This window comes from Pezoporus wallicus, unplaced genomic scaffold (assembly GCF_028554395.1).
Source record: "Pezoporus wallicus isolate ANWC-B61680 ecotype Strahan unplaced genomic scaffold, APGP_CSIRO_Pwel_v1 contig_6658, whole genome shotgun sequence".
Classification (NCBI taxonomy): Eukaryota; Metazoa; Chordata; class Aves; order Psittaciformes; family Psittacidae; genus Pezoporus; species Pezoporus wallicus.
The window spans coordinates 2154315-2631841 of record NW_026642312.1 but is presented as its reverse complement, the minus strand read 5'-3'; the positions used below and the strand labels follow the sequence as shown (position 1 = coordinate 2631841).

The following is a 477527-nucleotide window of genomic DNA, read 5'->3' as shown; positions in this document are numbered from 1 at the left end:
TAATTTTTCCATACAATTTTCCCCACCTACTATAGTCAAACCTGATTGCATATACATGTTTGAAAGAGAAAGACTGAAAAAAAAATTGCATTTAGTGCAAAAGTAAACACCCATAGTTTTTTCTGAACCCTTAAACATGCAATTAAATATTACACATATAGTTAATTCCTGGACATATTCAGAACACTGAGGAATTATTTACTAGCCTAGACATCTAGTCCAACCCTCTAGTCCTTCATGGGATCCTTTCTAGCAGGTCCCTGAGGAAGTCAAAAATCTACTGGCCTGAAGTCTAAGTCTGTGACACTACTGGTTGTCTCGCTCACTTCTCTCAGGGGTTTTAAACTCCACAACCACATCATTGCTGAAGTCAAGGATTCCCTCAACCTCCCTGCCTTCAACTGGTTCTTTCTTACTTGTGAGTGGCAAGCCCAGGAGAGCTGTCAGCTTATTTATCATCTGCAAAAAGAAATAGTCTTCAACAAACTCCAGAAATCTTGGTCATTTAAGTAACTTAGAATGTGGAATTTTACATTAAGTCAGAGGCTGGCAAAATTAAAATGACTGGGAATCATAACAGGGAACATTCTAATCTGTGAAGTAGACCCATATATGTGTTAATATCAAATAATCACAAAACATTAACTTACACAGAAAGACTCTTTACAGCTGTAATACATCTTCAGTCAGCTGTCAGCAAGAACCTTTTAAGTAGACTGCATTTACAGTGATAGATGATATACTGATCTTGCTTAGAGTCATGGAAAGATTTTGATGCTTATGGAAAGCAACTTCCTGTGGTCTTCCAACTCATTATGTGTTAAAAAAAAAAAAAAGAAGTGGTTGAGACAGTACTGCCATTGTCAGGTCACTGTTGTTCTCCAGTCAAAAGCCAGACTTCCAGCAAAGCCAATTAACACACCATTAATACAATCAACCCAGAAGGCTAAGCAGCAACCTTTTGGTCAGTAACCATATGCAAGATATCACCTGCATTGCTTCTTTGCCTTGCAAGTCACAAAAACAAATAACACTCAGACTTGCTTGGCATAACAGGAAACTGCTGAAATGGCTATAAAAATATCACTTCTCCACAGAGCTACTTTCCAGCAGGTCAGCCCCCAACCTATACCAGTGCATGGGGTTATTCCTCCCCAGAGGCAGGACCCTGCACTTGCCTTTGATGAACTTCATTAGGCTCCTCTCTGCCCATCTCTCCAGCCTGTCTAGGTGCTTCTGAATGACATCACAGCACTCTGGGATATTAGCTACTTCTCCCAGTTCTGTATCATCAGCAAAGACTTACAAAAACATTTTTATCATTTGAAAGAAGTTTTCTTGCAGTTTTAATAGGCTTCAAAACAAAACAAACAAAAAGAAAACCCTGCCCTTTTACCCTTCATTTTACTGGTGATCCACAATCTGATCTGTGATTTTAACACCACAGATGTTCCAGGAGTCTAAGATCCGTGGTGAAGTTGCATTCTTTTTAATAATGTAATACATACATGAAGGAGGATATGCAATTTTGTGTTATAACTCAGCATTGTCAGATTAATATTAGCCTGTCATGTGTCTCTGGATACCCTTAACTATGTTCAGCTCCCTACAAACCAGTAAGCCAGATTTGGGGTAAATTGCCATTATGCAGATCAGTAAAAAACCATGAAGAGCAGAAACAACTGCATTAGAGTGAAGCTTTTTAGGTTAAAATATTAAGTAGTAATATTAGTTTTGGAATGATGAAAGTTCATTACACAATGTCAAAAGATTTTTTAATCGCGCTACACTGCACAGCTTCGGCAAAAAGGTTTCTTCTACGATGGGTAATTACAGGTAGTAGCTAGCTACCATCTAGTGGTTAAAAACTGAAAGAGCGCATTACTTTTATGCCGGTTTTGATGAGACCAGTCTATATAAAATTTGGCAACTGAAATTGGCCTTTACAGAGATGATCACTTACACATCTCAAATGAAAATACACACTGAATAGAAGTGGAGAAACTTAAAGAAAGCATATCCTACTCTGCTGTATTTTCTTCATACAACTGCAATGATAACAACCAAAGCTGTTTTCCTCTGTCACTGAAAAGTTCTTAGCAGTCTATGTCAAAAAGGAGATTCAGCAAGTCTTGGGTTACAATTAGGAAAATCTAACAAACATTTGGTACACATATGCATGTATACACGCACACATGCACACACTGCCCATTCCTACAAAGTAGCTCACAGATTCCTATACAATGCTGTTGTATAGTGACAACATTATGGTGACAACATTTCATTATGGTGACAACATTTCATTATGGTGACAACATTTCATTATAGTGACAACATACAGAGACAACACTGTGATACTACTTGCAATGAAAATACAAATGATGGTATTCGGTAGCTGCTGTCTGGCGTCTAGCATTAAACAATAAAAAGATTCTTTTTACCAGCTGCTGCATAGCAAACAAAGTATCACTGTAACAACAGCTCATAGACTAATTAACTTTTTGCTCACTTAACCTTAGAAGAAAAGGTGTTTTTTTCCTCCCTGCAGGCCCCACGAGGAAGCTAAGATAGGGTGTCCTTATGAACTTGGCAGAACATTTTAATTTTTAAGATTAAATCAGGATTGCTTAAAATCAAGTCATGCATCCTAAAAGTGAGCTTTAAACTCATATTCATACCCATACAGCTCTATATTTTTTTCATTAATTGTGTTAATTTATACCTCAAAAGTTCAAGGACCAGATCTTCAGAGATTTCCCTGGTGTGTTTGGTTTTTTCCTTAGGCAAATGCATAGTCCATCTTAGAACCATTGTCTCAGCAGTCAGCAAGGAAGGCTAAGAGTCTTTTTATTTTCCATATTGTCAAAAGGAAGTATCTCCCAGGTCAAACTGTATATTAACCCAAAGCTTAACCAGAGTGGTCATGAAATTTAAGCTGTCCTTTAGCTCCAGCTACACACAAAATCTTTCCATGATTTAATATTATTACCTCTTCCTTTAGAAAGAAAGGATCAAGCCTCCTATGTCCATATATCTCTACATATCAGTAGATAAATATTAGTCAAAACATAAATTGACTTGAAAACTGTTGCATCCCTGTGAGACCTAAATTAGAATGCAGTGTAACTTCCTTTCCAGTTGCCTATGGACTGTTTTAGAGTTTCAAATTGCAGTTAAGTCTTTGGTCCAAGAAAAAAAAAAAAAAGAAAAGAAACAACTCTTGCAGTTTCATGCAAGAAATCCGAGCCACCTGCCTACTAAAACACTGCACAGCAGGTATTCTACCACGTCAAGGGTTTTCCCACTGCCCTGAATTCACACTGAGCAAGTTAACCTTGCCTCTGAATCACTATGTAAACTTGTTTGCAGTAAAAGTACAGTTGACATTTCTTTTGATCCCTAAGAAAGGGATGTGCTTACCTGTTTTACAAAAGGCCTAACATTATGTCTATTTTTAGTTTAAGCAGTCATGCCTACACAGCTGGGTCGTTAGTATTATCAGAACACCAGATCCAAACAGTAACACTGAAAGCCTGACAGCCATCAAATACTGTGTTTGATAACAAAGTGAGGCTTGTGCTCTGATCTGTAAACCTAACTATTCTATGACTGCAATTGATCTGTTCATTCAGGATTCTAAACCACATTATTTTACTGCCTCTGTGAGTCACATTTGTATCTTATTAGTAACCACCTCCAGATTATTTTATTTTTTTCCCCCAAAGTGTCATTCTTGATAAAAATAAAGCAACTGCTTCCACCTTACTCTTTGCTATGTACATAGCTACTGAATGTACAGGAAGTTGCTGAACCGGAATTCTGCAATAAGGCAGAAGTAGCCAACATAGAAACTTCTCAAATAGTGACTTATGAAGCTTGCCAGCAATCACAACAGCGGACACAAGTCCTGGAATAGATAATACTGGGAGGGTGGGGAATGCGTTTCCTGTCTTAATTGTTCTGAAAGGCTTTTCCCATCTAGATGAAGACATTTATACATTCCATTTCAAAACCATCAGAAGATTATTTTTAATAAGCTCACCTCCAGTAATTAGCTAGCTGTAAAAAGGCTGTATATTCACATGTACATTTTTATAGCATCTTGAGTGTTTTCACTTTACACTCCAGTAATGAGACTTTGGCCATTTGCATTAGATAGAGACCTTTCAGAGATACTTTCCTGCAGCTTGATGGACCTCTTGATGGAGCAAGGAGCAATCTGTCAACTCACTACAAATGCATTAAATGTGATTATGTCACCTCTCAGAGTAATTCTTCTGTACTCAACACATTCATTTTTTATATTGAAAATATAGTTCCACTCAAGAGAGCAAAGCCTCCAAAAGTCAAGGCAAATATTTCTGTGTCAGTAGGAATTTAATACCTCTTAATACCATACAATCCTCTGAGTATCCCAGAAACAAAACAGCATGTGAACCAAGCTGTTATTTCCCAGAAGTGTTGGTGTTACCATGCTCAGTTTCGTTGTGCAGTTAAACTGGACAAGCTGCAGCCTTTCAGCAGTCCAACTGCATGGAGACAGAAAGCAAGCACCACCGTCCCCTGCCCCACTGTTCAACCCTAGATCCTCACCCTGACACCCATCTGATATTTGAAATGCCTACTCAGAAACCTAGGAACAATTATTTGCCAATAACCAAGCACTTCCCTTCACATAAGTTTTGTGTTACAATAAGTATAGATTTCAAACTTCAGTATTACATAAACAAATACTGAAACCATTCAGCTCCACAAAAGTGGCAATAATGCAAAGTTTAAGTTATCCTGGCCTTCCAGGCTATACATGGGCAGCTCATGCCTACATCAAAGAGTAATTTACTCCTTGGCGATAAATGAGACCTTTCTGGAAGCAGCAGCACCACAACTACTGCCTTCAGAGGCACATTGCTGCTGAGCAACAGGAGCTGTGCCACTGCTACTTCTTCAGCTTTCCATCTCTCTCCTATATGCTCAGAGTGGAGGAGATGCAGGATGCCCTGTAGCTGCCAACCTCATTAAACCTCTTTCTCCTGTGGTACATTATTATTTGTCATGAAGTGTTATTGTTCTTGATGTGTTTGGAATACAACAAATTGTCTGATTTAGATTAAGTGACAGAGATCTTTCTAATTATAAATATTCTGCATAATAATTGCAATGATGACCTAATCCTTCATTACCACAGTTCGTTCTTAATAGGAACAGGAAGCATTTCCTGTGCCTAGTAAGCAAATATATTATCTGGCTACAGAAAACAAATCAATAGGGACCTGTGACATTCTTTTAGCCAATTACAGCTTGCTTGTGCCTAAGAAAAATCCTTCTTTCTCTTCTAAACATTTGATGTCATGCTTTATCCAAACACGTGTATCAAAAGCAATCCATATTTACATATAGCTCTACCATCACTGTATTCTAAACAAGACAGCATACCTGACTTTTTGTTTTCTTTTTATTAGAAATGCCTGTCAGAAAATTAAAGAAGTCTACCCACGGTTCTTGTGCTAATGCATTGGTTCCTCTTTCCATTGCTGCATACTCCTCTAGCTTCTTGTAGTACCCTCCTAGTGACAAAAACAAAAAGCAGCTTTTCCTACCCTCCAGCAGGTTAGCTGTCATCAGACACTGTTAAGATTACTTTGGTCATCTTATACTACAGTAATAGTTGTCCCATGCAACTTGCTGCATGCTTTGATAATCAGTAACTGTATCTAATGGTTTGTCTGCCACCAGCTACAAGGATACTTTTTAATCTGATCAAAGATATCCAATCATCACTTAAAAAAAAAAAATAAAATAGAAGCACAGAAGTAAAAAAATTTCTCCTTTTACTGCACATTAAAGAAGCCATTCCACTTGTTCATCCACTCTTTCCTTCCAGTTCCCGCACCTTAAACTAGCACTTGCTGCAACTTGGCATGCATCCTCAGAAAGACAAGAATTATGCAGCTTTCTGCCCCTGTTCAATTTGATGTACGTTGCTGAATGCAGGAGTTTCCTTAGCAATGACTCCCTGGCTTATAACTGCTGCAGCACATGTATATTAATTCAGTGACTTATAGCAACCTGCGTCTAGCAGAGGCTGAACACATGATCTCATCTGTATTTGGTTGTTTTGAAACAGAAATACCAAGAAAGTTTAAGAATAATTTCCTATCAGGACAATACTGAAATTATGGCATATAGAATTAGAGAGAAATGTTACCTTTTGGAGAGGAGAGCATTTTTTTCTTTCAATAAAGCTACTGCCAAACAGCTGCCACTGTCTTAATCATTTTCCCATGTTTTCACTGATACGTCAAATGTTTTTCCCTGTTTACATTACTCTATACCTGGTATTGAGCAATTCTTAGCATCCTAATACTGTTTTCCTGGGTGAGTGCCAACACTGGAGAGGCATTTGTTACATATCTCCCATTATTACTTTACAAAGCCACTGTACCTTTACCAGGGAAGCAATAAAAAAGGAATCTTTCTTTCCATGGGGGCTATTGTGCCTGAACATACCCAAATTTAAGGTAGAATTAAGGTAGAAGTGTTGGTCTGCTTAATAAAAATTCCCATTAAGGCAGGTCACCCTGTACAATAGCAACATAGCTTTGTGCTTTCTTGTCCTGAGTGGTTAAACTGTAAATTGCTCAAGCATGGAAAGAATCCTCCTTCATTTCTACCTTCCCCAACCCCATTCCCAGCAAAATATAGGCTGCTAAAATGTAGGAGGATATTTTTGGTTATTGAGAAGTTAAATCATCAAGCCTCATTTAGAAAAAGAGGCAAAACAAAACACATATACTTACCAATAGGGACTTAATGCCCAAGTTACACAAGAGCAAAAGTTTCCAGCCCGTGAAGATGTCAAATATTATCAAACTGCACACATTTTAGAAAAATTCTAGCTACTTGGTTTCATAAGCACATATCCATGAAAACAAAATGAAAAACCAGCGAATTCTGAACTGAATAATGCTATGATCAAAATTTGAATGAATGTTAATAAAGAGGTAGAGGCTTCATTTTTAACCTTAGCTCCAGATATCAGCTAATCAATTATATTTTCTTAATTTATCCCTTGCAAACCGAATAATGTCTTTCTATGAAAGTTTAGGGTATTCTAGATGGCTTTGTCACAGCATTAGGCTGATAGTCTTTACCTGGAAATTTTGATTCAGTAGGAGACACCTCAGGTTAACCAGCTACTGTTACAAGAGACAGGCACGATGACCTGTACAGAAATATCAGCCCAAATGGTTTTGAAATGTGTGCTGGAAACTACTGAAAAAAAGTTAAGAGTGGGAGGTGTTTGTACTGCTGCAACATCACGGAAATCTAACAGAAGCCCCAGCCATCCTGGAGTCTACTAACTACAAACTACACACCCCACCCAGGAAAAGGTAATCAAATTCTCTTCCATTAGTAGCAAAATACCATACTGCAGACTTTCTTGCTCTTAGATACATTGAAGACTCAGCCAAAATGCAGGGAAAACAAAGAGTTTACAAAAAAAAAAACTAGTTTCATTAAACATTAACACTTGAAAAGGTGGTGTGTAACTGTGTGCTCCAACTCAACAAAGCTCCTAACAGAATCATAATCGGGGTAGACTTCCACTGCGAGACAGGAAGCAGGATTTGTCAGTGCACTTTGTATTACTCCTCCTTTTTCACGGCGTGTCTCAGGAGCATCCTCTGCCACTGTCACTGAAAGAAGAACCTGAAGTGTTTCCTTAAGTCTTGTCACAAGACAAGTAATTAACATTACAAACAGCTCCCTCTCGTAAATACAAGAGCTCAGGCTTTGTTTCTAAACAACAATCGTTTATTTCACCACCTTCTCAGAGGAGGCAGCAGGAGAAATTACCCCGAGTTGTCTTCTACCAACGTACACAGGTATCTCGGAACAACAGAGAGATGCCCAGTAACCGCTGTGTCACACAGAACGGGCACTGAACCCTAGTGACTGTCGGGGACGCCCCGTCCCACAGAAGCCTGGTGGAAGCACTGTAACTAGAGAAGAGCAGCTCCAGAGCCACGCAGGTTCCGACCGATGGGAAGTTCATCCTATCCTCACTGTCGCCTTCAGATATGGGAGCTTCCCCCTCCGGCCACGGCCGCGCTCCCCTTCTCGCTCGTTTGCCCGCCACCTCCCTCCCCGCAGCACTGCCCGCACCCGCCGCACCTGAGCTTCCGTGCCGCTCTCCGGCGGTGTCAGGGACTGCCCCGGCCCGTCGCGGTGGCGGCACGCTCCGCTGAGGCGCTGAGCCCCGGGACCAGAGGGACCCGAGGCGGCTGGGCCATGCCGCTGCCCCATCGCGGCCTCCATCGCCTGGAGCCGTTGCCATGGCGAGGAGCCGCCGCCGCTGCCCCCCGGCGTTGGGCTGTGGCTTTTTTAACTTCCCTTTCCAGCCCGCGGCCAGCCCCGACTTCCAGAAAACACGGGCTGCAGCGCCGCCCGGAAAACCGCTGTAGTCGTTGCTAGACGGGAATCGGCATCACCGGCTCCTTCTGCACAGAGAGAAACAGGCGCCGAACCCGCAGCGATTCCCGAGTTCCCCGAGGCCGTGAAGACGTGTGAGGGCCCCCGGCCCGGGCCGCTCCCAGCCATCTCCCCGAGCAGCTGCTGCGGATCCCCCAACAGCCACCCTGTTCCGTTTATTTTATTAGTGACAAAGACCTGAAAAACCACGCCTTGTTACTGAGCTAAAAACTTGGGTCAAGTGAAGCCGTAGCATTCAAGACATAGCAAAAATAACCTAACCTTTAACATCTCGTTTTCAGTAGCTCCCAGAAGCATGCATTTGTGCACTCCTCACAGCTGGCCCTACTGGAGGAGACAGGAGAGAGAAAAGTTTCGAATGCTGCTCTTTTAACTGCACTGTGAAAGGGCAATGAAATTCAATACAGCTAGATGCCACAGGCGCACATAATACACCTTTCTCCTAATTGGATAACACAGTAAAGGCTGCCTTCTTAAATGACCAGAGAACATCCTTATTGCTAGGTTTTCAGTACTTCTTACTTTCAGAATGTTGCAGTGAAAAAAAAATTATAAAATCTTTGTTAGACATATTTATCATTTGTCTATAAATCAAATGTGTTAATACACACATCAATCCCCAAGGAAATCTCTTCCTCCTTAACTTCTCACAGAAGATACAAGTCAGGGTGGTAATCACTCCATAGCAAATGGTTACAATGCATACATGAAAGCACTGAAAGCTGCCTAAGATTAAATATACATGAAGGACAGACTAAATATGCATGAGTTGACACTGAGGCATCAGCAGCTTTTGTTCACCCGGAATCTATGTTAACACATCCATGGGAACATGAAAGCTGAATACTAGGAGGAAAGCACCGATAATTCAGGAGCAAAAACCCTGAAATTCTTTATAGAAATGTGTAAGAAAGCCAATACCCAGGCTTGAAGTAGGTATTTCACATTGGAATGCATTTCTTTTCTGCTCCTTTTGATGTAATTTAAACTGTGGACCAGGGAACCTTCTGCTAGCCTTTTATGGAAACATGCATACACAAGACTGCAAAAAACCTGCAGAAACTTCGTGTCTCAGCCCAACAATTCCTAAGCATTCCTTAACAGGATGATTTTTCCACCTGCTCGTAAAATCTCTGTGAGACAGAATACACAAACCTCTTGGGGGACATGGTCCATTTCTCATTTACCCATTTCGTTATTTTTTCTAATATCAATTATTATTTCAAATTAAACTTTTTCTCATCTGCCCTTCAGTGATTAGGTAGATAAAAATGACCTTTATACAATTATAGAATGGTTTGGGTTGGAAGGGACCTTAAAGATCATCTGGTTCCAACCCACCTGCCATGGGCAGGGACACCTTCCACTAGACCAGGTTGCTCAAAGCCCTGTCCAACATGGCCTTGAACACTGCCAGGGATGGGGCAGCCACAGCTTCTCTGGGCAACCTGTTCCAGTGCCTCACCACCTTCACAGTAAAGAATTTCTTCCTAATATCTAGTATAAATCTACCCTTTTTCAGTTTAAAGCCATTCCCTCTATCACTACATGCCCTTGTAAAAAGTATCTCCACAGATTTCTTGTAGCCCCCCCTTTAGGTACTGGAAGGCTGCTATAAGGTCTCCCCAGAGCCTTCTCCTTTCCAGGCTGAACAAGCCCAACTCTCTCAGTCTGTCTTCATAGCAGAGGTATTCCAGGCCTCTGATCATCTTCATGACCTCATTGACTCGCTTTTTCAGCTCCATATCCTTCTTCTGTTGAGGGCCACAGAGCTGAACACAGTACTGCAGGGGAGTCTCACAAGGGCAGACTGGAGGGTCAGAATCCTATCCCTTGGCTGGGTGGCCGTGCTCCTTTGCGTCTGTTGTGGATTAACTCTGTAGACAGATAAGCCCCACACAGTTATTTGCTCACTTCCCCTCAGTGAGAAATGTCTTCTCCCTCATTTTGTTCTCTCTTAGAAACAAGCTGTTTCAACTAAAAGCTATTTATTTCATCATTTCCTTGATATTCATAGTTTCTGTTTATTAAGATGTTCCTGTTTGTTGGTAGTGTTACCAAAATGTGACATGCAAAACTGGATATAAAACTATTCCAGTGGCCTTAGAAGCCACAGAGCAGAAAAAGGTTTCCATTGATGGTTTGAACACAAAATTATAAAATGCTGCCAGACAACATTTATTCTTTTTACTTCGATTTTTTTCATTATTCACTTTGACAGCCATGGGATCTCATATCACTTTGATACACTTTTGTGTTTTGATACTTATTCTTTATACTTGTTCATTGACTTTTCCTTCCTTGAATACCAAATTTCTGAGTTTTGCTTTCATGCTTTGCTTCTCTAATGAAAACTAGTTTCAGTTTCATTCCCATTCTATGACCCACATCTGGATCAGCTCTCCCAGCCTGCTGCTGTACATGAATACAAATTTTCAGTTCCCTTACAAGCAACATCTTGGAAAGGCAGGCTCCTTGAAGACCTCATACAGTACCTTCACAGAGTTCCTCTGAAAATCATTTACAGCTTGTCTTGAGTGCAGTCTTTCAAATCGTTGCTGACCTCCATTGTATCATCTTTGTTGAAAAAAGTATAAATTAGGAAAAAAATGTGAATTGTCAGAGTTGTTTCAGAAACTTTGCTAAAAATGAGGGCCATGCTAAAAGCATTAAATCCCGATAGGGAAATGCATACCTGTCAAGCAGCTAAACTATCAAAGAAGATAATTAGATAGATTTGACCCAAATGATTATTTTTTTTAATCCAAGTGGTACATTTTCTTTCCCATTCTTGCCTCTAAACTATTAGAAAATAACAGCATAATTATTTGTTCTAGTAATCTTAAGGATTCTTCTTCCTTCACTTTTAAGGAAAGGTGATGTGTCTGATGTTCAAGATCCTGAGACTCTGCCAATCATTAAGTAGTGCTCAAAAAAACTGATCTTCTTTGGGAGATTGTTCTCAGCATTCAAGGATGTATTTGGTTTCCTGTTGTCTTGAATAGCTCTAAATGATTTAAACATTTCACAGTATTTCTTCAATCTGATGATTTCCTATTCTTTTTTTATTATTATTATTTTTTACAGTCTCATCATAAATACCATTTTATTAAGATCAAAGAAAAAAGCACTAAGCACTGTGATTTTACCAAGCTTCCCACTATTTGTTTACCTTTTGCTCATTCTGCATGACCCCTGATTTTATGCCTCTACAGGCATAAAATCAGACATTTTGCTTATTATAAACATCTCTATATTTTGTGTTCATCCTTCACATTAATATTCTCCATATGATCATTTTTTAACTTGCAGGAAAAACACATCTTAGTGAAGGTACCTCACTGAGATTTTAATGTCATTAAGATACTGAAGGTGCCACTGTAACACAGAATCACAGAGTAATTGAAGCTGAAAGGGACCTCCTGAGAGCACTTAGTCCAAAACAATAAACAGCCCACTTCGGTCATCACTATCTGACCTAAATGATTCAATGATTCCATGAGGCTCACCCAAACACCCCACCACCACCCCACACCCCTACACCCCCCCTCCCCCCCCCCGGAAAAAAAAAAAATACAGTAACACTGAATAATCCCAGGTTTTGTATTTTTCTACAAACCAGCCACTAGAGGGGGAGATAATCCCAAACACTCAAATACAGCTGAACTATCAGAACAGCTACTTTTGAGTCTACTTTCTATGACCATGACCACAAGCCCCAAATCTACTTAGTTTTCTAAAATACAAGTATTCAGCTACAATGAATAACACTGAGTTTCTTGTTATTAGGTTGCTCAGCAGATGAATCAGGAGTGCTTTGCCAGATTCAAAGGCCTTTGAAAAGACCTTTGAAAGACCTTTCCTTTGATGACTCTATTTATTCAGTGATAAACAAGCCATTTTTAAATTGTAATTTCTCTGTAAATTGATTCAATTTCGACACTGTAAGCTTCGGCAATGTTCCTTTGAGTAATCCTAAATTCATAGGAACTACAGCAATCTTAGATTTAGTAACTATAGCGCACCACGAAACCACGACATGTTGCACACATGGAGTAGTACCCTTATTAAGACAATAAAAAAGCATATTATAAGTTTAAGCAGCCAGATTATGACACTTAAAATAAATGTCAGTTTATTAACCAAACAGAAAATCAAACTGTACTATTGTGATCATAAAAAAAAAAATCCTAGTAATTTGTTAGTGATGATAGTGATGCCAACAACTTCTCCATCTCTGTGTGTCGCTCACATCTGAGTACCCCTATAACTGTTGCTAGCCCACAGTAGTCAAGATAATGTTGTATATTTTGTATTGTATCATGACATAAGACTTACGGTTCTCCACAGAAGAGGACCATAGTAATTATCCACATCTACAATGTTACTGGACTTTGTCAAACACAACATAGCTATGATAAAATCTTCATCTGAGGCAGCCAGGGTCACACTTGATTATCAGAGGAATTACTTTATATTTTAACTTGTTGGGCTAATTTCTGAGGCTGAGGTGAGACTGTGTTATTACAGTTCTGGAAAGGCAATCTGTCAAGAAAAACTAAGGAAGATGTGCCCCAGCATAGACGTGTACATCCACATACTAACTCCAGGAGTTTCCTGGTCCCCCATCCATGAGAAAGGGGAAATGGGAGGCCTGCACAGACTGGTTACCCACAATACAATTATAACCAAGGTGAAGAAACACAAGAGCATTTTGTGTCACAAATTGAATTGTTTTTATTTTTTTTGTTACTTTTTCCTGGGTGATGTAAGCACCTGGAACTATTCTATGTTCCACTTGGAGATAATCCAGTAATTTACAGAGGCATGAATATCATTAAACAATATGCATGTCTAGATATAACTGCACATTATAAGAATATATTCCCTTGGGCATGACTGTCAGGTAACAAAAATTAATGTATATTTAGTTCTCAAGGAGGAAAAATAAATATTGAGGAAAATGACAGATCAAGGCAGGAGGTCCAAGCAGTAATTATAAAGAGAAACTATAGCTGTGATACAGATCAAAAGGACAAGAAGTGGCAACTGGAAATAGTAAGTGTTATGGTCAACGTCAGAAACAGGAATATTTTGGTAAAGAAAGTTTGGGCTTACAGGGAGATAACTAACTCATAAAATAAAAGAAGAGACAGGAAAACTAACCCATTGTTGGAGTTATAAATCTGATCTCTTTTTGAAAAGCAACCAATGAAAAACTTACTCAATTTTTCTGGAGGCAGGAGACCACATAACTTTCCCATGCCCTTTAGTGGGGGCGTGGCCTACATTGACTAAATTTGACATGGTAGGAGTGTGGAGCATTGATAGCAATTTAGAGAAGCAGCATTGCTGTGGGAATACACTCTCCTGTCTCTCCTTACTGGGTCTCTGCAAAGGAGGAGCCAACAGCTGGAGGAAGGAGATGTGGTAGAGCAACAGGAGCAGCAGCAAAGTGCCAGGAGGACTGATCTGATATTGCCCATGCTCAGAAAGATGAAAGAAAGCCTTGAAATCAAACAGCATTGTTCATGAGGGGTGGAGATCCTTTTTATTAGGAAAATTGTCTAATAGGTGGAATGGCTAATGTTATAGAATTGCTTTCCAGCTGCTAAAGCAAACCTTTAGAAAAATGAATTTTATCAAATTCTAACAGAGGAAAAAATATTTAAACATCTACATGGAAACAAATCCCATCACTAAAATCTTGGTCTTTCATTGCTGAGAAAGGTCATACCAGAACGAATAACATGAAGTACTGGCTTGAGTGAAACTCAAGAAACCCTCAGAAAATTAGAATTTAACTGGAGATAATTCACATAAAGTCACAGAAAGGATTTAATCTTTGACAAATTTTAATAAATCAGATGGCTTTTGAAAAACATAGCTGAGTAACTGTGCTCCTAATTTACCTGGTCTTTTAGAGTACTTTTGCCTTACAACCTCTTTAAAAAGTTCATCAAAGACCTCTTTACAAAGTAGATAATTATATATTGCAAGTGTCAGTTAATTGCACAAATAAAGGACTAGTTTGGATAGGAAAGGCAGAGACCAGTAGCAAAAAATAAGAGTTTGGGGTAGAAAAATATGAAGAGCTATGTGCACAGAGACCAGTAATGACTGGGAGTGACTTCATTCCTTGCATGCATGTCTCTGGCCAGGGCGAAGGAATATGGCTGTAAGGGAGGGGAGTCTGCTTATGACACATAACTGGGCAGAGAGTCAGCACAAAGGAAAAGAGTCATAAACATCAGAAGGTCTCTGGCCGAGCAAGAGCAACAGGATATGAGTTACTTGTTGCTTTAAATGGAAAAAATGGTGATATTAAAGACAGGACAATAAAAACATCATAGCACTGCCCCAACAGTGTGCTTCTTACAGACATTTTACTGACCAAGTACAGTGAGGGCATGGGACTACTGACGCTGAGGTAGGGAGTTCTGAATTATTAAGCACTAGACACAACTCAGGGCAGATACAGTCATTTCTCATTTCCATCACTGTTTCCAATTTTTTTGAATAATATTACAGACATAAGCTTGTTTGTTTGTTTGTTTGTTTGTTTCAGTAACAAAGGCCAGGCAAAAAAAGAACATTGTGCAGGAATCTGAGCAAGCTCTCACTGGATGCTTTGGAATAATACTTACTGTATCTAATATCACTGTTTTACACAGATGAGGCTACACCAAAAATGAGGAAGATGTTAAAGTAAAAACTTAATGTTAAGGATGCTACCTTGAAGAGTCTTTATCTTTGGCTGTTTAAAACTACATCTGCTTGCCTTTTAACAACTGGGTGTAGAACATGTCAGCAGACTTTTTAAGGTTCATCGTTGTGCCACAGAGGCCCCTTTGTTCCTAGTTTTAGATCTTCCAAATATTTATTTACACATTTCCTGTGAAAAACATACCTTCTGTAACACTGATTCCTCACTGGCCCACTCCTGATTTATTTTAGAATCCCCCAGCTGATGGGGGACAGATGGGTGAGGGCTGGGAGCAGAGGAATGCTGCCCTGCCTCTGACGGCCATGGAAGCTATGCAGTTTGCCTCCCCCGGACAGCTCTCAAACGTCTTTGGGAAAGAGGCCAGCATGACTCTCCTGGTCACCAAAAATGTTAGAGACCTACAAAAGACTGGAGGTGAATCAGTTTTTGGTCTTGACCGGCTGACACAGGCCACTGAGAAGCTGTTGCTGAAGATTCCCATCCCTCAGAAGCTGTTTAGGATTGAGGGAACAGGCACACTTTAGTGAAATAATGCAACACTAATTTGAAAATTAGTGTGCAGTTTGTGCTGTTTACAAACTTTTCCTACAGTTCCCGTTGTCACCATGTCTGGCTACAGAATTTAAATTCAATTATTTTCTCAACAGTCAGGGAATTGCAGTTTGGATTATCACATTCTGGATTAACACCTTGTAAAATTAACAGAATATAATCTGCACCGATGTCTGTGATGTTTTGTATGTGCAATACAAACCAGTTTTTACTATAATCCCTTCTCTTTCCTGACCATGGTGGTACAAAATCCATCTGTGCTGAGATATGCTCATCTGTGTCTCCTGATTCAAAATCCTTATCCTCCCTAGTCTTGCAGGAGGTTGCAGCAGCCATCAGAGCTGTCACGGAGGTGCCCTGACCCAGCCATGCAGACACGGTTAGGCAAGGCAGTGAGCAGAGAGACCTCTGGAAGCTTTACTCAGTGCAAGCCATTCAGATGTGGACCAGTGAATTCCATTAGTGTGACAGAAGTCAATACAAAGGGAAATACTCTAACACCAAAGCTTTCTTTGCAAAATGTGGACAATCTCAACGATAAATGCTATGGAAACTTGTGGGTTTAGAAAACAATGAGTTTTAATCTTGAAATTCTTCTAAAGCACTGCTTGCAAATTCAGCTTATATTCAGTGATTCATGCAATGTATTGTGCTTACCAGTGAGTTTTTTACCTTTAATGAGTATAACATGTTGTTGTAATTCCAAATGGAAGGATGGGATAATGCTCTAGGGAATAAATCCCAATACAAATGCAGGCAGCTCTTAGTTCCCAGTATGTGGACATGGATGTCACACCTGCCTCAGCTGCAGATCATGGTATTCACCAGTGAGGTTAATCAGTATAAACCGAGGCTTATAATTAGGCCAGGTCCACCGGGACAGTCTCATAATCCTGAATTTTCAGACCCCTCACTAAATCTATTTAGGACTCGCACAAGCTCCTGTTTCTGACTCCTCCGCTGCTTCTCCCATATCCTCTGGAAAGCCATCTGAGGGCAGCTCTTTCCCCTGCTATGGTGGCTTTGTCCCTTGACAAATGACTCAAACTTCCTGCTGTCTTCTCCCCTCATGTACAAGATTTCAGTGCTCAGACAGAAGTCCTGCTGGCTGGCTGTGCAGTCCTACATGTCTTTCTGGGACTGAAAAACTCCCCTGCTTTTCTTTACAGCTTCTCCCCCTCGCAAGCATGTGGAGACGCCAGTGGAAGGACTTGGGGAGAGGAGGCTGTGAGGTTCAAGAGAAAGGAAAGCTGACAGATTAATAATAGTTGATCATTTGCCACGTGTCTAGTGGGAAATGAAATTTTATAGAAAATGTTTTGTGGAAAACAGGAGGAAGTCATTTGGGGAGGGAATAAAACAGTCAATATCATGAAAAAAATGGAGAAGGAAAGATTTCATTCCTCATATATTTCACAGTTCCCATTGAAAAGAAGACATCTTAGATGCTCCATACCACCAACTGTAAATACATTGGAAACAAAGCATTTGCTGATATTAACTTCCCACACTCATAGGACCTTGTTCTGTGTCAAGAGCATAAAACACTGCCTCAAAAGGTAAATTGTATATAAACATTTTTACAGCTTGCTTTTCTAGGACTGTTGGGGTTTGTTGGGTATTTTTGGGAGGGAGGGGTTGTTTTGGGATTTATTTTGAGTTTTTTGGTTGGTTGGTTTTGTTTAGGTTTTTATTCCAGAAAGCTGAGCATGTACAAAACCCTACTGTTAATGTGCACATTTCTTCACCAGTCTCTAGTACTCAGAGCGCTGATACATAACCATAACAAAACAAAGCTTACATGAATAATAATTGTCAATTCTTTCTACTATTTTACATGTTAATTTATCCCTTCAGTTTGCCTTATAGTTGTTGCTATTAACATCACTTGTGTTTTTCTACTTGAATAATTTGTTTTTCCCTAGACCAAGACCTCTTTGAAAATAAAAATTTAGTGTTGGTAAGTATAGCATTAATTTCTTATTATTAACTAACTAAGATCTTCTTTATTTGTCTGCAATATAAATACATGTTAATAATGCCAGTATAGCTTTAGGAAATTACAATTATAACAATAAAACACTCCACCAAGTAGAACAGTATGTTTCATGTTTACAGAAGAACCTGGGGATAAAGTATAAATGCTTGATTATATTAACATTTTATATAAAGTGTTTAGAGGCCATAATTTGTTGCATAAATGTTCTTGAATATTAATGAAATGTTGAAGGCTGCAGAACTGATGAGCAACTCACATGAAATACTAATACAGAACTTAACAATCCTTTTCAGAATTTTCTTTGATTTTCCAGGACTAGACCTATTCTCCCAGCACACATGCGAAAGTATTCACTGGCAGCAATATCCCAAACTGAGGGCAGCACAGGTTTTGAATACAAAACCACTTAGGGTTTATAGATACTTTTATATGAAACAATCCACAGTACATTAAAAAGGCTGAGAATGCATATATTGACCACACAATTAAAAATCTGATCCCAGTGTTTGTCACTGACAGAAATATACAGTAAAACAGAATTATTCTGAAGCCTGACATCTGTCATATGGCTCTGTGTGTCAGTCTGACCAGAAGCACTGCTCTGGAAATCCCATGGCTACACAAAGCCACACCCAGCGATTTGATGTATTCTGAGAATCTGTAACATGCAAGATTAAGAGAGTGGTCAGTAATAACAAAGTTATTCTGACTGAGTTCATATAAATTGTACCATACTAAGTTATTTCTGTTTTGCAGCTACTACAGAAGGATAAAGCAGTCTGAAATTTGCTCAGTGTTTTCCTTATTGTTCTTTGGTTGGGACAGGAAACAAAAACCAGTAAGCTATCGTCTCAAATTGCACTAGCAATTGCATTCTTTGAAAACCATTATCTGCGTGAAATCTTTCACGGCAGGAAATTACAAACAGAAAGAAATTCCTTCACAATATGAGAAAAGCATAGACCATTTTCAATACTTGTTTTAATGTACAAAAGTTGCTGCGAACATTGATTTGGTTGCTGCTGTGATTCCAGATACCTGTCCTGACAGTAAACTGATTCCTTTAGAAAAAGACTTTAAGTAAGGAAAAAGAGAATTGTCTGAAATCCTAATACCTGAACTTTCTATCAAACGATCTGTAATTTCTCACAACTGATCACTGAAGAGAAATACAGAGAAAACAGAACAGGTGCTCATACATGTATTTCTAGTTCAGACTTGAAATCAGTGTTGTGAAACAGTGATAAAAAAGGCCTGACCATTTATATAGCATTTATGACTGCTTTGGAAACATTTGCCTAACAAGAGTAATGGAGCAGAAACTTTGATTCACACTGGCACAGAATACAAGTCAAGTTACCAATGAATATTATGTTGTGACTCACTGCAAATGAAGCTAAGTGGCAAAATAAAATTTAGAAAATATGATAGCCTAGATTCTAAAAATTACCTCTTTTTTGAGTGGACTTTTTAAAGCCATATGTTTAAAATGATTCATCTGTAGGCTGGTGATTTGTGCTGAGTGACTGATCGTTTGAAAAAGAGAGAAATACAGTAACTGGCATTCTACCACCTCAGTAAGAGGCAGAACAGAAACACCTGAGAGGAATGATACAGCAAAGAAGTCACCAACTGCTTTAAATGCTATTTGTCATTAATGAGCCAGACTATGTTTCTTCACGCTACATAGCAGGATGGTACCTATTCCCATCATTTTTCCCTTTCACCTTTCCTTGCAAAACTCCCATTTCATGGCGCCAGTTCTAGGAGCTGCTGAAATTCATCAGTAACTCCTCACTCTATAAAAGGTTTGTATGTTAGATGAATATAATGTACCTAGCTCAGTGAATTTAATGAAAAGCAAAGACCACACTAGAAACATTATCAAAGCAATTGTCCGTAAGTGTCTGCAGATGATCCTTCCCTCCCAAAAATATCTAACTTTTAGCTCCATTTAAAATGAGTAGATAACACTGAAGCGAGAGGATCAGTGAGTCATTCAGGCTGCTGCGGACAGTTGGAGGCTGTCTCACCTTCTTGAGCTGAAGTGGGATATTCCAGGAAACTCCACGTTTCTGGAGAAAAAGAGCTTTGCCATCTCCAGGGCTGGATCACATCCACATCTACCATACTGCAAAGGCAGTTACAGCTATTCACATGATACTTATAAATTAATAACAACAAACAATAAGAATGCCATCCATATAAAATATCTTGTGTATCAGGTTCATAAAAATGGTGGGTTTTTTCAAAGTTAAAGCATTCCTTGCTGTATCAAAGAAATGTACATATTTTATCTCTGTTTTCTAAGCTGATTCTCTAAAGATGACAAAATGAGGAATGTTGCTTTTACGTAGGACTCCGGGACAGCCTCACCTCCCTTTCTGGATGCAATCATCTTCCTCTGCTCTTTATGGCCCTGTCTGCCAGTATCTGCTATTACCTTTTTTAACAGCACTGCAGATTTCTAGTAGTCATAAATTACAGTCTTTACACTTAATCATGACTTCTTTGATTCATTTGTGTCAATGGCATAATTTATATCACCCTTTTTGCCACCACAAGGGTTGTCTCAGTGTCCAAAGGAGCAGACATTTTGTCAGGCTTTTTTCTTACCCAGTTATCAAGCTAGAATAAAAATAAGAAAACGGTGATTTTCTGTGCCCCTTTTTCTTTTCTCCTGTCTTCCAGCACCCTTTATGCCTATTACACTATATAGCAATACTTTTTAATAATTTATTCTATTATAATTCAAAGTGTGTCAACGAGTTGCAGTGCAGGCAACTAAGCTAATTCTGAAGGAATGCATGCCATCTGCTTAGTCAAACACTGCCGGCAAGAAGTGTCTCTTTCACACCTGTATTAATCATAATTTATACATATGTGTTCTGCCCTCAACTATCAGGAGAGGTATACCTTTCCATAGATGTAATTAGCTTGGTCTTGCCTGTGGCAAAGCACACAGCGAGTATGTCAATCTCTTAAGTGTCTGAGCTGGCTAATTTGTGTCCCTTCATGGTGCTTCCTGGACCTGGGAGTGCACACTCAGAAAATATTACATTTTCAGGTTATGCTTCTGGGCTTTCTTGGAGAAAACAACCCCTGAACTGACACTAAGATAAAAGCTGCTCTCAGTGCAAAAAGCAGCATTCAAATGCAAGGAGTACCTAAGTCCTGAATGTGTAAGTTATCAGGTACATTTTTTGTTTTGTCTTATACAAGCTTCCAGAAGAATACTGAATTAGAAGGTTTTATTCATTTTATGCTTGGAACCTCCTTTTGCATAAATACAAAATTACCCCAATATTTGGGAGATAAGGCAGCAAATAAATTCTTGAACTCCTCACCGTTAAGTTATATGATACACAGCTATTTTTGCTATTAGATATGCTTTGTTATGACTGATCAGAAATGCTGGCAAAAGTGTAAGTAACTGGTGAAAAAGATAACTACATTGAGATGGCTTTTGTCTTCTGTGACTGGTGTTCACAGTCTATGTCCTTTCTGGTTTTTTTGGCTTACTCCTGTAGACCACACCAGTGTGGATATGGCAATGTGAAGCACCAAGAAGTTCATTTGTTCATCCATCTATCCATCCAGTGCAGTGTGGGGCTCCACAGATGGCTGGCACAGCCTGGGGGACTCAATGGTGAAGAGAAGTCAGTGGGTACAGGGTGGGCACTGGCACCATTACCACAGGAAAAATACTCCTGGAACAAATGCTTTTACTACACAGGCTTACACAAAATGTCCCATTCAGCTCAGCAATGAGGGAGCAAACATCTCATTGTGATGAACATCCACTCAGTTGGTACAAGAAAACTTGAAGAAAATATTTGACTAAAAACCCTAGAGTTTAAGTAAAGTAATAAGAGCCTCATAGTTCATTCAAGAGCTCAAAAATACAGGAGATAATTCTGATAACAGAAAGTGTGCGTAGCATTCAGAATTACACAGCTCCCTTCTCTGGCTCTCTGTCTTCTGAGCTGCAGAGAAATGCAGCAGATTTCTTTAATAGTAGTAACTTTGTACTGAGGTGCTGGAACATCAGTGGGAACACACGGATACAAAGGCACTTTCTGTCCCACTTTCACCTTAAGAAAGGCTAAAGTGGTTATTTAATTTGCATATTTAGGAAATGATTGTGTCCTTATACAACTACAAATATCTCACTTATGTACAAGAAGGCTTTTATTCTAACATCCAGAGAAAAATTCCTGTGGGACAGTAATTCCACAGACTGTGGAATATTATTAACAGGGTTAAGCACAACTAAGAATGTTTGCTTATTTCTTTAAGCTATTAAATTAGATGGACACATATTACAATACATACCATGTAATATAACTTGAAGAGAAAAGGAGAAAATGGAGAAGGGGCTATACATTTTATATACATTTTTATTTCAGAAAACATGGAGATAAAATAAAAATTTCAGTACAGCATTACTATTTATTTAAACAGGCCTCTCATTTTGTAATTATACTTCAGGTCATAATTACCAGTTTAAATGTGATATATCTATCATTTATCAGAGAATTATATATCAAATATTATGACCAGAGACTTGCATGTTATATAGCAAATATCACTCAAATTCTCTTCTTGGAAAAATGGAACAAAATTAGAACTATGAGATAGATAGATAGATAGATAGATAGATAGATAGATAGATAGATAGACAGACAGATGAAAGATACGTATGTGCATACATATATACATAGTACTTAGAATCATAGAACAGTTAGGGTTGGAAAAGACCTTAAGATCATCTAGTTCCAACCCCCCTGCCGTGGGCAGGGACACCTCACACTAAACCATGCCACCCAAGGCTCCGTCCAACCTGGCCTTGAACACTGCCAGGGATGGAGCATTCACAACTTCCTTGGGCAACCCATTCCAGTGCCTCACCACCCTAACAGGAAAGAATTTTTTCCTTATATCCAATCTAAACTTCCCCTGTTTAAGTTTTAACCCGTGACCCCTTGTCCTGTCACTACAGTCCATAATGAAGAGTCCATCCCCAGCATCCCTATAGGCCCCCTTCAGATACTGGAAGGCTGCTATGAGGTCTCCATGCAGCCTTCTCTTCTCCAGGCTGAACAGCCCCAACTTTCTCAGCCTGTCTTCATACGGGAGGTGCTCCAGTCCCCTGATCATCCTCGTGGCCCTCCTCTGGACTTCTTCCAACAGTTCCATGTCTTTTTTATGTTGAGGACACCAGAACTGCACACAATACTCCAGGTGAGGTCTCACAAGAGCAGAGTAGAGGGGCAGGATCACCTCCTTCAACCTGCTGGTCACACTCCTTTTGATGCAGCCCAGGATACAGTTGGCTTTCTGGGCTGCAAGCGCACACTGAAGCCGGCTCATGTTCATTTTCTCATTGACCAACACCCCAAATCCTTCTCTGCAGGGCTGCTCTGAATCTCTTCTCTGCCCAACCTGTAGCTGTGCCTGGGATTGCTCCAACCCAGGTGTAGGACCTTGCACTTGTCATAGTTAAACTTCATAAGGTTGGCATCAGCCCACCTCACAAGCGTGTTGAGGTCCCTCTGGATGGCATTCCTTCCCTCCAGCGTATCAACCAAGATATCAACGGTGTCAACTTCAGATCTATCAAACAACATGCCTTCTAAAAAAGCTACATACTTAATTTCCTTTGTTAAGATGTCATTGCTTTGTGGATCATATATTTAGAAAATATCTAGAAAAAAGGGGGAAATTGTGTAATTCTGATGCTTCATCCATGGGTTTATGCAAATAAATGTAGAGGTGGGCCTATTTGCAATCTCTTGTTTCTGGGGCCAGTAAGACCCACTAGATCCCCCACCAAGTAGGCGCTTGGATACTTCCTGACCTGTGGTGGGTAAAGGAATGCTCTGAAAGCCCCCATCCTGAGGGCAGGATGAGGATGTGCAGGCAACAACTCAGCTGAGGATGAGCAATTTTGTCCCAGAGCTGTAGCAAATGGACTGCCACGCAGTAAAGCCATTGCTTACATCCATGCTGGAGTTGAGTTTTCATGTGGCAGCTGCAGCAGCTTGAGCCTTGCAAAAACCTATGTGTCCTCTAGACCACTTGAGGATCTTTGAATTTATAGTGGTATCCAGAGGTATGAACTGGACTTGGGAGTTTACCTGGGTTTTGGCTGTGTTGCAATTGTGGACAAAATTTTGCTCTGCCACATTAATGCCATAGGAGTTATTTCTGTCATTCCTTTGGCTATAAGCAGAGCTGGTGGTGTTTAGGTGTAGTAACTGCTGAAGTTTTATGCTGAATATTTGTTTTTCCCTGTTTTCTTATTTTTCTGTGTTTGTTTCTTTGGATTGCAAGCCCTCTCATGGCATAAATCAGCAAAACATTTAAGCACTAGCCCTGACTGAATTCACTAAGATTTAGCATTTGCTTAATGTCAGGCCCATCAGAACAGCTCAGTCCCACAGCAAGCTCTGAGCGGAGCCCCAGTGGCTATGTCACAGAGGACTCAATGTCTCCATGACATGAATCACAGAATTTTATATTCTGACTTTCTGCTGCACTGAGCCCTACAAAGAACTTAATTCTGCAATGCTTTTATGATAGAGTTCCTTGCCTGTCTTTTACTGGAACCAGAACTAAATGTGTGTTTCCAAATGCACTTAGTTCAATGAGTATGTTCATGAATAAAGAAACTAGCTGTTTGCTACTGCATTCCAACACAGATTGTAAGCAAATAGACAAATTAAAATGAATTGGAGCTTTCAGTCCCTTCTCCTGTGCAGCTATCCCTAGTGAATTTAACTGAATAAATGAATAAACTTCTTCTTTTAAATGAATGTTGGAAAAGAGAAAATCTTGAAAATGTACCAGTGACCGACCATAGTTCTCCTTTATTCAGTAGTTCCTAATTTACTCTGAGGCTGTAAATGGGCCTCTGTGTGTTTCAAAAAGGACTCTTTGAAACAATAAGGAATTCACACAATTCTATGAGGTCTAACGATAAATACGAGGCAAGATATATGGGATGGGATTTCATTTATCCTATTGCCCTTTTACATCTCTCCAACACTTACTAGTGCATGGAAAACTTTGTATCTCCATTATCTGTGGCACTGTATAGACCCCCTTACTTAGTCAGATTGTTACAAAGGGATTTAGTGTAATAATGAATAATAATACAAAAAATTAACTACATGACAGAGGCACACTGCGTTTCAGGGTTGTAGGTGGCAAATCTTCAGTTATGACACCCAGATAATTGCTGATGACAAACTGTATATTCTGAAGCTGCTGCGCTCCCACAAAGGGACCTTTGTTTGGCCCTGTGGATGGCAACAGGACCTCCTGCCACTCTGCTGCCAGCATGCTGTCAGCACGGAGCCCACACTTCCAGCGAACACTAACCCACCCTCACACAGAGTGAGAAGTCAGAAGACCTCACACCAAGAGTGCACAGAGAGCCACTGTACACAAAACTTGGAAGAGGAAGTTTGCTGGAGCCCCACAGACCATTATTGGAAAAAGATAACCTGAATCTAACTGTGTGCTCATGATGCCATGATCTAGAGGCAATTCCATAGGAAGTAAACGCAGCGCTCTCCAAACACATCAGTGCATTGCCTGACTGTGCTGAGGAGACTAATCCTGTTTCTTCTAAGTCTCACTTCCAGATGACATTACCGAGAATGGTATCAGAAATAACCAACATTTACAAAACCAGAAGGCTAAAGGCAAACTTCTTCCTCAAGAACATCATGCTGATGTCTCTCAAGCGCGTATATTCAAGTGGTTTGATTTTCAGCAGCTTTGAGTGCATGTCAGTTTCTACACAGGGGACTGCAGTGTATTCTGCTCTTTGAAAAACAGGACACAGGTATATAGGTATCTGTGTATATATATATATATATATGCACAGACATACACACTTGGGAGTCTAATTTCATGCTTTCAGGTGCAAATATTTTGACTCCTGTCTTTTGTACCCACATATCCCATGAGGTGTATCTACACAACATACATACACTAAATAAACACATAGCGCTGCTAATAGCCCAAAGGTGTTACTTCCCATATAATAGACACTATTTGCCACACTGTATAGAATGCCTGCCCTAAACCCCATGGTTGCTTTGTATCTGTATTGCAGTGAATCTATCTCACAAGGCTGAGGATGAGCACCACGCCATCCTAGCAGATGGATCTGACAGCCAGAAGACCACGGATGTGCATCCAGTGTGGGTGAGACCAATGGGATCCTTTGCCAGGGTGATCTGAACAGCTGTCTGTTTTGGCTGTATCTATTCCAAGGAGAAGGATGCAGGCTTACATTACATGAGGTCTATGCAAGCACAGACATTGGCAAGGGAGCGTCACATGTGTAAAGAAAAATCCATTCAAAGAACTACAAATCAAAGACATTCACTGCAAAAAAGTGAGGCAGCATTATGTCACTACACACCCCTTTGCCCCTCCTCAGGAAGACCAAGCAAAACTCGTCATGACAAGTTAATTTGTCTGAACACGTCTGCAAGAGTGCAGAAACCTGTTCCGCAGGCTTTCTTCCTGTCCCTGAGGCATATAATATTTGGTAAAACAAAGACTTAACTTTCAAATACCATGCAGACACTGCTCTTCTGTATGGCATAAAAATCTGCTGGATAAAGGAACAAGTCCTTTCAGGACAAAGAGAGTGAATTTAGCTTATGTCTTATAAAACACAATTTAAAACACCCTGAGAACAATTAGGTAATTGCATAAGTAGAAGTTAAAATACTACTTTCAAAAATTATCCCCTTACAGAATTTGCATCCTCAGGTCAGGCCTGTGTGTTAGTACAGAACTGAAGAGAAACACTACACAAGCTGTATTTATAAAGTGCCCTGAACAACTGAAGCACAATCAGTGTAGTTTTCTTCATTGTCATGCATTTCAGTCATACCCACACCCAGAAAACCTACATAAAGTCTGCCATCTAAAAATAATTAAGCGGTACTTCAGCTATGGTCTTGAACTATTTTTAATTCAAGTTTAGACAGCGATCAAGGATTTAGCACAGTGCATGGAGTGACCAGTGCAATTAGATTATAGAAAAACACACCTCAGTATAACATACACATTTTTTAAAACACTTCGCTGCCCAGCAATGCAACTGAAACAAAAAGAAGAGGGAAAGCATAGTGATACAAAGGTGAATCAGGTGCATGAGGAAAGTGATGAAAGTCCTTCCTACACAAAAGTTTAGGTGCCAGGTAGAGCAAGGGAGCTGGGCATCATGAAAGAAGCTGGTATAAGGTGTTGTCAGCAGTTTTAAAAATATCCATCAGGTTTTCTTGTAAATAAAAAAGCCAGATTCCTGTCCTTACAGACATTAAAGGAAAGTTTGCAACCAAGTTGCCTAGAATGGCTGTTTTGCTCCATCCCCCAGTGGTCACCTAAGATGGATGATACTTTCCAAGGAACATCTTCCCACCATGAGTATATAAGCAATGAAACTTTTCTGCCTCCTCCTCCCACAACAAGGGCTCATGCTTTTAGGACTGATGTATTAGTTCTTATTTACACTTAGAAATAAGAAAAATAAAGTTAAGTTCTAAGCCAGCTGTAGCCACCTTGTTGAAAAATGGCAATTTATTACACTGGCAGCATGGGAAACCAAGGAGCAGTAAGCCAGCTTCCTTCCTGCTCCAGACTTTTCAGTAGTTCTTATTGTGTTTTGTTTACTGAGTTAACCCTTGAGAACAGTGAAAAAGAGAGGTGTTTTTGGAGTGTGCTCAGTATTAAAGAACTCAGGCACAATGTGAACATGTTGCACCAATGCAACTTGGCCTGTGGGTGTAAGAAGAGGGCAAAGGTGACCTAGAGGAACTTTATGCCTTCTTATTTGGTGTATTGATGTAGCCACCAAAATGAGCTACCCTCTACCTCAAGGGTTGTTCTGGCTTTTGAGGACAGATGAGATATTTATACATTGCAGTCGGTCTTTTTTGTCTCCTGCTTGTGAGGTATGGAGCTGCCACAAGAGTCCTGCAGGTCCATTTATTCCTTGTAGAGGAAATTTTCTCAGGAAGAGAGGTGATCCTTACAGATTCACTGTACAGATTTATCAGGGCAATGCAGTCACAAGTGTGCTGGTGTATATATCGCCTATTTTTAAGTGCACCTTTTAAACTAATGTACTTTAGAACTTTTTGATACCTGAAAAACAGCCATTTTAGTTCTCGAAGTTTCTGCAAACCTCCAAGTTCAGGAACATGCTGTATTATTATCCAGATGATATCAGTACATTAATATCCTGTCTTCTGCCATCTCAGATATTTTTTATTTGGTCTTTGGAGCCATTTTATTATAAACTCAATTCATCAAATAAAAAGTGATTCTCTCTATGTACCCTTCAAAATTCCGAGCGTTCTTCGAAAAGAAGGAAAAGCACAATCTAAAAGGCATTACATTTTTAAATATATTACATTAATACATATAGTGCCTTATAAGTAATTACAGAACCTGCTATTATAGACCTTGCAGATATGTAAAAATTATTTGAAATGTTAATATTGAACCACATATTACCACTCATATTGGAAATTCATGGTTACATTGGGAGAGGCAAGTAAGGAAATATTTCCAATAAAAATAATTCACATAGGCTAAATGATTGTACCATTTAGAGATTCAGATAAATTGCTTTTCTTTTGTACATGAACACGTTTTACACGTGACAAAGCAGACATGTTAAGAACAAGCTAGTGGTGTCATTCTTTGATGTTTGATTTAACCCTGCATACCTAATTCCTAAAATACCTTGCATTATTCAGTAAACTTTACTTCAAGGGATCATTCACTAAAATGGGGGGGGGAAGCATATTTTTCCTAAATTTCACAGTGAGTCCAATGTATTATTTCCATCAAGAAGAACTTCATTAATAATGGGCACTCTTGGAGTTTCACAGGTATCAGGCTACTCTCATTTAAAAGATAAGCAAGTTGGAAGGCTGTGAAATAAAAACCTACCAAAGTGCCTGGTAGGAAAATAGTTCTTTGGAAGTCAGAGAGTGCTCTGTAACACTGCCTTTGCTTCCCCCTCACAAAAGGAAAAAGAAAGCTTGCAGCTCCTTGATGCTGTTGTCCAAAATCTTTATTTTATTAATGCCTGTGTAAGCACTTTCTCATGGGAAAGTATTTTTAATAGGCTGCATGTGGCACAAGTAATACTCTCATTGCTAGTTGAATTGCAGTGGAAGCCTCAAAATGCAACCAGTGTTGGACCTTGGTCCTGGGTGCACTAGCACCTTCCCTCTCTCCAGTCCCAGAAATATACTCAAGGGGCCTCTGCAAACCATATTAGAACAGCTCCTAGGACTGTTTGCTTCTTTTGGGCAATAAATTTGACTCATCTCCTGAACTGATTAAAAAAGAAACAAAACCACAACACATTGTGAACGAAATCTTTCTTACGTTTGCAAATATGGGTTTTTTTTCTTTCCCACTGTGCTGCCCAAACCCAAAGTTGAACTAAATACTAGAGAATAAGAGAAAATAGTGTCAGAAACAGGAAAGTGAGTGGTGTCACATGGTATTCTCAATAAAAACAGTGAATATTAGAACCGTATCAATTCATAAGAACAGTAAGTGTGTACATTTCATGTTTAATAGTTTCAAAAAACTTAATCTATTTTCTGGACAAAAAAGGTTCTTTTTTTATATTCAATGGATTTGTGAAAACAAATCATCTCTCAGCAGTAAGAGAAATAGACTTTCTGCTATAGAAAAGAGAGGAAAGAAAATGGAGTCAGAATTAAGAGTGAGCATTATAACTTAGAAGAGAATTTGTAAAAACATACTTATTTTCATGTTTTATTTTGAAAATATCGCATATGTTCATATTGATAAAAGGCAAAACCACCAATTGAACTTATTCATAATTCTTACCCTGGTATTCATTTTATCATCTCCAGTTGCCACTTCCTGACAGAACATAGCACATCAATTAAGAATGGTAGTAATTTCTAATGGAGTGGAATCATTTTTAACAGGAGCAAAATTTTGAATGCTTCACTAAGAGTATCAAAACTCATAAGGTACCAGATGTTCATCAGTAGGCTCCCTGTGTAGTAAAGCTTGATCTCATTATAAAATCAGGCAGCATGTAAATAATCCTGAAATGGTGAAAAATTTAATAAAGATAGCTCATCAACAGACTGATAGGAGTGGGAGTAATGTTATGCAAATTAAGTTCACAGTTCTTCTACATCAAAGAAACTATCAAAGCCAAATCAGAAAGGAAGGAACCATTACCATCTGCAATTCAGATCATCACTTGTGGTCCCATCAAACTTAAGAAACATAGGAGAATCCTATTATTAATTTGTAACAAGTGAAGCAGCACCACTTACCCTGTTAAATATTTTGGCTCACATGCCAGAAGTTGTTGAGAGCAGAGAACACTAAAGTGTTCTTAAGGCTGGGGTCTAAATATCCCATTCTGGGACTATAAAGGAGAATGAACATAGGCAGCTTACCCTTCTTTCTCCTCTTCCCTTACCAGCTAAGAACAGATAATTCTTATAGTTTCTTTTAAACTCATGTCTAAGCATGGCAGCGTCCCCAGCCAAGTCTTCTGTCATGAACTCCAGCTGTCTCAGAGCATTATCACATAGCAGAGTTCTCCTGCAAGCCCTGAACACGTAAAATAGAAGAGATTACCCCACATCATGACCTTGCCCTGCCTGACAGGCAGAACAGTATAACAAGTATTTTATGCCTTGTAAAGTGCCTGAAGTAGATCAGCTGTGGAAACATGGGAACTTAGGGAGGAAACTAATAGTTGGTCAAGTCTGTGTAATTAAGCTACTTGCAGTATTTCATACTAGTTTCAGAGGTTTTGCCTCCCCATGTGTTTGTTTTTTTCTGGATGTGCATTGCTGTGCATCACAAGGGCGGTAGAAAGGAGGCAGATATTTGTTCTGGAAGGGTCCTCACCATGTACTGTCAGTTAGCTAATGAGCTGTTGTGAGAAAACACTTCTTTGCTACAAGAGGAATGTGGAATTGTTTGTCAGAGTGTTTTCATTTCACAGTGAGAATGGCTGAGCTCTTCCCTGTTGCCATCAATTGCTTAGTGCTATCGCACCCACATGAGACTAATGTAAGAAAGCATTTATTCTGTACTCTTAAGTTAACAGTACCTCTCTTCTGGCCATGAGAGAAAGCACTGATTTAGGTATTATGGGCAACATCTCAATGGTGTTGATAAAAAGACGCTAAAAGTGCAAGATCCATCTCTGGGATCTTTTATCAACTGGTAGAAATTGCCTCTACCTGGAACTTTTACATGTCCATTTGATCTATACCTTTTCAGATGTCATCTATCTCTGCTGTGATTCAGATACTGTTAATTAAAAACTCACCAAGGAGTAGATTGTGACAGCTGCTAACACAGCAATGAAAAACCTGTTCAAATATTAGTAGTAATCAGTGAGCAAGATCACCTCTTTATATGCTGCTCTTGTGACCTAAAGAAGAGGCAGCAAAGGGAGGAAATCTTTACACATACTGGTACTTCAGGATAGCTTATTTTTGGACCTCTTTAGACATCTCTTTTTGGCCTGCTCTCAAATGCACCCACTATAAATCGTATAACAGAAAAGGTTCTGTGTATGCTGGAATATTTTACTGTTTCTATAGGAACAGTTAAATCACTGTACATTTTATAGTGATATTGCTAAATCAATATGCAGCCATTAAAATGGCATCAATCTTTGCATGGCTGTGATTGTTCTAGTTTTAAAAGAAGCCTTTTCACTGTAGTTAAAATTCCTTCCAAAGCAACATAGTATAAAGTGAAGAAAATATTCTGGTTTTACAAAAGGAATCATGCTGATACAAAAACTACTGTATAAATTGACATGTTAGCACATGCAGCAGTATTTTTCATGTGAAAAAATTCTTAGATAAAGTCCATGAAAGAAGAAAAGAAGCAAGTTACAGAATAAAGGGCACTTAGGAAAAAAGGTAAACTGAGGAAGAGAAGAGAAAGAATAAGAGGAGTCCCTGTTCAACTCCTGTTGTGCTGGCACTTGATTTGAATGAGGAAAGACCACAGTTAGCTACTCAATTTATTAGCAATTTGAAAGAGAGATTAGTAGAATGTAAATCTTCATAAATTACTTAGATTAATGCATGTGCAAGGCAGAGTAAATATTTTAATGATGTATTTCATTCTGAAAAATTACAGGTCTGGAAGGTACCTTAAGAGGTCATCCAATTTAGAACACCCTCCGAAGGCAGAGAGAGCTAAATCTGGTTCACTGTTTACACTTATTTGTTCAACCTTTCCCCAAAACTTTATATGCTTATGGAGGTACAGATTCATGCCCATACCTCTTTAGTAATTTTTTAAATTACTGATTTATTTCTAAGGTTTCTTAATTTGTTGGTATTATCATATCAAAACTAAAAAAAAATGCCCACAAACAAACAAACAAACAAAAAAGAGCTTAGGAAAATGTAGTACTTATTCCTCCACCAAGCTTAATGTAATAAATCCACATTTTTGTGCAAATATAAGATAAGGATATAAGGTATAACAAATGTATTTGTGTTAAGTGAACTTTTTAGATGTATTGACCATAACTCACAATTTAGACTAAAGTAAGATTATGTCACCAATTTGTATGACACTAATACTAGAATTTATAAACTACTGCATAAATACATAGGGAAACCCTCAGCTTGAGATAAATGATGAAATATGTTCAGCTTTTAGTACACCATCTGATACAAAACATAAAGGAGCAACAGAGTCCAGGAAAAATACACAAAATTGTCTAGAAACATAATATTGTACACATAGGAATGCATGTAAAAATTTAAGACCACTTAATTTACAGAGAATGATAACTACAAATAAGGTCAAACTTTAATTTGGTAAATGGCACAGAGAGAGTAAGAAAGACTCATACCTGTACTGCTTCTCTAATGAAAAAGAGAAAAGGAATAACCTACTTAATTGAAAAGGAGTATGTTCAAAACTAATCAAAAGAAAAAGTATATGGACCTCATAACATTTTAAAATAAGATTTTTATAGCTATGATTTTCTAAAGATGTAAGAGAAATTCAAGTTCTACTGAGAAGAAAGTTTTTTAAGCCCACTGATGTTGCTAGCAAAAAAAATAAAAAATAAATGTTAAGACATAATAGACTACTTGAACTGGTTTGAAGAACATGTGTGTCTAAAAGCTTGTCTGACTTTTCCAGTTGTACCAGCTCATCTGATCAAAGATAGCACCTTTTCCTACTTAGTTTTCCAATTAACTTTTATCACCTACAGGTACAATAGTCACAATGCATATATATATGTTAAAAGATAGCGATACTTGTGGGTTAGGACTTATAACAGTATGAGGCCAGAAAGGAAGTTCCAATGTTGGTAAAATTATTATTTATTTCTCTGTAGCATTTGGTATCTCTTGCTCTCTGAAACAAGACGGGACTACATTTCAGATCAGCATTTTCACTCTATGGCACGTGACTTGTGTTTGGTGAATAGAGAAGAAACCTTGCATTGTAATCGTACTGCTCACAATTTCATATGAAACCCACCAGTCACTGAAAAAGCAGGCAATTCTGTCATTTATGACTGTTAATTTTATAGAAAACATGTATATCAGTTGGTTGCATGTTTACCCCAGCATAGTCAACTACCTTATCTCCCCACCTCGTTTCCCACCCACTTACCTAATTCATTCATTCAGTGTGTTATGAAAAACCTTCTGACAGCCTTCTGAAGCAGTTCTCTAACTCCAGTGTTGGTCCTTAGCTTCAGCTTCCACTACATTCTTCCACTGGTAACACTTCTGAGAGTAGTTTTGTTTCATCTATTCATGGTGTTCTTACTGGCCTTGTTCACAAAACTTCAATATAAATAAAAGCAAAATTTCATTCTTTGGGATGTTTGTGATATTCTTTTTTTTTTTTTTTTTTCACAGAACAGTTTATTACCTAGTTTAAAATAAAAAGCTTATGACAGGTGAAAATATTAATACTATTACATACATGAAAATATTAATATTTAGGATATGACTATTTTGTGAACATCATTTAGAAATAAAAATACAGCTGTTTAATAGAGAAACAATAACAGATATAAACATGTTACAAGGAACAAGTGTGCCTCATGAATGAATAATGGAGTGAATTCATTTCATTATGCATGAAAAAGAAGGAAACTAGATTTTGATCCTGCCAAAGCATCGTGGTTGGAGAGAACTGATGGTTTAAAGGTAGTATAGAAAAATGGCATAAAAGGAGCAAAGGCTTGATTATACTTCAGTAAAAGTAAATAAGGAATATATTTCTGAAACGCTCCTTGTATACAAATCTTCATTAACAGATATAGGAAACTATTTTGAAACCTTCATTTCTGGGCTTGATACCATATTTAGAGAAAGCCCCTAGAAAAGACCAACAGATGTTTTGAAAATTCAGTATAAGTATTTCCATCTTATGTTATATATAACAGATTTAAAACAGCATGGTTGCATCACATAGCAGTTACATTTATCAAATACAACAGTGAAGAACAAAATCCACATGAACCACAGAATTCGGGAGCTTATAAGCACTTGTAATACTTGCAGTAGATAGTATGGAGTGAAATGACTGGAAATACAATTTTTTTTTTATGAAATAGGATGAAAGTTAAGCCAATGAATTACGAATACAAAAGAATTTATGAATAAGTACTTCATACTGTGATTTTAGCATAAAAGTTGGTCTTTAGCATAAAAGTAGGATCACAGTAGATCTTCTCCTAAAGGTCTTGCAATCCTAGTATCTTAAAGCTTAATATTACCTTAATTTGTAAGAAAGAAAACATTTTTATGGTATGACAGACTTCTCAGACCTGTACAATCCCTTCTGATATTTACCATGCTAAAAGGGGCAATCAATTAAATCAGAAATTATTACTTTTAGGTGAACTAAAACTTCAATAAAACTAGCACCACTCCCACGATGGCTGACTGGGTTTGCTCTTCTCTTGTAGCACAACAGGTTTTATGTTGTATTGTTGTTAGACCTGGTATTTAATTATTACAGAAGCTTAAAGGTTAGTCACTGTAATCAACAGCAGAAATAGACAATAATTCAAAGTAATTAAATTCCACATAACAGACATGAATGGAAAGCAAGTAAAGTGTCAAAATGCAGTATGTATTGCATCAAACTCAAAAAAAAAAAAAAAAAAGGGCTCTTTTACTGACAAAAAGTAGGGGGCAGGTTGTGATAGCAGCGGTATTGATTAATGGTTCAACTGGCAATCAGTCTATGAAGAATGCTCTAAATGAGTAGACAGAGCTTGAAGAACAAGTTACCATGAAATACCCAAATGAGGAAAAGTTGCTTTTGTAATGCAATGGCTGCTCTATAGTGTGATAAAGATGCTAAAATTCCATATTTGGCTAGAGGACACAATTTGGTCCAAATCTGCACTGCATGCCTCAAAGACAAATCATCACATGAGCTGTTGTAGTTCCAGTGGAAGGCACCTTTGTAAAGCCCTTGCAGACATGACAAATCAAAAGCTTCTTAAAGGTTGTGCAAATTTCCAAACTATCGGACAACTGTCTAAGTCTCAGGGAAACCTGAGCAAATACAGTCAGCAGGTGTCATGCAGGAAATACTTCTGTTAGGTGAATGCAGTAAATAGGAAAGAAGCTTAGGCACATAATTTGAATACCAAAATTTCAATTGTTTCCTGAGTTTTAATATGAAATCTTTCATATGAAATATTGATAATTTAGATTTTAAGCCTTAAGTAAAAATATTAAACATTTGATTTGTAACTGTAATGAGTATTCTACAGCATCCCACTTGCTGCTGATCTGGCTGCTCTATTGTTAGAGATTTATTGTCAAAAGGTCATTTCCTACCTCTTACCAATATGAGCAAGAAACTCAAGGTGGTGAAACTTCAAGGTTATGCACTAATAACAATGACAGCTGGGATGACTGGATGTAACTTTCTACCTGTAGAAGAATTATTTTGGGTTATTAACTTGGACCAAGGGGCAGAATCACTTTAGTAAAATGCAAAAATAGCTTTTGTCCTACAATTATGCTGAAGCCCAGAAGAATGTAGGCATTTCCTTGGAGTGCTGCCAACTGAATACAGCTGCTGTCCCACATTATCTGCTCCTCCTCTGTAAGAATTGAGAGGTAGTGATACAGAGTAAGCCATGATGAGTATGTGATCTGTAAACTCGCTTCACGTACAAACTGAACAGCCCTTTATTCTGGAATGAAAGCATGCACAGATGATGTCTTTAGTCTTGTGTACAAGTATTGGCAAAGGGGCTACGGACTAGAAAGACTTGGAAGCTGAAATTCTGCATTTCTGTCTTTAGAAACAGCAGCTGAGACCCCAAAGGGAATGTGGAGCACCACCAAGAGACTCCACTGATCATGAATGGTCTTGCAGTTGCTGAACATCTTAGGAAGCAACTGGCTCTAATAGGGGCTAACATGTTAACAGCAGTATGTGCTGGATATTTTTTAGGGTCAGCATCAAAAACTTATCAATATTGTGCCCAAGGGTTCCACTCTGAGTACCCTATGCAATTAAAAACAGGAAACTGGGACTACTCATAAAATTAGCTGCTAAACAGAAAAAAGAAGAAAGCAAGCACATGAGGAACAAAACGCTGGCAGTAGTTGTATTCTGTTTAGCTAGCTGCCTGTAGTACAATGGGGAGAAGGGGATCTACCAAGTAGGATAAAAGAAAATAAAAGAGGACTTGTCTTCTGATTCAAAAATTGGAGAGGATATAAAAAAATAAAACCACTTTATTTACTGTCCTCTATCCACAGAGCATTGCTGCAGCTGCTGCTTTTTTGGTGCTGAGAGCCAAGTGGCTTCCCAGGCGTGGCAAGGAATTTGACATTCTAATTATGAGCAAAGGAAACACTAGGAAACTTTGTTCTGCATTGGTCAGTTCTTTCCTATCTCAGCAGCTCCTGGAAGAGGGCAAACCTGGCAGTTCATGGCTTTGCACCCTCGCAAAATTCATTAAGACTAAGCAATGTGAGGAATAGCATCTGTTGCTACTGTCTAGCTAATAACATAATCAACCAGGATGAGAATAATGGCCAACTGGTACTAAGGAATGATAAATCCTCACCTAGAGGCTGACCTCCCTAAGCAAAGCCATCACTTACTGATCTGAATAAATCACATATTATGTATAGAGACCATGGACAATAGTGAGATATCTGCATAAAGTGAAGGACATACTAAGAGGATCAACCTGGAGACAAAGCCTTGATAAAACCAAGGGAAAGGAGTAAATGTATTGTAAATGTATATACCTGGAAATAGCAAATTAGATTGCAAAATGTGGCTTTGATACCAGAGATCACCTCTTGCAGCAGCTGGTGGTACTAGGGAACCATGCCATGGGTCTCAAGACTCCTTGGGAATTTGGAAAGCATTTTTCTGATCAAATCTATTCTTTCCAAATCAAACAAATCTTTTTGGGTAATCACACAGTCTAGATCTACTAGAACAGCCTTTACTGGTGATCTGACTGAAAATCCTGGATGTCTTGGAAGTGCCTCTTTATTGAGCTCTCAAATGAACCTGAAAATCCTCAAGGTCCAGCTGTATCACCTGTCTGAAAAACCTCTATTCCACTTTCAAAGCAGTAGAGCCAAGCAGGGACTGAGCGCATTCTTGGGGAACCATCAACCTGTGAAGACTTAAATCATATAAACCCAAAAACCTCATGAGTTACATAGGTTGCTATCAAAACTAACTCCCTAGCACCAGATGCAAAAGTACGGTAAATATTTTTTTAGACATTTGACAGTTTTTAAATGACCCAAACTGCAATTCAGTTCTGTGTATAGAAAAGGACTCATGCATTTTTGGTTTGTTTGTTGCATAAGCAATTACTCAAATTTCTTCAATCTCTGTTTTAAGATACTGATTGACAGAAGTGATACAGACATAGCCATTCAAGATGCTTTCCAATCTGGGCAACTATAAACTGGCATGCTGATGGAGATACATGCACACAAGTACACAAGCAGCAGAACTGATTTAAATGTCCTCTTCTAGAAAATAACTTTTGAAGCAGGATGCCATTTGTTTTAAGCTTCATTTTTGATCGACTTTACTTTGTCTAAGCTCATAAATTACAATTCTGTTTTCCACACAGCTTTTGTGTGCTGCTCTATGCCAATCCTTGCACACTGTTTTCGACAACCGACTGTAGGCAAGCCAGTACAATTAACAGACTATTATCATTAAAGCAGAAGGATAATTGTCAACTGGACCTAACACCGCTTTGATACTAAGTGAACTGTTTTCTCAGAAATATAGTATGGGGTTCATCAAAACCCTTGGTATAAATCAGTGTCATAACATAAGGCTGTATGCTGATCTATTGGCAAACACTAGTGTAATAGTTTAGCTTAATTGGTGACCAATTTTTCTGAGTGTCCATCACAACAATACAAAGCAGCAGTCTGTGTTTAAAGATACACATTTTTTTCTTTATGTACAGTGCACTTTTGTCTGTGGACATGCTAGTGCTTTTTAGGCATGAAGGACAGAGGCTGCTCCTACAAAAGCTATCTGTACAACATGATCAAATAAATTGTCAGTGATGCCTTCATTGCATAAAATATCATGATGTTGGAATACTGTCCAGTAGCAGTCATACATACACAGATGTTGATAGTGTTGGTAATATAATTTTGACAGGGGCCCATCCACAAGAAAAAACTCCACATCCCTCTTTCTTAGTTATCTGGAACCATATCTTAATCAAAACCTAGTCTTTGAAAATTCAGGGATGACAATGTTAGATGATCAAGAATATGTAATTTGCGCTGTTGTAGACTGAGGACCACATAGCAGAATATCAGAAGGAATGTTTTTTTTACAAGCAGAATAAAGGTCATGCCACCTCAAGGATAACTGATTAAAAAGGAGGAGTAAATCACCCATAGAGGCTTTAGCATGCACTGTCCGACTGTTAGGATTTCTGGATATGATCATGCTAGGCTGTGAGCTTATAATGAATGTGCATGTTATTTTCAACCAGGCATAGTAAGTTCAATTCTTTCAGAAAGACTGAAGCACCACACATATTTCTGCCTAGGGCATCAAGGGTAAATAGGAAATGCTCTTTGAAGGTTCAGTATGGCTTCAATGTTAATGCTAGTGATAGAAAATCTGAAATTAAGGTGTGCCTGCGTGTGTCCATTTATGTGTATGAATACTTCCTTATGATGAGAGCAAGTTTTTCTAAAAACCTGGATAGCAAACACAATGGGATGACTTGTCTGAGATGCAACCACATGGTTCAGCCACCAATAATTGTATAATAATGTAGCATTATGAGTGTTTAAGTGTAAAAAGAAAAGCCAACACTTCATTAGACTGAGGTTAGTCAACAGATGGTGTATAGACCGCCAATAGTCTATAAAACATCAGACGGCTGGTGTAATTTCTACACATAACAGAAGTGTCCCTGACATTGACAAGTCAGTACATGCCATGTAGCAGAACTGGGAGCTGGATTTTTATAGAGATATCACATCATTGAAATGGTGAGAAATTAAAAAAAAATGTGGTTTGGCTATAAATAAAATTAGGATGGTTAACATTTTTGGTGATATATGAAAACACACAAGTTGGTTTGTAGGTTATTAAAAACCTGCTTGATTCTTTGCTTAAGACTTGACACTCATGACCATATAAACAGTAAAATTTCAGCCATAGTGACCATCAAATGCCGTCTCTTTACAGGCTTTTACTTAAGTGCACTAAACCTCTCCTCGCAGGTGCTGAGGATCTGTGAAATGTCACGTCCTGATGGCAGTACTGCTCTAAGTTCATAAAGAAATAGAACGATGTGGAAGGTCTTACCAGTGAAAGTATGCAAAAATTATTTTTAAGTAGGCTGGCAATATTTTACATACGTGACAGGTGGCTCATCTGCTATCAGATATTAAAAACTTCTACTGTTTTTCAGAAAAGTAGAAACAAAAACAAAAAGAAGGGTCAAAGGCAGAAGTTCCAAAAGCTGCCAGAACTCATGCACTGAAACTAGAACTTGATTTTACAGCATAAGGAAGTGGAGCACGTAGGCTTAGCGCAGCTCAAGACAACTTTTCAAAAAGACATGGATGCTTCTGCAGGAAAGAGGGAGATAATAATGATAACAGTTGGAAAATGCCTTGGTGCTAGTCTGCAGATAAAAGAGATGTATCTTGCGTGTGGAGAATAATTTGAAATTGACAAATGTTGCTATAACAAAAGCACCATTTAGATCAGAAAACAGACAGCAACTTGGAGGTAGTACACATTAATAACTTTGATTACTTTCCTTAACTGCTACAAACTTAAAAGAAGCTTTGTCATCTTAAAAGCACAGTAGCAACTGGTATGGCCTTCTCTACTACTTACTGCAAATGCTTCTGTCATGTTTTACAGATTTGGAACCCCATGAAAGCCTGCTGCAGGAAGATAATGTTTGTAAGAAGCAGTTCTTATAGTGTAAAGAGAAATCCACGTGCATCTTCCCTTCAAGCATTTTTGACATGAAAGTCTTGAACGCACTCTGTTGCATGTCCTGTGTTTCGGTTTGTGAAATTTACAGTAAAGCTTGTCAACAATGGAGAAGATAACTCCATTGTAAAAACCTGAATGTTAGGTGCGTTTTGTGTTCTTTGGGGTGGTTTTTTTATTTTTGTTTGTTTGGTTTTTTTTTTTATAATCATGTAAGCCTTTTTTGGTTCTGAGCAAGGAGACAACTCAGACTGACCACCAAGGCCAGTATGATCTCCTGTCTGGTTCAAACTAATGCGTTCCTAGTTTACTTCTCCTGAAAGCTTGTAAATATCAGTGATTTTAAATCAAGCAGTTGCCCCATACAAAAGGAGCAAACTGGTTATTGTTTTCTTTGTTAAGTGGACGGTGAATGCTGCAGGAAAAGAACTCAAGCAGTATCCAGACTGTGTATTCGTTTAGGGATGAAACATGAAGTGACATGTGACACTTCTCAGCCTAGATACTGAAGGTTAGACAGTAGGCAAACTTCTTTCCTCAAAAGAGACCTTTTATGACAGGAATAAAGATATTTGTGCATTGAGACACTGATTCAGAGTGACCATTTAACAGGAATAATACACAATACAAGGAAAAATAAAGGTCATTCAAATAAAACAACATTTCCCTCATGGCATTTATTTTACTGGAGTATAAATCTTTTTGAACAATTCGCTTACGTAAAATTAAATGCTTTTATACATGTGTAAAAAGTAGATACAGAAATTAAGCATGATTTCATGCATCTTTAGGTTTTAAAAATCATCATTTGAATCTTGGCCTTAACACTAGTGATAGTTAGCAAGTCACAGCACCCTTAAAATCTCTTTTACATGAAAAATCATACTTTTTCCTTTCCTGCACTTACCAATGCAATTACTGTAAAATCACTTGCAGGCTGACAAAAAATGACACAGGCAAAGTAGGAGTTGAGGATGGAGAATATGGCTAATCCCTAATGACAGGCTTCAAAGTAGGTAAACTCACGCACTCACGCAACTTTTCAATGTGCAACATTCCCTACATAGATAATTCATATCTTGGTTGGTTTTTTTTAAGCTTCAAGCCTAAAATGATCAAGAAGAACAAGACTAAGAAACATAATTACCTAATGTCAAAATATTAAATCTCGTATTTGATATCTAAGGTGGATACCTGCAAATGAAAGCCTTGTTTTATTACAGTGTGTTAAGTAACTCTGTTATAACGTCATTTTTCTATTTCTGTCTCTCTCTTTTAACTTACATCCTGAACATTAGTGTGAACACAATCATATTGCAATAATGCGTCTGAATGCTGCAAAGGATATGGGCATATTTGGCTGCCCGAGGCCTCTCTGTAAGGGCCACCTTTGCTGCAAGTGAAGAATTCCAAATTGCAACTAGTTGATCTCAATCCCTTTCACTGTTACGAGCAGCTCTCATGGTGGAGGGCATGCCTCAGGGCATCCATGTGTTAGAATAATACAAAACCAGCATCTACAATTCAGCAGATGAAGGGAACAGGGGAAGGGACAAACTTCAGTCACATAACCTTCAGTATTGCTTATATGAACATTTGGCTTTTTAGCACCCACTGACTAATTGAACAGTATGCTGAATGGACAACTAATTGGAAACAGACGTTCAGTATCTTAGTTTCAATAGCTAATGAACAGTCTTCTGAAGCTTTTTTCCAATGTTGCACAGCATACTGAAGTCTTAATTCAGATTCAGAAAACAAAAAATCTTGAGCACCTCTTGCTTTCGAGGCACTGAAAGTTCAAATTATGGAGATTCCAGGAGGCCTATTTTTCTTTACTCACTGTATTAACTCTTCCCATTCACTCATTCAATTTTCTTACATTCTTATACAGCTTTTTCTGTGCAGGTGTACAATACCCTATTCCTACTCTCAGGTCAACTCACTGCTTGCTAGTGAACAGCAGCATTTGTCCCAGTCATGTTTTTTTGCTAGGTGGATGGTGCTAGGCCAGCTAGAAAGGAAGTCACATTGCAGCCACTTCTGTCAGTGGGGTGCTAATTTGGAACTTTTCCCTGTGTTCACTGCCTGGAAGAAAAACATTAAAAAATTTTTTTTAAAACTAATCTCTTCTCTACAAGAGAAATTAGGCAGAGGTAGTAGCACAAAAGCTTCTTTGTCAAGCTGTACAACTTCAGATAAATACAAACCTTAGGAACCTTGTGGATGACTTCCACATCATCTGACTGTGATAAATGAACAGAATGACATTTGTCTTGAAGTTACCTTTGCTTTTAACACTTATGAAAGGTTTAATAATTTAATTCCTAAAGCTATACTTCTGTATTTCAACTGTGACAACAAGCAATATCTTTGACCATTTACCACCGGCATTTGAGATGTGCTACTCTGCTTTATCAAACTGTGCAACTGCTAAATTGACTGCTTTGCTACTCTCTTTTCAAACATACCTGCATGCAATCTTATTCTGACAGTTAAACATGAAAAGCATGACTGTACTGAGATGCACCTTAACCAAGCACCAGATTGCATTTTCCATCGTGAGCTGTTTGCGTATTTTACATTAATGGCACTGGTCCACAGCACATGTTTTTAAGTGTCCCTGTGATTACTGAAGAAAATACAGCAACAGTACTGATCGCAATTACAGCATCATAGAAGGGTTTGGGTTTGGAAAGGACCTTAGGGATCATCCAGTTCCAACCCTGCTATCACGGGGAAGGACACCTTCCTCTAGACCAGGTTGCTCCAACCCCCATCCAACCTGGCCTTGAACACGGCAGGAATGGGGCAGCCACAGCGCCTCTGGGCAACCTGCACCTGTGCCTCACCACCCTCGCTTCAATGCCTTTCAAAGGCACCTTTCCTAAACATTTGCGCACCTCGCTTATTTTCCCTTCAAGCCGCAAGGGCCCCTCATTCCAGGCCATGGGCAGTGGAGCTCTCAGCGGGCACGACCCCCCCGGAGAGCCGCCGATCCGGCCGCGGTGACCTCGCACCGAGCAGCGGGAGGCAACAGCGTGGGGCGCGGACCGGGTTTTTCAGACAACCCCCAGGGTCGACCTCCGCGCACCGGCAAGCAGCGGCAGCAGGGCTGCAGCAGCGTGTCAAGGCGGAAGTCAGTCGGAAGCGGCTGAAAATAAACAGATAAAAAGCATAAATGCATAGCCATACGGACCACCGGCATCCGGGCGCCCCTGCACCTCCCACACCGAGGGCCCGCCGGGCTCCCCCGGCGGCCGCGCCCCAGCCAATGGGGTGGGGGCTCGGCGGGAGCGCTGACGTCCTGCGCCGTGCAGCCCCGCCCCATCCCGACCGGCGCCGGACGCAGCCGGAGATTCCCGCCGGCTCCCCCTTCCCACCCTCCTCCTCCTCCTCCGCCTCCCAGCCAAGATGGAGGACGGCGGTAGCTGCGGCCACCGGCAGCACGGCGGCTAGCGCAGCTGCTGCTCCTCCGGCTCGCTCCTTGCTCCCTCGGGAAAAAAAAAAAAAATAGGGAAAAAAAGAGGCTGGAACGGATCCTTCTTTCTCCGCCCATCGGGTGCTGCCTGTGCGGACTGCTGGCCCTTCCCATGCCGTCGTCGTCGTCGTCGCCCTCCTCCTCCCGCGATTGTCTGCGCTCCGGCTGCCGCCCGCCCGCCCGCCCTGACTCCCTGCATGCACACGCCGCCTCCTAGGTGGCTGCGGGGGGTGGGCGCTCCCGGAGCTGCCATTCCGCACATACCTTCATGTCCCTGCGCTCGCCGTGGCCGCCCGCCGCCGCCCCGCATCGCTCGCACGCTCCGGCTGCCGCCCTAACGGCCGCTCTCGCCCGGAGGTGAAGCCGGGATCCGCGGAGGGGGCGGTGGGGTTGGCGGTGGGTCTCGCCCGGAGGAGCCGCCGCCACACGCAGCAGCCATGAGCAGCGCCGCTACCGCCACCTCCGCCGCCACCACGGCCGGCAGCGGCGCGGGGGAAGGGGCCGAGGAGGCAGCCAAGGACTCGGCGGACATCGCGGCGTTCTTCCGATCCGGTGAGTGCGGCCCCGTCCCTCACCAAGGAGCTGGGGGGGTGGGTGGCTGTGTGTGTGTGGAAGCGACAGCGGCTGGAGGTGGCGAGAAAGGTGGAGGGAGCAACGTGCTCGTCTCGGCGCTGGGAGAAGGGGCGAGGGCAGCCGGCTTTGTCAGGTGGCCGTGGGGAAGGCTTCCCTTCGGCAGTGCCTGTGCGTGCTGGGCGCCGCCGCGCTTCCTCGGGGAGGTGGCGGTGCGGGGCTCGGCCCGCGCAGGGCGGCCTGTCCGGGTGGCAACGGGGAGTGGGGAAAAGCCTTGACCCCTCCTCCCATGTCGGAGGCAGCGGGGCTTCGTCTGCTGGCTGGACGCCACCCTTGTCGGCAGAAGCGATGCGTGAAAATGGGTGCGGTGGGCGGCCTGGTGTGGCCCGGCGGGGCGGGTGCGTGCTGCTGCCCCGAGACGGTGCCTCCGGTGACAGGTGCGACTTTCCTTTCCATGCCTGCCCGATAACGGGCGCGTTACCGGGGCCGAGCTTAACCACCTGGTGCAAGGCAAACGTGGTGTCCCCGATAACGTCCCGCAGCGGGACGCGGGCGGCCCTCGATGCCGGAGGTCGGGAAGGCTGAGCGGGGCAGGGGAGCGGCGCGCCGCATGGCTGCGGGCCGCGCTGGCCGGGCCCCCCGGGAGGCGGGCGTGCAGTGATGAGGGGATGACACCGCTATAAAAGGCAACACGCCCCGGTCGCCCTCCGCCGGTACCGTGCTGCTGGGTGGCTGCCGAGGGCCGGGGTGGGAGAGGGGAGCGCTGAAAGCGGCTGTTCGTAGCGAGAAGGGAAAGAAAAAGACAAAATCCGAAGCCCCACTATCAGGGGTGTCCCTGCCTCAGCTGAGGAGGGGCAGCAGCGGGGGCCGGGCGGCAGCGGCTCTTGGGCGCTGCCGGGCTGGTAAGCCGGTCTCAGTGCGGAGGCTCTGGAGGGGAAGGGGGGGGAGCCTGTTGACAGGCTGCCGGGATAAAAATATGGAGGCCGCCTTCTCCCTCGGTGTTTACTCTCGGCACGCAACCAGGCGGGGAGGGCGGCTGTCCCCGTCACAGAGACATTGTCCCCTAGGGAATGGCGGCCGGGACGGAGGGGAGGCAGGGCTGCCCGGGACGTACGAACCGCCGGCAGCCGGGGCGACGGCGGCGACTGATCCTTCCTCCGGTGCCGGCTGCCCTCCCCCCGTGCGGCGGCGGCTCCTCCCTCTCGCCCTCGCTCCGCTCGTGGCTCCGCGCTCCCCCGGGCACCCCCGGCCATCGCTCCCGGGCGGGGCGGCAGGGCAGGGCTGGGCACTTGCTGCTTTCGGATGCCTAAAAAGGAGCGGCGAGCAAGGAAAATGCAGACTCACCGCTAGAAAGATGGGGGGGGTGGGGGGAATTGCCGATACAGTGTGTAGGAAAAAATAATTGGAAACGATAGCAGTGCTGCTAATAACGATAAAAGCTGTGTTAATTGGGTTTTTAAGGCAAGTCCGTGAGGGAAGTGGGAAATGGCATAATCAGTGCTGCTTGTGGTTGGTGCTTGTGTTTGGATGTGTTTGATTTAATGAGGGTGAAGGAGGAGGTGTGATTTGCAGCAGGCATCCCTGGAACAGGATTCGGAGCTGCATTTGCTTGGACAGACGGTCCAAACAGGGGGTTGCATCCTTTCCGAAGAGCCTGATGCTCCCTCAGCAACCTGTTTCACGTGACAGTAATGAGTGCGAAACTCCTTCTCGAGTCAAGATGCTGGTGTTGGTGGGTTTCATCATGGAAGAAGGGGTGAGCTTTGTTGTTCTCGAGAAAAAATCCCGTTGAAAGCAAAATGATGGATTACAATAGTAGACATACAGTCTGCCTAGTATAGTTACAAATGGGTGCATGTGTAGTAACCTTGCAGTTTTAGAAGACCCTGCCAGCTGTATTAATAGTCAGCTTCCACATTTATGTGTGGGTAGAAGGATGACACAGAGTTGATAGGCTTGTAAGTGGTGCAGGGATGACTTCTGGTACTGATAACTTTTCATAACAGGAAGTTGCACTGAGCTTAGTCTTACAGGACCAAAAATCTTAAAGCAGTAGAAGGACATGTCAAATGCTTATCAAAAACCTCTTAGAGCATATTTAGCAGCTGGCATTCTCATTTCCGTATTCACATGTGGAGGTTATCTCGTTCAGCCTGGGCTGTGACATCTGCTGGAAAATGTTCTGGCATCTCTCATGGGTGTTTGATATTGGGAAGAGCTCTTCAAAGTCTGCCTCTGTACATGATCCACTCTTACAAGGAAAAGGTCTGTTAAGAGATCTCCGGTGCTTCCCATTGTTTGAACAGGAGGCACAGATTTTTTTTTTTTTCAGTGAAACACAATGGATAGAGCAATCAATGAACAAGCAAAAAACTTCATTTGGTGTACGTGGGAGCAGACAAAAGTTTTCTCTTTACAGTATTTACAATGACAAATGCTTCCTTTTTCCTGTCACTTGCAGAGAATGTCAGCAAAGCCCTAGCTGTTACTTAAAAGAGAAAATGAGTAAAAACGTTACAATGTATTCCAGTGGGGGAAAAAATCCCAACCCAAACAAACAACAAAAACCTGCCTAAACAATCAGTTCTAATCTTAGGCTAGTTAAATTGGTCAGTTGAACTGCCAGCAGGGTTGTTGGCTTTCCTCCTGTCCTTTTGTAAGACTGAGCCTCAAGTAGAATTCAAGTAGCCTAAAGAACAGAGTTTCATTATTTGGAAAATGTTTTGTTAGGATGTTGAACAGCAGCTAGGTTCACATCACTTGAAATGTGTACGTTTCCAGTTTTCACTTTGGTTATGTGAATGTAAACTCGCTCTGAGTTGTTGTGGAAATAAGTTGCAATTGGAATGTGAAAAAAGCAGCTGAACTGCAAGTGAGGTGGTAGTATGAAAACATAAAGATTGTGTGTCTTGAATTTAAATGAGGAATCCCTTCATTTGAATTTGAAGAAATTGAGGCAACTTGCTTTCCGTTACCTATTTGGTATCTGTATTTCATTATTTGAAATTGAAAAGACAAGAGCACTTTGTTATATCTGTCACGTTCTTTGCAACAGGATTAAACATAAAACATAAAATGTAGAGTTGAGTGCCAAGCAAAGTGGTTACTTTTCAATGAAGAAAATGGAGGGGTTGTAGGAAGTGTCTTTCTGTCTTGTACATAAATTGGAGATCAGAGATGACCATGAAAACTGACAGAAGTGATATGGTTTGAGCTGAAGATGTATAGACAAGTATTTCTTTTTTTTCTTATTAAAAAGTGCACTGATGTGACTTGAAAGGACTGGTAAAGTCCCTTGGAATTATGGAGAAGCAGACTTATTACTGCATGAAAACCCAGAGGTGCAGAGTGTAAATGGCTGCATAGAGGCATGTTAATACATGAGTTAGTATAGAAGATCTGTTCTGTTTGAAAAAGGTATTAAGATAAAACTTTTCAAAATGTATTTAAGTTTCACCTTAAAGTTTTTTGTATTTAGAAGAGCTGAAAATGTCTAACATGAGCAAAGTTGGAGGGGCTTCCATCAGGTGGCTTACAGGGCAGTAATTGTACAGAAATTTTGTTTGGTGGTTCTTTTGTTGTTGTTGCTGCTCAAATCTTCATCTTTGCAGCTTTTGAGTTCTCAGTAGTTAGGGTGTTTTTAGGAAGCAAGAATGAGGGCTGTCTGTTAAGTTTCAATTGTGCTGTTATAACAGTGTCCTGCAAACCAAAGAATTTTTGCTAGTTGAAGTTAATGAATTTTGGTTTTGAGCATAAAGAATAAAACTGTTTTCATCTGAGTAGAAGAGACATTGATTGTGTGGTTTGTAACTAAACTTACCTTCTGGGATGATGGAGAAATCTGTGAATAGCAAAGGGTATAGATAAAAAGGCTTGTAAGCACTTCAGTCAACTCTGGGCTAGACAGTATAACAAGTGCCTTTATAAATGACTCTGGTAAGCCTTCATGGGGGAAAAAAAACCCAAATGCTGTAGTTATCAACTGAGAACTCTTCAAAGTTTTGCAGTAAAAGCAGATGTTATTTCCTGTAAGATTCTTTACTATGAGTGGCTTTTGCAAACTGCAGAGGCTTCATTAATTTATGGGTAAATTATACAGTTTTAAAGCCATGGAGGAGATCTGTGTTGTTGCCACCTGTTTATGAGAGCACTTTACACATTTCCAGAAGGACCACAATATAGATCAAGGGGCAGGGACCTTTTGGAGAGAAGGAAACGCTTGAAAAACAAAGTTAAAACAGGAGGCCCTGGAAATTTTGTCACTAGTGTGAATAACTACCCAAGTTTTTCCAGGTCATATCTGAATATAACAGTTAATTGTACTTCATCACTTAATCTGGAAAAACAAAAAGGTGGACGATTTGCCATCTAAGACCAAATCTATGCAGGTGGCAGCAGTCGTTGCTCAGGAGGAGGGCTAAGTCTGTAAAATGGATGTGGGTCTGGAGAGAGAAGGGTTTCCTGTGTAAAAAGTTCAGTGTGCCACCTCTCTTGAGGTGAAGTCAGAGAACAGGCCGGTAGCCAGGATAGCTTTGAATAGCACCTAGTTCTAATGTACACTTACTCTTTCCTGCCTTCTTAATTTAAGGTTAATGATAAGAGAATTTAAAACTTCATTTTGAGATACATGTGGGTACAGAAATGTCCATGTATTTTAGGAAAGTGGGATGCTGAAATCTATTGTGATTATAGACCTATAGTTGAAGACTTCTGCATGTTTTAGGGGCTTGAGATTTGGATCATCCTAGGTTCAGTCAAGTCTGCCTGTAGGAGCCTGGGCTGATAATTGCTTGAGTAGCTGACCATATAGGAATTATTAATGAGTATCATGACAATATAATTGATTCCCCCCCCCTTAAGTCGCAACAAATAATACTGTAAAGTTAAAAAACAGAAGGTTTACTCAGAAATTTACAGTTTCACCTTTACAGGGATGGCACCTATGTTTTGCTTCTTCCTGCTCATAGAAACATAGCATGGTTTGGGTTGGAAAGCCCCTTAAGATCATTTAGTTCCATCCTGTGGCCATGGGCAGGGATGCCTCACACTAGACCAGGTTGCTCAAAACCCCATCCAACCTGGCCTTGAACACTTCCAGGGATGGAGCATTCACAGCTTCCTTGGGAAGGCTGTTCCAGTGCCTCACCACTCCCAACAGTAAATATTTTCTTCGTTGTATGTAATCTTAATTTCCCCTCTTTAAGCTTGAACCCATTGCCCCCTGCCCTGTTGCTACAGTCCCTGATGAAGTATCCCTCTCCAGCATCCTTGTAGGTCCCATTCAGATACTGGAAGGCTGCTATGAGGTCTCCATGCACCCTGCTCCAGGCTGAACAGCCCTGACTTCATATGGAGGTGCTCCAGCCCCCTCATCATCCTCGTGGCCTTCCTCTGGACTCGCTGCAACAGCTCCATGTCTTTCTTATGTTGGGAACCCCAGAACTGCACACAGTACTCCATGTGGGGGTCACACAGTACTCCAAGTGGTGTTGATCATATTGTTATATACTGCTGCCTTGCTTGCTTTACATTAGTGTCTTGTGTGATAGTGGCTGGGAAAGTTCACTGCCTGTAGTAGACAACATTAAAAAAATGCTGCTGTGGCAGAAAGTCTTTTGGGGAGAGAGGAAGAAAAGAGAGAGAGGAGGAAAGATTACATGGAAAAGAAAAAGCAAGCAGACTGTTAAAAGGCAGCAAATTTTTTCTTTTGTGCATATTACTAATAAAAAACTCTCTAGCATTTAGATCACAGGCAGATAGCTTTCATATTAGGCATCAAGGATGAAGGAGAAGCCAAGTTTTCTGCTTAAATCCATGAAGCAGAACAGAGATGTGTAAAGTTAAGACAGATGAACCTTCTTAGAAAAGCACTATCTCCTTGATGTGTACCAGCTAACTTCCAGAGAAGGTTGTCAGTGCTGTAGCTGTGTGGCTTTCTTGGCATGGCAGTTGGAGTAGCTACGGAGTAGTGACAAATGTCTAACAAAAATAATCTAATAATGAAGCCAGAAGTGAAGTGTTGGCAGGCAGCACTGGTGGTATGCCATGTGATATCTCCATGCTGTCCTCTGCAAGTATTGATTCTTGCTCCTGTAGCTGTCAGTAGCTGAGGTGTGTTTGGGGGTTTTAAGAAATGGTCAGCATGCAGAAAATGCAAAGTATGAAACAGCTTGCTGTTCTTTCATGCAGCTTATTGTGACAACAGCATTTGTATTAAAAAAAAAAGTAAACAGCAAAAAACTTAACATGCGTCAGCTTTTCAAAAATCTGTTAACTCGAGTTGATTCAGTCAGTAAGAAGGCTGCAGCAGTATCACTGTTTTGTACTGATTGACCCCAGCTGAAAAAGAAATGGGTTCTCAAATTTTGAATCCAGTTCCAGCAGCATCCAGTCCAGTTTAATAAGATGATAAAAGTTGGGGTGAGGTGATGTTTTAAAAAAAACATGCCATAGAGAAATGTCACGACTTGATAGGTCCTGGTACAGAAGAGAAATAACTACAGAAACAATTAAATTGCAGTGGGGAAGCTACTCTGGATATAGCATTGTTGGATTGATGTTTTCTGAACCAACGAAGATGGGCGCAGAGCACTGTAGTATGAGATGCAGCAGTTGTGCAGCTTGGCTTAAAGTGGAATAGCCAAACTTCTCTGGTGTTAGCAAAGGATAGAGAATGTTAGAGGTTAGGGTTTGTTTGAAAGAGTCAGAGGCAGTAGTCATGAATATTCCTACGGGAGGGCAGAGATTTACTTGTAACACCTGTGAAAGCTGATGGTTGATAAGTGCACGTTTGGAGAGGAAGGTAAATGGGAGTTAGAGAAGAGCCGGACCCATTCTTGGGAGAACGTTTGAACTAGTGTAAGTGCTGTTGTGCTCAGAAGGGAGCCGACAGAAGTCGGAAGAGACTTGGTGCAGCTGAGGTTTTCATTAATTGCAGAGCTTGGTCACTGTGTAGACAAGGTGGGTAGTAAACATTTCTTGGAGAAGTGCTTTCTCTCCAATTAAAAGTGTCCCACAGCAACATAGCACAAACAGGCATGAAATTTCAACCTGAAATATGTGGCTTCCAAAAACTTTTCCATGTATAATGATCATCTAGGTAAAAAAAAAACCACAAACCTGAACAAAAACTTGGAAAGGCTTTCCTACCCCAATATAAAGAGAAAATATTATGACTCTTTTTCAATTAAAAATAAAAAAATTCTGGTGTCAACAAATGGGCCTGTTCAGATGCAGACTATTAGGTCAGTTTATTAATAGGGTGAAACTGCACTGTGATTTTGGTCTGCAGCTTGAAGAAGGAGGCGAGATCACTGAAATAGCTGTTTGTGGTCAGCAGGAAAGACACCCTGAAACTTTGGAAATTCTCTGGTGTTTGAGGGATATTCTTCTGAAAGCGGGTGATTTTAAGGAAAACGAAGGAAACTAATTTTTTTGTGTGTTGTTGAGAACTAAGTCTAATTCGAAAAAAGGGTAATGGGTAAAATAAAAATGTATTGAAGGCATAGCAAGCTGTTTTAAATCTAATGACTGAAATGGTTGTGTCTACTTGGTTGTTCTCATAAAGAAATTTGCTTGATTTGGAGAAGCATCTTTGTTTAACATTTTTCTTGATGCAGCAAAATCAAAAAGTAGACTACTGGTGAAGTAATACTGATGATCTGCAAAGCTGAGTCATATTCCTTCAGGAAGGGTACTGCTGTTTTGAGAAAACAGATCACTTACCCAGTAGTGAGGAGGAGGAATTGGAATGACAAGGAGCAACTCAAGTGCGTTTAGCAGTAGACACTACAGTGCATTAAAGCATCTGATTTTCAGCCTCTAGAGTAGGTTGTTATATCGATATACAGGCTCATTAATGAGTTGTGTCCCCAAAGTTTCACCAGACAGTCTGAGTGACAGGGCTTTGCTTTAACGATACAAAGACCTTTACAGTGACTTCTCTGCCAAATACCTGTTTTAACTTACCTGAAACTGGAGCTGTTGATCCCAGCCTCCTGTAGTTGCCCAGAAGAGGAAGAGATAGCCTAATTGTCTTTGTGCTTTTGTTTAAAAAATAGGGCTATTTTACAAGGCTATTGAGTGGAGTCTTCTCACATCACTAAGTCAAATTTGTTTCCTGTGTCACTGTTACTGCTGTGCATAGCTGGCAGTAGCACAGGTTAATAAAAGACACTGCAGATGTGTAACAGGTTTTCCTACTGAGCTGTACAGAACTGTGCATCTTGCTGGTGCTTTGGATGTAATGTTTTATAACCTGGGCCTTACTGAAGTATTACTGTTTTGTAATTAAGGTGGTTTTTTTTAATTAGGAGGAAAAAGAAACCTTTGCAGGAAGATGTAAAAATTCCTTAACATTTTTTGTCTCTCAGGACCTAAGATGATAAGGAAGCAAGATGTAAACGGTAGGAAGTATAGGCTTCCAGTATTTTGCCAGTAATTTGCTTTGTTTGGTATGTTTTATTGTATAGCATTTCAACAGAGTGCTTAGATAATTCCTACATATTCATGTAAGAGGTTAATGTTACTGGCTTGTGTAACAGTCATAACATGAGACTGAGATTCAGGAAGGTTTGTTTTACCAGTATACATGGTGATGCATGTGTGGCATGTATACACTGTCAAACTAAATACTCCATGTAGCTTAGAAAACTGAGGTTGCACAATGAATCTTCTTAACAAAAAGTTGGAGAAAGTATTCTGGGCAGCTGGGGCTGAAAGGGGCTATTGTAAGTAGTCCTGATGCGTTCCAGTCATCTGTAAAACTACCCAGAGCTTAATTACTCATGTTTTCTTGTAATCTTAGTGCATGTATGATCAGTAATAGATATTCATGAGGTGTCTACAGATTGTGTAAGCACTCAGTAGTGATTTTTGTGGTTAGCTTCCTACATAACTGTTTAGCAATTAGAGGCTGAGGGGTCTGTGGTCATAGCGAAGTGAGATTTCCTAAGTGCTAAAAATGAACAGGGAAGTATACTGCAGCATGTTATACAGGGAAGTATACTGCAACAAGGACATGTTAAATATCTCGTTTGTATGTAGTCCATACCTCACTTCTTGCATAAACTAGTAAATTCAAATCCCAAACCTTTAGATTTTATACTGAATTCCTGCATTTTTGTGCATCAGTGAAACCTGCAGCCCTGTGAGATGCTTTGTCAAGGCATTTGGTCAGAGTATATTCACTAAGCTTTGTGGTGGTCACTTAGCTGGTAAATAACTTTGAGGCTGTTAAACAATGAGAAATGTTACTGCTGAGATTTCTCAGAAGAAGTAGTCTCAAATGTTGAAGTCTTGGGGACTGCTAGTTTTCAGAGCCCAAGCAGATGTTAAATGTTGGGGTGAAATGAAGTGATGTTTCTTAAAACTTGGCCCAGATAATAAAAGGAGCATGCATTGAGAACAGCAGGAGAATACATCAAGAACATCCCAAGAAGAGGGTTAGAATAAAAGGAGTATTAAAATACTAAATGTTAACTTGGCTAACCTCTTATACTACCCAATGAACTTTGCTGTACCCATTGTTTAGACTTGGCTATGCACTGTTTGGTATAATTTTCTACCAGCATTAAGTTAGTAAGTCCTTCACTTTTCAAATGTTTATCGTGCCACTACCTTTTGGACCTGTTGGGTTATGTGGCATTGAGTGCAAAGATTGTATCATTTTCTGAGATCATAACAATGCTCCACCCTTTTCTAAAAAATTTAGGCTAAGGTTGAAATGCCTTGCACTTTTGTAATTCTGGAATTAAAGGAATAGATTCCACAGCTGAGGGCACAGAAAAAAGGTAGAAAGCTGTCAGCAAATCAAGGTGATTGAAACAGAAATTGACTGAATTGTCCTATTCTATGCAAAATTTGATAGTACATAGTGCAGTGAAGATCAGACTTAAGAAGATGTAAACCCCTGTCTTCAGAGGCCTCCTTCTGTCTGTTGTTGTAAGGAGATAAAATAGGATGTGTTTTCTCTGCTAATGAAACTGAATAGCCATATTTCTTTTTTTTTAATTTAAAGCTTTACTCTCTAAGCTTTTATTCCTGTCTTCATTTATTTATTTGTTTTATTGATGTTAGTTAGCAAGTCCATTTTTGTTGGTCCTAAAATAATGGAAATAGGACAGTTACAGCAGTAGTTCATGCCCTTCCTTTGCACACCTTGAAGTCACATTTTGTGTGCCTCAAGTACTTGTTTTCTGCAGGTAAGATTAGTTAATGAACTTGCCATGGCTTGTGAAGTTCAGAGAGGAAATCCGTGCTGTGCATTGCTTAACTGACAGGGGATTAGGTGAGCCAGACTTCTGCAAAGACAACAAAGACAAGCCAAATTAAAGTTTATTAGCACAGTGGCACTTTTTCAGATGGAAAGATGAAGTCAGCCATAATGTATTATTTAGTAAGTACTTGATTGGCTCATTAATGCTTTAAATTAATTAATTAAATATTAAGACACCAGCTTCTCCAAATGTAGATGAAGACTGTCTTTGGAAGGAAAACAAGGACACTTACTTGACTGAATTTCTTGCCTTGGTGGCTGAGCAAAAGGTTACAAACCTGAATTTAGTTTCTATTACCATTATGGAAAAATTCTACTGTTTTGATCTATTGAATTATCAAGGCAGCAGAGCCAGTCAAGTCAGATTATAAGAAAGAGATAAAACATGGTTTGGTTAGTGGTGATACTTGTAGAATTTAGCCATGACATGTGGTTACCTGTCCATGCAGAAAGAGCAATTATCCTTTGTAGTACAATGTCAGATTTGCCTGTTCTTAGCTTGGAACAAGGGTACAACTCTGCCAACAATAACCACTCAGCGTGCGTGTGTAAACTGTTTTTTTGTTTTTTGTTTTTTGTTTTTTTTAAGCTTGGAATCAGATGCATCCTTCCCTAGCCAAAGAGAAACATTTGAGAAGCTGTGACGCATTTACCCAGATGAAGGAAGGAAATGTCCGAAAGAGTCAAAAGCTAAAAATAGACCATTTTACTGAGTTGAACTCTGGGTAGGAATTGAAGAACTAAATATACATCTACATTTAAGCCTTTATAGCTTAATAACTGAGTAGTGTAACACTTTCTGATTTTTTTGTCTGTTTGTTTTGGGGTTTTTTTGGTTGGTTGGTTGGGGTGTTTTTCCTAAACTTTATAGCGGACATCAGGTGAAGACTTGTGTTAGGCTTTGCGAGGTGGCTTTCTGGTGCCTTAAATAGGCAGAGCTGAGAAGTCTGACCATCTCTTGATGGTGATTGTTACAGCACAGTTTAACTCCCTGGAAAAGTAGATTGTGGGTTGGGTTTTTGTTTGTTATGTTTCTTTTGAAGAGCTAGTAGCTATTAGAACTGTGAATTTAAAAATGGATATATATTTTATCCCCCCAGCTTCTTCAGGAAACAGTAAATTTGCCTCTGTCGACCTGTATGTAAAAAGTGGGGATAACCCGAACATCTGAGAATTGATGGTTGGCTGTCCAAAAAAGCTTGCTTTCTGCCCTGCTACAAACCCCAGTTTAGAAGCTATCAGCTTTCAGTTGTGGTAAAGAAAAAAATAAGCTTGTTGGAGTGTTTAAAATTTGTGCAATAGAAGAGAATGTCGGAAAAACTCTTCATGTGTTAGAGTGCTCTACAGTACTCTCTTTAGATGACAAAGAGTGCCATGAAATCAAGTAAAGCAAATTTTTTTTTTTCTCCCTGGAGCAACACTATATGTTTTGGGGTCATTGGAGGCAACCCACACAATACTGCTGCCTGAAAACTGGAGTTTTCCAGCCCAAGAAAGTGGGGCCAGTGCAAGTGAATATCTGTGGTTTAGTGTTTGCTGGCTGCCAGTGAAGAGTAGGTCTTTCATGCTGCTATACCTGATTTGAAGCTTTACATTGGAGAGGTGAAACACGTATAGTTAATGCTTTGACTGTCAGAAAAAGAAATGTTACTATTAAAATAGATATATGTACAATTATAGTAAATGTAATGGGAAATTATGGGTAAAAATAGTAGCATTGATTAGGTTGGCTTCAAGCAGTAACTGTCTTCCTCTCCATCCCCCAAGATGGGAGGCTTAGTTCTGTTCTTACATTTAAGACCTTCCCTCTTCTTACTATATTCTCTGCTGTAGAATGGTTTGCCTTTTTATATTTGTTTGACAGATGTATAAATAGTTGTGCTTGTGTTTTGCCTTTTTTTTTTTTGTGTGTGTGTTTGTTTTTCCAGAGGAGCCTGGGGATGTTTTTGCAAGGTTGTTTTGAGCAAATTTGCTGTATTTGATTACTAAAATAGTATTTGTTCCAAACAGCAGTTTATGTATTAAGCTCTGAACAGTTTGTAACAAAATGACCTGACTACCTACAGTCATGGATATATAGCAATATGCCAATATAAACTTTGTATTTATGGAATATATTGTATAGCAAAGTGTGAAAACTGCTATTTTTCAAGTGTTATTTTTCTAGAATGTTTTTTGAAGTGGATTTATTCATGTTGCTAGCCCCACTGTGTTAACCCACTTTTAGAAAGTTAAAGCTGTAAAAACCTTTTGAGAGACCAGTTGTTTAGCTGGACAACTACTTAATCTGTGATGTTTCTGCTTGTAGGCAAGTTCATGATGTAGAATCTGAGCAGGATGTGACTTGTAGCTCATGTTCACTGAGGCAACAAGGTTGGGTACAAAGAGCAAGAAGGTGCTGCTCTTCATAATGCTGTAAATGACCTCTAGGCTGTGACGCTGAAGTGGCAGAGGCCTGCTTTTGAGTGTGGGAAGGTAAGGATGGATGTATCTTGATACTAAGGCAGAGCACTTAATGGGTGACCTTTAAGTTGTCTGGCCTGCCTGTAGTCAGTTCTCATCTGTGCATATGCTGCACCTTTTCTGTATGTTGATATAACAGAGGATAAGAGGAAGGTATTGTGTGGTCTTCAGCAGCCAACGTAGTATCTGAGGCTTCAGTTTGTTTCTTTGTGGAGTATTTTTAATGCATTGTACTCCTGCTTCTGCTCTAGCTACAAAGCTTCAGAGATGGAGTACAAAACTGGCTGGCTTGGGTTCTGCTAGTTTAATGAGACTTGCTTAACCGTAGGAAAGATGAGTGTTAGAGGAAGGATAGATATCTTTTTTCCAGAGTGGCTTTTCACTGTGTTAATTGTTGCCTTCACTTGTGTGATCCCCTGTTTTGTTCCCTTTCCTCAATAAATAAGACAGAGGTTCAACAGACAATAAGCTCAATCACTAGGCATCAGTGTTCATCTCCATAGGAGGTCTGTTATGTGTACAGAGATAAGTAGGGGGTCCTGTGGAAAAGCATGAGTGTTAGAGCATGTGTGCTATACTGACAAATGATGGTCCCACAGGAAGTCTTAATGCTGCATTACCTATATTTTTGAGTGCTTTTTGTAGCAGTTTCAATCAAGCCTAGTCCTAGCTCAATTAAGTCATTGTTTAGTGTTTATGTAAGGTTTTCATTAAATGACTTGGTGAATGACAGTAGATGACATTGGTTTTACCAGGCTGCACTGGATTACTGTGTTACATCAGAGTTATTTTGGGAGTAGAAATGCATTAGTTCACTATATAATATTAGGCAAGGCAAGTATGCAAGCTGCATTATTACATAGACATGTTGAGGAAAGCATCTTTTCAAACATAAAGTAAATACTTTACTTGGAGGTGACTTTATTTTTCTGGACAGACAATCTGGGTACACTCTACTGTTAAATTTCTTGGGGTTTGATTTGTGGCAGTTGAGCATCATGCTAATTCTGCCATGCTCTTAAAAACTAAGTGGAGGAAGATTTCAAAGATCAAGGAGGAAAAAGGAACCAAATGCTTAATTATCCTTTCATAAGCTTCTTCATAATTAAAATCTAAAAGATAAAATATGTTCAGGTGAGGGTAGCTTTCCACAGCATAATAGGTTAGGTTTCACATGCAAAACCCATGTGGAAGGGTAGACAACACTGGAGGACTTAATTAGAAATATATACATATGTTGATAAGTGACTTAAGTTACTACACTTTAATTATTATTTTTCCCACTATGTGCACTGTATTAAGCATTCAAGTGGAAAAATTGGTGGTTTAATAAGAAGCTTTCTGAACTGACCTGTCATGTAACCTTTGAGAAAAGACCCACATGGAGATGAAGGGGTGCTTCTCCTCAGGATAGTGAAGAATGTTATTGCTGTGTAAAAGTCCCATTCCTTCTGTTTTGTGGATTAAAAATTGGCTGAATATATGCTACAACTGTTTCCATAGTAAACTAGATCTCTTAATGCAGTGAAATGGATTCCTTACTGAAAGGCGGCTGGGCAGATAGCTAATTGTCTGAGACAAAACTGTATCTCCATAGTGGAGTCATATGTCAAAGGTGACAAACACCTGGAAGCATTAGTTATAGTTAAAACTTCAATATTCACTGGTTTTCCAAATGTTCTTGTTGGAGATCAGTTCTGATAGCTTTTGAACAGCACACAGCATAAGGGCAGCATTACCATCCACATTAAAATCACATATGAATTAATTCCTTTTCAGTGGTGCATTTCTCATCCAAGCATCCATTCCTTTTAAAGAAAAATTGAGAATAAAGATCCAAGTCAGAATTCATGTTTCTGTTGTGCTGTTGATATCATGGGGAGAGTGAGGGAGAAACGAGCTTGTGGTGGGGACTAGTCAAGCAATTTTTAACCAGTGAAGCAGGACTTCTGTGTGTATTGTTGAGCATGTAGTAGCTGAAATAGACCTCTGGAGAATAAGCTGTTACCCTTATCTTGGTTCTGCCCAAATGTGTTCAAGTTTGGCACTGAACTGAGATCTAGTCTTCAGAAGTCGGCAATACTTGGCCTAGGGGCAGGCAGGAGCATATCTAAAATGATAAAGAATGGAAGAGAAAATTGAGAATGGAGAAGATAACTGACAGAATTCAGGCTGAGGGTCAATTTGCTTATAGAAATACTGGAAATCACCATACTCCTGATGTACTGCAAGAGCTGCTGTTTCTTGTGGTTAATATCTTACAGTAATACTGAAACAGAACTAACAGTTGTACTGATGTACACAGGCAGACTAATAGGTCCAAGGGAGCCTCAATTTTCACAGGGCATTTGACAGGAAATGCACTGTTTCCCTGAAGCAGCTGCTGATTGCAAGGCAAAAGGAAGGTTTTCTGGCTTTAAAGCAGGGCATAAGAAGGATGAGCCTAGGCAGAGGAATGGGAGGGAGATAACGGGTATCTGATGCAGAAGATTTAGGATTGCAAGTATGGTGAGGTCACGAAGAGAGCTGACCCTTAAAGGAACAAGGAGGTTGGTTGCCTTTTTGTATGCCATGCTGCCCAGATGTTTGCTTTACGGGGATAATGTGCTCAAATTGAAGACAAGCTGTTAGTAGGCTCTGTCCTAGATAGGTCTAATGTTTCTTTATTCCCTGAAGAGAAGAGCAAGAAACAGGAAAGGAACTTGCATATAATTCTTTATTTTTATGCTGCAAAGTACAATCTTGATGACAAAACTCAAGAATAAGTTACTGTTAACCTGTTACTGTTAACATAATAATGTATTGTTGGGTTTCTGTGGAAAGAGCAGCTCAGTTGTTCAGGGAGGTCACCAACAGTCTTATCTCCACAAGGACCCCAACACATAAACAGGTTTGTGGTTAGTCCCCTCACTCTAGCCTCTGATCTGACAGGAGTACTGCAGAGGTTATGCGTAAGAGGCTATACTGATCTCTAGAGATTTGTTGAACCTTATCTCTAGGTAATCATCTTATTGTGTTCAGATGAGATTACTAATCACATCTTTTAATTAGAGAAATGTCATAGCTGTAGGAAAATAAAGCTATGTGGAAACATTGGTGGTTATTTTGCTGACAGTCTCTTCTGCTTAAGGAGTCTGATCAAAACCTCCTGCATTGGCAGATGTATGCTCTCAAATAAAAAGGAATTGTGACTGATTTCAGGCTGACTTCTTCATCTTTGTGGTAAAAAGTTGGTGAAATAGTGACAGATGTGAAACATAAATTGTCTTGTATTGAACCTATAAGGAGGCAGCTAAATCTCCCTAATTTTGATTATTGCCTTCTAGTAAAGTATGTTGAAGGAAAAGTCGGCATTATTAAAGATGGGTTTCCAAAAAGGGCAGTTCATATAGCTAGGTAACTGAACCAGAATTAATTAAAAAGAGCTAACTTGAGTTTACTCCCTGGGTGAAAAGTAATTTCAAAGTTGACATATTGTGAGATGCTGCTTTGACAGCAATCTTGTATCTAATCCTGCAGTATACAATTAAAGTTGTCATTCCCGGTGATATTTAAAATGCTTGTAACAGGCTTCAGTTTAGCACAGAAAGTGAGTGTGGTAGAGCTTTTTTTTTAAAAATTTATTTTCCCAGATAACATCTACTTAAGTTGTTGCTATCTGTGCAGTTTATCTCATGTTAACAGCATTCAGGTGTCTAAAATTAGGAATATATTGCTGTAAGAAACAGGCAAACCACAACCTGTGCATTTTGCTCACTGCCTTTAATTTAATCGTTGTTACTATTGGGTGTCCTGCTTTTGTAGCTTATTTGGTCAGAGTTTTGAGTCCATTGAAAGTACTTTGATCCATACCTTAAAATAAAAATCAGTACTGTGACATTTCAGTCTGGTGGAGGATACTGTCAGTCAAATGTATGAAATTACTAATTGTCTCATAGCTTGAAAATAGTTCTAAATGAAAAGCATAAGTTTTATAAAGATAACTGTATATTAATGAGGTAATTTTATATTTTCCTTTAAAAATTGGCCTTGTTAAAGGGAGGCTTTGTGATGGCATTCTATAAAAGCAGAAGAAATGGTTAGTGAAATGGAAGGAAAGCTGGAAAGAGGTTTTTGTTTATGTACAGCTGAACAAAAAGACTTAAAAATACTGTAACAGAAGAGTCACACCAATAAGAAGAAACAAAAGTATAAGGGTAGTAATTTATATCAAATACAGTGTACAGTTCTAAACAGGATCACAGAAGTCTGTAAAACCTTAGCTTATATATATAACATGAAAATAGATATTGTCGCACCCCTTTTAAGTTGTAGATATTTCAAAGGCTAGAAATGGTTAGTCAGGTTTTGCTGAGGCTTGCTTTCTGATAGTGCTGCACTTTTTATGGCTCTTGGGGTATCTGTGGTTGTTTGCCTGTTCCCCTACTTACTGGAGCTTGTGTGAAAGTTTTTCCTGAAGCAGCAGCTGTATGGCAGACTTTCCTGTGCTTAGTAGAGAGAACCTGTGGTCTAACTGGCTGTGTGCTGAATAGAGTTGAATGTAGGTTACACAACTTAAAGTCCTGCGGAGAAAGATTGTATGAGTGTTCTCTAAAACATTTTTAGTTACTACATCTCAGCTTTTTCCTTAAGCTTTCAGAGACATATCTGAACATAGCCTCAATTAAAGTCCTGTCCTTTTAATGAAGGAAGTCCTTTGCTTAATTCATAGCTGATATACTAGGAACATTAGAACATCAGTCAGGATCCAAAATTAATTGCCACTTGGGACTTATAGTGCCTTGTGGGCATTGGAAAGAACATTGTCTCTTTCAAAAGCCGCCTGAAATGGCCAGCTTTGAAAATGAGGCACATCCTCATTAAGTTCTGCGAGTATTGAATCTTACTTCTCACTTTCACTCTGAAACAACAAAAGCAAATAAATATTTTGTTAGTTGAAGGTGACACAAGAATAGAGGAGAACTGTAACTTCCTTACTTGCTGCCTCCTTGTGCTTTCTTGCCCTTCTGCCAGCTCTCAAATGTAGGAGGAAAAAGCCCAAAGCTGGCACAAGGGGAAGAGGGCATCTCATTCCAAAACCAGTGGCGAATACACCAGCATGTGGTAGAACAATACTGTTTTAACGTGGCTAAGGCCATGTTCTTTCCTTTGTATTGAATTCCTTCCTGTTTAAGAACATTGTCTTTAAAATACACTTATATCAGCTTGAATGGTAGGAACTTTGTGCTTATTGCTACAGTATCTATATTAATTGGTTGATTCAGCTGTTTTGAGCAGTTAAAAAGATTCAAGCAGGCATTGGCCGTGGGATAGCAAGTCTATGTGTTAGCAGAGCTGTTAAAGCATACTAGATGCATGTAGAGTTACTGGAAGGCAGAACTAGGGAGGAGCTGAAGCTCATCTTGCCTTTGGGAGCTCAGCAGGGGAGGAAGATCCAGCAATCTGGCAAAACTGTGCTAGATGACATGGATCCAAACATACAGCTGTCAGTTAAATAGCCCATATGAATGTAAGGGAACCAACTGATCAGTGTTAAGGAATTCAGTGGCAGTTTTCATGGCTCCTCACAGTGTATCAGTTAATATAGAAGAGTAGGCTTCATTTCTTTGATTAAAGGAAACATCTAATTTTCAGTAATGTTTGAGCTAATATCCAGACATTTCTGTGACTTGAACTTCAAAAGGAAAATTGGAGGTAGCTACTCTACGTGTTCTTTCTGACTAATTTCTGACTTGTATTGGACTAGTTGTGGGCAAGCAGGGAAGGGAGAGCACTGCATTTTTTCAATAATTGTATAATTAAATTCATTGATGGTAGGCCAAGAATACTGATCACAAGGGTTAGTGCTGAATCAGAAGGAATACTTTAAATGGCCTCTGTTGAACAGAGACATAATTGCCCTCTCTGTTCCCTTCTTGGCTTATTGGATGGCTGAATTGCTCATTTTATACGTGACTTTGAGTGTGACTGGAGCTGTGAATCAGTGTTTGTTGGAGTTTTGCATCTGGCTTATGTTCCGACTTCCCTTTTATGAGCTGGAGAGGCTGTCTCTGTTATTACTAACTATGTAGTGAAAATCCTCTTAAACTCTCCTTGTATGAGTGGGTGAAAATGTTTGGCAAACACACAAATCAATAATTGCTTACTTGCCTCACTGCTCCTTTTCAAAAGCTTCACTGTCCTTTTCTGTGTTTGCACAGATAATCGATGTCTGTCCCCAAATGATAATTGACAAGGATAGATAACTTTGGGGCCTTTCTTTACAAAGTCATCCTCCAAGTGCACCTCTCTGTAACTGCTCTTGCTTATTGCATTCTGATCTTGTTTTTGTTGTTTTTTTTTTTTTTCCTGCAGCAGCAAGGCTTGTGTTGAAATAGCTTTTATGCATTTAGAAAAACTTGATGATTATTTTAAAGCTAGTCACTAGTTTACCATGCTGCTGAAATGCCTGGAGCTCTGTGCATGACAAAATGAACAAGTAAACTGAATGAAGACTATTAAAAGGGAGATAAATACTTGTCTCAGTATGAGGAGAAACACTGTGTGTAACTTGACCTGGTTGACTTGACTAAGTTTTCATAAAGAAGAGACTGTCTTTTTAATGGCCTTGTCTAACATGTCTATTTTGTTCTGCTGTTGTTGGCTGAAATTGGAAATTAAAATGAAGAAAAAATACCTTCATGATTACAGTTTTCCCTTGGGAACTCTTTCAGTTGTGGCTTTCTCATAAGAGAGATTGTGGCTTCCTATTTATTTCTGCGGCATGAAAATTCAGATTTCTGTAGCTTGTTTCTAAAGTTAAGAACATTCTAGATGCTAGTCTTGGAAGATGCAAACAACTTCCAGGTGCCTGAATTTGAGGAAGTCCCTAGTTAAATCAGATTGCCATCTTGATGTGACCTTTGCCAAAAATAACTGCAGTAGTACATGCACAAACTATCTATGCAGTGTAGTATGCAGAAAATGAAGCCATCTATTTTAATATGTGAGATTTGTTTGCTTTTTTAGATTTGCATTACTCTACGGGAAAGGCAAGCTTTTAAAAACGTCTCTTCTACTTTGATTGCTATTCAGGTCAGTGGCATCTTCCTCCACTGGAGGGGACTGCAAGATGGACTGGAGTTGTTCACATTGCTCCAGATTAGTGGGGCTCACTGTCACAGGGTGACTTGCTTCGTTTCAGTGCTTGGCATCGTCATCACTAAAAAAATACTTTTGGTACCCTAATTTATGCCACTGAAAAATTCGCTTTTTGATACTTTTTGTTACTGTAATTTACATTAGCTATGTCATAACAAAATTAAAGCTTCAAGCTACATTGTTCTATAGATCTGAAACCATACAAGCAACATATGTGCCCAAACCTTAAAAGTGTGTGCAGATTGTTTGGATCTCAGTGATATGACCTAATGGCAAGAAAGTTTCTTCCATGGACAGAAAGTAGGGGTGGGGAGGAGATGACTCTATTCTGCGTTCTGTAGGCCTGGAATTAGATATGATCTTTTTGGGTATCTAAAGCCTTTTAATGGCTGTTTCCATTAGCACTTTTGGTTGAAATGAAAGTATGCTTTTGAAGCGCATGTCTTGATTGTCCCATTTTACAGTTCCTTGCTCTCCGCCTTGCTCTCCATTGTGGAGCATCTCAGTGCACAAATTGGATTCCTTTCAAATGAAATTGAATTGGAAGACATGCTCTAGTTACAAATAGGTATTAAGTGCACAGAACCAGACAACAGCCAGTCAAAAGTAAAACTTCCTGTAAAACTTCCTGCAAAACACATAGTTTGGCCATTGATGTCTCTGCACCAAGGTTTTGCTGTATTGACCCTCTTCTATTGTGCTCATGACAAGCTAATGTAGCATCAGCCAAAGAGGGCCAGCAGGTAAGCCCTGGAACTCAGCAGATGCTTTAAGGAAGTAACTAAGACCTTGTACTGACAGAGAGTTAATTTACTGTGTGAACTGGATGATCTAAAGAAGTGGATCATGCTTCAGAGCAATGGCAGTTAACCTTTCTGAATATCAAAATAGTCCTGGGGTTGCAAGGACTTGGAGAGCTGAAGGTAGGGAGGAGATGACTGCTCAAGTTACAGGTATGAAATATGAAAGGTTGCACTTCAGTGGAGGTGTCAGCACTCCCATTTGTGTTCTCTGTGGGTGGATTCTGGAGCAGGAGCACATCAGGATAACTCCCGAAGAAAAGTAATGTTGGAAGCTGTGGGCAACACTGGTCAATTCTGATTAAAAATCCTGGTGTGGAGCCCTTGTACTTAATGGGGGAGGGCTGAAGGGCTTAGTGAAGGTCACTGTGGGCAGTGAGGATTTTAAGGGCTGCTGCCAACTTTAAAAAAAAACTTCCAAGACCTTGGCTCTTCTGGCTGATGAGTGTGTTTGCATTGACCAGGAGGGGGTGACTGGAGACTAGGGTGAAAACTTGGATTTCTGAAGATGTGCTGTGATTGAGTTAATTTGTTTTTGCAGACTTGTCTGGAGAGATGGTAAGGTCTGCAAGATAAGCAAGACACCTTATTTTTTGATCTATCATGAGTTGTAAATTGATACTATCACATTAAATTGGAAGAACTTTTTTTTAAGCTAATTTAATCTCAAAGGCTTGAATTGATGACTCTAAAAAAGTCCTCCCATTCCTCCAAGCTCCAGGGGTAAGTTTCATGTTTAGTTCTGATATAAAAAACCTTAGCATTGAATTTCAAGAATTGTCCAAGTCTTTGGCACTGTCAGTAAAATTGTCTGCTCCATCAGAATTATATAAATTCTTTGCAATACATTTGCATCTTTCAGATTTGTGTGTAGTACATGTCTTGTCAATATAAAGGCACTAGACACAAGGTAGCTTTTTTTTTTTTTTTCTGGAGAATGGTGCAATCCTTGGTCCTTCAGCAGTTCTTTCAGTGCTTGTACATCAACAAGCACCAGCCATCTGTTTCCTGCCATCTGGACTTTAACCTGAACCTGTCAACTCTAACCTGATCTAGTTGTACAGTTTCATTTTTTTTAAAGGGAGGCTAAAGCAACAGTGTAACTTTGAGATTATTTGATAAATACTTGTGTTAATAGACTTAATTTGAGTTTTGGGTGAATGTTACTGATCAACGTTTGTGAAAAAAAAGTATGTATTTAAGATTACAGTTTTACCGCTGATTTTGTGGAATAAAACTGTCATGGTTTTTTATCCCAGGTTCAGAGGTGTGAAAGAACATGTATGAATGAAGGGAGGAAGTATTGTTTTAGGAAATAACTTTGCTTTCCTTGGTTGTTGCATTTACAACTTAGGCTGTTAGTTTCATAAACCTCTTCGTAGAACTCAGCCTGGATTTTGTGTGCATTGTCTAACAGCACAGTTATAATTTGAGGTCACGTGGAACTTTAGGCACATCTTTGTGTCTTCCCTTCTCAGGGAAAGGAAGAGGTTGTGACTGGAAGTCAGTCTGTAACCTCTGGGGGAATGTGGCATATATGGATAAACATTCCTGGATCTCTTTTAGAAGTCAAGAGACTAACCCAGTCTGTTGCTGTACCTCTTTGTTCAGAGAAAGTGAAACAGTATTTCTGAAGTGTGCTTAAATATCAAAAAATCCTGTGGCCTCAAAAAGGTACCTCAGCCTGCAGTATATTCTGTCTTGTGTGGCTCCCTGATGTCCTGAACTTCAGTGTGGTTTTCTTTCCTCTGATGGATACACATAAGGAGTTGTAGCCATTTGCGTGACTGTTAATAGACCATTTGTAAAGTCAGAATTGTCAGGCATAGTTGAAAGCACTCCCTACAGAGTCAGAATTGCTATATTTGGAGTTGTGTTTAGAAAGAAAAGAGGAGAGAGAGTACTTGTGGGGTAATTTTCTTCTTTCCTAATACAGTCTCTTTCCCACACTACCATGCCATTTTGCATTCAGTGCTATGAGGGCAGAAGTCCCCAGGTGACAGAGCTACTGCAGACAGGTGTGTTGATACCAAGCAAGAGATCTCAGAAGAGGTTTTACTGGAATATACAGAGCTCCTGTGGGAATATTAGCTCAGTTAGGCTGAATTCTGCCTCTCCTCTGGTTCTGTTACAGATTGCCAAGAATTCATGGTTGTTTATTTCAGAAGTATCCCTTATCCCAAGTTGCTTATTTGACTAATAAGTTCATATGGATAAAAGACCACACGTTGCTTTCATGTTAGTTATGAACACTCAATTGAGAGGAGCAATTGTTCCTCTAACTTGGTTGCTGTGGCACAAGCACATTTACCAGGTAGTAGTAAAATGACTAAAGCAGTCCTTTAATCACCTTTCATTTTAGATGATACATTGTAGACATGAGTACTCATTTCATGTTACAGTGTTTTGCTGGTATCCCAACAGGTGCTGTGAACTTCAACACTTGTTATTAGCAGCTGAGATTCCTGTCTCTGTATGTGTATATAAACTGTGTTAAGCTACAGGAACATGAAGATCTATTGTCCCTGAGGGTCAAACCCAGTGTGCATCTGTCCCATTATCCTACCTCTTCTCAAGACCAAACTGATGCCCAGGAAACACCCCACAAGGATAGGATAAACCTCTGTGGAGCTTCCGCATTGTATTGTCCCAGCATGTAAGTGGGTCTTCCAAAGGCAAATGATATTTTTGCTTTTCAGTGACTTGCAGTGTTCTGCTTTTCTACTAACTTGTTCAGCGTCCCCTTGGGCTTGAGTACATTTTCATATCTTGGAAATTCAGTAGTAGACAATTTTGTAGTATAGTGGATGGGACCACCTCCTCCTGCCTTCTAGTTTTGTTTGATAGCTCCATCTCCTGTGTTTTTAGGAGAGTTTGCAAGCAGTTAATGTGCCCTGTCCAAGCCCCTCATGATTTTATAAACCTTTCTCGTGTTCCTCAACTTTTCTGTGCTGAAGAGTCCTACTCTGGTTAGCCACTTTTTGTGCAGAAGGATTTTTTATTTATGCATGCTGCTCTTTGTTGTACTTTCTCTAGTTTTTCTACCTAATTTGAGAAGGTGGAACTAGATCATGTTGAAAGTGTGAGCACGTAGCAGTTTTATACAGTCATATAGTGTTTTTAGCATCATTATCTCTGCCACTAATTCTGAGCATTTAGTCTGCCTTTTTAATACTTTTCTCCCTGTGTGCATGCTTTTGTTTGTATTTGCATTGAGCATATTCTTGAAGAAACGGTGACCAAAATACTGAACTTCTAAATTAAGCTGAGGCCACTGCTACATCAGAGCCAGTATAGTTCAGGCATTAGATGCTGAGTTAATAAACAACATCCCCATGTAAGAAAAATGCAGGCTTTCTGATCAACAGCTCCTGTATTTGGTGATAAAATGGCGGTGCTTGATTAGCTGCAGGTACTTAAAAATTAAAGCAAGGTTTGCTGTTTTTTTTTTTTTTTAAGTCGAGTATGTCACTGCTTTGGAAAACGATGTGTCTTTGTGCAGTACAAAGCAAATGAGGAAGAGACACTTGTAAACTACTAGTAATTTGCTTTTATTTTGGTGGGGGGGAAGCAGTGGTGGAGCTTAATTACACAGGAAATTAGGTGGACAGAATTCCAGATTTATAGTGCTGTAAAAGAATCTGGAATGCATGCATAAAATACTATATTGGTTCATACTTGCTTTATCCTGGATGTAGGATGCTTTATGAGGAAGATGCAAATAAGTAGCTGTTTCACTTTTAAATACTTGTTCACAAAGAACTTGAAAATAAATAAATCCGTTATTATTCTTAATCATACTGTGGTCCTCATAAAATAAGATTAATGCTATAGCTGCTGTTCCAGTTGCAAAACAGTATTTCTGGATTATGCTTGAGTGTGAATGCATGTAGTTACGCAAAGGGAAATGCCATCTCTTTGGTTCTGTGGTAATTGGGAAAGCTACTGGTCATGTAAATGAGAATTGTTAAGACATAGTCTACATTAGCTCCTACTAGGCTTGTGGCTTAATTCTCCCAGGGCTGCCTTTCTTAGGATATACTTGCTGATACCAGTTGGACTTTCATGTTCCTCCTAGTAACAGCATCCTAGAAAATCTTGTTTTTGCTGGTGCTGAAATGTACATGTATCCAAACAGTTAGAAGACTTTCACCTCAGTTAAGAAGCACTTATACCCTGAATATAAAGTAGATTAGGTGTCATTAGATAGCACAGTTATAAAGGTGTCTGTTTGTTTATTGGTTGATTGTGAGGGTTTTTTTTTCTTAAATATTTGCTTAAGCTTATAATAATATTTGTATCTGGGTCGTAATTAGCAAGGGTAAACAGTGTTATTTTATTTCACATCCTGTTTGCTGGAGTTTTTATAAGAAGGGATTTAGCTTAATTAGATATGCCAGATAGCTCAAAATAATGCAGGTAGAGAAATGTCCATTTAGAGTTAATGGTACTGAGCCATTCTGATTAGATGCTTTTAAAGTGGGAGAGTTGTTCCCTGATCTTCCATTACTCATATGAGTCATGTGAGTATAGTGGTTTGTGGTTGTTGCTTTTCTTTTTTTTGGGGGGGGGGGAGAGGGGGACGACGACACCTCCAATTTGCAATATTACTATGGGGGTTGCCTTTTTTAATTACAATAAAACTGAGAGACAAAGGTGTGCCTTCTCAGGAGGGGTGTTGCAAACACCTTAAGAGCATAGGGATGAAGAAAAACTTGGTGTATGTATAGTTCAACATAAACTGTTATTTTCAATGTTATTTCAGTAACAGAACTACTGATTAAGTCTTTATCTTCACAGCACCCTGACATCATCTCAGTCAGGCTTTAGCTGTTAGTTGAACTTCGTAGTTACCCCTAGCTGTACTTCATGGAAATGTAAGCAGCTTTGTTTAAATTAAATATTAAATTTCAAATACCAAATGAGGTTAGTCATTTGTTGACATGGTTGGGTACTTTCTGGAGGCAATAGGCAGTCCTGTAATGATATATTGGCTAGTTCTAGCTGTTGAAATCAAGTCAAGTAACTAAAAGGTTGTTATTGATCAAGCAAAATGTACGTAGAAAAATTTGAATGCTATTTAATTACAGTAATGCCTGTACAGTGTTTAAAGCACTGTCTATTAAAGGGAAGCATCTTAAATGTGGGAGAGCCCTGCGTTATGCAGAGTGCTTCTCCATGGCCAAAAGAGCATTCTTTCTGAATTGCCCAGATTTGCGAGACTGGAGTGTAGCAGAGCTCTCAGAACAAGTCCAGAGGTTGGATGGTTTAGTAAAGTGAACTAAATGCTCGATTTTTAAATGTAGTCAGCCTTAAAATTGAGATCTAAAAGGTACAAATGCATATTTAAGTGGGAGGTCCCCAAAGGGGAGGGGAACAAAACCCCCTGGTATGAAGACAGAACTGTGGAGTTGGCTGTGTCTTGCTCAGTTCTGTATCAGGTATTTTGCTTGGAAATTGCATGGGCATACCAAAAGATTCAATAAGGATTTCTGTTTATTTTTACTAGGAAGTAATGGCCTAAAGATTCTCTGTATCAAGTAGTAGTGTTAATTTGTAATCTGTTACTAAGGATTCTGTTACATTGCAGGACCCTTAAATTTGGTTTATAGATGTTAATTTAATTTTGCTTTAATCAGATTCTATAAAGCTAGCCACTTTTTTCTTTTTTTTTTAATGAAACATGTATTACTCTACATGTTCTGTCACAAGTTCATGGTAGCTTTGTCACACTGAAAACCAACTAACCAAATGAAAGAACCCCCATGTGTTGTGGGTCCTGGAATTATATGAACTTGCCTTTTTTCATGTTCCCAGATGTGAAAAAGTAGGACATCCTTAGAGGCTGTCCTTGATCTACTGCTTAGGATGATAGCAGTGGATGTAATAGTTGATTGTATTAATTGCACAGCGGCTTAGTGCAGCCTTTCTGGCAATGGCATTGCTACAGCCAGCATGCAAATAGCACTGCTGAGTGGTTAAGTTCTCATTTAATGGCAATGCCTTAATCCTCTCTCCCAGTTTGCTCTAGGGCTTGGATTTGTAGCAAAAATGCTAGTTTCTTAGAGCTTTTGTAGTTGGAGCAAGTGCCACTCTTACTTTTTTAGTTTCAGGCTTTAGTAAATGTGTTTTGTAATAAAGCTTTAAAAGCATTTGATAACTTTTCTGTTTTAAATATTACAAATTGTTTCTGTTACTTGTAAGATAGTTTAATCTTTAGACGTGATAATTATATTATTGCTCCAAACCTGAACATTCAAAACACGGAAGTGATTTTGAAGTACACAAGAAATTGTATTCAAGTCCAGAAAATAAATTTACTTTCTCATTATTCCCTCTTGTTCAAGAATCTGTATGTTGGCTTGACTTGGCTAAAATATGTATTCTACTAAGAAACTATGTATACTTAAATAAAACCAAGCTGTCCATAACTAAGAACTTCAGTAAATTTAATATAAATATATGTTTCAATTACTTTTCTGAAGGTTTAATTTTAGGACAGACTGCATGGAAAAAAAATAAAAATTATATGAAAACACCCATCTAGATGTTTTGGGTTGCAGCTTAGATGAATTCACAGTGATTTCATATGTAATAGTGAAAGCACCAAAATCAAACAACTGGTGTGTAACTGCTGTGTGATTTGACTGGCGTGTAGTCTTTAGAGTTTGTTTTCAGTACTAGCTATTTCATTGTAGTGTTTGGAATCCGTCTGAGTTTAAGGCAATAAAGCAAAAAATACCATAGGATAAATGCAGGTAAGAAAGGCAGTGGTGTTGGCTATGGGAGTACTACAGCTGAGTGAAGTACCAACTTTTTCAAGTTGAAAAGGAAAAAAATGAATACAGACAAGAACAGAGAATTACAAGCAAGCTATTTCCTGACGATGTTAAAATGTGGGGGACAAATGTTTAAAAGAGATCGTGTTTGAATTGTTTCAGACTGATCTGTTCCCCAAGTTCCTTTGGGATTAAACAAAACCAGGTAAGAATTATTGTTCATTATTGTTACAGAGCTCGTGTTTCTTTTGGTGCAAACAGCGGGATATGCTTGGAAGATACTATAGCGTGCCTTCCTCTTGAAACACTAAATAGTTTTGAAAAAATTTGAAGAGTAAACACCGTACCAGGAATACCAATTTGTGATGTTCTCTGGAAAATGGCATAGTTAGAAGCTTGTGAGTTTTAGTTAAGATTCAAAACGCTCCCTGAAAATAGGTAGTTCTCTTAAAGCACAGAATGAGGGCTTCTTTGCAGCATTGAAAAATGTGCAGGCTTTGTGAATACCTTACCTTTGTTTTCCATTGGTAAATATTGGCAATGTTCACAGGACTGACGTACTGCTGAGTAAAGTTTTAAAACATGTTTGTGAATGCTTGAATCTAATGGCTATGAAAAAATAACAAATGTGAAGAATTTTTGTAAAAGCTAATCTATATTTTTATTTTAGTTCTAGGGAAGGCGAATGTAGTGTGAGATTCTGAAAGTACCTTCAATAGTTGTGTAGCAAATGGTTCAATATATTTATTTATATTCCAGATAGTCTAGTGGTAAGACTTTAAGACTTTTTTTGCTTAGCTTTGGGTTAGTTACTTGAAATTGATTAATTCCCCCCCCCCCCCCCTTTTTTTTTTACCTCTTTAGCTTGTGTGGTTGCTCCCTGATATAGTATTAGTAGCTGCCATAGAACAGTGAACTCATAGCCACTAAATGATTAACAATGTTTTGAAAATAGTCTTGAAATGGAAGAGGCATTTCGCTAAGGTGAATTGGAATAACTCCACAGTTCATTTGGCTTTGTGCTTTTGTTTTGTTGTTCGTTTTGTTTTGTTGGTAGGGGCAGGGATGCTCAGAAATTTTCATTTTGGATAGTCTTATTTCAAAGCTGTTGGTAAAGTATAAAATAAATTGGGTTGATGTGAGAGGCAAGATATCCATGAAGTGGTGGAGGAAGCTGTTTACTAGAAAGGAGTTGTATTGTCCAGAAAACAGATAGTGAAGAAGTGAGCTTTGAAATTTGACTCACTTAAATCAAAAGCATGTAGAAAACAGTTAATTTGTTAAGCTTTGACAAGTGAATGGAGTGCAAGTGTCACATTTTGCTTCAGCCTTGACTTTGTTTTCAGGTTGCTTTTTTCTTTTAAATAAAGTAGGTACATTAAGGTGCTTAGGAATATCTGGATCATCTAAGATAAACCTAAGTATTTATTTTTCTTCTAAGTGAAATAAATATTTAAGGACCAGAAATTCAAAGAAGCACGGATATATATATATATTGAGATGTGTTTGTGCGTTTTGTTTCTTTACTGTGAGAAATGTGACAGCTGATGAATTACGGGTTTGAGAAATTGGAGGTGCTTGCAGACATAATGATGAATTTACACTTAGATATCTTTATTTTCCTCAGACTAGTAACCAACCATTTGCAGAAAGGATTTGCTGAGGATAGTCTTAACTTGTGGGACAATATTTGCTTTGGGTATGAAATGATGTAAAAGAGTAGAACTTGACACTCAAGTAGGGATGTTGCCTTGCGAGTTTTGTAGTCAACAGGAGAATATTTGATAGAGCTTTGAAGAAACGCCATTCAAAGAGAAGGCTTAATATGTGCCTATGTCAGTTACCCAAATGAACTACCATACATATTAAATGGTGGGTCATTCTTCTAAGTTGATTCTTGTGAGCAGGTGGAAAGTAGAGGTGCTAAAACTGAGCAGGGACGTTGGTTGTAACCTTGTCGAAAAGGAATTTGAAGATTCCATGAATGCTGTCCTTGAAAATGACAGTGAAATGTGCTAAGTTGGTGTTTGTCCAACTTGGACTAGTTAAAACCAGGAAGGCAAATGCTTATTTGTTTTTCCTATTAACGTTGAAGTAAAACTGGTTGGAACTGGGAGGTGTTTGGAGAGGGACCTCACATAAAATAGGTCTGAACAGTATGGGGTTTAGGTGCTGCCACAAGTATGTCTTTTAGTTATGGGCAGTAGAAGCTCTGTAGACTCATCTAATATGGATCTGGCAATATGCGTTGCTTGTTCAGATGTTGATTTACACAGATTTCTGAGAATTTAAAATTGATTTTGGGGAAAAAATTGTTTTCTTTATAAATGTTTGTGCAAAAGCCTTCTAATTCAGAGAAAAGTTCTGAAAAGAGTTTTTTTTTTTGTATAACTCTGAAGCTATACTATTAATGGAATCTGGATAGAGTAGGTGATAGACATGCAATTTTTTTTTATTTTTGAAAGATATTACTTCGGGGATTATTTCAAATAGCTGAAGTTGCACAGGAAATAGCCTTTATTCACTTTTAGCTAGTTGTTGGAATATATGTTGGCAAAATGTGAACATTCCTATACACAGGAGTAAGAAGAGACCAGATTGTAATTAAAAGCGGTTCATACAAATCAGATTTGTAAAAGGTAACAATAAACTAAGTGTGTGCAAAGAGGAGAGAAGTAACCAGAGGTGCTCTGAAAAAGCAAGGAAAAACAGGTTTGGTTGGTCTGGGAGATGGTTCAAGGCAGAATTGTTGCTTAGCTGAATTGAAGAAGTAAGTTTTCTGTGAAAACAAAGTGGAGTAAAAATAATTAGATAATATTGCTATGACTGTATCTGTGTGTAAGAGCGTGCAAACTGGTATTGATATAAATACAAGGGAACTGATAGAATACAGCTAGAGCTATCCTTGCAATGAGTATTTTCTTAACCCCTTTCTGGCTGAAATTGGTAAGGTAGAGGAAAAAACCCAAACCAGACAAAAGAACCCAAAAACTATGATTTCACAACCAAAATAGCTGCAGCTGTATTTTTATGATCAATTTTGGAGTTTTGCATCATTCTGTAGTATGTATTTTTCTGTCCCACCAAAGGAAAACACTGTTTAAGGACTAGGACTGTAGATCACCTGATTATAGTGGGGTTTTTGTTTTGTGGTGTGGTTTGGGTTTTTTTTTCTTTGCACTGTTTTTTTTTTTTTTTGGTAATTTGTTTGGCTTTTTTTTTTGTTGTTTCATTTTTTTACGTTTATATGGACGTGCAAGTGTGAAATAGGGTCATTGTAGCCAATGTGTAGAAGAGTAACACGTAACTGAAAGCAAGGCTGATAATTGCCTAAGAATTTGAGTTAAGTATCAGTTTGAGCAGGTCTGAATAACATCAAGCAAAAAGAGTAGAAGGTGTGCGTGAGGGCTTTTGGACAGTCCATAAGCAAAGACTAAGAAACACATTAGAAGAATTTTTGTTGTCATTAGGAATATTAGTACATGATATTTTATAGGTAAAACAAGGTTTTATAGGTAAAATAATTTTGGTGAGTACTTAAACAAAATAAAATGTCCTGACCTTCCTCAAACCGAACCATTCGGGCGTAATGATGCTGGAGAGTGTAGGGCCTGTCATTGACTTTCCAAATATGGGCAGCTTTCTGCGCACCTGTTGGCAGGATAAGGAAAGAAGTAGAAATTTGTAGCAGTCTTTGTTAGTTTGTAGCCAGAGAAGAATAAGTATGTATTACAGAAAGTAAAGTGGTGCTATTTCAGTTCATTAATAATTTCTCTGGATTGCTCAGTCACACACAGCCTGTGATCATAGCATTAGCTATGAAATGAAAGTGTATGTTGGAGTTTCCAGGCTGCTGAAGTTGAGCTGAGGCAGTCATCTGGCATTTTATGGACTACAGAAAGCAGGTGCTGAGATGCTTCAAAGAGAATAGTTACAGGGATGTTGTGATAGCTCTTACTTCTCTGAGCCATAGTTACCATGGTTAAAATGAAATTTTGAAGCACTACATCCCCAAAGACGCACTGTTTCCAAGCCATGCAAGCTTTTCTTTCTTGGGACCACAACTATTGCCAGGTGTTCCCTGCTGCTGTTACTTTTCTTGTGCTGTTAGGACCATGGGGTTGATACTTGATGTGTTTTTCCACTTCAGAGTCCAGTAATTTCTAGGAAGCGTAGAAGCTGCTCAGTGGTTCAGTAAGCTGTTGGTTAGATGTTGTTAAGCTGACAAGAACATGTGGAGGGGAAAATGGGAGAGGAGGAGGCCTAAATTTTGAAAGAGAAATGTAGTCATACAAATGAATGCATTTCTTGCAACTCATAGGTATAAGGTATACTCATTTTATGTCCAATGTCCCTAGCACATTATTTGCCTGGATTTTCAGCTTGTAGCTAAACGTGCAGTTTTGTGGCAGATAAAAATGTTGATGAGGTTGTGTCAGTTCAAATCATGTATACTCTGTGTTCAGGATTTAAAACCTGATTTTGAGATTGTGCTGAAGCTGAGCAATGTACGCGGGTGACCTGCTGGTTGCTCAGATGCTTGTCAAACTGTTTCATGATAATGTTACTAGTAGGAGATACTCTTTCTATGCAGGCGTGGCTAATGCTGTAGAGAAGGAAGGTGTTCTGCTGAGCATGGAACAGTGGGGAAGCAGCTCCAGATTCGCAGGAGTTTAAGGAGAAATAGAGCCTTGCAGGCTTTTAAGCATTTCTGATAATTTGATTTAAACTTATTTGACTTAATGATGAGTTCTTATTGTTTAATGAGCTCTTCCTTGTCTCTTCAGTTAGATCTAAAATAAGGAGGGGAATTTAAGCATAGGTAATTGTCTGTTTGGCACACGGAGGAATGAAAGTGTAGACCTGACAAGAGGATATTAGAACAATTCCTTAAACAATTTGTCTTAAATGAAAAGCAAAGGCCGTAATTTAGCTTGGAGAGTACAACTTAATTTAAGCCATATGCTTTTTTTCTTTGCCTTAACACAGAAATGCATAACATTTGATACAAAAAACTGCATGAGTTTGCTTCATACAGGGAAAGTGAGTCTTGCTAAGGATGCTTTTAGGAGCCATTTTGCGTATTAATAGCAAAGTACTTAGTCTCTGGATTAAAATATTAACTTGTTCAAGCTGAACTTGGTAGTGCCTTTTGGAATTGTTACTAAGGGCTCCTACTGATGTAACAAAAGCTGCACAGACATCAAGCTGGGAGTTGAAGATACAAATTATACAAGATGTCATTGGAAGAAGTTGACTGCCAGTATCTAGGTGTTAAGATGAACAGTGGAAAGGAAGTCAGTAGTTTTTCAGATCCAGGCAAAAGGTAGGAAATGGTTAAAGAGGAGCTTTATTATTTTTATTTTTTTTAATTAATATTTTTATTTGTAGCCAAATAGCTGGCATTTTGGTGTAAAGAGTGTGGACTCCCTGTCCCTTGTTGTAAGAGTCTTCTGCCCACCTCTCAATTCTTTTGCTTTTGGTTGTGTCACCAGAAGCTTGAAGACTGTTGTCTGGAAGCTGCTAGAGCTCTCTCTAGTAAATTTGCTTATGATTCAGACCTGCTTGGTCAAACAGTACAAGTAGCTGGAATTTGTAGCAAGCTGCACTCAGGAACAGTCAGTAGTGTTACTGAGGCACTTTGAGCGCTTTCCAAGGGGATTTTCTATGACTAGGAAGGTTATTATCTTCTGGATTGTTGTTAAGCATGTGTTAATTGCACTACGGTACAGACAGGCTACAGGGAGTATCGATGACGCACCTAAGTTGTGCCTGATGGAAGGCATGCTGGAACTGAAGATGCTAAGTAGTGTAATCATAGCTAGTGGCTTCTCAGGAAGAGAGGAGGAATGTGTAGGTGGTGTAATGAAATACCTGGTCAACTCAAAAGTACTTTCTAGCTGCTTTATTGTCTTTAGATAGTTAAATGTCTATAGAATCAAATGGCATATTCAGTACATGTTATCCTTGATTTATTTTTTTTCACTTGCATCTTTCCCTGATAGTAGTCTGGTCATGAGACAAAAGTATATGCTACAGTGACCTTTGGAAGGGCTTGGCAGGGGATAAAGTAACCCCTATAAAAATAGGATTTGGGTGGGAGTAGCATAATGCTTATACAATAGAGAGGCCATTTTGCATTTAGCAGAATTTTATTTGCTTTTGTTTATAAAATTTCTCAGCAACCATAGGCTTAAGGGGTATTTTGGCTCTTTTGAAACTGGTGGAGATCCAACAGGGTTGAGGTTAAGTGTGTACTAATTAGCATGGTTTATTTCCATGTGGGTGATGTCTTCAGTCAAGGTGCTTAGTTCTAAAAGCACAGGGTTCACACCAAAGTTCGGCTTTGAATGGAATCTGCTGTGGTCTGTAAGCCATAATCAGATAGAAATTGCATAATTAAAGGCTGGTATTTCTGGATGTAAGCTGACCCTTGAAATAACTGAGCACCATATGCTTGATGATGCATGTAGTTCATCCATTCTGGACCAGAGCTTGATCATGCTGGTTCTCTTATCTGTGACACAGTTCACCTGCAATCCCCAGTAACTCATAAACAGTGATATCAGTTACTGTTATTTTGAAACTGCTGGTTGACACAAAAACTGTTAGTATGAGAGCAAATAAGGAACCTGTCTTCCTTTGTCTTTAAGATTGTTTGCTGTTACCAAAGCCTGTGTAGGTCTCTTACTAAGGAGAGTTCTGACTAAGTGACAGGCTGAGAAGTTTCTGTAGGTAGAACATGCATGCATTTTGGGAGGCAAAACCTGGTTTAGTTTGTGGAAAGAAATTTAAAATCTAAGTCTTAGTATCTTCAGACTAGTGTGATTTGGATTGTGAAGATTCAGCACAAATCGGAAGTTACTTGGAAAAACAATACTAAATTTTACTGGCTGAGTAGATTTGAGGCATATGGCTTGTCATGGAAGTGTTGTCACATCAAACCTTGGGTTGCGTGCTAGATGAAGGCACATAGGGATACATGAGGTCTGAGTTATTGGCAAACAGCATGTTAGAACCGCATGAAATGCTTTCCTAAATCCAAAGAGAAGGCAGTATGCAGCAGCAGCAGGTCTGCTGAATTTTACCAGGCAATGGAAATGTAACTTGGTCACTGGGGGGAGGGGAAAGCTACACATTTCTTAGCTGCGATAGAAATCTCCATCTGAGATCCTTACATCAGTCATAAGCACAGCCCAGTAACAGCTGTTAGTGTTCTCGCTGCAGATAGCATCTCCTGTCTCCTAATCCATTATATAGTTAAACTTGGAAAATAACAGTGCACTTGAATAGCTAGAAGAGCAGCCATTGGATTAAAAATATGCCTGAACTGTTAGCAATTTAGAAACTCTAGTGCAGTGCTAGTGTGCATTGGATTGTTTTCAGTAGCGTAGTGACAATTATCAAATCACCTTTCCCAATCTTGCAGTTGAAATTGTAACAAGGGAAAAAAACTGCTAGCAAATGGATAAAATTATTTAATGTTTTTGCCTTAATTCTTTTAAAAGGGTTTTCTTGGTTTTTAAAGGCATTATTAAGCAGGGGTGTAGTCTTCCTGATGTAGATGGTTTGGCTACTTGGAGATCCATTAGATTGACTAGCAGCCTTCCTTGTCTGAGTGGTACTGAAGATATGGCACTGTGGCCAAGAGAAAACTTGATTTACTTTAGGGCTTTGAGAAGTCTTCCCCTGTTAAATGACTCACATTACATGAAGAAGTTAGCCATGGACTAGTTCTTCACTGTGCTAGGATAAGGTAACTTTCAATCACACTTTTAGCTATTTGGAGCATACTGCTGCTTGGTTTATTTGCTGAGTACCCTTAGAAAAGACCCTTCTTCAAGGCATGCTTACTTGAATGCTCACAGCTCAATGCCTTATTATTCATACTGCTATTCTGATATGGGAGCTTCCGTGTCATTGACTGAAAATGTTTGAGGGGGAGGGTTCCCCCCCTTATCCACTGCTGTTTGGATTTGTTTTAAACTTTCTGTTCTTGGTCTCATAATTGAATCAGGATAGGGATTTAACCAGGACAAGTTAGCCTTTTGTTGCATTGTACAGGCCAGGATACTGAAGTTCTTAAAAAGAATGATTTGGTTTAAATAGATACACTTGCAATGACAAAATCATACTTGCTGAAATTCAGTGTAGGGTTGCTATGCTGCTGTAATATGATGAGACAACAGCAAAAATAAGAAGCAGCTAAGTTTTATATTTCTGGTTAAAAAAAAAAAAGAAAGAAAAACCCACAAACCATTGTCACTTGAATTGCTGGCATTATGTTATGTTCCTAGAATGCACAAATGAAATGGAAATTTATTAATAAAATTAATAGCAGAGCTATAATTTATTGTAATGGAGGGGGAATCTGAATATGTTATACAAAGGATATTTTTAGAACCAGCTGATCTTAAAAAGCTGTCAGCTTTTTCTATGTCAAGATTATTTTTGCCTTAAGAAGTAATGTGTTGTTTGTAGAACAAGCCTGGTATGTAAATTAATTTATTGAGTGTTCTGTTGCACAAAAATTTTTCCTTTCCTCCAATAGAGAGGTCATCTTGCAGACTTAATGTGAGGGACTTTACAGTTGCTGTAAATAAGATATTCTGAAATGCTTCTACTCAGCCTTTCTGAAATAAGAAAGTTTTTAGACAAAGTAGGAGAGTACAAGTCTGAGGTCATATGTTAGCTTCCACAGTGTCTTGAAAATACAGGAAAAATGAAGAAATAAAATAGTGCACGCTAAATAGCGGAAGTCACTAGTTTGTGAGCCTAAGACTAGCTAAAAATGTGGCAGTAAAAAACCAAAAGCAAAGCCACCTGAAACAACTGCCATTTCACAGTTTAACTCTTTCTGCTGTCAGTATACCGCCAAGCAGCAAGAGTGCTGTGAAGACTTGGCCCAACATTTGCCATCTGTTCTCACCCCAACACCTTCAATTTCAGTGTACCTCCTTCATGCTTGACCTCTTCTCCCTTACTTCCTCTAGCCTGCCCCACACCTCTACTGTTTCCACGACGTATTCTTCTCTTGCCCAGATGGAGTCACATCTACGTATGGCCTTTGCCTTGGATGCTGTTGATTGTGTTCCTGGTGATGAGCAGTAGCACATCAACTGGAGGTGGATGCACTGGTCACAGAGGTTAACTACCATCCAGCACTGCCTTCTTCTCCCATTTCTTAGTCCTGGCTCTCATCTCCTCAAGTGTAGAAAAACTGCTGCTGCATTTTTCCTCTCAGCTTAACAAGCCTATTTGTTTTAAGTTTCTCACAAGGCGTTGAAAAACTACACTCAAATCTTCCAAGTTGTATGCTGCTCAGCTCTAGCTGGCTGCATTTAGATATTATTTCTCTAATCAATCTTCCCCATCCTCTGGTCATCTATTCTTATCTTTCGTGGCACCTTCCTTGTTTTTTTGTGCTTGTAGGAATAAAAAGAATCTTTACAGCTTTTCCTCGCTGCTTGAAGAATAAATGGGTTAATACAAATTGTTAAGATTTCTACCAACTAGGTAATTATTGCGTCTTTGTAGCAGTAATGTGTAGTTGCAAAAATTAAACCTTATAAACTGTAAGTTGAATACTTGCAGTCATTTGCCAGGGAGAGCTGCAAGTGCATTTCACGCATTGTTGTGGGGTTCTTGTTAAGTATCATAGCTGAAGTCACCTGCAGGGAAAAACATTCCAAAAGCCTCCTTTTGTGAAACTGGCAGGAAAGCTGTTGGCAGGATTTGGTTAGCGTAGGAGACAAGAGTAAGGCCTCAACTAAACCAGCTCTTGTAATATAGGGTGGCAAGAAGTCTTAAAGCTGATTTGGCACTCAACAGAAAGAGCCTGCTGAGAAAGAGGATAAAAAGGATCTTCACCTTAGGCTGTAATTCAGTTTGCAATTCAGAAACGGTGCCAGATTGAGCTTCCTGGCTGCTCAAGCTGGTTCCTATGCACACTGGATTTAAACAAAACTGAGTCAGTGTAAGACCTTCCCCTTCCCCCCCACCATCTTTTCAGCAGATTACTCTCTGGCTGGATCAGTTCCCTGCTGCTTTTCATCATGCAGCTGCACAAATACTTCTGTTGGCACAACAGTGGGAGCAGTGTAGGGGCAGGAATGAGCAGCTGGGGACATGGGCCCTTTAGATCAGCTTAGGGATCCACCAGCCACAGTCTCTATCTTTGCTCTGTTTAAGAAGAAAAGTCTCATGGTGAGGCTTGTCTTAAAGCTGCCCCCTAGAGCTGGGAAGCTCTAGGAGGCTGTGGGAGTAGTCCAGGGTTTTAGCTTGCACAGGCTTCTAAAATATCCACGTATTTCAGCTGAATCCTATTTTAGCTGGAGGAGGCTGGACATCTGAGAATGCCGTGCTGTGTTAGTGACTCTATTGTGCCTCGATAATGGGTTGAGATGCCTTCTGTGAGCATTGCTACAGTCCTTAAATGAAACTGTCTGCGGTATGCAGAAGGTAGAAGGTATTTGTAATTCAGACTTGGTCATCTGCTGCAAAAGGTCCACATACACTCTTAGTTCCTCTGTAGATAGACCGGAGCTTTGGCTTCATGTAGGTGCTTTCCTTTTGCTTATCTATCTGGAAGCTCAATAGTTTAATTGTGGGAACAGCTTAACTTGTCTGAGCATTGATAAGGTGTAGAGACTGTTTGGGATTGGAGAACCTTTGAGTGGAGCAGTTAGAAGGTATCTTGATTTCTTCTTGCTTTAAAAATCTTTGTAAGCCATACCTGTTAGGCTGAGGTCCTGGCTGAGTTCAGGTAAGCAAGATGTTGTTACTTTCTCAAATTATGTGTTCAGGTAAGATTTCTTGATAATTGGTGTCACCGATAGCTTTAGGAGGGACAGCTGGCATTAATTTGTTTCACCACCACTGATGTCCAAATGCTGTATTGCCGTTTTGTTTCTTTAGCATTGTTAGGGCATTAGGGTTTTTTACACTTCTATTAGTGTAGTCTTGCTTTTCGCATTAACTAATGAGTGGAAATATATCAAGGGATGAAGCTGAAAGTCAGAACAGTTGGGTTTGTCAACTGATTATGGAGAACTGACCTGGCTGATTATGAAGAAAGTAGCATGAGAGTACAACACCAAGATACGGAAAGTAATCTTACAGCAACGGACAGTTTAGTATCACCAGATTGAGTGGAAGTAATATGTAACATGCAGTTTGCAGGAATATGGCCAGTCAGGTACCCAGTGAAGAGGCATCTCTCAAAAAAAAAAAAAAAAAAGAACTGTTTCCAACAAGTTGCTTGTGATCTTCAGAATGCCTTGTTTAATTGTCTGTTGATGGCTGAATTGTTGCATCGATTTCGGTGGTGCTTGGGAACTCCCTGAGAGCCAATAGCTGAAGCACTTGCATTGCTCTCAAAGGGCATTAGCTTTCTGGAAATAGGTTTTAGAAAGAATGTTCCATGTAAATTTTAAGTGGACTCTTGAATGGTATCCCTACAGTGATGCAATATGTATTTTAAGAGACTGACTCACTTTTGAAATACTGCCAGCATTCTGCAGAAAGGAAGATCTTAGTAATATTATCAGTTAGAAAACATTTCTACAAGGACAGTTAATAGCAGAGAAATTTTTTTCCCTGTAAGATGGAAGTAAGTAGGGTGTTGTCCGAGGATGAAGCTGTATCTACCAATGTATTTAGTATAGCGAGGCAAAATGCATTCAAGAAGATTGGACTCCTTAGTGGTACTAGAAAGCTACATGAAACAAAAGGAAACTATGTCAATAGAGCTAAATTCTGAAATTTAGCTCAACTTTTGTACTTTTGCCAGCTTCAAATGGAAATGAAAGGACAGTTTTATTTTTGTGTGTTCCGCATTAAAGCAGGAAGTATAACTAATGCTATCATCACTGTGTAGTTTTAGCTGTATATATTGTCTGAGTTATTGGCCTTTTGCATTTACTTGAGCTCTGAGCTGAAGTGGTCTGTAGCTCCCATGTCTCCTTATGTTCTTAAATATTATGGGGAAAAAGTACACAGTTATGGCATTTTGTCCTATCCAGTGAGTGGTTCATGGACAGTACTTTTGACTCCGAGGCCTCATTTTCTGTTCAGGATAGGAAAGTTTGAAGATGTTGGTGCTGTACTTAGTGACCCAGAACTGTATGCAAGTTGTTACTAACAAAAAGGAGAGCTATGATGGCCTTATTCCCTCTGATCAGATACTTTCAAATCTTCCTTATTTTATGCTAAAATCAGCTTAAAAGTCACTTTAAATGAGTAAGCTTTCTTAGGCTGTAGATCAAGGAAAAATAGATAAAAGTTATTTGTACTAATCAGACTGGTTAGACAGAAGATGATGTCTGCTGATGGTTAGGTATGTATTGGTCAAGATAGTGAAAATTGGTAGGGGGGTTGTTTGTTCTTATTTTTCCTGCCTGTTTATTATGTCTATAGTTCATGGCCTGTGTAAAGTTCCTTGAAATTAGAATAGTCTTCAGCGAATTGTTGATATTTTGGCACTGAACTTCTTGAACTCTTATGTGGTGGTATAGAAAACTGAAAAGATATTAGTCCGTGTGTCAAGATTTCCTCCTTGTCCATGGAAATATAGATAAGGAGGAAAATAAAAAAACTGAACCAGTGTGTGGACTGGGTTGTTAAGCTTCTGCACGAAGGTTCTGGTTTGGCAGGTTTTCCTGTTCTTTATCCATTTGCATCTGTGTATCAGTCTCCTAAATAAAATTCTGCTGAATCTTTGTTGTATTTTGAAAGTTATGTCAACATTAGGTTTGAGTCTGTTGTTGTTAGGGGGCACTGATTCTGTTACTGGTGACTCAGTTTTCTTCAACACAGTAATGATCTAGGAGTACTGTGAGAACTTGATAAAAGCCACAGGAATAAATGTTATGAGTCCTTTAAATTGTCTGGCAATAGTAGAAATTTGTCTCTTTAGATGGGCAGGCTGACAACAATAAGGAAAGCTTCCAAGAAAATACACATCTCAATTGTTCGGGTGTTTCTTTTGATCACTTAAGTGCCAGTACATAGGCCATGATACGATAGGGTAGGCCATATCTTACATGCAGTATTTCAGTCTAGCTTGAGTAGATTAGAACTGAATCTATCTTAATAGCTTCGTTGTGCAAGCCCTTGTTTAGTCATATCAAGAGAGGAAAAGTAAAAACCAGTTCTTAGGATCTCTTCAGTGTGAAAATAAGTCTTTAAAATGACATAGGATGAGCTAAACAGTGGTGGGTACTGCTACCTGGAGAACTTCTAAGCATAATGTTAAGGTGTAAGCTAAAGCCATAGAAGATGCTAACAGTTCAGAATGTGTTGAAGTGTGAAAGACATTTAAAATCACAGTAGGAGGCAGAGACTCAAGTCTCTGGCTGGACTTCACTGTGTCCATTTCTGTTGTTAGACTTAAGCTTGCTGCCGGATCTGCTAGCTAATAGGCACACGTGTGACAGAGCTGGTGTTGGGTCAAACTCATGGCTGAAGGTGACAGATGTTGGAAGTCTCTGGAGCAGTCAGTGTTAATGCAGTCAAGTGAATAAATGGCAGTTACAGAAAAATGAGATAGGGTCAGGGTCCCCTTCCATGTGGTTTTTAGCCTGTCTTATAAGAGTTTTGAATGAAGAAGCAGCAAGCAAATTTGCCCCTGGCAGAAATCTGGTTAAATATATATTTTTTTTTTAATTTACTTTATACTGGAGTTCTCTAGTTCTTGCTGGTATGCCTCTGGACTCTGATGTCTCTGTTTAATGGCAGATGGAGAAAGTATGAACCTCCTTTCTCTGTATGCTATATACATACATATATATACATACATATAACAACAGTTATTATCAGGACTTAAATAGGATAGTTCAGAATGCAGTTTATAAGTGAATCGTGTTTATCAATTGAGTGTAAGAATGTGTAAAAAGGAGGAACTTTATGAATGATAGATATAAGCAAGAGGTACAAAATTGTAAGTTTATAAATGTGCTTTCTACCTGGTCATAACCAGTAAATTCAATCTTACTGAGTTGAAACTTACGATCATGCTGTAATGTGTCCTGTGTAGCTTGTTACTAGGAGCTTTCGCATCTTTGCATACATCAGAGAATTTTAGATTAAAGCCATTGGCTTAAAAAATATTGTTGGTTGCTTATTTCAGTTGGGAGTTTATATAGGTTGTCTAATGATTGTATTGGTGAAGTATAGCAATGCCTAGAAAGGTGCATGTTGGCTACAGGTGGATAAAAATGCAGTATAACAATTGTACCTGTTCTACAAGTCTTCACCAACCTTTATAAATGAAAATTCTTGCAGTTGTACTTTTGTATGATTATTTTTATTTTCCCCTTGGTGAAATTGTAGAATTTTCTCAGCTACAACACAGTGATAAGCCATGGAAGAAAAACTCGCTAATAATTCAAATAGAAGCTGTTGGGGGGTGGAATATATTTGGGTGAAGCTCAAAGGTAGGTGTTTGATTTTTTTTTTTTTTTTTTTTTTTTTTTTTTTTTTTTTTCTTGCCGTCCTTTTTCTCATGTGAACTCTTTGAAGTAGAGTTTGTTTGAATTCAGATGTATCTTTGTATAAGAATTCGTCATGTTTAAATACCTTTCTGGACTGCCTTTGATCAGGTCTTACCCTCTCAGTTGACTGGTGGAAGCCGGATGTGGCGTTAATCTCTCTGTTCCAGGAGTTAGAATATTTTTTTTTTTTCAGAGCTCAGTTTGTCTTAAGCAGTTTTGAATTCCACAAAGTCTGGGTATGGGCTAAACCAAAACCAATTTATTAATTATTAAGTAGGTGTTAAGAAGGAAATCAGTCAGTTCAACCGTTGATGATTATTTTGGAGAAATGTGAAATGCTTTTTTTGACTGGATAACCTTTTTCATCAGTGCAGGGGCATGAGTGAGATTCTCCAGTGTGTCAGAAAGAAATGAAATTATCTTTCAGCTCATAGCAGCATGTTTGGATGGCTGTTAGCCTGTCTAAAAAGATTTGCTCTCTGTAGGTTTGCTTACAGTACATGCATCATTTCACAAATTAGTGCAACTGGCACAAGTACCTGAGCAGAGGTGAACATAGAGGCTAAACTGACTTCTTTGCTTATGATGTACTAGATATTGCCAGAATTGTATTTAAGTTATGTTACAGGCTGTACTGTGTGCTTAATCTGTGAGTGTGGAATGAATCTGTATAGTTGTTAAGTCAACCCCTTTCTGGATGACATAAAGTCCTTTAAGTTAATAGTTCAGAGAAGAGTCAGTACTTAAAAAATAGGGATCCTTTAAGGTTAAGAAATGATGGCAAGAGTACAAAAAAGTTCAGTATTTGACTGACTTAAAGACATAGGAAAATATTGTAGATTCTAGTTGAATTCCTCTGCTTATAGGGGAAAAAAACGTTGGGGCCGGGGGGGGGAGGAAGGGCAGTGATGAAACCATATCAGCAGATCCTTACACTGTGAACATGACAGCTTGAACATGGTCTAATATTTGATATGGTAGAGGGTACCAAAGGCATTTTAGCTTAGAAGTTTTTTAATTTAACTGCAGATTTCATTAAATGTAGTAGAAAATTTGTGAGTATGCAGAGAATTTTTTCTTGCTTGAGAAGCTTTCCTTGAAAAACTGGGAAAGAATTATGTAGAGCTTTGTAAGTGTATGCAGAATTGCTAAACATTAGTAATACATGCCAATCTGATATGCAGAGCTGAATGTTGGATGGCATGTATGTTGTGGTTCAGCATGTTACGTGTTTCAAGACATTAAAGAACTTTATTATTGTAATTTTTACCTCTAGACTTAAATTCATTTTCTCTGAGTAGCGGTTTAAGATGAAAAATTATGCTTCACTTCACCTCTGTTACAAAGTATAAATTTTGCCAGAAGGGCTTTTTTGGGGGAGGGGGAAGAGAAGAACTTGTGATGTATTTCTGGACTACACCTTATGCCTTTACCATGAGTAGACAAAACATTCCTGTTAGTTTATCTCATCTGTTTAAAATAAGCCATATTGATTTTTCTGAAACTAATCCAGAAATGATCCCTTACTGCAGTTTGATTTGAGATTTCCAATACTGCCAGGGATGGGGCATTCACAGGTTTCTTTGGGCAACCTATTCCAGTGCCGCACTGCCCTCACAGTAAAAAAAAACCTCTTTCTAATATCTAATCTAAGCCTCCCCTAAACCTCCTCTCTGTCTGTTTAAAGCCATTCCCCCTTGTCCTGTCAGTACATGCCCTTGTAAAAAGTCCCTCCCCAGATTTCTTGTAGGCTCCCTTTAGGTACTGGAAGGCTACTATAAGGTGTCCCCTTCTCCAGGCTGAACAAGCCCAGCTTTCTCAGCATGTCTTCACAGGGGAGGAGCCCTCTGATCATTTTCGTGGCCTTCTTCATAACCTGCTCAAGCAGGTCCACGTTCCTCTGGTGTTGATGGCCCCAGAACTGCACACAGGACTCCAGGTAGATTCTCACCAGAGAAGAGTAGAGGGGCAGAATCACCTCCTTCAACCTGCTGGTCACACTGCTTTTGATGCAGCCCAGGGTACAGTTGGCTTTCTGGGCTGCAAGCACACACTGAAGCCGGCTCATGTTGAGCTTCTCAGTCAACACCCCTAAATCCTTCTCTGCAGGGCTGCTCTGAATCTCTTCTCTGCCCAACCTGTAGCTGTGCCTGGGATTGCTCCGACCCAGGTGTAGGACCTTGCACTTGGCCTTGCTGAACTTCATGAGGTTGGCATCAGCCCACCTTACAAGTGTGTCAAGGTCCCTCTGAATAGCATTCCTTCCCTCAAGCTTGTTGACCACACCACACAGTTTGGTGGTGTCAGCAGACTTGCTGAGGGCGCACTTAATCCCACTGTCCACATTACCAACAGAGATGTTGAACAGCGCTGGTCCCAATACTGAACCCTGGTGAACACCACTCATCTGCTTTGCTTGTAGTTCAAAGTATGGTCTACTGGGTGATGAAAATTTCCCAAGCTGAATATTTCATCTCAGCGGGACAGAAATGAAATGCCAGTCCAATTAAAATATTTTTGTGAAGGTTAAATATTACATGTGTATGTAGAAAATCACATAATATATAAACGTAGCTAACTGAAGCTTAATTTTCAGGATGCTAGCAAAACTTAGATCAAGAAACAAGGTCAGCATTTATAGCATTCTTACAGTTGACAAGCAAGTTTATCATTAACATATTTTTAAGGCAGGTGGAATAATAAATGCTGGAAATATTTTAGCTGGACAGAATTCGTATTTCTGGCTATATAACATCTGCAGAAGAGAGATGCATTTCAGTGGCAAGTGAAATTGATTTCTTGATTTCTTTTTTTCTTTTTAATAAACTGAACAATTTTATATGATTGGTTTGGTGAAGGAGGTGGACTCCTTGATGTGGATCATTGTGGTCTGTCCTGGTTTTGGCAAGTGAGTGGCTGTGTGGTATTTAGTTGCTGGCTGGGTTAAACCACAAAGTTTTAATGGAAAGGAAATGAAACCAGGTCAGTTACAAGTGGAAGAGAAGAAAAGCTAGATGATGGAGAGAGAAAATCTTGCTGAAATAGAAGGTTCCAGGTATCCAGAAGGTGGAGGTGCCTAACCTCGAAGGATGTTTGAGGCATTATTTATTTAGAAAAAGATACTGTATATTGGGGGCAGGGTTGTTGTGCAGGGCTGACCTGGTAGTGTGCTGTCAGTTCGCAAGGAATGCAACTTAAACTGTGTGCTTAGTCCCCCATCAAATGAGCATTATAGATGAGGGCATGGTGATTTGTTGTTTTTTCACGTTTACACTTCTGTGGACTTGAAATGGATCAGTTCCTCTAATGATATTACTAGAACGCAGAAACCAGCAGTCTGATGTGGCTGTACCTGTTAAACTAGCAGTTTACAGTGTAAAAGCCCATGCAACAGCGCCATTGGAGTAAGTGAGGTGGGCTCCCTTCCTTTGCTTTGAGTGAGAGTTTACAGTTACTGTGTTGTAGGAGTTGCCATGTGATGGAAAAAGCTTCCTTTGAAAAATTAAACTGAGAAGTTTTACACTAAGATGATCTTTTGAGAGGGTAGAAAAAGTTGAGTGATGAAAGGTGTTTATGTTCAGAGCCATAATAGTATCAATTCACTGATTTCCAAAATTCAGATAAGGAAATAATTTTTTATGGGTGGTTTGTTGAATGCATTTCCAACCTGAAGACTGTGACCATATATTCTCTCTGATAATCAAACTTGCCACATATAAATTAGTTCAGGTATTTGCTCACCTACAATGAAGAAGGATTTTCCCAGTTACTAAGCTGCAGTATTTGGAAGACTGAAGTCTCTCTCCGTTGTAACTTGGCAGGAGGAATATGAAACTACTGGAATGAAGTTCAACTCAACCTGTTGTATTAACTTGAAGGGCTGTGTTAAGGAGAAGCATCAGTGGAATTATGCGTTCTGTGATACCTGTGCTGATTAATGGCAATGCAGTTAGGAGTGCTAGTATCAGAATTGGTCCAATTGGGATACAATTGATGTTTTACTTATAAGAATAGAAGTAACTGGTCAGAACCAAAGCAAGCACTCAATTTAGCACCTGCTTTAGGTTATCTTTATTTAAAGAAGAAAGTAGTTTCGCCTATTTGTCTGAATCCCTCTAAGAAGCTGTTTAACTTTCTTTCCAGTCAGGGAATAGATGTGTTCCTAGAAAGATGATTTCTTGTGGGCTGTAGTTTTCAAGCATAGCATTTTTGATATAACCATGTTGCATTTATTGTATTTCTCAGCCTCCCAAGTAGAATGCCTTATTTGTCTAAAAAATCACTACAGTTCCCCAAACAGGCTATGACTGTATCTGTTGGATTTCTGGCTTGTTAAAACTTAAATATGTAAAAAAAGCATAAACATTTCACTCCCCCCTCCCAGTATTTCCTGTTTTTCTTGGTCAGATGTTTGAAAATGTGGAGAGTTGCTGTTCTTTCTGTTAACCTTTGTCAGAAGATTACTAAAGGGAGGTGGATGCATATGGTGAAGTTGTTAGGTTTGCTTTGACAGGGGTGAATGATTTTATGGTTATTTATAATCTTTTTTTACAACCCTATGTATGACAGGTCGACCCCCCATGTTTTTGAAATCCGTCTGGTTAGTTCAAGATTTAATTTTTAAAAATGTTGCTATAATGGTCAATAAAAAGAATGTTTAGGTGTTCTCTGTGTACTTCTAATGCTAGTCTTCCTCTGTCACTTCTACAGAGATCAAATTATAGACCTACAATATTGCTGGCATCTTTTCCTATTTAACAACTTTCTTGCTGCAATAATCCGGACTTCTAGCAGGGAGGTTAATAGTTTGATAAATAAGTAGGGTTTTCTGAGATGATTCGCTTGAAGAGGAAAATAACTCAGAACTTCAAATGATATTATGTAATCCTATCAGTGACTTTGTTAATATGTTAATTTAATTTTGTTTGCATAAAGGAGCTCAAAGTTTGTTTGCAGATAGTCCAGTCACAGAGGTTACTCTGTTACTACAGAATTGGAATTGAGTTATTCCATCGCACCGAAAATAGTGGTATTACTTATGCCACTATTTCCTGCAATTGTTCCCTGTTTAAGGATAAGCTACATTCTGGGTGGTTTTCAGTGAGCAAATAAGAATATAAGAATGAGAAATACATTTTGGAAATGTATTTCTAGACACTCAACAGTAACTGTAAAAAGTAGATCTGTAGACTGGGAGTTTTGGAACAGGTTGTGAAAATTAAATGGAGATAAGGAATGTCTTGGTGCACGATGAGATGGTCATACAGTACCTTCTTCACCAGGTCCAATGATAAATTAGACTTTAGGAGCAATCAGTTCAAAGGGAAATCTTTTGAGACAGTGAATTAGGTGAAGTCCAAGAAAGTTCATGATATCAGTTTATCTGCAGGAAAAATGCCAAGTAGTGGCACAAAGGGAAGCAAAAGTTCAGCCAGAGTTGAAATAAAAGATGGACACTGAGAGCAACAAGAAGGGCTGCTGCTGCTACATTAACAGTATAGGAATAAAGAAGGAAAAGGTGTGTGTGCTGCTGAGTGGCGTGGGTGATTTAGTTACCATTGGTGCACATGAGGCTGGTGTACTCAGTGCCTTCTTTTCCATCAAGATCTACCAGGTCTTTGTAACTACAGACAGGATTTGGGGAGAAGAGCAACCAGTGTGGAAGATGTTCAACTCAAGTAGCTCTTGAAGTCTTGAAGCCTTGACCTAAGCAAAGTTCACATGATCAGGTGGGCTGCATCCAAGGGTGCTGAGAGATCTGCTTCACATTAGAATAGCCACACAGTCATCTTCAGAAGGTCACAGTGACCAGAGAAGTTTCTCAATGACTGGAAAATAGTAAATGCTTCACGTGTCTTCAAGAAGGGCAAGAAGCATTACCCAAGCAGCTGTAGGCTGGTCAGCTTCACTTTGGTCCATGGAAAAATCATAAATGAAGTCCACTTTGAATCAGTTGTGGGCATGTGAAGGTGCTGTTGTTGACTGGAAATAGCCATCATGAGTCTAACAACGAAAAGTCATCTGACCAACCCAGTCACCCTCTGTGGTGAAATAACTGGGTCTGTCAGACTGGGATAAGGCAGAGAGCAGTGGATATGATTGACTTTGTTTTCAACAAGGCTTTTGGCGTGATCTTCCCACAGCAGCAACCTTGTATTCAAGTTGGGATTCTGATGTAGATAGGCGGGCTGCTTGTTGAATGAAAAACTTCCTGAATCTGCAGGCTCAGAGGGTAGTGGTTAATGATTAATTCTGTACCTGTTCCAGGTGGAGTTTCTCTATTCTGCACCCTGTTCTGTCTCACGTCTTGATCAGCGACCTGATGGAGACACTGTACCCTCGGTTTCACTAAGAGGTTAATTAAGCATTGGAAAAGTTTGCCCAGAGGGGCTGTGGAATATGTCCCTCAGAATTTTCTGAGATCCAGCTGGATTAAACCTTGGGCCACCTGGTCTGACCTCAGAGCTGACCCTGTTTTGAGCAGGCGGTTGTACTGTGGGCCTCCCGAGATTACTTCCAATCTGAGACATTCTGTATTTGCAGCCAGCATCCAAGTTGCACAGAGCCAGCAGGAGCTTCTTGTTCTTTCCGGGCCCTAAAATGTTTCAGGTGTCCTTGTAGTACTTACCTGAGAATTTTTCCATTTCTCATTTCAAGTTACAGGCTTCCCTTCACTTAAAGGGTGCAGAGAGAATCTAAATGTGCACTAGCATCTTAAGACCTTAAAGTATAGTTGGTTAAATACAGGTCTAAAAATAGCAGTAAGGACAGTGTAAAGTACTGGCTGATGTTAAAATTTTGTTTCTACAGTTGGATGAGTGAAGAAAATTTCTCACTCAGAAAACTAAGTCAGAGTAGGGAACTCACTTCTACATTTGCATCATAGACACTGCTGCAGGACTGCTCCTGGCAAAAGGAAACAAGAAAGAAATGCAGTGTGATTTCTGATGCAGGTGAAGAGGAAATCATGGACTGTCTGCTATGTCAGAGAATTCTTGTATTGCAGAGAGGAACTGTAAGTGAAGGCATAAATCTAAGTATCTTGCTTGGTTAAAGGCAAGTGTCTTTAAGACTATCCCATTTAACTGCTTACAGGTCTTTCTATCCTTTGTACCTTCCTGTGCAAGTTTAAGCTACAAAAGTCTGATGCGTAAACATGAGCTCTAAGGGCAGAATACTAAAACTGCAGTTAATGGTTGTGACAAAGGGGAACTGAAAATCCCAAACTCTGGCAATTCCATCACAGCTCTGATGGAATTTGGGTGGCTTTATGCATGTAGGCCTCCGTGAAGTTAACTTTGCAAACTGCCTGAAAATTAAGTGTGAAGAATTTTCCTAAGGTGAAGCGGGAGAAGTGTAGTACTATGGGTTATAATTGATTTTCAGGTATGCTGATGTATTGCTTTTTGAGCAAGAATATACTAACAATTAAATTTAAATAAGGCTTAATATTAAAAAAGACTTGAGAATGAAAATTGCTTCTATGGCTAGTGAATAGTTTACCCCATACTCCAAAATCCAAATCTCTCAAGTACTCATGTAAACTAAAAAGAATAATTTCAAATCTAATTAGGAAAAAATTGAGCTTTAAGTTCTAACTATGAATTTAATCTTGCAGTGATACTTCAAGAAAAAATAGAAAATGCCCATGGGATGTAGGTGTATGAAAGGGTACAGAAAATGAGGACAGATGTCAATTTATAACTTTCTTATTCTACCACGTGCACTTTTGCTTTTTGTAGGTATGCAGGCCGTTTAAAACGGCATGGGTTTGTACATTTGCAGTGTGCCTTGGTGCACTGAGGAGCAAGTGACCTGCTGGTGGTGATGTCTTGGGCTTACAGGCAGGCACATCTGGACGCCATCCTCCCTGTCCCCATGGTGGGAGCACCAGGGCTGTGCCAGGCAGTTGCTGGAGAGAAGTCAACAGTTGCAGGCCTGGCCCAAATGTGCCTGCAGTTAAGAATGAAAGAGTTCCCTATGTAGCCCCTGTTTAGCTTGGAGTTAGGTAGTGTGTATAGACTGTCTCCCCCCCAGTGCAATTCTTTGGGGAATAATTGTTTCTTTGATAGGTTTGCCCACATGATGTTGGCGAGGCCAGTGCTATGTAGTGCTACATAGATACTTAACTGGCCTGTCACAGTGAGCTGCATTCATATTCAGCAATAAACCCTGGCATCCTGTTAAAAGTCGAATTGCTTACATAGTTGGCATAGTCTTACTGAAGTAATTGCTGATGTATGGAGCAGTGTTTCATGGTAAAACACTCTTTCAAGTGCCTGAGTCATGTTACAGGCATGTTGTCTGGAAATGGCTAAAACAGATTCCTTGTTGGTTTTCTTTGTTCTTTCATTTCCTGAAGGAACAACAAGGGGGGTTAGTAATTTTCTTTTTGTATAGCTGGCTGACGTGGAATTGTGTTGGTCCTCAAGTAGGACAGCTCGTGTGCTAGGTCTGTTGGAAAAGGTATATCAGTGCTGCGGATTGATGTGCTTGCTGTGACACAGGTCAAATATCTTCACATTTGTATAGCTGTCAGTGGCACACTTTCTAATGCGGAATGCCTCCGTGATGCATGTTACATGGTAAGCACAGGCAAAACAGGAAAAGGATCCTGTCATTTTCAATTTGCTTTAAAAAAGCTTTTCTTAGTCATATTACTCTTTTTTTTTCTGAGGTAACCTGCTCTTAGCTGTTTTAACAAAATCATGCTGCTTTGTTTGCAAGTCCTGGAAACAAAAGGCAAGGCTTGTGAAGTATTGGCAAATATGTGCAGGAATCTGGAAATTATGTAGCTTCGCTGTACAAGTTGTTAACAAGTTTGTGGAAGACCGATGCTAAATAGGGAAGCTGGAATCTCTGTCTGCCCAAATGCTTCTTGTCCAGAGCAGCAGTGAGTAATATTCCAGATTACAATGGGAGGGAAAGGACTGTCTTAATTTGGGGTCATAGTCCTAAATGTCTTTGAATTCTTTAAGCACCGAAATGGCAATGTCTAATGTAAAGCGAATAAACATATTCCTTTTTTTTTCTTGGTGTGAACAGGGTAACCTAAGTAATGCAGTGGCCAAATTGGAATTCAGCTTTTGTGCGAGCATTAAGACAACAGCCTGTGAATAAGGCTTAAGCTGTAGTCTGGTAGGATGTGGTAATTCACCAGAGCTGTCATGGAGTAAAGACACTGAGTCAGTTTGCCTGGAAATGTTCCAGTTATGACCTGGATTTCTTGTGCGAGCATGTGTGTGCCCTGTGCTGTGACATACTGTCAGTCAGTCTTGGAAAATGGCCGTTAAACTGAAGTATTTGTATTGTTCCTAATGTCTTGTCTTTGTCAACCCAACTCAAGTGAACCAGTTTCTTTTAACTGAGTGGAGTAACTTCTCATACCCATAGCTGGCATTAAGAATTTTAAATCCATAGGTCGTACTATTAATCCATACGTCATACTATTATTCAGGTATGTTAACTTTTCGATGAGATATGATGAAGTAATGGAGGGGTAGTTATCTTAAGGTAAAATGAAGCAGAGTATTTTGTTCTTCTCCACTGTAATTTATCTTACATTTTATCATCTGGTGCTGTAGGCAGGAACTGTTGCTCACTAATGCCTAGCTTGTTCTTAATTAAATTGTTAATGTAAAGTGTTATCTAAATCTTAGGTATGTGTTACACTGAAATGATAAATTCATCAGACTGTTAATAATTCTTGAGGTTATTTGTTTAAATCTGAAGAGTAGTAACTAGACAGAATATTGGAGTGTTGGTACGGGGGTTTTAAGTTTTGTTTTGGAAAGGATGTTCTGGTGATTTAGAAATGAGGATAAACTTTAAATATATCATTTCAGTTTTAATTTTCTAAGACAGTGTGTATGTCAACTTTCATTTAGGTCATGGCAATATCATCTTCAGGGGGATAAGCATTTCAGAAACTGGGATGTGAATGTTCATGTAAATATGACCAGAGATGAAATGATTAAGGAAATAATTCTATATTTTGTTACATACTTATGTGGGATAACCTTGCTGGCAAATTTGAATGCACACTGGAGCTTTTTATGTAAGAAACATTTCTTGTACCATGATGATTAGATAGTGGAATTCATTAAAGCAAAGCACAGGATGGAGTTTACAGATAACCCAAAATTAATAAAAAAAAAACAAAACTGAATTGCAGACCCTTGAAGTTGACAACTCTGAAGGTGGCAATAACAGCTGAAAATTGCTTGCGGATGTCTAGCTAGTGTTCAGCTTCTGCAACTGAAACAGGCTTGTGTTAGATGACTGGGAGAATGAAGGTTGACTGTTGATTTTAAATTACATTGCATTGCATATTTCAGGTTCTTCCGTTCGTGGCATACTGTATGAAGGGTGGCTTAAGTTCAGATTCTCAGGTGGTGAACTCTGTTACTCAGTTTTACTGGAATGTCATTGCCTAATATACAAACATTAAAAAGTTCAAATCATTAAACTGAAATTTTAAGTAAGGAATTAGAAGCCTTGGTTATAATTGTTTGCTTGTTGTGGACAAATACATACAAGATTAATAGCTTTTATTTGTAGTTGTGGTCCTTTCTATAGAGTTTTGCAGCAGCAAGATTTCTAGTTCATGACACCAGACTTGTATGTAGCTGGGGAAGAGACTGTGTTTTTCAAACTGTACTCCGATTTGGGACAGTTGTATCTGGGTATTACACAGGATTAAATAGCAATCATTGTCAAAGCCTATTTGGTAGTAAATCCAGGCAGAGCAACTGTTAAGCAAACTGACAGTCAAGGAAACTGTACAGGCAGAAGATAGGCATTGACAAAGATGACTTGGATATTGAACATGTATTGTACCTTTTTTCATCTGACTGCTCAAACAAGACTAGTTGAAAAATGTTTTGACTTGAAAATAGAGCTTCTTGAAGAAGATGGAAACCTAGCAGTTATGGGAACAATATCAAATCCACTGGGGTCTTGAACTCAAGTTTGAGTTTTTGAAATTGGAATTCAATTTTTTTCTGATAAAGGGATAAGGATTTAATTTGCTCTTGTTCCCAAGCGTCATTTACTTTAGCCATTCTTTTAGCCACAGACAACAGAACATGCATGTTGGGGTATGAACAATGTATTCTTATAAACAGGATACAACCAAAAAAGCTGGTGTGTTGATACTCCTGAATGGTAAGTCATTAGACTATTTCTTGAACTTTATCTTGTAATGGTATGTTACTGTATAATACTTAACATTAAATTGGATGTGTAGCTATAATATTGTAGACTCTTCTCTACTTCTGTTAGTTAATGACCTTGTAAAATGGAGAAACAGAAAACGTAGCTGTGGTGGGTGAAGCCTGACAGTGCTTCTTGACAGTGTGTCAAAGCAATTCTGTATTCTTTTACTCTCCAAATAGATGTGGGTAACACTTCATGTTTTAGCATGATGTAAGTGATAATGGCAGCTATGGTATTAGGTGTCAATCAAAATAGTGTGCTTGTAATATTAGTCATCTGCTGAAGGGAGCATAAATGCAGATACTGAACTCACTATAAAGAAGGGATGCCTGTGGTGTGTTCAGGGCGAGTAGTACTTCCAAGTAAAAGATGATGATTCTGGAGATAAGGATGTACACAGATAAGCTGATGGCTGGCTGTGTCAAAATAACATTGCTGGCCTGACAACTATTCATTCAAAGACTAGACTTTAAGCTAGTAGCAACACAGTTGTTTTCTTACTCTAAAGCTGCTGTTCTGGAGAGTGAAAATTCAGAGGATGGCATCGTACCTAACTAGTGTTATGCAGTAATTCTGTCTTTTGTAATTTGATCCATAATCTTCAGCAGCTTTCCAAAAGTGCTCTTGTCTGATTTAGGTTAATTGTGTTGTAACTCAGGGTTTCCTCCCTTAAAAAAGAGTCTTTCCCAATTAAGACTCTAGCTGGCATATGATGTACACTTAACTTTGCTTGGGCTTGCCACAGTATGTTAAAATTGAAGCTTGCAGCTGAGCTCCTAATGTGTAGTACTCCTGAATAGAAATATATGGGTGCAGCTGGTTTATAATGTAGCTCATCTTCAGTGTGTTTGGGCTGGAGTTTCAGAACTGGATCAGCTCTGTGGTACTAGAGTTGCCCCTTAGCCTTCATGTACATGCTTCTGTTCTACTGTGCTTTGTAAGTGTGAAGATGTACCAGGCATGTGTTGGATGAGTAGGTCATGTTTTTGCTTGGTTTTTGATTATAAGTTTAAGCATAAGGGACTTTTATTTTTTTTTTTTTAAGTTCACATTGTAAGTTAATTTTATTGTGTGATGTATTGATTTCTGTTAATATTGGCAGTTACTTTGTTAGAAGTTCAGTAAGAAGTTAAATGCTTTTTCTGGGCTAAATACAGGCTCTCCTTTCAAGATTATTCCACAACTTCAATCATTGAACTGTTTTCTATGTACTTTACAAGTTGGCTAGTTTAACTTGGGTTTTGGAAGAGAACTTCCAGAATTTCACTCAGAGATAAAATACTCCATGTGGATGGAGTGCCTTGATGTTGACCCATAACTGTAGGTCAGTCTTCACTTAAGGAAGGCAAAGATGAATATTTCAACTGAAATTTTGTTAACAATAACCAAATTGTGCAAAATGAGTTATGGATATTTGACTTACCTGTGTAAGTTTGTCTGCACTTGGTTTGAACAAATGGTTGTTTTCTCTGGCCTTGTATTTAGTTCATCTGTTTGTCCTGCTTAAAATTTATATGTGGAAGTCTGTGTACTTGCCTGCCTTGTGTGTTTGTGAAGAGAGTCTCATCCTGACAGAGCACAGTAGTTTCAATAGCCTTTCTTTTTTGAGGTTGTGCAGAATTATTTTGAAATTTTCCCATATATTTTTCTCTTTCCTCACGAAAAGTGAAAGTTCCCTAAAATGTTTTTCTCCCAGATGACATTTCCATTTTAGTGGGGAGATGTCTTACTTGCTCAGCTTTATTTTTCACCAGTTTGTCAATGAACGGCTATACTTGATAAGCAGGATTTAATGCATGTGAATCTCTGTTTAGACTACTGACGTGGTGGTTAGTTAAACTAAGAATCCTCAGCCTGCTTTTGGTAGTTATCGTAAAATTTTGGCTTAAGGTGGCACTGACACTAAAAGGGAATATTGACTAGACTGTGCACTTGATAGTGCAGTTGCATGGAACTTGGCAGAACTTTCTCTTTGGCTTTTTGCTGTGTATAGTGATGTGTGTGCACACATGCATATTCCCTGCAGTCATTTCATGAGCTACCAATAACTTGTTTGCACGCATGTCTGTACCAGAAAATTAAAAAAAAAAAAAAATCTTCTGAGTTAGCACTTTGAAGGCTTAATGCTTAATGTGGAGTGTCTTCTTTTTGGAAAACTGTAAGTAACTACAAGAAAGTTTGCTGTATATTTTTGTGGTTAGTCCTCTGGCTGCCAGTAGTTCCTGCCTACCCTAACTGTATCATATTGTATTAATATGTTTAATAGAAGGAGTTACAAAGCCTGATATACTTAAGCTTTGAATTCAGTTCTAATCAGTTGGTAGGTGCTGATAGACTAACAACACTGGGCTGTGCTGGTAAAATAGAAGCAGACTGCAAAGCGAATAGTGAAGGTAACCATCAGGTATTTCAAACCTTAGTTCAACAAAACGAAGGTAGGAAATAGCAGTAGAATTGACTGTCACATTTAGTTGCAGTACTTTATGAGAAGTCAAATTTTTAAACACCAGTATCTTTAATGTGGAGTAGTATCCTTTAAATTGTAAAGATAAAAAAAAAATAATAATCCAGTAAGGTTAGGGAGCTTATATTCATAGAAAGTCATTGAAACAAGAGCTTGAAGAGTGATAGTTCAAAAACATCTGGTGGTTTTAATGGCAGTCAATTACCCAAAGCAGTCAAAAACAGGCCGTTGAAAAGGATGGGATTCTCACATCTGCCAGTGACAGGCTGCTTTGTAGGCAACTTAAGCTTCTGATACTGGCCATGTTTGAGAAGCCTTTTGGACTTGTGTTTTCCTCCTACATCCAAGTACGCTTTAGCGTGTTGATTTTGATTCTTAAATTAACTTCCGTTGTAAAACAATTACTTCACAATAAAGCTATCAAGAATGCAGGTAGAGATGCTGTGTTACAGTGCTGTAACTTGGATCCTTAGCATCATCATATGTATCATTTCTTAAAGCATAAGTGACAGAGTAAGTGCCGTTATTTCAAAATTTTACTTTTTATGAATCTCGAGTACTTCATGTTTGTTTTCCCCAGATGTTGAGATGGTAGAACAGTTTTTACTCTGCTTTGAAATCAGAGCAGTTTTGTTGCTGCAAATAGTATTAGCATTCTGACAGAAATATATCCTGATAGCTTGCTTGCAGCTCCTACTTTGAAGTGTTACAAGCCATAGAGTTTGCATTTGGTGCTTAGTTACCGAGTTCAGAACTAAGTGAGCTTTGGAAATGCACTCATTTGAGCTAACTGGGATAAATTTATATACAATTGAGTTATATGTGGTAGTGGGCTAAGTCTTGCTTCTGACCCTCATGAGAACATAAGTATGCTGAGTTAGAGTATCTGCTGGAGGAAAGTGTCTTAAGACATCTCAAGTTGATGTGTATGTACTTCCAATTCTGTTAAGTAACTTCTAAAGAGAATTAGTCCTGCCATGGTAGTGGAGATAAAGTATAACATAAAAGCTGTGTGCATAAAGGACTTAGTAAGAAAGAGCTTTTGTGTCAAATGTACTTGGTGATGCTGGTCATACACACTCGTGCTTGGTTAGGGAAGCATGAAGGTAGGCTGTTGTGATGTATCAGCTATCAAAACTTTTGGGGAAGTCTTTTTATGGAGAAGTTGCAGTCCAGGTCTTGAAGTCTGACTGGATGCTCGGTAACACTTGCCTTACTTTCCTTTGTGCTCAGTCCAGAATACATCCATTATCTGTCTATATACTTTCAAATACCCAAACAACTTCTGCTGGAGAAGGGCATGATACTACTTCATGTTCAAACTTTCTGTAGCTGCTAGGCTAAAAAGATTCAGTAAACCTCTGACATGACTTAATTTCTCAGGGGCTTTTGTTTTTGTTATAAATAATGGTAGATAAGAGAGTTTGGCAGTTTAAATGGGATGTCAGGGTATTGGAGCTCAAAAGTAAACGTGAAAGCTGCTGCATGACTTGTCTGCAACAAACATGGCTCTATACCAAAAGCACTTCTGTAGAGAATGCTTCTCATTTAATAATGTGTAAAAATAAAAATATTTGCCAAACTAAATAAAGTATAAACTGTTGCTGTGCTGTACTACTTCCATAAACTTGTGTGTTAACCTGATGAGATGGTGTAAGGGAGTGGAGGAGAATAGTAAAATAAAGATGAAAACAGCTAGAGAGAAATGTAATTTCATGTTTGTTACTGTTCTACAGAAGTTAATATTTCTAATTAAGCTTTCTGGGTCATTTAGAAGTATACCTATGGACTGCTAATTTGTTTTAGAGTTTAAAGTCTTCAGAGACAACTTTGTGTGTCTTTAATCATGTAAGGAACCAAAGACATGAAGGCACAGGTATTGTTAAAGTCTTACCTAGTGCTTTTAAAATACACTGTAGACATCTGAAGTAATGTATTCATATATATGCCAAAATACATTGCTGCTTTTTAATGCAATTAAAATGCTAGCTTCTGTTGTTGTCTCAAAGAGCTCTTCCAGGAAATCATATGCCTTTAGAATTTTGTGTAGTGAGTGAGTGTTGTAGAAGACCAAAAAAAAAAACATTTTAATTGAGCTTAAATTAGGTTGGTTTTGTGAACTTAATGAAACTACTATAATTTACAGTACTTGAGTCACTGTCTTCATCCTGATTTGAAGCTGATATCTACACCATACTCCATAATGCTTGCTAAGTCTGAGTGTGTTCTACAAAGGCGTGGATCAGAGGTGCTAGAACATGCCCATGTGATGAATGCCCTCAGTTGAAATAAATGGAAGACATTTGCTAGTGGTGGTATTTTGCAGGTAGCATTACAGAGGTGGATGGCTGGATATATTTGGGCATATAACATCTTTGTATTGTTCATGCTTTAGAAGGTTGAAGAATAAAGTGATGGATGAATACTCACTGCCTGTGCCTACAGGAAAGCAACCGTCTGCACTTTCTTATTTTAATGAGGGCAACCATATCAGGGTCCATAGATTTGATGTTAAAAATTTGAGCACGAAATAGGAGGGAGCTCACTAGTATTTGACTGGATTTATTGTGCTGGCAAGTAGTAGGAAGTGGCGAGATACAGTCAAGTTAAAACAGCTTTTGTCTGGTTTGCTCCGTAAAATGAGCAAGATTTTCCTATGCAAATTTTTTTTTTTTTTTTGAGATTGATTAGCACTCTTCTGAGTATAATGCAGTGCCCCTACTTCCAGGTAACTTGTTACCAAAGAAATTTGGTACTATTTTAATAGATATCAATTTTTTGAATCTGTATGTGAATATTAAAGCTATAGAAACCAATAGCAGGATATCTGAATGCCTGTATGCTTCTGTCCTGAACAGCATTAGGACTTGCTTGCTTTGTTTTATGTATCTCATTATTGCATATGCTACATATCTTTAATAAAGATCATTTTCAAACAAATTTACTTATGACTTGAAGATAGGTGAGCTGGTGAGAGATTTTTTTTCTTGGTTTTGAGTGCTGAGTTTGGGAGTGTGCTTCTGACCAGAGTTGTGAATGCTGCATTTATAATGATGTATATCAATTTACAGAAATAGATGAAAGCGAAGGCAAGATGTTAATCTTGTTCTTGTTACAGTAACATAGAAGGAGCTGAGTCAGTGGAGTTCATGGAGAACACTGAGCCCTGATTCAGGTTAAATTTGTGTACTTTGGTACCTGTGTTAAATGTGGCTCTAATGAGATTCAGACTACTTGCCTTTGTCATCTGAAGGAAATAATCTGCTAGAACAAATTTGATAAGTGAAGAACGAAACCTCCCTTTCTTAGTTGTGACAATCTGCAAAATCCTTTCTGTTGGTTCTTGAGTGAAATCCGTTTGCAGAGGCAAGCGTGGAAAGGGTCTTTTTGTTTCTAATGAAATTTGCCAGAGGGATCAGATGGGGAGGATTTTGGGCAGGGTGAGGAGAGGAAGGTTTGCGTGATTTCAGATTGCTCATGTTTCTGCCTCCGTAAGGTCTGGGGGATGGATCCAGGGATGCAGCATGTGGCAGCGCTCCTCCCGAGTGGGGCAATGGCTCAGCCCTGCACAAAGCTGATGATGTAATGTGTGCTGTGGAGCCATGCTGTCACCCGCTTGCGTGCCGCTCAAGCTGTGCTGCACTGTTTCCCTACCACCCAGCCTGAGCATCGCTCCGTTTTGCCTCAGCAGAGCAATCACTCGTTTGCTTTCCTTGTCTTCCATTGTCTTAAACCTGGATTTTTCATGAACGCAGCCTGTGGGTTAACAATATGCATGCACCTCCTCAGAGTAATTCAAGCTATAATTTCTAATGGAATCCTTGAGCAAATGAGATGGGTATTGGACATCTCTTTTGGCATTTCACACTCATCTTGCTTTCCCTTTTAAAAGCAGGGAGGGAAGGAGATAGGTTGCTGTTAGCAACCACTCACATATTAGAAATGAAATACCCAAGCTTTAATTCCCTGTGGACTCCTGATCAGTATTCCTTTTTCTTTTTTTTTTTTTTTCAATTGGTTCATTCTAGCCATAGCATATGTTAATCAGTGTTTGAAATAAAATTGGCTAGGTAAGAAGATAAAAAGAGAACAGGGAGAAGCTCGGATATAAAACTTTGTCTCCCTCTAAATGTTTCTAACAGTCACACATCTGAAGCTAAGGGCAGTGTAAAACAAGCTCTTTTGATTCTTTTCTCTGTTGTTTGAATCCATATGCACTTGACTGTTTTTACAATGTAAGGTGAAGGAAAGTGTCTTCCCCTTCTTCCTCACGTTCACCTATTGTATGTGCACTGTAACGTAGCAGAGAAGCTCGGATTCGTCCTACATTTCCTGTGTCTTGGTGCTCTTGGAGTTCAACCTCCTTACAGCTGCAAACTAATAAAACGGGACTTTGAAGGAATGAGCACTGTTCACAAATCCAGTTATTTGACATGCATCTTGTTGCAAACTGCTAGTTCTGCCACAGAAGGAATATAAAATGTCATGGAAAAAAAAAGGAAAAGGGGGAGGGAAGGAGTGTTCAACAAAAACTGGATGTTTAAGTATTAATGTCTCCAAGTATAAATGTAACCTAGTTTAATTTTTGCATGTGAACCTCCTAAGGTGACAAAAGTGTTGAGAAAATTTGTCCGTATTTGGAAAAAAAAGGTGGACACAAGGAAAAAGAAGACAGTAAATGCCTAATTTTGGGGACTATGAACAATAGTAAGCCCGAAACCAATGCTTTGTGCTGTAAAAAGGAATTTCTTTTGAAGAATATGCAATCTGGTTTTGGTATATTTGATTGATTTCGGGACTGATGGAAATAGTTCTTCCCATTGTTGCTCAGGATAAAACGATGCAGGCCGATTTTCAATCTGTTTTAACTTGCTTATTTTTACTTCTCTTGCTGCAGTCTTCATCAGTTTCAGTGTAGAAAGAGATTTCTCCAGATGGTGGTTTGGAACAAGAGCCAAAGGACATGATCTAAAATGTTATGTTCCAGCTGTTGCTGCGCAGAATTTAGAAGCTACTGCCTTTCACTTGATCTGTGTTTTTTTGAACAGAAAAATAAGTAAAAATGCTTATAGACTTGTTGCTAAAACATTTGTATGTTAAACCAATTATTTATAGGAGGCTGGGTACCCTTCTGATAGCCCTGACAGTGTAGGCCCATTCAGCCATGAGTGTCTGTAGCAAACATCAATAGGGAAAGTATCTGAATGCAGTGAAAGCAGTGTGCTGCTGCTGTATTTGAACACCACTACAAGGTTTGCCACCTCAGCAGGGCAGTGAATTGGAGTATTGCGTACTTGGGGATGGATGAGCAGTTGCTACCAAAACAAATTGACTTGCAACAACATTGGTAGGACAGCAGGGACAGATTGAACATCCCAAATGGATAGATAAATTTAAGAGCACAGTTCTCCTCACTTCAGCGAAGGGAAACTGGTCAGATTTTGATCATCTTAAGTTTCAGTTGAAAAATGGATGTTTGTTCTTTGGCTTGTACATTTCATAGGATCAAAGGGGAATTCTGTTTGGGAAGGTCTTCGCTACGAAATATAGATAACTCTAAGGTTCCTGTTACTTGATTAAAATGAGACTGCAGATTTTTAACAGTGATTTAGGATTTGGAGATTTTCTCAACTTATGTTCTTAAGGCAGCTCTTCAACAAGTTTTGCAGTACAAACCTGAGGTAGCTTGTTTCCCAAAGTGAGGGATAGATGAGTATGTAAGCTTTCACGAAAAGGATGGTCACTCCACTGGGGTATTTGATCTTGCTTGAGTATTTGCTGACAACTACACTAGTAGCCTTTTCTTGTCCCTCATCTCTTTGTATGTCATTGTGCTCCCCCCCATAACATACAGACAGGAGAGGTGCGTTCTGGTGTCAGGATATACCACAGAGCTGTTAAAAATAAGTAAGAGAGAACATCTTGCACTTGGCACAAATGCCAAAACAAAAAAAAAATGCAGGCAGCTTAAAGAGCTAGTAACCTTCTAATGAATCTCATTTTTTTACGGCAAGTGAATTTCTCAGCTGTACACTTCTGTGAGGCCCTGGTTGCCATGTGGTAGCACTGCATACCAGCTCGGTACTGATGTGGTGCAATTGCCCGCAGCATGTATGAAGAGTACATAGAGTGCAAAACAAAATGGGAAGTGGGGGGGTCGTTCTGTGAGCTGTTGTGATTAAAGTGAGGGGTTTAAGGTGTAATGTTTTCCGATTTTGAGCCTGGCCAGAGCTGAAGGGCGTCAGAAGTGTATTCATGTCGTAGTCCTGATACTGCTTTAAATTCAGGACTGGGTTCTTAACATTGAATTAATAGCTGTTAGCTACAACAAATACTTTGCTTAAGATCATGACTGTGGCTCCTGGAAAACACTGAAATCGTGCCCCTCTGGTTATATGCCTCTAAGCTTGTGTCTTTGTTGGAATCACTTGGAGGTTTTAGAATCTGGACCAAGAAAAAGTGAATGCATAAATGATGAATGCCAAGGTTGCTAATGTTGCCCAGTGGATCTGTATGTCAGTTAAGAAAAATCTGCTGATAGTTTCTTATTTGCTCCTAAAAAGAAAGATATATGGTCTTAAAGATGCCATAAGAGGCATACCTAAAATTTAGTGTTCCTGAGATAAATTGCCATTATACCATTTGAAACTGGTCATCTGCACACTCATGAAGCTTCAGAGAAGAAATAAAATTGCAGTCCTTGCCATAATTTTCCTGAATTCTCTTGCTTTGTTGCAATGTGGAAGATGGTGTGAGATTGCCGAGCAGCACTGAATATAGGCAATGTCTATAATGGGAAGCGATAACAGTGCAGTTGGTGAATTGACAGCTCTGATTGCTCTATGAATCTTTTACTTGCATACAAAACTATTAAGCCTACCATAAAATTGAGATTGCCACTTAAAATACTTGAGTTAAAATCAAGAAAAGCTATCAGTAATCCCATACATTCACTAACTTTAGTTAGCTTTTGCTTCCTTTTGCCAGCTTTTTGGGCTGTATTCTCAATTAGTACTGTTTTGTGGTTTTTTGTGTTTTTTTGTTTGTTTGTTTGTTTTAATTTTTTGATTTATGAAACTTCAGTTTTCTTACTCTGCCTTTACCTCAGTAGTTTGATTTAATTTGTAAACCCAAGAACTTCTGGAGTTCAGCAATCATTTCTTGTAAATCTGATTGAAGGAAAGAGTAAAATGGTTCTACTCACTTAATCTGTCCTCGTTTCTGTGTAACTTCAGAGTAAGGATGTAAAAGGCTTTACAGTGGCTGCTTGTGAATCTCCTCCTATCGTGCTTAAAATTATTTTTCATAGAGTAATAGCATATTTAGAAGTTTGCCCACGGTCCTATTTGAAAAACTCTCCATGGCAAAATGGGAGAATAGGAACCTGCTCTATGTTCTCTTTCTGGACGCTGGGAGGTGGTGTATAAATTAAATTGCAGCTGAGTTTTGTCATACACAGTTGTTGACTGATAAGAAAGTTGAATAAACCGATGGATTTCCAGGATTTAAAGTCAATGTCATCATGTTATGATATGGGGGGGGAAAAAGGCAAATAATGAAACCTTTATCAGTGTAATAATGCACAAATTTTATTGTACGTGAGCTTCTTTACTCCTTTTTTTTTCTTTTTTCCTTTTTGCTTAATTAACTAGGAAGCAGTTTCTCTTGAAATGCAGCTAGGAGGATGGCTTTGCTATTAAAGGGAGGAATAGTTCAGATTTCAGTCGTGTAGTTGGTATCATTCGTGCTGTGAAACAGAAGAAGTGCCAAAGACTGTAATATCTTGGATTCTTTTTGCTTAAATGCTGACTAGCTAAAGTTTTGGGGCTGTCTGTTCCAAGGGGAAGCTACATCCACACAAAGGGACTGGTGGATGCAAGGAGTTATGCAGAGCAGTTTACAGTTCCTGCTGCCTTACCTAGATGCAGAAAAGTGCTGCTTGGCTAGGAAATGGTCTCATCCCCACCTGTGGAAGTTGTTTTAGCTCTTGTCTTCTACCAAATAGTTCTTTCTACTTAGGACTAACCTAAATCAGTCTGATTATTACCCAGCTCCCTTATTACCTGAACTGTGACTTTAATGTAGCAGTCCTGAGTGTGGCTATCGCAATTTCTATGTGGCTTTTTCCCCCTTCCTGTAGAACGTAGCATAGGGTGTGAATTTGAGCAGAAGCTTATCAGAGCAGGTCCTTTGAAATGAAGAGAGTACTCTGTTGGAAAATAACTCACTGAAAGAGGTTTCTCCAGTTTGGGATGGGGTATCTGTCAAAGAACAGGTAGGGGTTAGAAGGATGGTGCTAGAGGAAGCAGCCTGGCAGACAAGGCACTTGCTTGCTGTCAGTGACATGACACAGGGGTCATTCTTCTGAAGTCCAAAGAGAACCTGAAGCATTGATGTGCTCTGGTTGAGTCTGGCTCTTTTTGTTTGCAGCTGTGGAAAGGTCTTGTTGCCAGGTGAAAAGCAGTTATGCTCTTAAAGGTGCAAGTTTTCAGGATGAGAGCATTCCTTTTTTTTTGCGGGTGTTCTAACTTTGTGTTAGAAGTTTAAAGTCAGTTATGTGTGACAGCAATAGATAAGTACTTCATCAACCTCCTAGCAAAGAGATGCTAATCTTAGCCTCAATTTCAGAGTCCTTTTACTGTCTTAATTTCTGTTTAGTAGTCAGTGTTTGTTGCTTATAAATGAACAACGCATATCACTGAAAATACTTTCAAAGTAACAGAGTTCTATGTTCCTGATGTAGCAGTGCATCTTTGGGGAAGCCATTTCTAATGTTCTGTATCACAGTTGTGTAATCGAGTTATTAACTTAAAAGATATGTTTAAGGCAATTTTGTCAGCCGCACAGAATGAGCAGACTAGTTATTGATCATTGCAGTGCAAAATGATTAACAAAGTTACCTTGTTTCCTGTGCTTGAAGGATGCCTCAGCCCTGGACTAATTTCATTTGCCTTGGATGCATGGACTACCATACAGGGTACCAAGTTTCTGTTCCTGCTGTAAAGTTGACTTGTTTACCATATTTCAGTGTCCATGGGAAGTTTCAGCAAGTTGGATAGCCAGGGGAGCACTAGAAGTAAAGGAATGCTCTGATTTCCAGGCAAAAGGAGGCCCCTTATACTGGGTTACTCTTGTCCTCCAGGGCAAATGGACATGCAGCTCTGCAGCCAGGTCTTCATGCTGGGATGTGACAAACACTTGCAGCCCAACTGAGAGGGGGCTCTCCTGGCAGTTTGGATAAAGGGCCTCGGAAACCACCTAGGGGCAATACCTGTACCCAGGAATGCTTCTTTTCATGGGTCTTTTAACCTGGATAACTTAATACATTGCAGCAAAATGTTAGTTTTGTACAGCATGAGAAAAAGGGTTAATACAGACAATGTAATTTTTAAATTTGACTGGCTGATGGTGTCTTCTGGCTCTGAAGGTGTGGGGGCAAAGAGGAGGTGGTGTGTTTGTGGGAAAGACTTCTTTGTTTTGCAGTGCAGGTATCTGTATGAAAAATTTAGGTAGCTTTCTTTGTTTCTTTCTTGTTTGCATGTTTTAAAGATCTTTAGTCATGTGACAGAACATTTCAGTAGCTACTCTGTAATAACAGACTGCTAGTAGAAGGCTGTATATAACTCGGGGGATTGTGTAATCCTGAAAGCTTCATGGGGCAGGGGGAAGCCCTCTTAAATTGAAATGGACTACTTAGGTGTTACTTAACCTACTGAAGTTGAATATTAATTAGCATAAGGTGATGTTCTTTCCTCTTGACTGGTAGTTAGGGAAAAGTGTCTGTGATGTATGAGGCAATAGAAGGGCATATACTACCTATTAACAATGTGAAACTGTAAAATTAGTATTCCTTTAATAGGTCTTGAAAATACCAAGGGTGGTTTTCCTGGTTAAGACTGAAATTGTCTTTAAAAGATACTAGTGTAGGATTTATTATTAACCCCCACATTTTTCAAATAAAAAGGCTTTATTAGGTGACGTGGATAGTGAAAGGAGCAGCACAAATACGTGCCATACATGCACACGCATCTCTTTGAAAAGAGAAGCGTGTGCCGTAGGAATGAAAGCCCACTTGAAGTCCGTGCTAGCCAAGTGCAGGCTTGGGTTGTGATCCTCCACTGAGCCCACCCCGCCGGGAGCGGGTCTGCCACCGGCACCTCTGCTGGCTCCGTTGCTGCCGGCGAGATGGGTGCCGGGCTGGGGCACTGCCGCAGCACCGCGGCGCAGGAGCTGCAGCCGGCCGGCCGGGAAAGGATGACATCACCCTCAGGAACATGTGATGCAGCCGGCTGGCGCGGAGGCTGGGAGCTGTGTAGGGAGAGATTGGTGCAGATATTTATGGCATTTCATTTGAGTGCGGCAAATGCCTTTTAATTTTCTTTCTTTTTTTTTTTTTTTTAATGAAATCCTCATAGTAGCAAATGTTCCGTGGTGAAAAGGCTTTAAAAAGGGAGGGGAGGACCCACCCCAAGCCCTTAAAACCTGCTTTATTGCTGCTTTTTGTGTTATTATTGCTCTGTTGGAGCTCTGTTTCTTGCTGTATTCACCCTCTCTGCTCCCCAGCATTCTTTCATCAGTTGTAATCCCCGCAGTCTTTTCAGTTATGCTTTAACACTGCAGAACTGGAATGAAAATTGACTGTTTAGAGCAACAGGAATATGGTAATCTGAGGCAGACAGCCTGAAGGATATGCAGATCCAGAACACGAGCCAAGCCCTAACGTATTTGCTAGGGTGTTTACCTTGAGCAGCCCCTTAATAGTCAAAGAAATGTTAGCTAAAAGCTTCTTGCTTTTTATATGCCACAGGCAAAGTAAAATGTGCCGCTACTGTGCATCATCTGAGGTGAAGTAGTTTAAAGGCTTAGAAATCTGAGCAAGCAAGTTGTGGTAACCCCAGTGTCTTGGGTAATTTTGTGCTAAAATAGACAGCAAAGAACAGCACTAGTTTCTGCATGCTCTTTAGGTGAGGAGAAAGTGTTTTCTACCTCTAAATTTACTGTAAAGAAAAGGAGTTGCCATGGTTGATATGAAAGCTAAGCATGCTAAATTGGTATTAAGCTTAGGGTGGCTCAAAGCATGTTAAAAAAAGTTTAACTCTGGAAATGTGCCTATATGTGCCTAAATGTGCAGAGAACTAAAGTCCAAGTATTTCAAGATGGAAAAAGGTATTTGTTATCTTCTGAGATGAGTTCTTTAAGTCCAGGGTTTTTGTTGAAGTCTTATTTTAAGCTTTAGCCTGTACTAAATGAAAACCTAGTAGGAACAAAACTGTAGGCAGTTTAAGTAAAAGGTTGGTAACTCATAGCCAGTACTCCAAAGGAAGGAATAATACAAGGCATTCCTTTGAGCTATCTTAGATTCCTGCCTAAGAAATACCTATGTGCCTCCACAGTTTGGTCAGTCTGGAGTTGCTGTGTAATTGCAAAATGCTGTCTATTGTGTAGAAATGCTTCATGCAGCATGCTTACCCAAGGAACCAGTTTTCCTGGTCAACCCTTCTGAGAACAGGCATCTAATTTTGCGTTTGGTTTGGCTTTATGGTATTCATGGAAAAGCAGGAAATTGATCAGTGGCTGGAAGATGATTTTCATATTTGAAAAATCATGACAATCAGGTGAAGTTCCTAATGACTGGAAAAAGAGAAATATAACCCCTATTTTCAAAAAGGGTAAAATGGATGACCCAGGGACTTACAGACCAGTCAGTCTCACCTCTATGCCTGGCAAAATCTTGGAGCAGATTCTCCTGGAAGGCATGCTAAGGCACATGAAAATCAACAAGGTGCTTGGTGACAGCCAGCATGGCTTCACTAAGGGGAAATCCTGCCTGACCAATTTGCTAGCCTTCTGTGATGGGGCTACAGAACTGATGGACAGAGGTAGAGCAGTTGATGTCATCTACCTGGACTTGTGCAAAGCGTTCAGCACTGTCCTACATGGCATCCTTGTCTCTAAGTTGGAGAGACATCAATTTGATGGATGAACCACTCAGTGGATAAAGAACTGGCTGGATGGCCGCACACAGAGTTGTTGTCAATGGCTCAATGTCCGGCTGGAGACCAGTAACGAGTGGTGTCCCTCAGGGTTTGGTGTTGGGACCGGTCTTGTTCAACATCTTTGTCGCTGACATGGACAGTGGGATTGAGCGCGCCCTCAGCAAGTTTGCCGATGACACCAAGCTGTGTGGTTGGGTCGATACGCTAGAGGGAAGGAATGCCATCCAGAGGGACCTTGACACACTTGTGAGGTGGGCTGATGCCAACCTTATGAAGTTTAACTATGACAAGTGCAAGGTCCTACACCTGGGTTGGAGCAATCCCAGGCACAGCTACAGGTTGGGCAGAGAAGAGATTCAGAGCAGCCCTGCGGAGAAGGACTTGGAGGTGTTGGTTGATGAGAAAATAAACATGAGCTGGCTTCAGTGTGCACTTGCATCCCAGAAAGCCAACCGTATCCTGGGCTGCATCAAAAGGAGCATGACCAGCAGGTCGAAGGAGGTGATTCTGCCCCTCTACTCTGCTCTCGTGAGACCTCACTGGGAGTATTGTGTGCAGTTCTGGTGTCCTCAACATAAAAAGAACATGGAACTGTTGGAACAAGTCCAGAGGAGGGCCACGAGGATGATCAGGGGACTGGAGCACCTCCCGTATGAAGACAGGGTGAGAAGGTTGGGGTTGTTCAGCCTGGAGAAGAGAAGGCTGTGTGGAGATCTCATAGCAGCCTTCCAGTATCTAAAGGGGAGCTATAGGGAAGCTGGGGATGGACTCTTCATTATGGACTGTAGTGATAGGACAAGGGGTAACTGGTTAAAACTTAAACAGGGAAAATGTAGATTGGATATAAGGAGGAAATCCTTTCCGGTTAGGGTGGTGAGGCCCTGGAATGGGTTGCCCAGGGAGGCTGTGAATGCTCCATCCCTGGCATTGTTCAAGGCCAGGTTGGACGAGGCCTTGGGTGATATGGTTTAGTGTGAGGTGTCCCTGCCCATGGCAGGGGGTTTGGAACTAGATGATCTTAAGGTCCTTTCCAACCCTAACTATTCTATGGTTGTATGATTTGTTGATTTGTTTTTTTTTTTGCTATCTGTGTGTGCTGAGACAATGTCCTGGGCAAACACTTCAGTTACAGTGAACCGGAGGCACCTATTGCTGACAGATACTTGTCTAAGTGCATTTTTAAAAAATCCCTAGCCATGGATAATCCGTAATCTTCCACAGGCAATCCTGTGTGCTGCTTCACAGTTTTCTCCTTTGCAAAACTTCTACTACCTAAAGTAAACCTCTCACTATAATTCTAACCAGCTTCCTTTTGCCACCACTAGACTTTGTGTTTTGAGAGCTTCTAGACTAAACAGTGTCGTTTGGTTTAGTCCTTCCTCATAGCTCATGACATGTAAACACCTGGCCGTCTTTGTCTCTTGAGTACTCTGTTTTAGGTGTCTTGGGTCTGTTTTGAAGGGTAGTGCCCATAACTAGGTATTATAGTGGCACAGAAGTCTCAGTATTGCTGGCTGGAATAGAAAACCTGTGATATAAGTTAAATATATTAATCTTGCTTATATTACTTGATGACACCTTGAGGTTTTAGCTGTGAAGTGCACAGCTCTTTTCTTCAAGCTCAGAGCCCGAGACAAAAGGGTGTGAAACATTTGGGTATTTTTGAGGAGGAAGAGAAATGGTGACCTCCCTGCTGGGCATCAGTGGCAGCTTCTGCTGCCGTCTTTAGAGGCACAGAGGAGGAACAATGTATTTTAGATGAGACTGCCACTTACACACAAGAGCTTGGTCTTGCAAGATTTCCCTGAAACTATAAATACTTAAGAGGCTTATTCTACCTTCTAAATAGCTCACTGTTGCTTTTAAGGAGCACAGTGACTGTTTTGTAGCAAGCTATTTGGGCTGTCTTACTTAACAGCCCTTCTGGGCTTCAACAGTGATAGAGAAGTGAGCACTTCCCTCTTACCGCAAAAGAAGTACTGTGCTCAGAAATGAGATTTAAAAAGAAACCCCACATGAATTCAGAAAGAGTGGGAAGGACCATAGAATTAGTTGAAGTGTGGGTACATAACCACCCAATTTTTGCAGTATGAACAAGATGGGCCCCAAAGGGACTAATTTTATATTGTACAGGTTAATATGGAATGTAAGGAATATAAAATGCACCCTAAGTCTTACTTATTAAGGAAGGCAGAAGTTTAGAATCTGGCCACAGAAATGTAATGGAAGTAGGGAGGAGGGGCAAGCTGGTGGTGTGCTGCTTTGCAAGACTGACTGTAATCACTCACCTTGGGGACCCTTTCAAACTCCATGAGTATCTAGAGTTAGCATGACAAAATGTGCTCTCTGTTACAAAATGCTGCTCTGGTCAGGCAGCAGAAAAGACACAGTTGAGAGCCTTATCTCCCAGTTCTGCTTATAAAAGTGATGTGAGGAAAGTTGCATGTAAATATTGTTGGGGATTTTTTGTAGGTGTTTCTGTGCAGTGTTTTTTTGGGAGGCCTGGAAATTTTAGCGGGTTTTGGTTGTGTCTTGTTTTGCTGGGTTTTGGGTTGGAGTTTTTTGACTGGTAATTGTTCTAAAGGTACCTGCTGTTACTAGCTTGATACTGCTTGTCTCTGCTGGAATATAAAGTAAAAGTGGAATTAAAAGCAACAGAACGCAACTGTTAGTTTTTATTTACTGATTGAAAAGGCTAATTCCAGTATTCTGTTTTTTTACTAAGGTTTTCTAACAGACCATGTAATTTGTCTTAGCTAGTCAAAGCAATGACTTGTTCATTAATATATTTTAAAAGCTTAGTTTACTTTTTTCAACCTTTTATCATAACATTACCTTGATTCCTGTAATCATAACACTCAGATTATATTCCAAAGGTAAATATTTTACAATACATTCATTAAATGTAGAAGCTGGCCTTGTCTGAATTTCTGACTAATTATCTTGTCTTTTCCTTTTTTCAGGGTTTCGCAAAAATGATGAAATGAAGGCTATGGAAGTATTGCCAATTCTAAAGGAAAAAGTTGCATACCTTTCAGGTACTGTTATTTTCTTGTGTTGTGAAATGCATGTCCGTTGCTAGTCGCATGTAAAATGGTATTTTAAGTACTTTTATATATCATTACAAATGTCATGGATGGCTAGGGTAGCACCTATTCCATTTGGCTATCCCAAACATAACATGAGCATTGTGAAAAGACGTGTAATAAAGAAGATAAGTATCTTGTTGAATGTGGAACATACTGCTTCTTGTTGTCCTGGTCATGTCCTGTCCTCCCTGCATATCCAACAACATTATTTAGAACAATGTAGAACAATCTGCCATATCGTAGTCGTATTCCTTCTCTTATTTCTGCTTACAGGCTTTGTTACTGGCCTATCTGAAACACTGGAGAAATATCTCTGTCACGGAAGTCAAATTTCATTGCATATCTTCTAAACATATTTACTATCTTCATGGTGAATTGAGTTACCATCTAGTTTTAGCTATCTCCAGCATATACCTTAAAGTGGGTTGCTTAACGAGGAATAGCAGAGGATTTAAAAATAAGGTTTAGATGAATGAATATAGCAACATATTCTTGCTGAGTTACTTGCTAAGTAACGTAACTTGATGGAATGATGGCTTGAGGTGCTTATTCTTGTGAACTGCATTTTTTGTGACTTTCTGAAGTAAGTACTTCCAAATATATTGGGATTAAACACAATTCTCTTTGCCATATTATTAGTGTCAGATAATTTAGAGGACAGGCTCATACTTGAAAGGGCTTTTTTATTAAATAATTTGTCAAGAACTCCAAAACTAAAGCTCTTATCTGTAAATATCAAAACAAACAAAATGATCCCTGAAATTCCACTCCTTAGAGATTCGCTGTGCATAGATGCTTATGCTTGCAAGTACAGTGTGTGGTTCACAGTACTTCATCCTGTCCACTCTGCTGAGTCAAGCAGAGGTGAAAAGGAAAAAAAGATTTTTTTTTTTTTTTAAAGGTCCTGACAACTGTAATGAGTGATATAACAGACTGTCCAGAGCAAATTTCCCTGGTAGTATAGGAACTTATGAATTGTAGTGCTGATGAAGGTTTGCCTTCATATAACCATGAAGTATGAATAGAATCTTGGGTGCAATTTTTTTTATTAAGCGTTTTTTATTTTATTAAGTTAAAACTGGAGTCTGTTGAAGTACAGATACTCTGACATCTCTACACATACTTATATGAGGAGAGCATTTTCTTGCAAGCTGCAATTATCTTGGTTTCATATGAGGAAACACATCTTGAAAAGTTGTCCTGCTTTTCAAACATCCCGCTGTTTAGCTTTACTGAAGCCCTTTGAAACTAGGTAGAAAGGCAGTTGCTGAAAAAGCTGCACTACTTGTCCTGTTGGATTTTGGTACTGTTTGGAGACCATTGACAAGACTGGTGTTAGTGATGTGCACTAGACAGAAGTGATTCATGTTGGATGACTCATGTGAGTTGATCAGCTGTGCATATGACACATCTTGGCATAAATAGAGTATCTCAGTATTCTGGGGGGGGGCGGGGGGTGTTACAGAAAAAGAAAGAAGTAAAACTGGAAGTCTTACTAATGGCAGTAGTAGCTTCATATGTTTTTGTTAAACCAGGACAAATAGGGGATTGTGTTGGATAAAGTATCGTGAGACAAAATTCCCACCTGATGCCTCATACGTTGTTGCTTTTATGTATGTTTGTGTATGACAAAGGAGTATCAGGAACAAAGGAAATGAGTTATTTATTGAAAAAGACTTAAAAAAGCTTTCAGCATAGCTGATTAAAAAAAACCGCAACAGGTCTTAGGGACTTATTTACTCAATATTTACAATTTTGGTGTCTGATTTAACACTGGATAGTGAAATTCTTTTCACCAAAAATGAAGGCTGTGTTGATTTCTTCATTACTCATCTAGACCTGCCCTGAAATTTGTGCAACAGACTTTGTCTCCAGTGTACAGAAATTTCAGTATATAATTTATCAGAAATTTAAGCACCGTACTTTAGGAATTGGTTTTGTCTGTGGTGCATGTGGAACTGGGAACCAGCTGAAGTGGCATCCAAAATGACATAAAGAATATGGGTTTCTTTCCTGTGCCATGTTTGGAAATCGCATGATACAGGAGTTTCTGTTAGGAAAAGGCCTGGAGACTGATCTGAGTTGACCGCATGTAACAAGGCATTTTTTTGAAATGGTTAGTGTTGTAGACAATTCAGATCATGCTTTTCCCTGCTACTGCTAGCTCCTGCTTTTTAAGGAAGAATTTCCACCCTGAGCTATCAAGCACTTTTTCCTGGGGGGGTTGGAAGCAGTAGCATTTACCAGTCAAAATGTAAATTTTTAAGATCTGTAGCTGATGACCTGAAGCGCGCTGAGGACAGTGTAAAGGGCTGCAGCAGACTTCCAGCTAAGCTTGGTAGCTTTGGAGCCCATTGATCATTCTGGAGCTGAGCAGAGGCCCGGGCTGTTGGAATCTCAGTGCTGGCTCTTGTGGCTTCTGTCTTCTTTTTATCCTGTCACTTGCTACGTATAAATTATCAAAGCTCTCTGCTTGGCAACTGGGACAGGATGGTCAAGATCAGACTTGCCTCTCTCCATTTAGAATGGGACAACTCAGTTGTTTTTATTCTCATGTTCCTCTTAAGAGGGTTATGAAAAATGACCCTCTTAAGAATATTAATAAGAATATTAATTTCCTTTTAAGTTTAGGTGTCTGGCATTTCAGCTTGATAGAAATGCTTTTGCCTCTTCTGAGTTTAATTTGGTGCCTCACGGGCAATGTGTCCAGTGTAGAAAAATCCCTGGATACCTTGACAGCTTGGCTTGGTGTCTCAACCAAGCACACACAGAGACTGTGCTGGGGAGGATAGTGATGAATTTTTGAGTGCCTGGTTTCGTTAATTTGCTTTTGGCCTTCCTTTCCAAAGGTTTTTGGTTTGCTTTTGCGTTTGTTTGGGGGGGGGTGGGGGGGTGGGTGGTGTTTGTTTGTTTTTGGTTTTCTTATACTTTGTTTAGTAACACTGATTTGCAATGATAAATCATTCAGGACAGATGATACTGTTTTTCTGAGTTTCCATGGAACAGGAGAAAACAGTTACACATCTGTGGTTGAGAAACATATATGGGAAATTTAGCTTGTAAGAATGTGTGAGTATTATAATACAGGTGTTGATAAAGATAGCCTACGACTTGACTTCAGCATTTAGTGATAGTAACATTTTGTGGTCACTAGAAGGTATTGGATATAAAATAGCATTTTACTGTTCAGCTACACCAAGTTAAACAGTAGTGCAGTTGAAGGGTTCTGTGCAGTTTAATGAATGAGGCAAATACATATGAGTGGAACTGCTCAAAGCCAGGTTTTCTGCTTTACATATTAAGTGGATTCAGAATTCCCTGCATTGGTAACAAAATTAAAAACTATAACTGACAATTCAGAATCTGCACAAACCAAAAACAGTATAAAAATTAGAAATTAAATGCTCAAATAGTATCCATTTACTCATCTAGTATACCATTTGGTGTGAAATACTATATGCCTGAACTCTGTGCTAGTAATGAAGTTAATCATAGAATCATTTAGGTTGGAAAAGACTTTTGTCTTCTTAGAGATCTTTTTAAAAGATCATCAAGTCCAGTTGTTAAGCCAGCATTGTCATGTCCCTAAGCACCATGACTACACAACTTCTAAACACCTCCAGGGATGGGGACTCTACTACTTCCCTGGGCAGCCTGTTCCAATGCTTGACAATCCTTTTTGGTGAAGAAGCTTTTCCTTATGAGAAAAAATTTCCTTATCAACTGGCTGGTGACAGCTGGCTCAGCCAGGTATTGATCACATGGCGCTTCCTGCTTCTTTCCTCATTATTCCCTGTAACTGGGAGGATAGAAGAGAACAATGCTTGTGCTCCTTTAGCCACTCATCCCAAGGCCCTGAAGTCTGTCTTGATTGCCCTCAGACTTCATGTTACAACTTTGTTGCTGCCTAACTGGAAGATCAATAATGGGTAATAATCTGAGGGCTGTACCAGAGTAGGAAGCTTTCTCCTCACATCTTTAACCTGAGCCCCAGGGAGAGGCAGCACACTTCCCTAGGAAGTGAGTCTGGTCTGCAGAGGGGGCTTTCTGTTCCCTTCAGGAGGGAGTCTTCTGTGACCATGACCTGTGTTTTTTTACTTTATGGTCCTCATTACTGTTCAGTTCTACTTGCAAAGGCACACACCTGTCATGCAAGAGCCACCTGGGCAGGTGGGGCAGTCAGAGAGGAGATGCCCCTTCTGCTCTGGGCAGGAACTTGTCACCATCATCCCCCATCCCTTCAGTCAAGCAGAGAAAGGATGGGGAATCCTCCATATTGTGCGTCCTGTCTGCCTGTGGGGCCTGCCCCAGGATGGTAGGGTGCCATTCCAGTAGTCTCTCTTGGGCTCCCTGATGCTCCTTGGCCTTCTCCCCTTCTCCTGGAGCTCTGTCACAAAGCAGAGAAGCTCCTCTACCTAGGCGCGTGTCCCAGAGTTGTGCTCCCTGTTGCTGTACTGGCATCAGAGCAGGGTACAGCCTGTAGCTGGACGCCCGGGTGGGAGCTCTGTCTGGGCTGCTGCATTAGTTGTGGTGGGTGCTGAGTATCCTCTAAATACTTGCCTACAAAGTAATGTAACTTTGAATTTAAATTTAATTTGTACAGTTGCTGATTCAAAAGTTAAATGTATAACAAAGCACCATTGCTGGAGATGTCATGCTGCCAGTCAAACTTGAATGTGACTGTAATATATAAGTGTAGTGCTATGCTATTCTTTGTTTAGATTTTTATTTGACAGGTACTTCCTCATTGTCAGAATTGTGACAATATTATGCTGGTTGATACTCCCAAAATTCAATTTTAAGATGGTCTCTTAAGTGACAGTACTGGTATTTAACTTGATATCACTTCTTTAAGTGAATACTTATAATGATACAGTGTAGGACTAAGGTTTTCCAAAAGCATTCCAAAGATTAGATTAGCAAACAAGAATGGTGTTATGCTGTGGGGTCTTTTAACGTGTTCAATTTTTCAGGTGGCAGAGATAAGCGTGGAGGTCCCATTCTAACCTTTCCAGCTCGTAGTAACCATGATAGAATACGGCAAGAAGACCTTAGAAGACTAATTTCATACCTAGCATGTATTCCTAGGTAAGTGATGGTCTGATAAGCTCTGAAGATGTAAATAAAATAAATGGATTATGTTGCAGTACATTCATGATCTAGAAGACTAAATCTGTTCAGTCTTCTGTACTGAAGACCGCGCATACAACTCAAAGGCTTTCAGTACATCAATATTTAGAAACACGCTGGTGATCATTTACAGTATGTCTTGTATGGGGTGAGGTCAGCACAAGATTCCCAACTTGTTTTGTATTAGGTAAGTTACAGTGTCCTGGTGCAGCACAAAAATAATCAGAAGAGATATGTGTAAAGTTGCTTGTACAAGTTTCTGATAAACCTGTGGAGAGATCACTGAAAATACTGGTATCATTGCATTATCAACAATTTAAGCTATGAATTACAATGTGCTATTTAAATAAATCAGCAAAATAAGTCAAGTCCAGTGCTAGAGAGTGTGTATATATACACTCCCATATAAAGTTATATATATATTTTTTAAACAAGTTATGTATTTATATATATATGTAAAAAAGGTTGTTCTTAGACAACATCCCTGAATGCAGTATCTTCTGTGTTTCTGTGATGTGTTAATTTATAGGCAGTCTCCTTTGCACCTGATGTAATCAGAGGTCAGTTTCAGATTGACAAAAGTGTTTTCATTAAAGTAACTCCTTGTTGATGGTGTGTATAGCCATAAGAGCAATTGTTGGTAATTATATTATTCTAGACTTTATTTCACTTTGATGTGTAGGCGTCTTTAGTACTTAGGCTTGAGACTTTTATTTCTAAAGCAATTTGACTTCACATTTGAATGTTTGAGATGTAAATAACAAATATGCCCAAGAAAGTTTTCAAGAGATAATCTGGCAAAGTAGAGTGGTCCTTTGGCAAAAAGATGTATGTTAGTTTAGCATCAATAGATTTAAAATGGAAAGAAAGTTAGTGCAGGCTTTATATCTCTGCTAGCATGGCAAAGCTTTTGAATAAAGGGAGCTTTATTAAAAGCAAGCCTTATTTTCATACAGGTCATATTTTAGGGACTGATCATGCACATCTTGCTAAATAAGAAGGCCCAACTGGTACAAATAGCCCCAAACATTTAGTCTGTTAATTATTTTGATCAATAGCTATTGCAGTGCTGTTACTCTACATGGCTGAAGATTCACAGGTATTGAGTTGTTTGGCAAGAGATCTGAACACTTAAGGTGATTTCAGTCTCACAATTTTACTAATTTAACAATTTATCTGGTTTAAAAATATTGGTAAACTTAAGTCACCAATGTTGAGTGGACCAGGTATTAATGTAGTTCAGGTTTACCTAACAGGTGACCTCGGCTGACTGAAGCCTCCTGGAACTTTTTTTGTGATCCTTGGCCAAAAGGGATTCATCTTTTGTCAGATGATGGAGCCACATGATGGGAGGACACATCTACACTGTACCACATAATGAGGGGCCAGTCCACTTTCTGTATCCCAGTAGGTGTATGTATCATGTGAACTAGTGGCAAGCACTCCTCATTCAATGCTCAGTTTGCACGGTCAGATAGGGGTGGGCTGAGCAGCACTCATGTAATAGCATGCAGCCTTCAGTAATGGGTGTATCTTTAAAACGGTAGTTGTTTTTGTCCTTTAATCTTGTGAGGCTGTAAGAAAACATTTTCACCATGTTGAGCAAATCTTATGTTGTAGTCTAAATGTATTCCAAGCTAGTCAGCTGCCATTTCTGGCATTCCTGTGGCAGGTGGGACAGCCAACATTTATCTTGATAAACTCCTTTTTTTTCTTTTTTTTTTCTTTTTTTTAGAATGGTGGTAGTTTTTTGTTGTTGTTTTGGAGTTTTCTGTTTGTTTAGTGTTTTCTAGGGTTTTTTTCAGTTGTTTTTTTTTTTTTAGCTTGAAAAGAAATCCTCTTCTAAATAATCTGTATTATCGCTTCTTTTGGAAGCTTTTCTGCTTTCCTGTGTCACTCATAACTCATGTTTCTCTATAGTGTGGCCAATGAGATTGTGTAAAGTATGGCAGTGAAGCCTCCTCCATCTTGGACACTCTGAAAACCTCACCATGTGGACTCCACAATTGCATTTATATTAGTCACATTCCTGAAAATGACTCATGCACTCAAACAATGGACATTCAGGCCCTTTTGATAGTCCATTGGCTATGATGCATTGGTTTTGAATTACTTTCCTTTCCATCTTAAGAAAATCACGTAGCAAATTCCACTGAAACAGAACAAAAATTTCTGGTGTTGGTGGTGATTGCCACTTTTGATCAGCAGCAAGCACTAGGTGTACTAAAGGTATTGATGAAAAGAAATTAAATCTGCCATTCCCCAAAAGTTGCCAGAGAATTTGGGTATAAGGTCTGTTGACTTTTGGACAGCAAAATTGAGCGCGAATTTGCAGTAACAGATTGATGCGGTTTTCTTCACAGCCATAAAATACTTTCTTATCCGTTAACCTTCCACAAATTAATCCAGTTACAGAAGGAATTGTCAGTAATGTTTTTTTCCCCTCCACAGACTCTTTAACTCTCAGATAGTAATGGACTATATTGGAGACAGTTTAAAAAAGTTGCATAAGTGGTAGGTAAGAACAGTATGCCATCTTCTGTCTTTTAGAGGATCCCCCTCAGTCATTAAAAGCGTGAATATTGGTCATCAGTAAAATGAGTGTATTCTGAAGAGTCAGTTGTAAATGAATTATATGTTGCTGCTTCAGTAAATTGTGTTTAATGTGTAAGGTGAAGGAGAAACAAGACTGGAAGATGAATCATTGTTAATATAAACAATTAAAATGAAAAAGGAGACAAAGATTATCAAATCAGTAACAGGTGTGAAGCTATCACCCACAGGGAATTTGGCAGGGGGATGAGAGAAGCTTCCTGATAGGTACCTGAGATCTGTTGTACATCTCAGCTAGTCAGCTGTGAGACCCTAGGGTGTAGCTGAGAAGACCACGTTTATTAGGCAGTGTGGTGCAGTCAAGTGCTGTGTTTGAAGTTGTAACACTTGGTTGATAACCTTTTCTTCTTTCTTCTGCAGCGAGGAAGTATGTAAACGAGGATTCACCGTCATTGTAGATATGCGCGGGTCAAAATGGGACTCCATAAAGCCTCTGCTGAAGATTTTACAGGAATCCTTTCCGTGTTGTATTCATGTTGCACTGATAATCAAGCCAGACAATTTCTGGCAGAAACAGAGGACTAACTTTGGCAGCTCTAAGTTTGAGTTTGAGGTAATTTCCCCTATGGTATACAAAATTACATTTATTTCATGGTTTTATGTTTGCTCACTACCAATCAGCACCTTGAAAACTCTCAGCTAAATTATGTTCTAGGTGAGAGGAGGGGTACATAGGCCAGTGATGCTAGAGGGAATGTGATTTTTCTTCATGTAATTAGGCTGGGTAGTTGTGCATGTTGTCATTTATATTCCTTTTCTGAGTGTGAGAAAGATGGAATAAGAGTTTTATCCCTAATGGTAAAAAGTTAGGTTTCATGTTTGTTGTCTTGGTCTGCACTATGGTAATCATAACAGCATCCAGAGGAAAGCAGCCAACTGAACCTTGCTGTTATCCTCCTGCTGTTTTACAATACATAAGTCAAAACTTAATAAAAACAGAAGTCAAAAGAGTGATTGCTGTTTTCTCCTTAAATGTAGTGATGTAAGAAAGAAAGAAAATATTTCTCTCATTTGTGGAAATGCCTGCAAGACATGAGGCTGGTCAGAATTAATACTTCAGAAGTCTATGAGAAGTTATCGTGTGAACCTCAGGAGCAAAATTATCAGCTCTTGAAAAGAGTAAAACAGAAACTTGAAATAAAGTTTGATATTAATTTCAGTAACAGCATATTTTTCAGACATTCATTTTTATCTTTTAGACAAATATGGTATCTCTGGAAGGCCTTACCAAAGTAGTTGATCCTTCTCAGCTAACCCCAGAATTCGATGGCTGTTTGGAGTACAACCATGAGGAGTGGATTGAAATCAGAGTTGCCTTTGAGGACTATATTAGCAATGCAACCCATATGCTGTCCAGACTGGAGGAACTACAAGATATACTGTCAAAAAAGGAAATGCCTCAGGACCTGGAAGGTGCTCGCAATATGATAGAGGAGCATTCACAGTTAAAAAAGAAAGTCATTAAGGCGCCTATTGAGGACCTTGATGTGGAAGGACAAAAGCTGCTCCAGCGGATACAGAGCAGTGATAGCTTTCCCAAAAAGAACTCTGGGTCAGGGAATGCAGACTTACAGAACCTTTTACCCAAAGTATCCACTATGCTGGACAGGCTGCACTCAACACGGCAGCATCTGCATCAGATGTGGCATGTGCGGAAATTGAAATTGGACCAATGTTTTCAGCTCAGGCTGTTTGAGCAGGATGCTGAAAAGGTAAGTAGTTTGGGGGAGGGGAGTATAAATGGACACTGCTTGGTGGACTTGAAAGAACTACCAAGGATAACTGCAAATAGTAATTTTTATCTATAATCACTAACCTTTTAAATGAGAAATAAAGGATTTCTTGACTGAGAAGTGACTGTTAGTCTTCTGGAGCAAAGGGGATGAGGTAGTAATTCTAAGCTGTAAAGAACACCATTCTCGCCAATTTTAAGTGGTAGTGACTCTAGAAGCTTTTTCTTTGGTAAGACTTTGTTACAGACAGGTACTTCTGCATGCATCCAGTGTAGATGAATGCTGTATGCTTTATAAATATAGATGACTAAAGATAACATTGGTTGCCTTTTGAGTGATCCTTGAGATCTGAGTGACAGGGAGTTGTGACAAAGTCTGAAGAGGCTGACATAGGAAACTGCTTCATTGATGAAGGATTTAAAGTCCCAGGCTAAAAACTGATGGATCTCTTTTGACAGTGCATATGTCATTAACAGGGGATTGAGTGATCTCAGAATGTTTTGGGCTAACCTGTCCCTTCACATGAGAAAGTCCTTGACTGTCATGGAATTTGAAGAGGAAATGCGTAAGGCTTCCTCACTTATAGATGAGCTCAAATAAGATCTGTTTTCATCTAGAAAGTATTTACAATCACATTATTAACTTGTTACCATGGAACAGATAGCTTTAGGGAAGGGTGGGGAGATTTTCTCTGGAATAAGAAGTAGCTGGACTATGCAGTGAAGTGATAAGTATGGTCTTTGCCATATTTCTCTGTGCTTTGTGTAAGAATGCCTGAACTGTATGAGACCAAAGGTCTGTGTTAAACCAGTATCCTGCTCTCCAGCAGTGCTCATAAGCAGAGGCATGGGGAAGAGTAAAAGCAGAGCACACGTATATCATACTGCTTTATCTTTCTTCTTCCTGTCTTTTCATCCCTGGTCTTTCCCTTACCCTTACCATTTCTGCTCAGGGATTTTCTTTACAATACTGTCAATGTTTTCTGCTGTGTTTAAAAAAAAAAAATAATTTTTTAAAGTAAGTGTTTACTGAAGGGGTATAGCTGAAAATAGTAGGGGTGTGTAAAGCGTTGAAAAAAATCTGCTCAAGTGAATTTAGAGTTAGAAATAGTTTAGAAAATGACAAGATGTTGCTCTTTCAGGCCCAAAATGCTTTTTAGCAACCTTCCATCCACTTATTTACAGTATTCTTTATTGCAGCATGAACAAAAAATATTTTGATGGTGCTTACATTGTATCGAAAGCTGTGTTCTTCCATTTACTCACCTAAAAGTTGTCTATGTAGCTTAGACTGACTTGGGGGGGGGGGAGAAGTTATTGGGTTGGGAGAAATAAACATGGTCATTTTGGAGGACTTTCACAACTCTTTGCCCAAAAAAATTTGAGATGGTTCATGGAATCAAATAGGTTGGAAAAGACCATTACCCCAGGACTGGCGAGACCACCACTAAACCATATCACTGAGGGCTCTCATAGTTCAGGAGAGAGGCAAAAAAAGGGGCAAGATGGAAGGGAATCTGATTGGAATTGTCATGTAAGTAACAGAAGGCAGTAAAATCAGGCTACCTAGAGAAATGCGGTCATGAGTAGGACCAGTTATCTGGCTTGAATAATGTTTTAACACATCTTCACTGCAGTCTAGATAAGAAATTGATAATTTTAGGAGTATGTGATCAGTTGTCCTGAGATATTAAAACTTTTATTTGGTTTACAGTCCTTACCATATTGTGTTCTACTTGTAATTTGATCTGTCGTACCTGGGTGGAATAATGGATTCAATAATACTGCTCTGTTAGCCAGCGTACTTTAAAAAAAATCTTTACATGAGTACTTACTGCTTACTGCTACCATTTTTTTCCTAAACAATCTTTCTCAGATTATCCAGAGAGTAGGAAGGTCTTTGGAACTGAAATACAGAAAGATTTCAAGACCATTGTGGAGGCTGTGGGGAGGTTGTGTTAAACGTAGACTTTTTCTGTGTCGCTGGGTCTTCGAAAACTTTATCTTCCAGTGCCACTGTTAACATACTTGTGTACCTCTCTTGATTGTCATTGTCAGATAAGGTCTTTCCTAAAGTTTGCTCGAATATTAAGTTACTTTTTACTTAATCTCAAATCTATCTGGAAGAAGGTAATGTGTAACTCTGTGCTCAAGTATAGTTTTTGAAATTTGTTCAGCAATAGAAAAGCTGTTATCAAATCTGCTGTAAAGTTATGAACTAAAAATATGAAACTTGCTGCTGAAATACTTGATCAGCAAGAATGAATTTATATTTAATTTCCATGATTTGCCATTTCCATTGTAAATAACTAAGCTGCTGACATCAAGAAATGCTGACACTAGAGAACATATAAGCTTGGTAACTCAGGGCTGTGCTCCAAGCCTGTTTGTTTACTATGACTTCTTTGTAGTAATGAAGTTTATGCCTTTATGATTATGAATTTAGTGTAGCTTGTTGAGATAAACACCTATATTAAAGACTTAACAGCCCCAGATATTTGGTCAGAACAGTCAGATTTCAGCAATGTTGTGGTTAAAATGTAACTTACAGTAGAAAGAGCACTGTTTTTTTTCATGGCCTTAGACTCTTTCTGTCTTACGTGTTCACAGATTTCTCACATTGTCTATGATTTTTATCATAACAAATTAGTGATTGATTCGTCCTCTTCACTCCCCCCCCCCCCCCCCCCCCCAATATTTTGTTGTAGATGTTTGACTGGATTACACACAACAAAGGTCTGTTCCTGAACAGCTACACTGAGATCGGAACCAGTCATCCCCATGCAATGGAGCTTCAGACACAGCACAATCACTTTGCCATGAACTGTATGGTAAGAAACGCCTCACTTCACAGCGTTGATGTATTGCCTATTTGCTCTATGTTAAGGTTGAATTCATAAATTGTTCACTTAAGTAGTTCTTTCTATTACAAGTAGTGCAAGTTTGAGCAGATTATAAAACACATAGGAGGGCAATAAATGGTATCCAAGTACAGAAGTACTGTGAGCAAGCAACAAAATTATTCTGACAGCTGGAGATATTCAACACAACCTCAGCAACTCTGTTATGTGTGCCGACTTCTAGAAACTGGGATGTGTATTTAAGTACTGCTTTGAGTCTTGTAGGAAATTTCAGAGAATTGTATGTAATATGGAATTTTAGCACTCCATATGGAAAGAAATAGCTCTCGGGATCTTCTGAATAGATTGCAACTCGTACAGAAAGTTCTGAATAGTGATCAACAGCTGAATTTGGTCTGATAGTTTTCCATATTTTTAAGAAGACACACTTCTCATTTCTGCCACAGTAGAATGAAAACAAACTTTTTTTTTGTTAAATATCATCTTAGTGTGAGCTATCAGTAGGCTGCAGTTAAAAAATTTGGATTTTAACTGGCAGTGGAAGCTGCTTATTTTGACTTCCATGAATTTCTGTTTGAACATGGGGACTAAATTCTCAAGTACATTTTATGTCCTTTTCACTAGGAGGATTGAAGGTGTTTAAATAACTTTGGGAGTCTGGGCCTAAATCCAGTCCCTGGCTGTCAGCTCAATGAAGGAAAAACGCTACCAGTCTTGTTAGAAATTAACTTCCTTGGCAGTCCAAAGATGGGAATTGAATTAAAGTATGGTCAAAACAATCAGCTCTTGCAAGAGGGTATTTTTGTAGGATAGAACTGTTAATTGTGGAAAGAGAGACTGGCAAAGTAATCTTACCTAGGTTACATGTCTTGCTGAAATAATGGAAGGACGAGTAAGGCATCTAGAATTAGAGCAATAGAAAACACAAGTTCTTCTTTTTCTTTTCATATTTTCTTCTTTTGCAACTCATCTGTGTTTGAAGAAGTTTAAAAGAAGAAAACTATTATGAACCTTTTGAAAAGAGTAAAGCAAATGTTGGGGAACAGTGTAATGAAGTTACGTAACGTAATATATGAAGGTAGCTTTGCCCATTAGAAAGTTATAGGTGCCTTCTCTTCACAGGCATGAGGAATTGGTCCTTTATGGAGTACCTTCTTGTAATTGCTCTTTGCTCTGCATATGAAGCAGAGCAGACAAACTCACAGAAGGACAGTAGATGTCATTGACATGACTTTTGGAACTTAAAATTTTGGATAGCCTCCCAGGCAATTCTTGGGCTTCTGCTCTAAAGGTTAAATTCTTCTGTCAGCCTGTCCTGGTATTAGTTACTGTTGTCCTCTTTTCTTCAAATTGAATTGACTATTTCTGCCCCCCCCTCCCGCCTCCCCTTCTCCATACTTCCCATACTGTTCAGATGCTATCAACAGTAGAAAGCACTTGAGCAATGTAGCATAACCCCTCCTGGTCTGTTTTGGCTCTTTTTGCTGTTAATCTCTGTTTTGCCTGTAATAGTCAAAGGCATTAATTACAGATGACTTTTTCTCAGTCCGTGTAATGCTTTCCTGAAGTATGCAAGGAGCAGCTTAAACTGGGCAAATTAAGCAGTCCAATTATTCAAAAGGAGAAAAACAAGCTTCAGTTTTTCTATGTGTTTCTGTATCATAGTCCCTTCAAACAATGGTTTCTTGGCAGAGGATATGAAAATACAAATTCAAAATGATCAGTTACAGAACAGTTAGGTTTGGAAGGGACATTAACGATCATCCAGTTCCAGCCCCCTGCCACGGGCCAGGACACCTTCCACTAGACCAGGTTGCTCAAAGCCCCATCCAACCTGGCCTTGAACACTGCCAGGGATGGGGCAGCCACAACTTCTTCAGGCAGCCTGTTCCAGTGTCTCACCACCCTTATAGTGAAAATTTTTTCCTAAAACCTAATATAAATGTACCCTTTTTCAGCTTAAAGCCATTCTCTCTTGTCCTGTCTCTGCAGGCCCTTGTAAAACCAGCCAACCAACCCAAAAACAACAACAAAAAAAACCCCAAACAAACAAAAATACCCACAAAACAAACAAATCCTGCCAAAGCCAAACCCACCCAAAACCCAAACCCTGATTTTGATTTAAGCAGTGTTCAGGTTCTCTAGGTTTTATCTGGTTAAGTGGCAAAAGCTTCACTTGTAGGTTAGGGGTAAAGATTAAGCTGAATGTGACGTTAAAAAAATCATGTGAACTAATTTGAATTTCGACAGGCCTTATTTTTCATTAGCTTTTAACTGGAAAAATGTCAACCAATCTTAACTCCTGCATTTTCAGCTTTTCCTTGGCCTCTCTTCACTTACACTCTGTGCTTACAGTATTATCATTCATTGTTCCCTGTCAGTATAACTCTTCAGTAATCAGAGTTGATTTAAGATCTCTTATGTGAATGCTGTAACACTAGAGATGGAATTTAACTTTTAACCCATCTGCAACCATGCAGATTTATTCAGTGGAATGGGGTAGAGGAGGGAATGGCAGCAACTATATGTAAAGGTTTATTATATGTAGGAGATTTTGAAAGCCTCTCATTGTGGCCTTAATTGGACTCTAATAGAACTTGTTTTCTAGGCAGTTTCCTTAGGCTCACTTTAGGTGGGGAAGGGCTGTTCGAAGGATAAATGCTGCCCAAGCAGCTAAATGCAACCTCTTGCGCTTGCTCACAGCTTAACCCTGATAACTGAAGTTGCAGCTGCTTTTCCCAACTCATTGTGGTTGCCGCAGGGCACATGCTCCCTTCACAGCAGGTGCTGCCCTCTGTCAATAGCTGGCTCTCCCATCTCCCCTTCCTTCCTGAGAAGTAGCTTAGCTTTCTGAAAGGTGCAGGAGGGCAATGTCTGCAGCTGCTTATGTCAAACTGGGGTGAGAAAGAGTGACGGCCTTTGGGTGAGATGCCAAAGTTTTAATCTAGTCTTCTAGCCTAAAATGAGCCACCTGGATGTAAACTGTTGTGAAAGCTGCTTAGTTCCTGTCATGAGCAGGAGTTCATTGCATCTAGGACAAAGAGGATTTGCTGAATGTGTCTTGTTTTTCTTGTAATGGCTTTCCCACATTTTTAGAATCTGATTTTTGGTATTACAGCACAAAGTAGTTGGAAGTTTAAACCAAATGTTGTAAAACAAAGGTGAAAAATACATTTGAGGAAGAGATTTAACTGTACTTTCAGCAGTTTCATTAGCAAGCAGTATGTCTAGGAATCTCGTGTATTCAGTATGTGATAAGCTCATGTGGTTGCACTTCAAAGTAACAGGAATAAGTTCATGAAAGTCTTACGTTTAATCACAAACTGGTTCTGATTGCAATGAAACTGTCCCAGAGAAAATCTGGATAGGTGCAGTGATGTGCATTGAAGATGGACATACGTGTGGTTGCCATTGCTTAACACACAGATTGATGTGGTTAAAAAGGCTGTTTGTCTGAAAGATAGTTCACATATGCAGCTGTAAGTATGCGACCTGCATTTACTGAATTTAAAAGGCTGTGCAGTGATAACTGTCAGTACTGTGTCCTTACAGGGTAAGTAGATCCCGTGGTCCCTAGATGTGGGGAAAAATAAACTCGCAATGGTTCTCTAAAGGTGAGGATGGATTTTCGGTACAATTTAAAAGGCCTATGTTCAGCAACAGAAAATTGCTGTTGCCAAGTCTTGAGATTTATTTGAGTTGAGCAATACTCAGTTTCAGTTTGAAGTTCCTCTTTGTATGACTAAACCAGTGCTTCACTTCTCTAAACAAGTGTTTAGTACCTTTTAAGGGAGAAACTTGCAAATAAGGCATCACAAGAGCTGCAGATACAAAAATTATCTCAAGTTTTTGAACTGCAAAAACAAAGTACCCATGACTATACAACTAATCAGTCTTGTATGCAAGAGTGAGAGAGACTGGTTCTGTGTTTGACCACTTTTTTTACTGCCGTTTTCCACACGCCTGCTGGGACACAAGGGAAACAAAAGCATTTTAAATATATATGGTTTTGTAACCATATACAGTTGTTGCTTGAGATAGACTTAAGCACCATGTGAGTTTTAGACTGCCCTGGGTCCTCTGAGACCTCAGCCAATGAGAGCAGGGCCACAAGTTGTGAATTGTGTAGTCTTCCCCAGATCACACTGAAGTGCAGATTTTCACAGAAGACTGTGGTGAATGGTGAACAGCAGTAAGCTAGCTTACTACTAGGGGGAGACATGTCTCTTTTGTGGGGTTTTGTGTTGTCACTGTTCGGTTGTTTTGTTTTTGTTAAACTAATAGATCACTCAGGTAGGGCTTTCAGTAAGAATAAATAAAAAACAGTTAAACGGTAAAATCCATCAACTGTCTGACCATCCCTAATAGACGAGGTGAGTAGACACAGGGCAGTAGAGTAGGTAAAATGTATACAGTCAAGTTTTTGTCTATCTAGAGGTGCCAGTTACGACACTTACAGACCATGTCACTGAGGAGGTTGTTTTTTAATGCTGAATGCTTAATAGTCTCTGTGTCAGACAACTACTGTTTGAAATCTTAGAACTAAAAAAACATTTCCTAAATGAGTTTGGGAAGACCAGGGCACCTGCCAGCTTTATTTTGTATTGAGTGTGACGGAAGTTCAATTAAGTTGGCAGGCTGTCACCTGTGTACTTGCCTTTAAGGCACACACCAAAGAATGACATAGTGCACTAGCTTGTTTTAGACTAGTAATCTGTGTTGCCTTACTGAGAAATAGTTTTTTATATGTACTGAGAAATAGTTTTTTATATGTACACTCCCTTCAGGAGGGAGTACTAAGTACATTGGTGTACTTCCTATGTGTATTGTAATGTTCCCTTTTTAGTTTTGTTACAATAGTCACATGTAACACAATGAAAGGTGTGCAGTATCACTTTAGCCTTTCACTTTTTAGACAGCTGATTGATAAACATTCTGAAGCTCGGTATTTCATGCAGATTCACATGATGTAAATGAGATGGCTAAATAAGTCTTTAAAAGTTATTACCTGATACCTGTTGCTGCTTTAACTGAAACCAGGATGTAAATCCATGCAATGAATGAGGTGTCAGACCCTGGGAAATGCACATCAGCTTGCCTGGAACAGCACTTCTCAAGCAGTGCAAAAAATACGTATTTGTCATATAGTAATGGCAGTGGATCTGCCTGTCCTTTTAGAAAATTGAATGAAATTTGTTAACCTTTAAGGATCAGTTAAGGACAATCCAATCATAGCGAGCTCCTATTTGAGATTTTTTTTCCATCTTAGTTAAATCTGTCTCTTTTGGGTCATTGCATTCTAAAATACTGAAAGTTAAACCTTCAGTAAATATATCATGTAATGAGGAATGTGATACTGGAGGGGGGAAAAAAAAGGTTGTGATTATTATAAGTTGGGTTTTTTTGAGGAAAGGAATGTGGTATACATAGCTTGAAAAGTATTCAGCTGGCAGCATATTAATTAATATTCGTACTGCTACAGGGACTATTTGTCCACACTTATGAAGCCAGATTGCCATGGGAAAATGAATACATTTTAACCACAGCTCAGTTTTGATTTGCTTGACTTCACATTTATGGTGCCCTGTCCTTCATATTTAACTAATGTTCCAGAATTTCCAAGACTCCTTTATTATGATATACCAACAGATCAAATGGTAGTCTAAAATAGCCTTTATTCTTTTCTCTTTTGACACTTGCTTTTTCACACCACTGTCAAGTCTGTGTAATGGCTTTCTGGATTCATTTAGAAGTCTTGCATTTATGCTACATACACTTCGATAGGCATAAATGCTCTCCAGTCTTAAAATTTGTTGGAAATAGCAGTTTTGTTCTCTTCCAGTTATTCATCTGTGCTTAAAAGGAGGGCATAGGTGTGTGGGATAACCTAAAAAATTAATATTATGCAGGAAGGAAAAACAGCCAACGTGACACGGATGTGTTCAGTTTATTAAGTGGATCAGGTGAGGTGTAGGCTGTGTCAGGAATGCTCCCGCATGCATACAGTTAGAATTAATAGATACCTGTGCCAGTTACCACTCAGACGAGTTAGCACAATGAAGCCTGGAGGAACTGCAACACTTGTGCCAGCCAGTCAGTGTCAGGCTCTGGGCAGTGGCTTGATGCCAATGGGTAATGGTTCCACCTCAAATGCTCAGCATCTGTGCAGTGTTTGGTGTCCACATGCCAGCATTCTTCCCTGATCTCTCTTACTCTTAGGGGTATATTCGATTTTGGCATAGGCTGCCCATCACATCTCTCAACAGTAATGGAACCATAGAGTTTTCCAGCAACTTCAGGTCTTGTTCTTCTGTCCCCTGTTAATCTGTGGCCTTGACTGAGGCTTGTTGTGGTCAGTTCTGTCCTCCCTGGCTCACTAGAGCCAGTTCCTCGACCTTTGATTAGGGAAGGTTGACAGATAGCTAACTGCTGTGTGGTATTTCCTGCAAGCTGGCATTCCAGAAAGCGCTGTGTGGACTAGGGAAAAAAACACTGCACAATGTTGAGATTTTAATGGTGTTTGTTGTTTTCTTCCCAACCATTATGTGTGATAGTGTTTAGCAGTTTGCCTCCACATGTAAATTTTAAGGATATAGGCAAGAATGAGTGCAGCTAACAGGATTAGCCAATGGATGCAGCAGTTTGTGCTGCATTTCATGCAGCAAGGGCCCACAACTCTGCTCATAATAGAATCCATGTCTTCAGCAGTGGTGGTGATGTGCCACAGGGCACAGTCCCCAGTGCTGAACCGACTGTCCCTGTAACATCAGAAGCCTCAGCCTAGAGGGAACTCCAGAAAAGACACAGCTCTGCAAGTCTGGGGCTGCAGGGAATTTGTGTGGCCTCTTCCCAATGCTTGAGCAGTGGAAGATGGTTTCCTTGCCCACAAGGAGGTGTGTGGTTATTAAGAATCTGTGTCATCAAGTAAAGGAACTGCCGGAGGAGGTCAGCAGTCTGTACATCATCAGAGATAATGAGAAAGAGATTGACCAGATCTTTTCCAGCGCTGCAGCTTCAAGAGCCCAAACTACCAACTGTACTGAAGAAAGAAGGGTAAGGCAGAGTCTCTGCCTGTTTGGGAAGTGGAGACTCCCATGATGATGAAGGTTGAAAGATGGCACTAGGAGGAGCATTTCTGCATCACTTGAAGATTTTCAGCTACTGAATAGGTTCACTGACCTCGTGGCTGATGAGGACCTGGGAGCTGTCAAATAAAGCATCTGTGATATCTGAGTCTGGGCTACATAGGAACACCAAAAGGAAGAGGCGAGTGGTAATGTTCTGCAGGGAACAAAGACTCCCATCTGCCAACCTGAGTCATTCTCTGTAGAAGTTTGCTTCTTGCTGGGGGTTCAGATTTGGGACATTGTGGAAAGATTGCCAAAGCTTGTCCAGACCTCAGACTGTTGTCCCCTGCTGCTCTTCCATGTAGGCCCCAGCGATACTGCCAAGGGTGATCTGGAAAACCTCAGGCGTTAATACACGACTCCAGAGGCAGTGGTCAAGAAGGGCATGAGAGTCCAGCTGGTTTTCTTCTCAACCCTGTTGGTCAGAGCATAGGTAGCTCATGCAGGTCAACAGCTGCTTACATAGCTGATGTTGGCAACAGGCTTTTGGTTTCTGCAGCCATGGGACTGTCTCTCTGAGAATCAAGGTTTACTATTTGACTAAGTGAAGTAAAAGTGCTTTTGCCAGCAGGCCAGACAACCTGGTAAGAAGGCCTTCAGGTTAAGAATGATGGAGAGGGAGAAGAGGACCAACATTCAAGTGTGAAGTGGTGGACTGGGTTGGTCTCAGACTAAAGCCAAAACACAGCGATGTACCAGCTACTAGGAAGAAAAATAACTGTTACAGCTGAAACTAGGACAGTTGACAAATAAAGGGTCTGCTGTGATGTGAACAAAAAGAACACTGTAGTCCAAAACAGGGATAAGCTGGGGTTGCTGCATGTGTACATGCACAAACTAGAATGTGCCTACAGGACAACATTATGTGGAATGCACTCATTCCCTTTCTGAGAAATCGCTATGCTGCTTCTTTAAAGCACCTGCGTGGCATACTTGTGTTGTACAAGGAGAGGCTGAGAGAGTTGAGACTGCTTACCCTGGATAAAGGAAGGCTTAGAAGGGACCTTACATAAAAATGTAAATATCTAAAGGGAAAGAGTAAAGAAGACAGAACCAGACTTTTCTCCATGGAATTCAGTAACAGAACAAGAGGTAAATTGGCACAAGTGGAAATACAAGAAATTCCATTTAAACATAAGAAACACTGGAACATGTTGCACAGAGAGATTGTGATCTCTTCATTCTTAGAGATTCTCAAAACCCCACTGGACATGACCCTCAGCAACCTGCTCTGATTGAATCTACTTTGAGCAGGGTGGGTAGACTGTATGATCTTCAAACTCAACAGTCCTGTGATTCTAAGAAGTTCATTCTAGGTGTACGAGAGTCAGCCGAATTGAAAGAGGTTTCAGTTTAGCATTATATACATGTAGCTCTGGAGTAGATGCCTTGTGGTGGTGAAGTTGTTCTTGTTCCTGGCTTTGCAGGAAGCAGAAACTCTTGACTGAAAATTAGAGTGACTAAAAGCCATCAGTGAGTAATCCCAATATGATAGAGAATCTTTCTTAATCTTTGACCTTATTTGTCTAGTTTTCAGTGCTAGCTCTGAGGCAATATAATGGCAGGATAATAAATAAAGCTGTTGAACTTCTTAGAGCTCAGAGTGCAGTATTTTATTACTTAAAAAGTAGAAATACTCTCAGAGTTAATGTAAAAATTTTTGTAGAGTGATGTTGCACGCATGCATAACATGGATAGATAAAATGTTTACTAATTATACTTCAATTTTCCTAATTTGTCTGAATGTCTTGACTGGAACATCTGTAGACACTCACTATTGAGACTGTTACAAAATACAGTTAGCTTTTCCTTTCCACTGTAATAGTGGGTCTTCATATAATATGTTGTTTAAGCCAACCACTAACATTAGCTTGAGACTCTTGTCATTTCAGGTTGTCCTTTTCCCTTGTTAATAATACGGGTAGGATAATACATTATATGCTTAGATTCCAAAGTTAGCCATGCACAGACCTGGCAAATAAGCCCAGTCTATAAGCACTACTGTAATAAACAAGAGTTTAATAAAAGTATACCTCTGTATTTAAGTGGTCTGTTAACTTCCACTAATTTTTCCCTCCTTCTTCTCCATAGAATGTGTATGTAAACATAAACCGCATCATGTCAGTAGCAAATCGCCTGGTCGAGTCTGGCCATTATGCTTCACAGCAAATAAAACAGATTGCTAGTCAGCTGGAGCAAGAGTGGAAGGCGTTTGCTGCAGCCTTGGACGAACGTAGCACGTTACTGGATATGTCCTCCATCTTCCATCAGAAAGCTGAACAGGTTAGTGAACATAAGTTTCTGTGTTGGAATGATGGGTTGTACTGTTTGCTATTGATTTAAATAGAAGTACAAGAGAAGGATTGAAAAGGTTGGCAAGAAAGAGAACATATTTCTGCCAATTTCAGCTGATACTCAAACAAAAAGTTGTTCTCAGGGCAGCCCATTGCCCTTATATTCTCCACAAAATGCCTTGACCATATCAATGCAACATAAAACTTAGTCATATTAGATACATGAATGAAAATGAAGTGGGCATGAATGCATAACTATATGAAGCTTTTAAGTTGAAAGAAATGAAAACATTCAGTACAGTCGATGTTGGTATAATGCCTTTCCTACATCCAGAAAACATCAATTGTTCTATTGTCCTTACCACTCCACCCCAATCAGTCTTTGAGTGTCAAGATTTAACTCGTAGTGATTACTCACAGAAAACTAAGTTGAACTAGCCAGAAAGTTGAGAATCTAATTAACTGTCTTCTGAAACTGAAATTGTGTGGGAGATGTTTACTTAGTATCCCATAAGAGATTCCTTCTATATTAAACAAAAATTTTAGCTTTAGGCCTATACCAATTATTTTAATTAAGTCATTAACCATGTGTAACTGCCAGAGGAGAGTTATATAGGGGAAATAGGAATAAAGATCCCTGAGTTAATAGTCTTGATGGTGAAAGCATGTTTTCCCCTCAAGGGAATTCAGTTCTGAAGGAGTTCCTGTGTATGTGCTGTTGAGTCACCCACTGATAATATAGGTTGTCTCCTCTGTCCATCTCTGCTGAATTTGGGGAGTAGAGGTTCTTGGATCACTGTGGCTGACTGAAGCTCGGGTATGCTGTGTGGCTGCTGTAGATACTTTTCTTCACATTTGCCTTGCTAAACTGGATCCAAGAAAAGGTCTCATCTGATACAAATTTAATTTGGAATAAATGAAAAAAACACTTGGGAGTCGATAACTGCAAAAATACAGAGAGGCAGTGCAATTTAAGAAGTTTCTTTCATGATTTCTAATACACATATATTCAACTTAAAAATGTGAACTTATTTTGATGCAAATACACATTGCTTTTCATTAACAGTGACATTGGTTTGACTGGCCTTAGACTAAGGTAAAGTGTATAAACTAATGCCACTATTGTAAGCATTTTTAGCAGGTTTTACAGAAAAGCAACATAAAAAAGAGATAAAGGAATTGTTTTCTGATATAAAGGTTACCAACCAGCTTGAAGTGTTCGGTAAGACACAGTGCGGTACCTTATCAGTATTGATCCTTTTCTAATTGCTTGAGTTATTGAGGTTCACATTTAAGCACTGTCAGCCATGCATGTAAGAGAGAGATGGTGAAACATGAACAGACAGGTATACCCTGACTCAAATACTGTTCTTTTTCATAAGAAATCAGGGGACTAAATTTTGTATGTGTGCTGTGCAGCTGTGCTAAGAGTCAGTGCTACCTTCTTTAACAGTAAATGTAAGTGTAAACAGCAGGAAAGAGAAGAAAAGAGAAAATAGTGCAGCCTCTGCTGGGATTAAATTAATTTTTAATTCCTTCTTCTGCAATCTTTATTTTATGATTAACTGTGATGGATTGTCCTAGTTGTTTTGTAAGATACCTGGCTGTGATATGTTAGCTATTTCATTAACAATGGAGAGTGAGTTCAAGGAAAGAGGGTTTGGAATGAGAGAAATGACCCCTATAGAGACTGGTGATGCATGACCTACATAAAAAGATGATTAAATAATAAACAGCCAAAGAAATAATGCACCCTCCTTGAATGCATGTGTTCCCTTGCCAGTGTTAGGTAAGCGTCGCTGTCTACCGTCAAGCACAGTGAAGGTTTCACCCAGATCCTGGTCCCTGACTGGTGCAAGAGGTCCCACATGGAGCTTCTTTTAATATTCAGTGTTTAACATTAGAGATTTTTAAAGCTATCCTTTGATGAAATGAGAATTACAGAAGTATCTTAGAGTTAAGTACTCTATCACTCTTTCTCCCAGCTTTCAAACAGTAATGGAGTAGCAGAAGTGGTCTGTGGATTACTTTTTCCTCAAAAGACTATGGGTGCTCCAGGAATTAGGATACGTATAATGAGAGAAATGGCCTGGTCTCTTAAAACTTTGAAACTTGAGCATTATTTGAGTGTAAGACAAATTGAATTTACAAATACCATGTGTCTGACTGTACTAAGTTTAACAGCTATGAAAACTAGAAGAACAGATTCTTTTTCTCTTTCCTAGCATAAGGAGGGTATAAAATTCATGCCCCCTAGCTGTCAAAAGTAAGTTGACAGAGCTTCTGTTGTGCATACAGTTACGGTGGCAGTTTCTTGTCTGTCAAGACAGCTTAAGCTTCGGTGATAACTTAAATTGTCTGCAGAAGAGATGCTGTTGCAGTATCCTCAATTTCCCCTGAAAGGCTTGACTTCAGCAGCTATGCTGACATAGCTGTGTGCTTAAAGTTCAGTGTTAATCCTAAGAGACCCCCGCTTAAGTTGTAAATCCCTTACATGTTTGCTGCTGTAGTAGCTTACCAAATAGATTTAGTGCTTCTCTGGGTGTAAAAGCTAGTGCTTTGGGGACAGAGGTGTGAATTTTCTGTGCTCTAATACTGTTTTGCTTCTTTGATGATCTCTTTCCAGCAAAAGACAACTATGGAGTGTTTCAGTGAATGGTTCACCATTAATTTTTTGGGTATATGTGAACACACATGCAAAGTAAATTACATTTTTTCTGAAGATTTTAAAAAGGTGAAGTGATACTTCATGATACCATGAGTATCTGACAGGGAGTTGATGGGTAAGAGCTGAGGGTCTGGACTTGAAAGTTGTATTATGTTTTATTTCTTTGCATAGAAAACACCTTAACCGGCTTTCATGCATCTGAAATGGAGGTGCAGGGTGAAGTAAGCTTTTCCTTAGCTGCCAAGTCAAAAAAAGGAGGAAGAGTGAACTTGGAAGCGTCAGGATTGCCAAGAGTTAATTGGTTCTGAAAGCTGTCAACATATAACTAAGCATGCCAGTCTGTGAATGGCTTAAAGAGTTCCATACACCTAAAAGCACAAGTATGGTCAGACTTGAATATTTATTTCTGTTCTGATATAATCTTCATTTTGGTCAGTTCAGAGAGAAATACATTGAACATTTTCCCCTTAAAAAATAAATAAAATATTTTCAGTGGCTGCCACACAGGTGTCAGCCACTGAATAATTACCAACATGTGGTACTTATTGATAGAACCCAAAATCAAGAGAAACCTTTTTCTCATGTTGCAGTACATGAGCAACGTGGACTCGTGGTGTAAAGCTTGTGGTGAGGTGGAGCTTCCCTCAGAACTGCAAGATTTAGAGGATGCTATCCATCATCATCAAGGGATATATGAGCATATTACTTTGGCTTACTCTGAGGTAAGTGTCTTGTTTCCTTGGGTTGTTGAAAATGGTTTAATGTTAAGTTTGGATCATGAAGGGACATCACTTGTTGCATAGTGTAGTTGGAAATTCTAGTGCCAGGCTTCTTTTTTTAATTCAGTATTCTGGACTTTGGTACTGTTGTTCAAAAGTTAAATGATAAATCTTCCTCTTAATCTCCTGAAAGGAATTTAAAAGGCAAGATGGAACCATATGTGGTACAAACAACTCATACAGTGTACCGAGTATGTTTTAGTTCACGTTCGTATACTACTACCTTTCAATAGCAGAATTATGCTATCCTTAAAACACTTACTTGAAGGGAAGCTAGCTAGTTATTCTTTGGGAAAGTATTGTGTTGGCATGGATTGCTGTAAGTGTGTTTCAGAAATCCTCCTCTGAAATTGCCTCACAAAAAATGCTGAACTATCAAAGGATGTCACTTGACAGGCCATAAGGTAATATACTTAGTTCTGCCAACCTTATGAGACACTTAAATGAGCCAAGTACCTATGTAGTCAGCATTCGTAAGATTAGCATATCCTATGCTGCTGCTCTAATCTTCGGTTCTGCATGCAATGAAGTAATATTTCTCAGTATTTCTAATAGTTGTATTTACAACTTAAGATAAAATGCATATTCTAAAGGTGGCCTAGAAAACAATGACTAAAGTTTCCATTGTTTTTCAGATTTGGAGTTCTCTCAAGTGCTTTAGTTAACTAAAATGAGAAATCAATTACATATTGACTTCACTATTAGCTAACAGGCATTTTGTGTATTTCCTGTTGAGCTTTTCTTGTTCTCAGTACAGGGTAAAACTATTTTTGCTGTTAAATTAGACTGATTTTATTCTGTAGTAAATACAGCAATTTCTGTTCTCATGAAAGTTGCATGGTAAAAAATGATCAGTGGCCACAGAATAGCTTAGTCTACAGTTTGTACCTCCTTTTAAAAGGAGGTCATGTAGGATTGAATTAACAGTTGTGATTTATACATTCCATTAAAGATAATACTACTGTCTCATGAACCAGCTCTATTATGGCAAGCGAATCATAAGTCTGGTCACATTTCATTTAGCAGTAAAAGAAGGTGAGATTAGTGCTGATGATCAGTCCTATTGTTAGTGTATCAAACCTGGGTTTTTTTGAATACCTGCCATCTTAACGCCTGCATAAACTTTATTACTATGAGTCAGATGTTCAGAGATCACGAGTTGCTGTTCTTTTGTGTAAAACACAGATATCCCCATTCCCGATGTCTTGCTCTGTCATCAGATCTAATAACATAGTAAAGCACACCTCTGGTGATAAAACTTCTGATCTTACTACCCATTCCTGTTTTAAGTCATTCTTGAGAGCATGTTCAGTAGCAAGGTTTCATTATAAGCTCTCTTCATTCAGAGGATCCCTTTGTAGAACAAGGAACAGAGACATAGCACGTTTTTAGTAGATTTATGTGAAGAGAGGTTATCTGAGATGCATGCTGCATGAAAGTGCAGCAAGGGATAAGAAGGTTAGGGCTCTTCCGAATAATGATTTTAAAGCAATGAAGTTAAAATAGTGGGATTTTTCTGTTTGGTTGGTTGGTTGGTTTGGGGGTTTTATGGATTATTTTATTTTTTATTAGGGATGTGACTGGATTGGAGCCTGCTGTTAAGTGTAAATAAGTACCATGGATTACCATGTTAAATTTTGTTTGCTTCCTGGTGATGTATAATGAAAATTAATTAGATGGGTAGATTATAGGATTGCTCTGGCAAACCTTAAAAATTTCAGTGCTGTAGCTTTTGACCTTGGGAGAGATTTTAACTAAATCTTCAGTGGCACTAGTCAAAAATAAAAAGGGGGGAAACAAAAAAAAAAAAAACAAAACCGACCCCAAACCGCAACCAACCAACCCCCCAGCATAGAATTAGATGCCTTTCAGGTCATTACTTTTCACCATCTGGTATAGCAATACCTTTGTCTTTAGCAGCCAGAATTGATACAGATATAATAGCTGCATGTGTATGTACAAGTCATGTTCCTTCTCTGGACGGAAGGTTTTGTTTTGCCTTATTTAAACACACGTTCCTTTTTGAAGATTGATGGAGTTTTCTTTCTGTGTAACAATATTACAGAACTATTGCTTATCATTATTACTTGTATGACTTCATTTCTGTTGCAGCATGGAACTCCTTTAATTTTGTGATGAATTAACAGTGGGGGGAGTGAGAGAGGCACACTGGAAATTACAACACTTCGTCATTCCTTTTAGATTACAGTGTCTTGACAACACGACTTGGTTGTGAAGTAGAAGACAGTAATTTTTATAGTAAATGCTTTTAAGACTAGACAGTCTGATTTTACTGAGGATAATTACTGTATATTACTAGAAAAGTAACTTACTATCTTACAAGCTTAGATAACTTGTATGCTTGGAAATCTAAGAGCCGTTCCTTAAATAAAGTTTACATATATAAATGAAGTTACGCATCTTGCTGAAATCCTAAGGTAGTTACGTGCTGGGAAGGAAGAGAACTTTACTGTGTTAATTCCAAAGAAGAAATGTGCATGGTCGTGTTTGTAAAGCTAAGAGACTTAATCAGATCAAGGGGCTGTCACAATTAATTATTTTTCCCCCTGAATTTTGTGAATTCTGGATAGATAGATGAAGTTCATTATCTTGAAATATTTGAAAGACTTGTACTAGATAATTGTCTTGAACACAGAAAAGAAAAATCATCATCATTATAACTACTATGGACTATACCCCTTTTTTTTTTTTTTGCCTGACTTGACTTTATAGGAACTACTTTTCCAAGCATCTTCATTCTCTGTGTTGATACTTATAACTGGAATGAAAAAGCTTGGATTGGAATTGAGAAATGAACTTGCTTGTAAACTAATTATTAGAAAATAATTTTTATTCAGATCTGTTTGACTACTGAACAGCAAATTTAAAATGTACCTAGATTTAGTGAAAGCTGTTGAAAATAGCCACTGGGGGAAGATTTTGACAGACTTTCTGTTTCTGACATGGTGTTGATTTGATGGATTCAAACTATTGTTTATACTCCATTCATGCTGTTTTGGATGAGTCTTTCCTGCCTGTTAGATGAGTCATTAGGAAAGGTCTTTACAGATAGCTGAATGATACTGAATTGTAACAGTTCTCTGAGCTTCATGCTAAATGTGACAGAATAAAGCACCAATGGGAAGTGCTTTCAGCAGGCTTGGCAAGTGCTAAATGTTGAAAGTGATCAGATAAGATAGGATTATTGCTTTTTTTAAAAATCTGAGTATTTTTGCTGTAGTTTGAATCAGAGAAGACAAGGATTAGAAATGACTTATATTTCTTGTCAGCATCAGTAGTTTAAACAGTTTGGAAAAGAGTATCTTTCTGTGCTGCATGAAAAGGTTTTAAGTGATTTAATCAGGGTTAAGTTTGCCACAACAACAGTTTGTCTTTGGTTTACCAGTAGCAGCAGTAATTAAGAAGTTGTAATTGTCAGATCAAATCACATCCTAAGGTTATATCTGTTGGTCTAAATGTATTCATCAAATTCATATTAACCTATAGAAAATAACCTCTCTGTTCACCTTTACTGCAAATGAAAAGAGATGTGTTCCTGGACGGGTAACTCTGGGGAAATGCTTAATTTTAGGTGCTTTGTTGACTACAGAAAGAGCTGAATAATATTTATTCTAAGTTATGCTTGATCTGTTTAAAGAAAACCAAACAGAACACTTTAAAGGAAAACTACTCTTAAGGTAACTGAAAAACAGAAATGTAGCCTGTTATGTAGACTGCTACTTCTTAAAATTATCATCTTACATAGAGGGAGAAATATGTTGTGTATTTTGTTGGTTGGTTTTGGTTTTTTTTTTCGTTTCCTATAACAGCTGCATGCAATCATGCCTGGAATAAGAAATTCTTTAATGGTGCTTCCTGAGTTCTTAAAAACCTTTAAAATGGAGAGAACGGGTGGGAAATTAAGTCTAAGACAAACTTTTGGAAAGACAAGTAATTCTTCATCCTTTCTGATGGTCAGGTGAGCCAAGATGGAAAGTCACTGCTTGACAAACTTCAGAGACCTTTGACTCCTGGGAGTTCTGATTCCCTCACTGCTTCTGCCAACTACTCAAAAGCAGTTCATCATGTTCTGGATGTCATCCATGAAGTACTACACCACCAGCGCCAACTGGAAAATATTTGGCAGCATCGAAAGGTTCGCTTGCACCAGCGGCTTCAGCTCTGTGTTTTTCAACAGGATGTTCAACAGGTAGGTTTTGTTTCATGATGTCTAAATGCCTTTGTACTCTGTCAGCCTGAGATTTGAAGCTGATTGCATTGACAGGTGGGTTTTGATTGCTAACCCCACTGTTCTTTCATCCAACAATTTTAATAGTTGCATAGGATTAACTGACTGATTCCAAACTCTGTATGTTATTAGAGGATATTGGCTGTTCAAAGCAGAAATTGTATTTGTAAGATGGCTCTACTTAAGGTTTGGGTTTTTTTTTTTCTTTTACATAAATTTGTGAAGTAGATAAGGTGGAAGAGATTTTCATTATAGGTGGCTGTTCTGAGTTTCTTCTGGAAGCTGACATTTACGGTGCAGGTAAAATTCTGGACTTGGTGTCAGAAAGATCTGTAGGAGTAAAATGCAAAAAATAAGTGCTATTCTGTAACAATTTTTTAGTCTGAAATTCTTAATGATACTTAACTGACTTAATCGAGTTTCCTTAAAACCTGAGAGTAGTATACTAAAGAGGTGTAAAAATTACAAATAAGATTACTTTTTGACAGTGTAATATTGTTAAAACTTTATTACTTGATTTTTGATGTAAAAAGAGATATAATGAAAGACAGGTGGTTACCCATTTTCTCAGCACTGGTGTAATGAAGGATGCATAAAGGTATGAAAAATGTTAGTTGAAAAAAAAATAAAAGAAAGCAGAGTCAATGTTATGAATGGTCAGAAGGGGCATAGAGAACCAAACTGGAAACACTTATACCATTGTGTAAATCCCAGAGGCTGTTCATAAAGATAGCTACATAAATGGTAGCTAGTCAGGAGGGTCCAGTGTTGGTACTTGCATGAGTAGTCATTGAAGGGTACTTTTCAAAACTGATGAGTCACAGTCCACAAATTACCTCTTAAACATAAAAGGTTTCATAAGGAATCTTCAGAAGCTGAAATTAATGCAGTGGTTTGCTTCTTGCCAGGAAAAATGTGGGTCCTGTCAGTGGTAGCCCAGTGCCAACAGGTGCAGAATGGATCTTGGAACTTTCTCCTTCAGTTTGAATCCAGTTCAAGTGGGACCTACTTAGGCAACCTAGGCCAAGTAATCTCCTGAGATTATTTGCCAGGTACATAATTCAGGTTCTAGGCCTGTAAACTAGGCTGCCAGCAGTGTATTTCCCAGGGGAGGATGTTAAAAGCTTCAGAGTCTTAAAGTGCTGTTGCTACTCTTTGACTTTATTATTTTGGAAGTCATAAAATGTCTGTAGGTAATACTCTTTCTGCTTCTTGGAGGAGAGGAGTTAGCTGTGAGACTGCCTTGTTCTTTGAAGTTGGCAAATAACCCTTTATTAGGCTAAAGTCATTGTAGAGCCACTGCCAGGTTTTTCAGCAAGAAGCTGCATGTTGCTTCTCTGTATGAGACCTGCTAGCCCTTGGAACAGGTGCATTTAGCATCAAATACTCACAGGTTTGAAAACAATGAAGTAGGCACCTTTGCTTACTTTTGTAACTTCTAGTACCACGAATGTGTTATCCAAATCATGCATGTAAATTGCAAGTATACCAGAAGTTTTCAGTATGAACGAATTGGATCAAGAAGGTTAATCAATCCGGGCTCATTATTTAGAACATACCTTTACCTACTGGTTGGAGAAACTTGCTTCTTCCTGTTTATGCCTGTGATTTCTTTGTATACTTTGCAAGGCAGACCTTACATTAAATAGCAAGATATACTTTTGACAATTTGAAGCTATGGTCTTTGGTGCTACTGCATCTCTTTATCAGCCACTTTACATTTCCAGCTAGTTCTTATGTATAGCAATGTAGCCCCTGCTTTCCATGTTCCGAAGCCCTTCCCTTAAAATCCAGTAGTTACCACTCCCAGAGACAGGTTGACCTTTGGTTTATCCTGTAATGGCAGTTAACATCCATGCTGGAATCTTCTGGAATGTTGCATGTGAAAGTATAGCTTTTTGTTGTGTTACTTAAATTCCAGATATTGGTGTATTTCGGGCAGTGCCTTATGAAACACAATGTGAATTGTGGTTAATGTTCCCTTTCGTAGTACAATTTTTCATACTTACATTTCAGTGCAGATCATGCTGTGAGACAGTGACAAATTAACCAGACAAATTAATCTAATAGCAGGGAGCAGGTTACTTCAAGAAAACGGCAAGTACATAATGGTATTTTCCTGGAATAGCCTTGCTTTGGAAGATTGTAGCTCACTCAGCTTTGAAAATCCATCAGGGGAAAAAGTAATCTTGAATAATAAGACTCTATTCTTGCAAAACAAACTCAGAACCTTACAGATCATCTAATTTACCTGAGAAATGTTAACTTTTTTCAATTGAAAAATTGTTGGTACCATTCAGTGCATAAAATTACTTGGGTTTGAGATTATTGGTTAAATGTATATTCAAGACAGTTCTGAAATGGTTTATATAGAGCTCCAAAGCAACTTTCTAAAATACTTTTCTTTTAATTTGCCCATTATGTCAGGCTTCTTTAGTCTTTATTCAAACCTTAAAAAATTCAGTTAAGATTACCTCGCATGATTTAGAAACTAGCATGAAAATGTGGGGTTGTTTTTATTATTGTCTGTGAAGTTAAATGTGGGTTTGGTTTCCTTTCAGAGTTTTTTGTTTGTTTGTTTTCCTTCAAAATAAACTTGTGTGGCTTTCTTCCACTGTTTATCATTGAACTGCACATAGTGGCAAGCAATCAAGTACACTGTAACTTAATCTGTCCTTCAGCATGAGTCTGTGATTTCCTCCTTCCCCACTCTATTGGCATAGTTTTCTGTTGGGTTAATGAAATATATCAGTTCATGGAAGGCTAAAATGAGTGACAGCTGAGTTGGAGGAGGGAATTGGCTGTGTTGAGCTGGTACTTCATTTTGCATTACTTCCACTTTAGAAAACTGTTCAGATTTTTAATTCTGTCTTTTATGTTCAGTATTGGGAAAGTGTTTCTTCTCTGTTCTGGATAAATGTTCTGCTTCTCCTTCCTTGATCTGCTTCCCTCAAAGACTCCGTCAGAGTTTTTGTTGTAACAGTCACTTGTGTCAGCCTTGTCTAATGAAGGGTGGGCCAAGAATGCTTACTACTTGCTCAGCATCAACATAATACTGATTTCACTGGGTGAGTCCCTTGTGGGTTTTGAAGGCGGTTCCAGTGTAAAATAGTTCTTTTTTTTGGGAGAGAGTGTTTCTGCAGTTTAACTACCTGAAGATTAGAAATGCAGAGATTTCCATCTTCCCCTTCTGAATGTTATGCCAGCACCAAGTAAGTGGTGGGAATCAGGAAAGTGAGTGTGTACAAAGTAGACAAAGGGGTGGGTAGTAAGCACTGGATAATAATGCATGAAAGACTGGTGAAAATGAGAACGTTGAATCTGCAAGAAATCAGGTCATTTATTTCTGCCAGCAGCATATACAAACCACATAATTTACAGCCATGAGCAATGAATTTTTCAAAATGAAACTATTTTTTCCATATTAGTTTCTTCCATCATATGTTCAGTATTGGTGCTAGAAAAATAAGCATTTTTCTAGATTCTATATTGGGCATAAGTATAGTTCTGCTGAGACTGCAGTTAGAGCTTAATTGCATCGTAAAAGCAACTTGTTACAGTGGATAATAATATTCACCCTCTCATGGAAAAGTGTTGAGCCTCTTAAACTCCTACGTATTACTGAATCACTAGAGTGAACTCCATTTGCTTTCTGTATTAGTAGAAGAGTCCTTAGTGACTTTGTATGATGGTTTCTGTAACTCTTACCTCTCCCAGGAAGAAAATGCATCAAATAAGGTTGCTAAATGGCTAATACCAGTGCCAGCTGATGGCACTGTCCTTTGGATAAAGTGGTATGCAAAAGTTCTAACTTTTGCAGGAGCATACCTTAACTTTGACTCTCTCTTTACGTGCTGTGAAATTCCCAACTAGAAAGTGCTTTCTTGGTTTTGTTAAGAATCAAGGTAAGAAGCTATGACCACTAATAAGACTTACATTCATACAGATTTCACTTAGGGGCATCAGTGTTTCTCTAGTTGACTGGTTTATGTCATGATCTGTGTACTGGATTTCTATGACAATTTATTCTCTTGAGAAGTTACTTAGCATTATTTAGAGCAAAAATCATTCTCCCTGGACTGCTTTCTGCTTTTCATCCCATGCTTTCTGGGACAGATTTTGTTGCTGATTTCATTTGTTAGCTTATAACTGTTAGTAGTCTCCAGAGTCCAGCCTAAATCTGTCATCCAAAATGTCTCTTTCTATCTATTTTATAATGAGAAAAGCAGAATAGTGTCCTGAAACTAATCAAAAGCACTGATAATATAAACTTTACAGATAAGTGAGGCCATGTTTGGCTTCTCACTCTACTTTCTCTGATCAATACTTTCCCTTGAAAGAAGCAAACAAAAACTTACATTGACCTAAACCACAATGATATTCTTTTGGCAGAAGTTACTAGGAAAAACAAATGTTGCATAACATGGAATAAGGAGATTTAGTGAAGTGTTGGTGATTTGAGATAGCTGTACTATGTGGTGTTATCGGATTGTTTGTTGTTTTGAAGATGTCCAGTAGGAGAGAATTTGCAAACCAAAAAAGAATCTAAGGGTCAAGATAAATGAGAAAATCACACCACATTTTTCTACTAAAGAAAGCATGGATGTTTTGTATGGGAATAGTGTGTGAGATTACATGCGTATTGAGTGTAGCCATGAGTGATGTTTCAGGAATGGTTCTCAAGTCTGGAAGGAAAAAAACCTCACCTAATTTCATAAATCAGAGTAAAGGAGACTAGTAGGTAAGGAGAGATATTTTCAGGTTTCTGACAGGTATATTCAAACCAAAACAAAATGCTCAGGTTTTAACATCTATCGCCATCATTCTTTTTTGTTTAAGTGAAGTGTACCAGCACTACATAAGTACTGTATGAATCTCATTAGCTGACTTAAGAAAATTGCTTGTATACAGTTGCCTTTAAGTCTGAACAGCATTCTTGAAGATCTGAGTATCTTCTAAAAGAATTAAATACCATATGCATGCTAGCTAATGAATGAATTAAGATACGGCTAAGATGTATTAGTTTGGAGAGAGACCAGATGTTTTTGTTCATTCACTCAGTAGAAACTTTGTATGTGTGCAGTAATCCTTGGTGTTAACTGGCATGAACTAATTGCATATACAGTTTTTACTATTTATAAAGCTGTCAGCCAAGTCATTGTGGTAGAAGCTTTAATGCCCTTAAAATGTCTTTCATTCCTCACTTTTTCAGCTATAAAATTTACAGTACGCAGTATGTCTATTTGATGCTTTGAGGAGATGCTTCTTCAGAATTTGGACAAAATCCTTCATACGCTCTGAATGCAGACATTGCTGTTCATCTCATAATGATTTAAACTCAGTTGTGTTAGTTAATTCTACTACCGAATCTTTCTTCTTGACTTAATATGTAGTAGGAGAAGCAACTTCTCATCTAAAATAAAGCTTTACTGTTATTCACTAGCATTGTTGGGGAATGTGCAAACTCCATTTGTGTTACATTACAGAAACATGTCAGTTGGAGGCATAAACAGATTATAGAGACCCTCACAAGGGATCTAGCCACATGGATCAGATTACTGTCAAATTGATGAATGTATAGAAATAAGGTTGTCCTTGGTAGGCTTCAATATAAACGTATAATGTTAGATCATACAATTTAGCTAGTTTGAGCTAGTTATTGTCTTGAGAAAAGTTAATGAGATATATTTAATGTCCTTCAATGGGAGTGCTGTATTGTAACCAACATTGCAGTTCATTGTATGCAGTCCCTTTACAGTTTCTTAGTTTCTTCAAGAATTGTCTTTTTGTTGCAACATTCAGTGCATCCACTCAAGAATCTTTGTGTGTGTCTCTCTCTGTACCGCAGGTGTTGGATTGGATTGAAAACCATGGAGAGGCTTTCCTTAGCAAACACACTGGCGTGGGAAAGTCCCTGCATCGAGCTAGAGCTTTGCAGAAACGCCATGAAGACTTTGAAGAAGTGGCACAGGTAAAACCAGTCACATGAAGGGCTGTACACTTGTCATTCAAATAAATGAAAAATTCTTGCTCTGGCACTGAAGGGCTGGGCAGAGGGAGCTCCAGTACAAAAAAAAATCAGTTCCAAGAATGGACTATTTTGTTTCTGTTGCAAGCTTTTATTTAATCTCTCCTTTGTGCTCCAGCTTCAGTGAGAAAAAGACAAACTTCCACAGAGTGGGAGGCTTGGAGCCCAACAGAGCTGCTGCTGCTATTATTTACTGCTGTTGTCTTGAGAAGTATGCTATCAAATGTTTGAGTCACAGAAGAATGAAAGCTCTCCTTTTAAAGTAACTCAGTTCCAAGGGACTGTAGGTCTTTAAGTTTTTGTGTGGCCAATAAGGGAGGATGGAGATGAATTGATAGCCTGCATTTCTGACTTTAAGATTGGGGAGCCCTCAAATCCCCACAGCAGTCTGATGAGGGGAAAAGAGAAACCACTTTTTCCGTAGGAAGACTCTTGGTTTAGCCTTAAGCAGGACTGATGATAGAACTTCAGAACATACTTTTCCGTGAAAAAGTCAAGCTGAAATAAGTGGAGATACTAAGGAATTTGGGGAGCATAACAAGAGGAAGTTAGTTTGAGTGGCAGACTTGAAAAGGGGATGTGGGGTGAACAAAACCCATGAGAAAGCTGAAAGTTAGAATCCTCCCCATTAGTAGTGTGCACTGTCTGTCCAGCCTTAATGATTGGTAAGAGTAAACATCTCTAAGTTTCTTTAAGGAAAACCTCATTAGGATAGGGTTGATAGCGTGGTCCTTCTGTCAAAACAGAAGATGCATTATGAGAAAATTCTGAAGCGACATGCAGGGTTCCGCAGTGACACCTACTAGGGCGAATGAATCAAAAGTGTGTTTACAGATTGACTTTAATGGGTGATTATGCTTTTAATTGTATTTTTATTATAAATGTGGCCTTAGAGCACTCTGGTGGCTGAGGACTTTGGATACCTTCAGAAAACTTCCTCAATATTGATTTCCTATAATATTTTCCAAAATAATAAGCATCGTTAATTTTGTAGATATACATGCTGGATTTTCCATATGCATGCCTAATAGTTCATTTTTAGTAAAATCTGTAATATTTTTCATGTGGAAATACTTATTTTTCTGGGTCAGGCAAGCAGGAATCTGTTTCTGTAAGGCACTTAACAAAACCTGAATGATCTTATACTTAATACTGTGTTATTTGCACAAAGAAAAAAAAAGTTTGAGTAATCAAAGGGAATGAAGTGTGTAGAGCTGTTAGTGGAATGTAAACTGTTTAAGAAGTGTCTTGTTAATTTGTATTATGTTTTAAAGTAGAAAGCTGTAAAGCAAATACTTAGCAAAAACTTCGTGAAACTGAATGTTACTGGAGTTTAAAATTGTCTCTTTAGGGGATGGGTGGAATTTCTATTTTTGGAGATACTGAAAACTTAAGACTTGTCAGAGAGCTTAAATGTGCTACAGGGGACTATCTTCCACTGACAGAAGGGTGGACAAGATGACCTAATAAGTATTTTTTTTTCATCTGTAACTCTTGAATGTGTAGTGACTGCCAAGAGAGGCACACCCTCTGAGTTGTTCCTCTTACTTGCTCTACAGCTGAATGTAAGCAGGCCTCCAAAGGCATTCCTGTTGGTGGTGTAAGGAAGATTATGCTCAAGTATAAGAAAGCAATCTGCAGTCCTTACTAAAGCATTAATAACTTTTGGCTTATTTATTCTCTACCTATATTTCTGGTTGGTCTAAGTCTTATGTTTTGGTTCGGGGTTGTTGTTAGTGTTTGTTGCATTTTGTTGCATTTTGTTGCCTTCTGGTTGGTCTAAGTCTTATGTTTTGGTTTGGGGTTGTTGTTAGTGTTTGTTGCGTTTTGTTGCCTTCTTTTGTAAATAGGATCCTAGGCATAATCATGGGTTTTCAGTTAGCTCAGTCGAAATCTGAGAGGAAGCAGTGTGAAGTGAACTGTTGGTGGCATGGCAATGTTTTATCAAATGCAGGGAGCCAACAGTAGTATTGAAACGTTCCTGATCAAAGGCTAACTCCTAACTTTGAGGAGGGCAAAAAATTAAATTTCTTCCCTTCTGCTTCCTTCCTCATTCTTTTTTAATGTCAATGAGGTTCCAGTTCCTCAGCAGCATTCAAAGAGATGTTAAAATAAGTAGTGTCTTGAATACAGAAGATGTTTCAGAGTCAGTGGGCTGTGGGCTTAAAAACTAATCACTTCAAAATTTGTGTGAAATGAGGGCTTTTTTTCTCTTAATTTGACACTTTTTATTACCACTACAGGAACACTAGGTAGTTAAAACTCAGGCGACTAATAATCCTCCTTAGGTTTTGGTAGCTACACATACTTTGACTTGCACCCACTATTGTAAGTTGTGTTCCTCTTTTCATGTGAAGCCTGTCCAGTTTGCTTTATACTTACCTTAATTTTTGTCTCCTTTCTTTTTTCACCTCTCTCTATGGTCATCTTTGTATCCGTGAAACCATTTAGTCGAAGTGTCAAGGCTCCTAATCTTCATGGAACTGATTCACTTCTGTGCATAGATTTTCAGCTTAAAAGCACTGGATGCAGATTAGTAATATGGTTGTACTTCCCCATGCATTTTTGTATGAAATTCTAAGTCGGCTTTTCCAGTTGCAACTATGATCAATGTCTGGTTTATGACAGTAGTCTATTCTCAAAAAACCTAAAAGGTGTATGGCAAGCATTATAGTGGATCTTTTTCTACAGATAAGTTCTTTTTACCTTGTGCAGGCAATATCTGAGCAAAAGACCTCTAAATTCTTCTTGGTGCAAGAGATTCACCAAAAAGATTCTTCTGAACCTCATTTCAATACACCTATCGTTTCCCTACGGCCACCTGTTCTCACCTTCTTTAAGGTTATAGAAGAATGGTATGCATTTGAACTGTTTTTAACTTTACCCATGAAAGGCTGCAATATATCAAAGTAAAAGTCAGTGCCTTAGAGTATCTTGTGGCTATCAACATATGCATAAGGAAAAGGGACTGTATGCTTAAAAAAGTTACCTTTACATTCCTAGTCATCTGAGCCTATGTGATGTCTGGAACTGAAGGATGCATCAGAACCAGTGTTTAATAGTTACTGATGGACTTTTCTTCCCTCAGTTGGGCTAGCTACTTTCTGAACCTACTTATGCTCTTGGAATGTATGCCAGATCCTGTGGCAGTGAGTTATGCAATTTAATTGCTCCTTAGATTAAAAGTACTTTTGCTTTTTCTTTTTAAGTGTGTTGTCTGATGCTTACACATGATAGCATCCACTGTATTTAATGAGTAATCTATCTTAATTTTCTCTGCCTTTAATGATTTGTGTACCTCTGTTAATCTTCCTCCATCCTTGTGTGTATCTCTCTTCCCTCTCCATAGTGTAATAAACTCACTTCTGTTGTGGTATTGTCAGTAGTACTAATTTCTGCACTAGTCTTTTAAATTTAGCCTTTGACTTTTATATGATTGTGTCACTTCATATGCTTTGGAAAAATAATAGTGTTCATTTTTTTTTCTGAAGAATATGAAGAGAGGGTTTCTCAACAGGAAGATTAGGAAAGCAGTTGGATATGTTGTTGTGGTACACGGTAAACTCGCCACTGTCTTTTCAGCGTTTTGGAGAAAAACATCTATTAAAGACACAAATACAGTTGTTTCCACTTTGCAGTGGGAGGGATGGACTAGAGAATGACTTAAAGCTCTTGCCAGGCTGATTCTTTCCCTGGATTTGGGGAGGATGTGCTAATGGAGATACTCTAAAGAAGTGTTACTCTGTTTCAAAACTCTTACCTTGTATTTGTCACTGTGAAGCCTCCTTTGTCAGTTAGGAAATTGGTATAAACAGCTTCAAGAGAGAACTCCAGCTCTTTCTGACTAACCTTCTGTTTTTAACTGGTGGCTGCCCCTTGGGAGCAACATTTTCAAAATCTTCACATTACTACTTTTTTTTCTTTTCCTCCAAGCATCATTCAGAAGTAAGCAGAGAGTTGGGAAGGGCAGTAGTTAGTACAGTGAGCCTATTTGTTACAGCTTTTATTCCAAAGGGCAGTTATTATCTACCAAGATAAATATTTATATTATATTTCAGCTCCACTTGGAAGAGAAATTTGAGTGATAGGGAGTGTGTCTGCTGTTAAGGTTTGAGAATTGCAACTCCTTTTGAAGCAGCATCCAGGTTGTGATCATTTGTAAGTACAGGCAGTTCACCATCCAGTTTACAGAAAGAGAAATCTGATGTGCCTGGGCCTGTGTTATGATGAAGATAGTCCTGGAATTCGTAAACAATGCTTCACATGTGAGATAAAGTTTTCATTAAAATGGGAAACTTCTGTTTCAGCCATCTGCAGCTGGGTGTGGCTCTCTGGGTTGATGAAGTCCTTGTTGTTTGATGAGTGCCTTAAGGCTCTTCAGCCTTGCCCCTAGAACACGTGTGAGCTGCAACCATGGAAGTCAAAACACCAAAGCACAGATTAGAGTGTGTTCTGGGTGAGCATGGCCTGAGTCAGTGATCTGGAGTGTTGACTAGTGCACTCCTCACCAAAAAGGGTAGGCTTATCTTAGTCTCTGCAGGCTTTCCCAGGGAAACTGGGAGGGAGATTTCTACCTCTCCATGCAATTAAAAAGCTGAAGCTTATGGAGGGCCTAAAATGGTCATAGTCAAAATCAAGGAACAGCATGGATTTAATTCCTTATATAAATAGGTCATGATAAACAAAGGGGGAACTCCCCTGTCAAATACATGAAAGCTGCGTTGAGTCAGGTAATCTGTCCTGGGTTTACCTGGTAATTTCTTGAGACCCTGGAGGAGAGCTTTTATTTCCTGCCCCTTAGTTGAGTTTTAGGGCCAAGCTTGGATTTAAGTTTCAGGGATATTATAATGTTAATTGGAGGTGTGATACTATATTTATGGCAAAGGAAAGTACATTTGCATAAACTTAATTTGTCTTGGCAAATGGTGTTTCTGCCTGATGTAATTGAGGTTGGAAGGGCAGAAGGGAAAAGAAAAGGGCACAGTTTATACTGTCAAGATTTCTTTTTTTATAGTCCGTGGTTCAAACTTATCATGAGACCTGATGTAGTGACAAGCAAAGCTTCTTTAATGTAGACTTGGCTTCAGTCTGTTTGCTGCAGAGGTAAACATCCTTCTATGTTTTCTTGATGAGTCTGTTTTGAGAACCATTCTCATGGAAACCCAAGGTTAGGCTCAAAAAGAGCACCCAAATTTTAGCAAATGTTTGACATCAGTCCTGATTTGAATAAATGAGAAAGGTATCGATGCAGGCTGCAAGTTCTACCCTTTGAGTTGTTAAAATGTGTCTTTCTTCTCAGGACCATAGCTCTTCTAAGTATATCAGGTACCAGACTTCTTCCATTCTGTTTTCTGCTTTGACCCAAGTCTCTAATAAGACTGCTGATCTGCATTTGTTAATCCTATGATGTACTGGGACACTGTTCTACTCTAACACTTAGCCATACCTAACTTCTGAATTTTCTTCTGTTGCTGCTGTTTCACAAATGATGGATGATCCACTTGACACATGGATTTTGGATACCTCAGTTCTGTAAGGATGGAGAGAGATTTTATTCTTCTGTGTCTGGTCACTTTACACCTTTCTGCTGGATGTGCAGATTTGATGTTAAGCATCCCTACCAGCAGCCAGGACTTTCTCACCTCTCTAATAATACACATTTGAAGTTTTCTGGCCATGCCTGTAGTGATTTTTCCAGTATTTAAGTAACTAGACATTTAGGCTGATCTTTATTCTAGTTGTGAATATAAAATACTGATTCCAAAGATGAATAAATAGGCTCCCAGAGTTCTGGAATGAGGCAATGTTTGAATAGATGTAAATAAGGAGCTAAGGAATGAATTCATGCACAGTTAAATGAAAAAGTATCTAGAAATACAGCAAAATCTTTGGTAAGATTATATTCTACTACTTTAAAAAATAGATGAAAGAAAAATACATTCCAAGGGCCTTTTTGTCCTTTGGTTTTCATTAGTGGAATGGCTTTAAAATACACTGACTGAATTTCCTTTCACTTAAGCCTTTGAAATTAACTTATTTCTCTACAGAACACATATACCAATGCAGATAAGCTCCTAGAAGCTGCTGAACAGCTCGCTCAGACTGGAGAGTGTGACCCGGAGGAAATTTATCAAGCTGCTCATCAACTCGAAGACAGAATACAGGATTTTGTTAGGCGTGTGGAGCAGCGCAAGATCCTGCTGGACATGTCTGTGTCCTTTCACACTCATGTTAAAGAGGTAAAAAACTGCTGCTAAATTGTAGTCATAACATTAAGCTGCTAATTGTCCAATGTTACTTTCATTGTTAGAACCTTGCCATAGGAAATCATGAAACCACTATTGTACAATAGGCTTTGGTTTGTAATTCACTGTGGATTGGGGGCTGGAGTAGGGTGATTGTTTTGTTTATGTATTTTTTTTAATGTTTGGTTATATTTTTTGTTTGGTTGTTTTTGTTTTTTTTTACTTTGAAGCAAAAGCAGCTTCTACCTCCTTTCTTGTGCAAGTACACATGCTTTTTCAGTCACAGGGAAGAGGGGAGGGTCAGATCAGGGGACTGATGCAGCTAAAAGGCAGGCCTGTGGGGAGAGATACTGTGCACTTGTGGTTTTGCTTTTTCAATCCAGTGAGCTCTCCAGTACAGTTAACTGAGTTGTCAGACACAGGGTGAGAGTGCCACAGTTTAGGAGACTGAAACACATGGCAGAAGCACAAGGCTACTTAAGGCAATCCTGTTGCCCAGAGAGACTCTTTAGTTTCTCCGGTTTACACATTACATTTTGATTCTGTATATTGATGGTTCTTCACAAACTAAAGATACCTTACCTGATAATGACAGTGGTTTGCCTCATGTTTGCAATTTTCAGTCTTCTTCAAAGGTTGAAGTAATACCCCCGGAACAGAAAACTGGAACAGGGTGCTCAAAGAAGTTGTGGATGCCCCAGTGTTCAAGGCCAGGTTGGATAGGGCCTAGCACGACCTGATCTAGTGGAAAGTGTCCTTGCCCATGGTAGGGGGGTTGGAACTAGTTGATCTTGAGGTCCTTCCCAACCCAAACCATGCTATGCTTCTATGAAACACACTCAATTTTCAGCCAAATCAGTTTTCTGCTCCAGTTCAGAACAAGATCATACGAATTTCTAAGCTCATGGGAGAGGTTGAAATAGGCTAGAGCAAAAATAATGACTTTAGTAGGGGGTTTTAGGTTAAGATAGTGGCAAATTTCAACAACTGTACATTACTTACTTTCTGTTTAGATTTCGTGTTAAATCTTCTTTCTGCTCAAACTAGGTGAAAATATTAAAGGCTTCTGGATCACAGCATATCAGATGTCTTCCTTCCCTTCACACTACACTGAGAAATGATTTGTTCAGTGGGGAACTATAGTATTCAAAGTAGCTTCTTCAGCAAAACCTTGTGGAGGATAAGGGTGGGAGTTTTTTGTATATGAAACATCTGCTTTGCATTTGAAACAAATGCAGAAGGGAGTTAGTTGGTCTTTGAAAGAGGTCAGAATTGAATTACTTTTGAGCTCCAGACATGAGTATATAGCTCCCCCATCAGTTTTCTGTTAGATACTTCCTTGTCGGTATTCTTCCAGGGCTCTGCTTGTTTAAGCAAAACATAAATGCTGTATTGTAAGCTATTCTTGGGGGACAACTTTTTTGTTGCACTTTGCTCAAGCACATAGTGCTGTTCCATTACCTTGCTACCCTGTTCCATTACCTGTTGTGAAGCATGGGAATAGTCCTCTTCTGAAACATGTTCACTGTTTCTATAAATTTCTTCATTACCTGTTTTAATTTGCATTAAGTAGAGCAAATGGAATGGTATTTAAATGGATACAGTTGGTTGTAGTGATAAAAGACGGAGACCATAAAAGGATTTGCAAGGAAAGGGCTTTAAATAATCCCAGAAAAATGAAACACAGACTGATGTGCAAGTCACTGTGGAGTAATTCTGGGATGCTGATCCAGATGTGTTGGAATGTTGCCACTGCTCCCCTAGATAATAATGTATCAAAAAAAAAAAGGATATTCCGTATCTTGATTTATTTCTTTGGGAAAATGGATATCACTGTGAGCCTCTAAGTACACACAGCTGTTAGTTACTATGGCAGCCTCTTTGCAGCCTGGACTTTCGGAGAAAAGGTACTGTGGCTGGTGTACACATGTTGATTTTTTGTTTGTCATGTGGCTGGCCTTTATACGTAATAAAGCAAGGAAAATTAAAAAGAGTAGTTATTTATGTAGCAAGTCTCTTATTTATTTGTATTCTATTTAAAATAGACGTGTGGCTCATATTTAGTAGACTAGTCCTTTGGTTACGGTGCAATGAAATAGCAAGCTCAAAGCTGTTTTGTGCTTTCTGTATTCTGATCTGTTTTCAAGAGCATGTTTGTTATCAAACATTCATGCGGAGTGCTGAGAAGGCATCACAAAGCAGATGGAAGATAAAAATGCCCTAAACCTGAAAGTCATCTGTGCTTTGTTGGCAGGAGAATTGCTGTTCTCCTGCAGGATGTGGGAAGTTACTGAATAAATTAGTGCATACCTGTAAGCACGTAACCTTTCTGCTGTATGGGGGAGTGAAGAAATTAATTACTCTTAGCTAGTCAAGAGAGGAGTTCAAGTAGTAGGATAATATGCTACTTGTTGAACCAGAAATAGATGCTTCAGTTGCTAAAACAAACAGGCAAACAAACAACAAATCCCTCTAAACAAATACAAAAGCAAAATGCCACCAACATGTCTTGCATTTCAAGTATTCAGGGTGAAATTTCCTTCTTGTGGGTTTTTGTGTGTTTTCTTGGTCTAAAAATTAGGCATGAAGAATAAAAACCATGTTTGTGTGTGACAGTTTGGAGGGAGCCAGAGAGCTGAGAAAAGCTTGTAATGTGAGTAGCTGGCTCTTTTGAGGCTTTGGAATGTGGCTCTGATATCCATCCAATCCCTTGATTTTTTTGAAGTAGGATGTTTTGGTGAGTTTTATTCTTTTCCCCAGAAATACTTCATATTGAATGAATGCTCCTCATCTGGATGAGAGTGTTCCAAGTCTACTTCTCCTGTGTAGCTTTACATAACCTTTATGCTTCACACAGAATTTGTCTGCAACTTTTCCCAGCTTCCCTGGGAAGCATCAGCCCTGCAGTGTCAGCACAGACCGTTACTCTGTTCACGCTTAGTAAATCAGCACAGTTTCTCCTTTCAGAGGCGGCTTGCTTGCCACAAAAGCAATAGATTGGCTTGACACATCCTGAAAGTAACAGACTTTTGCTATACCTGTGCACAAAGCAGCTGTGTAGTGTGTGTGCACATTGGAAATGCTGGCTGTCTTTAATGTTTCCAGAAGTTCTGTAGTCAGGTGATTACAGGCTGGTAGAGCTCCCTGTAGCTTACAAACATAAGAAAACAACATATAAGTTCTCAGATTTCTCATAGGCTAACTTCAATAGACCACATTTCTCATTGGGGAAAAAAAGGATGTATTCAGGGAAGCTAGAAATACAATGTTATGTAATGGTGTCACTGTTACTCATTTAGCTTAATGGTAATCCATGAAAATTGGTTGCTTGCTTATACGTAAGTTGTGATTCCACGCTGTTATTACTAGTTTTTAAGTTTGTAAGATTGTGAATATTGATTTCTATCTCCCATGCAATCAGTGACAAATTTCAGTCTATAAGGCAGATTTTTAAGTAAGTGATGAAGTTAAGCCATGTGCTTGCAAGGTGTAAAATTTTTTGGGACTGTAGATACCCCCATCCAAATCTTTGCGTTGAAACTGTGTCCTGGCAGGTTCCCACCCTGAGGATGGATAACTGAACACTGAAACTGTTGACTATTGCAAGACAATTAATCCCTTATCTCTTTTGTGCCTTTTGACATTTCATAACAGGGAAGGATAAGGTAAAAAAAATAATTGCACAGATAAAATGTTTTCAAAATAAATGGTTATCATAAAAGGTTGTGTGCAAAACATAGGGCAAAACTCATGGTACTTTGCTGTGAAATCTGTCACCAAGTAGAAATGAATAGGATTTTGGTGTGAATTCACATTCTTCCATACACAGATACAGACACACACGCGCGCATGCTCTCTCCGAAATGGCTCCCTCAGCACCTATGAGTGGGAAGGCTGAAATCCTGGCCAAGCCAGGTGTTTGTAGTAGTGCCAAAGCAGAGCAACAGATATTTTCCTGGAGTCAGCTGTGGGAATACAGAGCAGGCTGACTGTATGTGGAAGAGAATGATTTCTTAAGAGCCTGTTGGCTTTTTGCATATAACCTTTTGTGTGTATTCTGACAAGTTGATCATAAAACAGCTCAGAGCGCTTCTTATGTATACACAATATGTTTAATGGTGTTACTAGAAGATGTCTATCTTGTTTTTTTTCATCTTACTCAAACTAAACTTTGCACCAGAATAGACTGAGGCTGAGACAAAGAAAAGGGAAGTGGAATTGGCTGAGATTTCAAATACAAAACCTCACTGTTCCTGAACAAAAGTAATGAAACAGTGGACTGTGAAGCTGTTGAAGCTGAGTCCTCTGAAACTGAGATGTGGCATTGTTTGGAGGATGCCAGCCCATGAGAGGGCTGAGGAGGCCTTGGGCTGGCCATAATGCTGTTGATTCATTAATATCTAGCTATGTTGAATATGTATTTGATTCAGTAAACCTATTGATAATGGTCTTGCTTTGTCTCACAACTTACTGCCAGAAATATGCCCTGTATTGCGTATGTCCATCCAGTATGTAAGGGTAGACATTCATGCAGCTTTTCATTAATTTCATTCCAGTGTGGACCCTGAGGTGGCACCTCTTCTAATTGCCTGTCACCCCTGAGTATTTGAATCTTATGTACTGGTGATCTACAGGTTAAAATTGAATGTCATAATAAGGCTGGTTTCTACTCTGTGTGCCCTTTCCAGGCAGCACAGCAGCTTTTGGATGCCCCCATCTAAGTGTGAAGGCTCTGTTCCTTGGACTTCTGTGCACCTCTAACTTTTTTTATTGTGTTGTTATAGCACAGCTCAGTGTGGTGAGTCTGGCAAAAATACATGAACCATAGAATGGTTTGGGTTGGAAGGGACCTTAAAGGTCATCTGGTTCTAACTCCCCTGCCATAGGCAGAGACACCTTCCACTAGGTCAGGTTGCTCCAAGTCCTGTCTAACCTGGCGTTGAACACTGCCAGGGATGGGGCAGCCACAGCTTCTCTGGGCAGCCTCTTCTAGTGCCTCACCACCCTCACAGTGAAGAATTTATTCCTGGTATCTAATCTCTGACCCTCTGTCAGTTTAAAGCCATTCCCCTTGTCCTGTCACTGCCTGTCCATGTAAAATGTCCTTCTTGAGATTTCTTGTAGGCCCTCTTAGGTACTGGAAGGGTGCTCTAAGGTCTCCCTAGAGCCTTTTGTTCTACAGGCTGAAGAACCCCAACTGTCTGTGCTGTCTCTGGTCAGTACTTGGATATGCCAGTCATTGTGAATCTGAGAGCTGAGAAATGTTTTTAAATCTGAAATAAGAGGAACACATTTGGTGGCAGCACACTAAAGTGTCTTGTGGTTTACTGGTTTGGTAGGGCTGAAATCCAGTTACCCTGCACAGGTTGTCTCTCCATTTTTTCAATACTGGTAGCTACTTTACTTGAAAAAAAGCGATCAAATTTAAGTCCAAGTATTATTGAAATAGCACTAAGTGCTTGAGAAAAGTGAGGCAGAAATAGGCCTTTAAACTGTGTAAAGCTGTGGTATAGACATGCTTATCTTGTTCAGTTAAGAAATGGGAAAAATGCTAACAGGGGTTGATGTAATTTTAGGAACATTTGAGCAACTTGGTTTTGCATCAAGGATGAATTTGTTTGAAATAGGAAATTGATTTTGTTATAACTGTAGAACAGATAGGGATTTTTTGAAGCTTTTAAAGATAATTAGATCTAATTAAAAAAAACAAAAACAAAAAACTGTGCATTTAATATCTTAAATGTTGCTGAAAGACCCTGGAAGACAAACTCCAGGGAGGTTAACATATTTTGGGTTTGCGTTTGTTGCCTGTTTGTTTGTTTGTTTGTTTTAAAGACAGAGGTTTTGTCCATTGGATGTCCTGAAAGGCAAAACTTACAGGCAGACACACACACATCAGCCCCTTTCTATGCACAGATCTACTTGTCAGGGAATACTATTGCCTGTACAAGTAATAGCTCCTTCAGCAACTGTGCCTATGGTAATAAACATACTGCAACAGTCTATGTGCTTGGGGGGAAGGGGCAAAAAGAGGAATTGGCAGTTTTACATGGAGAAGCTGTGTGCCTTTTGTGTCTTACCCTTCTGAGAAGGCTGACTACATATCCAAAAGCCATTATTACAAAAATGAAAAATAAAGTAAAGTTTGAGAGAGTGTGATGGATATCTTACCCTAATATGACTAACGTATTCACTCAAAAATCATTCTTCTCTGATTATATTCAGCAAAATATAATAAGGTCTTATTTAGGTGCAGTCTTTCAGGAGATTGCAGAGATGGGACTTAAATGGATAGAGGCCCATGATGGAAACACTGAAACTTCCAGGATGTTGCAGACAATAAAATAATACCATCTCAGTGACTAATGGCGTGCTCCCAAGAACTTAGGAAAGAGGTAGCACAGGATGCAGGCTCATTCAAGCAGATGTTTCTTAGTCTGTGCTAAATTTAGGTCAAGGAAAAAAATCTGCTGGGTGAAACATTTGCCTGTCAGGGTTTCAGAGTTTGATTTCCCTCTCCAATTTTAATTCTGATAAAATGTGAAAAACAGATGAAAAGAGCAGAAGAGCATCCTTCTGTGACTGGATTGAGTTATTTTATGTGCTTTTCCCACTGTATGTTAGTGCTGTGTTGTTGCTGGATGAAGTTTTTACTGAGGACACAGGACTCGGTTTGTTTAGGGATCTTTGTGCTGCTGCTTTTACAGAGAATAGAATAAGACATGCATGGAAGTTGCTTAAAAGTTCACACCAAGAGAAAGTTAATAGTTTTATAATGAAAACTTTGTGTTTTTTTTTCCCCCACTGGATTTTTGTTGCCAAGCTTTCTCTTATGGAATAATGCGTTACCTCAGAAAATCATTGCACTATAAAATCTGTAGTTCTGCACTGTTGATCATGTATGGGTAAGCTCTAGTCTCTGTTCCCCCCTGCTGTAAACTGTTTGCTTTCTTTTGGCTTTGCCGTACAACCTTGTACTGTCTTCATCCATAATTCTGTATCCAAAGATAAAGGTAAACTATGTAATTTCCAGTATATCCAGAGTTCATTCTGGTTTTAAGCTGTAAAGAAGCCAGGTGACTGTTGCTACCCATTATAAATTAAGCTCCTCTCAGTAAAATGTATGAATTTCTATCCAGCTTTAATAACCTGACAGCTTTGTTCATCTGTGGTGGCTTTATTCTAACTTCTGTATATAAACATCAGGATTATTTTGAGCAGAAGCTATTTGTCAGAAACTTACTTGGTGGGAAAATGTAAAAAGCTTATTTGGTAATGTATTAGAATAACTTTTTCTATGGAACTGTCACAGGGCTGTTTTCAGAAATGGCTTAAATTGTCCTACTTTCAACAGTGTATGAATCGCAGCTAGGCAAGTAATGCATACTAATTACTCTCCTTCTCTTTCTGCACGTTGGTAAATATTTTTCTTTCCCAAACAGTGGGCAATTCAGCTAATGAACTAGGCAAACACAGTGTATTTTTGAGCCCTTTGGCACCTTGGGGGGCAAGATACCATGCTCACAGCCATGCCATGCTGACCAAGCACTAAGCGAGTCAGCATAACACTTTATTGTGCTTGTGCCTGTCTCTCTGCTCTAGGCAGCTGGTGTGACTTTGAACTGGCTATGCAGAGGGAAAGGTCTGCTTGTTCTGTGTTAGCTTGGTCTCCAGCATCCAGGGTGAGCTGTAAGGGGAGTATTTGCACACACAGTACATCACCAGCCCAACACTTGCAAGTTGTATTGCTTCTGCCAGGTCCTCTCCACCCAGTTGTAGAAGTGGCTGAAGCGTACGTGAAGCATAAGAAACGCAAGAGGTGAGGTGTCTCTTGTGCAGGTCTGACACAACCCAGCTGCAAAAGATGTACTGGAAAAAAATGAAGGAGTTTTTAAACCTGTCTTGAGCTGCAGTACAGGTGCTTGTAAAGGAGCCAAGGGGCAAACTTGATACAGTCTAAGGCAAAACAGTTTTAATCCCAGTTTTCCTGTGATAAACATCTCTGGAAATTGAGCCTTTTATAGACAGGGCAGTAAGCGCAGAGTGAAGAGGTATTTCAGCCAGTACTGAACACATTAGACCTGCAGGCAGCAACAGTGTTACTCTCAAATATATTTTCACAGTTGCAAGTTGCACTGGTTGTGTGTACACGCCAGCTCACTTGGAAGGTCTCTAAGGTGGTGCCTTATTATTACAGTTCAGACGCAAACTTCATAAGCTGGGGAATAAAAACATATCCTTTGGGCATTGAAACCTGAGTAAAGTTTTCAGGTGGTATAGTCAGGCTTCTTGCTTTTAAGTTGCATTTGTCTCAAAGTGAAATTTGCATTCTTAAGTATGCATTTGGGAAGTGGGGGTAGGGACCATAAAACTGGATGCTGCATTGGGTTCTGCTGGAATGAATGTTGACGAGTGCTTTTGTGACCCACTTGGTGAGTTCTATTTGTGCTCCTTTTAATAAGAAAGACTGCTGTGTCTTGAGCTGGTGGAGTTTACAGCTATGGAGTTGCATTCAAATCTGTGACAGGCATTGTCTTTAAAGCATATGAGTATTCAGAATAACAGTGTGTATGAATAGGCAGTTCTGGGGGGGGGGGTAGATCTGTAGAAGTCTGGTTAAATGGCATTAGTTCTTCCCAATTGTGAAAATGTAGCTTATAGCTTAGTTAACTGAAAGGCTACCTCAGGAGGCATGTACGGCTCTAAGGTACAAAAACTGACATTTGTTTTATATTTGTTTTTAAAATAAAGCTTCAAAGGAGCCAATTAAGATCTAGAGTACTTAACTGAATTTACTGTTTTAATGTAGCTCCATTGCTAGTTAGGAAACCTTTATTGTAAGAACATTATACAAATGGCAGTGTGAAATGTGTGTTTCTGTCGAAAATGTCAAGCAAAGAAATAAAACAGAATTTGTTTTTCTGTCATTTGAGATTAAGTCAGTTCTGATTGTTTCCTGTCTGTATTTTAACTATGTTAATCTTTTAATTAGGTTTAGAATTAGCAAAGCCTATTTGTATCTCTAAACAGTATAGACTAAAATGTAGTCGAAATACCTTCATACTTTAAATCAGATCAGAGTTATTATTTCGGAATAAAAAGCAAACTCTAATCCTTGGTCTTGGAATCACAGCATTCGGGATGTGATGATAAAATAGAGAGGAGGGATCCGGTTTGAATGCTTCCTGTGATAGTAGCTGTTTCACTGTGCTGCTTATAGGAGCATTGCAGGAGACAGCCATGCTCCCTCTCTTCCAGCAGTGTTTTTAACAGTTGCACAATAGATAGCTAATGGTTTGCTGATGAATAATTTTCACACAGAGCTTAGGATGTAGCAGCTTGTCTCATAAAATTGTGGAAAAGAACACAGTAGGATTCAAGTTACCAATAGTGATATAGCTAGCATGTACCAAGGGATTTTTGTGTAAGCTGTGGTGTGTGGGCAGTTCTTAACAAGACTGTGGCCATGTTAAGGGGAAATGTGAATTAACTGGTGGAATTAATTATCATTTTTGTTGTAATTGTATGAAATTGAAATCAAGAGGGTAAACAACATAGCTGTAGAGATCACGATTGGAAAATAATTTCTCCCATCTGATTTGTCTCTGTATCTTGTTTTCTGAAATGCTCTTTTCTTTTTCATTTTTTTGAAGGCCACTGAAAAGTGTTACGTTGTCTGTGTGCATGTGTCAGCCTGGCAGTGTGAATTTGATGGTGGCTACAATACATCTCCCTTCCTTCCTTCCTTCCTTCCTCCCTTCTCTCAGGGAGTGTTACCATAGCATTTCCCTCCCAGGGACTCTCGCAGAGCTGCAGATGGGATTCTCGCTATGAACTGTGTGCTGCTCAGTCAGATACGCTCAGTACTGTAGAAGGAAAATGGGAAAGAAAGGGTGACTTAGCAACACGGGTAAAGCTTTCCTGGTATTTCCATGAAGTGAAAACCTTATTTGAAACAATGGCTCATTTTCATTAAATTGAGGATGGGATTTTTCTATGCAGAGAAGCAAATCCTGTTTCTCTCCACCACCTCAGTCTGTTTCCTCTTGTCCAGCGGGACTGATCTGAAATAGTGACTGCCTGAGCCTGAGGCTTAAGTTTCTTTTTCTTCTTTCCCCCCCCCCCCCCTTTTCCTTTAGCTGTGGACATGGCTTGAAGAGCTACAGAAAGAACTGCTTGATGATGTCTATGCAGAGTCTGTGGAGGCTGTCCAAGACCTTATTAAACGTTTTGGTCAACAACAACAGACCACTCTTCAGGTTACAGTCAATGTCATAAAGGAAGGTGAAGATCTTATACAACAACTAAGGTAAAAGAATTTTTTATTTAAATCTCTTCTACTGTACATCTGACTCTGTGAGGTTCTTTCTGTTTTGAGGGTAGAGGTGATGACTGCAAGATATGACCTATAAAGGGTTGGAACTAGATGATCTTAAGGTCCCTTCCAACCCTAACTATTCTATGATTCTATAAATAAAACTGGTAAATGTTAGGACAACAATGATGTTTCATGCTGTATTGATGGTCTCTAACCCCTTGTTTACAGGAAGCTCAGCTTATAAACACTACCTCTACAAGAAGATTTTGTTTACATAAGCTACCTTTGTAACAGGAGCAGTCGTATGCCTTTGTAGTCTGACGCAGGGCTCTACAGCATTCTGAGTTCTGAGCAACAGTCTTTTTATTGACTGAGTAACTTTATTGTAGTCAAGGCCATCAGTCTGCAGTCCATTCAGACTGATCGCTCACTCAGTAACAATCTAAATAAATTTGGGCCCCAGCTACCCTGGTACATGTCTTCTTTGCAGGAGCTGATATTATTGTATGTGAATTTGCAGTAAGTAAAAGATTAAGTAAAGTAAAAGATTAAGTAATGGGGTTTTAATTATTATCTAATTTTGTTTTTTTTTTTTTTTAATTGCAGGAAGGTTCGGTAACGTAAATAGTTATCATATGCCACTTGATAGTAATTAAATAAAAGGGTTTGTCTCTGGTTTTAAATTTTATTCTTCCTGTAAACAGAATGTCCTTAGTTAAGCCTTAGTTGCATTAGTCAAATAATTGAGTTATTCTGATTTCCTAATGTTTTTTCAAGTACAAAAACATATTTTTGACTTTTATTAACAAAGGCATACTGATTTAACTTTCATGTAATATGGCTTGCACTGACCTTATCTGAAACAGTCTTCATTTTGTGGTCACATATAGCATCCTAATTGTATGTTTTATTGTTGGGAGTTTTTTTTTAATAGTACTCTTTTTTCTTTTCCCTTCTCTCCCCTTTAAATAGGGATTCCGCCATCTCTAGTAACAAGACCCCCCATAACAGCTCGATCAACCACATAGAGACAGTCCTGCAGCAGCTGGATGAGGCCCAATCTCAGATGGAGGAGCTTTTTCAAGAACGCAAGATCAAGCTTGAGCTGTTTCTGCAGCTCCGCATATTTGAAAGAGATGCAATAGATGTGAGTGTTTGCTCTTGGAGTAGCGCTGCATTAATCTTTTCTCTCATTTAGGAGCTTTTATGCTGAGATTGTTAGATAGTTGTGTTGACATTTGGTTCAAATGGCTAATAGACATCCTTCTTACCTGAACTTTTGTCTTGTATGTAAAAGTGCCAAGAGAGTGCAGAGCTGAGCTTTTTGATATTAACTCAAGCTCTGTTTGGGTCCCAGTGCATCTCTGAGCAAGTGTCTTGTAAAATCATAATGTACCAGTTGTTCCATCTGGTAGGTTTGGTTTGAATATCAGGCTATCTTGGTATAACTACTATGCTCACAGTTAATATGATTAAGATTTGCAGGATGCTTTAGTACAAGCTCTCTAAGCTGTTGCTTTGTAGTAACGCCTCTTTTCTTTCTTTTTCCAATCAGCCGTCTTTTTTTAGTTGACAGCTACAAGTGGTGTTTGGAATTCTATTTTGATCTTTAGGGATGTTGTATGGATGGTCTGTTTGGTTTTTGTTTGTGGTTTTTGGTGTTGTTTTTTTTTGTTTTGTTTAAGATCCTTTTTTACCTCTGAAAATAATGCAAAAGCAGTTATAGTGCCATCCCCCTGCAAAACTTTGAGAAGTTTTGAGTCTGGCCAAATCTTGGAGGAGGGCTTCAGCTTATCAGTTGCAAAGTTTCTGTTGGAGTGCAGGGACATGTATGCAACCAGACATGAAACTGCACATGTAGCAGTTTAATAGAAATGTGTTATAAAACTTCAGCTAAGTTGCTATGACTTCTAAAGCCATAGTAGTAGTACTGGACACAGTGCTGCACACAGTGACTGTGTGCCTTGGAAGGTTCAGGGTTCTCCACTGGTAAATGAGCCCGTTTGAGTATATAATGGCTTGTCTTCAGACTCTGGAAAACGGGAGTTACAGCGATAATTTTACCTCTTCACCTTGTCGTGGTTTAAACCCAGTCAGGCAACTCGTTCACACACTCCCCCCCTTCTTTCCCTCCCCCTACTCCCGGAGGGACGGAGAGGAGAATCAAAAGAATGCAACTCCCATGGGTTGAGATAAGAACAGTTTAGTAACTAAGGTATAACACAGATCACTACTGCTACCACCAATAATAATAATGATAAAGGAAATAACAAGGGAAGAGAATACAACACCTCACCACCAGCCGACCGATAACTCGCCCCCCCAGCCCGACCAAGCTCTCACCGATACCTCCTCCAACCCTGCAGTCTCCCAGCCCTTCCGGTTAACTCGCAGTTACATCCTGGGCATGACGTGCTGTGTTATGGAATACCTCTTCGGTCAGTTTGGGTCAGGTGTCCTGTCTCTGCTTCGTCCTGGCTTCCTCTCCTCCCTGGCAGAGCATGAGGCTCACAAAGTCCTTGGCCAAACCAAAACATCATTGTTATCAGCTCTGTTCCCAGGCCGAAAGTCAAAACACAGCACTGCACCAGCTACCAAGAAGAAGAAACATGACTGCTACTGCTGAACCCAGGACACACCTGTAGATAGTAAAAGCTGCAGCTGTTGGTTAGGTATGAATGGTATAAGGGCAAAGAGACAGTGGGCAGAAGTGTTAGCTTCTCTTGTTTTGGTAATTGTTTTGGGGTTTTGGTTTGGTTTGGTTTTTTGCTTGGTTTGGGGATTTTTTTTTTGTGGTTTTATTTGTTGTTTGCGGGTAGGTTGCTTTTGTTGTTTTTGTTTTGTTTTGTTTTTGTGTAAAATCGGGATCAGATCCTATTGCGTAAGTCTGGTTTAGCTAAGCACATTCTTACGTGCAATGCAGGAGTAGGCAGACACAGTTCCTTGATCCATGCCCACAGAGGAAGTGAGAGTGTGCACTCTACACTAATAAGAAGACTAAGAAGGTTCTCTATTTTGCAATTCACACTAGTCTGCAGAGAACTTGCTACTTTGATTATGAGAGAGTAGTTGTCTTGCGCATGCAAGGGAAAGGTTTTGGCAAAACTGTGATTGTAATAATTGGTTCGATGGCTGCTATATGTGGGGGAACATGAAAGGTGTTGTCAGCAATTTTGCAATCTGCGCAGAAGCGATCTTCAGTGCTTGATGTCTGTGTGATGTTCTCAGAACACTTATTGAGGAAATGGCAGCTGCGGGCGCAAGGCATACCAAGAAAGAATTAGGCTAAACATTTAAGTGAAGCTCATGATTAAGGTATTGCTCTCTGCTGCAGGTTACATAAAACAGGATTCTACAATAGCAGAAGGCTGGTTGCAGGAGCCCTGTTTTGCAGATGTGTTCTAGTCCTTGAGTGCAGGACAGCATCTGTATGTATGTACACAGTAGTACTCCTGTGTATGTTGTTTGGTGATGCCCATAGGATTTCGCATTGGAAAACTACAAAGTCTGACTTGACACTTGCCATGCTTTACATTTTGGCACATACAACATAAAGCAAAGTACCGATTACCTTATTGAAAGAATTGGTATGTTTTGTTTATACGGCTTGGAAACAAAAACCATGGTTAAGATTGTTAAGGAGGCCTCCAGGGAACAAAATGACCCTGGTTGCAGAGTGTCTTCAGTTAAATGTTATTGCTTTGCTGTCTCTGTACCATGTCCTCTCTCTGCTTCCTTAGCAAAGCATGCTTCTCTTTTCCCTCTCCCTAAAGGCAGACATCTGTTCGGAAACTTCCAGGAAGAAAATGCAGGGACTAGTTCCAGGTCAGTTGTTTGAAAGCAGAAGCTCAGCTTAAGTAACATGATAGTGAGGAGGAGCCAGATGCCAGCTAGGAACTTGTTTTTGTTTTGACCTCCTGCTTTGTCAAGGATTTTTCATGACTGGTCCAGTCAGTGAAGACTTGTCTGTAGGGCCAGTTCATTCAGGGGAGCATCCTGTGAGGACAGTTTTTCTGGAAGGCAAGTAGTGTTTCTAGCTTGTCTCACTGTTGCAAAAGAGCACAGGGTAAAATGGGCTCTGCTAGCACTGCAGGATCTTACCATGCAGCTGTGCTTCTGGGGACTGTGGGGAGATTTGTTGGCAGGGTTAGTCCTCTTCTTTTTGTCCTTACTCTTCCTTCATTACTCACTGATAAAACATTGTTTCTTTAGTTGCTGTCTTTATCCTACAACTTTTCAGGTTTTCCTGGTCTTCTGAAATTGCTGTAACTGCAGCACTGTCTCTGTCCTGCCCCTTGCTCTTGGCAGATAAACTTGACGTTCTCTATCCTCAGTAGGTTTTTTAAGTACCATTGGTCGTGAGATATTTAAAGGACCCTGTTGTGAACGCCTGTATTAACTGAAAGCAAGGAGCAAAATAATATACACAAAAAGTCCCTTTCTATTGTTATTAGTAGCATAAGGAAGATGTGTACGGACCTAGCCAGTGGGAAGATAAAACCAGAGGCAATATATGTAGCCTAAAATGTGTGTGTTTCATCTGTGTCTGTGCATTTTTGCTTGTCTGTAACTTAAATGCCTCGAGGCCTATGTCAGGGCTCCACACAAAGCATACCACACACTTTTCAACTCGCAGCTTTATCTCAACTCTATTTTTGGACCATACTTACAAGACGCCTGTTAAGTCATACAGCTGAAAAGGCAAGGATGCAGAGTGCTAGATCACAGAGACCTAACTCTTTTCCCTTTCCCATTTTTCATTTTTCTTTCTCTCCAGCACATAATATTTTCCTGGTCCTGGTTAGCACTCAGTTGGTACAAAGAATGCTAGTTAGACCCTTCTGAGGAGAGACCTGTGGTTCTTTCTTTCCCACTCATTGCGGAAGAGTCAGCATCCTTTCTGTGTTACACCCTGCATTGTTTCCTATCAGTGTTACCTTTACATTTGCTAAAACCTAGGAATGTCAGGCAGCTCAGACTCTGCACTAGGAACTTCTTGAACACGCACTATGGTAAGTAGTTACCCTGTGTTTATGCAGGGTTGTCCATTTCTTGAGAGCGGTATTCATTTGTGATTTGATTACTTCGGATGTGTGTTAGTCACATTCATCTTTGTTCTGTTTGTTTAATGCTGATTGTCTTACCAGAACTTTACAAACAAGAAAAGGATCCTGCTCACTCTAAAAGTGTTGCTTGTAAAGCAGAACTTCAGGGGAAGCACTGAAGAGTGTGGGCAGAGGAGGACTTAATACATGTTATTTTTGTTTTAACTCTTCCTAGCTGTGATGTTCATTGACTTCCTATCTTTTGAATGAGTGTGGGACTGTGCTGGCATTGAATTGTGGGCTTCCTGACCTTTTGAAGGGGATAGAGAATGTCTTGCTCTTGTACTACAGTATTTCAGACTGCTTTAAACAGTGTGCAGGACAAGATCTTAACCTTGGATTTGCATGAAATAACATGGGAAAAAGTTATAATTTTTACTGTTGTTTGTTGTTGTTCTTTGGAGGCAGCATCACTGAAACTTCTTGGCTGAGGCGACACATGGTGTTTACCTCTTAGAACTACCTGTCATTCATACCAGGTACAGACAGTGATAGTGAATAGCAAAAAAGAGCTGATGAGACATGTTGGGCATAGACTAAGTCAAAGGGAAATAAAAGTTGTGAAGGGGAAGCCTCTGTGTGTGTTTAGAGGGGAAACCACTCATAAATAGATGGTGCGTGTGATGTTCAGAGCACATGAAAGATGAAAGAAGCTTCAAGCAGTGGCGAAAAGCATTGTCCTGTACATCTTTTCTTCACGCCTTGTTCATCAGCTTTTCTGTTGTCAGTGTTATGACTGAAACATGAGTTTCTGCTTGTTTTCACTATGGTAGAGCTAGCTTGTCAGAATTAGGTATTGAAAATAGCTACCCTAATTGGTATCTCCCTTCATGGTATAGTGCAAAACTTGAATACTTAATGAATCAAGTATAATTTTTGCAGAACACCTTTAAAACAGGAAGTGACCGATACCACGATTTTAATAATAATTGCATCTTTTATGGCCTTCAAGAAGGATTTAGCTGCCTACAGAAGCTTTGTACAGATGATTTAGTTTAGCTTTCTCCTGAGTTCTGTTTTTTCAGAAGGCTTGTTTTCCTGCAACTTTTCTGGTAGTTTAACTGTCTCAGTAGCTTCATGGCTCTGATTAACCACTTGGAAAGCATAGTGGCATATTCCTTTTGCTAACAACTGACTTTGGTTAAATATTTATGCAGTCAGCTACTTTGTTACTAGTGCCTATTCAGACAGATCCTCTTTTTGCTGTGTCTTGCTGCATAAATAGGTGATTTCCTGTCATTTAGCACCATTCACATCAATTTGTCCTGCTCCTAAAATTGTAGAACTCTGGAGCTAAGCAGTGCACTGTGGTAGTTTGTGGCAGAACTGCAGAAAATCCTGACAAAAAAATAGTTACAGCCTTAAGCGTGTCAGACAGACTTGTTTGAAGTAGCTGATGCATCAAACCTGTGCCATAAGAACTCAACCACCTTGATCAATGAGGTTTGTAAGCACTATCTGTTAGACTTAAGAACAGCTTTGTATCCTAATTAAAAGGAGTATTTTACATATCGGCCAGGTTTTGGAGTATGATTTGGAAAATGCTCTTGTGTGGACAGACAAGGAGGACTCATTGTTTGTGATACATGTGTTTAAAAAAAAAATACTTCCGCGGCTATTCTCTTTGGACATGACTGAGAGTAGAATCCAGAATTAAAGTATAAACCGAAGTTGTCCTGGTTTCACCTGGATTAGAGGTAATTTTCTTCCTAGTAGACAGAAATGTAGCTGAACTATTTCAGCAAGCAAATTCAGCTCTGATGTTTCCGTGATACTGTAATAAAGTAATACTTTTTGGGTTTGCTCCATCCATTAGATATCCTGCCTTTTGTGACAAGTAATGCTTCTCAGTTGTCTGGCAGAAGTCAGAGGTGCTCAGAGAGCCTGTTGCTTCCTGCTCACAAAAGTTCAGAGCTGTCCTTTTACAAAAAGGACTCAACACTGGCGTAATTGAAAGCTCAGCTGGCTCTTGATGTGTGAATTAATACAGGGTGTGGACTGAAGAATTGGAAAGATGGTTTAGGTCAACATTTTCCTTTAAAAGTGGAAATAGATTTTAATTTCATCGGTTTCACAAGTGTTGTGTTGGTGAAGGCATATTTTAAACAAGGCAGGGGTACCGGCACTATCGTAAGCACTGGTTGAAGGAGAGCTGTAGTGGTTCTTAATGAGATTCTTCTAGATTGTTTGCTGAAATTTTAATTTCCATACTAAAACAGCCTGTGTCCGAACCATGATCAGTGAACTCGGTCAGCACTGAGCAGCTCAAGTTTCTGACCTCCATTGTAAGCGTGACATTGGAAATAAACATATGTTGTGTGATGGGTAATTGAACATTGTCTTCCTCCTTTTTTCCCCCAGATAATTTCAGACCTCGAGTCTTGGAATGATGAGCTCTCTCAGCAGATGAATGACTTTGACACTGAAGATCTTACTATAGCAGAACAGAGGCTCCAGCATCATGCAGACAAAGCCCTGACCATGAATAACTTGACCTTTGATGTCATCCATCAAGGGCAGGATCTGCTGCAGTATGTCAATGAAGTGCAGGCATCTGGTAAGATGGCTCCTATGTGCTATTCCAGGCAGTAGCTTTGTAAAAGTTATCCAGTTGTCTCTCCACGGGATTTGTGAGAATAACAGAGATGCTGGTTATCTGTAAATCGGAGACATGTGGTCATTACTTTTTTGTCTTTATACTTAAATAATTTCATCTCATTCATGAGAATATATTTTTATTATGTCATATAATTTTTAACTAGGAGTGGACGGCACCTGAAGATGTTTAGGCTTTAAAGAAAGGGCCTCCACTCAGGAAATCAGTAAAACTAGAGTAAATAGTGGTGGATTAATTTTACAGTTAATCGGAGCAATGCAGTCGAGCCAAAATTTTCGGCTTTCAAGTAATACGTCTTTTTCTTTGCTTCTTGTGCCTCTTCACTTGATGTTTGTAACTGTATGCAGTCACATAGGGTAAATCTTGGGCTTCTTTAAAAAGAGAAGAAAAAAGTTAATTAGTAATAAAAATTAATGATTTTAAAGAGTACAAAACCCAATGCTGATTTAAGCAGTCAGAGGAGCAAGGTGAACTTTGAGAAGGAACTATAGAAGTAAAATGTGGAAAGGGGCTATTTGTCTTCGGAAGACTTGCAGGTCATTGATAAGCAGTGGACTGATTACAGGTGTCGAGCTACTGTGTGACCGAGATGTAGACATGGCCACCCGAGTGCAGGACCTGCTGGAGTTCCTGCACGAGAAGCAGCAGGAGCTGGACCTGGCAGCTGAGCAGCACCGCAAGCACTTGGAGCAGTGTGTGCAGTTACGACACCTGCAGGCCGAAGTCAAGCAGGTATGCAGGGAATTTGGGGACAACCCTCCCACTGAGCTGTCCCACACCTCTTGGAGGGGTCTGTTCTCATAACAGAATTACTTTCTGCTATCTGTATCAAGTCTTGCGCTTGAAAGGGGGGAGAGATTTTGAAGTGAGCACCTAAGAAACATCATCCTCCGTTAACATTGGGTACGGTTTTTAATTTGCATCAACTGTCTGTGTTTCTTTTTGGATGCAAGTCATGTATTTGAAGTGTAGAGCAATTTTATCTGATGTTAACCCTATACTTCTTTTACCTGTATGGTGATTAATGAAAGTGTTCCGTGAGAGCCCCTACACACTTGCCTAATCCGCTTTGGTATATTGTTTGAAACATCTATAAATAATGACAATATAATATCAGCATGGTTTATTTTCCGGGAGAAGAAAACAAAATTTTGCTTCTCTTGGCAATAAAGTGGCAAGTTTTTGAGGTCCTTATCATAGAATAGTTTGGGTTGGAGGAGACCTTGAAAGGTCATCTAGTCCAACACCCCTGGAGTGAGACGGAGTATCTTCAACTAGATCAGAGTGCTCAGAACCACATCCAGCTCGGCATTTGTCTTACCTGATAAACACCTAAGCTTATGGTGAATTTTGAGGTGCTTTGGGCAAAACCACTGAAGTAGGTGAAAATGTAAAAACCAACCAACCAAAAACCCTACTAGAAAGGTAAGAGGTTTTCATCTTTCTCAAACTTGGCAACATCACAGATGTCTACTACAATCTGTTGCATTAGTATGGCCCATAATGGCTCCCAGTGCAATTTGCCCCTTTTCTCTTTGTTAGAAGCTCTTACAAAAACTCATGTACCATAAGACTATGAATGAGAGCTCTGGAATTGCCAAGTGATAAAAAAGTCCAGTTTGCATAGGAGAGGTGAATAGAACATTTCCAAAGTATTCCAAGTCAGCAGTTGGTTGCCCTATAATAGCTGACCCAAAGTTTCTGTATGGCCTTGAATAAAGGGAAGGCAAGGATCTGGTAGTATCTGCTGTCAGTCCAATCTAAGCATTAATCAAATACACAACCTTCTAGTTCAAGCATTTACATGTTCTACTGAACTATCCTGTATCCATTTTAGCACTTGTTCATCTTCATAAATACAAATTGCAAATGACTCCTTTCATGTGAGTAATGGTTAAGTTTCTGTAGAACAGGATGGTTTCTCTATTGGGTTGCATACTGTCTTGAGAATGAAGGAAAAGAGTGCACATATCCACAATGAGTACCTTGCTGCACTAGCTTTGTGCATGTGAGCGCAAGTTAAACGTGACAAGAAAGACACAGATGGTTAAATGTGTGTTTGCAGAACAAATGTTTTCTGTTTTGGCAGATACAAGCAGATTATGAACATCATGGATGTAGAGGAATATCCATGTTACGCATGTGGTTTATTGGTGATTCTGTTAAGATTTTTAACTTTTCAAACCACTACTAGCCCTGACTGAAAGTGAAACTCAGATTTAGATTTTTAAGAAAACACTGGAAAAAATGAGTTCATCTTAGAATAAAGATATAGGTAGTATACTGTTCTAGCCAACTGCCTTTTTGTAATAGACTGAGACTTAGAAGAAAAAGAAGATTGTTTTGTGTTTCTAAAACATGTCTCTATCAAGTGAGATATTTGTGTTGAATTAAATGCCATAATAGGTGTGAATTTTCAAACAAAATTACAGGAAAATGTAGCTGACAAAATGTTCATGTATTACAAGCTCCTTTTCCAGATTTTCATTGTGCATCTTAATCTGCAATACTTCCTTGGCCCGGTCTGAAAATTGGAGCTAAACCTGAATGTTATACTGTCTCTTAGGATTTCTTTTTATCCCCTTTGGAATGCTTTAGGACTGGTAACTCCTAGTTTTGTGATTTCATTTGCTTTTTCAGAAAACCACATTTGATTTATTTTAGCTTCTGTTAAATAGCACAAAGCACGATCTGCTGTTTCCGCAGCACTGGGAAAAACATAGCTCAACAGGTCACAGCAGGTGTCTTACCTGAGAGTAAATGACATGGTAAACCTCCTCTTCAGTCTGTTTTGTTTGTATTTTGTTGCCTGAAGCAGTAAACACATGGCTTTCCAGTTCAATTACCGTGATTTTCTGCCAAATTTGTTGTTAATGAACTCGTTGTAAGCACACTCATTATGTAGATGGGATACTATCTCCGTAGCAATGATTTTAACAAGATTTCCATTTGAATCTTTCCTGCCAAACTGACATTACTGCTATTGTATTTTTATGCACACATGTATAAAAAATATAGAGTTTGTAGTCGTGTGAAAAGGTGAGACTAGAATACTGCTGGAATTTTACTGTAGGGCTCATTGCTGGGATTATTGAATGGAGAGCAGCAGACTGTCTCTTGGGTTGGTTTTTAGGCAAATACTTGCGAGGAGTCTCTTTACTATTAAGTAGTGAAGCTTGGAGCTTAGGGAATTCTAATCAAATAAGAGCAGAAGACAGATAAAAACATCCAGAGTTACTTCTCCCCTTACTAATGTACCCGTTCTGCATTTATGGCATTGAAGTTCTGTAGATCAAACCTCAGGAGTAGGAGGAAGCAGAAGGGCCAGAACACAGATTTAAACAAAACCTGCAAAGAATTTGCGTGTCAACTTGATGTGTAGTAGGTGCAGAAGGGGCAAAACCAGATAGAAGATTGCAGTGAAGGAAAACCTCAGAGAATGGGGGGAAGAGGATGCTCACTGAAATAAGAGACAGCTGCATGTGGGAAAAACAATGTGGGAAGGAAAGTGTGACCTTATGCATGGCAGGGCCATATGAGTAGGTCGAGGCAGCGAAATATTTAGCAGAGTATCCATCTCATCCAGAACTCTACGTGCATGTTTGCCAGACAGACTTTTTTTTTAATCACCTAAACTACAGATTACTTACTGCTGCAATCACCCACACATACTGACTTCATAGAATGAATGCTTTGCTCTGCTTAAACATGCAGTATCTGCCTAGGTCAGAATCTCTACTAAGCTCAAAAACCAATGCAATTGGGTTTACTGTGCTCATTAAGCCTTTACAGTGCAATATTGTCTGCTGCCCTGATCATGGTGAATGTTCTTGGATATATACCTACGTATTCATATCTATACAACAGTGTGCAAATACTTACACCAAGTACAAGCCTGTACCATCAAGAGTAACTTGAGCTGCTTTGTGTACTCACATACAGATCTTGTAGCTTAGTGCAAACACAATCCAGTACTTGAGCTCTGATTCTCCCAAAATACTACTCAGGAAGAGTATCCTGGCACTCTGTATTGTGCCATATGGGTATGAAAACATAGCTAGGATTGCAGGCTGAGGCAGGTATGTTTCGTGGTCACGTTCAATTAGAGTCGAAAAAATAGGTTAAGAAACTAATCTTACATCAAGCATTTATCTGTAGAACTACCTGCTTGACCCTTTCAAATGTCCCAAACTCTGCTTCATTTCCACAGTTTTGAGATGCTCTACCTATGCTTTTCTAGCCTGCTGAAGGCTGCAAGGGGAAAGATGGCGTGTGTGGTCCACCCAAACAGTGTAGTGATGGGAACATGCCAACAAACAGGCAGTAGCCCTGGAAGAGAAATTAAATAAGCCAAAATTAAAGCAAAGGGATTTGAGCGTTAGACATTAAAAAGAAGATTTATGGCGTTAAAAATGTCTGAATTTTGGTTTTGAAAAATTACAATGAAAGTGTGGGATTGGAGTCTTGAGTAACAAAGTGCAGATCTTAAGCTTGCATGTTCCTGCTGTTGGTAAGGAATGCACAAGGTGCCCTCCTGAGGATTCTTCTCACCCAGGGATTCTTCTGGTTTCAATAGAAATGTCAAAGGCAGCACATTCTGAAAACTAGAAATCTTTAAGCCGTTAGAAGACACTCAGTGATAACATTTTTCTCGACATTAATATCCAAAATTCTTTGCTTACTAAGTTGATGCCTTTAGTTTACATTACTGACATTGGCTCTTAGGCAAACAGTGCTTGTAACTTGTTCCTGTTTTTGTGGTGACAGAGCACAGCCTTGTTCAGAGTATAAACTGAAACCACAAGCATGTAGTAGTTGACTGAAAGATAGGAGTTGTCAGCTAAGTGAAATTATAGTGAATGTGTTTAGTGAATATATAATTCACTGTAAATACACAATTAATACATTGTTTAGTTATCAACTCTGGTACTGCATATGTCCCTAAATGTTTTTATCCCTAGTGATGATCCTTTTCTTGATGGTCGGTAGTGGAATTGCATATTTCATAGTCTTCTCTTTTATTACAGGTTTTGGGCTGGATCCGAAATGGAGAGTCAATGTTAAATGCTGGGCTTATCACTGCTAGCTCTTTGCAGGAGGCAGAACAGTTACAGAGGGAGCATGAGCAGTTTCAACATGCAATAGAGGTAAAAGCACCGTTTCAGTGACCATAGACAAGAAATCCTGTATTACACTTCATGAGCCTCTGTAAATAGCACTGTTGGGTTCATGTTACAGTATTTTTAGTTTAGGAAAAGCTGTTGAAATTGTCTTACGGCAGAGAGGTAAAAACACTGGGAAGGTGGGTGTCTTTTTCATTTTGGAGCTGCAATTCCAGGTGAACACATAATCTTAGTACCCATTTGCATTGTTGTAAAGTGATAGCTGTTCACAGCAATTTTACTGAAAATGGTGTTTCACTTTAATGATTAGCATTATATGTTGCATTCTAACAAAGTTAAGAATAAATGGAAGAGCCAGCATCAGTTTTGTTTATTTTGATATGGTCCTTTAAGGTTTCACTGAAATTTGTGTGTGGTGATGTGTCCATCCTTCTGCCATGACTTCAGGCAAAACTTACTGGATTCATCATATCTCTGCAAAAAAAATAGGCAGAGATATTAGGACTGACTGAAGTACAGTATTATTCATTTAAATGCACTATCAAGGGAGTTGCAATGGTATTATTTATAGCATACATTTCTTAAAGAATTTTTGTTGAAAGATTGACTGATGTTCTGGGAAAACTGTTTTCAGAAGTACTTTGTCTTGCAGTAACTCTTTCATATTCATTTGCTGTTCGGTGAACTTTCAGGCTTTCCATCTCTTTTTACAGTTTGCACTCTATGTACCCTCATTTTGAGAGCGTTGGTAACTCATAAGTATAAAAATCCTGAGACCTCTGGGTGTTTATCAGTTTAAGAATAAATGACTAGGAAGCTTAAATTCTCTGTTTTCTGAGTCATTCGCTACTCAGATATAATAATACTTATTATAGTTAGGGGTTCCAGATTTTAGGCAAGTATATGTTTAGACAGTATATGCTTACAATGAATGTAGAATTTTCTTTTTTATTGGCCTGAATGTCTGCACCTTCACTAGTTCACTGCTGATGTATAGAAGACTGCAATAAAGCTGTGAGAACAGTAATAGCAATCAAGCCAAAATAGGATACATCCTTTTCATCATCTTTTTGCTCACCACAAAGGGAAAGAGGATCAACCTGAAATTCATAATTATAACAGAGTTTACTGCAACATGGATATGCTGTGTGTGGTTTCATGCTAGACAGTGGCTGTTGCTTACAAACTGCTAGTCATTGTTGATTTGATGATAAATCTCTCTGTAGGATTTATTTCCTTTGTATTTGCATAGTGAAGTTATGCAGTGGCTAATACTATTTTTAGTTGTGTATGTGTATAGAGGTGTCATTGACACAGTGGAAATGTGAGCTAAGGTGTTAAAGAAAATATGCTGAAGTGCCCCACTGAGCTTCTCAATTTTCACCTCTTTTCAGAAAACACATCAAAGTGCCCTGCAGGTTCAGCAGAAGGCAGAGGCAATGCTACAGGCTAATCACTATGATATGGATATGATCCGGGAGTGTGCAGAGAAGGTCGCTTCCCACTGGCAACAACTGATGCTGAAGATGGAGGATCGTCTCAAGCTTGTGAATGCCTCTGTTGCCTTCTATAAAACTTCTGAACAGGTACAGAAATGCTACATGATTTGTGTCTGCCCTGGCTAATTCTTCAGTGTGGCATGCAACAGCATTATGTAAAAACATGGTTGACTAGGTTTGGTTATGTATGCTAGTTTGGTAACAGCTGCAGTTAAAAAAAAACCTGCAAAAGCAAATCCTCTGACCAGCTGCCTTAGAAGGAGAAACCATGTGTTGCAGCCTTTCAATATATAAAGGGGTTTTATAAGGCATAGCCTTTTTACCAAGGACTGTAGTGATGTGACAAGGGGCAATGGTTTTAAACTGAAAGAGGGTAGATTCAGATCAGATGTAAGGCTGAAATTTTTTACCATAAGGGAGGTGAGATGCTGGAACAGATCACCCCAAGAAGTTGTGGATGCCCCATCTCTGAAAGTACTCAAAGTCAGGTCAGATGAGGCTTTGAAGCTCATCTAGTGAAAGATGTTCCTGGCAGTGGCAGGAGAGTTGGACTATAGAAAGGACCTTTATAAGGCCCTTTCAAGGCAAACCGTTCTGTGATAAATGAACGAGCATACAGATTGTACTAACTGCTAAGAGTCTGTAGTGTAATTGGTCTGGCTACACTTGCTTCAATTAGCAAACTTCAAAGAAGATACATTACCAAAGTGCCATGATTGTTCATGAAGGCTGAACTCTTCATCTGCCTCTTCTATCACCCTCCCTATAATATTCCTCAGATTCTTATTTTCAATTGAGAAAAGTCTTGTAGAACATTCTCAAGATGAAATTCACTGTACAAGTGTTTAGTTGGATTTCTGCTTGCTTCAAGAAGTTTTGCTTAGAGCGTAAACAAGTAACCAGGTTTTAAAGGATGGCTTCAGATGGCTAATTCTGATTTTTGTGGGAGAGTCTGAAAAATCAGCTTGTCTTTAGACAAGTTAGGGGGAAGGTTGCTTCCTTTGCAATCATATCTTAAGCCCACCCTGAGCTATGCACTCACAGAGGCAGAGAAAAAATGAGCAACTTTAGGGATAGCCTTTTGAGGTACTTCACTTAAGCAAGCCAATGCTTGCAAACCTATAGCTAGATTTTGGTGCTTTCTCTTAAATCCCAGTCAAAACATGTCAGAAGCTAAGATATATGTAAGGGGTAGATTGGTTTTCCATGGTTTTGGCTTGAATTTTGATTTTTTTTTTAATTTATTTTTTTCTTACTGAATTTTATTCAAGTTGAACTCTTTTCTGATAGGTGTGCAGCGTACTAGAAAGCCTGGAGCAAGAATATAAGAGAGAAGAAGACTGGTGTGGGGGAGCAGACAAACTGGGTCCCAACTCTGAAACGGATCATGTTACTCCCATGATAAGCAAACACCTGGAACAGAAGGAGGCATTCCTGAAGGTCAGGTTTGATTTTTTTTTTTGTGGTTTTCTGTGTTTTGACAAGCATGCAGTCAAATGCTCACTCTTATAGTGCTGAAATGTATGTGAAAAGCAACAGTGCCTGTCAAAAGCTACAGGTATGTCCCAAGTTGCAAAGACGTGGAAGTACCATATTAACTGCTTCTGACAGTGATTAGGAGGATACTGCCAAGTGCATAAAATTAGAGCCAGTTTTATAAATATATTTCCTGTTTAACTTCAGTAGATGTCAGGTTTCCCACTGTGACTGAAGATGAATTGGGGATTGCTGCTTTGAGAAACTGTCATCTAAAGAATGCTTAAAGGCTGCTGCTTTGGAAGAGAAGCGACAGTCACATAGTGCCATTCCTGCTTGTGCATGAGAGCAACTCTGATGTACTTGGACTACAGTAGAGTACGGAAGGAGGAAATTGCTGGACAAGCATCTCAGAGTAGTTGGATTTGAGTAAAAGTTTGCAGATAAATGAAAGATTTTCATTCCAACTAATGTCCTGGAGAAGAAGTTTATCGATCATACTGAATGAATGTGTAACGGGTGCTTGCAAAGCAATATTACTGACCATGTAACCGAAGGCTTTTTCCAGCACCACCTTGAAAGACTACTAAGAGTATAAAAGTTATTTTTATTAAAAGCCTTTTTGTTCTTGGTTCACAGATGAAAACATTAAAAACATTAGCGTAGTTCAAAAAACACTATCAAATAGATCTTTCTGAAGCTGGCATGTGAGTTACTAATCTTTGTTTTAAAACAGTGTGAGGAATGGCTTTGTGTCTTTATTACTGGGTAGACCCATGCTACCTTTATCTAACCTTTTAAAGTAGTATTTTGCGCTCTGCTTATTAAAAATAAGGCAGCCAGCCCATATGTGTACATTAAGATGAAGAAGGCAGCTGAACTGAGTGTTGGCAATACAGTGGCAGGGACTGAAAGCTCTCAAGGCCTTGTCTTAATATTTTAAGGGCATGTCTTAATATTCTAGCACTTTTGGTTTCACTTCAGCAGAGCATTTACTTTTTGTTTGAAGTACTGGTGCATGTTTTGGAATATCCAGGTGTGTACATGAGCCTGTGCGCTCTGCTTATGCAATAAGTAACTTCAGTTGGCACATGGCATATACACAAAACAAACTTCTCTGTAAGCTCTGAGTCATGCTTGAAAGCTCTAGACCAGATAATTGGTTTCCAGGATCTTCAGATAAAAAAGGAATAGCATTTTGTTTGGTTTTTTTTCCTGCAGTGTAAGTAAGGATTAACTGCTGTTTGTTGGGAAAACTGTTTTAGTGGCTGGTTTGGCTTACTTGCAGAAGGATTAACAAGCAAAGTTTTCTAAAATTAGAGAGCACGGGAAACGCATGAAAGTGGGTGAGGAAGGTCCTTCATCTGTTTCTGAACGTATATTTGTGCATCTTCAAATAAAGTAATACCACTGACTCTCTAGGCTTGCACATTGGCTCGGAGGAATGCTGATGTCTTCCTGAAATACCTGCACAGGAACAGCGTAAACATGCCAGGGATGGTGACTCACATCAAAGCACCTGAACAACAAGTGAAAAGTAAGGTTTTTCTTGTTTCTTCTCATCTTTTTTTCCTCCATAGAATGTGATCATCATGTGCTGTGCTGTGTGTGATGATGATGAGGGGTGAAGCTTGTCCAAATGGAAAGGGTTCTGTCGGGCTTAACAGGAAATAATTAAAATTTCTCACACACTTTGAAGGAGCTGCTGGATGTAAAATTCTCTTATACCCAAATGAAGTTGCTTTTGAATTTATCTGTCTTCTGCTTACATTTAATCTTCTTTCAATTTGAGTCTCAAATGTGCTGCTTTTGTTGAGACAATGAGATAGTAAATTTCGACATGATAATGTTTGGTCTGAAACCAAATGGGAGCTTAGTCAGTCTGTTGGTGTGGTGCATTCTGCAAGTTCCTTGGGAGTGCCACCATGATATAAGATAATCCCTTGAATGATGCCCTTGGGCCCTTCATATAGTTGAATCAGTATTAAGGAACTTCATGAAGTGTCAGATAACTGACATGATGTTTAAAATTAGATATGTAGTAGCTGAGATGAGGCAGGAAAGAATATTACATGGGGCTTGGCTTTTGCTGGTATTAATTCAATGTAGTGCAGCCTTAACATGTATGGTGGGGAGTGGAGTAGAGAGAGAAATCTATAGGGTTTTCAAGGACAAAACCACAGGAACTAATAGGCTATACATAACTGATGGGTGAGGTAGGCAGAAGAGAGGTCAGAGAGACTCAGAATATTGCATTTTATTACCTTATTTGCCAGTGTGTTCTGCTCAATGCATTTTGATGCTGTGACTGAATACCCAGGCCATGCTAGAGACTCAAACCCAGAGATGCTTAATTGTCTAATTAATTGCTGTTTGCAGCTACCTAAAAGTGAATTATGCTGAGAATGGAACAAGACTCAGAGGAGCACGGCAATAAGACCAAAGGAAAAAGTTGCAGCAAGGAAAAGTCTGAATGGATATAAGGAGAAAGTGTAACAGCAGGAGTGAGAAAGCACTGGTTAGAGCAGGTAGCCCAGAGAGGTAGTAGAGTCTCTGCCGTTGGGAATTTTTAAAACTCAGTTGGAAAAGCCACTGCAAAACTTTAGTTAGTCCTGCTTTTAGGAGGAGTTTTGAACAAATGGCCTCCAGAGGTCACTTCCACTCTAAATTTCTTGATGACTCTATTAGAAAAGAACATGGTCACTGCTTCACTTTACTACAAGGGGGAAACAGTTTGTGTTAAAGTTACCCGTATATCTAACAGTTCTCAAATTGAAAATCTGCCTGTGTTGAATTTTTTGTGTTGTAAAGATAATAGGGTATTTGCCATACTTTTCACTGTAAGTAAATAATTGGATTGTGGCAGTTGAAACTTTGAGCACATAGAGCTGACAAAGGATTGTTTTCCCTCTGTCCCCATGGCATCAACTTTTATAGAACTGTATAAGACAAAATCTCAGTGAAAATGCTGGCATTATCAATAACTGAAGAAGGGTTGCTGACATTTGTCACTTAGCTCTTCTCTTGGTAGTAGACAAAGAAAACAGAGCAGAAGCAACCAGGAGGTTGTAGTTACTTTCTGAGTACTTACTAAGTTTAAGAAAAAAGTCTTAGGGGTTTGGGACAAACTTTTCAAAAATTCAGTTTTGAAATCTGTATAGAGAAAGGTAAATGTGTTCAGGAAAGAGCAGAAAAGTCTCCACTAATGTCCTTAAGAATAATTATATATCAGAACTGCAGTGTTAAGCATGTTCTGTGTACATTTAAATCCTAGATGAATGCTACATGTTTAAAAAGCAACAAAAGTCCCCAGGCAGGCAAAAAAAGTAATTTATGTGCTCTAATACTTTTTCTCCCATAAGCCATTTAATATCTTCTTGAGAATTAAGCACGAGTCAAGCTAAAACTGGCGAGGACTGCTTGCTTTTAGGTCTCATTGGTATGATAATAGCTGACCAAATCATTTAAAAGTTCACTCTGATTTTCCTGTTCAAATATGCATGTAAGGAAAAACAAATCTCTGTTCATCTTCTTTATAAACTGATAGAGAAAAAAATAATAGTGTTTATTTCATTTTTGTGAACTAGAGGTTATGTGTTCTGCTGGCCTCATACTCAGGTGTATGCCTGAAACAGCACATCAGACTGTGCTCAGTGTATAGTATATAAAGGATCACTTTAAAAACTTGCGTAACCCTTGAGTTTCTGCAGAACTGCTAAACATTCTTCAGAAACCTCATTTTGTGGCATACTTGATCATTATTCGCAGCTGCAGATTATGATATCTGGAAAAGCAATATCTCAATCTGAGCAAAGTTTACCTGAGCACATGCTTCATGGGAAACAGGAATCATAATGGTATTGAAATCTGAGAGGTGTCCTTCTGTCCCTTCATATCAGTGTAAGTAATTTCCTTGACTTGCAGTTAAGAGTATCCGAATACTGTATCAAAGCTGAATTTTAGGAAGGAGTCCTGAAACTGTGCTGGTGGCAGGTGAATTCAGTTGGTGACAATTGCTGTAAGCTCAGGAAGGGAGCATCTTCATCTTTGCTTCTGCTGCTAATTTTGTGTGCTTCTTTGTTAGCTCTGTTTCTGATGTAAGGGCTGCAACTGAACCTACTGTAAGAACTTGTGTAGTGGTGCTTGTATTCTTAGTTTGCTAGAGAGTGCAGGATGCATAGAGACAGCTGAAAGCTCTCTGAGCATGGAGAAAAAGTTGAAAGTTTAGGAAACGATCCTAACAAATGTTGGAATCAAAGAAAATAACAACAGGGACTTGTTCAGAAGTCTTCAAGCAGAGCTTCTTGTGCAAACCTAGTAGTAAATATTATGTTCCATAGCTTCCTTTAAGTATTTTATAGAATATTTTTCTTTTCCTTGCAAGTCCAAGAAATTAATAACGGTAACAATAATGGTGCCCAGCCAAATGTCTCTCGCAGCCTTGCCATCTGTATCATGTCCTGACAGAACAAGTGCTGGTCCAACAAGCTAAATTCACCTTATTTGCTCTTTGTCAGAACTACTTCATTTGCGTCACTATCAAGATGTCTCTTTTTACATGGTGTGTCCTGTTGGGTGTATTGCATTATATAATGATAATTGTATCCTACCTGCAAACCACCCTTTGAAATCTGGCATGTATTCTGAATGTTTTGGAGGTGGGTGGCATAAGGCAGAAAGAAAACTGAGGAAACAGGTGAAGCTTATAGCAGATCAGCTCATGGTTTGGCTAAGGGACAGGTCAGTTAGGATGTATTTGAGGGTAGTCTGCCTAGCAGGAAGAAAACCTTGTCTGCAGGGACCAGATTCCAACCAAAAAGCAAGTCCTGGGTGATCTCGGTGCTCTGTGTCAAGTGGAAGTACAGTGTTTACAAGCTGAAGGACATTGGCAGTGATGCAGACAGGTTACATAATCCTCAGGGAGACTGTGACAAGTGTTTGCAATTGGTCCCAGATCACAAGTAGAGGTGGAGTGTGATGCTTTTTCCCTCAGCCTCCCTTTATTTGAGCTTCTCTGTCAAACTGTTTCTTGGAGTTGTTAGCTTTTGGGATGTAAGGCATGGTGGACCCACACAGTGGGGCAGAGGAATGCAGAGGCATTTAGAAGCCTAGCACCTGATAGGCTTCCTTCATAATTACAGAAAATAGCCAGGTGTGGGTGTAAGTAGAAAAGTAAGTAAAAAGTTGTGAAGAATGAGGCTTTTTTTGTAGTCCCTTCTGATTGTGATAGACATCCCCTTGGGTTCTTTGCACCAGAGACATTGGGCATCCCCATTTCTGTGCATTTCAGCTTGCCATCTGGGTTTGCAATAGCTACAAAGTCTGGTAGAGCTGCTGCTCTGCATGAAGCAGTGGGTAAAGTGAACTTCACAAGAAACTGCTAGGATTTCTTCATTTGAAGGAAAAACAACAAAGAAGCAGAGTTCAGATAAAATCTTATGCATATGGTAAGAAGCCTTTGCTATCCAAGAAGAATTAAAAAGTCAGACCTACGGAATTGCAGGTTAACAGTGGAATTTGGATTTGACTTCTCAATGGCAGACAGTTTCTTATACTCAGGAATAGACTAACAAATTGTGCAGCTAATTATTTGATTGCCTGGAAATTCTCTCAAGGCTCAGTGAAAACTCGTTTGAACAAGTCCACTTGATTATACTGCTGCTATTTTTTTATTTTTTTTTTTTATTAGGGGAATTACAAACTTAGTGATTGTGTATTGTTACTTAGCTTTTCCATAAAATAATTATCTGCCTGTTGAATTTGTTCTTGTAGTGACCTAAGTTTATAAGTTTGCCTACATGTATTAAATTATTAAAATATATTATAGGAGACTGGGTTATTCAGCAAAGTTTTGAGTATTTTTCGTTATGATCAACATGTTGCATTTAGTATGTTCTGGTTACTTGTGCATGCTTGTTCTTTCGGAGGAAATGTCATAAAGAACTATCTTTATCAGACTATACATTCAATTCTGTGCCAGTCCGCGTAGCAAAGACACTTGAGAGAAAGAAAGGTGTCAGTAGTATGTTTGAATTGCATCTCTAGTTTCTTTCTGTAAACAATAATGAAAAAGAAGCACTGTTTTATGAATATCAGGGAAAAGAGCAAAACTGATAGTAACAGAAAGAGTAAGTGTATTGTAAGTTCTACAACATAAAGTACTTTAACCTGATTATTTATTTGATATTTAAAAAATTGGTTGTTGTAACCTCTTTTGAAACTGTTTTCTTTTCTTCAGATATCTTGAATGAACTCTTCCAGAGGGAGAACCGTGTACTGCATTATTGGACCATGCGTAAAAGACGTCTTGATCAATGCCAGCAATACGTGGTGTTTGAAAGAAGTGCCAAGCAGGTGAGAGTTTTATATAAAAAAATCCTTTTCAGTGTTATCAAGGTTTGACATGCACTGACTTGTTCCACAATAACAAATTTGCCATTGACTTCAGTATGTCAAATGGCTGAAAGATCAGTGGTTAAAATAGAAAGCAACTGAAATCATTTGCTTTTACTTTAATGCAGAACAACTAAATCCATTGAGGCAGGGTGTCTTTACTGCTTTAACTTAAAGATAGTGTTCTGCTTCTGTCAGCTTGGTATCTGGGAATCTGGTACCTGGGAATCTCATTTCTGCAAGCTTGTGTTTGACAAATGTTACACCTGTTAACTTTTACACACACCCCAGTTTGACCAGGGAAATAACAGGCAGCAACATTTTTCTCGGGGGAAGGGGCTGTGTGTGAGGGGAGGAGGGGGAGAGATCTAATTAACTTGGTTGGCAGTTCTAGAAAGCTGACATGTTGGATAACTCATTAAACAATAATAACTGAATGACTTCTGTTTTGCAGTTCTGTGTGTACTCAGTTTTGTCATTTCTTGCATGATAGATCCACCTCTCTGGATTTTGTTGAATTTCTCAGTCTGGAAAAAGCTGTTTAAATAGCTACCACAAACGCAAAAAATCCCATTCACTAATCAAAACACAAGCCATAAAAATAATTAGGGGGTTCCAAGGCAGAATTAGTGACTGAAATGATCTACAGTGGTTCTTTACTTTTTTTTAAAACTGGATATAGGGCAAAGAAAGGAAGCTATTTGTTCCTTTTCTGCAGAAAAGGTGAAAAATAACGCCAATAGTGTGAAATATAGTTAGATCTACTTTAAAGGACTCAAAAACCTAATTTTTTCTTTCTGACAGCCAGTGTAGACAGAAGCTTACTTACTAGTGGTCTGTTTTGATCTCTTAAAAGATTTCTGAAGTCCTTCTTTCATGCTTTCCCGAAGAGAGTAATGCAAGATAAATCTTGAGTGAAGTTAAAGATTAATACCCCTTTAAAACAACACCATCACCCCTTCCCCACACCCCACCCCACTTTTGAATAACCTTAACTCCAGCCTCTGCCAAGCACATGATCTACTTGCTTTTGTACAGAGATTACTGACTAACAGTATAACTCTGGAGATAAAGGTCTGTCAGCATTTTCATTGTAAATCCCATTCTTCAGCAGTCACCAGTTCAGTCATCATAAAGTAAAACCAGCCTTATAGGGACTCCAGACTGGTTACCCCAAAATTGAAATGTTGTTGTATTCATTTAGATTTTTGTTTGGAAGTCGGAAGACCCAATACTTTCAGAACTCGATGCTCTGCAGTGGGAGCAGATACTGTAGTAGTTTGAGAGGACAGTAGCAGACTCTCAAATCCTCCCAGAGCTAAGGGCTCACTTGATGATTAAACTGATTCTCCAGTTCTTGTACAGTGATATGTCTCCATCATACAATCCTGATCCTCACATGAAATGAGAGCTGTTCTGAACTGTAGGAATTAAGATCAATGAACTTTCTGTTAAATTATGGCTCTAGAGAGCTGCCAAAAAGTTACAAAAGGGTAACTTTTTGAGACGGGAAGGTTTTTTGTTTATCATTCATCATTGTGTAGTAAATCCACCAAAAGGTGAAGGTTAAAAAGTTAAAAGCGAGAAGTATAAATGTTTGTAGTATCAGTGATAGCCATGCTGCTTGTCCATATCAGTCTTTACTTGCAAAGATTTGCATTAGAATGACAAAGGGTATCACACAAGTGGTTGGTTGAAATGTCCCTTTTCTTGACAGTAGTCCAAGAGCAGTTGGTTTGTTTCCATGAGCGATGTTTGAAAAATACTGGCCCATCTCATCATGCTTGCATAGGCACTAGCATGCTAGGTAAATGGCATCCTAGCTTTCACATTCAGTGTTGAGTTTTGAAGGCTTTTACCTTAGTTTTTGTACCAAAAGGAAAAGCATCCTAAATAGAAGGAAGAAAATCAAAGTTGTTTGATTATCTTTGATCAGGTTGCAGTCTTAATGAGCTTAAATTGTGGTGGAATTATAATACAGATGATGCCTTTTCTGATTCAGTGTAAGGTTATGCTCTTGGCAAATACATATCTACTATCCATCAAGATTAAGCTTCTCCTTTTCTTGCTAATGTGGGTAGATAAAAGCATAAATTGAAAGTATGAGAGGTAAAAGGAAGAATGAGGACCCACTAGCAACCTACTACTTTTTCTCTTGGGGTATTGAGGTTTTGTGCTGTCTGCATTCACTGAAGACACAGAAGATACACATGCATTTATTAACATGTTGTCCTAAGAAAGCTGTCTTAAACTTGTTGAATATCTGATATTGGCTATATAAAGATGAAGAAGTTTCTAAGTTGATGTCTGTCTGCATACTGCTGTAGTAACCTGTCTTTAGAGCTGCAGAACTGCTTGGTAATGTCAGTGTTCAGTTACATTTTTTATTTTTACTATTACACAGCAGTTTGAGAGTACTGTTTCTGGTAGCCGGAGAATAGGATCCCTTGCAACCAGTGAGTTATGTGTAAAAGAGCACTGAATATTAATGTGGATAGAACATAGATAATAACATGGTTCAGCATGATTCATAATAGTGAGAATGTAAGGTGCCAGGACATGGAAGGGAGGCAATTTTAGTTTGCCATTCTTAGGTCTTGTCTTTTACTACCTATACATACAGTAATTGGTTTAAGTGATACATCTCACCATTCCTTCTCTGCTGCAGGAGTACATTTCTAGGAGTACATTACACTACAGAACATACTTTTTGAAGCTGGAATACATCAGCTAAAGAGTGAAATGATAGTTAAATCTTACGGGCTTGGGAAGTTTATCGTACATATTTGTCAGTATTATGTACCTTTTTACAAGTTGGAGAATGCATATTTTTGTCTAGAGCTGTTCTGTGTTGCACTAAAACAGTGATTTCTGCTCAGTTGGGGAGTGTGCTAACAAAACTGTAGACATAGACAGTTTGGACCTTTCAATAGTGGACTGCCGTAGTCTGTAGTATTGGACTTCCTTGAAGTATTCAGATTCATGTGTCAGTTTTTTAATTCTTTTAAGCGTTGCTTCATGGTCTGAGTGAATTATTTCAGACTTACAAACTGTTTGGTATTGTAGAGGTATTAAATGACTGCAACGAGTGACATAGAGTAAAATTTACCTGTGGCTAATTTGTATTTGTCAAATACTGATTACAGCTCGTTTCTGTTGGCAAAAGTATGTTGCCTTCTCTCTTACTTTTCCTCCATTATTGCTTTTTTTAGGCTCTGGAATGGATTCATGACAATGGAGAGTTTTATTTATCCACACATACTTCCACTGGCTCCAGTATCCAGCACACTCAAGAGTTATTAAAAGAACATGAAGAATTTCAGATCACAGCAAAGGTAAAATAAATAAATAAAGTGTCTAAGATTTAAAAAACTTAAAACAACCCAAGTTCTTTCCTGTCCCCCTAAAATAAATACCAAAACAAGGATGTGTTGATCAAGATTTGCTTACTTGCAGTAGCTTTCTGTCTGTGGTTCTGCTAGGAATAGAATAAACCAAAAGATAATCAGAAGATTATCACCGTTACCAGAGCTCCATCAGCCCTATGTGCTGTTGATTTCTCATAACAGAATTGTAGTGAGATAGCTTAAAAATGTTTTTTTCAGAAACCTATAAACCTTGCAGGGCCATTCACTTCCACTTCTGTTTCCTCATGTCTGTGGATTACTGCTAGTTCATTTAGGATATAAAATACACCAAGGCATGTCATTATTCAGCTGTGATTTAATTAGAAGACAGTAGAAAAAAATAAAGCTTTGCTTGTTAAGTTACTCATTTTATTAAAGTAATTTGTGATTCTGCTGTAACTTTAGGCCATGGCAGCATTATGTTGTTCTACATATCTGGAAGCCTGTGCCAAGATGCAGATGTCAATTGTGAGGCTTATCAGTTTTCACCTGTGAAAGAGTGAAAGACAGGCAACCAGTGCATGACCGTAGTACTTGATCTTATGTATCCTTGTCTGTCTCTGTGCTTTATTTTGTCACCTGTTCAAACTGTCACCTCTCAGCTCTCCAGTCTTCATCGAGAATAGAAAAGCAATAGAAAGAAAGGAGGTGTTTCTTTGTCTTAAAGACCACCTCAAAAAAGGAGACTTAGAGATGGACTTTGTTGTGATTCATGTGGGAAGGGAGAAAAGAGAATCTGGAAAGAACAGGGATCACTTCTGCTTTTCAAACCTGGATTTCCTTCCTTCTGAGTTTTGCTTCAACTTTTGTTCTGCTGGATCCCTTCCAACACACAGAGCACCACTGCCCCCCTTGTTTCCTCTGTCAGCAGATGACGTGATTGCCCCTTTTGAAAGGATGTTGTTAATGCCACTCCCTCGGCGTTTTGCTACCTGTTGGGAGGATGTATTAGCCCTTTTTAATTCCATAGTGAAAAGAAATGCTTGGATGAGGGACCATTAGGAAAGAAAAAGAATTAAAAAAAAAAAAAGGACAAGCACTGTTCATTTTCCAACTGTCACAAAAGAGTCAAGTTCTTATTGACTGTTTTGATTAACTCCGTTACCAAGGGCCTTGACAGTACACCTTACTCAGATAACACACTTAATTCTGACATGGTATCAAAAAGAGGTGGAGATATAAACTCATCCATCGTGGACGATTTATGATTTACATGAAAGAAAGTATATAGTCTTAGGCAGCTTGTTAATTGGAAAAAGTTGCAGTTTAGATGGTGGCTACTTGTTCTCTCAGTGACTGTGTAAGAGCAAAACATAACACTAAAAAGGTCTGAAGAATATAGTCTTAATCTGTTGAAGTTGTTGAATCTGTAAGGCATATAACAAGACTTATTTCCATCTCAGCATTTCAGCGCTGACTGAAGGAAATAGATTGTTGAGACTGTGACTGTGGATGAGGTCCAGTACCAGTGCTTCAGTGATAATGAACAAAATATCCTCTTGGGCATCAAAACCCATTTGTATTGATGTAAGGAGAATACCCATGTGCTGAAAAGCTTGCCTAGCAGAATTTAATCGCTGGGTTAGCTATAAATGACATTTTTGAAAGAAAAACAACAGACCTGTATCTAGTCATGTAGTAATAAAACCCAAGGAAACCTGTATTCATCTTACAATATTTTTATTAAGAAAAAGGTACCTGTTTAAAGGAGTTCTGGGAAGAGAGAGGAGAAAACTAGCTCTTTTGATGGCTGCTACAACTGCACTTAGTAGCAGGTTACGCAAAATGACCACCTTCATGACAGGTAGAGCTAGTAACTTTTCGATATTTTCCTGTTTTCATAGCAAACCAAAGAGAGGGTGAAGTTGTTGATACAGCTGGCTGATGGCTTTTGTGAAAAAGGGCATGCTCATGCAACAGAGATTAAAAAATGTGTCACAGCAGTGGATAAGAGGTACAGAGACTTTTCCCTGCGCATGGAGAAATACAGGACCTCTTTAGAGAAAGCTCTGGGTATTTCCTCTGATTCCAGTAAATCGGTAAGAGATATTTGAGTGTGATGACAGGCAAACAAGCTTTGCTTGCATTTAATTTAGTGATTGTTTTCTCCTGTCTCTTTACTTAATCGATTCTTTCTTTCTTTAATAAAGAGCAAAAGCTTGCAGCTGGATATAATCCCAGCCAGTGTCCCAGGGTCAGAGGTGAAACTGCGTGATGCTGCTCATGAGCTTAACGAAGAAAAACGAAAGTCTGCCCGCAGGAAAGAGTAATAAATCTATTTATTTTTTAATCACTGAGAATGCATAAATCAATCCTGATAATGAGACAACTGTCATGGCTTGTCTGGCATCCTAGAAATTGAATAAGTGGTAAAAAGAGAGTGACATTACTCCGTAGCTCCTATTGCCTTTTATTCACATGCTTGTTCTCACAGATAAGTCTAGCATGTCAGAATCTTAAACTTTCAAAACTGTATCAGATTTCTAACATGCTTTTTTTCTTTTTAGAAATAATGTGAAATAAATGTGTACGGGGAGGAGGGAAGACAACAATTAAATGACTGTAGCAAGTGTAAAGCATTTGAGAAAAAATTCCATCTCCTTTCCCCTTTCTTTTTGTGCTGGTTAGTAATGAAGGGAGGTTACCTGTTACGTCTCCTTCATCTGTAGTCTCCACATTTCAGTTCTGAGATTTTTCTTGCAGCAGTGGAAAAAGCAAAAGCTGATGAGGAGAAAGATGTATTCTGGTTATTATGCATTCATAATGATCTAACAGGCTGAGATTTGATTATTCTTTCTGTTGTCACCTAAGGTTCATTATGGCTGAGCTAATTCAAACAGAAAAGGCTTACGTAAGAGACCTCCGGGAATGCATGGATGTAAGTTTTCTTTTTTTCTCGCTAATCTTTGAAGACAGGATTCAGTCCATTGTGTTCTGTTTCTTTCTGGTTTTAACAGCTGAGCATGTTTGGTTTGCAGCCATAGCGCCAAATTAAGTATCTTCTCTGCTATTAAGAAAAAACTTAGAATTATGTCTGATAACAGCTGCTTCAGAATTCATCCTATACATTTTGCTTTTTTTCCATACTAAGTTTAGCATTTGCTTCTTTCCCAATTCACAAACATATGGGGTTTTTAGTTTGAGAAAGGGGAGGGAAAAAGGAGGGGCTTACTTTATTTGCTTTGCTAGCAGTAGAGGAGAGCTTGTGTTAATTCTCTTATTATCTGTATCACATGTTCTGCTACTAGCTGACTTTTTGAATAGAAATTCAGAGAGATTCCATGGAAAAGTGCCCAGTAATTGTTATGCTGAAGCAAGTAATGTTCAGCATTAGCTGTTGCACAAAGCGTGAACTTCTAGACTGCAGACATGACCGTGATAAAGAATATCCTGAAGCATTAGAGGTTGTCAAGAATGCGATGCATTTTTAAATGCTGAAGTCTCAAGGGATGATGTTAAATTGTCAGTTTTATAATGTGGATTTTACTGTCAAAATCACAAGGTATATTTGACACAACAGTCACACTGTCACATTTGGTGATGATGATGCTACGTGATCCACAAATTCTCTCCAGGAATGCATTCTAACAGATACCTGTGTGCTTCTGTTCAGTGTTTGTCATGACTTTTCATGCATCTTTTTTGTTCTGGGCAGACATATCTATGGGAAATGACAAGTGGAGTAGAGGAGATCCCACCTGGTATTGTAAACAAAGAACACATTATCTTTGGAAACATGCAGGAAATCTATGAGTTCCACAATAAGTGAGTGACTTATTTTCCATTTCCATATTACTGCTAAATCCAAATGATGACCTGAGGGATTTCCTAATGAAAATATTGTGCATATGAATAATGGATGCTTTTCCATTTAAAAAAAAAAAAAAATAAGAGAGCTAAAGATTTCTTCTTGCATTGCTAAATTGTTTCAGTTGTTGCTTTTTGCAGCCAGGTAGGTGTGCCATTAGAAACTGTCTTTTTCAATCTTGACCATCTTTTAGCTGTTTAGATATTATTTGGATACATTTGCTGCAGGTTTTCCAGTTGTTCTAGAGAGATGGAAACCACTGAAGTCAACACAGAAACAGCACAAACATCAATTTAAGACTGTAATTCCTTCAGAACCCTCATTCCTGATTCCCAAGTGCAAATGCTAATGGGAAAGAGTAAGGCTTCCTGCTCTTTCTTGGCTCTTTGAATCTTATGTGGAGATGCCCCACCTTTGTAACATTTACTTGAGTACGGAGCTTGAAAGATGCTTGTGGAATGGTTCCTAGGCAGATCCATGTACAGGAATCTTGCTTGGAATCTTCCCTCTTTGTTAATTCATTAGTCTCTGTGTTGGGTTATGATTCTTCTAGGTAATAAGGTACACCTAGCATATTCCAGAACCTGATTTTACAGCCCTTTGTATGCTTTGTGTTAACCAGAGCATCCAAAAAGCAAGTCACCTCCTTTTTCTCTTGAGATGAAAGCTAAACTTCTTTTTAAACTGTGCTGTTCGTTTCTTTTCTACCCATAGTATATTCCTCAAGGAGCTGGAAAAATATGAACAGCTACCAGAAGATGTCGGCCACTGCTTCGTTACTTGGGTAATGAAGTCAGACTTATGTTTGGAAGTAATAAGGAAGATAATGAAGGGATAGATTCTGGCTCTTGGGTCCCTTTTTAATTTGTAAAACCTTTCCTTCAAGTTTGAGTAAAAATGTGTTTAACTGGGTGGAGGGAGAAATAAAGGCACTGCTGTCAGATGTCAACGCTTAGATGCTCTTCATGTTTATGCAAGTTGCCTAATCCTGCATTCATGTTCGCTTTAGTATCTTTGTCTTAGTTATGAATAATCTACTTTGGCACACATTACTATTGTTTCCAGTCTAACTTGCCTGATGCTGCCAGCGTGAATGAGAGAATAGTTTTGTATAGTTCAGTTTCTTGAGAGAAAAGGTATGCTCTCTGATAACTGTGTAAAACCAGAAATTATGCTCTCTGATAACCTGTGAAAATTTGCTTTTTGTTTTGCAGGCAGACAAATTCCAAATGTACGTTACTTACTGTAAAAATAAACCAGATTCTACCCAGCTGATATTAGAGCATGCAGGAGCATACTTTGATGTAAGTATGTTGTGCCCATCTTAAAAGTGTGCCTTGGCAGCTTGAATCATGTACTTGCGGTTGTGCTGAGTGCCCAGTTTCTCAAGAAAATAAGAGTTTCTTGGTACTAATGCTGGAATTTAGTGCCAGCTTAAGAAAATCAATCTTACATCTCATATGGGTAATTGATATTGCTCAGTTGGTCTCATAAAGCTGTCAAATCAAATGTGAAAAGCTGCTATCACATATCAGAGCAGTTCAGAATGGGAAACGGTTTCTGGCAGCAACAACTGAGACATGACTCTTGAGCTCTTAGAAGCACATTCTGCAAATCTTAGCATTTTGATGTGCTTAGTTTGCATTGTGTGTAATAAGGATTGAAATCTTTGTTAAATTCTTGGAGCACCTCTAAATTGTAATTGTATATAACGGTAATTCAGTTGACTGCCATTGTTCAGAGCTGCTAAACCACCCACCTTGCTTATTCAGTCCCAAGGTTACTTGGTCTACATGTAATAGTCCGCTTAAGAAGGGACCAAATTTTAGCAGCTGTTAGAGTTTTTAGGGAGGAATTTGGGCCACACTGAATAAGTTTTGGTGGCATGTGTATTTACAGATTATTCAGAGCACTCCATTTTTGTTTCCTTCTCCACTGTGCTGAGCCACTAGCTGTGTAGTGACACCACAAATTTTGTTTAGAATTACTAGGAGGAGCAGAGGGAAGGACATAATAAAAAACAACAAAGCAAAAAATCCCTGAAGTTCTTGGGATTAATTTCGAAGGTCTATCACTGAGGAGATGGGGATTCTAAACATTGTAAAGTAAACCCTTTTTACGACGCCTCCGTTAAACTTTCAGTCTTTGAAGAAGTTACAGGAAATCAGGCAGATATAGCAAAAAAAAAAAAAAATCACAAAGGGCTCTGATAAAACTGTATTAGAAATAAGTTCTTGTGACCGTCTCCAAAGGAGCATCCTTTGATCCCTCTCTTTTCCAGTGTATCCAGAGCTCTCCATCCCCTAATCCACCTAAAGTGGATTAGAAGTATGAAGACCTAATTCTGTACACAGGTAACTTCAAGAGCTTCCATCGATACCACCACTGGGCCATGTGAAAATGACATGTGTATCCCATCTTGGGAATTTCTGATACTGTAATCATGGTTTGGAAGCACATAGTGGTGCCCAACTTGCTGTTTGAAATTGTGTGGTTAAAATACATCAGATACTGTGGTAAGCAGCAAACATTGAAGCTGTGAATTTCAGCCATGATCAGTACGTCAGATCTATAAGTATGCTATCTAATTAGCATCTAATTCTATTTTCCTCCTTTAGCTTTGTGGAGGTGATTCTTTTTTGTTTGTAAGTGGCTGTTTCCTTTCTAAGTTTGGTAACCTCTTTCCTTTAGTTAGAAAATGTTTCTTCATGCTCCCTCTTGTGGAAGGAAAATGCTTTCTGTGACAACACTTAAACTAGTATGTGATGCTAATAAACCTCCACGGCAGCCTTCCTGAGATAGTCCTGGCTGTTCCCCAGAACACTGAAATTTGTTTTCTTTTCTCTCTTGGTAGTGACAAAAGAAATAGAGATTTTAGTTTAAAAATTAAAAAGACATTGCTGCATGTATTTAGGTTTATTAAAATGCTTCACAGGTACCCCTGGAGGTAATAATCTTTTGTTTGTACAAAGTGAGCAGGCAGATGCACAACACAACTATTTGCTATGGCTGGAGTATCTTGTCATCCTGTCCTTTTTTTTGTCTCCTTGCTAAAACAGAATTTGTAGTTCATGTATCTTATTGCATTATAGCCCTCAGAGCAGCCTGTATTTGACTGTTAGTGCTCACAGTCATCAAATGTTTGCTTTTTTTCATGTAGGAGATACAACAAAGACATGGACTGGCCAACTCTATCTCCTCTTACCTTATCAAACCTGTCCAGAGGATAACAAAATACCAGCTCCTTTTAAAGGTCAGTATTATTTCAAAGCTCTTCAACTAATTCTGCTTCTCTTAAGAAGGGGGGGCTCCTGCCAAAATCAGGAGGGTTGTTTTACTCTGCTGTCTGAGATTCCAGCATGTTAAGCAGCCTCAAATATTGCTGCGATGCTTTTTAGGAGACTGAAAATGAAAGAAGGCATAAATAAGCAACTTTTTGTTGTCAAAATAGATACCTGTCTACTAATGTGTACTTAGAAACATAATTTGCATTTCCAGAGAAAAAAGTAATTCATGGCCATATAGATAGGTGCGTTTTTGTAATGGTTTCTGCAACAGATTCTGGCAAGCCATGAGCTATGTTTATGGTATTAAGTAATATAAAACACGTAGAATTTATAAAGCCGTATACTATAAAATACCTATAAAATGTATGTATGTATGTGTGTGTCTATATATATATATATATATATATATATACACACTGAGACCTGTAGAGCTGTTGCACAAACAGTTGTTACTTGTAACGTTGCCTGGAAATATCAAGTAATAGCTTTCAAATAAACAAAACCTGTAGGTAGAGCTTTCACTCAGTGGACAAATGTCTTGTTGACTTGAGCAGCAGTGTTCTTGAATTGTACTGGCTCTAAGGGAGGTAGCATTGCTTGTTTTGTAATAGCTTCCCAAAAAATCACTAACTGATCTGTCTCTCCCAGTTTCACTTAAGAACTGCCATGGATGATTGTTTTTAAAGTTTCTGGAAAACACTGCAGCTATTTCAGGTAGTGTTGGATGGAAAGAAGTCTGTCGTTTTCAACTGAAACATACTGTCTGTCCTCCCGCTGCAGAAAGGTGCAACTGGATTCAATTATAACTTACAGAAGTACTCTAGGCTGTGCTGTGCTGTTTCAGAAATTTTTGACTATTGATTCAAACAATTATGTTTTTAAAACTAAATACGCCTTAGCCACTACATCATTGAAGTGATGGGGTAGGTTGGTTTTACCAGTGTTTGTGGAGCCAGGTGGCATTGCTGCATAGTAAAATGGATTTATGCGGTGGTGGCTGGGGTTTTTTTTTTCCTTTTTCTTTTTCCCTTTTTTTTTTTTAATTTCCAATAAGAGGACATGTAAAACATAAAAGGATGGAGAGTCTGAAACTTGAATGGTAACAGAAACATTTTACGGTTCTGGAAGTTCTACTTATTTTTCCAAATTGCATTGAAGCTGCTCATCTTCTGTGCCTCCTGGGGGATATTTAATTGCACTCACTTTTCTGCAGAGTTCTCATGCAAGATTTAGGTGTGATGATGTAGTATTTTGCTATAATGGCAGTATTGGCAGTCAAATAAAAATAGTGTAATGATGATAATAGTAGGAATCACACAGCTTTCTCTTTAAAAAGGAAAAGGGAATTTAACCTGTGGGAATGAATTAAGTGGGCCTTTTGAATAATAGAAGGAACATTATATGCCCTTCTGGTTATGTAAGTTACATTTTATCTTGATACTGTTCAAATGCTCAAAGGATGTGAGGAAATTTGAATATCGGCTCAGGTGCTGTTATGTTAATACCTCTGGGATGTTGAATGGACAGGGAACTGCATCGACCTAAATTCCGCTACAATAATTCAGTGTATTCCGTTCTTTTAACTTCTGTCCATTAGTTAATGCTTCTTTGTATTCAAAAGTTTTGTCTGTAGGATGCTTTTAATGGTGTGAACACAGAATAGTGTAATTCATGGAATACATGAAACAGTGTAAATCCTCTTATCAGCGGTAGTATAGAACACATCTTTGGTGCAGTGGAGCAGACTGATATGGGAGGCAGGGGTCCTTTTGTGCTGTCCTGCTTTCCACCATCTTTACAACTTGGCAGCTGCATTGTCCTGGGCCTCCATGTAGTACTGCATCTGATATCTGCGTTTGCTTATCAGGAAAAATGTTGTTCTTAAAGCAGTTTTTTAAGATTTCTAATAAAGCAAATGATCTTACTTGAATTAGAGGTGGTTAACTGAAACCTTGGGCTGCTCCTTGAAGGGCAGATCATTGATAAATACTAAGTATGCTGACATGTCACCAGCAGAGTAAGAAGTTCAAATTGTACATGCCAAAACTGATTCTTTGCTTATTAGATGTACTGTTTGGTTGACTATTATGTTAATGTAGGAATACATGATAATGAGTACTCACATCTGCTTATCTTTTTCAGGAGCTGCTCACGTGCTGTGAAGAAGGTAAAGGTGAGATTAAGGATGGCCTGGAGGTGATGCTTAGTGTACCAAAGCGAGCCAATGATGCCATGCACCTCAGCATGCTGGAAGGTAGGATTCAGACTGGCTTTCCAATTAAGTTGTGTACTGTAGGTTAACTTTACTATTTCACTGTATGTTGAAGATCTCAAGAATGTGAACATTTTCTTAGCTCTGGGGTTTGTATTTTGTATACATTTTATTTGCAGGTATGTAAAATGCAAACTTGTTTAGGAAAATTAATTGTGGCAGACAACTGTTACTTTTAAAAATGCTCTTTTATCCTGATCTGTATCTTTGCCACTGCAGATTTCAAAAATATATAGGCTAACAAAAGTTTTCCACTACAAGGATACAGACTACTACATAGTGAGTGTCCTTGGTGTCCTTATGTGAGGCGCATAAGTGTATTAGAGGAGAATTTGCTGATTTATGTATCAAATAATTGTCTCCAAGAAGTTTGTCGTTTTCACATCTGTTCACTGCCTATTCCATAACAGACTTCTGGTTGAAATGAAATGTATCTTCTGGCAGTAAAACGTCAGCATAAGCCAATTTAGCCTGAACCTTAGCCAGAACAGCATAATCATGCTCATGGCAGACAGTGAAGGTTGGATGTAATTGCTTCTTTGTGCTTGGAACAACTTTCTGCCAAAATCTGTTTTGTAATTGTCACATAATCGTGTATGATGCTGCCATCATACATTTAGTAATAAAAATGTTTTCCTTTGACATTTAAGTTTTTTGATAAAAACAGATCTGCCTTACCTTGCAGTTGCTGAATAAAGACTTTTATAAAGTTGCATTTAGTCAATATTTCTTTTCTTCTTGTCTGCCTTCTAGTAGTAAAATGGAACTCGTCATGGAATTCCCAGTGTTGTGAAAGTTACTCATCTTGGTTTGACGTGTGATAGGTGATCATGTGAATGCTCAAAATAAGCTCTCTTCCCTGTTTTTAAGCACTGTTGGTCAGTTTGTAGGATCAGTTCCAAATGCTTTGTCTGGAGGTGGTGGTAGTGTAGATGCTGACCAGATTTGGTAATAATTTAACACTGGGAATGCAACTGGAGAACGTCCCAATCTTTTACATAAGATGGTTTTCTAACATATCATGACTGTATTTTTGGGTTGTCCCATGTTAGACAAATATAGTGAGTGAGCACATTTCCTCTTTATGTCTCTGGAGGATTTTGAATTAACATCCTGAGGCAACGTTCCTCTGCTGCTGTCCATACTGTTGCCCTGTTTAGAACAGTGAGAACTGCTGTTTTCTCAAGAAGGATGGTGCTCTTCTGTTCAGAGCATATTGGCAAGCAGTATCTATTTAAAAACCAGTTTAATGCCATTCAGAATCTGAGTATGGTAGACTAATTTCTATTGTCCTGGGTCTCTAAAGCTGTATTACACTGGGAGACCACTGTACCAATACAAGTAAAGTAAAAATGTTGATATTCTTAATCTTTATTTTTACGTTATGTCTCAAGGTAAGCAATCCAGCTGCTGTTTCTTCATTGTGTCCCTATGCTGGAGTGCTGATCGTATGGCAACAGCTCCAAGGTGCCATCTTTTTTTATCCCCTATTGAAGCATGTTTGTGTGCCCATTGCACACATGGTAGGGAAGGTGTACCACCAGCAAAGGTGGCATCTGGGAGCTTGCAGAACAACCTGATGTGCTCTCCATGTCCTTGCAAATTGCTCACTTTCTACAGTGACAGGAAGCTTAAATAATTTTCATCATGGAAGAGGTTACCAGAAGCTGACATAGATAGATCTGTCACTTGTTGGTGAAATACTGCCAGAAGAGTTGATAAACTTCTTAACAGTTGGATCTCTAAATTTAGACCTAGACTTGAGCTACAGTTACATTTAGTATATTGCAGTGTTGAAATCAGGTCTTGTTTTTTGTATTGCTTCCTTAGAATCCCATCTTTTGCAAACTGTATTTGGGGGAAAAATCACATTACTTAGTAGAAGCTGTGCTTTTTAATTTCCTCATATTAACAACTGTTCATGGGGAAACTTTCTTCTCTCTGGCCTTTTAGGCTTTGATGAAAATATAGAATCTCAGGGAGAGCTTATCCTTCAAGAATCCTTCCAAGTGTGGGACCCAAAAACACTGATTCGAAAGGGACGAGAGAGGCACCTTTTCCTTTTTGAGATGTCCTTGGTTTTCAGTAAAGAAGTAAAGGACTCCAGTGGAAGGAGCAAGTACATCTACAAGAGTAAATTGTTTGTAAGTATGGGAGAACAACTAATCATATTTATGAAACTGTCTAGATTATATTGTGGCTAAACTCAGATGATTTAAATGTATATGCAAAACTTGAACAACTCTGGTAGTGCACTGAAAGAACAGCCTTGGAATGTGTAGACTGAATATTATGTTTGTTGCTTTGTCATGCACTTGAGGAGAAAGAGTAGGCCAAAAGCAGTCCTGAAGGCTACATATCAATGTGCATCAGGTCAAAGGAAAATCAAGATTGGTCTGGACTGATTTTGTCTTAATTGTGTGTGTGATTGCTAGTTCTTTAAAGCTTATTTGTATAAAGCAGAAGAATGGAGTGACTTGACATGCTGCCTTTGTCTTGCTTGTTTACTACTGCTGTTGTAGTAATATTCATGTTAAGGATCTATTTTGGTGGATGTACTACACATATTGATCTGGAAAGGCAAGAACTCCTTGTTATGGAAAAGTTCATTCCAGAATGTTTACTGAGACTAGTAGCCTTATGATAATGTTTTGTAAATAAAATGATAGCTCTTTTGGCCTACTGAAAGGATGTAAAGATGGAAATTGTTTTGTTTTTTTTTCCATTAAAAAGAAAAGTAAAAGCTTTGCTCTTGCTTTCCTTGTCTGTAGCTTCTATGCTTTTAAAATATGACTGGAATTCATAGCTTTACTTTCCTGTCTTACTGGATGACTTGGGTGAGAGCAGTATTCACACTCCATAAATTTAGGTAGCCAAGTGAGAAGACAGTCTCCCATGGCTTGATCTTGCATCCCTTAGAGGCAAGATTAGCTTTTCTGCCAGACAGTTTAGAAGTACTTGAAATTACTTTACTTCTCAGTATCATGGTCTAAAAGAGTAATTCTTCTGTTGATCCTATTAGGATATATGACTAAATGTAGGCAGTATAAATACTGAGACTTTTCTCCCTGCTTCAGCTCCTTTTCCTTCATTCTTTTCCCCTTCCCACCTCTGTGTCCAAACTGGTAAAGCAGGTTAGTTCAAACAACCTCTTTTTAATGTATCTTACTTTGCATGCTCTGTCACTTCATTTCCAACACTTGGTCTTCTTCCTGATGTAAGGTAGCTAGCAGGTAACACAGCTGCAGCTGATTTGTTGATCACACCTTTTTTTGGTGCTCTCAAGAACTTGAAATACAAAAAACTTCTGGTGTACTGGAGGGTAGTATCAGCTGCTAAGGCATTATGTGGGAGGAGAGACGGAGCTGAAAAATCAGTCCTGTAAGCTTGTCATGCCAGTTCCTCTGGCAGAATGTAGTAATAGTTTCAGGTCTAGAGAAACTGCTGAAAATCTTCAAGACTCTCATTGTGCTTTGTTTTTAAAGTACAAGCATTCTTTTTGCCTTCACATCCTATTTGGCAAAATATCCTGTAGTGCAGGTTGCTCCCGTAGCAATTCTTACAGCTTGCTCTTTAGAAAATGCTTTCATTGGGGTGTTGAAAGCACATGTGTTGATTAGAGCCAAGGATCTTTTTGCACGTTACCCTGTCGCCTGCCTCTGGAAGGTGGTTTTACAAAAGTGCAGTCCTTCTCTTTGCTTTGGGTATGGTGACCGTCATGGTTTCCACAGCACAGGATACTCAGTGGCATGGTTTGCATTAGAAGAACACGTTAATGAACACCTTTCACAAGAGAGGATGTGTCCAAAAGCAAATGCCTAAGGAGGGCTATGGAAACAAAGCAAGTAGGCAAACAGGTTTTACTTTGCCAAAATATTTTCCCAGTCACCAGTAACTGTCAATTGAGGGGTTTCCTCACCTGAGTGTGAATTCTGTGTACTCAGTAACTCATAATGGATTTCAGTTGTTCCATGTAAAATTAATAATATTCACAAGTGTATCAAGGCTTCTGAATTTACTACGCTTTAAAAAATGAAACGTGTTAAAAATTGTGCTGTCTTGCCCATTCAGACTTCATATTGGAAAGTGCAGTAGGGTATATTTTATTTGAATTACATAATGTAATGTTGATTTGTTTTACAAGCTTTTTAACATACACAGTAGTTGTTGGTGAGTCAGGTTTAAAATGTATCACAACCTTTTAAGTATTTCAATGAAGAAGAGTCTATTTTAGTGAAAAGAGATGACAAAGCTGAAATGGGTTGGGTTGGGGATTTTTTTATGGAAGAAAAAAAAAATCAATTCAAGTTGGCAGACAAGTGAGAAAAGAAAGAAATGGGTATTGTGTATCCAACATCTCCGATAATAAACTGTATATGTGCTAGTGATGAATGTATATAAGGGAAAAAGTACAGCTTTCAATAACGTAAGAATGCTTAGCAGCTGTCTTCTGGAGTGAGGATTCTTGTAGTTTGAGCTGTATTTCTTAGTTTGTAACTTTTTTAGAGCAGGGTGTATATGAATTGTTAAACTGGAAGCCAGTTCACATGATTGAGATGTTATTCCAGTTGGAAAGTCAAAACATTTTGGATGAAAATTAGCTATAAAGGTCTGACATTAGAACATTCCTAAAGACTGATTGTTAATGTAGTTGTCCCACAAAATTCTCGAGGGAAACTACATTTCTGAATTATTTCATCTGTTTCAGAGGGAAGGAAGCACATTAGGAAAGGATCCTTTGTCAGAAAAGAGATCAGAGTTTTGGAAGATATCAAGAGAATTCTTAAGCCTATCTTATCTGAGAGAAAACATAAAAATTAATGTCTTGAGTGTTCCCTGGAAATCAACAAGAAGAGCAGCCAACACTTTTTACCAAGTACCTTTTTTTTAGAGCTACAAAGCTTTTATTGTGAAGTCAAAAAAATAAGCAATTTGGTATTGAGATTATAAATGCTATTGTTTATCATTGCTTTACAGGAAAAAGTGTTTAGCTTGCAGTTTTTCCTTTTTTGATGAAACCCCACCATTGCCCCCAAAATAAAGTATCCTCTTGAGCATGAGTTAGCCTTGAGCCTTTAAAAATCTCTTCAAACAACAAAGCTGTTTATTTTAGAAAAAAAAAGTATTTAAAGCTGTATTTATTTAGAATATTAGCATCCCTTTGTGGCTGCTGAGAAAAAAAAAAATGCCATGTTATCCTAACAAACTTTGCCTAATTCCAGACTTCTGAACTGGGTGTCACAGAACATGTAGAAGGAGATCCCTGCAAGTTTGCTCTATGGGTTGGAAGGACACCAACTTCAGACAACAAAATTGTTCTCAAGGTAATTTTAGCAGATGTGCTTGTAACAGTATATACTAACTCTTGCAGTGGTTGTTCATACTTGTAGGGAAGGCAAAAAGTGATGACTTACCCTGCTTTGAGAGGGACAGCTGCTGAGAGAATTTTTTCCTTTGTGTGTAAAGGATGTAGTGTATATCTAACTCGAGGCTTGACAGCACAGGGGAATCTGCATGATGTACTAACGGATTAAACAAACTTACTTTCAGAAATAAGAGTTGGGAGAGGTTTGATTCCATAGTCTTTCTACAGCTTGAAGACTGCAACCTCTATCTGACAGAGCAACTGATAGGCCACAGACAAATCATGGCATCAGTGTTAACATGTCAAACTCAAGCCATTGCTACTTGTTGGCAATGCTGTTTTTCATGGTCCGTATTTTATTGCAGAAATTGAAACACTTCAAAAGACTTTGTATTTCTCTGGGCTACAAGTATTTTTGAAGATACTTGCCTTTGGATGAGTGTATATATAATGCCTGTAAATTATGTATCTGGGAAAGGTACCGGTTCAGTAGCGTTCCTTGCCTAGCTAGGAGAGTAGCTAAATCCATTTTTCCTGTGACTCTAGTATAGAACCTGGGACTTACGGTTTCAATTGGAGAACTTTCTTGTAATTCCATAAGCAGCTAACAGGTAATTTCACAGACAGGCTGAGAAAGTTGGGGCTGTTCAGCCTGGAGAAGAGAAGGCTGTGTGGAGATCTCATAGCAGCCTTCCAGTATCTGAAGTTCATCTTCCCATTTCACAGAATCGTTAGGGTTGGAAGGGACCTTTGGAGGTCATCTAGTCCAACCCCCCTTCTAAGGCAGGGCCACCTAGAGCAGGTTACACAAGTTAATACATATACTGTTGAACTTACGCTTTCACGTACATTTTGCCACTATAGTGCCATATAATAATCCCAGTTAAAAGCAGACACTCAAATTTGCATGTTGACACTTAAATTTATATGTTTTCTTAGTGAATTACAGACTAAGAAGAGCTCACATGAGTTTTCTGACAGCAGTCAGTGAGTGCAAAGAAATAAAATGTACCATCACTGAATAATGCAGTTTGTTCAGTCCTGATACTCCCATGATTTCACAGACAATGCTTTGCTGCCTGAAATGATACTCCCAGGGTAGAGTAGTATAAGGGGTTTTATTTAACAGTTTTCTACGTAAGATCACTTTAAGGTGTTCCTGTTCTCTTCTTTGCTTAGAACAATTTTGTTATTTTTTAATTTTTTAGGTTTTGAAAGTTGGAAACTAGCACTTCCTTAGTTTGTTAGTTGCATAAGTAAATTCCATCAAAACCTAAATAAAAGATGTAACAAACCTTTTGTGTTGGCTTCTTTCTTAAATGCTTTTCTTTGTAAAAGAAAACAAAGATCTTTTTCCAAACTGTAAATCTGTTCCTGCAACTTTCTCCATCCCTTTAGAATCCCTGCTTATTACATATTTATAGGCTATTAAAAATTTATAATATATATTAAGCCAATGACTTCAGGAGACAGCAGTTAAGAGAAGTAGGAAGTTATAATTTATTTGTTTTCTGGATCTGCAACAATGTTTATATTTAATAGCTTTTCAGATGTAGGGTTAGACTGGATTAAATAATCAGATGGCAGGTTGGGCAGCTGGATAGCAAATCTTTTCCAGGGTATCTTAAAAATATAGATGATACGTTGCAGGCAGTTATTAAAATACAATCTCTGACTTAGCTTTCTGCTTCCAGATATGTTTCAAAAGTGGAAGGAGTAATACATGAAATTTGTTGTGAAAGTATATGTCTTACAGTATAAGTTGTTTCTTTCTTTCAGTGTTAGTAGATTATTGGATAAAGTTACAATTGACCTAAAAAGTAGCATGAGTTTAAATTACCAATGTTCAATCTGTTCTTACTAAAATTCTGTAAATAAGTCGATCCACCCCTGTTTTGCATGAGATACCTACAGGGCTTTAGCCTTCAAATTATGAAAGAGGGGTCTGAAACTAAATGAAAATGTTTTTTAAATGAACAATATTAATGATGTTGAGAAGTGTATAGTAGTGTTGGCAATTCAAAATGAAGACAACTAGCTTGAATTTCCTTTTCTCTGTTCAAGTTTTCAGAAATGATTTACAAAGGCATTCTTTATGCCTTCCTCTCTGTGTTTATTAGCTTGACTGTATGTGTGTATCTTCTCAACTTTAATAGTCTGTTGTGGGGGTTTTGTTTCTTTTGCATATCAAAGGCATCCAGTATAGAGAATAAACAGGACTGGATCAAACACATCCGGGAAGTGATACAAGAAAGGACCATTCATCTGAAAGGGGCATTGAAAGAGCCGATCCACATCCCCAAAACCGCACCAACAACAAAACAGAAAGGAAGAAGGTAAGTAGTATTTGAAATAATCAGAGATCTCTAAGAACAGAACAGCACTCTTTCCTCTGTAGTATTAAATTTCTAGTGACTTTTGGTGAGTTGCATAAAAGAAAGAGTCATTTTGGTGAGCTTTATCTTGTAATTAATTTCCAGTTTCCTGCAGTGCTGAATTTGTTCAGATTTCTACTCAGAACAGTACCTGACTTATGTACATTCAGCCGTTACAGAAGGGGTTTGGAACTACAGTATAGGGTAGCCATACATTTTAGATTTTTACAATTTTTCATGTGTAATTCAGGTCCTTGGTTTCCTTTTAGGGAACTTAAAATGTGTGACTGAGTGTTCTGCTTGCTAGCTTGCTAGCTTTGGTAAATGGTTATGCAAGTTTCTTGCCATAGTGCTGGCTGGTTGGTTATTGCTTTAATTCTACATGATGTAGACTTTGAGCAAACAAATCTGTTCTCTTAAAGCATAGCACAGTGCTGAGTATTTGGTTATTGTATCAGTTAGTTTGGCTGGCTGGTGTCTGTTGGCACACTGTCCAGGTGCCACTTACTTAGAGTTGAAAGTAGGTAACTAACATATTACAAACACAGTGTAAATATGGTAATGAAAACTGAATTATTTGCAGAGACGGCGAGGACCTGGACAGTCAGGGAGATGGTAGCAGCCAACCTGATACTATTTCAATTGCCTCACGAACCTCACAGAACACGCTAGACAGTGATAAGGTAAGTTTCCCAGGTGTTACTCTGCTCTGAGAGCAAGTGATTCATCCCTTAGTGTGAGTTTGTGCCCAGGATAAGCCCTTAGTAACTTCAGAGAGGAGGCATGGAAATATTCTTAAAAATAACTGCATGCAATAGAGAAAATATCTTAATGGGGAGCAGGAATGATAGTTTAAATCTAATAGGTCATGAAGGAATTATGTTTGTTCCAAACTGAAACCACTTTGATCCCCTGTTCACAGTTTGTTCAAAGATTTGACCCAGTTTAGAAAGAAAGCTTTTTTTTCCATAAAATCTGATACTTATGGACAGAGTTTTTCTTGATACTGGTCTCATACTTTCTGAAAGCATATCATCTGCTTTTTGTATTGGCTTGAAGTTGATGGTTGCCACATGAAAAGTACTATCCAGTGTTCATGGGTTAGAGAGTAAGGGTGTTCACTTTCTGCATGAGATCTGGTAGAAATCACCATATTAAAGGGGAGCAACTGACAACACTATCATTTGATACTAGTGCTAGTGTTTCCTTTCCTTCATCTCTGCCTATAGATTTTGGCTGGGTTATCCCATAAAGGTAACTCAGTCAAAGTTTATCATGGGTGAAAGGCATTGATAGTCATCAAAAGAATAAAAATTCTTATAAAGCACATGTGTGTTGCTTTGGAATTGAAACATTTCTGACAAGTGAGAGGTGGTACGACCTTGGGGGGGAGATAGAGATGGATAATAGAAGTTTGTCAAACAGAAGAATGAATAAAAACATCGAAGCTGCAAAGCAAATTACTTGAAAATGTGGTTAGGGATTTCTGGCCTATTACCTCATTGGGTAAAATTGTTCTGATGAGACATTCAAACTATGCAGGTAAATTACCAGTATATTACAGGGCAGCTAAGTGAATAGGTTTTCAGAGTAATATTTTGACCATTCCCATCATTATCCAAAATAGAGTTAGTCTATTTTTGCATGTCACTTAAACTCTATGGTTTGATTATTTTTTTTTTAATTCCATGTAAAGTGGAAGACAGAAGGGAAGTGTTAGGTGCTTAAGGTTGATCCTGTGTTTGTTAAAAATAGCCTATGTTTTGACCTTTTGCATTTGTGCTGAAGTTGGTCTGTAGTTTTGGTGGTGGCTTCTATAAGGGTATCTGTGAGGAAAAAGTCTTTTGAGGGCTATTTACTGTTTTATTCTTTGCATTCTTGGCTATTTAGTGACTTACCAAAATTGCATTGTGTATACTAGCAAAGGTCATTTTTTATGCGTTCTTAAGAGTTTAGGTAACTTCCTCCAAAGTAAGAAATGCTGTCTCTGATTTCCATGGTTGTTGACTGAGATGTCAAACTGTGTGCACTCAGCCTGGCTGGACTGTGCTAAAATTGAAATGGAGATGATGCAATCCATCTCTGCCATGCAAGACCATTGCCCCTCTTCACTTGTTGGTGACGTGTTTACCGGGGAATAGCATGGATTGTTCCCTCTTGAAATATGGTAATATTTCATGTATCATGTGACAATTGATTGATAAGAGTTGGCCAACTTAAATGCCCTCAGGATTGTCTTCCAATCTGACACAAGGAGGAGTCTTACCAACAACCTGTTTGACAGGAGCTATTACTTAAAAGAAGGAGGAATGGAGATCACTTTTAAATATTTTCCTGACAAATTAAGTTTTAAATTTGGTTAGTGAGCAGAATGTTGTTATTGAAGTATTTTTGAATTCTTACATTAGTGTGTTAAGTTTTTGTTAGACTTTTCTTTAACAAGAAAAACTAAAAACTGGAACACTCTGGGTTTTATTTGTGGTACGTACAATGCGTGGCCAAAGAAGGAATTTACTGTTTGTGCACTTTTTAGAAGTGTGAATTAGCAGAGTAGCTTTGGTTAATGTTTCTGTTACATGGTTTGGTTTGTTAAGATTCCTTATCTGTTTAAAAATTAATAAGGAATAGTTAACAGGCAGAAAGCCAGTAAAATCTGTAGGATATTTTAACATTCTTGCTGAAGTTCTCAAGTTTGTGTTGAAAATTCATTAGCTGCAGTCCATTTGGAAATTGACTGTTTTCTCTGTCTAAAAGCTTGAAGTACGTATGGATATTGTATAGAGTAAAACAGTTTTACGGATTTTATGTACTGTTGATGTAGTCAGCCAGATGGAGCAGTGGAACTCCTTGGTCGAATTTGGAGCATATTGCAAACTGAGCTGGGATTCCAAATTGAAAAACACAAAAAATATCAAGTAATTTAAAACAGAATTAATCAATTGGTAAAAATGTTTAGCACTGTATTACTTTTTATGCCATTGCTGGACATTTTTCTGTTCACATGTATCCTCTATTGTAATTAAGAAAAGACTACAAATACCAAGCATGTCATAATAATCAACAGCCAAGTAAAACCATTCTTTTATTTTCTCAACTGATTCTTTTAAAATAAATGTTTTGGTTTGTAGTGCCACGTTGTTACGCAGGGAGAAGATCAAGACTGAAATCCTTTATCTACAACTCAGTGCTCTTTCTCACACCCTCAGAGATACACTGTGAAAGAACTAAAAATCCTTAGCCTTAGTAGGAAGTGGTTGAGTATTGTTCAGCTGAGCGTCTTGTATCCTGTTTTCTGACATAATTGACATATAATCTAAGATCATAGAATAGCTTCACAATCAGCTTTTTTCCTCCCCACCCTGGCTTTTTGGGTTAGAAACTGTAATTTCTGATTCTTGGCTGCACTGTTGCATGTTGCTTTTCAGAAATGACTGGGATGATGCAATAGACCATATGTTTATGAAGCTGACATCCTTCCCAGCTTTGTGTCATCTGAAAATTATATTGGAAGGTGGGATTAGAATTCAGAATCATCTTGGCAAATGGGACAAATTAATTGGCAAAATATCATGCTAATTAAAAAGGAACATGTTTGAGCTTATATGAATAGGTGGAAATAGATAACTAGTAATGAAAACAGTAAAATTATTGAACAGCTTTTGAGAAGACAGTCTGGAAGATAAAGAGGCTCACAAGCTGTTTATTACTTTAAATGTGGTGCAGTTACAGGAGAGTGAGGGAGTAGCAGCCCTATATTGGCTTGCAGAAGTAGGTTGCTGAGCTGCAGGATGCAAAGTCCTTGTTCTTTACTCAGCACTTGTGAGGCCTGCATTAGATACCACATCCAGTTTTGAGTACAGAATTTTAGCAAATTAGTGGTCCATGGAAGGAGTTCCAGGGGAAACATAGCTTCCAAGGCAAGATAAAGAGTTGGAACCAATGATTCTAAAGAAAAAGGCAGGTCTTCAAGTGTGTAAAAAAAAAAATACTACACAGTTACAGAACAGTCTTTCAGTGGATGAGATGAGATCAGAGGTTTTCTCTTTATCAGAAGTTTGCAATAATTTTTTTTTTTATGGGTATGAAAATGTGAAATCTGTGAGAGGAGCAATTGTGAAGGCTGGGGAATCTCTATAGCTAGAGATCTTTGAGAACAGTTTGGGTAAATGTTAATAGTGGGTCACATAGATGCAGCTGATCATGCTCTAGCAGAAGAGAACGAATTGGACTAGGTAAGTTAAGATCCCTTTCCAGCCTATTTTTCATATCATAGCGTATGTCTTCATATTGTGAGACATGCTAAATACATCCATAGCACTGACCCATGATGAACTATTGTAAGGTATAATGGAGTACAGAGTGAAATAGAAAATTTTCTGACAGGGAGATTTCTAGCCTATGAAAGCATCTCGGTTTTCTAAGTACTGTTATTGTCCCCTTCGCAATAAATATTTTGACCATCACTTTTTACAGCATTCCTTCCATTCAACTTCTATAGCTGTGTAGCCAGCATTTGAGGTGGCTAACAAATAAAACAGATGATTGACCCTTTCTTTCCACCTTTCAGCAGTTCCTAACCTCAGAGCTAGCTCTGATTTTAGCATTGTCTTTTTAACTTGATCCAATGCACAGGAAATGGGGAGGCTGAAGGACGCAGTATAGGTTTGATAGATTTTTACATGCCTGTATTAAGTGACCTGGTAGAAACATGAAACAATGTGGACTACTATTTTGGTAGTTGAAAAGACGAGAGACTTAGAAGAAGAGCTGTTACAGGTTGTTACCTTAAGTAGCAGAAATCATGCTAGCTGCTGTGGGTGGTCAGTGGAGCAATATATTAGTTTTAAGAAATTGTCTTTTGTGCCCAGCTGGTAACACTTTGTACTGCTGACTATGTGAAGTTATATTTCATTCTCATGCTGGTTTAAGCTTGTGTGTAGTCCTCTGGAAAGAGGACTGAAGCAGCAGGAGACAACCAAGTATTTAGTTCAGCCAGCTGAAGAGAAAAGGTTCCCATCACTAGAAAGAAATGTTGGTAAAAAACCAGACATTGCTCTGAGTTAACGCCTCTTTTCAGAGTCAGAAACCAAGTCTTGGGCAGCTACCTCGTCAAAGCAAAATACACTTTATTTGAGATAGCACTTCTGTGTGTCTCCCATTTCTTTTCTCGCATAGTGCACTTGTTTCCATTTTAAAAGGGGATTAAAGATTTTCATACTTGAAATAATTGGGAAATCTTATTAGTTGCTATCTTTCCTTTTGCTTCTACTTGATGTAAAATATCCATGGGGTAGTAAATTTAATTTGCAGTTCTGGGAGGAGGTTAGATGGCCTGATGTAAAGGCTGTTCTAAGTAGCAAAACTCTTGTCAGTGGTGATGCTCCTAGATACTGGTGGCAGGTGAGCTCTTGGTGTGTTGTCTCTGACTTCAGCAAGCCTACACTAAGTATCTATTCAGCCAGTGAGTGTATTACGGTTTTATTTTCTCTCTCTACAAGTGACAGTGATTAAAAGGCCCAAGAGAGATGAACATAGATGGTTAACATTTATTTAGCAACAGCAAGACACCATGTCCCATGATGAGCTGTTTAATTAAACCTTGCATCTTTTTTAATCGGCGGTTCTATTTCTGTCTGGCTTTTGTTTCTCATCTTGTCTCTGTCTCTGCAGTTTCCATGTTTCAGACATAGCCTCATTTATTTTTATCATGCATGATTAATTCAGTTTACATAAAGGTTTCCTTGAGAAGGATGGATAAAGTATATAAAGCCCTTGTTCAGCCTAAATTTGGATTTAGATGGTTTGAAATTCTTTTCTCTTCAGTGCAAATCATTCTCCCAGTTCTGCTGCGCCTCTTGCTCTTCCCTCCAGCTAGCCTAGAGAGCCTTGCCAAAGCTGTCCAACAACAGCTGTTGAGCAATGTGCTTAATCAGAGACACTCCTTGCTGTCCAACTGCATTTAATCAGTGTGAAAGATGAGACTGCGTTCAGAAAGTGTGTTATGGAGAGAAAATGAGCAATGAAACAAAGAGGAAAGCAGCACTTCCTAACCATTGCTGTTGCAGGGAGAAAGAAGGGTAGTTATCCCAAAGGAAGGGAAAATTGGTAAATGCTTTTTTGGGCAGTTCTTCGTAATGATGTTCTCTACCCAACACACATGTACATCATCATTTTCAGTATGTAGGAGCAGAGAAATCACACCCCAAGTTGCATGTATCAGCAGTAGTGCATGTTTGAGGTTGGTGTGTAACTAACAATTGCATGCAGGATGCGTCTTACATGCTATACTGACGTGTGATTGAATATTGAATTTCAGTGGAATACTGACCAGCTAGGATATTTGATTCCCACACAGTCTGAAAGACTAAGACTTTTTTTATACTTTAGTAGTTTCTGACATAGCCACTTACAGCCTTTGTTTGTGTTTTCCTGTAGATTAATACTATATATAATACTGAGGGAACATAAAATCTGATCATTTTTTTTTTATTAGGGGAAGGCGAAGAAAGAATATCGATATTAAAGCCAAAAATATGCAGCCATTGCACTGGTCACAAAATGTATTTTAATCTCTCTTTGTAGGAAGTGAAGGGTCAGAAAAACAAGCAGAGCACCAAAGCTATGCTCCTGTTAGGTATTTAGGAGAAAATGCAAAGACTACATGCAGTTTCTGGAAAGTATCAACTTGTGTTGTGGTTTAACAGTCTTGGTGTTTGCACTGACTGGGATACGAACTCTCCAGGGAAAAATTTGGTCTGCATCGGGCACCTTGTGAAGTCATACTTTATCAGCTTTTTTGTTAGTCCCCATCAGGCATACAGATGGTTTCAGTTGTGTCTGAGTTTGTCTGAAGAAAGCTGTAACATAAATCAATACCAGAAAACAAGGGAAAGCTCTTTACTTTTTCTCCTTTGTCATAGTTTTGCATGGACTAAAAACTAATACAATAAGGGAAAGAGTTTTAAACTCTTAAATGGGTTTTTTTTTAATAAGAAAGTTGCATGTTTTGAAGATGTGCAAACATTCCCCTGTAATTTGGGTATTTGGGAAGTCTGGAGAGATGTAGTAGCAGAATTGTGATTAATATTTAGCTTGGACCTGAGTGTCCCTGATTTATCTTCCTTAGACAGTGGATGTATGAGGGTTTTCTGCCTTTCTTGGCCCTTGCATTCCCCAAAGAAAATTTTTCTTCTTTGTATGCAGACACAAGCAAGGGTAGCCAGTAAGATTAGCAGGCAGATACCATGGGAAAGCTCTGGAGTTACTGCAGACCATCTGCTAGGAGTTATGTCCTGTCGTTTGTTGCAGGCTTGAGGAAGAGAAGGTTGGAATTAGCCTTTGAGTCTTACTGGGGTTTTGCTGGTTTTGGCATTTGCTTTAAAATTCTTGCTTGATAACAAATAGTGTTATCCTAGAAAAGTTCCTATCTGGTGCTTCAGTTCCAGGCTTGTAATGAAACCAGTAAATAAGTAACATTGCAGTCTCTTATCTCCTTTTCCTAACATTCATGGGATGTAGCTGCCAGCTATGTAAGAGCCTAAATGTAATGGTCAAAAATAACGTGGCAGGAACCCTTCGGTATCTTGGTGTAGCGCATGCTATTATATTCACTGTAGTTCAAACTCACAGCATATTTGTCTTCCTTTGTCTGTGTTGAGCATTGCAAGATAACCTCGCTAAATTGGAGTGTACTGGCTTGGTCCAAAATGACTGAATTCATAGAAGTTGCATACTAGCTGACATCTGGTATGAATGTTGCACTGAAGCAGCCTGAGCTATAGAAATACTCACGCGCAAAAAGCTGAAGTAGCCTGGAACACCATTGCTGTACGGAAGGAGAAAGAATTCCCAGGCTGTTTGCCTAAGTTGTATGGGACCTCTGGCACTGAGCAATCTTGGGAACTTTGCAACATTCTGATAGTAATTTTCATTTCATGTCAAAGCAGATGAAAATATCAAAGAGGGAAACTGAAGCTTAGGCAAAGTAATTCTAATGAAGCGTTTTGAAGAGGGGGAGGAAAAGCCCTCAGCTTGCATGCTTTTAATTCAAGTTTGTGTGTTTTCATTTGGAGAATCAGTAAAAATGTGAAAGTTGTGAGCCTGTGTGGATTTTCTAGAAAATAGTGAAGTATTTAGGCTTCTTATATGAAGAACCTCATGCTGATTTTGTATGGTGTGTCCTTAATGATTTTGTGACCTGCATGCATAAACTGAGTGGGGTGGGCAGTAAGCTCATCAAAAAAAGGACCTTTCTGCCTTGAATTCTCAAGGTAACAAAGCTCATGAGTGACTGTATTTAAGTAATATTGGGGTTTTGGTGCCTATTATCACCCATAAAATATATTCTGAAGCAACTGCTACTTCAGCTTTCAGGGTAAGGAGCAGTCTAGCAAGAAAAACCGCTTAAATCCTCCGCCCAGCACTGCCACAACCGGTGTGCTTTGAACATAGGCAGAGACAAGCAGAGTTAGAAATCAGTTCTAAAATGCCAGAACTGCCTGATTTTGAAATGGGCTCTTGATGTGAAAAGTCCCAGGAGCTTGCCTTCTCATCCAAAATACGACTCCTGCCAGGAATCCTAAATAGGTAACAGTGTGTGACGGATGGTTCGATAACGAGCATTCATCTGGCTTCTCCCCCTTGTTTTTCTCCTCGCAGTTGTCTGGTGGGTGCGAGCTGACGGTGGTAATCCACGACTTCACCGCCTGCAACAGTAATGAGCTGACAATCCGCCGTGGGCAGACAGTGGAGGTCCTGGAGAGGCCCCATGACAAGCCCGACTGGTGTCTGGTTCGAACCACAGATCGGTCCCCAGCTGCAGAAGGCCTGGTCCCCTGTGGGTCCCTCTGCATCGCTCACTCTCGCAGTAGTATGGAGATGGAGGGGATTTTTAACCACAAAGGTAAGAAATGATGGAAATGAAGTCTAGTAGTCAGCAACACAAGTTTGGGGTAATGGGGAGTACTGTGCAGATGGGAATTTTGGTGTTCTTACGCTGTTTTGGTTTCTAGTTTTTAATTCTTTAAAAAACAATGCCTTTAGTGACTTGCAGCCACACTGTCTATTCGAAACTAAGCAGTTGACAATTCTCAGTGTTAAGTGAAAATGGGGCTTAAGACGGGGAAGAGATATAAACAAATCATGTCTTGGTGAAGAGAGTTAGATATAATGTTAGATCAAGTTGCAATGATAGGAAAATCTGTACCTGTCGTGTGCTGAAAAAGGGAGGGAAGAAAATCTCCAGCATGCGTTATCAGTGGTTCCTGAGAAATCCTGCAGTAAGAAATTATGACAACATCAGGCTCAGAGCTAGTAAAGGGAAATGTACACATCCGTTTGCCCTGGCACAGGAATTGGCTATTTGGACTTACGTATTTTACTTAACTGAGTTTTCCAGAGTAGCAGTGGCACGCACATCCCTTTTTCCCAGAGCAGCTCTGAAATCTTACGTTGTTTTTTCAGATGTGTGAAAGAATGTACCCCTGAAGGGTGCAAGAAGAGTCTGATAATTTTTTGAAAGTTTTTAAGGTTTTGGTGTGCTGCAGCCCTCTGGATCTCTGTTACTAGTGAAAGTGCTTCCTTGCTTCACTTGAAACTACTTGAGTTCGCAGCCTATGAACAGAAAGCACTATGAATTAAAAAGGAACACCAGAAAAACAATTCATCAGGAGGCGTTTCATCACAAACTGGAGGAAAAGATGCATTTAGAAAAGCTGTTTATTGTGAGTAACAAGATTAACAGGAAAGTGGTGTTTGGGAAAACTTGGTCTCCAAAACTCAAACTACTGGTTTTGGAGAGTTTTCCATAAATATAACCACAATTTTTTCAATATTTCAGCCCATCCCAGCTATCACATGACAATTTTCCCCATTTTTTTTCAGACACTGTGTAAATATGCTTGGCTAAAAGAGGAGAGTGGTTGTGTTTCTTACATTAGGAGTATGCACAGCAGGAACTTCCCGAATGCACGGTGACTGAGGGGGAGTCTGAAAGATTGAGCTGTATAGTTGGAATACTTTTTCATCCTCTTGTGTCCTATAAGAATTTGGATAGCAAAAGTTTGCAGTTCTGATGGTAAAATTGGAAAACATAGTTGGGTATCACTGAAACATTTCTTCCTTTGGCTAGGGGTGAAATCATGGAAATGTCAAGAGGAATTATATTTTTTTAACAGCACAAAATTGATAAATCCAATTTCCTTTGGAGCTATGGGACTTCACCTTTGAATGCAGAGAATTTTATTTAGGAGAGGCAGATTGTAGTGGATAATATATGTTGTATGAAGATCGTTGAGCCTGTCAGACTCCTAAAGGACAGACAGAGTTTGTTTTATCTTTCAGAGGTTACTTCTGTTAATCAAACCAGCAGACAAAACCTGTATTGCTTTTTTTCCATTAGTGTGTGTTTGTGGAAAAAATGGGGCAGAGCATTGTAAAGTTGCTTTGTTTCTCTTTGACATGTTTCTTTGAAATAAAGAGCATTAATTAATTACATTAATCATGGAGACTGAAGAAGAAAAGGCCATTGCTAGAAGGATCGTGATTTGCAGGGTTGAATGCAGCCTTAGCAGTGACTTCTGTCCTTGCTTCTGCCACAGGCTTCCTGTGGGATGTAATGGCATGCTGTCTAAACCCCAGCTGATAAGAAGCAGCTGCTAATAGTTTATTCCCACATTACTGGGTGTCAGACTTTAGGAGCTGGATGTTTGATTTGTAAAGTTTTCGTGCCTGTGACTGAAGTAACTGTGAACTGTTGTGAACATGCAGACTATTATATAATTTTAAGTAATCTGGGGTGGGTGGAAGTGAAAAAAACCCTGACGAACTTTAGACAGGGTACTTGAAACCACTGGATACGTTTGACTTCAGTCTTTACGTCAACTTTCTATTGCTTGAATGAGGTTGATAATGTTCATTTCACAGAGGGACTACAAAAATTAAGCAAAATTAGTGGAGTGCTCTGATTTTATTTTTCCCCCCATAGTGAAAAGTACCTCAGACAATCCCACAAAGCAATTACTCATTCTCAAGTGCTGCATTTGATTAAAGATGTTTAAGGCATTGGGGAATATGCTAATCAGAAGAATGGAAAAATAATTAGATCTTCTCAGAGTTGTTCATTGTGGACATTGATTGAGGTATGAATTCCTAAAAAATAAAACAGAACACAACCCTCATAACAAAGAACAAGTTAATGACTTACATAATTTAAGGCAGACCATGTGCTTGAGTGGACAATTTTTAACTGTTGTATTTCCTAGATTTCTAGTACTTGATCCTGCAACTCAACTTTTTAATACAGATTTTTTTCTTTTTTTTTCCTTTTTTTTTGGCCATAGTTCAGTGAAACTTACAGAGTTTTTTAATGATTCAAGTAATTAGGATATTGCTCTCTATAATTTGTAAGTTTAAAAATGTATGTCATATGCGAGGCTCACAGTGTGAGCATCAGCTCTGACTAATTCTGTATAGTTCATGGGCTAAGCCACATGCAGTAGACACAAGTCTGGAATCTCTACGTATCTGACATCTCAAGCTGTTGTGAGAGTCTCAGGGAGAAAGGCTTTATGTAATTCCAAAGGAAAAAGGGAGGTGATCACCATCAGAAGTGGTGGGGGTGGCTGTTTGGATGCTGAGTGCTTAGCCTGTACAAATGGCTTGGGGAAGCAAAGAGTTTTGCCCTCCTTTTGGTATATCTGGACCCTACAAATTTCATCTTTTCAACAGTGTTTGTCAGTACCATTTGCTGTTTTGTCAGTACAGGTTGCAAAGCCACAGCATATCAGATGTGAGGTTCAAAGTTTTGAAATCACAGACCTCTTCTAATTTATAGCTGGTTCTTAAGTTGTGTGAAACCACATCTCATGAGTAGAGAAGTGTTGGGGGATATTTAATGCCTTTAATCTGAAATTATCATCCAAAGTAGGGTAACAAGAAAGATTATTAAAGCAGAAAGTGTGTTCAGTGGAGCCTACTTCTGATAGCTCATCTTGGTCATTCCTCGTCTGTCCGCATATTCTGTCAACCATGAAAGGTAATGTCATTTTATTCTAATGTTAGAAGACAGCCCCAGAAAATGACCCTCATCACTTGCCTGCAAGTGTATTACTTGTCCTCTAAGAATGTGTATTACTTTAAATATCTAACCAGTATTGGTGGTTAAAAAAATATATCATTTACACTATCTTCAATCTCTAAAATTTTATTGTAGTAAAGGTGACAAGTATTTTCCTAAGAGGATGGGGAAAGCATTACACAGAAAAAAGATATTCACTAGTGGATAGTCATTTAGGGGAAGGGTTGATTTCGAGTTCCAGACCTCTTGCTTGCTCTGCTTGATATCAGATCTAATTTTGTACATTATCTGGGTCATTTAATCAGTTTGATGTGCAGTTTAGAGATGAGTACATTTTAAAAAATCTGAATCCCTTTTATAACAGGGGAAAAAAGACAAACAAGTGGGTAGTGAAGAGGTTGAATAACAGTTGGTGCACTACAAAAAATAAATTACTAGCTTTGGAAGAACATGTTTTTCACAAGTAATACATAAGGCAACATTCTTTTTGCTATATATCCCCGCATGTTATTGGGTGTGGGGGAGAAAGAATGTTCCTGTTGGGTTTTTTGGTGCTTTTCCTTCTTTTAATAAGGGTTTCTTTTCATTCAGGGGTACATCTTTTTGCCATGTGCAGTTCTCTTTCCTTTGATTGCAGGGCATTTACGCAGCCACAGAGCTTTGGGTAAATATAGGGCAGGGGACAGGATTCAGTATAATGGAATTAAGCTTGTAAGCTCAGAAAAATCGGCAGGTATTTTAAATTGTTTATGAATATCTTGCTTGTTGAGACTGTAAGTTCACTGTCTTACCTGACTTTGAGTATTTCTGAAGTCTGAAGAATTTGTGGTAGTCCATCATATCCCTTCTGTAGATGCTGCTGTTTGGAGAGCTATAAAGGCTACAACATGCCTTTGCTCATGAAGTTTTTGGGACCACCTCTAGCTGATAATTTGTGTTACTATCTGTTTGGTTCAAAACTTTGCCACTGGGAACTTTTGTTTACCAAATAATTAAATTTGAATAATTAAAGTTGTTAAAATTTTATGAAATGCAGTGGCAGCAATGCTGGGGAAGGGCCTTGAGCTGAGGGAACTGGGGGTGTTTAGTCGGAAGAGGAGAAGGTGCAGGGGGTCCTTATTGCTCTCTACAACTACCTGAAAGGATGTTGTAGGTTGGTCTCCCAACTAATAAGTGACGGGACAAGAGGAAACAGCCTCAGGTTGCATCGGGGAAGGTTGAGACTGAATATGAAAAAAAAAAAGTCTTCACTGAAAGGGCTGTCAAGCATTGGAACAGGCTGCCCGGAGAAGGAGTGGAATCACCATCCCTGGAGGTATTTAGATGATGCGTAGTTGTGGTGTGTAGGTTTAGGGATGTACTTGGCAGTGCTGGGTTAACATTGGACTCGATCTTGAAAGTCTTCTAACCTAAACAGTTCTACAATTCTGTGTCTGCTTGTTTCATATATTCTTATAATCCAGTTATCTTGTGTAGGTCTATTCAGATCTGAAAGGTAAATGATGGCTTACTAACATGGTGACATACCACACGTCACTTCAGTACTGAATACTGGCTTTTGATTTCACTCTCAGGATACTGTCCTGACTGGTGCCATAAACAGAAAAATGTTATTTCAGCAGTATTTTTTTCTTCCAACTGCAGTATCTCTCAAGGATCTCCCATAATAAGGAGGATTTAATGGCTGACATTTTCCAAGACAAAGATTTACAAATTTGTTTAAAGAGCTGTGTAGTAAGCCCTTCTCTATACCTGCAAGATGGGAAGGAGTGGTACAGGGCAGGTATCACAGGTGTCAGAGCTCTTTTTGACCTTCTGTTCAGGAATTAAGAAAAAGAGAAATTGCAGGGGTGATCTAGAGATCTTTTTTCAGAAAAGACAAATATTTTATAGTTGAGACCACAGAACAGGATGAAAGAGAGCCTTGAATTTGTTACATTAAGTAAAATTGTTCTTGCCCAACTGGAGACCTTCTATTCAGAATATTGGTTTTAGGTGTAAGGGGACGTGGAGGAGAGTAAAGCTAAAATGTCTTGTGTATGATCAAGAGCTTTGAAAGTTATGATTGAGAAATTGAGTGTTCCCATGTTGAGTCCAAATATTTTACTTAGGAAGAGGATAGCAACAGCAGCAGAATTCAATCAAGTAAAATGGAAGTCCACTTTGAATAATTGAAGAAGGGCTCCCTGTTTGTAATGGAAGAAAAGAACAAGTTGGGCAGCAATTGTTTTTTTACAAACAGAGGGAGGCTGTAAAAGGGGAGGATTTGCTGTTTCGAGATTGCAAGCAAGTAAAGCATGGGCCATGTGTAAGGAAAAAGGATCCCCACCCATGGCTCAGAGCCAAAGTGCCTGTGGGACTGTCTGACAGCATTTGCAGCTGCAGGAAATGAGTTATAGTCCAGGCCAGCAGGGAAAGTAACTCCTAACAATGAGTAGGTAGGGTACTTGCTTTTCCTTGTTGCCCTGGGGCCACGTGGCAAAAGGTGGGGACTGTAGTTTCCAGGGCACCACAGAGAAAGCGAACTGCTTGTGCAACACAGCTGGACACAGTCACATGCAGAAGGTGGTACTGAGTAACATGTTGTAGTTGTGCAAGATATTAAATGTTTGTCTAAAAATTCTGTTTCTTGATGAATCAATTACCTCCTCATAAAATTTCCAAATAACAGGCTTCCCATCCAGATAACCAGCTAATAGAAAGCTTTATGAAGAGCTCATGGGAGGCAAAGCTGAGCAGTCAGTTGGATTTCACACTCTGCTCATCTAAATTAGCAAAAAAATTGTAAAAGCCATGCTGCAGTGTCAGTTCAACTTATTTATCAGGCAGATTTGAGCTTGAACAGAGGTGCACGCATTTTATTAGCTGAAGTTTACCTTAACCATTATCAGTTGTTCTGAAAGCCTAATAAATCATAAGTTACCATATAATCACAAATATTTTGCCAAAAAGCGTTGCTAGTTCTAACAGCAGCAAAGATAGCTTTAACTTAAGGGTTGTCTGTGTCGTTTTTCAGACATATTCTCATGCATTAGTCCAGGTAAATAAAATAGATTCAGTATAAAGTAAAACAAGAATTCTCTATCCTGACTTTCCCGCCTTGAGGTTTTACTTCAGTTTGCAGTTAAAAATGTGGTTTGAGCATAAGTAAACTTAAATAAAATGTCAGCACTTGACTGTGGTCTGTGGGATCATAATCTTTGCATTGAGCTTTATAGCCAAACTACATCAGATGGTCAGAGTTAATAGCCAAATTCTAATTCAGCATTGAATAAACAGTAAAGTCTGTATGAATTGCTTCCTTGGCATTGTGCAGTCCTAAACTAGATAAGGAGATTCAATGAATCTCACCATTTCAATTTCTGCAAGAGCTCTTTCTAAGCCAAGTTTACACGTGTTGCATACGATTGATTTATGCATAAACCTGCCTTTGACTCCTGCACTGTTCTTGTATCATAACCTAGCCCAGGAAGACCTGTCAGGTATGTCTGTATTTCCCATGCTGAGTCTATTTGTGGGCATAAGTACATGGTTAATTCATCTCTGGAATTTTTGTACATAGGAAATGAAAGCTTTTTGCCCTGCTTGGGAGCTCAGTATTACAGTTGACAGTAAAAAGAAATTTTATAGTACTGGCTTGAATGTACTTTTGGTCCCAGACAGCTGCCAAATACATTTCTCTTCTATATCGCAGTTGGAACGGAAATCAGTGTGTAAAATGTATCTGCTTCAGAACAGATGTATTTGCACAGCTGATCTTTGGGAGGTAGAAGGTGGATATAAACCAGCAATTCTGATGGCTTTAGATTTCCCGAGAGAGCTGTTATTTTGCTTGCAATTAGCCTTTCTCTGACAGCACTTTCTTTTTCTAACCAAGGCATTGAGGTAGAACAGAATACAAGCTAAATTAATATCCTACAAATGTTGCTCGTATGTTTCAACTGAAGAAAAACATCATGGAGCAGTGTTTATTTTCCTTAATTGTCCCTCTTCAGGTGCAACAAACTGTGGTAAAAGTTGTTTCAGTGTTTTCAGAATTACTTTTTGAGGGTGTCTTTGTTACCTATATTTTGCTTTGAATTAACTAAATCTTCAGAGCTGGTACTCCAGAGAGCATCTAAGAGCCACCCAAAGAATTTCTCTTCCATTTCAGTGCATTAAGTAGCTTGTCAGTGTGGTGATGGACAGGGAGAATGGAGATAGGAATGTTTATTTGGACAGGACAGAACTAGAGACATGGAGTTGTCATAGTTATGTGGTAACTGCCTTGCCCATGACAAAAGACAAGGAGCTATTGGTGTATTTCTTTTCTGCAGCTGGGATGGCTGTCCATTTCCGAGGACTATCTGGGTAATTTTACCTGATGCACTTTCCTTCTGGCACAGAATTGTGTAACATTGACAGAGTCCATAAGGTCTTCTGTTCTTTTTTCCAACTCTAGTTTTCTGGCATTTATGCTGTTGCAGCTTACGTTCTTAAACTTGGTAGGAGGAGGATTATTTATGTGTTTCGTGTCTAGTGGAGAGGAGAAAATTGTCGAGGAGCAGGCTAGATAGAGCCAATGTTCTTGTGCACCTTTCAGGACATCGTCACATTACATCACATCATCTGTCATCATCACTGCTTGCAGATGGAAGTAGCAGGATTTAGCATTCTACTGACTTCTCCAGTTCAGTTTTTATGAGGTGGCTGCTGAAAGTGCAGTCCCATTGACTTCACTTCTCCTGCAATCATATTGTAAAAATTAGTCTGTTATGCATGCTGTACTAGAAATGTTGCATCGCTTTTAATGCAACTTTATCAGAAGCTTTTTGACAGATGCACTAGATACCTCAAGTTTGTTTTCAAATAACTGCTTCATAATGCAATGTTTTGCCACTATTTTGGGTACATATTCAATGGGAAAAATTTATTCACAGAGAGGGTGATCAGGCATTGGAATAGGCTTCCCAGGGAAGTGGTGGAATCACCGTCCCTGCAAGTGTTAAAAAACTGTGTAGATGAGGCCCTCATTGGTCTAAAGTGAAAGCCCAGGCTATGGGATCCAGTGCTTACTCACTTCATCACTGTTAGAGTTTGCTGAGATTACAACCTTCAGAACTGGAGCAACTTATTACAAGTAATAGTATTCTACTACCTTCGTTTGCTGGTTTTGGAATAACACTGTCTTACTCTGTTACTGAATTTGTTGGGGTGATGATAAATGTTTACATTTCTGTAATGATTTTTATTTGAAAAAAATGTTTAATCTATTTTGACAGTTTCATCTTTCATGTAGGAACATTTTAGTGTTTTTATGATGCAAAATGCCATTCTAAATGGCAGAAGTGCAGAAGAAGATTGCATTGTTTTGTCAGATTGTGAGCTTTTGAAAGACAGTATTACTTTTTTGGAAAGTTTAAGTTTTCAAGAATACTGACCTTATATTGTCAGCAAGTGGCATGCATATTAGGATATCGAGTCTGGTTAGGTCTTTTTATGTGCTTCAGGAAGTTAACATTATTACCAATCTAAAATTTAACCTGGTCTGATACGCGGACATGACTTGTTAGGCAGTACTGAGCAGAGACAAAAGGAGGAACAGTCTTAGTGTAACCCTTTGTAACTAGCCAACATGCATTTGTACAATTTGAAGTTAGCAGAAGGGGAAAAAGAAAAGCGCTGTGGTCAGCCAGCATGTAACCTACACAGCTTGCAGAAGCAGTTCTTCCAGATGCATAGGTATGGAACTTCAGAATCAGTATTTCTTACAGGGAGCACATGTCCACTTTGAAAAGCATTTCTTTCATATCTAATGACGTAGTTTGGTTACTAGAATGGTTCGTTTTCCTTTTAAGTGACTTAAAAGAAACTAATTTTAAGTCAAGACCATAATTGAATATTCTGAACACTAGTTCTGAATATATTCTTAACCTTTCCTTTTGTCTTTGCATACATTTCCAGTTAGGATAATTAGCCAAGAGATCTATTTTTAAGAAAAGTCCCACCTCCTGTATGTTCAGTTACAACTGGTTAGGAGAATTAAACCTTGTTTTGACCAGATATTTTTTTTTCATGCCAGCAGGCTGATTTCTTTTTTCTTTGGAGTGTGAAGAGAAGAAAAAGAGCGTTTTAATTATGGTTGAGGAAACTACATCAGAAAATTCAAATGAAGAAAAAACAGGAAGGGTAATTTGGATAATAAAATTAATGTAAAAAATGAGTGTTTCTTCAATATGTCTCATTAGGACAGTAAGTACTTCTCTCTTGGAACACTTTTCGTGTTTTCTCCAATGTAGAGATGAGGCATGGCATGTTTCTTCTCCCCTCCCACCCTCTCTGAGTAGTGAATGTATGTGGAACAACATTCCTTACACTCATCCAAGAGATTTTGTTTGAATTATCTGAAGCTGGTTTGTTGTGGTTTTGCTGACAGTGGCTGGGATCCTTCAAACTGATTTGGCATGCTGCAGTGGTGACTGTGTCAAGTCAGAATTTTCCCAAAGCTTTTCCAGATAACAGACAGCCAGGGACAGTGAACATCTCATCCTTTCTTTGAAAGACCTCCTCATTCCTGTGAGTGGTGTACAGGCTCCAATTCCTTGGCAATGGCACAGAACAGTATTAAAAGCTCAAGAAAATAATAGCCAAATGACTAAGATGGGAGAGATTTTACAGTGTCATGCGCTTTTTGATATTCTTTCGTACTGTAGGCTTAAGCAACAGCTAGGGCATGTTCTGCAAAACTGGAGACAGGAAGGACTTATGTGACTGAAGAGCTGGATAAATTAATCGTTTCCCAATATTCTTAATTAAAGCCTGAGTGCTTCAGTGTCTTTCTGTCAGTTGCTCTTGACGAAATGCTTTACCCAAGATGCAGAAAGGAAGGTTATTAATCACCCAGCTGATTTTCTTTACTGTCAGTCAGAAAATAACTTTTCCCAGGTTTGCCAGCTAATTAGGTGACTGGCATGTTCTGATAGAGATGGTTGTTGATTGGGATTTTGGGTTATTTGTGGTTTTTTTGTTGTTGTTGTTGTTTTCTTTGTTTTGATTGAAACATCCCAGTATTGAAAGGAGTTCTTGGAAATCTCAAATTAAGGATGTTCACACAATTCATTGCAAAATACAGTTTCTGACCGATTCAATTTAAAGTGTCTCTGGCACCTGGCAGCACTGGTACCAAAGAACAGGAAACAGCGTGCTGAATATAAGTCCAAAGAACCACTGTTGTAATGATTCCGCTCCTTGCAGGCCGGCAGTGTTGTCTGTGAGACTGAGGAGCAGCAAGGCTCTTTTTTTGGGAACAGGATGATCTTTGTGTGTGGAGCTGAAGAAACTAGATCCTAGTGGTGCAGCTGTGCTCTGAGCATTTAAACTGTGGACACATTGTACACTGAGGAAAAGGCAAAGTCAGGCTCCTTTCACAGTTTTCATCATAGTGTAGGAGCTCACCTCAAAGATTCAACCTCATATTTATTGATTGATGTGTTTTTGCTGTTCTACAGTTTCTTGATTGTGTTAGAGTGTTCTGGTGTGAATGTCTGTGTTTGATGTGTCTAATCAGAGAGTCTAACTTGCCAAAGATAGGTTTTGTATGCAATGTCTGCCCAATTTATTTATTTATTTATGTCAGAAATGCCTATTGTAAATAGAATTCTGATTGGTTTGTGCAATCTTAATTTAGTTCAAGAATTTTAATAGTTCTGGATTTATGTCTGGTTTGGCTCCTATGTCTGGGTGGTCTTTGGTCCTGGAGTTCTGGAAAAGTCTGAAACTTCTCTCCCACATGCAGAAACATGATTCAAAATTTTAGGAACTATGCACTTCTAAGTGATGAGAGCATTTGTCTCACAGATCACTTCCAAAATGGTTTTAAAATCGTGACATTCAGATGCTGGCAGAACTCGGTAAAGAATTCACTCTTCTGTTAAGTTTCAACTATCTTGTATACAGTTCTCCACTCTTAAGATAAACAAGAATTTTTTAAATAACTGTAGTACTGATTTAAAATACATAAATTCCCTTTGTAAATGTAATGTCTGGAATACAAGGTGGAAGATTCTGGAGAAGACGACTGATTTAATTTTACTTGAGAACAGCAATTTTATTTAAGATTTATTTCATTAAATTTTAAGAATTTTAAAGCTGTTTTTTTTACTGCTATCATCTTTGAACATACCCCTTCTTCCCCACCCCTCCAAAAAAAACCTGATAGCTATTAAGGGGAAAAGGCTGGTTCCTTGTCTTCTTTCTTAGGCTCCGAGGAAACTCAAACTGAGTTCTTAAAAATGAAATTTCTAATTTTGTTAGCTTCCCTTTCTTGTTCTGCTTATTTTCTCCAAGATGGTATAAAATGTAATGGGGCCTTTCAGAGATTAAGTTGGAATACTGTTTATCCTTGTTCTAATATAAGTTGTTACTTCTATTACCATGCAGATCTCTTGGAGTATGATAAATGCAGTCGGTTTAACTCCAGTTGTCCTCTTAAACAAAAGAAGAGATGCGTATTTCTGTTCTTACATGCAAGACTAGTAATAGTACCTCAGATGAGGTAGCACTTCCAGTCGGAGGTTAATCCAGTGGCAAACAGAGATTGCAGATGTTGCAGTTAAGAGCTGGTACTTGTGAGAAGCTGATTCATTGGCTGTCAGTGGTAGAGACTTAATGAGCTGTTACTGCTGTGCCGGGTTAAACTGGCAAAATATTAATACCTTACAATGGTTTTGGCAGTCTGGCATTGTCCATCAATAAGCCCAGAAACTTACTTAATTGCAGAAAGCTCATCCCATTCCTTCACTGTAGTAATAGATATGGTGTTTAATTTCTGTATTTCATACAAAGTATGTGCTACCCTGCCTACTGAGGATGCACAGTGCTCTTCTAATAGTTGTTGTTGTTGTTGTTGGGGTTTTGGGTGTTTTTTAGTTTCTTTGTTTATTCACTGGGATGTAGTCTTTCTTACGAAATCTTGCCTTAAAAGTGAGAGCTCTTTTGCCTGGAATTTTAAATTCTTCGTGAAATGGCCATTAACAAAATTTTCAGCTGAACACTTACTTTGTCAGAGGTTTAAGTAACTGAGAAATGTCTTAAATTGCCAGGGGTCTGAAGGGCCTTTCATCAGTTCTTCGCTTTCAGAAATTAAGCTGAAATTATAAATTATTATATATATAATAAATTATAGATATATAAAATATATATATTATATAACAAGTATAGCCAAAAAAACATTTCTGCCTTTTGCAGGTAAGGTGAAAAAAGAAACAGTTAATTTTTACTCTTTAAAAAAAAAATACAAAACGCATTTTAAACGCTGTCAAATGGCATGGTGTATGAGCTTTTTTCTTTGCTAATTTGATCAGTTTGTTGTCCCATTGGACTGTGGTCTATGAATATTGAAGGAGCAGATGAAGGGGAGGAAATGGGGCAGCTCAGTGCTATTGTGCAACATGCCAGCAGTCCAACCTCTTCTGCACTGAGCTTGTGCTCTGTGCCCTGCTGTGGTTTTGCCTAAAGGTGTTCTCCATGTAAGCATATTTTTGCCTGCAGGAATAAGATTACCTGACTGGCTCGTCATTACTAATGATGAGTTCCTAGAAGAGCTTGTTAATGTGAGGAGCTGCAGGAAGAGCTGTATAGCAGAGGAGAGTTACTGTAGGATAAGGCTCTGGAATACAGAAAACCTGTTGGAGCTAAAGGACAAAGAGAGCTTTGTGGTACAGCCTGAAGTAAACCATAGAATGACATTAATAGGCTGCTTGTTTGGGCTTAAAATTACATATATAGATACAGGTCTCTGTTTCAGATGGAAATTGAGAAAGCTCCTGCATATTAAATTAAGAAACGTTGGGTTTGTGATGTAGAAGTCACCTCCATTTTGCTTATGCTTCAGTAGGAGAAGTTACTGGTCTGAGCTTTCTGTCTTGGACTGACCATAAGAAAGTTGTAGCTATTATTTCACTATATGCATTGATGTTTTTCAATCAAATTCTTATGTTATATCCACAGTCACTCTGAAGGACATTCGCGTGGAGTCTGCTGTCTCCACTCCAGTGTTCCTGTAGAGCAGTTGTTTATCACAATTGTATGCCTAGAAGACAACTGCATATCCATGATCCTTTCTTCTTAACCATGTAATGTGAAATTTTATTTATGTACTGGTTCATGTGGTTCTCTCTCTCCCACCACCTTGATTTACTTGTCAGATTTGTGTTCTGAGAAGAGAAGGGGCCAAAGCAAAACCTAAAAACTAGCAGTATTTGATTTCAGTAGGAGCGGGAGAACTTTTTGCAATAGCAAGCTGCAAATGATGTGGTTCCCAGAGCATTTAAAGTATCTTCCTGCAGATACTACTGGTTTTATAAAGTCAGTCTACATGCAGTTGAAAAGCAAAATAAAACCAACCCCAAAACAGTTTTATGTATTTTTTTTTGCTGTATTTTTGTCAGAAGTTTTCTTATGTATGGAAATCAGCTACACTGATAAAATGACTATATTTTCTTAAATTTTAGTTAAAAGATGTAAGAGTAACTACAGTGAGAATGGTTGGATGTTCTTTAGCACGCTCAATGTGCGTGGGAACTCTTGGGGAGCAGAGGAAAAGGATTGTTTCATTTATTTTTTTTTATTACTCAGCTAGAAACTAGAATCATTTTCAGATGTTCTACAATTTTGTGAAGGATAAACTAGCCTTAGTGGAAGTCTCACTGTAGGTGGCAACTATAAAGATCACTTATCCTGAAGAAAGAGGGGTTTTTCTGCTGTCCTTCCACCACCTCTGGAATTCAGTGTCATTTAAAAGTCGTCTTGGGTCAGCAGAAGAATGTTCAGGAATTGGAATTAATGGTCTCAGTGCAGGAGGCTGAGGGGGGAAGGTGATTTGGAATTTAGGGTGGCTTTCCTTAGAAACATGAAGAAAAGCAAAACCTCAGCCTCAGGTGGAGGGTGTGCAGAGCTCTTTAGTAGTGCAGACAGGGTAATGTGTGTGATTTGTGATAAGCGCTAATGATAAACCTTCTTTGACTCTTAGGACTCTATATGCTATGAGTTCCACATAAAATTCCTATTTATCCTTGCATTACATGTATTTGTTTGTTCTGTTATCATTGGCAACCCCCTCACTGCTGTGTATTCTTCCTGTTACATGCTTGTGTCTTTTACAGTATTGTTTGTTCAATCTCATTTTAAGGCCCTTTTTTCATGACAATATGATGAAAGCATTTCATTTCTGTTTTTACGGAAATTTAATCCTTGCTTTGGCTTCATATCTCTTTATCTAGTGAATGTAGCTTTTTGCATGTCCTTTAAAATCAGATGAGGTGCTGGGGGAAGAAACCAAACATCTTTTCTAGGTTTGTAAAACATTTAGCTAAAAAAAAGAACCCAGAAATGAATATTTATGGACAAATGCATGTGTGGCATGCTAGGTGAAGAATGCATAAATACAAAATAAAATGCACACTGTTTCAGTTTACTGAACAGGAAGATTGCTTGATGAACTAGAAATTTATTTTGCAGAATATAATCTTAGAGGTGAAAAGATCTGAAATGCAGTTTAAACCAGGGTGAGAGCTTCAACAAATTTATCAAAATATTTAGGTTGTTTTACTTCTCACAAACAAGGCTCAAGAGGAGATGAAGGTAAGGCATAATTTGTTGTTTGGTACAGATTTTGTCAAGGAAAATGGAAGTTCCAGGGCAAGCACTGAATGGTGTAGCTGACCAGAAAATGTCTGGCTTTTTTGTGTCTATGGCTTTAGCTAAAGAAATAAAAACTAACTATGCACTGCAAAATAAAAAAGAGGTGCTAAAGGCTGGTTTTCTGCATTCCAGTTATTGTAAAACTTAGTAGAAGTACTAGACTGCATCTTTTCTTAAGGCTGAGAGGAAGAATAGCTGGCTTGCAGTATTTTTTAAGATCATCTTGAGCCTCAATTAGGGTAGTTACGGTAGAGTGTAATCTGCTGCATCTGGCTATTCCCACATGTGAATTTAGACTGGAACTGTGCTCAGTGAGTCAGAGGAGAGCATCCCTAGAAGAGAGGAGCTGCTCTGACGGCAGGGCAGGGGGCTAAACCAGACTGAGAAGATAACAGCGACTTCCTCAATCTAATGGCATTGCTTGTAACCTTATCTGGGTGAACATCTTCAGGAGAAGCTGTAACACATCCCTGAGGTGTGGGCGAGTAGGTTATTCGTAAACTGTGGGTATTGGAACAGCTGACTCCTCACCATGCCAAACAGGATTAAACAGACTGACACCCTAGGATCGCTTCACTCAGTAAATCCTACCTGCTGCAGCAACGGGCAGCCGAGTGGCTGTAAATACTGGATCCTGGATTTAGGTACAAATATGTGCAATGGAGATATAATGGGCTGGGGGAGAAGGGTTGGTTGTTTAGAGGATGTTTTCAAATCACAGGAGTTTAGTAGGATGCATTCTTTTCTCGTCTCTCTGCCTTTACTTTCCTTCCCTCTGACCCCAGTCAAAAAATGCAGAGTGTGACAGAAAGGACTTGTGTGGGAAAGCGAGCAGTTATGGAATGAATCTGCTCTGCAAACTACTGGGATGCTGTACAGTAAGCTCTTTCAGAAAAAAAGCATGTAAAATGCATGTGGTACTTTATTTATATTTTTTTAGTTGAACTGTGGAAATGAAAACTGGTAACTTGCTGTGTGACATGTAATTAGTGGTAGTAATTTAAGAGTTTAGCAGAATTTTTTTTAGAATGCTGCTGCTAAACCAAAAAATCATGGATTGTTTAATATATGTGACATTTCTGTTAAAATTATTGTTGAGAAGTAATGTTTTCGGGAATAGAGCTTGGAAAGAAAGGGTGGCTGGGAAATAAATTGGTTTGTGTGAAATTTAGACACATTATTGATTATAAAACGTAATGTGGAGGAAAGCCATGCTGTTTCAGGCTCAACTGGAGGAGAACAGAGGTAACGGTAGGGATATTTGTGTTAAACCCAGTTATAGGTGGGTCTTCTCTTCTTCCTCCTTTGTAGTTTTAGCAAAAAACAATACTTGGCATTTGGACTGTTGCAGGACAAGTTTGAGTCTCATATGTAACAGTCTGAAATGTCTGCAGGACAAGACAGTGCTAACCTTCAGTGTCTGCAGCTGATGCACCTGTCAGGAAGTTGCCTTTTCATCCGCAGATTGATTGCAGCTAGGCTCAAGTCTTATATACCTGTTGCTGTATGCTCTGTGCATATAGTTAAAATAGGCAAGGCAAGTTATAATCTCTGTTATTTGATATTATCCAAACTGCAGTTACAGATGGACTGAGAGGGAGGATGGTAGAAGGGTTGCAAACACGAAATCAAGGATGTAATGGAAAGTAATCTTATAGGGGACATCTGAAGATAGGGTCGCATGTCTGTGGGGTGTTAGTAACTGAGTAGTTCCTGAAAAGATAATGGGGCATCGAAGTACCAGCCAGAGGGAGTTAATCTTAGCAGGCTGTTGTCTCTGATCCCAGCAGTGGAGCTGTGTTCTCAGAAGGCTGATCTGTAGCCTGCCCATGCTGTACAGTTACTTCCTAAAACAACAATTACTGCAGTTCTTAGAAGTAAGCAAGTACAGATTAACCAGGAGGGAGGTGAGGGTGAAAGGAGGGAGTCAAATACAAATAATAACTGATGGGCAGAATGCTTTGTGGCAAAATATTTTACAACGAGTGCTTACCCAGAGCTGTGACAACCTAGTCAGCTGGAGGTCTGTTAATAGCACCGGGAGAGTCTTTTCCCCTTTTGCATTCCACTGTCTTTATTGGCGCTTATTTGCTTCATTTTTGAACTCTTGTTGCTGCAGCGGGTAGTGAGGCTCAGATCTCCCTGGTTTTTACTTCCGAAGAGTTTTTAGAAAACATGTTTTATAAAGTGCTGGGTGTAGTCAATCCTGACCAGTGAGATGCTTTCCGTTATTACCATAAATTAAGATCATAGATGTGTGTGAAGTCTTGTTTGGCAAGCATACGTGATTTCACAAACATTCTTCATCGTCCTCTTTCTGGGTCTTAAAAACAGATGTCCGTGTGTACGGAATATGTTGTAAGTAGGCTCAGTAGCCTTTCGTAATAGGGGAACAAAGCTTATTTGCATGCCCCGGTACGACTGTAGCTATGCCATCTCTTGAACTGGAAGGAGCAAAAAATTGTGTCTGTGTTATTTCCGGCCACTGCAAACTTAAAACTGGTGATTTAGGTAGAATATTCAGAATGTACTGTGGTGCATTATTTTATTCATAGAAGACTGTAACTGAGACTTTGACTTTGCTTAAATTTTTTAGGAATAAAGAAGTTTGGTTTATTTTTCATTAAAATGTTAAAGTACATGTGCAATTAATAATTATGTACTCCTGTTTAATTAAATTTTCTGGTGTGTTCCCCCCACCCCCAAGTTCATGAAGTCCGAAGGAATTAAAGCACGTTCAGATTTAGGTAAATAGAAAATAGGGCTTTGAGTAATGAATTGGCAAGAAACTACTGAAACTAATAAATCAGTTGGAGAAAGCAATGGTGATGGTAGGAGGAAACCAATTCTCATGGTAATTCCACCCATTCCTGTAATTTGAAAATGCTCTGCATTTGAGACAAGTGTGGATACATATCAAAGTTGTTTATGGTTATCCGGCTGGAAAGAGTGTTGAATAGTTTCCGTCTGGAACTGAATATTTGAAATAACATTTTTTTTTTTCAGTTACCTTATGAGCTAGAAGAAACAACAGTATGTGTGTATTTCAGTCCCTAAGTGGTTCATGCGAGTCTGTATTAAACTTGGGAAATTTTAAGAGGCAAATCTCATGGATAAAATCCAGAAAATAGACCTACAAAACCAAAATTTATCCTGAAAATCTTAACTATCTTGGGGCTGGATTTTAGAGAAGGAAAGGTAGTTGTACAAGGAGAGAGAGCTCTTACTGGGCTTTGAAGACATGCATTTATTATATGTGTAATAGATTGCTTAAAGGAATGTGTGCGAATCAAACTAGTTTTTTTTTTTCTCTCTCTTTCGTAGCATTTTATGGTATATCAAGCCTCAGAAATAATTCATCCATAAAGCAGAATGCTTTTACTATAGAGTAATTGTTAGCAAATGGTGTCCAGGAGAGGATAAGAGGTCTCTGAGGACCCGACTCAGAGGATGCAGTGGGAGAGTCCATATTACTAATGGGTTGGTGTAATTCTTGGCGTGGATCCACCTCTACATTTTGAAAGTCTATTCTTTTGGAATACAGATGGAAGCTGTTAAGTATGTGCTGTGTGTGCTTTTCCATCTCCATGAAGAGCATGCAACAAAAATCCTCCTGAAACTGAGCTCATGTATTAGCTATACAGTTACATATGCGAAGGTACTACTTTCCTGACCTCTGTGTCCTTCCTCACTGTTCTTGGAACATGGTTTTTTCAAATCCTTAGGTTGCAGCACTTGCATGAGAGTTAGATGAAGGTGCCTTTTAGTGAATAATAAAGACTGAACTACCTATCAGGTACGGCCAGATTGTTTACCTTGCACTTGCCCATGTGGTACAGCTGCTTCTCTTGTGTCTGCACTACCAATCGCACAGGTAGCCACCCAGGGAGTTAATCCAGCGCAAAATGTTATATCCTTCCATCCCTTCCACCCCCCAAAAAATGAAAAGTTTTCTTGTGTAGGAGCTTATGCAAGAAGGGATACTGATGTCCTTTCTTGACTGCCATCCCTACTCGTGGTCCTGAACACCTCAGTCTCAAGTTTTTTGCTCTGAGCTGGTAAGTTCCACAGTTATCTGAAATTCTCATAATTTTTGTCTAATTCTGATACATCTTTTCAGTCACTTGAAAATGCTGTATTTTCATTCATGTAGCTCTCAGAGGTTACCTTTGTGAAACAGGCCAAGCTTTGTGAAATAGGCCAAGACTGAGCAGCAGTGTGGATCAAATGTGTGCAGAGTTAGCCTCAGGCAGCCTACTGCCTCTGATCCTTGGAAGTCTGCTCCCTCCACTGCAGTACTTTCTGCTCTGACCTCATATAAGTACTGCATGAAAACAGAGTAATTTAAAATGGGTCTATTTGCCCCAGCTCCTTCTCAAACTAGCTACTCAGTTCCAGGTTTTGAAGATATTTTGAAAGATGTAAAAGGAAAACATATGTTCTTCTGAAGAAAATGTAGTTAGGTTTATAATGCAAACTTAATGGAATAAGGACTTGTAACACCACTTCTATAAGAAGAAGAAATATTTATATATAAGCATTTTTGGATTTTGCTAAGTTGACTGTATTCCTTTGCATCACTAGTAAAGCATATTCAGAAAGCTAAGTAATTAAGAACTTTTAGATTTAGCTTCAGAAAGACGATAGGAAAATGACTAGTCAATACCGAGAAGGATTCCCAGAGAGATTGACACCAGAAGGAATATTGATAAAACTTTGAAAAGAAGGGTGGAGTTTGATTTCATACCAGGGAAAATGTGGCTGCCTCTTTAGGTCCTTGTCACATCTCTCAGAATACCTGTAACTAAATATCTGATAACAACAGTTACGTATCATGGTCAAAAGTCTGTTCTGAATGGATGGGTTTAAACTGAGCAAAGTAGAACTGCTTCAACTAATATTTCAACTTAATTTCCCACTTGCTATGTTACAGCTCTATTTTAAACAAATTATTTCAGTGAGGCAGCAGCACAAGAATGAGATATTGCCTTACATAATTATTTTCCTCTAGGTGCTCATTGTGAGACTAGTAATGAGCAATGTGTTCATAATCTGCCTTTGAAATGTGGCTACAAGCAGCTCTAACAATCTATTGAATTGGCTCATCTAGGCCAGATGATCTGCCTTTAGTGGAGGTAATGAGAAAAACAGAATTTAGGTGGTATAAGTATATTCCATCCTGCTTTGAAAAAATGGCATTAGTAATGTTAACAGTCCTTTTTGTTTGTTTGTTTCCTTGCATTTGAACATGGGATTGGATTCCTTCACTCAGTCTTCCTGAATGAGTGGTTAAGAAAAACCCCACCACCCTACGTATCAGCTACATATCATCCTTCTCTAAGAAGAGGGCTTCTTAGAGATCAGCTCTCTGGACCCATTATATGAAATGCTGGGGAGCTGATGAAAAGAAGAAATGTTCTGGGGTTTTCCTTCAATAAAAGAAGGAATAGAAGCTAATTGCATTCCTTATCTTGTTTCCTGTAGAAAACCTGTTTTGGCCCTGAATTTAGGCTTATGGTTGTGTCTATAAGTTAAAAAGGTGACTTGCTGTAGCAGTAATTACTGGTTTGATACAAGTTTCCCTCGCCCCATCCACTTTATTTCTTACCAAAGCTAATAATAACAATTCTGTTTTATTTCCTTCCAAAAGAAGTTTGCTTGCTCTTTGCCTTTTTGTTTCCTTTTGATTCCTACTTCAAAACCAGTTTTGAGCAGCTCTCCCATGATCCTATTACATAATTTTCATGTGGACATTGAGGTAATATTAGATGGATGGCAGCTGGGGAACAATTCAAGGTATAGAGATTTAGATCACATCACCTTCTTTCTGAGGCTTTATTGGGAATAACTGAAGGAAACAAAACCACCAGAATAGTTGCATGGCAAAATGAAGCTTTTTGTGTATGTGATGTGGACCTGATCATGCCAAAAAAAAAATCAGCAGTGCATATGTTAGTCCTGAAGAGACTGTAATCAAGTTAACAAACATGGCAATGATGGATTATATTTTTAGTATTCAGTGTATTTTAATTGTACATTGAGATAAAATGTCACATCTTCCATTAATTTATAGCTTGCATGTTTTAAAAATCATCTATACCAAGGTGTTATCTTTCTCCTTTTAACTCAGTCTTTATTCAAGATTGATGGATTTGTCAAGGAGTTTCTTTTCCTTTCCGAATCTGTTAAAATACTTTGTCCTGAAAAGGCATCTCTGCAGCAGTTTGGCATTATGACTTTCAATAGCTATCTGCTAGTCCACGTGGACTGTGCATCTGTTTAAAAAACCTCGTATTTCCAGTGTGACTGACCTTTATTAAAATCATGTGTGCTGTCATTGCATTGCTCAGGTTACATTTCCATCTGAAGACAAAAACTTTAAAACCAGTTCAGTTTCTAATCACTGTCATCTGACTCTGCTCTTGATAATGTAGTTATTGAGGTGGGATTGAACTTGGAGGAAGTTGTCTGTCATCACCTACAGTCCTCTAGTTTTGCGGTGTGCGGGCTGAAAGCAGTGGCATGACTGCAAGGGCCTGACTCTGCTCATTAATACTCCAGGTCGTGTGTACACTAAAAAGGTCAAGATTTTACAACTCCTGGCAATGTTAGTACAATTAGTTTCTAGCACTATCACTAGTATGAATTAATTGGATAAGGAAGAAACATCTTTTTTATATGTATGAATTTTGGAGGACTTACTCTTGTCACTGTTTTAGCCATTCCATCTTCCCTCCCAATTCCTTTAATTACTTTCTCACTTTATTTTTTGAGGCCTGAAACAGTATATAGCATTTGGAAAGAGAAAATGACCGAAGTTATTGTAATAGCCCCAAAGCTAAATCATACATTATTAGTAAGCTTATGGCAGAGTTCCTGACTTGAGATTGATGTGTTTGTACAGCTGTTGCTAAAGCTGTGGCTCCAAACAATCGCTAGTTGTTCTAATGAGTTCTTCTGCTTTGAATCAAGAGGATGGGAGGAAAGAGGAAAAGACTGTTAAAATTGCTGTTGGGTTAGTATGTGTATTTAGATTAATGTATAACTTCAGCAGGTGAAGAGGAAACAAGTTTGGGTTTTTTTTTAATACAAGCAGTCTAATAACTTGGGATTTTCAAACAAGTAAAATTTGATAAAGTTATTATTTCTTTTGTATCATTTGTTCCTGTAACCCAATTATTATTACCTACCCTTTGTCTTTCAAAGTAGGTTTCTTGACTCGCCATATATTCTCTCAGGTTTACTAGAGACTATTTGGAGGGTTTCTCATGCGTTGGAGTTTTTTTTTGTGTTTGGAAAAGAGAGATAATTAGATAAGTCTACTTTCATCTTCTAGAGGCCACTCATGTAAAATACATTGCAGAGGTTATACTTGCTCAAATTTTTATATTCCTCTGGACAAAAGCAAAAATAACAATGTTGGTTCAGCATTTTATGTAGATTATATATATGGTGGTTTTTTTTCTCTTCGTAACTGTGAGGCTTGTTTTTATCACACTTACGGTAGTGGAAGGGGATTTCCCTCCCTATCCATTTCAAAAGCACACTGGTAGAATTGTGCATCCCCTATTTCCTTTTAAGATCAGATTGCTCAAACTTCTTGCAATATCTTAGTAAATATGCAGCCTTTTTATTGGAGTAGTGGAGGATGTTTTAAAATCTGCATAGGATAAATTCCTGCCATTGGGATGCTCTGCGTTGCTGAACTTTTGCAAAGGAAAGCATGGCATGTGTTGCTTTAAATAACGTCTGAGATTATGATTCTTCCTAATGCAGTTTCTGTGACTTGCTTCACTCCCTCCCTTCCCCTATGGCTTTCTCTCCCTTCAGTAGAGCTAAGGGCTTGCTGAATGCATCTTTTTTTCCCTTTGGCTGTTCTGTTACCTATATTGATATGGATATTTGTTTCATATCTGTTCATACTCTTCCTCTTCTGGACTGATGCACACAGTGTATCAGATATAAGCTACTGTGCTGCTTCAGAGCTGTATTTCTAGGACTAGAGTTTGTTTATATCTATTTCCAAGCAAAATTGGTTATTTTTTTGCAGCAAAAAAGTAGCAGATGATAAAACCTTACAGCTTGGTAACAGATGAGCAGAAATTGTGCAATTGCCCCAATTAAAATCTGAAACTGCTTATCACAAATCTTGTCAATGGTGGTTCCCATTTGCAGTACATAACGTACAACTCTCCACCAAGACCAGAGCTGCATTTTTGCTGCTAACATCACACAGCATGGCTCTTCAAAAGTAGGTTGTACTCAGCATGCATGAGACAAATAGCTTGTCAGCAGTCAGCAAAACTCTGTCTAAATGTCTTAAGCACCAGCACTGCCTATGAGGCCCAGGCCCAAAGCTTCTGCCTTCACTCTTTCCTTTCTTTGGCTCAGAATTCTCTTCTCCCCACTAGCTAGCTGCTTGGTTTTGTCAAAGGCAGGAGTGCTGTAACTTGGAGAGGTCGGAAGGAAACTCCCGCTGCCAGCTCCCACTGGTTCAGGAAATGTGTTGTGCCATCAGTCAGCTTCCTGTGCTGAGATCTTAATCTAACCAGCAGCAGTAGTAGTGGGGAGCAGGCTGGAGGCAAGGGCTATGTTCAGCTCTTCTACAACTCAGTGTAGTGTGGAGGCAACAACCTGGAACAGTCATTCGTGGCATTCACCACTCCTGTTGCATTCCTTCTGGAGGGAGCAGTGGATGGCCATGCCTTCATCTACTTTTGGATGACCAAACTAGAAGATCAGTTGGATGTTTCTGATGCTAGACATCAGGCAAAATAGCATATAAAGACTTGTTTAAATACGTCTCCAAAACACCAATACGTCAAAAATGGGTGATGTGGCTGAGATTTTATGAAACATCTGTGAGAAATTGATCTTAAAAGCTACTGTATTTAAAGGAAAAGAGGGAAATTATATCAGTGCTGTGGGAAAATATCCTTTCTAGTATAGGAAAGCAGTATTTCCCTTATTTACTGTCTCTATTTGCACTGGAGAACTTTCAGAACTATTGAATGGAAGAAGGGTGTCACCTTAATATTCTTTATCACATCATATGTGTCAGCCCCTATGAGGGAGTTAACTTCCTATGTATCTTAAATCTGTCAGTGAAAAACTTGCCTATTGTAGGTCTGCAGAGCAAATAATGTTATGTTCTCCTTCATGTGATGGCCCTGCCTGGCCCAAAGAACTCGGTTGAGATTGCACACAAGGAGGAAGCTTTGCCTGAAAATTAGAATGTGGACTTCTGTTCATTCGCTCTTACTATATAACCATAGACTAGTTTGGGTTGGAGGGGACCTTAACGCTTATCTAGTTCCAGCCCCCCTGCCATGGGCAGGGACACTTTCCACTAGACCGGGTTGCTCCAAGCCCCATCCAGCCTGGCCTTGAACATTGACAGGGATGGGGCAGTCACAGCTTCTCTGGGTACCCTGTGCCAGTGCCTCATCACCCTTACAGGGAAGAACTTCCCAATTGTCTAATCTGAACTTATCCTCTTTCAGTTTAAAGCCATTCCCCCTTGTCATGTCCCTACATGTCCTTGTAAGAAGGCCCTCTCCAGCTTTCTTGTAGCCCCCCCATTTAGGTATTGGAAGGCTATGTAAAAGAATGCAAGCCCCTGCGCAGTTAGAGCTTAGTAGAAATACACCCTTCCTGGGGGAAATAATTCTATTAAAATGATCAGGACACTTGCTTTGATCTCTAGATGGGTAAGAAAGGGTGGTTCAATGCACTGACACAGAGTGAGAACTTGACTTAGAAACAGCTCTGTATAATAAAGTTGTCCTTGGCATGCCCTGCCAAGCACATGGATGTAGATGTCTTTAAATCTGAGCACAGGTGGTCAAAAGAGTGGAGCTGAAATCAAGATGTTGCCTGTTAAAATATAAGCTGTGTGCAGGGAAGTTGAGACTTAATCTATTAAAAGCTTGTGGTTTTCACAAACTGTGAAGCTAAACTTCAGCAGTGTGAGTAACTTTTAATACTTCCTACTTGTGACACAAAATATAGTTCTCCCCAGAAGCAGTAGAGAATTACAGCTTATTGCAAAGAATGAAATATCCCACAATACTACTCTCCCCTTCTGTAGTGCTGCCTTGCGCTTACAAAAATATACGTGGTTTAGGTTTGGGGTTTTGTAGCCCTGTGGTCTGAATTCCAGCAAGCACAAACAGAACTGCTTCTGTTAACCTGGGAAAGTTTTTTCTGGCACAGTATCATGCCTTCTTCCTGCCTAAAGACGGAAAAAAAAATAAAGATAGAAACAAGTGTGGATGCAAGACTGTCCAGCAGTTGTAAGAGGAGGACTTTTCCCTACCTAAATTTTGTTGGGTTAGCTCCTAGATAGCAGTTGATGTGTTTACAGATTTCTGTGTGCAATCTACAATGCATGTGAAATTATTTAAAAGTTTAAATATAAACCCTCGATTTTACATTTACAGGGTAGGAAAGCGGGAGATGATATTAGAAAAAATATAATGGTAAAGTAGCAATGAGTGTATTAAACCTTTCAGACACATACCACTAATTTTCTAACTCAAATGAACAGTGTGGAGTTTTTGCCCTAAATCGTAGGTTTTCTTCATTACTTTCTCTATTGCAGTTGCAAATATGTTTATTAGCTGACTTCTCTCAATTTTGGAAAGATGTTTGAAAGTTATTAAGATGACAGTGTCCGTCTTTGGGGGGGTGGGTTTTGGATTTGGGGTTCCTTTTAATTACAGACATGCCTGTGGGCCAGCTTAGTATCTCATTAAGAGAAGCTGAAGAGTACCTAGTCTCAAGTTTAGGATTCCAGTCTCTGATACCAAGAAAATCATCTTTTGATGACATGAAAGATTTAATTATTGAATACATTTCAATCCAAGTACTCTGGACTAATGTATCAGTCAAAAATAATACAGATAATGCATTAATCAGAGAAGATATACTGAGAACTCTTTGTCTGTTTGCACACTGGAAATATTACAAATTGCATTTAAGCATAGTGCATAACTTGAAATAAAAGGCAGGAAAAGTTTGCTGACCAGAGATGGAGGAGTGTGTTTGCTCCACTCCAAACACAAAAGTAATTAAAGGATTTTCTTCTGTGCATTGAGTACTACTAGCATTCTGCATTTTGTGCTTTACTTTTTGTCTTAAGAAACTGGTTTCATGAAAATTATTGCACTATCTCTCTATCATAAGTGAAATCCCATGCTTCTCAAAGGGCATGGTGGAAATTCCCCATTTGCAAGCCTGGTTAACACTCAAGCTGCATTGTCTTTAAATGGTAATTGCTTTAATGGTAGTTTGTTAAAGTTAAAACACATCTAATGTCTTTAGATGTATATTCCAGTATTGGTTTACAACAGATACTCGGTGAGAGTAGTCTAAAGAGGATACCCAGCAGGACAGAAATAAAATTCCTAACACGCAGGAAAGTATCTGAATAGTTTTGTACATGGCAGATTGATCATCTCCTGCTTCTAAAGCAGTTCCTAGGCAGAAACTGTGCCTGTGTTTCCACAAATAAAATAAACCACATGCTCTTTTTTTTCAAGCTTTACCCATTTCATGTAATGACAAACAATGACTGTGTACACAGGCAGGGGTTCATGGGTTTTTGTCATTAGATGCTTGTAAACATTGATTCTTCTGACAGTATGTTAACTTGGCTTAGATTGGGGCATGTTTGTAGGTAGATGCAGGCTTGGGAGATCACTCAACTCTAGCTGTTTACAGGTGGCATATTAAACTTGCGAGTACATAACTGTAGATCATGCTCTCTGTGTTTTGAACTAAGCAGCAGCTCTCATTCCCAAATATTCATGACATACCTGCATGAAATCAGCTGTTTAATTGCTCTGTGATGATTTTCTGGGATTTTGGTCCTTAACGCTGATGGTGGATGGCAGGTCTGCAGAGGCGGTGTGACACACCAGCTGGGCTTACTAGGTTTGCTTTGCTCCATTTTCACTTGGCCATTCTCTGTTTCATATCTGGAGATGGTGAAGTGTTCTTACTTGGTAGTTTGGAGCATTTGGGACTTAGAGGTGCAGAGCAGGCATCAAACAAGCTTGATTTGATTCCCTAGGTAAAGGAGTCATTTTTTTGTAGCCCCTTGCACTAAAACTCTAAAACCAGCAATATGGAAATAGTTAATATGAAGCAGAGTCTTTCAAGTCATCAACTAGCTTTAACATGGCTGATTTATTTTTTAGGGGAAAAAAACAGTTTATTAATAGCAGATGTGCATGTTTCTAGTGTTAAGAAAGCTGGGACTCAAATGAGAATTCCCATTTCCTTTCGAGTTTCAAAAATTTGCCTGTTCATTGGAGGTAACTTTATCTTCCAGTTTGAGGGGGTCAGAACCCATGCTGCCTGCTCTTTTCCTTTAGCTTCAAAAATGTATTTATGGACTCTCGGTGAACTCTCTGACCTCATCACCAGAGCTACATATGTGGTTTTTACTTGGAGAGAAATGGCAGTTAAACGCCTTCTTTTCTGATTGTGGCTATGGATTATAAAACAAAGGCCATCCGTTAGGGTTTTTTAAATTACTTTATTGAATTACAGACCTGTCGCAACTTGAGCAAATAGCAATTTTTAAAAATTTGATGGTTTCTTGTGGGATTTCTGTTACTGTGTATGATCATTATATGTGTGTTGCCTTTTTTCTCTCTCAAAGATGGCCATCTGTTGCATTTATCCTTTTCTAAAAGGGAATCTGACACTCACTAGAAAGTTTACTGTACTTGAAACACAGTTGGGGTTAGCATACCCCAAATTTATTCCATCTGTTTTGGGTTTAGAAGTCCATGTTGTTCTTGGTTTAATTTTGAATACTCCTTTTTTCCTCTTAGTGTGTTTTGGTGATTAAATATTCTTGAGCAACCCTAGAAAAACAATTTGCTAGTAGTCATAAAGGAAACAAAGCCAATTTAGTGTAAACAATCCCAAGCATGGTAATCAATGAAACCAAGTCTGTATCTCTAATTATATAGATAGAAGTAGCACAGTGCTGGGGCAGAGGGAGGTAAGACACACCCCTGTGGCTGTTCTCATAGTGGAGGTGCAAAGTCATTCTGTGCTCTTGAAAATGCATGCATTGGATATTGATATTCCCTGATGCTTGGATCTGGCAACGCCTTTATATAAATACACAAACTTGAGCACCTAGAGTTTTTCATGACTGTGCCTCTTGTATTGTAACTGGTCTCCTGAGGAAGAGGATGGGAGTAAAAATTGGAAAATCTGGACTGCTGTCAGCTGGGATGAGATGGGAAAGTGGATGGTAAATGGTCTCACTGTCAGAAAATACTGGCATGGAATATTTGTAGCTAGTATTAACATTGACCTGTAGGCATGTAGGGATGTTTTCAGCAAATTTAAGGAGGGGTGAAAAATCAGCTCTGACCTATGAAGGAGCTCGTGGGTCGGTATTCCATTCAGGTTAATACTGGTGATATTAAATCTCTTTTTTGTTGTTGTTGTTTTATTTTATTTTATTCTTTTAAACACCTTTTTAAATAAAATTTGATGTTGAAGCTGATAGGGCAATGCAGTATTTTTACTCATTTTAAGCTTTTCCTTCTCTCCCAGTGCTTTCATGCTGTGAAGAGCAAAGTGGAAGAGTGCTATTTTTTTGGTGTACTACTTACACTTTGTCCACTTTTATGATTCCCTGAAGCCCTAATAATACTTCAATAAGTACTTCATATTAAATCATGCAGAAGAGAAGATGAGAAGCAGTTACATGCTGCATGCCAAATGAAAACTAATGCTGTGTGGGTGGATATGGCTAAAGTATGTGCTGCAAAACATGTCTAGCTAACATTGTTTTGCCTCTTAGATCCTTTCCACTTGAGCAAAGTGTGTGTGTTTCTTCCTGCTTTCTTTCCTTCTCCTGCCCACAAACTCTTGGCCAACTTGGTTACAAGTAGGAGTGGTACAGCATAAGTGCAGTCAGGCAAAAATACTCGTCTTCCACAGTTTCAGGGGCTCTGCATTGTACTGCTTGGTTTTAGAAGAAATGCAGTAGTTAAATGTTGATGTATGGATCAAAAGGATGGGTGAGAATTCGAGGAGGTGGAGCACAGGTTTTCTGAAAAGAAAAATGGGTTTATTAACTGCAAGCATGTTACATGCTGGGCGATAGGCATGTTTATGTAATAGTAAATTTTATACAGTTTCCATACCACCACGCTCCCCTTTGCTTAGAAAGGAGTAATTGTAAAGGACAGAAATGCAACAGATACAAAAATACAAAAGAGTACGTAGTGATCTCCTGTGTAGGCTCAGTTGCCTTTTTTTTTTTCTTTTAATAAACAAGTGAATGTGCTCTGTTTTGTTTGTATGGAAGGAACTTTTATGAACCGTTATTGGGAGGAAAATGTATACAAATGAAAGGGAAACTTGGCAGAGTGATTATAACATCTTCAAGCTTGGGAGTCTTAAAAACACAGCATTTAATCTGTGCTTTAAGAAACCTATTTACAAGAACACCAGCCCCGGTTTCTGCTCTTCTGTGTTCCATTTACCGAGTGGCAGAAGGTTATTTATTGAGATACCCTTCAGCTGACGTTTGCTGTGATTTCTGAAACAAGGCATCTGATAAAAATCAAAAGATGTATGATTCAATAATGGTAAAGTTATGTTTGGTGAATGAGCAGTCAAACTAACTTCTTACAGAGGTTTAATAGGAGATTGTTTGGATTCCTGTGGAGAGCTTACAGATGGTTGCTAGTTTTATTTGGAATTTTTTAATAAGCAGACTACTTTTTTTTTTTCTTTAATGAAGTAGAAAAATCTGTTGTGATGAGGATGCTTGATGGCTAGTAGGCTTGCTTCTCTTACATATGTGCTGAGGACCCTTAAGGAGTAAGCCAGGGTCCTTGAGGGATACTCAGATTGCAAGTTGAAAACCATTGTCGTAGATAATTAATTTCTTCCTTATGTTTCCTGCTTCAACAAGAAAATAATGTGGTAATTCTGTAGCACTGCTATCCCAAGATTTAGAGACAAAGCCAACTGGTATAATTCTGCATCTGCATTTTGATAATACCACTTACTTAAAGTCTTGAAACCAGGTTAAGGGCATCATAGGAAGTGTCCCTGCCCATGTGCAGCACAGCTATAGCTGTGGCTAGAGAAGAATTCTGTAGATGAATCCTGATTCTGGGTGGCTTACTTCAAAGTGTTAGCAACTAGCCTGTTAGACTGAAGTATGCTTTAGAAAGTTTATCTTCTGCTTTATGGAAATGTGTTGAAAGTGGTGATTAATAGCGGTGGTTACGTATGTGTTCATACGGTATAAACTACAAGAGTTCTTGGCATCAGAGCCAATGTATCTTAATGGTCACATGCCATTTGTGTTTTATTAGAATAGAGAAAAGTCTTGACAAACAGCCTGATAGATCACAATTTTGGATTGCAAGGAAAAGATGCCCCTTTTGGAGCAGCTTGAACAGCAAAGGAAAAATTAAAAGCCGTAACTTTATATTCACATTATATGTCTCTTTCCCCATCTCAGTTCAAAACCATAGTTCGTACTTTATAGAAATGGAGCAGGCTCACATACTTGTATGTAGATCCAGTGCATTTGGGTGTTCACAATGAGATGTATTGCTACGTCAGTGTGACCATAATATTCAACACAATTCAAACTACCTCTGGTCAGACTGGCAATATGTCTGTTATGGTAAAGCTGCCAGAAGAAGTGATCTGCACATCTATGTCAAGCTTCAAGAAGGAATACAAGCACTGCATTTAATTCCCAGCAGTAGAAACATTCAGAAAAACATTTATGTCATCTTTATATAAACCATCTATTCGCAAAAATGGGCATACAGAAAAAAAAACAACCCATATTAGACAACCCAGGAAAGTCTTGTTAATACCCTAGTGGTAGATAAGGTTCATAGAAATGGTATTATGAAAATGTGTCCAGAAAAAAAGTTTGGTTTTAGGAAAAGAGAATTGCTGGTGAGGGAAAGCATTGTGCAGCATGAAAATAGCTGTCTCACAATAGCTAACCAGTGGATGTTTATCGTAAGCATACAGTCCTGTTCAAGTGGCAGGACCCTCGGTGGGAAAGTAGTATTGACTTCATGTGCATGTAACTGTGGCCTGAGAAAAGTGTATGCTGTGATTACAGAACTTCAGAGAAATAATGCTGATGCTAGGATTTGAGCAAATGGGCTTTTAAACATCAATGTGCTGTGCCTTCTTAAAAACCAAACAACAGCCAAAACTCTGGGTAGTTTTAAGCAAAAGAAAGATGTTTAGCACTTTCCTGAATTATTCTTCCCCCTTTCCCAAGGTCAGGGGAAATAAATAAATAATGAAAGAAACTGGAGCATTTATAATAAAATATGGTGCTTGAAAAATAATTTACTTATCTCACTGAGGCAATTATTTTTGCGCTTCACGTCCATGCTCAAAGCAGTATACATTAAAATATAAACAAGCATATCTTTCCATAAATTTAGATGACATGGAAGGTAAAATCCACCGTCAAGTAAGCATCAGCAGTGGTAAGTTTGAATTATAATTGAGGCAAGAGTGACTTTATGAAGCTTGACTGCTGCGAGCATATAAAAGCTGCTTATGTATAGGTAAGCCACATGCAGCATGCACACTGATGGTTGTGGTGTCATTAAAGGCCAGTTTACTTCAAAATAATGTGGTTGTTTCATCCATAAATCCAATCTGATACCCATTATTTACATATGTCATTTTGCTTGTTTCTCACCTAGCAGTGTTTCAGCTTTTAAATGCTCCCCTCATTCTTCTTCCAGATTCCCTTTCAGTCTCCAGCAATGACGCCAGTCCTCCTGCTTCAGTAACATCGCTTCAGCCCCATATGATCGGTGCACAGAGCTCCCCGGGCCCCAAGCGTCCTGGCAACACTCTGAGAAAATGGCTTACCAGTCCTGTGAGGCGTCTTAGCAGTGGAAAAGCAGATGGGCATGTCAAAAAACTGGCCCACAAGCATAAGAAGAGTAGAGAGGTTCGTAAAAGTGCCGATGCGGGCTCCCAGAAGGACTCTGATGACAGTGCAGCAACCCCACAAGATGAAACTGTTGAAGAGGTGAGTGTTCAGGGCAGCTTCTGGAGACTTGGGTTTATCTTCTTCAAAGGTTTAAATGTTGTCAGGTGACTGTTTTCTCCTCAGTGGACTGTCCAGCACTTGAGTACCGTGGCATGTGCCATGCACTCATTCTTGATGACTGCTGTACCCTGCATAAGGACTGTACCAGGCAATTTGTGCCCTTCTGCACTGAGTGTTAGTAAAGCTCCGTGGAGAAGGATCTCTAGTTGAAAAAGAGAACTGGGAGAGTAAAAAGTTGTTCTTTGGCTTTGTCGTCTTACCCCACTCAGGAAAGCAGCTTTGCAAGTAAAGGTGCTTTATATTCTGGGAATTATCAGGTTATTCTGTATTTCCTTTCCTTTTGTTGTTGATGGATCAGGGAAAATACAGGGAGAGCTTCTTAACTGCTTAAAGCTGCTAAGCAGTTGAGCAAGAGTTTAGAGCACAGAAAAATTACTGGCCCTTCAAATCAAAAGGTAGTTACCAATGGTCAGATAATAACACGGCAGTTTTCATTGGAGGGAAGGAAACTGGAAACTGTTCCATGTATTGTGATCAAGGACATCTACTGAAGGTTTCTTTTCCTCCTGCAAATGTGCCCATCCTTCTAAGCCTGGGACTCGTGTGTGAGCAAACCATGTCTCTGGTTAGTTGCAGACAGAGCCAAATTCCCTTCTGTTACAGAACTGTGTTCGAGGCTGAAATGAATGTCATCCTTACTGCTGCCAAGGCCACAGCCACTTGCATGCTGTACAGTTACTCCCTTTTACCAGGCTTGAATCGCACTAATGGTTTTGGTAGTTATCATACCAAAACCATTGCAGTCTCAGATGCCCAGTTAATTGTTTAGTACATTTTTTTTTCTTACTCCCTATATATTTTGCTGCAGTCTTGAAACATCAGTGAAGTTACACAGTAAATGTAGGGAAAGAAAATCCTAGACTTGACAGCATGGCAAACTGGGATATGAGGTTTGGGAAGAAATATTGGCCTCTGTCCTTGAATATCAAGCTGCAGAAAGAGACCCTCTGTGATGCGGTTGTATCATTGTTTTGGAAGTATCCATTATTCTGCAGTTCTGTGAGTAAGGGAAAACCTAAGGCCTTTTTTTCTTTTCTGCCTTACAGTCAGGAAAAAGCATTAACCGTCTATGCTGTCTCCTTGTAAAGATAGATGAATTATCCAGTGAGATCAGTTACATTAAACTTTGACTAATTGAAATTATAGTTCCTTGTATAATTGGAAGGACTGTCTTTTAACGCAACTGTAAAAATTATACAAGCAGTCTGCTCTCACTACTTTAAGGCGGAGGGGGCAGAAAGGATAATTGACAAAATACTTCATGTTGTAGTGCGTTTTTTTAATACCCTTTATAAGTCTTGCCCAAGTTAGAAGAATGTGGCTCTTCACAGAACTGAACAAGGAAAGCATACACCTTCCTGTAGTAAATTTTAGGCTGACTGGCTTGTTCTTAATATCTTAATCCATCTACTTTTATCAAACACTGAAAACTGCCTTTGGCATCTGTTTTTCCCCCCGTGTTGAGAAGTAGCATTGTGTGTGTTAAGATCGTCTTGATTTGTTGGGAGAGGGGTAAATCTACAGAACAGACTTGTGCAAGACAAGCTTGTAATAACGAGCTTTGTGCTGTTGAGGAGGTAACAGAGCTCAAATGTCTTGATTTTATTTACAGAGAGGCCGGAACGAGGGGCTGAGCAGTGGCACTCTCTCCAAGTCATCCTCTTCAGGAATGCAGAGCTGTGGAGAGGAGGAAGGTGAAGAGGGAGCAGATGCTGTACCACTTCCTCCTCCAATGGCAATTCAGCAACACAGTCTTCTCCAGCCCGACTCACAGGATGACAAGGTAGGAGGGAGAAGCAGGGAAGGCTTTGCATGTTGAGATAACCTTTGCACAAATCTTTCTTCTGTTTCCAAATGCCTCTGTAATGTACGTAATACAGCTTTATGGTAGACGGAAGGACTCACTTAGGCTACTTCAGACATTAAGAGGGTCTCCTGTGGAAAGAGTGTGAATTAAATGCTTCTCTATTTTTCCTGCACAAGCATGGAATTGTTTCTATGAGCACTTTAAATGCGGAAACGAGCTGCTTTGCGTGTGTGCAGGCCTGTTTACATCTGATTGACTGATGCCATATTTAATGATTAGAATGTCATTGTTTTATAATCAGACCTTTGGGTACTGAGGTTAAAATTCTATGTGCAAATAAAGTTTATCTGGAGAAATTAACAGTCATACATAACTTTTTTAGATCATAGGCTGTTCACAAAATCTTACTGTTTCGGATAACCTAAGTTTAGGAAAAAAAAGTCCTATGTACATACCTTAGCAGAAGGAGCTGTTCATATCAACTGTAAGATTTTCTTTTTCATCTTTGGTTTTCTTAACTTCTTTTTTTGGGTGCCTAAGAAACAGGTGTACTAAGAAGTTAATATCCAAATAAGGCTAATACTTATTGTGGTTCATCCCCAATTAGCTGGCAAATAAGCCCCACACAGCCACTCACTCACTCTTCTGCCCCAGAGGGATAGGGGAGAGAGAAGAGTAAAAGTGAGAGAGCTGGTGGGTTGAGATAAAGACAGTTTAATAGGTAAAGCAAAAGCCACACACGCAAGCAAAGCAGAACAAGGAATCATTCACTGCTTCTCATTGTCAGTCAGGTGTTCAGCCATCCCCAGGAAAGGAGGGCTCCATCATGCGTAATGGTTACTTGGGAAGACACACACCATCACAGCGAGTGTCCCCCTTTCTTTTTCTTCCCTCAGCTTTATATGCTGAGCATCACATCATATGGTATAGGATATCCTATTGGCCTGTTGGGGTCAGTTTTCCTGGCTGTGTTGCCTCCCAACTTCTTGTGCACCCCCAGCCTGTTTGCTGGTGTGGTGGGGTGAGGAGCAGAAAAGCCTTGGCTCTGTGTAAGCGCTGCTTAGCAATAACAGAAACATCCCTGTGTTATCAATACTGTTTCCAGGACAAATGCAAACCATAGCCGCATACTAGCTACTATGAAGAGATTTAATGCTATCCCAGCAAAACCAGCACATAATCCAGCTGGTTTTTATAAACAGTAGCGTGTTACAATTGAGGGTAAATATTTTGCATCAGTAATGCAATTCTGGATGCAGGTAGCAACTGTGTGAAGGAGATCTTGCTTGCATTTGATCTGTTTCTCTTAAATGTTATGATACTCATATGTTGAGATGGTTTATTTCAATTTTCAACCTGGATCAGATGTTTAGGGTACGAATATGAAGCCTGGAAATAGAGGGTTTTAGAGTGTAAACAGTCTGGACTTGTGCAGTGAATGCACACATCACTTCCCATTTTGCTGCTTAAAATTTTGTAGTCTATAACACTGAATACTGTTAGTGAATTCTGTGGCTGGTTACTCGCTGTTCTCAGTGATGCAGATGTTGTTGATAACCTTGGCTGATTTATTTATTTCTGTTCCTTTGTTTCTTTTAAAAGCATTGCCTTTCAGTGGGGATCCCACTCATTCCTGAAGCTATCATTTGTAGGATCAAAATGGCTGTTTCCCATGCTCTATGTGTATTTAATTCCTACATGTTTTTTGAATTGAAAAAGTGTAATATAGGAGTTGGGGAGTTAATATGTTGGGAAATATTCCTGAAACAAAAGAAGCAGAAACAGGCCAGCCTTTAGACCTGAGAGAATATTTTAATCACTAGAAAATGGTAATCTCAGTCTGAGGCTTAGAAATAGAATAAATCATGTTGGTCAAAATATGTTACAGTTCCTGCTGATAAGCTGCCATTTGTGCATGTCCCTTATTAAAGAGAAAATGATATCCAAGTCTTATATAAGTTTCTTCAGATAAAAATGGATTTTGCTTATATAGGTCTCTTTACACAGCAGAACAGTTATGTGAAGGAATGTGCTAGTTAGTGTCAGCTCACTTTTGTATTTCTGGTGCAAGGTTCGACCCTTAACAAAGTAAGGGTCTTTGAGTAGCTTTCAATCCCCAGTAATTTGACTTTCACTTCTTAAAAGGTTAACATGCACTCTCTGCAGTAAAAACAGTTTTTAAAGTAGCTTAAACTGCATCTTAGGTAAGACTTCTCAGAAGATAAAATTCGGTAAAGTTAATATTACACCATAATTTTTCAAAGCATATAAATAATGCTGCTTTTGTCATACACTGGTTTTATGTAATATCTGTCCTACTGCATGGTGGGAGGCAAAGAAGTCCCCTCATGTGGCATCCTGGGAGGTTGGGAATGCCTCCCTGAAGTCCACACACCAAGACATACCACCGATTTGCAGTACCTAAAGCAAATGCTTTATTGGAACACAGAAGTGAGAAGCCAGAGAAAAGTTTTACCCAGCAGAAGTCAGTTGGCTCTTCTGATGGAGTTACTGGTTAATAAAAAGCTTGCAAACAAATTCCCAGTTGTCTGCCTTCTGGGTGGAGTCGTCCTTCACATTCCTGCCATGCTCCGTGGTTTCTTGGGTTGCTCAGCTCCCCTGGATCCCAAGGAATGTCTTCTCCTTTCCGTGACCTCAGAGGTTTGGCTTCCATCTGTGCCTCACTGCAAACATTTCTCCTCTCAGCGCTCCTGGTCTACACTCCATGCGGGAAACTCTCTGCTTGCTGGGCTTCTCCCTGCCAGCCCAGCCTGCTGTGGATTCCAGCAGCATCTTATACCTGAGTGTGCTCAGTTGCTCTCTCCACCTTTCCTTGTTTTGTGGGTGTATTCTGTTCCAAGAGTACATCATTAGGAAGCTCAGCAGGCATACTTCATCTAAGCAGCTCCTTCTTTTTTAGACAGTATGTGATATAACCACATGAACTGAAAAGCAACCAGTCCTGAAGTTTTACCAGCAGTCACACCCTATATACTATACTCCCTTAGAGCAGTAACAGAGAGAAGGGAGCTTGACCAGAGTGTGATTCCAACACTTTCAATATTTTGTAAGGCTAAGCTGAGCTCCATATCCAAAGTGAAAACCGGCATACAAGCACAGCTTTGGAAAAGCTGGCCAACAGTCATGTCAGGAGCATACAGTTGCCTAAAAGATAGGCTGGCTGTGGGATTGCTCAGGTTTTGGTGTGCATGCAACATCATGTGCTAGGTCATGCTGAGTTGTCTGATACCACTAAATAACATAACCATTTTCTCCCCTAAGAGCTCATCTGCACAGTACACATTCTTGCCTTCAGTAGCATCATTGCACACTTCATGGATTTACATTTGATGGCAGTTTACAAGTTGTTTGCATTGATTTTTGGATAAGCAGTATGAAAGTCTCAAGATCAGTTATGCTAATATGAAACTAATTATTTTTGCTTTTTTGTTTTCTCTTTTTGTAAACTGATGCAGCATTATGTTGACTTGTGTTCTGTCTCTGCTTTGGCTCGGTTCCCGTATCTTTCCATTTAAAGTTGTCTGTATTTTCTTTGCTTACCCTACCCCTGTTTTCCTTTCCTAATAAGGCGAATATGAGACAAACTATCTAAAACCTGCATATTCTTTTTTGTTGTTGTATTGACTTACAGGGAGCCTTGTTACATCCATGCTTGGTTTGAGCAGAACCTCTTGTGTTAAATCATTATACGTGCCATTTCTTTGTCCGGTTTGTTGGAAGCATTTGCAGGACAGCTTACCCTGTGCTACATGATGTTCACTGTGCTGTTTGTAATATGAAGTCAGGTTCATATTACACCCTGTTTCCACTTTCCAGTTATTCAGTAATAAATGTAATATGCAAACTCTGTTTGCAAATTACTGAGGCTGAATTTAATGGCCCTTTCCCAGAATCCTTTACTGTGAACACCTTTTACCTTCAGTTGTATCTATAAGCTGGCATTTTATAGCTTGTGAGGCCAGAGGTCATCTGTGCTCTACACATACCATTGGGGAAAATGGATGGCACAAGGAATGGTGAGCTCAATTTCCCCTCTGGGCAATATACCCAAGCTCCTTTAGAAAAGTAAATGCCCCTGAGTTACTGGTGTATTTTTTCTTAGCTTAATGATGCTTTCTCCTTTATTTTGAGTCGTCTTGGTTCCTGTTACTGTTCTGCAGTTTTTGTTTTGTTTAACAAGCAATAAAATGTTAACAAACTGTTGTCTGTTGGGTTGGCTCAGGCAATTTTTGTAGCTATTTATCAGGCATTATCATAATGAGCAAGATGAAGGATATTTCCTTGACTTCTGTTGCATGTAGGAACAGGAATTTTTATCCCAGCATTTAACTTTCGGGGGGTTACTTAAAATTTCCAGTGCCAGTTGCCCAAGTTGAAATGAATGATCCTGGTATTACATTACACTGACAGTTACTGTCAGGTACTTTGTCTGACAGACAAGTGAAGGAAATCTCTTAATACTTGAGCAAGTACCAGGCTAACTCAGGGATTCTTCTTCCTTTGTGTCATTGCACAGACATCTTCTCGATTATTGGTGCGGCCAACCAGCTCCGAGACACCCAGTGCAGCAGAACTAGTCAGTGCAATTGAAGAGCTCGTCAAAAGTAAAATGGTGAGGCTGACTGGCAGATGCATGTCTTCAAAGAAGTTGTGTCTTCAAGTCCCTACTTGCTATTCAAAGAAAAGCTACATACATTTGACTTGTAAAACTCAATACCTGTTTCAAAAGTCACTTTCTGGAATTATGTTTTGTGCGCCCTCTTTTGTAAAAGTACTCATTGAATAGGTAAATGGTTTTGTAGAGATGCAAATAGTAATAAATGAGAGAGAGAAGAGTAGCAGAAAATATATGCTGTATTAGTAGAAATTCAACACAGTCGTTTGTAAAAGGGAACATTGGTAGTCCATATGTCTTTCAGGCAGCCTAGTAGTGGATATAACTTAATGATCCATTCATACCATCCCTGACGGAGATGTTCTCATTTCACAGTTATAGCCAAGGGTCAGCTTTCCCTGGTTTTTGGGCCAGTCATATCATGATTGGGATTTTACTTTTTGTACAGGCAGAAAAAAGATTACAGCTGAACCCCACCCTGGTGAAGTAACTGGATCTTGCATTAAAGGCTGTATCACATGCAAGGAAAATGTGATACATAATAATAGCTTAACCCAAGATAATGGGCTTGAATTAAACAAGTTGAATAAACGCTTCATAGAAGCTTGCTCATATTATTTCTCCTGTGGCTTCTTCATCTGTTATACAAACAGAAATCCATGGAGGGTGCAAGGGAAAAAGTGTATCTGGCAGAAGAGACAAGGACTTTCCTAGGATCTGGACTGCCATGAAGCTCAAATGCAGCATTGAAAGTATAGAAACTATTTTCTTCACTAAGTCAGTATTTTGGTTAGTTAATGTGATAAACAAAATGTCTGACAAAGAATGCCACTTCCGTTGTGTTAAAAAATGCAAGATCCAAATAGTCTCCCTTAAAAATGTCCTATTGAAACTAGCTTCCATATGACAGAACTGAAGTATGACAAATATAATTTAATCCCTAGCAATAAGCACACATCTGTGTAGCTTCCACTACAGAAGGACGTAGATCTTGAACAGGATAGTCTGACTTTTACCCCTTGCTGCGCAGACCAGCTGAACTTCCTTGTTTTCTTGTGAAGGAAAGACTGACATAGCTCAAATGTGCTTCTACAAGATCAGGTTGTCTGTCATGGAAAGCCAAGCTGTTGGCTGGTTTCCTAGAAGCTTGAGACCTCCTTTGCCGAGATACATTACAATAATTGATCTCAAGTAGGTTCCCATACACTGCTGCATGTAAATGTGTCTCGTGAACAAAGGGGAAATAAATCAGTCTGATGTCTGTCTTGAACACCTTCTCAGGCCCTGGAGGACCGTCCGAGCTCCTTGTTGGTAGATCAAGGTGACAGCAGCAGTCCATCCTTCAACCCTTCAGATAACTCCCTTCTCTCCTCTTCATCACCCATAGATGAGATGGAAGAAAGGAAATCCAGCTCCTTAAAAAGACGACAGTAAGACCACATTTTCGCTTCATTTTTCACAACAATGCTTTGAAGAGAGAAAAGAACTATTTAAAAAATGTCCATTTTGAGCTAGCAGCAGAAGCTGTTAGTCTTGAAAGCAGTTAAGACTTGTGTTAGGTGTCAAGCATGTAGTTACATTATGCAAACAAACACTTTTTTCTCAAACATTAGTTGCAGTTTCAGTTTCCTGTGATTTTTAATCATACCTGTGACTTCTGTCACATGTCAGTCTCAGTCTTCTTCAGGAAGGATCCTTAAATGTTCAGAGAGCAATTTGGCTTCAAAAAGCTGGTCATTCCCCTTGTTCTGTTCCACCACACCCTTAATTTTTTTATGTGGTAGTAAACTGTTACCATAGTAGAACAAAAACATGCCTGGTTTCAAAATCGTTTAAATCTGTGGGTAGAAATAACACTTCATGCACTTAAGATTCTCCAGGCCAGAGATATAATAGCATTTTATTTTAAACAGTACTTAAATGTTTAATTTTAATGACACATGTAAGAAAACATCTGACTTTAGATAAACAGAACCAAGTCTGCTCCAGTTCCAAAGTCAAAGCAGCATCTTGCCTGGAAAGAATGTGCATTAACTCTTCTGCTTATCAAACGTATGTGACTGCAGATGTGAAAAAGTTGCCATTAATCCTCTTTAAGAATGTTTCATTTTTTTAACGAAATGCATTCACCATTTTCTTTCCATTGTAGCTATGTCTTACAGGAATTAGTGGAGACAGAGCGAGATTATGTACGAGATCTGGGTTATGTAGTTGAGGTATGATGTTTTTCATTCTGTTGATTTTATTTTTTCTAAATGTGGTACTGACCAGTTGGGTAGCTTGAACCTCACTTTTTCTTTTTTTCCCCTCAAAACAGGAAGAAACTGAAAATGTGAATATTTGCATTCAGAGTTTTTCCTCCTTGAGGCTTTTAATGTATTAGGAACACTGCATCAAATCTTATTCCCTTCTTTCTTCTGTTACTGTGTGCACCTTACTGTTCTTCTAAGGAGTAGAGTTCCTTGTCACTTAAGATCACTACCTCTGGCCTAACGGTATATTAGGCTGCATGGTTTTGTTTAGCACAGGTAAAATTAAAAAAAAAGCATTGAGGCTCAAAACAGAACCAACTATCCTGGATTTGGAAAACTTGCTTCCTCTCCTGCTGCTAGGCTTCTTTTAGATTTCCTAGTTTCTTCTTCTGTAAAATGAAATAACATCACACATCTCCCTTCAGTCTTCAGCTACCAACAAAATGCACGTGGAAGAGTAGAGAGAATGAGCATGACAGTAAATTTTCTGCCTAACAAGGTTCAACTCATAAACTCTGTTTTAGGAAAAGGAAGATTGGCATTGTGATAGTCTTATAGTATTTAAAGGGTGCATTAGAAGGCTATGAACAGATGTATTTTTGTAACTAACAAAATAATTCCTGGCAAAAATGCTAGACATCAAAACATAAACTCTGCAAACTAGTGAGGCAACTGTATATGCACAAGAAAAGAGAAGATGGGAATACAACAGAATGTAAAGGAAATTCATTGCAGCCAGAATGCTTGCAAATAGAATTGATGTTAAATTTTTTTGGTATTCAGTTTGCTCATACCGCAAGTAGTAGTCCATGAGGTGCAGTCCTGTATGCAGTGCAGCTGCTTGCTTTCTCAGCACACTTTGATGTAGGGTTATTGTGAATGACTGAAATAGGAAACACTGAGCAAAGGAGCGCAGAAGCCAGTTTGGTGGCTCTGACACTGACATGGTAACAACCTTCCCTGGCAAAACACTGCAGCTGCTTCAGACAAGAAGGGCTGGTGAAGCTTCCTCTATGCTTTGAGCCTGTTCAGGCAGGCTAAATTAGCTAGGGTGAATTGATCTTTCTAGCACTGGGCAGTGATGGGTAGGCAACCCCAAGCCAGTTTGTGATATTTTGTGTCTCTGCTCTATGTTATGCTATGTTACAAAACAGGTCTTTTGGTTTGTTTTTGTATCCCAAGCAAGCTGGTGTCATGAGCAGTTTGGACAGCTTCTGGGAAAAGGGGGATTAAAAGGTAACACGCTTTTTAAAAAGTTAAATGTTCACAGTGAATTTCTTTGGACTGTTGCAGGGTTATATGGCACTTATGAAGGAAGATGGCGTACCTGATGACATGAAAGGCAAAGACAAGATTGTATTTGGAAACATTCACCAGATTTATGACTGGCACAGAGAGTACGTATAAACTTGGAAGCCATCTGTTGAACAGTTCTACCTAAAAAATACTAGACTGACTTTAAGAAATCAGGGTTTTTTCCCTGAAATATTCAGATAGAAGGTAAATACAGTTGGTCTTCTGCTTTGAGTTATAGATACAAATGTTGGTATGAAGATTTGCTTTAAACAAGGATGCTTATATAAAGCAAGTGAGAATTAGATTCTCAATTGAGAATCTGTGGTATAGATTATATTATGTAGAAGTTTGTACATTATTTGAGGCTTTGTTTTCAAAAATGTTTTCATGAAGAATACAGGCTAAAGAATATGTTAGGGGTTAGGACAGCAATATGAGCACCTCAGGCATTCTGACTAGGAAGGAGAAAAGTTTCAATCAATAGATGAAATTAAAGAATTCTATTAATGAACACCATTTTTTCATCTTGGTATGGATTTAGTGTGTTCCTTTGGTAATCTATATTGAAATATTACACCATTAATATTGTCATTTTGGCCATACATTAATATCCAAAGCTGCTGCTAGGGGACGCAAAGTGGATCTTGCAGTAAGAGAACTTCGCCTTGCAATTAGTTACCTGTTGCTATAGTGTGTGCTATCAGAAACAAGTACTTATTCTATTTATGTTCAGCTTCTTTTTAGGAGAGTTGGAGAAGTGCCTTGAAGATCCAGAAAAACTGGGATCGCTGTTTGTTAAGCATGTAAGTGCAAACGCCACAGTAGTGGGTGAGATTCCTCCCTCTTCACCTGGGGAAGGAACTGGGAGTGTCAGAAATTCATGATGTTTAATTTTAGTGAAACAGAGGACCCTTTATAGCGTTATATGAGTCCCTGTTTTTCCACTTTTCATTTATTAAAAGGAATGACCACATGATACATGCAGATACTATAACACTTTGGAAGGGAATCGGGTGAACTAGTTGTCTAAAACCTAGATATCAAAATTGAGAATACATCAGACATGCCACTAATCAATCATTTTCGTGTCTCTGTGTATAAAAACAATTTAATATCTGTTTGAGATGAGGTCTCAAGGTACTCCAGATCAGGCAAGAGATCAGAAGGGAAACTTGCCTGCTATATATGATCATTTGCACAAGTGTACAAAGACTGAAGACAGACTGCATTAAAGCAAATTTAACAGGTTTCAGATTTTCCCTGTGGTCTGTGTTTGAAGTCGATACCAAAGTACCAAAAGAGCATAGAACCAAATATTAATGGAACAGTAACATTGGAAGCCTAATTCCTGGACTAATGATGAGGAATGAGCTGTTTCATTTCTGAGGGTTTATTAAAAAACAGGCACAAGGAGAAGGGAGAACTCTGGCACTGGTAAAATGGTAAACCTGGAGGAAGTAGCTCTCTCTGGTTTCGATTGCTGTTTTACTTTCTCCTGGTATATTTGCAACTGAGTTATCTTTGAAAGGCACCCTTACCACTCCAGATGGAAAGGCAAGCTGTGATGCTATTACAACATCCTCTAGCAAAACCCTGACTATCAGCTAGAACATGACAATTTAGTTCCTGCTCTTAATCCATGTTCTGTGTCCTTTTCAGTCTCCATCTACTTCTTCCTTTTTTGCTTTCCATTTGTCTTTCACTGGTCAGTACTCCATAGGTCTCTGAGCACCAAAGCCTCTAACAGCAAACATGGTTTTTGCGTGACATGGTTTCGTGTGAGGTGTCCCTGCCCATGGCAGGGGAGTTGGAACTGGATGATCTTAAGGTCCTCTCCAACCCTAACTATTCTATGATTCTATAAACCAATCCTAGCAAAACAGCAAGAAAGATTTTTAGAGTAGGTAATAGGCACATCTGGCATGTCTGTGTTTCTTAACCAGTGAGGTCAGTAATCAAGAATGAATCTTAAAAGCTGAGGTTATGCTCTCTCCTTTTTCTTTGTTGCTTTGGCATTAAAATCACGTGCACAAAATATAGAATCAAAGTTTAAAAATGCTAGTGCCACCATTTCCAGGCTACGTTACCTACATCCCCACTCAAACTCCAGTAGGACAGCTAATACTAACTACAAAACTTGAGAGGTTTCTCCTAACTACTCTGTACAGCTAAACAGGAAGGGGTCATTATTCTAATATATCAGAATAATAATCATATTATTTAAATTAAATAAAAATATTCTATTTCAAATGCTCCATCCATTGCTTTTGCTAGAAGAAAACAATTTTCATATTTAATTTTATTGTGGGACCTGCTGAGCTGTCATCTCTCAACACCTGTTGTTCAGGAGTATTTATAGCTGTGGCAATTTTTCACTTGTGTTGCCTTTCTAAAATCGTAATGATATTCCCAAATAAATGAGTTTTAAATCTGTAGTTTCTGCATATGTAGCTGCTTCTTGTCCTCAAAAGGACCTTTTTAAGTTCATGCTTCTGAACAGCTGTACTTCTTAAAATAATACTCCATTTCAATCTGGCATGATTTTTGTTCTTGATGATAATGTATCACTCTGTATCTTTGTTCCTTTAGGAGAGAAGGTTGCACATGTACATAGTTTACTGCCAAAACAAACCAAAGTCTGAGCACATTGTCTCAGAATACATTGATACGTTTTTTGAGGTAAGTTCCTGAGAGAGAACATATGTAAGGTGGAGGGTGTGTACAAATCATAAGTGTTACCAGATCTGTTGACCAAAACAGAAACAACCAAAGAAAAAAGGCAGTGCAAATCATTGTTCCTGTTTTAAATTATAAATCCCTGCCATTTCTGTTCTGATTTCTCGAGTCTGATACAGATGGGTTAATCTCTACCTGCTAGAGATGGGTTCATCTCTACAGGAAGAAACTAAAGTTAGGTAGAAGATACTTATCAGTAGTCTCACCTTTACAAGCCCTAGCCCAGGCAGTTCACGGTGGTAATTCTGGACAAGCAAAGATTACTGTCAAAAATAGACTATATTAAAACCTGTGACTGAAAAATCACGTTTCACCATAGTTTTTCACAAAAGACATGGAAGGTGCTTGGAAAGGGGAATACTTTGGAAACAAAGCTGATACAGATAAGGAGAAGGACTGCAGCTTTTGCTAGCTGAAGATTAAATTCTGCTCTGAGTTTTGCCAGTTTCTTCTGTCAGCCATTAATAGTGATATATCCTGCTGTGTTTCTGTCTCAACAAAACAAAGTTGTTTCTAACTGAACAAACAAAACATGTTTGTTTTGCAACCCTCAGGATCTAAAGCAGCGCCTGGGCCACAGACTTCAGCTCACGGACTTGCTAATAAAACCTGTGCAGAGAATTATGAAATACCAGCTGTTACTAAAGGTAAAGTGATGTTGAGGTGAATGATTTAATATATGTGTTAACAGATATGCTTTCTTTTTTAAATATTGCTGATGTTTTTCCACCTTCCTGCAGACCCCAGATTTGTAAGCAATGTCATGTGATTATTTTATATTTAAATGTAAAAAATGCAGTCAACAGCTTGGGCAGACTTTTGCTTTTTTTTTTTTTTAACTGTTAAAAGACCAATGACCTCAAGCCAGTGACATGGAAGTGTTTAGAATTTGTACCAATGTCATATGAAGGGGAGAGGGACCTCCCAGCTGTTTTCAGATGTAAATATGATATGAGTTGTTGGGGTTCATCCCAACTTTTCCATCTACTTCTGCAACCATTTTAATGTCATGTAGATGCTTACTGGAGAGCAATCCTGTATATCAGAGGTCATTGCTTTAGCACATTGTTGTATGAGATAAATCAAAACAGTGAATAAATCTCAAAAAATAGCAAAAAACAGCAAGAAACTTTAAAAAGAAAATATTTCTTTTTGTCTTCTGCAGACTGTCATTCTCTGACAGAAGATAGCAAATTCAGATTTTCTAAGCTTTCTCTCTTCTGATTAATGAGAAAAGTGCTCATATTATTGTTTGTTCATTTGTTTTTCCTTTTTCAGGACTTCCTCAAGTATTCTAAAAAAGCTAATCTTGACACAACAGAACTAGAGGTACTTTTGACATATTTTCTGTTAGTGATTTGAATACTCTACTTTGAACTTCTCTTGTTTTGACAGTCACTTTCCTTTCCGATCTTCTTGAGAATGTGATTCTAAGTGTTTACTTTTCACATTTCTCTTCTAAAGCAACCATAGCAAATGAAACTATTTTATGCTGCTAACTCATTTGGAAAATAAAGTTTTGACTTTTTATTTGTCTTGAACAGAGAGCTGTAGAGGTCATGTGTATAGTACCAAAACGGTGTAATGACATGATGAATGTTGGCCGCCTGCAAGGATTTGATGTAAGTTGGCTAGGATTTTGCTTTGAGTTCTTGTCAGGTTCTTCAGAAATTATTGATTACTGTTGTTGGGAGAAGTGAAATAGGATGCTCCATCACTATCTGGTTACCTGGGGCAAAAAGCAGTAAGCAAACAATCAAGTCTTAGCCCTGCCAGGAACTTTTCCTGGGAAACTTTACCTGTTGTGTCAGTTACACTAGGTAAGTCCCTCTACAAAATCTAGCATTACCGTTCCCTTATTGACTAATGACTTGCAAAATAGTGAAGTAATCAGTTACCAGTAAGTGAGCAGACCAGACTTCAGTGATGTAGACAAAGGAGGAGTTACTAAGGTCAGTAAAGCACCTGAGGCAACTGTAGCCTTTCTCCTTGTTTTGCCAAGTCTAGAAGAGATGGAAATTAGCTGTCAAAGCAGTATGCATCAGCCAGACTATAGTCACATGTTCTAGTTTCAAAGCCCTTTCTGCTCTGTGATGCAAGTATGAACTTGAATTCTTCCTTTTTTCGGCACCCTGGAAGACACTGGAAGAACATAGGAGTTACTGTGGGAGTTGTTGAGAAAAGAGAGATGAAAGCCTTAGTGTTACAAGCCTCCAACTGCAGTTTGAATTGGAAAGGGTAGAGTGGTGAAGTGGATTTTTTTTTTCCTTGATGATGGATTTTTTTTTTTTTCTGAGGAAGGGCACAAGAATATCTTGTGGTAGGAGGAGCAATTGAATATGTAATGGTCAGTAACACTCAAGAAATTGGGAAATGTACAAAGCCATTTCAGCATGAGCATCTACTCAAAAAGGTTGGTTGGGGAAAGAAATTAAGAACTGCACTAAATGTGTTTCTGGTTGCCTCTGTGTTTAGGGTAAAATTGTAGCCCAGGGTAAGCTCCTGCTCCAGGACACATTCTTGGTTACAGACCAGGACACAGGACTTCTGCCACGCTGCAAGGAGAGACGGGTCTTCCTGTTTGAGCAGATTGTCATTTTCAGTGAGCTGCTGGATAAAAAGAAAGGTTTCTCCATGCCCGGATTCTTGTTTAAAAACAGTATCAAGGTAACTGTTGTGTGTGAGTCTTTTTGTCCTCTGCACAAACTCCACTAAGGGAACACTGGTTCAGTGAGATGTCACTAGTGACATCTAGATGTGCAATCATAAAGCACAGAGAGGTGTCCATCATTTCTTGAAATTATATCCTACCGAATTTGTGCTCACTCTGATGATAAATGGAAGTCTTTGGATCCCAGTATTCTGATGCTTCCCAGGTGAAGCATACCAAAACAGATATTCCTGTACAAAGCTGGACAAGCTTTCACAGAGAGTTTAGTCTCCAGCTCTGTGCTGTATATACACCACATTGCAAAGTCATCGCAAATAAAGATAACTCTTTACATATTCCTTCTTTTGAGTTTTGGCTGAAATTGGTCCAAATGTGTACGTAACATAAGTAGTGTTACCTTCTTAGACATGTCAGTTCTTCCTCAAACAAAAAGCATTTACCTCCACCTCAAGCTTTCCCTGAAACAAAGACTAGTAGTACTAGGGCCAATCAGCCCTCCTCATGAAGTGTTTTGGGTGGACTGTGCTTCTCTTAATTCACCTCAGTGCTACTGCTGCCAGCTGAGCACCCTGTTTAGTGCTGGCTGAACAGCCTGTTCAAGGCATTGCTGTATCTGCAGTAGAAACCTTTGGCATGGGCCAGTGGTAAAGCTCCATAGCAAATTCAGCATTTTAAATAACACATAGAGAGAGCGAAAGACAGTGAAGAACATTGGGCCATAGTGACCTGATGAAGATTGTTCAGGAATAGTGTTTCAGTAAGATGTACACTAACCCTTAGTTTAATGTAATCCTTCATTTCATGGTATTATTTTACTGAAAGAAAAGAGTAGTTGCCATTTGAAGATCTGACTCTGAGCTCATAAGTATGATATTGTAGAGGTATGTTTCTCATGAAATACATGAAGTAAATTCTTTTTTTTCCATGAAGGTGAGTTGCCTTTCCCTGGAGGAAAATGTGGACAGCGATCCATGTAAATTTGCACTAACATCAAGAATGGGCGATGTCACGGAGACCTTTATTTTGCATTCTGCTAGTCCAGGAGTCCGCCAGTTATGGATCCATGAAATTAACCAAATTTTGGAAAACCAGCGCAACTTTTTAAATGGTAAATGCTTTCTTTTCACCAAAAGTTCATAATTGAACGACTTTTCTCTCATCTGTTATTTCTTGGCTTTGGAATGTTTCACAAGTTTCCTTTTTCCTGAGCTAATACAGAACAGTTGGGGGATATGGGCTGCATTTCTGCTTTGGAACAGATGATAGCATTTATTATAAGAATGGTAGTCTGCATTTACATGGTGTTCTCTTGGAGAAATTTTCCGAATGTTTTGTAGGAGTGAGTCAAGATTGGCATCATCCATTGAGGTGGAGAGCTTGTGTGCTTCTTTTAAGCAAATACAAGCCTTTAAAGGCTAAACCCAAGTGGAATTTTAAGCATCTAGTCTGAATGTTTTGTTTGTGTTATTTTGGTATCCATTGTTGTGTCATACTGTGGCAACAACATTCAGATTCTGTGGGAGAAAAGTAGAAGATGATCATGTCTGCTGTGATACCAGAAGTTTCTTGCTGTATTTTTGTATCCATCAGTTGTTGCCCCAATGTAGATTTTTTTAAAGAGTTGTAATGGGTGGAACAACAAGCTGAGAATTTGGAGTCACACCTTTTTTTTCCCAACTTAGCTGCTGACTGACAATGTGATCCTAGAGGAAGACATTTCTCCCTGGTTTCAGATTTTTTACCTTTAAAAGAACAGGTCATGAAGGTTGTGATGTAGAAAAGTGACTTGAGGTCTGTGGCATGACCAGCATTGCTAAGGAAATTTGTCTTGGTTTAACAGCACTCCCCTTCTGCCAGTAAACATGTCTGTTTTAAACTGTTCCTGTTCCCTTTCCTGCCCTTCTTTCCCTGATCACGTTCCCTCCCACCCCCACTGCAGCCTTGACATCCCCAATCGAGTACCAGAGGAACCACAGCAGTGGTGGAGGTGGCAGCGGCGGCAGCAGTGCTAACAGCAGCGGCCCCAGCAGCTGTAGTGGCATCCCCAGCTCCAGCCGTAGCCGGCCATCCCGGATCCCCCAGCCTGTCAGACACCATTCCCCAGTCCTGGTCTCCTCTGCAGCCTCGGCCCAAGCAGAGGCAGACAAGATGTCAGGTATGTCCATTCACAATCTCTCCCTGCCACACTACAACACCTCCTTAGAAACTGGTCTGAGCCAGCCAGACAGGCACCCTCCCCATGCAGAACTGGATGGTCCTCAGAAAGACGCTGAGCAGATTCCCAAGATGAAAGTTATTGAAAGTTCCAGGAAGACAGCGGGAAACATTTCTGGCTCATCTGACGGAGCCCAGAAAGACTTACGTGGAAGCTCAGAGGACAGTCGATCAAGAAACAGCATAGGATCACTGACGCTTGGGAAGCCAAGGCCAGGAGCCATCTCACCAATGAACTCTCCTCTCTCCACGACTTTCCCTTCTCCTTTTGGCAAAGAAACCTTTCCACCCAGCAGCCCCCTGCAGAAGGGCTCCTTTTGGAGCTCCATCCCAGCATCCCCTGCCAGCCGCCCTGGCTCCTTCACTTTCCCTGGGGACAATGACTCCCTCCAGCGGCAGGTTCACCGCCACTCTTCACACAGCAAGGACACAGACCGCATGAGCACATGCTCCTCGACCAGCGAGCAGTCAGTTCACTCCACCCAGAGTAATGGGGTAAGAGCGGAGCACCTCTGTCCTGCAAGCTCTTCTAAAACCTTCCCGTGCTTTCTGTGCGTTACCATCACTCTCCGTACTAACTTCTGGCTCTCCGGTGCTGTACTACTCTGAAATAATCAACTGCTTGAATATCTTCTGCACATTAAAAGAACAAAATTGTCTACCTCTCTGTGTATGTATACATACAAACGTGGGTATGTACACAGACACAAAAGCGACTGCTAACAATAGATGCAATTTCTGCCTCTGCTGAAAACATAGATCACTAGGCTGATACTTTACTAACTTGCTCTCCTTGCTTTTTTTGTCTCTAATTTGAAGGCACATAATTAACATGCTGAAGCGTGGCAGCCAGAGCACTTTGGGGTATGCATTGCGGCCAGCGCTTAAATCTGACTTCAGGATTTTGGCAGATTGCCTTGGGGCTTTTTTCCCTTTCACGCACAAATCCGCCACCATTGTCCTGTTGACTTTTAACTTCGTGGAGACATCTACAGTACGTTCCCTGGGCTGCTTGGTTTTATTTTTCATATTTTTATTTCCCCCACCCCTCCTCAGCCTTAGCTGATGTGCAACATTCTCTTTTTAAGTCCTGTGTTGGATCAAGGAAGCTTCCCGCAAACCACTCAAAATAGGCCAACAAAACTTAGCTAAAATAATCCTCCTTCTACTACAACCAAAACAAATAGTGGCTCCACTGTTCTGCATTGTAAGAAGAACTGGTTTAGGGCATCTGGAGTTTCAATCTTTAGTATGCACTTGGTGCGTTTGTGTGGACAGCTGGCGTGTCAACAGAATCCACATTCTCTGTAATAACGTCCACCAGGAAGAGCAACACAGCAATCACAAGGGCAAGTGCAACTATAAAGCAAAATTTTCAGGGCACTTGCCGTGGATGGGGTAGGCAGGCTATGGTGCCATTCCCTTTAAACTCACATTTGATTGTTCTCTCACTAAGTGTTGTGTTCAGGAATGTTTGTTCTTCCACTCTCTCACCAATAGTATGCAGTACCAATTTTGCAAATCACCTAACTTGCCAGACCTTTTGTAAATGCATGCATTTCTCTGTAGAACTGTCTAACACAGAGAGCTTTCTTGACTTCTTAGTTCTTACACTTTTATAACAGCTACAGAAAAAAAAAATTATGCTTTGCATATAACGTATTTTTTATCCTGATCTTTCTTCAGCTTTTGATTTGATTTAGCTCTGTCCGGTGTTTATCCTCAGTCTAGTAAAATGTGATGATATAATATCTGGGGTAACCTGAATATTTTGCAGTTACTGCACAGTACGTAGTATCAAGATGGTGATGCTTTTTATATTCAGAGAAGTCTTGCATAGTATTAACTGATGTCATCCCATTAAAAAAAAGAGAGAGGGAGAGACAGGATGGCACTGCATGCCTTCTGCTTCATAGCTATGTTTCTTTTAGTTTGATGATTGAGGTGGGTCATAATTCTTCACGTATAACCTCATTTCTATGCCATGCTTTAGCAGGATTTCATACCACATTCAACAAGACAGGCAAAATGGGTTCTGAGGTTTTATTTTGACTTAACCATTTGTATATGTGTATTTACATGCACATATGGTTGAGGTTGGTTGCTTAGGATAAGTAACTTCTAAGAAGAAGAAAAAGGAACTGATTTTGCTAGTGTTTCAGGAATATGGGAGGGATATTTTTAGATTTTGGTTCCAAATACTCTAATCCCATAATTGAGGTCAGTGATGACCAGCAGAACTTGCAGCAGAAAAACATAAACTAATTACTTCCTTGCAAGGCAAACAGAAAGGCTATCTTTCTGTGGTGAGAATAAATTCACATATAAGCACATTCACAAGAACATTTGACATTTAGTAGTTACCAAACACTTGTTTATTTAACAGATTTTGCTCTCCTTGTTGAAAATAAGAAATATCCAGAGTTTAATATGACCCTTCAAGACTTAACTATTAAAAAGAAGTGTTATGTGACAGGAAGGTCAGTCCTGCAGTTATACAAATTCTGCTGCATGCTAAATCTAAAAGAATGAGTTTCAAGAAAAGCAGCTTTCTCTGAATAGAGTTGTAGCTAAAAGAATCTAGCAAGTTATAACCTTAATTTAAACAATGACTGAAAATGAGACTGGCTTTTTGGTTCTACAGTTCCTGGTTTGCCTTGAGTCATGGAAGGGGCTTGCTGACACAAAAGACCATGCAGAAAGTCTTGTAAGCCAGACAGAGTGAGTTTTCTCACTGGAAATACAGCATCTGGAATTGACATAAATACCCTTTAGTAAAAATACAATTCAGGATGAGATCTTTCACTCTGTGGTAGCATTTGCTTCATCATCCCAACAGCGGAAAAAAGACAGGATAGACTTGAATCACCCACTTGAATAAAATAGTCTAGCTAAAATAAAATGTACAGACTCGCTGGAAACCCAAGCATCAATGTACTGAGTATGCTATGAATGAATATTCTGAGACTGTTGCTTTCCAAATGTCTTGGTTTCTCAGCCAAAGCACATGAGCCAAAGCTCATGGGGAAGCACAGGCACTGAGAGATGGAGTGGCCTGTTCAAGGCCATTAGCAGATTGGAAGAGAACTTGGTTTTCAGGGTTCCCAGTCTACCATGCTGTCCACTGACTCCTGCTGCATCTCCTCAATCTTGAGGGGAGAAATATTTGATAGTTTTGAGAATTCTGTATTTAATCCTCTGTGCCAGGCTTTCCACTCACTACTAGCACGTGTGTGGTGCTAACATGTGGTTATGTTATGTAAGTGATAGTAGTTTCCAGCTACAGCTGGGTACTGATACCCATCTTCAATTCAGCTACTACTAGGCAGTAGTGAGCCCTCATTAGCAGTGATCTGACACAGTTTTAAATAAGAACAAAGACAAAAGACAGGTGCATGCACACATACATATCTCATGCCACATCATTAATAGGCCATCCATTTTGGTTTTAAATCCTTTCAGGAAGGAAATAACTTTAGGAATAGGTGCTAGGAAAGGCTAGGTGTATTTTTTGTCATTGGAATTTACAGTGTTTATGAGGTAATGACTATGATTTTGAAGCTGCACCTCTAAGACCATGAAAAACTGTCCTACATTCTGTGCTATAGTTTTGTTGCCTGATAAAGATGTGAGGTTTGGTGCCTGATCTTGAAAGGAAGAGATCTATGCATCGCAGTTGAGATCTATGTATAAACTGACTCACGGTTAAAGGAAGTAATCCTGAGTAAAAGCAAATGCAGCAGCTGTACATGAAGGTATTCAAAGTTCAAACTAATTTGCACAAGATAAATAGATGGAGGAGGCTTTAAAAGAGAAATCACAAATCTTTTCTTTGACTACAGCTTGTTATGTGGACTATGCAGGTAATGTAGCAGGCCAAGAACAGCATGTCTTCTCCATGAACTTTAAATTTGATTCTTTTCTTTTCCCCCTCTCTTTCTTTATGGTTCCAATTGACACTTGAAGAGTGAAAGTAGCAGCAGTAGCAATATCTCCACCATGCTGGTGACACACGATTACACGGCAGTGAAGGAGGATGAGATAAATGTCTACCAAGGAGAGGTCGTGCAGATTCTAGCCAGCAACCAACAGAACATGTTTTTGGTGTTCAGAGCCGCCACTGATCAGTGCCCTGCAGCCGAGGGCTGGATTCCCGGCTATGTCTTGGGGCATACCAGTGCAGTCATCATTGACAACCCTGATGGAACCATCAAGTGAGTGCCTGGGTGTGTGGAGAAAGGGCGGGAGAAGAAAAACTTCCCATTCAGACAAGGCTTTGAACCTTTTAAGTCAAAAGTTGATGTGATCTTTGAGAAATAAATGAACATCAAGCAGAATGAGTACTTGAGAGGTCCCTTAGCGAACTTCAAATACAGGCAAGTAAGAAAGGGCCCAGAAGCACATGATCTTTATGAAAAAGCTGTAGTAGTGCAGTCTTCTAGGAAAAGATGGTGAAAGAATACATGATCTAAGAGCAGCAAATTTTTCTGGTTTGTTTAATAGAATGAGTTATTAGGCTAGACACCTTTGTTTAGGAAGACAGTCAGGGCATGTTTGTTCCAAGTGAAATGAATTTTAGAGTTCCTAGATCTCTGCTTTGAGCTACAAATCTATTGAAAATGACAGGTGGTGCTAGAAAGATCTCTCAGATCTGCAATGGGAGAAACTATGTCAGAGTTCTTAGCACTTAAGTTTTATATAAAGGGATTTCATACTGATCATTGCTTAGTTTGATTGAGTTTGTATTTTCACACAGAAAGTTTACCATTTGAGCAAGAAATGGTATTTCTTGGCAAGAGTTCAGTATTTCAAGAAATACTGAACTACAGGCTAATCTTCCTAGCTTGCTTACAATTTTAACTATGGGTTGCATGTCTTACAGAATAATTCATGTATTCCATTTCAATATACTTAAAGACAGCGAGGTAACATTTTGACATACTTTTCCAATTCCATTTGAAACTAGAGAGTATAGCACATAAACTAGAGTTGAAAAAAATCATAAAAGTTTAATATTTTGTATTCAGGAAGTCAACGTCTTGGCACACAGCACTCCGTTTAAGGAAGAAATCTGAGAAAAAAGATAAAGACGGCAAAAGGGAAGGCAAGCTAGAAAACGGTTACCGCAAATCCCGAGAAGGACTTGCCAACAAGGTTTCTGTAAAGGTAAGTCTTATAAAAATGTAGTCATTTCCAAAAGAAGTTGTGTTGGGATATCTTTAGAAGTAGCTTCTGTCAGAATTTCCCATGAAGGAGCTGTAGGCAACAGTGGTTTGGAAACAGGAAGATAGAATCTTTGAGCCTGCAAGCATGATATAGCATAAGGATACTGCAGCAAGAATAGAGCGTGCAGAAATTCTGGTATTCAGATGTTTCTTGGATCTTTGTGGGCACAGTAACTTCAACCCGTCACTGTGCATTGTTTTCTACTATTCTTTAAGTTGTTATAAGGTTATCAGGACATTAATTCTTTTAATTTCTCCTTTCTAGCTTCTCAACCCCAATTACATTTATGATGGTAAGTTGCTTTAACTTTTAGAAGTTGTAATAAATATAATTTGATTAAAACATTATTCTCTATGTTTAAATTTGCTTGATATGAATTTTGTTGGGAACTGAGTGGTTTTTATCAAAATATATATAGGCCCTTTCTGGATGAGTGAGACAGTTAATGCAATTAACTCATGCTTATTTTTTAAGATGGAAGGAACACATTTTTGGTCACAAGTCCAAAACAACATAAAACACAAGGACCATATGCTGTGTTATATATGGAGATTGTATGGAAGTTGGGACTTGCTGAGTTTGCAAAATAACAAGGCCAGGAGTTGGAGCTGCTTCAGTTTTAACCTTACCCCGTAGGGAATATTCAGGACCTCTCCAGTGCAGAGGCTAATCAGGACAAAGATAGTGGCCTTCTGGAGTCAGAGCCAAACTGAGTTTTTGTCTTAATGCACAGAGCCAAATTTCTTGAGTTCCTCCTGTAAAAAAGGGAAACCGCTACCATGTGTCATTGGATGAGTGAGGTGTTTTGTGTTCCCTTTTGCAAGCTTAGCTGGATATAATGATAGCCTAAAGATATAAATATAGTTGAGCATATCCTTAAATATTTTTCACTCAAAGGTTTCCTCAGCTTGCCACACAAAGGGTGTTTGGTTCATCACAGTAAGCTTCAGGTTTATCCATGGCATAGCAGTAATGTTGTGTCCAAGTTCACGTGGAGAACACTTTGCCAGCCCTGCAGAACCCCAGCAAACCATATGTGTGTTCCAAGGGTAGAGGGATAGATACACCTTGGAAATCTAAAGTGCTGTACTGCTTTGTGTAATAGAAACAAGAGAGTGAAAGGAATAGAAAAGCAAATTTATTAACTTCAGTTGACCTAATACCATTCATTTTATTTTTCTAGTTCCCCCAGAGTTTATAATACCATTGAGTGAGGTAACATGTGAGACAGGAGAGACCATCGTGCTTAGGTGTAAAGTCTGTGGTCGCCCCAAGGCTTCAGTTACTTGGAAAGGTCCTGATCATAACACACTGAGCAATGACGGTCATCACAGCATTTCGTACAGGTACAGTAATCTGTGTAACGTTCAACGGGAACTGTTGAAGCTGTTTTATACTCCTTTTGCATTCTTGGTTCAGGATAGCTTTTGGCTTTGAGGCATAAAGATACGGTTGCCCTCAGAAATATTTTGCAGCTGAGATTTTCTGGAAATGTTGTGTAACTTCTGTGCATGGCTGGCATACCCAAATGTCATATTCTGTTGATCTTTAAAAACAAAATCCAGCTGATATGTCTGATTAGCTATCGCAGAAGCCATTGTGGTTCTGTCACACTGACCTACTAGTTGAACCAGAACAGTATGCTGTCACATGCCAGTGCTGTGAAATGTCATCCTGTCAGTTCCTTATTTCTATTAGTAGCTTACCATCATTTTTGAGGAAGATCACTCTACATTATTTTGTAGAGGAAAGCCTGTGGTTCCTGCTGATGTGGCAGTGTCAGTGTCTTCATTGTTGAAACACAGAAATCAACATATTTTGTTTGTCCAAAGAGAGATAGGGGCTGGAAAATAAATATTAACAGTGTCAATCTAAATTTGTCTATACCTTAAGGTCTGTAAAATGAATATAAAGTTAATGGATGCCATTGTGTTTCCCAGTGACTTAGGAGAGGCTTCACTGAAAATCATTGGCGTCACTGCAGAAGACGATGGTATCTATACATGTATAGCTGCAAACGATATGGGTTCAGTTTCGTCTTCTGCCAGTCTACGAGTTTTAGGTAGGCATGTTTCTTGCTTCTTCTTAATCTTTGGGTTTTTTTTCTTATGGGGTATCCATAGTACAGGAAAAAGAAAACCCCAGCTCTTAAGCATCACTGTTAAAGGAATATTACAACAAACCTTCTTACCTGTGACATGTTGCTTGTTTCAGAAGGAACAGGAGCACTTTAGGATGTAACTAATTAGAGGTTCATACAGACAAGATGCCTACAATATTTCCTGGAAAGTAGAGCTTTTGGTGGGGGGAGTTCAGGTAGCTGATACACTAATCACTCTTTTTGTTTCCCCAGTGGTAGGTATATTATTGATAATGAGACATAATGTAAGATACCTATTCTTTTTGCTGTTTCTTCCAGCTTGCCAAGGTTACTCATGCTTGTACAGACAGTTCCTACTTCACCTGAATTAGTTCCACTATAGAATTTGCATTGGCCATGCTGCTTTGGTGTGTAATCCAGTTTGCCTTGCTGCCACCCTGTGTCTTAATGCAGATTAACAGGATGGGGTGATTCCACTGAAGGTATCTCAGCCAAGGAAACTTTCTAGTCAGGGGAGTAAAAAGCTCTTGATGAACAAGAATCAGTGTGAAACCGTGTACTTTAGGGAGCTAGTGTAATGGCTGTCCTTCCTACACCAATACAGAAGCCCAAGTTCTTCTGAGGACATCCCACCCTTCATTTGCCCAGTCCATAAGAGCATAATGGAAGCTCCAAGGCTGTAGCACGAAGTGGGTTTTCAAGATCAAACTACGAAGTCTTTTTCAGTCCTTCAGACTTGAAGGACTTGCCATTTGATTGTAGTCAATTCTTGTGCATTGTCTTGTGCAAAAAGTAGTACTCTTTACCTTCTGTTGCTGTAGTAGTCTTTATAAACAATGAATGAATTAGTTGATTACAGAAGTAATTTTCTTTCTGAGCTGCAAGAGGATGGACAGTCTGAGGCCATGAGTTGCTTTTCAGTGTGGACATACTCTGCTTCAAAAGGAAGATGATAGGGGCCAGTAGTTTGAATGAGGTAAATTCTTCCTGAAACATATTAGCAAACTGAATATGAAGTCCAAATATTTCTCCTTCTGCAAACATCTGAAACAATACATTGCCTATATTGACAAAAAGTTAGTTCTGAGGATGATCTGAGTTTATTCAATCTTGGCTACACTATCGTTCTCTTTTTTTGTAGGTCCTGGAAGTGATGGGATCATGGTAATCTGGAAAGACAACTTTGATTCCCTCTACAGTGAAGTGGCTGAGCTTGGCAGGTGTGTTCTGTATGCTGATCTCCAAGGCCGTCTACGTCAAAATAGTAACTTCTCTGTCAAAAAAATTAAATTCTCTTTGAAAAATACTTCTCATATGAGCCTAAAAACCCAGAAATACATTCGATTAAATAGAAATGAGGAAGCAAAAATTCTACTAGCACTAGATGGCACTGCGTAAACAGAAAGTGTTTAGGCTGAAGTGGTGTCCTAGATTAAGGGCTTGGTTTTTTGTTTGTTATTTTTTTAAGCATACCTTAAATTGACTGATGCTGCTTCTGTAGTGAAGCTCTCCTAAGCCTTTTTATTTAGGGTATGAAAATTACAGGGAGCAAAAGTCTGAAAATGAGCCAGAGAAGTCCTGTAAAATATACATTTGTCCAATTTAATAATGACTTTTGAAAAGCTGCTTACTACTCAGACTTGATGTCACTGCAAATGTGATGAAACAAATATCAGGAGATAATTGTTTATGCAGACACATTTTGTAGAAGATGCGTGCACTGAAAACTGGTTTGTGTCCAGAAACTGCTCTGTGAGGATAGCTTATTACAGATCTAAAATCAGATTTCTCTGAGAATATCTTTCAAGGTAAAAATACATCCTTAATGCATCTCTCGGTTAATTCTTTCCTTTCAATATTGTATTCCAGGGGCAGATTTTCTGTTGTTAAGAAGTGTGACCAGAAGGGAACCAAGCGAGCAGTAGCCACTAAGTTTGTGAATAAGAAGTTGATGAAGCGAGACCAGGTTACCCATGAACTTGGAGTCATGCAGAATCTCCAGCATCCCCAGCTCATTGGCCTTCTTGATACCTTTGAGACCTCCACCAGCTACATACTAGTGTTAGAAATGTGTGTGGACTCTAACATTATCCATAAAATGCAATCTCTAAGCTGACTTTCTGGGGCATTTGTAGTGGTTTTTATATGAGGAACTTTAAGATTTTCTAGAAGTTTGAAAATACTTAAGTAAAATGTTACAGTTGTCTAATGCTGCTGTTAAAGTTTAATACTCAGAAAGAAACAAGGTGAGATATTAAACTGATATGTAGATGATTTTCTTAGTCTGACTCTCCAGGAAGTTTTTAATATCAGTTGGTTGTACAAATGAATTAGGAATGCTGTGATCTGCTAGCTTTATATCAAATCTCCTCTTCATACCCTAGACCTCTGTCTTCTAGGTGCTGCAGGCTACAGTTATTCCTGTAGTCTGTGGTCTGTTAGTTTTTTCTTTCCGTTCTCATAGATGGATTAATCCAAAATACAAACCTTGTCATTCCAATAGGGCTGACCAGGGTCGCCTTCTAGACTACATCGTGCGATGGGGAAACCTCACAGAAGGGAAGATCAGACTCTACCTGGGAGAGATTCTGGAAGCTGTGCAGTATCTTCACAACTGCAGAATAGTACATTTGGACCTAAAGGTGAGCACTGAATGGAATTCCTGGCAGTGCGTGTTATTCCAGGCATAGAACCCTCCTTCTTCTAGGAAACTTGCAGCTGAGAACACAGAACTGTGAATTGCTTTGATACTGTGTGGAATGGTATGGGTCAGGCCTCCAGCCCCAAATGCATTAGATCTCTCATAGTCCACAAAGCAAAATTTTCGAGTTCCCTGTGCTTTCTCCATAAAGCTTGCTGGCCCTGGGTAGTCCTTTGTGCTAGAAATAATTGCTGACAGGAACTGTTTTGTTTGATTTTTATTTATTTATTTGTTTGCTTGCTTGCTTTCGGAGAAGTTTGCAGCAGAAATCCATTTCTTTCTCAAGAAGCACAGAGTTTGTTGTGAGAGAGTGCTCTTTCCTCTGTTCCTGCAAATCTGTTTCACATCTTTGCATTTTAAGGGTTGTAATAACTATGTGAATGGTACCTTTTTGGGCCTCTGTTCTACCCTTTTGAGTTTTACTGGATCCACAAGGATTTTATACATTCTAGTAGGAAAATCTATATAAGATGATCTTAGTGTGAATATTAATTAAAAACTTATTTACACTTTTTCTTTTCTTCCAGTCTTAAAATGCAAGGGGTTTGTTGTCTCTCTGTCATAAAGCAAATAGAGCAGTTGATTTGTTCACCCTATATGTGTAATTGCTCTTCTTCAAGCTTAAGTTCCCAAGCACAGGTTCCTGTGGAACTTTGCCTAGCTGCTGTTGTAAACATCTGCAGTATTATCTGGCAGGACTGTATATCCTGCAGACATAATAGTGCTAGCAGCTAAAACACATTAATTGCACACTGTAGTTGGTAAAAAACTGCCTGCCCATTGATCTGGGGGAAACCTTGTTAGGACTGCCTAGGAGCTGGCCTTCAGCGGTAGTAGCTTGCAGCGGTTTGTTATGTTCTTGAGCTGACAGCACTGGCTGGGAAACAGTAATTTTGGAGCATTAAATGTGTGTTAGACTGACTTGAAAAAAAGACATTTTAACTTTTGTTTTTATGTTTTCTAGCCTGAAAATATTTTGGTGGACCAGAGTTCCACTAAGCCAACAATAAAACTGGCTGACTTTGGAGACGCGGTCCAACTCAATACCACGTATTATATCCACCAGTTACTTGGAAACCCAGAGTTTGCAGCTCCTGAAATTATTCTTGGAAATCCTGTTTCCCTCACTTCAGATGTTTGGAGCATTGGAGTGCTCACATATGTCCTTCTTAGTGGCGTCTCTCCTTTCCTGGATGAAAGTGTAGAGGAAACTTGCCTGAATATTTGCCGCTTAGACTTTAGTTTCCCAGATGACTACTTCAAAGGAGTTAGCCAGAAGGCCAAAGATTTTGTATGCTTCCTACTTCAGGATGACCCAGCTAAGCGTCCCTCGGCTGCACTGGCCCTCCAGGAGCAATGGCTGCAGCTGGGGAACAGCAAAAGTGCTGACAGCATTGACATATCCAGACTGACTTCATTCATTGAGCGGCGAAAACACCAGAATGATGTTCGACCCATCCGTAGCATTAAAAACTTTTTACAGAGCAGGCTCTTGCCAAGAGTTTGACCTTGCCTGAAGTTCTCTCTCATTCTCTTTCACCTGCCAATCAGACTGGAGACGGACTCCTCCTGCCAATCAGTCAAACTGGAGATAGACTCCTCCTGCCAATCAATCAGACTGGAGATAGGACTCCTTTTGCCAATCAGCTGTTGACTTGAATTTTGAGGAAAGCAAACCCCGAGCCAACCAACTGCTAGCGAATGTTCATGTGCAAACGCATTCCAGGGGGACCCATGCAGGGCGGCGTAGGGGACTGGCGATGCAGACTTCACTGGGGTGGAGGACGATAGCACTGTACTCTGCAAAAAGCAGTCACGAGCGATACAGTAACAGTATTTTATTCAGGTTTCTGCAAAAAAATTAAAAAAAAATAAAAATAGTTTTTTTAATAAACCAGAGTTGAATTTTGCAAGTGAACTTAACTACCGTTTTCAAGATTTATTCAAGGAAGAAATGCCTATGTTCAAAGCACTGGTGTTAAAAATGAAACCATGCCTGGAGAAGACTCACCAAAATGGCTGCTCGTTGAGACAGCCTCCATTTATAACATCTGGTTTTCACTTGGTCCTAGAGCTTTCCAGTTGCCTCGCCTGTATGTATCTCACGTAGCAGTGCACTGAGATCAGACTCTGCTTTTAAGTGCATCCAACCTCAAAGTTTTTGCATACAAATAGAATGAATTGTTTTGCTCTGATAAAATGTAGGCCTTACTTGTATATAGACTGTTACCTGCCTTCGGTCTGTAATTTTTTTTCCCCTCTCCCCTTATCCTTTTTTTTCCCCTCTCCTTCCTAAATGGTGGTATACCACTGTGCGGGTCTTCAGTTTGGGTCAGTACTCACTGTCCCCTTAGAAAAGGACTTCAGGTTGGTGCCCAGCTTTGCCAACCTGATTGTCAAGCAGTATACAGCAGGATGAAATACTGTAAATGCACTCATTTGGGATTTTGTTTTCTTTCATATCATGTGCAATGTTGTGGCTTTAACATTTTATGCAACTATTTATGAGGACCTCTGTTGTAACTGTAATAAATATATAGAAAAAGCACATACTTAGTACGGCGAGCTTTATGGTTTTGTTTGTGTGTTTGGGGTTTCTGGGTGGGCAGGGGTGGGTGTGTTGTACCACACTGTCATTATTAGTTTAAGATGAGGGTTAGCATAGAATTTAGTCAAGACTAGTCAGTTTTAAGGTTTGCTCAAAAAAGAGAGGGAGAGATTCGTATCCCAGATCTCAAACTGGTTAAGAAGTCGGGTGACACTTTTTAAAATTTATTATTATTATTATTATTATTATATTCAAAATGCCAAAGTCTGACTTCCCCAAAATCACTCTCAACACTTACTGCTTTTTAGACTTTTCAAATATGTGTTTACTTCTTTCTGTGAAATGAACAAATGAATTTTGTGCTCTTTGGTGAAGAATACATTCAGAAAGTAGTGGTCAGATGAAAATCTGACACGTAATGTAATTGTTTTAGTAACTGTTTTTAAGATTGAAGTAATATTAACGTGAGCTATTTAAAAAGGCAGAGATGGTTTTTTGTGCATCACTGGCTTCATATGGGTGTGTTGTCATCTATGTTTGTGTGAAATGCAGTGTTTAAAGAGACCAAGCCGACATCCCACAATAGTTAGATGTATGGGTCCTAAGCCATAACCTAGCTTGGGTTAGTTTTGAGCTTTGTGGCTTCCACTGTATTCTATTTATTCCTTTTTTGTTTGTTTGTTTGATTGATTTTTGGGTTTGTTTTGGTTTTTGGGTTGTTTTTTTTTTCTTTTTTGTAAAGTTGTACAGAAACTTTCTAAGAGAAAACAACTGACTTCAGAACTGGATGTGTATTCCTGCCAGCCTCATATCACTATGTTTGTGTATTATTTTCCTTTATTGTTTTAGTCAAATTTTTGCTTTATTTTGCATGTATATTTCTTTGTACAGTGACGTTACATGTTTACACAGTATGACGTGATGTAAATATTTTATTTTGCCATCAGTTATTTTGAAAAGAATTAAACATATTTGACATATTTGTCTGATCTCTTGCTTTAAGGAGTTTGAAAGTTTAGGTTTGGTTATGTTTTAATTGGGCTCTGTATTTAAAAAGAAAAAAGTACATTATTTTATTGCCATAAAATTCATTTTAAATTGCAATGATGTATCTTGCTTTCATGCCTTACAAAATAATATTTGCCTTTTCTCTTAAGTGTTGATTGCTTTGTAGTGTCATGATTGCTTTTATATAAAACATGCCTAACTCTCTAACTGTGGAAATTCATTATAGTCTTGATTAGCTAGTAAATTTTGACCAGCAGAGTTTTCTACCAGATGTTCCCAGTTAAAGACCAAAGGATCGTATTTCGGTTTAATATTAAACGGGGGAACAGATTTCCCACATCTTTTAGGCATTCCAGATTCATTATGAAGAAAAGTTACTTTCCACTGTAAAGACTTGGGGTTTGCAGCTAAACACTTTTTGCCTCCTGTAAGGGATGAAGTCAGTGCATGTGTCTGTACTTTGCAAGTGGGGTTTGGGAGCACAGAAGTTCTCCACTGCACACAGCTGAATTTGAAAATCATTGGGCAGCAGTTAAGTGGAAAGCCTGGCTAGATAATATTTCCATGGTCAGGAAAGCAATCTGCATTGTCTTCCTAATGGACAGAGGCCTAACACATACCTGGTAGTGCTCTTGAGGAGTAAGGTGAAAGAGCCTGGTTTTCTTCTGTGTGTATATAGAGGTCACTTAACTGTAAGTCATATTAATTCTCAGATGGGGCTATTAATGTGTTTATGAACAGGAGAAAAAATAATTGGGCTTTTTCTGTCTTCATATTCCAAAGGATGTTTAGGCCAGATGTCCTCAGAATGTCCTCCAGCAAAAGCACCTGGCTTTCTGAAAATATTTCAGTAAGTGTGGAAACCTGAGTAGTAGTAGAAGATGCCTGAAAATGTAATGGAATGTTCTTTGCATGTAACATACTACATGATATTGTCAAGTAACGTTAAAACCCCACTGCTGAGGGAGTCAGTGTAGGACTCGATCAAAAGGGGGGGGGGGGGGAACAGTGGCTGACTGTTGAGGTTAAGTCCCATGGTCCCCAAAATATTAAGATATAAATGAAGACAGGAATATACTTAACCTTGTTAACCAGCGACCTTGTTGTTAGAGGGAATGTGTAGCTAAGGTACTTGAGACAGCAAGTTGAGCAGAATCGGTGAGTTCAGAGCCCATGACCATGCATGTAAAACTTGGATCCCCTTTTCAGTACATCTGCCATAAACATTAATTTTCTCTCATTGAATTTTCTCAGCTGCTTTATTTCCCAGACAAAGCTGAGGTATTAGAATTGCCTCAGGGAGAGATTGTTTTGATGGAACTGAGCATGGTGGAGATCTCCTGTATTAAACAAATAGAAGCTGACTACCGCCAGCCTACATTTTACTACCCAGATAGCTAGCCTAGCTCTCCTGAGCTTTTCAAAATCTCCTTTTGCAGGAGTTTTCTTGTCAGCTCCTGGATGGAGCCATCAAGCTCATTTCCTCTCATCCTGAGGGAGGAAATTGTAACCTGGCTTGGACTTGATTAAGCTGAAGCTCTTCATTTTCACATTAAATTTCAAACACCGATTTCAGTGGGGCTGGCACCCTCAATTCAACAGGAGGCTCACTCCCAGACTGAAATCATGCATTAGGAGTACCTCTGAAGATTACTTGCAGGAATTTCACATTAAGCTTCCTGAAGACTCACCTTGCAGTATCAGGAATTCACTTAGCAGACCCTGAGCTCAGTCTCTGTGAAGGCTTGCTATCTTAAGGGTTATTCCCAAATACTGAGAGAGGACTGGCAGCAGCTGGTAGTTTGCTCTGTTCCGCTGGGAATCTGCCTAACCCCTTCTGGTTGAATAGCAGTTTACATCACGCATCTTGCCTGATTTTATGCATCTTGCCTGTGTGTTGCTGAAGACCATGTGATCCTTTGAAATGCATGGTTCTTCAAGCTCTCAGGCTTTTCCTTCAGTGATGCCAAGATCCACTGAGTATTTCCACAATGATGTCATTTAATTTGCCATCTCTTAAGACTGACAGTGAGAGAGTACGTCCTTCTTTGGTGATGGAGCACTCTCCTGGGACTTGGAAGGTTCTGGACTCTGCTTGCCAGGAAAACTCAAAGCTGAGAAGCTCTACTAGTCCCAGTTACAGCAGCTAATGCATCCATTGGGTTATTCTAGTTTTGTTGCTACTGTTGGGAGCTTTGCTAGTAGACAATCCTGGATGGCTCATATTGATGGAAAAAGAATGTCATAAAGTATTAAAGGGAGGCTTTTAGGATGGGGTGTCCTGAGGGTAACTTGATCGCCACCAAAAAAGTGCCTGAACATCAGAATTACTCACTGTTCTTGGAGTTTAATGGAGGTCTAAACTCATTTCTTCCACGGATCTTTCACAAAGTAAGGGAGGGTGTAAATCTGGTGATGATTGCTGCCTTTACCTTGATACTGGATGTAGATGACAACTTGGGGATCTTACTTTGCTTTTCAGACCTTTTTGTGAAGAACATAAAGCATGCTGTTGTACTCCATCCCACAGCGTGGGTGTTGAATGGTTCCCAAATCTAAACTCTGTTCTTTATTTGTCTTTTGTCTTTTTGGATTAATTACTAGTTATTCTAAATGGATCTATTTTTCACTTGTAACCATTCATTTCCTTTTCAAGACTGCTACCTGCTGTTACTTTTTAAAATGGAAATAATATATTCTATATTTGATTAACTATGGATATAGTATGAATATTTAATACATGTTAAAGTATAAGACTGCAGTAGGGGTCAGCACCTCTACTGAGAAAGCCATCTGCTTGCTCTAAGAGGCTCTGTGTTTTCTCTTATCCCACTATCTAGAGAAATTTTAGGTGTGAAAATCCCAGCTGAATTCCTGTTACGTTGGTGGTCATGATATGGATGAGGCAAACATCTGACCTTGTGATAGCTTCACCTCTTGGCAAACTTCTTTTCTTCCAGGAGCGTGAGAGAGGTTCAGGTCTGATAACTGTTACTTCTAATGTTGTTTTCTTCCAGGTAGTTTTTTAATGCTGTGTGTTGTTTCTGCCAGCACTCAAGAAATTAATGGCATTGTTTTCTTTTCCATCTAGCACATTTCGATGGTCGAGGGGTTGCTTCATAACTCACACAAAACCTCAGCTTTGTTCTTTGTTCTGCAGAAAATCAAACTTTTCAGGGCAATCTTCATACGTGGTGGTTCTCAAAGCTAAATGATCTAATGGTGTGACCCTGGGGAATTAATCTCACTGGTTAGCTGGCAGTTTCACAGCCTGCTGCAAGACTGTGACGGTAGATCCATTACCTCTGCTGAGAACGTTTTTCACTGCAACTCAGGCAGCAGCAGTGAAAAATGTCCTTGTGATTTGCAAAGTCATTGCTGGGAGTTGCATTTGCACAAAGGCACTTCACTGCACTTCAGTTTCCAGGTACAATGCTTCTGCTGCTGCTCAGTAAAAGTCTGAGGTACACATTCAGTTGCTGTGTGAATGTGTGTGGTGTTGCCTGGATTTATCACACAGTATGGGGCATGTATGCAAGCACTTACAGGAGAAAACTGGTCATTCACTTGCAAGCTTTAAAACACATTCTCCCTATGTTGCTGTTTGCATGCTGCAAATACTGCAAAAATGTATGTATGTGGAAAAGCAAATAGATTTCTTCAAGGTATGTTGACTGCACATACAGTTCTTGGTGGTCTTTTTTTCTGAATTCAGGGGTTGCAAATTAATGTTGTGCATAAAATGATTACTTCCCCTTTCTTTTCTTTCTCTGTAAGTAGAAATATAGTAGTGATGCAGAAAGACATAGGTGATTATTTATATGCACGAAGAAAGGAAGCCTAGTTTCCTAGAGTTCTGCCCCAGAGTTAGATGTGGTAGTTTATGGGAAAGAAATTAAGGCTTTTCCCAAATCTGAGTTACTTGTGGTACTCATGACTTGATAACAGCTGAGCTTATTCTGCTTGATGTCTTGGAAAAGCCAAGGGTGCAATGTCCAATTCAAGATAGTCAGCAATTCAAAAACTACTCTGGGAGCCTGGGGAGAAATAAGAGAGAAACAAGTGAAAGAGACAGCAGGTAAACACAGAAAGGACACAACTGCAAGTCTAGCTAGGATGCTAATGGCAAGTTCACCTCCTTAGGAGTAGCATGGACAGTACTAGACTTCAACTGTGTATCTGATCCTTGCCACCGCCTCACAGTCTGACTAAGGGAAGTACGGTGCACCTGCATGGCATGGCTGCATGTGCATGTTCTGCTTTTTGATGCAGAACTGTACAGTAAATATATATAGAATCATAGAATAGTTAGGGTTGGAAAGGACCTTAAGATCATCTAGTTCCAACCCCCCTGCCATGGGCAGGGACACCTCACACTAAACCATGCCACCCAAGGCTCCGTCCAACCTGGTCTTGAACACCACCAGGGATGGAGCATTCACAACCTCCCTGAGCAACCCATTCCAGTGCCTCACCACACTTACAGGGAAGAACTTCCTCCTTATATCCAATCTAAACTTCCCCTGTTTAAAGTTTTAACCCATTACCCCTTGTCCTATCACTACAGTCCCTAATGAAGAGTCCCTCTCCAGCATTCCTATAGGCCCCCTTCAGATACTGGAAGGCTGCTATAAGGTCTCCACTCAGCCTTCTCTTCTCCAGGCTGAACAGCCCCAACTTCCTCAGCCTGTCTTCATACGGGAGGTGCTCCAGTCCCCTGATCATCCTCCTGGCCCTCCTCTGGACTTGTTCCAACAGTTCCATGTCCTTTTTATGTTGAGGACATGAGATCTAATTGACTTCATGTCTTTTTCTCCACACTGATACTATTTGCTGCTTCTCTGCTGGCTGTAAGTTGCCTGTTAGTAGGTCATGACTGCCTTTAGAGAGTGCACTGCCATCCAGCAGTTCAGCCATGAGAAATACTTTGCAACCAACTTTCAAGATTTGTGGAGGAGAATGGGAGAAATACTGAAGAGGATGGTAGCCTCTGGAGATGGGAAAGAGGAGGATTGGCTTGGAAATGTTGAAATATGCATAACAGTAATCAAGATTTTTACACTAAGAAGTATTTACAGTAATTTCTGATAAACTAATGGGTCTTGTGGAGGCAAGATAAGATTATACTGAGATCACATCCCTTCAAAATAATTCATGGTGCAAGCTTAAAGCATTCCCCTAGAAGTATCTGTTTGTCTTGGAAGCTAATATTCCAAAGGGACTTCAGTGATAAAGTTCAGAGACAGGAAAATACCTATATTTGGTATTTAATAAAGATATTCTAAGTATCTCTGAGCAAGAATGTTCTGGGATAGTCAGTACATGGGTCGGTAAGTCTAGGATTCCTTTTCATCCTCCGAAGGATTTATGGATGCGTAGGGATGGCATTTGTTTGTGAAAGCAAACATCTGCTTCTCTTGGCACAGTGTGACTTTTCCAGTTGTGTGTGATTAGGGGAGTAGTGCAAGTACTTGATTGAAGTTGAATCTTCCTCTTGAGTCTAATATTTGGTTTGACAAATAATCAAGAAATATATTTTTCTCCGTTACTCAACTACAGCACTTGACAGGGGTAACCTTTTACAAGGCCTAAACACCATCTGTTGGTTTTAAACAGATAAGAAGTAAATGTTAATGCTCCTTTCCATTAGTTCAGATGTGAACTCTTTATGTACTTAAGTGCTCTACAGAAACTCTGTCTGCTTTACAAATCTATTCCTAGATAGCCTGAGTATTTTTACTAGCAATCTTGCTTTTCTAATTCCTAACTTCTATCACACATCAGACCCTATATCAGGAAGCAACCATTGTGGTAAGCCATTTCTAATTGAATTGGTGGGATTTTTTTTTTCTAAATGATCCCTGAGCATTGAAACCACACATGCATGCTGTGGAATCTAATACTGTGAAAGCTGTAGCCAAAGTTGTAAAGGGTTTATTCCAGAGCCTTGGTATTACTGTCCTATGTAATGCAGGGTTTTATTTTCAATAGTAAAGTTTGTCAATGGCAAACACTGGCTTATTGCCCAAGTCAGGCAGAGAAGTATCAACTTGTACCATGTTACTTGAGCTTCCTCCTCTGTTGTATTTTAGAAGTGCAAGGGAAAGCTTTCCAATTGGATAAAAGGGTATTAGACGAAGAAAACATCTCTGTGTAAATGTTGGAGGTCTCCTATAACAAAGTAGTATAAGGGTGGGTTGTCTTGAGTAACAACTGTAGCAATTCTCTTTTATGCTGTGGTGCCGTCATGGGGCATCTGCTTCCCCAGCCCTACTGCAGGTATTTCTTGTTATCAAGGCTGGGGGCAGGGGTTCAACATTTCAGAGTTTCTCCAGCCAGTGGCAATGTAAATGCTGTTATTTCATTGTAGAGAGGTGTTACAATGAAAGGTGTTGGGTTTAGCAGGGATTGCTGTTCTAATCTTTCTGCTGAGGACATGGTTTCCAGACCTCTGTTTGTAGAAGCCTGGGGAGCTCTGCTGGTACTGGTGTTCCAAGTTGTCTCCTCATATTTTTTCAGGTTCTTCCCTTCTGTGCGTACTTGCAGCTTTCCTACACCCCTCTGTGAGAAGGAAGGCAAAAGGGCTCTTTGCTAATTATGGAATGGTTAAAAAGGTCTCTCCAAGCTGCTCTTGGCAGGGGGGTGTTGAAATGGTTGTTTGAGGGGAAAAAAGAGAGGCACAAATAACAACTCATGAGAGCTGTGAGGGAATTCTTGCTTTTCTGCTGACTGCCTATCCTCAGTTATGGTCATGGCTATTAGATGGGCTACAGGGACAGAGCTTCATGTCTAAAGAAACCTGTCCTAGAAACAAAGTGCTCAGGTGTTGAGAGCGGTTCTGTAGGGAAGAATCTAAACACATGCCGATCCAGCACTTAAACAACCTATGTATAAAGACATGTATGTACCAACATTGTTGCTCTACAGTGTTTTAAAGCACGCTGCACGTCCTGGCCTCCTTTTGAGGCAACCAAGCAGGCATTACATCCTAAATCAGACATTGAGAGAGGCATATCTCAGCTTCCTGTTTCTAGCAAGACAGCTGACTCCACACTGTGGAACTCCTACATAAAAAGCCAAAACTGCTTTAGCTGTTCATGACAGTGGTGTTTGGCTTAGCAAGTCCATCACAGCAGTTAGGCAATGGAGGGGGACAGTAGCAGAGGTCTGTGCTTATATTGCACTGCAAAATCCTGTCCTTGGTTCTGATAAGATAAATATGAGGTATGGCAGCTGGCTAGCATGTATTTGCCATTCCCTCAGACACACTTAGGCTGCTTATTTGAAATGTTTTGATTAATTCCATAAACAAAACAAATCTAATGTTACATTTAGAGTGGAAAAAGCTTTCAAAAACTATAGGCCCTTGAACTGAGATCCTCGGTGTTCAGTTTGCAAAACCTGCTGCCATCTGCAGCCTTAACTTTGGCCCCCTTCTAGTTTGACTATACAAATGTCTCAGCTTCTCTCGAGTTGCTCATTGGCACCTGACATATTGCCGCTTAAAAGTAGTGGCTTATTTCTGGCTGAGCTCCATGTTGGACTTTATAACAGCTCTCTGTATTTGCTTATCGAGCACAAATTATTTTACTACTGGGTGTAACTCTTTATGAAGTCTGTCTCCTGGAAATATTGCCAGTGGAAGGATGTATAACTATATAATATTTACCTTACTATAAAGCAACAGCAGTCATACTGTTTGACTCATACTAGTACATTTTGTGTTAGAGTAATGCTTGAAGGTCAGTGGAGAAAGGGCTGTTCCTACTTTCACATGGGAAAAAACAAATGTAACAAAGCATAAAGAATCATTTGCTTGCTGTTTTTCACTTGTGATACATAACTGATAGCAGAAAAGAGCTGAGCATTTGATAATTATATTAGACCTAATAAAAAACTTTAAAAAAAGAAAATCCAGCAACATTGTTCTTGTATGACCTGTAGAAAAGGGCTTCTTTTATACACCTTCTGGAATAACTTAGTTGGATGGAGAAAGTGGCAGAATACCCTCATCTAATTCAACTTTCTGAAATGTCCTGAAGGTGAAGTGTGTTTAGGATGAGACGCTTCTTAGCAAGAGACCCCAAGAGCTCCTCAGTGCCTCAGAGCTGAGGTTTTATATATAGCAGCAGCAATTGTTACACATTCTGTTCCTCATTGGTTTCCTGCTGTGCCTCCAGTGTGTCAGATTCCTTCCCTCACAAAGATGGAAGTTCAGACGCTCTCCCTTTCATTTCTCCTTCCAGACAATTTGCCATGAATTTATGCTCTTAGTGCTAAAACAAGTGTATTAACATGTGTAGAAACCATTCAAGCTTTTCAAACAAAACCTGTGACGTAAGGATCCAATTATGTGACTGTGTAGTTAATTATTCTTTTAAATGTAAAACTCCACGTAAAAATTTGGTGGCGGCTTTAAGTATCTTCAAGCTGTCATCCTGAAGTGCCACAGAAAGCAGCATTATTCTGATGTAATATAAATCCAGATTGTTCAGAGGAAATAAAGACATGATCCTCCTTCTCCCGAACTTAGGAGAAAGATTTCTGCTTTGTTGTTCTAGTGCTACTCAAAATTCACAGCTTCCTTGTCTAAAACGGATGCAAGAAGCTGAAATGAAGCACTGATTCCTGTAACATGTAGTGATCGTGCTTGGAGTCCAACCTGCCAGGGGTGGATCACACCTCTTGAACTATGCTGCATGGGCTGCTTTGTGTGTACCATATGGGACCTCTGTATACCTGGCACACCACGGGAGCAACAGTTCTTGCAGGGCCATAGGGTCTCCAGAAACCCTATAAACAGACAAAGCCAAATTTCACTGAGGCAGAATTTCTGTGGTGGAAGGTGTGTCCAGGGAAATGTGTGTGTATGTGTATATCTGAGAAGAAGCCGAACAGGAACAGCCAGGAAATGTCATTTTACATTTTCAACACAGGCTATTTTTTAAAGAAAATGGATGTCATTTATTTGCCAGGGAAGCAGAAATGCCAATACTTGCAGTCTAAACACTGGAATGTCTAAAGGGGTAAGACCCATTAAAATATACAGAATGAGAAATGGTTTAATCCTTTGTAAGGAAGGTGTTGACATCCCTTGCAAGTAGGAGGATTCTGTCTTTATTGTCACTGACTTCAAAGGGAGATGAGAGTGCTGCTTGTTGTCACAGTGGGGGCTGTATATTCAGTTAAAGAGTCTCCATCACCATGGTATTTTCAGCATCTCTCAATTTTAATCATTAAGGTTCACTTTATGATGGGAGAAAGCTGCTTATTTCCTTTCCCCTTTTTTAACAAGTGGTAAAAGGATTTGCTGAAGATGTGTGAGGTTTTGGCAACTGCAAAAATGAAATTTCATCCTCTCAATTCCTGTCCTGTGTCCTGACTAAAAGAAATTAATGTCATCCTTCCGTCTGTGTTGTGGAATATATGATTGATTGATGGCTTGGCTTCACGAGCAAAGATTTGGGAAGGGCTTCAAACATGCTTACTATAAGCACAATGACCAAGGGCAAGTGGGATATGCAAATTGGTTGGAAAAAAGGCTGCTTAGGCAATCAGGAAGTGTTCGACCACGTCTGTCAACTCCTGAGCTAAGTCAAGCTACCCATGCGCTGGTCCGCTCACATGCAACATTGAATCTGCAGCTTCCCATGCACCTTGTCACCTGCCGTTTCGACCCTCGCCTGTCCATACAGACAAGTGAGAGTGAGAGTGAGCCCTTCCAGCCTGCACAGTGGATTTTTTAGGGGAGGCGCAGCTTGCGCAGAACTGGTCCTACCCTTTACACCTGAGGTTTGACTGCCACGGCCTAGTTAGCTAGGATGGTGACAGCAAAGTCCACGGGCTGTAGGTTTATAGACAACTATAGTGTATATTAGCTTAGCAGTAGGTTGATTTGATCAGCTAAATGAAGCAATGCATGTATTATTTTCATCTGTCAGCATGGATGGTGATTCTGTTAGGAGATGGGGGAGAGAAAATAGCAAATAGAACCAAGATGTTTATCTTTGAAATTCAGAGTGAGTGAACTATCAGCTGCACAAAGCGTCTTTCAGAAAGGAGCATCTCCTATTACTGTTTCTATTAATGTTAAAGTCATTTAGATCAATAAGCTGCATTATGAAAGGGGGTATGTACATGCCCAAGCCATTGTCTTCTTATGACTTTTCTGTCAGCACTGTTGCTCCTCTGTGCACAGACTACTGCTTTCCCTTAGTGGCCTTGGTTTTCACATCTGTTTCACTTTCTTGCTCGTTGCTAAGAATCCCTCTGAAGAAATTTTGTTCTTTTCACTGATGACATTTGATGTTTTGGGTTGGGGTGACTCCTTCCTCTGAAAAGAATGAGCTCCTTTTTCCCCTTAGTGATTCTGCTTTGCTGTTGCAGCAGAAAACAAGCCATCACTGATGACTGATGCGGTTCTTAGCGGAGGTGGCAGAAAGTGGCTCGTTCCTCCTACTTCAGAAGAGAAGCCGAGGGAAAGGGGTGCCCTGATCTTCCGAGCTGTAGTCTCAGTGAGTCACTCACAGCACCCAGCTCTTAAAATGCTTACTTTGGTTTGCAGCTGTGCACTTTTGATCCAAACCATAAATATTTAGTCACTGTTGCAAAGCCAGGCACTGATGCTAGACAATGAGAGAAAAAAAAAAAAAGGCAAATGCCTCCAAATAGGCAGTGTCTTGTTCCTTCTGACAGCAACATCTTAAAGCCTGAAGGAGAACCAGCTGAATTCTCAGTCTTTGCATACTGACTTCTAAAGAAAAAGAAGCCATAATATATATATGCGCTCTTATTCCAAGTATGAAGTATCAGATTGTCCAAAAGCAAAACACGTCACAGATTTTGTAACAGAGATTCCTTTTCCCTTGCCTAAGCCAAGGCATGAGGAGGCAACTCTGCACTAAAAGCATGCCTGATGCTTCCCAAATCCTTATCTGTCCAGAAAGTAGATTTTAGTGATGCTAATCCCCTTATTAGTCTTCAGAAGGAAAAGGATAACCTGTTGACCCATGAAGTAACCTGCTAGGCACCTACATAGGACAGCACCTCTCCTGCCCCCAACCTATCCAGCTGCAGCAGCAAGTTGCCAGTGACAAAGATAATTGTTCCTAAAAGGGTGATTTTCTCCTAGGTAACAGATTAGAGGGTAGGGCAACTACATACAGGAGAAGGGAGGTTCATGCAATCGGAGGTTGGGGGTATTTGGGGATATTTAGTCTGCTTCAGATAGAAAGGGAAAAAGTGGAAAGAAAGGCAGAAGTTGGCTGTAGAGCTCAGTAATAGAGAGGGAACTGCCTGCAGCTCTGGGACAAGCTCATGCAGTCATGGCATCTCTGAAGCATTTGTGTTTAAAGCTTTCAGATCACTGGGTCATGTTGTGTCATGTCATGTCATGTCTGGGTTTCCAAGCCGCTGTTGAAGACAGAAGTCCCCTATCACTGGCGAGCAGGGAAACAAGCGCGTTGAGCTGCGGTGAAGTCAAATGCAGACCTCATTTTCTGCATCTCTCAGAACCATAAGGGAATGTCATGGGGAGGAGAGACCATCTGATAATACCCACCACAGAGTGTGGGGGTGGACAAAGGAAATTTCCTCATCAGCTTGTGAATGTGATAAAGAGCACAAACAGGCAGGCATGCAAACACCAGCTACTTAGTGTAACAGCTATTCTTAGTCTGTGGACTGCACCAGCCCAGGTGCTCCCTGCCTCTAGTGCATCAAACTCCTCAGCTTTCATTTTAGGTTTGTCTTTCCTTTCCCCATGACCTTGCACAGGCCTCTTACTTGTTTCTAATGAGAATAATAATAAAAAAAAAAGGCACAGGGTGTGTGTGTGGAATTTATCCTGTATTTTTTGTATCTTAGTTCAGTTCCAAAGCTCAGGTGAGGCTTTCCTGCAAGGAAGGGGTGCAGAAGGTCTGTTTTCTTCTCCCTTTGGAACCTTTTTTTGTCTGTTACCTGATCCTTTTGGAGCAAAGATAACATCACTTTCAAAAACTCTTCCAAGTTCCTAGATCCCTGCCACACAGTATTCAGATGTCCCAGCATTTTCACCATGCCCTGAAGATGTAGCAGAAGATGTTGGAGACATTCAAAACCCTCCTGGACACATTCCTGTGTAACCTTATCTAGGTGTTCCTGCTCCGGCAGGGGGATTGGACTAGATGATCTTTCGAGGTCCCTTCCAATCTCTAGCATACTGTGATACTGTGATGTGGAAAGGGAAATCTGCATTCCAGCAAAAGAGGAAATGTGAGTCAGTAACCGAATAAACTTCAGCAATTCTTTTCTGTTTCTTTCTTTTTTATTTTTTTTTTTTTGTTTAAATCCATCTGTAAAGTGGAGCAGCAGTCAACAGAAGAGGAATCTGGCAGGGCAAATGGTTGTTTCTGTCTCTGAAACAAGAACCTGTAGATATTTTCAGAGTGGGAGACTGCATTTAGTAAGCTTTAACTTGTAGCTCAGTAAGATTTAACTGCAAAGTTATGGTATTGGGCTATATCTTCCAATGGTGTAATTAAGAAGCAATTAGTAGCTTTAGACTGGTCTCATCTAACTTAAAACAATGAGTGAGGAGGGAAAGAAAAGTATCCCCTGAAGCACCCTCTGCGTGGTTTTATTAAAAATGCCATATCTATCAAGTGATTTAATCATGTCAGCGTTAACTTCACTTTTACATAGCATGACCCATGTCTTAATAGAGAAGGGATGATTATGTGGACCATCCGTTTCCACTTCACAGCCAGAGTGCTTCTACAGCAAGCACACTGATTGCATGAGAAGTCATGTTAACTACTCAGCGATCAAGCATGGCATTGGAGTTGAAAAGAAGAGGTTGTGACTCTCTGAGCACTACTGCTAAGACAGAGACCACCACATAGGTACGTCACAGTTCGAAAATCACCTTGCAATCTCTGGTCCTCAGCCAACTTAGACGATGTGGAATGAGGAGGCAGCAGTGCGGCCTTTACAAATAGCTGAGTTGTGCTCGATTCTCTGGGTTTTTTCCTCTTGCGGCTTGGATATGGAGAAGCACACACAGCCTGTGTGACTTCGAAAACTTCAACGGAAATGAAACAGGAAGCCAGATCCTTTCACAGCTTGTTGATCTGTGAAGACGCACAAAGTCCGTAGAGACTCTTTCTACCCCCAGCAAAAGAACTCAGGGGAGCAAAATCCAGCTGTGGGGGGATCTTCCAGAGAGGAGATGCAGAGGCGACATGACAGAAAAGCGAGCAAGAACAGAGACCTGTGCACTGAGCAAGAAAAACGAAGCAGAATTAACCGCTCCAAGAGGAGTGTTGGTAAGTTCGTACAGCTGTGCTCTAAATTTTGGCATTTCACCAGGCTGGTGATCAGGTATAGAAAGCTCCTGTATTGCAGATCACAGCTGCACGGGCACTATTCTTACCTGTGTGTTGGACTACACCTGCCCTTGGAAGTAGTAATAAATGATGATAAACAGGGAAATGTTTCCTGACTGTTAATAACAGACTTGAAAAAAAGGAAAGGTGAAGCTCTCACTAGTTCTAGGAGAGTTAGGTTTCCTGCTTTTACTGGCTTGGATTGCTGTTGCCTTTGTTTCAGCAGACCCTTTTCATGCTCTTTTTGAATTGTTTGTGTTCTTTGGGATGTGGCTATGATCCTGACACTGACCTGCAGACGGGAGCAAGAATGTAGCAGTTGCTTCTGCTGATGGTTTGATTTGTGGATTAAACAGAGATGGTTAAAATGTCTTCACACTTGCTTAGCACAGCTTTCAGAATAAGCTTTTGCTGTAATAGCTATGCAGTCTCTTGTGGGTGCAAGTGGAGATAGTCACAGTCATGCCTGCTGCTTGGAGATGCCATAACCTGCAGAAAAAACCTGGAGGTTCATGTCATGGGCAAGTTCATAATGTTCCCCTAAACAGAAGGAAATATCATAAATATCCCTAAGCAGTAGAAGTTTGCCACCAGCCTTGTCTGAGCATCACAAATATTTGCAAAATGCCATGACCAGAAAGTCTAGAGGAAGAGAATCAAACTTGGGCTGCTTCCAGTCAGAGCTCCCTGGAGCTCTCCCCTTGTCCCCATGGAGCTGCTGCCTACTTGGAGGCGACACAGGGGAGGCATTACTTCTGCAGAAACATACTGAATGCATGCTCCAAGTAAGGCTTTTTCTGGATCCCTATACTGTTTCCCAAGATATTTAGGGGAAGTTCACACTTTCTGAACCCTCATAGCAGCATGTTTCCACTTCTGCACAGTCTGTAACAGAAACTGCCTTCCAGTGAACTGCTATTCCCCTTTTTGAAGTTGATCCCAACACAGACCTAGACCCAGACCCAGACCTAGACCTTGCTTGCTCTCCTTAGAATTATCCTAACTCATATTCAGCCAACAGGAATGGCACACCATACCAATCCAACACAGGATGTGGGAGGCTTGCATGTTACCTGGCTCAAACTCACCAGAGCTGCCTGCATCCCAGGTCAAGGAGAGGCTTGCAGAGGAGGGAGGCAGGTAAAAGCTGTACTGTCTTAGCAACTTGAAGGAGGTGAGACAACATTCTCCTGCCAAAGCCCACAAATGGGAAAAGGTAGTAGAGAGCTCTCCATAACTGGCTCAGGGAAGAGGTCCAGAAAGAACTTATGGAGGAAGAAAAAGCATATGGACCTCAAGCAGTTTCAAGTAAGTGATACCTGTTTGATTGATTGCTAGGGCTTATTCCCAGCAATAGCACGTGCAGATGGGCATAAGCTATTCTCTGTATCGCGCTGAAGTGCTGAATAAATTTCCTGCGAAGAATGCACAGAATTGGGAAGTGGGAAGGACTCATGGATACGGGGGTTGATCTGCAGTGTTTGAGCTAAGCATGTTTCATCTCTCTTCTCTAGTGAGTCAGCAACCAGATAAACATTAACTTTCAGGCCTGTCTGCACAAAGAAATCACCTATTAAATCCTCAGATCTGAACATGGGTTAGAGAAGGCAGACTGAGGCAAATCTGGTGTTGGCTGGAAATCTAAACTATCAAGTGGCACCAACGCTGGCCTGGCCAAGGCGAGAAGGAAGCTAGGAAGGGAAGCTGAAGTATGTGACAGCTGCAGGAAAGATGTGGCTCAGAAACAAATCCCAGCTATCTTGGAGCCTTTGCAGGTGGATGCTGTGTGATCTGTATCCTAACAGCATCTCCCAACTGCCCTCCTGAGACACATCTGCGTTAAGCTGCAAACTGCATGTCCAAAAAGCAAGCACCAGCCAGCTGATGCTGCAGGTGTAGAAATGGCACAAAATTCCAAAATGGATTTTTCAGTGGAGCAGCACACAGCACTACATAACTGACAGCTTCAGACTTCTTAAGCCAACTATTTACTTTCGCTATTTTTAGCCATATTTTAAGCCTAGATTTTCCTTTGCTTGAATAAGTGTGTTTGTGCCTTTCTGCGAGTGCACCTAAGTGAGTATTCGGGACACCGATGTTTCATGGGTTTTGCCTATTTTGCTTCTTGCCCTGATTAACTGAGATAGATGGAGAAACAATCTGTATTTGTCACAGATAGAAGGAATCTCTTCACTGTTCACAAAAAGTGTTGATTTTCTATCTCAAACCATTTTAGTATTTTACATTTTAGAAAGAAAAAAGCAAACAAAACGTAACAAAACAACCCTGTAGATTTGTCCTGGCTCTGAACTGGAGCAAACCGCTTGTAACTCTGTAGAAGACTTATGTTTGCGTCACTTGTTCAGACCATTACAATTCCCTTCTGTTTTTCCCGCAAAGTCCCTAGGGAGATGGAAAAAATTTGTTCCTTAATATGTAACCAGAAAATAAATTACCGCAGTCTATGCAAATTCTCTACATACAGCCAGGGCAAATTACACCTGGAAGACTGCTATATGGGGGGGTACCTGGCAAGGGTGAATTTCTTTTTGTACAAGTGGACTTCATTATGTTAATAATGAGTGAATCAGTGAGGAAATCATCATTCGATGATAGGAGAAAAAACACAGCAACTTTGCAGTCATAAGTTGTATTGAGATTCCATGGATAGATTTCAAACAGATGATGGTGATGTTGGTCTCCATTAAGGGAACTGCTGCTGTAAAATGTAAAATAACTGTGACACCGAAGTACGAATTGTATCTGACTGACAGAGGAGCCGCAGGGACTGCTGCGGAAATGGAGAACTCCACTTGTTTCTTGAGCTGAATGCAACCGGACTGACTGAAGGTAGTCACCGTCAGCAGAGATGGGTGCCGAGGGTCGGCCTTCCTCCCCGAAACGGGGTCCGCGACCACCACGCTGTCTGAGGTACCCTCCCACCCCGGCTTTACTCGGTCCTGTCAGCACCCGGTGCCGGGGCAGTGCCGGGGCCGCAGTGGAGCTCGGCTGGTGCCGCCGGCAGTGGCAGCGCCCCGGGGTGCCGGGACTGGCCCCGGACGGGAGGATCGGGGGCGGGGGGGGGGGGGGGGGGGGGGGGGGGGCGGCCCCGGCCCCGCGGGATCCCCGCCCCGGGCGGTGCCGGCGTTGCGTCTGTAGCCGGGGTTTATCCCCGGGGAGGCAGAAGCGGGGAGCGGCGGAGCGGGTGAGGCGCGGAGCGGGGGTTGCTCGGGTGCCGCAGGGTTCCCGCGGCCGAGGGGAGGGTTTGGGTTCATTTGTTGCTGCTTTACTTTTTGTTTTCCACTTGCCTGTTTTGGGGCCGTTTACCCGCAAAGCTGCTGCTCCGCAGGTCCCCGCGGCGGGGAGGACCGGGCTCAGCCTCCCACAACTCCCCGTTCCCCTGCACCGTTCCCCACCGTCCCCTGGGGTGCGGCGGCGGCTCGGCCGGTCCGGAGCGCACCTGACCTGCGGGGCCGAGGCTGCTGCGGGAGGCGGGAGCGGCCCCGGGATGTGTCCGGGGAGAGACCGGAGGGGTGGGCAGGTCCTCCGGGAGGAGCTGGACGTGTTTGGGGTGGGGTTTGCTTTATGAGCTGGTGTATTCTGAGCGCTCTGCGCTGGTAGCTCTAAGGGACGTGGGGACCGTTGTGAACTTAAAACAACAGCTCTCGCCGTTTTCACATCAGGTGTGCCTTTGGGGGGTTGCTATGCTTTCGGTTGTTTGTTTTTGTTTTGTTTTGTTGGGTGATTTGTTGGTTTTGTTTGTTGTTTTGTTTTAGTTTTTTCCCCGAATTTAAATGTTGCCGACTGGTTTCCCTCCCCATCTGATAGGCAAAGGTTTAGGAAAAATGGACTAGAAATGAGCACATAATTATAGAAACTTAGGAAGATGGATGTGCACCTCTTCTGATCTGCTGGCCGGCACAGTTACATGTAGTTCTGTGTCATGCATGGCTGAACATGAGCCAGCTTGTGCCCAGGCAGCCAAGAAGGCCAACAGCATCCTGGCCTGTATCAGAAACAGTGTGGCCAGCAGGGCCCGGGCAGTGATCATCCATCCCCCTGTACTCGGCGCTGGTGAGGCTGCACCTTGAATCCTGTGCTCAGTTCTGGGGCCCCTCACTGCAAGAGAGGCACTGAGGTGCTGGAGTGGGTCCAGAGAAGGGCAACAGAGATGGTGAAGGTTCTGGAGAAAAAGTCTTATGATAAACAACTGGGGGAACTGGGACTGTTTAGTCTGGAGAGGAGAGTGCTTTCAGGGGACCTACCTGAAAGGAGGTTGTAGTGAGGTGCGGGTCAGTCTCTTCTTCCAAGTAACAAGTGACAGGACAAGAGGTAACAGCCTGAAGCTGCACCAAGGGAGTTTTAGACTAGACATTAGGAACAATTTCTCTGCCAAAAGGTTTGTCAAGCACTAGAACAGGCTGCCCAGGGAAGGGGTTGAGTCACTGTCCATGGAGGTATTTAAAAGATGTGTAGATGTGGTGCTTAGGGACATGGTTGAGTGGTGGACTTGGCAGTGCTAGGTTAATGGCTGGACCTGGTGATCTTAAAGGTCTCTTCCAGCCTGAACAGTACTATGATGTGTCACTGTGGTCTTTTAGATTGAAGGTACCATACCCTGCCAACTTGCTTTTCTGTTTTACATTTTAGGATACATTGCTGTTTTGATAGTTATTAGCCCAGCTCTCGTTTAGCACTGACTTTCATACTGAATGGTTTGCCTTTTGGAGGAGCTGTACAAATTGTGCTCAGTTTGTACCTTCATTTTCTTCAGTGGAGAAAGAATGAGATTTCTGTGGTATTTAGTGAGTGAGTTTTAAGCTAGTGTGGTCCTAACTGCTCTATTACTGGTATATGCAGGTACAGTTATTCCCACTTTCGTCCTTTGGCACACTCCAGTTTCTGCAAGTGATGAAACAAAGAGGTAAAGTGTGTGAAACAGGAAGAAATGACCCATTTTGGTTTTAAGGCTCAGAAGGCTTCTCTGTAGTCACTGAAGTTTGCTCCTTTAAGAATTTAATTTCTTTACTGCTGGACAAATATTTTAATTCTACATCGAAAGGGGCACCATACAGTAAGAGCAAAAGCTGCAATTTTGCATATCTCTACACAATACTACCAGGTGAAGGGTGTTAAAATTGATATTGAAGAGAAAAAACAGCCCATTAAATATAAGTGCTTTTATGGATGAGTATCTGCATTTGGGTGTGGAGTCCTGAAAAAAAAGAAAAAGAAAAAAAAAATATGTGGCTCTGATAGTTTTTTTGCCATTGGGATGTAAGGTTTTTCATTTTGTTTAGCTTTTTGGACCAGGTTGCCTGACTAGATGGTGTGTATTTCCAGTTCAGCATCAGGATTTTCTGTTCACCTTGTTTCTTAGATACAGCTTCCAGGTTAAATCCTTGCATCCTATCTACTAAGGACATGAAAACAAATGTTAAAGGGTTTTTCAGTAATGTTAAAGGGTTTTTTCTTCAGTTCAATGTCTGAAAATGATCAGCCTTGGATGATTACCCAGGCAAATGAGTCTGAGATTTTAGAAATGAACTCTGTGCTGTACCTTCTGACCTTGTGCAGCTGAACTGTGAGAGTCATGGTGACAAACTACACTAGGGTGATGCGTATGGTTATTTAGAAAACACAAGGGAATAACCAGTGCTCAGGAGTCAAAAGGTTGTATGATTATGATGACTAATTTGTGGGTGTGATTAGAATTGCATAACATTTACCTTATGGAGCTTTGTAATTTTCTCTTGGTTTAGGCTGTGAATTTTATTTTTTAATTACCCTTGCATCACATTAGTCCTATTCTAATGATGTTTTTATTCAGGCATTCTGAGCTCTAAAGGAGTTAGAGTGCTCTTTAAAGTCAAGTGTTAATCTGAGTTGCTATCTGACATCTGACTCTGAATCACTTCAGGATCTGTTTTCTGATTTGGAGGAATTTGGGAAAGAACAGTGGACTCAGGGCATCCTTTTTGCACTCCTGGGTTGATTGAGCTGGTGTGGTGCCACACATAGCAGTAATGGGGGACTTTTCCGATGTGCTCTGTTGCTGGGATTCCCAGCATGGCAGACACCAGCTCTTCTGTACATGGTTGCAACACTGGGGATCAGACATGACAATGCTGTACCTTCCAGAAAGATGGAGAGATAGTTATTTACTAACTAAAATGTCAGTGGTTTATGATGAAAGAATGTGAGGACTTGCGTGATACAGCCACAGCAATGTAAAATCAGCCAAGGACAGTTTTAAGCGCACAGTTTGTAGCTAGGGATCTTGCACAGGTTCTTGGGTGCTAGAGAGAGTATAGCTTGCATAATACAAAATTTGGTTTGTTGTAAGTTTTGTTTTTTTCCCTTGAATGGTATAACTCATGGTGGCCTATCAGTTGCCTGATCATATAAAACCATCTCAAAGTTTTGACCCAGAATATGTGAGGGGAAAAAAGGAGCTAAGGGTGTTACTTTCCACTCTTGAGAAGGCTCCAGTGAAGGCAAACGTGTCGTAAAATACTACAAAAATGCTGCATGCATTTCTGAAAAATTCTTAACTCATCAGCTTTCAGTTTCGTTTCAGCCTTATACTGTCTTTGCAGCTTCTTCCCATTTTTTCACTGCTGAAGAGTGATACCGTACGTTTTTGGCATCCTCAAGATCCACAACCTTGGGGTTTTCCTATAGCCTGTGTGGAGGCATTGGGTGCTTCTGACAGAGGGAGTGTGTCTCTAGCCCCTGTCCTTATGTCATCACTTACACCACACATCCATGAAGAGGGATGTGGCTAGCAAGTCAGCTTGTGCTGCCCACACTTTTCTTTCGACAAACACTTCCCTGAGGAGGCGGCTGTGGACTGAAGAGAAGAGTTGTGTTGTCTTCTTTGAACCACATCATGCTAAGGTAGAGGGCTGAAAATACAGGATGATGTGACTGTACATGCTCAGTCTCTAGTCCTGTCACTAGCTCTGCACGTAGTCTCAGGCAAGATCCCATCTCAGGTTCCTTGTCCATAATATGTTACCAAGGTTTTCCATATTTTTTTGAATGTTTATAATTTGTTTCCAGCATGGGTGAACGGTGCTATGAAAGTGGGAAATAAGTACCTTAGCGTCAGATTAGTGCCTTGATATGATGTGTGAGTAGGGCTTCAACTGTCATCAGGTCTGCCCTAGGGTCTGTGCAGCAAAGTAGCATCATGGCAAGGTGCTTGCCACTGCTCACAAATCAGCTGCCACTGGGAAGATGCTGGCAAAGTTTTTAAATGGTGAGTTTGTGCAAAATCAGTCTTTGTGAAAACTTAAATACTGGTTTCAGGTCTGTCTGTGTGACAAACAGATGTCCTTCCAGTGTCCCCCAGTTCTGCTCTGAGCACAGCTCCATGCTGTGCGTGTGCCTATTGCTTTTGTCTGGGAGCAACCTGCGGATGTCTTCACTGGTCTCCAGTTCTGGTTTCATTTCGTGTCACTTCCTGCACATGAATTTCATCTGTGATATACTTGCCAAAGGCTGAGGCCTTATACACAGGGGATTTCATGTCACTGTAGAGCTTTAAAAATGACACTGCTGACTTTCAAGGCTAGAGGCTGTACAGTAGTCTGTATTTAATTTTCTTAGTTTACAAGCAATACTAAGCTGTGCCCCTGCCACATGCCAGCCCCTCAAGAAGAGCTCAATAAGCAGTGTTACACTTATTTTACCATATTATTGTATTTTACAGGGCTGCATGATTTGTGTCTTATGTAGACCTTGCCACATAACTGTCCAGTTTTGAGGCAGTTTGTGCAAGTAGAGTTGTCAAGGAACTACAGTCTCTTGGTCCCTGAGACCGATGTCCAGAGTGCTTCACTTGAAGCTTCTCTTGGCATCAAAAGGTCTGTAACAATACCAGACGTGCATTAGTGTTAATAATACTGTGTTTTTACAAGCAGAGAGCTTCCACATGGGTTCTTGAATCACATTTTTCATGAAATGTTTGTACAAGCTATGACTGAGTGATGGTAACTAACATTTAAGTTACCTTGATGCAGTCAGTTTTACCCTTCAGCATGCCTTTTGTGCTTAAGGTTTTGTGCAAGAAGCATGTGGTATTCTTAAAAAAGGCAGAGGACTCCTATGTGTGTGAGCTAATTAAATAAATGCCATTTTGAAACTGTTGCCCTTTAAAAGATTAAGAGAGAGCAGGGTTTAAACAGCCCAGATGCTTCCGTTAGCTCTGCAGAATAAAGCTGACATTCTGCCTTTCATTGGGCTGGACACTGAGTGGCAGGGGGAAAGAGATGCAAGACCCATTTCTGTCATTTGCATTCAGAGTGATGGCTTTGACATTTTGTTTTCTGTTGCCTTTCCCTTCTGCTTCTAATGTGTCTTGGAAAGATGGAGAGAGACAAGTAAAACTCCCAAGCAAGCAAGTAAAGCAACTGGAATAACTTCTGCTCATGCCTAGTAGAAAGGTACAGGCTTTGTGATATGACACAGCACCAGGAGATGTGAATTATTTGCATTATTAATCTTAAATTATATGTTATAGAATCATAGAATATTTAGGGTTGGAAAGGACCTTAAGATCATCTAGTTCTAACCCCACTGCCGTGGGCAGGGACACCTTACGCTAAATCATATCACCCAAGGCCTCGTCCAACCTGGTCTTGAACAATGCCAGGGATGGAGCATTCACAGCTTCCCTGGGCAACCCATTCCAGTGCCTCACCTCCCTAACAGGAAAGAATTTCCTTCTTATATCCAATCTAAACTTCCCCTGTTTAAGTTTTAACCCATTACCCCTTGTCCTATCACTAAAGTCCCTAATGAAGAGTCCATCCCCAGCATCCCTATAGGCCCCCCCTTCAGATACTGGAAGGCTGCTATGAGGTCTCCACGCAGCCTTCTCTTCTCCAGGCTGAACAGCCCCAACTTCCTCAGCCTGTCTTCATACAGGAGGTGCTCCAGTCCCCTGATCACCCTTGTGGCCCTTCTCTGGACTTGTTCCAACAGTTCCATGCCCTTTTTCTGTTGAGGACATCAGAACTGCACACAATACTCCAGGTGAGGTCTCACAAGAGCAGAGTAGAGGGGTAGGATCACCTCCTTTGACCTGCTGGTCACGCTCCTTTTGATGCAGCCCAGGGTACGGTTGGCTTTCTGGGCTGCAAGCACACACTGAAGCCGGCTCATGTTCACTTTCTCATTGACCAACACCCCCAAGTCCTTCTCTGCAGGGCTGCTCTGAATCTCTTCTCTGCCCAACCTGTAGCTTTGCCTGGGATTGCTCTGTCCCAGGTGTAGGACCTTGTAATTGACATGGTTAAACTTCATGAGGTTGGCACCAGCTCACCTTGCAAGCATGTCAAGGTCCCTCTGGATGGCATTCCTTCCCTCCAGTGTATCAACTGAACCACACAGCTCGGTGTCATCGGCAAACTTATTATTATTCTGTATGAAAAACACACAACTGTGCACAGCCTGCACTCAGAGTCTGGTGCACTTTTGGAGAGGACTGTGCTCTGAAGATAAATATAAAATCTGTGTTATGAAGGTACAGCAGTCAGACCTTGTATGGAGATGGGAATGATGTGATACACAGATGGAACCTAGTCAAAGCTGTCTGGCTTTCAGAGCAGGGTCTTTACCTGATGGCAGATGTCTGCAGTGCCTGTAAGAATCAACATCTGTGACTGATACTACTTAGACAGTAGACAAGCTCAGATAAGTTGATATTTTGTTTGTCATGGGTTACTTGATGATGCTGGTTTTCCGGCCGTCACTTGGGATAACTGTTTATCAACAGGTAAGAAACTTAAAATTCCTTGGACTGTCCTCCTGTGTGTGCCTACCAAAGTGACTGGCGCTTCTTGCTGCTTTCCCCTCTGGTGTCCTTCAGGCAAAGGACACTTCAAGGTGTCAAACCACTCTTTAGGGATGAGCTGAATGGGAGTCACCCAGGCTATCCACTGGCTGTTTTGTCCAGGAGCACTGCTAGGGGTCTCCAATAAGCAGCTTGTTTTCTTCTATGCTACTCACATTGAGATTTTTCCCATATGGGTTTTTATTGACATTCCCTCTTCCTTGATCTCTCCTCATGTACAGTTGTGGGGCTTCTTATTGCTAAGTCTTCAACCTTTTTTCTGCAGTTATCTAGACAAATCTGGCTTCAGCTATCTAGATAAATCAACAGAAGAACCCAAGGTATTTATAAGACTTAGCCTATCAGCTAAACTTTAGTGTAAGAAGATGTTTAGGAGGAAAATGTTTCCTTTACTCTGTCAGTTTGGATTCAGTATTGGAAAAAAGAAAAACAAAAACCAGGGGTGGGTGGGGAGGGAGGGAGGCATTTTGTGAGTTGTGTTTGTAAATGGATAAACCAGAAACAACCATGAGTGACTTTAGGGGTAACTCAGTGTGCAATTCAGCAGCAGGCATAATATGAGTCCTTAGAGTGGGCTTCCTTCAAGTGATAGGTTTACTGCCTTTATTGTAAGTTTTGTTTGAAGTGTGCAGGCATTAAATAGTAATTCTGCATGAGGATGGGTTTTCTTTCCACATTTAAAAAAATCATCACATTAGCAGAAATTTCAGATGCTCCTTCTTTAAAAGGAGATTATTACTTTTTTACTCATACTTAGAAATAAGCTCTGAAAAGATACTTGAGTTTTATGGCAGGAAATTATTTTCATATATTTCTCTGGACTGTAAATTCTTTGAAGGCTTCTCTCATGTTTTTTCTTACATAAATGGAATGTAGCTGAGCTTTATTCATCTGAAGGTCCTGGATGGAGCACTCAGTGCCTTAAAAAGGAAGCTGAATTACACAGGAAATCAAGAACTGAGCTTTCCTTTTGTTCTTGTAGACGTTCAGAGAGAAGGAAAATGGTATGTGCAGGCTAGAGCATGCATTAATATCTTGATTATATAGATGAAATGAGTTTTGTAAAGGTAACTGTAATTAATATGTTATATTTTAGCTAAGCACACAGTAGGTAAGAATGCATTATGCTTGTTGCTACAGGGTAGGAATAAGTAAGTGTCATAACTGGATAGATACATTAACACCAGCAACTTAGGACCTGTTGATGATCAGGGAGTCCAAAGAAGGCTGTCAACCTTTCTACTCTGTTTTTCCTGAAACATCTTTGCAGAAAGAGAACAAGGGCTGAGAGAGCACTTGGGACTCCTACGCAGGATAGTTGTGTAAATAAAGCCTTTCTTGGAATTTATGTGCCTCAGTGTTACTTAAACTACTCCATTTTCTACGTAATTGCATGATTCTAGTTACAGCTTGGGGCTGGGATCCTGTTTTGTTTTTTTTTGGAGTTGAGATCTGATCAGCAGGCATGGTTGAACTTTTGCTAAGTCACTGATGATTACCATCTTTGCCTGCAAATGATTCTCTTTTTCCTCTTATACCAAGTAGAGATCCTCATCTGTAGTTGTTCTGTTAGAATAGGTGAAGAATGTTTGCTTAACAAGTTGTCACTGCTTTGCTCGGAAAAGGAAAGGTTTTGTAATGAAACAGTTACTGAATTAAGCAGTCCTTCCCACATATCTTAGTATGGGTTTGATCTCTTTCCAGTAGTTTTGACTTTTTAAAAGTCAGGTGAGGTGCTGATAATAAACTGGGAAATCGACCACTCTGTAATTGTTTGGCACTACTTAAGAAGTTTCTCTTCTAAACTGTTACGGGATGTAATCTACTGCAGGTATTGAATTCATATCATTAATAGCTTTTTGTCTATCTCCCTCTTGGCTCAGTCAGTTGAGATGCATGTGCACATGCGTGCATCTGTTCTGATGCCTGCGCTTTAAGGATGTTTGCTTTTTTCCCTTAAAAAAGGGACTTAGCCTATTCCATAATATACCTTGGTACTGATACTACATAGTCTGTAAAAAAAGTGATGTGCAACTGTGAAGATGGCTCTGCAAGAACATGCTGAATGCAGGCGGACTTGGACCTCCATGCCAAGCTTTGCATCCCTCACTTGAGGGGTTTCTCTTCCTAGATCTGGATCCAAGAGAGGAGGGAAAAGGAGGGCTACAAGTAGGCAGCAGAAGGGTTGGAACAGAGGGATCCCAAATTCTGTCTCTCTTTTTGAAGGAAGCTATACCTCCTTTTTGGGAACTAGGAATCCAATGTTGTATGACAGAAGTATGAAATTTGGCCACTTTATGGTAACAAGTACTATGTCCTGCTTTCAGTACCAAGAAGACTGCAAAGCGGAATGTCCTGGAAAGAAGTTATGCAGTCAGCTTTTAAGGCACTCTGCTATCTTCCCGATAGCCTTCTTAAGGGAGGGAGGAAATAAGTAAAAGGGTGAATGTGCCAGACATGCTGGAATATTGGATCGTGCTCCAGTGCTGCCTACAGTGCTGCCTGCTAGTTCCCAGGCTGGTCTCTTACATTTTTACATTTCATCAGTTAAGCGTTTTTAAGCTGGCAGCCTCCAAAGAAGTTGTGAGGAAGGCAACTGTGGAGCTAATCCTTTAGAGACTCTTCTTGAGTCACTTGTGAAAGAAGCAGATGTTGCAGATGTCTCTTATCCATGTTTTTCTGGTTCTTTTTTTATTTGGTTGTTTGTTTTATGTTTGTTTGGGTTTTTTTTCTTTGTTTTTCTTCTGCACGTCTCTTCAGGGGGCCGGTAAAAGCTTAAGGTTTGGCAGTAGCAGGAAGTTGATGTGGCATGAAAAGAAAACATGGTGTACTACTTGTATTGAAAGATAAACACTGTTCCTACTTTTTTGTATCAGCTCCTACTGCAGCTCCGTTAAACCTCAGTTCATTCAAATACCTGCTAAGAGCTATGTTGGAAGTTCCAGGGCTCTGTTCCCCTGCATGGAGAAGAGCAGTGCCTCCCTATCCTTACAGTGATGCTTGTGGTCAGTCTTCAGAAAGCTGTGAGCCCAGCAGCTGGCTGCAGCACAGGCCGGTTGCCACTGTCTCCTGAGGAGCAGGATAAACCCTGTCTGTGTCCCAGGGAACGGATTTGGTTTAAAAATCTGTGGGTTTAATTTAGTCCCCCCACTGTGTGTTATTAATTTAATTGCTCTTCGGTTTCTGAAGGATTTTGGAGGGGGCAGGGAGGGGGTGGAAAGATCTATTTTAAACTGCCCTCTTCTTTAATTCATGTCTTGTTTGTGATGTATTTTTACCAGCAGCACTTTGCCATTCAACTGTTATTTCTGAATGTCATTTACTTGAATAAAAAAATGTAATTCCATTTCTAAGTGTGACGTCAGCACTGAAAGTAGTAAGTGAATCACAAAGTGCTGTTTAAGCATCAGCTTTCCCATGACAGGAGGGAAAGATTATGAAGTCCAGGTCATGCAGTAATGTAATACAAGTGTAGCAAAAACATTCAAAATTGCTTGTTTGCAGGATTTCCCATCTTTACTGGGGAAATACCTATTTATAAATCCCCTATATTAAATAAAAATGGATGAACAGTATTTGGTTATCTCATGTTCTCTGACATTGATTTGTGGTTTTGATTGAAATCAGTAAGCCAGTGCTTCCCAGTGCTCCTTGAAGACCAGTTGCTTGTGACCTGTTAACTATTTACCTTGAAAGGGGGTTTGTTTGTTGGACTCCAGTAGGTTTTTTTCAGTATTAATACCAGCAAAAGCTTTTTTTCCAAAGACTGTTTGATTCAGCTTAAAAGCTGGTGCAGATCTCTCATCTTTTGCCTGTAAAATTGGTAAAGGAAGAAATTTTGCATTCACACGTATTTCTGGTACTTTGTAAAGTGAAGTATGTCATTTTAACAGATGGACCAGCTCACTTTTTTATAGTCCCAGTTTGTGCAAAATCAAAAGAGGGACCATAAAATCATTTTGAGTAATGTGTATGCATTTTCAGTAACTACTCAGTACATGCAGGTGTAACCCCCAGTCATGCCAGGTACGCACATGTTATTTCAGCCTGTGAATAGAAGCTAACAGAAGACCTGTTCATCATCTTGGCTGTTCACAGCATATGGGTGCTGTGTAAACGGGAACCAGCACCCCAAAAGCTTCTATGATTCCTTCTTTAAAGTTTCTTAACACCTTTTCATTTACAGCTCTTAACCTGCCTTTTGTTCGTGGGAGAGATGTGGATCTTGCCTCCGGAGAACTTGTACATGACATCCTGCAATAAACCTTCTTCAAACAACAGAATACTGGAAAAGGCCAAATATCAGCAGTGCTCTGTATATATGCAATAGTGCTTGTAAAAAGCATGTGCGTAGCTGTTTATCTCGTTGCCAGGGCTGGGATTCATATGTAACTCTTTGACTGGATAGTTGTCCAGTGCATGGGCTTAACTTCCTTGGAAAACTTCAGCCACTCTTAAATTTCCTGTTAAAGCCAGTGGGGGCAGAAGTTCAACTGACATAAAACTATGCTGAATGAATAAGTCCCTTTGTGGACCTCTCTAGAGAAGGATCTTTTTGGCCTTCTCTGGGGATGCCTTCATAAAAAGTTAAGTTCTCTTAAAGTTTTGTACTAAATCAATAAATAAGTTAATAATAGAGCAGCTGCGGATCATGGACTCTGGGAATTTCCTATACTCAAATTGCAGCCAGAGGGTAGATTTCTCATTTAAGAAGCAGATACTGCCATTGTCAACTATTCAGTCTCCAGGCCCTTTCTCAACTGTAGGTTTTCTTATCAACAAAAGACAACCAAAGCCTCCCTAACCCTGCCTGTCATGCCAAGAGAGCGACAGAAACGCATCCTGTTTATGTCTGTGAGGAACAGTGAGAGCGCACCCTCTTTTTGATGGTTTCCTGAGCTTTCTACCAAATCCCCAGGGAGAAGCTTTCTCCAGAGGTTTTAAACTGATCTTAAACTTAACGTAAATTGAGGCAGGAACATTCCTTTAATTCCCTGCATAGTTGTATGATGTTAACTCAGCTAGTATTGCTTTATATGGCCCGTTTATAAACTACAATTCCCAGGAATCCGTGGTCCTTGAAACCTTGTCTTAGTGACAAAGTAATGACAGTACAGGTCTCTGGATCAGCACACCCTGTTACAGAACAGTTGCTTTGGTATCAGTCTTCCTGTGACTCCATTGTAACTATATATCTAGCCTTCGCTAAGTGGAGGAAAGCCTGGAAAGGTGAACCATGTGCACCCAAAACCCTACAGACTTGAAAAATTAAACATATAATGTATGTAAAAATAATACTTGCTTTTTTCATTTCATGTTTTCTGTTTCATTTGGAGCAGTATTGTATTTGGATAATTATTCTTTTTTGTAAGAAAACAAATAGAAAAAAATATTGCAAAACAGTGACAAGCTTTTTTTCTCTCCTTTAATCCCTGTTTTAGGAAGGCATGAGGTGCAGTCCTGGACAACAGCCACCAAGCAATCCTTGTGCCTCCTGTGGCAAAAAGTGAAAGTGCAGCTAATGCTAAGCATGTCTTTCCTCGTTACTGTCATTTGGTACTGCAGAAGGCTATACGGCTTTTTAGCACAGCTACTGAAACGGTAGGTTTTTGTTACACAGACTTTAATCTTCCATGCTGTTGCTTATTTCAGTAAATACTGACTTTTGACAACTCCTCTTTGACACCTGTTTTATCATTCGGATTTCAGGTGGAGCAACTACCTTCGGAGAAAACTCATAAGTAATCTTTTTCTTGTCACTCCATATTCATTAATCTCCCCCAACTACCCTTTAGATGCAGAGCAGAAGGTAACTAATCTATGAATTAATCTTGATTTAGGGAATCTCAGTGTGCTGACAGAAGTTGATCTACTTGGGTATAGTGTGAGAGAATGGAAAGGAGAAACACAGCAGGCCAAACATATGAGGGAGGTAAGAGTTGAATTTTAATCTCTGCATGAAGATGGGGAGAAGTAGTACCTGGGAAAGGAATAGCACTCCCAGCACAAGCAGCTACCAGAGTCCATTACACTGGCTGGTCAAAAGGAAAGCGAAAGAAACAGCATGAACACAGATCTAAATTGGTGGCTATTGGTGGCCATTACTGGAGGCAGAGTGGCAGGGATCATGGGGGGAGCAGCAGTGCCCTCCAAAGGTCCTTGATCAGTGCTTTAAGTTAGAGCAGCACTATGGTATCCTAACTTGTAATGGGGACAGGCCTCCAGGAGCAACACGTTTTATGGCTCTCTGTTTCAGCTGTGTTAAGCCTTAGTCGACAAAGTAGGTTCAAAGAACATGGGCTGGATTTTTACTTTTCCCGAAAAACTTCTAGCTACAGTAGCTATACTGATGGTAGTGTATCTGTTAAAGCAAGCTTAAACCTTGTCAATCAGCTAATTAACTGTGACATTATATCCTACTATCCTCATGGTGTGGCATTTCAGATGAGCACAGGATAAATGTAGCACCAGGTCCGTATTGCTGATTATCTCATGATGGTGGGAACACTCTCTGTTATATGCTGAGGGTGATCAAAAATGAAGAAGGGGCAGGAGATGCAACAGTAATGGGAGACACCAACTGGCCATGTAGCACTGGCAATGGCTGTGAGGTTGAACTTCAAGGTGATGCCCACCACTGTTTCATGGATCAGCCTTTCAAGGAGCCTTTAGGAAAGGAAGCCACCCTTGCCTTTGTTTGTTCTGAGTAGTGCACAGGATCTGCCATTTAAATGTTGCTTTCCAATTTCTGTTGTTCTCTGGAACAGGAGGCAGCACGTACTTGTATTCAACATCCTTGCACAAACAGCAAAGCAAAAGAAAGTTATTATACTTGCATCCACCTTCAAAAAGGGAAACTACATAAAACCAAGGAAGCATGTTAAAAAGAAGCTAAGAGACTTGAGTATTTATTGTCAGTGCATTTGACAGATATATATAGATTTAGGTCATGGTATTGGAATCACAGAGCAAATGTACACCAAGGACTTAAGAAAGGGTAAAAGGAAGCTGATACAGCTAAACAAACAGCAGCACAAGGGAGTTATAAGAGAAAAAAGATGTTTTTCAGAAAGTGGAAGTTGCATCTGAATGATGAATGGAGGAAGCATCCAACTTTTCCACAATAAATGAGGAATACAGCAATGCCAAAAGTACCCAGAACAGCACACAAGGCCCGAAGTGATTTGGAGGAGCAAATAACAAAAGATAGCCAAACTTTTAATAAATAAGCAAACACAAAAAAATGAACCAGGTTAAAGCTATTATGGCAAAGAAGTCTTTCCAGACCAGCTCTGATTTGTTTGACCATGTGAAGGTTTACACTAGCAACGGTGCAGAGACTGGAGCAAGTCACTGGGTTTGGAGAGAGTTCAGAATGACCCTTAGGGGACAGTGCCAGTTTAAGGTATTTACAAAAACCATGGTGTTGGAACATCTGTGTGTATATAAAGCTTACAAATACACCCTCTCATCCCCCTAGCTCCCTCTTATGAGTAGTTGGAATTGGACTCAAATCAACATGGGTTTTGTCCACGATTTAAAATTTTTATTACTTTTTTTTTTTTTGGGGGGGGGGTCTTCTTCTAGGCATATGAAGAATTGTTTTGGAGCTGTCATATCAAATACCTGCGACAAGTCAAGAGGGATAACTATTGTGTACTAAGAGCGGTGCTTTTTCAGATATTCAGCCAAGGCATACCTTTTCCATCATGGATGAGGGAGAGAGATATATTAAAGGTAAAAATCGTTTCGTAAGTGAACATGATTCAAGTAACCTTGTACTGAAGAAGGAAGCTTTGTTCAGTGTGAAAACTGACATGTCAGCTATGGATGTAGAGGAGAATCATCAGAATTTAAAGAGAAAATTTTCAAACTTTTTGAACTCCACTTAAAGGAAAAAGTGTCCCTGATCTGAACATAACCATGTGAACAGGGGTGTAAATGTAAGAAGGAAAATAAATAAACATTGGATGGATAAATGTTACTGCCATTCTGCTAGATGTCACTCCATTATCACAAAAGGATATTTGAATCCTCCACATTTGCCTCCGTGCGAAGTCCTGTGACTCCCAAAAACATGTGAGCTGCTGAGCATGTTGCTGAAGCAGCAGGATTCCTGCTCTGGGCTCCAGGAGCCCAGGAGGTGGGGAGCTATAGCTACTGCCTGTTGGGGTAACTGTGCAAAGTGGAAGATGTCTGTAATCCTAAATACCTAAATACCAAATCTGGATGCATCCAGCTTTTCCAGAGCATGGGTTATATATTTTGCTGAGAGCATATTTTCTTCTTTTTTGGTTAGCCCTGTTTTAAAAGTTTCTGAAGGACTTGGCACTCAAACGGAGCCTCCTTCTTGACACTTTGTTGATTGAACTGTGCAATCAGAGGATAGAACCACATTGTAAATTAAAATGTGTGTAGACAAGTTGATATAACTTTATATTCTGCTTCTTGTTATGGTTATAAGTTGCTTGCCTTTATATTTTTTTTTTCCCAGCTCCCTGAAAAGCTGTTGTATTCTCAAGGTTGCAATTGGATTCAGCAATACAGTTTTGGGCCAGAAAGATACACAGGTCCTAATGCCTTTGGTAAATTGCGCAAATGCATGGAGACATTAAAGACAAATGTGAGTATTTAGGAAATGGTTGGGAGGAAAAAAACAATGAGAGATGGGTTAAGAGAGAGTTAGGGAACTGCTCCTGGTTACATATTCCTATGACAGTCATCCCTCTCCTCAGGTTTAGAGACCTGAGATACTTGGAAGGCCATCACCTCTCCTACACGGGAATCCAGCTTTCAGGATTCCACTAGGCTAAGTACTCAGGGTCCCCCTGCAAGTTAGGGAGGCCAGCCTCCCTAACTTGTTCTTATGTTTAAGCTGTAAGGAAAGTCTTCAGGAATGCCTGAGGAGATGGGGGGATCGGTTTCTCAATTTAGTATTCATGGGTAAGTTTTATTTTTTTAGTTGCAATTCACAGTTTGTTGCCACTTCAACATAAAAATGATACATGCATAGAATTAAATGAAATTCATCTCAATCCCAGTCACTGAGCATCATCTATTATTGTGGCCCCAAAAAACCTCTCGGTAGTTCCAGATGATTCTTTTCAGGCACTGTGTTCAGGACTGGATGCTTTAAGCTTTCTGATTTGGTACCCAGCCCAAAATTGTCTCCTGGAAGGTCCATTTTCTGGGTGAAAGCACTGGCTTTTGACCCCTCTAGAGCCACAGAGAGCTCAGGAGCTCTCTGAGGAGAAAGAGAAATTCTCATCGCATTCATGTTCCTTACATGTCTTTGTCATGTCCCTTCTTGTGCAGCCAACTTACCTTGACCTCATGAAGCAGAACACACTAATAACATACAAATATGTACAGTTCATAATACCATTCTGGATGGCTTATCCAGTTTGTATAGGTTCCTTCTAACTGACACACTTCTGAAATTTGGCTCAGCACTTAAGAATTCAAGCTAGGACAGCTTTATGATCTTAAAGATCTTTTCCAACACAGTTGATTTCATGATTCTAATATAAATAGTACTATAGAGGAAAATCACTGAATTTTGGAAACTGTAAGTTAAAAAACAGAGCAGGAGTCATCACTTCACCTACCCTTTGCTTTATGGCTTGGTGTGTGTGTTGGATGCACCCACACAGATTCTCTGTAACTTCCTGAGGTTCTTTTGGTGGTTATGCTCTTTTCAGACTCTTTACTGACGGTAATACCTGGATTTTCTACAGTGGTGGTGGGGCACTTTTGTATAGGGGGATTACATTTGCTTTCTCATAGAATATCAGTATCTATATGCTTGGAACTGTCTGTAACGAATAGGTTCAGCTGGATAAATGGAAACTGAAATGTGTAAGGTTTCAGATTGGTCCATGGATCTGAAAGACCCACCTGCATATTTGCACCATCATTTGGCCACAACAATGGTATAATACAGACTGGCATTTTTTCCTGTTTTGGAATTCTTCATATTAAAATAAACCTTACTAATTAGACTAATATTCTTTTGTTTGCTTTCCAGTGGATTGAAATAATTGCTACTAAAGATCACGAAGAAAGAGGAAACATCTGTAACACACTCTTTTCTGATGAGAGCAAGGAGCACAAAATGTATGAGGCCATAAAATTCATCATGCTTTATGAAGTTGTGGAAGCCTGTGAGAAGATAAAGAACAGGGAAGAACCCATACACAGCCTCTTTAGCCTTCTCTTTGCTCGTGATTCTTCATCTGACCCTTTGAGTTTCATGATGAATCATCTGAACTCCATAGGTGACTCTCTTTGCCTAGACCAGGTAATGATGTAAACGAAAAATAAATCACAAAACTTACCCTATCTCTGTGGTTAGGTGAATATATCATACATCATCCAGGATTGTTGGCCACTGTTTTCTGGGAGGGTGGGGTGGAGGGAATGGGAATGTAGGGAAATTGATTGAGGATGCTCATTTACCTTTCAGAAAAAAGACTGTAGTAGAGTAAAATGGGGTGGATGACTTTTGAAATGCTTTAGGCTATCACTGAGACATCATTCACAGCAATGATATTTTTGATGTGTAAAATAATTTCAGATTATTCAGGTTTGTCCTGTTGTTTCACTTTTTCTATCTGCTCCACCATGCCAAATGCTCTATTATTGCTTTATTTTTTGTCCCTATCTTTGGTTCTTGTTAAATCTAATATCTGTTAAGAGTAGGTAATGAGAGCTCTATTAATTGTTCACCTAATTTTATATGTAGCGAGGAGTTAAGTACTGCCACCTAAGCTCCACACTGCCACTATGCAAATAGTTTCACGTTCCAGTGGGTGAAATTAGTTTTTACAGTCAATTACAGTTATCAAGTTAATGGTTACATGTTGCAGTCACCTTCAGGAGCAGTTTGATTATAACAAGTTCCTCTGTCTGGCTATGCCCAAGGATATGAGGTTTTTCCAAAGCATTTTTCCAGATTAAGCAATTCTTTGCAAGAAGTGTCAATGGAGATGCCAGTTCTCAAGTTTCATATACATGAAGTACAAGGACATTTTTAACTTTTACTGTTAAATTTCTCTCATGTAGAAAGTGATCACAAGGTGGCAGACTTCCCATTTTTCAAGGTGTATCTATCTTTTAATAATCGCTAGTCCCTTCTTGCTCCGTACTAAGCTGCAGGAGCTGGCTGTGGAAGCAGGTTATGTATTTTGCCAGGTGAAGGAGGGCTGTTGCCCAAGTGTGAAGCATTAATCCGAATACCCTCTGCATGGAAAACAGCAGTGGAAGGACTGTTGGAACATTGAGAATACCCTCAAACTTTTGTATTTTCTTACTCCACTTACAAAATGACCCCTTTTATTCCTTGTCTACTGTTTTGAAACTTTAGCTTGGATTATCTTTGGTTTAGTTTTCTATGTGTAGAAATAGATGTCTTACGGACTTCTTTCATCTTTAGGTTGAACTGTGTCTTCTTGGATACTTACTTGAAGTAAAGATAAGAGTTTACAGACTGCATAGGTTTAATACTGAGGAATTTCAAGTAAACTATCCAGATGAATACCGAAGGGAGTGGAATGAGATTTCTCTCCTGACTGAGGATGACCGCTACTATCACATCCCCGTTTTCCGAACATGAAGGACCAGTGACTTATTCCCTTTGTATAATATAGTGAGTGACCAGTTCCAGTGAATTATGTTCCTAATCAGTAGCAGTAAGATTTTGAGAATGCTTGTTAATTATTACAAAATGATTGATGGGTTTATTGTGTAAACATTTTTCTTTAGTGTTGCAGCTCAATTCATCATCAGCCAGCTATAAAACGTATAAAATATGTTGCTATACTGTCTGGGGGAAAAAGTCTTGTATTTGAGGGTTGTCAGACAAAAAAGATTGGACTGCATGACAAAGACGGCAAAGGTAATGCTGGGGCTTCTATTGCTAGCCTGAAGGTTTACTCTGACATCTCTGGATGGGTTAAACTCTAATTCCTAAAGCAATTACTGCCTTTCCCTTGTCTGTCTCTAGCTAGGGAGCATGAATCACAGAGGAAGCAACTCCTGGGATCTGCAGTATATACTCCAGGCTATTAATCCTGCATTGACTTGGGGCTAACTAGGATAGGAGGATGTAAAGTGGGGCCTTTGAGTAACTCCTTCTCATCCCATTTGGATTTCCTGTTGTTGGAATGCTCCCTCCAGGGATGGGCAGAGCAAGCAGCTGCAGGCTGTATTGATTTCAGAAACGTGAAATTCAGCTGTCTGCACTTAGCGCTGATACCTGAAAGTGAAGAAGTCTTACACAGGGGGAAACTCTCAACGCACTCAAGAATGCTGTGCCAGATGAACAGAAGATCTACTTTGTAACTGAGGAAAGTACATAAGCTTTTACTGAAAAGGGCAGTGTTAATTAAAACATAGCATGTAATAGAGTTAGACCTGATAACTGCCTATGGCTTTTGTCAACTTGTAAATCCTTTCAGGGCTGATTTCAACATTACCTGCCAAGATTTCCTTTGCAGTTCATGTGAGAAAGCATTCACAAACACTGCGTTTTCAGAAAATACTCATTTTTATGCATTATTTGAATTCAGCAGTGTGCGTATGCATGTTTTATTCTCTATCTCAATCTCCTTGCCTAAAATGGCTATCTTCAACTTCGACCTCAGCGTTTGAAGGAAGTGTGTCTGAGAGAGGTAAATGAGATTTACCTTAATACAGGTACATTTTGTTCACTTCTCTTTTCTAAAAGAATCAATTGTGTTTTGATTATTTAAAAAATAAGGGACCTTAATTTGAAGAAATATGAAAATAATACAGCATATCTAATAAAATATTTGTGAAAAGCTTTCAATCCTATAGGCACATGGGTGTATTAAAGAAAGGGGGGTTTATTAAGAAATGGAAATTACCTTTTTCCTTATCCTAGAGATAAGAATAGGAAGGTTTACTTTACAATTCACGCAGAAGAAAATACAAGCCAGTAACAAAAACGTAAACAGATTCTGCAGGAGCTAAAGCAGTTGTATGAGGTAACTAAATGGTAATGCTTGGTGTGCATGGAGAGTGCTTGGTTCCTTTGGGTAAAGGAAAGCAATTTTATCCCTTACAGTCCTCTTACCGTATGCATGTGTATATATATATATTTATAAACACAAACACCTGAGTTCTGTATTGTGATGGGTTTGTTTCCTGAAAGTTTTTATGTTCAGTTTTGTTCAGTAATTTGTAGCTTTTAATTAAGAAGGCTTGATATCGTTAATAACTTCATCTCATCAAAACCTGCATATGAAATACTTTATTTATTAAAAAAAGCCTTTTTTTTTTTCATTGAATGAAATAATTTGTCTTTAGATTTGGTTCTGCTCTGCATGGGGAAATGTTTTAATACCTGAGAGTAGGGTATTGCTATTTATTTTGCATCAACAGTAACATTTACAGCTATGGATAAACTTGGCTATATTTTATTCTTGTTTTGGTACAAGCAGATACGCAAAAAAAAACGATGTATTTTTTATAGTGGGCTTTTTAATGGTTTGCATATTATTTATTAATAAGAATACAAAAGCATTACAGCTGAAAGTGTTAAATTGTCAAAATGTATGTTTTTGTAATCTTGAGCATACTAATAGTGGGGGTTAATAAAGATCTAACACAGACAGTGGAATTTATCTCGCCAATTTGGATATTTGCATCTGAACTAGGTCATTTTGGGCTCTCTGCCTTGTCAGTGGAAGGCAATGGCAGTCAGCCAGGGTGGGTCTTTACAGCGGTCTGGTTTTCCTCACTGACTGTAGTGTTAGCTGGCAGTGATCAACATAAATCTTTCTGCTCTAGATGTTTGATGTTAGGTGACATTAATTTTGCTCTCAGAATCCAGAAATGACATGTTGAAACAGATCTGCTGGCTTATCAGGTGTCAGAGGTGCTGGCTGAATCATAACAGGAATGGTAGTGGGATGCGAAGAAAGAGAAACTTCAGGTGAGGAGAATCACAAGTCTTACACATAAATGCAGAGAGCTCTAGATAGGATCTTAAGGAACACTGAGACTATTTTGGGGCTGTACTGAGTTTTAATCAGGTTCTCTGCTAATAGATTTTATGTATCTATAAAGCTAAAATATATATAAATTTTTATATAAAAGAAATGTATATATAACATGTATGTATGTATACATGCATACAAAAGAAAAACACATATATAAAAAGAAATCCTGAATAAGGTGCATCTGAAACTAACTGGTACTACGGTAACGACAGGTACTGCCACATCTTTTCCAGTCAGTGTCACAGATGAGCTTGCTGCACATACCCAGAAGCACACAGTCATTACCAGTTCTTTTTAAATGCAGTGTTTTAGGCAGCTAATGTTTCAAGTCAGGATGTGTTTATTATTTATTGCTGCTAGTTCAGCAAGAAAAAGAAAACATACTGAAACCTCGGCAGTGGGTTCGTGTTTTCCCCAAACTTGAAAATGTGTGTTAGAATGTAACACAGAGAAGGAATTTGTATCTTTTATTATCATTGAGAAAAAAAAAATTGGTTTTGAATGTCATCTTTTGTAAAATTTGCATTACAGTGTATGAAACACGATACATATTTCTTTTTAACTCCAAAGAAAAATACCAGCAATGTCAATTTTTTGACTTTAATGCTGAAACTGCTTCTTGTCCAGATTGTGGCTACTAAATTGAACTGGATTAAAAATTACAGTGTAGGTGTTTGTTACCAATAAGTCTACCTGCTTAGTTTCAGGGTATAGAGTTCAATGTCTATGAAATAGTTTTCAAATGCAGTTTGTAATTTGCTTTAACGGATAGATTTAAGGAATATGTATGATTTCAAATTAGTTTAGTTGTCCATAAAAATGAAGATACATCCACCCTCTTCAAAGATATGTCCGTTCTCCTCAAAGCACAGGAAAGACATAGGGTTTTTTTGCTAGTAGTTTGATTTCCCTGTCCCTCTGTACTTTAGCAATATTACAGGAGTCCCACCTGTGACCCTGTTACTTTAATGCCATTAAAGCACTAATGTTTTTTTTGAGTCTTCATCTACCTGAAAAGCTCCACATATTGAAGAAAAGGTAAAGTTGGGATTTTGATGCCACAGAAGCTCTGGTCCTCCCTTCTTGGCTTGTGAGGGTTTCAGGGTGTTTGAAGGCCTCCCTGGCAGGAAAGAAACTTTCTTTTGGGCCTGCTTTTGTGAGAGGGCAGGATTTGGGTCTTTGAGGATTCCCTTGAAATCATTTGGGAGAGGAGCCTGGCATGGAGGCTGGGCTGGAGGGGTGCTGCTCCCTCACTAAATGGCATTCATTCCTGCTCACAGCATCTTTTATGGTTGTTAGTCCAACCCTGATTTTGGTCAGGGATGGAGCAGACAGCTTTGCAGAAAACTTTCTGGAGATTTATCAGAAAAATTCCATGGAAACCCACGCTCCCCAGAGCCCGGAGGTGAAGTTTCTGTCAGGCACAGGAGATAAAAGCAGAAACAGTATCTCCCTGGGGCTTGGCTGATTTGCATCTCTCTTCAGGAACCACGGAGCTCTGTGAGTCAGGGCCAGTGGGTGAGGAGGATGCCTGGGGCACTGCTGGGATGTGTGGCACAGTATTTTATGCATGTTGGTCAATGCTGGTGGGAAGGAAAAATGGAAACCATCCGTTTGATGACACAGATAGAGTGGGTCCTGGATGCTTTCATTTTCCAGCATATCTCAGCTTTGCATAATTAACCAAAACATCTTCCTCTTCAGTGAAGTGCTTGGCCATAGATCAACTCTTAACTGAAATGTGGAGGCAACTAAGTTGAATGCACTTGTGCATGCTTGTGTGCAGCAGCTGCTGAAGTCATATATTAGCACATACAGCAGCTAATAACTCCACGTCTTTTAAGCTAAGTTCTCATGTTCAGATGAATTTTCCCCAGGGCAGTAATTTTCAGGATTGTGATACACTGCATCTTATAAATGTTGGAAATGACAAGCCTTTGAGTTTCCAATGACAAATACAGCATTTAGCTACAAAGGATTTTGTGTTATTTTTATCTATCCAGTAGATGGCTTCCAAGCATCAGAAAATGTAGTTCAGTAAGCTCAGTTCTCCTGGCAATTCTTTTCTTGGAGCTGCCCAGATGATGGTGGTGGGTTGGCCCCAGCCAACAGTCAAGCACCCACACAGCTGCTGGATCACTACCTCCCACCCCAGTGGGAGGCAGGGGAAGAAAATGGGATGAACAGGAGCAAGAAAGCTATTAGGCCAAGATAAAGACAGGAAAATCACTTACCGTGCACTGTCATGGGCAAACCAGGCTGAGATTGGGGAATTTAACTTTATTTATTGGCAATTAGCATAAGTATTTAATTATGGATTTGGGTATTGGGAAACAAAAGATGACAAACGTTAAAACACTTAGGGGAAAAAAGCAACCTTCCTTTCCTAGGCTCAGCTTCACTCCAGACTACTCTGCCTTGTTATGACCACAGGTCACATTCAGTCCCTTCAGTGAGGCAATGAGCTGGCGGGGTGGGGGTGACAGTTGGAATGCAGTGATTTCTCTCTGCCTCTCCTCGTTTCTCACTCTTTTCCTATGTTTCAGTGTGAGTCCTTCACTGGATGCAGCCTTCCCTTCAAGGTGTACCTTCTCCCATGTTGGCTTATGGTATGTTCTAAAACACTTTTTAAATTACATGTAAATTACCAATTTTATAAAAGTCTATTCGGCTTAATATAGCGTCTATCCATGCTTCCTGAAGGAAAAAAAAAAAATAGTCTGTTTTTGTTGTCTTCCCTCTTTGCTCCTTCAATGTCCTATCACATGCACCTATGTTTCTACAGGACATGCATTAGAATAGAGCAAAAAGGGCCTGGAGGAAGAGGCTGAGAAGACGGGTTTAAAATCAATCCTGGAGCTATTCTGGACCTAGCACAGGAGATAACATGGTACATGGGAGCTCAAGTAATGACTTAATGGTTAATTAAAACCAGGTTGGCAGCAGTGTGTGGAAGAAAGTATGGAAAAGACATGGCTAGGAGAAGCAAGCAAGTTCATGTAGAAAGCTCAACAAGTCTATGGATACTTTCTAACTGTGTGTGAACTGCTAGTCTGTGACCGGAGATAGGAAAAATTTCCATTGTAATATCCACAGAAAGTGTATTTGCTGCTGCTCTTGCCCTATTGCCTGAAACATGACACATGAATAGATCATGACTACTGTAATTTAAGCTTCTTCACCCTTTTGAAGTAGGGGACTTCACTGCTGTGAGTGTTCTCAAGAAGTGTAAAAGTATTTCTTGCCTTTCCTGTACTGATGACTTCACATAAGGCTTCCTCTTGTTTGTGGGTTGTGACCCCACATTTGGCTGACATTTACAGTGCTTCTGTTGCTGCAGCAGCACAGATGTGATACAGCCAAGAAACACTTTAGCCAACTTCTGTTGAAGTTTTGAATGAGACATGAGTGATACCACATGCTCTTCTCTAACAGGCTGTGAAAAGCCCACCTCATCAGGGAGTATGGCTGATCAAATTGCACCACACAGCTGACTTCAAGGTCAACAAAGGTATATTAAGGGAAAGGTTGCTGAACACCCTTATTAGCCTTGTCAGGTTAGCTCTGAGCATGGGAGCTTATGAGTCCTCAGTGATGGATATCTACACCATATTATATCATCTAAGTAAGGTGAAAAGCGGGATTCAAACTTACCCTAAGCATACCCAATAAGGTGCATTTCTTTACATCTTACTGGTGCCATAGCATTTAGTATGAGCATAACTCTAGAAACCTTACAGAGATACCTGTAGTTAAGACATTCCTTTGAGCTTCTGACAAAGTCACGTGGACACAAGTAAAACTGTGCAGTAACTGCCATGGGATATTTTACCTTGCTTACTAGAACAAAGCATCCACAGATGTTGGACAAAAGACGTGAGCAGATTGTGTTGGCTGGTTTTCGTTGGCTTTGGTTTGGGTATTTTTTAAGAATCCTAGTGCAAACAGCACTAGGTATTGGTTCTGTTCTGGGCAACTCCACAAGTGTTTCTGTATAGAAGTGCTCTTTGAATTACTCCAACGCAGGGAAAAAAAGGTGTGGTGGTCCTAACAGTAGAAGGTTATTATGGAGGTATTTGAAAAGGGGATCAAAGACATTTTTTCAGACTGTAGGAGTGGCTTAATTGAAGGACTTCACAGCAGCATCAGTCAGAAAAACTGGTTGCAATGTTTGGTCTCCCAAGGGTAATTCATCTAGGGATACAGGATACTGCACAGAATATGATACAGTGCTTGATATGCTTAAAACTAACCAACTGATACTTTCACAGCAGTAGGATTGTTTAGATTATCAGGTTAAATTAGTAAATTAATATTTCACCTTTTTTTGGCAGTTTAAAACATTTATGCAAAGTAATTTGGAGACTTTTTATTAGAAAACAGGAGTTCTTGAATGGGGAAGAAGAGTTTGGTCCTGTACCTCAATTAGAGCACACATTCCATATGTATACCAGCACCTCCTAGGTGGGGTGTCTCCAAATTTAGCAGTGCCCAGTCTCTTGATGTACCCCAGTGAACATGCCACCAGCTTGCCTGGGTGAGCTCTTCTGGGTGGGATTGGATGGGATCCACAATCCCAGAACCTGGGACCAGACGGGAATACGTGACATTCACTTTAAGCCTATTGCCTGAAGAGGGCATACATCAAGACAGCGTATGCTGCTTCAGCCCCTTCTACACACCTGAGCTAAGAAAAGGTAGGATGCTACAGGATTATGTCAGTATTATATAAGTGAAAAATGAGGTTTCTGTGTGAAAATGCCTCTTCTGCCAGACAGGAAAGCGTCCAGCTCATAGTTTACCAGCTGTTCAACCTGTTCTTTTCCTGGCATTTCTTCCTCAGTGTGCTTAAATTCACTGGTCTTTGAATCATGAGGTTTAAATGCTAAGTATGGACATTGAGGCACTGGAATAGGTTGCCCAGGGGGGTGAATGCTCCATCCCTGGCAGTGTTCAAGACCAGGCTGGACGAGGCCTTGGGTGATATGATTTAGCGTAAGGTGGTTGGGGGCAGGGGTTGGCAGGATGGCAGGGGGGTTGGAATTAGATGACCTTAAGGTCCTTTCTAACCCTAACTATTCTATGATTCTATCATTGGGCTAGACTTGTGTAATTTCATTCTAGTTCAAAGGAGAGTGTGTTTTTCAGTGAAGGCATTAGATTTAATCTTAAAATCATTCAGTGAGCTAATCCACTGCTGAATTATATTTACTTTTAAAAGCATATGCCTTTTTTTCAGCTGTCTTGCTACATCTACCAGTCACTGAATACTGATACGCCTTTTTCTGTTAGGCTGAAACGCCAAATAACAAGTATTGATTTTCCTAACAGAATGTGATCAAATGACCCTTAAATTTTGTCCCAGTTCAACTGAACAGACACCACTCATTTTAAGGTTCATCTTCCATCTTTTAATTTCTCCCATGATGGGATTATGAACTCCACCTTCTTGTATTCCAAATACTAGCACAGGGCTTAGCATTTGAACCAGTCTCACATGAGCATTGTATAAAGAGAAAATAATAGAAAAACTCACCTTCTGCCTGGGATTCCTGTCTCTAAACCCAGCAACAGCAACAAGATCTACCTGTTTGCTCCCCAAAGTCTTGGTTTTCAGCTGAAATGTAAATGAGCATTTTCCACACTCCAAGGCAGAACCTAACCCTAACTGTAAGGTTGGCCTGAGATGCAGAAGACAGACCTGCCAGCCAGTGCTGTCAGACAGTCTGGTAAAATGAATAGGGGAGCACCGAACAGCAACAGTATTTTAGGTCTGGGAGCCTACAAAGCCTATGGCCACCGCTCTGCACTTTAGCCAGTTGCAAACCACTGCTGACTGAGGCAAATTTCTGGGTCCTAAGGCTGGGACTATGGCTGGTTTTAAGCATGACAGCAGTACATACACAGCTAGTTTATGTGCTTGGTATGCTTTATGTCTCCAGATGATGTGTGTTACCATAGGACCTTTCATATGAATAACTGCAGAACTTTGGACCATATAAATTAAGGTCAGCTAAACAGAAGCAGTATTTCCATGTCCTTGGTGATACAGGGCAAATCAGGATCATAAATGTTTTTCAGCTTTTATTGTGATTTGAGCAAGGGTATCACACTGTAGGCTTCTGTTTGGGTTTTTATGATTGACTGATTCAAACAAAGATACAAATAAGCCTGAGACAGAAAAATGATCTGGCTCTGGTGGTCAAAACCCAAGTACCCTGAAAGTCAGAGAGACAAATGAAAAATCTGGAGTAAAAAGCAGAAAGACGTAAACCCAACAAAACAACAACAAAAGATTAGTTACCTATTGCCAGAACAGAGTATCACTACAGCTGACTAGTTTTCCCAAAGGCAAAGAGAAACAGAAACCTGTTGTCACTGTAACACTCACCCTATGCACAAAAGTAGTGCCCTGAAGAAGGAGGGAAAGGATTTTCTTCAACTCTACAGAATTACCAGCATCTTTGATGTCTTTGCACTCCCTACATTTCAAATACTGGCAGGCTACTAGACTGCTACACTCTTAAGTCTGGTGAATCAATCTTGAATTATAGGTAGAGTCCTTACACTAACCCAGAAGATTTAAGAAAGCAATAAAAATCTTTTAATTGGAAAAACTTCTCAGCAAGAGTACAGATAAGAAAGTTTCCCAAGTCTTTCTCCAGGACCTTGTAATTCTTGCTCCACAGCGGTATCTCAGTAATGAAAACTGTAGGCAAAACATGAGGATATCTGTGCGAACAGAATGAACTCCTTGCTGTGAGCTGGTGTTCACCAATAGGCAGGTGGCTAAGACTAAAGAGTGGATGAACAGATGATAAGAGCATCTGAGTCTGGCAGCTCCAAATATTTGCAGATGGTATCAGAAAACAACTGGCAGAAATATCCTGAAACAACTTCCTTTCGTGAGTTAACATAAAGTTATTCTACCTGTATAGGCTCTGGACATTTGTTTCAAGTGTACTATGAAAATCAGGTGCACGTAGGAATGGAGGATTTGCCATTAGAGTTTGTTCACACATGTATTCACACAATGTACATACAGCTGAAATGAATACCACATGGAGGTGTACCTGTGGAACTGTAATACAGGCACACAGTGTACCTGTCCTGCCTTTGTTACTTCTAAACCAGCTGGCTGGACTTTATACTTCCTGTAAGCAAAGACTCACAGCTTCTTTGAGGCTTGTTCTCTGCTTGTGTGAAATCTTTTCCTTCTAATTTCTTTTGTTTGATGTATCTTATCTCAATAACCCAATGGCTTTTAAATTAAACCTGTCTTGTAGGGAACACTTCCTTATTATTCATGCATGGTAGGTACATCTCTTCTCCCCATAAAAGATTTAATTCATAGCAACTGCTAAACCTAAAGCAAGAGATGGGAGAAGGTATGACAACTCTTTGCTAGGTTGATACACATGCTCAAACGTTCATTATCTTCTAGGTAAGAATGAAGAGCCCAGAATCTTCCTGTTGCAAAATCCCACAAAAAGCACTAATGTTTGAGATAAAAATATGGAAGGTTTTGGGTTTATGTGGAGACTACTAAGGCCTGCAGAAAATGTCAAATTAGAAACAAGTGACTAACACTGCCCACAGTAAATTGTGACTACAAACACAATCTCTGTTCAGATACTACACAGATCCATTGGAGCAGAACAGGATGCAGCAACTGCAATGAACTTCATGTAAGGGACCTGAAGGTACTTCTCAGGGTATCATCCTTTATGCTTGATCACTTCTGCTCCCTTGACATTTTGATGACAGAATAACCGGAAAATTCCCCCTTTACAGATCTCTCTCTTAGCTCAGTGTATCTCGTGGATCAGCCCTCCTATAAAAAGATACTTTTTTTTTTTTTTTTTTTAAGCTAAAAAATCTTCTGTATATATTAAGAAGGTTTAAGAACAGTACCACAGTAAAGGGTTTATGTTGTGGCTGAGACTTACGGTCTACTTCTTGGTGAAAGCCAAGCGTATGTTTCCAGCTGCACTTTGAGAAGAAGAAATAGGCTTATACAGTCCACAGTGCCAATTCTAGTACCACAGTTGGCTGAGGGTTAATGGACGAGGGCTTCAGTAGCCCTTGTCTTCCTCATTGAAGAAGACTGATGCAAGGTCAAGCCAGAAATGGAGAGTTGTACGTTTTCAGGGGGTCAAGAACCTAATAAAAAGACAGGAGCTAGTATTAACAAGTGGGAGTTCGAGGAGGAGCTGGTCTGCTGGAAAGTAGCTGCACAGCAGGTATAAATATATTCCTTGTTTCAAACAAGTATTTGCAAGGGCAGCTGGACCGAAGCAGCTCCAAAGTCTTGTTCATTAGGTAGACTCATGAACATCAGCTGACAGGGATTTGTTCCAAATGAATGGATCTAGTTCATTCTATTAATGAACTGAAAAAGATCTTGAGGCTGATTTTGTTGACTCATTAGAGTAAAATGCTACTTTGTTTCTTTTAGAAAATGGTAAAGGGGACTCATTAAATTGAGCAGTGTAATAAAAGCCACATAGTTTCTTGAGTTTTGATACTAAACCACAATTTTTATGGTGGAGCTTGCATATTCTTAGAGCTCTTTGTAATGTTTTATTATTTCAGTAACCCAGCTGAAGGCTGCTTCTCTCAATGTCTTGACCCTAATGGCACACTACATCACAAAGTACACTTGACTACAAAAGGTACCTCTCATCAGATTTGAAGTCAGGCTTCCAGGTTTGCCATCTGTACAGCTGATGAGGGTGGTCTCTCTGTGCTCCTCGGTGGGTGCACAGATGTGCTTTTACCAGATAACCTAGCAAATGTCATGGATACAGACATGCTGGACTCCCTACATGGAACGTTACAACTCATCACTTGACTTCATTTACACTTCTCCTGGCATCTTCACATGGTGATTCTGCTTCTCACTGTTGGTCTTTCATCTGCCTTATCACTCTCAAGTGGTCAGGCAGATTCATGATCGTATCACGGAAGAGGAAGTCGCAGCATTTCAGAGGAGAAGGTGGTGGCTCTACTACCAATTGCCTGCTTCTCAACTGAGACTTTAACAAGCCCTACTAGTAGAAAATTTTCCCTGAAGAAGATAATGTGATGTTGCAGGCCAGAAGTTGTTGTGTAGCTCATAACCCAAGTACTTCACCATGTAATCCATCTCATGGGCTGTTTCACAGCTGGGTGTGAGTAACTTCTGACAGCAATAAATTCATTTGCACTAACAGTTCTAGCAGTAGCACCAGCGACCACAGTGTTTTACGCAAGCACAATGTCATCTTCTTTTCTGCTGTCTTATGAAAACGAGACCCAGTTGTTTTCTTCTTTCCAAAATAATAAAAATGTGTATGTATTTTGCAGATTTAATGCAAAACCTGGTGCAGTAACTCTAATTCTAAACTTTTTCTGTAAGCTGAAAGAAAACTGAGTATTCAAGTGATCAATAAAGGAAATACATATTTGATACTGTGGGTGGAACAGATGGGGCAACCCACATTTCTGCCTTAAAAATCTGCTGGAGTTTTGCATTTAGTATCATTACTTGGTTTCTGCAGACCTCTATTTCCTCTTCCTTTTTTTTTTTAATATGAAAAGGGAAAAAAGACGTGAAATATACAAATTATTCTGTATTATTAATTTATTATTTCAGCCATTCTTGGTTTAGCCACCAGGCGGTAGGAGGTATTGCCTTATCTGACATATTAAGTGATGAGTGTTGATTTACTGAGGGCACTCTAAAAAAAAATATTTCTATCTATATTTTCCAATTAGAAGACATGAACTACTCTTTGTTTAATACTGAAAAATAATTGCTACACCATGCGGTAACTTCTTTTAACAAACATTTTTATCCAATGCATAGACAAGATCTGTATTCATTTTAATTTGCATGCATTTTCAAATGTGCAAACCACATCTGTTCAGAAAAATCTGTATAGCAGGTTTTTAAAAGATGCCTTTGTTTTTCCTTTTTGTAAAGATTTGTTTTAATTGTATAGGCTGGTGCACCATGACAAAGTGACAGTTTTTTAATTCGCAAACAACTGTGATTTTTACTAATGATGCGTAGGTCATATTGACCTTTTTCACACGTTCCATTTTCTGCTCAGGAGACTGAAGAAACCCACCCACTGCACCAAAGCCACAGCCTACATATTTTTTCACAGTCATTTAAAAAAGGAACATAGTATACTGGAACTGTGTTTTTGCTTAACAGGCAGCAGCATGCCAATTTAGAGCTCACTTAGTAAAATATAATAGAAGACATATCTTTCTAAGAATACACCTCCAAAAACTATCATCAAATTCAGGGATGCTAGAGAACAAAAACCCACCCAAGAAATACGCAATTACAGAAGTATATAACGGATATTGTACTGCCCATTGACTTTTACTGGTGGGTTTTCCCCATCTATTTTCTTCTAAATGGTATTCCCCATCTATTTTCTTCTGAATGGTATTCCCCTATAGTCACAAGCAGAATTGATGACCCAAAGCTTTCTAATTGTACTCCTGAGAACTTTGGAGCAATTTTCAAGTAGTGGACTGTAATTAGTTTGGCAAAGAAGACAACTGCGGGCAAGCACCAAGATGCATTAAGTAAGGTAAGAGCATCCAAAATTCTTTTCCACAGTGTTTGATTGGGTTTTTTTTTGTATCAAAGTCTGAGTTGCTACCATCTTTTACCAGAAAGTACCAAGTACAAAAAATGTTTCAGATCTACAAAATACGAGCTTTTGTACTACACTGAATGTCTCTGTTGCGTATATTCATGAACTTTTTAAAGGATGCTAATGTTACTCCATGTAAAAATGAGTACAAAACCTAATCCAAATTAAACTGTAAGTAAGAAAAACTTCTTCTGTGTAAACTTAAAGATTGAACATTCCACCTCGTCCTCATGAACAGCAATAATAAAATAAAATAAAACAAAGTCTTGAAGCGAATAATTTGCATGTCCATCAGGAACCTAGGTCTAGTTTCCTATATAACACTTTATGAAATGAACACTGATGCATTTTATCACTGTATGCATGTAACTATTTCAGAGTCTTCCAGGTTAAAAGGTTTTGCTTTGCAAAGATACTTAACTCAGTTCTGAGTTGAAGAAGTCAGAATCCTAAAGTACCATGTGCTGCTGCTCTTTCACTCTGTGCTTTGTCACCTCTTCACAGTGTCAGCCCAGAGAAAACAGTCCCAGAATTCTAAATGCTTGGGTCAAAATTAAATTAAACTGCAATATTTTCTTCAGTTTGGGTATCTACTAATGCACTTTTTGCTGTTTGATTTTTTTAAAATATAGATTGGGATACATGCTCTTATTGTAATGATAAAGTTGACCAGTTGCACCTTACACTTACAGAAGGATATGGGGAGTTTACAGTAATAAGCAAACCCCACTGAATTAATTCCAGGTTGAATCAGCATCCCAGATAAATGTTCTTGCAAATCTGTGAATTATAACACAGAACTGCATTACAATAAATTGCTCACTGATCTTCATTCACATATGATTTTGCAGGCTTAAGCTTGGTACGTTGGTGTTGAGAACTGAAAATCTCAATTTTGTTTTCATATAGGAGGCTAAATCTTTTCTCTCCCACAGCAACTGGAACTATACAGCCTTCCCATGGGACATTATGGCAACAGGAGAGCTAGATTTCTAAGTGAAATAATCTGAACTATTAATAGATCAATTGCAGGACAAAAGGCCTGACTTTGGTCTTTGGCTGTAGGCTTCAGTGATACTTAGCTTTCTACTGACTTTGCAGATAGAAGTTTGAAAATACAAGTTTTAGGTGCTTTGGGAAAAATACAAATATCTTGGGTTTGCATGTCTGAATTCTGCTTAAGCCCCATTCTCAAAAAACCCACAAAGAGTAAAGTGATTATTTTGATATCTTCAACGAAAGTAAAAACCTGCTCCATTTTTTCTTCTGCATAAATACATCTATCTTGCTTGATCTTAATACACTTTTTTCCAAATGTCAACATTGTTCTTTCAAACTAACTTCAGAAATTCAACAGAATCCTCTTCTTAGCATCTGTAATTTCAGTATTTTTGTAATTTGTGCACATATATTTATTATTTGCCAATACTGAAAAGCAAGACAGTACTTCTGCCCTGAAGACTTTGCAAAGGGAAACTGTCCTCTGTTGGTAAATACAGCATTGTCTGTCAGTGGATACGGGTGATCACGTATAGCCCAAGCTCTAAATGAAAGTAATTATGATTAACATATTATTCTCAAACATCAGTGCAAAATACTGGAAGCAGGTGTGTGCAAAAAAAAGTAAACACTGCATTGTTGTAGCATCTAATGCACTTAGTTCATGTAATTCTGTTGCTCAGAAATGTTACATACTTTGAGCAAAGAAGACTAATTTGTTTTGTTACACATAGAACATGGAACTGAATATACAAATCACAAAGCAGTCTCTCTGGTTTGAGAAATCTGTTTAAAAATGGATCATCATAGAAAAAAACACCCAGTTCATCATTGCCACAGTCTTTAGACAGCAAACTTCAGGACTTCATGCTCAAGACCTTTTGTTTTTTTAACTTGGTAGTACTTGTAAAAAAAAGCTACAGCATTCAGTTCCTAAGACACTGTTTTGTATTTGCAAGCTAAAACTATTCTTTGAATTTCTGTAACCTGGGAGGCAATGACTAATACGTTACTCTTTTGCCACACTTGATCTTGTGAAATGTGCCATGGAACTTTCAATTATTTCCAGTTAATATACATCTGGTATCATATCAACACTAAACACCAAAATACCCCTTGCTAAGAAAATAAATTTCAAAAACGCTTACAATATGTTGTTTACAAGAGGCAGAGAGAAACACAATTTTTAAAAGTAATCTACATAAAGGCTGGACTGACACATGTTCCCTTGAATCACCTTGAATCATTTCAACTATGGAATATATCCAGTTTGAAGATTATGAACTTTTCTCCTTGTTCTTGTGTGGGGAGCATTGGGCAGAGACTTTTCTGTCAGATTTATTTATTCAGCTAATGACATCTGGGTATTCTTCAGTTAATGCAAACACAAACTTTTATCAGGAAAATCACTCACTTGGGTACTTAGTTTTGGTCTTTTTGTGATGAAGAAAAAGGTTTTAGTCATGTGACTGACATAAGCCGTGAGGGTTATGTCAATCTATAAGCAGATACATACCAATGAAAAAGACTGAACCCATTTTTTTTATTTTTTTTAAAGTTCATATGGCAAGCATTACTGTAATGCAGTCTGAAATCATAGAACCATAGACTGATTTGGGTTGGGAGGGACCTTAAAGATCATTTGGCTCCAACCCCCTGTCATGGACAGGGACACCTTCCACTAGACCAGGTTGCTCAAAGACTCATCCAACCTGGCCTTGAACACTGCCAGGGATGGGGCAGCCACAGCTTCTCTGGGCAACCTGTGTCAATGCCTCACCACCCTCACAGTGAAGAACTTCTTCCTAATATCTAATCTAATCTACTTTAAGTTATTGAACTTAGAAGATTCACTTAACTAAGGTGCTCAAGCCTAGCAAAGCACATACCCCTCATGTAATTTAAGCTGACGTCCCCTTGCTTTACAGCGTGATGAAGCCTCAGCCTTCCTTCACTTGCTTCAGTGCCTATCTGACATCATCATAGCATGGTTTTCAGCTAGTAATTCTTGACAAAGTAAATACAATTTGCTTTTTAGGAGCTTTCTGTTACAAGGAATCAGTTCTAAAGAGAGCAAGCATAGCATCTGCAAATTGAATTTCCTAATTCAGGTACAGTTCATGTATTTTGCAGTGTCATTTTGTTGCACACTACTTTGCTCCTCAGGACGAATTAGGTCTAGGTTGCAAGTTTTAAGCTTTAAAACTTTAAATATAATCATTCTGCTCTGTAGTTCTCTGAAGGGTTGTGAAATGGCCACCCATTACATCTCTCCCATAAAGTTGCTGAGAAAGGCAAATGTGGGTAACAAAGAAAGAACCTAATCTTAAAAAGCCTGCAAGTCTAATGATTATTAAATGCTACTCATACTGAGTTATTTTAATTAGAGGAACATGGGAAATAGTTTGGCTTATTTCAAGTGGACTAGCTGCTCAACCACCAATAATTCTTTAACGTCCAATGTGAAACAAGAATGCATTCTGAGACAAACCCATCCATCAGAGAGTTGTTCAAACAATGAAAACTGTCCATCAGTTTCATGTGACTTCAAAATTTCAGGATGTTGGAAATTACTTATCATTGTTAATTCAAATTCCTTTGGGACGAGAGTATTTGTAGTTATTTCCCCCCAGTCTTAGCATCACTGGTGTTGCTCAGAGAAAGCATATTCTTACGAGTGAAATGCCAGAAAGACAAACACTTTTCCATTTTCTGGCTCATTTTCAAGGTGAACACCCTCCAAAATGCTCAGACTTCAGTGGTCTTTTTTCTACCCCAGCACATCTTTCCCACTTTTTGCTGTTCTCAGTATTTCATTTTTTTATAGCATTGGGTATGCTTTATTCTGCATAGTACTGAATTTCAAAAGGTTTAGCATTTATTCTCTCGGTAGGTTTCTAGCCTGTCCGGAGCCCCTCACTAAGCCGTACATCGGCTGCGGCTCTCACGGGGAGGCGGGGTCGGTCCCGCTCCCACAGACACCGCCGCTCCGGGCGGCCGTTGCGGCAGGTCCGAGGGTAGCGGCCTCAGCGCTAACCAAAGTCACCGGCCTCTTCACCCCCCCCGCCCGGCATTGGTCTGACCCGCCCTCCCCACGCCAGGCCAGCACGCCCACAGCCGTAGACACGGGAGCAACACTCGCTCCTCCCGCCACCGACGCGCATGAACTGGCGGCTGAGCCCCCCAACGCTGCGCCTCGGCATAACGACTGCTGCGCAGAGGGCAGGAAGGAACCACGGGTACGTAGAAACGTCATTTCCGGCGTGATGACGCACATGCCGAGGGAGCTCGGCGGCAGGCGACGCGGAAGCAAGAGCGAAGCTGCCGCGGCTCTGGGAAGTCTCGGCTCTCCGTCGTCCCTCGCTGTGTCGGCCATGAGCGTGCCGTGCGTGCCCGCCCGCAGCCGTCGCAACCGGGAAGGCGCGCCCTGAGCGGGGGTCTCTTCCTCAGCGAGCCCCGGCATGAACGGCGAGCGGCGGGCTGGTGGCGGCGCGCTGCCTGCCCCACACGGCCCCGGCGGGCGGTGTTGGGGCGGACGGAGGGTAGCGGAAAGGTGAGGGAGGCTTCAGCTGCCCCGCGCGGTGTGGCGGTGCGGCTAGTGATTTGCTGTGCAAGGTCCGGCTTGTTCTCGAGGGAGCGAGGCGGGGAGTGAAGAGAGGAAGAAGGGCTACAACTCTTTCGAGCTTTTCTCTGTGAGACAGCTTGGTACCTAGCAGGGCTCTAGCGCGAAAAGACAGTGATGAATGGGAAGGAGAAGTTTGTGACAGGTCGGAGGCTTTTAATAGTACCATGTTGTAGGGTTTTAAGGTGTATATAGCGGGTATTAAGAGTATCACGGCTGAGGAGACCATATCTATATAGTGGCTTGCCAGAGAGATGGGTTTGGAAATAGCCTGGGTGCTGTGTTATTTTATACATCTAGTCTGGATTTTTGTTCCCGGTTTTTGAATAATTTAAGTACTCTCTGAGTTCTCAGGATATAATATTCTGAAAGCATGTACTCTTGCTGTTTATCAGAGGTACTCTTCATATATTTCTTCATTCTTCAAAGCCAGGATAATTTTCAAGGGTGGATGACAGAACCAACCGGCCTTCCTGTGGGTGCAGAACAAACACTGAAAAGAGTGAGTGTTGCCACACAGCTGATGAAGCGTGAAAAGGAAGTGAGTGTTCCTGTTCCTTCTAATGAGCTTGATTCAACAAAAGCAGCTGCTTACCATGAAGAGCAGTCTCCATCGGAGTTGAGAAAGGGCTATGTATACAGAAATACTGAGAGACCTGAGAAGACAGAAATTATTAAATCCCTTGTGACAGATCATGATGCATTTAGAAACTGTGAACTATATCTACCTATGTCTAGTAATTGCTCAGCAGTGGAGTCATCTGAGGGAAGGTGAGGGTTTTTTTTAATGTATGTATATCAGCAGCTTTTCTGTAGAAAGGGAGGGGTACTTTCGGTTCATGAAAGTGAATTTCTTGGCAAAATTTCATGTATGTTAGAGGGTTAGTGAAATAGGTCTGAATGTAAGATCTTGAACTATGAAGGCCACCTTATTTTTATAGTATGTTAATCTTCTTTCACCAGCTAAGGGTATTTAGGACAAATATGTAAAACTATATTTTGCCCATAGTCCTTTCCCTTCTGTCCAGCTTAGTTGTGCTTGCTGGCATCTCAAACTATTAGGTTTAGGTGTTTGGATTTTTTTTTGGTGGTGTAACGGGTTTTTTTTGTTGGTTGTTTTCCAAAAGCAAATACTAAAATACTCTTAAGTAAAACATCATGTGTAGTCTTTTTTTCCTTGGTATCTTTGTTTCAGGAGAATCTGATTTACTAGTTCAGCAGTTCAAGTGTTTGCACACAACACTATGCACTATTTATTTTTTTCTTTTGTGCATGCATGCTTTCCTTTAATTATTCTTTTCCGTCTGCTATTTTATTTTCACTCTATTGTTAAATATTAATGTAAAGATTAAAGGAAAAGGCTTAGATTTCCACGTTCTTGTTTCCACAGTTTTACCTAACTGTATGCTTTACTAGAACAATGTTAAGATGCACTTTCAACTCTGAAATGAGTGTCTGGGCAGATGGATTGTACCTTGATTTCAAAACAACTTAGTTAAATTGCAGTATTTTGTCACACTGCATGTTGATCTGTCAGTTTCTGGATCTACAGGTTCTCTTTTGTAAGCTCCCAGAAAGAAGATGAGGTAATACTGCAGAGGAACATGACACTGCTTGCTCTACACCAAGCTTCTTTCTGAAGTAAACTCACTAGTTTACTGAGTTGAGCACTTTTCTCTTTGTGCCTTATAACCTAATGTATTTGAGGCTGTATCCTTAATTAAGGCTTTCCTCTGCCCTGCCGCCTCCTTTGAGATCTCTTGTAGAAGCAGGTTTGTTCATGCTCAGAGAGGGACCTTGTTGCTTTATATTTTAAGTACTTAGCTTATAGATAAGCTAGGATAGCGATTGCTGCTGTCGAATACTGAGGAGTTTGGGTTTATTTCGTAGTGTTTTTAAGGTCATTAATCATTCCTGAAATTCTTCACAAACTTTAATCAGCCTTAATCTCTGCTGAGAAATGAGATTACACATGCAGATTATGGTTTGTCCAGTGGCACACTGTAACGAGGATAAGGACTTGGGATAAGTATTTCTTTGATTTTACTTCTCGGCATGTAGTACTCTTTTTATGAAATCCTGTGCTTAATATCTGCTGCATCTGTTGTTTCTCTTTTGATTAAATATTATATAGTGTTGTTATGAGTCAGATTTCAAGCAGCTACTTGGGCACCCAGGAAGCCTAGTTTGACAGGTAAAGGTTTGAAACTTGAGTAAAAACTAAACTGTAGTCTCGTATGACTGCACAGTAGATTACAGTTTCCTGATATTAACCTATATTTGTCTTCATACTTCTCAAGGGAAATGTATGCAAATGGGTTAGGAATGTTGTCTTTTTTTTAAGTAAGCTGGTTTGGATGAGAAGAAATATAGAGCCATGATTTACTGGTGTAGTCTTTGAAGTTTAATGGGAGTAATTAATTAACAGCTGGCTGCATTAAAGCCTTTCTTGCACTCTTTCTAACTGCTTATCCTGTCTTAGTTATTTGGTAGAGGTGATTATATGACTTGCCACTCAGAATCATGTTTAATGGAATGTGCAGTTTATTATTTGTTTTTTAACATTCCATGAACCTTCATTTTCAACAGTAATGTTCATACCCTATCTTTGAGATCATTTTCTTGATAATGATAGGCTTTGCATAGAAACAGTGTCCTTTTAGGCCATCATTTCCTCTCTCATGGTCATAACTTGACTTAAGAATCTCTGTGTATAGGCTCAGATGGAGACATTTGACTCTTCAGACAGTAAAAAAGCCCATATTATTAAAGGAGGAAGTTGTCTGGATTTCAGTAAGGCTGTAGGCTGCAGTTTGGATTGTGAGAATTTTTGATGTCTTTGAGTTTGTAATGTTCAAACCATCTGCAGATAGCTGGCTACTTTTCATTGTGATATTCTGTCATGTATTGTGCTTGTTACTAGGCAGGTTGCTCAGCCTCGGTGGAGCATAGCTACAAAGCTCTGGTGATTAATGCGTTCTTAGTTGCACATGTAGGTTGTAGTATTTGTATACTCAGCTAATAGGATCTTGGCTTGTGTCTTTCGCAAATTTATCTGTAAGATTTACAGATATAAAGGGACTTTAGTATTCTGTTGCCTCATTACACCCAGAAGAAATTCAGGCAGTGATTTGTTACCAGTGTAGTTGTCATATATGAGGGAGGTGAATAGATGGAAAGTAAACTGAGTTGAAAAAAATTGGAGAAAGAAGTATTTTGATGGGGGTTGAAAATGGGGGGAAAGGCAAGTGGCTAAGATTTGTGCTGTTACATGAAGCATGTGTTGATGCTTATTGCAGTGAAGAGGACATGTATCGTGATGCAAAAGAAATAGAGAGAGAGAGAGTATTACTTTGTGCGACAAGCTCTTCAGGTATGTTCAAACTTCTTGTGTTGTTTCAAATACAGTATTATAATTCTGTATGCTAATTAGTAGCACTAATTTGTGATGATTTGACACCCCTGTTCCCAAGGATTTTTGTGCACAAATGTCTCTGTATGCACTAGAAGTTACTTATCAGGACTGAATAGATTGTGGAGTTTATTTCATGAAAGATAGGTTTTATGTAAAACTAGTTGCTCTTAGTATATTTTCCCCATGTTTCAATAATTATTTTACAAGAGGATGTAAATCTTTTGGAAAGCAGTCATATAGCCTACATTAAGAGTGTTGTGTTTGAAAATTACTGATTTATAGTCATTATAGCAGCATCTGTTGCTGGGATCCCTTGATAAACCTTAGTGCTATATGTTTTGAAATGAAAGCTGAAGGGATTCCAAGAGAAAACTGTTACTTCCTCTTTCTACCGTTGTTTCTGGCTTCTTCAGAAAGATCTATTATCTTTCTCCCTTGACAGATATTTTTCTGATTGCTAAGAAAATGAGGAGTACTTAACTAATTTCTACTCTTTGCCAATTAATATTTTGTTAAGAGAGGAACATAGGAACAAAATTATTTTTCTTGTCATTTTCAGAGCAAGCTTTTTTTTTTCTTTCCTCTGGGCTACTATTAATTACTGAGTGCTACCAGTCTCCTGTGGCACCAATGTTATTTTAAAGTGAGAGTGCATTTAGAAATTCAGTTGTTCTGTTTCGTAGTTCTCTTCCTAATGTTACTTACTCTGTTTTGACAGAATATAAACTAAGTGTTGCACCTGAAATGGACATCATGGAGTATTGCAGAAAAGAATGGAGAGGAAATACACCAGTAGCAAAAAGGATGAGAAAGGTATCAGTTTGCTTTTTGTTGAATTTTGTTGGGGCCTTTTGCTTTCATTTGTATGTTTAGTAGGTGATTTCCTATAGGAGCAACCTTTAAAACAGGCAGTGCAATTGCAATGTTTTCCAGTGTCTGGTCTTAGAAATGGCTGACAACTGGAAGATAGTTTTGTTCATATGTTCAAAATGTGTTTTTTAATAAGGCTACTTGTTGATAGCGTAGTGTTTTGACTAATACTGTTCTTCATTACTGGTTTCAATTGAAGATTAGATTTGGTTTATTACCATAAAATGGTCAATTTCGTGGGCTGTTGAAATGGCAGAGCAGATCACCAAATTATTTGGCGGAAGGCAAATAACTGCAGTTGATGAATTGCATGATTTTTAAGATGGGGAACTTTAATGAATAAGCTCAGTTTTTCTTAATTTTTTCCTGGATTTTTTTGTAGGCTTTGTGCTAGTTTTCTTAAAATAGTCTTGACCTAGAATGGTAAAAAATAAAGCATAGGGTTGGTTGGCTTTTTTGTTTTGGTTTGTTTTTTTTAACACAATTTTCATGTCTAATGGTATGCAAGTAAACCTAAAAGTACTTTCCATAAATTGAAATATCAGTGTGTCACCTTCAAGAGATTAGTAAGAGAAATACAAATACATTGCTGAAGAGACATGCTGAACTTCACAAGTTACATTTCAGTGCTAATGCTTCTGCTGAAAGTGTATGTGATGGGAAAAGCAGGGAGGGGACAAATGTGCTGATTCATGTGTCAAGATATTTCAGTGTAAACAAAAGTTTTCCCTGAGGCAGAAACAAAATACATGTGACATATATTGAGTAAGTAGAGACCCCACTTGGAGTATTGTGTGCAGTTCTTGTGTCCTCAACATAAAAAGAACATGGAACTGTTGGAACAAGTCCAGAGGATGGGCACGAGGATGATCAGGGGACTGGAGCACCTCCTGTATGAAGACAGGCTGAGGAAGTTGGGGCTGTTCAGCCTGGAGAAGAGAAGGCTGTGTGGAGACCTCATAGCAGCCTTCCAGTGTCTGAAGGGGGCCTATAGGGATGCTGGGGAGGGACTCTTCTTTATGGACTGTAGTGACAGGACAAGGGGTAACAGGTTAAAACTTAAACAGGGGAAGTTTAGATTGGATATAAGGAGGAAATTGTTTCCTGTAAGGGTGGTGAGGCCCTGGAATGGGTTGTCCAGGGAAGCTCTGAATGCTTCGTCCCTGATGGTGTTCAAGGCCAGGCTGGACAGAGCCTTGGGTGATATGGTTTAGTGTGAGGTGTCCCTGCCCATGGCAGGGGGGTTGGTACTTGATGATCTTAAGGTCCTTTCCAACCCTAACTATTCTGTGATTCTACGGTGATACTTCCCTGGGCAGCCTGTTCCAACGCCTGATCAACTATGCAGTAATTTTTCCGAATATCCAATCTAAACTTCCCATGGCACAGCTTGAGGCCATTACCTCTTGGTCTAGTGCTTGTTATTGGGAGGAGATGGACCCCCACCTCACTACAACCTCCTTTCAGGTAGTTGTAGAGAGTGATAAGGTCTTTCCTGAGCCTTGTCCTCTCCAGACTAAACAAGCCCCAGTTCCCACAGCTGTTCCTCACAGGACTTGTGCTCCAGATCCTTCACCAGCTTTGTTGTCTTTTTCTGGACCCTCTCCAGCACCTCAATGTCTCTCTTGTAGTGAGATGCCCAGAACTGGACACAGTATTTGAGGTGCAGCCTCGCTGGTGCTGAGTACAGAGGGGTGATCGCTTCACTTTCGAATTTTCAAAATGGGTAGTGGGTCAGACTATTTTTTTTTTCCCTAATAGCATTAGCATTTGGATACTAATATATCTTTTGTGATACCAGTGCAAGATGCTAAATGTTTCATTAATGCTTTTATGTTATTTGGATTTTGTGTTTTTTTTTTTCCTAGGGATATGAAGCAGTTGCTCAGAAGTTTGCATCTATAAGGAGAGTACGAGGTGATAACTACTGTGCTTTCAGAGCAACTCTTTTCCAGGCACTAAGTCAAGCAACCCAGTTACCAAGCTGGCTGCAGAGTGAGGATTTTACTATGGTACGTGTCAAGCTCTGATCTCTGACAGTAAAGGAATGTTGGTTCTAACCTGTTTGATAATTTTGTGATCTCATTTTTCTGTTATGCTGTATATGCTCACTTCATAATATCCCCTAAATTGCAAAGTGGTAATGTTGAATTTTACTTGTTTACAGTGATTTTTTCCAACTTGAAATTGAGTCCAGGTCCTGTTTATAATGTATAAATGTAACTAGTGCTGACTGTAATGTAACTTGTTTGTCTTCATCTTGCCTTCTTGTTCTTCTTACTGCATATAATATGGCAGTAAGATATTTTCCACAATGCAGCTGGCAATAACAAAAGTACAGACAACTTATTCTGAGCACATTTGAAAAAACAACAAGTTTTCAAATTTACTGCATGTGTTCTTGGGTGCCATGTATGGTTTCTCTAGGAAGTAGATTAACAAATTGGATGTTGTAGGCTTTCCAGAATCTGTGTATTACCTGTTTCTTAAATGTTACTTAAAATAAGTGGAGGAACAGCTCCAACCTGATATGAGGAACAGATCCTATGGAGCATTGATGGATAAGCAAAGTGAGGTGCCTTCCTAAAAGCAGAAGAATGTTCCAGAAATTGTCTTGTGGCAACAAAGTCTATTTGATGATATTGGTGAACATGGAAACATATAAGAAGCTTCCTATACAAAAGTGGCCCCTTTCAGGGGAGTAAGGTTCCAGTTATCCAGGCTGCTGCTGGAAGTGTAAATGATGAATGTGTGATGCAGACTCTGTGTAGGCTCGCAGTCCAGGGTTAATAAATAAGGATAAACTGGGCATGCAGCTGCCAGGATGTCCTTCAAGAGAAGTGTAAAAACTTTTAATTGAGCAGGTGTAGCATGTGAGCATAAAAGAGGCAGTTCAAAGGCTAAAGTATGATCTGTCAATCAACTAATGCCCAGGTTGTTTTCTTCTTTATAATAAAACCTGTCCCATAGTGTTTTGATTATGTTCCCTGAAAAGAAAACACAGTTTGTGTGTTCTGGGCAAAGCAGTTTACACTCCATTGAGAGTCCTGGATTATCTGGTGGATATCATCACATCTTTAACCTTCTCTTCTCTTGGTTTAGGGACACTTTCAAACATGGTCAGTGTCATCTGCTGCTGGAGTTTTGTTTTAATTAAAAATAAAGTAATAGACCACTATTTGGCTGTTATCCAGAAAGTGTTAAGTAGAGCCAGCTGTGTTTGAATTATGGCCATCTTACTGTGACATCTGTTTAGAAGAACAGATGGTTTAGGGATCTTTTTAAGGTGCAAAATGTTTAAAAAAAAATAAAATCAATAAAAAGGTGCAAATTGGTGGCTTTTCCTTTCAAGACTTATGCTGCCTTCTCTTCTCTTGACTTCCAGCTTCCTGAAAATCTGCTGAGCAGGTATGACTGGATCAAGCAATGGCAGCTAAAACAGAAACTGAGCAGGAGGATGGGAGAAATAAGTGATGAAATTAAAGACTATTTAATACTCCTAAGGAAAAAGGTTGGGATTTTTTTGTTTATTCTTGGTCACTTGTAAATAAGAAAAATTACCAAGTTTTTTGAATGTGGTGAATTTAGCGTAATAGAGCTTTCACTAGTGAAAGTCACTTCATGTATACTGCAAAAAAAAAGGTATTTTATCATTTCCTCAAGGAAAAAATATGTAGATCTGTATGAGTTTTCTGGTCTTTCACTGCTTGCATTAGGCTGCTGCTGGAATTAATCTGTAAGCAGCTGTGCATAAAGCTTTTAGTTAGACAGGTTTCAGTGAAGACATAAATATAATAGAGTTAACATTTTGCCGTAGTTTCTTGTATTTATTTGAAGGAACAACGTATACTATGGGTAATGCTGTTCCTGCCTTGAACAGACAATGTGAAGAAAAACAACAGAATAATGTTGAAGTAGTTTCAAAGGAGTAGGTTTTGTTCCATGTTCATGTGTTTTTGTTCAAGGGTAATGGAAAATGATTGTGCCCTTTCAGTGTTCATACTATATTACCTAGCCCTATCTTTCAACCCCTTTAAACTCTGGAACCTATGTAAAAACTCTTCAGTTGTTCCTATCTTAATATGTATGCATATTCTCTTTTGTGAAAGGCTTTTAAGAATATTGTAAAGGCAGTTTGAGGGCTGCTATGAAATACTGCGTTCTGAGTAAATGGAATGTAAAGAACATGATGGATGTAGGATTTATGATACAGGAAGTAAAAAAGGTTATTACCTTATTGATTATTGTCCCATGACAATATTGGATTTTCTGCCTTGCACCAATTTCCAGCATCCTGTTCTTTTGCTTTGCTTAGGCTGATTTTGCTTGAATTAATCTTTATCTCAACTTGACCATGAAAGGACTACAACTGTGGCGGTATTCTTTGTGGTATTTAAAATCGCACAAAGCCTTTCATAAGTTAAATTCAGAGTGCCTGCGCTGAGCATCTGACAATTCACAAGCAGCTTTTTGCAGCTCTTGCACAGTGATTGCTGTTGGTAGATGTTGTGTGTTATTTCTTTTTTTTTTATAGTGGAAGAATATAAGTGAAATCAAGGGTCCTATTGAGAAACAAGAAGCTTGTGATAAATTGTTTAAAAATGAAGAGGAGGAATACAGTCTTTATGAAGCACTGAAATTTTTGATGCTCAACACTGCCATTGAATTATACAATGATGATAAAAATGGAAGGAGAGTTCCTGTCTTCTCATGGTTACTGTTTGCACGGGATACATCTAGCAACCCTTGTCAGTTAATGCATAATCACTTGAATCATATCGGTCACAGTGGAGGCCTCGAACAAGTAAGGAAAAATTGCTCTTACACTATTATTTTCCTGCTTTGGAGATTTTAGTTCCAAGTAGTTTAATGAATCACAAAACTTTTGTTGGTCTGGCAAAACCTTATAGTGTACTGTCTGGTCTTTTGTTGGAAAAACATAGTAGAACCACTAGTTTGTAGTAACAGTATGTAAAGGCCTTCCTCTTAAACACTGATTTTTGTCTCACAGCTGACAGGTAGCATCCTTTGGACGTACGATATTCTATTAATAGTAACGTAGTCTCAATCATTAGCTTTTTAAAAAATATTATGATAAAAGCTAATACTCAAATTACGAAGAGAAGGTGGTGTGTAGTACATGAACTTGGTGAATTCTGATAAATTAATCACAGTTACTGCCTTATACATTGCAGAAATGATATGCATGTTACAAAAAAAGCCCAAAACCAAAATGTTGTGGTTAATGAGCTGAATTGCCAGAAAGATTTTAGAAACGTCTGTTTTAAAAAATCCCATTGAGGATGTTACAAGTGTGGTACTGAAGTTAAATTCACTACTTAATTGCAGACACTGAAAACGTGGAAGTACTATGTTTTGTTTCTGTTTATTGGCTTAAAAATCTGATGACTGTAGTATAGATGACACAGGTTGCTGTTACTGTTAAATAACAGTATGCATGGACCACTCTGTGGATAAAGAACTGGCTGGATGGCTGCACACAAAGAGTTGTAGTCAATGGCTCAGTGTCCGGCTGGAGACCAGTAATGAGTGGTGTCCCTCAGGGATCGGTGTTGGGACCGATTTTGTTTAACATCTTTGTCGCTGACAGGGACAGTGGGATTGAGTGCGCCCTCAGCAAGTTTGCCGATGGCACCAAGCTGTGTGGTTCGGTTGATACCCTGGAGGGAAGGAATGCCATCCAGAGGGACCTTGACACACTTGAGAGGTGGGCTGATGCCAACCTCATGAAGTTTAACCATGCCAAGTGCAAGGTCCTACACCTGGGTCGGAGCAATCCCAGGCACAGCTACAGGTTGAGCTGAGAAGAGATTCACAGTAGCCCTGCAGAGAAGGACTTGGGGGTGTTGGTCGAGGAGAAAATGAGCATGAGCAGGCAGTGTGCGCTTGCAGCCCAGAAGGCCAACCGTATCCTGGCCCACATCAAAAGGAGCGTGACCAGCAGGTTGAAGGAGGTGATCCTGCCCCTTTACTCTGCTCTTTGGAGACCTCACTTGGAGTATTGTGTGCAGTTCTGGTGTCCTCAACATAAAAAGGACATGGAGCTGTTGGAACAAGTCCAGAGGAGGGCCACGAGGATGATCAGGGGACTGGAGCACCTCCCGTATGAAGACAGGCTGAGAAAGTTGGGGCTGTTCAGCCTGGAGAAGAGAAGGCTGCGTGGAGACCTCATAGCAGCCTTCCAGTATCTGAAGAGGGGGGCTGTAGGGATGCTGGGGAGGGACTCTTCATTAGGGACTGTAGTGATGTTACATGGGGTAATGGGTTAAAACTTACACAGGGGAAGTTTAGATTGGATATAAGGAGGAAATTCTTTCCTGTGAGGGAGGTGAGGCACTGGAATGGGTTGCCCAGGGAGGTTGTGAATGCTCCATCCCTGGCAATATTCAAGACCAGGTTTGACGAGGCCTTGGGTGATATGGTTTAGTGTGAGGTGTCCCTGCCCATGGCAGTGGGGTTGGGACTAGATGATCCTAAGGTCCTTTCAAACCCTAACTATTCTATGATTATATGATAAGTAACCAATTCTTGATTGACTTTTTTTGCTGCCACGTTTAGTCAATAAGTAATGTTGTCTGTGTGTTTGTGCTGACTAGATTTATTTATTTCAGTGCTACTCTTTTTAAGTTGTTATTTGTAATGGGATACACTTGCCATTGTAGCAGACAAGATAGACTGTTTTCCAGCTGCTCGTTCTGAATTCCTTCTAATATCAACCGGCTTTATAAGGACTTTCCATCTGCTTTTTATTTGGCTAGAGGATTCAAAGTAGCCTATAAGAGGCAAAGGATCATTGCCTGAAACTTGTTCTTGTCTGGTTTAGTGAATTAACAGGATGAATAGTGATATGAGAGAATGTCTTTCCGCCTGTTTGTGGCAGGGCAGTAGGGAGCGGGATTCTCTGTAAAGTAGCTTTTCTTTAGGACTAATATCCTACTATGCCATTGGGTCTGAAGAGCTTCACATTAAAGCTATGGTGTCTTACAGATATATGATCAAGATACTGAACTAGAGCTACACTCTTCATTTTTTTTTTTTCCTTTGAAAAAGTAGATCTGATAGGTATTAGTTTACTATTTCTATGAGAAAAATCTTGTAAAGGATATGTGCAATTTTACTCATTGTATTTCTGCTTTTTTCCAATGTAGGTGGAAATGTTTCTCCTTGCTTATGCTCTGCAGTATACCATCCAAGTGTATCGGCTGTATAAATATAGTACTGATGAATTCATCACACTTTATCCCAATGACCCAGAGGAGGACTGGCCTGTGGTAACTCTCATAACTGAAGATGATAGACATTATAATATTCCGGTCAGAATGTGCCAAGAGACTATGCTATAAACACATGATTTTTGGCAGATGCTGCTTGCTGAGTTTTCCAGTCCCATTTTGAAATGGGATGACAATGAAATCTATGTTATTAAATCCACAGCAACTTTAAATCCATGTTTTGAAAGTTGACATCTGAAAGAAAATATCTAATAGATACTAGCTTAGAGTAAAAATTTTGCAGGTATGGCTTTTGTTGCCCATAAAAATAGGAAATTCTGAAATCCTTTTTTTGAAGGGCTTACTCTGAATAGGAATGCAATCACTATAGATTACCTTGATTTAAAAAGCTAGGTGAGGCTCTTATCGTCAGGCATAAGCTGACTGCCTGTTCCCTACCTAATGAGATAATGATGAATTGAAATTTCTGGAAAAGAAAGCTGTCAGTGTCCCGATTGTTATCTGTAATGCTGCTTAGAAGCAATCTGTACAAATCTTGGGTCATGGGAAGCAATGTAATTCTTTTGCAGTTGGAATTTAATGCCTGCCATAGTTTATGCTATAAGAGAGATGTTACTGAAAGTTTCCTTATGCTTTGGGGTTTTTCATGCCATGGGTATCTCTTACTTAGAAGCCTGTTGTCTGGTACACTGAAAATTCAGAGCTCTTCCCTTTCAACCCATTGAGAGGATCATGGCAAAGAGAGGTGATGATAAAGGAGTATGAAGGTTGTTTGTTAGCAAGTCACAAATTCAAACCCTACACAGAATTCCCTCTTCAGGTACGATAACTCATAGGAGATAAGCAAGTGCCTGCTAACTTCCATGTCTCTTCATATTACTGTTCTTGTAATGTTAGTCCTCACTGGTAGCTGCTGTGGAGGACATTAGAATCCTTGTTTGTCTGGAGAGTGCAGTAGAAGGAACTCGACATCTGGTGCAGCTTCTCCACTCCCACACCACTGTGGGAGGTTCTGTTTCTGCTTAGAATTGTTATGTTCTGAATTGAATAGTGAATATATCAGATGCTGGGAGTGCCAACATACCTAAAAACCACAACAAAAACTGTCACCTTTTAGCTTAAAGTGTAAATACACTCTTCAGGTGATTCCTGCAACAAGAGAGTGGAAGTTGATTTGTATGAAAGGCTGCTCTTAAAAGGCTTTATTTAAAAGGGATAAGATTATAAAAACTACTTATCATTTATGTATTTTGAAGGAAATGACATGCAAACCTTCAAATTCTCCCATTTTGTTTTACTTAAAATTAATTTGTTAACTTTTATTGTGAAAGGTAGTTACACAATGGAAATGTGTATTTATTATGTTCTAAAATGTGTTTTAGACTTGCCTTACTGTGAGGTCTGTCATGTGTTTGGTGTTATATTTACCATATTGTCTTTGCCTTTCAAAACAATTAGTTTGATCTGTAACTGAAAATTCCTGGGAGCTACAAGGGAATAAAAATAAACCAGCTTATGTGGCAGTGTTTTGTTTCTTGGTTTATGGCTGGTTTTCTCTCTAGCTTTGTATTTTTTAGTTTTTAACTTTGAAATTGTTGTGCAAGTCAGTTATTTCTTAAAAGCTGCAAAACATAGTAACCTATGTAAAACAATAAGTTACTGTTCAGGGGTCCTTCCAAGGCTGGAAGGAGGGCAACAAAGTTGTGTGGTAATGTGTAGAAATGGTTGGCTGAGGGGTAGAGTGGTATGCTGAGCTGGTGACGCAGTAGGCATAGTAGCAGAGCTTAGACAGGAGTGTTGGTTCAGAACTGTAACTTCCTTCAGACAGCTGAGTCGAAGCTTGACCAAACCTTGGCCAAATTTACTTCTGTGTGGCTGTGGCAACTCCATTGTCACAAACTCGTCAAGGAGGATGAAGAGCAAGGTGGAAACTTGTATCTTGCCAGAACAGCAGATATGGTCATATATCCTGTTTTAGGTTTGAGAGGGAGCTCTTGCACTGTACGTCGAGTATAGGGCTCAATTCTTGTTTTCCTAGTAGCTAATAGCAGTTGTTGCACAGCCCCTGCATCTTCTCTTCTGGATGTACTTGCCATTTGTACAATCAAGTCAGGATGTACCTAGCAGACAGGATAGCCTCTATTCCTGACTTCTATTTAAGTTGATGGAAAGGCAAAAAAGCACCCTGAGATGTACTCACCAGCTGCTGCCTCCAGGGGATTGTTTGCACAATTTGCCCCTTTTTGGAACTGTGTCGTTTGGAGTTCTTCACCAGGTCTGTGATGGGATCGATTTCATTTGGGCTCTCGTTGCAGCCAGCAGCTGCAAGGGGCTGTGGTAGGTAGGCAGCCTCTGCGCGCACTCATCAGGGTCAAGCTTTCAGTCTGATGAAAACCCAGCAATTTTTTTTGATCGCCGAAACCTCAACCCCCTCATTTGAGGGAAATTACATTATTATGCAGGCTGAATGTGGTAGGTCTGTCCGTGTGTCTCCCTGCGCTTGCCTTACTAAAATGAGGTAGTTCTGCAAGTGTTGGTAGCTCGCATGGGCACTGCCCGTGTTAGACCTGTGTGCACCTGGCCATCTTTAATTGGGGGGCGAGAAAAGGTAGAAAAAATGGAGAGAGAGAAAAGGGAGAAGGGGGTGGAGGAAAACAAAGGCACTCTTCTCGGGGAGCGGTGCCGCGTTTCCCCGCGCGCCCCGCACAGCTCCGTTCCACCGGCAGCCCGCCCCGGGCGCGGGCCGGCAGGTGTCGCTGCAGGCGAAGGGAGGGCGCAGCCGCTGCCTGGCTGCGCAGTCGGGCAGGGCAGGGCACGGCACGGCGCGCCGGGGCAGCGGAGCCCCGCACCTCACCGCCGTGTGGTGGCGATGGTGAGGCAGGCTGCAAATGGAGGTGTAGCTGAGGCGTGTGGGTTAAGCCAGCAGTGCTTCTGGGACCGCCTACTGCCTGACAAACGCGAGGCCGTGGTGTGCCAAGGGTAGCGTGTGCGCTGAGAGACAGCGGGGTTGGGCCCTCAGGTTGTCCAAGAGCAAACAGAGTAACTTAAAATCATGGAATTATAGACTGGTTTGGGTTGGGAGGGACCTTAAAGCTCACCCAGTTCCAGCACCCTCCACTAGACCAGGTTGCTCAAAGCCTCATCTGACCTGGCTTTGAACACTGCCGGGGATGTGACAGCCACACCTTCTCTGGGCAACCTGTGCCAGTGCCTCACCACCCTCACAGTAAAGAACTTCTTCCTAATATCTAATATAAATCTCCCATCTGTCAGTTTAAAGCCAATCCCCCTTTTCCTGCTACTAACTGTCCTTGTAAAAGGTCCCTCTCCAGATTTCTTGTAGGCCCCCTTTAGGTACTGGAAGCTGCCTTAAGATCTCCCCTGAGCCCTCTCCAGGCTGAACAAGCCCAGCTTTCTCAGCCTGTCTCTATAGCAGTGGTGCTCCAGCCCTCTGATCATCTTCATGGCCCCCCTCTGGACTTGCAGCATGAATGCACTTGCATTTTGGAGGATTGCGTTCCTTTTTGCAGCATGCCGGCAAGCAGGAGTTAACAGCAGTTTCTGTTCTCTCACCTGAATGCGTCTTTTGAGTTTACATTGTTGAGAAAGGGAGAAGAATCAGTAATAAAATTTCTCCTCTGGGGTCATTATTTATCCACTTGGTTAATAGGGTTGAAACGGAAGAGGGAAGGAGACTTTTACAAGTAAAACAGTAAGAAGACCCCCAAACTTGTGGGAGTTGGCAGTTTATTTCCCTTGTATTAAATAGCACAGTGGCAGCCTGTGATGTCTCCTGCTGTCTGCCTCAGACTCATCTGCTATTCAGGCCCCCTAAGGTCATGCCCAGAAAACACCCAGCTGTGGTGTCACCAGCCTCCTGCCCCTCCTGCAGGTATTACCGCAGGGGGCTGACATACAGTGCTTATGTACTAGCTTTTAGTATCTAATATTAATGTTACTTTTAGACTATGGAGTGGTTCCATAGTGTTCATTTACTGATGAGCCCTCTGTAGAGCTCTCTTCTTTCAGATGTGCTGGGTTCTGTCCTGCCAAACCATGCTACAAACAAAAACCCTCTTTTAAATAAACAAAATGATTGTTTTAAAGGTTCTAGGTGATTGGGAAAAAAATATTTAAGAAGTTAATTTGGAGGAATGCTAAGGGCTGTTTAAAGTAAATCTGTGATGGCTTCCACAATCACCTAGTTTGTAAGACATCCAGATGAAAGGTCCAGGTGTTACTACATCACTTCATCCCCCCATCCCATGAATGCTTCATTCCGGTGTGTCGGCCTTCCCGGTTAGAAGATGGAAAACAGCAACATGGAAAAATCAAACAAAGTGATGGTGTGAAATTTCCTTTGAAGTACTAGTATAAAATGTGTGAGAGCTGTGGCTGTGACAGTGGTCCTGTTGCACTACAGAGGCTACCTTGTCATTGTGGGGCTTGCCACTGACACACCTGGCTCTTCAAAGAAATGTTGCACTGAATGATGTGTGAATTAACTACCAGCTTGTGGTAGGTAGGCTTGTCATGAGCAATCTATTTTGGCTGTAGATTTTGGAAGTGCTGGCTCCAGATGCTCCTCTGCTCATGAGACACAGGAAGATGTGCACCTTTCAAGTCACCTAGACAAAGGAGACTTGCTTTTCAGAGCTACAGAACAGCCTGTGTAGAGCATTAATTACTGCTTGACTTACCTCTGGGTAGTATCTTCCTCCACAACCACTCACAGACATTGGTTTTCCTCCCAGTGGGTCTCTGTGCCATGTCTCAGGGACTGGGAGAGTGTTCACGGTTGTCTGACACCTCGCTTAGAAGTGCCATTACAGACAAGCCCTGCCAAAGGATGACGGCAGTGCTTCTGCTCTCTTTGAGCCATGCCTTTGTTAGTTGCAGGATTTTTTTCACCTGTCTGTGGTAAAGGAGCAGTTTTCTCTTCCTTGGAACAGAGTAGATAGGTCTCTAGCGGCGGTCATATTGTCCCACACCTTTTTCCCCCCTTCTATCATTGATTATTAGGTGCAAAAGCAAATGCTGTGCAGTACTGCCTGTGAGTGGGATGTCTCTGTCTGTGGTTGAGCACTCTTTTGTCTGAGGTCTGTGTGTGCCCTTTGGGGAAATAAACTGGTTTGTATTTCAGTATACCTAATTGAAGGAAGAGCTAATTGTCCTCTTTACTGATGGAGGAATAGTCAGAGGAGGGTTTGCTGATGGGAGGGAGGGAAAAAGGGAGGAAGGAAAAGAGACTTTCAAGACTACAAGTAAAGAATGTGAACTAATAATGTGATTTGCCATCATAGTGCATGTCTTGCATTTAACTGCTTGCAGTCTGACCCTTTCTGTTTAGGGAGAGAGAAACAAAGCCTTTGTGGTCCCTGAAAGAGAAGGCTTAGTTTGAGAAAGTCAGACTCTCCTCATGTGACTCTGTTTACACTTTGTGGCCGTTCTCAGTCTCCTCAAAATGAAGCACCATGGCAGTAATCCTCATGCCTGTTTTCAGACAGGCCCTGGCCTTCCAACCTGTTGGCCCATTTGCCCTCATGGCAGGCACCCAAGACCAGCAGTCACAGAGGCAGATCTTTTCCTGAGCCCTCTCTGACACCCCCCTGTTCTTTTTCCCTGTTTTCCACAGCGTGGCCTCCGGCCAGGCCAGCACCCTGGGCAGAGAGAGCCAGACAAGGTCAGGCCATGCTCTGCGCAAGCGGCCATGGGGAGGCAGCGGTGGGTGCCACCAGCCAACGAGCGTGCGCCTGCGAGCAGCTAAAGGAGTCGCTGTTTGCTGACACCCTAATTATATTCTCGGCCTTCTCGGCATTCCTTGTCTCTGGCAGGAATGTGATGAGACATGAACAGATATTTTCTCCAGCTGTGGCTGGAGAACGCTTACGGGGAGCTGGACATGGCAAGAGCCACAGCTGGTTCAGGGGTCTCTGAAGGCCCTGTCCAAGTGGAGAGCCCCACAGAGGGCCAGGAGAAACAGATCTGCTGTTCTCAGCCCCATCACAGGGTACACCCTGTGGAGGCCAGGGGACTACCAGCCCTGCGCTGCATGGGGCATGTGGCCACAGACGGCAGGGGAATGAGAGGGTACACAGGGAGCCCCAAGGAGAGGAAACAAGGTGAGGTGGGCAGGATTTAAAGGGCTCACAAGGTACATGGGACCTTAGGGCAGGCCAAGCTTTAGGGGTACATGATGCTGGAGATTGCAGGCTACTTAAAAATACAAATTAGTCTGTGAGACAGTCATTCTATGGGCTGGAGAAGCTGTACTTCTCTCTGAGACCATCATCTGGATATCTGCTGTGGTCCAGAGTGAGCAAAGGTGAGGCAGCAGAGTCTGGGGGATGTCAGTCACAGGTATGAGCAAAGCACTACCATCACACCTCTCCAGGTCCTTTTTAAAAGCAGTGGCTGCTCAAGTGTTTCAGGAGAGATGTTTAAGGCTGTGTTCCCATATTCAGCCTTCTTGCTGAGTCTGGGTGGCTCATATTCAGTCATGCGTGAGTACCCAGGGGATGTTCAAAATCAAACACTGAACATTTTTTGGTTAAGGAATGTTTTCACAGCTTCGTAAGAACAGCTTTGGTGGCTTGCCAGATGGATGGATGAAGCATCTTCTCATGACATTTGAGTTTGCCCTTGCCTGATGAAAATAACAATATCCTTTTAAATACTAAGTGTCTATTTCACAGGAATGCTAAAACTTTTAGAGTTGGTGTGGAAAAAGTATTCTGACCATGGTATTCTCATATCAGCAACACTTGGAGGCATTGTAGAAATAGTGCGCTTGTCTTGCATCATTTTATGGATACCCTTGGATTTCATTAACGTCAAGTTATGACAGTTGGCAGCATCATGCTCATAATTCAAAACCAATTTGCCTGTTGGATTGATTTCTCACCAGGAGGTATACTTTGCTTTTCCCAAATGAGGACTTTAGATCACATCAGATTATCAGAATTAATAACAGAAACAATCAGAATCGTTAATCATATGCAAATTGTTAGAACTTTACTTAAAGTAATTAGAGTATGAAAGCTATTGGACAATATTGGAGCACAGATCCCCACCAAAGAAAGCATAGATCGTTCTTTTTAACAATGCAAAAACATACATCCCTGTAAATACATAAACAGCACTCAATTTTAATGCAACATGTACTTTTATACTTTTGACCTTAGCAGTAATTTTAAAAATGTACAAAGTTTTAACCTTCATTGTTTTTTTTTAGTTTAAAGAAAAACCCATGTTTAAAGCAAAGCAAAATGGCCATTAAAAAACAAACCAGTAGCTTTAGCATGTGTACAAATTACAGAAAGCAACATTTATTTTGACAGAAATCAACTGGAATTCTACAAGTACGACAGAAAATGATGCATGAGGTAACATTTCATTTAAAATCTAGGATCCCTGTACTGTAGTCCCGAATACTGCTCTGGCCTGACACCTACAGTCCTTGCAAAATTGACTTGTTTAAGTAGTTGAGGATAGCTATTAGGCACACTGCTTTGCATAAGGATAGCTTTATCCTGAAAGAAAAAATCTGAATCTGACACTGAAAGATATTCTGAAAGAAATGAAAACCAAATGATACCTCTCAGGTGAAATATGCATTTGCCTAGTTTTCAGATTTGCCTTCACATTACAGAAATTAATTGGAAAAAAGTGGGCCTTTTTTCTCTCCAGAAAGGTACTTAGAGAATTTAATCCCAATGCAACTGCAGCATGCCTTAAAGTGTAGCCAGCTACTGCTCTTGCTTCTTTCAGTGTTGTAAGCCTGCTGAGAACAGGACAAGATATTGTCCTGCAGAATATGCCATGGTCGGAGGACCAGATCAGGAAAAGACAAGCCCCCCCCTCAGTGTCTCTTCCACTCATTTCCCAAGCAAGAGTCATCAGACTTTGGGCTGCCCTTTGTTAGGATGCTGCATCCAGACACTAGTCCCTGCTCTCAATTTTAAAAGTATTTTCATGAAACTAAAACCAAGTCAATTTTAGAGAACCCAAAGGCACAATTAGAACATGCAAATATGAATTCAGTATTTTTAGGCATTACTGTGGTGCTGTTCCCTGTAGTATCCAAACATCTCACTAGCATTAGAAAATTCTATTCTTTTAGCACCTCTTGCTAAAAGAACAGAATTCACTAATATACCTTGTAGTATAACTCTACAAATGGTGCTATCTGACCTCACATGATGTGGTCAAAGCTACCTTGAACCTTGGTTCAGAAACTGCATCTCCTTTGAGATGACTGAGACTTTCTGGAAGTTGCCTCTATACAGTTTAGTTCTCCTCCATGATGATTTCCTCCTGTGAAGACAAACAATCCAAATAGTCCTCATTTTCTACTCTGCCCTTCAGCTTTTGCTCAACCTTTGTAGTTTCTAGAGTGACCTTGTGGCTGGGCCTGCTTAAGTATGCAAAGGTGGAAAGAGCAGGGTATATGAAGCTTGCTTCTCCATTGCAAAAGGCATGACTAAGTTTGCTGTCTTTTGTGCTCCTAGCACTATAAAGTTCATCTTTGCCTAGTAACCACTATCTAGTAACACTGCCCAATAACCTTTAAAGACCAGTGAACCTTTCAGTAAAGATGATCGATATAGGGCTTACAGTTCTCTCTAACCACCGGTATGGTCCTAGCAGGGTAATGCAGTGTGGGAGAATTGCAAAAGACACTTCAACTCCTTCATTTGTTCCTCTCTTTCTCTCTCTACATATACATACTCACTGCTCCACACTCACTTTCTCACATGTGGTCCTCCTCAGGAACTCCCAAAAACTTTCTGTCCAATACAGATGAAGCAAGGCTTTCCCAAAGCTTGGGAACACTGTGAGGCTGTGCTGCCCAAGCATCATTAAACACATTTCAGCCATTCCACTATGCAGAGTTGAGTCCTTGGTCTCCAATTGGATTTCTGTGGCCTGTAGTAGCAACATGCTCTTCCAGCATTGCAGAACAAATAACACAAGCAGCACAGAGGGCTCCAAACACTGCCTGTAATCCCAACTTCAAATCCACCAGCAATGAGCAACATCTATTTCTCCTCCTCCCAACAGCCAGCTCTGAGAAGGATCACTGCCACCAGCTCATGCCCAGGGGAGGAATGACAAGCCATCACACCACATATTTCTAAAGGAGCTCTGTGCTTTCTGCCTCAAGCCACTCTCCCTTTCAGCAGATGAGCTCTGGGGTTGTCCAGCCATGCCTGTCTCTTAACCACAAACCCTTCACAGGTTCCTGGCTTTGAGAAACAAAGGTGGAGGCAGCAACACTGAAAGCTTATAACAAATAACAAAGCAGTGACAGCAGTGTTCTGAAACATCAAAACCTCAGGTGATCTAAGCTTAACTGCCTTTGTGATGGTGGTAGGGTTTCTGCCCAGTTTAACAACACAGGTTAAATTTTGCATCTTGTGCGTTTCCTTTTGAAAAATAGACAAGATATTTCAGGTAGATTTTTATTAAACCTAAAGTAAGTGAAGTGCACTTTGAACTATGTTAGAGAGTGATTAGATTTATTTTAAAAAGCTTACTGATGGTCATAAGTAAGGGTATGTCATCCACAAAAATGCATATGTACCTTCAGCTTCTTTGGAGGTTTTGCTTTTGCAATTTTGTGGTGCTTGCGAATTCTGCATGATGATAGAATAATTTGATCTAAGTAACCAGTAAACTTACAGCCTGTAGCTTTGCAACTGTTTCATTATAGCTCAGTAAGGATTTTTTGTTTATAGTAATAGGTCGGACAGATAAAAGCAGAGTTACATTAGTGCTGCTTCAGAGAGCAAACTACAAAGTTGAGCAATGCATGTTAGTTCCAGGCTCTGCTGTTTTCTGCATGTGTATATATACTTTACTTTCCAGAAGGCATTATTCTCATTAAAAGTTAATGCAATTAAAATGATTTTTTTTTTTTACAATTTTTTTTTTCCTTTGCTGTTCTGTTGCATTTTTGATGAATTATGGATAAAGCTGTTCCAATTTTAAAATACATCCTTTCCTAAGAGGGGAATTATATGCTCTCGTTTGTAGATAGGCCAAGCTGTTTTATTACATAAATGCAAGTCTTTACTTTGCATTACATTGATTACAAAGGGAGCTATGAGAAAGGGTAGATTTTTTTTTTCTAATGCTGAAGAGAGATTTTAATGAAGAGAGATGGGAGGAAGCAGGTAACAGATGCAATTGCTTGCTATTTCCGGGTGGTTTTGCTTAGAGTTAATTGGAAAAGTGCAGTACAGTGTTCAAATATTTCATCTGCAGATACAATAGCTTATTTTTGCTTTACCCTCTTTGTGGGTTTCCAGAGGGTGGGAGGGTACTCTACAGCTGGCTCTGCAATAAGAAAGGTTTGTCATCAGCAAAAGAATCTGCGCAGCTCAGATTTTTGCTCAGATATCTGCATTGTTGAGCCCTAGTAGGCACTGTCTCTCAACCCTAACTGCAAGCCTAAAAAAGGCAAGCATTCTTTAAGTCCCTTAAGACGAAGGGACCTCTCTAGGTTCTTGATTGAATCAGAGAACAATTTAGGTCAGAAGGGGACTGCGGGCAGTCATCTATCCCCAAAGCAGGGCCACCTTAGACATTGGATCAGGCTGCTCATGTCCAGCTGAATCTGAAACTTAATGGATTGTCCCTGTTAATCAGGCTCTCCAGCTCATTAAGATACACATTTAGTTATGAAATACATGAAGTCTTGTGTTGCTCAGTGCTTCAAACTGTTCTGTGCTGCTCCGGGTACGCAGTACTAACTTTGCTGGAAAAGTCTGGGTTGTGGTCTTATGGATCCTTAGAAAGTCACAAAGTGGCTGGAGTTAAGTAATGAACTTTAACTATTTTCATTCTTGTTTTTAAATAGACTTTCAGCAATTCCTGCTACTTTGCGACTCTCCTTTTCACCTTAGCAAAAAGATGAGTAAAAACCAGTCCATCAAAGAAGAGTTTTGTTGTAAGCTACTTTTTAATCACAGCACTACTTGACATTCAGTCAGCATGACAATTACAATTTCAAAATGCCAATAGACAAAGTAAGCCTAGCAGGAGCCTTCAGAAGAAAATAAGGAAACATCTGAAGATGCTGAACTAGGAATGACAGAAGATAAGGATGAGGTAAGACTAATAAATTGATCTGAGCACTGACAGGCTTGGTAATACTAAGGAAAACTATCTCCTCAGGGCTACAAAGACAAAAGAACACTTAAAATTATAAACCAGTTCTCCTGTTTTACTGAGATAGAGTGGATATCTTGATGATGAAACGCTGAGACTGAAGCTCACTCTCTAAAAGTACAATTAACTTGCATAAGCTGCAGCCAAAATGCCGTTCTGTGCAAGTATGCACTCCAAGCCAAGCTTAAAGCTTGATTTCTCTGCCCCCAAATTTTGTCTTTGGCCTTTTTGTTCAGAAGGTGCCAATTACTGAGGAGTCTGGCAATGGTTTCTCTGAGGAGTGCATCTATGCACTGACAACTGAACTTGGCTCTCCAAAGCGTATCCATGCAAGCTGTCCAAACTGAAGCAGGGAGCCAGGGCTCCCTGCGCCCCCCTGCTGCTCTGCACTGCTGCTACAGGCCAGGGCCATGCTTGGACCGAGTTTCCTGCTAAGCTGACAGTTCTGCCTCCTTTCAGGACACTGTCAGGCTGCAACTAAACACAGTGTGTTGCAGGGTGCAGAATAAATGTGGAGCTCCTTTTCCCACTGGGGCTCTTCCACAAGACACCCCCCCCCCCCCCCCCAAGGCTGCTCTGCACTGCACCCCCTCTCCACAGGAGCTTACTCCCTTAAAAAAATACAGTATTCTGCACTTGAATTCTAGTAAAAAAAGCAAACATGAACAAGGGAAGGGAATCTTAACATTTTATGGTTAAGCTGGTATTTGGGAAATGACAGTTTGATACCAAAACTGAGATAATTTTGTCTTGTGTTTAAGTGATATTTATGTGACATCTATAGAATGCAACCCTGCCAGTTACTCAGAAACACAAGCTATGTAGTGCCTCTTTTCTGCATGTTATAAAACCTGCATGCCAATTTACTTCTGCTTGAATAATCTTCTAAGATGTTTCATACTCTTCTCTCTGATGGCTCCTCCACTCAGAAACCATCTATGAGGTGGTACCTCATAGATGCACTGCTCCTTGCCCTTCAATCCCTCTCCAGGGCAGCTGAAAGGTGAAGAGCACCTCTGCCCTCTGGTTCACACCTCTCCATGCCATGCTGTTGTCCTTAGGATGGATATATAACACCCATAAGCTCTGCAACATGTCCTTTTTCTCTTCCACTCCAGCTTACTGATATAAATCATGCTTTAGCTACTGGTATATAAGGTCTTCTGAAAGGGTGATTTAGGCCTTTATGTAGTTTTGAATTGCAAGTTTTCTTAAAAATGGCTTAGTATTAGTCCCATATTAAGAGCATGTTTAGGTCTGAATCTTTGAGCCAATGAACCATATAAATGCTGTAATTAAAATGCCCATGTACGCTCATATACACCCCCATATACATATGAATGGCTTTCCAATACAATAATGGCTATTGAAACTATACCCAGGTAGCACCCAGCTGCACTCAAACCTGTCCTGATCACACCACAATCACAAAACCTCAGTGAGAGACGGAGCTGGTACTGCCACCTTGCCATCCCCTGAACTGTCTTCAATTTCACCAGCGATGCTGGCAGTGGGGCTGGGATGCTGGAGCCACAGGATGCCCTGTTCCTGTTGCCACGTTGCAGCCCAACACCAAACTATGCCCAGCAACTCTGGCGCCTGGACCCGAAAGCATTTTTTCTCCCTTCTGTTTAAGCACAAGGCACCATCCCACAAAGGAAGGCACTCTGGCCTTCAAAAGGTTTCTGTTCATGGCCTGCCCTGAATCAGCTGCATTCATCAGCTTGCCCTCTGTCTTGAGCTGCTCTCTCTCTGGCTGCAGATTCGGCAGTACACCGAGCAAGAGCCAGATATAAATCTCTCCTGCTCAAAGGAAATATTTAGTAGCAAAATGAGTAGAAGACAAAAGACATCTCTATTACTCACCCGATCCTCTCACTCAGGGTGGCTCTATCTAACAAGCGGGCAACTGAGTGCTCCTGCCTGGAATGGCTGTGCCAGGGGATGCCTGGGAACCTGCTGGTGTGCCCAAATGGCCTCAAACACTGGCTGGGAAATGCAGAGCTTTTTCCATCAAGTCCACTGCTTGGTAAGCATGAAAGGCCTGCTTAGGGAAGTGACGGGGGAATAAACCCCAGTGTTTCCTCTTAATTCTGCAAAAGGAAAACTCAAGACAAGTTAACACAATTTTATGTATATATTAAAAGCCAAGGAACATTAATCCACAGTTTATGAGTGTTCTTATGAGAGTTCTGCTCTTATTTACAGCTGTGTGAGCTGTTCTGAAATTTAACATGTAGGATGCAGATCAGCTTTGTTCCTCTTTTTATTGTACGTTCAATTGTATAATTCCGTAATTCTCAAGAAAGTCTGGAAAGGCCAAGTCTTCATGTGAGTTCATTGAGATGACTGAGCTCTGACTCTTCAACACAGAAACTTAATAGGTTTCTATTGTAAAATATTTATCGTAGAGATAGCCAATTCATAAGCAGTAACACAAGAGAGCCATTTTATTAGAACTCAGAAGAGTCCTTTTGGGAAGGAAGAGGTACAGGACAGGGCACACACCAGCAACTGCCTGACGGAGACCCTGGAACCAGTGACAGCCTGACTGGAGCTTCTAGCTGAGTTGATCCGCTGCCCTTTCCCAGCCAGTAACCCATCAGAGTAGCTGTTTAACTAGCCAAGCTGAATTTGACACAGACTGAGAGCTGGAGCACTGAGGTTTCAGGTGGTCACTGCAGCTCCTGGCAACAGTACCCCAAAGCAGAGCCAGGGGCAGCAGGGGACACGTTGATCACCCTGCCTCCCCATGCAGTGAGCACCTAGCCCAGCCTAGCACAAGCGGCTGCTTTGGACTTGCTCATCATGGACATGTCAGCATGTTCTGTTAATCCAGCAGAGCAATGTAAAGAAATAAATGACCTGCAGGAAGCAGAAAGAGATGCACTGCATGCGTGCTTATGTCACTGCTGGAGTTATTGCCCAAATCCTACCACTCCTGTGCTCATTCAGTATCTTGCAAAGTAAATGACTATTAAGGGTTAACCACACAACTGAAAATGTATCTTTCGCAATACCATTAGTTTAGCCCTGTATGACCAATACTTCAGTTTCTTGTATTTGTTCATCTTCTATCTAAAGCAAAAATTTCATGTAATTTGTTTTTTGAAGTTTTACTTTTTGGTGTAATTATTACCTTGAAACTACATAGGTAATGCTCAAAATTCTTCAAAAATACTGCCATTTGAATTTTAGTCAAGAAATATTACACAAAAATAGTTTCTTGCTTTATCTCTACAGCTCCTGAAAAAACTGCATCTTGTGGACTTGAGTAGAAAACATACTGGAGAAATCAAAACCACTTGAATAGAGAAGACTCAAATGGCCACTGTGTCTGTAACAGTCTATATACACATTATATACATAGGACTGTTTGAGAGAGCCTGTATTCATGAATGTGTACAGTATACATACTGCACAAAGTTAATTTGTCTGAGTCATATTTTTTTTTTCAATCATTGTCAGAAACAAGAACAAACTTGTGGTGACACAGAAAACATGTGGATACTGGATTTACTCTTGCCCTCCTAGTGTCACTGCTCATTAACTGTGAACTGATTTTGCAAATCTGTCATTCAACACACTAATTTCTACTTTTTTCCTTATTGCATTTGTACATGTAACAAATTGGTACAAATGTTTACAATAAAATGTAAAGTTCATTGATACAATGCCTTTCATGACGGCTGTAACTGGATGGCCGTAACTAGCCAACTCTGTAGCTTTTTTAGAGATGTTGTTAGCTGAACTTCAAAAAATAGGAAATGTAACTTAAAATAAATGTACATAATATACAATATATATATTTATACACATGTGTATGTCCACATACACATATATTGATATAACATTTAAAGTAATGTTTAGTTTTAATCAGTTCTCTGAGTGCTGGGACTACCTGGCAAATAAATCTAGAAATGGAATTTGTCCACAATTAAATAAAAATTTTCACAACTTAGAAAAATATACTTTGACTAAATAAGGTTTATGGATGTAGCCTGGAGGATAACAATTTCCAGACTGTGGCATGATTAAATCTGACAGAACGCGAGCTACTACAAACCAGAAACGAGTGCTGCCCCGCAGCCAAACGCAGAAGTGCACAGAAATATGAGCTGCTGCCAGCCATTATCAGTGGCACCCAAACCCTCTCTGGTCTGGTCACATTTTATATACGTTTCACTTCCACCTGATACAAGTCACCCACCCAACTTCATGCTCTGTGATTTAAGGCCCACTTCAATCACAACCACACAGCGCCTGTCGTCTTCCCCAAGTACAGCACTTGCTGACTGATGTGAGCAGCTTCTCACTTCCACAACTCTTGCCTTGAGAACTAACATATGATCACAGTCCCTAATTAATGACCTGGAGGACCATCAGTACTTGAGCTTCACCATACAGATTTTGATCTACTGCATAGTTAAATACATAATAGCAAAGCATACATAGAAGTGTGTGTGTAAAGTAGATGTACATAAACACAGTGCGAGTGCGTACGTGTACATCTCTATATAAAAACTTTCATGGAGCTATGTGTAGTAACGTGATATACCATGGTATCCTGCAAACGCTATCTGATCCTTCTTTTTAAATATATAGGCACCAGAAGTAAGTAGAGCAAATCAACCTTTCAACATTAAAGTTAAATCAGTGGACAAGAACTTTGGTAAAGCTTGTCAACATTTATTTCTTTTAAATTCAAATACAGTCAAAGTCTATCAGTTGCCATCACCCTCTTCACAAGAGGAAAGTGCAGTCTTTTTTCCTAAAGAAAATTATAGGTAAAGTGGGGCTTAACGATTCAAGAAAATTCTGCATTAAATGTCTACCTTTGTCAAAAGACTACTATCTTTCTGATGGAATGAAAGCTAAATAGAGTTCTTGTCCTGTGTGCATTTATTGTATGCATATACATATATAAATATATAAATAATATATATTATTTATATATTTATATATATTATTTATATATATTTATATATATAAATATATATGTATGTCTCTGTTTATGTACCTGTGTGTGTATATACACATCCACACACTTTTAACACAAGAAAAGAACCTGTTTTTCTCCACTTTGTATGTGGAGGCTTACATGTTCCTCCCTGTCTTGTACCCTGTGCAGTATAAGCTCTAGTGATGAAGCCAAACAAAAAGATATAGTTTACCATAGTATATTAGTTTATGTAGCAAAGTCATTTTCAAGCAAGTAAAATAAAGCTCTGTATTCCAAACTTCTTTTCCTTTGCATTTCTCATAAAGAAAAGGAAGGAAAAGCAAAGAGGGGAGGGAGCAGAATCCTGGCAGTAGCACTGAGCCAGTGGCATGTGTGTGTGTGCAAGCGTGCAAGCACGCAAGCGCATGCACGCACACACACACACACATGCACAGAAAACAGGGCTTTGGTTGACAAATGCAGATTGTCCAGAGAAGGTGGATGCATAAGGAAGACTCTACAGTGATGCAATTGTATCTTTTATGGTTGCATGGATTGAGAAAACAGATTCAATTGGAAAAAAAGAGAAAAAGCAAAGACCTCTTTTTAGGTCCCACATCAGTGAGGGCATACTCAGTATGCTAGAGAATTTATCTGAAACCTTTTAAATCAAGGCCTCTTTATTACAAAAATAAAAACAAACAAACAAAAAGTATGAGAGACGACAAGATGCTGAAGTGTCACTCCAATCGTCCCTGCAGAGAACAATTGCATCCCATTTATTATTCATTCTCTTCTCTCATTTCTACGATGTCTGTCATTTCCTCTGTGTGAGGCATGTCGGTCATTGCAGAGTCTTCACCTTCTGTAGCTGTTTCATTCTCATTCCGCTTCTTTTTCTAGATTGAAACAAGCATTCAGAAACCTATCAGTAAGTTGTGCATGAACACAGTCCTATGGACTTTAGGCACTGGGAGAAGTGAGGTGGTAATAATGATTTTTTTTTCTTTTATAGTATGTTATTAAAAGCTAGAATATTTGTGTCATAGTTGTGGCTTGTCACTAATAACTTGACTAACTTAGAAGGTTTCCATAACCTTCTGGGGCTCAGCTTTCTCCTTTCTAACATAAATGCAATAACAGAGGCATTTCTTATGCTAAATGACAGCCAAAACAGGCTTCAGCATGACTAGAGGGAAGAGAGCATCTGGAATCTTTTACATCACAGACTTTTTATTAAAATAAAAATAAAACAAAACAAAATAAAAACATGAGAGAAGATAAGCTGTGCTAGGGGGGAGATAGAGGTGCCAACCTAGTTTCTCAAATGTCAAAACTTCAGGAATTTTACAAGATGTGAGCACTCTGGCTTTTCTTGGTATTGCTGATCCACTGTGCTCCTCACCCTACCAAGGCCAAGGAATATTAGAGTATTTTTGGCTAGCAGGAGCAGGAGGGCATTCAAAAGTCCTATGATTCATCCAGGATGTCCTGGATTAGTAAAGCTAAGAAGCATTCAGCTCCACTACAAAACAAGTTGAAGCATCTGTTCCTTATTACCCGTTTCTCAGCAGGCTGACTGGTTTTACAGAAAACACTTGTATAGCTGACAAAAATTCCCCTCCAGGTATAACTGATTCAGCTGAGTTGGGCATATCAGAGATTCAAAATTTCAGAGGTGTCTACACAGCACTTGATTTGCAGCTCTGAAACACTGCCCACTTATTACCACTGTAGGTGAAAACAAGTTGTATACAGATACCAGTTTGCTCTGCCACTGTCATGCTGGCTGTTGAGACAATGCTGTCAGCTACATACTAATTCTGCTAAGGGAATAAATTAGGTTGGTACAGTTATTATTACTACTACCTGCACTCATCACTGCAAAAAATTAAGCATCATGTCCCTGGCCAGAAATACTCTACGAGTTACTACTGAAACAAGAGACGAGGAGGTTGTTGTGCAACCATAGGCCAAGAACAGCCATTTCAGTGTCTACAGGTTTTACTCTTTGGTTCCCAGGAAGAGCACGACAGACTAATTATGACAGAGATCAACTACTTCTATTTTCTTATGAACTTTGTACACTTTGTACACATTAACAGTGTGCAGGCCCACTGTTAACGGCCTGCACACTGTTAATGCATATCAAAACTGGGTTTAGTTTGTTCCAACACAAAGCTTTTAGATATTCCATCTTCTGCATATTTTTGCTAAGAACAGAACCAATGGGCCCTTAGTATGAAGTTTAATTAAAAAAGAAAAAAAGTAAATGCATAGGTTATATTTTCTGCTGCCATCCACAGGGTCCTTCTGCACTATGTAATGCTGTATACACCATGCCATTTCTGCTTGGAGCTGGACCTGGTACCCTACTGGGCTTAAACCACAACAGTTCTTTTTGATGCCCAATGTGGGGCACGAAGGGTTGAGATAACAACAGATCTGACCAGAGTGTGTCTAATTGTATTTGTGATAAGCACTTACTGGTTTGGATTTATAGTCACTCATCACAATGCTGATTTATTGGCTCTCAAAGTTGTTGCTCTTGATCTTGGAATTTCAGCATGTCGTACCTTACTTACAGCCGGTATTTGCTGTTTTAGTGTTTATCAACCCCCCCTCAAAGCTGGGGGGCTTGGGCTAAGGTTGTTGTTTCACTGTACTTTATGGTAATGACTTGTGATACAGTAGAATCATTGATCATGAAACTGATCTGGCTTGCGTTCCCAGTGTGGTCGCCACCTCTATACTTTGGGAGGTATATAATAGAAGTGTTTAGCAATTACACATCTTTTTTCCCCTCCTCGGGTGGTCAGCCTATGAGGGAGACATTCGCACACACCCTAGTGACAAGTACAGCAGCTACTCAAACTCTGACTACAACAGATAACACAGCTACTCCAACTCCAAGCACAGCAGCTACAATAACCCCAGCGACAAGTACAGCAGCTACCCAAACTCTGACCGCAGCAGACAGTGCAGCTACTCCAGCTCCAAGCACAGCAGCTACACCAGCCCCAGTGACAGGTACAGCAGCGTCATTTGAGAGTTCTGAAGGTTTTGAATGGCCTTTGGGTACCTTTGAGACCTGCCTGCTGATTGTGATGGGGATCACCATGTTGGCACACATACAGAGTGTGTTTTATGCACAACTGTTTTGTCTGATGTCAAAAGTTAAGCAGAGTCATGTTTTGGTCTCGTCTAGGGTTAGATGACGACATAGGAGGACCAAGAGATTTTCCCCAAGGCTGGACAGTCACGAGTGACAGGGTGTGTGGGACAGTATGGGCAAGTATCTAGTCCACTGGGCCCCTCCAGTGCTTTGGAAGCGTCGGAGATGGAAGGCAGCTGTGTGGAGTCCCCAGCAACAAGCTGCAGAAACTGCTGAAGGGAAGGGTGAATTTTTTTGAGCCTGGTGGGCCCATGACTCTTCAGGCCATCAGGGCAGAGATGCAACATACAGATGGACTCATGATGAAGGGGTGGACTTAGCAATGGACACTATTGCCCAGGTTAATCACGAGTGTGAAACATGTGCTGCAATTAAGCAAGGCAAGCAGTTAAAGCCTCTTTAGTATGGAGGACAATGGCTGAAGTACAAATATGGGGAGGCTTGGCAGACTGACTACATCACACTCTCTCTTCTGCTCTGAAAGACTCTTACAAGAGATGGAGCCCAACATCATGGATGGGACTCAGCAGCTTTATAGGGATTGGTCCATGCACTACGGAATGATCTCTCTCTCTCTCTCTGTGGATGTATATATATGTATATGTATGAGATAAGATTGATGGTATATTGAAAATGTGGGATCTGAGCATGACATGAATGGCATGGAATAAGGTGTGGATACTGTCCTGGGTTCATCAGTAGCAGTCATTTTTTCTCCTTCTTAGTAGCTGGTGCAGTGCTGTGGTTTTGACTTTCAGCCTGGGAACAGCACTGATAACACCAATGTTTTAGTTGCTTCTCAGTAATGTTTACTCTGATCAAGGACTTTGTGAGTCTCATGCTCTGCCAGGGAGGAGGGGAAGCCAGGAGGAAGCAGAGACAGGACACCTGACCCAAACTAACCAAAGAGGTATTCCATACCACAGCATGTCATGCTCACTATATAAACTGGGGGCAGTTACCTGGAAGGGTTAGATCACTGCTCGGTTGGGCTGGGTATTGGTTGGCAGGTGGTGAGTGGTTGTATTCTCTTCCCTCGTTACTTCCCTTATCATCATTATTATTGGTGGTAGCAGCAGTGGTTTGTGTTATACCTTAGTTACTGGACTGTTCTTATTTCAACCTGTGGGAGTTACATTCTTTCGATTCTTCTCCCCATCCCTCTGGGAGTGGGGGGGAAGAAGGGGAGGAGAGTAAGAGAGCGGCTGCGTGGTTCTGAGTTATGGCTGGGCTTAAACCACGACACCTACACAGTGCCTCGAACTCATAACTGGAAAGACACAACATGCAGGTAGTGCGTTATCCCCAGTCACCCAGCTGACATTTATCCGGTGTTTGCCTTCATTTAATGAAATATTCCTTGAAACCCATGTATCACTACTGCTTTGTACATACAGAATCATAGTGTGTGAAATAAGTATGCCTATGAGAAAATCTCACTTATTTCAGTGTTTGTAAGATCCTATCCTCTACTGCAGCAGGTTTTAAGCCATTTGTTTAGATGGCAAAAAAACCCTAACTACTTTTTGTCCATTTCCAGCAGTGCTGGTTTTATAAGGAAATAGAAGTATACATATAGATACATATAAACACACATAGAATTATGGAATCAACTAGGTTGAAGAAGACCTTTAAGATCATTAAGCCCAACCCTTACCCCAGGACTGCCAAGTCCACCACTAAACCATATATACATATAGAGATAGGTATGATAAGCTTGGATGAGTAGTTCCTACGTCTACATAAAAAAGCTATATTGTATTGCAGTAGCTGATCTACAGCACAAAATAAGTGGTGGTAAGGACATGTTATCCATGATATCCACGAGGAGCAGGAGGTTAACTTCAGGCCAGCACGTGTCATGGCCTCATCCCATGGCCTAAATGCCCACTAGCAGCTGGAGGAAACCTTTATTTCAACCCAAAGAGTTCCTAAGTTGCACATTCTTGAGAAAGCAAACCAAATTCAGTAAGCAGGGATGGTGGGGAGCTACATTTCAAAAGTGAACTCTTAATCTGAACTAAAATCCACTATATTCATCAACTGCTTTCACTGTATCCTGCAGAGTCTTATTCTTACCTGTTTCCGATAGACATAACAGGCTGCTATTGCAACCATGGTCGATTCTCCTACAAAACCAGCTAGAAGGGATCCTACTCCAAGAGTGGCTCCATGAACTCTGTGGGTGCCATAAAAAGAAAGTAGTCATGGTTATGTGAGAATGCATGATTTGTCATTATATTTTCCCATATAGAACCAATTTGTTGTTAGAAATATTTCTTTCATAGACATAATAAACAGGCAAAGAGAATAAATGGTATTTTAAAGTTCTTTTTTGTTTCTTAATGGCTTCACTGTTTAGTAAAAGAGCCACACTCTGAATCAAATTATGGACTAAGAATTTGACGTCTTGTTCAGAGTGCTGTAGAACAGATTATTTAACTTATAAACAGGATATTCTTCCATTAGCTTTATTAACAGTGCACTTAATAGCAAGGAAATAAATTCCCCTTAGGACATGATTCTGCCTCTTTGACATCTGTGTATTTTTTCAAAAGGGACATCACTATCTTGCCTGCCTACAGCAGTCACACTTGTGAATTTGTAAATGTTTCTTTTCCAGATATTGACACTGTTTAGGATTTATATTATAGTTAGTATTGGGGGAAAATGTTCTGAGCTATGCAAATTCAGTTATCAAGTGACAGGGAACAGGAATGAAGAGGAAAGCAAACCTATCAGCTCTGTGCAAAATAATGATTTACCCCAAGTAAGGCAGCACAATGAGACTAGCGATGAGGACGATAATCCGCAGCACTGAGCTGGGTGCCAGCACAAATGTCTTCTTCAGAGTCATCAGCCAACCCGTCAAGTGTGCTCTGACAGTCACTGTAAACAGGGGAAGGAGAAGGAATGGGGATAAAGGAAGCAGGAGTAATAAAAAATCAGTCATCTCACATGAAGCTTTTTCATGCAAAGAGCACTGTTCAGAAATAACCACGTGTCTGGTAACTTTGCATGCTGGGAAACCCTACTAGAAATGAAGATCTTGTACCCAAATTGCTTCAGTATCTTGATTTTTGAAAAAAAAAAAAAGGGGGGGGAGTTACAGACAGCAATCCTTCCTAAGAGCTGCTCTCTTCAACCAACGTATTAGGTATTAGATGGTCTATTCTGTTTTCTTCACTAATAAAACCTATCCCCTTTCCTAAAGAGGAATCATACCAAGGAAAATTTCCACCTAATTCCTATGTGGTATAGGGTATAACAGCTAGGCACAAAAAAAAAGTATCTACATGTACTTGTTCTTATGTTTGTAGTTTACCTTATTACAAAAAACTGTCTTGTCAAATAAGCAGAAAATACTACATGATGTAGCATTTAATTATGGAAGTTAGAATTTTTTTGAGGGGAAAAATTTTGATTACTGCTGTCAAGCTTGCCTCTCTCTTGACTTGGGGCATTAACTTTTATTCTATGTTGTTTATGCTCTGATGATATCTGAAAAAGTCACTGAGTCTGGCAGCTGACAGGAGACTAATGGAGGTGATGATACTGTGGAGGTGGCCCTAGATGCTATTCCAAATAGTTAATTTCAGTCTCGGCATACGTGTCGCTATTGCCATTCATGTGTGTGTTCCTGGTCAGCTACAATAGACAGAATTTAGGCTCCACTTTGACAGTCAGAAATCTGCCTAATGACAGACTGTTCTTACTGCAATATTTATCTGGACTATGAATGTAAATGGTCTTGGTCTCTTGGTTTCAATAAAAATGGTGTTACTTATGCTAGGTATGCATTTAGCCACTCTTGTAAGCACAGCCATGCCAGAATCTATGACCATGCCTCACAGCTGGTTTGATTTTGAGGTTACAGAGTTCTTATTTTCTTGGTTTTTACCTGGAATTGGAAAGAAGGAGAAGATGCGCAAAGGAACAACACACAGCTCTGCAAAAGCGAAGTCGACTCCGATTATGTCAACTAAAATCTTCTCTGACACGTTTGGTGTCCAAAACATCACAAAACAGAGCTAGGAAGAACAAAATGAAGCAATGTTTATATTTCAGAAAGGAAGCACAAAAAAGGATAGGCCTTCCTGGTTTAAAACATTTGTTTACTAGTGGGTAGATAGCTACTGATGCTAAATACACATATATTTATAATTAGCTTGTATTCAAATATACAGAGTATACAAGTGTACATAAGATGGCATGTCATATTTCAGAAGCAATTCCTACTCTTCATGTTCTTACATACCAAGACTGATGCACATAGAAAGAATTTTTATGGTGCATGCAAACGGTTGTACTTGAATGGTCTAATTGTTACAAAAACAGTAAGAAACTTGATTTTTATAGTACTTGCCCTGGTTAAGACATCCATATTCCAAAACAGACTAGCAAATGTAACTAAAGATTTTAAGTACTCCAAGACTGAGAGATCCAACCTAAATCTAAGACTAGAGGTTTAAATGCACTGCTGATACTAGTACTGTTGGTAGGTATGTAACATACCTGATTGGCAAGGCAAAGGTGTCCTGCAGACACAGAGCGCTCAGGCCACAAATCCACTAAATCTTGTTATTTTTATTAAAGAGTGTGCTGATTAGTCCATATATGAAAGGAAAACATCCATAACAACCCCACAATAAGTGGTACCGCAGTAGAATACGTTAATATTTTGGTCAGTTCTGACACAGGGCTCCAGTCAGAGCTGAGGGGGCTCCTGGCAGCTGGCAGGTCCAGCTTCACTTCAAGGCGCTCACTGAAGAACAGGGCTGACAGCCCCTGCAAGGTTTTTCCTGTCAGCAGGGGTACCTGACATCCTTTCAAGTATAACTATTTTGCTATTTAACTTGGTTTGAAGTTAAAAAGGTATTTTTTCCCTGTTATTCTCCCAGTAGAGCAGATGTTAGGGAAGTAAGCTGACTGAATAGGGCAAAACTTGGAACCTTAAATGTTTTGGCACTCCTCTTGCCAGGTTACAAACTGATGTAATAGGTGAACTATGTGCAATGGCTGTAAAATATTAAGACTCTATAACCACTCTCTTATAATTTAGCTTGCAAGCTAGTATTGTAGTATCTAGCTTTTTTCTTTTTATCCATTTGTCACATCCCTGCATGTTCAGACAGCTTTCAAAGCTAGCTTTTGAAGTCCTACCACCTCCAAGACAGCTGGGATTGCACTCTCATTCTTTGCGTGCCACAGATAGTCCTTTCTGTTTAGCCTACAAGCACCCAGATGCACAAGTTTCCCAAGGCTTGTGACCGAGTGGCCCATGGAAGGTCTCATGTTCTGACCACCTGCGCAGTCAGAACAAGACATGTCACCTTCCCACAAAAAGGTTCATCTTCAGTTTTCTTCTCTGCTTCTTGCAGTAGAAGACACTATTTTTTTTTCACAACTGAATGTTTCACTTGACTAATTTGATGCTGTCTTGCAGTATATCTCCGTCACATATACAGGGAATAGTAAGTGGAAGAAGGTAAGAGCAGAAGACAAATGAACTGTTCATGGATTCTTTTCTGCTTTAGCCAACACTTCTCTCTCCCTGCCAAATTACTTGTACAGGGTACAATGGAAGCAGAGGGGACAATCTAGAACAGGGGTTGTCCAGTTGAGAATCCAGTTACTAAAAAGTAACCGTACAGCAACAAAGCAGGGCATATTTTGTCAAATCGCTCTTTAAAGTCCAATAGAGAAGACACAAAGACGCCCACTCTTCAATTATAATTTGCTGCTTTCATAAAAGCAAAGACCTTTACGCTGCTTGTCCTGCACAGTGCCATTAGCATCCTACTGAGCAGTATAGTTAGGGCTGCTTTGAGAGTCCATGCATCTATGCCAACAGTGGAGTCTGCCCACTGCTAGCAAAGGCAAATAGAGCAGTCTTTTCCTTCTGGCAGAATATTCTAATATGGTTAGACAGACAAGCAAGCAAATAAACGACCAAAAGCATTGTTCTCAGCCTTGTTCTCTCTGAAGTTAGTTTGTGGCCTTAATAAGAACAGAGTCAACCTCCATCCAGCTGCTACGAGAGGAAGGTCTATTTGCAGATCGGGGTAACGACTTATACCCAGGTGGTATGCAGTCATTCCTCCTCAACTGCTGCAAATTGCAGTCTTCCCCGCTCCCCACTCCCCTGATCAGTAGAGTCAGTGCTGATAAATGGCTTCAAGAAGCACTTCTTATACAGCAGCTGGTGGGGAAAGATAACAGTGACGCCTAAGCTGAAGAATCAGCAGTTTGAGGAGGTGAGGCATGGCAGCAGAAGGACCTTCTATTTCTGTCTCAGCATGTTTCCATCTTTTTTGGTTGCAATGTTGATAATTAGTTTCATTTTGCTAAGAGATTCCTCTCTGTCATGTTATGAGCAGATGATATTCTCATTGCCCACAGGGAGCAAAGTCTCCAGAAAAGAAATGAATGCTTTGCATCATGCAAGCCCTATTCAGTTTAACTTCTAGAGCACTTACAACTTGGGAAATTTCTCTATTATTTCAAAGGCAAATTCAAAATGTAGTGTGTGTATGAAAAATAAGTTCTCCTTCAGGAAAGCAGTGCCACTAATGATGCAGAGGACGGAAAGATATTTTGGCTGCTGATTTTATTACAGATAAAGCATACTGGAAATAGGATGAAGTCTTAGCTTTTTTTTTTTATGCTGACTGGTCTCTATAGTGTTTGTGAAGGTGGAAACTGGTAAAAAAGGAGACCAGAGCAGATGATAACAGATGAAATGATACAAGTAGTATGGTGAAACAGAGAGCGTGGCATGCAGAATTAGAGATGCAATCTACTGGATCTTACTTGGAGTAAGTGGTGCTAATTTCAAGATTTTTAGGAAATGTTTACCCACAGTATGTCTCCTCTCTCTAGTTAAATGCTGTTTCCCCCTCCCCCTTACATCTTTCTGCATGTCTGCACGGTTAAAAATAGAATAAATAGGCTTGGGTAAGGTTACAGTTCTACCCTCATTTAATCTAATCAAGAGGTGAAGATTAAACAGTAAAAGCTTCCATACAGGCTAGCAACACGCATGCATAATGGTACTGCAGCTTCAGGTTGCTATTGCAGATGGCTGCAATGGCTTTGCACAGTAATGAAGATTGTACTTGGCAGCTCTGCTGAGGCGTTTTAATGCTCTGGGGGTAAGCATCTTGCTTGTGAAACTGTAGCAAGAGTTGATTTGATTTTCTGCTGTCTTAGGGTAGAAGTGCAGCACGATATTGAAGGATAAATTTGCTAAAGCCTTTGATCATTTAACCATAATTTTAAGTGAACAATGTTGAGTGCTTTAAAAATACAGGAAAAAGTTAAGATCTAAACATGACAGTGGAATGATACAGAGAATATGCAGGCCTGAGTAAAGACAGTAATATTATGGTGGTGTTGCCTCTGTGTAAACAACAGTATACTAAAGCATTTCTGGAAGTGTTTTAATTATTTGAACTGATCTGAAGGGCTGTGCTATTTGGTAGTATGTCTTTACCTGATCTACGTAGTACAATTTGAAAGACTTCAAAGAATCATGGAAAGATTTGGGTAAGAAAGGACCTTGAAGACCATCCAGTTCCAACCCGTCTGTCACAGGCAGGGATACCTTTGACAAGACCAGGCTGCTTCAACCTGGCCTTGAACACTGCCAGGGATGGGGCCGCCACAGCTTCTCTGGGTGACCTGTGCCAGCATCTCACCACCTTCACAGTGAAGAACCTCCTCCTAATGTCTAATATAAATGTCCCCTCTGTCAGCTTACAGCCATTCCCCCTTGTCCTGTCACTACTTGACTAAATATGTCAGTAATTTATGGCACCATAAGATAATCAGCACAGCTGTGCCCGAGCAGATCAAAGCCCCTGTCTCTCTGCTAAAGCTTGCTGTACGTTGCCTCAGGGGAAGGATACAAGGAGCAGGGCAAGCGCAGAGTAAGAGATGCCCTTCCTGGGCTGTATGGTCTGAGCTGCTGGCAGTTACAACTTCAGGAGTTCAGTAACTGTGGTGCACCTTCATCCGATGCAGCATTACGCTGTGCACGCTACATGTATCACAGGACTTTTTTTATGCAGTTCTGCATTAAAAAGAAGTCAAAGAGCAAAAAAGAGCATAGATGCTCTCCATAAGTAGTTGTGCTTACTTTCATGTGGGACCTTGCTATTCTTAGCTAGCAAATCCAGTGTCTAGGCATATTAAAAGGTTACACATCAAGAACTACTATCGACAAGCCTGAGAGAATGCACAAATCTTTGTTTCAGTAGGGAAAGTACACTTCAGGCATTTGACTTTCAAAAATGACTGCAATTAAAGACTGTTCATGAGATTTTGTTTCGGTTGCTGCATGTGTGAGTTTGAATGCTAGTAGTTCTTGAAAACTAACAGTCTTTTCATAGTCTCCTAGAAACTATTTCCATTTATTCTGGTTGCTGACAGGGATTACTAAACCTCAGAGACCCACTACATAATGCATTATAATACATTATGCTAACAAAGGCTATTGTCATGTGTATAGTAATCTGCAGGGTGCTAGACTGATTTTTCAGCATTTGTGGAAAGCTGCCTGTCTTTTGGGACATTCATTGATAAATATAAGGCGCAAAAGAGTATTCCAGTGAGCTATGAATAGCAGTACAGTATTTCTAGACTTCAGTGCAGTCTTCGGTTAGAAGCAGCAATGCCTGATGATAAATGACAAAGATGTGATATGGCTCTATGTTCCTCAGGAAGAAGCTACAGAATCCAAAATAGATTACACATATACCAGCCTGGAATGAGACTGAAATAACAATATTTTACCATGGGGAAGCATAGCGTTAACCTGTTAAACCTGTTCCTGTGATGAAATGCAGTTTATATTTTTTTTTCCTGCAAAACAACTCTCAGCGGATGTTTTCCACTATTTGTTGAGCTTGCCATGTTTGCAGAAATATGGCTGTCCAAGAGAGATATTCTACTTGCAGAATATTCTTCTGTGTATCTATTGAGGATTTCATCTTTACTAATTTAACATATGCTGTATTCGTGATCTCTCTATTCCTACTTATGCTACATAATGCCCACTGAGGGCAGAGAAAATCTACACCTTCTTACCCATCTTAGCTTTGAACTACACCACAGATCTTTGTGGTAGCATTAGCTAAGCATATCACTTCTGTTAATACGGAAGAATACCAGTCATATGATTTTGCCCTTTGAAGTGTGCAATAAACAATTCCAGTTTTGAGGAGTTCTTGATATGCAGCTTTTAAGACAAAAAAAAAACAAAACATCCGCCCAAATGGAGGCATTGAAGATTCCCACAGCCTGATGCTCTGTTGGGATATATCACAATGGCTGTGCTCACATGTCCTGTAATTCTTAAGTGGGCAGAAGGTGGGCCCTTTTCTTGTATGGGAAATACAAGGTTTTCGAGACTAGACTGGCCGAAGCCCCAGGGAACCTGCCCTGACCTCACAGCTGACTCTGCTCATAGTCAGAGGCTGGACCTCATGAACTCCCAAGGCCCTTCTAGCCTGACAATCCTGTGATTTTATGAAGCAGAACGCCCTGAATCCGTGTGCAGAAAAAATGTCAGATGGCAGTTGTATGTGAAAGTGGTTTATCATAATGCTGATGACTTGAATCACCAGGATGTTCTCTTATAGCAGTTATCCCTCAGGCACACAAAAGTCAGTAAAGATTTCTGTGAACTTTGTGTACTGCAAAGGTGGTGTAAAGCTAGAAACAGCAGTCATAAAATCTGTCAAGCAGCAGGGGGAGCAAAAGAAACCAGAGCCTGCCTGTGGGGAAAACTCCACATCTCCCGAAATAACTGGTTTCTACAGACCCAAGTCCCCTACCACCTCCCCCAGCTTTCCTTATAGTTCAGTGATGGAACTTAAGATTCCTCAGAAATAAAGCTAGGTCCAACACCTGCACAATAATATGCTCACTCTTTGCTAGCATTAATATGATGCCACATCTGCTTTCCTCTGAGCTGACAATACTTACGAGGTATTTTTCAGGCTGGGGTCACTAAATTAAGGTAGTCATTATATCTCCTCATTGAATTACGCTGCTTTATTTTTTACAGAAAGCAAGATATTTTACTGGGTGCAGCTTCACATTTAAAAAGCTCAAATAAACCGAAGCTGGCAGATTCCTAGGCTCTCTTTGAAAACTGTAGACTTCACAACTTTGTCATTTTCTTCTGTCCTGAGTTTTCTCCGTCTCTTGCTGCTTCCTACTGTGATTAGGGTTTGAGCAGAAACATGCTGCAGTGAGTTTTTGACCCTTCCTTTTCTGCTTCCTCCAGCCACTAAGGCAGAATAGACTCTTTGTGTAAAACCTGAACAATCACGAAGGAGACATTAGTCTCCACCTCACTGGAGCAAACAGAAAAGCTTTGTTCTGGGACAAAGGCTCAGTGCAGTACCATGGATGGGACAAGGCCCTCGTGAGGATTTTATAAAGTTCTAAGGCCCAGAATCTTCCTGTGCAGGCAGCAATGCTTCCACTCGCATCTTAAGTAATTCTTACTGAAGCAAGAGCTAAACTTGATAGTGAAAAGGTAAAAAGCTTTCTGAGTGACTGTCTGCCACTATGTCATTTTCCAATTGTTATTTGTGTGCTGGCAGCTTGAAGATAAAAAAAAACAATCTGGGAGTTCAGAGACGGGCAAAATCAAAGCAGTGAAAACCAATTCATTCACTGGATGAGTGGTATTACTCTAAAAGCATCTTGGCATCTATATAAGGTATGACAGTGAAGTCAAAAGAAAGTTTATGCTGTATTTAAAATGTGAATATCCTAGATAGGACTTACGCAATCTCCTAAATACAGTGACGCTGTAAAGAAGTAACTGATGAAATAAGAGTGGGGGGTATGGGGGAAGTCTGTTCCTCTTTATTTATTGCCTTTTTTTTGTATGCTCATGAGAGATAATGACACTGAACTCAAGTCATCCAGGGAATTCTGGATACTGGCACTGCTGGCAGCTGGGGCTGTATCCTCTGAAAGGGATCAGCTTCTTGTGGCATTCCTCCTGTGGATTTTGCTGCCTCTCAGTCCTATTGTCCTATGAGTCTAATAAAGCCCAGCTGTAACCTTTGATAATAAAGCAATGCAGAAATGTAAAATAAAGACAGCCAACAGAAGACAAAAAAAAAAAAAAAAAGAATGAACCTTGAACACAGATCCAGTGGCCTTTGCAATGGTTTAAACTTTTGGTTGCTTTTTGATCTGTGACAGGTCACAGGTATATATAGTGGCAACAAAATATGGTTCCTTCACCCGTTTCCCTTCATTTACCTTTTAACTTGTGAGGAAAAACTACATGAAAGGCTAAACAATGTTATATAGTACTTCAGTTCTGAAGAAAATGCAGTTTGTATTGTTTCTTAAACCCAACTGCTAGCCATGCCTATGCTCTTTGTTATAAAAAGATATTCCTGAAAGCAAGCAACAAATACCCAGAATGGAGATACTACATGCTGCAGTAGCTACTCCAAGTCTGAGGCTCTTCAGCACTACACAGGGGCAATTTGTTATTCTCACAAGCAGAAAAGGAGATATTCAGGGAAAATCACCTGTTGAGGAGAGCTGTAAACATGACCTTGGACAGGGAAGGATGAACTGTACAAGGTACTATAAAGTGCAACTGCTTTAAATTTGGTGGAAGTGGGACCAGGGTAGACAGTATTAATTTACAGTCTGATATGGTGTGATGCATTGAAAAATATCAGTTATTATTCAAAATCTAAAGTCACAGTCCATAGTCAGAGTTCCTACAAAAACCCAAACAAAACACAAAAATCATATAACCTTGGTCAGCTTTAGAAAATAACAGAGGCTTGCCCTGGTTAATGTAACACAAACCACTTTAAGAAAGTTGGCTCTTAAGTAATCTTCCATTTCTAAATTCTAGTGCAGTGGCTGGTTAACTCATGTGCTAGAACTGCAAAGCTGCAAAACTCTAGTTTATGTCCCTGGCCATGTTTGTTAAAACACAAGCATCTCAAAACCCAAAAAGCATTACTGCTATCAGAAGTCACGTTACCTTTCTGATCCAGAATTGAAATTCTTGATTTCTATAGAGTCACTTAGCCTGTGCAATGTTATACTGTGAGCACACAAATACTGATAGACTCACACATTTCATTGTTTACATGAAAGAAGTCATCATGATGAATCCTGTTTTCCTTGGTATGGCTAAGCTATTTCTTCTAGTAAGGTAGAAAAGTAGCCAAATCCTCCAGATAGAAGAGATTAATGAGGTTTATAATTGGGTGTCATACAGCATTCTCCTTTTGCAGGAAATATGTAGAGTATCTGAAAGGCCAAGGCAGTTGAAGTACGGCTCATCCTTTTCAGACCCTGATGCTCTGCCCTTGACCATGAATCACAAATTCAAGGAAAAAATGAGGCTTTGTTAACTTCAGTCCATTTGGAGCTACTTGTTCAGCTGCTGGGCTCTCCTGCACCGTCACTGCACAAAGACTACATCTTTGGCTCTCTCTTCAGTATTAAATACTCTTATATTTCACCCCACCATCTCCAATACCTAACTTGAACTCGATGGACCATCTTCTGAATGTCTGCTGTCAGTCATCTATATAAAAGTTGAGATGGGCAAGTGGGAAACTTTCAGTATTGCATACAGTTAGGTGTAAAGCAGAGCTATAAATGCCTAAATTAAGGACCTCAAAAATCACCACTTTGTTCTGAAAATGCTTTCTTTAGCTTGTGAACTAAGAATTAGCTCATAATTAGCATTAGCAGCCTGGAATGTATATAGCTATCAAAGATATATACCTGGTAATAACTGGGTAGCAACTGTCTCTCAATGCAGAATAAAACTGTGGCGTCAGTCACAAGGAAATAGAAACAGTATTTTTTCTTGCTCCGCTTTCCAGCATCTGAATCACTTGAAATCATGGGGATGAGGTGACAGATACTTGGCTAAAGGCCTTTTAAGTGAGAGTGAAAGAGGAAGAGCAGATTAAAAGCCTTGATAGTCTCTTGCATCGGTCAGAACTTGCAAATCACTTTGCTGTACTCCAGGTTGATCTTTACCAAACTTATGTTTGGACACAGAAATATTCTCATTCTGTTTGCTCAAGCTGATGAAGGTGAGGGCAGGAATACCTGTATTCCTGTGTTTTCTTGGTACCTGACATCCGATATTGATTCACAATTGTATGGTAACTGACCTTATTTTCTTTAGGAAAGGGTTAAAAAAAGAACGACAGTTTTTCTGAAAGTATGTTCACGTATACTGCTTGTGGCAAATTCTATTTTAAAACACTTCTTTGCACACCCTCTGGCTACAGTGAAGCTGCCTAAATTATCTGGAAATTAAAGCTCATGTCCTGTCAGGCCCTGAATGCAATTTACTGTCTCTCAGGCTTGAAATAAGACCCTTCAGGTGTTTTGTCTCCAAAGATGGAAACAAAAAGCGAAGCGCACGATGCTTCTGTAGGTATCACAACTCATTAAGTGCATTCACAGCAGCTGAATGTCAACCTGCATGGGACTCCAGACACCAACCAAGCTGACACCACCCAGTGAGAGCTGCATACTGCAGGGAACTGCTGTGCAGTTATTTTGTGGACACTAGTAGCTATGGGCACTACTCTTCTGCCTTCAAAAGGTTTCACCAGTGAAACAGGAATATGTTCCATGGCATTTCTCAATAGGCAAGCCTAACTGATACTACCCTGATGCAAGTGCAGGATACTGAGAAGTCAGTCTTGCTGCAGAGGTGCAAAGAATCCTTTAACTTCTCTCCTTTACCAGCGGTTAATGTCTTATTGTTTAGCAGGACAGCACAGCTGAAAATTCAAATACATCATTGGCTTATGTATGCAAGATCTTTACTCAGGTTACTTTATCATCTGGAAAATGAACTTACTGGTAAATGCAGAAAGTGATATGACATGTCATATTTATTAAACTAGAGATTGAAAATTTGAGAGTAAATGGTCTATTGAAAACTGGATAGTCTTTGGTGCCCCTCATGGGAAAAATCAGCTGCCAGCCTCATGGCTGGAAAATAAGATTTGCTGAGAGTTCAGCCGGAAATTAAACAACTATTGAGAATAAAATATTTGCATAGCATCAGGGAATATGTCAATACAGCAATGTTATTGCAATAATACACTGAGCTGGTATGAATATTCTGTCTTCATTCATGCAGGCTTCAATTTTATCTGCCAATGCCTATGTTTCACTGGCTGGTGAAGCCTTGCTGATCAAGAGGGCAGAAGTCACCTCGTGGTATCCACTTGGCAGTTCCTAGCTTGGCATAACCAAATCCAAAGCAGAGTACAAAACCTCAGGCATCTGGAATTGCCTTCTAAATAGACATGGCTTCTCAGCCTGAATAACACACAGCTGCTTCTCTTCCACAGCAACTGGCTCTAGCTCTCACAGAATTAAGGAATAAGTAGAAAGCAGCAACTACTGAGTCCTGAATTCTGCACTTTAATTCTTTCATACAGGGAATTTTCCCTGTTACACTGGCTCCCTTGTTCTCGATCAGTGCTTTCTTCTTATCTCCTATGTGCTTGATGATTAATTATAGAATATAACCAAGCAGACGACTGGAGATCAGGTAAGTGATGGGATGGCTTGCAGCAAACTGTCATCGGATGGAACCAAGAGTTTTCTCCTCTCTTCTCCAGGCTGAAACTGAATTATTGCATTACACGGACCCAGCAAAAGAAACTCTGCAACTGCTGTTTTAAGACTGTGATGGGGTCCCTCTACTGAATCTTGCAAATTCAGTAAAACAGCTTGTGGTCCCCAGCAGTGTGTCCCATTTTTTTGCCCATGGTTGAGGGAAAATAAGATGCACAGGCAGATGTTAAATGCTACAGCTTAAAACTTTTGACTGTTACAAAAAAAAAAACCCACTTGTCTATAACTACACTCTGCATATCACTATATATTTATCAGATACATATCCATAGATACACAGACTACACATTAATATGTAAGATGGATATAACTACCAACTGATGGTAGCTTACGCTGCTGTGCTACAAGAGATGAGCACCAGAGCTGATGCAATGCATACATGCTGCTCTTCCGAAGGGGCTGATAACTTCCATCAAATGAAAGAAACAAGACAGTTTGCCAATAGTTATTCCTTAAACTACAGATGTTCACCAGCAGGAGCCCTTAGAAATCAGTACATGTTTTTTCCCCTGGCAAAAGAATAAGTCGAGATACGAATCTAAGTACTGCATTCTGTTTACAAAAAAATGTAATGTTTTCTTACAGAATATAAAAAATGGCCTAACATATAACACAGAAAGTAATGTTTTAAGTATTAGAAACATTTTAAAGCTATCATTAGACTCCTCAATTATTGACAAACCTGACCATAAAGCAGGTGACATTTTGACATGTATTGACACTCACATATTCAACAATGGAGCCCAAACACATAAACCAGTAAACTGACCAGCTGTTTGCTTCTGAGTACACTAAATTTAAGCTTTCACTGAGATTTAAGTCTCATGTAGGTTACCTGGCATTTGAATTTGGTTACCACAACACAACTGATGCATATGGATTTGTTCAGCTTAAGTTCCTAAGCCTTCACTTCAGTTGAAACTTCATAGCAATTTTTTTTCTTAAAAAACCCCAAAACAATGAATATACTGGTTTGTCTGTGGTTTGTAACACGTAACTCTGAAACCTGTAAGCTTTGCATAAACCACACACACATAGTGGTGTAAACGTGAAAAGCTTTCTCTCCACTCTCTCAGTCTCCTTTTGGAATAGAATGGAATGAAAAATTACAGGGCAAACTCAAACATCTGGATTTAGTTTCTCAAGAGGAGTCCGCTAATTATATGTAAGATAGTATTCTACACAATTAGCTTCTCCCCTTAATCAGTTTGCTTATTCATGAAAGCTGCTACTTTCCCTGTTTGTCTGTAACTACCTGTCTGTTTAAAAAAAACCCGAAAAGCAGCACTGAAATTCCTTTTATGATAGCACTGGTGCTACAATACTTAATGCTGGGAAGAGCTTTGATGTATTTCTAATAAACAGATGTTAAAATGGAGGAGTACTGTGCAGCTCTCCTGCTGCACATTAACTTGGTGACAGACGGATGAACATGGCGTGGGGCGCACAGCGTGTCACCCTTGGCACCCTGAGCCTGTATAATTGGTAAGGGAAAGCCTGTTGCGATGCATGAGCACTCAAGAATATGAAGATATAAGAGACCATGTGTCTTGACGTGTAACCTGTTAACTTTAGTTAACAGGAATGATGCAGCTAATGAGAGCTGGTGTTTGGAAATGTATTGCTAAAGGCACCTTGGTTTGTCCCAGCTGAGGCAGCTTGAAGAGGAAGCTGAACCAAATAGTGTAACTACTGCTGCAAGCACTGATTGCTCCTTTCCTGACACAAACCAACAAGTAAGTACAAGACTGTTCAGGGTAATTTTTCAAGACGGTGAGCTAGGGAGCTTCCACAGTGCTGTCTGAGAAATTGCTTTGTCTGATCAGTACCTTGTACACTCATGCAACAACCCTGCTTCAGCCACGCAGAGCTGGCCATGATTTTACCCCGAATAACAGCAACTTAAACGAGGGTGCTTGCAACTCTTGTTAAGTAAGACATCACTTGACTTCCAAGCTCACTCCAAGACATGAACAGATGCCGCCACTGCCAGTCTCCTCAGAGAATGTACCAAAACATCCCCTAATGCTGCTTTCAACTCAGGGCACACAACCTCACCAACTTGTGCAGGGTTTGCACACAGACGTGTTCATGAGGGCAGTGCTGTGACCCGCACATGGAGTGGGCAGCAGCTGCTGTAAGTGAAGGAGCTTGTGCCCTCCCAAGGGAGCCCCCTCTGTCCAGCACTTTCATAGAGCAGGCATCAGGATGAAATCAGTCTGGAAAACCTTGCAGCTAAGAGGCAGATGACCAAACACAAATCACGTGTCTACCAGCAGCTGGCATTAGCCAGAGAAAAGCATTTTAACTGACTGCAACTTCTGTGTCATCACAGAAGACCTAAGGAAGAGCTCAACTGGGAAGTGGAGACAATTAGAAAAAAAAAAAGAAAGCAAGCAAGAGAAAGGTAATTTGGCAACTGCTGTGCTCTACAGGCTGCCTTGGAAAACCCCAGAAGTCTGCACTGTGGTGTGTCTGAGCTCAGAGACACTACCCACTATTCTAAGAAAAACCCTCACTGAAGCACAGCCTATTTGCTGTTACTCCTGCTAAGCAAGGCAAGGTTCCCTTGAGCAGCTCACTCCTCACACAACCTGCCCCTCTACACACTGCTCACAAATGAGGGAATGCTCGCCCCTGACAGAGCAAACTTTTGCTGCAATGGATAAATGCAGTAATTTAGCACCCAGATAAATTATTTTGGGATTTCTGCACTGTATGGAGGCTGACACATCCCACAGACAAAGGGATGTGTGCTATAAATGCACCAGTTTTCTGTGTCGGGAGTCTGTGTCTTCACTTAGTGCAGTGATCTCAGGGTTGAACTGTAGGGTCATCTAAACAGATCTACCACTGAACCAAAATGTTTAGTTCTTGACAGCCTTAGCTGGCAATGGCAGCAAGACTGGCGTTTGGAGCAGTATCTCTACTTATATATAGGAAGGAGCATTTTTTCCTCAAGTGCCTAATAGCAATGAAGTAACAATGGCAAGCAGCATTAGGCACACTTCTTCAGCTGACAGTAATTAACCAAGCATGCCCAATTTTCTAAACTCAGAACCAGTTCCTTAATTGCTTGGGCAAAATTCTTCAGCTGAGTCCCTCCTCTCTGCTATACAAATTTTACATTCAGTTACATAGCCACAAAACAGGACTGTTGGAAGGAGTTACCACTTATAATCAAAACCACATCAATATGACTAATCACATCAGCTCTCTTACATATTGGGAGTCTAATGGCTTCTATTTACAGCCTTTAAATAAAACAGCTTCTCTACACATCTTTCACTAAGCAATACAACTTATTTCCATTTTTTGAAGAAGAAGCTTTAATACCCACCTGATGCTTCAAAGCCATGAGGCAGAACTTACGATCACACTTAGCAGAACACATTTGCATGCTGCCCAGTTAGTCTGGGAAAGCTCAAGTGCAGTCTTTCAGATCCCATAAAGACTAAAAAAAACCCTCCAAAGTTATATTTCCTAATAGAACTATGCCTTTTTTTGTGCTCTGACCCGCTATCAACAAGGGTGAAAAAGTGCTTCTGCTGTAATAGTAGGTTTATCGTACTTGTACAGGCATGACTGGTCTGTGGAAGGAGGTAGGACATTTTTCTCCCAACTCTATGAAACAGCATGTCTTCAATGACTGGGAGGTTTTTCCCAGGGGTTTACACTGTGAGGGTACTTTCGTGCATGGCTGCTGCTCATACTACATGTTCCACTCTTATTCCAGTTGTTAATGGACTTTCTTTATCTTTCCATCTTCTGGAATCCTTCTATAGATCATCTACTGGAGGATGGATTCACATGACTAAGTATTTGACATGTTTTGATCTCTTGGTCAGCCTGGGAACCTGTTTCCCACTTTCCCACTGATCCCAAAGAGCAAGATGTTTCTACGTGTGACGCCACTAGTCCAACTGCCATTCACTGCAGTAGAGCTCCTCCAGAAAACCTCAGCCATCACCAATGGCCATGGGAGCTCAGCTACAGTAGCTATCTGACCTGGCTGTGACACACAAATTGGAAGTCCAGTTCCTTAGAGCTGGTGGCACATGGTAATTTCAGTCATACCGATGTCTACTGAGCTTGTGCACTGAAGCAGTTCCAGGCTCAGGCCCTTGAACCAACCTGAATCTTTAGAGCTCGTGTATTTTTCTGCTCTGTCTGTTGACAAGCAATCCTAAGAATCTGTCACTAGTAGGCAAAAATAGAAACAGGACAGGAAAAGCTATGGACCTCAAAAGTGTTTCTGAAATTTCAGTGCGGACAAATCTCTCATGATGAGCTTATGAAAGAGCTGCCCTTGAAAGTACTATGGAGAACTTCTGGGAAAAAAAATCCTGCATTCACAAAGCCTACTGCAGTAATTAAAAATTACTCTGCAGAGCACAGTGATGGTAATGTGAGAAGCTCACGATCTATCAGAACTGGAGTAAGCTGGTAAATGCCCAAAACACTGAAGAAAATAGTTCAGAAAAGGCTTTGAGATTGGAGTACTATTCTCAGCACAATTTATAAAGCAGAAAGCTTTCCCCTTCATGGGTCTCTAACAACACTGACAGATTTCAAGAGAGGCTGCAGCTGTAGAGAACATAACCTTGGCCTGGCACAGCACACAAGAGAAAACCTCAGGGTGTGTGTTGGTAGATTACATGAGAGCTGTGTCTCCCCAGACAATGGCCAATCCAGTGGAGAAATATGTCTCCCTCCGTTACATGCTGTAGGAAACACAAATTAGCGCCAGAGCTGCTGGTCTCTAAGCCACATGAAAGGAGCTCAAGCTTAAGTCTAGGAAATTAATAGACAGAAGAGATGCCACACAAGCTCATGCAGTTCTGCCTTTGATGCTGGCCAGTTGTAGCTGTTTAAGGAAAAAGAATAGGAAATAAAGACCGGAAGAAATCTCCTACTTCAGCTATGAATGGATTGAGTTGCTTCATTTTCACTGTGAAATAAGACAGAGTACATTATCTCACTTTCCCAGGTTGTGACAAGGGGGTGGGGATGGTTAAAAATACTTCAGGCTGGTGAACTGTAAGGTTTCCTTTGATGTAAATTAGTTTCCCTTTACGCACAGGCCATGTGCAACTCAGTCCAAAAGACTCTATGCAAAAATGGAGGGTAGAGAGAAATTCTGTCAGCCCTTCATTACTCCACCGTAAATTTGTGAATGTGGTGAGAAGAGAGTTACAAAGCATCAAGCATCCATATACTCTGTGGATGTACACAGCACTGGGGATAAAGAGAAAACCTGTGTGGGGTACGAATTTTTTCATTTTTATTATATATTTATTATTTTTATTTATATTAGGTTCAATTTTAGGACTCTCAGCAGTTGTATCCTAAAACAATTGCAGCATTTCCCATTTACTTTTCTACTGTGAGGAAGGACTTTTTCTCCAAGAAACTTATTTTCTAGGTTCTCCTTGGCTTTTGTCCTGCTCATGCAGGTACTGAGGGGATAAGCTGTGATAGCCCTGAGGGCACTGCCAGCCCTGACCATCCTGCCCACCCTCTGGAGCTCCACCCACCTTGCCCATGGTCCCAGACCCCAAGTCAGCCCTCTGGGGCAGTAAGTCCTGCCCAGCAGTGATATCAAAGCATGCCAAGCGAGGCAGCAGGGAACCACTATTCTCAGTGGATGAAGGATGCCCAGGGACAGGCTGCCATCCCACCGCACATGTGACAAATGCAGTTTTTCATTTTCCTGATGCACTGGTTACCAGATATTTTTATCATTTTAAAAAAAGAGAAGAAAAGCAGGTCTCCAATATCGCCTTGTGTGGAAGCTGACTTGAAATGAAAAGTAGTGAGAATCAAATAAAGTAACTCTAGCCCTTACGATATCCAGCCTGAGCTAATGATAGCCTATTTTCTTGATACTCCAGTACTGTGACCACACTCCCTCTTCCAGATAAGATCAACAGAGTTTCATAAGAAATGACAACTCACCTTTCTTGAACTGCTATTGCTGTTAGCATTAGGGAGAGGAGATAATTTTCTGTTTGAGATGAAAGGCAGAGAGTTGAACAAAGGTTTCTTACCGTTAAGGACAATGCCATGCAAACAAAAGTGAACTTCTTGATATGTGTTGCTGTGACAGTACTGTTGGTGTTCACCAATTTATTGCTGGGGTTATTCTAGGGTAAGAGAAAGAGATAATGAGCATTAGGTTGGCTCCAGACTGCTGTGAGGCTGATGGCACCAGGGTCATGTGCTGGACCTGACTGTCTGTGCCTGTGCATGCCTGCCTTTGTTTGCTTTTTAACCTAGAGCTTTCTGAGTACTTTGCACCGCTAAAGCATATTTTCTGCTTAAGCTGACAGCAACTGCTCCTATAGTCAGAGAGGGCTGAGTAATGTCCCTACTTTTCCAAGAAATAAGTCCTATTTAACAAATTCAGCTTTGAAAAAGGGTAGTAGCTCTTTCTGAGGAAACTCCACATGATTTTCTTTTTTACCTTAAAGTTTGTAGCATGTTTTCACAGGAAAAATAGGACTTCATTCCCTTTTACCACAGAGTGGTATCAAACCCATACACCAATGAAAGCACCCTTACTGATTCAATTAGACAAGTAGGTAATTCAAACAAAGCTCCTGGAACAGCTGGCTCCATTAATGCCATTTAATGAACAGAACATAGTTAGGACTATTAGGTGTTCCACCTTGAACATGGGCTCTGTACTCACATGGCAGTGAAGTTTTATTTAAAACAACAAAAGCCCTCTTCCAAATGTCTAATATTGCAAATGAAGCTGAAGATTTAAAACTGCCCTCAGGGAACACACATAAAAACAAACTAAATGGTCTGTGAAAGGAGAGGATGGGGTATCAAAAGCAGGGCACCATTAGGATCCCTGTAGTAATAATCTGCACCCACCCTGGAGCTGTTTGAGATACACAAGTATGCGCCCACGCTGATAAAACCTGTACCATGAGATGCAGTACAACATTTATTCATCCTTGATGCAACTCAGGTAGAACAGCATTATCTGTCACATGATCAGCCTCCTTTACTGAAATTACTTGTAAGAGAAAGAGGAGCTCATGCCAACACATCTCGGGAGTGGACAAACCAAACGTGAGCTCTGTGAAGGGTATGCCATTTCACACACATTCAAGAAGCTGATGGAATTGTGCAATTTAAAGCTTTTGTGGTGACCACAATCCCACCATCCAAAGGGGTTGTGAAGAAAAGGGGGTCTTGTTCATTCCTACCCTGCTGCTGCTAACTCTGCTCTTGCTCTACTCCACCCGTTGCTCCAACTCTTGACCACATACTCTTTGTTCCTCTCTCTTGCACACTGTTTAACACTTGGATCAAAACACTATGCAGATTATGGAGCAAAAAGAGTATCCATTCCCGCCTATTAAGTGTTTATAAGTCCTCTCTCAGCCAGTGATGTTGCTCTGAATCAGACAGCACAGTCTGAGTAATGACATTATCACCATGTAAAACAGCAGTCAGAGCACAGAACTAGGATATTCCTGTTTTCTTTCAGAAAATCAATAGTAAGCCTTAACGTGAGTGTACCTGCTAAGCCATGAGGTTGCTCTGGATACAGAGTCTCATAAAAGGCTGAAACAGGACCATGCATCTCTCTTATGAATGTGAACAGACGGTAATGATTTCCCTGTGAAGATAAGAATCTGACTTCTCCAGCAGAGCCACTGAAGAGGGGCATGCTATCAGTCTGTTGAGGCAATGCAGTGTGCTACCAATGGCCATCAGCCTTGCCAGCTTTCTGAGTAACTGACAAAAGAAAATGAGTGTTTGCATGCATGCAAACTGTTTCAACATCTGAAAATCACAGTAAAGAAGGCTTTACAGAGCCTGGAAATTAAAAGTGTTTCTACCTGGACTCTTCTGAGAAAGCCTCAGCTTAAGGAAATAAAGGTTTTGAAAGGCATGGTGACATGAGAATGGCGTGTGACCGAGGGTAAAGCAATTCTCACAGCTATCTAAAAAACCCACCGTGGTTTCTGGTTTGGTATTTATTGTCTGAAAGGTACGGTGGAGGCATTTGCACACATGGTTGCCAGAATGAGATACCCTTTATACTGCTGCTACCTCACTTGGCACATTTTTATGCCAATTTGCTCTTAAAACATATAATCCCCACTGTGGATTTTTTCGGCAGTTAGATAAATGGTATCTACTTGTGCCTTACTCCACCTTTTTCTTCCTCACATTTGTTCCACAAGAGCACGATGAGAAGCCTTTTAACTGAAATAGACAAATCATGGTCTAATCCTGACACCACTAAAGCTGTCAGCACATCTTCCACCAGCTAAGCAAGACCTGAATTTAGGAGTCTTAATTGCTGTTAATTTTACTTGGCAATAGTGCATTTGATTGTGGCTCGTAACAGATGAGGTTAGCAGCCCCTGTGTTTCCTGTCAAAAAACACTTTTATCTTTCAATTCATTGGTTTTGCATCTACAGTTCCTTTTCAGCAACATGATCTGGCTGCATGTTGTATTTTATCTCATAGGTCAATTTAGCTGTACACAGGCAGACTAAGAAGCAATGACTGATTTGATTTTCCTTTGGTTTAGTTTTAAATTCTTGGAAATATGGTGGATGATTTCAAACAGGGCTTGTTTCAGCTAAGTACATCCTGGAGCAAGCAAACATTTTCTTCATCAGTACTTGGAGCTAGAAAGTTCAGTTACTAATTGGTAAATAAAGGGAAGGAGAGGATTTGGCATTTGAATTAAGTGTCACAGGACATGACTGTTCTTTGCACAACATATGGGCTTGTGAATACCAGTTCTAAAACAGAGCAAAAAAAGACCCTAAACAAAATTCATTTTGATTATGTATTTACTCTGTGCTCAGTTCCAGGAGCAAGCCTTGTGTTCTCACATAATTACATGATCAGTGCTACTAAAATAATGCATGTTATCTGTGTTACTGTCAGTCTATGAAACAACCTTTGCTAAATGTTAACATAAGCAAATGAACCTAAACCCGCGAGAGATACCACAGAATCAGGAGCAGAGATGAGAGCTTGCTTACTTACTAATGGACACTTCGTGAGAAGTCACTTCATTAGCTAAGCAGCTACATCATGGTAATTAAGTGAGGACTTTTTTTAATCCTTAAAAACACAGCACATATGTAGTCAGAAGATAGCTCAATACCTTCTAACACAGAGCTAAGGTTAAAATCATAAATTTTTTCAAGACAAGAGCTTGAAGCCACCTAACCCAATATTTTAACTAGGCTTTTTAAACCTTATCAGTGGGACAAGGAACAATAGGTATCAAAAGCAAAAGTAAAGAGAAACCAGAGAAGACAATAGATGTCCATTAACACAGCCCTAGTTAATCTTTGGTTGGTTTATTTTTTAAAGAATCTGTTACGCTTTGCTATGGAGCCATGAACTAACTTTCTTAATATTTGTTTGGCAGAAATCCCTCTGACATCACTGAAGACACCTTAGATAAGAATGTTGTAACCTGGGAAGATGAGGACCACACATGCAAAACCACACAAGAGGTATTTATTACACCCCTAACCTAGGCACTCACCTTGTCAAAAGCAGGGTATACTGCTCTGATCTCTGTCAGCCAGCCATAAGGCATGTGTCCCACAGGATACGTAGCTGTTAGGATTGCCACTGCCTATGAAAAGAGACAGGGAAACATGAACACCCAGTCTTTGACAGAACAATTAAACTAACACAGGTTGCCACTTCCTACCAAGATCATCACCAAATTGACCTTGATACAGTGAGAAACCATGCAGGTGACTGGAAGCTCTTTGTTTCAGGAAGACTGTCCCAGTGGCCACATTTGGCCTGGTATTTTAAGCTTATGAACACTTTTGTGCCATGAAGCTATGGTACTCAGTTTTGTCGTTTCATCATCCCTCTGATACTCTGGGATTATAGTTAACTTGAATTGCTATGTGCCTCTCAGCCAGCTAAATACCTCCCTCATTGCACCTGAGTTATTTTACCTACAGATGTCAAGAGTAGCAGAATGCCTTACGTTGCTTCAGATGCTTCAGATCAAATGTCATAATTTTAATTTATATATATTTAACTTGTCTATTTATAAGTAAAACCAGGTTTAAGACAGACAGACTACAGAAGAGTAGGCCTCAGTGACTGACTGTCTTTGGACATCAAACTGCTCTGGGGCAAGACACAAAAAAATTACCCTCTCCTCATTTTGGTGCTCATCAACAAAACAAAACAAAAATCATTCCAGATGTCCATTTTTCCCATGAGAAACAACACACTGCCTGCAATTTCAAACAAGTCCCTTTTTTGCTTTCACAGCTACAGACCCAAGAGATACATCAAAGACACAACCCCACACATACATATCAGGTGTTTAGGGAGCTCTTCCTGCAGATGTTTTTACACATGTAAAAAGCATTACACTTCATAGAATCACAGAATCATAGAACAGTTAGGGCTGGAAAGGACCTTAAGATCATCAAGTTCCACCCCCTCTGCCACGGGCAGGGACACTTCACACTAAACCATGTCACCCAAGGCTCTGTCCAACCTGGCCTTGAACACCGCCGGGGATGGAACATTCACAACCTCCCTGGGCAACCCATTCTGGTGCTTCATCACCCTCACAGTAAAGAACTTCTTCCTTATATCCAATCTGAACTTCCTCTGTTTAAGTTTTAACCCATTACCCCTTCTCCTATCACTACTAGTAAAGAGTCCCTCTCCAGTATCCTTGTAGGCCCCCTTCAGATACTGGAAGGCTGCTTCCTAAATTCTATCTCCACAGCTGTTTATTTGCAGCCACTGGCAACTTCCGAGCAAGTGAAACACACAGTATCAGGTATGACAAGTTAGCAGTGCTGACAGAATGTTTGTTAGGCATCAGCTGTTTGAATTTTCCTTTCCATTTAGTATCTTACAGCTTTGTCTTTCCTACAGAAAAACTGACATCAAAGGTCTTTCCACTTCTTAAGAGAATAGGTTAGTTCATGGTGATCATTGGTGAAGGCTCTGCACCACAATCACAAGCCTGGCTCCCAACAGCTGCAGGAGACTATGGGAGTGATCTGAAATTCCTCAAGAGAAACAGGGTGCATTTCATATCCCAGCCAGGAGAGGTATTTTTTTCAATGTGCTTCAAGACTGTTTCAAGCTTCAAGGATAGAGAGAGCACTAAACAGAAATGTACTTAAGACAACTTTTTGCTTGTCAGTATGGCTACGAAGAGAAATGCCAAGGTAACTCCATGTGAGTGACCATTTGCAGTAATGGAGAGCACTTTTCTTACCTCTGTGGCTGCAGAACTGCCGCCTAGGTCCCGGGAAACAAAAAGGTTGACAATGGGCCTACTTATTCGCTGAGTTGCCAAAATTAATGCCAAAGGCCACCAGAAACTCAGCATCTTCCTTATTGTAGCTTCTCCCTGCAACACATATGAAGAAATAAATAAGCAGAAGTGGGTTTGGAAAAATTCATGCAGAACTGAAACAAAAGCACAGAGAAAGGATTTTTGCTTTCACCACCCATTGTCAGTTTGGTACATTCATTTCAACAGTTTTCATGACGAGCCTAAAATATTTTCACTCATGTTAGTAATACTGATTCAAAAGAAGCTGTGTCATGGATCTCAATAAATAATGCATAAGGTCCCTATCTGCATAATTTGTTCTGGCTACCAGACAAAGATGTGAAAACCAATATGACATTTGAGGAAAAAGAGGAATTTTGAGACTTTCTTCCCTCTGATATAAGGGAAGTTCATGCTGTACTGTTCATGCTGTACTGGCTTACAGCTCAGTATAGAGATGTTCAGTAGGCAGCACATCCATACTATGGGAAGCATTGCCTCATGTGCACTGTCAGGGATAGTTTTCACCATGTCTCTTTAAGTGAAAACGTTTTTTCCTGCAGGATGGAGAGAGGAGGCCCTTCAAGGTACACTGGTTTTAATACAGTATTATAACACAAAGCGCAAGTTTTAGATTATTCAAAAAAGTGCAAAGTACTGAGACATACCCCCATTTCAGGCCCACTTCTGTCAGGAATGACATTATGTATGTTCCTGTAGTATCCGAGGCATAACGTGGTACATCGGACAAGTGCTCCCATGTATAAGGACAAGATGGGGATCAAGAGAGGCTCCCTGCACTCCAAGTGACTGTGAAGCAAGATGGCTACAAAAACAACCTGCAGGGCAAACAAATAAATTATTAGTAAGTAATCTCTCCGTGTGTTTCTTTAGGGCCAGCATTACCTCTTGTCTGACTCCCAGATACTACAGTATCTATCTGGCTTTGACCTTATGGCATTTGAAACTTCAGTCAGGACCCCCCTGCATTCCGTCATACAAATAAAGAACAATAGTTAACATCATACAGAAGCTCTATTAAACCGTACTTGAAGGTATGGGTAGGTGTCAGACTAGGAGCCATAAATAGGTTAGCATGAAAGTCTGGCAGGGTCCATCAGGAACCATGTGGCTGTCACACTTCCCAGGAGAATGTGCTATTCTGATATACACTGAGGCTGGAAACATGCTTCTAGTGTCAGCTTGTAAGCACTACTTTTTTTTTATTTACAGGTCGTGGGGCAGTGGCAATTAAAAAGTCAGCTATTTTAAAGTATCCATTCCAGCATTAAGAAGCAAGACGCCTTACGTCATCCTACTTTTCTACTTTTTTGGAGTGAGATTTCAGTATTTCATCATTCTCTTCTCAGCTACCTGAGCACACTGATGTAAATGAAATGGAAAATTTTGAGCTAATGAACAGCTCATAATTCAGTCTCCTAAGATTAAATTCCCAGTCCAAAAAATGCAAAGGAATTAATATGACATTATTCTCTTCATTAAATACGGAGCTGATGGTGTGCCTGTTGAATTCCAGATGTCTTTGGATTGGGGGCACAACTGGAAAGCCAACTGTGTTTGGTGCTGTGAACAGCAGAATCAAGGACAACCCTGCTGTGACATGCTGGCATGCCAAGAAGTACAAAACACATTCTTCAGAAGCAGGTTCTCTCTCCTTCATTGCTAAAGCTCAAGAAATATACTTAAGAAAAATCACACTGTGCAAATGTTTATTAGGCAGGCCATGCTGCTCATGAGGGTTTGCAAAACTGCTGTTCTGAACCCTACAAAAGAATTGTTTTTTCAGTAAACAGGAGCAAAGGCAGTCACAAAAAGTGTGCATATAAAGCGAGCCAAAGAGAATCAGCTACTGCCTGCGCATCTATTGCTTGTGTAGGGAGAGCATGTAGGCGTAGGGAGTTCTGGGGTATGGAGAGTCACAGCTTCTTGTCTTCTGGATTTGCTCTTGCTCTGTGCAGTATTTTGTTAAGTGAAGATGACAGGTGTCTTATTCTGCACAGTCCTGGCACCCCACTCACCAACCACTGTTGAAAGGGCATGTGTGCCATGGCCAAAGTAAGAACTGGTTTTCTGTTTTTAGCTGTATATGACCTGACATGCATCTAGGGTCAGCAAACTTTGCATGGTTGCATCAGAACAAGAGCATATCCTGAGAGCTAAGGTCATGTGCAGTAATAAGTATTGTCTTCTGGGATTAGTCCAGTATTGTAGAGGGGCAGACATGCAAAACACGAAACAGCAGCTGACTGAATGGTTCAACCTGGTTTATGGTTTGCTCATATTTAGTGGGAGGAAAATGCTATGGAAAATGGAACTACGTGCTGTTGACTTCATATTTCCTTTGATGCTGTACTGTTATTAGCCTCTTTCTTACTCAGTCATTACACCATTAAGCTGGTAATGGGACAGTACAGAAACTGTTTTACAAGTGCTGGGACTCTCCATTTAGCAATATTTTTATATATGCTTTAAAAAGAGGGTGGTGTATTGGTTCTCAACTGCTGCAACACTGGCCAGCAGCAATGTGTATGAATGCTGCTTTTAAGTGTATCTAGTACAAAGCAACAAGATAATTAATACCTCCCCCACAAATAAAAGTTGAAGCAACATTTGGTCTTCTCTGCATCACCCAGGATCTATCAGCACAGATCTCTTCTGCTGCAGTTCTGAGCCTTCACTTTTTGGACCATTAGCAAGAACAGTGCCATAGTGGCACTTGGAAGGTGGCTTACACTACTGTATTTCACTGGATCAGACAGCATGGGCAAAACTGACAAGTGAATTGGAGAATCAAGCCTTCATTCACCTCCCTATCTACAAGCCCCACTTAGGATTTCAGTGCAACTGTGTGATGCATGTCACACATGAGAATGCACATGTTTCTGCCATTCTGAAACATGGTTGTGGAGGCGCTGTAAGACATAGCCCTAGCCCAAAGGATCCTGGTTCCCATCTCCTGACATTGGTTTGGAACTGAGCTGATCCAGCCAAGTGAGACCAGCCTAAACCACAGCTGTCAGTAAACAGCCTCCACATGATGGAGCAAGCAGTCAGAGAACAAACCACAAGATTACTTCCTCTGGCTTGTTGTTCACGATAGAGAAAGAAGGCAGTCTCTGTGCAAGGGAGTCTGTAGTCTGTAACACAACAGAAACAGTGACTGCTAAGTGGAGTCATTACCTGAGCTATGACATCTGAGATGGAGGCACATCCCACTAGGAAACTGTACTTGTGTTTCAGCAGAATCCCAGCATGGGTCCATGCCTAAAAATACACAGAGGAGAGTTTGGGAAATGATTATGATATTTGTGAATGATTTCAGGTCCCAGAATACTGTTTTCTGGTTGTTACATTGTACACAAAGAACTTTTAAAGCTATTTTCTACCAGCAGCATTTGGTGTGAACCTGGGCAAATGTTAAGCTAGTAATACAGAGAAAGCACTGCTGCATTCACTTCCTTACAGCCAGGGCTGACAGGGAGAACGGGAGTAACTTTATAGACTTCACAGAGATTTCTGAGCAGATCTAATAAGAAACTGCTCCTTATTCATGAAACAGGTGCTGCACAGGATGGCTTATCATAATAAATAATTCAAGGGAAAAAAATATTATCATTCACCGGCTGGATGCACCTTTGAAGTGTAATCCTCATTGGCCCACTGAGATATACTGAGTCCTGTGTGTGTATACATATATATATATATATATATCTATATATGAAGAAAAAACTTAATGATCCAACTTCTTATGGTCAGAGACTGTTTCAAGCAGACAACGTGGTGGAGGTGTGCTGTGAGAAGGCTGTTCTTTACCAGTTTTACACAGAAGTAGAGGCATTAAAGACAGCTGCTGTATTTCTATGTTGTGCAGGCCACAAGCAGTAAGCCTGGTGATCTGGAAATCAGCAGCCCACCCCACGTGTAGGTGCTCTTTCTCACGCATTCGAGATATACCAGACTTAGCTGTGCTTGTAAATATGATCATAAAAAATATATTTTCAACAAATGCGCTTTGAGAAAATACTGAGCTTATTCCCTGAGCTCTGCAAGTGCTTTCCAGCATGCACATAACAGTAACTGTAACAGGACAACTGAGGTTTTTACTTTTGTTATGAGCTCTGTATGCCCAACCAGATGCTTCTTCCAGGCAGCAGGGGACAATGTGTCCAGGTACATCCAAGAGCTACTGCTTGCAAAGGACACACCTCCCTTCTGCCCACCTGCAGCTTCCCACCAGGTAACAGACTTCGTGAACCAAAGTCACCAAAGAAAAAATAACCTGAATGTTAAAATTCAGCTCTGTATCAGGCACTCACCATGGCATCCATAAAAGGGAAGGCAGCAAGATAAAGGAAGGCCCTCCGAGTTTTACTTCCCACTGATTCATCCACATGGTGCAGCTTATTAATAATGTAATACCCCAAATCACTATATGCTGTAGAGACACAATAAGAGAAATGAATAATAAAGGTTACATATGGGCTCTGGGTGAGCTACTCACAAGTACCTGAAAGGCTGTGAAGCCTAGGACATGCATCTACTTAGTAAACAGCTGCAGGGGCTTCAGGGTATTACAGTCTCACCAGCTGCTGTTTATGACTAAGGAATACTCTCACGGTTCTTTTTCAAGTAACCTTTGGCAGAAGAGTGATAACAAATGTCTGTGTTGGGACATAGGTATATTAAGTGCCACATCTGTTTGCTAAATGAACACACTGGTACTCCAGAAAATCTACTGCTCCTTCATTAACTCAAGGCTCTTCGTTAGAAAAGCTGTTTTCACTAGACATTGTGTATGTAGTAACTTATAAATACCAACACTATCTATTGGCACTGCATTCATATGACGTTATCTGTAAACCTGCCCAAAGCTGTAAAAGAATACTCTGAATTGTGAAAGGATGCAAAAATCACACTCATTAAGCCTCTGCCTTACTCTGCCTAATGATCACCTCTACTGGGACCTGTCAGGGCACTGCACCCTGTACAGTCTCTGGGCAGCCCTGACCAGCCTTATTTTCCTTCCTTATCTACAGCCCACATCTCAGAAGCCACAGTCAGAAGAGGAAACCACTGGATGTCAGGGGTTTGCCACTTCCGACTGCCAGTATGTTATTTCACTGTCCTGTTTCAACCCAAGACAAGAATTTTTACTGTTGGGCAACACATCTCTTGCCAGGTCTCTCTTCCCAAGGCGTTGGGTTAAAGACAGCACAGATGCAAGGATTCACCACGCAGCTCTCCGAAGAACTCCTCATACCTCTACTGGTACCCATGTTATCCAGCTGTTTTAGTGACCCCAGAGTCCTCCCAGTGACCAGGAATAATGAAGAGCTAGCTATGACTGCAGTCTCTGAACTATGGGAACTTATATGCACGGTTAAAAATAATACAAATAGTTTTTAATCTTTTATAAACTATGTTCTAGATCTGCATATCGTTACTTAGTTTCCTCTATACACTTGCAATAGCTATTGAAAGAGTGACTAGTTCATAAAGTCAACATTCCAACACAAATAATGGCAGCATTACTTGTGAATAGGGAACCTTACCTCAATTCTCTTCCACTAGTGTCTTTTCTAATTATTTCAAATATTGACATCTATCTGATTTTACATATATAACAATTCTATTATCATTGTACAGACCTTCATACATGGCATTTCAGGAAAGTTCTCATTTTCATGCATGCAGGTCACATAATCAGATTGACAAATACTAAGGTTAGTTGCCCAATTCAACCTTTTTAGCCTAAAACTCTCTCTTGTAACTCACAAACAAGTGTTTGGAAGCAATTAAAGAGGAGTTTAAGTCCTCATTGTTTTGTGATGGCTTAGCAATCGATATAGCAGGTAAATGTTTAACAGGACTGAAAAGACTTTTTCAGTCCAAACAAGACAGTGTAAACAAGGTAGTAAAATAGAAGGAGGTGGTTTGACAGCATTTGGAACAGGTGTGAGCCTCATTCCAGATATCCAGGATGCCCAAAAGATGCTAAAATGTTAAAAACTCTACCTTTCCCTATGCTGGTCCCTATCTACATGTCTTTTATCTGAACTATGACTGTTAGACTCGCAGTCTCCCAGTTCACCCAGAAATCCCCAAGTTGCTTAGCCATACTCCTGAGGCACTCCAAGCCTTGTTTCCTTTTGAATGGGGTTGGGGAAGAACTTTAAACCAGGACTCCAACCTTTCCTCAGTTCAAGGAGGCCAGTTTAGTTCTCAAAGTGTTGATGTGCTTGTTGCAGTCCAGCCACACATAAGAACAGCCCCTTTTTATTTTTTGCACGAATAACCATACACTGATTTTTGCTCAGTATCTTGAAAATTCTCATTATCCATGGAATTTTGTGTGGTAATGCCCTGCGGAAAGCTGCTTTTCTGGCACGGCAGTACATGGACATTTCAGAATTGACTTATTTGAATGAAGAAGTTTGGAAGGCTGCTGTGAGGGTCAGACTCATCCATCTGACTCTCAGGTTCTGTTGAAGTTGCTTTATACTTCTCCTTCACAAAAGCTTTAAAACTGCTGTGGGAAACCAGGAAACAAACAGAATCAGAAGGGTCAGAGGCTGAACTGCTCTCACTTCTAGGAACAGACAGGTCACCAGAGGGTTGTAGTTTATTGGCAGAGCGCTCTCAAGGGACTTGTACCACCACAGCCCACAGCACCACATTTTTAAGATTTCCAGAGGTATCAGCACCGTGCTCTGTAAGAATCATAGAATCATAAATGGTTTTGGTTGGAAGGGACCTTAAAGATCATCCAGTTCCAACCCCCTACTACAGGCAGGGACACCTTCCACTAGACCAGGTTCCTCAAGGCCCCATCTAACCTGGCCGTGAACACTGCCAGGGATGGAGAGTTCACAACTTCCTTGGACAGCCTGTTCCAGTACCTCACCTGCTTTAAGATTCTTTTTTCTCTCTCCCATCCAGAGAAGAAAAAAAAACAACCAACCCCCCAAAAACTCTAACTGTACTTTTCAATGTGATTTTGATTTTAAAATTGTAATGGGAAAGCTTAATAGCTAGTTTTAAAATGGCCAGCTGTTCCACATGGCAGTGAAAGCACACAATCACTTTTGCTGATGTCCAGAAACATTTCTATCCTCAGAAAGAAGGACTCAGCGAATGAGATTTACTGACAAATATACAGGCATGTGTCTCAGAGCTGTGAATAAAGCAATTGTTGATGCAATTAGAATTTAACCTTGGCCAACCTTACAAACTTATTATGAAGCATAGTACAAAATTAATAACACAGACAACAGAGCTGAAGAGTATTACATGAATCTAAAGCAGATGGCTCTTCCCATTCCTTGCATAATTTCAACCAAAACAGAGTAGTCCAACCCCAGGACAAGCTGCCTGTTTGCACTCCTCTAATACCTTATATATTTTGATATGTCTATGGCGTAGTTTTGCTACAGAATCTAAGCAGGAATTCCTGTTTTTGACTTTTCCAGTTAAGTTTTAAGACACAGAAGCTTAAGAAATGACACTGAAAACTGCATAGCTAATTGGATCACCTCTTCTCTACACTGATTCCTCTAACAAGGCAATTACTACCATAAATGTCAGACATTCTCAAAACAACTGAACATACTCTTAATGATGCCAGCAGTCTCAACAAATAGCTGTACCATGGTCATTTTGGAGTTGTCTACTACCCAGCATGTTACACTTACATCATAAAGAAAACAAAAAGAAACCCTCATAGGAAGTGATACCATTTACTTCCAGACAGTTACATATGTCAATATTAGCTTAGCTAGAGGGAAAAACAAATCCAAGAATGTTTTTGGGTTAAAGTGTGTTCTCTTTAGATACATTCCATTTCATACTGCACTGCCAGTTAAAAAATGAACTGGGAGACTTGATATGTGAAATCTATTCTGCTGTTGGTAAGAAGGACGGCTCACGTGGCCAAAACTGGTACTGGTCAGGGGTGTTTGTTCAGCTAAGTGATTTGGGCAGACAGATATATGCTATTTATAAAAATATAAAAAATGAATGGCAAATCTTCATTTGGAGATAGCAGAGGGTACAAAAGATTCCTTTGTCTTTGATTAGCATTGTGATTTTTTTTGCTTATAGTAATAAATAAACTAAAAAAAAACCCCAAGAAACCAAACCAGATTAGGAGCATCTCAGGGCAGTCTGATTACTGCAATCATCTTTTCCTGTGCTAAGCTCTAGTTCCAAAATGGCACTGTTGATTTTCACAAATCTATCTATAACTGTTGGTCTCTGAAATAGCTTTAGGAAGGCCAACATCTCATAAGTCTCAAAATTAGCCTGTTATAACTCCAACTCAATTATTGCTATCCTAAAATCCACAAATGCTTTGATCATAGTCTTTCTTCCTTCTTCCTTTGCCCTGAATACCTTGCTGATATGAAACTGCCTCTGCTGTGGAAGAAGGAGCAGGGACAGCTGAGGAAGCACATTGCTGCTTTAGCAATGGCCATCTGAAGATGCTGAAATAGGAGACATTTTCAATGAATGACATTTTATCATCTTTTAGAACAAAGAAAAAATGCAAGCCTGGATTATATTCTGCTCTGTGTTCCTGTGCTATCATCCTTTTCAGAGCAAAATGTTTAGTACAGGCCATTGCAGTGGGCATACCAGAACAAGACTGACTGGAAAAAAAACCCTCAGGTTATCATAAACCACTGTTATTACAGTAGTGTCACTCTGAAAGGTGGGATTACACCTGTATCTCACTTGTTATGCAGATCTTTCATGTAATGCAGTGACCATGCACATAGGAAGTTCAATGTAATCACCTGATTTGCTAGCAGCTGCTCAAGATTTCTCCTGCGCAGCCTGTGCAGGCAGTGGCCCATGTCCAATAGCCTGTCAGTAATAAACTGGCACAAAACAAATCACTCACATGTCTCAACCATTCAGCCTGCTATAGGTTCGCCTGGTTAGTAAAGTTTTTAATCAGAAGTAGTAGGCTCCAGTTAAGGATGTTTATTTAAGCAAAGAGGATTTCTCCTCAAAGTCACTTCTGCCTTGTCATTTCCAGAACCTCAGAGAGCTGTGGAAAGTAATATTAATATGCAAAAGGAAAGAATCTTTTTCAGTATACTATTTCTCAGTAAACTAGTGAAAGGCTGAACAATGCTGTTTTATTGCCAAAAAAATGTGCATGTCTTTCATGACACTAGTGTTAGAAGGACACAGTACGGGGGGGCTTACCAGCAACACCATGAATTGCATCATGTTAGCATAATGGTATATAAATGATTTCTTTCCTCTGTCAAGCTGGCAATTTAGTAAGATGTCACAAATATTCACAGACAGGCTTAGAGTCTTGAATCCCTTCTCTTACAGCCAAATATTCCCACCAAAACCCAATCTCTGAAATAACAAGATGCTTTAGACCCTGGGTACACAGCGAAGCTCCCACCAGGAAACGCGAACTGGTGGTAGTAGCTGCCCTCAAAGTAGCAGAAGGGAAGGTAGGCAGCATACTATCTTCTACTTCCAGATCACAACTGAAACAGTAGATTCAGAAGTACTGTCCTGACCAAGGTCTGAAGCAGCATTTTAAGTGGGATGAGAATATGGTTTCAAAACCCTTTGGTCAAGGTCAACTTGCTTCTTAGTTCTTACTGCCACCTGTACAGGGGAGTGATAGGAACTGTTGGTGAGGACTTTGTGGATATTCACGGGAATGTGGTGTGGTGATGACTGAGGGACCCAGAGCTGTGAGTTGGAGTGGTTTGGCTCAGGCAGTCACTCCCACAGGGGACTGCGTTAGCTGCGGTAGGGAAGCAGTAGTGGGGAGCTGGCGCTGAAGCAATTAAGCATGAGTCAGGTGGGAGAAATGGTCTGTTTTGATATTGTAACTATGCAGAGGCTGCTGTTTGTGAGGAGTTGTGTGTGCAGACTGCAAATAGTCTCTATCACAGTTGGAAATGTGGTGATTCATTGTGGTCACTGTGTTTCTACCACGACTTGTTTTCTTCCTTCCAAATTTCAGTACTCCTCCTTATTTCATTGGGCTTTTTGTTCTGTGTTTCTTCCTGGGCTTCAGCAGTCCATAGCAGACAGTCATGTCATCTTCCTTAGCCCCATAGACATGGCATGTGGAAGAAACTCAGTCCCCCCAGCATTGTTTGTTTCTCTTTTTCATCTGCTGAGCATCAGTAACCTGTATTTGGGTCCTCTATAGATAGCCTGTGATAGGCTTGCATGTCCTAGGAGGCTGCTTGTCTGTCACTGGACTCCTCTTCCTCCTGCTAGGCAGATTGTGCATCTGTGGGTCAGAGAAGAATAATCAGGATTTGAAACAGGCTCAGAGAAAACTTGGAACATAAAACTTGGCAACATCACCCAGGCAATTGGTGCTGGAATCTGACTAACTCCATTCTCTCGGGCGCTCTGCCAGTCTCTGCTGTGGCCTTTGCATATTTTCAGGCATAGACAAGTTAAAATACTAAAAAATATTTTGCAGTCTGCCACCATAAGCAGCTGAAAGACTGCGAAGCCCTTTATTCAGGACCTTGAAGCATGGTAAGTACAGCTTCTTTTTTCTTTCTTTCCCCAATATCTGCAGAGAAGGCATTTCAGAGATTCTGAACTCAGCAGAGCTCTACTTCCCAGAAAAGGCAAGAAACTTATCTGGCATGCTTTCCAATAGTTGCCCCAAACACCTCCCTTCAATAAGAAGTCTCACACAGAAAATCCAGCTATGTCTTTCCCCTGGAAACTGAATAGCTGTTCTTCAAATTTTCTTAAAATCCATCATAGCTTAAAATAAAATACTGGATGACTACAAACTACTTCTTTATCCAGCTGGCAAAGCCAAAATCTTTGACCAGCACTGACAGGAAAACAAGTGAGCAACTAGAAGAGCAGCTCTGGGGGCTGAAGAAACATTCCAAGCAAAGAAATATGAAAGCCAAATGTACAAATGGCCCAAAGTTTATATTACTGACTCAGTAATGCAGCCTCAACTGTAAACATACTGAGGAACTGACTGACTGATACCAGTGAATTAAATTAATTCAAATGCATGAATTCAGCTTATAAAATCAGCAGCACCTTATCCCTGGCCATGGCTAGTGAGCTGTTACTGTAAGCATTTATTATGACTGTAACATAAAGGTTAACAGCACAGGGCTGCTATATCACTGGTGGAATAGAAGACATGATGGTCAAACAAACTGGAGTGCTTGGGAGGCATATAAAGCTGGTGAATATAACTGGCAGCCTTTTAAAGGGTTAAGAGCAGGGGGCATTTGTATTTACTGGATGGGTCTTGTACCTACTTGGGCAGCCACTAAAATAGTCTGTCCTGCTCTTGAGATATTAACAGCCTGAATAATAAATGTGTCTCACTTACAAACCACTCTGTAATTTCACAGCAACTCCAGCTATCACCATCACGCTCACATTTCCCATCTTTCTGCAATGGAATGACCTCCTACTGCTAGTCAACCAACTCTACTGCCTGTCAACCAACACATGCTTTCATAGGCTGTTGCATTACCTCCTTCATCCCTTCCCTTAGAGTTCCCAGCTTTTAGTATTTTACCTGTTGAATGCAATATACCTATTGCTTCTTCCTCCAGTCTCTTGTTCCTCCTTGTTGAGGTCCAGAGGTTTTGGCTCTGTAGAATGAGCCAGAAGGTGCAGAGAATCTGGTGCAGCTCTTGGAGAGGATGAAGCTGAAGTCTTCCAAGTCACATAGCTTTGTACTGCTGTGATTGATGCTTGGGTTGATATCTCATTTCTCCAGGCTCTCAGAAACTGGCAAATCCTGTGGCTGTCTTACTTTTTATGTTCAGTTTGTATCTGCTTGTGTATTTTGTTTGTTCCAGAGTACACTCAGGGAGCTGGGCTCAGTTTGGTGTAAAGTGCTTTTAGTAATGATTTCTCTTACAGAAAAACAGAATATTCAACAGATCAACTATTCAACAGAAGTGGGTGACAACTAGCACTAGTACTGGGTTATACTGATATTTTAATGAGGATGCTGGCACCTACTTGCTTAGAGTTTTGTACTGTGAGATAAATAGTAAACGGATAGGTACAGAGGCAGTACACAAACAAACACAAAAAAAAAACAATGAGTTCTGACGAACAGACCTACCATGAAAACCTAAACCCATTTGTGACAATACTGCTAGAGTAAGACTGAGCTATCAGCTTCATGCAACCTGTCAACCTTGCCAAAGTTTTACTCACACACCTGACCGAAAGAGAGCAGCAGCATGTTTTGCTGCCAGGCAGGAGAGCCCTGGAGGTGGAATCTGCCACTTAACCTGTTTAAAAAGTAATAAAAATTGTATAGATGGGTGTGATACCTGCCCAAGATTTAATCTCTTTTGCATCTCCTGTTGCCCTTACAAATGAAATCTTAAACCTACACATTAATCAGTTTGAAAAACAGGTGAAAGAAGCAAATTAAGACATTAATTAGATGTGAAGTGACCTTACCTATTAAGGTATGAAATACAGCAGCTACAGCACCAGCCACAACCATGCACAAAACTGCTTTGATCCTGTCTCGCTTGCTGTTCACAAACACCAGACCTACATTTTTGAAGTCACTCATCGGACCCGTGAAGAACTTCATCAGGGAGTATGCCAGCCCATAGCTGGCCAGCATCTCCACAGCATCTTCCTTGACAGCAGCGATGCCCCGATTCAAGGCCTGTTGAAACACAGAAAGAGCAAATAATGTAGCACATGTGGAAGTGAACCCAAACCAATCTTCAGCAGCTGGTTTCTGAAGGACCAAGCAAGTTTAGCTCTCATCGTTTTCATCCTGAGTTGGACCTTATTTCTCTGGGTTCAACAGCAGTAGCTTGTGACTTGTGACACAGGCAACTTCATAATTTGATATGAACAGTAAATTTAAGTCAAGTAGACTTGAAGATAAGGTAAATATCTATTTGTGAAGTGTATAATGGAACTCCTGCTATACCACAAGTCAGTGTCTCTCCTTTTTACAGTAATTTTATGACCTGCTAATAATCATGGATAGTACAAGACCATTTAAATTCCATTTTGAGGCCTCAGCCCTAAAGCAAACAAAGCACAGTCCTTGCAGGCCATCCTTACAGGTAAAAACTCTGACAGTATTATATGCTAAAATTTTAGCTCAATTCATTTTTTTCAGTGTAATGACCTTTTCATTATATCCCGTGTAATTGTGGATAGCTGATATTATCCTGTGACATTTATTATGAAACTAGGCCAAATATGCATGTGCCTAATTGTTCTCCTTTCATGAATTTCGCAATGTTCCAATCCTATATTCATTTGTATCTCCTTGTACCATATTTGAAAAGAAATACAGCCAGCACATATATTTCAAGACATTCAGATTCAACTAACCTACTAATTCATTCTAGGTCTGTATGTAGGAAATGTCTGCCAATGAATCACTGAGAATTAGAAGGATTATTTTTATAACTAAAGCGAACCATAGAAAAAAACGTGTAACATTGCTTTAAATTCCAGCTTGCACCAAAATGGTTCTAAAATACGGAGTAAAAATGACAGAATGATAAGTTTTATCTTCATTGTGACAGCATCAATCATCTGGTACACCCAGCAAACTGTTAAAACAAGACTAGGTTCAAAAAGCATGAAGGATGGAATACGACTTGTTGGATTTAGTTCCTATGAGTTATAGCTGATGCATGCTGACAGGGCCATGGCACTGAGGCCAACCTGGAACATCTCACCAACCCACCCTCCAAACTTCAGTCAATCCACTTACACAGCAGTTCTAATACTGCTTTTTTTGAATGAACAAACCAGGCAGAGTATCATCAGGTAATCATAATGAAGTTTTTCTCTTTCAAATATAAGCATAGTCTTTTTGTTGCAGTCTTCTGACTTTTTTTTCCCCTTTCAAAGACCATGTAGGCAAGAAACTACCACTGACTTCAAAAGAAACCTCATCCCCGTAGCAAAAATGAGCATTTTTCCTACTGTTCTTTTCCACTATTTCTGTGAGGAGTGCTTAATTTTTCCAACTAAAATTGCACTGTCAGAACAAGTAAGAGCTGTAGAAAATATCAATTTCTCCATCCTTGGTATCTGCAAAATCTCTCTCTTGCAATGTGCTTTGACTTGAACACCTGAAGCTCCAAATGTTTTCATTTGTGTCCCTCCAGGTCCCGTCCTGAAAATACTATATAGAATCATAGAATCATAGAATAATTAGGGTTGGAAAGGACCTTAAGATCATCTAGTTCCAACCCCCTGCCATGGGCAGGAACACCTCAGACTAAACCATGTCACTCAAAGCCTCGTCCAACCTGGTCTTCAACACTGCCAGGGATGGAGCATTTACAACTTCCCTGGGCAACCCATTCCAGTGCCTCACCACCCTAACAGGAAAGAATTTCCCCCTTATATCCAATCTAAACTTCCCCTGTTTAAGTTTTAACCGGTTACCCCTTGTCCTATCACTACAGTCCCTAATGAAGACTCTCTCCCCAGCATCCCTATAGGCCCCCCTTCAGATACTGGAAGGCTGCTATGAGGTCTCCACGCAGCCTTCTGTTCTCCAGGCTGAACAGCCCCAACTTTCTCAGCCTGTCTTCATACAGGAGGTGCTCCAGTCCCCTGATCACCCTCGTGGCCCTCCTCTGGACTTGTTCCAAGAGTTCCATGTCCTTTTTATGTTGAGGACACCAGAACTGCACACAATACTCCAGGTGAGGTCTCAGAAGAGCAGAGTAAAGGGGCAGGATCACCTCCTTTGACCTGCTGGTCATGCTCCTTTTGATGCAGCCCAGGATACGGTTGGCTTTCTGGGCTGCAAGCGCACACTGAAGCCGGCTCATGTTCATTTTCTCATCGACCAACACCCCCAAGTCCTTCTCTGCAGGGCTACTGTGAATCTCTTCTCAGCTCAACCTGTAGCTGTGCCTGGGATTGCTCTGACCCAGGTGTAGGACCTTGCACTTGTCATGGTTAAACTTCATGAGGTTGGCACCAGCCCACCTTACAAGCGTGTCGAGGTCCCTCTGGATGGCATTCCTTCCCTCTAGCGTATCAACCGAACCACACAGCTTGGTGTCATCGGCAAACTTGCTGAGGGCGCACTCAATCCCACTGTCCATGTCAGTGACGAAGATGTTAAACAAGATCGGCCCCAACACCGATCCCTGAGGGACACCACTCGTTACGGAATATCTGCAGTCGGTACATGAACCTTTTCTGGGCTATAGATAATTCCATCTATTGCACTGATAAGAGTTAAAATTATATTTAATCTGCAGATGCCAAAAACACTGGAGTGTGCATAAAACTGTATGCAGTTTGTGAAAAAGACTGTGGCCTTTGAAATTAATAGTCAAGTTTAGCTGTCTTTTGTGATGATGCTTTTGATGATGTTGTAATCCATATCAAGGTGTGTACAGAGTTATAACCTTTTCATTTATATTTCCTATAGATGCTGAATCTCCCTTCTGCTGTCGCCAGTGATAGACAAATAGCCTTAGATTACACCATATAGAGGGCTTCTTGATCATGGCTTTCACCTCCTTTTTTGCCAACAGTGAAGTATTTCTGGCAGCTCCACTTTAGAGAGGAACAGCTAACCAATTTCAGGTAGTCTGGTTTAAAAGCGTTCTGTCACATGTAAACAGCTGAATTATTTCCAGCACAGTTTCACAAGCACAAACGCTTCCTTCCTGCTTCAGACAGCTACAGAATACCAAAGTATGTGGAGGATGGTAACCCAACTTCTGACAAGGTCCCTGGGATAAACATGGCTTTAAGAAATCACATTCTGTCAAGGAGCACTGTGATACCTCTGCAGAGAGACAAATCTTTACCAAGCACAGTACCCAAACCAGTGAAAACAGCTCTGTGACTTGGGCTAAGTTTTACCACCTAAGGAGGACAGGCAGAAAGACTTGAGCAGCTCTCCTTCTCTCCCTCTCTGGTTTTACAGGCTGAACTCTGATCTCTTTTGTATGAAGAAATGACAGCCAAGTAGATACTTCTGAGTAATCTTCCCCAGAGACACACTGTGTACCAGGTAAGGCAGACTGGCAAATTCCAAAAGGGACTTTCGTAAGAGGTATGTTACCATTAATTTATACTCCTGTGGAATGGCTGACATGATGAAATACTCTAGAGGCTACCCCTGAAAAAGCAATCCTACCAAATGCTTCTTTGGAAAGATTCTTAGGAAATGAACTGTTAGTAAGGCTGCATACAGATGATTTAGCTTCTGTAGCTTTCTTTTTGCTTTTTCAGTTTAAGATGACAACGCAGAAGGTTCTTCATCCTCATCTTCCAAACACTATATAAGAATTTTAGTAGCTTCTCTATCCATGTACCTTAGAATATTTTCACTACTGAAGCTTCTGATGTCATATCTGATATCCTTAAATCCACAAGAAATCCCAAATACTTCATAAAGCATCTTTGAAGTGCAGTATGAAAGACAGAGGCACTTCATCTTTCATGGCATGTCAGCCATGAAGTTGGTAATCTAATCTCCTGTTAAGTTTAATTTCCTTTTAGATTTTCAATTAAATCTCTCACAAAGTAAGAAGAATATAAACCAGGGCAAGGTCTCAATTTTTTTATGGGACACTATTTTGTACACTTTTTGTGTGAACAAAAATCAATAAAATTTCATCAGTAGCATCCGTATTCCGCGTTCGTTTCATATACAACAGAACATATCTCTAGAAAGGTTTGTATAGCTTGTCAATAAAATCACACAGAACTAGGTAGTAATAAAAACAACTATTTAATAGAAGAAGTTAGCTTGATCATACATATTTCAGATGTCATCCTACTTTCAGATGGCTTATTCACATCAAACTTGAAGGGAAAACTAAGAAATCCAGATGCTGCAAGAAAAGACTGTTGGTGATGGTACCTTCTCCTGCGTTTTTAATGAACATCTAACCTAATAGGTGAAAATGACACAGTAAATTGCTATTCATCAAACATGATTAAAACAAAGCCACTGACATCGGTGACTCTTCTTTTAGAAATAACAGAAAAAAAACCACAGAGTAATTCCAAGCTCAGCACAATCCGGTAAGTACATGAACAGGTTAGTAGAAGTAAGTCTTATTCCTAAAACACTTCTCAAGAAGGCAGACACCAAGATCTACAGCTGGTATTATTATGCAATGTCTTTTTGTAACACATTATGTTATCGCTAGGAAAGATAAAATCTTTACTAGGGGACCAGGTACTAACCTCTTGAGCCATTTTTTTAAAATGAGTAATTGTGTGCTGTCCCTAATGTTCACTAAAATCAGAGAGAACTAGCATTTATATAAACTCCCATCAAAAAGATTCAAGTCAGAATAATACCAAATAATACACCTAATGATATTTCAAGCCAGTAACCATGTCTTTACAATTGGGTACTACAGCTGGCTTTATCCTCTTAGAAGGAACATATGAGACCTCTATCAAATTCCTAGGACATGCATAATGGATGAATCCAACAAACTTCTGTATGCAAAGGCAGTGATTCAAAAAGCAACAATTCTGAGAGAAATGTCAAGTCTAGCTTTGTCCTATTTTGCCTGAGCTCTCAGCACTATTCACTAATGTTGGCAGAAAAGGTTTGGTTCAAGTCTACAGCTACATACCTCTGCTGCCAAAAATTCAAAGTCTGTCCATTAATTCAAAGTCTGTTGGTTCTACAAATCTGGCCATTTCTCACGTGATCCTCTCAGAGACTACTGGATGACTGATATCATATTTTTTATCGGATTAGACATATAAAGGCATTAAAAAGAAAATCCACTGAGAAAGCCATGTGTATTATATGTTTTTTTTTCTGCTTTTTCAAATGTTTTAGTACCTACATACCACATAAAATTTAAACAGTCTATATCTAGAAGGGAACACTTTCTACTTCATTTGATGTTAACTATTGACCATGCAGTCAATACTTGACCAGTGCATGTGCTACAAATAAGAGCAAGTAAAATCCAAGAAGTGTAATTCTTGTCAGTCCTCAGTTTTGCTTATCATGGAAAAGCAGACTGTGACCTAGTGAAAGCTGGCCTGTTCCTATGGTTTCTTTAAAGCTGGGATTCTGCCTAAGATGTTTTCAAGTCAGTTTTAGCTAGTTACCTACTTAAGCATGACAGCAAAAACTCACTCAATTTGGAACTATGTTCAGTTCAGTGAACATCTGTAACGTTTTCCCTCCTCCTACCTGCCCTCTCCTAAGAAAACGGAAGAGAGACAGAGTGTTCAATCAAAAAGCAACCTGATGTAGGGAACAGTCTTTCTCCTGTGTCAAATAATCTCTCTCCCAACAACTGTTGGCTGCGTTGTCATTTACTAAATCCTGTCACAGTGAAATCTTTGGTATTGGAGGTACAAGCCAGCTTCTGCCTCCCCTGTTACTGCTGCAGGAACTGTGCTGCCAGAAGGACACCTGACAGACCTGGTGCTCTGTACATATGGCATAATCAGACCGCTGTGTCCATGCAACCTGGGCGATACCACATCTGCATCTCTGCTTCTGGATCCATTTCTTGTAAAGGCAAGGGCCCGTGGTAGGCAATTAGAGGGAAACAGCTGGTACTCTGACATAGGTGTGTGTAAGACTTCCATGGCCATAGGCACAGGAGTGGGAGGAAATGGGATAAAAATAGCACAGCATATTTATTCTGGCTGAAGAAGACTGCACATACATAGAGTATGAGGAGATAGCCCTGAAGGGGTGGAAGGAGTCTGACCTTGTAGCTTGAAAACTATTACTTTTTTTCCTTTTGTTTTGGGGTTTTGTTTTGCAACACTTTTACCCTAATTCAGTATCTCTAATTTTGGTTCAGCATCTGATGTAGATCATGTGTCAGATGACTGAAATGCCATCTGAGGTCAATTCCTGTTAGCCCACTATTAAAATACTTTACTTCCTCCCTGCTCCCCTACTAAAGCTGGCAGTCAGCCTTGTCCACAGGGCTGCAAATGCTGACACTGCTTCAACCCACTGAAATAATCTCAGTCCCCAGCAAGAGACCATGTCCCAAAACCATGATCTGAAGGAAGAAGAGATGCCCATCCTGAGAGAGGGACACCTGGACAACCCAGTGGTACATGGCCTGTCTTTGGAGAGGCCATTCTTGGAAGAGCATTAGGACTGCCCTGAAAATAAGAGCTAAAATTCTTGTGTCTCTTGCTTCTTTGCCATTCAAAAGAAACTGCAAATGCAGGCATCATGGTTTTGTCTTAAAAAAGAGTCAGTGTACCAAAATTTCAATCAAATTTACCCTGAATTAGAATTACTATAATCTGAAACAAAAAACAAGCCGTACTGAGTGCAACCAGTATTTTTTTTTTTTTTTTTTGCCCACTGTGAGCAATGGAAAGCAAGAATAAACATTTTTGCAAGATTCCTACTGTTACTTGAAATACCTATTACTGTGACCACGACCAAGATTTCAGTTTTACGTGTTGACACTATCCACTCACCATCCAATATCAAAGCTGTATGAAAGTGTGCCATGGGAGAAGTTTAAATAAAGACTCTAAACCCAAAATAACATCATTTCAGAGCACTCACAGCTTTCACTTGACCTGGGTTATATCAGGGAACAGCACTTTTTAATAGGCGCAGCCAGGAGGCACAGGAATAACTAGGGCAGCAGTTACAACAGTGAAAATCAGTGAAAATGGAAATCTTTCCTGCTGCAAGAACTAACGCAGAGGAGAATGTGCTGGGGTGCTGGAAGAATATCTATTGCATGCTGCCCTAGGGCACCTACCGCCTTTGTGTAGAGTCATGAACAACCGGCACAACAAGGCAGAGAATAATATAAAAAACACACGAGACTGCAGAAGATAATGGTGCAGGACCATGGGAAAGAAAACAGCTGCAGTGAAGCCAAAATGTGCCTCATTTAAAGCTACACTTAACAAAGTGCCAGAATATTTATGACAGGGAGAGATCATGGAGGGGTGAATCAGTTGCTGCAGATGGTTGCCTCCCCAAAGAACATGGAAAACACTGATCCTGAAGCCAAGAGAGCTATGAGCCGTGACAGTGGGAAGCCCTTCAGAACAAATTCCCTGGGTAGTCCTTATTGAACAGGATGTCTGATACCTGTATGAAAGAGGCCAAAACCACTGCCATTTCCACTGATGGCTGTGGAGAAATCCATCCCCTAAGGTGAGACCATAACCACTAATTTTTCTGGGCCTTTTTTTAGGCAAGCAGTGCTTGTAGGGGCACAGAACAGAAGCAAAATGAGCACGTCAGAGATATTGCCCTGCAGTATGACTTTCTCGCTATCTTCTAGCTGATGCTGATCAATCATCCAAAATGTATGTAAGTGAAACTCACAGGGGCATACTTTGGTCTCAAAGCAGCATGCAAGTGTTTCATTCAGGTTTTCCCAAAGCTCATCCACAAAGGTGAAAAGCATTTGTGATTACATTACAGAAGTATGATAAACTCCAGGCTGAGGTTATTTGTCTTCAGATCTTCCTCACGTGGAGGCCAGTGATTCATTTCCTCTCAAAAGCTATTTCTATTTCTATGAGTATAGACAAATAAAATTGAGACATAAATTGAGACACATAAAACTAGAAGAAGGTCAACTCACTGTCTCTTCAAAATGCCCTGTGGAATAGCTATCATTTCTTCACCAAATTCCATTTTGATTACTTTTGAGTGCTAGAAAACACTGGGGAGGATACAAATGCATATCATATGTATCCACACACAAAGAATATTTGCCTTAATCACAAGTGATAGAGTATCTGCATCAATGCTCCTTATTTTCTCACAGAGACAGGCTCTGTTCTCTTCCTCAGATTATCTCCCCAAAGTAAAAAGTAAACTGATTTACTACCAGTTGCATATTTCATAAAAATCCCATTTTCTCATGTTTATAAATTAAATCTCTGCAAGGACTGTTCTAAGACTTGTTCGCATGCACACAGCAAATTTAATCTACACAGGTCCCATACCTGTCAAGTCTCTCACAATTCTGGCATATTGCCTTTTTATTAGCATTATCTCAGTTTTTGGTGAAATACTCCTCATGGCTCTCTCCTCCTGAAATGGAGATTGCCACTTTCTCCATGATCACACCTTCTCACTAGGCTCCAAACAGAGATAGGTTTGGGTTGGAAGGGGCCCTTGGAGGCCAGTTTAGAGCTGCTGCCCCAGGTTGAACATCTGGGAGACATTGTGCAGGAGACCCCATACCTTCCCAGGGCAACCACCCTGAAGGCCACCCTCACCCTGAACCTTAACATGTAACCAGAAATGGCATCTGAAGATCCACGGCTGTCTCCTTTGCACATTAAAACACACTCCCAGGCCTGCAAAGTTCATTTGCTGAATCTCCATGTCCCATGTTTGCTCCTCCTTTCCTGAAGGATCTTTTGCCTCATTGCTTTGTACCGCTTCTCCCTGCTGCTCCAAAGACTTGCTCTGTATCCCTTCTTCCCACTTTCACCAAGGATCTTGACAATAACTCAAATATACTTTCACCTCATGGCAAGAAATGATATAGCTCCGCTTGCCTTCCAATTTTTACCCATCCTGTTCTGCTGGTTTTGGCTTTTTCATATATAACTCACAGCACTTTTCAGTGATGTAGATGTTGTATTTGTTTCCTGCATTGCACATGAAGCTAGGCTTTTGCTTTCTCATTTTTTCACATATTATTAAGCAGTATTTTTTCACATAAGGTCACCTGACACTCCCAATTACAATACCCTGTATTTAGTGTAAGTCCAATTTTAAACCCTTTAAAAAAATCAGCCTAGGCAAAGACCTAAATTAGCAAGAAAACAAAACCAAACACAAAACCCCAAGCAAATACTGCAAAAATACTTTTGCAAAATGCAAAGACAGGAGAAATCAATGAGGTTTGTCCATGGCTTTGTAGATTTTATACCCACTTTCCTTAAACTTTTGATGTTAAACAAATCCTAACGCATTCAGCATTTGGTGAAAACTCCTGAAATTTGGCAGAGGCTGCCGAACGTGACTTTAAAATGGACCAACATTTGGCCAGCCATCTGCAAAATATGAGCTGCAGGGATTCAGCAGAACTAGTTAAAACTACTTTGCCTGCACAGAAATGTTGTCTATATTTCAGCTGTAACAAGTCTACTCCTGAGCATTAAAATTAGATAGTGAAGGTCAAGCACCACACAACAGAGACTGTATAGGTTCAAGTCCTTATGGTACCAGGAGACAAGGAAACACTACTTTTTTTTTGCTCAAAGCAAAAGGGAAAGTACTTCCCTTTCCATGGACTGAAGTTGCTGTATCCTACAAAGACTTCCTTCTCTCAGGAATTATGAAGTGGGTTATTCTCCTGTCTTGGCTTTCATAGAAAGGACCCTGGAGGCCAGATCTGTAAAATTTACTTTCATCGCAGCTCTCTTACTTCTATACACTTTCGACTCTTACTTAGTGATTAAGATCCCATGTCCTCCTACTCGGAAGACAAATAATTGGCATTTCCTCTCTATTTCCTTTCCATGTGCTATTTAAGTGATGCAGTAATCATATCCTGCAAACTCTGTGAGAGCCAGCAATCAAATTTAAGGCTGTCAATACTGCAGCAAAGTATTTTAGAATCATCACAGGTAGTATTTTATGTACCCCCTCATGGCTGCTCTAGAGAATACTCTCCTGCTGCTATCATTTAGGGTTACTAATTCTGCCGCAGACAGAGCTGGTAGTCAGATAGGAGAGTTGTGTTACTTCACTGGAGTATGGCCATGCAAACAGGTATTGGGGTTTGGAAGCCTCCCAGTATGGATGTCCTGTGAGGGGAACCTTCTGTTAGATCAGCAGCTGACCCCTTTGGGAAATAAATCCTTGAGACACCTAGTTCAGTGGTAGATGTCCATGCTGTTTGATTGCAGAAGATCATGAAGTTCAGCCTCAGTGACAATGTGCAGGATGGGACAAAAATGGTTTCATACAATGGGGGTGTAAGGGAAGTGGTGAAAATGTCAGAATTGGGGAGTGGGGGGTGTGTGTGTGTGTGTTATATTTTGTTGTCTACCTCTTGCTCCCTCCCTCTGTCCCCCAGTGTAGCTCAAATTCATAGGTAGCCAGCAGCAGACCAAAGTAAGCGCAGCTGGCAAACTGCAACACCTCTGTTGTAAGTGGGGCTCCTCTAAATCATTCAGAGCAATCTGGAAGTGTCACCACATGTCTGCTAGGCAAAACATGTAAAGTGACTGAGAATCTGCCACTTAATGAACATCACTTGTACATGATGAAGAGTTAAAGCAAACTGAAGCTAGGGTCTGTGGGTTTTGTTCATTAAGCTTGGGTAAATGTTCTCTCTCACTGCAGACAAGAGAGATAAAAAGCCTGCTGAGCAAATGCACAAAATTCTTGACTCGTCATATGGCTGGGCTTAGGAAGAAGAAAGGCAAATAACTGCAGGTTGGTCTTTCATCTTCCTCACTACTGCACTATGTCAAAAAATAAAAGAACAACTTATAAAGTGTGTGCCAAAGCTACCACTACAAAAATACACAGAACCATTAAATAAGGTTTCTGTACCTGACTTAAGAAGTGGGAACTTGCCCAGCTGTCCCTGAACATGTAGTACAGCCCTACCTTTATGTGTACTTAGTGCACTATGCAATTATCTACTGTCCATTACCTTACTCGTAAAGCATTTACCTCCTCATGTGGCCCAGCACTGACTTCTTATTTATGTTGTAGGGCTTTGCCCAACATCAGCAGAGCACAACATATTTGAGGTCTGTGATTTTCATCAGCTGTTGTGTCAGGAGCAGGGAGCATGGATGGTTATGGTCTGTCATTAAGCAGCTGTTCCCTCCAGCATGCTGCCGGCTAGGCAAAGCACAGTTTGGGCTACACAAAGCAGAGTTTGTTAGGTATGAGTGCCTGAGACTGCAAGTGTAGAGCTGCCAGATTAGCTCATGTCCTAATTGCTTAGAAGCGATAAATAGAGGGCACCCAGATCACCAGCCTAAATACAAACTTAGTGTTTCTGCTGCTGGAAACACCCATCATAAACAAGCCCATAACATCAGTAAGAAAGTCATTCATTTGTATCTATCTGTTTTCTTTCCCTTCTATTCTTATTCTTTGAGGCAATTTTATTAGGACGAGGTTATTCAGTTGAATTGGAAACAAACTGGATAGTGATAGTGATTTCCCTTCTCTAGGGCTGGTGAATTTATTGCAAAACACACTTTGAAGCACTTCCAGTTACTACAGCACTTTCCAATACTCCCATACCTGCAGAAAGCAATGGTCTCACTAAACCAGTAATTTTGTCTCTAGAATTTAGCTGTTTAAAATAAATGGGAAATGGGTGATAAAGACGAGGGAGTAGAGGAAGACAGAAAAAAAAAAGTAGACTTGCTCCAAAGTGAATTCTTTCTCTTGAAGATCTAACCTTCTATGCCCCCAGCTTGAGTTTTGAGAAACCTGAACTTCTCTCCTGGTTCTTGCAGGTGGTGTGATAAGATTGGCTAATGTTTCTTGTTAAAAATAGCTCAACCAGCTCTCTCAGTATCCAATGACATGAAGTCAACAAGTGAACTCACAATGAAATTATAGCCCATGGTTTTTTTTTCCAGCGGGTGGGTGTATGGAGCACAGTAACTGTAAAGTTTTTCTTGAAATCATGCACTCTTTTTGGAACAAGGGGAAGCACAGTTATATTTCTACACAAGCAAGGCTGAAAATACCCCCTCTGACCTAGAAGAGCAGGAGGCCATGGGAGAACCTGATTACTGTTGCTTATGTGATCTCATGGCAGCTGGCAGCTGTTGCTGTTATAATAAATGGCTTTCCTTGATACCGGAAATATGGATAAAATACCAGTTAATCTGAAATGCAATCAGGATAGATATGCTCTATTCTTACTGGGTTCAACAAAAAGGGGAGAACTGGAATAGAACTGGAAAATGTATCAAAGCTTCAAGCTTTTCTTCTGTACCTGTTGGCAACACATAAGTTATGGAGGGAGACAAAAAGGCATTATTTCTGAATATACTGGGACATACAAACACTTGAGCCAGGGGTTCACTGGAACAGTTCTCTGGAACTTCTAAATACCTGGCAACAGTCAAGCCTGGTGTATCTTCAGCAAATACTTGGCTAATGCTTCTACTCAGAATTCCTTAAGCAGTACCCAGGCAGCCGTCTTCTCAGAGAAGAAGAGACTTAGAATCACCAGTGGAGTTGTAGCAAGCCTTGTAACTTATTTCTGTGCGTCTGGCAGGAATGAGTCCTAACCAGAAGTGCAGTCACAAGTGATTTTGTGAGCCAAATATGTGGAATAATTTGATACCTAATCTAGTTTCAGAGGTGTCTACCCTTAGGTTCACAAAACCCAAATTCAAAAGATATATATATATATATTTAAATCTTTTCTAGCTGAAGAGGTGATCAGACACACAGTGGATGGGCTCCTCCACTGAGGAACTGTAAAAGGTGTCACAGTAATCCTTAAATGTCTTCAGCCGGTTAACAGCATCTCCAAAGACACCTTCGGCAACAGAGCACTCATCATCATAAGACGCTTAATTTGTAAGCTCAATGCTCTCATCCTTGTGCCTATACCAAACTTAACTCCAAGCTTAAAATTATCTTTACTGACATCCTTTCACATTCATGCACTCCTTATGACCTGATGCAATGATCCCTTCTTATCAAAAGTGATTCTTTCAATAACAATGGACATTTTTCTACTAACCCACTCCCTCTAACTCCTCAACTTGAATTGCATGGTTGAAACATATCAAGTGTCTCATGATGGTCTTTTTTTCTTCTGTCTTTTTCAGCCTTGTACCTTGTATTGTATTTTGTTCTCTGGCATTGAAAATTTCAGCAAAGGATAAACTGTAATCTGTTGTTCTAGAGGGATAAGTGTGGTGAAGAATTCACTGAGTAAGACAAGCTTATAGGTCATACGATGCTATCAAAGCAAGCTAGCTCAATTTTTCAGTCCCCTTAGCTGAAACCTATTAGATTATTTTCATTTATTTTATAAAAGCAGAAGACCCTGACTTGTTAAGTTCAGTAAAAACACCAAAGGGTTCTCAGAAGCTTAAGTGAAACTGATGCTGAAACATCACAGTGCAGCAACAGGTAATTTTGCCTAGTAGGGCTTCTGTCTGAGTCACTGATTTTAAATAATGGATTTCCTTACTCCTGGATTTCAAAAGTAGCAAGAAATGTGTTGTGATAGACTTATCTACCATTCTTTCATGGTAGTACTCTACATTTTGCAGAGGTTTCACTGCGAGAACAGCCTCCTGTCACAGTCCCTCTACCTCCAGACCAGTCTTGTTCTGTTTTCTGAATCATTAACACCCCGTTTCCACTGAGGAGATGCAATCTCTTTTCTGTCTTCCCCCTAGCTGGGTTTTTTTTTTGTTCCCTGCCTGACAGGCAGGGGAATACACAGGATTTAAAACAGCTAATTTAATTCAGCACAGCTAAAATTTATCTCTGAGCTGCTTTAATGTGAAATACAAAATTGGCTCCAGATGGGCATCCTGCCAAGATTCTTACCAAGGAGGAGAGAGTCAAGTTGAGTGTCACACTACTGCCAGTGTGGGGATTGAAAAATTGAGCTGACTTGCTTTGATAGCATATTATGGCCTATAAGCTTGTCTTACCCAGTGAATTCTTTATTACACTTCTCTATCTAAAAGAACAACAGATTACAGTTTATCCTTTGCTGAAATCTTCAATGCCAGAGACAAAATACCACACAAGGTATGAGACTGAGAAAGGCAGGAGAAAAAAAGACTCTCATTTGCAAAGCCCTGGATGCACCTGTAGTAAAAGGACCTGTGGACAAGTGCTGCTATGAGGACAAGTAACCATAGCAGCCTTCCAGTATCTGAAGAGGGCCTATAAGGACACTGGAGAGGGACTCTTCATTAGGGACTGTAGTGACAGGACGAGGAGTAACAGGTTCAAACTTAAACAGGGGAAGTTTAGATTGGATATAAGGAAGTTCTTTACAGTAAGGGTGGTGAAGCACAGGAATAGGTTGCTCAAAGAAGCTGTAAGTGCTCCATCCCTGGAAATGTTCAAGGCCAGGCTGGACAGAGCCTTGACTGACATGGTTTAGTGTGAGGTGTCCCTGCCCATGGCAGGGGGGTTGGAACTAGACCTTAAGGTCCTTTCCAACGCTAACTATTCTATGATTCTATGATTCTAAGTTGATGGACTCTGTAACTAGCTGTATTTTCCCTTAACAAAACTTGAAAACTTGCAGGGGGTGCAAAACCACAAACATGGTATTTTTCTAGCATAATCTACCCAAACTACTTGCCTTCTGTCTGACCACACTGACGACTCTGGTGTGGTGCAGCAATAAAGTGGGAAACAAAGGACACAATTCAGCTCAGCTTTGGATTCTGAAACTGGGGGTGTAAATAGCTTATGCTGTATTTGGAGTCCTCAAAAAGTGTAGCATAAGCAACTCTAATGGCTTCATCCTTAGGGTTTAGCAACAGGGTTTAAAACCTTTTTTGCAAACATATCCTATCCTCATTCATCTGTTTATTTAGAAACACTAGTTTTCTACTGAAAATAATATCCTCTGCTCATCATCACATTTCCATGGACTCCAGTATTGGCAGAACTCCAGCCCTTGGAGGCTGGTGGGCTTTCTTTGTTCAGGCTTCCAGGACAGTCAGAGAAAAACATTAAGTACTCCCAAACCAGACCACCAGCTTGAACTGCAATGGGCACACCATCTTGAGGTAAATATAATGATGAAGCTCTTGTAGCAGTGGCGCGCAATATTAGAATACAAAATCTCAGATGCATGCATGAAGCCAACAGCACACAGTGATCCTGACAGAACTCTCCTTCTATACTTGCATGGTAGAAAAACAGAAGTAAGGATATCCACAGCAACTGTGGAATACTTCTGGGAAGTAAGTGCCAGGAAGGCACAAAGACTACAGAGTCTCCAGGTGCAGGTCAGGAAAAAATTAAGTCTGTGCTGGTCTTGATGAATAAATTCTTTCTGACATCAGGGAAATGAGGTCCTGGAACATGCCTTGTAGAGCAGAGCAAAGGTCTGAAGTATCCTGAAGCAGTCAAGACTGGTTGATGTCTTAAAACAAAAGCTGGAAGATACACTTGCAAAGAAAATGAACATTTCTTTGAGATAATGCCGTGTGATAGTTTTAATTGCTACTCCCTCTGGCCGTGTTCCCGCTGATAATCTAATATGTTTGTTCTGAGGAAGGTACATTAAGAACATTGCTCATACTAGTCACAGGTCTCAAAGGAAAATGTATAACTGGAGCTAAAACTAGGCTATATTCTCCTGGAATGCAAGAAGTGCTCTAGCTTAGGAACTGTGGTCTAACAGCTGTAGGAGTATTGTGTGATGGTCCTCCAAAGCACTGTCATATGGGAATGGTGATGCTAAAGAGAGAGATGGTCAAACCCAGCTTACTAGAACTGTAAAAGCATAGGTCTCTATTCCAGGTATTTAAGACATTAATGATGCTGCACAGCATGTACCTTTTTTAAACTATCTATTTGAAACTCTTTGTCTCAAAGAGTCAAAAGTATGGCTGTCATAAGAGTAAAGTCAAAGCAGGTGTCATGACAACTCTCTTGAATAGTATAACCTGAAGGTTAAATGATCTGAAAAGGTCCCTTGGGTCACCCCAAATTTACTGCAGGCAGAAAATTCCCCAAAATTGGTTACAGCGTACAGCAGGACTCTTAACCCGCAGAGCTCTGGAGACAATCCTCAGGAAAATACACCTCTACACCTGTTGCTAGTGGGTAACATACAAGACCAAATGAGTTTGTCCCTTGCAGGTTGATGTAACAGCAACAGATTCAGCTTTCTTTAGGTCATCATGCACTTGACCACAGAGCGGTAGATGGTGTCACAGAAAACAGCTTCTCACTGCTGCCCACTCTCAGATGCTTTAGACCTCTTCCATGCTTTCCTCCTCTCACCCTCTCCATCCTTGGCTGCATCTCTGGCAGCTCAGGCATGGGGCAGGGATGTACCCTCTCTCCTGCTTGCTGGCTGAACCAGACCATGGTGGGCGCCCACTGTTCTTAGGTCTCATCACAGATAGCTGAACTAGCTTTAAAAGCACTGCAAATTGCCTCTTGCCCTGCCATACAGTATGATCAGACTGCCTTAAACATAGGAAAAGTACTGTATTTTCATAAACTTCAAAGCAGAGGAAATATATCTCTTTATGCATATTCCATCATCTGTAAGGCAACTTGCTACTTCTTGTTGTCTTTTTGGAAGACCTGACTTTATGGTTCAACTTCATTTTAGTGTTTGATATTGGAGAAAATCCTTTGTTGAGGCTACAGAGGAGGAGGACTATTGCTGTCATTGCTGTCTGCAGATTTAAGCTACCAGGGGTGACTGATTTGTCAAGTCCAGGCAAGAGTGCCAAAATTTTATAGTAAGAACTGAGCTGCGATAATTCTGTAACTCAATTGACAATCTCTTAAACAAATACAGCTAAAATCTGGGTGAAGGATTTAATTTCTTTTCTTAGCTATATGACTTATTTCACTCTGAACAAAAGAGAACTCCTCAATTACACATTCAAATGCTGTAAATTTCTTTTTGCAGCCAGTAACAAAGCTGCTGCTGTTGATCAGAAAGGCTTAAGGAAAAGAAGGTATTTATTTTTATTACAGAGCTTTTGTTATGTCTTCTCCCCAGGAGACTATCTTGATTCTTTTTAATAAAGATGCCTTCAAGGAAGCAGATGCTTGTCACAGTGGTATCTAGCGGACTAAATCTTTTCTCCCTGAAACTGGGCGGGGATTTATCACCAAAGAGCCTTGAATTAAAGGCATTGCAAAATTAAAAGGCAATTCTACTCTGAAGCTCTGTTGCATGCTTATCTTGAAACCCACATAGCATATGACAAAGAGTGATAGCTGAACCTCCTTCAGTCATGGTATTTATCTGAGCTCCAGTTTGGGGATCAACTCCTGAGTCCCCTTTGGGCTAGCACAACTGTGTTCCCCACCACTCTCAGGCTTCTTGAGAAAGATCTACAGCACCAGTGGATGTACTATCAGTAGAGGTAAAACCCAAATTTTTCTGCTAACTACCAAATGGTACACTCTTCATGTTTGTGCAATGAGATCTGCAATGCAAACACTCAGACTAGACCATGTGGAATGAGATGGGGCTCCAACCAGTAGTACGATAATAACCTGAAGCACAAGCTTCTTTTTTCAAACTCACGTTTCATGAATGGCAAGTAAATGTACTTAAAATGCTAATTTATGCAAGGGGTAGGACCTAATCTGGTAGTCTCTGAACTCGGAGCTACTCAAAAAGTGTATTTTTGCCTTGAGGAGTAACCTTCCTTGAGTATTTTTGCTTTCCCAGATGTCTTACCAGAAGATATGGAAGGATGTAATGACTGTTGAGACCTCTCCCTCTCATCTTGTCCAGCCTCACAAACTTAAGCAGATGAAAGTATATCAGCAATGGAAAGAAGGAACACTACAGTTCTACATGAAGTGGTGATGCTACGCTTGGCTTTGTTAAATTTAATATTGCTTTTAATGTTCCAAAGGTAACAGATTTTAAAGATTGCTATTGACCATGCTACCTGTGATCATGACAAAAGTCACATCTTCTTTTGCATGATTCGGACATGTTTCTTTTATAGTTGTTATATGAACCTGTCTTGAAGTTTCAGATACGCAGTAGCCTTTGCTTTCTGTCCTAAATTCCTATGTTGGACATTTAAGGGCTGTTCACGAAGTCTTCCAGACATGTTTACATTTCAGAGCAATGTATACCTGGAGTACTTCAAAGTTTACCTTGTACTATGATAAAATAATTGTATAAATGCCATTTATTTATTTTAGTTTTAAAATACTGGTTCAGATTGGAGTTACCATTCTTCTGCAGAGATCAGAAGAATTAAAGTGGCTTAAAGCACCAACAAACTCAAGAAGGCTTTGTACCACGTCTGTACACTGTGAAGCAAGCCATGGTGCCACAGCTACAGCACGGGGCTGTGCAGTGGCTGGTGACCGAGACAGTGTCCGTATGGATCTGGAAGCCTTCCACAAGGGTCTTTCCAAGTTTCTGATTCCAGGCTGGTTTGTCTGCCTATAGCAGATTAATAAGCTGCAAAGCAAGCCTACACCAGACCTAGACAAAAACACCTTCATCATACTGGCACTAAAGGGCATTTCAATAATTTGTCTTTAACTAGAAGTCATTTTTCTCTTTCCTGCTCCTAAAGAGCTTGATGTTAACATCATACATTTGTTTGTTAATTATTTCAGTGACAGCATTATGTCATGCCACAGAAGAGTATGATTTCCCATCAGGACAAATTAGTTTGGAATAAATAGATTTTAAAAGAGGAAAGTGAAATCTAGGTCAATGCAAGAATGGATATTCTGTTTTGAAGCCATACATACAGTCTACATCCTTATGCTTCATGACTTAACATTTTTGCACTTTTGGATTGAGATTTATTGATTCGGTAACAAGTCAGCAAGTTCTTTGGGATGCTCAGCTATGTGAATTCAGCATGCTTACCAAGCTCACCTGCTCACCACGAAACCTGTGATAGGAAAACAATTTGTTAGCTGGGAGCCAGCAAACCCTATGGAAACATGCAGGCAGTTATGCTTGTGCTGGTAGGTGTGAAATGGAGGGAGAGGACAGGCTTGGAAGATGCAGTGAGAAAAGGTTTATTAGGTTTAGAGGAAGAGACTTGAAGACTTCAGGCCATAAAATACTTGCAAGTATGGCTCTGGCAGACACTCAGTATCTTTCTATGTTCCACTGCAGCAGACATATCTACCTCTGCATCTCCATCAACAGCAGTAAGGACAAAGGAGACCTTGAAGTCAACTGAGGGAAGCAATGCTGCATGCCTATCGCAAATGCTCTTTTGACAAGCCTGTTTGGCTGTACACACACATTTATTTGGGAGGCGACAGTGGATCTCATGGTGGAACACTACCAAGTCAGTGGGAAGCAGGACTGCTGGTTTCAGCTCACAAAAAATCCCACTCTGCTGTGGATGCCTTTGCACAGGTCTGTGGGAGTACTGCTGGCACTGGTACTCCAGTGCATTCTGAGCACGTTGCATACTTTGCCCACATCAAGTAAACAACCAAGCTTGCATATTGCAGCAGTGAAAACAAAAAAAAAAAAAAAAAAAAGGGAGGAAATCTTCCAGCAGTGCTTACATGGGAGAAAAAGTAGTGATGAATACTTCAGAAAATGGCCAACAAAGTAAAACATTCTGCTCCTCTTATTATCACTTGAAATGGTTCATGTTATAATAAATTCAAAAATCAAAAGAATATCTCACCACTGTATTTTTTGGCAAATACAGTGATGTTGAACACAGGCAAAGCTGAGGACTGAAGCTGTACTCCATGAGATTCCTGCAGGGTCCAGACAACAACAGCTAGACAGGCTACGCTTCAAACCTTCGAAAGAGCCAGTGCATGAAATTGCAGGGGATTTAATTAATTTGTCATGCTGGCGTTTGTACAGTCTGATTAGGTAACAGCATCAGATATGGTATCACATAGGAGAGGATTCATCAGACTGAATAATTACATGGATTAGAAGAGGACCTCTGAAATGCTTACAGGGCTGGCTCAAAGAGAAATGCAATCAGCAGTGCTGAAAGGGGATGCAACTGCCTCAAAGGAATTCACTGGTGGGGCTCCTAAAGATGAAGCTGATATTCTTTTGCACTTTCATTAATTTTTATTCATCACATGACAAAGATTATGAATATGCAGATTACATATGCTAAGGATGCAAATCTAGTAAGCACCACCAGCACAGATGACTTTGAAACTTGTGTAATAAAAACGGGATTAAAAAAGTATAAAAGGCTAAGCCAAATACTGGGGACTAGTAACAAGAATTTCTGCCGTGAGCCAGGAACTCAACAGCTAGACTGGGTGTACACACATGCTGCCAAATGGCTGACCAGGAGGGTGATGCAGCCATGGAAAAAGGCAAATGCAACTGGAGAATGGGTCTGGTGAGGCATTTCTGGTAGAGACTGAGAATTACTTTTGCTGGTTTAAGGCCCTGTTAAGATACCAGCAGGAATAGCTCTGCTTCGGATCAAGGAGGCTTTCAGAGCATTCCCAGTTCAGTGCGAGGTTACTAAGCTGATCCGAGGGTACAGGGAAACCTGATCAAGTGAGAGGAAACCAGAAGAGCTTGTTTTCCATAGCAAAGGGAAGGCTGAGAGGCTGCTCTGTTTCAACATAACCATGACGGAAAAAAACAGGGAAGAAGAGCCACTTGATTCAGAAGACGATGCTGGCATTAGAACAAATGGGTATAAACAGGACTCAAATACATTTTAGCTGTAGTTTAGAAGGTGTCTCTCTAACCACTGAAAACAGAAAACTCTCTTTCCTTTAGGGGTAACTAGGGCAAAAAGATATGTGGCACAATCCCTTTCGGCAATATGTAACTTGTGCACTTGAGGGTAGGGAAACGTGACCTGGAAAACCAAAGGAGTGGGTGCCTGTGTCTTTTATTTCAATTATTTCCACAGGTACTAATGTTGCTTCAATCTCTCATCCCATTTCACCTCTTCTTTCAGTAGAACATGCAGCATGAGGATGAGAAAACACCCCCAAAAGCCCGCTTTCAAGCAAGGGGGCTTTGAGCCTTTTTACAGAGGATTGCTCCCAAGGACAACTTCAGCGGAAGGCTCAGGCTTAGATGTTCCAGGTCCCATCCCAGTGGTGTTTTCCCCTCCTTCCCCAGCTGTTTTCTAACACAAAACAGCTGGGCCAGTCTCTGAGGCAGCATGTTTCAGTGCTACTAAGAGCCCAGTATGTGTGTGCAACAGCTCTACTACATAGAGGGAGGTTGTTGGGTTCTGGTTTCTTTCATAGTCCTGCCTTGTGCTGCAGGTTACCCTCCACTATGCTGACAGCTTCCTCTTTGTCTCCCTGTTTCCTCTTTCTTTCCAGCCAGTAACGGGGCAAATTTATAGTCTTTCAAAAAAAAGCCTGTAAGAGAGGGATGGGTCACAACCACATTGCCCCTACTTTCCTGTGCTCCTGACCACCACAGCCCCAGCTCCTCTTTCCCTGCACACTGCATTCATGTTGCACCAACCTGCCAGCACTGTTCAACACCGTTATACTTGCAGGTACCACCTCTTTTTTTTTTCTTTAATCATTCTGGCTTCAGCATTTATTAGCCTTGCCTCAACTTATCTCCTTTAGCATCAGGTAAACCAATATTTTATCAGCATTATTGTTTTTACTTGACTACATGTACAAACAGAATAGATGAATATATATTAAAAGATATAAAGGAGATAACTGCATGTGAGCTGCAAGCCAAGATAATGAGAAATCTGATTAAGGATTTTTGTTGTACTTTTTAGAAGTAAACATCGTGAGGACTCTGTATTCAGTAAGGTGTTCAGGCTTGGAAGGGTGTAGGCTGTGAAGCTTATTTTAGTAAAAGCGGGACAGGTTCTGTGTCCTTATTCCCCTTCCAATACATTCACCTGCTCTAAAGTATTACTTTTAGAAAATGTCTATACTGGCACAAACTTAGTCAAAATGCCTAGCAGTAAAAGTGCCTGCATTTGTTTTCTGGAGCAGCTGCAGAAGCTTCAGAGGTGAATCTCAAGAATCCTCTCTGACTTCAGAAATCCTTTCCAACAAGCTTCTATATGAAGAACACAACAGGGGAAAGCTTCAGGGAGGATTTTTCACTGCCTTCTACTTTCTATAGGTGTTTGCATTTGGATAAACTGAAAAGAAGAAAGCTCTCCTCCTGAAGTTGTAAGATGGAGAAGAACTGAAATGGAAAATGAAATAAATCTTTCTGTTTTGACTTGTGAGTAATAACTGCTGAAGCCAACCTTTCCGCACAAAATGCTCCATCGGTTTATGTGGCCAGGATGTTTTGCCACCAAAATCTAGGTGGAGTCAACTGAAATCTGCCCTGTGGGTTTTGCGGTACGTTAATATGTTTTCTAAATTTAATATACTCCAAGGCAGAAGGCCTTCAGAATTCCTGAAGATAGCAGCTCTTGTATTTTTCTCCTTTTTCTTTCTTGCCAAATAGACCCAGATGGAAAGGTTTCTTACAGTTTTCTCTTTCTTTCTACCACAGGCCAGTCAATGAACCAAAGTTTATTCACTTTGTCCCTCTGGGAGTGGCATTCATCTGCATGTCCAAGAGAGCAAATGACTGCTAAAGTAAGGATAAACATCCTGTAAATGTCTGGAGGAAGAAGCAGCAAACTTAGACATCTTTTGAGTAATTAAAAACTGAATCTATCTCCTCCATTTTTTCAGTGCTTTGAAGAAATATGATGAGCAGTGAGCAGTTTACTGGGGAATCATGAACTTTATTCCTCTGCATTCATTGCTGAAAAACTAATCAGCAGATGAATAGTTCAAAGAATGGCACTAAAAAGTGACAACAGGAAAGGCAGAGCTATGATTTGTCTGGCAGTGTACTTCCTGATGACTAAGTATTCACAGCATACGAGTGGAAAAATCTGATGCTACACATGAAGGCCAGAGGCCATAGTCCAAAAAAACAATCTTCTATAAAAAGTAAAAGGTCATCAAGACTAAGATTTCATTTAGCCTATGAAGAGTGTCTTCAGTTTTTCAAGGGCACGAGGGTAGGCATGACTTCAAATGCCAGACCTGAAATTCTGATACAGCCAATCTGGCAGAGGATGAATGAAAACCTACCATTCTACTCCCTAAAGCCTAAATAGCTTTAAAAGGTATCTGAGAGAAGAGAGCATTCACTTCTAAGTGAAGACAATACACTGATCTAAGCAGTCACACGGGTTCTGCAGAAAGAAAATGCTTTCCCCTCTGGCTAGAGAAGTTGAGTGCTGCTTGTCTTCTGTTCAGAGGTGGCACTGTAACGCCAAGAGACAAAGGGCGATGTTAATGAAAAAAAAAACTAAATCAAACAATCCATCTGCATTTAAGTAAAAGCTCACAACAGAATTACATTATGGATTCTAACAACACTTCCAAAGGCCTAATCTGGGAGCCAAACCAAACAGTGGGGCTTAAACCACTGCTATGAAGCTTTGTTTAGCTAAGGCTGAAACTCAACTGAACAATTTGAGCAGATATGAAATGGAAAGGCGGTTTGCTCCCTTCCCTAGTGACTAGTCATACCTTTACAGGCCCTTCTGTTAGAGGTTAACCTCTCAAACCTCTTTCCCTTATTTGCCAAAGAAGAGTCAGGATACAAGCTATTCCCTAGAAAGCCAGTAACTTTTTTTCAGGATGGTCAACAGAAAATAATGCACATACATGATGTAACTCTAAGGAACTGGAAGCCAGACCACAGCCTTACTTACAGATGCCACAGTGTTTTCTTCTAATCTCCTTGCTCCTCAAGGACCAGACCTATGAGGATAGGGAGTGCCTCCTCTGTATTTGAACAGTGCTTAGCATCACTGCACATATTTGTTTTTAAATGAGGACAACATGATAATTGAAAATACTGTTCCTAGTCTTTTCTGATGATGGAAAGAAGACAAAATAAACAAAGGTCTGAAATGTACCGACTGAAATTTGGACCTGCGGCGGTGATAATCCTATAACCAGAGATGTATCTGAATAGTTTCGTGTGTATGAGAAGTCCTTTTCAAATTGGTAGGTCCAGTCCCAGTCATGACTTTTTCAGCATTTAGTATTTCTCTCACCTTGAAAAAGGAACAGAAAGCCCTCAGATTAAAAAAATCAATCAAACAAACAAACTGGGGCACTACAGCTTTGAAAGGTATCTCCACCTGCTGTTTCAAAAAAGCCTATCATCTGTCACTTGTCTACTGTCCTATTCTATGGTGAAGTATAACAGATAACCTGATGCTCCCTGAAGGCAGCAATGAACAATTGAGCTCCTTTCATTTCTCCAACACTGCATAGCCAAAACAAAGCACAAATAGTTGCTATGTTTGAAGTTTCAAACTATCCTTTTATTCACTCATCATCGTTCTTCTGCACAGCTCTGGTAAGAAAGCTGGAGGCAGAGAAAGGGGAAATACAGTGTTTGGGTTTTTTACTGACAAGCTCAGCCATGCGTGGAAGAAATGGTTTTGCCAAGTTTTCTTAAACTCACTCTTTCAAATCCAGTAAATTCTTTCAACCAGCATTACCTATACACTTGCCATACCCGAGTTAAAAGTAAAAAACCAAAACATACCAGTTCTAGTGCTTTAGAGGCACTAAAGCAAGAAGAAAAAAAAAAAATCAGTATCTGATACAAAAATATCTGTTGATTAGCTTAAAAAAATTGAAGTTTGTATTTTTTTTAATCCTTTGAAATGCATGCTTTCAATTTTTGATTCTGGAGTGCTGTCAACTTTGGAAAGATGAACCGTTGGTAAAATCTCAAAATTTAAGAATTAGCATTTTAGGAAATGTCAGATATAATAAATTTTGATTACAGTGAATGCCCAAGCAATTTTTTACTTTGTTGTCAACAAGCCTAAGTATGACTTATCCCTGTAGTTATTAACCAAATTACTTCACCATATTACTCCCCTGAAGGGCTGAATTCCAGTGCTAGAATACTTTCTTATTGTCCAAAGGCATTTCACTTCTGTATTTGCATTTAACTGAACTGGCTTACTTGTCCTAAGACAAGTCCTCTCCTTCAATCTACACATCAAATGAAAAAGAGTCATGCGCTCCAGTGCTGTTATTAGCTCCATTAACTGGATGGTGTCTGGATGGAAATCTGGCTTACTGTGTCCTAAGCTGACTCTTTCGATGTGTTTCTTAGCAATGTGCTCAGCTGGGATTTCCTAGTAAGAAAAGACTTACTTATTTGTTTCCTGCTTATAGCTTAGATGCTTGTTAGAGGCCAATCATTAATAACTAATTTGGCAGTATCATTACTTTCTGCTGCTGTCTCACTATGTGATTCAGCTATCTTACCAGCAGAAGCCAAACCAAAGCGTATAATGATGTGATGTTAATTCTCTTCAGTGAGACAGGTAAAATGCAGAGGTTGAAGGGAAGCAGCTTTGGGAAGTGGCAGCTATCCAAACAGCTACCACTGCTGCCTAGTTCAGACTTCTTTAAAACTACTGCCTTGGCAGAAGGCAATGCCCTGAGCAATCCCTCCAAAGCTATTGTACTGTGCTCCACGAGGTATTGTGCAGCCCACATCTGTATGGCAGATATAAATTTCCCTCCTGAAAGGAATAAATCTTTCACAAGTAAGGGAATGAGGAGATATGGTTTCTAAATGAATGATTCACTGTTGGAGGGTGCCGTCTTGATTTGCTGGAGTTGCTACGATACCACAGCAGCGATGCCAACTTGTCATAGACCTTAACGTTCCCTGGAGCAAGCCGAAAAGGCATTGGTGGAAGAAATTATGTATTTTTAAACAGGACATGTGTATTTATCACAAAACTACTTTCAATCTCTCACCTTTCCCCATAGGCTTGAAATTAGCCTTTTTTTTTCCCCCACTGCAGGTTCTGGGGGAGTGAAGGGCATAAACAGGAAGGCAGCTTACACTGAGAAAGATGGCAGGATGCCCCAAAATGGTAATTTAAAAAACTCTCTTGCTGCGCCTGCCAAAGCTTGGGTTCGGGCCCTTTTTTTTTTTTTTTGGACAAAAAAAGAAAAATATTGTCAACAACCTTCTGCTGCATTGAAAGCATATGCGGCTTTGCTGATTCACGTTTAGCTAGGAAAAGTAGGAAAGCGTACCACGTATATCCTTTGTGGGAAAGCACAGCAAAGCTATATAAGAATAAAGTCAGAATTTCTTTTGGGAATTCTTGCGCTTAAAAGTTTAACTGCAGTAATATCAAATCTGTCTTTCAGAAGCATAAAAACGGAGTATTATGCAAGCCGACACTTTGAAGTCCTGCAGAAAGGGCTTCTGCAGAAGCTAACAGTACAAAACAGGGATGGGCACTAACTGAATACCAGACCACTGAACTAACAAAAATGGCTAGCGAGGCTGTGAGGTTATAGGCAGGGAGAATGAGTTAAGTACCAGCATGTAAATGTGGATGCAGCAAACTGGAAAAAATACGGAAATGAACTGCTATTGCTGCTGAAGGAAATTTGGCTCCTACTGCAGAAGAGCCTGTGACGTTCCTGGGAAGATGAAAGCTCTGGAAGAGGAAAGCCTTATGTCACATCCTTCCCATGGGATGTAGTCTTTCAGAGAAAGTGAAACAACAAAGTTAATTTAATGAATAAACAATGCCAGCAAGTTATTTCATAAGGATCATAGTGATAGAAAGATGACAGCCTCTAGGTAAAGCACACTTCTCTGTCGCAAAACTAACTCAGGTTTCGGCAAAGAGCTATACCGCAAGCTGCTCCTCCTTTCTTTTGAAGTTCTCCTTAGTCTTCTTGCATTCAGAAAATAGAGAGTACTACAAAAGTGGGAGGTCAGAGAGGACTGCTATTAAAAAGTCTTCTGCTTCTACACCACGTCCCTACCAAGTCACAAAGTCAAGTGGGATGGAAACCAAATAGGAAAAATGCTTGTATAGAAGAGACCTGATCAGGGAATGGACACCCAGCCTCTACTGCCAAAAGGAACTGACATTATTTTGAGCTTAGCTTTTGTTTTTACTTTACTTTTAAAGAAAAGAAAGTTTTCTTTCTGAATTCATGACTGAACTGGCATAAGAACCGTCTCTGGGTGGTTCTTCACCAAACTGAGTACCGTCTTGCTTAGGTGCTCCCTTTTCCCTGCTAAAGACTGGTAAGTGGTGTCTGCTTTTAAAGAGGTTGTACTCCTTGACTCACAGGTCCATCATATTTTACTTTCAGAACATACTGAGAACTGGCTCAGGTTGGTTTTGTGGGAGGATAATGCTTCACTGTATGCTTTTTTTCTTAAATAAAATATATTTTAAAATTGCCATTAAATCTCTCTTTTTCACATCACAATTAAAAAGTCTCATTAAGTTATGGTAGTGGTCTCAGAAGGACATACATGAGCTTATTTATATAGATGACTTCTCAAAAAGTAATTAATGGTACCTGCTCCTTTCTGGTTGTTCTGTAAGATCATCTATGCTGATTTCCATTAAGAGATATTCACTATGCTGACCAATACTGGCTAATTACATACAAATACCTATGAAGTTAATACTATTGCTATTAACGTCCACATAGGATTAGTGTCTTTGATTCTATGTGCCCTCCCTGAGCCCACTCTTACTGTATTTTCTTCAAAATAAAAGACTTTTACATTTTATTGCTGTTTCCTACAGGTGACTGACTGGTCAAAAATACCCAGTTAAAGTCTACAAAATGACCCAACTATAACATACCACTGGCATTACACTGAACACTTATACTTCAAAAGATACAGGTTTAATCTAAATAAATGGAATCTGCCGGTGACTTGTCATTTTGGAGTTTGCTCTTAAAGCTGAATAGGCAGATGTTTCATCCTTGGGCTGAACGAGGATATTCTCTGTAAGTCCTGTTACTTCTCAGTCTTTCCCCCTTGGTATTGTAACTTCTGAAGAAACTGCCGAGACTTCCTATTCTTTTGGTGCTTGACAGTAGCAGGAAAATAGGGAGGTTAAAAGAGCCATAATGCTTGAAAGGGGATTCAAAGGATACTTAAAAGGACTTGAAAGGAAGTACCAGCAGTGTCAGGAGGAAAGCACACTCTCTGAACGAACACACTGCTTCCCTATGGCATCTCCAGCCTTTGATTAGGCTTAACCCCATGGAGCCTCCTGGAAGGAGCCTAAGGGATAATTAGAAAAATGACATGAAAGACTGAGAGTCTTCCCAGGTGGTCTTTATCCTTTGCTTTCCTTCTGAGGGGAACAGAAAAATAGCAAAAGGAAGGAACACCAGTCAGGTAGTAATGGAGCTACATTTGTTATGGTGGTTATTCTGTTGGATTTGTGTCGCAGTCCCAAGTACTGAGCTGCATGAAAGGAGGCCACAGTATTAAATAAGGGTCATTCCCTAAGAAGCTGTCCATTGGAGTGTGTGTGAAAGGCTGCAGGAAGAAAGCAACTCTCAGGCAAGGCTGTGCTGTTGCTACACGTTTTCAAACACAGTTCAGCGGGAAACAGCATGAATAATTCACTCAGGAGATCTGCTGGACTGAAGTGGGAGAAAAGATGAATTTCCTTCCCTTGCTGCAAGTGTTTACGAACTGTACCTTGCTTTAGTCTCCCTTGTTGATAATTCTCACTGCTCTCCTCTGACACTGGATTAATTATGAGTTGGACACGATGTCTGAGAAGCAGACAGTGCAGTGACGCAGCAAAAATAAATAAATAAAATAAAATAATCAGGAACCAAAATTGATCTGCTTGCACCAGCAGCCGAAATAGTAATGACAACAGAAGAAAACAGCACCTACCATATAAGCTGCACAGACTGTGGAGTATATACTTAAAGGTAGCTCCACCTACAAATAGTTACTGCTGTAATTTATTACATTACACCTTGCTTAACAGGAACATCCTTGGATAATAGCAGCGGTAAGAATCAATCTTCCTTGGTCTGGCATTTCAGCTGCGTAACTAAGCCTTGTTACTGGGTACATGACAAAGGAGGAGAGAAAATAAGTGACAACAGCTGTCCTAGAGGAAAGAGCTGTACCTTTCAGCCAAGCATCTTAAACCACTTCTGTATTCAATGCTATATGAAAGGCACAGAGTAAGATGCTAGTGGTGGTTGTCACAACTAAAAGCTTTAGCATGATGTGGCCCCATGTCACTCATCTGAATCCTGAATATCACAAGGGTAAGGATGATATAACCAAATTGGGCCCCATGTGCAAAAGAAGAGCTCTGTGTATAAGGTACGTTCTCCAACAGAAAGTGAAATCTGCTTTTCTTAAATTTAATTTAAATGCTATTTTAATAGGAAGACATTGTAGCTTTCTCACTGATGAGAAGAACACAAGTCTCAAATACAGGACCTCAGATAATACAGATGTAATAGACAGAGATGTGCCTATTTGCAGGGATGTGCACATTCAGTTGGAAGTGGGAAGAAGCAGGCTATTAAAACCAAAAATAAGAAAGTGACAGTATCTTGCTGAAGGATGAGATGTTCAAGAGAGAGAAAACATGTCCCAGAGTTTTTAAGGATGTTGGCTGAAATGCTGAAAGTGGGTTCTGTTTCTTGTACAGCCCTGGACTTGTATGACCTTGTCATATGACCTTGTATGGCAGTGTCTTTGCAATGTGCATTGAGAATTAGAGTATGCAGAAACCACATAGTGGAAAATGCAGCAGTAGTATAGAAACAAAGAACACCCCATGACGATCTTCACTGTGTGGATCTGGATATCTGATTTCTATATGCAAAAGCTGTGATTTTCTGAGAACGATGGCAGGCTTTGCACTGTGGCAGGAAGAATAAGGCACCTTCATGAGGAAAGACAACTGAACGGTTTACAAAAAAAAAAGGTATGTGCAAGCCTCTGCATAATACAAGTGTAATGAAATTGGAGTTCATAAAATCTGAATTATAAATTATTTATATATATATATTACCGACTAAAAGCAAACGAATGCTAAGTAGTATGGGAGATTTTACACGATGATCCTCCTTATGTCAATATGTGAGCCCGAATGTCCACTGCAGTATCACTGCCAAAGACAGACACAACCTCCCCACTGGACAATATTCCACAATCATCCCTCAGCATCAGCTTCTAATAAATGTTAGCAACTGTGAGAAGCAGTTGCTAGACTAGCGGACAACTGAGTGGACACTGATACACAACCAGAGGGACACTGGTTGCTCTGGTGTTAATAACACACGTTTACTCCTCACTCATACCATTTGAAATACTACTAACATAACTCAGAGGATATTTATCAATATCTGAGGTGTGCTTGGAGATAAGAGCCCTATGCACAAAATATGTACCTAAGTTTAAGGAAAGTAATCTGTCTTCTGTGAAGGTATTTAAAAGAAGAAAATCTATATATGGAATGCCGGTCAAAACAATTGTGACAAGAAAAATCACAAGCCCAGATCATTCAGCATTTACAGGGTTAAGTTTTTTGGTAAAAATTACATTAAGTCACACTCCTGCATCTGAAACCTTCAGATATTTTCTGAGGTGCTAAATCAAGTCATTTCTATGATATACATATAGGAATGAATAAATTGACATCAAACAATTTGCACTAATTGATCTGTTGGTCTTTAATGTATACTCGATGCTCCAGTTGGTGGTTTTCCTCAGTGCAATTAGGAGAGAGAGGCTTTTTGCCAAAAACCTTCAAGAGAACGCAGCACCCAGCTGCTATGGGCTCACAGCAGCAGGCACCCTAAATCCCTCAGCTGATTCTAGGCTGGAGCATTTATTACCTTCCCAACCTTTACTGCTGCGCTGTTGAACCCAGGTATGATGGGTTGTTCTCCTTCAGCAGGCAGGAGCACCAGGCTCATTTTGGTCTCTCCTGAGAAGCTGGCTTCTCACTTCAGGGGTGTTTCATCACTGAACAGCAGTAACCATCTCACCAAGTTGTCCACTATTACTTTTGCTCATCTCCCCCTTTAGCTTCCAGTGTAAATCTTAAGTCATTTCCCATGGGAAGAGCAGAAGACACACATGCTAAAAAACACTGCATGGATAAGTAGTCCAGAAAGTTCAAGACAAGGAACTACCTGATCAGAAAACACCTAAAAATAAGCCAGGTACCAAAGGAAGAAGAGACATAGAATCACAGAATCAATTACATTGGAAAAGACCTTTAAGATTATCAAGCCCATCTCACAATCTCTGTCCCCCAAAAGCAAGCTTTTTACCAATGAATTATGTTTTGCTGTGTATCCTACAGAGACAGCATGTGACAAGAAATCTCACAATGAAGTAAGTGTCATGTCTTGCTCAGTAGCTTTTCTGGCAAACCGCAATACTGTATATGAACAACCACTGCTCTTTTACCGAAAATATAGGTTAAAACCCCAGCACCAGTTATGGAGATGCTGGGCGCTGCCAGGCCACATGGCCACAGACACAGGCTCCACCATGTCAGCCTCCCTGTCACTCTTCCTCCTCTAACCCAGCCTTAAGTCAACACTTAAAACACTTCTCTGGCTTCAATCAGTATTGGACCATGTCCCCTATCACCTAGTGAACTTGTTTGTTTTCTCCTGGAGCGACTTCTGTATTTGCAGGAAAACTGATTGCAATAAGCCTAAATTTAGGTGGAAAAAATAACCATCTCATGGTCCATCAGGCTGCGGGCTACAGGGAGATGCCTCCCCCGCCACAGAAGAGGGAGGAGAGGTTGGCCCTCTGCACCTTTCAGCCCATGTGAGAGGTGGCCAAGCATAGCAACTCAGGCTGTGCGGAGGAGGAAAAGAAGGGCCAGAGATGAAACACCATAATGGGGATGCCGTAATCAGTTTTGGTCCAAATTGAGTCATGGAGGGGGCTGGTGGTGCTGTTAAAGAGCAAGACTGGAAAAACACATTGGAGAGCTATGCTGTGAAGAATTTGAACTAATTTTCTCCTAAACCGAGCGGACATGTAGTTAACCTATTCACATTGTCTCATGCTCCTATGATGATACTTCATTAAAATGTTTTTTAAAATCTTTTTGAAGTATTTTCATTAATAGAAATGTCAGAATGCTTCAGGTTCTCCAGGGGAAGTTTATGACTTGCTATTATGCAACTTCAATAATTTAAATGCCAGTGTAACAATCCAGGAATAGAAGAAGTACGTTCCAGGAATGCTGCAGTGAGTTAGTAATCATGTTCTGCTTGTAATTGCTGATAATCACCATGAATTCTACCCAGACTAGGAGAGCGAATGTTTTTTAACTGAGGAAAAGAAACTTGGGAATAGTATTAACTTAACAAAAGTCAAATCAACAGTGGCCTTATCCTGCTTCCAACAAGGTTTTGACTCTCTTTATCAATTATATAAATAATTGCAGAGGTTCAGCATGTGGAGCAGGAGAGCCAGGCCAGGGCAAGAGCCACTTACCACTGTACATGTAAATAGGGGATCCCATTACCAGGCACTTCCATTGCAATGTCAACACAAATACTGTCGTTAGGGGAAGGAGAACAGCCAGCAAGGTTGGAGAGGCAAGGCAGCTGCAGCTGGACAGAAGACAAGGTAGCAGAGCCATGTGTGACCTGGGCAGTTTGTGCGTATGCCAGATAATATTTGAATGATGCATTGGACATGCTGCAAAATAGCATATGTTCATTTGGATGTGGTTTTCCTACTGACTGCCCCATTCACTCTCATTTCTCCTTTGACAGCATTTGTTTTGAGAAAAGCATTTGTGGTTTGGAGGGGTAATAAATACAGCATTGGCATAGACTTGAATGAGCAGATGCTGGGTTTTTTGCATAGCAGGTTCAGAGGTCAGATGCACAGTCATCAGGCAGTACCAATAAGAAAGCCTGAGAAAACAGGTACAAATAGAAAAAATGTTAAAAGAGGAGTCCAAGATAACAGATGGTTACAATAAACAGAATAAACAAAAGTTAAGGAGACTAACAAGAGAAAGGGTATGCAGTAAAGAGTGTTCAACTGCAATATAGACAAAAGGAAAGAAAACAGGAAGAAGAAACCAAAGGTTTAAAGTTTTGTCAGGGAGTAGTCACTGTAGATGATGAAATTAATTTTGCTGAAATGGAACAGATGTCAGTAGTGAATTCAAGAAATTACTAATGATCTGAAGACATTAAACAAGTCAACTTTTGCAGATGAGCAGTTCACAGCACTGGCGTGCCAGCAGCTTGTTGATGCCCAAGGGCCATCAGGAAAATGAAAGAGAGGTAGGTGAAGGGGCAGAGGGAAGGTGACCAGAAGCATGGATGAGTAGAAAGTACAGTAGGAAAAGCTGCATGGAAACAGGAAAGATGACTTTAGTAAAACTCACTCCGGATCATGTTGGACAAAATATGCAATTTGGCATCCCGGGTTGTGACATAAGAACGCGCTCACCCGATACTGGATCCATAAACTACAGTTGGTGCCTTTTGCTATTCTACCTCTGAGCCTCATTCAACCACACTTGATTGGTACCAAGTGCTTTCAAGCCTGACCATGAAATAATCTGTTGAGGCATGCACAAAGCTGCTTTGAAGTCAGTGGAGCACTGCAAGCATATGCTCATATGCATCGTGCCAGCACCAGACTGACACTGACCAGTACAGTTTTACTTGCAGACTGCTTGTGAGACACTGCTCAAGTACATGGTGCATTTTGACTTTCAATTTTTAAATTCCTATATGGCAAATCTAAATAATTTGTGAAGATTATGGTTATTACATTCTGTGAAGAAAGTTGTGGACTTGATTCTCCTTTTAGAAGTATTTCTGATGCTTGAGAGTTAAAGTGAGAAATGTCATGTAATTTATCATAATTATGGCAATATTAGGAGGTTCTAGCTGAATATTGTTCTATGATAGCGAGTGATTTTCCTCACTTGAATGGAGATGCCCAGTGGTATTAAATCTGTGGTGGCTTTGAGGCAGGAATAAAAACACCTCATAAATGAGAAAGCTTCCAGGTTCTTGGAGCTCAAACGCTTATGTTTGTGCTGAATGACCAAGTTTTCAGAGCCCTAAGACAATACGTAAAATTGCATAACCTTGCCTGACCAACACTAATTCAACTGTAGGTTGTCCAAAGAGACAAAAGACAAACCACGATTTTACAAAAATCATCTTAAAGCAAGATGGAATAGGAATTAAGGTAAAATAGAAGAAATTGTATAGATAACATCTTTATCTCCTGAAACAAAATTTCACACAAGAGAGATCACGTAAGTGATGTTAACACTGCCTAAGTCATGCCATGCTAATAATTAGTTTGTTAATTGTTGAGAATGTCTTGTTATTTGAACATGTAGGTTTACCTATTAACAAATGCTAACTTAAAATCTGACTCTGAAGTATCAGCCATCACTGATATCAGCACATGAAAGAGAGAACAAATAAACAAGCTTTCAAGTTTGGATCTGCTTGCTGCTACCTCAGAGCTCCTCTGTGTCCAGTCAACTTTAGTGTCTCAACATTTTTTACTAGATGGTGATCAGACTCATGAAGTGTCCAGAGTTTTATGCTCACCAGATAACTGAGTTTGGATGTGGACCAGTATATCTTTCCTTTGGTCTGGGGTAACTTTAAGGGAGAACCTTCTTCTGTCTCCCCAGCAGCCCTGAGACGTACTTCTTTCACACAAATCCTGACTGTTAACATAGAACAAAGTAGAACTTTATGGTCCAAATGTCCAGTCAGAGCTATCCCTATTCCATATGTCTGCCTTTACATGCACACACATGCACAACCATTCTTATTATCTGAAGCACTAGACTTTCCATTTTCTACATATTTGCCAGTTGGTGGTTTGTAAGTGCAGGAGCAGATATGGCTGAGATACAGCACAGAGATTGTGCAATTTATGGTTGCATAAGAAATAAACAGAATTAGACAAAAGAAAAACTGCTGTTTGCACTTCCCAGCTTTGGAAATTTTTCCTTTTGATCATTGTTTGCCAGGGAATTTGGGGGCATTTGAAGTATTTGGGAACCTTCACTGACATAGCTTTGCCTTCTGCATCATTTCTTCTCTTGAAAATAACTGGCAAGATAAGCTCTTCCTGATAACCAAGGGTCAGGTTTAGTGACCTTCTGTGGACACCCTTGTGACATCACTGCTTGCAACTGCAGCCAGATGTGGACTGAAGAGATCATTAAGATAGCGGAAGGAGAGATTGGGCTTACAAACAAATGGAGCCTGCTGTATGAAAAAGGTGCTTACACAGAGCTCAAAATCTCTGAAATGCAGCTCACAAGTTGCACTGTCCCCAGACAGCCTCAAGTGAGAAATCCTTTCTCCAGTACACAGAGGCCAGCACTCCTGCTTGCCCTCAGGAAAGCACAGCAACAGCAATGCTGCAATGCCACGTTTATCTGCCACAGTTGGCCTCATCAACACAAACGCCAACCTTTCTTTTTGGTGTGGTGGGTAAAGGGGGAAGGGAGGTATTCTGACTTCACATATTACTTTATGATGTATCTCTTTAGTCTGAATGAACCCCTCAGCAGTACCACCATGTGCTGGGTGATGGCTTCAGAGCTACCTCAATGTACCCAATTTGGTATGCCAGGTCTGTAGTGACCTCCACATTGGGATGCACAGCTCCCAGGCTCCACGGGTGGCTCCGTGACCCCTGCCGCCAGAGGACAGTCAGGACCAAGTGCCTGCTACTGAGCTGCTGCATCCACAGCAGGAGATCTGTTTTCAAGGTGGTACATCTTCTCAGTTCACTTTGTTTCGTCAGCTCAAAAAATTTTGGCAAAGGGCAATTCTTACTGTTTCAGTGAAGAGCAGGAGGCTGGTGGTCACAAGCTGTTAAGTGAAACTTGAAGGCAAAAAGGAGGAAGCAAGATTCAACTCCTTGGGCACATTCCAAATATGTTATTTATATTTTGCCTTTTAAAGTCCACTTCTGCTGTTAGATACAGCTCATTCTACATGCAGCAGCCACAAATACAAAATGGCCTGGAGTTCAAACCATGAAAAAATCAATGCACAGTTTTCATTGCATCACACATACATGATTGGCTGGATTTGCTTCCTCTTAACAGCCTGCAGCCCAAGGATCGTATTTACAAACTAATCCACATTTATTTTTAGGTTAGCTAAGTATTCATTGAACAGGAAGGAGGAAATTGAGCAAAGTAGCAAGTGATTTGCATCACACAACTCCAGGTATTAGACAGGACAGGTGAAATGGTGACGGTCCCTAACAGAGAAGGAAAATCTGAAAGCAGACTTCTTAATTGTGACAGATGTTCAGCAGCGAACTCTACTTGTCATCGTATTTGTTTACAGCACTCCTGTCCCGAATTCTTACTTTCACAGATGATGACCTAACAAATAGTTCAATTGCTTAAGCAAAAAATAGTTTTAACCCGAGTTCTGGCTTGGTTAGCTGCACACTTACACTGAAGTTGCCAGAGATAGCTTTGGGACCCAGGTGAGAGCAAGAGGGTCAGTAATGTAAACACCCCTCGGTGGTTCCTCGTGATGATTGGGAAAGTGAAGGGAAGAAGCTCAGGTGCCATTTGAGTAAGAAGTCCTGAGATATGGTGAGGGGGGGAGGTGGTTTTTGTGGAAGGGAGGGAATTTCCTTTAGGATTGTGAGGTTCTCTGAGGCATGTATTTTATGCATTTTTCATCTTCAAAGACACTGGCTGCAGAGCTATGAATTACCCCAGCGCTGACATCTAAACTGAGACTCCAGCAGCATCGCTGAGACCAGCAGTACCCCAGAGTAAAGGAAGAAGTGAACAGGTAGCTATAAGGTAGCAGTGTAACATTAGGTCAGCTCCATATTTAGGGAATTCATTACATCTTTCCAGAGAAGCATGACTCAGACACATGTGATCAAGAGCATCTGCATAGAAATTGGAGGCAGATGTTTGCTAGCAGGCAAAGCGCAAACTTCAGAAGCAATGAGCTACATTCAAAAGGTGGGTCTTTAGGTTTCTGGAGGAAATAATATTTTTTTGACTACTGCTGCAAGAGCAAATAAGGGATTACAGTTACAGTGCCATATGAACTAGAAGGGGAATTTTTTCCTTTTTTTGCTGACTATGCCTGTACATGTGTGCAGGTTATATCATCTCATCACCTGCAACGTTATTTGTCTGATCTTCTTTTCTGAAACATAATACAGCAAATGATGCTGCTTACTCCCCGTGGCTGTTGTAAAGCTTTCCCAATTTTAAGCTGTTTGTTTGCTACCTGTTACTGAACTGGGCTAGCCTAATGCTGTTTTCTGCTCCTGGTATTAGTTTTATAAATATAACTGAGACAATACAATACTGAAAAATTGGTTCTTTACCCATCTTCCAAAAAGGAATGAAATGTCGCTTCAGAGCAGCCTGTTTCATGGACAAACTAGCTTTCCTCCTTTGTTTAACTATGTTAAGAACGGGTATAGTCAGCTGTATGGTTTTTTGATCTTCTCTAAGTAACATAAACACATATCTGTATAGAAAATTGTGGAAAATAGAACTATTCACATAGCGTAGTTCTCAATTTGGAGTTTCAAACAGAAACAACGCACTTGCGTGAATCGCTGCCTTGAATTTAATCTTCATGGAATTAACGTTAGGGGGGATCAGCTTTATTCCCAGAAAACATCTTACACTTATGTATAGTGAGAATCAGTTTTTGGCTTGTTCAGGTCTGAGCTTGTTCTTCCCAGCTATCCAGATCCTCCAGTAGGCAAAAATGACTTCCAATGGAGGCACTGCAGACCACACTCCTTCAGTACCCAGTGAAGGCAGAGGCAGTGGTTTCTTCATCTCTTCTGGGATCTCTTCTGCATCTTACTATAATGATACTAATGATTTCTTCACAGAAGTACCTTTCAGTTAAAAATAAAGACCAGGCTATTGGAGCAGTAAAAGAAAAGAACATCCTTTGCCTCATTTTGTTAGTTCCATTAAAATCTGTGAAATTCAGTTACTGCCTTCTACAATGGACATCCTTCAGCATCCTTAGGATTATCTGGTAATAATTCTTAAGCAAAGATGCTTTTTCACTCACTGCTGCTGTGTCTTTTTCTGTCAGTGATGACTGCCAGCTACCTTCATTGCTGGCTTCCTGGTCTATGGCAAACAAGCCCTAGTGATAGTTGGTACAAAGGCAATAATACAGTAACAGGTGTTTCAAACACTAAGTTCTCTATTCTTTTCTCCTTCCCTTCTGAAATACCTAATATGCAATAAGCACTCAGTAGTGATTTCAGCTCTACATTACTGGAAGCAGAAGATGAATTCGGTTATATGAATCCGCAGATACCGCTCACTTTTATAACTGCACTAACTTCTGACAGAAGCTGTGGAACTGTTAGAGGCTTTGATGTTACAAGAGAAATTGCAAAGGCACAGGTGGCGTTTTTCCGTGTAGGTGAAAAACTAGTGAACCTTCGTCTTAAATGCACATTGGTCTGAAGGGTTAACAGACTGCTATTTGGAGCCTTGCATTTGTTCCTCTCTCCTGATCTTTTCTCTTATTGTCTGAAAAGGGGAGATTTGCTTATTGGCATATCCCAGGCTCTTGAGTTTTATTCTTTTTACATAATAAGTTCTTTGTCTGAAAAGCACAGCAGTGTGATGACTATAGCTTTTGTTCCAAGGTCTGGACTGACTTTTGGGCTGTTAAGACTCCTTCCAATTGTAAGATCTTGTTCCCTCAGGCTTTTTGTGTACTGGGTGATAAAAGAGTTGGAAAGCAAATTTATTGCCTGTTTTTCTTAAAGGCTTTCCTTTTATTCCTTGACAGTGGTAATGGGACCTTTACTGCTGATGCTATTGGGTTTCTCCTCAGTGTTGTGTTCTTCGGTGTCATTAACAAGATAAGTTATCCTTTCCTAAATCTCCTCCTCCTGCTCACTTTCAAGGGTCATATTTTTGCATGGCTTCAATGTCAATGTGAAGAAAGTTCCCACTGATCACATGGAAACTCTACAGGCTGTCTTGGGTTAGAAGTGCACTTACTGGTCATGGATCTTCAGTTATCTTTTCTGTGGGTATCAGATATTACAGACAGCCAAAAACTTCCAGTGAGCCAAAAAGAACTGGAGACGCTTTTACGTCATGTGATAGTCCTTTCTTTTTCCTAGACTTCTGTCTCTCCATTTTCAGTTTGGAAACCCACCACAGTGCCTGATACATCCCAGTGAGGAAAATTTCTGATGACTTCACAGTTTCATAATGACACTGAGCAACGGCTGACATCTCCGAGCACAGGCTGCAGCAATTTCTATTTCAAGACTGTCTTTATTCTGCTTGGTTAACAATGATACAGCAAATTTCAAATTCACTACCAACAGTGAATAAAACAGATCAGTATTTTAAAGAGACGTGGAAAGAAAAAAAACACACCAGTTCTCCACTTTCTAAGGACATTACTACCTTGCTACGGCTACGGGAAGCACAATGACTATTCAAGGAGTGAACGTATTCAGGGAAATGTGAAATTTCCCTACACAATGAATAGAAATGAAGAGTGATCATTAGAGATGAAAAGGGAATAGTTATGTTGCAGAAAGATTTCAACCTTTCCGAGTCTAGGATACAAGTATAAAGCAAACAGATCTGCCACTTTATTTGTGCAAGAACGAACTCTGCTCTGATTGAAAAAAATATAAAGGTCAACAGCCTTTAAAGAAGCCAGAGAATTCACCTCTCTTCATGTACAGCAGTGGCAGAGTGAGACAAACTTTTTGCCTCCCCCTGTCACTGGCTGCCCCTCCTCAGCATGGATGAACAAAGAGTAAAGCCAAGTAATGGCTGTAGGTCAAAGCAGGTACACACACCTCATGGTCTGGCCATTTGCTTCTGTCTGCTCTCAGCAGAGTAATTAGACCATGCTCTCCATCAGGGCTTGGACACCCACATGTACATGGTGTAACTAGAATGAATGCAGAAGCCCCCAAGTCAAATAAAGCTCCCTTTTCCCTCAACCCCAACTCAGTCAGATGAAAATGCTTTATCTTTCAGACATAGAAGCAAGCCTCTCACATTTCAGTATTTGCTCTCCTTACAGGATGCATTGCTCTAGTTGCATCATGAAAACATTTCAAAATCACATTTTTAATTAACTAGAGCAACACTAGTAGGGCTTCTTATTTGCCACATTTATGCAGAGGCTAACAAATGTAATGCCTGCACTTCTAAAATGACACATTTCTGCAGGTACTGCATGCATTTTACAAAACTTGTGATATATTTCTTTCAGTATTTCATTGCTGTATAATTGTTGCTTTGTTTTCAGAAGAATCAAAGCAACGCAATTCAAATGGACTGAAATGCACAGACTGAGACTTTTGAAGTGGCCAGTGGGAGTTAAGCATTTCTCTCCTGTACACTCTTCTGGTATGCTCAGCATAGTCTGGATGCTTCCCTTTCCGGCACACTTTTGGCACGTATTTTCTACTAAGAATACACTACAGCAGCAATGTTTAAAAGGATCTTCAAATCACAATGCCAGCCTTTTATCTGAAATGCTGGGAGAAGCCATAACCAATGAGAAATCAAACAGGTATTTCATATTTTGAGATCGTCCTAAATCAGGGTCAATGACAACCACAAAACAAACACTGACACTCAGCTTTGATTTATCATTAGCATGTGAAACAGCAAAAATGAACAGATAAGCTATCCTGTGATCAGCGATAAAAGGCACTGCCAAACCCTTCCAAATTTTAATGTGTTATCATTGAAAGCACTTCTTTATGAACCTGAATATACACTGTCTTCTCTCATTATATTTTTCCTCCTTGGATTAAGCAATCTCCACCTCCAAGCTCATCCTTCTCCTATCTCATCCCCCACCCCCTACTCATTCTGCTGGAGCTGAAAATGAACAGAGCTTTATTTGTCTGCTGGTGCCAGCAGCAGCAGCAGCAATGTCAGCCCCACAGAAGCAGCCACCCTGCCTCTGTGGCCCCGGGTGAGGGCACACATCGTTGTTTTAGGAATCGTGCATCCCAATGAACTGCCATTCTTCTGAGAGAACAGGGCTTGTGGGGGCCTCAAGTAAGCAATGATTTATTTATTCATTTATTCATTTAATCTAAGAAAGAGATTCAAAAACAAGTATTAAGTGTCCAAGGCCAGGTTGGATGGGGCATGGACTCGTGGAAGGTGTCCCTGCCCATGGCAGGTAGGATGGAACTGGATGATCTTCAAGGTCCCTTCCAACCCAAACCATACTATGATTCTATGATTCCATTCTAGAACAACAGCATATTCAGAGAGATTTTAAAAATTGTGATGAGAAGAGAAAGCATTCAAAGTTAGAGCTTAAGCAGCAATAGCAGGTTCTCTTAGTAATAACAGGACAGTAGCACCTTCACTCAGGGTCTCCTGTTCCTTTTTGTGTATCTAGGGATCATATATTGGAGATACATACACATATATGTCCAATGTATACACATATATACAAAATAATATTTGTTTGTACCAAGTTCTGCATTCTCTGTTTCTTCCCATCATACAGGGAATGGAAACAACTTCCAAGGTTGCAGGCTTCAGTCCTTTGCTGCGCTCCAGGCACGCACGCAATAGCATGTCATTCATTAACACAATCTTTACAACAAGTAGCTCAGCTTCTCTGCTCTTGCTCTTTCCAGAGCCTCATTCTTCTGGTAGTCTGGAGACTTTCTCATTTCTAGATTAAAAGTACTCACTGCCTGTTTACAGTCAGGTGTTACTACCCAATGTGCTCGTTTACAGTACATGAACATCTTCCCTTACCTACTCACAGGGGATAACTTTATTCATGCTCTCCCCATCTTTGCTTGGATACAGGAATTAAATTTTTTCAGTTTCTCGTTCTCAGACAGGATGATTTAAAAAAAAAAAAAAAAAAAAGAAGAAGAAGAAAAGCTAATACCCGGGGTTTCTTTTGCCTAATCCTTAGAACAAGCTTGAATTGACCTTATACATGTAGGGCCAGAACTGTGCAAAGTATTCCAGGTGAAAATCTCACTTGAGGCATATATTATCTCTACTGGGAGAGAAGTCATCAGATAATCCTGCAAGATCTCCTATCATCTCATCTTTATGTCATTCTCATGTATTTCATACTCTTCTTTCCCCTCTCCCAAAGAAAACACGAGCCCTTTGTGGTTATATTTCAGGCAGTCTGCAGTGCCTAGGTAGGGAAATACTCATTAATATTCGTTAGGAGATCCTGCTTTAGTAAATTTACAAGATTTGCAGTCTGAACCCTTGAGAGTGTTAGGCAAGCTAAAAGGTAACTACTACTGAAGCTGTTATTTCACTACTTTTTTATTCAGAATACTTTATCCAAGTTGCGTGTTTTGACTCTTGTCATTGTTGGCTTCCTTAGTCTCCTCCGTGCTTCTGCTTTATTTTTTAATTTGTTACCAATCTCTGTAGAAATGCTATCAGAAATTTCTGTAAGATGGGGAGATTTTTACAAAGAGTCTGAAGATCAATATTGGCTCAGCAGAAGTTTAATTCAAAACATGTGATGGGTCTGACTCACACAGTGCTATTCATCCCTGATTTGAAACAAGCCTAGTAGTTTAATTACGACCTGGAAATGTCTAAAGCCAAATCATTTATAGCTTTTTTAAAAAGTGTTTATAATGTGAAGTATGGTTCTAAACACCTCCGCAGTCCCTTGAGTGATGCACAGGTTCAAAATGGACATGTTACTGTTTGAAAACTACACTGAACACCTACTTCAGAACACCTGGACCTCTCTACTCAGTTCATTCACGCCTGTGTATGAATTGACTGAGCTCGGCATGCTTCTCCCAGGTCTCCTCAAAGGACTGAAAGAATACACCAAAGAGCAGAACTGCCCTCTGATCCAAAAGAAGTTTTGCTGAGATTAGATTCCCTCAGCACTCCAACATCTTTATCTCTGGCCCTGCAGGTAAGAAAACATCACTGGTCATTGCTACAGCAATGAGACCTATATGGCAGGATGAGCAGGCATGCAAGGAATGCAGGCAATGTTTTTCTCTTCTGTGATCCAGAAACTGGCTTTAAGACTCAGCGAGAGAATAATCACCCTGACCTTCGTATGCAACATCTTATAAAACCCCACCAGTGAGGACAGCAGGCATTTACCATGTGACAGCATGCATGCAGGGAGAAAAACTTTACTGCTTCTCTGACACAGCACCGTGCTGAGCAGGAATTCAAAACAAGCCACTGGAGTGAGGATGAACAGGAGCCTCGGGTCACCATCAGTGGCAAAGCAGCCAGCCCTGAGAGAAAGGACCTGAACCAGACTGACCCGGACCTGTTCCTGACATGGTGGGACATGAAAGGAGAATTATGGATAGCTGGGTAGCATATTTCCTGATACTGCAACTGCATGCCTGGAGGAAGAAGAGGAGAGCATGGACCCTTTCCTAGATAAAGCCTTGCAGCTTTACACAGCTCACATTCTTCACTCGAAGCCTGGTTTCCTCACATGAGATAAACACCTGTGCATAAGCTTAACTCAGGTCTAAATTCAAAGCCCACAAACATCAAAAAGATTTCAAGTTAAGCATTTCTCTTGCTGAACTCAGCCTCCTGTTTGCAAGGAAAGCCTGTCAGAGGCAGGCAGTGGGTGCCTTGCTGTCATGATTACAAGGGGCTGCTTGCCTCCAAACAGCAATGGGACATGTTCTGGAGGCAGCCCCTGGAAAGAGAGAGAAAAGAAAAAGTAGGACAGAAGGGAAGCAGATATTTGAAGATTACAGACTTCTCTGGACAGAAAAAGGGTAGCAAATGGGTGGCAGGGTGAGAAGGAGGAGGCAAGGAAGAGATTCAGGAGCTGTCCAGGGCCACGAACCACAGCAGGGCACAGGTGGCCCCAACTCAGGGCTGAACCCAGAAGATCCCGTTTTGAATAAATATGTATAAAGATACGAAAAAAAAGAAAAAACAGGTTAAAAGCTGAGATTGATGATGCTTGATCCTGTTGGGTTCAGCTTGGGAGGCTGCAGACACCAGACCATTGGTTATCGTGCTGCACCAGTGCACTGCCATGCACAGATTCAGTACAAGGGGAAAAAAAAAGACTGAATTTTTATATCCTAATAGGATGTTTTCTTTCTTTCACAAAGGAATCACAAAACAAAGGGGTATACACAAAAGATTTGAGGTTATAGAATCTTATCTGGCCAAAACAGAAAGAAGAGAAACGTAGAGGTATTTGATGCTAAATGTCATGAGACTGTAGAGGCACTACTCTTTATGGAGAGCAAATGAGGGATACTCATGCTTGTAGTAGTGGCCTTTGAAACTAACTCCTAGAAACTGCAATAATAACCTCTTGCAAAACGGTTACTAATCTTTTTCTTTTGTAACCATGCCAAGCTGTCTGTGCATCCCTCACCCCTACACTGTGTCAACAGCAAAGTGAAACAGTGCTAAGGGTCCCCAATGCTGTGTGTGTGTCAAGAGTAAAAAAAATACTCAAATATCCTTTGTTATTCCGGCTGCAGACATAACCGCTTCCCTGTCCAGCTCATTTGCTTATTTCTTGCCATAGCACTCCATACTCAGAGTTCTCAAGAGACAAGGCAAACTCATCCAGAAATCACCGTATTCGTATCTAATGGTTTCAGGTGCTGCTACTATTCTTATCTGCTCTTGAAGAAAGGTCAAGGATATTAGTGACTCATATTTTTTCCTCCATTTATTTCTATAGCTCAGAGCAGGTTATCCTTTATCGCCATCTGCACGAGTACTGCTTTAACATTCTTCTTGATGCTGGTCACAGAGAACCTGATGGCCTTCTCATTAAGTTAAATTTACACTGGCACGACTCCTTTGTCTACTTTAGACTTCCAGCGGGAGGAGGAAGGAAAAAAATATCTAGCTCCTTATTCAGCGAGATAAGAGTAATGAAACTGTGGCCCTGCAACCACTTTGTTTGTAAGCATCTCAGCCTTTCTAGTGTGGTGAAAAGCTTTCATGACCCGAGACAGGCATTTGATGGACACTGGGACTTCTGGGATGTGCTTGTACTTCTGAAGCCAAAGTTGTCAGGCTTTTCCCTTTCAGGCAGCTTCCCTCTTGATCTAAACCCCTCTCTCTTACTACTCATTTCCCCTTTCCAATCAGTGGATGCACCCTGAATACAAGAGACTCCACATCTGCAGATTGCTGCAAACATGACCCAACCCTTGGAGCTCAAGTCACAAATATGTAACTTAACATGAGGTTTTCTTGACAAAGTCCCGAGGCAATGATTGTGCCTTTGCTAGATATTTTCTCCTTAGTGATGCAACCACCCACAATGCGGTAGGAGCTTGCAGCTGATAAGAAAGGCATGCCGTGTTTTGGAAAAGCTAGCCCACAACTATACTGGCCTTTTCCTGACAGCGAGTCAAAGCTCACCAACAGGTCAAGTCTACAACATGAAAATGTCAAGCAAGCTACCTGCTGTGATTTCTCATAAATTCATTAAAGACAGAAACATTGGCCTCCACACAGTATCAGCAGAAAAAAGCACACTACTTATACATTAGATCCAGAAGGCATTGCTGATGAAAGCTCTTCCCAAGACTACGACAATGCTGGAGCGTATCCTAACCAGTAGACCGTTGACAGCATCTCAGAAAGCTCATATGAGAACAAGACTGTGAATGCTGAAAGGTCGTCATGCTTTCATGCTTTGAAATAAAACACTCTGAAGTAAAATGACTGCCCACAAGTATATAAAGAACAGTGGTGCAGGGATCAAGAGTACTCTCAAGGTCACATTTTGAAAAGAAAAAATCCATCTACAAAACCATTGATTCAAAAAAACAGCATTTGCACATCCAATCACTACAGTGCAATGTAACCAGAGGTGGCTCAAAATATAAGCAGTATCAGGTGCATGTGCAATTACCTAAGTAGCTCCATGCACAACTCTTGTCCTCATTTCCTTAACCATTTGGCCTTGCATATAAGCCAGTAAGTAATCAAGACAGTACTTTAGCACCACATGATGTATAATACTCCTATCAAGGTAGTCTCCTGCTCACAACACAGCACATACATGTGCAGTGTATGTGTGTATTTGAGAAGTACCTGGAAGAAGCATTTACCTGTAGCAAACAGAAAGCTTTTTGCGGGTGACTGCCTTCGGTGTCTTAAGCAGGTGAAAAATATTTTGTGGTTTGTTCTTTCTCTTTTAAAGCAAATGCTTAAGATTGCAAAATCGTTACACCCCAACATAACCACAGGGGAAGCTGTCAGAGCTGTCAAACTAAATTTGGAGCCCCACATTACCAGTTGCTTTGTACTACCAAAGTGCAGAGAAAAATGACCAGAGATGACCCCATGACTGTACAAAACCAAGGACAACTGGGGTTATTTTGACAGGCTTCAAAAAAATATGAGCAAGAGAGGGCAAAAATTAGGATTTAATGAGCAGGATGATCCTAATACTCAGATCAGGAGATTTATTCCCCACCACCACAGGCCATACAAATGGGGAAAACCTGCTATCCTTCCAAGTACATCACCCAGTATGTTCCCAACCGCTGGGTGGAGTTGGTAGCTGATTTGAACTCATCTCCTTAGCTGGCCTCTTGGCCTCAGTGGGTTGCAAATAATTCTAACGTTCAAAGTCATCTGGAAACCTTTTCAAGTCTAAATTGTGTTTAACCAATCCCAATCTCACTCATTGCTCCTGGACACATTCTCCTCCACAGCACTGACCTAGCTAGCCATGTTTCCTTTCTTTCTTGACCACAATGCAGTTCATACAACTGCAGACAGTTATCAGATTCTGTTTTTTGTCCAAAAAATAAATGCTTCACTTCTATAATCTTTCCTCTTACATAAACGACATTTTTTCCCCTCTCACCAGAACTGAAAATGTGAAGTGTCTTCTTGCCCTGTAATGCCACTATTAGTCTTCTTTTCAAATAGCCTAAATGCTCTTTAATTGGGAGGATGCTGACAGAGGAAATGGTAACGATGGACTTGTGCAAGAGTCTGTCTTTCATCTGCAGGATGGTGGATCTGAGATCTAAGGCTGAAAAGTTCTTGAAGCATGTTGGTATGTTACAGCAGGGAAAGCCTTTGCAATGAGGAAGGAGCTGCTGTAGGTGGATCGGAGCTACCTCGCCTTAGCTAGCTATGGCTGCAGGAACAAGAGCTGTTGCTTGCTGACAGAGAGGTTAGGAAAATAAGATACTGGTCACCAGTCTGCAGCAGAATGAAGGAGGGGGTAACATGGCACAAGGAGTAAGTGAACAAGAAAAGCAGACCACCAAAATCTAAACATAAATCCTGTATTTTCAGGGAAGTAGGTGTCAAACACCACCAATAAAAAAACCTGGAAGAACAGTGGGCGCCATGTGGTTGCACCCCTTACACATGCTGTCCACCTGATTCCATGAAGGAAAAATACCAGTCTTGGCTGGCATGTGCCAATGTTTTCTTTGGCCAGAGCAGGTGAAAGCCATGCAGCCACACAGCCCAAAGGCCAGCACCTGAAAGCTCAAGCATTGCCTGCATCTGACACTAACTGAAGTACAAATCACAGCTAAGAAGGCCAGAAGACAGACCATCTCCCTGCCAAAAGCCTTTCAAATGTTATTTGTCAGCAAGAATAGTAGTGTGTGCTTTGGCGCCATCAGCTTTCAGCCCCACAAAACCCTATACCTTAGGGAATATTTTCAGGGGTTGCAAACAGGTGACTGAAAAAAATGTAAAAACAAATATGCTCTCCAGCATGTATGGATGTGATGTTCTCTACACCTCCAGTGGAATATTTTCTGGGCTCTGAAAATTGAAGGAGATTGGGAACAATTGCCTCGCTCACCCAGCAGCAATGCAGAAAAACTTTGTGAAGCAAATCACTTGAAAATAACTTGCATCTTGTAGTTCATTCACGTCCCATGCTAAAAGCTGAACTCTTGCTGAACCACCGCATCAGTAAAGCAAACTAGGCATGCTGGGCAACAGTGGCCACCCTTTCTCCAGCAGCAGCGCTCCTGCCAAATCAGAAACAGTGAATTTTTTGCATCATTTTGGGGAAAAAAATTGGCACTTGAGATTTCATGCCACTGTAGCACTTAGTTTTCAACAATCTGCTCTTAACTCTCCAGTATTTTTCCTTTGTCCTTTTCCAGAATGCTCTTGCAAAAGCTACGGAAATCAACTGTGGTTTTGCAAATAACAATGCTGCGCTTCAGTCCTCTCTGGAGCCGAAAGCATGTTTATACCTGAAATTATTCTTAGCTAATGCTTCATGCAGGCAATTTTATCCTGCACTACATCAGAAGGGGAACTAATCAAGAAAAACTGTATATGCAGACAAAATCTAAAGCAAAGCAGCAAAGTCCCGTGGAAAATCTGAAAGAGAAGTGATACCACAGAGGAGACAGAAGATGGAAGAACTACAGAGCTTTGCTGTTTCCGACACTGAAGTTCATGGGTCATTTAAGTCTCTTGCTCTTATGGCAGTTCTTTTTTAATTCTCCAGCTAATGGTTATCTGAAAAGGCAGCAACAGTGTCTAAAACTGTAGCTATAGCAATATAATGTCAATAAGAAATGAAGAAAGCGGAAGGAAGCATAACCTGATGATCTAATTGCATATTAACATTCCTATTTCCCTCTCCCCCAAATATACAGGTTTCCAAGTATAAATAGGATGAGGTACCAATAGCTAGTTAGATTAGCATCATTATAAATTTTCCATTTCTTCTTTTAAGAAACACATGTTCTGATATAACATTTAAACTGGAGTTGAGCTCTGCAGTAATACATGTTATTTAAAAACATCACAGATTTCTGAAAGTAGCTACAAAGCAAAATCTGTTTGCAATTGCTCAGTTTTATGCACGGAGGTTTCTGCATGAGCTGGCAGATATATTTAAATTTGCTATTTATACAGCAACTTACATCCATGTTTTACAAACATGAAGGAATAAACTCTGTAACTGCCTTGTGAAACAAACCACTGTTTTAGAACTGACAACATTCACACAAAGAGAGAGATAAATGTCTAAGTTCAAGATAGGAATACAGAGAATGAGCACTTTCAGAGCTGGAGCCTTGCGTTTATGCCTTCTTTGCATATAAAAAGTCACTTATCTTCAAACAGTCATAAGGTTGGTCATGTCATATAAGCCACTGTATACAACTGAGATCTCCATGCAGCAGCAAAATGAGCAAAGATTAAAAGGAAACCAGTTTAGACCAAATCAATTGCAAAGAGAAATAAGCTTTCTTGGTTTTGTGAACATGCAACCAAAAGAAACCACAGAACCAATAAGGTTGGAAAAGGCCTTCAAGATCACCAAGTCCAACTGTTACCCAAGGACTGCCAATTAACAAGAAAACCCCTGAAACAAATCAATCAGTCAGTTCAACCCAAAAGTTTTATGTAGAGGATTTCTCTTTGTGACACAGAATATGGTGGTTCAAACCCCTTTCATAATTTCAGTTCTGAACCCATTTTTTCAAATTAGGCTTGGGTATTTTCATCTATCCTTCCCAATGCTGTCTTAAGTCTACTAGATTTTCACTCACACAGGGAGAAAGACCCAATTCCCTTACATCTGCAATATGCACCAGAAGTATTTGGCTGTCCCCAACACTTTTCTAGTGAATATCTACTGACAATGTGACTGCAGTATCTCCAGAGAATGCCCTCCACACTGGAGACTGGGATTCGGGACTGCTCAGCAAAGTGGTAACTGCAATACATACCTTACTCTTCTGACACAGAGAATTGCTCCCACTCCACAGACTTCAACATTTTATTTTCCAGCAACCGGATCTGGGCAAATATCATCTGAACTCACAGTTTTGAGATGAATTAAGCTACTTCAGAAATAAGTAAGCATCTGGTTGGTGCTGCACAGGGTTGCTTATCCCTCCCTCCTTCCATTCTTTCCTGGAATAGGCTATCTCTGCAGCTATACAGATAGCCAACTACTTCAGACATGCTTAATGGGTATCACCAAATACAAAACCTGCCAGTTTTTAACCGTAAAAGTCTGGAGAAGTCCCTAGAGACAGACACAGCCATGGGAGGTTGGAGGCAATGAGAGTGGGAAGCAGGGAACTGGGGGGGGGGGGGGGGGGTGGGGGTGGGTGTGAAGGAAGAAGAGGGTAGGATGAAAAAAGAGAAGATACTAACAAATAAGGCATAACACAGATTCTATCTCTAAATTATATACTTTATACTGCAGCAACATGGAGCACTGCAGGGGGCAGACACTTCATTTGTAGGTTCATTCTCATCATCTCTAGTATCATCTGGAATCTTCAGCAGTGATAGCCCTGTTGCTCTTCATAACCTGCTTACTTTGTACCTGGCATGCTATAAAATGCAAATACATATTGGTTTAGTCACCGGGAGTACGTGTCTCTGTTACCTTTGAGAACATCAGAGCTTTGTTGAGATCTGGCTTTTATCTGCAAATGTTTTATGAGATCTTTGACTTCTTCCCAGATCTCAGCGTGCATCACTTGCTGTGAATCTCCAACAAATGCTCTGCTTGACTGGGGAATGCAATGCCTGGTATCTAACACCCACTACAACTAACATTGACATACAAGCCTAATTAATCACTTGAGTAGTCTCAAGAACTGCCCGTGTGGCCTACAGGCCACTTAGCACTGGCTTCAAACCCCCCAGTGCCTGGCAGGTGACTTTTAAGGAGTTAAGTCCATAGGGCTCAGGCTGGCATGCAAAAGGAAGTAAAGCTGCACTGCTTAGAAGAAAGTCTCTGGAGTCAATACGGAGGGACAAATTCTGAGAATTGCTACTTCTTCAATACAATTTCATCTTAAATTGATTTAAAAATCCTGTGTAGCTCCCATTTATGTAAAACAAATAGGGCATTTCCAACAGCACACCCTACTAATAACGTGGTTGTGGTAATAACACACTGTCAAAGCTTACACCAGTTGCAAGACCTTGTTAGGTTTCTTGTTTATACAGCGCTAAAGTCCTGCATGATTTAAGCAAGTCCCTGACTTCTCACAACATCAATAACAGGTGCACTTTGCACTCATACATCACCTTTCATCTTGGAGCGCTTCTGACACGTGAATTTTCATTTCATCCCTGTGACACACAGGTAGGTGGGTAGGCACACTTCAAAGGCAGGCAAACTGTGCCACAGAAAGGTTACACAACTTGGCCCAAATCCCTGGTGAACAGCTGGGAATGTGAACTCTACCATTGCTTGTTCTGAATGTCCAGACAATAACACTTACCCCAAAAATGAGCTTCATGAAGCATTAATCAAAATGTTCAACCCCCTGCTAGGTTTGCAAATAGCATGAGCAGACGATAAGCTCACTAATACTTTTTGATACATTATTCATGACTTGTTCTCCTTTTCTGGCAACACTTAAAAACAAAACACAAACAGAACCTATTCAACTACATGAAAAAAAATCAAAACAGTTTGTTTTTCAAGCAGTTATTGCAAAATAATTTGGCAACCAAAACATTTAGCCTTTACAGCTTGCCTGTTTGATTCCAACCACCACCCTTTGCACAACATATGGCAACTTCTGTGCAGGACCAGAGCACCTGAGTGACCTCAGGAGAAAGCAGCAGCAGGACTTTGCTTGCTCGGTTTTAGTTTCCAAGGACCTGCAAGCTGATGAACATGATGCCTGCACACGTAACAGTTATGCTGGCAAAAAAACCTGCTCAACCAACAGCTACTGACAGCAATTGAAACTAATGATCTAGAGCTGGCTATGATAGCCAGAAAGGGAAAAAACCCTCCTACTGTTCCCGTTGATAATTAAGGGACTACTGCAGACAGGGCCCAAGTTCAAAATACTGCTCTTGGCCTGGCCTTTGCCACCCTGTGAGCAGCAGAGAGTTATCAGCCGCATTTGCAAATTGTACTTAACACTGCCTAGGGCAGATTCTGTGCTTCTGAGAAAGTTAGTGTACTAAATGCACACCTCAGCTTGCCCCTCTTAGAGCAATGTCAATGGAAATGTACACATACATTGTGAATCAGCCCACCACAATATGTGAGTGGCTCTGAAACTGTGTTAAAAGGAAAACTGATGTGGGTGGTGATAGATTTTTGAACGCACGGGGTAACAGTGGTATTATTTGGTAGCAAGTTGTGTCGCATGCTCCCATCAATTTCATGGGAGCAGTTTATTTATTGATTTCCAACCAAATATATCCAACAACATTTTCCACGGGAGCTGGGATTTTTAATGCCAACTCTGCTCTCCAGCAGCTGAGCTCTAAATAAAACACTTATTACTGTGAATCTCAGGTAACATGTTGAGAGTCAAATGCTCCCATCCAGCATAATGAAAGGGAGATTTTCTCTTCTGGCGGTAAGTGTTAAGCTCTTGGGATGAAAATGACTCTGTTGGGTATATTTGTGTGCACATGCATATACCAGGAGATGAATAAATAAATAATGTGCAAACACACACATACAGACATATATCGATGTGGAGAAGGAACATTCAGCCAAAATATTTGGGACTGTTTTCCTGAAGGCCTTACTTTAACAAGAAAGCTTCGTAGTATTTTGTTTCATAAAAGCTATGCAGTACTGTAAATAAATTGTAAGGGAAATGGATTGCAGAAGGAAATCATGGAAATAGATTAGAAATTGTTTATACCCCTAATCTTCTGGTAATTTACCTGGTCATGCATCAGGACTACCTTTTGCAGAGGAAGAATCAGATATTTGTCTAAGAAGATTTTATGAGGTGAACAGATGAGGTTAGCTCACTTGATTGGAGTAACTCTGTAATATAGCTTTGTCCTAAAGCATTACTGGATTAGGGTCCAAGGGTCAACAGGAGGCTCTTCACTGGCTATAGGGGTTCTGGAAGTGACTGCAGGAGCTGAGCTTGTTAGTTAACAAGGAACACTGCTCGAGCATTTTTCACTTCCTACAAACGAAACAGAATTTCTATAGCAAGCATCTCATCTGGGGCAATGGTGTCAGTCACAAACCATGTTCTACAAATATTCTGTAGCCTTACTGTAAATTTTCCTTGAAGTATCAATAAATCTAGAGACAGTCCCATACCAAGGATCTGGCAATTTCCTAGTGATGTTTGCTGCTGAATAAAACTGTTCAACACCTAAAGGAGCCTCTCAAGGCAAAAAAAAAAAAAAAAAAAAAGTAAAACAAAAACGTGAGATTCTCTTTGTTTCTCGCTTATCAGTCTCAGGTACCTCACAGCATTAGGTTTTGTTGAAAAGGTTCTGCTTTGACCACTCTGCTTCCAAATACACTCTCCACTTGCGATATGACAAATCAGAAGGGTTTATGACTTACAGCATTTCTTAAACACTTCTTCCCTGGTCAAGCAAGCTCCATTCTCTCCCTGATTTTTTTACAGCCATCTCCTAGTTCTGACCTATAGTCCCTCTTGTCTCTTTTACAGTATAGTCCAAAGTGGGTAATATTGCTTCATGCAAAGTTTACTTATCATTCTTAGAAATCTTTTTTATCTGCAGCATATGTTCACAGGAGGAGGTATGGCAGCGTTTTCAAAGATATCTGTTGGCGCACCCCTTCTCCTATGTCGTTTCCATTCAGCCCTGCCATTAAAATTATTACCATCTTGTAGAGCAGAAAGGTGACTGGTTCAGCAAGTCAGTATATTTTCAGCCACACAAGTCCAACTGTAATGCCCTACAAGTGTAAACAATGATTCCATTCCATTATACACAGAAAAATATAATCCATGTCCTTTTGCCTGTAAGAGGATCTCTACAGACCTGGAGTAATTTTGTCCATGCCTTGGTTTCCTGATTTCCATGTATTTAAGTCTCCCACTAGGCTGGTACAAAAAGCATCTTTCCAGGTCCCACTCCTGAGCTGGGGCTCTCCGCAGGAGTCACCCTGCTTGGCAGATTTTTCCCTTTTCAATTAAGCACCTCCTTAGGCTGCCATCTGAGACAGGGAATAACCCCAGCTCTCCCAGAGGATGAATCCTGACTCGACTATCAGATAAAACACATTTTCTGAGATATTTTGTCCCTAATGCCATCAAAGTTGCTTAGGTAAGTGCTTTCATTTATCATCCACATGTTAACGTCCCTCCCGGGTCACTGGTACCCAGACAGCTAGAAGGCCCCTCACTTACAAGACTGCAACCTCTTGCTTGCTCTTTTCTTAAATCCTGGCCCAGAGCACACTGAATCCTGGAGGACGTTTTTCATGGGCTGACATGGATTTTTGCCTGAAGCTGACCTTGTATGAAGCAAATGGGCATACATACACCTGTCATATTCAGTTTGCTGAGTGAAGTGCTTTCAATTTAACTTCTGCTACATGTTATTAAGATGGCACAGTTATTAGCATTTAAATCACCTTCTCCCTTGCCATTTCTACCTTTAGTTTTACCTCCCCCTCACTTCTGAATATGATTTATAGAAGACTGACTTAGTAGGAAAGTACACTGTTGTTAGACAAGGATGGAATTGCATTTTTTAGTATCATGGCTTATTTAAATTTAAAGGACTAAGAAGCAAAATGAGATTAACACAGCCCTGACAAACATGTGATTAACGTCAGCTATTTTTTCCCACTGTAATATTTTTCCTTTCACTTTCTCCTTTAAAAATGGGAGAGAGTACTGCCAGTTTTCTAGCATGTTTGCTCAAGGAGCATAGGAGCAAGTGCCTAGTCTACTTAGAAAACAATCTCAGCAAAACCAAGTGACTTAAGACAAGGATAAAAGCTATTTGGGATACGATACTTACTGTGGCTGCCCAGCTTAACACTCGTAAGTATTAGAGTATACTGTCCTACTAAAACTGTAATGACAGGCTCTCTCCAGTGCAGCCGGGACCTTACCTGTCATAAATACTGAAACAAGAGAGCAGAGATTTCCCCATACCACAGTGCTGTGGCAAACACGCACCCTGCCTGTAAGGCTTGGGCAAAGGAGGAACGGGCATGTCAAGAACAAAGCATGTTTTCTGTGCAAACGCACCAAGAGGGGATGAAGAGGCTGAAGCAGGAGGGCTGCATGTAAGGGGGTCTGATGTTAAGTCAGGGTACAATGGTATATTTCCTTGCTCCCTTGCCAGGGGACAGCCTCAGGTCACCAACGCCGCTAGAGAATTTCAGCAGGGCTGAAGTACGGTGACAGCAGCTCCCTTTGCTGTGCCCTGACCTTTCCAAGCTTCTGCCCTGCGCCCATCACCGCGGACTCCCGACTCACAGCACACCGCCGGAGGAAGGAGCTCAGCCACAGCCTCACCTGTCCTGAGCCCCGCCGGAAAGCCGCTCCCTGACCGAAGGGGATGCGGAGCGGCTCCCGCCCTCCTCCCGGGATGCCGCGGCGGGGGCTGCCGGCGCCGGGGTGGAGAGGAACGAGCCGCTGCGGCACCGGCACCGGCAGCGCGGGGCTGGGCGGGGGGAACGCGGAGCCCCTCGGTTTCCCCCCATTCTCCTCTAGCGACACCGGTCCCCGGGCTGCGCGGCGCTGCGCTAGGGGCTGCTGCACCTGAGCTGCAGTGTGAGCGCGGGGCACAGACCAGAACCAGACCCGGCGAACGCATGATGTAATTTCAGATTATATAATCCTGAAATACAAGGGGGGGGGAAAAAGAAACTAAAAGAGCAGCCAACCACCCAGACCCGCCGTCCCTCCCGTGCACCGGGTGGGGATGCGGGCAGCCCGTGAGATCAGCCGCGATGCGCCGGGGTGGGACGGCGGGGCCGGGCCCGGCACGGCACGGCACAGCCCTGCTCTCCTTCCCTTCCTTCCCCGGCGGTGGCGCCGAGCCCGGCCGGCCCGGCCCTTGCGGAAGGGCAGGCGGGTGAGTGAGGGTGTCCCCGGAAAGGCGCTGCCTTACCTGCTCCCCGAAGTCGATGGCGATGTTGGTGATGCCGAGAGGGACGAGGAACCGGATCAGGGGCCAGTAGTTAGTGAGCGCTGGAAATTTCACCATAGTCCCAGCTGCGCGGTGACCCCCAGCGCATCTGCCGCGGCAGGAGACGGCGCGGGAGGACGGCGGGGGGGGGGGGGGGGGGGGGAAAGGATGAAAGGTCAAAGGAGGAGGGTGCGTGCGTGTCCCTGTGCGTGTGTGCGAGCGGGGGGGCGCTGGGGAAAATAAGGGCGAGGGAGAGGAGCAGCAGAGCCCTCAAAAATAAAGCCGGCGGGGTAGCGGGCGGGGGCCAGTCCCTCCCTGCCCGGCGCGGCTCGGCTCGGCCCGGCCCTGCCCTGGCGGATGCTGTCTGGGCGGCGGGGCGCGTTGTGCGGCCGCCTTAGCAAGAGACCCGAGAGATCAAGTCCATCCCCGCCGCCCTCCTCCCACACAATGATCCGCCGCCGCTGCCGCCGCCGCCGCTGCCGGAAAAAAAAAGAGGAGGGACCCCGCCGCCAGCCACTAGTGCGGGCAGCGCTGCCATCCTCGGGGCGCAGGGGCCAGGGGAAGGGAAGGGCCGGGCCGGGCCGGAGCCTCCCGCCGCCTGACGCTCGCCGGCGGCGGGGCGACGGCCGCGGCGCCGCGCAGGAAAACGCCGCCCTCCTCCCAGCTGCCGGCGCGGTGCCGCTGCAGGCCGCGGTGCCGCGGTGCGGGTCGGCCCGCAGCCGGTGTATGTCCCTGTGCCGGTCGGCGATGCGCTGTGCGGGGCCCAGGCGCCGGTCGCCGCTCCCCGGCGCGGGCTGCCGGAGCACGTGGGTTTGACACACGCTCGGCACACGGGCCGGCTGCCGCCGGCTTCCGCGGAGGGGGAAAGAGCGGCACCGAGCGGCTCCTCCTGGCTCCCGAGCGGCCGCCCTACGCCCCCCGCTCGCAGCGCCGGCGGCAGGGCACCTGCCGACACGCACAGCCCGCAGCGGTGGGTCCTGGAGGGCGCAGGAGGTTTCCCCGTCTGAGTGACCCTCGCCGCCGGCGGCAGGGCACGGCCTTTTCTCAGGTGGGCATCGGACCTCTTGGGCAGTAGGGAACGTGAGGAGCTATAGGAGAGGTGGGGATCCTTAACAAGGCATTAAGCAGGATGTCCGACCCACGGCTCTTCTTCTAGAATCACAGAACCATAGATTGGTTTGGGTTGAAAGGAACCTTAAAGCTTACATAGTTCCAACGCCCTGTCATGGGCAGGGACACCTTCCACTAGACCAGGTTGCTCAAAGCCCCATCCAGCCTGGCCTTGAACACTGCCAGGGATGGTGCAGCCACAACTTTTCTGGGCAACCTATGCTGGTGTCCCACCACCCTCACAGTAAAGAATTTCTTCCTAATATCTAATATAAATCTACCCTGGTTTGTTTGTGTTTTTTTTTCTTTCTTCTTAATATTTGTCCTAATAATTTTTCCTAATAATTTGTTCTGGTCAGACACCTGAAATAAACACGTGATGAATGCAGCATCCTTGTTTTTCAAAGTCTCTGCCTGAGTCGGGGACAGAGGACTGCATATGTGGCTGCAAGGCAGCTTCCAGGAGGGTTCTGCCTGACTGGCCACTCAGGTTATGTTCTGGCCCACAATCCTGACAAACCGTGAGGCCCTTGTCAGCTTAAGGGGTGGGGAAAAGAAGAGAAACCAACTATCCCCCTTCTGAACACACTGTGTAAGTTTCTCAGCTTTTTCAAACTCACTGGGGGGATCTCAAGGGCTTCATTGTAATTGAGTTTCTCTGGGGCATTTAGGTTTGTGGTGTCCCCATGACACCTTCAGGGAAGGTTTCCAAATATTTTGGGAAGGTGGAAGACCCATGGGGAGTTAGATACCTGTATCTGATCCTCAGAAAGGCAGTGGCCAGCAGAGGAGTGGTGAAAAGCCTTCACTGCCCAAAGACTCCTGTACTGAAATATTCCTGTGACCAAGAGCCATTCCACATGGTTTGGAGAGTTAACAGGAGATGAGCTCTGAAAATCCCTGATGGGCAGATGACAGGCTGTGGGGTGGGAGCGTGAGAGCCCCTGGCTCCCAAAGTGACTCAACAAAGTCAGCCCCAGCTTGTTGCTGGAGGTTTTCTTCCCCTCTGCAGCTGGAGTTTGTCTCAGCAGCCCTTAAGCTGACACAACCTCCTTTGTGGATGCACAAAACCAAACTCAAACAGTTATGACAGTGCAGACTTGCCTTCATCCTGTTGATTACTTAAAATGCCATGGCCATGGTGTCCTGGAAACAGTGGAACAGGGCAGTGCAAGCAGGAGAGGACAATAAACTGGGAGGAGGGACGCAGGATTTGTTTGTGATTGCCCAAGTACATCTTTGATTTAACAGCATCAAATCTTCATCACCCTAAATAAGATTTAATCATCTCCAGATGGACCAGTGGTTGGTCCATCAGACAACTTCAAACCACATCTGTGGTGGGGAACATTCGGTCTCCAACTAACCACACTAAAGTTGGACTGAAGCAGAAACTCTCCTGTAGGTTCAGGGGCCTTATGTCAGCACCTTCCTTTACTTGTTTGCTTTCATTGAGTTGAATTACCAGCTTATTTAAACATCGCTTACGTGCAAATTATAAGAAATACGTAGAAGAGCTGTGTAGTACATCCCTTTCTTTGGAGCAAGTCTCATGGCTTTTGAAGACAAGGCTGGCTGTATTTCAAAGCCATTTAATTCAATATTAAATTCTGTGTTCTGGAGACTGTATTTGGTTTTAGATAACTTTACTGACAGTAACTTTTCTTTCCAATAGGACTAGATTTCACTTAGAGTGAGGTCATTCCACATTTCCATGGGTCTAAGAACCACTTGTAGCTGAAATTATGGAAGAATATTGTTTACAACTCCATGTTTTTGCATATTTTCCTGGTAAGGTGTCCCTATTTTGTTTCAGTTTAGAGGGATCTATTGTTTATTTTTTTTTTTTTAGGGAAAGAACCTTTAGTGCTGTTTGTGAGTCAGAGAAAAGTAAAAGGGAAGCCCCAGAGCCACTTGCAAATACATGATTTTCATTTGCCATTTGAAATTCTTAGGTGAGTTGATGTTTGAGGCCTACCCTTCCTGGCAAAAACAAACCACCACAAAATTAAACTTCCTGAATCAAAACATTTGGGCACTGAGTATGTGGCTCACAGTGCTAACTATAAAGCATACATAGTGATTAATTACTTTGTCACAAAATTATGTTCAGTCCTGGAAATACTGATACACCCAAGTAGTTTAATGGAGCGCGAGGCGTATCCAGTGTAGGGTTTGTTATGTGTTCATAAGGTAGTTGATACTTTTCAACTCCAGTAGATAATGAATCAAGCCCCTGACATCTGTAATTAATTTCCATGGGATGGGTCACTTGAGAGCTCTGGTGAACTTTTTCTCTTCCTGCTGCCCGAAGCACTAGCACAGTCTTATTTTAAGATTAGTTTACATTTTACCTCCTAACATTTACTGGAATGTTCTGGGCACATGTTAACCTAACTGATGTATAATAAAATCATTAAACTTATTTAATAAACTCTTAGGCTATGGTTTAGGTTTGTCTGTTTGCTTCCCATTCATGTCTTCTGTTTATGGGGTGAATGTGGTTCTTGTGTGCTTCTCTTTCAGCCAGGTCATGTTTACTCCTCGAGTTCATTACAGAAACAAAATTGTGTTTGGAACCAAAGAACAAGGATGGTTTCTCACATCTTGAAGTCAGTAGTTTGCTCAGCTGATGAGCTGAGGAAACAGGTCATTTTAGCTGTCTTAGGCAAAAAGCAGCGATTAGTAATCATTTCCTTTCTAGCATATTTTCTGTTACACTACATTTGTTACTCATATACCAAACACTGTCTGTTTGTTGAGAGGAATAAAAAAGACACAGAATGGGCAGCAGGAAATAATTAGGCATAATCTCTCTGCTTTTGAAAAAAATTATCTGGTCCAGGAATATCTCGAATAGAGGCTTCTCACTAGAGAGGTCCATATGAATCAAGTGCAGTGCAGTATTGTGTTACAGTATAAATGATGAAACAGATCTGAAAATTCCCTTGTGCCTGGTAACAAAATGTGTCTGTGACTGCTGCTTAAGCAACAGAGTCAAAAGTCCAAAGGTGTTCCCAGTAGCAGATCATTATCAGGGCAGTGCATCTTAGCTTTACTCGTGCAGTCAGAAATCCAACACGTGGATCAGCACATGAGCTTTAAGACTTTAACACATGTTAGGATCACAGTCCTTTCCTGAACTTAAAGGAGGTCCCTCACCACAACTACATGATGAGACTCTTGAGAGGACCCTGCTGTGCTATTGCCTTGCTTCAGAAAGATGCCTCTGTTTTCCTGTTGAGGCTACTGCTAATTAGCTACTAGAGAAAACAGGTCTTGGTTGGTTGTGGTTGGGCTTTTTTTTGCTTGGGTTTTGTTGCTGTTTTTTTCCCTTAAATCACTTTCCATCCCCAGTTGGCAATTCAGCTGTCACCCCTGCTTTCTGGAGCTACTGGCTCTCTTTCAAACCTTATTTTCTACCTAGGATTTCTGTTTGTTTTTTTTTTCCTTGTAGTCTAGTGAATGGGAAGCACTCTTTGTTAAGAAATTCAGTTTGATGGGTAACATGGATAACAAAATCTGTGAACAAGTAGTTCCAAAAGGACAGATTAACTGGATCTCCCAGCCTACAGAATGACCAGGGATTCTGGTCTCTGAATGGTACTGGGCTGGGAGGGAGCAGATGATGACTGTCTTTCCCTGTCTGTTGCCTGACAAAATGGAAAGTCATCTCCACAGGCATATTCAGCTTCTGTAGCAGCTTCCAGTTACCTAAATGGGGGTTATAGAACAGCTGGAGAGGGACTTTTTACAAAGGGCATATAGCGATAGGACAAGGGGGAATGGCTTTAAAACTGACAGAGGGTAGGTTTAGATTTGATATTAGGAAGAAATTCTTTACTGTGAGGGTGATGAGGCACTGGCACAGTTGCCCAGAGAAGTTGTGGCTGCCCCATCCCTATCAGTGTTCAAGGCCAGGTTGGACAGGGCTTTGAGCAGCCTGGTTTAGTGGAAGGTGTCCCTGCCCATGGCAGGGGGGCTGGAACTGGATGAGCCTTAAGGTCCCTTCCAATCCTAACCATTCTTTGATTGTATAACTCTGTCTTGAGTTATTCCTTGCCCTGCAACAGCTGCCTCTTGCAGGCATAACTTTTAATTTGGAACTGAATCTGATGCACCTCTTTATACAATGACAATTAAAAAAGTAAGATTGTAATTTTAAAATGCTGTCAAACTATGACTGTTGCTGCAGAAATGCTCAGAATGTGGGTTTTGTGCACTTAGAGGAAAAATAACTGATTCTGATTTAGTACTGAGCAAGTACAAAGCAAAAATCACATACCCACTATTTGATTTTAGAGGACTGGCCAGGCACAAAGCTCAGTTTTAAGGAATCATTGTGACCCAGCTGAAGGTCCCCTTCTTGAACTGGCTCCCCAGTTCTGCAGAAAGCCTGTTCCTAGGAAAAATGTACACCTGGCCTCTTCTTTTCCTGAAGGGCAAAGGTGAGCTGTATGCACAACGTTTTGTCTTCCTAGGTGAAAACTCAGCCTATGCCTCTGTAATCACCGTGAGCTGTGCAGAAACCCTTCATCTCAAAGGGTTTGTGAAACTCCTCTTGTCTTATTCCTCATGCATCATCCTTAGGATCAAGAGGCACTGTTCTTGGGCTTTGTGCCTGGCCATGACTTCTAGTCTGCGGCCATTCATAACTGGAAAGACTACAGAAATGCTGCAGGAAAAGTCTATATAAGATTTTATTCTGTGCATGGCTAGAGTTGAACTGAAAGATCAGACAACAGCCAAAGGATTGTCAGTCAGACAAGTATCCAGCTAATCCGATTCCAGTTTAGCTGCAGCTCCGTGAGAAGAATAAAAATGGTCTTTACATTCAACCTGTGCCCCTCCCTAAGGCCAGTCTGCTTCAGCTGCAGCTAGCTTGTCAAGTTAGATGATAAAAATGATGCCCCTGCAGGAAGCCCATGTCTTTCTTTTTTGGCTGGCACAAGTGCACTGGCAGCTTAAGGCGAAACTGTTTCCTGGCTGATGAAGAAAGAGAAGCTTGCTATTAATGCTTAATAGACCAAGAGCAAATGAAGGTCATGTTTCAGTGGCACAAGGAGACCTGGGTCACCAGAAGTGCCTGACTCATTTTTCAGGTGCAAATCAAAGCACTGTCTCTGGTGACCTGCATCAGGGGACCAGTCTGGAAGATGCCTCCTTTCACAGGGCATCTGGAGCATTGGCTCACCCCCCTGTGTTTGTACCACAGTGTCTGCTCCACTGCTCACTCAAGTTCACAAACTGGAGTAATCCCAGCTGTATGCATGGCTCACGGTCCTGAACATACTTGTCTTCAGGGCTTGTGTTCCGAGTCTGTATCTTCTTCTTCCAAGGCAACCTGAGGCATGTGACTCCAAGACAAGGAAGCTGATGGGAGCAGCTGGTCTCAAGCTGCAGGCTGCTGGCAGGGAGACATGGTGATGCTCAACTGCAGCTCTACTCAGTAAGGCAACACTGAAGATTAATACCAACAGATCCTGCCTCGGTGTTGGAGTTGCATGAATGTGGATACTGCATTGCAGGAGGCTGACTGGATTAGGCTCTGCCCAAGTAGAAGAGATTTCTCTTCCAAGTGCTCATAGTGTGGCATCTGGGATCCTAAGGGACTTCAGTGCTTATGAACCTTCTATGCTACAGAGGGACTCTCATTGTCCTCACATAAGGCCTGAGGCTCTGGCATTGTTTCGTGATCAGAGGGATGGAAATTTTCTCATCATCAAATCATCATTACACAAATTTTATGTCACCTTAGCATGAGAGAAATTAAGTCTTTAAATATTGGGGTTTTTTGTCTTGTCTGTAGGGTTTACCCCTGTAATTTCTAAATTATAGATTATTTAATGATTATAACATATGTGTTCAAACATTTTGATGGAAATGTAATAATTTAAAATGTTTTCCAGAACTTATTTGTAGTTAATGAACTAAAATTTATTTATATCCTCAATAAGCTTTGGTTTGCCTGGAATTTAGAACCCATTTTTTTATGTACTTTGGCATCTTTACTACTTTACTATAACCAAGCATTAGGACATACTAGGACTTTCTGCAGCCTGGTTGCTTCTCACTAAAACATCTGTGTGTAATATAACTTGCTGTGCTACATACGAAAAGTAACAAGCACACAACCTTACCAGTAATGCAAACTTGAAAAGGTCAATTTTCATGGCTTTGGGTATCATTGAAACAGTAATTAATATGGGACTTTAGCTGTCTGTGGAGATTATTGGTGTAGTTGAACACCATTTAACTAAAACTTGCGGGAGGTGTTGGTGAATTTGTGTTCCAAAATCTCATATGCTATGACCTTTTATGATGTTGAGTTCTGTAACTGGATTAATTGTTAAGTATATGTTTAACTGTTTCAGAAATATGCATTTATGAGCTTGTGATACGTCACCCTCTCCAGTTTTCTTTAGAATGGCATCAGTCTATCTATATGTGTCTTGGCAAGTATGGCTTCTGTGTTACTGTAGCCATCACAAGAACAGCCTCTGTACAGAACCCATTGTAATGAGTAATCTAATGTATTTGTGAAAATATAGTTAGTACAAATGCATAAGCATTATTTATTAGTGCTTGTATGACTGAAAATGCTATAACATATGCATACTAAAGCCAGTATATCCAGTACTGGTATAAAGTTTTATCTTTAAAATGTACAGTGCTGCTCTGTGACATCTTAAGATAGTCCTATTGTCTGACCATCTAACTATAATATTTGATAAAATTCACTTATTTTAGAGAAATGAGATTTTGTTCCTAACTTCTTTTGACCCACTGTGAGCTTTTATGAAATATTTGCTTTTTGGAAGAAGCATTCTGTACTTTTATGATACGGATGTTATTCAGGAGGGTACAAGGCAACCAATTTGTGACACCATACAAAATCACTTTTCAACAATTTCATTGCCCTTAATGCCTGTCAGACCCTAAAGTGCTTTAGAAATCTGAAGTATTCTTGTGATAGATGCTGCAATATCAGAAGTACCAAGGGCAAGAAATGTCCCTATTTTACAGATGTGCAAAACAGAGGGAAGCGAATGACTTGTGAAGGTTAGGCAGAGGGACATGTATCCCAGACCTATAACTGACCCCTTTGCATCTTCTGATTCATTCAAGTTTTTCTGCTGAACCTAAATGAAAAAAAAAAACAAACCCAAAAGAATTGGTTCACAGTCAGGGAGCATAATCTGTTGAGTTAGTTGATAAATATTTAGAGAACAAGCAGAAATTTATAGCCAAGTATAGTCTGTTATTTGTGTGTGGATAATGTCCTTATCCAAGGTCTCAGACATCTCTTGTTCTTCAGTAGATGAAATTGTATCATTGTCTTCTCTTATAAAGAATTAAAAGAAGAAAAAAAGAACCATCTTCATCTGAAAGTTGGAAATAGCTCTTCCAAGGCCTGGGTGTTTTTGATTTTTAAAAAAAAAAACAACACACAGCAAAACAAAAAAACAAACCACCACCACCAAAAAAACCCTGAAAACAAAAAAACAGAAAAAGAAAAAGCAGCCTGTATAATTGACAGAAGAATGTAAGCTGCACTCACTAGCTAATTAGTATCTTACACAGCTTTTCAAAATGCTTACTCCTGAGGAATGGATTGGCTCTTAATCATATCTCCTTGTCCCTGCAAGATGTTCATCTCTTCTAATAATGGAAGGATAGGCACTGGATAACTACAGGAAGTCTCTTCAATTTTCATTCCATGATTAGAGAGACAAAGTCAATATTGGCCTATCCGAATGAAGGCAGTTAGTGGGTTGATGAAAAATAAATGGTAAAAATCTAAAAGCAATTCAACTCCATCAATACAAAATTTTCTCTATTTATACTATTTATAACTACTCAAAGAGGCAGGATGGTCAGGTCCTCTGATAAAAGGAATGAGAAAGGTGATGAAAGAAAATTCGATTGCACGAACCTTTAATGTTGGAATTGCGTAGTAGCTGATGAATTTCAGCAGAATATCTCTTGGTGATAAATTTTATTATTTTGGTCAAATGCATTTCCACATATAGAGATGAGTTTGATATTTAAAAATGCCTCAAGTACTTCCTTGCACTTACATTATTAAACCTGTTAAAGGAGTGTAGAAGTCTTTTATTTCAGAGGATGCTGAATGACACAACTATTGGCATTTTTCCCCAAAATTTTTCCTGTATTTTTTTTCTCTACTTTAAAAACAGCATTATGAAGGGACAGAAGAAACTAGCACAGTACTGTCTGTCATTTGCATGGGGCAATGGAGCATCTTAGATGAGTGTCATATTGTAACTGCAGCTGGCACTAGGTACCATGCAGCTGCTCAGTCACTTGTTCCCCTGGCCCAGTGGGATGGGGAGAAGATTTGGAAAAAAAAAAGGTAAAAATCCATGGGTCGAGATACTAACAGTTTAGTAATTGAAAGAAAGTAAAATAGACTAACAACAATAACAGGAAACAGAGAGAGGAATAAAACACAAACGCTGCCTCCACCCCCAACTGAGGCACAATACAGTTGCTTACCACCCACTGACTGATACCTAGCCTGACCTGGGCAGTGATAGGTCCCTTCCAGGTAACTCTCCCCAGCTTACATAGTGGGAGTGATGTGCTGTGGTATTGAACACCCCTTTGGCTAGTTTGGGACAGGTGTCCTGTCTCTGCTTCCTCCCGGCTTCTTGTGCCCCTCCTCACTGAAAAGCATGAGACTGAAAAGTCTTTGATCAGGGTAAGTGCTACTGAGCAACAACTAAAACGTCGGTGTTACCAGCATTGTTCTCAGACTAAAGCCAAAACACAGCACTGCACCAGCTGCTGGGAAGAAAAATAACTATCCCAGCTGAAAGCAGGACCTCTCTCAAAATCTCTCTCTTCTGGAGATTTCATTAACAGGATTCACATTCTTCCTAGGACATGGAAAACTAGATGTTTTCACTTAGGTTTTCAAACTTCTCAAATGTTTGCTTATTCTTTGGGTGCAGTGCAGTCAGTTTACTAATCCACTCAGACTCCAACTTCTTGCCTAAAACAGGTTGTATTTATATTTGGATATAGTCAGACAATTTTTTCTTGCATGCTGGTGGAATGAGACTCTTATTAGCTGAACCACATTGTGCTAAGATAAGCCTAAAAAAAGAACATTATGGCATAGTCTTTTCTGCCTATGGGAATCTGGATTAACCTGTTGCTATCTTAAACTGCAAGAGAGATCTGTCATAACCAATGGAATAAAATGGAATTGATCTACTCATTTACTAATGAAAGTAAAAATTGTGTGCTGAATGGATTTCTTACCCAAACTGTCTAACAAGTGTGTGGTCTCAGTTGGTGATGAATCACAACAAATTTGGTTTAGACAAGCTCCAGACCCACCAATATATTTAAGTAATCGATCACCACATTTCCGTTTCCTTTCTAGAAAAGAGCCTTCCAGCAGTAAATGAATACTTTGAGAAGAACTACATTAGACCTGGGGCTGACTCTGAACAAAGACTGATTTGATGAATAAAATCCCGTAGCAGTAATCAATCTCTCTCATATCCAAAACACATCACAGTCGCTGTTTGAAGTACAACAATATGACATAAACTCTGTGAAGCAGAGCTCCTCCAAACAGAATTAACAAGTTTGAGCTGCCAAGGCCCGCTCTAGAAGAGGGTAGTTCAAGTTGCCCTAGTCCTGCAGGTAAAAGGGAGGAAGAAAGAGGTGGAGACCTGTCGTCCCGTTTCGGTTATGTGCTGCTCTTTCTGACATCTCAGCATCTTTTAGTAGACTGGACAGGGCTTTCACCTGTGAAAGTGAAACACAGATTTTTTTTCCATCCTCCATCCAGCAGCCACGCCATGGATTGGTGGGAAAAGTGGGTGAAAGGAAGAGAGAAACCACATATTTACGGGTGGGCTTGGTGTGTTTGGGAAACCTGTGTTATTATGGAAGGGGTCTGGTGGTATCTGGATCAAGCTGGTCAGATGAATCCCACCCTCTGAGTGCAGGGGAATGGGGATCTGATAGAAGCATCAGGGGGGAGCACAAGGGAGTCAAACAAAGCAAGCCTTGCACATGGAGCAGAGCTTCTTGGGTCAGTGGCAATGACAGCAGAGGGCTCACCTCATGTTTTGCCTGTGCATGGGGAGCTCAGTGGTGAAAGCAGCCTATGCTGCGCTTCCTTGCTTCTGCTTCAAGGGGTATTTATTGGTCTAGTGGACTGTGAATTTACAGCATGACACCACAGTAAATCTTTGATTTTCCCTAAGGCTCTGTCCTTTACTGGATGTAATGGCATTGCCTCTCAGGGTCTGGGAGCTGAACCTGAGTAAGTGATGAAGCTTAAGGTCTGCAACCTGGCAGGGCAGGGAAGCAGAAGCATCTCACAGGGATGCAGGGAAAGACAGTAATTTGTGGGCATCTGTCCAAGAACATGTGAAAGCATCTGCAGTGGGTCAGACTTGCCTAGGTGGTAGGTAATGATGCTGTTTAAGATCAGCCCTGTTAAGAAAAATAGATGTAAAATTGCTGAAGGAAGTTGTGCTTGCTGTAGTCTGCAGTTCAAAATGGTGGAGTTTTGTTGGTTGTGGGAAAGGGGTATTTTTCCTTGTTAAAGTACAGGAAAAGACTCCATGTAAAAGGTTACCTGTCTTGAAATACAGATTTTGTGAGGATATCAGCCCTCAGGCTCTTGCTGAAGGAGCTGTACTGCACTGCAGTGGTTGCTGTAACAAACAGCCAGCAGTGAATGCAGTTAGCAAGGGCAGCTGTTGATCTGTACAGGTACCAGATATTCCAGGTGCCATGGTTTAGTGCCTGAATGGTAGGGAGGCTTCTCTTCCCAGGTGGATTAGATGGTGCCGTCCTCAAAACCAAATATCCATGAAAGGTAACAGAATCACCTCCCGTTCACTGGAGATCAGCATGGTCCCATTGGACAGGGGAGTAGCTTTCTAGCTACTCACCATGGACGGTGCCAGAGTAGGTCAGGACTCTTGCCAATGTACTCTGCAGGATGTCGGTCTCATCTGCTGTTATTTTTTCATTTTTTCTCAAGTTTGTGTTTTCCCAAGAAAGTTTTTCTAGGTTTCCCAATAAAGTCTGGCTTTCTAGCAAGTAGGAAGCTCTTTCCTATTTTTTAATAAAATGTGCTTTATCAAATGCTCTTATGATCCCCAGATGCCTAACTGCTGATCCCTGGAGAACTTGGAAGATTTTCCAAGACTTTTTCTCCTCTGGCAAAATTTAATTAAAGGCAGTCAGATGCTTAAAGAGTGTCAGGCAAGGACAAATGGATGCACTGGCAAACAGTAGAGTAGCAGACTGCCTTATGCTTAGGAAACACTTGTTCATGATAAATATGACCAGTGACAACTATGCCTTGAGCCTGACAGTTTTTTGGTCAATAAAATGGAAATACATAAATAAGTGTCTGTTGTTTTTAATTTTTCTCAGACATTGTATGTGTACCTATTAACTTCTGCAAATGCCACTGGAAAATTTAAGTTAGGCTTTTGCAAAGGGGTAATGGATCTCAGTGACCTATTAGTGCTTATAAGAAGCACATAGGAAAAAACCCCATGAACATTGGTTGACATGAAGCCCTGGGAATATAAAGTTAGAATCAGTGCTACTTGATAAAGATTAATCTCCCTGTTAAGTTTAATCATTCTTTGATTCACAGCATGCCAACTGCACAAACAATTTCTTTTAATTCAGGCCTTTGCTAGTGGAAGATGTTACAAATACCAAGATGTAATTTGTCAGCCCCAGGTTCCTGCCATGTGATCTTTCAGCTCTGGGTTGAGCTCCTGGAGTTTCAAATAACCTCTGGGCAAAGTGACGAGGTTCATTATGTGCATTGAACTGAAACTGCATGAATAAAACACAGTCTTTAATGTTGTAGAATGTTGTGCTTATCTATTTTGACAAATTTAGTTGAATCTTAATTATTTATATAGCTCCAGAATGTAGAGATTTGGGTTTGCAAAAATAATTGCTTTTGTAGTGTGAGAGTGTACACATCATTGTGCTGCTGGGGAGTCATTGTGCTATCAAAGGACAAATTAGGACCTGTCACCACTAAGCCAGCAATTGCTCCTTTTTTTCCGCTGGGTGGTATTTTAGTTTTAAAACTCAAATTTCAGCATAAAAAAAAATCACCCTTTTAATCTTATTTCATCATGCATTTTTGCAATGCATGAGACATTTTAATTATTCACTTAATAGTTACCATGCTACAGTCATTTCTGTGTGTGTGAATGAGCACAAGTGGAGGAAAGCAATGCAGTGCTGTGGGATTCCTCTATCATTGTGTTAGTGTCCCGCTGCGGGTGGCATTAGTGGGAGTCAGGATGAGCTGAGTGAGCATTTCTTCTGGTGCTTTTTTGCAGAGGTTTGTTAGGCTTTGAGTGTTTCTCCTGGGAATGAAAATAAGGACTAAGCTGGGCAAGGAGTGTTCTGCACTATGAAACAGCAGTTCCTTACTATGTTTGAAAACTTTAATGTGACAGAAAATCTCTCTGGTAGCTTCGTTCCAAGCTTTTATGTTGATGAGAAGCAGTTATGTGCAATGTTAAATTTGGGGCTGATCACTGGCTCATAGTGGTCAGATGCCCAGAATCTGCTTTTGGATTCTGTCTGATGATATGGTTCAGTGTAGGTTAGTTTAGCTACAGTGAGGAAATTCCATACTTAGGAAGCTTTGGTATGTGTGTGCGTATAGGCAATTCCCAGACAGACTTGCTGCTTGGTTACAGAACTTGCCTTTAACTTCCATTATTTTATTTAATCTTCTGAGTTATTTATCTTGAAGTCTGTATGTACAGAACGCAGTATCACTGAGGTCATTGGAGATACAGGTGTGCAACTGCCCCGAGCAGACGGAGCTGAGATATATTTTCTGAGGTTTTGCTTGTTTCTGAGCCCCGCTTCCTATCCTAACTAAATCATTCCTCAGAAATTGAACTTTATTTTGTTATTCTGTCAAGCAACACTTTTGTAAAATAAAAAATAGCATGTATTTAAGATTTCCTTTTCAAGAGCAAATCAATTGAAGCTGATAAGCAGTTCTCTATTATCTGACCTCAAATTCTTGATCTTAGTTTGAGTACGGAAATGTTTATTAACATATACCAAACCACTCCACCTGATGGGATTCTCACTTCTTCCAGCTAGTTAGGTCATTCAGGGATGCCAGGTTTCATGAAGGAGTCTTTATTAATGTGTTAATGTTATTAAACTTGACTAAAATTCTTGGGTTATTCTTCAATAGGTCTGGCTTTTCAAGTCCTACCACAATTCATCGAACAAATCTTGATGCTCCTTCCTAACATTTCATTATCCTTCATCCACATCTGGACATTTCTGAAATGCTGGAGTAAAAAAAAAACAGCCCAGGTTATTTTATTTTTATTATTACATATGCATTGAATTGAATTCCTTCTGATACTTCTGGTATTTAAGCAATAGCACAGATTAACTGTAGTTTCTGTTCAACTGTTCAACAACAAAATACAGATGAAGATGTTTACAAGTTTTTCCCTGAGGGATGCTTTTGCTTTGTTAACATTAAGTTAAGGTTTGATTCTGCTGTGATCAGCAGTTACCTTGATTGATATGTACAAGCATAACATAGTACAAACTATTTTAAAACTACCTTCTCTTTTTCATTATTAAATTTCTCTAGGACAAACTTAGTTTGTTGAAGGATAAATACATTTCTAGTTCAGTTTGCTAATGTAGTATAGGGGAAATTCTGTGATAGCTGTTCTTGGTAGTAATCTTCCAATTTTGGTTGCAGCCCTGGCTATGACTGGAGGCTTGACCTCTTGTGGCTGTCTGGACCAAAGATGGTAATCTTCCCAGAATATGGGTGAACAAAAGAGATCACATCTTTTCAGTACGTGAAATTGTTCATTCATCCAGGAAACTCCATGGGCTGTTAAAACTGCCATGAGGACATTTGACCTGGAGTTGTCCTTCAAGTACTGAAGCTCTTCCAAAGTTTTCTTCCATGCATTTTTTGCTGGCAAAGTCTCAGAAAGCACTGAGCATTTTTCAGCCACTTTTGCAGTAAAGCAGGCAATACCTTTTGTTTAGAGGTAATGGAGTGTGGCGGATAGGACACAGAGGAGCAGATGAGCTGCCCCAAGGCAGGGTCCTCTCTAGTTTCTGAAAATGGAGCTCCTTCTCTGTGGTCACAAATGTGGCCCCCAAAACTGATAAGTTAGTGGAAACTTGGCCCAAGTGAGGTCTGTAAATGCTTTGTACTGTAGAAAGAGGGTCCGCTGGTTCAGTTACCTGTGGTTTCTCAGCGCAAGTCTGTCATGCTTCCAGAACAAACAGGCACAGGACTTGAGGAAGGATATGCTATACCCATCTGTGGTTTAATGCAGATATGCACAGTACAACCTCAGATACACAGCAAAGGGACTGAAACAGCTAAATTCAGGGTGGGTGGATGAGTCCAACTGCGTACGTCATTGTCGGGTTTATTTCAGCCTAAGGCCATCCTGCAGAGAGCTTCAGCTGGTCAGACATACTGTTTCTCCACTGACTGCAGTTTGTTCAGCAGCGTTTTAGGCTTCTTGTTTGACTCATGAAGGTATTGGTATGCCTGCATCATTTTTCAGCACTTGGTTCTAGTTCAGCAAATCTCTTGTTGCAAGGTGGCTTCCAGTGAGAGTAATTTATTTATTTGACATCTCAGAATAAGTGAAAATACTATTTTTTTTGGGTGCAGTGCGAAATGTAATGCATTCATTAGTGATGGACAGCCAGTGGCTGCTTTGACCCTTAGCCTGGGGAGCCAATCTCCAGGAGGGGCCTTAGCACAAAGACTGTCCCCTTGATGTTGTTGTATCAAAGGTAAATAGTCTGAGATTTGCAAATGCAAATCTGAAAATGCTTTGTGAATATCAGTTAATTGAATGGAGATTTAAATGTGCTGCTAAGTTTTAATCTTTTGGCAATTAATTGTAATCCGTCCTGTTTACACTTCCACAGCCTAAGCAGGAACAGTTCTTATTAATCAATACACTGATTTGCTGTTTTATCAAGGAGGCAAGCAAGGATTTGCTGCCTGCATGCTTTATGCTGGGACTCTATGAGCCTGTATCAAAAGGAGTCTTGAAACTAGAGTAGCTTTGCAGTTAAGCAGATTAACAGTGATTTCTTTTCTTCAGTCTGGCAGCAGGTGTCTGTAACTGACTCTGCACTATGCAATATGATACTTCATCGAACAAATGCACTGTCAAAGTTAATTACTTACATTTTATTTTGCAATTCACCTCCATGATGACATCCTGCCAGTAGTTAAAAGTGCTCAAAAAAAGATTTTTTTGTGCTCTAGCTGGTGGATTTTATGAATACGTGAATATGAACTTTTGGGAAAGAAATGTGAAGGGTTTATATTTGATTTTGCTTTATTAGTTGGTGCTGACAATGGAAAGCTATTTAAAGCTTTTGGAGATTTTGACCAAGCTGGCAATTTTCAGTAGTCTGTCAGCTGTCTTCATCTAATAATGTCTCCTGCTTTTATGGTGAAGCCATGAATGTGCGGAAACCTCTGTCTGAGCAGTGACAGAACTGTCATCATCACAAGAGTGACCATTGTTTCATGTATCACTTGTGGTGGTACAGAGGAAAATTGTTCTTCAGAACAGTCAGTGGAGTCTGCCAGAGTGCTTATCTCTTATTCTGTGAAATTATGTAAAAGAATTTGAGCTGAAGCAATGGCAGTGAATGAAGTTAAGGTGCTCATCTGTCTGCCAGATAACATTTCGTACAAAAACAACACACTGACCATTTATTTCATAGCTGCCAAACTGCTTGGCAAGGGGTTCAAGAGCAAAACCTGCATATTCACAATGCTTCGGGCCATCTTTCTAGAGGTGGGGACCTCATCAGCTCAAGGAGTGAGATAGATAATGTCTGTAGAAAAACTCCCACCAATGAAGCAAGGTGATTTTTCGCTTTCTCCCCCAGATACCAACTGAAGACAGCAGTCATTCAAATACCCAACAACAATGCAAGAGATGGTAAATACATGGTAGCAATTACAAGCATAATTGTAGCATTATAAGGATTACACTCTATGTTGCTTATCTCTCAGCAAAACTTAAAAAAACAATATGTAGAAATGCCTTCTTTTCAGATGGAGGATGTAGTACACGTCTACTGGGACAGGATAATTGGTTCATTTTCTTTAGAAGTCTGAAAAGGAGCTTATACTAATAACCATCATCATCTGAATTGCCAATAATTGTGCTGTGCTTTTTATCTGCAGCTAAAATCAGATATGCTGTTTTACAGTTGTGAAATCTGGATTTTATGTGTCCTAACAACAAAGGCTCTTCGGTACTGCAAGCCCCAGAGGTTATTCCTTGACAAAATCGCATTGCATTGATGCAGGTAATGTCAAATGATAATAAGATTTTAGGGTGTCTGGTATGTTTTGCCTTCTTTCCATTTATTCCAGTGGCAGGGAACACCTAGGCTAGTAAATGCCTTACTAGCAGAACAAGAGGATTCATTGAATGTTGGGTCCTTATCTCTCTTAGGATCTCCAGGTGGTGAAAGCAGATAGGCCATTCCAAGATATGGCTGAGAGGAGCTGAATCACCTTTTCGAGGTTCATGCTTCACCCTGATGATTATCTAGAGACAAGGGAGTCTAGCCATGTTAATCATCAAGGGCAGTCACACCTTTCTCTTTGTAGTGGGGCATTAC

At 40.1% G+C, this 477527-nt stretch overlaps 4 protein-coding genes and 1 long non-coding RNA gene across 11 annotated transcripts; 3 read left to right on the top strand and 2 right to left on the bottom strand.

Annotated features, from left to right (window-relative positions):
- Positions 1–42130: 42130 nt before the first annotated feature.
- Positions 42131–43353, bottom strand: LOC130609658 (uncharacterized). The gene is made up of 2 exons (XR_008974837.1): positions 43229–43353; positions 42131–42409 (listed from the first exon to the last, which is right to left on the bottom strand). It is a non-coding gene; the product is annotated as an uncharacterized LOC130609658 (long non-coding RNA).
- A 374-nt stretch (positions 43354–43727) lies between these two features.
- Positions 43728–280961, top strand: TRIO (trio Rho guanine nucleotide exchange factor). 3 transcript variants are annotated; one of them, XM_057428883.1, is made up of 57 exons: positions 43746–44358; positions 114967–115041; positions 120066–120180; positions 123196–123388; positions 124035–124547; positions 127276–127398; positions 136647–136838; positions 140108–140239; positions 144276–144506; positions 150394–150516; positions 156621–156812; positions 166958–167127; positions 168109–168283; positions 174603–174798; positions 175424–175590; positions 179886–180005; positions 181376–181567; positions 182771–182920; positions 184379–184493; positions 189195–189310; positions 192562–192684; positions 194601–194795; positions 194907–195022; positions 195568–195634; positions 196412–196521; positions 197279–197348; positions 197779–197868; positions 199725–199817; positions 201994–202105; positions 204077–204267; positions 207346–207447; positions 209682–209824; positions 210447–210546; positions 218522–218765; positions 250400–250692; positions 252386–252556; positions 257118–257213; positions 258498–258646; positions 259366–259432; positions 260762–260865; positions 261498–261567; positions 263354–263443; positions 264055–264147; positions 264779–264829; positions 265045–265122; positions 265976–266167; positions 267102–267279; positions 268111–268880; positions 272352–272599; positions 273413–273551; positions 273876–273903; positions 274795–274957; positions 275552–275673; positions 276854–276932; positions 277582–277782; positions 278216–278354; positions 279378–280961. In XM_057428883.1, the coding sequence occupies exons 1-57, from the start codon at positions 44244–44246 to the stop codon at positions 279918–279920; spliced, it is 9225 nt and encodes a 3074-aa protein (XP_057284866.1). In that variant the 5' UTR covers positions 43746–44243; the 3' UTR covers positions 279921–280961. The 3 variants fall into 3 exon arrangements, with proteins under 3 accessions (XP_057284868.1, XP_057284867.1, XP_057284866.1); XM_057428884.1 differs by lacking the exons at positions 273413–273551; positions 273876–273903; positions 274795–274957; ... (3 more) ...; positions 278216–278354; positions 279378–280961 and having other exon boundaries at positions 43733–44358; positions 268111–268326; positions 272352–272490; XM_057428885.1 differs by lacking the exons at positions 250400–250692; positions 252386–252556; positions 257118–257213; ... (18 more) ...; positions 278216–278354; positions 279378–280961 and adding an exon at positions 228001–228113 and having other exon boundaries at positions 43728–44358.
- A 14099-nt stretch (positions 280962–295060) lies between these two features.
- Positions 295061–317559, top strand: OTULINL (OTU deubiquitinase with linear linkage specificity like). Of its 3 annotated transcripts, none has more exons than XM_057428844.1 (8): positions 295061–295273; positions 310637–310796; positions 310905–310936; positions 311036–311127; positions 312783–312932; positions 313690–313818; positions 315223–315495; positions 316630–317559. In XM_057428844.1, the coding sequence occupies exons 1-8, from the start codon at positions 295177–295179 to the stop codon at positions 316807–316809; spliced, it is 1113 nt and encodes a 370-aa protein (XP_057284827.1). In that variant the 5' UTR covers positions 295061–295176; the 3' UTR covers positions 316810–317559. The 3 variants fall into 3 exon arrangements, with proteins under 3 accessions (XP_057284827.1, XP_057284828.1, XP_057284829.1); XM_057428845.1 differs by lacking the exon at positions 295061–295273 and adding an exon at positions 298443–298538; XM_057428846.1 differs by lacking the exon at positions 295061–295273 and adding an exon at positions 298901–299016.
- A 16726-nt stretch (positions 317560–334285) lies between these two features.
- OTULIN (OTU deubiquitinase with linear linkage specificity) lies at positions 334286–347023 on the top strand. 2 transcript variants are annotated; one of them, XM_057428831.1, is made up of 8 exons: positions 334286–334429; positions 334928–335269; positions 337798–337871; positions 338632–338726; positions 340652–340795; positions 342169–342294; positions 343318–343587; positions 345953–347023. In XM_057428831.1, the coding sequence occupies exons 1-8, from the start codon at positions 334338–334340 to the stop codon at positions 346145–346147; spliced, it is 1338 nt and encodes a 445-aa protein (XP_057284814.1). In that variant the 5' UTR covers positions 334286–334337; the 3' UTR covers positions 346148–347023. The 2 variants fall into 2 exon arrangements, with proteins under 2 accessions (XP_057284814.1, XP_057284815.1); XM_057428832.1 differs by lacking the exon at positions 334286–334429 and adding an exon at positions 335889–336084 and having other exon boundaries at positions 335162–335269.
- A 15792-nt stretch (positions 347024–362815) lies between these two features.
- On the bottom strand, positions 362816–459866 carry ANKH (ANKH inorganic pyrophosphate transport regulator). 2 transcript variants are annotated; one of them, XM_057428887.1, is made up of 12 exons: positions 459687–459866; positions 403818–404034; positions 395672–395790; positions 394536–394619; positions 392003–392173; positions 391275–391409; positions 389550–389642; positions 386058–386153; positions 369230–369359; positions 368094–368217; positions 367408–367507; positions 362816–363052 (listed from the first exon to the last, which is right to left on the bottom strand). In XM_057428887.1, exons 1-12 carry the CDS (start codon positions 459780–459782, stop codon positions 362936–362938), a joined length of 1482 nt encoding a protein of 493 aa, XP_057284870.1. In that variant the 5' UTR covers positions 459783–459866; the 3' UTR covers positions 362816–362935. The 2 variants fall into 2 exon arrangements, with proteins under 2 accessions (XP_057284870.1, XP_057284871.1); XM_057428888.1 differs by lacking the exons at positions 403818–404034; positions 459687–459866 and adding exons at positions 401527–401631; positions 402913–403247.
- Positions 459867–477527: the final 17661 nt, after the last annotated feature.

What these genes read in the sequence shown, in the direction of transcription:
- ANKH (XM_057428887.1), bottom strand. Translation starts at nt 459,782, where the DNA reads ATGGTGAAATTTCCAGCGCTCACTAACTACTGGCCCCTGATCCGGTTC. An exon ending in CCATCGACTTCGGGGAGCAG is followed by an intron (nt 404,035 to 459,686) that starts GTAAGGCAGCGC and finishes GTGTTTCAACAG; the next exon opens with GCCTTGAATCGGGGCATCGC. An exon ending in TCTCAGATGTCATAGCTCAG is followed by an intron (nt 392,174 to 394,535) that starts GTAATGACTCCA and finishes TTTGCCCTGCAG; the next exon opens with GTTGTTTTTGTAGCCATCTT.
- TRIO (XM_057428883.1), top strand. Translation starts at nt 44,244, where the DNA reads ATGAGCAGCGCCGCTACCGCCACCTCCGCCGCCACCACGGCCGGCAGC. An exon ending in TTGAGCAGGATGCTGAAAAG is followed by an intron (nt 124,548 to 127,275) that starts GTAAGTAGTTTG and finishes ATTTTGTTGTAG; the next exon opens with ATGTTTGACTGGATTACACA. An exon ending in AAGATGAAACTGTTGAAGAG is followed by an intron (nt 250,693 to 252,385) that starts GTGAGTGTTCAG and finishes TTTTATTTACAG; the next exon opens with AGAGGCCGGAACGAGGGGCT.
- OTULIN (XM_057428831.1), top strand. Translation starts at nt 334,338, where the DNA reads ATGAACGGCGAGCGGCGGGCTGGTGGCGGCGCGCTGCCTGCCCCACAC. An exon ending in GGACGGAGGGTAGCGGAAAG is followed by an intron (nt 334,430 to 334,927) that starts GTGAGGGAGGCT and finishes CATTCTTCAAAG; the next exon opens with CCAGGATAATTTTCAAGGGT. An exon ending in AGAGTGAGGATTTTACTATG is followed by an intron (nt 340,796 to 342,168) that starts GTACGTGTCAAG and finishes CTTGACTTCCAG; the next exon opens with CTTCCTGAAAATCTGCTGAG.
- OTULINL (XM_057428844.1), top strand. Translation starts at nt 295,177, where the DNA reads ATGCAGAGGCGACATGACAGAAAAGCGAGCAAGAACAGAGACCTGTGC. An exon ending in TTAGCACAGCTACTGAAACG is followed by an intron (nt 310,797 to 310,904) that starts GTAGGTTTTTGT and finishes TTCGGATTTCAG; the next exon opens with GTGGAGCAACTACCTTCGGA. An exon ending in GGGAGAGAGATATATTAAAG is followed by an intron (nt 312,933 to 313,689) that starts GTAAAAATCGTT and finishes TTTTTTTCCCAG; the next exon opens with CTCCCTGAAAAGCTGTTGTA.